This window comes from Heptranchias perlo, chromosome 12, assembly GCF_035084215.1.
Source record: "Heptranchias perlo isolate sHepPer1 chromosome 12, sHepPer1.hap1, whole genome shotgun sequence".
Taxonomy (NCBI): Eukaryota; Metazoa; Chordata; class Chondrichthyes; order Hexanchiformes; family Hexanchidae; genus Heptranchias; species Heptranchias perlo.
In genome coordinates this window covers 47732763-48309478 of record NC_090336.1, presented here as the reverse complement: position 1 = coordinate 48309478, position 576716 = coordinate 47732763, and the positions used below count along the sequence as shown (strand labels likewise).

The 576716-nt window shown below is 43.4% G+C and overlaps 3 protein-coding genes across 4 annotated transcripts; 2 read left to right on the top strand and 1 right to left on the bottom strand.

The window, feature by feature from the left end:
- Positions 1-93814: 93814 nt before the first annotated feature.
- On the bottom strand, positions 93815-223825 carry mettl15 (methyltransferase 15, mitochondrial 12S rRNA N4-cytidine). Its single transcript, XM_067994088.1, has 7 exons — positions 223228-223825; positions 148729-148865; positions 119313-119504; positions 113242-113420; positions 97776-99212; positions 96607-96654; positions 93815-93952 (listed from the first exon to the last, which is right to left on the bottom strand). Exons 1-5 carry the CDS (start codon positions 223546-223548, stop codon positions 98773-98775), a joined length of 1269 nt encoding a protein of 422 aa, XP_067850189.1. The 5' UTR covers positions 223549-223825; the 3' UTR covers positions 93815-93952; positions 96607-96654; positions 97776-98772.
- Positions 223826-224323: 498 nt separating this feature from the next.
- On the top strand, positions 224324-360264 carry kif18a (kinesin family member 18A). 2 transcript variants are annotated; one of them, XM_067994087.1, is made up of 18 exons: positions 224324-224386; positions 228247-228631; positions 232714-232871; positions 234907-235011; positions 242163-242273; positions 243895-244092; positions 274950-275126; positions 276122-276196; positions 276820-276935; positions 287621-287783; positions 290627-290791; positions 294696-294817; positions 297114-297289; positions 304288-304377; positions 345704-346199; positions 348149-348247; positions 358262-358368; positions 359907-360264. In XM_067994087.1, the coding sequence occupies exons 2-18, from the start codon at positions 228310-228312 to the stop codon at positions 359930-359932; spliced, it is 2706 nt and encodes a 901-aa protein (XP_067850188.1). In that variant the 5' UTR covers positions 224324-224386; positions 228247-228309; the 3' UTR covers positions 359933-360264. The 2 variants fall into 2 exon arrangements, with proteins under 2 accessions (XP_067850188.1, XP_067850187.1); XM_067994086.1 differs by having other exon boundaries at positions 297114-297355.
- A 171427-nt stretch (positions 360265-531691) lies between these two features.
- On the top strand, positions 531692-539163 carry bdnf (brain-derived neurotrophic factor). Its single transcript, XM_067993529.1, has 2 exons — positions 531692-531964; positions 538287-539163. The coding sequence occupies exon 2, from the start codon at positions 538308-538310 to the stop codon at positions 539064-539066; it is 759 nt and encodes a 252-aa protein (XP_067849630.1). The 5' UTR covers positions 531692-531964; positions 538287-538307; the 3' UTR covers positions 539067-539163.
- Positions 539164-576716: the final 37553 nt, after the last annotated feature.

The following is a 576716-nucleotide window of genomic DNA, read 5'->3' as shown; positions in this document are numbered from 1 at the left end:
CGGTATAAAGAAGCACGAGAGCGGAGACCCGGCCCTGGGGCTGAGAGCGAGAGGGGAGTCCGAGAGCGGGAGGAGAGTCCGAGAGGTGAGCGCAGTGTAAAAGGAGAGTCCGAGAGCGGGAGGAGAGTCCGAGAGGTGAGCGCAGCGTAAAAGGAGAGTCCGAGAGCGGGAGGAGAGTCCGAGAGGTGAGCGCAGTGCAAAAGGAGAGTCCGAGAGCGGGAGGAGAGTCCGAGAGGTGAGCGCAGCGTAAAAGGAGAGTCCGAGAGCGGGAGGAGAGTCCGAGAGGTGAGCGCAGTGTAAAAGGAGAGTCCGAGAGCGGGAGGAGAGTCCGAGAGGTGAGCGCAGCGTAAGAGGAGAGTCCGAGAGGTGAGCGCAGCGTAAAAGGAGAGTCCGAGAGGTGAGCGCGGTGTAAAAGGAGAGTCCGAGAGGTGAGCACGGTGTAAAAGGAGAGTCCGAGAGCGGGAGGAGAGTCCGAGAGGTGAGCGCAGTGTAAAAGGAGAGTCCGAGAGGTGAGCGCGGTGTAAAAGGAGAGTCCGAGAGCGGGAGGAGAGTCCGAGAGCGGGAGGAGAGTCCGAGAGCGGGAGGAGAGTCCGAGAGCGGGAGGAGAGTCCGAGAGGTGAGCGCGGTGTAAAAGGAGAGTCCGAGAGCGGGAGGAGAGTCCAAGAGGTGAGCGCAGTGTAAAAGGAGAGTCCGAGAGGTGAGCGCGGTGTAAAAGGAGAGTCCGAGAGCGGGAGGAGAGTCCAAGAGGTGAGCGCAGTGTAAAAGGAGCGTCCGAGAGCGGGAGGAGAGTCCGAGAGGTAAGCACGGTGTAAAAGGAGAGTCCGAGAGCGGGAGGAGAGTCCGAGAGGTGAGCGCAGTGTAAAAGGAGCGTCCGAGAGCGGGAGGAGAGTCCGAGAGGTAAGCGCAGTGTAAAAGGAGCGTCCGAGAGCGGGAGGAGAGTCCGAGAGCGGGAGGAGAGTCCGAGAGGTGAGCGCAGTGCAAAAGGGGTGAGCGCAGTGCAAAAGGGGTGAGCGCAGTGCAAAAGGGGTGAGCGCAGTGCAAAAGGAGAGTACCGAGAGCGGGAAGAGAGTCTGAGAAGTGAACGCAGTGTAAATCTAAGGCATGTCATGGCAGCAGTGCTCGCACCCGTGATATGCTCCTCCTGCACTATGTGGGAAGTCATGGACACTACCAGTGTCCCTGGCGACCATGTGTGCAGGAAGTGTGTCCAGCTGCAGCTACTGGCTAACCGCATTTCGGAGCTGGAGCTGCAGGTGGATTCACTGTGGAGTATCCGCGATGCTGAGATTATCGTGGATATCATGTTCAGTGAGGTGGTCACACCGCGGGTAAAGATTATGCAGGCAGAAAGGAAATGGGTGACCGCCATGCAGAGTAGAAGGACGAGGCAGGTAGAGCAGGAGTCCCCAGGGGCCATCTCCCTCTCAAACAGATATACCGCTTTGGATACTGTTGGGGGAGATGGCTTATCAGGGGAAAGCAGCAAGAGCCAAGTTTGTGGCACCACGGGTGGCTCTGCTGCACAGGAAGAGAGGAATAAGAGTGGCAGGGCTATATTGATAGGGGATTCAGTTGTAAGGGGAACAGATAGGCATTTCTGCAGCCGTGAACGTGACTCCAGGATGGTATGTTGCCTCCCTGGTGCTAGGGTCAAGGATGTCACGGAGTGGCTGCAGGGCATTCTGGAGCGGGAGGGTGAACAGCCAGTAGTCGTGGTCCATATCGGTACCAACGACATAGGTAAAAAAAAAAAAGGGATGAGGTCCTGCAAGGTGAATTTAAGGAGTTAGGAGATAAATTAAAAAAGCAGGACCTCAAAGGTAGTGATCTCAGGATTACTACCAGTACCACATGCTAGTGAGTATAGGAACAGGAGAATTGACCAGATGAATGCGTGACTGCAGGGATGGTGTAGGAGGGAGGAATTTGGATTCCTGGGACATTGGGACCGGTTCTGGGGAAGGTGGGACCTGTACAAGCGTGACGGGTTACATCCGAGCAGGACCGGGACCGATGTCCTTGTGGGGGTGTTTGCTAGTGCTGTTGGGGAAGGTTCAAACAGGAATGGCAGGGGGATGGGAACCTGAGCAGGGGGACAGAGGAGGGGGAAACAAGGATGGAAACAAAAGACAGAAAGGGAAGAAGCAATAGTGGAAGGCAGAGAAAACAAGGGCGATAAACAAATAGGGCCACGGTGCAAAATAGAACTAAGATGACCAGCAATCTTAAAAAGACAAGTCTAAAGGCATTGTGTCTTAATGCGCGGAGCATTCGCAATAAGCTAGATGAATTAACAGCACAGATAGATATTAACGGCTATGATATAGTTGTGATTACGGAGACATGGCTGCAGGGTGACCAAGGATGGGAACTGAACATCTGGGGTATTCAGTATTTAGGAAGGACAGGCAAAAAGGGAAAGGAGGCGGGGTAGCGTTGTTAGCAAAGGAGGAAATCAATGCAATAATGAGGAAGGATATTGGCTCGGAAAATCACCAATGCGGAATCTGTATGGGTGGAGCTAAGAAACACCAAGGGGCAGAAAACGTTGGTGGGGGTTGTCTATAGGCCCCCAAACAGTAGTGGAGATGTAGGGGAGGGCATTAAACAGGAAATTAGAGACACATGCAAGAAGAGTACAACTATAATCATGGGTGACTTTAATCTACATATAGATTGGTCAAACCAAATGAGCAATAATACTGTGGGGGAGGAATTCCTGGAGTGTGTATGTGATGGTTTTCTAGACCAATACGTTGAGGAACCAACTAGACAACAGGCGATCCCAGACTGGGCATTGTGCAATGAGAAAAGATTAATTAACAATCTTGTTGTGTGGGGTCCCTTAGAGAAGAGCGACCATAACATGATAGAATTCCTCATTAAGATGGAGAGTGAAGTAGTTGAATCCAAAACTAGAGTCCTGAATCTAAATAAAGGAAATTACGAAAGTATGAGGTGCGAGTTGGCTCTGATAGATTGGGGAACTTTACTAAAAGGGATGACGGTGGATAGGCAATGGCTAATATTTAAAGAACATGTGCAGGAATTACAACAATTATTCATTCCTGTCTGGCGCAAAAATAAAACAGGAAAGGTGGCTCAACCGTGGTTTACAAAAGAAATTAGGGATAGTATTAGATCCAAAGAGGAGATATATAAAATTGCCAGAAAAAGCAGCAAGCCTCAATCTCAGAAGAGATTGATTAAGAGGGGAAAAATAGAATATGAGCGTAAACTAGCAGGGAACATAAAAACTGACTGTAAAAGCTTCTATAAATATGTCAAGAGAAAAAGATTAGTAAAGACAAATGTAGGTCGCTTACAGTCAGAAAGGGGGAAATTATAATGGGGAACAAAGAAATGGCAGAACAATTGGTTCTGTCTTCACAAAGGAGGACACAAATAACCTCCTGGAAATGTTAGGGAACCAAGGGTCTAGTGAGAGGGAGGAACTGAAGGAAACCAGTATTAGTAAAAAAAAAGTGCTAGAGAAATTAACGGGGCTAAAGGCTGACAAATCTCCAGGGCCTGATAATCTACATCCCGGAGCCCGAAAGGAAGTGGCCCTGGAAATACTGGATGCATTGGTGATCATCTTCCAAAATTCCATAGAATCTGGAACAGTTCCGACAGATTGGAGGGTGGCAAATGTAACCCCACTATTTAAAAAAGGAGGGAGAGAAAAAACAGGGAATTCCAGACCAGTTAGCCTAACATCAGTAGTGGGGAAAATGCAAGAGTCTATCATAAAAGATGTGATAACAGAACACTTGGAGGGCATTAACGGGATTGGACAAAGTCAGCATGGGTTTATGAAAGGGAAATCATGCTTAACAAATCTAATGGAGTTTTTTGAGGAGGTAACTAGTAGAATAGATAGGGGAGAACCAGTGGATGTGGTGTATTTTGATAAGGTCCCACATAAGAGGTTACTGTGCAAAATTAAAGCACATGGGATTGGGGGGGAATATACTGGCATGGATTGAGAATTGGTTGACAGATAGGAAACAGAGAGTAGGAATAAACGGGTCTTTTTCCAGATGGCAGGCAGTGACCAGTGGGGTACCGCAGGGATCAGTGCTTGGGCTATTCACAATATATATCAATGATTTGGATGAGGGAACTAAATGTAACATTTCCAAATTTGCAGACGACACAAAGCTGGGGTGGAATGTGAGCTGTGAGGAGGATGCAAAGAGGCTCAATGTGATTTAGACAAGTTGGGTGAGTGGGCAAGAACATGGCAGATGCAGTATAACCTGGATAAATGTGAGGTTATCCACTTTGGTTGTAAAAACAGAAAGGCAGATTATCTGAAAGGTGATAGATTGGGAAAAGGGGAGGTGCAATGAGACCTGGGTGTCCTTGTACACCAGTCGCTGAAAGCGAGCATTCAGGTACAGCAAGCAGTTAGGAAGGCGAATGGTAGGTTGGCCTTTATTGCAAGAGGATTTGAGTACAGGAGCAGGGATGTCTTACTGCAGTTATACAGGGCCTTGGTGAGACCACATCTGGAGTATCTTGTGCAGTTTTGGTCTCCTTATCTGAGGAAGGATGTTCTTGCCATGGAGGGAGTGCAACGAAGGTTTACCAGACTGATTCCTGGGATGGCAGGACTGACGTATGAGGAGAGATTGGGTCGACTAGGCCTGTATTCGCGAGAAGAATGAGAGGTGATCTCATCGAAACATATAAAATTCGAACAGGACTAGACAGACTAGATGCAGGGAGGATGTTCCCAATTGCTGGGGAGTCCAGAATCGGATCACAGTCTCAGGATACGGGGTATGCCATTTAGAACCAAGATGAGGAGAAATTTCTTCACTCAGAGGGTGGTGAACCTGTGGAATTCTCTACCACAGAAGGCAGTGGAGGCCAAGTCATTAGATGTATTTAAGAAGGAGATAGATATATTTCTTAATGCTAAAGGGATCAAGGGATATGGGGAAAAAGTGGGTACAGGGTACTGAGTTAGATGATCAACCATGATCATTTTGAATGGCGGAGCAGGCCCGAAGGACTGAATGGCCTATTCTTGCTCCTATTTTCTACGTTTCTATGACCCGGCACAGTATAAAGAAACAGGAGACCAGAGACCCAGCCCAGTATAAAGAGGCACAATTCCGGAGACCCGGCGCAGTATAAAGAAGCAGGAGAGCGAAGACCAGGCCCAATATAAAGAGGCACGAGAGCGGAGACCCGGCCCGGTATAAAGTGCGAGAGGGGAGACCCGGCCCGGTATAAAGTGCGAGAGGGGAGACCCGGCCCGGTATAAAGTGCGAGAGGGGAGACCCGGCCCGGTATAAAGTGCGAGAGGGGAGACCCGGCCCGGTATAAAGTGCGAGAGGGGAGACCCGGCCCGGTATAAAGTGCGAGAGGGGAGACCCGGCCCGGTATAAAGTGCGAGAGGGGAGACCCGGCCCGGTATAAAGTGCGAGAGGGGAGACCCGGCCCGGTATAAAGTGCGAGAGCAGAGACCCAGCCCGGTATAAAGTGCGAAAGCGGAGACCCGGCCCGGTAAAAAGTGCGAGAACGGGGACCCGGCCCAGTATCAAGAGGCACGAGAGCGGAGACCCGGCCCGGTATAAAGTGCGAAAACGGAGACCCGGCCCGGTACAAAGTGCGAGAACGGAGACCCGGCCCGGTATAAAGTGCGAGAACGGAGACCCGGCCCGGTATAAAGTGCGAGAACAGGGACCCGGCCCGGTATAAAGTGTGAGAACGGGGTCCCGGCCCGGTATAAAGTGCGAGAGGGGAGACCCGGCCCGGTATAAAGTGCGAGAACGGAGACCCGGCCCGGTATAAAGTGCGAGAACGGAGACCCGGCCCGGTATAAAGTGCGAGAACGGGGACCCGGCCCGGTATAAAGTGTGAGAATGGAGACCCGGCCCGGTATAAAGTGCGAGAACGGAGACCCGGCCCGGTATAAAGTGTGAGAACGGAGACCCGGCCTGGTATAAAGTGTGAGAGGGGAGACCCGGCCCGGTATAAAGTGCGAGAACGGAGACCCGGCCCGGTATAAAGTGTGAGAACGGGGACCCGGCCCGGTATAAAGTGCGAGAGGGGAGACCCGGTCCGGTATAAAGTGTGAGAGGGGAGACCCGGCCCGGTATAAAGTGCGAGAACGGGGAGACCCGGCCCGGTATAAAGTGTGAGAACGGGGACCCGGCCCGGTATAAAGTGCGAGAACGGAGACCCGGCCTGGTATAAAGTGCGAGAACGGGGACCCGGCCCGGTATAAAGTGTGAGAGGGGAGACCCGGCCCGGTATAAAGTGTGAGAACGGAGACCCGGCCCGGTATAAAGTGCGAGAGGGGAGACCCGGCCCGGTATAAAGTGCGAGAGGGGAGACCCTGCCCGGTATAAAGTGTGAGAACGGAGACCCGGCCCGGTATAAAGTGTGAGAGGGGAGACCCGGCCCGGTATAAAGTGCGAGAGGGGAGACCCGGCCCGGTATAAAGTGCGAGAGGGGAGACCCGGCCCGGTATAAAGTGCGAGAGGGGAGACCCGGCCCGGTATAAAGTGTGAGAACGGAGACCCGGCCCGGTATAAAGTGTGAGAGGGGAGACCCGGCCCGGTATAAAGTGTGAGAACGGAGACCCGGCCCGGTATAAAGTGTGAGAGGGGAGACCCGGCCCGGTATAAAGTGTGAGAACGGAGACCCGGCCCGGTATAAAGTGCGAGAGGGGAGACCCGGCCCGGTATAAAGTGTGAGAACGGAGACCCGGCCCGGTATAAAGTGTGAGAGGAGAGACCCGGCCCGGTATAAAGTGTGAGAACGGAGACCCGGCCCGGTATAAAGTGCGAGAGGGGAGACCCGGCCCGGTATAAAGTGTGAGAACGGAGACCCGGCCCGGTATAAAGTGTGAGAGGGGAGACCCGGCCCGGTATAAAGTGTGAGAACGGAGACCCGGCCCGGTATAAAGTGTGAGAGGGGAGACCCGGCCCGGTATAAAGTGTGAGAACGGAGACCCGGCCCGGTATAAAGTGTGAGAACGGAGACCCGGCCCGGTATAAAGTGCGAGAGGGGAGACCCGGTCCGGTATAAAGTGTGAGAACGGAGACCCGGCCCGGTATAAAGTGTGAGAACGGAGACCCGGCCCGGTATAAAGTGTGAGAGGGGAGACCCGGCCCGGTATAAAGTGTGAGAACGGAGACCCGGCCCGGTATAAAGTGTGAGAACGGAGACCCGGCCCGGTATAAAGTGCGAGAGGGGAGACCCGGCCCGGTATAAAGTGTGAGAGGGGAGACCCGGCCCGGTATAAAGTGTGAGAACGGAGACCCGGCCCGGTATAAAGTGTGAGAACGGAGACCCGGTCCGGTATAAAGTGCGAGAGGGGAGACCCGGCCCGGTATAAAGTGCGAGAGGAGAGACCCGGCCCGGTAAAAAGTGCGAGAGGGGAGACCCGGCCCGGTATAAAGTGTGAGAGGGGAGACCCGGCCCGGTATAAAGTGTGAGAGGGGAGACCCGGCCCGGTATAAAGTGCGAGAGGGGAGACCCGGCCCGGTATAAAGTGTGAGAGGAGAGACCCGGCCCGGTATAAAGTGCGAGAGGGGAGACCCGGCCCGGTATAAAGTGCGAGAGGGGAGACCCGGCCCGGTATAAAGTGCGAGAGGGGAGACCCGGCCCGGTATAAAGTGTGAGAACGGAGACCCGGCCCGGTATAAAGTGTGAGAACGGAGACCCGGTCCGGTATAAAGTGCGAGAGGGGAGACCCGGCCCGGTATAAAGTGTGAGAACGGGGACCCGGCCCGGTATAAAGTGCGAGAGGGGAGACCCGGCCCGGTATAAAGTGCGAGAGGAGAGACCCGGCCCGGTATAAAGTGCGAGAGGGGGACCCGGCCCGGTATAAAGTGCGAGAGGGGAGACCCGGCCCGGTATAAAGTGCGAGAGGAGAGACCCGGCCCGGTAAAAAGTGCGAGAGGGGAGACCCGGCCCGGTATAAAGTGTGAGAGGGGAGACCCGGCCCGGTATAAAGTGTGAGAGGGGAGACCCGGCCCGGTATAAAGTGCGAGAGGGGAGACCCGGCCCGGTATAAAGTGTGAGAGGAGAGACCCGGCCCGGTATAAAGTGCGAGAGGGGAGACCCGGCCCGGTATAAAGTGCGAGAGGGGAGACCCGGCCCGGTATAAAGTGCGAGAGGGGAGACCCGGCCCGGTATAAAGTGTGAGAACGGAGACCCGGCCCGGTATAAAGTGTGAGAACGGAGACCCGGTCCGGTATAAAGTGCGAGAGGGGAGACCCGGCCCGGTATAAAGTGCGAGAGGAGAGACCCGGCCCGGTAAAAAGTGCGAGAGGGGAGACCCGGCCCGGTATAAAGTGTGAGAGGGGAGACCCGGCCCGGTATAAAGTGCGAGAGGGGAGACCCGGCCCGGTATAAAGTGCGAGAGGGGAGACCCGGCCCGGTATAAAGTGCGAGAGGAGAGACCCGGCCCGGTATAAAGTGCGAGAGGGGAGACCCGGCCCGGTATAAAGTGCGAGAGGGGAGACCCGGCCCGGTATAAAGTGCGAGAGGGGAGACCCGGCCCGGTATAAAGTGCGAGAGGGGAGACCCGGCCCGGTATAAAGTGCGAGAACGGGGACCCGGCCCGGTATAAAGTGCGAGAGGGGAGACCCGGCCCGGTATAAAGTGCGAGAGGGGAGACCCGGCCCGGTATAAAGTGTGAGAGGGGAGACCCGGCCCGGTATAAAGTGCGAGAACGGAGACCCGGCCCGGTATAAAGTGCGAGAACGGGGACCCGGCCCAGTATAAAGTGCGAGAGGGGAGACCCGGCCCGGTATAAAGTGTGAGAACAGGGACCCGGCCCAGTATAAAGTGTGAGAGGGGAGACCCGGCCCGGTATAAAGTGCGAGAGGGGAGACCCGGCCCGGTATAAAGTGCGAGAGGGGAGACCCGGCCCGGTATAAAGTGCGAGAGGGGAGACCCGGCCCGGTATAAAGTGCGAGAGGGGAGACCCGGCCCGGTATAAAGTGCGAGAGGGGAGACCCGGCCCGGTATAAAGTGCGAGAAGGGAGACCCGGCCCGGTATAAAGTGCGAGAAGGGAGACCCGGCCCGGTATAAAGTGCGAGAGGGGAGACCCGGCCCGGTATAAAGTGCGAGAGGGGAGACCCGGCCCGGTATAAAGTGCGAGAGGGGAGACCCGGTCCGGTATAAAGTGTGAGAGGGGAGACCCGGCCCGGTATAAAGTGTGAGAGGGGAGACCCGGCCCGGTATAAAGTGCGAGAGGAGAGACCCGGCCCGGTATAAAGTGCGAGAGGGGAGACCCGGCCCGGTATAAAGTGTGAGAACGGAGACCCGGCCCGGTATAAAGTGTGAGAGCGGAGACCCGGCCCGGTATAAAGTGCGAGAAGGGAGACCCGGCCCGGTATAAAGTGCGAGAACGGAGACCCGGCCCGGTATAAAGTGTGAGAGGGGAGACCCGGCCCGGTATAAAGTGCGAGAGGGGAGACCCGGCCCGGTATAAAGTGCGAGAGGGGAGACCCGGCCCGGTATAAAGTGTGAGAGGGCAGACCCGGCCCGGTATAAAGTGTGAGAACGGAGACCCGGCCCGGTATAAAGTGCGAGAGGGGAGACCCGGCCCGGTATAAAGTGCGAGAAGGGAGACCCGGCCCTGTATAAAGTGCGAGAAGGGAGACCCGGCCCGGTATAAAGTGCGAGAGGGGAGACCCGGCCCGGTATAAAGTGCGAGAGGGGAGACCCGGCCCGGTATAAAGTGTGAGAGAGGAGACCCGGCCCGGTATAAAGTGCGAGAGGGGAGACCCGGCCCGGTATAAAGTGCGAGAAGGGAGACCCGGCCCGGTATAAAGTGCGAGAAGGGAGACCCGGCCCTGTATAAAGTGCGAGAAGGGAGACCCGGCCCGGTATAAAGTGTGAGAGGGGAGACCCGGCCCGGTATAAAGTGTGAGAGGGGAGACCCGGCCCGGTATAAAGTGCGAGAGGGGAGACCCGGCCCGGTATAAAGTGCGAGAGGGGAGACCCGGCCCGGTATAAAGTGCGAGAGGGGAGACCCGGCCCGGTATAAAGTGCGAGAAGGGGGACCCGGCCCGGTATAAAGTGCGAGAAGGGGAGACCCGGCCCGGTATAAAGTGCGAGAGGGGAGACCCGGCCCGGTATAAAGTGCGAGAAGGGGAGACCCGGCCCGGTATAAAGTGTGAGAACGGGGACACGGCCCGGTATAAAGTGCGAGAGGGGAGACCCGGCCCGGTATAAAGTGTGAGAGGGGGGACCCGGCCCGGTATAAAGTGTGAGAACGGAGACCCGGCCCGGTATAAAGTGTGAGAACGGGGACACGGCCCGGTATAAAGTGTGAGAACGGAGACCCGGCCCGGTATAAAGTGCGAGAGGGGAGACCCGGCCCGGTATAAAGTGTGAGAGGGGGGACCCGGCCCGGTATAAAGTGCGAGAGGGGAGACCCGGCCCGGTATAAAGTGCGAGAGGGGAGACCCGGCCCGGTATAAAGTGCGAGAGGGGAGACCCGGCCCGGTATAAAGTGCGAGAAGGGAGACCCGGCCCGGTATAAAGTGCGAGAGGGGAGACCCGGCCCGGGATAAAGTGCGAGAGGGGAGACCCGGCCCGGTATAAAGTGTGAGAACGGAGACCCGGCCCGGTATAAAGTGCGAGAGGGGAGACCCGGCCCGGTATAAAGTGTGAGAACGGGGACCCGGCCCGGTATAAAGTGTGAGAACGGAGACCCGGCCCGGTATAAAGTGCGAGAGGGGAGACCCGGCCCGGTATAAAGTGTGAGAGGGGAGACCCGGCCCGGTATAAAGTGCGAGAGGGGAGACCCGGCCCGGTATAAAGTGCGAGAGGGGAGACCCGGCCCGGTATAAAGTGCGAGAACGGGGACCCGGCCCGGTATAAAGTGTGAGAACGGAGACCCGGCCCGGTATAAAGTGCGAGAAGGGGGACCCGGCCCGGTATAAAGTGCGAGAAGGGAGACCCGGCCCGGTATAAAGTGCGAGAAGGGAGACCCGGCCCGGTATAAAGTGCGAGAGGGGAGACCCGGCCCGGTATAAAGTGCGAGTGGGGAGACCCGGCCCGGTATAAAGTGCGAGAAGGGAGACCCGGCCCGGTATAAAGTGCGAGAGGGGAGACCCGGCCCGGTATAAAGTGCGAGAGGGGGACCCGGCCCAGTATAAAGTGCGAGAGGGGAGACCCGGCCCGGTATAAAGTGTGAGAACGGAGACCCGGCCCGGTATAAAGTGCGAGAGGGGAGACCCGGCCCGGTATAAAGTGCGAGAGGGGAGACCCGGCCCGGTATAAAGTGTGAGAACGGAGACCCGGCCCGGTATAAAGTGTGAGAGGGGAGACCCGGCCCGGTATAAAGTGCGAGAGGGGAGACCCGGCCCGGTATAAAGTGCGAGAGGGGAGACCCGGCCCGGTATAAAGTGCGAGAGGGGAGACCCGGCCCGGTATAAAGTGTGAGAACGGAGACCCGGCCCGGTATAAAGTGTGAGAGGGGAGACCCGGCCCGGTATAAAGTGTGAGAACGGAGACCCGGCCCGGTATAAAGTGTGAGAGGGGAGACCCGGCCCGGTATAAAGTGTGAGAACGGAGACCCGGCCCGGTATAAAGTGCGAGAGGGGAGACCCGGCCCGGTATAAAGTGTGAGAACGGAGACCCGGCCCGGTATAAAGTGTGAGAGGAGAGACCCGGCCCGGTATAAAGTGTGAGAACGGAGACCCGGCCCGGTATAAAGTGCGAGAGGGGAGACCCGGCCCGGTATAAAGTGTGAGAACGGAGACCCGGCCCGGTATAAAGTGTGAGAGGGGAGACCCGGCCCGGTATAAAGTGTGAGAACGGAGACCCGGCCCGGTATAAAGTGTGAGAGGGGAGACCCGGCCCGGTATAAAGTGTGAGAACGGAGACCCGGCCCGGTATAAAGTGCGAGAACGGAGACCCGGCCCGGTATAAAGTGCGAGAGGGGAGACCCGGTCCGGAAGAAAGTGTGAGAACGGAGACCCGGCCCGGTATAAAGTGTGAGAACGGAGACCCGGCCCGGTATAAAGTGTGAGAGGGGAGACCCGGCCCGGTATAAAGTGTGAGAACGGAGACCCGGCCCGGTATAAAGTGTGAGAACGGAGACCCGGCCCGGTATAAAGTGCGAGAGGGGAGACCCGGCCCGGTATAAAGTGTGAGAGGGGAGACCCGGCCCGGTATAAAGTGTGAGAACGGAGACCCGGCCCGGTATAAAGTGTGAGAACGGAGACCCGGTCCGGTATAAAGTGCGAGAGGGGAGACCCGGCCCGGTATAAAGTGCGAGAGGAGAGACCCGGCCCGGTAAAAAGTGCGAGAGGGGAGACCCGGCCCGGTATAAAGTGTGAGAGGGGAGACCCGGCCCGGTATAAAGTGTGAGAGGGGAGACCCGGCCCGGTATAAAGTGCGAGAGGGGAGACCCGGCCCGGTATAAAGTGTGAGAGGAGAGACCCGGCCCGGTATAAAGTGCGAGAGGGGAGACCCGGCCCGGTATAAAGTGCGAGAGGGGAGACCCGGCCCGGTATAAAGTGCGAGAGGGGAGACCCGGCCCGGTATAAAGTGTGAGAACGGAGACCCGGCCCGGTATAAAGTGTGAGAACGGAGACCCGGTCCGGTATAAAGTGCGAGAGGGGAGACCCGGCCCGGTATAAAGTGTGAGAACGGGGACCCGGCCCGGTATAAAGTGCGAGAGGGGAGACCCGGCCCGGTATAAAGTGCGAGAGGAGAGACCCGGCCCGGTATAAAGTGCGAGAGGGGGACCCGGCCCGGTATAAAGTGCGAGAGGGGAGACCCGGCCCGGTATAAAGTGCGAGAGGAGAGACCCGGCCCGGTAAAAAGTGCGAGAGGGGAGACCCGGCCCGGTATAAAGTGCGAGAGGGGAGACCCGGCCCGGTATAAAGTGTGAGAGGGGAGACCCGGCCCGGTATAAAGTGCGAGAGGGGAGACCCGGCCCGGTATAAAGTGTGAGAGGAGAGACCCGGCCCGGTATAAAGTGCGAGAGGGGAGACCCGGCCCGGTATAAAGTGCGAGAGGGGAGACCCGGCCCGGTATAAAGTGCGAGAGGGGAGACCCGGCCCGGTATAAAGTGCGAGAGGGGAGACCCGGCCCGGTATAAAGTGTGAGAACGGAGACCCGGCCCGGTATAAAGTGTGAGAACGGAGACCCGGTCCGGTATAAAGTGCGAGAGGGGAGACCCGGCCCGGTATAAAGTGCGAGAGGAGAGACCCGGCCCGGTAAAAAGTGCGAGAGGGGAGACCCGGCCCGGTATAAAGTGTGAGAGGGGAGACCCGGCCCGGTATAAAGTGTGAGAGGGGAGACCCGGCCCGGTATAAAGTGCGAGAGGGGAGACCCGGCCCGGTATAAAGTGTGAGAGGAGAGACCCGGCCCGGTATAAAGTGCGAGAGGGGAGACCCGGCCCGGTATAAAGTGCGAGAGGGGAGACCCGGCCCGGTATAAAGTGCGAGAGGGGAGACCCGGCCCGGTATAAAGTGCGAGAGGGGAGACCCGGCCCGGTATAAAGTGCGAGAACGGGGACCCGGCCCGGTATAAAGTGCGAGAGGGGAGACCCGGCCCGGTATAAAGTGCGAGAGGGGAGACCCGGCCCGGTATAAAGTGCGAGAAGGGAGACCCGGCCCGGTATAAAGTGCGAGAACGGAGACCCGGCCCGGTATAAAGTGTGAGAGGGGAGACCCGGCCCGGTATAAAGTGCGAGAGGGGAGACCCGGCCCGGTATAAAGTGCGAGAGGGGAGACCCGGCCCGGTATAAAGTGTGAGAGGGCAGACCCGGCCCGGTATAAAGTGTGAGAACGGAGACCCGGCCCGGTATAAAGTGCGAGAGGGGAGACCCGGCCCGGTATAAAGTGCGAGAAGGGAGACCCGGCCCTGTATAAAGTGCGAGAAGGGAGACCCGGCCCGGTATAAAGTGCGAGAGGGGAGACCCGGCCCGGTATAAAGTGCGAGAGGGGAGACCCGGCCCGGTATGAAGTGTGAGAGGGGAGACCCGGCCCGGTATAAAGTGCGAGAGGGGAGACCCGGCCCGGTATAAAGTGCGAGAAGGGAGACCCGGCCCGGTATAAAGTGCGAGAAGGGAGACCCGGCCCTGTATAAAGTGCGAGAAGGGAGACCCGGCCCGGTATAAAGTGTGAGAGGGGAGACCCGGCCCGGTATAAAGTGTGAGAGGGGAGACCCGGCCCGGTATAAAGTGCGAGAGGGGAGACCCGGCCCGGTATAAAGTGCGAGAGGGGAGACCCGGCCCGGTATAAAGTGCGAGAGGGGAGACCCGGCCCGGTATAAAGTGCGAGAAGGGGGACCCGGCCCGGTATAAAGTGCGAGAAGGGGAGACCCGGCCCGGTATAAAGTGCGAGAGGGGAGACCCGGCCCGGTATAAAGTGCGAGAAGGGGAGACCCGGCCCGGTATAAAGTGTGAGAACGGGGACACGGCCCGGTATAAAGTGCGAGAGGGGAGACCCGGCCCGGTATAAAGTGTGAGAGGGGGGACCCGGCCCGGTATAAAGTGTGAGAACGGAGACCCGGCCCGGTATAAAGTGTGAGAACGGGGACACGGCCCGGTATAAAGTGTGAGAACGGAGACCCGGCCCGGTATAAAGTGCGAGAGGGGAGACCCGGCCCGGTATAAAGTGTGAGAGGGGGGACCCGGCCCGGTATAAAGTGCGAGAGGGGAGACCCGGCCCGGTATAAAGTGCGAGAGGGGAGACCCGGCCCGGTATAAAGTGCGAGAGGGGAGACCCGGCCCGGTATAAAGTGCGAGAAGGGAGACCCGGCCCGGTATAAAGTGCGAGAGGGGAGACCCGGCCCGGTATAAAGTGCGAGAGGGGAGACCCGGCCCGGTATAAAGTGTGAGAACGGAGACCCGGCCCGGTATAAAGTGCGAGAGGGGAGACCCGGCCCGGTATAAAGTGTGAGAACGGGGACCCGGCCCGGTATAAAGTGTGAGAACGGAGACCCGGCCCGGTATAAAGTGCGAGAGGGGAGACCCGGCCCGGTATAAAGTGTGAGAGGGGAGACCCGGCCCGGTATAAAGTGCGAGAGGGGAGACCCGGCCCGGTATAAAGTGCGAGAGGGGAGACCCGGCCCGGTATAAAGTGCGAGAACGGGGACCCGGCCCGGTATAAAGTGTGAGAACGGAGACCCGGCCCGGTATAAAGTGCGAGAAGGGGGACCCGGCCCGGTATAAAGTGCGAGAAGGGAGACCCGGCCCGGTATAAAGTGCGAGAAGGGGGACCCGGCCCGGTATAAAGTGCGAGAAGGGAGACCCGGCCCGGTATAAAGTGCGAGAGGGGAGACCCGGCCCGGTATAAAGTGCGAGAGGGGGACCCGGCCCGGTATAAAGTGCGAGAGGGGAGACCCGGCCCGGTATAAAGTGTGAGAACGGAGACCCGGCCCGGTATAAAGTGCGAGAGGGGAGACCCGGCCCGGTATAAAGTGCGAGAGGGGAGACCCGGCCCGGTATAAAGTGTGAGAACGGAGACCCGGCCCGGTATAAAGTGTGAGAGGGGAGACCCGGCCCGGTATAAAGTGCGAGAGGGGAGACCCGGCCCGGTATAAAGTGCGAGAGGGGAGACCCGGCCCGGTATAAAGTGCGAGAGGGGAGACCCGGCCCGGTATAAAGTGTGAGAACGGAGACCCGGCCCGGTATAAAGTGTGAGAGGGGAGACCCGGCCCGGTATAAAGTGTGAGAACGGAGACCCGGCCCGGTATAAAGTGTGAGAGGGGAGACCCGGCCCGGTATAAAGTGTGAGAACGGAGACCCGGCCCGGTATAAAGTGCGAGAGGGGAGACCCGGCCCGGTATAAAGTGTGAGAACGGAGACCCGGCCCGGTATAAAGTGTGAGAGGAGAGACCCGGCCCGGTATAAAGTGTGAGAACGGAGACCCGGCCCAGTATAAAGTGCGAGAGGGGAGACCCGGCCCGGTATAAAGTGTGAGAACGGAGACCCGGCCCGGTATAAAGTGTGAGAGGGGAGACCCGGCCCGGTATAAAGTGTGAGAACGGAGACCCGGCCCGGTATAAAGTGTGAGAGGGGAGACCCGGCCCGGTATAAAGTGTGAGAACGGAGACCCGGCCCGGTATAAAGTGTGAGAACGGAGACCCGGCCCGGTATAAAGTGCGAGAGGGGAGACCCGGTCCGGTATAAAGTGTGAGAACGGAGACCCGGCCCGGTATAAAGTGTGAGAACGGAGACCCGGCCCGGTATAAAGTGTGAGAGGGGAGACCCGGCCCGGTATAAAGTGTGAGAACGGAGACCCGGCCCGGTATAAAGTGTGAGAACGGAGACCCGGCCCGGTATAAAGTGCGAGAGGGGAGACCCGGCCCGGTATAAAGTGTGAGAGGGGAGACCCGGCCCGGTATAAAGTGTGAGAACGGAGACCCGGCCCGGTATAAAGTGTGAGAACGGAGACCCGGTCCGGTATAAAGTGCGAGAGGGGAGACCCGGCCCGGTATAAAGTGCGAGAGGAGAGACCCGGCCCGGTAAAAAGTGCGAGAGGGGAGACCCGGCCGGGTATAAAGTGTGAGAGGGGAGACCCGGCCCGGTATAAAGTGTGAGAGGGGAGACCCGGCCCGGTATAAAGTGCGAGAGGGGAGACCCGGCCCGGTATAAAGTGTGAGAGGAGAGACCCGGCCCGGTATAAAGTGCGAGAGGGGAGACCCGGCCCGGTATAAAGTGCGAGAGGGGAGACCCGGCCCGGTATAAAGTGCGAGAGGGGAGACCCGGCGCGGTATAAAGTGTGAGAACGGAGACCCGGCCCGGTATAAAGTGTGAGAACGGAGACCCGGTCCGGTATAAAGTGCGAGAGGGGAGACCCGGCCCGGTATAAAGTGTGAGAACGGGGACCCGGCCCGGTATAAAGTGCGAGAGGGGAGACCCGGCCCGGTATAAAGTGCGAGAGGAGAGACCCGGCCCGGTATAAAGTGCGAGAGGGGGACCCGGCCCGGTATAAAGTGCGAGAGGGGAGACCCGGCCCGGTATAAAGTGCGAGAGGGGAGACCCGGCCCGGTAAAAAGTGCGAGAGGGGAGACCCGGCCCGGTATAAAGTGCGAGAGGGGAGACCCGGCCCGGTATAAAGTGTGAGAGGGGAGACCCGGCCCGGTATAAAGTGCGAGAGGGGAGACCCGGCCCGGTATAAAGTGTGAGAGGAGAGACCCGGCCCGGTATAAAGTGCGAGAGGGGAGACCCGGCCCGGTATAAAGTGCGAGAGGGGAGACCCGGCCCGGTATAAAGTGCGAGAGGGGAGACCCGGCCCGGTATAAAGTGTGAGAACGGAGACCCGGCCCGGTATAAAGTGTGAGAACGGAGACCCGGTCCGGTATAAAGTGCGAGAGGGGAGACCCGGCCCGGTATAAAGTGCGAGAGGAGAGACCCGGCCCGGTAAAAAGTGCGAGAGGGGAGACCCGGCCCGGTATAAAGTGTGAGAGGGGAGACCCGGCCCGGTATAAAGTGCGAGAGGGGAGACCCGGCCCGGTATAAAGTGCGAGAGGGGAGACCCGGCCCGGTATAAAGTGTGAGAGGAGAGACCCGGCCCGGTATAAAGTGCGAGAGGGGAGACCCGGCCCGGTATAAAGTGCGAGAGGGGAGACCCGGCCCGGTATAAAGTGCGAGAGGGGAGACCCGGCCCGGTATAAAGTGCGAGAGGGGAGACCCGGCCCGGTATAAAGTGCGAGAACGGGGACCCGGCCCGGTATAAAGTGCGAGAGGGGAGACCCGGCCCGGTATAAAGTGCAAGAGGGGAGACCCGGCCCGGTATAAAGTGTGAGAGGGGAGACCCGGCCCGGTATAAAGTGCGAGAACGGAGACCCGGCCCGGTATAAAGTGCGAGAACGGGGACCCGGCCCAGTATAAAGTGCGAGAGGGGAGACCCGGCCCGGTATAAAGTGTGAGAACAGGGACCCGGCCCAGTATAAAGTGTGAGAGGGGAGAACCGGCCCGGTATAAAGTGCGAGAGGGGAGACCCGGCCCGGTATAAAGTGCGAGAGGGGAGACCCGGCCCGGTATAAAGTGTGAGAACGGGGAGACCCGGTCCGGTATAAAGTGCGAGAGGGGAGACCCGGCCCGGTATAAAGTGCGAGAGGGGAGACCCGGCCCGGTATAAAGTGTGAGAGGGGAGACCCGGCCCGGTATAAAGTGTGAGAACGGGGAGACCCGGCCCGGTATAAAGTGCGAGAGGGGAGACCCGGCCCGGTATAAAGTGCGAGAGGGGAGACCCGGCCCGGTATAAAGTGCGAGAGGGGAGACCCGGCCCGGTATAAAGTGCGAGAGGGGAGACCCGGCCCGGTATAAAGTGCGAGAAGGGAGACCCGGCCCGGTATAAAGTGCGAGAAGGGAGACCCGGCCCGGTATAAAGTGCGAGAGGGGAGACCCGGCCCGGTATAAAGTGCGAGAGGGGAGACCCGGCCCGGTATAAAGTGCGAGAGGGGAGACCCGGTCCGGTATAAAGTGTGAGAGGGGAGACCCGGCCCGGTATAAAGTGTGAGAGGGGAGACCCGGCCCGGTATAAAGTGCGAGAGGAGAGACCCGGCCCGGTATAAAGTGCGAGAGGGGAGACCCGGCCCGGTATAAAGTGTGAGAACGGAGACCCGGCCCGGTATAAAGTGTGAGAGCGGAGACCCGGCCCGGTATAAAGTGCGAGAAGGGAGACCCGGCCCGGTATAAAGTTCGAGAACGGAGACCCGGCCCGGTATAAAGTGTGAGAGGGGAGACCCGGCCCGGTATAAAGTGCGAGAGGGGAGACCCGGCCCGGTATAAAGTGCGAGAGGGGAGACCCGGCCCGGTATAAAGTGTGAGAGGGCAGACCCGGCCCGGTATAAAGTGTGAGAACGGAGACCCGGCCCGGTATAAAGTGCGAGAGGGGAGAACCGGCCCGGTATAAAGTGCGAGAAGGGAGACCCGGCCCTGTATAAAGTGCGAGAAGGGAGACCCGGCCCGGTATAAAGTGCGAGAGGGGAGACCCGGCCCGGTATAAAGTGCGAGAGGGGAGACCCGGCCCGGTATAAAGTGCGAGAGGGGAGACCCGGCCCGGTATAAAGTGCGAGAGGGGAGACCCGGCCCGGTATAAAGTGCGAGAGGGGAGACCCGGCCCGGTATAAAGTGCGAGAAGGGAGACCCGGCCCGGTATAAAGTGCGAGAAGGGAGACCCGGCCCTGTATAAAGTGCGAGAAGGGAGACCCGGCCCGGTATAAAGTGTGAGAGGGGAGACCCGGCCCGGTATAAAGTTGGAGAGGGGAGACCCGGCCCGGTATAAAGTGCGAGAGGGGAGACCCGGCCCGGTATAAAGTGCGAGAGGGGAGACCCGGCCCGGTATAAAGTGCGAGAGGGGAGACCCGGCCCGGTATAAAGTGCGAGAAGGGGGACCCGGCCCGGTATAAAGTGCGAGAAGGGGAGACCCGGCCCGGTATAAAGTGCGAGAGGGGAGACCCGGCCCGGTATAAAGTGCGAGAAGGGGAGACCCGGCCCGGTATAAAGTGTGAGAACGGGGACACGGCCCGGTATAAAGTGCGAGAGGGGAGACCCGGCCCGGTATAAAGTGTGAGAGGGGGGACCCGGCCCGGTATAAAGTGTGAGAACGGAGACCCGGCCCGGTATAAAGTGTGAGAACGGGGACACGGCCCGGTATAAAGTGTGAGAACAGAGACCCGGCCCGGTATAAAGTGCGAGAGGGGAGACCCGGCCCGGTATAAAGTGTGAGAGGGGGGACCCGGCCCGGTATAAAGTGCGAGAGGGGAGACCCGGCCCGGTATAAAGTGCGAGAGGGGAGACCCGGCCCGGTATAAAGTGCGAGAGGGGAGACCCGGCCCGGTATAAAGTGCGAGAAGGGAGACCCGGCCCGGTATAAAGTGCGAGAGGGGAGACCCGGCCCGGTATAAAGTGCGAGAGGGGAGACCCGGCCCGGTATAAAGTGTGAGAACGGAGACCCGGCCCGGTATAAAGTGCGAGAGGGGAGACCCGGCCCGGTATAAAGTGTGAGAACGGGGACCCGGCCCGGTATAAAGTGTGAGAACGGAGACCCGGCCCGGTATAAAGTGCGAGAGGGGAGACCCGGCCCGGTATAAAGTGTGAGAGGGGAGACCCGGCCCGGTATAAAGTGCGAGAGGGGAGACCCGGCCCGGTATAAAGTGCGAGAGGGGAGACCCGGCCCGGTATAAAGTGCGAGAACGGGGACCCGGCCCGGTATAAAGTGTGAGAACCGAGACCCGGCCCGGTATAAAGTGCGAGAAGGGGGACCCGGCCCGGTATAAAGTGCGAGAAGGGAGACCCGGCCCGGTATAAAGTGCGAGAAGGGGGACCCGGCCCGGTATAAAGTGCGAGAAGGGAGACCCGGCCCGGTATAAAGTGCGAGAGGGGAGACCCGGCCCGGTATAAAGTGCGAGAGGGGGACCCGGCCCGGTATAAAGTGCGAGAGGGGGACCCGGCCCGGTATAAAGTGCGAGAGGGGAGACCCGGCCCGGTATAAAGTGCGAGAACGGAGACCCGGCCCGGTATAAAGTGCGAGAGGGGAGACCCGGCCCGGTATAAAGTGCGAGAGGGGAGACCCGGCCCGGTATAAAGTGCGAGAAGGGAGACCCGGCCCGGTATAAAGAGCGAGAGGGGAGACCCGGCCCGGTATAAAGTGCGAGAACGGAGACCCGGCCCGGTATAAAGTGCGAGAGGGGAGACCCGGCCCGGTATAAAGTGCGAGAGGGGAGACCCGGCCCGGTATAAAGTGCGAGAGGGGAGACCCGGCCCGGTATAAAGTGTGAGAAGGGGGACCCGGCCCGGTATAAAGTGTGAGAACGGAGACCCGGCCCGGTATAAAGTGTGAGAGGGGAGACCCGGCCCGGTATAAAGTGCGAGAAGGGAGACCCGGCCCGGTATAAAGTGCGAGAAGGGAGACCCGGCCCGGTATAAAGTGCGAGAAGGGGGACCCGGCCCGGTATAAAGTGTGAGAACGGTGACCCGGCCCGGTATAAAGTGCGAGAGGAGAGACCCGGCCCGGTATAAAGTGCGAGAGGGGAGACCCGGCCCGGTATAAAGTGCGAGAGGAGAGACCCGGCCCGGTATAAAGTGCGAGAACGGGGAGACCCGGCCCGGTATAAAGTGCGAGAGGAGAGACCCGGCCCGGTATAAAGTGCGAGAGGGGAGACCCGGCCCGGTATAAAGTGTGAGAGCGGAGAACCGGCCCGGTATAAAGTGTGAGAGGGGAGACCCGGCCCGGTATAAAGTGCGAGAGCGGAGACCCGGCCCGGTATAAAGTGTGAGAGGGGAGACCCGGCCCGGTATAAAGTGTGAGAACGGGGACCCGGCCCGGTATAAAGTGTGAGAACGGAGACCCGGCCCGGTATAAAGTGTGAGAACGGAGACCCGGCCCGGTATAAAGTGCGAGAAGGGGGACCCGGCCCGGTATAAAGTGTGAGAGGGGAGACCCGGCCCGGTATAAAGTGCGAGAACGGAGACCCGGCCCGGTATAAAGTGTGAGAACGGAGACCCGGCCCGGTATAAAGTGCGAGAGGGGAGACCCGGCCCGGTATAAAGTGTGAGAACGGGGACCCGGCCCGGTATAAAGTGCGAGAGGGGAGACCCGGCCCGGTATAAAGTGCGAGAAGGGGGACCCGGCCCGGTATAAAGTGCGAGAGGGGAGACCCGGCCCGGTATAAAGTGTGAGAACGGGGAGACCCGGCCCGGTATAAAGTGCGAGAAGGGGGACCCGGCCCGGTATAAAGTGCGAGAAGGGGGACCCGGCCCGGTATAAAGTGTGAGAGGGGAGACCCGGCCCGGTATAAAGTGCGAGAGGAGAGACCCGGCCCTGTATAAAGTGCGAGAGGGGAGACCCGGCCCGGTATAAAGTGTGAGAAGGGGGACCCGGCCCGGTATAAAGTGCGAGAAGGGGGACCCGGCCCGGTATAAAGTGCGAGAAGGGGGACCCGGCCCGGTATAAAGTGCGAGAGGGGAGACCCGGTCCGGTATAAAGTGCGAGAGGGGAGACCCGGCCCGGTATAAAGTGTGAGAGGGGAGACCCGGCCCGGTATAAAGTGTGAGAACGGAGACCCGGCCCGGTATAAAGTGTGAGAACGGAGACCCGGCCCGGTATAAAGTGTGAGAACGGAGACCCGGCCCGGTATAAAGTGCGAGAGGGGAGACCCGGCCCGGTATAAAGTGCGAGAGGGGAGACCCGGCCCGGTGTAAAGTGCGAGAAGGGGGACCCGGCCCGGTATAAAGTGTGAGAGGGGAGACCCGGCCCGGTATAAAGTGTGAGAGGGGGGACCCGGCCCGGTATAAAGTGTGAGAGGGGGGACCCGGCCCGGTATAAAGTGCGAGAGGGGAGACCCGGCCCGGTATAAAGTGCGAGAGGGGAGACCCGGCCCGGTATAAAGTGCGAGAGGGGAGACCCGGCCCGGTATAAAGTGTGAGAACGGGGACCTGGCCCGGTATAAAGTGCGAGAGGGGAGACCCGGCCCGGTATAAAGTGTGAGAGGGGAGACCCGGTCCGGTATAAAGTGTGAGAACGGGGACCCGGCCCGGTATAAAGTGTGAGAGGGGAGACCCGGTCCGGTATAAAGTGTGAGAACGGGGACCCGGCCCGGTATAAAGTGCGAGAGGGGAGACCCGGCCCAGTATAAAGTGCGAGAGGGGAGACCCGGTCCGGTATAAAGTGTGAGAACGGGGACCCGGCCCGGTATAAAGTGTGAGAGGGGAGACCCGGCCCGGTATAAAGTGCGAGAGGGGAGACCCGGCCCGGTATAAAGTGCGAGAACGGAGACCCGGCCCGGTATAAAGTGCGAGAGGGGAGACCCGGCCCGGTATAAAGTGCGAGAGGGGAGACCCGGCCCGGTATAAAGTGCGAGAACGGAGACCCGGCCCGGTATAAAGTGCGAGAGGGGAGACCCGGCCCGGTATAAAGTGCGAGAGGGGAGACCCGGCCCGGTATAAAGTGCGAGAGGGGAGACCCGGCCCGGTATAAAGTGCGAGAACGGAGACCCGGCCCGGTATAAAGTGCGAGAACGGAGACCCGGCCCGGTATAAAGTGCGAGAGGGGAGACCCGGCCCGGTATAAAGTGCGAGAGGGGAGACCCGGCCCGGTATAAAGTGTGAGAGGGGAGAGACCCGGCCCGGTATAAAGTGTGAGAGGGGAGACCCGGCCCGGTATAAAGTGCGAGAGGGGAGACCCGGCCCGGTATAAAGTGCGAGAACGGAGACCCGGCCCGGTATAAAGTGCGAGAGGGGAGACCCGGCCCGGTATAAAGTGCGAGAGGGGAGACCCGGCCCGGTATAAAGTGCGAGAGGGGAGACCCGGCCCGGTATAAAGTGTGAGAGGGGAGACCCGGCCCGGTATAAAGTGTGAGAACGGAGACCCGGCCCGGTATAAAGTGTGAGAGGGGAGACCCGGCCCGGTATAAAGTGCGAGAGGGGAGACCCGGCCCGGTATAAAGTGCGAGAGGGGAGACCCGGCCCGGTATAAAGTGTGAGAGGGGAGACCCGGCCCGGTATAAAGTGTGAGAACGGAGACCCGGCCCGGTATAAAGTGTGAGAGGGGAGACCCGGCCCGGTATAAAGTGCGAGAGGGGAGACCCGGCCCGGTATAAAGTGCGAGAGGGGAGACCCGGCCCGGTATAAAGTGCGAGAGGGGAGACCCGGCCCGGTATAAAGTGCGAGAGGGGAGACCCGGCCCGGTATAAAGTGCGAGAACGGGGACCCGGCCCGGTATAAAGTGCGAGAGGGGAGACCCGGCCCGGTATAAAGTGTGAGAGGGGAGACCCGGCCCGGTATAAAGTGCGAGAGGGGAGACCCGGCCCAGTATAAAGTGCGAGAGGGGAGACCCGGCCCGGTATAAAGTGCGAGAGGGGAGACCCGGCCCGGTATAAAGTGTGAGAGGGGAGACCCGGCCCGGTATAAAGTGTGAGAAGGGGGACCCGGCCCGGTATAAAGTGTGAGAAGGGGGACCCGGCCCGGTATAAAGTGCGAGAAGGGGGACCCGGCCCGGTATAAAGTGCGAGAAGGGAGACCCGGCCCTGTATAAAGTGCGAGAGGGGAGACCCGGCCCGGTATAAAGTGTGAGAGGAGAGACCCGGCCCGGTATAAAGTGCGAGAAGGGGGACCCGGCCCGGTATAAAGTGTGAGAAGGGGGACCCGGCCCGGTATAAAGTGTGAGAAGGGGGACCCGGCCCGGTATAAAGTGTGAGAAGGGGGACCCGGCCCGGTATAAAGTGTGAGAAGGGGGACCCGGCCCTGTATAAAGTGCGAGAGGGGAGACCCGGCCCGGTATAAAGTGCGAGAGGGGAGACCCGGCCCAGTATAAAGTGCGAGAAGGGGGACCCGGCCCGGTATAAAGTGTGAGAAGGGGGACCCGGCCCGGTATAAAGTGTGAGAAGGGGGACCCGGCCCGGTATAAAGTGTGAGAACGGAGACCCGGCCCGGTATAAAGTGTGAGAGGGGAGACCCGGCCCGGTATAAAGTGTGAGAGGGGAGACCCGGCCCGGTATAAAGTGCGAGAACGGGGACCCGGCCCGGTATAAAGTGCGAGAACGGGGACCCGGCCCGGTATAAAGTGCGAGAACGGGGACCCGGCCCGGTATAAAGTGTGAGAACGGAGACCCGGCCCGGTATAAAGTGCGAGAAGGGGGACCCGGCCCGGTATAAAGTGCGAGAAGGGAGACCCGGCCCGGTATAAAGTGCGAGAAGGGGGACCCGGCCCGGTATAAAGTGCGAGAAGGGAGACCCGGCCCGGTATAAAGTGCGAGAGGGGAGACCCGGCCCGGTATAAAGTGCGAGAGGGGGACCCGGCCCGGTATAAAGTGCGAGAGGGGAGAACCGGCCCGGTATAAAGTGCGAGAACGGAGACCCGGCCCGGTATAAAGTGCGAGAGGGGAGACCCGGCCCGGTATAAAGTGCGAGAGGGGAGACCCGGCCCGGTATAAAGTGCGAGAAGGGAGACCCGGCCCGGTATAAAGTGCGAGAGGGGAGACCCGGCCCGGTATAAAGTGCGAGAGGGGAGACCCGGCCCGGTATAAAGTGCGAGAGGGGAGACCCGGCCCGGTATAAAGTGTGAGAAGGGGGACCCGGCCCGGTATAAAGTGTGAGAACGGAGACCCGGCCCGGTATAAAGTGTGAGAGGGGAGACCCGGCCCGGTATAAAGTGCGAGAAGGGAGACCCGGCCCGGTATAAAGTGCGAGAAGGGAGACCCGGCCCGGTATAAAGTGCGAGAAGGGGGACCCGGCCCGGTATAAAGTGTGAGAACGGTGACCCGGCCCGGTATAAAGTGCGAGAGGAGAGACCCGGCCCGGTATAAAGTGCGAGAGGGGAGACCCGGCCCGGTATAAAGTGCGAGAGGAGAGACCCGGCCCGGTATAAAGTGCGAGAACGGGGAGACCCGGCCCGGTATAAAGTGCGAGAGGAGAGACCCGGCCCGGTATAAAGTGCGAGAGGGGAGACCCGGCCCGGTATAAAGTGTGAGAGCGGAGAACCGGCCCGGTATAAAGTGTGAGAGGGGAGACCCGGCCCGGTATAAAGTGCGAGAGCGGAGACCCGGCCCGGTATAAAGTGTGAGAGGGGAGACCCGGCCCGGTATAAAGTGTGAGAACGGGGACCCGGCCCGGTATAAAGTGTGAGAACGGAGACCCGGCCCGGTATAAAGTGTGAGAACGGAGACCCGGCCCGGTATAAAGTGCGAGAAGGGGGACCCGGCCCGGTATAAAGTGTGAGAGGGGAGACCCGGCCCGGTATAAAGTGCGAGAACGGAGACCCGGCCCGGTATAAAGTGTGAGAACGGAGACCCGGCCCGGTATAAAGTGCGAGAGGGGAGACCCGGCCCGGTATAAAGTGTGAGAACGGGGACCCGGCCCGGTATAAAGTGCGAGAGGGGAGACCCGGCCCGGTATAAAGTGCGAGAAGGGGGACCCGGCCCGGTATAAAGTGCGAGAGGGGAGACCCGGCCCGGTATAAAGTGTGAGAACGGGGAGACCCGGCCCGGTATAAAGTGCGAGAAGGGGGACCCGGCCCGGTATAAAGTGCGAGAAGGGGGACCCGGCCCGGTATAAAGTGTGAGAGGGGAGACCCGGCCCGGTATAAAGTGCGAGAGGAGAGACCCGGCCCTGTATAAAGTGCGAGAGGGGAGACCCGGCCCGGTATAAAGTGTGAGAAGGGGGACCCGGCCCGGTATAAAGTGCGAGAAGGGGGACCCGGCCCGGTATAAAGTGCGAGAAGGGGGACCCGGCCCGGTATAAAGTGCGAGAGGGGAGACCCGGTCCGGTATAAAGTGCGAGAGGGGAGACCCGGCCCGGTATAAAGTGTGAGAGGGGAGACCCGGCCCGGTATAAAGTGTGAGAACGGAGACCCGGCCCGGTATAAAGTGTGAGAACGGAGACCCGGCCCGGTATAAAGTGTGAGAACGGAGACCCGGCCCGGTATAAAGTGCGAGAGGGGAGACCCGGCCCGGTATAAAGTGCGAGAGGGGAGACCCGGCCCGGTGTAAAGTGCGAGAAGGGGGACCCGGCCCGGTATAAAGTGTGAGAGGGGAGACCCGGCCCGGTATAAAGTGTGAGAGGGGGGACCCGGCCCGGTATAAAGTGTGAGAGGGGGGACCCGGCCCGGTATAAAGTGCGAGAGGGGAGACCCGGCCCGGTATAAAGTGCGAGAGGGGAGACCCGGCCCGGTATAAAGTGCGAGAGGGGAGACCCGGCCCGGTATAAAGTGTGAGAACGGGGACCTGGCCCGGTATAAAGTGCGAGAGGGGAGACCCGGCCCGGTATAAAGTGTGAGAGGGGAGACCCGGTCCGGTATAAAGTGTGAGAACGGGGACCCGGCCCGGTATAAAGTGTGAGAGGGGAGACCCGGTCCGGTATAAAGTGTGAGAACGGGGACCCGGCCCGGTATAAAGTGCGAGAGGGGAGACCCGGCCCAGTATAAAGTGCGAGAGGGGAGACCCGGTCCGGTATAAAGTGTGAGAACGGGGACCCGGCCCGGTATAAAGTGTGAGAGGGGAGACCCGGCCCGGTATAAAGTGCGAGAGGGGAGACCCGGCCCGGTATAAAGTGCGAGAACGGAGACCCGGCCCGGTATAAAGTGCGAGAGGGGAGACCCGGCCCGGTATAAAGTGCGAGAGGGGAGACCCGGCCCGGTATAAAGTGCGAGAACGGAGACCCGGCCCGGTATAAAGTGCGAGAGGGGAGACCCGGCCCGGTATAAAGTGCGAGAGGGGAGACCCGGCCCGGTATAAAGTGCGAGAGGGGAGACCCGGCCCGGTATAAAGTGCGAGAACGGAGACCCGGCCCGGTATAAAGTGCGAGAACGGAGACCCGGCCCGGTATAAAGTGCGAGAGGGGAGACCCGGCCCGGTATAAAGTGCGAGAGGGGAGACCCGGCCCGGTATAAAGTGCGAGAGGGGAGACCCGGCCCGGTATAAAGTGCGAGAACGGAGACCCGGCCCGGTATAAAGTGCGAGAGGGGAGACCCGGCCCGGTATAAAGTGCGAGAGGGGAGACCCGGCCCGGTATAAAGTGCGAGAGGGGAGACCCGGCCCGGTATAAAGTGCGAGAGGGGAGACCCGGCCCGGTATAAAGTGTGAGAGGGGAGACCCGGCCCGGTATAAAGTGTGAGAGGGGAGACCCGGCCCGGTATAAAGTGCGAGAGGGGAGACCCGGCCCGGTATAAAGTGTGAGAACGGAGACCCGGCCCGGTATAAAGTGTGAGAGGGGAGACCCGGCCCGGTATAAAGTGCGAGAGGGGAGACCCGGCCCGGTATAAAGTGCGAGAGGGGAGACCCGGCCCGGTATAAAGTGCGAGAGGGGAGACCCGGCCCGGTATAAAGTGCGAGAGGGGAGACCCGGCCCGGTATAAAGTGCGAGAACGGGGACCCGGCCCGGTATAAAGTGCGAGAGGGGAGACCCGGCCCGGTATAAAGTGTGAGAGGGGAGACCCGGCCCGGTATAAAGTGCGAGAGGGGAGACCCGGCCCAGTATAAAGTGCGAGAGGGGAGACCCGGCCCGGTATAAAGTGCGAGAGGGGAGACCCGGCCCGGTATAAAGTGTGAGAGGGGAGACCCGGCCCGGTATAAAGTGTGAGAAGGGGGACCCGGCCCGGTATAAAGTGTGAGAAGGGGGACCCGGCCCGGTATAAAGTGCGAGAAGGGGGACCCGGCCCGGTATAAAGTGCGAGAAGGGAGACCCGGCCCTGTATAAAGTGCGAGAGGGGAGACCCGGCCCAGTATAAAGTGCGAGAGGGGAGACCCGGCCCGGTATAAAGTGCGAGAGGGGAGACCCGGCCCGGTATAAAGTGCGAGAAGGGGGACCCGGCCCGGTATAAAGTGTGAGAAGGGGGACCCGGCCCGGTATAAAGTGTGAGAAGGGGGACCCGGCCCGGTATAAAGTGTGAGAAGGGGGACCCGGCCCTGTATAAAGTGCGAGAGGGGAGACCCGGCCCGGTATAAAGTGCGAGAGGGGAGACCCGGCCCAGTATAAAGTGCGAGAAGGGGGACCCGGCCCGGTATAAAGTGTGAGAAGGGGGACCCGGCCCGGTATAAAGTGTGAGAAGGGGGACCCGGCCCGGTATAAAGTGTGAGAACGGAGACCCGGCCCGGTATAAAGTGTGAGAGGGGAGACCCGGCCCGGTATAAAGTGTGAGAGGGGAGACCCGGCCCGGTATAAAGTGCGAGAACGGGGACCCGGCCCGGTATAAAGTGCGAGAACGGGGACCCGGCCCGGTATAAAGTGCGAGAGGGGAGACCCGGCCCGGTATAAAGTGCGAGAGGGGAGACCCGGCCCGGTATAAAGTGCGAGAGGGGAGACCCGGCCCAGTATAAAGTGCGAGAGGGGAGACCCGGCCCGGTATAAAGTGTGAGAGGGGAGACCCGGCCCGGTATAAAGTGTGAGAGGGGAGACCCGGCCCGGTATAAAGTGTGAGAACGGAGACCCGGCCCGGTATAAAGTGCGAGAGGGGAGACCCGGCCCGGTATAAAGTGCGAGAGGGGAGACCCGGCCCGGTATAAAGTGCGAGAGGGGAGACCCGGCCCGGTATAAAGTGTGAGAAGGGAGACCCGGCCCGGTATAAAGTGTGAGAGGGGAGACCCGGCCCGGTATAAAGTGCGAGAGGGGAGACCCGGCCCGGTATAAAGTGTGAGAGGGGGACCCGGCCCGGTATAAAGTGTGAGAACGGGGACCCGGCCCGGTATAAAGTGTGAGAAGGGAGACCCGGCCCGGTATAAAGTGCGAGAAGGGAGACCCGGCCCGGTATAAAGTGCGAGAAGGGAGACCCGGCCCGGTATAAAGTGCGAGAAGGGGGACCCGGCCCGGTATAAAGTGTGAGAACGGAGACCGGGCCCGGTATAAAGTGCGAGAGGGGAGACCGGGCCCGGTATAAATTGTGAGAACGGAGACCCGGCCCGGTATAAAGTGCGAGAGGAGAGACCCGGCCCGGTATAAAGTGCGAGAACGGGGAGACCCGGCCCGGTATAAAGTGCGAGAGGGGAGACCCGGCCCGGTATAAAGTGTGAGAACAGGGACCCGGTCCGGTATAAAGTGCGAGAACGGGGACCCGGTCCGGTATAAAGTGCGAGAGGAGAGACCCGGCCCGGTATAAAGTGCGAGAGGAGAGACCCGGTCCGGTATAAAGTGCGAGAGGAGAGACCCGGCCCGGTATAAAGTGTGAGAACGGAGACCCGGCCCGGTATAAAGTGTGAGAACGGAGACCCGGCCCGGTATAAAGTGCGAGAACGGGGAGACCCGGCCCGGTATAAAGTGCGAGAGGGGAGACCCGGCCCGGTATAAAGTGTGAGAACGGGGACCCGGCCCAGTATAAAGTGTGAGAGGGGAGACCCGGCCCGGTATAAAGTGCGAGAACGGGGACCCGGCCCGGTATAAAGTGCGAGAAGGGAGACCCGGCCCGGTATAAAGTGCGAGAGGGGAGACCCGGCCCGGTATAAAGTGCGAGAGGGGAGACCCGGCCCGGTATAAAGTGCGAGAGGGGAGACCCGGCCCGGTATAAAGTGCGAGAGGGGAGACCCGGCCCGGTATAAAGTGCGAGAACGGAGACCCGGCCCGGTATAAAGTGCGAGAACGGGGACCCGGCCCGGTATAAAGTGCGAGAACGGGGACCCGGCCCGGTATAAAGTGTGAGAGGGGAGACCCGGCCCGGTATAAAGTGTGAGAACGGGGAGACCCGGCCCGGTATAAAGTGTGAGAACGGGGACCCGGCCCGGTATAAAGTGCGAGAGGGGAGACCCGGCCTGGTATAAAGTGGGAGAACGGGGACCCGGCCCAGTATAAAGTGCGAGAGGGGAGACCCGGCCCGGTATAAAGTGCGAGAACGGGGACCCGGCCCGGTATAAAGTGTGAGAACGGAGACCCGGCCCGGTATAAAGTGCGAGAGGGGAGACCCGGCCCGGTATAAAGTGCGAGAACGGAGACCCGGCCCGGTATAAAGTGCGAGAGGGGAGACCCGGCCCGGTATAAAGTGTGAGAGGGGAGACCCGGCCCGGTATAAAGTGTGAGAACGGAGACCCGGCCCGGTATAAAGTGCGAGAGGGGAGACCCGGCCCGGTATAAAGTGTGAGAACGGAGACCCGGCCCGGTATAAAGTGTGAGAGGGGAGACCCGGCCCGGTATAAAGTGCGAGAACGGAGACCCGGCCCGGTATAAAGTGCGAGAGGGGAGACCCGGCCCGGTATAAAGTGCGAGAGGGGAGACCCGGCCCGGTATAAAGTGTGAGAACGGAGACCCGGCCCGGTATAAAGTGTGAGAACGGAGACCCGGCCCAGTATAAAGTGTGAGAACGGAGACCCGGCCCGGTATAAAGTGCGAGAGGGGAGACCCGGCCCGGTATAAAGTGCGAGAGGGGAGACCCGGCCCGGTATAAAGTGTGAGAACGGGGACCCGGCCCGGTATAAAGTGTGAGAACGGAGACCCGGCCCGGTATAAAGTGCGAGAGGGGAGACCCGGCCCGGTATAAAGTGTGAGAAGGGAGACCCGGCCCGGTATAAAGTGCGAGAGGGGAGACCCGGCCCGGTATAAAGTGTGAGAACGGGGACCCGGCCCGGTATAAAGTGTGAGAACGGGGACCCGGTCCGGTATAAAGTGTGAGAACGGAGACCCGGCCCGGTATAAATTGCAAGAGGGGAGACCCGGCCCGGTATAAAGTGTGAGAGGGGAGACCCGGCCCGGTATAAAGTGCAAGAGGGGAGACCCGGCCCGGTATAAAGTGCGAGAGGGGAGACCCGGCCCGGTATAAAGTGTGAGAGGGGAGACCCGGCCCGGTATAAAGTGCGAGAGGGGAGACCCGGCCCGGTATAAAGTGCGAGTGGGGAGACCCGGCCCGGTATAAAGTGCGAGAGGGGAGACCCGGTCCGGTATTAAGTTGGAGAGGGGAGACCCGGCCCGGTATAAAGTGCGAGAGGGGAGACCCGGCCCGGTATAAAGTGTGAGAACGTGGAGACCCGGCCCGGTATAAAGTGCGAGAGGGGAGACCCGGCCCGGTATAAAGTGTGAGAACGGGGAGACCCGGCCCGGTATAAAGTGCGAGAGGGGAGACCCGGCCCGGTATAAAGTGTGAGAACGGAGACCCGGCCCGGTATAAAGTGTGAGAACGGAGACCCGGCCCGGTATAAAGTGTGAGAACGGAGACCCGGCCCGGTATAAAGTGCGAGAGGGGAGACCCGGCCCGGTATAAAGTGTGAGAACGGAGACCCGGCCCGGTATAAAGTGTGAGAACGGGGAGACCCGGCCCGGTATAAAGTGCGAGAGGGGAGACCCGGCCCGGTATAAAGTGTGAGAACGGAGACCCGGCCCGGTATAAAGTGTGAGAACGGGGAGACCCGGCCCGGTATAAAGTGCGAGAGGGGAGACCCGGCCCGGTATAAAGTGCGAGAGGGGAGACCCGGCCCGGTATAAAGTGCGAGAGGGGAGACCCGGCCCGGTATAAAGTGCGAGAGGGGAGACCCGGCCCGGTATAAAGTGCGAGAGGGGAGACCCGGCCCGGTATAAAGTGCGAGAGGGGAGACCCGGCCCGGTATAAAGTGCGAGAGGGGAGACCCGGCCCGGTATAAAGTGTGAGAACGGGGACCCGGCCCGGTATAAAGTGTGAGAGGGGAGACCCGGCCCGGTATAAAGTGTGAGAGGGGAGACCCGGCCCGGTATAAAGTGTGAGAGGGGAGACCCGGCCCGGTATAAAGTGTGAGAGGGGAGACCCGGCCCGGTATAAAGTGTGAGAGGGGAGACCCGGCCCGGTATAAAGTGTGAGAGGGGAGACCCGGTCCGGTATAAAGTGCGAGAGGGGAGACCCGGCCCGGTATAAAGTGCGAGAGGGGAGACCCGGCCCGGTATAAAGTGCGAGAGGGGAGACCCGGCCCGGTATAAAGTGCGAGAAGGGGGACCCGGCCCGGTATAAAGAGCGAGAGGGGAGACCCGGCCCGGTATAAAGTGTGAGAAGGGGGACCCGGCCCGGTATAAAGAGCGAGAGGGGAGACCCGGCCCGGTATAAAGTGTGAGAGGGGAGACCCGGCCCGGTATAAAGTGCGAGAAGGGAGACCCGGCCCAGTATAAGGTGCGAGAGGGGAGACCCGGCCCGGTATAAAGTGCGAGAAGGGAGACCCGGCCCGGTATAAAGTGCGAGAAGGGGGACCCGGCCCGGTATAAAGAGCGAGAGGGGAGACCCGGCCCGGTATAAAGTGCGAGAAGGGGGACCCGGCCCGGTATAAAGTGTGAGAGGGGAGACCCGGCCCGGTATAAAGTGCGAGAGGGGAGACCCGGCCCGGTATAAAGTGCGAGAGGGGAGACCCGGTCCGGTATAAAGTGCGAGAGGGGAGACCCGGCCCGGTATAAAGTGCGAGAGGGGAGACCCGGCCCGGTATAAAGTGCGAGAGGGGAGACCCGGCCCGGTATAAAGTGCGAGAGGGGAGACCCGGCCCGGTATAAAGTGTGAGAGGGGAGACCCGGCCCGGTATAAAGTGCGAGAAGGGGGACCCGGCCCGGTATAAAGAGCGAGAGGGGAGAACCGGCCCGGTATAAAGTGTGAGAGGGGAGACCCGGCCCGGTATAAAGTGCGAGAAGGGGGACCCGGCCCGGTATAAAGTGCGAGAGGAGAGACCCGGCCCGGTATAAAGTGCGAGAACGGGGACCCGGCCCGGTATAAAGTGTGAGAGCGGAGACCCGGCCCGGTATAAAGTGCGAGAAGGGAGACCCGGCCCGGTATAAAGTGCGAGAGGGGAGACCCGGCCCGGTATAAAGTGCGAGAAGGGAGACCCGGCCCGGTATAAAGTGTGAGAGGGGAGACCCGGCCCGGTATAAAGTGCGAGAGGGGAGACCCGGCCCGGTATAAAGTGCGAGAGGGGAGACCCGGTCCGGTATAAAGTGCGAGAGGGGAGACCCGGCCCGGTATAAAGTGCGAGAGGGGAGACCCGGCCCGGTATAAAGTGCGAGAGGGGAGACCCGGCCCGGTATAAAGTGCGAGAGGGGAGACCCGGCCCGGTATAAAGTGCGAGAGGGGAGACCCGGCCCGGTATAAAGTGTGAGAACGGAGACCCGGCCCGGTATAAAGTGTGAGAGGGGAGACCCGGCCCGGTATAAAGTGCGAGAGGGGAGACCCGGCCCGGTATAAAGTGTGAGAACGGAGACCCGGCCCGGTATAAAGTGTGAGAACGGAGACCCGGCCCGGTATAAAGTGCGAGAAGGGAGACCCGGCCCGGTATAAAGTGAGAGAACGGAGACCCGGCCCGGTATAAAGTGCGAGAGGGGAGACCCGGCCCGGTATAAAGTGCGAGAGGGGAGACCCGGCCCGGTATAAAGTGCGAGAGGGGAGACCCGGCCTGGTATAAAGTGCGAGAACGGGGACCCGGCCCGGTATAAAGTGTGAGAGGGGAGACCCGGCCCAGTATAAAGTGTGAGAGGGGGACCCGGCCCGGTATAAAGTGTGAGAGGGGAGACCCGGCCCGGTATAAAGTGTGAGAACGGAGACCCGGCCCGGTATAAAGTGCGAGAGGGGAGACCCGGCCCGGTATAAAGTGCGAGAGGGGAGACCCGGCCCGGTATAAAGTGCGAGAGGAGAGACCCGGCCCGGTATAAAGTGCGAGAGGGGAGACCCGGCCCGGTATAAAGTGTGAGAGGGGAGACCCGGCCCGGTATAAAGTGCGAGAGGGGAGACCCGGCCCGGTATAAAGTGCGAGAGGGGAGACCCGGCCCGGTATAAAGTGTGAGAGGGGAGACCCGGCCCAGTATAAAGTGTGAGAACGGGGACCCGGCCCGGTATAAAGTGCGAGAAGGGAGACCCGGCCCGGTATAAAGTGCGAGAGGGGAGACCCGGCCCGGTATAAAGTGCGAGAGGGGAGACCCGGCCCGGTATAAAGTGTGAGAACGGGGAGACCCGGCCCGGTATAAAGTGCGAGAGGGGAGACCCGGCCCGGTATAAAGTGTGAGAACGGGGAGACCCGGCCCGGTATAAAGTGTGAGAGGGGAGACCCGGCCCGGTATAAAGTGTGAGAGGGGAGACCCGGCCCGGTATAAAGTGCGAGAGGGGAGACCCGGCCCAGTATAAAGTGCGAGAGGGGAGACCCGGCCCGGTATAAAGTGCGAGAAGGGGGACCCGGCCCGGTATAAAGTGTGAGAGGGGAGACCCGGCCCGGTATAAAGTGCGAGAAGGGGGACCCGGCCCGGTATAAAGTGTGAGAGGGGAGACCCGGCCCTGTATAAAGTGTGAGAACGGGGACCCGGCCCGGTATAAAGTGTGAGAACGGAGACCCGGCCCGGTATAAAGTGTGAGAGGGGAGACCCGGTCCGGTATAAAGTGTGAGAGGGGAGACCCGGTCCGGTATAAAGTGCGAGAACGGGGACCCGGCCCGGTATAAAGTGCGAGAGGGGAGACCCGGCCCGGTATAAAGTGCGAGAGGGGAGACCCGGCCCGGTATAAAGTGCGAGAACGGGGACCCGGCCCGGTATAAAGTGCGAGAGGGGAGACCCGGCCTGGTATAAAGTGTGAGAGGGGAGACCCGGCCCGGTATAAAGTGCGAGAGGGGAGACCCGGCCCGGTATAAAGTGCGAGAGGGGAGACCCGGCCCGGTATAAAGTGCGAGAGGGGAGACCCGGCCCGGTATAAAGTTCGAGAGGGGAGACCCGGCCCTGTATAAAGTGTGAGAACGGGGAGACCCGGCCCGGTATAAAGTGCGAGAGGGGAGACACGGCCCGGTATAAAGTGTGAGAACGGGGACCCGGCCCGGTATAAAGTGTGAGAACGGGGACCCGGCCCGGTATAAAGTGTGAGAGGGGAGACCCGGCCCGGTATAAAGTGCGAGAGGGGAGACCCGGCCCGGTATAAAGTGTGAGAGGGGAGACCCGGCCCGGTATAAAGTGTGAGAACGGGGACCCGGCCCGGTATAAAGTGTGAGAGGGGAGACCCGGCCCGGTATAAAGTGTGAGAGGGGAGACCCGGCCCGGTATAAAGTGCGAGAGGGGAGACCCGGCCCGGTATAAAGTGCGAGAACGGGGACCCGGCCCGGTATAAAGTGCGAGAGGGGAGACCCGGCCCGGTATAAAGTGTGAGAACGGGGACCCGGCCCGGTATAAAGTGCGAGAGGGGAGACCCGGCCCGGTATAAAGTGTGAGAGGGGAGACCCGGCCCGGTATAAAGTGCGAGAGGGGAGACCCGGCCCGGTATAAAGTGCGAGAGGGGAGACCCGGCCCGGTATAAAGTGTGAGAGGGGAGACCCGGCCCGGTATAAAGTGCGAGAGGGGAGACCCGGCCCGGTATAAAGTGTGAGAACGGAGACCCGGCCCGGTATAAAGTGCGAGAACGGGGACCCGGCCCGGTATAAAGTGCGAGAGGGGAGACCCGGCCCGGTATAAAGTGCGAGAGGGGAGACCCGGCCCGGTATAAAGTGCGAGAACGGGGACCCGGCCCGGTATAAAGTGCGAGAGGGGAGACCCGGCCTGGTATAAAGTGTGAGAGGGGAGACCCGGCCCGGTATAAAGTGCGAGAGGGGAGACCCGGCCCGGTATAAAGTGTGAGAACGGGGACCCGGCCCGGTATAAAGTGTGAGAGGGGAGACCCGGCCCGGTATAAAGTGCGAGAGGGGAGACCCGGCCCGGTATAAAGTGCGAGAGGGGAGACCCGGCCCGGTATAAAGTGTGAGAGGGGAGACCCGGCCCGGTATAAAGTGCGAGATGGGAGACCCGGCCCGGTATAAAGTGCGAGAACGGGGACCCGGCCCGGTATAAAGTGTGAGAACGGGGACCCGGCCCGGTATAAAGTGCGAGAGGGGAGACCCGGCCCGGTATAAAGTGCGAGAGGAGAGACCCGGCCCGGTATAAAGTGCGAGAGGGGAGACCCGGCCCGGTATAAAGTGCGAGAGGGGAGACCCGGCCCGGTATAAAGTGCGAGAGGGGAGACCCGGCCCGGTATAAAGTGCGAGAACGGGGACCCGGCCCGGTATAAAGTGTGAGAACGGGGACCCGGCCCGGTATAAAGTGTGAGAAGGGGAGACCCGGCCCGGTATAAAGTGCGAGAGGGGAGACCCGGCCCGGTATAAAGTGCGAGAGGGGAGACCCGGCCCGGTATAAAGTGCGAGAGGGGAGACCCGGCCCGGTATAAAGTGTGAGAGGGGAGACCCGGCCCGGTATAAAGTGCGAGAGGGGAGACCCGGCCCGGTATAAAGTGTGAGAACGGGGACCCGGCCCGGTATAAAGTGTGAGAACGGGGACCCGGCCCGGTATAAAGTGCGAGAGGGGAGACCCGGCCCGGTATAAAGTGCGAGAGGGGAGACCCGGCCCGGTATAAAGTGTGAGAGGGGAGACCCGGCCCGGTATAAAGTGTGAGAACGGAGACCCGGCCCGGTATAAAGTGCGAGAACGGAGACCCGGCCCGGTATAAAGTGCGAGAACGGAGACCCGGCCCGGTATAAAGTGCGAGAACGGAGACCCGGCCCGGTATAAAGTGCGAGAGGGGAGACCCGGCCTGGTATAAAGTGCGAGAACGGGGACCCGGCCCGGTATAAAGTGCGAGAGGGGAGACCCGGCCCGGTATAAAGTGCGAGAGGGGAGACCCGGCCCGGTATAAAGTGTGAGAGGAGAGACCCGGCCCGGTATAAAGTGCGAGAGGGGAGACCCGGCCCGGTATAAAGTGCGAGAGGGGAGACCCGGCCCGGTATAAAGTGCGAGAGGGGAGACCCGGCCCGGTATAAAGTGTGAGAGGGGAGACCCGGCCCGGTATAAAGTGCGAGAAGGGGGACCCGGCCCGGTATAAAGAGCGAGAGGGGAGAACCGGCCCGGTATAAAGTGTGAGAGGGGAGACCCGGCCCGGTATAAAGTGCGAGAAGGGGGACCCGGCCCGGTATAAAGTGCGAGAGGAGAGACCCGGCCCGGTATAAAGTGCGAGAACGGGGACCCGGCCCGGTATAAAGTGTGAGAGCGGAGACCCGGCCCGGTATAAAGTGCGAGAAGGGAGACCCGGCCCGGTATAAAGTGCGAGAGGGGAGACCCGGCCCGGTATAAAGTGCGAGAAGGGAGACCCGGCCCGGTATAAAGTGTGAGAGGGGAGACCCGGCCCGGTATAAAGTGCGAGAGGGGAGACCCGGCCCGGTATAAAGTGCGAGAGGGGAGACCCGGTCCGGTACAAAGTGCGAGAGGGGAGACCCGGCCCGGTATAAAGTGCGAGAGGGGAGACCCGGCCCGGTATAAAGTGCGAGAGGGGAGACCCGGCCCGGTATAAAGTGCGAGAGGGGAGACCCGGCCCGGTATAAAGTGCGAGAGGGGAGACCCGGCCCGGTATAAAGTGTGAGAACGGAGACCCGGCCCGGTATAAAGTGTGAGAGGGGAGACCCGGCCCGGTATAAAGTGCGAGAGGGGAGACCCGGCCCGGTATAAAGTGCGAGAACGGGGACCCGGCCCGGTATAAAGTGTGAGAACGGGGACCCGGCCCGGTATAAAGTGCGAGAGGGGAGACCCGGCCCGGTATAAAGTGCGAGAGGAGAGACCCGGCCCGGTATAAAGTGCGAGAGGGGAGACCCGGCCCGGTATAAAGTGCGAGAGGGGAGACCCGGCCCGGTATAAAGTGCGAGAGGGGAGACCCGGCCCGGTATAAAGTGCGAGAACGGGGACCCGGCCCGGTATAAAGTGTGAGAACGGGGACCCGGCCCGGTATAAAGTGTGAGAAGGGGAGACCCGGCCCGGTATAAAGTGCGAGAGGGGAGACCCGGCCCGGTATAAAGTGCGAGAGGGGAGACCCGGCCCGGTATAAAGTGCGAGAGGGGAGACCCGGCCCGGTATAAAGTGTGAGAGGGGAGACCCGGCCCGGTATAAAGTGCGAGAGGGGAGACCCGGCCCGGTATAAAGTGTGAGAACGGGGACCCGGCCCGGTATAAAGTGTGAGAACGGGGACCCGGCCCGGTATAAAGTGCGAGAGGGGAGACCCGGCCCGGTATAAAGTGCGAGAGGGGAGACCCGGCCCGGTATAAAGTGTGAGAGGGGAGACCCGGCCCGGTATAAAGTGTGAGAACGGAGACCCGGCCCGGTATAAAGTGCGAGAACGGAGACCCGGCCCGGTATAAAGTGCGAGAACGGAGACCCGGCCCGGTATAAAGTGCGAGAACGGAGACCCGGCCCGGTATAAAGTGCGAGAGGGGAGACCCGGCCTGGTATAAAGTGCGAGAACGGGGACCCGGCCCGGTATAAAGTGCGAGAGGGGAGACCCGGCCCGGTATAAAGTGCGAGAGGGGAGACCCGGCCCGGTATAAAGTGTGAGAGGAGAGACCCGGCCCGGTATAAAGTGCGAGAGGGGAGACCCGGCCCGGTATAAAGTGCGAGAGGGGAGACCCGGCCCGGTATAAAGTGCGAGAGGGGAGACCCGGCCCGGTATAAAGTGTGAGAGGGGAGACCCGGCCCGGTATAAAGTGCGAGAAGGGGGACCCGGCCCGGTATAAAGAGCGAGAGGGGAGAACCGGCCCGGTATAAAGTGTGAGAGGGGAGACCCGGCCCGGTATAAAGTGCGAGAAGGGGGACCCGGCCCGGTATAAAGTGCGAGAGGAGAGACCCGGCCCGGTATAAAGTGCGAGAACGGGGACCCGGCCCGGTATAAAGTGTGAGAGCGGAGACCCGGCCCGGTATAAAGTGCGAGAAGGGAGACCCGGCCCGGTATAAAGTGCGAGAGGGGAGACCCGGCCCGGTATAAAGTGCGAGAAGGGAGACCCGGCCCGGTATAAAGTGTGAGAGGGGAGACCCGGCCCGGTATAAAGTGCGAGAGGGGAGACCCGGCCCGGTATAAAGTGCGAGAGGGGAGACCCGGTCCGGTACAAAGTGCGAGAGGGGAGACCCGGCCCGGTATAAAGTGCGAGAGGGGAGACCCGGCCCGGTATAAAGTGCGAGAGGGGAGACCCGGCCCGGTATAAAGTGCGAGAGGGGAGACCCGGCCCGGTATAAAGTGCGAGAGGGGAGACCCGGCCCGGTATAAAGTGTGAGAACGGAGACCCGGCCCGGTATAAAGTGTGAGAGGGGAGACCCGGCCCGGTATAAAGTGCGAGAGGGGAGACCCGGCCCGGTATAAAGTGTGAGAACGGAGACCCGGCCCGGTATAAAGTGTGAGAACGGAGACCCGGCCCGGTATAAAGTGCGAGAAGGGAGACCCGGCCCGGTATAAAGTGAGAGAACGGAGACCCGGCCCGGTATAAAGTGCGAGAGGGGAGACCCGGCCCGGTATAAAGTGCGAGAGGGGAGACCCGGCCCGGTATAAAGTGCGAGAGGGGAGACCCGGCCTGGTATAAAGTGCGAGAACGGGGACCCGGCCCGGTATAAAGTGTGAGAGGGGAGACCCGGCCCAGTATAAAGTGTGAGAGGGGGACCCGGCCCGGTATAAAGTGTGAGAGGGGAGACCCGGCCCGGTATAAAGTGTGAGAACGGAGACCCGGCCCGGTATAAAGTGCGAGAGGGGAGACCCGGCCCGGTATAAAGTGCGAGAGGGGAGACCCGGCCCGGTATAAAGTGCGAGAGGAGAGACCCGGCCCGGTATAAAGTGCGAGAGGGGAGACCCGGCCCGGTATAAAGTGTGAGAGGGGAGACCCGGCCCGGTATAAAGTGCGAGAGGGGAGACCCGGCCCGGTATAAAGTGCGAGAGGGGAGACCCGGCCCGGTATAAAGTGTGAGAGGGGAGACCCGGCCCAGTATAAAGTGTGAGAACGGGGACCCGGCCCGGTATAAAGTGCGAGAAGGGAGACCCGGCCCGGTATAAAGTGCGAGAGGGGAGACCCGGCCCGGTATAAAGTGCGAGAGGGGAGACCCGGCCCGGTATAAAGTGTGAGAACGGGGAGACCCGGCCCGGTATAAAGTGCGAGAGGGGAGACCCGGCCCGGTATAAAGTGTGAGAACGGGGAGACCCGGCCCGGTATAAAGTGTGAGAGGGGAGACCCGGCCCGGTATAAAGTGTGAGAGGGGAGACCCGGCCCGGTATAAAGTGCGAGAGGGGAGACCCGGCCCAGTATAAAGTGCGAGAGGGGAGACCCGGCCCGGTATAAAGTGCGAGAAGGGGGACCCGGCCCGGTATAAAGTGTGAGAGGGGAGACCCGGCCCGGTATAAAGTGCGAGAAGGGGGACCCGGCCCGGTATAAAGTGTGAGAGGGGAGACCCGGCCCTGTATAAAGTGTGAGAACGGGGACCCGGCCCGGTATAAAGTGTGAGAACGGAGACCCGGCCCGGTATAAAGTGTGAGAGGGGAGACCCGGTCCGGTATAAAGTGTGAGAGGGGAGACCCGGTCCGGTATAAAGTGCGAGAACGGGGACCCGGCCCGGTATAAAGTGCGAGAGGGGAGACCCGGCCCGGTATAAAGTGCGAGAGGGGAGACCCGGCCCGGTATAAAGTGCGAGAACGGGGACCCGGCCCGGTATAAAGTGCGAGAGGGGAGACCCGGCCTGGTATAAAGTGTGAGAGGGGAGACCCGGCCCGGTATAAAGTGCGAGAGGGGAGACCCGGCCCGGTATAAAGTGCGAGAGGGGAGACCCGGCCCGGTATAAAGTGCGAGAGGGGAGACCCGGCCCGGTATAAAGTGCGAGAGGGGAGACCCGGCCCTGTATAAAGTGTGAGAACGGGGAGACCCGGCCCGGTATAAAGTGCGAGAGGGGAGACACGGCCCGGTATAAAGTGTGAGAACGGGGACCCGGCCCGGTATAAAGTGTGAGAACGGGGACCCGGCCCGGTATAAAGTGTGAGAGGGGAGACCCGGCCCGGTATAAAGTGTGAGAGGGGAGACCCGGCCCGGTATAAAGTGTGAGAACGGGGACCCGGCCCGGTATAAAGTGTGAGAGGGGAGACCCGGCCCGGTATAAAGTGTGAGAGGGGAGACCCGGCCCGGTATAAAGTGCGAGAGGGGAGACCCGGCCCGGTATAAAGTGCGAGAACGGGGACCCGGCCCGGTATAAAGTGCGAGAGGGGAGACCCGGCCCGGTATAAAGTGTGAGAACGGGGACCCGGCCCGGTATAAAGTGCGAGAGGGGAGACCCGGCCCGGTATAAAGTGTGAGAGGGGAGACCCGGCCCGGTATAAAGTGCGAGAGGGGAGACCCGGCCCGGTATAAAGTGCGAGAGGGGAGACCCGGCCCGGTATAAAGTGTGAGAGGGGAGACCCGGCCCGATATAAAGTGCGAGAGGGGAGACCCGGCCCGGTATAAAGTGTGAGAACGGAGACCCGGCCCGGTATAAAGTGCGAGAGGGGAGACCCGGCCCGGTATAAAGTGTGAGAAGGGAGAGACCCGGCCCGGTATAAAGTGTGAGAACGGAGACCGGGCCCGGTATAAAGTGCGAGAACGGAGACCCGGCCCGGTATAAAGTGCGAGAGGGGAGACCCGGCCCGGTATAAAGTGCGAGAACGGAGACCCGGCCCGGTATAAAGTGCGAGAACGGAGACCCGGCCCGGTATAAAGTGTGAGAACGGGGACCCGGCCCGGTATAAAGTGTGAGAGGGGAGACCCGGCCCGGTATAAAGTGCGAGAGGGGAGACCCGGCCCGGTATAAAGTGCGAGAGGGGAGACCCGGCCCGGTATAAAGTGTGAGAGGGGAGACCCGGCCCGGTATAAAGTGCGAGAGGGGAGACCCGGCCCGGTATAAAGTGTGAGAACGGAGACCCGGCCCGGTATAAAGTGCGAGAACGGGGACCCGGCCCGGTATAAAGTGTGAGAACGGGGACCCGGCCCGGTATAAAGTGCGAGAGGGGAGACCCGGCCCGGTATAAAGTGCGAGAGGAGAGACCCGGCCCGGTATAAAGTGCGAGAGGGGAGACCCGGCCCGGTATAAAGTGCGAGAGGGGAGACCCGGCCCGGTATAAAGTGCGAGAGGGGAGACCCGGCCCGGTATAAAGTGCGAGAACGGGGACCCGGCCCGGTATAAAGTGTGAGAACGGGGACCCGGCCCGGTATAAAGTGTGAGAAGGGGAGACCCGGCCCGGTATAAAGTGCGAGAGGGGAGACCCGGCCCGGTATAAAGTGCGAGAGGGGAGACCCGGCCCGGTATAAAGTGCGAGAGGGGAGACCCGGCCCGGTATAAAGTGTGAGAGGGGAGACCCGGCCCGGTATAAAGTGCGAGAGGGGAGACCCGGCCCGGTATAAAGTGTGAGAACGGGGACCCGGCCCGGTATAAAGTGTGAGAACGGGGACCCGGCCCGGTATAAAGTGCGAGAGGGGAGACCCGGCCCGGTATAAAGTGCGAGAGGGGAGACCCGGCCCGGTATAAAGTGTGAGAGGGGAGACCCGGCCCGGTATAAAGTGTGAGAACGGAGACCCGGCCCGGTATAAAGTGCGAGAACGGAGACCCGGCCCGGTATAAAGTGCGAGAACGGAGACCCGGCCCGGTATAAAGTGCGAGAACGGAGACCCGGCCCGGTATAAAGTGCGAGAGGGGAGACCCGGCCTGGTATAAAGTGCGAGAACGGGGACCCGGCCCGGTATAAAGTGCGAGAGGGGAGACCCGGCCCGGTATAAAGTGTGAGAACGGGGACCCGGCCCGGTATAAAGTGCGAGAGGGGAGACCCGGCCTGGTATAAAGTGCGAGAACGGGGACCCGGCCCGGTATAAAGTGCGAGAGGGGAGACCCGGCCCGGTATAAAGTGCGAGAAGGGGAGACCCGGCCCGGTATAAAGTGTGAGAACGGGGACCCGGCCCGGTATAAAGTGCGAGAGGGGAGACCCGGCCCGGTATAAAGTGTGAGAACGGGGACCCGGCCCGGTATAAAGTGTGAGAACGGGGACCCGTCCCGGTATAAAGTGCGAGAACGGGGACCCGGCCCGGTATAAAGTGTGAGAACGGGGACCCGGCCCGGTATAAAGTGCGAGAACGGAGACCCGGCCCGGTATAAAGTGCGAGAAGGGAGACCCGGCCCGGTATAAAGTGCGAGAGGGGAGACCCGGCCCGGTATAAAGTGCGAGAACGGAGACCCGGCCCGGTATAAAGTGCGAGAACGGGGACCCGGCCCGGTATAAAGTGCGAGAACGGGGACCCGGCCCGGTATAAAGTGCGAGAGGGGAGACCCGGCCCGGTATAAAGTGTGAGAGGGGAGACCCGGCCCGGTATAAAGTGTGAGAACGGGGACCCGGCCCGGTATAAAGTGCGAGAGGGGAGACCCGGCCCGGTATAAAGTGCGAGAAGGGGGACCCGGCCCGGTATAAAGTGTGAGAACGGAGACCCGGCCCGGTATAAAGTGCGAGAGGGGAGACCCGGCCCGGTATAAAGTGTGAGAGGGGAGACCCGGCCCGGTATAAAGTGTGAGAACGGGGACCCGGCCCGGTATAAAGTGCGAGAGCGGAGACCCGGCCCGGTATAAAGTGTGAGAGGGGAGACCCGGCCCGGTATAAAGTGTGAGAGGGGAGACCCGGCCCGGTATAAAGTGTGAGAGGGGAGACCCGGCCCGGTATAAAGTGCGAGAGGGGAGACCCGGCCCGGTATAAAGTGCGAGAGGGGAGACCCGGCCCGGTATAAAGTGTGAGAGGAGAGACCCGGCCCGGTATAAAGTGTGAGAGCGGAGACCCGGCCCGGTATAAAGTGTGAGAGGGGAGACCCGGCCCGGTATAAAGTGTGAGAGGGGAGACCCGGCCCGGTATAAAGTGTGAGAGGGGAGACCCGGCCCGGTATAAAGTGTGAGAACGGAGACCCGGCCCGGTATAAAGTGCGAGAGGGGAGACCCGGCCCGGTATAAAGTGCGAGAACGGGGACCCGGCCCGGTATAAAGAGCGAGAGGGGAGACCCGGCCCGGTATAAAGTGCGAGAGGGGAGACCCGGCCCGGTATAAAGTGCGAGAGGGGAGACCCGGCCCGGTATAAAGTGCGAGACGGGAGACCCGGCCCGGTATAAAGTGTGAGAACGGGGACCCGGCCCGGTATAAAGTGTGAGAACGGGGACCCGGCCCGGTATAAAGTGTGAGAACGGAGACCCGGCCCGGTATAAAGTGTGAGAGGGGAGACCCGGCCCGGTATAAAGTGCGAGAGGGGAGACCCGGCCCGGTATAAAGTGCGAGAGGGGAGACCCGGCCCGGTATAAAGTGCGAGAACGGAGACCCGGCCCGGTATAAAGTGTGAGAACGGAGACCCGGCCCGGTATAAAGTGTGAGAATGGGGACCCGGCCCGGTATAAAGTGCGAGAGGGGAGACCCGGCCCGGTATAAAGTGCGAGACGGGAGACCCGGCCCGGTATAAAGTGCGAGAGGGGAGACCCGGTCCGGTATAAAGTGTGAGAACGGAGACCCGGCCCGGTATAAAGTGTGAGAACGGAGACCCTGCCCGGTATAAAGTGTGAGAGGGGAGACCCGGCCCGGTATAAAGTGTGAGAACGGAGACCCGGCCCGGTATAAAGTGTGAGAATGGGGAGACCCGGCCCGGTATGAAGTGTGAGAACGGAGACCCGGCCCGGTATAAAGTGCGAGAGGGGGACCCGGCCCAGTATAAAGTGCGAGAGGGGAGACCCGGCCCGGTATAAAGTGTGAGAACGGGGACCCGGCCCGGTATAAAGTGCGAGAGGGGAGACCCGGCCCGGTATAAAGTGTGAGAGGGGAGACCCGGCCCGGTATAAAGTGCGAGAGGGGAGACCCGGCCCCGTATAAAGTGTGAGAACGGGGACCCGGCCCGGTATAAAGTGTGAGAACGGGGACCCGGCCCGGTATAAAGTGCGAGAGGGGAGACCCGGCCCGGTATAAAGTGTGAGAAGGGGAGACCCGGCCCGGTATAAAGTGCGAGAGGGGAGACCCGGCCCAGTATAAAGTGCGAGAGGGGAGACCCGGCCCGGTATAAAGTGCGAGAAGGGAGACCCGGCCCGGTATAAAGTGCGAGAGGGGAGACCCGGCCCAGTATAAAGTGCGAGAAGGGGAGACCCGGCCCGGTATAAAGTGCGAGAGGGGAGACCCGGCCCGGTATAAAGTGCGAGAAGGGAGACCCGGCCCAGTATAAAGTGCGAGAGGGGAGACCCGGCCCGGTATAAAGTGCGAGAGGGGAGACCCGGCCCGGTATAAAGTGTGAGAACGGGGACCCGGCCCGGTATAAAGTGTGAGAACGGGGACCCGGCCCGGTATAAAGTGCGAGAGGGGAGACCCGGCCCGGTATAAAGTGCGAGAAGGGGAGACCCGGCCCGGTATAAAGTGCGAGAGGGGAGACCCGGCCCGGTATAAAGTGTGAGAGGGGAGACCCGGCCCGGTATAAAGTGCGAGAGGGGAGACCCGGCCCAGTATAAAGTGCGAGAGGGGAGACCCGGCCCAGTATAAAGTGCGAGAGGGGAGACCCGGCCCAGTATAAAGTGCGAGTACAGGGACCCGGCCCAGTATAAAGTGCGAGAGGGGAGACCCGGCCCAGTATAAAGTGCGAGAGGGGAGACCCGGCCCAGTATAAAGTGCGAGTACAGGGACCCGGCCCAGTATAAAGTGCGAGAGGGGAGACCCGGCCCGGTATAAAGTGTGAGAACGGAGCAGTGAGTCTGAAACAGACAATGAAAAATAAGAAGTGACAGCAAAACATAAGAAGGAGCAGCCGGGGTAATTTACAGATAAGTATTTAGTTTATTGGTTAGTAATTTTAATGGTTGGTCTTTTTTTAAAAAGTGGTTAGAGTTTTGGTGTTTTAGTGTTAGCTGAACAGTTAAATAGCCTTAAAGCTAAACAAATGGTTTTATATAATTGTTAACAAATATGGCAGGACAGCTGGGGCCCCTCGCATGCACATCCTGTGCCAGGTGGGAACTCCAGAACACTTTGTGTGTCCTAAAAACCACATGTGCAGGAAGTGCCGCAAACTGCTCGAGCTCAGAGTTTCAAGGCCTGAGGGGCAATTGGCGTCACTACAGAGCATACGGGGAGCTGAGAGTTTTGCGGAAAGCACGTTTTAGGAGGTGGTCACCCCGTAGCTACAAAGAGTTCAGGAGGAAAGGGAGTGAGCGACCACCAGGCAGACTGGGAAGAACAGGCAGGCATTGCAGGAATCCCCTGGGAGTGTGGCACTCAGAAACCAGTATTCACTGTTCAACACGAGTGAAGCTAATGAGCTGCAGGCACAAGTTGCCAGTTGCCATATGGGATTATGATATAGTGGCTATAACTGACAACTGGCTTAAACATGGGCGGGAATGGGCAGCAATGGGAACTAAACATTGCTGGCTACAATGTGTTCAGGAGGGATAGGGAAGGAAAAACGAAAAGAGGGAGGTGGCTGTATTGATCAAGGATAATATCTCAGTTCTGCAGAGGGATGATGTACGAGACGGTTCAAAGACTGAATCTATTTGGTTAAATTAAGGAACAGACAGGGAACTGCTACATTGCTGGTTGTTCATATAGACCCTCAAATCTGTTGGCAAATTTCAGAGAAATGTAAAAATAATAGAGCAGTAATAACAGGAGACTTCAATTACCCTAATATAGGGTTACGGTAGCATAGTGGTTATGTTACTGGACTAGTAATCCAGAGGCCTGGACTAATAATCCTGAGTAGTCCCGCCACGACAGCTGGTGAATTTAAATTCAATTAATTAAATTAAAATTCTGGAATAAAAAAAACTAGTATCAGTAATAGTGGCCATGAAATTACCAGATTGTCGTAAAAACCCATCTGGTTCACTAATGTTCTTTAGGGAAGGAAACCTGTCGTCCTTACCCGGTCTGGCCTACATGTGACTCCAGACACACAGCAATGTAGTTGATTCTGAAATGGCCTAGCAAGCCATTGTTGTAAAATCTCACTACGAAACGTCATAATAAGAATAAAAGCGGACAGACCACCCGGCATCGGAGCACAAGGCACCGGACACGACAAAAGCAAACCAAGCCCAGTCGACCCTGCAAAGTCCTCCTCACTAACATCTGGGGATTTGTGCCAACATGTTGTGTGGCACTACCACCGTACCAAATGGGATAGATTCAGAACAGATCTAGCAGCTCAAAACTGGGCATCCATGAGGCGCTGTGGGCCAGCAGCAGCAGAATTGTATTCCAGCACAATCTGAAACCTCATGGCCCGGCATATTCCTCACTCTGGTTCAATGAGGAGTGTAGAAGATCATGCCAGGAGCAGCACCAGGCATACCTAAAAATGAGGTGCCAACCTGGTGAAGCTACAACACAGGAATACATGCACGCTAAACAGCGGAAGCAACGTGCTATAGACAGAGCTAAGCGATTCCACAACCAACGGATCAGATCAAAGCTCTGCAGTCCTGCCACATCCAGTCGTGAATGGTGGTGGACAGTTAATAAACTAACGGGAGGAGGCTCTGTAAACATCCCCATCCTCAATGATGGCAGAGTTCAGCACGTGAGTGCAAAAGACAAGGCTGAAGCGTTTGCAATCATCTTCAGCCAGAAGTGCAGAGTAGATGATCCATCTCGGCCTCCTCCCGATATCCCCACCATCACAGAAGCCAGCCTTCAGCCAATTCGATTCACTCCACGTGATATCAAGAAACGGCTGAGTGCACTGGATACAACAAAGGCTATGGGCCCCGACAACATCCCGGCTGTAGTGCTGAAGACTTGTGCTCCAGAACTAGCCGTGCCTCTAGCCAAATTGTTCCAGTACAGCTACAACACTGGCATCTACCCGACAATGTGGAAAATTGCCCAGGTATGTCCTGTCCACAAAAAGCAGGACAAATCCAATCCAGCCAATTACCACCCCATCAGTCTACTCTCAATCATCAGCAAAGTGATGGAAGGTATTTTCGACAGTGCTATCAGGCGGCACTTACTTACCAATAACCTGCTCACCGATGCTCAGTTTTGGTTCCACCAGGACCACTCAGCTCCAGGCCTCATTACAGCCTTGATCCAAACATGGACAAAAGAGCAGAATTCCAGAGGTGAGGTGAGAGTAACTGCCCTTTACATCAAGACAGCATTTGACTGAGTGTGGCACCAAGGAGCCCTAGTAAAATTAAAGTCAATGGGAATTGGGGGAAATTTCTCCAGTGGCTGGAGTCATATCTAGCACAAAGGAAGATGGTACTGGTTGTTGGAGGCCAATCATCTCAGCCTCAGGGCAGTATCCAATGCCAAACCATCTTCAGCTGCTTCATCAATGACCTTCCCTCCATCATAAAGTCAGAAATGGGGATGTTCGCTGATGACTGCACAGTGTTCAGTTCCATTCGCAACCCCTCAAATAATGATGCAGTCCAAGCCCGCATGCAGCAAGACCTGGACAACATCCAAGTTTGAGCTGATAAGTGGCAAATAACATTCGTGCCAGGCAATGACCATCTCCAACAAGAGAGAACCTAACCACCTCCCCTTGACATTCAACGGCATTACCATCGCCAAATCCCCCACCATCAACATCCTGGGGGTCACCATTGACCAGAAACTTAACTGGACCAACCACATACAGTGGCTACAAGAGCAGGTCAGAGGCTGGGTATTCTGCGGCAGGTGACTCATCTCCTGACTCCCCAAAGCCTTTCCGCCATCTACAAGGCACAAGTCAGGAGTGTTATGGAATACTCTCCACTTGCCTTGATGAGTGCAGCTCCAACAACACTCAAGAAACTCGACACCATCCAGGACAAAGCAGCCCACTTGATTGGCACCCCATCCACTGCCTTAAACATTCACTCCCTTCACCACCGGCGCACAGTGGCTGCAGTGTGTACCATCCACAGGGTGCACTGCAGCGTCAAAGCTTCTTCGACAGCACCTCCACCACCTGGAAGGACAAGGGCAGTAGGCACATGGGAACAACACGACCTACACGTTCGCCTCCAAGTCACACACCATCCCGACTTGGAAATATATCGCTGTTCCTTCATCGTCGCTGGGTCAAAATCCTGGAACTCCCTACCTAACAGCACTGTGGGAGAACCTTCACCACACGGACTGCAGCAGTTCAAGAAGGGTGGCTCACCACCACCTTCTCAAGGGCAATTAGGGATGGGCAATAAAAATGCTGGCCTTGCCAGTGTCACCCACATCCCATGAACGAATAAAAAAAAATAGACTGGGGAAAAAGCAGTGTGAAGGGCAAGGAGGATGAAGAATTCCTAAAATGTGTACAGGAGAACTTTCTTAATCAGTATGTTTCTAGCCCAAAGAGGAAGGAAGCAGTGCTGGATGTAGTTCTGGGGAAGTAGGGCAAGTGGAGTGTGTTTCAGTGGGAGAACCTCTGGGTAATAATGATAATAATATAATTAGGTTTTAAGTAGTTATGAAAAGGAACAGAAAATAAAGTTAGTGTTAGTGGCGAAATCGCTGAGCAATTTCCGGCACATTTCCAGTGAGAAGCTTAAGTCCGGAACTTGCTCCTACTGGTTCGTCGGCAATATGACAGTTTCGAATTAAACAGATATTGCCTGCTGGAATCAGTGAAATCATTGAACCAGCACCAACTTGCTCATCTGCCCAGCTGTTAAGTAACTAATATTGGCACAAAATGGGCGCGCTTAAAAATACAGGTCTGAACTAAGTTTTAACAGCACAGTAAGTCTTAATGACTGCCAAACAACTTAATATTAACTTTTTAAAATGTGGAGTCTCATTACTCCTTTTTACTTTTGGTGATTACATTTTTTTTTACTTTTCTCTTCTGTCTCTTTTATTTAATTTGAATTATTTCTTACCCTATTCTTTTTCGTTGTCTATAACTGTTTTGACGATTTTAGTGTTGTACGTTTCACTTCCTGGTTTCGAAGTTCCAAGCTGGCAGGGTGTTACACAGGATGTCAAAAATGCTGTATTCTGATTGGCCGAGGGGAGAGAGTGGTCCCCTAACTTCTCCCATGGGTTGTAGCTTTGCTTGAACTAACGCTGGGCTCTTCTCCGCACCCAGTAATGACAGTAAGTTAGTGGGTTAGTATAAATCTATGGAGCGGCAAGCACTGTTGGTTCACCATTCCGAGCAATTTCTGCCCCATTATTATTTTGCCCCCTTCAGATTACACTATTGTATGTCTAGATATCAGATTGTGAAAGAAAACCCCAGATCATGAGGGATGCAGGTCACTTATAGGTGAGACCAGTGGCGTTAACCCAAAAGAATATCTAAGGCAGACCCAAAATTTCTAACATGAACCATTCCATTTGTTTTAATCTGTTATATTTCTTACATTGTACAAAAGTTGTGTTATGTTGGCTCCTCTTTTACCAATGTATTTACAATTTCTATTTTATGTTTTACAAATGGGTGAATTAGTAGGAGTTCAGTTTTCTAATAAGTATGAGACATTATTTTTTGCTCTATGTTTCACTACAACCACATGTTGCTATTGCAGTCACTAAGCCCCTCAAGAGCATCTAATATACCAGATGTTGCCCACTGTTGAGTTGGAAGCAGATGTGCTCTGTTCAGAAAAATGCTACATCTGTCTAGGTCTTTTTTGTTGCAGAGTTTCATGGTGATAGATGGGCCATGTTTGGGTGAAATTTCCAGTGAGCTTTTTGGGTGAAAGCATGCCTGAAGCCTCATTGACTGGGGATATGGAAATGACAGCATCAGAAGTTGTTTCACCTCAGTTAGGGGAGGAAAGCAAATCACATTTTAGGAGGGTAGATATTAGTATGTGTTTCACCCATTCCACGGGTCTGAAACGGACACCACAAATTTGCATTTTTGCAGCGCGACGTTCCACGTTGGAAATATATGAGACACCATATTGTTTGGGGCATTCATTCGGGCTGCCCAGCAAATCATCGTGGGAAGAGTTGGGAAGCAGGCTTCACAAGTGCTATTTAAAGAGATCCTCACCTCCATTAAGGTAAGTCTCTGGTTAGTCGTTTTAGGTTTTTCTATGCTTTTGGGCTGTAATAGCTAGTGTTAAGCTGTGAAAAACTTTTGGAGAGTGAGCTTTTGGAGGTCCTGAACTCTTTCCTAATTGGTGAACATGGGGATGCTGCTGAGCATACCTTTGAGGTTGCCAAATCATGAGGAAGAGCAGCAGCAAGGAAGGCAGTAAACACCTGCAGAGGCTGCAAGAAGAGGGCGAAGGAGGGAATGGTGCAGGAGACTTTACTGCAGCGGATCTTTAGAAACAGAACTTCATACCTGAACCTCACATTGGAGCAAGGTATAAAGTGGCTGCGCTTCAGCAGGGAGGAATCGGAGTAAGAGCAGGGTCCAGTATTTCCCAATGCTTAGGAACATTTGTATAAATACAATACAGTATGCAAAATTGTTGGATCATCATGCTAAATCCACTCATCAAAGAACTTATGAATGAAAATTGTGGGATAAACATGGTGTTCAACAATTTCAAATGGATTATTTTCAATTTCTCTCGATCGTAGACTAAGAAAATAAACGGAGGCATTCCTCCACTTTGTGTAAGAAATATGAGGCTAGGTCTGAACAATGGGCGTTCAAATTTTTAATAGGACTACAGAGAATCATTTTTGCAGATGAAAATAGAAAATGTGTACAATTTTACCAATCTATTGGATATTCAGCATTCAAAGAGTTAATGCAGAAAAGACAGAGCTGTTATCTTTAGAAACACATTACAAGCATGCTGAAGCATTTACAGTAAATTTTAAAAATGTTCCATGGATCTTATTTCCTGTAACCTGGTATAGATTAAAGATGTTTAGATGTACATTTGGTTTGTCATAGTTCACGAATAAATTCAAAGCCATTCAAATAAAAAGAATACTATATGCTACATACAATATTTGCGCTTTGAACTTTCCTTGTTTCTCTATTGCAAAGTGCATATTGAAATCTATATTTCAAACCAATTTTTCCCGTGATGGATGTTGTTTGCTTGTGTATAGGAACATTGAGCCTGCTCCACCTGCTCATTGTATATGCCCTGAAGATTTATTACAGAAACAAAATACTCGACTGTCAATTTACACCACAGTTGAAACATATTTTAACACTGATGAATACTGCAAGTGTGCAATTGAATCTCCATCTGGTTAGATTGTCTTTTACATACACTAAATGTTCCAATATTTTTTTTAAAAAATTTTGTTAGAAGTTTCCCCTAAAAGAGCTTCTGTTATCACCACTTAAATTGGCATTTTTCTTTAAACAGACACCAGCATGGGATTTATTAATTTCATATTAAAGACATTCCACATGGTTTTGTAGGATCTATGCACCAAGACTTTCTACATGGTTGGTACATGGATCAAACAAAATGACATGAAGTTGTAGGACACTAATTCACATCCATTAGTCTCAAATAGGTTTCACCAAAAGAGGGCAAAAATATTAATAATAATGCTGACAGTTAAGTAAACAAATAAACAAAATAAGTATTTATTATTTGAAAATATGAACTACAGCCCTGTACAACTTTAAGGGTCTTCAGAGAGGGCAGACTGACCCTATTGTGCTTGGTCCTAATTCTCTCGGTTCCAAAATATTTTGTATAATTTACCAAAGTAGAAATGAAAAACACTGAACAAATGTTTAAAATAGTTGGCATGAAAGATCATATGTCAAAAGAGCTACAGATGCAAAACATTTGCAAATGATTACAGTTTAAAAATGGTCAAGAACAATAAACAAAGGAACAGACAGAACACTATTTGAAACTTGTTGAAATGGACAGATGTTTACAGAACACATTTCCTCTTCAATTATTGTTGTGACAGATAAATCAGACTGGAAACCATCAATGTTTGTTTTAACTTTCATTGTTGGGATGCATGGTAAAGATTGCAATAGCCCAACACTCCCACATACTTTAGTTTCATAAAAAGACTGTACAGCTTGCTAGGTTTCAAAGGCCCCCTCTAGGAAATATACTAAATCAAAGGTAAAATTACCAAACAATAAAGAATGCTATTTTTTGCTGATAACCAAATCCACTTTAATAGGAGTGCTTATGACAAATATGTTTCCAACAGCAATACAATTCAAACCTTTAAAGAATAATGATTTTAGAAAAAGATTAAAACAGATCCCAACAGCTTTTCTGAGCACGACCCTCCTCAACCACTCTGCAGCCTATGATATGGTCGACTGCATCATCCTCCTCCAATGCCTCTCCCCCATTTTCCAGCTCAGTGGAACTGCCCTCGCTTGGTTCCGCTCTTACCTATCCAATTATAGTTAGTGTATCCCAAGCAATGGCTTCACTTCCTGCGCACCACTATTAGCTCTGGAACCCCCCATGGATCTATCCTTGGCCCCCCTGCTTCGTCAGCTACATGCTGCCCCTTACCGACATCATCCAAAGACCTGGGGTCAGCTTCTATATCTATGCTGATGACACCCAGCTCTACCCCTCCAACACCTCTCTTGACCCCTCCACTGCCATGTATTTTCAGACTGCTTGTTCAATATCTAGTTCTGGATCAGCCACAATTTCCTCCAATTAAACATTGGAAAGACCAAAGCTGTCTGTCTTCAGCTCCGGCCACGAACATCATACTCCTACCACCAATTTCGATCCCCTCCATGTCCACTGTCTCAAGTTCAACTAAACTAGGGGGTGGTGGTGATGAAAACAAGTCTGTTTAAGTAAAGACCTATTGGTCTTCCATCAATAACTGGCAAAACAATGGATTTGATCATTTGCAACTAATTTGAGGACTGCCAAATGAAAACAACCTAGTGAATGGCAGCCAATATGGCTTCGAAAAGGGAAGATCCTGCCCGACTGACCATAAGCTTTTTGAGAAAGTGCTATGTTAGAAAGCCCTATGATGCACAATACCTAGACTCTCAGAAAGCTTTGGATAAAGTCCAGCAAGAAAGGCTGCTGCACAAACTTAAGGCAGTTGGTGAACTTGGAGGTGGACAAGGAATTGGCTGGAAGAGAAAAAGCAGCAGGTACCAATTCGGGGAGCGATGTCACTCTAAGTGGAGTGCCACAGGGATCAATATTGGAGCAACCGCTGTTTCTAATCTACATCAGGGAACTAGATTTTAGAAACACAAATCAGGTTGATCAAATTAACAGAGGATTGGTGATGGGAGGGGTGTGTTGCAGTTCAGTATGGTGAAGCAGTCAAAGAATCATACAGAAGGACCTAGACAAAACTTGCAAGTGTGTAAAATTATGACATCAGAAATTCAATGAAGTGCACTGGAAGAAAAGGTGTGGGTTATAACTTAGTCAGTGAATGGTGTTCCAATGGCTGATCTGGGAGCCATTGTAGGTTCGTCATTAGGGAGCAGCATTCAGTTCTGCAGTTGTACAATGCTCTGCTCAGATCACACCCTGTGTACTGCATTCAGTTTGGTCACTGAAGCATAAAGGAAATATCCAAGCTCTGGGAGCCATGCTGAGATGAGCTACAAGGCTGATCCCTATTATCAGAGGACCTTTTCTGGTCTGGCCTAAATGTGACTCCAGTCTCACACCAACATGGTTCAGTCTTAACTTCCCTCTGCAGTGATTTAGCAAGCCACTCAGTTGCAGCAAACCGCTTTATGTCTTTTAATGCCTTCTTTTAAGGTTTTTACATCAAGGCCTCAGCCTACCTTAAAAACATGGGCTTCAACTGTATTTTTTTTTACCTCAGAACATTTGAACAGAGTTTCTGACCACATCTGAGAATTCTGAGCATTTTTTTTATATAATAATCTGACAGGATGGTCACTTTTGCCGATAGCAGCTTTTTATTTCCAGAGATATTTTTAAACTGAATTCAAATTCAAGGGATGGATAATAATGCCAGCCTTGCCAGTGACATCCACATCTCAGAAATGAATAAATAAAAGAAAATCACAAAAGACAATTTAGTGGATAAATTTAATCATATTGTGAAATATGTCATTTAAAAAAAAATTCACTTTATTTAAAACCTTGGAGGTGCTATCAACAAAATATGAAAGGAAAAGTGTGACAGGAAAGTGTTATAGAAAGTGCGTGTGACTTTACAGGAAGTGTACTCTATATGCAAGACTTCTAATATATTACAAGTGGGTATCCCATGGCATTGCTCACACTAGGTTACAGCAGATTCTATGGGGCCAGTTTTCATATTAAAATTTAATTTTCTGCTCATGTGATGAGGCAAATGTGACTTTTAGGCCTCAGTTACTCCTTTCCCATCTCCATGGTGTCTTACACCATTTCTTTTGTTCCCCCAATGTGTTGCTCCCATCACATCCCCTAACCTTTTCCCTTCCTAATAATTCATGCCCTTCTCACAAGCCTGTTGCTCCCATTGCCTCCCTTATATCGTCGTCTTTGCACTAACATCTCAACCTCTGTATCCTCTACTCCCTTTCACTGCTCATTTTCTCTCTGCGAATCCACCATTCATTCACCACCCCAGAGCTGCATACTATTCCTATCTCAGCCTTGTAAAGTGTCCATTAACCCCTATTCCATCCCCTGCATCAACCTATCCTTTCCCCTTGCTCTCCCCCTTCTAGTGCTCCTGCTGCACCCCCGTCAAGTCTCTTCATCCTACCAACCCCCAAAATTAAACTTGCCTATTCATTTTACTTACTTTTGATTGAATCTTCCAGTGATCCTGGGGTTTACACTCCCCAGTGCTCCCACATCCCAGGATTCTCTCCATCCCTCCCTCTCTCCAGCTGTACAATAATACCCCTTCCCATTCCTACCAGACTCTCATAGCTCTTTCCCAGTGCTCCCAAACACCACAATCACTCCCCCCCAATACTCGTATAGCCCTCACTTCCAGTTCTCTCAGGCTTTTGTGCACCCCCCTCACCGCTGTCCTGCTAGAACTGCTATACCCATGACCACCCCTTCCAAACCCCCAGGACTACCTTACCAATACTACAAACCCACATAGCCACCCAAACCCACTACTGTTACATGCAGTTCCTACGGTTAACATTGAACATTTTCCTTTTGTATCCTGAGCTTAAAAAAAGGCAAAATAGAAACTTAAATATTTAGTTAAACTAATTTTTAATAGTAGTAAAGGCCACTGATTTACAGGCTCTACTATTTTGCACATTATCTTCGAACTTAAGCCCAAGAATATCTCCACAACACTCCAATGAAAACTTGATTTGATTTTGCCATCATAAATCAGTAACTCTGATAATAGAACGTACGCTACACACCATAAAACAACATCAGTCTGAACTGTAAACATCGTGAGAGATCTACTGATAACAAAAATACATTGTGCAATACATGGTATGATGCTCCTTGTTATTGGCATTTTATGTATTCACCCCTCCTATTAATCCCCTTCCCTCCGTCATTGGTAGCTCTGTCTTCAGACACCTCTAGCATGCTCTGTAGAATTCCCTCCCTAAACCTTTTTGTTTCTGCACTTCCCTCTCCTCCTTTAAAAACCTTCCCAAAGCCCATCTCTTCGACCAAGTCTTCGGTCACTTCTCCTAACCTCTATTTTCTTGGCTCACATTCCATTCTCCTTACTCCTCTCTGAGAGTTTTGGTACGTTCTTTACATTAAAGCTGCTTTGTAAATGCAAGTTGTTGTTATAAAACAGCATGTCCTCCAATTCACCATGAACATCAACATAATTGATCCAGCCACTTTAATTCTCCATCCCATTCCCACTCTGACCAAGGCCTCCTACACAGTTCCAATGAAGCTCACTACGAGCTCGAGGATCAGTACCTCATCTTTCGATAAGGCACTTTACAACCTTCCGGCCTCCGGATAACCTGCCATATATGGAGAGCATAAAGGAAGATGTTAATGGTTGTTGCAGGCCAATCATCTCAGCCCCAGGACATCGCTGCAGGAGTTCCTCAGGGCAGTGTCCTAGGCCCAACCATCTTCAGCTGCTTCATCAATGACCTTCCCTCCATCATAAGGTCAGAAATGGGAATGTTCGCTGATGATTGCACAGTGTTCAGTTCTATTCGCAAATCCTCAGATAATTAAGCAGTCCATGCCTGCATGCAGCAAGACCTGGACGACATCCAGGCTTGGGCTGATAAGTGGCAAGTAACATTCACGCCAGACAAGTGCCAGGCAATGACCATCTTCAACAAGAGAGAGTCTAACCACCTCCCCTTGACATTCAACAGCATTATCATCGCCGAATCCACCACCATCAACATCCTGGGGATCACCATTGACCAGAAACTTAACTGGACCAGCCATATAAATACTGTGGCTACAAGAGCAGGTCAGAGGCTGGGTATTCTGTGGCGAATGACTCACCTCCTGACTCCCCAAAGCCTTTCCACCATCTACAAGTCACAAGTCAGGAGTGTGATGGAATACTGTCCACTTGCCTGGATGAGTGCAGCTCCAACAACACTCAAGAAGCTCAACACCATCCAGGACAAAGCAGCCCGCTTGATTGGCACCCCATCCACCATCCTAAACATTCACTCCCTTCACCACCGGCGCACTGTGGCTGCAGTGTGTACCATCTACAGGATGCAATGCAGGAACTCGCCAAGGCTTCTGCGACAGCACCTCCCAAACCTCTATCACCTAGAAGGACAAGAGCAGCAGACACATGGGAACGACACCACCTGCATGTTCCCCTCCAAGTCACACACCATCCCGACTTGGAAATAAGAACATAAGAACATAAGAAATAGGAGCAGGAGTAGGCCAATCGGCCCCTCGAGCCTGCTCCGCCATTCAATATGATCATGGCTGATCTGATCCTAACCTCAAATCTAAATTCATGTCCAATTTCCTGCCCGCTTCCCGTAACCCCTAATTCCCTTTACTTCTAGGAAACTGTCTATTTCTGTTTTAAATTTATTTAATGATGTAGCTTCCACAGCTTCCTGGGGCAGCAAATTCCACAGACCTACTACCCTCTGAGTGAAGAAGTTTCTCCTCATCTCAGTTTTGAAAGAGCAGCCCCTTATTCTAAGATTATGCCCCCTAGTTCTAGTTTCACCCATCCTTGGGAACATCCTTACCGCATCCACCCGATCAAGCCCCTTAACAATCCTATATGTTTCAATAAGATCGCCTTTCATTCTTCTGAACTCCAATGAGTAGAGTCCCAATCTACTCAACCTCTCCTCATATATCCACCCCCTCATCCCCGGGATTAACCGAGTGAACCTTCTTTGTACTGCCTCGAGAGCAAGTATGTCTTTTCTTAAGTATGGAGACCAAAACTGTATGCAGTATTCCAGGTGCGGTCTCACCAATACCTTATATAACTGCAGCAATACCTCCGTTTTTATATTCCACCCCCCTAGCAATAAAAGCCAACATTCCGTTGGCCTTCTTGATCACCTGCTGCACTAGGTCCCCCAGATCCCTTTGTACTGCAGTACTTTCAAAGTTTCTCGCCATTAAGATAACTTGCTCTCTGATTTTTCCTGCCAAAGTGCATAACCTTACATTTTCCAATATTGTATTGCATCTGCCAAATCTCCGCCCACTCACCCAGCCTGTCGATATCCCCTTGTAGGTTTTTTATGTCCTCCTCACTCTCTACTTTCCCTCCCATCTTTGTATCATCTGCAAACTTTGATATGTTACACTCGGTCCCCTCCTCCAAATCGTTAATACAGATTGTAAAGAGTTGGGGACCCAGCACCGACCCCTGCGGAACACAACTGGCTACTGGTTGCCAGTCCAAGAATGAACCATTTATCCCAACTCTCTGCTTCCTGTTAGATAACCAATCCTCCACCCATGCCAGAATATTACCCCCAATCCAGTGATTCTTTATCTTGAGCAATAATCTTTTATGTGGCACCTTGTCGAATGCCTTCTGGAAGTCTAAATACACTACGTCCACTGGTTCCCCTTTATCCACTCTGTACGTTATGTCCTCAAAGAACTCCAGCAAATTTGTCAGACATGACTTCCCCTTCGTAAAGCCATGCTGACTTTGTCCTATTAAATTATGTTTATCCAAATGTTCCGCTACTGTCTCCTTAATAATAGACTCCAAAATTTTACCCACCACAGATGTTAGGCTAACTGGTCTATAATTTCCAGCCTTCTGCCGACTACCCTTTTTAAATAAGGGTGTTACATTAGCAGTTTTCCAATCTGCAGGGACCTTTGCCGAGTCCAGAGAATTTTGGAAAATTATTACCAAAGCATCCACAATCCCTACTGCCACTTCCCTCAAGACCCTAGGATGTAAGCCATCAGGTCCAGGGGATTTATCCGCCTTGAGTCCCATTAATTTACTGAGTACCAATTCCTTAGTGATTTTAATCGTATTTAGCTCCTCCCCCCCTAGAGCCCCCTGTTTGTCCAGTGTTGGGATATTCTTAGTGTCCTCTACCGTAAAGACTGAAACAAAATATTTGTTCAGCATTTTTGCCATCTCCATGTTTCCCACCATTAATTTCCCGGTCTCATCCTCTAAGGGACCTACGTTTGCCTTAGCCACCCTTTTTCTTTTTGTATAACTGTAGAAACTCTTGCTATCTGTTTTTATATTTTTTGCTAATTTATTTTCATAATCTATCTTCCCTTTCTTAATCAATCCTTTAGTTACTTTTTGCTGTCTTTTGAAGACTTCCCAATCTTCTATCCTCCCACTAAGTTTGGCTACCTTATATGTCCTTGTTTTTAGTCGGATACTATCCTTAATTTCTTTACTTAGCCACGGATGGCTGTCATTTCTTTTACACCCTTTTTTCCTCAGTGGAATATATTTTTGTTGAAAGTTGTAAAATAACTCCTTAAATGAACACCACTGCTCATGTACCGTCTTACCCTTTAATCTATTTTCCCAGTCCACTTTAATCAGTTCCGCTCTCATACCATCATAGTCTCCTTTATTCAAGCTCAGTACGCTTATTTGCGAACCAACCTTCTTACCCTCTAATTGGATATGGAATCTAACCATGTTATGGTCACTCATTCCAAGGGGGTCCTTAACTAGGACATTAATTAATTAATCCTGGCTCATTACGCAGGACCAGGTCCAAGGTTGCTTGCCTCCTTGTAGGATCAGTTACATACTGCTCAAGAAATCCATCCCTAATACACTCAATAAACTCTTCCTCAAGGCTGCCCTGCCCAATTTGATTTGTCCAGTTAATATGATAGTTAAAATCCCCCATAATTATAGCTGTTCCCTTATTACATGCCCCGACTATTTCCTGATTAATACTTCTTCCAGCAGAGTTGCAACTAATAGGAGGCCTATATATTACGCCCACTAATGTTTTTTTCCCCTTATTATTCCTTATCTCTACCCAAACTGTTTCATTATCCTGATCCTTTGTCCCAATATAATTTCTCTGTATTACAGTGATTCCTTCCTTTATTAACATAGCCACCCAACCTCCCCTTCCTTCCTGCCTGTCCTTCCTGATTGTTAAATACTCTGGCATATTTAATTCCCAGTTGTTGTCACCCTGCAGCCATGTTTCTGTAATGGCCACGAGATCATACCCATACGTAGTTATTTGTGCCATTAACTCGTCCATTTTGTTACGAATGCTACGTGCATTCAGATAAAGAACTTTCAAATATGTTTTGTGACACTTAGTTCCTGCTTTTTCCTTTTTTAACACTTTACCTTTTACTCTATACCTTCTGTCCCTTCCTGACTCGCTTTCCTCTGTCTCCCTGCTCAGGTTCCCAACCCCCTGCCACAGCTTTGATGCTGGGTTAATCGCCTTACGCCTTCTAGTTTTTATTTTATCTGTCGTGCCTAAAGTACACTTTCTTTCCGCTGCTCTACGCTTTTCCCTTTCACTTGTTCTTGAACAACTGTTTGTACTATTTGTATTGGAGATTTCCCCTGGGTCTTCCCCTCTCTTGCTGCTCTCAACTTTATTCCCTTCTGACTCCCCGCTCAGGTTCCCATCCCCCTGCCACTCTAGTTTAAACCTTCCCCAACAGCACTAGCAAACACCCCCGCGAGGACACCATTCGCTGGGTCAAAATCCTGGAACTCCCTACCCAACAGCACTGTGGGAGAATCTTCACCACACGGATTGCAGCGGTTCAAGAAGGCGGGTCACCACCACCTTCTCAAGGGCAATTAGGGATGGACAATAATTGCTGGCCTTGCCAGCGACGCCCACATCCCATGAATGAATTTTTAAAAATACATTTTGGTTTGTAAGTGATTCATCATGTTGATCCACCGATGAACGTAGAGCACTGAGAATGTTCCATATATCACTGGGTTTATCTGTTTGATTTTGGCAGGCCTTGTAATATAAATAGGAATAACGCCAACTATTCCAACCCCCCCATCTAATGGTGACCTAAAGTCAGAAAATGGCATTTATATCAGGTGAGTCCAACTAGGTTTAATGAACAAGCATTGAGCCTGAGAGGTTACATAAGAGATTGGAGCAGGAGTAGGCCATTTGGCCCTTCGAGACTGTTCCGCCATTTAACGAGACCATGGCTGATCTGATTCAGGTCTCAACTCCACTTTCCCGCCTGTTCCCCATATCCTTTGACTCCCTTACTGATCAAAAATTTGTCTAACTCAGCCTTGAATATATTCATTGACTCAGCCTCCATCGCTCTTTGAGGCAAGGAATTCCAAAGGTTCACAACCCTCTGAGAGAAGAAATTTCTCCTCATGTCCGTCTTAAATGGGCAACCGCTTATTCTGAGACTATGCCCCCTAGTTCTAGATTTCCCTATGAGGGGAAGCATCCTCTCAGCATTTACCCTGTCAAGCCCCCTCAGAATCTTATATGTTTCAATAAGATCTCCTCTCATTCTTCTAAACTCCAGTGAGTACAGGCCAAACCTGCTCAATCTTTCCTCATAAGAAAACCCTTCCATACCTGGAATCAACCTAGTGAACCTTCTCTGAACCGCCTCCAATGCAAGTACATCTGTCCGTAAATAAGGGGACCAAAACTGTATGTAGTACTCTTGGTGTGGTCTCACCAACACCCTGTACAGTTGTAGCAAGACTTCCCTGCTTTTATACTCCATCCCCCTTGAAATAAAGGCCAATATTCTATTTGCCTTCCCAATTACCTGCTGCACCTGTATGCTAACTTTTTGCGTTTCATGTACAAGGACACCCACACCCTCTGTACCGCAGCATCTGTAGTCTTTCTCCATTTATATAATGTTTTGCTTTTTTGTTCTTCCTACAGAAGATGATGTCTTCACATTTTCCCACATTATACTCCATCTGCCAAGTTTTTGCCCACTCGCTTAACCTGTCACTATCCCTTTGCAGACACTGTGTCCTCCTCACAACTTACTTTTCCACCTACGTTTGTATCATCAGCAAATTTGGCCACAGTACACTTGCTTCCTTCATCCAAGTCATTGATACAGATTGTGAATAGTTGAGACCCCAGCACTGATCCCTGCAGCATCCCACTGGTTACAGATTGCTGTCGTGAAAATGACCCCTTTATCCTGACTCTGTTTTCTGTTAGTTAGCCAATCCTCTATCCATGCTAATATATTACCCCAACACCATAAGCTCTTACCTCGTGCAGCAACTTTTTATGTGACACCTTATAGAATTCCTTTTGGGAATCCAAATACACTACATCTACTGGTTCCCCTTTATTCACCCTGCTCGTTACTTCCCCAAACAACTCTAATAAATTTGTCAAACACAATTTCCCTTTCGTAAAATCATGTTGACTCGCCCTGATTTTATTTTGAGTCTTTAAATGTCCTGCTATTACTTCCTTAATAATCGATTCTAGCAATTTCCCAATGACAGATGTTAAGCTAATTGGCCTATAGTTACCTGCTTTCTGTCTCCCTCCTTTCTTGAATAGGGGCGTTACATTTGCGGTTTTCCTATCCACTGGGACCTTTCCAGAATCTAGTGAATTTTGGAAGATTACAACAAACGCATCCACTATCTCTGTAGCCACTTCTTTTAAGACCCTCGGATGCAAGACATCAGGTCCAGGGGACTTGTCAGCCTGCAGACCCATTAGTTTGCCTAGTACGTTTTCTCTAGTGATAGCGATTGTTTTTAGATTCCCCTCCCCCTTGCCCATTGATTATCTATTATTGGTATGCTTTTAGTGTCTTCTACTGTGAAGACAGATACAAAATATCTGTTCAATGCCTCTGCCATTTCCTTGTTTTCCATTATTATTTCCCCAGTCTCATCCTCTAAGGGACCTATACCTACTTTAGCTACCCTCTTCCTTTTTAAATACTTGTAAAAGCTCTTACTGTCGGTTTTTATATTTCTTGCTGGTTTACTCTCATAATCTATTTTCCCCCTCTATTTTTTTTTAGTCCTTCTTTGCTGGTTTCTAAAGTTTTCCCAATCTTCGGGCTTACCACTAATCTTTGCCACGGTGTATGCCTTTTCTTTTAACTTGACACCATCCTTAACTTCCTTAGTTAGCCATGATTTGGTATACCCTTCTCATGGGGTCTTTCCTCCTTACTGGGATATATTTTTGTTGAGAGAGTCATAAAATATCTTTTTAAATGCCTGCCACTGCTTATCCACCGTCATACCTTCTAATCTGTTTTCCCAGTCCACTTTAGCCAACTCTGTCCACATGCCATTGTAATCGCCCTTATTTAGGTTTAATACAGTAGTTTCAGATCTAAGATCCTCAAACTGGATGTGAAATTCTATCACATTATGATCACCATTTCCTAAGGGATCCTTTACTTTGAGGTCATTAATTAATCCTGTCTTATTACCCATTACCAGGTCTAAAATGGCCTGTTCCCTGGTTGGTTCCACAACGTATTGTTGTAAGAAACGGTCCCGAATACAGTCTATGAACTCATCCTCAGGGCTAGTTTTGCCAATTTGATTTGTCTAATCTATATGAAAGTTAAAATCACCCATGATTATTGCATTACCTTTTTTTTACAAGCCCCCATTATTTCTTAATTTATATTTTGCCCTACTGTGTAGCTACTGTTAGGGTGCCTAAAGACTACTCCCACCAGTGATTTCTTACCCTTGCTATTTCTTACCTACACCCAAATTGATTCTGCATCTTGATCTTCTGAGCCAAGATCATTTCTCACTATTATACCAATTTCATCCTTTATTAACAGAGCTACCCCACCACCTTTTCCTTTCTTCCTATCCTTCCAAAATGCCAGATACCCCTGAATAGTCAGTTCCCAAAGTTGGTCATTTTGCAACCACGTCTCTGTAATGGCAACAAGATCATACCCATTTGTTTCTAATTGTGCCGTCAATTCATCTATCTTATTACGAATGCTGCGCACAGATAAAGAACTTTTAATTTTGTCCTTTTACCATATTTTCCTACTTTGACCCCATTTGCTGGTGCACTCCTATGTTTGTTCACTCTGTCCCTTCCTGTCACACTCTGATTATCATTACCCCATCTCTTCCCTGAACTACTTCCTTGTCCTTTCTCTTCAACATTCCAAATTTCCCCCCCACCTGAACCCAACTAGGTTGGAGACTAGCTACAGAGAAAACAGTGAGAGGGTGTGCTGGGGAGTTCCAGTCTGTGAGACTATTAGCTTGCATAAAACAAGGCTTCAATACTGGGCTCACCCGATAGGGTTTTCAGGGCTGGCTTCACTCAACAGACCAGATCATAGAATGGCATGGCTGCGGGATTCATTTTATCAATAATATGGATTTCTAGAGAATAACGCAATTAAAAGGTTACAGTGAATAGTGTAAGTGTTATTCCTATCCTATTAATAGTCATTAGGAAATCAAATTTATAGTTTGATCTTCAGTATCATATTTGTATTCATAGAATGGTTACAGCACAGAAGGAGGCCATTTGGCCCATCGAGCCCATGACGACACTTTGTAAGAGCAATCCAGTTAGTCCCATTCCCCTGCTCTTTCCCCTTAGCCCTGCAATATTTTTCCCTTCAAGTATTTATCCAATTCCTTTTTGAAAGCCATGATTGAATCTGCTACCACCACCCTTTCAGGCAGCGCATTCCAGATCATAACTGCTCACTGCGAAAAAAGGTTTTTCCTCGTGTCGCCTTTGGTTCTTTTGCCAATCACATTAAATCTGTGTCCTCTCGTTCTTGACCCTTCTGCCAATGGGAACAGTTTCTCTTTATTTACATTATCTGAACCCTTCATGATTTTGAACATTTCTATCAAATCTCCTCTTAACCTTCTCTGTTCTAAGGAGAACAACCTCAACTGAAATCAAACCATTCTAGTAAATCTTTTCTGCACCCTCTCTAAGGCCTTCACATCCTTCCTAAACTGCGGTTCCCAGAATTGGACACAATATTCCAGTTTGCGGAGTAGGCTCGAGGGGCTGTATGGCCTACCCCTGCTCCTATTTCTTATGTTCTTAGTTGTGGCCGAACCAGTGTTTTATAAAGGTTCAACATAACTTCCTTACTTTTGTACTATATGCCTCGATTTATAAAGCCCAGGATCCAATATGTTCATTTAACCACTTTTTCAACCTGTCCTGCCACCTTCAAAGATATTGTAGTGAAAACTTTTATTACATTATTCATTTTTCAATCATTTTATTACTGTGTTCACATTCTGCATCAGTCTGCCTTCTGAATTGGAAGCATGCTCAAAGAAATGCATATTAAGAGGATATGGAATTAGTTCAACTAAAGGGAGGCCCCTGAGGCAAAATGAAAAATTGGCACGTACGCCACACTAACTGTGCACTGAAGCAAATCCTGAGACCAAGCAGAACTAAAATGAACAAACAAATTAGCAGGATTACAAGCTATTCCTGACACAGAAATGATTACTACAATCGCAGAGCCATAAGCTTCTCCTACTTATTGATTGTTGCAGTGTTTATGTATCTTAAATATTAAAATTTACCTGCATTACTAACACACTTACATGAGCTACAAGTTGTTCAAGTTTGTGAGTGTGCCATTTTAACTGATTTTAACTGTGTTTGGTGAGAATAACATGCCTCAATTTGTTTAATTTTTTTTATAATGTAAATCAAAATTCATGGGTGCAGGTTCCCAGATGGCTCAGCAGCTTAGTTGCTGAGCTGATACAAACCAGGAAGAAAACAGGTTTGATCCTTAGTCCAATACTGACTTAGTTGATTGCAGCCAAGGTGGGTTTTTTTGTAAGGACAGAGAGTGAACTTCTAATGGAATGAATTGCTGACAGAGTGAGGACTTTCAACTGGTAATTTGGTGAGTGTTGGAATTAGGTGCAGAGGGGAAAGAAGGTGCTAAGTGATTTAAACCAAAAGACTATAAACTAATCTATCAACTTTTAAAACTTAAATTTAAAAAATACATCAAATAAAAAAGACTAACTAATTACTAATTGTTTTGAAATCAAGCTAAATCCATTTACTAACTATAATCCAGATCTCAAGTAATTCTATTAGTCCTAGAAATAAACTACTGATTAATAAATAAATAAAAACTAGAAATGGCAGTGCAGGCTGTGTGTCAGGACTGTAATATGTGGGAGTTTGTGGACAATGAGACGGCCCTGGATTGCTACATCTACAGTCAATGTCTTTGGTCTGAGACATTACGACTCAGAATCTTTGAGCTGAAGTGCGAGTTAGAGACACTCCGACACATATGGGAGGGGGAGGAATGACTAGATAGTTTTCACCAGAGTACAGTCACACCTCAGAGGAAAGCACAGGTGCAGAAAGGGGAGAATGTGGCTGTTAGTCAGCAGGGTAGTGGGAACCTAGGAGAGGTAGAAAAGGAGGTCCTATCCAACAGATACGAGATCTGTGAGGATAAGGATGAAGGCTGCAGAGAGGATACCCAGAATGCTAACCATGGAGCATGAGGCAGTCCAAGGGGAGGGGGGAAGATCAGAATAGAAAGGTTGTAGTCATTAGGGGATTCTATAATCACAGGGATAGATAGCGTCCTCTGCAGTCACGACTGAGAGTCCAGGAGGATGTGTTAATCACCTGGTGTAAGGGTAGAGGACATTTTGGAGCATCTGGAAAGGGAGGGTGAGGATTAAGTTGTCGAGGTCCATGTCGGCACCAATGACATAAGAAAGAAGGAGGTGGTCCTGCTAAGGGAATATCAGAAGCTAGGAACTAAATTTAAAAGCAGAACCTCAGGTGTGGTAATCTCAGGATTACTACCCGACCCATGTGTTAATTGGCATAGAGATAGGCAGATCAGAACGGTGAATGTGTGGCTGAAAGAGTGGTGTTGGAAGTAGGGGTTCCGTTTCGTGGGACATTGGTACCAGTACTGGGACAGGAAGGAGCTGTACCACTGGGACGGCTCCACCTGAACCAGAATGGGACCAAAATTCTAGCGGAAAGGAAAACTAGGGTGGTGGCTTAGGCTTTAAACTAGCAAGATGGAGGGAGGGATTTGGTAGCAATAACCAAGGCCTAAAGATAAAAGAAACAAGAGATGAGTATAAAGGTCAGACCAGGGTAAGGAATAAAGATATCATAAACAGTCAAGGAACAAATACAGTTATAAAGTAGAAGTATAAAAGGACTGTTAAAAATGAAGTAAAAGGAACAACTATTAAAGACAAATTAAACTGCCTCTACAGCAATATACACAGCGCCCAAAATAAAACAGGGGAACTGGACGCAATAATCTGTAGCGAGGAGCCAGATGTAGAAGGAATAACTGAAACATGGCTACATAAAGAATCAGAAAGGATAGGGAAGAAAGAAAGGGGGGGGGGTCGCAGTGGAGTAGCTGTACTAATTAGAGATAACATAATGACATAACTAACAGAAGCATAGAAACAGAATCCATATGGATTGAAATAAAAGATAAAAGAAGGGATCAATCATGCTACTAGGGGTATACAAGAGACCACCTAATAGTGGAAAGGAGGTGGAGGAAGAAATATGAAAGCAAATTTGTGAAATGAGTAAAGGACATAGAATAATGATCATGAGAGATTTTAACTACCCCCAAATAAACTGGCAAGACAAGGTAGGTAAGGGGGTACAGGGAATGGAGTTTTTACAATGTTTGCAGGACTCCTTTCTTACCCAGTATGTAAAAAGCCCAAGAGAGGAAGCACCGCTGGATCTAGTAATGGGAAATGAACCAGAACAGATAAGAGAAGTAAGCGTAAGGCAATATCTAGATAATAGCGATCACAACATAAGGTTTAAGATAAAGATTAAGAACATAAGTAAGACAAAGACCAAAGTAATAAATTGGGGGGGAAAAAGTTGATTTTAAGGGGATGAGAATGGAATAGGGAAAATAAACTGTAAAAAGTTATTGACAATCAATCAAAGAAATAGAACAGCAGTGGGAAACATTTAAAACAGTGATCAAGAGAGTCCAGGAGAAATATATCCCACTAAAAAGCAAGAACAAACTAGCCAGTAATGACACACCATAGATGAATACAAAAATAAGGGCAAAACTGAAACTAAAGAAAAAGGCATTCACTAAGCATATAGACAATAAAGCAGGATGACAAAAGAAATATGAAAAGGTTAGAAATAAGTCAAAAAAACAATTAGGAAGGCAAAGAGAAACTACGAAATTAAATCAAGGAATATAAAAAGAAATAGTAAAATATTCTATGGACACATAAACAACAAAAGAAAAATCAGGATAGGGATAGGGCCACTAAGGAATACACACAATAATCTCACATGTAAGGACAGCGAAACGGCAGAAATAGTAAATAATTACTCTGTCTCAGTATTTACCAGGGAGACTAACATGGTGGGCATGACATTAGAAGAAAAGGTCAAAAAAGATATTAAGACATTTAAGAAAGGAAGGGGGGAAGATAATTGATTAACTAATCAAACTTACAGAGGATAAAACCCCTGGTCTGGATGCACTGCATCGATGCATATTAAAAGAAGTTAGGGACGAGATAGTAGAGGCACTATTACATATATATAAAAATGCATTTGAAAAGGGAATAGTGCCAGAGGACTGGCGGACAACTAATGTGATTCCTATATTTAAAAAAGGAGATAGAACTAGTCCAGGGAACTATACACCAATTAGCTTAACGTCAGTGATAGGAAAGATAATGGAATCCTTACTCAAAGATGTAACAGAAAAACATCTAGAGGCTGGGGCTCTTTTCTTTAGAAAAGAGGAGACTGAGGGGTGATCTGATAGAGGTCTTTAAGATTATAAAAGGGTTTGATAGGATAGACGTAGAGAAGATGTTTCCACTTGCGGGGGAGTCCAAAACTAGGGACCATAATCATAAGATAGTTACTAATAAATCCAATAGGGAATTCAGGAGAAATTTCTTTACTAGGAGTGGTTAGAATGTGAAACCTGCTACCACAAGGAGTAGTTGAGACGACTAGCATTGATGCATTTAAGGGGAAGCTGGATAAACACATGAGGGAGAAAGGAATAGAAGGATATGTTGATGGAATTAGATGAAGAAGGGTGGGAGGCGGCTCGTGTGGAGCATAAACACCTGGACCTGTTGAGCTGAATGGCCTGTTTTGTGCTGTAATTCTATGTAATTCTAAGTAATATGTGAAAAAAACTTAAAATATCAGCCCAGTATATGAAAAGGTCCAGCATTTTAATACTCAGAACTTTAGTAGGTTTTTTGTAGCCAATGGATAAGTCAGTTCCCAATTTTAAAAACAGATGTTAATTACTTAATTCTGGAATAGCGGCCAACTGAATTTATTGGTTTAAGAGAGTGATTGTATTATTGTTTGTTTTGTCGCAAAGCTAAGAGCAGTGTAAAATCTAAGCAATAAACACTATAGCTCCTTAATATATTTAATAATTCTTCAAATCCTATAAAATTTGCTTCCTTATGTTAAAATCCAAAACTATTAATCACAAAAATATGTCTTGTGATTTCTTGAGAAGTCATTCTACTTAGTACAGTCTAAGAAAGGCAATCTGAAAAAATGCAGCAAATTACTTTTTTAAAAAAACTTTGAGGGGATAGCTGAGCTTTTATAAGAAATGTGAAGAATTCAGAAGAACTTCAATTTTGTTTTAGAATACTCTTCACATCCAGTGTTGGAATCAAGTATTCCCAGGCCAAGCATAACATAAATTATTTGCATGAAAGAGGTTCCTTTAATCTACCCAATGATATGCCTTAACCACAACTCAAATAAGCTGTTCTTGTTTCACTATTATATTTCAATTTTCCATCCCTGCCATCCTTGTAGCCGCTCAGAATGGGAATGCTAACTTGTACTGTGTTCCCCTGCCTACAAAGTACAGTGCTGAAGTTCTCTAAACTAGTTTCATTTAGGGTACTTGCAGTTGGGGTTAATAGATAAGAATTTTGTCCCATTAGACGGGGCCAAATTTGACTTCACCTTCTTGAACTGAAGCAACCTGGCAGGGGTGTTTTCTGCTGTTAGAAATCAGGGTGTTAACCTCACCATGAAGAGAAATACTAATCATTTCAGTTTTCCTCTGGATGAGTTCATTCTTTAAGGTTGTTAATAAAATTGACCAATCTGGCCTCCCTGCAATAATACTCATTTTGTGCCTCCCAAGTAGTTTAACAGGCACTTAACTGACAGGAAACTTTGGGAAGTTAAACGTAGCTGCTAGTTTATACAGCCCAATTCATTGACACCGCCATTTCCAGATCACACATTGAAAGACTTGTTTATAGCATTTGCAAATGTAACCCCGCTAGTCAAGAAAGGAGGGAGAGAAAACAGGGAACTACAGGCTAGTTAGCCTGACATCAGTTGTCTGGAAAATGCTGTAATCTATTATTAAGGAATTGGTAACAGGGCACTTAGAACATCATAATATGATTAGGCAGAGTCAAAATGGTTTTATGAAAGGGAAATAGTGTTTGACAAATTTATTAGAGTTTATTGAGGATGTAACTGGCAAGGTAGATAAAGGGGAACCAGTGGATGTAGTATATTTGGATTTTCAAAAGGCATTCGTTAAGGTGCCACATAAAAGGTTGTTACGCAAGATAAGGTTTCATGGGGTAGGGGATAATCTATTAGCATGGATAGAGGATTGATTAACGGACAGAAAACAGAGAGTAGGAATAAATGGGTCATTTTCAGGTTGGCAGGCTGTAACTAGTGGATTGGTGCTTGGGCCTCAGCTATTTACAATCTATATTAATGACTTGGATGAAGGAACCAAATGTAATCTATCCAAGTTTGCTGACGATACAAAGCTAGGTGAGAAAGTAAGCTGTGAGGAGGACACAAAGAGTCTGTAAAGGGATATAGACAGATCAAGTGAGTGGGCAAGAAGGTGACAGATGGAGTATTATGTGGGGAAATGTGAGGTTATTCACTTTGGTAGGAAGAATAGAAAGAGAGTATTTTTTAAATGGTGAGGAACTATTAAATTTTGGCGTCCAGAGACACTTGGGTGTCCTCATACAAGAAACACAAAAAGTTAGCATGCAGGTACAGCAGGCAATTAGGAAAGCAAATGGCATATTGGCCTTTATTGCAAGGGGGTTGGAGTACAAGAGGAAGGAAGTCTTACTACAGTTGTACAGGGCTTTGGTGAGACCTCACCTGGAGTACTGCGTACAGTTTTGGTCTCCTTATCTAAGGAAGGATATACTTGCCTTAGAGGTGGTGCAACAAAGGTTGACTAGATTAATTCCTGAAATGAGAGGGTTGTCCTACGAGGAGAGGTCGAGTAGAATGGGCCTATACTCTCTGGAATTTAGAAGAATGAGAGGTGATCTCATTGAAACATATAAGATTCTGAGGGGGCTTGACAGGGCGATGCTGAGAGTCTAGAAATAGGGGGCATAGTCGCAGGATAAGGGGTTGGCCATTTAAAACTGAGATGAGGAGGAATTTCTTCACTCAGAGGGTTGTGAATCTTTGGAATTCTCTACCCCAGAGGGCTGTGGATGCTAAGTCATTGAGTATATTTAAGGCTGAAGATAGATAGATTTTTGGACTCTAAGGGAATCAATGGATGTGGGGATCGGGCGGGAAAGTAGAGTTGAGGTTGAAGATCAGCCATGGTCTTTCTGAATGGCGGAGCAGGCTCAAGGGGCCGCATAACCTACTCCTGCTCCTATTTCTTATGTTCTTATATGAACCAAGGTATTTGCTTTTATGTGCTTAACCAACTTGAGTTTTGAAATCAGAAACAAAAAGAAAATAATTCAAGTTTTAAAAATTGTTTGCATATGATTATATTGAAAATGATATTTAAAACCTTAGTTATTTCTGGCCACCTTTATACTTGTAATGATTTACATAAATATTCAAACTTGAGAAAATCGCTTTCTTATGAAAATGAAATATGCAGCTGAGCAGTTACATGTTTAGGGCTTGCTAGTCACTTCCATAAGCGGTCTGAATGTCTTATGTTTAGGGGTGTGCCCATACTGCCGGATATCTAACAATACCATAGCATAACCAAGGGGTGTAGCAATAGGACCCCTTGTGGTCTTAACTGGACAATGAGGCTTTCGCACCTGGCCTCTTGTGCACCTCTCCAATCTTTTTGAAGGCGGACTGAGAAATATTTGAAATGAGAGCAGATGTAATTTGTTAAGCTATTTTATTTCACAGAGTTACAGTCGAAGCAAATGCCACTTATTTAACACAATCTCATTAGTGTTAGATGAAGAAGGGTGAGAGGAGGCTCGTGTGGAGCATAAACATCGGCATGGACCAGTTGGATTGAATGGCCTATTTCTGTGCATGTACATTCTATGCAATTCTCTCATCAAAAAGTAAGAAAAAATAATAAACTAGGCACCCTGTCCCTTTCGTGAGCTAACTTACTAGTTTTCGGCATACTGTTCTCTCTAAACAACTTCAAACTTCAAGACCTGACCTTCTGTATTTTTAACTTTTAGCTCTGGGTGAAGAGCTGTGTCTCACAGTCCTTTATTCAAAACCTGATTGTCTCTTGAACATGGATTTTCCCTTCTTTTCTGATCCCAGGAAGCAGCGGCCTGTCAAGCAAACTGAGTTCTCCATTTCCCAGAACTATATTCTCTGCAGACACCTCATGCCTTGCCGCTCTGTGATGAGATGATAAATTGCTTAACGTAACCTGGTCATCCTGGCTAATGGGCCAGAGATGAGACAATAGATTCTTGTTGTAACTGTTTGAAATAGAATGTGAGTTCTGACATCCCCAAGACGGCTTGTCTGGCTTTCATGCACATTCTTCAGTGCTTGCAGCCTATGGACTTTCTGAATTCACTGTTATAAAACACAACCTTTAAATGTATAACTTTATAATTTGGGTCTTATCAACAGTTTATTGTTCATTTGTGGAAAGTGACCCTGATCAGAGCACTGCTCAACTGGTTAACTCAGCAGTGGATTGTTTAAAAGTTCAGTCACACTTCATGGGATGGGTATATAGTGTCCTGTGGAACCTGAGCTCCTGGACAATCCACCCCAACAAAGCCAACACTGAGCCAGTTAATGTAACATTTGCAGCAAAATCTATGTTGAAGAGATACTCTACCAAACAATTTAATTGCTTCATCATTGAATTAACTCCAACTCAGTGAGTAAGCCAGATTTTACCTGGTTATTTTACTATCTCCTGGAGAAGATTGCCACATTTTTCTCTGAAAGCTCATTACTATTTATTTAACAAATATTATCAACTTTTTTTTTTTACTGTGTGAAGAAGTTCTTTCTGACAATGGTTCTAAGTCCTCAAATACAAAAGAACCATTATATTTAATAGGTAACATTATTCTTTCTAAAAACCTCGACAGTAACCATTGTCAATGTATTGTTTCTAAACACCAAACTCCACAAATAAGGAAACATTACATTTTATTTGATTCTGTTCTGTTAGAACCTGTGGCCCAGAAATTGTTCAGAGCAGCGAACCAACAGTGCTCACCACTCCATAGATTTATACTAACCTATTAACTTACCGCGGTCTTTACTGGGTGCACTTCCTCCAATTGGAAGTGGAGAAGAGCCCAGCAGTAGCTCCAGTGAAGCTAGGACCCATGGGAGAAGCAAGAGGATCACTCTCTCCCCTCGACCAATCAGATTACAGCATTTTTGACAAGCTGCGACGAGTTTCTGCAAGCTGGAATGTTAAATCCAGGAAGTGAAAGGTACAACACTAAAATCATTTGTAAAAAGTTATAGATAGTGAAAAAAAGAGGGTAAGAAATAATCAAATAAAATAAAAGGGACAGAAGGGGAAAGAAAAAAAAAATTTAATTTTAATTTTGTAAAAATTTTAATAACCAAAAACGATTGAAATAAGGAGTAATGAGACTCCACATTTTTAAACGGTAATGGCTGCCAAACAACTAAAAATTAAGACTTAGTTTAGACCTGGTATTTGTACCTGTTTTGTGGCGATATTAGCTACTTTCCAGTTGGCCAGATGAGCAATTTGGCACAGATCCTTTGTTTCCACTGTTCCAGTCGGCGATATCCTTTTAATTCAAAAGGATATCGCCGGTGAACCAGGAGGAGCAAGTTCCGGATTTCCGCGTTTCACTGCGCATGTGCGAACGCCGGAACTTGCTCCTCGATTTGGCACTAACAACGATGAGCACACCGTTTTTTTCTAAGCAAATTCTGGGCCATGATGAATTTCACAATTCTACTCAATGCAAGTACTAAACCTACATTTTGTTTGTGAATCATGAATGCAGAAATGTTTTTGTTGAAGTGGATGCATAATGAAGATTTTTTAGCCATTTGCCGCATTACATGAGAACAATCATAATTACCAAGTATTAGTGGCATCTCCTGCAGGCTTGCTTGTATAGCAAAGCAACATATTATAGTCTATTGAAATAGTGTATGTCAAGTAGTATGAAGAAAGCAAGCAACATTATTGGTGCAGCAAAGCAAGATAACTAGATTAATTTGGCAATAAAATAGAAGTCTTTTAAATCTTTCAACCACCATTTCAAAATAAGAGCCGAATTACTTTGTTGAATTCAAATATAATTAATACATTTAGTTATATTAACATTCAACCCATTTCCTTTTATGAGGATCTCATCTATATTGGAAATACGGAATAATTTCCTATTTTCAGCTGAGGGGCTGTTCCCCTTGGCTGGAGAGTCTAGAACCAGGGGTCATTCATTTAGGACCGAGATGTGGAAAAATTTCTTCTCTCAGGGAGTTGTGAATCTTTGGAATTCTCTATCCTAGAGGACTGTGGATGCTCAGTTCTTGAGTGTATTCAAGACTGAGATTGATAGATTTTTGGACACGAAGGGAATCAAGGGATGTGGGGATAGGGAGGGAAAGATCAGCCATGTTCTTATTGAATGGCAGAGCAGTCTCGAGGGGCCGTTTGGCCAACTCCTGTTCCTATTTCTTATATACTTATGTTCTTTTGTACGGAATAATTCCCTATTTTCAAAATAGTACAGATCTTGAGAAGTAGATCACGATTATTCAAACTAGTCATTTTCTCACACCTCCAAGCAGATAGTCATACTAGCATATGCAGAGACCTGGGAGCAGAATACCTGCCTAGGATGACACAGAGTCTAAATAACATGATCTGCACAATATTTGAAGAAAATACCTCAAAAGCATGGACACTCCATAAAACATCCAATGTTCATGGCATTGATGATTAATGATGATAAATAAAGATGAAGCCACTAACACAGCTTTTACATATGGTGCTGCCTTTTGCTCTGAATGAGCATATAATATGCATTTACCTGGTACTATTGCATCTCATTGCTTCATTTAAGAGTCTCAGCTGTAACACGCATTCTGTTATAACATTCTGGATCTTTGCTCCTGACTTCTCTACATACATTTTATATTCTGTGCTGACCAGATGAAACAAAATGTGGTTCTACACATTCTGATGTTCTGTTATGGAGTATTCACCACATTATATACATTGTGAAAACCAACAAAATGATGGGTTCTTGTGAATAATGTTCTAACAGTTGACAGTAAAAATATACATATATGCACAATGTATCAGTACTATTTAGCTGTCTTGTGATATTGTCATTAATTGAAATTGAATCTTTAAATTTTGCAGCTATGTATTGTATCCTTTACCACCCAACTGACTTAGTATTCGTTTCCAATAAAGCAATATGACAATTAATCTGAAACAGAAATTATGGTAAAAAACTAGGAGTTTTTCAATTACTGTAAATGGAATAATTAAGCCGGTTGAATTCAATTAATGCTATTACTGGCCATTATGTTTTTAATTCAGATTGATAAGGTATTACTTCTTAGTTCTGCCAATCAATTCTAATTTTTATACAACCATATGATAATGTATCTAAAGATAAATGTTTACATATCTTTCCAATGGAGATGTTGCAAGTCAAATGAATAATAAAAACGTTACAGAATACGCTGGTATTCAACCCAATGATAACAGAAACCATTAGATTGAATTCAGTGTATTTACAATATGGCCTATGGTAGAAGTATAGATTTGCTAAAATACAAATAGCTAATTTAATTCAAACAAGGCCACCCAGAATGCACAGCTAAGTTTTTATTCTAATGTTTACAATGCTGTCTTGTATAAGGTACGGTAGCATAGTGGTTATGTTACTGGACTAGTAATCCAGAGGCCTGGACTAAAATCCAGAATCATGAGTTCAAATCCTGCCACGGCAGCTGGCGAATTTAAATTAAATTCAATTAATTAAATAAAAATCTGGAATTAAAATACTAGTATCAGTAATGATGGCCATGAAACTACCGGATTGTCGTAAAAACCCATCTGGTTCACTAATGTCCTTTAGGGAAGGAAACCTGCCGTCCTTACCCGGTCTGGCCGATATGTGACTCCAGACCCACAGCAATGTGGTTGATTCTTAATTGCCCTCTGAAATGGCCTAGCAAGCCACTCAGTTGTAAAATCTCGCTACAAAAAGTCATAAGAAGAATAAAACCACGGACCACCCGGCATCGGACTACTAGGCACCGGACACGACAACGGCAAAACACCAAGCCCAGTCGATCCTGCAAGGTCCTCCTTACTAACATCTGGGGACTTGTGCCAAAATTGGGAGAGCTGTCCCACAGACTAGTCAAGCAACAGCCTGACATAGCCATACTTACAGAATCATATCTTTCAGCCAATGTCCAAGACTCTTCCATCACAATCCCTGGGTATGTCCTGTCCCACTGGCAGGACAGACCCACCAGAGGTGATGGTACAGTGATATACAGTCAGGAGGGAGTGGCACTGGGAGTCCTCAACATTGACTCTGGACCCCATGAAATCTCATGGCATCAGGTCAAACATGGGCAAGGAAACCTCCTGCTGATTACCACCTACCGTCCTCCCTCAGCTGATGAATCAGTCCTCCTCCATGTTGAGCACCACTTGGAGGAAGCACTGAGGGTAGCAAGGGCACAAAATGTACTCTGGGTGGGGGACTTCAATGTCCATCACCAAGAGTGGCTTGGTAGCACCACTACTGACCGAACTGGCCGAGTCCTGAAGGACACAGCTGCTAGACTGGGCCTGCGGCAGGTGGTGAGCGAACCAACACAAGGGAAAAACTTACTTGACCTCGTCCTCACCAATCTACCTGTCGCAAATGCATCTGTCCATGACAGTATTCGTAGGAGTGACCACCGCACAGTCCTTGTGGAGATGAAGTCCCGTCTTCGCACTGAGGACACCATCCAACGTGTTGTGTGGCATTACCACCGTGCTAAATGGGATAGATTCAGAACAGATCTAGCAGCTCAAAACTGGGCATCCATGAGGCGCTGTGGGCCATCAGCAGCAGCAGAATTGTATTCCAGCACAATCTGTAACCTCATGGCCCGGCATATTCCTCACTCTACCATTACCAACAAGCCAGGGGATCAACCCTGGTTCAATGAGGAGTGTAGAAGAGCATGCCAGGAGCAGCACCAGGCGTACCTAAAAATGAGGTGCCAACCTGGTGAAGCTACAACTCAGGACTACATGCATGCTAAACAGCGGAAGCAACATGCTATAGACAGAGCTAAGCGATTCCACAACCAACGGATCAGATCAAAGCTCTGCAGTCCTGCCACATCCAGTCGTGAATGGTGGTGGACAATTAAACAACTAACGGGAGGAGGAGGCTCTGTAAACATCCCCATCCCGGAGTCCAGCACGTGAGTGCAAAAGACAAGGCTGAAGCGTTTGCAACCATCTTCAGCCAGAAGTGCCGAGTGGATGATCCATCTCAGCCTCCTCCCGATATCCCCACCATCACGGAAGCCAGTCTTCAGCCAATTCGATTCACTCCACATGATATCAAGAAACGGCTGAGTGCACCGGAAACAGCAAAGGCTATGGGCCCCGACAACATCCCAGCTGTAGTGCTGAAGACTTGTGCTCCAGAACTAGCTGCGCCTCCAGCCAAGCTGTTCCAGTACAGCTACAACACTGGCATCTACCCGACAATGTGGAAAATTGCCCAGGTATGTCCTGTCCACAAAAAGCAGGACAAATCCAATCCGGCCAATTACCGCCCCATCAGTCTACTCTCAATCATCAGCAAAGTGATGGAAGGTGTCGTCGACAGTGCTATCAAGCGGCACTTACTCACCAATAACCTGCTCACCGATGCTCAGTTTGGGTTCCGCCAGGACCACTCGGCTCCAGACCTCATTACAGCCTTGGTCCAAACATGGACAAAAGAGCTGAATTCCAGAGGTGAGGTGAGAGTGGCTGCCCTTGACATCAAGGCAGCATTTGACCGAGTGTGGCACCAAGGAGCCCTAGTAAAATTGAAGTCAATGGGAATCAGGGGGAAAACTCTCCAGTGGCTGGAGTCATACCTAGCACAAAGGAAGATGGTAGTGGTTGTTGGAGGCCAATCATCTCAGCCCCAGGACATTGCTGCAGGAGTTCCTCAGGGCAGTGTCCTAGGCCCAACCATCTTCAGCTGCTTCATCAATGACCTTCCCTCCATCATAAGGTCAGAAATGGGGACGTTCACTGATGACTGCACAGTGTTCAGTTCCATTCGCAACCCCTCAAATAATGAAGCAGTCCGAGCCCGCATGCAGCAAGACCTAGACAACATCCAGGCTTGGGCTGATAAGTGGCAAGTAACATTCGCGCCAGACAAGTGCCAGGCAATGACCATCTCCAACAAGAGAGAGTCTAACCACCTCCCCTTGACATTCAACGGCATTACCATCGCCGAATCCCCCACCATCAACATCCTGGGGGTCACCATTGACCAGAAACTGAACTGGACCAGCCATATAAATACTGTGGCTACGAGAGCAGGTCAGAGGCTGGGTATTCTGTGGCGAGTGACTCACCTCCTGACTCCCCAAAGCCTTTCCACCATCTTCAAGGCACAAGTCAGGAGTGTGATGGAATACTCTCCACTTGCCTGGATGAGTGCAGCTCCAACAACACTCAAGAAGCTCGACACCATCCAAGATAAAGCAGCCCGCTTGATTGGCACCCCATCCACCACCCTAAACATTCACTCCCTTCACCACCGGCGCACTGTGGCTGCAGTGTGCACCATCCACAGGATGCACTGCAGCAACTCGCCAAGGCTTCTTCGACAGCACCTCCCAAACCCGCGACCTCTACCACCTAGAAGGACAAGAGCAGCAGGCACATGGGAACAACACCACCTGCACGCTCCCCTCCAAGTCACACACCATCCCGACTTGGAAATATATCGTCGTTCCTTCATCGTCGCTGGGTCAAAATCCTGGAACTCCCTTCCTAACAGCACTGTGGGAGAACCGTCACCACACGGTCTGCAGCGGTTCAAGAAGGCGGCTCACCACCACCTTCTCGAGGGCAATTAGGGATGGGCAATAAATGCTGGCCTCGCCAGCAACGCCCACATCCCGTGAACGAATAAAAAAATAAATAAATAAATAAATTTAAAAATATTTGCTGAAGAAATCTACAAATGCTGATTATTTTAAGGCTTAAAAAGGCTATAGAAATGGTGAAAGTGCTAGCAATCTATCAATCCTTTCCATTTCTCCCCTAGATCATTTAGCATAAGTAGTGCTTAACTCACCTACACAGTTGTAAACAATTTTACAACACCAAGTTATAGTCCAGCAATTTTATTTTAAATTCACAAGCTTTCGGAGGCTTCCCCCTTCGTCAGGTGAACGATGTGAAAATGTTTCACATCGTTCACCTGACGAAGGGGGAAGCCTCCGAAAGCTTGTGAATTTAAAATAAAATTGCTGGACTATAACTTGGTGTTGTAAAATTGTTTACAATTGTCAACCCCAGTCCATCACCGGCATCTCCACATCATCACCTACACAGAACAGAAAATTCCAAATTTGATTCCCAACCTGTACTGAGTTAGCTGATCACAGTGAAGGTGGGCATTAGAGGTGCTATGATTGTCTTCAGCACTCTTGGACTAGAGAGGGGAAAATAGCCCAAAGTTCCTGCTTCTGATCATAATCTAGTGACTTATGTTGGAGAGTGTTGATTGAAGGCATGATCAAGCTCAGTTATAATGTTCCCCAAGGTACAGGAGCCTGTCAACACTTACTGTCTAGATACACACATTAAGATTACGTTACTGCTAGAAGTACTAGAAATACCTGAATTACAGACATATGTATACATAGAGATTTTAGCTATAATTGGTATTTCTGGAACCTTAGGAGCAATATACTGTTGAAAGGTTTTACGAGATTTTGTAAACACAGATTGGCTCACAAAGGGGTGTAGCTTTATTTGCAAAAGAAAATATAACTGTGATTAAGAGGGAGGATATTGGTCAGTAGGAGGACCTGAAAGGGTGTGGGGTAGCTACAGCATGAGTTTGGTCCAACATTGATCTCTTCAAGGTCAAATTGGACAAGTATCTCAAACAAAAATATATAATCAGTTACAGCTGGTAGTACAGCAGGAGGGTTTTGTAGCCATGAGATTTTCTATGCACTACTCTTATATGAGAGCTTGAAAAATGGCACTCACAGTTGGCCTTGGGTTCTGTTATGAGCCTTCTTCATACTTTCTCCTGTTCGACCTCTTGTTGTGCTGGGGGCACTCCCCCGTCATTCCATGATTATGCCTTTGTAGGGTACAGTTGTGCAGCATACAACAACAATCCTTGGAACACTTGCTGAGCTGTTTTGCAGAATTGCCCCACTTCCATCCAGAGAACTGAAGCACTGCTTTAACATGCCAGTGATGCGCTTCACGAGGATGGTCTTGATTGTCCAACAACTGCCCTGAACTTTGCCTTTGTGCGTCAAATAATAGTGGAATAGTGTACTGACAAAAGAACAGCATCACCACAGATGCTTTGGCAGTGACAATTTGCATAATCTGATGCTGATGGTCACAAATGAGCTGCATACAGAAAGAGTAGAATCTTTTCCAATTCAGATAGGTAATGCCTTTTGTGCAATGGAACATGGTACTAGTCACTTACTTGACATATCTGTGGATGGTTTATTGGCTGATGTCACTGATGTCCCCAGCAGAAATCTAAAATAATCCCAAAGCATAAAAATTCAGAGGGGCCTGTGATCTCAACAGCTACTGGCTTGCCGTGCCTGGGGAGGTCTGGTTGGCACATACAGGATAACTCAGTCAGGGCATCACTTGTAATCACAGTTTTTCCAGGAATTGCTACTCTGAAAAATGCAGTTGTGTGCACCTCTGCTTGTATATTCTGGTATAGGATACAGACAGGAAGACACAAATTGCCTCCGGTGCTACCTGGCCTGCATTGGATCAACCCATTGGCCTTCCTCTTCTTCCTCCAAATAGCAAATATAAACGTGGATTCCCATGGGAGACATATTGTGACACTCTTGGAGCTGTTGGGGTAAAAAAATCAGCAGCACAATTGTCACTCCTGAAAGGTGACAACAGGAAAAAGAAACAATCAAATTAATTGAGAAATGCCCTCACAATTTGGCAATCTTCCTGCTTGGCTCTTTCCACCTACTTCTGTATACAGCTCAGTGACCAGCAACCTGGATGCCCAGGGAGTACTGGAAACAGCATGATCAGGAAGAAATGACAGAAAATTGTATGCAAATCATCATTTTGGCCTCATTTATGTGCATCTTCCCACAAACTAGCAAGGGATATCCTGGATCCAATAAAATCACAAATACATACTTGAATAGTACACAAAAACATACAGAGATCAGGTACAATAGATCTCCAACTAATTTCCTGATCAGTAAGGACTACTTAACATCCAAGAAGTTCGGCATTACTGATAGGAAAATCTACCGTTGTATATGTGAGAGAGGGGGAAAGACACAGAACTTGAGTAATCCTAGACTGTTCTGGCACACTTCTTTGAGACTAATTAAGGGCAGCGTTGGCAGAGACTGGAAAACATGCTGTGTGTCCATTGTTTCAGCTGGGTAATCGAGTGGAGGGCGGTACAAATAACTTGAAACAAAACACAACTCATCAAGAGCCAGCCACAATTGGCTATAATAGAAGATTGAGTTATTTTTATGATGGAGTAAGAGATCGCGGGATAATAAAGTCTTTCAGAACTGCAATAGCATTTCTTTATCCGAACCAAGATACTAGCAGTTTTTGTTTATTCAGAGTGCATGCAAATTAGGGAAGATTTCTGGGATTTATTTATTTTTCTAATTCTAATTTATAACATTCATCTTTAAAAAGATTGCTGCAAAATAAAAATGTGTAGATTTTATACGAAAAGAGAATGGTAACCAACTCTCTATCCCCTAAACAAGCGCAGAAGCTACTGAAACAATTACTTTTGTCACATTATTGCTTAAATTTTAAAAAATATATTTTCAGATGAAAATTGGTCTTCAGGCTTATATCTAGGTACCCAGATCAACCTCAGTGTACTAATGCAACATTTTTGAAATGCAAGTTTTACTTTTAACATTCTGAGGCAACAGCCATAACAGTCACCACTTGATCAGTTATCATTTCCTGTACTCATTTCATGTGACGTTAGTACCACAGGATACAATACGTTATCCACTTTATTGAATTTACTTACTCTTTTAGGGAACATGTGTTTTGAATACTTACAGCAATAAATCTTCTGCTAATTTGTTATGCTGAATATTGAAAAAGGTCATTAGAACGAGAATGTTTGAAATCACATAATTATGGATGGTTGGGTCTGAGTAATAAGAATGTTTTTCATATACATATATAATACACTGTGGTCTCAATAAAATAAAAACAGTGCCAGTAACAGCTAAACATCGTGTTGAAATTGAATTGATAGTCAGATTTAGAGTAATTCATGATTCACAGGAAGCAGTTATATGTGGAGTTATGGGTGGTTGCAAGTTAGCAATAAAGTTGTGTTTTACTCTAGTGGGGATTCAAATGACATCATAATCTACAAAAACAAAGCTTCTAACCTTTATAGATGTCATCTGAACTTTAAGATTAAATTACTATGTTCACCCTCTGTCAAGCAATATTTTACATAATATTCCAATTTCAATAAAACGAGAACAGTGGCAATGGCAGTGAAAGTAGTTTTGAAGTGATGTTGACTGAAGACTAGGAGAACTGCTGTGGCGTCATAAAGAATCAGGTCACATGATTCACAAAATCATTTCACAAATGAAAAACAGAACAAAAATATTTATCTAAAATAAGTGGAACAAAAAATGGCTCATTGAGGAGGCACAAGAGTTTATTGTTCCAACAGATGCATCATGGAATGGGACGATATGGATTTGTGCCTGAGGTTTCCCCCAGAGCAAGAAATTTCAGCAGATATAATGAAGAATTATTTGAAATTCTAAGGCCAAATTACAAGTGAATTAACAAGTTGGGAAGCACAATTATTTAGCACTCAAGACAAAAATCTAGCCTGGGAATTACTATTGGTATTACAATGGACTGCTGCACTACTGATGGGTTAAGCATCTGGAATTTTGTGACTGCAGAGCAATGCGCATTTAACCTTTTATTATCAGATGTTACCAGTGGAAGGAAGTCGCTTGTTCTTTACAGGGCTGAAGCCATGCGTTAAGCCTTGTTCATCTCATTAATAATGTCAAAACTGGCATTTAAGTGGAACTTGCACTCATTGACAGACTCTGATATTTCCTCCCATGCCTGCTGCATCAGGGCTTCTGCAGGGGAAGGGATATCATATATTCCTCCTTTCTCAGACTCCTTGATGTGGTCATCAAAAAAGCACTTTCTTTGCCACTTATGCTACATGATATGCAAAATTGCTGAGCTAGTGGCTGGACTGGACACTCACGTATTACTCTATTTAAATGTCTGCTTAGTGGTGTTAATAGGTGCTGGCCATGATTATTGACCCTCGTGCTCAGTTGGCTGCCCTGTTATAGCATACACTATATCACAGATTAAGTAAACAATAAAACTGCAGGTTCATGAGTTTGTTTAATTAGGCAGAAACAACGTAAGCAACCCTTGAGTTGACTCTTCAATATTGCACAAACAGTAATTTCAAGCCTTCCACATTTCACACGTGTAGTTAATTCTTCAGCAGAAATAGTAATGTATGAAACAGGCAGCTGATTAAAGCATTTGGCTACAGATGACATGTTCCTTATAACCACAGACAGAACTTAAGAACAAGCAGAGCAAGGAAAAGCAAGAAATTTTCCTCACAAGGAGCAATCGAAAGTAGAAAATGAATGATAATAAGATCCCACAAAGGTATCAAGGTTCAGACGAAAGCATAAGGGGTGATTTTAACCCAACCGGCCTGGTGGGAACATGATGGGTGGTTAAAATTACTGTAGAGGAATATTGCTCCATTCCCAGTGGCCACCATTTTAACTGCAGTTTTTTTTTAAGTCAGCCGTGGTGGAGTCCTCATGAATACATGCGAATCGGGGTATGATGCAATTAGGACCCCGACACTGTTTTAACTCAAAATCACAAAAGTCCCACCCAGCATCCAACCCGCCAGTAAAAACTAGCGGGATTGGTCTCTCAGAGCCACTGAAGCAGCATTTAAAGGGGCACTCACCTTCAGGAGCTGTGTACTATTGTGCTGTTTGGATTTACAGGAGAGTTTTCAGCTTTCAGACTGCTACTTTCTGATGAGTTTTTGCTTGATTATCCTCAATAAGCTCTATTTGCCAGTTTTATTTGGCTGCAAGAACAGCAGCAGCCTCAACAACCAGCATGAGCAGCAGCTGGACTTTTTAGAAGACAGGTGAGGGACAGCTGCTTGTAGGAGGCCATGCCTACATCAGAAAATTTGGGGGGCCTTTCCAGCTGTTGAAACACCGGAGCCTGCTGATCCTTCTGCCATCCTGCTGAGTGATTCTACTCTTTAACTGGCTGCAGCCTTATAAAGGCAGCACCAGGACAGTATTCTCCTTCCTTCCGGTGGTACTATTCCAATGAAGGGATGTTTCTGGCCTCTAAGCTGCCCTGCATGGCTAATGAGGATTCTGGGAGGAAATTGCAGTGAGTTAGTGGTGGCTTTACATTGGTAGGTGTTTGGACTGCCCTGCCGCAAATCCGCCAAAGGGAGGAGAATTCTGACTGTAACCTTGGCTCCAAACTGTCTGCATCCATTCTTGAAGCACGTTCCAGCCAGGAAGAATGCACCTTTTAAGCTGGAGTTCAAGGCATCTTTAGCAGTAGTGTGAACATTCAGGATAGATGTTCTACTGCAACCAGCTCTGGAGTTGCCACTTGCTCCATGGCAGACTACAGTACATGATCTTTCCTCCATGATCCTTCCTATCACAGAAAACTTCATGTGCATGGGGACAAGGTACATTAATACCGGGAATATCCTTGGGGGTTTCTCCCCCTCCACTGACGTAACTTTGGTGGAAAGTTTCCGCAAAGTTAAGGCAGCAGAGCAGGAGAAGTCACAAGGAAGTTTTTGGTGTAATAGTAGCTAATATAAACCAACTTCTCTGTGCAACACAGACAACTCAATAAGTTACCTTCATGTACAAGTTGCTTCCTTCCACTTAAGACAGCTATGATTTATAAACTGGAATTTTACAGTGCTCAAATCATACATAAATGTTTTTAATAATTACGGGATGATATCAAAAGAATTAAAAACAAAAGCAAAATACTGCGGAAAGTTGGAAATCTGAAATAAAAACAGAAATGCAAGTCAGGCAGCATCCGTGGAGAGAGTTTCAGGTCGATGGCCTTTCATCAGATCAAAAAAATTAACTCATGGTTCTTTATCTCTTAAATATTAAAGCTTTACTGAATTTTAAGCATTAAAAATGTTGGTTTCCTAATTTTATAAATAAATTCTCTTCGGAATAAAAAAACTACAGAATAAAACCTGTATATTTAGTGGAAAAAATAAAATTTATGTAAAACGCAAGTGATTATTAGAAACGAATGGTGCAAACAGTATACAGTCATAATTTACAAAGAGGTATATTTGATGCAATATCCACAATATTGTAGAAGCAGTGCACTTGGGCAGTGACATTTACAAAGGTGCAAAAATAAGACTGGATTCACCACTTCGAAAATAAATACTGACATTTTATTAGCTTTTTACCGAACCACCATTTATTATACTTGCTTCAATAACCCACTGATGCCTGTATGGAACCAAAGTGATATTTCCCTTTTCCTGTTTATGTTAGATGTTGAGTCATAAAAGTTGACCTGTTACTGCAAGCACCAAAATTAACACGCAGTAGATGTTGTAAACTTTAATTGTTTCAGGAATGAGGCATCAATTCTCCCTTGAGAGCTGCTTTACATTCAAATCAATGGAAATACAAGTGGTCTATTTCTTATTTCTATTTGATACCATGGATTATCAAATTACTTTCCCTGTCAGAAAGTAATATCTTAATTAAAAATAATAGGTTATTTTAATTTTCTTTACTTAGTGAGGGATACAAATTTTATTGATCATGAGTTTAGTTTGCAGACACTGAGCGAAGAATGATGACTCATAGATTAACATACTGGCTCCTGCTCTGCTTCTTCCACATTACAAATGTCAACTCCATCTTACAAAGAACAAAAAAAACATTTTAACAAGTTTATTGCAAAAACTTTTGTAGGGAGTCGTGATGGGAGAAAATATTTTTCTACCCTCACTAACTCTGATTCCCAGATTTAACATGCCATAACTCAGTTCAAGTGTGGATCTGTTCCTTGCTGATCCAATCCCTAACTTGAGAACAACACATTTAACTGCATCAGAGCAATATTCCACTCTTTCTGCTTTTTATAAATATGGGGCTCAGTTCTGTGTCTTAGACTCTTAGCCACTAGAAACTGGTTTCTAATTGCTTGATCATGCTGCATTTGGCTTAACAGATAGATGAGAAATAGAGTAGGCCCACAATGTCATTTAAATCCTGGTCCAAAGAGGAATAGAATATTGTTTAGTCACAACCTTTGTAACTTTATCACGCAATTTAGCACAAATTTAAATGTTTATTTCCTTGTTTGAGTTTTATTTATTCCTGATACCATTTCACATCGGGTTATCTCTATCCCATCATCTACAACCAAGTAATATCTTGTCTTCTAATAAAGCTAGCTAAAATCATACATCTAAGAATTGGGAGCATTAGATTTTCCTTGTGATAGGGAATTATCTGGATAATGATTCACTTGAGAGCCACTAAAAATCTATGGCCTAGAAATTGAATCGCGGTGTGATAAGGGTCCATAAGACCATAAGAGATAGGAGCAGGAGTAGGTCATTCGGCCCCTCGAGCCTGCTCCGTCATTTATTGAGATCATGGTTGATCTTATTTTTACCTCAATTCCACTTTTCCGCCCTTTCCCCATATCCTTTGACTCCCTCGCTGATCAAAAATTTGACGAATTCAGCCTTGAATGTATTCAATGACTCAGCCTCCACAGCTTTTTGGGGTAAAGAATTCCAAAGATTCACGACCCTCTGGGAGAAGAAATTCCTCCTCATTTCCATCTTAAACAGGCGACCCCTTATTCTGAGACTATGCCCCCAGTTTTAGATTCCCCCATGAGGGGTAACATCCCCTCAGCATCTACCCTATCGAGTCCCCTCAGAGTCTTGTATGTTTCAATAAGATCTCCTCTCATTCTTCTAAACTCCAATGAGTATAGACCCAACCTGTTCTATCTTTCCTCATTACACAACCCTTCCATATCCGGGCTCCAATATGATGGGCGGCGTGCGAGCACTTATTCCGTGCTGGAAGTACGTCACCCCTAATAAACTAAGGAGGTAGTTCTATTGCTGCAATTACTTTTTTTGTGAACACGACTGGATTTTTCATGGTGTTGATCAGTGAGCCACATCACGTCATATACAATGGGGTTAATTTTGGTCTTCCAGCAGGAAATCAGCAGGAGGTGGACAGGCAAGAGCAACACCCATCCTGAGGAGCTGGCGTGGCACCTATCCCAATATTTGGATCGTCCCTAATTTGCATGAGTGAGCCAAACAACCAATGTGAAACGCACTCCCCGGAGCCAGCTTGTTGATTAGGATGTGGGAAATTTGGTGCTGCTGCTACAGGTTCTTAAGGGGCAGCAGCAAGTTAAAGGTGAGTTGTACTTGTTGTGGCCAAAGCACAGAAGCCACACTGTGGAGCTGCAGGAAGATGTCTGGGGCAAGATGAGTTGCAGCAGGGCCCCGTGATTTTCAGATACAGCCGTGAAGCAGCTGTTGGAGTAAGTTCAGAATAGAAAACAGGTCCTCTTCCCGTTGGATGGTCGACAGGTGCCCAGGCAAATTGGTGAATGGATATGGTGACAGTTGGCATAACATGTCAATGTGCTGAGCATTATTTCCAGGACCTGGCTGCAGTACAGAAAGAAAATGTTACGCTCTCACCAGGAGGACCAAGGTAAGACTCTCCTTCACATCTCTCATACTTTGTGTACAGATATTCAGGAATGTACCTTTGCATCAGCACCATTAATCCTTTCCTTCCCTGCTTACCATGACTGTCCATAAATCAAAAAGAAAGACTTGCATTTATATAGCGCCTTCCATGACTGAGACATTAAACTGACGCCCCGTCTGCCCTATCGGGTGGACGTAAAAGATCCCATGGCACTATTCGAAGAGCCAGGGGAGTTTTCCCAGGTGTCCTGGACAATATCTATCCCTCAAATAACATCACTAAAACAGATTATTTGGTCACTATCTTATTGCTGTTTATGGACAAATTGGCTGCCATGTTTCCCTACATTCAACAGTGACTACATTTCAAAAGAACTTAATTGGCTGTAAAGCACTTTCAGATATCCTGAGGTCGTGAAAGGCACTATATAAATGTAGGCTCTTTCTTTTCTTTCGTTAAAAGAATCATGGCATCTGCCAAGAAAGCAGGCACAGACCTGCTGTTGGTCATCAAACACCAGTTTCACATTAATCGAGTGGAACCCATTGCGATTCATGAAGGTAGTTATGTTGCGTGAAGGAGCCCACAGGGTGACACGAGTGCAATCAATAACACCTTGAACTTGGGGGAATCCTACAATCTGTGAAAACCCCAACGTCCTCTCCTGCTGCTTCCAGATGTTCATGAAGAAAGTGAGGAATGTGTTAGAGCTAGCAAACAAGGTATCAGGCACTTGTTTAATACAGGCATGGACACAAGACTGATTGATGTTGCTAATATTCCCTATGGAAGATTGGGAGGAGCTAGAGGCAAACAAGTTTAGGGCTGCAGTGACCTTGACTGCAATAGGCAATGCAGTTGGCTGCAAGTCTTCTTGCAGGATGTGACAACTCAGTCAATGACTCTCTGAAGAATCAAAGTCTTATTAAGCAATGTTCCTCTGAGAGTGGCAGAAGGGTCGAGAATCAGAGAACACAGATTTAAAGTGATTGGTTCTTTTGCCAAAGGTGAAATGAGGAAAGACTTTTTTACGCAGTGAGTAGTTATGATCTGGAATACGTTGCCTGAAAAGGTGGTGGAAGCAGATTCAATTGGATAAATACTCGAAGGGAAAAAATTTACAGGGCTACGGGGAAAGAGCAGGGGAATAGGACTAACTGGATTGCTCTTACAAAGAACTAGCACGGGCTCGATGGACCGAATGGCCGCCTTCTGTGCTGTTACCATTCAATGATTCTATGTTGTTCTGGGCTTATAAACTCTTTTGGGAGGGGAAACATTTCTCCAAGCACTCCCCCTTCTATTTGCTCTTCCAGCAGCTGCAGCTCTGTTTGCTCCTTTCTCCTCCCACAGTGGGATTCCTAGAAATACTCTCATCAAGAAACAACTGAAATAATTGAAGCCCTTTTAATGATTCAGAACCTACAATAGTGCCTACAAGGACTTTCAAATCCTTTAAGGTCAAAAAATCCACAAGTTGCAAGGAAAACATATCCAAAGTTCTCCACAGCTTTACCTGTGCAGTTTTCAGGTACACTGAGATTGACAGCACTTTGGTTAAATATAGTGCAAGTCTCTGAGAAAAATTAAAAAATAACAGTGATAAAGAATATCACTATCGAACTCCAGAAATAAAGCGAGGAAGTTTGGGGACTCTTTCAAGGCTGAAACTCCTATCACGCCAATATCAGGTAACTTTGGACCATGTTGCTCCTAAATATATTGGCGTAAATCAATGCCAGCATATTACAGTGTAAATGCAGGAAACCCTTTTGTATGGGGCAGAGCTATGTTAATGAGCAGCAGAGGGTTTCGACAGACGTACTGGCGAAAAGAGCGAGGAAACTCAGGCAGGGATGTTTCATTGTAAAATTGGCATTAATCAGTTACGTGCAAGTTTCCTCATGAGGCAAGTCTGAGCCATAGATTTCTTTTCCGGTAACGCTACCTCCACTTCTTTTGCATTCTCCAGTTATTTTCTTAGGTCCGTCCTACACTTTTTGATTTCTCTCTGCAACATGGGTAGTTCAAAGAAAAGGTGGGACTGATGGTAAGGCCAGAAGGGACTGGGGGAGATGGGCCAGCTGTGGCCGGAGGAAGCAATGGGTTTAGATTAAAGTGTGGGTGGGACTAGACAGAGCTGGCTATAGTATGGGAGAGAATGGGTGGAGGGCTGGACCTGGAAGTAATTATGGGGAGGTTGGGGTGTGGAAGCACTCGGTCTGGGAACACTTAGAAGAATTTCAGCCTGGATAAATCTTGGGGATGGCATGTAAGATGGGGTAGGATTACTTGTGGGATGAGACATCTGGGAGCAATGGGGGAAGGGTTGGTGCCTGGGAATAGTTGACGGTGAGGGGAAACACAAAGGATCTTTTGGAACTGAGGAGTCAGGAGGTTCAGAGTCTGAGAGAACTGAAATTGGGCTCTGTGGGAAATCAGTGACATTCTGAGGACACTGGAGATGCTGAAAGCACTGGGCGTGCTGAAGTGTAGGTCAGGCTTTTAAAGAAGATCGGCTTGTCAGATGTTCAGCAGAGACAGTGGAACCAAAATGAAGTGGTGGGGGGTTGTTATGATTAACAAGGGCTACAGCTGTAGGAACCAAGTCATCAAAAGAAAAAATATATACAACAAAGCTCAACTCAGTATTTCAAGCTCCAGACAAGTATTCCAAATTAACTGAGGATTGGAGGACTGCTAATGTTGTACCGTTCTTTAAAAAGGGAGAGAGATAGACCGAGTAATTACAGGCCAGTCAGTCTAACCTCGGTGGTGGGCAAATTATAGGAATCAATTCTGAGGGACAGGATAAACTGTCACTTAGAAAGGCACGGAGTAATCAAGGACAGTCAGCACGGATTTGTTAAGGGAAGGTCGTGTCTGACTAACACGATTGAATTTTTTGAGGCGGTAACAAGGAGGGTCAATGAGGGTAGTGCATTTGATGTAGTCCACATGGATTTTAGAAAGACTTTTGACAAGGTCCCACATGGCAGACTAGTCAAAAAAGTACAAGCACATGGGATCCAAGGGAAAGTGGCAAGTTGGATCCAAAATTGGCTCAGTGGCAGGAAGCAAAGGGTGATGGTCGACGGTTGTTTTTGTGACTGGAAGGCTGTTTCCAGTGGGGTTCCGCAGGGCTCAGTACTAGGTCCCTTGCTTTTTGTGGTATAAATTAAAGATTTGGCTTAAATGTAGGGGGCATGATTAATGAGTTTACAGATGATACTAAAATTGGCTGTGCGGTTGATAGTGAGGAGGAAAGCTGTAGACTGCAGGAAGATGTTAATGGACTGGACAGGTGGGCAGAAATGTGGCAAATGGAATTCAATCCTGAGAAGTGTAAGGTGATGCATTTGGAGAGGGCAAACAAGGCAAGGGAGTACACAATAAATGGGAGGATACTGAAAGGTATAGATGAAATGAGGGACCTTGGAGTGCATGTCCACAGATCCCTGAAGGTAGCAGGACAGGTAGATAAGGTGGTTAAGAAGACATATGGAATATTTTCCTTTATTAGCCAAGGTATAAAATATAAGAGCAGGGAGGTTATGCTAGAACTGTATAAAACACTAGTTAGGCCACAGCTAGAGTACTGCATACAGTTCTGGTCACCACATTACAGGAAGGATGTAATTACACTAGAGAGGGTACAGAGGAGATTAACAAGGATGTTGCCAGGGTTGGAGAATTTTAGCTATGAGGAAAGATTAGACAGGCTGGGCTTGTTTTCTTTGGAACAGAGGAGGCTGAGGGGTGAATTAATTGAGGTGTACAAAATTATGAGGGTCCTAGACAGGGTGGATAGGAAGGACCTATTTCCCTTAGCAGAGAAGTCAATAACCAGGGGACACAGATTTAAAGTGATTGGTAGAAGGATTAGAGAGGAGCAGAGGAAAAATGTTTTCACCCAGAGGGTGGTGGGGGTCTGAAACTCGCTGCCTGAATGGTGGTAGATGCAGAAACTCTCATCACATTTAAAAAGTACCTGGATATGCATCTGAAGTGCCATAACCTAAAAGGCTACAGACCAAGTGCTGGAAAGCGGGTTTAGGCTGGGTGGCTTATTTTCGGCTGGCGCGGATACGATGGGTCTAATGGCCTCCTCTGTGCTGTAAATTTTCTATGATTCTATGACTCCTGGACTCCTAACCCAGTAGTAGGCCTCTGTGAGAAAGCATTTTACAGGGATATATAAACCTGTACAGACAACTTTGTGGGTAAAAATAAGTATTATTTTATTCTGAATTGTTTCATTTTTTAATCAATTTAAGTTATAAGCGTTTCTCAAAAGGGTATTTTTTCAGCCAGCTGAAAAATCAGGATGGCAGCTCAAGCCAAGTTTACAAATTTATTTAAACAATTTGATCAGTTGGTTTCAGTGGTGCATCCTCGCCTCTGAGACATTCCAGAACCTGAGCTCACAATCTTGCTTGATACTTCAGTGCAGTACTCTCAAACACTGATCCCTCCACAAAATATTGCTGGACCCAGAGCACCCATCCCAGTATTGCCAGACCCTAGGCCTTCTTCACAGTGCTCCAATGGCCACCCCCAATGTGGATTAAGTCAGTATCCCAGTTATACCACTTGGCATAACATCACTGCTCTTATAAAACTTCCAATTCACAATGAGCAATACCACTGCAGATCTGATAGTTTCATAAAACTTTCCATTAAAATTAAAAGTATGCAAACTATCAAGGAACAGAAAGTTCTTCCAGTGTTGAAAGTTTTGGATCTGAATCCAATTTTATGGTAAACAATTTATTTATCAACCAGAAATTTACATTTGTCAAAAAAAATTCTTACCGTTATTCACAATGCAAGGATGAAGTACTGGGTTGTAGAGAAAAGATACAAGTGATATTTCACCTGAAGGATTACAGCATCAGAAACCTATAGTATTTTTTTAAAAATCAGTTTGACTGTTCCTAGTGATATGTGGGCCAACGTGCTAACAATTACCAGAATTCAAACTCAAACAAAGATGTGAAGTCACTTGATCACCAGACTAGGATATTTAAAAATAGGTCATTTTATTTCCACCCGGTATGGTATATACCAACTTATTGATCAGAATTCAGTATGCAGACACTGAGTGCAGATGACTCACGAATCAATATCCAGTACTATGCTCTTTCCTGTTCAGCTCCATCTACATCAAACAGAATGTACACAAATTTAATGACAAACTTGCCACACGTACATTTTGTGCATTCTTAACAATTTTTGGCAGCAAAAAAGCACTTTGTTTGTGATTCAACTAACATGGATTCCATTATGTATAGGGACTAGCATTTGCACTATTTTTCTTGGCAAAGGAAAGTTAAACATCCTTTGAATTTTTCTTCGGGGGTTTGTGGGGGGGGGGGGAAAGAGAAGAAAACCATTTGGCTAGCACAAACCATATTGCAAAACAAACAGCAAAGAATACACTATTGTCAGGCATAAAATAGCTTCTCCACCTCTGGTTAAAGGTTTGCTCCCTTTACACTTTAGATCACACCTTATATTTCAATAGTTCTGTGACTTTATAAACAGGGGTTAATATTCCAAAAACTGAAAAATCTAGCTCTCAGCATGTGCAAACCTTTTCATACAATACATCTGCAATGCTGATTTTTTTGCAATTTCTAATCATTATAAAGTAGAATTCTAGAAATATACAGATATTCAATTCATAGCATATTCAAATAACATTTAACAGAATCATGTAACCGTGTTTATTTTGGTGCAGAAATGTCAAGGAAATTCTTGGGATTTAAAAAAAAGATAGAAACTTGACAAAGTAAAATGTGAAGATAACGGTGAATAGAGAATGTAACCATAATTTGTGAAGGGTTTCACATTTTCAGGGGAGCACAAGAACACTAGAAGACCATTCAGCTCCTGGAGCCTGTTCCTCCATTCAATTAGACCATGGCTGATCTATATCCCAAGTCCATATCCTCACACTTCCCCACATTGAACTCTATTTGCCCCAATTTTGCCCACTCACTTAATCTATGTCCCTTTATTACATTTTGCTCCCATTTGCACAACTTACTGTGCCTCCTAACTTAGTATAGTGAAAAGCTGAGGCTCCAGTACTGATCCTTGGGGAACACCACTTGACACATCCTGCCAATCAGAGTACGTTCCCCTTATCCCTACTTTCTGCCTCCTACCTCTCAACCAATTACCAACCCACGTCACAAGGTTACCTCCAATTCCGTGTGCTTTCATTTTTGCTAATAATCTCTTGTGCAGAACCTTATCAAATGCCTTCTGGAAGTCCATATAGACAACACAACATACATAGACATTCCCTTATCCACCATGTTAGTGACTTCCTCAAAAAATTCAACTAAATTAGCCAGGAACAACCTACCCTTCACAAATCCATGCTGACTCTCTTTGATCAGCTCACACTTACCCAAGTGCTCAGTCACTCTGTCCTTCATGACAGATTTCAGTAACTTCCCCACAACTGATGTTAAACTAATGGGTCTGTCCTGTCCTGATTTCTCCCTCCCTTCCTTCTTAAATAATGGAGTGATATTTGCAGTTTTCAAAACCAAAGACACAACTTCCTAATCTAAAGACCTTTGGAAAATTATAACTAACACATCAGCAATTTCCTCACCTATTTCTTTTAATACCCTGGGATGGAACCCATTGGGTGCTGGAGATTTGTCTTTCTTAAGTCCCATTTTTTTTCTCCATTACCTTTTTTTTGGCTTTGTATTAAATTCAATAAGTTTCTCCAATTATTTTTGGGTTCCCTTGTACCACTTGTATTTTGTCTAATACTTTTAAGATGGATACAAAGTATTAATTTAACAAGTCTACAATTTCTTTATTGTCCATTATAGTCTCACCTGTATCTGTCTTTAATGGGCCCACATTCCCTTTTACTATTCTTTCTCAATATATTTATAAAGACTTTTGGTGATGGCGTTAATATCCCTTGCAAGCTTTTTCTCATACTCACTTTTTGTACTTCTTATTACTTTCTTTGTATCCCTTAGTTGCTTTTTATAGCTCTCCCAGTCTGCTGGATTTCCATTTCCTTGCAATTGTATAAACCTTTTCTTTTAGCCTGATGCTGTCTCTTACCTCATTTGTTGACCACAGCTGCTTAGCAACACAAATGGAGCTTTTGCCATTTAAGTGTATGTACTGGTTTTGTATTGTGCCAAACATTTCTTTGAACACTTCCCACTGTTTGTCTGTAGGTTTACCCATTAACAGCTCAGCCCGTTTCCTGTGGTCAATTTATTTCTCATCTCTTTGAAGTATGCCTTACTTAAATTTAAAACCTTAGTTTGTGACTCTTCCTTTTCCCACTCAATCATATAGTCACTAGTTGCAAGATGTTCCCTTACCATCAGATTCTGGTTCGTTACTCATCACTAAATCCAGTTTGGCCGGTTCCCTTATTGGTTCTGAAACATATTGTTCTAGAAAACTGTTCCGAATACATTCTGGAAATTTGTTGCCTTTACTACTTATGCTATTCTGCTTCTCCCTGTCTATGTGAAAATTAAAATCTCCCATTACAACTGCATTGTTTTTGCTTCATGGTTCCTTGATCTCCGTATTTATACAGGGAGTTTGCTGTAAGTAAAATATAGGATAAGCCACAAGCTTCTAAAACTGTTTTTTTTTTAAAAGGGAGCAATATGGTGGTATAATGCATTTCAGCACAGAAATGTGCCACGGAATAATAGTATGTGGCACTACCTTGGGAAGGTGCCGAGCACAAGCCAGGAACTTCCCACAGAGTATAAAAACAGAGAAAGAATCATCTATATTACTCATGTGCACCTTCTAGCAACTGGTCCAGAGCAGTATTGACATAGGTCTTCTGCTGTCCTGTTGGGAAGAGAGACCCAGAGTTGGAAAAAGGAGAAATTAATATCACTATCACAATAAACAGAATTAATGGTGAGTTACTGCTGTCATCATTTCATATGTCTTGTGCCAAAAGTGTTCACAGCTAACAGTTCTTGTAGTTTTAAAAAAGTTCCTGCAGCACATTCATACTGTCTTACATGTACAAATCTACAGCTAAAACGAATGCAGTTTTTTTTGGGGGGGGGGGGGTGCAAAACAGCGATCACTGACTTAAAGGTAGTGGAATGTATTAAGATGCCGTTTATATTCTAAAATATTCCAAACCTATGAAACTCCCTGAATTCCGTGGCATTTTCTCTAAAGGAGACTGTTTATATTTAGTAATTTACGCTTGCTGCTACAGAGCTCAGTAATGATAGTTAGAAGTAATCAAAAGCAAAATACTGCGGATGCTGGAAATCTTAAATAAAAACAGAAAAAGCAGGAGAAACTCAGCAAGTCAGGCAACATCTATGGAGAAAGAAACAGAGAAAACGTTTCAGGTCGAAGAACTTTTGTCAGAACTGGAAGATGTTAAAGAGTTAAAGTTTTTAAGCAAATACAGAGCCAGGGAAAGGTTGGGGGGGGCGGGAAGAAGGAAAGAATAAAAGGGAAGCTCTGTGATAGGGTAGAGGGCAAGCTTGATTAAATGACAAAAGGGATAATGGTGCAAGGCAAGGAAGGTGGCAATGGGACAGGTTAAGAAACAAAAGATTGATCAGGAGTAGCAGCAGAACCATTACCAGCACTAGCTGTCCAAAAAAATGGGAGCAGTGGTTATGATCTGAAGTTATTGAAATCAATGTTGAGTTGGGAAGGTTTTAAAGTGCCTAAACAATAGGTGAGATGCTGTTCCTCGAGCTTCTGTTGAGCTTCATTGGAACAGTGTAGGAGGCCGAGGACAGAGAGGTCAGAGTGTGAGCAGGACAGGAAATTAAAGTGGCAAGCAGGTCAGGGTCACGTTTGCAGACTGAGCAGAGGTGTTCAGCAAAGCGATCACTCAATCTGCATTTGGTCTTCCTAATGTAGAGGAGACCGCATTATGAGCAGCAAATACAGTATACTAAATTGAAAGTAGTACAAGTAAACCACTGTTTCACCTGGAAGGGGTGTTTGGTTCCCTGGATGGTGGAGAGGTGGTTATGGGGAGATTGTTGCATCTCCTTTCTCTGGTTCTGTACGTGGTTAAAGACTTTAACTCTTTAACATCTTCCAGTTCTGATGAAAGGTCTTCGACCTGAAACGTTAACTGTTTCTTTCTCCACAGATGCTGCCTGGTTTGCTAAGCTTCTCCAGCATTTTCTGTTTTTATTATAGTTAGAAGTAATGCTTTGCTTCTCTCCCATGCCCACCGAATTTACTGACCAATATCACTTGCATGAATATAAAGGTTTTTCACATTTTTAGAGCTATTTGCTTTTTGAATGCTCCCCGTTCTACTGACTTTCTTGGCAATTTTTGTACTCATCAAGGTTAGGGATGTTAATGCTGAGAAATGGAACATGTTTATTTTGGACTTCAGTGTCAGCATCCTTTGCTCCCAGGCCAGGTGTAGTAAAGTCCTTCTGCTCTATCCCAACAATGTGTCTCAACCCAAATCTTAAGAGCATCCCTCTCCCTCAGTGCACCATAATGACATTTTCCCATTTCCCTCCACAGCCATCCCATTGGCTCTCAAGGGAGATTACCAAATGAGTATCAAATTGAAGGATGTTTTATGCTGTGAGCTTCTGTCCCCTAGGAACTGGAGCTTGAACTCAAGAGACTCATCCAATCAGTTCGGGCCAGATTTAGATTCATGTCCCAGAGGTGAAAGCCTAATGTCTAACCCACTGCTTTGCCAGGTCACCCTTCTTCCATTGACTTTTAAATACTGGCTATAAAATTTCAAATACCACATCTAAATCTCTAACCTCCAATTTTTAATATTTTCATATCAGCGACAGTGGGGCAATATTTTTGTTCACCAGCATTTTCATTGAAGTTTACAAAAACACCTGCATATCAAATTCTGGCATTTGACCAATAAGCAACTTTTGGATTGCAAAGACATGGGGTATTAAGAAAATCCTGATAAGCTTGATTTTCACATTTTTTTCACAATTTTATGGCAGCTCTGAGTTTTGCAGAACGTCCTCGTGGATTTTCCTGAATTTCCTGGAGGTCAGGAGTCAGCACTTTCTTCTGAATGTTTGACCAATTCAAGTTCCTCTGTTCAGTGCAACATGTTTCTTCCTCCTCCTGCTGTCTTCTAAGTCCTTGTCTAATTTTTTGCCTTGCACTTAGGTTGGGCTTCTCAGACAGGTCAATACCCTGCAGAAACCGTTTTACAATGCGGTCTTCAAGTGAATGAAATGTTAATGCAACCAAGCAGCCTTGAGGTTTCAAGAACTTGTGAGCTGCTTGAAGTCCTTTATACAATTCATTCAATTCGTCATTCACAAAGATTCGCAAGGCCTGGAATGTTTTAGTTGCAACATGTGCAGGTCTCTGAAGCAGGTCTTTACGTGCATACATTGCTGCTGCGGGAAATGCTCCTGTGACATCCATAAACAAAAAAAAACAGTTTACGATTCATAAGCCTATAGTGAAAATAGTCCTTTCTAATAAAAACAGTCCTTTCTAATAAAAACATAAAGGATATATCTTAGGAAACAAAATATGTAACATGAAGAAATTTGACTTTTATTACACAGGTCTGACTTACTATGAGTTGGATATATTGCACGTCTAATTGTATTGGTAGGTGTCATTTTTTAATCTACTTTTTATATAGTTTCTATGGTTTTCTGAGCAGTGTAAAGATGATAATGAGATACACCATGTTATGAGTTCCAAATGCTAATTGAATTTAAAAACAGGCTGCATAACACATTCCTACTGCACCTGTCCTTAGTCCAGTCATATAGTGCCATAATGCCCAGGTCCATTACTGGTGTCTCTATGGTACCCAACCTATTGCATTCTGATTGTTGTAGAGATCTCATTGAAATCGAAATTGGAACATTTAGTCAGCTGTTCGTCGTATGCCATTCCCTTCTATTTCTTGAGATGGACAACAAAGTTATCTTGCGCAATGTAAAAAGTGTGATCATGGAAGGTGATTGTATCATCTGCCAATGAAAAGTATATAGTGCTTTAAATTAATTTCACAACTGCCCTGCTGATATTTACATATCAGCAGACTAAGCAGAACATAAACTGTGGATTCTAACATACAGGAAACCTTACCTTATTTTATAGGCAGTTCACAACACTAGTGACACATGCAACAGGCTCACTATCATGACGGTCATGAACTGATCTGAAGATAGGTAAGACCAGCTGGGATAAGAGACTCACCAGAAAACTATTTTTCATTTTGCTTCGGTAGAACAATGGGGTGCAATACACCCTCACTGAATTGAATAAAATGAAACATCAGTTCTTCACTGAAGTTACCTTTTTTGCAGTTAACAAAATGCAATTCTCACGAACGTAAGATATCCAATATAAGTTTGTTAAATATTGCACCTCAAAAATAGCAAAATACATCTAACTGCATGCCTAGAATCAAATAATTAATAAAACTACTATTTATGGTGTAATTGCTATCACTTTGCTTAATTTGAAATGCACCTGTGTGAAAACAATCCTCTCCACATAACACCAAGAACAGTATTAATAATCCTATTAAATTGTATCTAATTCATTCACACTTATAGAACTTTTGCAAAGCATTACATTTCTGACACTGAAGAAGCTTTTAGTACCAACAGCTTTTTTATTTGCTCATTTAGGTTGAGATAATGGTGCTGCAGAGTAAAACAACCTTCCATTTTATACTTCTCTACACCTTAAGAACAAAACAAAATTGGATAAACAACATTGTAATCACCAGTTTTGAAGCTAACTAAACAAATTAGCAGTTATTCCATGATTCAGCACACAAGCCCAATTTCTCTAATTGGATAAGTGCTTCTTTACTGAACTTACCATTACACAAAATTTAAGCACACTCAAAATTCTTGAATATCTAGATGATATATAACTTTTATATAGGTCACATTTGTATGATGATATAATGAGGGTTATTAGCAAGTACTTTTGAGTTCTGAGTGCAGGAACTCATTTTTTAATCTATCTAATGTATGGGACAATTTAATGGTGGTGCACTTGGGGAGCAGCCCCTTGCCAACACTGAATTGGACAGGTCGGCCTCAGTGTACTTGTCATTGAACTCACGAATCCAGGGTAGCAAAAGTTTTTTTTTAAAGATTTTGATATAGCGCTTTGTATTTCTTCTGGCCTTGTTGGCTCCTTAAAATTGTTATTTGAAGCAAAGTGGTCCCACCAAGGATTCCCCATGCTGTTTGACAGCACACCACTTTATTTGTTGAGCATATAAAATAAGCACTCAGAAATCTGCAAACTGTTAGTGAAGAATTCCACTATTTAAAGCCAGGCTTTAAATGAGACCCTCATTTTGATGGCTGTGTCTAACTTGATTAACTGTACTTTGATCATTGTATTGTATTTCTTTTTTGTCTGTTGCTTGCTGTTGTATCCATTTAATTCTACACTCCTTTGGTGCACACATCAAATAGCAGCATTCCTGCTATCACCAGTTCATCCTTGCCGTTGCTGACCATGAGCATTCTTTTTTTTAAATTCATTCATGGGATGTGGGCATCGCTGGCGAGGCCGGCATTTATTGCCCATCCCTAATTGCCCTTGAGAAGGTGGTGGTGAGCCGCCTTCTTGAACTGCTGCAGTCCATGTGGTGAAGGTTCTCCCACAGTGCTGTTGGGAAGGGAGTTCCAGGATTTTGACCCAGCGACGATGAAGGAATGGCGATATATTTCTAAGTCGGGATGGTGTGAGACTTGGAGGGGAACGTGCAGGTGTTGTTGTTCCCATGTGCCTGCTGCACATGGGAAGTCGTGGGTTTGGGAGGTGCTGTCGAAGAAGCCTTGGCGAGTTGCTGCAGTGCATCCTGTGGTTGGTACACACTGCAGCCACTGTGCGCCGGTCGTGAAGGGAGTGAATGTTTAGGGTGGTGGATGGGGTGCCAATCAAGCGGGCTGCTTTGTCCTGGATGGTGTCGAGTTTCTTGAGTGTTGTTGGAGCTGCACTCATCCAGGCAAGTGGAGAGTATTCCATCACACTCCTGACTTGTGCCTTGTGGATGGTGGAAAGGCTTTGGGGAGTCAGGAGGTGAGTCACTCGCCGCAGAATACCCAGCCTCTGACCTGCTCTTGTAGCCACAGTATTTATATGGTTGGTCCAGTTAAGTTTCTGGTCAATGGTGACCCCCAGGATGTTGATGGTGGGGGATTCGGCGATGGTAATGCCGTTGAATGTCAAGGGGAGGTGGTTAGACTCTCTCTTGTTGGAGATGGTCATTGCTTGGCACTTGTCTGGCGCGAATGTTATTTGCCACTTATCAGCCCAAGCCTGGATGTTGTCCAGGTCTTGCTGCACGCGGGCTCGGACTGCTTCATTATCTGAGGGGTTGCAAATGGAACTGAACACTGTGCAATCATCAACGAACATCCCCATTTCTGACATTATGATGGAGGGAAGGTCATTGATGAAGCAGCTGAAGATGGTTGGGCCTAGGACACTGCCTTGAGGCGCTCCTGCAGCAATGTCCTGGGGCTGAGGTGATTGGCCTCCAACAACCACTACCATCTTCCTTTGTGCTAGGTATGACTCCAGCCACTGGAGAGTTTTCCCCCTGATTCCCATGGACTTCAATTTTACTAGGGCTCCTTGATGCCACATTCGGTCAAATGCTGCCTTGATGTGAAGGGCAGTCACTCTCACCTCACCTCTGGAATTCAGCTCTTTTGTCCACGTTTGGACCAAGGCTGTAATGAGGTCTGGAGCCGAGTGGTCCTGGCGGAACCCAAACTGAGCATCAGTGAGCAGGTTATTGGTGAGTAAGTGCCGCTTGATAGCACTGTCGACGACACCTTCCATCACTTTGCTGATGATTGAGTGTAGACTGATGGGGCGGTAATTAGCCGGATTAGATTTGTCCTGCTTTTTGTGGACAGGACATACCTGGGCAATTTTCCACGAGCATTCCATTCGGCCTGCTAATCAACAGCAGCATTGGATTAGGTGGAGGAAAAAGAATTCCTGCATAGAGAGGAGAGGCACGTGCTCTGGTATGGCGGGCACCTGGCATATGACCCAAGCACAACTACTTGGGTATGTTGGAACACACTTATCATTTGCCCTCCAGGATCTAGCAGGGAGGCAGTCCCTAAGTTGAGCCATATACGAGAGCGTAACCCTCAGATGACATCCAGCATAGCGACATCACCCCCACATTGAATTTTTATGCTACGGGTTCATTTGAAGCTACTACTAGTGACATTTGCCAGATAAGTCGGTCATTCGTTCACTGATGCATCAAACAGTTAACCGCAGCTTTGTCAGTTTTCCAATGGAAAGGTGAGACAACTACAGAATGCTCCCAATAGCAATAGTCATATATTCCTTCTGGCCAATAATGCATCACCAAACAGTCCAAAGAAGATGCAATCAGTTTATTTCTCTACTTTTAATGTGTATCCTTGCATCAATGTTTGCTTCCCCAGTGCTTGTCCTTGGGGAAAATGTAGAGTATGTGTTGCATGCTCCTAATCTTCTGCTCTTTCTAAATGCCACCTCAGTTGGAGGAGCAAATAAGGCATCACACTGCTGCTCCTCAGTAAGGATCTTAAGACTCGCCTGTAGTGAATGCCCTCTTTCTGATGGGTCGTTAGATGTCCCTACCACTGCTCTCAGCAGCTTGGCATCTGTGCTGTTTGGCTGCTGCTGTTCCTACATGCTTCTTCTGCTGTCTTCTGAAGGGGCAGATAGGTCCTCACCTAAGGTACAATGTCCTCAATGGTCTTCCCTCCTGTCGTATCAGAGTTCTGGCTACCCTTGCAGATAACTAGGGTAACTTAATGGAGAAAGCTCCTTGTCCGGACTGAATTGCATGATGCCTGCCATCAAGATGCTGTCAAGCCAATCCCCTAACCTTTGTAGACCAGAAGAGAAAACACTCCTGTAAATTGGAGCCCAAGTTCTCAACAGTGGCAGACAGTGTTGACAGCAAAACTGCATCAACACCTATGTCCACCATCATTGGGGGCTCCCATGCAGGATGCTCTGGAGTTGCCATTCACTCCATGGCACTGAACAAGTTCACATAACGCTCTTGAATACCTAGACAGATATTAGAAGAGCAACTTCTGTATATTAACATTTCATGGATGAAGTTCTGAAAATTCTTAAAGGTTCTGAATGAAGAGCTTCACCTGATTATGAAGTGCAACTCGATAAGCAGCCCTTGTAAGGTACAACTTTGTGGATCCTGCAGCTTCTGCCCAACTGACCCGAAACCTCCCTTCCCCCCCTCCCCTTGCTTTTGGTCTGCTGCCACCACGTCCTCCTCCTCATTGGTACTCAGTGCTTCAACCGGGTACTTTCTCCACACTCTCCTAATTCCCCAAAGTGGAAGTGTTTGGGATGGTGCTTGCCAGATTTGTAGTGCTGATGGGTGCTTATGAAATGGAGCTGTTTTCTGCTCCTGCCTTGTGTCATCTGCATCATCTTGAAGACTCTTGATACAAAGATAAAGGGAACGTGTATTAGCATAGGATATGCAGCCAATAACTGTACATTAAAGCCACTCTGGTGCCTTGCAGCAGAGAAACAGATGTGGCTGCCTATTAATCATTGATTTGAGTGTTATGTGGTAGCAAGATGAAGTTGAAGCAAACACTTACCATGTTGGGGCAGGCACAAATCCACCAAACTCTCCCTATTCTGCTCCCTCAATGACCAACATTTCTTAATACTGTAGGGCTCATGAAAATCTTATTTGTGAGCAATGTTCTTAAACCTGGCTATTCTCAAGCTTATTACCTGAAATTAAACTTCTCTCCATGTTTTTTTTTTTAAAAACACTCCAATAGTAACTCCGCATTTTTCGATAATTGCAGCCATCAGATGGCCCTGCTCTCATTTTAGTTACCTGAAAATAATGTGAGGGCACTTGGGGAAGCTGGACTGAGTGAAAAATGAAGTGAAAAGTACTACTTGCTAGGACGGTAGGATATTGTTTCAAAATAATTTTATTTGCAGTCAGTACTTAGATCCCTGTTGAAATCAGGTAAGTATTGGTCTGTGTCATCAACCAGCATCATTTAAAGATGCTGTAGAACTTTGAAAATGAGAACTGATGACCACGATCGCCTTGATGCATGGGATGGTAGTTCAATGCAGTTAAGAGTTGAAGTACAAAATACAATTTTTTGATCCTTCCCTGAAGTATTTTTTTCCATTCATAGTTTAGAACTACAAAAAAGCTAATTGTTTTTGTGGTTCAAAATTCTACAAGTCTTGAAGTTGAATGTTCACCTTTCCTAGGTTCCAAATTCAGAAATCTAATTCCTGTGGAAATGGTAGGAGAATGTACAACATTGATTATAAAAAAAATCAGTTACATGCTAAAACAATAATTTAAACATGAAGAAGGACTTTCAATGTTTCATCGTATAAAAGTGCACCTGACTTCATGAATTGTCCCAAATCTGTCGAAAATAAAAGGAAGCACTTTGGCTTTCCTTAATGCTTAGTCTGGGGCTACTGAAATGGTTAAGTTACAAAATAAAATCTGTAATGTGCTGCACTCTTAAATCTGAAGCATTTAAGTCTCCTGAGTACCTAAAAACAGTACCTTCTAAAACATTAATTCAGTCCAGGCAGCAGTGTGTAGGCATTCTTGCATAGAATTTGCGTAACACCTTGCGTTAAACTTCAAGAATAATCATCGTCACTACTGCAGCTCACGGAGGCATTTTGGTGCATTGAAAGCAGCAGAGAAATTAATTTGGAAATTTATGTTTTAAGTTTCCTTTAGAATCTATGAAGCATTCCAAAGATCATCTCTATCTTTTGAACACGAGATAAAGTTTGAAGTAAATACATTCAATATTCCATGGGTTAGCTCTATCCTGTTGGTTGATTCCACACCCCCCCCACCCCCTTTGGATGATTAGTATTCATCGATGCCATTAGCCATAGGTTGCTTTTGAAGTTAACTGAATTGAAATTCAGTGAAACCTAGGAAGCCTGAAGGAGATTTTTAATTATCGTTAAAAGAGTGAAAAAAATTAAATGGTAGATTTGTTATTAATATTTGCTAACCCTTTCTACAATATAAACCTATGCTAAAACATAAATGAAATAATTTGGGGAAAGGATAAACCTATTGTGGCTTGCACGTCCATCCTGTAATGTTTGATCTGCTATGAGGTATTCTGCAAATTATGGATACATGATATTTTTTGACATTCTATTTATCCACTTTATCTGTTTTCAATCTATCCTCCTTCAGTTGTGGGGGTGCAAGGTTTTGGGCTGTGAATTTTTCCACAGCTGCTACCAAGCTGCTCCACATTAGCCAACAGGAGAACTGCCTATTAGAATGGTCGAGGTCTCCCTGATGATTTTTTTCCCTCTGTTACCACAATCCAAAAATAGAGAGCTTAGCTAAGACTGCGAACACAAAGCACTCAGCCTGACCAGCAACCATCAGATCTTGCCTATTGAGGGCAGCTGAATTAAAATAAGTGCTGGCTGGTATTTGAACCTCTGAATGGGAATCCAACATTCTGCTACTAGTACTGAGAAGAGTTACTGAGCCTGACAGTGTGCAGGAACTACGCATCAATAGAGAGATAGTCATAAACACAGCATGCTTCAGCTTCAACTGTGCATATTGATTCAACTTCCTCCCACTTATGTGGCTCAGTAACTCCCCAGAGCCAGTGATGACGCCATTGGCAGCTACTGTTTAAGAACAAATAGTAAAGAACAGAAATAAAAAGAATATTAATGTTAATCACACCTTTTTGCAATAGTTGGGGTTTTTGAAAAAGTAGACTCCTGACAGTGACACATACTTTATAAAGTGGCATATTCATCATTCACACGATAGCAAAAACACTAAAATGTCTTCAAGGCTATATCAAAGAGCTAAATAACGGAAGATATGGTTCTTCAGTTAAAATCTGTGTTAACACTAACTTTTTAAATCACTAACTTTGAACACATGCCATCTTTCTCCCCTCAACACCTGTAAAATGATTTTTACTGATGAGTTCTCCCAATAACTCAGCAAGTTTAATCAGTGAGTAGCTCAGTCATACAGACAAGGAAGGCCCCAGGTTCAAGCCCTGATGCATGCTGAGTTGGTTGATCTCAACTGGGGATGCATAGGACTCCTACATTTGGCGTCAGCACTCCAGACTCAAGAACTGCATATGAATAATCGTTAACTGGAAAACTGGCAACCATGGAACCATATCCCAGCAAGTAGTCAGTGCCTTCAGAAAACACAAAAGAAAAAAAAATGTATAGCAAAAAGTCAAAATGATTTAGAGAAATGTACAGAACTACACAAACTTCATTCTAAACATTTATTCTTGATTTTTAATTTTTTTTTAGGAATCAATTATCTGGAAGGCAGTTTAAAATTTCTGTTAGGTGAATGAAAGAAAAGGGTTCAAGGGATAGGAGAACAGGGTGGGTAGATGTGATTGGAACTATTTGCTTGTGTGGAGGATCAATACCAACATGGGCTGGTTAGCTGAATGGCCTATTTCCATGTTATAATGTCTATGCATTTCTATTTAGAGTAGTGAATTATCTGTAAAACTCACAGATGTGCTTGCTTTTCTGACACAGATGAGTCTACCATCTCAAAATAAAAATTAGCCAAATGATCAGTAGGATATATTCTGCAATAGTAACTACCTAGCATTCCATCAAATTTATATCCATGTCATTTGGGGTTGGGTCTGTGGGTTCAGGCTGCCACTTAGATCGTTCCTCAAATGTTACAGCTTGAAATGATCACTTAAGGATGGCCTAGAACTTGGTATATCCATTTTAACCACAATCGGTAAGTCTGGCTTGAGGGCAACTTTCCCCTTTCACATTAGGTATGATACGGCTAGGAAGTCCTTTAGACACACGCATGGCCAAAATGGTATTACCTCCATTTACTGATGGTGCTTTCCCTGAACATTATAAAACAGAAAGCTTAACTTAGAGCCATCCCAGATATATATTGAGGTTTTGCTTTGTGGCACGTGTTGTCTTCAACATAATCTTAATACGATCATTTTCGCAGCCTTACAATCAAAGATATTGCTGACATCTGAGTACAGGTCTATTAGAAGATATGAAAGCCAAAGCTAAACACAGCAAAGAATCAAGGTAGCCTTAACAGAACTCCATAGACCTACAGCTGAGGCATCCCACTGCAGGCTGAAAACAGGTCTTTAGCCAAACACAGGAAAGAACCCCTGAAAAGAACTTTGGCTTCCCCGGCCACTGACAGGATCTGGAATACCCATTGATAATACCACCATGTATCTGTTGAAGATAAAGTCTATCCTCATTTAGAGATGTCCAGTGTTGTCATCCTTACAGACCTAGTCATTTACACTCCTCATTTTGGAAGAGTCAGTGTCAGATTTCTGGGAAATCTTTAACTTTACTTGAATTGAGTAAGATATTTAAAGAGTAACTCAGATCAATGATGTTGTTCAAAGGTGTATTGCTCATTAATCTATATTTTACATCACTCAAAAGTTCTCAACAACATTTGGAAATGTGTTAATTTTTATTTAAAATCAGTGTACCGTACTTGAGCATTTCTAAATTCACCCTACTAAGATCTTTAAGTGGCCTTCATCAAACCTTTAGCTGAATTGTACTTGTTTTTTAAAAAAATGAATTGAATTAAAAACATGTAGAAATTGCCAGTTAATGCCCTTTCCAAATTTTGGTTAAATCTGTAGCTTCTTTTCTTGCATGTTAGTTTTTTGACAAAACTATTTGTAGGTCTACAACAAGTTAAATTTCTATAACACTCAATACGTACAAAGACACTTCAGAGTGCTTTACAAAGCAGTCAATGGCGAGTGGATATTGGGGTGGAGGAAATTAAAGGAAGAGGAGTCAGACAGGCTCAGCCGGGGTACAACTGGAAATGCACAATTACTCTCAACACCCTGGACTATGATGAAAAAGGAATCATTTGTGCTTCCTGTTCGATCATTATCCAGTCACCTCAGATGAAAGTGCATTGTTTAGACGTTAGGTAAGGCCAGGATTCTGTTTGGCTATGCTGCCTGATCCACTATTGAACAGTGCACTGTCATTCACTTGGTTCACACATTAAGAATGGCTACTTGACAAACTGCCACCCATGGAACTGTGTCCTAATCCCGATCTGGAAAAGCCTCGATTATAAAATTCTCAGCCTTGTTTTCAAATCCCTTCATGGCGTCGCCCCTCCCTATCTCTGTAACCACCGCCAGCCCTACAACCCTCCGAGATCTCTGCGTTCCTCCAATTTTGGCATCTTGCGCACCCCCGATTTTAATCACTCCACCTTTGCAGGTCATGCCTTCAGCTGCCTAGGCTCTAAGCTCTGGAATTCCCTCCCTAAACCTCTCCGCCTCTCTACCTCCCTCTGTTCCTTTAAGACACTCGTTAAAACCTAGCTCTTTGACCACCTGTCCTAATATCTCCTTATGTGGCTCGGTGTCAAATTTTGTTTGATAGCACTCCTGTGAAGTGCCTTGGGACGTTTTATTGCATTAAAGATGCTATATCAATGCAAGTTATTGTTGTAATAATACTCACTGCTTCAATGAGAAGAGGAGTAAGGAGGGAAAATGAAAGGGAAGACTGGAGGAGCAAAGAAAAGTTTCAGCAAAAAGACAACATTGAGTTACTGTGGTTATAAATAGCAATTTATTGTGCTGTAACTAAGTGACTTTGGTTGCTGACTCACAGAAGCTACCTAGAGGTTTCACCGAACTGTTTTAATAATTTCTTGTGCTAGAATTTGTAAATAAAATGTTTGGACATATGGAATACGCACGAATGTTTACTGAAACACATGGTATCTGATGTGCTTTTCTATTATTTAAATATTATTTGAATATCTAAATCTCATTCTAAGATAAAGTGTCAGTTCTGATTTACAATGTGTATGTGTTTCGATTGCAGACAGGAGATGGATGGCTAATTACCTGAGGGAAATCTTAGTCTCTTGTTGCAACACTTCATAACAAAATTAAAATCTGTTACTTTGTTTACATATAACAGTATATCTATTAGTGACGGCACGTAATTTATCTCATCAAACTGTTTGTTGTGGCATGAGTCTCAGCCAACCAGTAATAATAGGGTACCCAATGTGGTGTGACATTCAGATGGCACTGTGTCAACACTGGCCTAAACCATAACCACACATTAAAAATGAAACATACAGACTGCTGTCTCTGACGTAGAAGGAGTTCTTACATGGAGTCATATTCTACTATTGACTCATACCAACCTCAACTTTGGGGGGTGGGGGGGGGGGAAAAGAGGAGGAGAGTGTGCTATAAAGGGGAAGTGGCCTCTTTATAATGGATCTCATGTGTGGCCAGCCCTCTTCACACCAGAACATGAATTCATTTGCCATGTATTTGAAATCACTGTGCTTAAGGTCACTGAGTAAAATACATTTTTGTATTATAACGGTATGAGCCACAATCCTTCACCATAATAGATACTCATAAGAATCTAATATTGTTCCCATGTTCCTTTTCATATAACTCTATAAAGTCACACAGAGCTACTTACCTCTAATTTGAGACCACCTTCTCTAGAATTCTTTGATGTATTTATGACATAGCTTCAAAACAGAACAGATTCAACAACAAAAGATCCAAAACAAAGACAAGCATCTCCAATAAATTACTTTCTGAATGTTATAGAAAATAAAAAAATATGAAGTGAACACATTGCATAGCACAATAGGGAACCAATCACAAAGACTGATAACATTACTTTCTAAAATGAAAGCCTGATTTGAGACAAATGAATGTAATTTTCTTTGAGTTTATAGAATTTGAGTACTGACATGAAGTTTACTATGGAAATAGGACATATTCTGCCTGAAAGGATAAGTTCCAACTAAACCTATATGCATTGAGAATATTCTTACACACTGCTAAATGTTGTCTTGGAAGAAAATATGCACTTTTAAAAACTTTAGCTTCATTGTTTATAGATCTTCAATAAATTCAAATTAGACTCTTTCAGGGAGAAAATGGTCCTCACAGTGCCTGTTTTCCAGGTGGAAATCAGGGACAAAAAGGACGAATTTCGGGGCATAACGTCCCACGCCTAATCTGCGCCTGCATTAAGGGCTCCACCATATTGGTAAAAGCGGCATCCCTGGTGGCTGCCTGAAACAGGCATTAACGCCCCTTGCATATGTTAATGCGGGTTCTAGAGTCTATTTAAGGACCCCTCAGGTTTTCTATCATTTGCTGCAGTCTAACCAGCAGCCATTAACAAACAGGTAAGTCTTAAAAACAATTTTTACTGGGAATATAGTGGATCTGCAGCAAAAAGGTTCTACATCACTTACTTAATGCGACAAGACCTGAACCAGAAGTATGACTGTCATGAGAATGCCAAACCTAAGATCACATAATGACATGGGGCCAATAGGATCATACATACACGTACGACTATCACAATTAAAATCTCCAATGTTGGTACTGAGGAGTGAACAAATAGTATAACCTTCCAAGTATCCTCCACAGGATTGACACCAAAAACACTATCCTTTAGGTTTACTACCAGACAGGGCTGGTGGGCCAAATAGCTACTGCACAAATTCTAATAACGCGCAGGGCAAACAAAAACATACTTATATGGATATTATAGTTTAGAACATCAAATTTATTTTCCTGGAACCATAGAGCAAACCTTTTATTTTACTTTGCATTGTATGTCTTTGAGTGGAACATTTTCTAAGCACCATGAGGGTATTCACCTAGAAGGCAACAGGGTTCTGACAGACAGTATGACAAACCAGTCCATTCATCTAAGAAAGCAGATGTGACCTCTCATAAATAGCTAAAGGTTGACAGATGGTCAGTTCCAAGAACCATGCTTTCTTTGGCCATAAGGAGTAAAAGAATGAACACAGGTGTTTCTATCAATGAATTGGGGTTTGCTTTTTAAATTAAATATATAATTTATGTAATTAAGCATAAATCTTCACTCATGGTTCTTCATCAAAACTGTTAGATAGTTTTGAGCAGCATGTATTTAGTTTTGAGGATCTTTAACAGATCCAGGGTTGAAATAAAATAATTGTAAAGGATTTAACAGTGACCAAACCAATTGGGAAATAGTAGAAAGACTACAATAGGAGATTCTCTTAGCTGACAAAATAGTATTAAGCAGACAAAAAGAGATTGATAAATTTGTATATCAGTTGTACTGTTCCTTGACTAACACCTTCAACCTTATGCAAAAAAACAAAAGATTACACAGTCTATGGAGAACTGAACTCAAGGGGTTTGAAATGGCAGGAAAAGGAAGCAAGCTGTCAGATGCTGTGGCAATTAAGGCTATGACTCATACTTGGTCCCCCAGCACAAGTTTAATCCTCATATTTTTTTTAAAAACTAGTGATTTACTGACGTGACATAATTATTCACTCGGTGATAACTGCATCATGATTTTTCTCATCCAGACCCAGAACTCATTAAAATTTAAACATATGATTAGTTTAGTTAGTGGCAATGTGTAAGCAAAAACAATTAAATTAAATTTGTAAGTATGAATATTTTCCATTCAGAAACAATGAATTTGAGACGATTTTGAATATCAGTAGCATCTGATTTTGTTGCAGTTACTTAACCCTTCACCAACAAAAGAATTTCTACCTAGTACTGGAATATAATTCTCTACAGAGCTGACATAGATTGCATTCTGAAGCAATCGATGAAAATGTTCATATATAGAGCAATGAACTTGCAATATAAAACTCAACAAATCTTATAGAACTAAGCAAACATAATCAAAGTAGTAAAATCAACTTTCAAACACATCTTTATAGAAAGAAGATCTTAATAGAAAGAAGATCTTAATATTACACTGCACTGGACTTCCAATTACTTGAACCACCTGGTAGATGCCGAATGTGTAGACAATCAAGAGGATCAACCACAGTAAATGCAACACACACACACACACACACACACACAGACAAATTGGATTTTGGGCTTATTAGAGTTTGCAGGAGATTTTTAGTTACAAACACAATGCATCTATAAATATTAAGCCTTAATTTCAATAGGTAAATTCTGTTGGTTTCTACTTCTACAAAAAGATTACTAATGAATCTGTGTTTATTTAAAAGCATTCAGTCTATTTCTATTTTACAATATACAGCCAATTTACATTGCAAGAAATCATCATCCCTGATTAAGAAGAACATATTACATACTAATCTGGTAGCAACTGCATGTTAACTTCAGAATGTCAATCTAATTTGTTGATTTCTGTTCCCATTTCCAAAATAAAACTGTGACATCAGAGGCATAATGCAGAGGATTAGTACCTGCATGGTGTACAGTACAAATAGATCCCACTGGGACTTTTAAGATTAGTATTTTTCTTCCAGACACTGGCTGGAATTAATGAGGATACCTGCAACTATACTGGCGAGCTGCTGAGTGCGAGTGATGGGATAGATGCTGCGTGCCTGTGCGATTGTTGCAGCTATTTTCTTTGCATGCCTTTCCTCTCCGTAGATCCTTAAGATGGACGCAAGTGACTGTTGATCTAAGGCATTCACCACGTCAGCTGCGGTGGGCATGTCGGGGTACCTACGCACAAGAGGAGCCAATTAATTTCTTTGACGTCATTTTCATTGACAGAGGTGAAGCTTCACAGCATAGAGACACAGAGCTGAAATGCACACAGCATACAAGTATGTTTGAGGTTCTTTTTGGTAACAGATGTTTAAAAAAAATCATGAAACATGAAGATATTTCACAGTTCATTCTTTCATTCTTCTGATGTGAACCTAATTAAACCAATTTTTGTTGAAGTCACTAAACATTAATTGGAATTCTAATTTGGACCCATTACCAAATAGTAATAAAATCCAGCAAATGGTAGAAAGCTTAGTCCATTATTCTTTGACAAAAATATATGCTGTACTTTGTAAAGACTCACCAAACTCCAGTTGAAAAGTCTCAAATGGCTACCAGTATTGTTTGTTAACATATTTAGATGACAGCTAAGCAAAATATATGTATTAGATTGTAATAGAAATTTAACTACTCCTACATGGAATAATTCATATATACAAGTGATGTTCATTTTGTATTCACAAACAGATTTCTCTACCATACATGAAATTTATTTGAGGTGGGTATATGGTTGAGCCTTATGATATTTAAAATAAGCAACATCCATTCTACCTAATTTAGGAAACTAATCTGATTAACAGCTACTGTATTATCTTAAGAAACAAAGGCTGAAATTCTTTAGCTGTTGATAAATTCAAGTTGAGTTTCTGGCAGAAATGTGGGCTCAGTTCAATTTCCATCAGTTTTTATCATCCAACTCATGTTAACCCAGCAAAAAATTTCCAAATATGCCCAATTATTGAAGAGCACATCCAGCCTACTTTAGATACAACCCATATTGTCCTTTAGTATCTTCAATAGCTCTCTATTTGCTGACTTTAAATCAAATGCAGCGTGGTTTAAAACTCCCCAAAAAAGGAGAAAGTACTTTCCTCTCCATGTAACATTAAAAACACATTGCATTGTATGATTTTTGTTTACCCTACCGCGAATCAATTTAGAAGCAAACCAGTAACTCTGGCGCATATTGCCGGCTGCCCTAAATTTAAAATGGAAACTACCCTAGTGCGTGTCGATTGTACTGCATTACACGGAGAGCACAATTTTATATAATATGCTTGTCAAAATGTATGTTCATGATAAACATAAGCATTTGTGAAAAGCTACAGTCTATCTCGCAGGTTACCTAAGGTTGCACTGAGAAGTTAGGGGTCCTGGAAATTTGAAGAGACACAAGACAAAGAATTTTGGGTAATAACTTCCTCCCAAATCCTTCCACATAATAATGTGCAAAATCTGTAAATCTTGGTGAAAATTTCCCTGAATTATATCCTAATATAGGTTATTCTGCTTTTATTGCCAGAAAACAAAAAAAAGTACGCAAAACAAATAAATTTGATCTGACGCATTAAAAATTGAATGAGATTCTATTCACTACACCAGTTTTAACAAAATCTGTATCAGTGGAAACAATAATCCTGTTACACTAAAATATTTAAAGTACTAAAGTAATTTATTCTGCAATAGTGCAGAATTTTAAAATAGGAACTGTAAGTATAGTAATTTTTGAGATAAATAACCTATAAGGGATATAACTCTTTTCATCAAACTTTCATACATATTTACAGATCATACACATCATTTTGTGAAGGGCTCCGGGAGAAAATTTCAGTTTTTTTTAAAAAACAGCAAACATAGTCTACTCTGTTCAAGAATATTCTAGCCATTGTTTAGTGATGGGGAGGTTGGTGTTTTTCAATGACGTCTCATGGTGTTTCAAAGCGCCCATTATAAGTATTTACTACAGCAACTTGAATTTGTTGACATTGTATTTTCTATAGTTGTTTTTTTCCCCCAAGAACAAATAAATAAACTTGCATTTATATAGCACATGATCACTTCCTCGGGATCTCCCAAAATGTTGTACAAATTATTTTTTTGATGTGTAGTTACTTTTGTTATCTATGCAAATATGGATGCCAATTTGCACACAACAATAACCCAGAACAGCAAGTGAATAAATGATTGGATAATCCATTTTTGGTGGTGTTGGTTGACAGAGTAGGTACACGGGGAAAACTCGTTGGTCGTCTTCAAGTATTGAAACCTTGGGACCTTTTACATGCAACTGAGCAGGTAGGCAGCGCCTATGTTTAATATCTCATCTGAAAGATGGTACCTCCAACCATGCAGCACTGCTCAGTATTGCCCACAGTGTCAGCCTAAATTATGTGCTCAAGTCCATCGACAATCTTCTGACTCAGAGATAAGAGTTCTACCAACTGAGCCAAGCTGACATTTCTATCATCCAGGAGAAAGCTATGCACCATAGGATTTTTTTGGAAGTGTATCGGTACTTTTTGATTAAAAGTCCATACAGCATTTTTGTGTTTTCTTCGCACGATCTTACTCTTTTGATACGCCATATTCAGCTATGGATTTAACCATCACAGTGATTTTCAGTAAAATTCATACTCTTTACATTGTAATTTCACTTAAATCTCATATTAACACTTCCAGCTTCTTTTAGATAGATGTATGCTTGTGCCTTGATCACTAAAACCCAGGGACAACAGTGTAAACTTCGTGAATGCGTCTCCCAACTTGGATAGCCAATCCAAAAGTGGCATTCTCTGCAAGCAGCAGGACTTCAAAACTGTATGATTCAGTCTAAATATTCTTGTTACATTGTATCCCAAACCTTTATACTATGTCTTCACCTATGATATGAAGGATTTTAGTCTGCTCTCTATACTCCTCTCCCCACACAGGCAACTTGTGTCACTTTATGCATTGCAATAATTGTTATATAGATAAACAAGGCAGCCAAACTACATATTGCAAAATCCCACAAGTAGTAATGAAATGAGTGATCAATTAATTATTTTTTGGTGGTGTTGGTTGAGAAAAGGACACTGGGAGAATATCCTGCTGTGCTTCAAAAAGTAACATGAGATCTTTAACATTCACCTGAACAGGCAGATAGGGCTTTGGTTTAACATCTCATTTGAATAATATCACTTCTAACAATCCAGCACTGCCTCAGTATGGGACTGGTGTATCAACCTATGTGCTCAAATCCTGGAGTTAGTTGAGGGTTTAATGTTGGCCAACACACCGTGAGAGCTCCCCAGCTCCTTTTCGAAATGCCATTGGATCTTTTACATCCACCTGAGAGAGCAGGCAGGATCTCACTTTAATGACTCCACAATCCACAAACTTCTGAATTAGAGGTGAGAGTATTGCCAACTGAGCCAATTTGATACCCAAGGTAGCAATCTTGCCTCATTGGCAGCATTCTCACCCGTGTCAAAAGTTCTTGGGTTCAAGCTTCACTTCACTATGACTTGACACATAATATAGGCTGAAACTTCAGTGCAGAAAGGAGGGGGAGCTGCACTGTTGAAAGTGTTTTGGATGAGACATTAAACTGAGATTCTGCCTGCTCTCTCAGGTGGACATAAAAGATCCAATGGCATTTCGACGAGGAGCAGGGGAGCTCTCACGGTGTGTTGGCCAACATTAAACCCTCAACTAACATCACAAAAAAAAAGATTTTCTGGTCATTTATCTCATTGCTGTCTATGGGACCTTGCACAAATTGGCTGCCGCATCTTCCTTTATTACAACAGTCACTATATTAAAAAGTACTTCATTAGCTGTGAAGTGCTTTGGGATGTTTGAGGTTGTGAAAGGCACTATATACATTTCTTTCTTTCAAGCTGGCACAGCACCTTTTACAGCCAGCAGTATGAACATTCACCTCATCTGTTGACCCAGATCTGCAATGCCAGGAGACTTTCTGCAAGCAACAGTAATGTGGAAAACAAACTCTTGCATTGATGTTAACATCTTCAAATTTTCTTGTCTCAAAATCTTAGCTGAGAGCTGTATTCTTATACAGAACCCCAAATCCCAACTGAACAGCTATGCTGGGAACTGCTACATATTATGGTTGTAATCAATTTCACTTACAATGTCACCAGCCAAACATTTATTCTGCAGTGAAGTAGAAACCACCCACCAGTGCCAGCTTTGCTTGGTTGAGCACATTTTGAGGAAAGCAGAGGAAGAGTCACTACATGTCTATATACTCTACAAGTTCACTCATGGACAACACCACCAAGCTCCTCTATTCCAATATAACATCGGGCTGAGTAATGATGACAATAACAACAAACTTCTAACCCAAATAGAGAGTTCAAAATCTGACACTCTGGCCAAGAATGAGTCAAAAGACATAATTTATCATCACCTGCTGTTGTGTCTGGGTAGTCTTATGCTATGAAATGTTCCAACATAAAAAAAGTGAATGCACCTCCCCTGCAGGAGTATGTACTTGTTCACTTCTGAACAGTCATGTTGGAAAAAACATTTTATGAAGTTGTCGTTTATTATGCCAAAGTCCTCCTTCTAACAAAGAATAATTGTGAAAGATCTCATTTCAATTAGATTGGTATTTTGTCTTTAATTGTGGAGAACTGGATGTGCTTTCATGACATTTTTAGCAAGAAACATGGGTCTTTCATCTTGAAACAGTACTGTCAAATACCGACACATGACAGTCCAAAACATAAATGATCTGGCCGCTGTAATACTGATGGCAGTGATTTCTGTAGTCTTAAAATCTGCCATTTCATGAATTACTTCCTGTTCTAACCCACAAAACGTGTAGAGCCAATTCAGTGCATCAATATGCTTATGTTGTGATGCAAAATAGCATAACGATGCATGGAGCAGACTCAAGAGTGCCCAAGACCAATTCAATGTTCTTAGGAACAGCAACTCCATTTTAAAAAAATTTGCGGGGACAATGGAAAGAACAATCATTTATATTGTTAACTGCTTTTGTTCTAATATGGGCCCCTCTGGAGGACAGTTCCCAAAACAGAGACCTAGACTTCTGTACATGACAAGGACCTTCGATTTACCTTTAGTACTAGAAGCTTAAAGGTAAAGGATAGAAGATTTTATTTCATGAAAAAAGCTTCTCAAGTGTGGAATATATTACCACAAAAGAGTATTCAAGCCGATTCAATTGCATTTTAAAGGGAGTTGATAAATACAAAGAAAAATATTGAAGGATATGGGGAAGAGCAGGAAAATGGGACTTCACCAATTCAGTTCCAATGTGGAGCTTTCATTGGCACAGGCGTGATGAGCTGAAGGGGCCTCCTTTTGTGCTTAAATTTCCATGATGGTATGAAAATCCAATTTCTTTATTGATAATCAACAAATCAAAATTACATTTCCTCTACACATTACCCCTGCTAGCTCCAACTGTACAGAAACCCTGAACTTTACAAAACAGTTCCATGGAAATAATATCAGGGTTCAGCTCCATAACTAATGTAGATGTTTCAAAATTTTGCTTAGGAAAGTCAATTCTGATAAACTTAAGTTAATCCAAATTCAATTACAATTATTACACAATAGGAAATACTGGTTTGTTTATTAACAAAACAGAATGCTCTGAGGTTAAAATGTGTTAGGTTCAAATTTTGCAAACAAATTTCAAAACTGGTAATATGATAACAATCCTTAACATTTTTAAAAATTGTATTTGACAATGACAAGCATAAGTAAGGTATTGTGATGTTACAACTTGTAGCCAAGATTCCTTTCCTGGAAACACATATTCAACATTTTTCTTACTGCTAAGAAATTGAATTAGGAAAATAGCATTACTTTCCATTTGCACTAGACCAGAAAATAGCTAGTTTTAAGCTCTTAATACTGACACTCCTGTTTGCTTTCAAGTCTGGCAGGTTTTGAAAGAATAAAGCCATGTTTCCTATAATCACTATCTACAGAAGTGAGATTAACTGGATTATTCCTTGTCAGTTCCGATGATATGAAAGAAGACATTTTTGTCATAAGCATAATTGTAGTTTCTGTACCAACCTGTCCCCGTCCATTCTCATGTCCAGAGGGCCATCTTTGCTTAATGCAAAACCTCGCCATGGCACGTCTAACTGCATAGAAGAGCAGCCTGCATCTATGACAACTCCATCAAAAGTATCTGTCCCTACTCCAGATGCCAGTAATATGTCCTCCAGTTCGCTGAATCTTCCAAGGAGAGGTTGAAAGTGACCACTGATAGGAAAAAAAGTCACAAGGAGAGATTATTCTTTGCACAAATTATTTTTTAAAAATTATGCTGATAAGCCCTATAATTTTTTTTGGTCTGACACACACAAAAACTCAACACCATATTTGAGAGCCTCCAAACCAAGCTACTGAGAAATATACACAGGTATAATTTCTGTATGGCTGATATGGAATGTATACTTTCTCCCAGTAGGGTCATACCTCACTTACCTAACTCTGAGGTCTTAGAAACAGGGTGGTCTAAGAGGTTAAAATGTTCTACGTTCAGGTTTTCCCAGGCTTCCCAATTCATGGGTGCAATTGGATATTGTTGGAGCTTAATCAGCTATGAATGGGCAGTTTACCAAGGTACTGGTCAGCTTTACATTGTTTGTCTAGCTAGAACTACCCTATCCGTTATGCCATTGGCTTGCAGGGTTATCTGGAAGAATCTTGACCCCCAGTGACAGGTCTACCTCTCCAGCTGCAAACATTAACATTGCCTTGGGGCACTACAGACCTGCCTTCAAGTATCAGATTAGCGAGTCCACCACAGAGGATTGACTTGGTTCTATTGCCAGGCACATCATCTTGGAGCCTTCCAACTCTAGAAACCCCACTTAGCTCCCCCAAAGAAGACAGCCACTAGTTGACCATTAGGAAAATGACGAGCACAGGTTTGAGCCCTCATTAGGTGAACAACGGGTAGCATTAACATTTTTAACAAATCACTACATATTTATTTATAATTAAAAATGTTTTAACTATGTGAATGTGTCACAGTGCTGCAGTATCCTTTTAACCAATCACATCGTAGAACAGTGAACAGAATCAGAGATCATTCACAAAGAATTTTGTCCAATCAGACCCAAGCATGCTATTATTCCTTCAACCAATCAGATCCCACAACCAGCTCCACAGTATCATTTCTGATTGGTTGGTTTAGTCACAAAAACAGACAATCTACCAAAAAACATCTGTCACCATGAGTTCTTTACCCTTTCTTCCATGAACCCCTAAAACAAAAATTACAAAACAGAATAAATAAATCCAATTCATTACAAAAATCACAAACTTACCAAGAAACCTCCTCATCCCAGCTTCAAACTAATCGGTGGTTTCTCCACACCCTCTCCCCCCGGACTATTAGATAACACCAGAGGCGTACACATGTCTGTACTCCTGTGCTCAGCCAAAGGCCTGATGCTTGTTGCAGTCCAAACGCTTGTGCAAGCTTTAAATTTAGTCTGTCCTCAACTCTGGTATTGGCTCTAGCTGCTCTGTGCTCTCCTACACTATTCGTACTAATCCATGATTCTCTGCTTGGCACATTCTCCACCTAGTGGGTCCCGAGTCCTACCTTAATTTCAGCTTGACAGACATAATGCGTTACTCAAGTCGGGACGTAAACCCACTCAATCCCACAATATGCTATATTCCGTAATTCTAAAGGTTATCAGTAAGTAATGCTGTGACTCTCAGAAGGCTAACGTTAAACATTTTAATTTAACTGTAAAATATTAAGATTGTCTGATTAGCATAACAATTACAGATTCAATTGGCCACAGAGTACTTAAAAAATTGAACAGTCTTCAATACAGGCCAAGTAATTGGGCTACTAAAAAGATACTAATAGGTGTCAGCCTTGGCTCAGTGGTAGCATTCTCACCTCAGAGTCAGAAGATTGTGGGTTCAAGTCCCACTCCAGGCACTTGACCACATAATCTAGTCTTACACCTCAGTGTAATACTGAGGGAGTGCTGCACTGTCAGGGGTGCCATCTTTCGGATGACAAGTTAAACCGAGGCCTCTCAGGTGGATGTAAAAGACCCTATGAAACTATTCGAAGAGAAGCAGGGAAGTTCTCCCCAGTGTTCTGGCCAACATTTAGCCCTCAACCAACGTCACTAAAACAGATTATTTGGTCATTATTGTGGGACCTTGCTGTGCACAAATTGGCTGCTGCATTTCCCAACATTACAACAGTGACTACACTTCAATAGTACTTAATTAGCTGTGAAGCGATTTGGGATGTCCTGAGGTCGTGAAAGGCGCTGTATAAATGCAAGCTGTTTCGTTCTTTAATTTTAGGGTGTCATAGTTATTCCAAGGGAAATTTATTCCAATCCATGTATTAGGATTCTGTAACATTAACCAAAATAGGAAAGAAACACCTAAGTGACAGAGATACCCTAAAATTCAAAATGCATATCTCTGCAGACATGACTCTCAAAGTGCCCAGTATTACAAACTGAACTGGAGAGAAAGAAAAAAAAGAAACAGGAAGAATTAGAGCGCAAAACAAGCAGAAAGACAGTTACAAGAAAACAGAGACAATTTTTATTTTTGCTCATCATGGGACAGTGATAATTAAATGTCTAGATGTCTTGATAAAGCTTTATATTTTAGAGCTTAAAAACTTTTTCAGGCAAAATAAGGCTTATTGGTGAATGTGAAAGAGCAGTCTGTTTTAGTAAGACCTCCTTCTGCCTTTGACCACAATTTTCAAACTGTACCAATTTGTAGATGCCATATACTTTAACATAAATCAAAAGCACACTTACAAAAATATCAGTTAAACCCTGCTCTCAGAGGTAGACATTTTTTAAAAAAGCTCTGACGATGATTTATTGATGCATCTTGGTGACTGTAAATTAAATCAGTTCTTGTGATGTCAATTAAGTCCCGTTCTACAGCTTCAGAGGAACATTTTAAATCTACTACAATAAAAGCCAGGGAAAAAGATGGAGGTATGCAAAAGGATTGTTTTGCAGATTACTGAAAGATATATTCTACATAGATTTACATAGAATGTACAGTAAAAATTCGGCCCAACTGGTCTATGCTGATGTTTATGCTCCACACGAGCTTCCTCCCACCCCACTTTATCTCACCCTATCAACGTAACCTTCTATTCCTTTCTCCCTCATGTGTTTATCTAGCTTCCCTCTTAAACGCATCTATGCTGCTCCTTGTGGTAGTGAGTTTCCCATTCTAACCACTAACAGAGGAGGTGCCTTAGCTCAGCATGTGGAGATGGGGCAGGGCGAGGGGGGGGGTCTCACTGTACTATATCTTTTAACCTTTAATGATTTCACAAAGTAATTTCTTGCTATCTTTCATAACTGTTTATGTGACACATCAATTATTGTTATTTATTATTTGCTGAGTTAGTTTGCAATTTTCTTCAAAGTTAAACACAAAATACATAATGCCATTGTTAGTTAAAACAGAGAAATAGGTCTTCCTCAGTATACTGAAAATATCACACTGTTTCCTTGCTCTAATTAATTCTTTCCCAATCAAAACTGAAATTCCTAATTTCCCTGTCTTTCCTTCCTCCTACAATCTTCAAGCATTTAGTCTACAAGTTTGTTGTTATCTAATCAGAACTTCCCAATTTATCTAGTTTCTTTTACTCCGATCATCCTAGGTGGAGCCTTGAACCTTCAACTTGATTCCTCAACTATTCTCTCCAAAAACAAACTTTTCTTATGCAGCTATTAACAATATAAAACAGAAGATGCTGGAAACACTTTCCAACATCTTCTGTTTTTTATTATAACAACAGTTTGCATTTATAAAGTGCCTTTAACATAGGAAAACACCCCAAAGTGCTTTATGGGAGAGTAATCAGATAAAAATTGACACTGAGCAGAAGGAGCAGATATTAGGATGGGTGTCTAAAAGCTTGGTTAAAGAGGTAGGCTTTAAGGAGGGTCTTGAGGTAGGCTTTAAGGAGGGTCTTGTTCGAGCAGAGGAATGCTGAACTCAAAGACATATTGGCTACACCTTTCAAAATACGTGGGGAGAAAAGATTTTTGGAAGGGCAGTCACCCCACAACAACTTGTAGCACCTTTAACATAGCAAAACGTAGTAATCAGACAAAAATTGACAACGAGCTGGAAACACTTAGCAGGAGGAGAAAGGAAGGTAAGGTTAACGTTTCAGGTTTATAACCCCTTGTCAGAACCAGAAGTTATTGCAAATGTATGTCATTGTTTGTCATATATAGAGGCTATTTTTAACAGCTGCATAAGAAAAGTTTGTTTTTGGAGAGAATAGTTGAGGTATCAAGTTGAAGGTTCAAGGCCCATAATGTGGGACTCCACCTAGCCTGATTGGAGTAAAAAAAAGATAAATCAGGAAGTTCTGATTATATAACAACAAGCTTGTATACTAAAAGCTTGAAGAATGTAGGAGGAAGGAAAGGCAGGGAAGTAAGCATTTTCAGTTTTGACTGGGAAAGAATTAATTAGAGTAAGGAAACAGTGTGATGTTTTCAGTATATTGATTAAGACCTAGTTCTCTGTTTTAACTAACAATGGTATTATGTATTTTGTGTTTAACTTTGAAGAAAATTGCAAACTCAAGCAGGAAGGATGTAAAGAATCTTACAACACCAGGTTATGGTCCAACAATTTTATTTGAAAATCACAAGCTTTCGGAGGCTTTCTCCTTCGTCAGGTGAAGCAGGAAGGAGACATTAGGACAGGAGACCAAAAGCTTGATCAAAAAGGTAGGTTTTAACAAGCGTCTTAAAGGAAGAGAGGTGGAGAGGTTAGGGTAGGGAATTTCAGAGCTTAGGGCCTAGACGGTTGAAGGCACAGCCACCAGTTGCGGAGTGAAGGGAGTGGGGGATGCACAAGAAGAACGCAGAGTTCTTGGAGGGTTGCAAGGCTGGAGGTGGTTACACAGATAGGGAGGGGCAAGGCCCTGGGGATGAGAATTTTAAAATCAAGGCAATGGTCGACTGGGAGCCAATGTAGGTCAGCGAGCACAGGGTGATGGGTACGGGTTAGGATACGGACAGCAGAGTTTTGGATGAGCTCAAGCTTATGGAGGGTGGAAGATAGAAGGCCGGCCAGGAGAACATTGGAATAGTCGAGTCTGGAGGTAAAAAAGCATCGACAAGGATTTCAACAACAGATAAGCTGAGGCAGTGATGGCAACGGGTGATGTTACGAAGGTGGTAGTAGGCCATCTTTGTGATGGAGAGGATATGAGGTCGGAAACTCAGCTCTGAGTCAAATGGGACACCAAGGTTACAAACAGTCTGGTTCAGCCCGAGACAGTGATCAGGGAGGGAGATGGAATCGGTGGCAACGGAACAGAGTTTGTGGCAGGAACCGGAGACAATGGCTTTGGTCTTCCCAATGTTTAATTGGAGGGAATTGTGGCTCATCGAGGACTGGATGTCAGACAAGCAACACAGAGGCATTGGAGAGGTCAAGAGAGGTGGTGGTGAGGTAGAGCTGGGCTTTGTCAGCATACATGTGGAACATGACATCATGTCTTCAGATGATGCCACTGAGGGGCCGCATGTAGATGAGATACAGGAGGGGGCCCAAGGATAGATCCTCAGGGGACTCCAGAGGTGACTGTGCTGAGATCGACTGCAATGGGTTGAGAAGTCATTGCAGTAGATTCTCTGGTTATGACTGGATAGGTAGGAGTTGAACCAGGCAAGGGCTGGCCCACTCAGCTGCACAATAAAAGGAGGCACTGGAGGAGGATGATGTGGTCAACTATGCCAAAAGCTGCAAAGAGGGCAAGACGGATGAGGATGATTACACACAAAGACAAACAACCATATCTCAGTGATGAACATATTAATAATCCTTGCATGCAACAGTAACCAATCAATCACTTTAGGACTCAATATACTAACTGGGAGCAGTGCTTTCACACTGTGTCAATGATGCTCTATCAATTCTCGCGATCTTCACATAACCTATTGGTAATTTTTTTTAAAAATCAAAAAACGAATACAATTTAATGCCAAAACTCAACACTTACACCAAAAACTCAACAGCAAGATTCTGAATATGACATTTATAGTACTCCGGTTTTTCTTCTGAAACATGTCTATCTTTCTAATGAAACATGCATTATCTGCATCTCTCCAGGATAGGATCCAAAGATAAATATGTATAGTTTTACTGTCATTTAAAACTTTTTTTCCTATGCAAGTTTAAGAGTTAAATGGAACACGTACAACGTTAAGCAAATGAATTACAAAGTTTACTTGGAATAGTCAACCCACGAATAGAGCTAAACAGAAATCATTTTGTGCTGGGTAGCTCAATTGCACACCGTTACATTATTGTTTAACAACAGATTTTCCTGATTTGATGTCAAGAAGAAAGTTTGCAAAGCAATTCCACAGTAATACTTGCTCTACATTCAACTTATCAATAAGTCACAAAGTTTATTTGCATCTAAACTATATACGCATGGAAAGAAATTAAATACGCATGGAAAGAAACTAAATTAGACCCATTTTCTCCAGTCAAGTGCAATACATACTTTGTTCTATGATGCTTAGATAGAAACATCTTTAATTAGCAATGCAGGCGGATCTGGCCAAAGTAATTGATGAAGAGAAGTACAAGTTAATGAACACAAACATTCAATGCGTCATCAACAGAAAGAAGCAGTTTAAAATTTCACAAGTATTTAGCTCTTAGCAGTTCTTAACTGAATATCTTTCACAATGTCACCCCTTTCTCGGAGAGGCCCCAGGGAGTTAGGAACACAGTTTATTCTTGCAGAGCTTCACGGTCATTAACCTTTATATGGATATAACATGAAATGATGCAATGATTTATGGGCATATGTATAACTAGCAACCTCCAAAGAATGGCTGTTGGGTTTAGGATACAATATATTCATCATAGCTCAGATTAATCCAACATATATGGTTTGAAGACATATACTAATTAAATGAAAGCTTTTACTCCACCAGAATAACCAGATAACCAAATAACCAGCTCTATTGGGAAACATTCCACATTCCATTCAGTCAAAGCAAACTTATTTTCAATATCTAGGATTCTTTTTGTTCTCTTTAATTTTTAAACTTAGGCAACATTGGTAGATCTGACAGGCATTTTATGGCTAAATGATCTTTTCCTGAAACCGTTGAAGACTCAATTAGAACCATGTGAGATGGGGAAAGAGAAGGATGTGATTGGGAAGGAAAAGCAAGCTTAATTATAATACTGCAAGTAGAGATCCAGAAACAAAAACTGGTATAAATTCCAATTCAACATGTCTCATTGTGTATGTAGATTGGTAATTGGAACCAGAAGAGAGGAAGTGATCCTTTGGACTTTTTTTTCTGTTTCTGAATAACATAATGCTAGGATTTTATACTTTTGTAAGTATCTGTATATTTGAATGCTCACTTTTATAAAACACTGTAAAATATCAATGAAAAGTTTTTTTGAAGTTTTAAAAAAAATACAGAAGTTCTGGTTGCTATCAGTAATATTTTTCAAACTGCAAAAGGAACCAGTAATTACTAAGAAAACAAGTCATGACGGGACATGCACAAGGTTGCAGATTGTATTTACAAAGGAGGTTCAGATTGTATTTACAAAAGAAAACCTTGAGCAGTTTCTAAACTGATTCCAGCCTCATTCAATACTCCTAGCTTTAAAAATATTTGATATTTATACAAGTAACATTTAACTATATGTATTAGCTCTTAGTGCAAATTTGTTCGAAGTAATACATCGTGATTTTTAAAAATCTTTAAACTAAGAGGTTAGACACCTGGTTTTTAAATTGAGCCTAAAGGAAGCATACAAGACGCTGCTTGATATGCTGATTACATTTTGCCAGAAAAGCATCAGTTTCTTTTATCGTAATTTAAATGTAGAAATTTCACTCTATGTTCCAATTTTAATTGGAAAATATTCACTTTCACCTTACTAACGATATTATTTTCACTAGAAGTAATTCCTATAAATGTGAGATATTACTTTGGGTCCATACTTAGTTCTAAAACAATAAACTAACAGGAAATCTGCCAACCAAGAAATACAAATCAGTTCAAGCAAACTTCAGAAATCTAGTGACAAATTTAATTTGGATGCCCATACATTTCCAGCCTTGAATTTTTTAAGCCACAACTGAGTAATTTACAACCAGATAACCTACTCCTTTCTCTCACAAAACTTAGAACATGCATTTCATTTAAAGACTGCCATTTAAAGTGGCAAGCTTTAGTGGCTTTTGATGAAGTGCAGTAACATTTAAACTTTCTCGCCACAATATTTAGAACTTGTCTCTTTTATATATTACAGAAGCTACTTGAAGGCACTTAAAATGACAGGACTAGAGACAAATATCTCAAAACAGGAGGAATGTGTTACAAGTGAAAACAAATCAAGTAAAACCATTTCAAACCTCAATCCTAAATTGTAGTAGCATTTGTAAAACTAAAAATCATTTTTTTTTGTGGCTTGACATGGTATTTTTTTTAAAGTATAACTCAGCCTTACCGAGCCAATGAATCATAAGAAGCGTAACTAAACTTGGATGTGATTGTTTAGCTCTGTAAAACTAGCTACGAGTTCAATTTTTACAATAGTAAGAAATGCAAAAAATTGCTAAACAATCACTATTTATCCAGTACTGATTTTAACATTAGTTGCAATGCATAAAAAATGTCTAAACTTTATAAGAAAGAAAATCAGCAAATCAGTTTTCACAACTGGTATGTTTATTTTTGCTTTTTAATATGTACACTATTTCTTACTTTTTATAATTTTGTAGATTTTCCCTCTGCTGACCAGCACAGTCTCTACCTTGGTCAGGAGGCTGGAATAGTTTCGTCCATTGAAATCTTCATAAACACAAGCAGTGTTGCTCCGTCATCATCCCAATATACAACAGGATCAGGTCCAGTGATGACTCATGAAGACCAGCAAACTTGCACTACTCGGGAAGTTGAAGGTTTCTGAAGAATGGGTTTCAAACTCTGGTCTCGTACTTAACTGCCCAACACTTGCAATGCAACTAGAAGGGGGTGGGGCCAGGGCCTTCCATCAGCAATGAATTGTAATATACCCAGTCTTTTACTTAGAGGTGTCAAATTTTTATTGTGTAAAAATTTAAGATCTGAGACAGCCTTTTATCCCCTCACACATTTTCTATTTAATGATTTCTGAATTATTCACTGAAAAAGCAAAATTAAATATTGAAACACCAAAAAAGTAGCATTTTTCATAACTGCTCCATTCAACTGGACAGAATTACTGATATCTTAACTATAAGACAAATATACACTTGCATATTTTTTCAATACTGATATTTGTTTATATTTAAATGGGTGTCATGGAGTCATATGGTTGACATTTGTAAAGCACTCGTGATTTCAGAATATTTTGAGATTTACTGAAAAACTGAATCCTGGTTCTATTAAGTAGTTATAGTGAAAAGTAAAGCCACAGCCCCAAGGTAAACCTTACTTCATTACATTTCACAACTAGGATAAGTACAGAGATACAATTTTAAAATAACCATATGTAACCAGTAAAATGACAAGTAAATTAGCAAACTTTTGAAGAACAAACCGAGTTTGTCATATGTGTTTAAGTTGCAGTGTAGATTACTTTCTTGTAAAGTATCTCTTGATATTCATCTTGCTGTGGACAACAACCACACTATATTGCCTAGGTTACATCATTGCTAAATATTTTCCATACCACTACAATTAAGTTTGTACTTTAAACAATACAGACTGTTCAACTCTTCTTGCATGTCTGTCCATCTCTTTATATAAAAATTGCTTGCTGGAAACAATTCCTCCCACCCCAATATCTGTAACTGTAAGTTTTACAACTTTTCCTCCAGAATGACGTATTGATATTGCATGATAGCTTTTGTGCTGTAAAATTAAATGTCCCTTATATTCACGTGACATAAGGACATAATGCATAACTCATAACTCATGTATTAAAAGCCCAGAATCTTCTACCTCATTGAACTGTATAAAAAATCTGCAGCTATTTTTACATAACAATGTAACCCAATGGGTCACATCAATCATAAATTTTTTAACAGTGCTTCAGAAAATAAATTGCCGACAGAAACACGCTGCTAATGGTTCCTGATGGAATGACAAAGGTGCTGACGTAAATACTTAGTTACACTTCAAGAAGTATTCAGTTTTGTTTAGTGATGTCTTATGCTATAAAATAGTTTATGAAACAGGACTAGTCACTTGAGAGTTTGCATAAAATACTAAAACACCTCCTAGTGGTCACATCAGTGTAGCATTGGCCGAGGCCTCAGAGTGGGTCATGCTCCTGACTACATGGGGAAAAAAATGGAGAGAATAATAGGATCCTGAATATTTTATTTTTTACATATAATTTGAAATATCAAAAACAAGTATAATTTATTTTGCCATTAAATTATACTACGGTGTATCTTAAGAAAAAATTGTAAATGACCTAATAAAGCCAAAGCAAAAAATAAAGGGTTTCCTGCTCAGTCAGTGAATGTTTGGTGTGGCCACATGCATGCACATTTTTAAAAAAAACATGGATAAACTGTTAAAGGGAATGTTTATTCATCAAGTTAGCAATGCCCCTTCTATAGAGAACTATTCCTCGCCGGATGCTTATTTAATTGGGAGCAACTGTATCCTCAACACTGTGTTACTGAAAATATTAATTTAATGGCTTTGGTACCAAAAGTCCATGTTAAAACAAAACAAAAATTAGAAAATACAGCTGCATCACAATTGATAGTAACTGAACCTGAAGCTTTTTTGAACTGCTATTTATAAAATAACAGTAAACTTTGTAATAAATATAAATACAAACCAAAATATTTTTAACAGGCACAGCTTCATAATGACAGTCACATCGCAAAGAAGTTATAATTAATTTTCTTGAGCTACAATACATTAGTAGAAATTAGTTATAAATAGAATACATTCATAAATTATCATAAGCTCAACTTGTTAAGATATTTATCATACATCTCAGTTGACTCTTGACATCCTCATTTTTTTAACCCACTGCATTTGATGCCCAAAGCCTACGTAGGTCTTGTAATTCCTCAGCATTCGTCTGAGGGCAACAGTTTTCACATACGCACAGGTCTCAAAATCTTTTATATATAAAAACTTGTGCAAAAAATTGTTCCCACAAGCTTTTCTAAATTGTAGTAAAACTCAACTAGATTTTGGGCTTGTTCAAACTTGACATGGTTGCTAGCAGTTATTAACTGGCTGCTTTTCTTTCACATCTTCAATGACTCGATCTCTAATCCTTTCATTCAACACTTCCACTACTGTATGGGCAGCTTGTCCCCATTTTCTGCCATATATGTAGTCACTTGGTGGGAGTGGGGAGGGGTTTAGCAGCAAGTTCCAGCTATGCTGAAATTCTGATGGATAGCTCCATAATCTGCACCCATTCCAATCATCAACCATGTTGCTGAGTCTGAGCAGCCAAGTGGAGCAGTCTACAAGCTGCATGTCCACTGTCTTGCATTTTCTCAACAATTTTGCAACACCTCAATCCATAGCGGAACATGTGACAACCTCAGCGGAGCCTTTCGCAACAGAGGTTCAAAGAGCGGTTAGGTGCTTCGACTGGATGCTCACCGTGGTCAATGGTGGTGAGATGTAGCTTTTGTTTTATGATCTATGCATTTCAGAAAATGCATTAAGCTGTCATTGATTGAGATAGATACTGACTTTCTTGATGCTTCAATTTTTAAAAAATGTTAAATTTTGAAGCCAACTAATTATCTCACCTGTGTTTTGTTGACAGAAAAGGTAAATGCTAACTATTTAGAGCTGTGAGGTAGCCATTCTAATTGCTATCATCTATGTGATTGAGGGACAGACAATATCTTTTCTCATAATTGTATTTTGTTTTTTAAGTTAAATTTTGAAAGCCACCAGAGCTGCTGAGAGAAACCAATTGGCAAGGAGGGAAGAAAAAAAAACAAGTTGAAGGTGAAGGGACCTCTGACATTTAACCACCTGCCCTTCAGTTTCTCCTGCTTTCTGTGCATGTAAAAGATTTCTAACTTTCATGGATCGCACATCATTAAGGATTGCAGTCATTCACATTCACTGCCGGCAAGCACACATGCGCAGTTAAACGCGAAAATCGGGAAGTTGCTGTCCGAGATGCGCTGCCCCTCCGTAAGCTGCAAAAAACGACATCTCGCCATCTGGCTCCCCATTCAAATGTATTGAAAAGCGTGAAGTTCCTGAACTGACATCGTAGATACAGACTAAACTCGCCACAAAAAGTTAGGGTTTGTCCATTCCAGTCTAAGTACTCTTTTGACAGTGTGATAAGTCTTAATTACTGCCAAACGACCTCTATAGCATTGAAAATTAACATTTCCAAGTGTGGAATCTCATTCTTTCAGCTTTTAATTATTGCTGGAGATTTAAAAAAAAGTAAATAATTTTTTTTTTGTTGTTCACTTTGTCTCTTATCTCTCTCTTAATCCAATCTTTCTTTCCCTCTCTTTATTTTGCTTTCTGTACCTGATTTGACATTGAATTCACTATTCTAACTTACACTTCCTGGTTCAGACTCTGCGCTGCTCATTAACAGTTCTTCAATCTGATTGGTTAAGGAGTTACACACATGCTTACCCTGCTCGCATAGGTCCGAGATACGCTGTTTGGATATTTAACTGTTAGCAACTTGCTGAGCAAAACCGCAATTGATGCTAAATGCACTTCCAACCACATTTTCTGAAAAGTTGAGTTACTTGAAGGCTAGTTGGAGATTGCATTTTAACATCTGACACTTTATTAAACATGGCTGTGTTTTTGTTATTCACTTTCTTTTCTCATTCAGCACTTCTTATACCATATGTTGTTCTGGTGTTGCAGTTTTTAGGTTCCTAGTAATCTAGCTTCAAATGATAAAAGAACAGACCAGGCTTATTACAGTTGAAACAACTTTACATTCTGTAGCTTACTGGAAACCTAAAACTCAATCTTGTACATTGAACTAGCTGTCCAGCATGGATTAAACCATTTGATGCTTAATTGGTACTTTGTGTTATCATTGCCAACATTAACTCTTTTGTAAATTTCCTTGCATCATCTTACCCTCTTGAAACAGGGCCACAAGGACAAAACGCTACCCTCAACTCAGACTAGCAGAATTCATGTTGCTGATAACATGAATGTGCATCTTCTGTAAGTGGTAAAGCCCACTGTCACCCTCCCTCACACACGTGCACTCGAAACATGTGAGCAAAGTGCCCGTGGGACATTTAGTAATTTAAACAGGTTGTGCTGATACGGAGAAAACATTAAGCCACATTGTCCAACATCTGACCCTCTTGTAGATGGCAAACCAGACCACCTAAAGAAGGGGTGGCATAACAATCATTCCAAACCCTAACCCCACCCTCTCAAACCCTCGGCCAACACAGCACTCACGTCACGAGGTCCACTCTCCCCAACACTATAACCTCACAAGCACAATGCCTTTTTTAGTGGGTAATCTACCTCGACTGATACAGAATAATGTAATGCCATTTGTATACACTCAGCAGTCTCATATTACTCAACTCAAAATGTAATTGTATGAGCAGAATACATTGTGATCAAGGCCAGTGTTTTAAGGTGACTAATTAAATCAAATTCCATTTTGCAACTGCATTTATTTATAATTAAGCTCCTTAACTTATGAAGATCATTGTTGAATTGCATTTTTATCACATGGAGTTTGCAGGAATTTTACTGGTATCTTGGGGATCTTAATCAGTGATTCCACCCATTTTCCACGTGAAAAATCCAAATCAGTGCCTTGATCTTGATTGAATCAATGTGTACCAGGTTTTGTTTGTTCCTTTAAAAATCTAAATGGTTAAGCAAAATGTCAACACTTAAGATGCTTTGAATTGTTAACAGATTTTGGCACCAGAGGGCTACCTGCTGTTGACTGAAATGCGTGGGAAACTAGACAGTCACTATAGGAGGGCTATTTTACAGGTTAAGTTATGTTGAATTCTATTTGTTGTTTGGATTCTTAATAGTATCCTGCCACAATTTCCTTAGTGAATAAATCCACCACATGGTGTGGTACTTAATCTATACAAACCTCGAAGACCCTGCATTTGATCTTAAGTCTATGACAAGTTAATTTCAGTCAGGGTTGTAGTGGGGGCATTGTAATTGGCTCCAGCATTCCCAGGCCAGAGAGGAGGAAAAGAGAAATAGTCTTCAGCATTCTCGTTTTACCTGGACCCCTGCCTCTGGCCTCTTATCCTCTCGATCTTTTCATTGCGAACTGCCGGCGTGACATTAGCTGTCTGACTTTCTCTACTCCCTTCACTCACTCTAACCTACCTCCCTCTGAACTTGCAGAACTCAGTTCTCTCAGGTCCAACCCTAACATTGTCATTAAACCTGCTGACAAGGGCGGCACTGTTGTTCAGTGGCGAACAGACCTCTAACTTGCAGAGGCTGAACGCCAACTCTCTGACACCTCCTTCCGCCTTCCCCTGGACCATGACCCCACCGCCGAACATCAAGCCATAGTTTCCCAGACCGTCACTGACCTCATCTCCTTTGGAGCTCTCCCCCCCACCCCCCCCACTGCCTCCAACCTCGTAGTCCCCCAACCCCGCAAAGCCCCCTTCTACCTCCTTCCCAAGATCCACAAACAGGACTGCCCTGGGAGACCCATCGTTTCAGCCCATTCTTGCCACAAGGAACTTATTTCCTCCTATCTCAACTCTATTTTTTCTCCCCTTGTCCAGCCTCTTCCGAACTACATCTGCGACTCTTCCGATGCCCTCCGCCACTTTAACAGTTTCCAGTTCCCCGGCCCTAACCATCTCCTTTTCACCGTGAACGTCCAGTCCCTCTACACCTCCATCCCCCACCAGCACAGCCTGCGGGCCCTCCACTTCTTCCTTGAACGGAGGCCCAACCAGTCTCCATCCACCACCACCCTCTTCCGCCTGGCTGAACTTGACTCCACTCACTTCATCCAAATAAAAGGTGTCACTATGGGAACCCGTATAGGTCCCAGCTTTGCCTGCCTTTTTGTGGGATTCGTGGTACATTCCTTGTTCGAGTCCTACTCAGGACTCCCCCTCACCTCTTTTTACAGTACATTGATGATTGTATTGGTGCCGTTTCCTGGTCTCACCCCGAACTGGAAAATTTAATCAACTTTGCTTCCAGTTTCCACCCTGCCCTCGCCCTCACATGGTCCATCTCCGACTCTTCTCTTCCATCCCTCGACTTCTCTATCTCCATTTCTGGGGATAAGCTGTCAACCAATACCTATTGCAAGCCCACCAACTCCCACAGCTACCTTGATTACACTGCCTCCCACCCCGTTTCCTATTCTCTTCTCCCAGTTTCTCCTTCTCACCTGTTCTGATGATGCCACCTTCCACACCAGTGCTTCCGATATGCGTTCCTTTTTCCTCAACCGAGGATTCTCCTCCACTGTAGTTGACAGGGCCCTTGACAGTGTCCGCCATATTTCCCGCACTTCTGCCCTCAACCCTTCCCTTCCCTCCCAGAACCATCATAGGGTCCCCCTTGTCCTCACCAGCCTCCACATTCAACGTATCATCCTTCGTCATTTTCGCCACCTCAAGCGTAATCCCACCACCAAACACATCTTCCTCTCCCCTCCCCTTTCAGCATTCTGAAAAGACCGCTTCCTCTGCGACACCCTGGCCCACTCTTCCACAAGATCGTAAGAATTAGCAGGAGTAAGCCATATGGTCCCTCGCGCCTGCTCCATCATTCAATCAGATCATGGCTGATCTTCGACCTCAACTCCATTTTCCCACCCAATTCCCATATCCCTTGATTCCTCTAGAGTCCAAAAATCTATCCATCCCAGCCTTCAATATATATTCAATGACTCAGCATACACAGCCCTCTGGGGTAGAGAAGTCCAAAAATTCACAACCCACTGCGTGAAAAAATTCCTCCTCATCTCAGTCTTGAATGGCCGACCCCTTATCCTGCGACTATGCCCCCTAGTTATAGACTCTCCAGCCAGGGGAAACAATCTCTCAGCATCTACCCTGTCAAGGCCCCTAGTAATCTGACATGTTTCAATGAGATCACCTCTCATACTTCTAAATTCCAGAGAGAATAGGCCCATTCTACTCAACCTCTTCTCATCGGGCAACCCTCTCATCTCAGGAATTAATCTAGTGAACCTTCGTTGTACCGCCTCCAAGGCAAGCGTATCCTTCCTTAGATAAGGAGACCAAAACTGTATGCAGTACTCCAGGTGAGGCCTCACTAAAGCCCTTTACAACTGTAGTATAACTTCCTTACTCTTGTACTTCAACCCTCTTGCAATAAAGGCAAACGTGTCATTTGCCTTCCTAATTGCTTGCTGTACCTACATGTTAACTTTTTGTGTTTCTTGTACCAGGTCACTCAAGTCTCTCTGAACACCAACATTTAATAGTTTCTCACCATTTAAAAAATATTGTGTTTTTCTATTCTTCCTACACGAGTGAATAACCTCACATTTTCCCACATTATACTCCATCTGCCACCTTCTTGCCCACTCACTTAACCTGTCCATATCCCTTTGCAGACTCTTTGTGTCCTCCTCACAGCTTACTTTCCCACCTAGCTTGATATCATCAGCAAACTTGGATACATTACACTCGGTCCCTTCATCTAAGTCATTAATATAGATTGTAAATAACTGAGGCCGAAGCACCGATCCTTGCGGCACCCCACTAGTTACAGCCTGCTGACCCGAGAATGATCCATTTTATCTCTACTCTCTGTTTTCTGTCTGTTAACCAATCCTCTATCCATGCTAATATATTACTCCCAACCCCATGAGCCCTTACCTTGTGTAACAACCTTTTATGTGGCACCTTATCGAATGCCTTTTGAAAATCCAAATATACTACATTCACTAGTTCCCCTTTATCGACCCTGCTGGTTACCTTCTCAAAAAACTCGAATAGATTTGTCAAACATGGTTTCCCTTTCATAAAACCATGTTGGCTCTACCTAATCATACTATAATTTTCTAAGTGCCCTGTTACCACTTCCTTAATAATGGATTCCATCACCCCCAACACCCGATCTCCTCCCCAACACTTGCTCTTTCACCTCCTCCCTTCCCATCGTCCAGGGCCCCAAATGCTCCTTCCAGAGCCCCAAATGCTCCTTCCAGATTAAGCAGTGGTTTACTTGTACTTCTTTCAATTTAATATACTGTATTCGCTGCTCACAATGTGATCTCCTCTACACTGGGGAGACCAAACACAGATTGGGTGATCACTTTGCTGAACACCTCTTCTCTGTCCGCAAGTGTGTCCCTGTTCTGCCGGTCACTTGCCATTTTAATTCCCCATCCCACTCCCACTCTGACCTCTGTGTCTTCGGTCTCTTATACTGTTCCAATGAAGCTCAAAATAAGCTTGAGGAATAGCACCTCATCTTTTGTTTAGGAATTTTACAACCTTCCGGACTCAACATTGGTTGCAATGACTTCAGACCATAACCACTGCTCCCATTTTGTTTTTGTAATTTTTTTAATATATTATTGGACTGCAGCTGCTGGTTATGTTTCTGCTGTTGCCATTTACAGCTACTCCAGACTGATCTTTTGTTTCTTTACTTGTCCCATAACCACCCTCCTTGCCTTGCACCAGCATCCCTTTTGTCATTTAATCCTGCCCTCTGCCCTATCACAGATCTTCCCTTTTGTTCTTTTCTCCTTTCCCCTCCCACCATCCCCCCCCCTTTTCCCTGGTTCTGTACTTGTTTAAAAACTTTAACATCTTCCAGTTCTGATGAAAGCGCTTAGACCTGAAATGTTAACTCTGATTCTTTCTCCACAGATGCTGTCTGACTTGCTGAGCTTTTCCAGCATTTTCTGTTTTTATTTCAGATTTCTAACATCTGCAGTATTTTACTTTTGAAAGAGTCAGGGGTCAAACTTTTGATCGCTATCCAGTAACCTTTAATGACAGCCATCCGTGGCTAAGTAAAGAAATTAAGGATAGTATCCGACTAAAAACAAGGACATATAAAGGTAGCCAAACTTAGTGGGAGGATAGAAGATTGGGAAGTCTTCAAAAGACAGCAAAATGTAACTAAAGGATTGATTAAGAAAGGGAAGATAGATTATGAAAATAAATTAGCAAAAAATATAAAAACAGATAGCAAGAGTTTCTACAGTTATATAAAAAGAAAAAGGGTGGCTAAGGCAAACGTAGGTCCCTTAGAGGATGAGACCGGGAAATTAATGGTGGGAAACACGGAGATGGCAAAAATGCTGAACAAATATTTTGTTTCAGTCTTTACGGTAGAGGACACTAAGAATATCCCAACACTGGACAAACAGGGGGCTCTGGGGGGGAGGAGCTAAATACGATTAAAATCACTAAGGAATTGGTACTCAGTAAATTAATGGGACTCAAGGCGGATAAATCCCCTGGACCTGATGGCTTCCATCCTAGGGTCTTGAGGGAAGTGGCAGTAGGGATTGTGGATGCTTCGGTAATAATTTTCCAAAATTCTCTGGACTCGGCAACGGTCCCGGCAGATTGGAAAACTGCTAATGTAACACCCTTATTTAAAAAGGGTAGTAGGCAGAAGGCTGGAAATTATAGACCAGTTAGCCTAACATCTATGGTGGGTAAAATTTTGGAGTCTATTATTAAGGAGACAGTAGCAGAACATTTGGATAAACATAATTTAATAGGATAAAGTCAGCATGGCTTTATGAAGGGGAAGTCATGTCTGACAAATTTGCTTGAGTTCTTTGAGGACATAACGTACAGGGTGGATAAAGGGGAACCAGTGGACGTAGTGTATTTAGACTTCCAGAAGACATTCGACAAGGTGCCACATAAAAGATTATTGCTCAAGATAAAGAATCACTGGATTGGGGGTAATATTCTGACATGGGTGGAGGATTGGTTATCTAACAGGAAGCAGAGAGTTGGGATAAATGGTTTATTCTCGGACTGGCAACCATAGCCAGTGGTGTTCCGCAGAGGTCGGTGCTGGGTCCCCAACTCTTTACAATCTATATTAACGATTTGGAGGAGGGGACCGAGTGTAACATATCAAAGTATGCAGATGATACAAAAATGGGAGGGAAAGTAGAGAGTGAGGAGGACATAAAAAACCTACAAGGGGATATAGACAGGCTGGGTGAGTGGGCGGAGATTTGGCAGATGCAATACAATATTGGAAAATGTGAGGTTATGCACTTTGGCAGGAAAAATCAGGGAGCAAGTTATTATCTTAATGGCGAGAAACTGGAAAGTACTGCAGTACAAAGGGATCTGGGGGTCCTAGTGCAAGAAAATCAAAAAGTTAGTATGCAGATGATCAAGAAGGCCAACGGAATGTTGGCTTTTATTGCTAGGGGGATAGAATATAAAAACAGGGAGGTATTGCTGCAGTTATATAAGGTATTGGTGAGACCGCACCTGGAATACTGCATACAGTTTTGGTCTCCATACTTAAGAAAAGACATACTTGCTCTCGAGGCAGTACAAAGAAGGTTCACTCGGTTAATCCCGGGGATGAGGGGGTGGACATATGAGGAGAGGTTGAGTAGATTGGGACTCTACTCATTGGAGTTCAGAAGAATGAGAGGCGATCTTATTGAAACATATAAGATTGTGAAGGGGCTTGATCGGGTGGATGCGGTAAGGATGTTCCCAAGGATGGGTGAAACTAGAACTAGGGGGCATAATCTTAGAATAAGGGGCTGCTCTTTCAAAACTGAGATGAGGAGAAACTTCTTCACTCAGAGGGTGGTAGGTCTGTGGAATTTGCTGCCCCAGGAAGCTGTGGAAGCTACATCATTAAATAAATTTAAAACAGAAATAGACAGTTTCCTAGAAGTAAAGGGAATTAGGGGTTACGGGGAGCGGGCAGGAAATTGGACATGAATTTAGATTTGAGGTTAGGATCAGATCAGCCATGATCTTATTGAATGGCGAAGCAGGCTCGAGGGGCCGATTGGCCTACTCCTGCTCCTATTTCTTATGTTCTTATGTAACTTCTATTGGAAATTGCATTTGTGGATGCAGATTATGTTGACTTGCAACATTCACTGTCGGAGATTAAACTTGAAGGACACTCCCTCATGCCAGGTTGCTGACAGCTTTCACAACCTCCGAAACCATAACCTAGCGTGAGGTTTCACCATCAGAAGAGTAGGTAAATTGGGGGGTGGGGAGGCAGGAACTAAAGGAGTGTGAAGTTAGATTATCCATCTTTGGTATAGTCCTGCTCTCTTTTTGAAATTCAGCCTCCGCAGATAAGAAGTAGGTTGTCATCTAGAGCCTTGGTGCTTTAAGAAATGACACAGCTTGAGCAGTCATATTCTACCTCACCGTAACAGAGGCCCCAATCTGCTTTGTAGCAGATCTCTCAATTGTCTCCCACACCAGATAAAGCTGGATTTACCAGTTATCCTTATTAATGCCATAATGAAAACAATTCAAATCTTCACCTGTAGTCCCTAGATTGAGAGAGGAAGTTAGAGGTCTGAGTTATGGGGAAAGGCTGGAGAAATTTGGGCTTTTCCTCCAGCAAATTTAGGACTGATATCAGAAAATTGTTCTTCAACACACGGAATGAACTCCCAGATAAAGTAGTGGAGATGCAAACTGTGGAATCATTGAAGAAACAATTGTATGCTGCAATTGAGGCACTATATAGCCATTCTGGATGGATGGACTAAGATGGGCCAAAAGGCCTTCCGCATCTATAATTGTTTTGCGATCTTACGAGTTCTAGTTATTTCTATATACACTGTACTAGAATATTACTATTCTGATACCCTAGCTATCTGTAACTAAGTAAACCAGACCAAATTCTCAGTTACACACACCTTCTGGAGAAATAATGTTTAAAGTGATTGAAAATGTTACCAGATATTTTCGTTGCTGAACAACATTACAATGTGGACAGGAGTTGCTTGGTTAAAAATTAAAATAAGAATACACATTGCATAATCGTAGGGAAAAAAGATTAATCCATGAAGAAGGAAGCAAGTGAGAGGTTCTCCATTACAATTCCAATCTTCACATTTCATTGTTATTTATAATGTTGTTTTTAAATTAATGAAATAAAAGTGTGTTGAAACTTATTTTTTTTTAAACTGGAGAGCATTATAAGCCTGGAAGTTGCTTTACTGTTGCGTGTAGCCATGTGAAGCAGTGTTCAACTCTCGTTGGAAACATTTGTCTGCAGAATTAAAATATTCTAAACAACATATTGAGACAAGTTGCTTCAGATATAAATAATTTTTGCAGTGTATCATAAAGCTAAACATTCACTCAGTAACTGTATAGGAGGCCCATTATTAAAAAAATATCATTTAGAAATAAGATTCATATTTTGCTCCAAAATATAGAAGTTGCAAATGCTGGTACTCAATAGTTTCATTCAGCAAACAATTCAATTAAAAAAAAGATGACACTAGAATGTGAAGTATACCATGTTTTTTGACTAGATGCAACTATAAAAGTAACTGTGAAGTTGAATAGTTATATTGCTGTTAATAATTTTTTTTTTGTTAAATAATCATATTTTAACTGCAATTTTTCATCAATAGAGAAACTTCATTCCTTCACTCTCTGAATCTTATTTCCCATTTCCAAGATATTCTTCAGTTAACATTTTAAACATATGTTTCAAACATTTTTCTCTAGCCATCATCCCCAAAAAAGACACTTAAAAGGCTTCCACCTTCCTAATCCCAAAAAGTAGCATAACTTTTTCTAGCCCTTCCTTCAAAAAGATTTGGCCAGTTCCGAAACTGAAAGTCAGATTACTGAATTTCTGATCTCTGATTATCAGTGTCACTTGCACTGCATGAGCATTAGAGCTAATGCAATAATCAATTTCAAGCCCCACCAGTGACCTGTTGGAAATTATTTAGAAATAAAAAGCTGACGCAAGAACTGATATGGAACACTGTAAATCATTGGCTCAATGCACAAATAAGTAGCTTGTTGTACTTCTGGAAGTTTATCATGGGAGATAAGTACGTCAAAAAATCCAATAACATGAGTGCATCTATTCAAGTTTGGAGATGTAGTAGGAAATGGTTAGTTTTAATGAAGTCAGTCAATTAAGTTGATCAAGTATAAAAACTTAATAAATAAGAAAAATTTATATCAAGCCAACATTCAAGCAAATAAATTGATTTTTTTAACCTTTCATTGGATGCAGATTTTCTTTGGTTAAAGCAATAATATATGGCAACTTCTGAAAGATATATACTACCCAGATTCTGTAACCCTTTAAAGATTTATTGTAGTTTACATAATCTGGATTCACAATTTCAATGCAGCACTGAGTGTTGCAACGTTGGAGGTGCTGTGCGGAAATATGACTTTGGTGACAGTGACCATAATTCGGTGAGATTTAAGGTGGTCATGGAAAAGGATAGGGAGGGGCCGGAAATAAAGGTTCTAAATTGGGGGAAGGCCGATTTTAATAGGATAAGGCAGGATCTGGCCAAAATGGACTGGGATCAGCTGCTTGTAGGAAAATCCGCATCGGAGCAATGGGAGTCTTTCAGAAGGGAGATTGAGACCATACAATGGCAACATGTTCCCGTAAAGGTCAAGGGTGGTTCCAAGAACTCGAGGGAACCTTGGATGTCAGGGGATATACGAGAATGGATTAGGAAAAAAAGGAGGGCTTTTGGCAGATACAAAAGGCTAAAGACGGAGGAAGCCCTAGAGGAGTACAAAAAGTGCAGGGGGATACTTAAAAAAGAAATTAGGAGATCAAGGAGGGGCCATGAAATAACACTGGCGAGCAAAATAAAGGAAAATCCTAAGATGTTTTATAAGTATATTAAGGGTAAGAGGATGACTAGGGAAAAAATAGGGCCCATTAGGGACAAAAATGGCAATCTGTGTGTGGAGCCGGCAGATGTAGGAGGGGTTCTAAATTAATTTTTTGCATCTGTTTTCACTATGGAGAAGGACGATGTAGACATAGAAATACGGCAGGGGGACTGTGATATACTCGAATATATTAACATCGAGCGGGAGGAGGTATTGGCGGTTTTAGCAGGCCTAAAAATGGATAAATCCCCAGGCCCGGACGAAATGTATCCCAGGCTACTGTGTGAGGCAAAGGAGGAGATTGCGGGGGCTCTAACAAATATATTCAGAACCTCTCTGGCCACAGGGGATGTGCCAGAGGACTGGAGAACCGCTAATGTAGTACCATTATTCAAGAAGGGGAGTAGGGAAAAACCGGGGAACTACAGGCCAGTGAGCCTAGCATCAGTGGTAGGAAAATTATTGGAAAAAATTCTGAAGGACAAAATTAGTCTCCACTTGGAGAAGCAAGGATTAATCAGGGATAGTCAACATGGCTTTGTCAAGGGAAGATCATGTCTGACTAATTTGATTGAATTTTTTGAGGGAGTGACTAGGCGTGTGGATGAGGGTAACGCAGTGGATGTGGTATACATGGATTTCAGTAAGGCCTTCGATAAAGTCCCCCACAGGAGACTGGTCAAGAAGGTACGAGCCCATGGAATCCAGGGTGCCTTGGCACTTTGGATACAAAACTGGCTTAGTGGCAGAAGGCAGAGGGTGATGGTCGAAGGTTGTTTTTGTGACTGGAAGCCTGTGGCCAGTGGGGTACCACAGGGATCGGTGCTGGGTCCCTTGCTGTTTGTGGTCTACATTAATGACTTGGATATGAATGTAAAAGGTATGATCAGTAAGTTCGCTGATGATACAAAAATTGGTAGGGTGGTAAATAGCGAGGAGGATAGCCTCAGTCTGCAGGACGATATAGATGGGTTGGTCAGATGGGCGGAACAGTGGCAAATGGAATTTAACCCGGAAAAGTGCGAGGTGATGCACTTTGGAGGGACTAACAAGGCAAGGGAATACACAATGAATGGGAGGACCCTAGGCAAGACAGAGGGTCAGAGGGATCTTGGTGTGCAAGTTCACAGATCCCTGAAGGCGGCGGAACAGGTAGATAAGGTGGTAAAGAAGGCATATGGGATACTTGCCTTTATTAGCCGAGGCATAGAATATAAGAGCAAGGAGGTTATGATGGAGCTGTATAAAACACTGGTTAGGCCACAGCTGGAGTACTGTGTGCAGTTCTGGTCGCCACACTACAGGAAGGATGTGATCGCTTTGGAGAGGGTGCAGAGGAGATTCACCAGGATGTTACCAGGGCTGGAGCGCTTCAGCTATGAAGAGAGACTGGGAAGATTGGGTTTGTTTTCCTTGGAGCAGAGGAGGCTGAGGGGGGACATGATTGAGGTGTACAAAATTATGAGGGGCACAGATAGGATGGATACTAAGGAGCTTTTTCCCTTCATTGAGGGTTCTATAACAAGGGGACATAGATTCAAGGTAAAAGGCGGGAGGTTTAGAGGGGATTTGAGAAAGAACTTTTTCACCCAGAGGGTGGTTGGAGTCTGGAACTCACTGCCTGAAAGGGTTGTGGAGGCAGGAACACTCACAACATTCAAGAAGCATTTGGATGAGCACTTGAAATGCCATAGCACACAAGGCTACGGACCAAATGCTGGAATATGGGATTAGAGTAGACAGGGCTTGATGGCCGGCGCGGACACGATGGGCCGAAGGGCCTCTATCCGTGCTGTATAACTCTATGACTCTATGACTTGGGCGTATCTGCCCATTTCATTGGTTCAGGTGTACATTAAATATCCCAAACCACCATTTAAAGAAGAGCATGGAGTTCTCATGATGTCCTGACCAACCTTCCTTCCTCAACCACCACTGTTGGAAACAAACTAATGTTCATTCATTCCATTGCTGTTTATAGGACCTTTCATTTGCACAAAATGACTGCCATATTTGTCGACATAAGTGAAGCATTACATGTGAAATACTTTTGTATATTAGACAGACATGATAGGTGTTTATATTCTTTCATCTTAGTTAACATAAAATTATCCAAACTGCATTCTTTTATTACTATGTCCCTGACAAGAGTTCCTTCAAATTACTTGAAAGTTTGTTAGTTAAATACATTCCTGTAGTTTTCATACAAAACTTCTAAGTACTTCAGTAGATCCTGGTTATTCTTGTGTGTGAGGATATGACTTTTTTTTAATATAATACACCAGCTGATCTTGTAGCATTGGTCAGTGCCATTTTATAACTGGAACATTATACCTTGTAATATGCAACATATATTATAGCTGTGGCATTACTCATAGACAAGAAAAATTATATACGTTCACAAACTAGCTCTCTTTGTCTTTCCTCTTAAATGTCTGTCACTCCAGTTTTTGTTTTGCAATCTCCCTCTTTATAGTTATGACACACTTTTCTCTTTGAAGCATCTGCCTCACTCACTCAGATTTTGTCTTTCACATTATCTGCAAGTTTCTTCCTCCCCCGTCTCCTCTCTTTTATATTCTCCAATGTCTCTGTGCAGCTGTCGCATGGTCCTTTACTGATGTACTCAGCATCTGTATCTTACTTTTTATTTAAGATCTAAGGTACACAGGAAGATTGGAGGCACCGTATCATGGTTGGAGATCGGAGCAAGGAAGGGCTCGTGCAGAGGAACTGTAACATGGGCAGTTAAGGGAGATGGTAGAACAGAGGGTTAGATCGGAAGGAACTTAGTAGGAGGGGGGCATCAGTCAGAGTTTGTGCAGCCTGGGAGTGAGTAAAGAAGGCTAGGATTTGAGCACGTATGACAGGTTGACACTTCAGTGCATTGTTGAGGGAGAACTGCGTTGCTGGAAGTGCTGGATGAATAGTTATTTTAGATGAAATGTTAAACATGCAGTTATTGGGAACAATTTGCGTTATTTTCAGGAGAAAAATTATTACAGCAAATTATTAATGTTCAAGCAGAAGCAGTTCTGTAGGAGTCTTGGTTACTGGTACAGTGGAACCTCCTTTTTTAAAAAAACATAGCATGTGTGTCATAAACTACACAAGTTGAAAACTGTAATCTGTCCACAGCCAGTAAAAATGGCAGCCAGCAGCAGCATTTTACATTGTCACTTCAATGTTACTGCATCAGTTGGGTCTCTGACTTCAAAGGCAGCAGCGTCACTTCATTAACCTTACAGTATTGTTGCAGAAGGCAAGGCTGTAATGAAAATGCATTATGAGAATATGCTCAGCAGCAGCAATAAGGATATCATGATATTTATTTTCCACTGTGGTCTAGAAGTGCTATAGAAATGAATTGTAGACTCTATAGTTTTGACAAAACTGATTATGAAAGTCGTACAGTACATTCAGAGGTATTTTTCATTACTTCTCAGTATTTCAGTAAGGATGTTCCCAAAGATGGGTGAAACTAGAACTAGGGGGCATAATCTTAGAATAAGGGGCTGCTCTTTCAAAACTGAGATGAGGAGAAACTTCTTCACTCAGAGGGTGGTAGGTCTGTGGAATTTGCTGCCCCAGGAAGCTGTGGAAGCTACATCACTAGATAAATTTAAAACAGAAATAGACAGTTTTCTAGAAGTAAAGGGAATTAGGGGTTATGGGGAGCGGGCAGGAAATTGGACATGAAGCTGAGTTCGGATCGGTCAATGCCCTGTGGGTGGCGGAGAGGGCCCAGGGGCTGAGTGGCCGGGTCCTGCTCCTACTTCGTGTGTTCTTTAGTTTTGTGGTTGGGATCAGATCAGCCATGATCTTATTGAATGGCGAAGCAGGCTCGAGGGGCCGATTGGCCTACTCCTGCTCCTATTTCTTATGTTCTTATGTTCATGCAAATGTTCCTGATATCCTTATGTCTTATGCATTTATTGTGATAGATAAGATAAAATAAAATGACTAGGAATCTCACAACGGGCATGACATCACTTTTCTAAAATATGTCTGACAGACATGGAAATGTCTGTATTAGACCTAACCTAAAGCAGAATGAATCTTACAGCCTCCTTGTACAGAATGAGTGACCCTGTGCTGACTGCTGCTTAGAATAGCTTGCATGCATACTTCAGTAATGCTCCCTGTGGACCAAAAAGTGCATGTATTATAGGTTGACACTTCAATGCATTGTTGAGGGAGTACTGCATTGCTGGAAGTGCTGGATGAATAGTTATTTTAGATGAAATGTTAAACAGATGCAATTATTGGAAGACAACAGCAGGAGAAGCATGAAGATGCTTTACTCAGAAAATTTTTCAGCAACTGAAACAAAAATAACGTAGTGTGACATCAGCATTGTAACAAATCTTAAGGTCTTTTGACTAGACAATACTAACGGACTTTGAGGCTATTTTTTTTTTAAATTATAAGGATATACGTGACCTCTAGTTTTTCTGCAACCTTCTCTTGTGGCACCTTGATCATAAGTTATTTCAGCCGTTGGAGTTGCACAACAGAGTGTTTAATATTTTTAAGTCAAAGGAGGAGTAATGAAAAAAGGCATCATTCTTCAAACATTTGCGACGCCACAGCCTGTAGATCTATGATATTTACCATAGCAGTTAATAGGGTACAATGCTTACATTTGAATGCAGCGGCGATTCGTCAAATCAACATACTACCACCACATGGAAGAACGGACTCTTTTAATGTGAACAGCAAATAATTGCTCCTTAAATGTCCTTTCTTTTCTTGGATGCAGTCTCTGCCCTTTAACAACAGCATAAGTTACATTGTATACGAGAATGTTTAATATTTAAAGGAACTATAAACACTTTCAGCTTTGTCAAAGTTAATTTTAAAACATAAACTTTTGATTCCGTGGTAAAATTGTAAGTGTTAAAGTTTCACTGCAATACAGAAAAAAAAGCGTTTCAATCATAGGGATTTTCAAAGTTCACTTGGGATGCTACTTCATTATTCAGCATTTCAAAAAAAAGTTCTTTTCCTAATTTTCTCCCTTCCCTTAACTTCTTGTTGCAGTAAAGTTTCATGGTATCCAGCTGCCCAAAAATACATTTTTCACAGACTATGCTTTATAAACGTCAAGCCCAATCCTGTCCTCTTCGGACTTCCACACTTGAATGGTTAGAAGCTGGTTTTGCACTGGCATGAATGAAAGTGAAATTTGCACTCAATTTCCTGAAGTCATAATTATCCTGATCATAGTAGTTCCTGGTACTGATTTGGCTGTGTGAAGGAAACACCCTCATGGGAGTGGAAATGGCATCAAAGTAAAATTAGACGAAAGAGGAGCATTACAAGGCTGAAAGGAGACAACAACAGAGGTGACAGGCAAAAATAAAGTGAAAGAAAACCAAATGTACAGGCAATGTTCTTCACGCAAGTGATGAAGCAGCACAGCACAACACAACATATGCTCTCCTGTTTGATGGCTGAAGTGGAGGTGACACCCCAGTCCTGTTAACCCTGGTTCAGACCACTAATTCAACACGGACCAAGGATCAAACCAGGAACCTTCGTCGTGACTGTAGCAATCACATCAAAGTGAGAAATTAGGCAGGTTAAAAATAATATCTGTACGGGATACTTAACTCCTGTAATATATCCAGCAATATGTCAGATTCAAGTAGAAGGATGCAAGTTGAACAGCAAATCAAGTGTGTTGATAAAGGTTCATATCCTGCACAAGTGAAAAACTGCAACAACTATTGGGTAGAGGAACCAGGGTTAAATGAAACTGCAAATATTTCAAATAATGCTTTATTTCTGGTAACAGAAATTTTGGATAATGTTATCACATGCTGCCATCTACGTACCTGCCCTTTTGAGCAGAAAATATTAGTGCAGGATGGTCGAAACCTACACCACCACAGTCTAGTACTCTTAACTAGTCCTGGCACCTTGACATTTGCACTTACGCTGCCCCAAGGCTCAGAAGGGTTATCTGAAGAGGAGATTATCTGGTGTGCATATCTCTTCCTTCAAACAAAGTTTCTTAATGTTGGCTATAGGCATTAAATTATTAAGGCCTCTTCATCAAAAAGGTTACTTTGTAGGTAACCGAAGGAGGAAAACAAGTTACAGCAGACTAGAACAACATTATTGTAGTCCCCAACACAACATTTAATATCAGCCTATCTTTACTACAAATAACAAAATTACAGTTCATTCTTGTAACATTCAGTAAAAGACCAAAAGACAATTAGTCTGCAAAGTACTACAGTAATTCAGCACTCAAAACACACCATCACAACCTAAACTAGGTCCTAAAACTAGTACAATAGGTCATGTTTTTGTAAGATTCAAAATCACTGTACTTGCAAGATTGACTAGTATTTCAAATTATCACAATTCTCCTCATTTCCATTTTCTCCGTCAACACTTTATACTTAGAAGCACTTTACAAAGTTTCGTTATTGCTCAGCAGCAAGCAATTCATTAGAAGACCATTTCATTCTTGCATTTTTTAAAATCCTAGTAAATTTACCAACAGTTAGTATCACTGTTAGAAAATATGGTCCACAATTCACACGTCTTGAAATTTTAATCGAAAAAAAAATCCATCTGTATGTTACTTACTGATATGCCTGGGAAATCTGTTTAGCAATTCCATATGCAATTGGATCTCTGTCTAAAGCAAACACTGAGATGTCAGAGGCTTGGGAAAGGATCATTTTTGTATGGCCTCCAGCTCCAAATGTCATATCTAAAAATATCTGAAAAAAATGGTGAAAACATGTCAAATAAATTAAAACAAGAAAACATTTTCAAAGAAACAATGTCCCATTGTACTATGTGCCCCACACGCAGGAAATCAAAATCAAATCCAGCTGAAAATTAATTTGTATTTAATTGTACGTTATACTCCCCAGAAATCAGTTTACAGAGTTATACTGTGGTATCTCAACAGTATTACAGGATTGATGCAAGACTAATGAGTTTGATGTTGCCAAGGTCGATTTTATCGCCTTTCTAAAAACAGACATCTGTGTCCAATCCACCAGGACCTCCCTCATAATGCCAATTAACACCTTTCGGTTTTGGCATTATGGCATAAATGCTACTATCTCTGGGAATTTGTTTTGAGCTCTTTTAACCCAAGACTTCTGTCTCAAATTAGGTTAAAAGTCATGAATTTCACTTCACACTAGGTTCATCCAAATTACCAGAAAAATTGAATTATCAAGGAAAAGCAAAATACTAAAAATATCAACAGCTATTCTCTAAGTTTTTTTTATTCCAGTTCTGTGCTCCAACAAAACATTCATCTGTTGAAAATATCAATTTGCCTCATTTGGTAGCACTGTTGCCTCTCAATCAAAAGATTGTGTGTTCAAGACCACTCCAACACTTGAGCACATAATCTAGGCTGGCACTTCAGTGCACTAATGAGGGAACATTACATTGTATTGGATGAGATATTAAAGAAAGACCCTATATCTGCTGTCTGTCCTACTGCTATTTGTGAGACCTTACTGTGTGCAACTTTGTTGCCACATTTGCCTACATAATGGTGACTACACTTCAAAAGTAATGGTCTGTGAAGTACTTTGAGATGTTGTGATGATATGAACAGTGCTATATAGGTGCAAGTTCTTACAAATTAATTTCCATTTCTAACTGCAAAAAGCACATTTGACGGATTTCCCTGAGAGGGCTAGCCTGAGCAGCACCTCTTTTGATGATGGCTATACTATGGAAAATAAAATATAATAGGGCAGTACGTCAGTTTTGAAGTTCACATGGCACTTGTAAACCAGGAAAGTGAAACCCCAATGGTTTACAATTGTCTGGTCCTTTCTCTAGCTTTATAACTTAGTGCCTAATACTTAATATGTAATATTTGGATAATTTGATTATTGTAAATCAATACTTCATTCGGGAAATGTTTGATTGGCTGCAATTTCTCATTCATTTTAGATATTAACTGACCTCCGAATTTATATTGATAACTCTGACCCAGAAGTTCAGGTGAATAAATGCATTAATTTTTAATCATAAGGTGAAGTATTTGAACTTCAGAACTTGCTGCCACTCAAACTTGCTTGTGTCAGCTAGCTAGGTTGGATTAGATTAGCTATTAAATGGGTTGCCAGGTGGAACCTAACTCAGTAACATACTGTGTTGAGTGTAAGAAAAATTGATATCCAATTTGCTGCTAAAATGACATCTATTGTTGGCCAAAACATAAAACAGTATTGTGATGAAAGCAGGTTCCATCATGTTCCAAAATATTTCTATATTATATTGTTTCATATGAATTTTAGCTCAGCCAACACACTGGACTTTTAAAATTGTACTGTGGCTGCTAGAATGTCCTTTGTCTTTGCTTTAAGGACAGTGTGTAGAATGAATTTGCCATCCTGGCAAAGAGTAGATGGGAGCTAACTGTCAAAGAGGGCACCACGCCAGACCAATATTCCAAAAGGCTTTATTTCTGCTTTAAACTAGTAAATAGATCCTTCAGATAGCGAGGCATATGTTTTCCACTGCCTATCCACCTAGATGATAAAAATATTAATTAACATCCTGTTGAGGAAGAATTTTGGATTTTCTGCAAGACATCCTGAAACATCTGCTTTTAACCAGAGGTGCAAGAAGCTACCTCCACTGGGTATAATGATTGCTAGTTTTCCCTATTTTGTCAGTTCACTTGTCTCCACTGTTTAATTCCACGCCATATTACATTCATCCAAGATTCAGTTACAGGAATTTGAATAAGGACTAAGAATTTTGAAACAAGGACTAAGAATTTTGAAACAGTGTTATTTTAGTTTCAGAAATTGTTTCAAATACCAGTTCCAGTGGACTGTCATTATCGTGCTTCCATACAAATTTATGTTTTTAAATAAATATAATTTGATGTTTAGCCTGAAATAAAGGCTTTATATCAGAGGTCAGCAATACATGCTGGGCCTCATATCCTATTTCTGCTGTATGTCCTAGTGGTACAAGAGAAGATTATTAATCCTGAGGCAAGCTATCTCAGTCAATTCATGCAAAAGCTTAAGTTTCAGTTCAACTACAACTCATACAATGTGGCCTTGTCATTCCCCTCCCACTACAAAAAAAAGGTGGAGCAAAATGTGTAGTGAGAGCATTCTGGCCTACAAGGGGAGGAATCAGTGAATGGACTGGAGCACTGAACATTCAATCCTTGTGATAATAAATAAAACTATGCAGCTGTCAGTGCCAATTCTACAAGAATTACATTGCATTTTAAAGCAATCACCATAAACTAAAAATATAGTTTTGTGAATAATGTGCAATAATTTGTATTCACAGGGACTGATGCAGTTTGATATTTTCCAGGCCAACACTTATGGACTTTTGTAAGTAAAGGGACTTTGAAAATCTTTACTAATTTGCAGTGTTACATGAACGAACAAGATCAGTGAACTCTTAGCCCATTTACTATACCTTATAGAATAGGTTAATGGTCATTTCATATCTTAAAATTGCAAAAATAGTTTTTTGCAAAATAAAAACGTGGGCAGTGGCAGAATGGATACGAAATTGGCTAAGTGACAGGAAACAGAGAGTAGTGGTAAACGGATGTTTTTCAGTCTGGAGGAAGGTATACTGCGGTGTTCCCCAGGGGTCGGTGCTAGGGCCACTGCTTTTTTGTGATTAATGACTTGGATGTAAAGGGCACAATTTCAAAATTTGCAGATGACACAAAACTTGGAAGTGTAGTAAACAGTGAGGAAGATAGTAACAGACTTCAAGAGGGCATAGACAGGCTGTTGGAATGGGCGGACAGATGGCAGATGAAATTTAATGCAAAGAAGTGTGAAGTGATACATTTTGGCAGGAAGAATAAGGAGAGGCAATATAAACTAAATGATACAATTCTAAAAGGGGTGTGGCAAGAGAGACCTGGGGATATATGTGCATAAATTTTTTTGAAGGTGACAGGACAGGTTGAGAAAGTGGTTAAAAAAGCATATGGGCTCCTGGGCTTTATAAATAGAGGCATAGAGTACAAAAGCAAGGAAGTTACATTGAACCTTTTATAAAATAGCTGTTCAGCTGGAGTATTGTGTCCAATTTTGGGAACCGCACTTTTAAGGATGTGAAGGCCGCAGAGACGGTGCAGAAAAGATTTACTAGAATGGTTTCAGGTATGAGGGACTTCAGTTACGTGGATATACTGGAGAAGCTAGGATTGTTCTCCTAAGAACAGAGAGGTTAAAAGGAGATTTGACAGAAGTGTTCAAAATCATGAAGGGTTTCGATAAAGTAAATAAAGAGAAACTGTTCCCAGTGGCGGAAGGGTCGAGAACACAGATTTAAGGTGATTGGCAAGAGAACCAAAGGCAACATGAGGAAGAACTTTTTTTACGCAGCAAGTAGTTAGTCTTAAACTTAAATAAAGCCAATTACATAGGTATGAGGGACGAGTTGCCCGAGGAAGATTGGAAAATTAGATTATAAGGTATGACGGTAGATAAGCAGTGGCAGGCATTTAAAGAAATATTTCAGAATTCTCAACGAATATACACTCCATTTAGAAATAAAAACACCACGGGAAAAGCGATCCATCTGTAGCTAACTAAGGAAGATAAGGACGGTATTAGATTAAAAGAGGCTTATAATGTTGCGAAGAATAGCAATAAGCCTGAGGATTGGGAGAGATTTAGGATGACCAAAAAATTGATAAAATGGGAGGAAATAGAATATGAGAGTAAACTCGCAAGAAATATAAAAACAGATTATAAGAGCTTCTACAAGTATGTAAAAAGGAAGAGAGTAGCAAAAGTAAATTTGGTCCCTTAGAGGCTAAGACAGGAGAAATTATAATGGGGAATAAGAAAATGGCAGAGACTTTAAACAAACATTTTGTATCTGTCTTCACAGTAGAAGACACAAAAAACATACCAGAAATAGTGGGGAACCAAGGGGCTAATGAGAGTGAGGAAAATAAAACAATTAATATTAGTAGAGAAGAAGTACTAGACAAACTAATGGGATAAAAAGCCAACAAATCCCCTGGGCCTGATGGCCTACATTCAAGGGTTCTAAAAGAGGTGGCTACACAGATAGTGGATGCATTAGTTGTGATCTTCCAAAATTCCCTAGATTCTAGAATGGTCCCAAGTCCATTGGAAGGTACCAATTGTAACCCCGCTATTCAAGAAAGGAGGGAGAGAGGAAAACAGGAAACTACATGCCATTTAGCCTAACATCAGTCTCAGGAAAATGCTGGAATCCATTATTAAGGAAGTGGTAACAGGGTACTTGGAACATCATATGAATAGGCAGAGTCAACACACTTTTATGAAAGGGAAATCGTGTTTAACAAATTTATTAGAGTTCTTTGAGGATGTAACTAGCAGGGTGGAAAGAGGGGAACCAGTGGATGTAGTATGCTTGGATTTCCAAAAGGCATTCGATAAGGTGCCACATAAAAGGTTGTTACGCAAGATAAGGGCTCATGGAATTGGGGGTAATATATTAGCATGGACAGGGGATTGGTTAACGGACAGAAAACAGAGCGTAGGGATAAACAGGTCATTTTCAGGTTGGCAGGCTGTAACTAGTAGGGTGCTGCAAGGATCAGTGCTTGGGCCTCAGCTATTTACAATCTATACTAATGACTTAGATGAAGGCACCGAGTGTAATGTATCCAAGTTTGCTGACGATACAAAGGTAGGTGGAAACGTAAGCTGTGAGGAGGACACAAAGTGTCTGCAAAGAGATATAGAGAGGTTAAGTGAGTGAGCAAGAAAGTGGCAGATGGAGTATAATGTGGGGAAATGTGAGGTTATTCACTTGGGTAGGAAGAATAGAAAAACAGAATATTTTTTAAATGGTGAGAAACTATTAAATGTTGGTGTTCAGAGTGATTTAGGTGTCCTCGTACAAGAAACACAGAAAGTTAGCATGCAGGTACAGCAAGCAATTTGGAAGGCAAATGGCATGTTGGCCTTTATTGCAAGGGGGTTGGAGTACAACAGTAAGGGAGTCTTGCTACAATTGTACACGGCTTTGGTGAGACCTCACCTGGAGTATTGTGCACAGTTTTGGTCTCCTTATCTAAGGAAGGATATACTTGCCTTAGAAGCAGTCCAGCAAAAGTTCACTAGATTAATTCCTGGATGAGAGGGTTGTCCTATGAGGAGAGATTAGGTAAAATGGGCCTATACTCTCTGGAGTTGAGAAGAATGAAAGGTGATCTCATTGAAACATAGGTTTGACAGGGTTAACGCTGAGAGATTGTTTCCCTGGCTGGAGAGTCTAGAACCAGGGGCATAGTCATTAGGATAAGGGGTCAGCCATTTAAGACTGAGATGAGGAGGAATTTCTTCACTCAGAGGGTTGTGAATCTTTGGAATTCCCTACCTCAAAGGGCTCTGGATGCTGGGTCATTGAGTATATTCAAGGCTGAGATAGATAGGTTTTTGGACTCTAGGGGAATCAAGGGATATGGGGATCAGGCAGGAAAGTGGAGTTGATCTTATTGAATGGTGGAGCAAGTGCAAGAGGGTGTATGGCCTACTCCTAATTCCTGTGTTCTTATGATCTGGAATGCACTGCCTGAAAGCGTGGTAGAAGCAGATTGAATTGTGACTTTCAAAAAGGAATTGGATAAATACTTGAAGGGAAAAAACTTGCAGGGCTACAGGGAAAGAGCAGAGGAATGGGACTAACTGGATTGCTCTTACAAAGAGCCAGCACAGGCTCAATGTGCCAAATGGCCTCCTTCTGTGCTATAACCAGTCCATGATTCTATCTGCATATTTAACATCCCCACCGGTTTGCGGCGGACGTTCTTACCACCTGCTCAGAAAAGCAAGTTAAAATAGAAGATAGCGAGAACGGAACAGGACGTCGGTGGGTAAGTCTCCGGCCAAATTTAACTGCCTGCCCTCCTGTGGGTAGGGTTAAAATCGGCCCTTATGAATCACCACTTTCAGTGAAGGGGGGTGTTGTGAAAATTGGATAAAGGAGTAAAACTTGCAAAATATTATATAAAACTGGACTTAAAAAGTGCTTTTTAGCTGCACTGCCAACCGAGTTAACTAATATAAAATATGGTAGCAAAAAGTTGCAGATTGCTCCATCATAAAAATCAACCACAAAAGATTCAATTGAAAAAGAGAGTTTTAGCATAAGCAAGTCAGCTCACCCACTGTTGCTTATTTTATCTAATGAAGTAAGAGAGCCATCCAAGAGAACACAGAAGAAAAAGCCATTAAAAGATGACAGCAAGTGCTGAATGAGACTGTTGTAACACTTTAGAAAATAAGCACTGCCTTTAAAAACATGGTATCCAGGGCATCTTCTGCCCTTTAAAAATGAATAAGAATCTAACAAAATAAACGTCATACTGTGCAGTTTGTTTCTCCCATTCAGAAGATCAACCTACAAATCCAGACTATAGATGAAAGAATACCACTGGTGATATTAGTAGGCAAATACTTAGCCTATTCATTTATTTCTTTATCTACTATTTTAGTGGAGGCATTAACCCATTTAAAATAAACAGGTTTATACCTTTGTTAGAATAACTAACAGAGGAATGTAATTAGCGATCATTCACCAGTATCACTAGCAATCATTTCGAGCTTTGTACTATTCTATAGCTACCTTCCTCACAAAATAAATTTAGACTGTCATTTACATGAAAACTATCCAGATTGATCAGTATTTATCTTAACAAAAAGTTACATTTATATAGCACCTTTAACATAATAAAAGCACTCCAAAACGCTTCATAGAGGCGTAAGAAAAAATCAGAAATTTCTACACGTATTTCATTCAATGAAACACAGTTCAACTTGTTTCCTATCAAGGTAATTCAACTTAAATTTGCTATCTACATACACTTGGAAGCACAAAGCATCTTTAATACAAATAACTGCAAGTAATATTTTAGAATTGTTCAGACAATAGTTAGGAAGGCAATTTCTCCACCTACACAATTCCAATCAAGCAGCTTCTTTTTTAACAGCTTTACACGTCACAGGGGAATTCTATTAAATATACCTCCTACTTTCTTTCAAAAGTAAGGTACTTATTTTTTATGAAAACCCTTACACATTATTTATTCATCACAACCACACAAAGAAATTTATTGCTTAAGAGTGATGAATTTCAGGAATCCAATATTGTTGAAAAATCCTTTGAATTATTTTTTGATAAATACAAGTCCTCCCTTCTTTCCACCCACAACCTCTGCACTGATCGACTCCTCATCCTCAGGTGATTTCAATCTGCATCTCAGCTCCCTTTGCCTTCTCCCCCTTGAATTCATTGACCTCCTGTGCTCCCTTAAACCTCTTCCTCCATACAAACTTTCTTACCCATGTTCACGGTCATCACCTCAACCATGACATCTCTCATGGTCTCTCTACTCCTAAGGAGTAGAGACACCATGACAGACAAGGCCATCTCTGACCACTTCCTCATAACCCTTACCACTCACATCCCCCTCCCTCCTTCCAACCCCACTTCCTTCTGTGTCCATCCCTGCAAAAAACTCTTGCCACGTCACATACAAGTGCACTTTCTAAATCCTATTTGCCTAGCATTTGGCCCTCCATTTATCACAATACTTCTGCAGCTCAACCACTCCATCCCATCCACTTGTCCCCAGCAAGTCCTTCACTTTCTCCGAGTTAATCCTTCTGATATGGGCCCCACCTTCATTCCTTCAAATTCAAGGGGTGCATATGGCACACACTGGTTTAGCCATCCATTACCAGATCTGGTTGGACCACATCAAGTGCTATTGGTTCTCGCTCTACTCTGCCAAAACCACCCACTATTCCAGGATCATCCTGAAGAGTAAAGATAACCTGGCTTCTTTTCACTACTATCAATCATCTCCGTAAACCCCACTCCGCTCTCACCTCTAATAGATGGACTTCTTTGTCACGAAGATTAAAACCATTGTTCAGATGTCTCTTCGCTTCTCCCTCTTGCCCATTAAGCCAAATTCTTCCCCGCCATCCCACCCCCAGGTATCCCCTGCCTTAGCCCTGAACCCGCGTTTTCCTCTAATTTCTCATTTTCCCTCATGACCTCTCCAAGACCTATCTCCTTCTCTCTTGCCCCAATTCCCACTAAACTGCTGGCCACCCAATTTCGCTTCCCCACCCCATGTTAGCTGACGATGTAAATAGTTTCCTCTCCTCGGGTATTATCCCTCTTGTTTTCAAAACCACAGTCATCACCCCCATCTCAAAAAACACTCCTTGCAAACTACCACCCCATTACCCAACCTCCTTTTCCTCTCTAAATTCCTTGATCATGCTGTTGCCTCCCAAACCTGTGCCCATCTTTCCTGCAATTCCATGTTTGAATCTCTCCAATCCAATTTTCACCCCTGCCACAGCACTAATCAAGGTCACAAATAATACCCTTTGTGAACGCAACTGTGGTGCTTTATCCCTCCTAGTGCTCTCCATAGCCTTTCACATGGTCGACCGCTACATCCTCCTCCAACACCTTTCCTCAGCTCAGTGGGATTGCTCTTACCTATCCTGTCATAGCCAAAGCATCTCCAACAATGGTTTCTCTTCCCACTCTGCACCATTACCTCTGGAGGCCCCAGTGACCTGTCCATGGCCCTCACAATCACCAGGGAAAAGGTTCTGAAAAAAATTAGAACTAAAAACTGACAAGTCCCCAGGTCCTGACAGACTTCATCCTAGGGTCTTAAAAGAAGTGACTGCAGAGATAGTAGATGTATTGGTATTAATTTTTCAAAATTCCCTAGATTCTGGAAGGGTCCCATCAGATTGGAAAATAGCAAATGTAACTCCTCTATTCAAGAAAGGAGGGAGACAAAAAGCAGGAAACTACTGGCCAGTTAGCTTAACCTCTGTCACAGGAAAAATGCCAGAATCTATTATTAAGGAAGTTATAGCAGGGCACTTAGAAAATCTCAATGCAATCAGGCAGAGTCAACACGGCTTTGTGAAAGGGAAATCGTGTCTGACTAATTTATTAGAGTTCTTTGAGGAAGTAACAAGCAACATGGATAAAGGGGATCCTGTGGATGTGGTGTACTTGGATTTCCAGAAGGCTTTTGATGAGGTGCCACATCAAAGGCTATTACACAAAATAACAGCTCACGGTGTAGAGGGTAACATATTAGCATGGATAAAGGATTGGTTAGCTAACAGGAAACAGACAGTAGGCATAAATGGGTCATTTTCAGGTTGGCAAGATGTAACGAATGGAGTGCCACAGGGATCAGTGCTGGGGCCTCAACTATTTACAATCTATATCAATGACTTAGATGAAGGGATCAAATGTATGGTTGCTAAATTTGCTGATGACACAAAGGTAGGTAGGACATAAGAAGTCTGCAAAGGGATAGAGATAGGTTAAGTGAGTGGGCAAAAAATTGGCAGATGGAGTATAATGTGGGAAAATGTGAACTTGTCCACTTTGGCAGGAGGAAGAGAGAAGCAGTATATTATTTAAATGGAGAGAGATTGCAGAACTCTGAGGTACAGAGGAATCTGGGTGTCCTCGTACATGAATCACAAAAAGTTAGTATGCAGGTACAGCAAGTGATTAGGAAGGCAAATGGAATGTTGTCATTTATTGCAAGGGGAATGGAATATAAAAGTAGAGATGTTTTGCTACAGTTGTACAGGGCATTGGTGAGACCACATCTAGAATACTGTGTGCAGTTTTGGTCTCCTTATTTAAGAAAGGACATAATTGCTTTGGAGGCGGTTCAGAGAAGGTTCACTCGACTGATTCCTGGGATAAGGAGGTTATCTTATGAGGAAAGGTTGGACAAGTTGGGCCTGTATACATTGGAGTTTAGAAGAATAAGAGATGATCTTATTGAAACATATAAGATTCTGAAGGGACTAGAAGGGGTAGATGCTGAAAGGATGTTTCCCCTTGTGAGAGAGACTAGAACTAGGGGCCACAGTTTAAAAATAATGGTTCTTCCATTTAAGACGGAGATGAGGAGAAATTTTTTCTCAGAGGGTCGTGAATCTGTGGAACTCCCTTCCCCAGAGAGCAGTGGAGGTAGGGTCATTGAATATTTTTAAGGCTGAGTTAGATAGATTCATGATTAACAAGGGAATCAAAAGTTATAGTAGGTAGACGGGAAAGTAGGGTTGAGGTCGCAATCAGATCAGCCATGATCTTATCAAATGGCAGAGCAGGCTCGAGGGGCCAAATGGCCAACTCCTGTTCTTAATTCGTATGCTCTCCTATTGCTCATCTACATGCTGTCCCTTGGCGACATAATTCGCAGACATCGGGTCAGCTTCCACATGTAGGCTGACAATACACAGCTCCTCCACTCCAATCACTTGTCTCGACCCCTCCACTGCCTCTGTGTTGTCAGTGGGCATGTCCAATATCAAGTTCTGAATGAGCAGCAATTTCCACCAGTTAAACATTGGGAAGACTGAAGCCATCGTCTTTGGTGTCCACCACAAACTTTGTACCCTTGCCACCAATTCCATTCTCCTCCCTGGCCTTTGTCTCAAGCTGAATTAGACTGTTAGCAATCACTGTGTCTTAGTCGGCCTACAGCTGAAATTTTGACCACAAATCCTCTCCATCACAAAGACTGCCTACTTCCATCTCCACAACATTGCTTGCTTCCGCCCCGCCTTAGCCCATTTGGCGCTGAAACCCTCATCCATGCCTTTATCACCTCCTGACTCAACTATTCCAATGCTCTCCTGGCCAGCTTCCCATCTTCCACCCTTCTGAAACTTCAGCTCATTCAAAACTCTGTTGCCTATATCCTATCCTACACTAGGCCCCGCTCACATCACTCCTGCCCTTGCTGATCTACATTGGTTCCCAATCTCCCAATTCCTTTAATTTTAAATTACTCATCTTCATGCTTAAATACCTTCATAGCCTCACCCCTCCCTATTTCTGAAACTTTCTCCAGCCCTACAACATCCCTGCTCCGGCCAAACTATCCATTCCTTTGACTCTGGCCCCTTTGCCCCACCACTGGCAATTGTGCCATCAGCCATCTAAGCCCCACACTCTGGAATGCCCTCCCTAAACCCCTGTGCCTCTCCATCTCCCTCTCCTCCTTTAAGATGTTATTTAAAACCCACCTCGAAGAAAGATTTTTGGTCACCCCCTCGTAATAACTCCTTCTTGGCCTGGTGTCCATTTTTATCTGACAACGCCTCTGTGAAGCACCTTGGGATGTTTTTCTATATTAAAGGCACTAGATAAATGCAAATTGGTGTTGATGTTGTTGTCGTCAGTCTTCCCGGTGTTGCATGCGGGGAGTCAAAACCAAATGTAGTCCTTAGGTGAAACAGGGTTACATAGTTGGGGGAAATTGCAACAGGGCACGCAGATGTAATTCAGTTCCATTTTAGAGTCATGTATTGTGTCCTTATTTTTATATAGTACTTTGAATTTAGATTATTTGTTAAAATGCAAAACGTATTGCAATTTGGAAATCAGAGAAGTAGAGTGGATTGGAGCAAAGGAGTTTCCGGCTGAGGATCTGGGAGGTAGAAAACTGAGCTGCAACAGAGACTCCATTGCCAGGAAGGTGTAATTACAAAGTGACAGGTTTACACAGACAGTTTCCATTGTAAATGTGGACACATTTATGCAAGTCACTTGCTAAATAAGGTTTCTTACAGCATTATTAAAAGCAGTCATTGTTCATTTCCACCATTTGTAATTTCTGAATAGCCAAACATCATGACAAATCTGGATTTCAGAAACATCTGAAAGCACATGTTTCATGGAATATGTCAAGAACGGGGGCCCGGTTTTACTTAAACAACTGAAGCATGAAGATATTCAATGCAACACTGATGAATGAGAGTAGTGGCACAAAGAACAAATTAATAATCATGGTCAGGTTTAGAAAAGATAATTTGAAGTCACAAAATGTTCAAACTATGGCTAAATAATTATTTCCTCAAACCAACAAAAACTATATTTTCTATTTAATTTGTTCACAAATACATCAAAACTAAAGTAAAACACAATACATTCTTGGCTATTTGAAGAGTGGATGAATGGATGATATTGTATTGCAGATTTCTACTGGTACACACACCATTCATAATTAATTTGTGTTCATAGTTACTCACAATTGTTTTTAAATGTGTCTCTTCTTTCAAGTGAAATTATAACTAAACCTAATTTTGTTAAAATATAATCTGTCTTAATATATAAAAAGCAGTCATACATACTTAATCGCTCTGCAGCATCTACACATCAGCATTTTCTTTGTAGCCACCAACGTGGAAAAATAACACCCTGCAGTAGACTTTCAAGATTTTATAATGAAAAGGTATTACATTACACAGATTCTCTTCCCCTCCCGAACTTATAATAATATCTGGGAGAAGGGATTTCTTCACTCAATGGTCTGTAAATTTGACACGTGCTTTATTTCAAAAACACATTACTTACCTTTTCATTTTCCTTAAAGGAAACCACCTACAAAATATATTGTAGGGAAGGTCAGCAATTTTGTGAGGATAAAACTATTTTTAAAACAAACGATGCTTGCCCCTTTAAACTTTTTGGCTGGATATATATAATTAACCAGATTTATTGGGCCAAAACAAATAGATTATTTTTATTATTTTTTCTTTCACTATTCTTGTAGGGGAAGAATACATGAGATGAATGACAATTTACAAGAATTAAAATATTGCTAGGTGGGGAGCTCAGGTGGGGATTCCAGCTGAAAGGGAATGTAACGTGGTAAGTTAATGATATTGAACCTATGGCATCTGGAAGGAAAGAAGTGGGCAAAAAAGACAAACGAGAAACTTAAATGATACATTGGTTACAGTACGTTGCCTTACCGTATAAATCTTTCACATTCATCTACTAGCTGTTTGTGCTTTAATATATGGTAACCAGGATATTAAAATGAATAAAAAGTCTCTGAGTATTCCAGTCCTTTTGTAGTGGTATTTAATCCTGATCATTTGATTACAACATCTTGAGCTTATTCTAAGAGACTACTCATTAGAAAGACTAATGAGAATGTGATCACTTTTCTTCTGGAAGACTAACAGGGTCCTTTTTCTGTCAACAAAAGTTCATTGTCAGACTCACATCTACATCATTATAATTCACGTAATTCCGCAATGAAGTGGCAATAACTATAAATCTTGCTGCTTATCTATTTAGTGGGATGAATTTGCATCCTGATAACACAAAAATAGTAATCCATAGTGAGTATTTTTCACCAGCTGTGGAACATTAATTTAATAAATTAACTCTACACTCATTTGGATGAAGGAAGTAAATAAGTGAGTGAGTGAGTGAATTGCATTGATAACATACATTTTCCTATCCCTTAGAAAAGTCTCAAATGTTTGCCATAAAATGAATTACCTTCAAATGACTATTATGTAGGCAAGCACAGCCACCAACTTGCGCTCAGGTAGATCACACAAATCAAAATAAGATGAATGACCAGTTAATCTTTTTTTGGTGTTATCAATTGAGGGAAGAATGAAGGCCAGGACATTGGCAGAACTCCATGCCCTTCTTCAAAAAGTGCCAGGGGATCTATATTCAATGCTCAACTGAAACACAGGAACAGATAGATGGAGCCTCAGTATAATGCTTTATCTGAAGGTTGTCCTGGAATAGGACTTGAACCTACAACCTTCAAGCAAGAGTGTTATCAACTGAGGCAAGGTGACACACATAAAACAACTGCATAAACTGCTGGCTTTAATTAAAGAGAATAACAGCCCTTGTGCATATTACAGCATACTCACTAGTTTTTTTGATTTCATGGAAAAATGAACTGAATTTCAGAGTTCCCCAAATTTCCATCAAAATCCAAGAATGCTTTGTAATAAAAACATGATCTGATCATGAACAAGTGGCCATAATAATTAGTAGGTATTGTAAGAAAAGGCGAATCGGCTAAAAAACGATGAAATATGAAATTAACTGTAGACGGGTTAAAGGAACTAAGATTAAGCAGCCAAACCAGGAGTGTGCAAAACCATGAATCAGCAGCCTCATTAACCCTGCTGAAAAGAAGGGGTGTGAAGGCACCAGAAATTAACAGGCCATCAACTCACTGGAAGAAAGGAATGCAGGCACACAATGGGTCAGCCACCTGGGGAAACATTAAAACATTAAGAGAGGAATATGATTGTGTATCAAAAACCTACAATGGAGACAGCCAAGATCAGCTTATCGCAGGTCAAAGGAAACACCCCCATACCTGACCAAATCATGTGCAGGATTGGGCATGCCCCAGGCAGAAAAAGAATGTATAAAGACTGGCCCAAAGCTACCAGAAGCACAGTTGGAATATCAAAAGGATCAGATACTTCCAGGGGACATGAATGCTGGCAAAACAGCCTAACCCTGTGTGGTCCTAAAAGGGGAGATGTAACAGAAGCAGATATAGCGAGGAATAAAGAAGTGCCACCCGCGCCGGCTGTCCAGTCCTGGACGGGTAATATATTTCCAGTCTGGGGTTGTTAGTTATCGCTCGATGATGTGTGTTTCATTTGCTGTTTGTGAACAATAAAGCCTCAATTCTTTACCAATGCGGTGTCGGGTCAAATTGATTAAAAGGAACTACCGTACCTCATTACGGGATTCCAACAAATTAGGACCGGTGGCAGAACCTGACAAAAGAAATTTAGTGCTTTGTCCTTCACTGATAAACTCAAACCAACCTAACTGATCCTTACTTTGATTGAGTAGGAAACCCTACTCTGGCTTATATACCTACCGATAACAAAGACTGGTAGTATGGCAGGGCATGGCAGTGTGTGAGCTGGATATGGCAAAGGATTTAAGTCCAAAAGAGGTGACATGGCTCATAACCTGTATGACACAGGGTGACTGCTTGATGTACAGTGGTATAAGGGAATGTATTTAAAAGGAAATAGATGATAAAAAAGTAAAAGCGAAAAAGGGAAAACGGATGCTAGTATATGTGATGCATTTTTGTGCAGGGAGAAGTGGAGAAAAAGAGAAAAACTGGGAGGACGAGGTAGAGAAACTCAAAAAGGAGTTAGGATGAACAAGGGAGGAGAAAAGAGTAGAAGATTGAAATAAGGATCACACCGTTACACTCCAACAACAGCATAACAGTAGTTGTACCGCGACCGCTCTAGCCATTGGCGCACAACAAACAAAAATAGAACTAGTAAATCTGCAGGAAGGAAATAAGAAGTTGAAACTGCAGTTAGAGGATGCCCGAGGTGCCCTGATGGAAATGGCCAGCCAGAGGGATAAGGAGGAGGCTCAGTGTGAAATTGAGAAAATAGAACAGGAGGAAGCCAGGGATAAGGAGGCTCAACGCCTGTCCTGTTTAGTCACCCAGTTACAGGACAAGTTTAAGAAAGGGTCTTTCCTACATGAGAGTTCAAATTGGGACAAATTTGGCTCGAGTAGCAAACTTCGGAAATGTAAAATTGGCTTGAGGGAAAAGGGATAAGTTAGTTTTGAAGGAATACAGGAGGGAGAAATGCTGTTCCTTTTCTACTGCTAAATGTGTCTCTGTTGCTTAAGTTCCGCCCTGATAGAGCTAAGGCAGTTTAACTCTCTGTATGTCTTTGATACTAAATGTAAAAGAAACATGTGTTGTCTTACATTTGTTTTCTCTGTGCGTGGCGTGTGTGTAAGCATGTTATTTTTGAGATACTGAGTGTTCGTGTTTTTGGTTTTGAACTGATTTAAAATAATTTATTGATTGAGTGTTTGATTAAATTATCAAATAATGAAACTGGCTTTCTGTGGCTGGTCACCACAGACAGTTAGTTGTTTAAACTGTGTGAATATTCCTTGAGCTCGAGACCTGGGATTATCACATAAAATTTGGAACTCTCGAGTTCATAACCCATTACAGGAGTCAATAATCTAAGGTGCATGAGTGTGTGATATAGGTGTATGAGTGTGTTCCAATTGTGAAAATCTTTTAAGTGATTCTGTCTGTTTAAGTTTAGTAAATGCAGTAGAGGAAGGACTGTCCATACTCTTGGATTTTGAGATTGACTCTGGTAGGGGACAAGGGCGATCAGGGTCCAAAAATAAAAATGATTTAATGAAATTTGTTTTTTTTAAATCTAAATTATAAAGTCCAGGAAAGAAAAACACCTTTTTAAATTCTGCCTTTCCAAAGCTTGTGTTTAAAGTTAATCACTCCCTTATCTCCCTCATGATCTTTCAGAGTTTGAGAAGCCAAGAGGTAATTAGCATTTCAATGCTGCACCATTGATGCGTTGTCTTTTTAAGCGTCAGGTTTGATTTGAGTGGCTATCTACAATTGCATCTCTTTAACCCATCGAGGCTGCATAAAAACATGCATCTTGGACCGCGACCTGCTGTTCTTACAGGAGTGCGGCCTGCCGCATCTCAGCAATTACAGGCAATGGTCGCAGCGCTGGGCCCACGGGCCGTCTATCTGGTCGGGAGGCAACGATAATCGTGCCTCCGGCCTGGGGATTCTGCTGCGGGGGGGCAACTTCACCATCACTGAAGTAAAGGAGGTGGTGGGGGGCTGTCTCCTCGTAGCAGATGTAATGTACAAAAACGCTCCGCTCCGGCTGATCAACGTGTACGCCCCGGCTCTGAAGGGCGAGCGGCTGGCCGTCTTCCAGCAGCTCCCACTGCTGCTGGCGACGTCCAAGCCGGTCATTCTCGGCGGTGACTTCAACTGCATCATCAATGCGGCTGGACGATCCGGCAGAGCCGACAGCAAACTGGACGCCACGTCCAAACTCCTGATGGAGGCGGTGAAAGACGCCAAGCTGTGCGACGTCTTCAGCAACCCTGCAGACGGAGCGGCGCGTCAACACACCTGGTCCAGATCAGACGGGTCCGTCCGTTCCAGGATAGACTTCCTGTTTGTGTCCCCGAAGCTCAAGGTCAGATCCACCAAGGTCACACCGGTATTCTTCTCTGACCACTGCCTCCTCCTGGCCGACTGTCACCTACAGGACGATCAGAGAGTGGGCAGGGGGACATGGAAGCTGAACGTGAAACTGTTGACCCCGGGAAACATTGAGGAACTGACGAGGGATTACAAAGGTTGGAGAACCGTAAAGCCCCTCTGATTCCCCAGTGCACTGGTGGGAAGCCATCAAGGCGAACATCAACAGGTTCTTCATCCTCAAAGGTGTTCAGAAGGCGAGAGAGAGGCAGAGGGAAACGTCCCGACTCCAGAAAAGAATGCAGAATCTTCTCCTGCTGCAGTCGATGGGGTTCGATGTCGGGGAGGAACTCAGAGAGGTGAAGGACCAGCAATCCTCGGTCTTTGCCTCCGAGGCCTCCAAGATCATCTTCCGGTCCAGAGTCCGCTCCGTGGAGCAGGACGAGACTTGCTCGCGCTTCTTCTTCCAAAAGGTGCACAGAGAGAGCTCTGTGATCAGCAGCCTGAAGGAAGAGGATGGCTCGGTCACGTCCTCGCAGCCCGACATACTGAGGATCTGCAAATCCTTTTATGCCGGACTGTACGACGCAAAGCCCACAGACAGCGCGGCCTCCCACTCCTTCTTGTCGTCTATCACGGAGGTTCTAGACGACAGCAAGCGGGAGAGTCTGGATGACCCGCTAACTCTGGACGAACTGACAAAGGCCGTCCGATCCTTCGAGAAGAGTAAGACTCCCGGAAGCGACGGCTTACCGATGGAGTTGTACTCGGCTCTGTGGGACTGGATAGGCCCAGACCTGCTGGAAGTGTACGGGGGTATGCTCCTGGCAGGCAGCATGTCAGACTCCATGAGGAAAGGCATCATCACCCTCATCTACAAGCAGAAGGGGGAGAGGGAAGAAATCAAAAATTGGCGACCCATCTCACTACTTAACGTGGACTACAAAATTCTGTCCAAGGTCATCGCCAATCGGGTCAAGTCAGCCCTGGAGGTGGTGATCCACCCCGATCAGACCTGCGCCGTACCCGGCAGGAAGATCTCTGATAGCCTGGCGCTACTCAGGGATACGATTGCCTACGTACAGGACAGGGGGGTGAACACCTGCCTGATCAGCCTGGACCAGGAGAAGGCCTTTGACAGAATATCCCACACGTACATGATGGACGTGCTCTCCAAAATGGGGTTTGGGGAGGGAATCCGCAATTGGATCCAACTGCTCTACACAAACATCAGTAGCGCAGTTTCAATCAACGGGTGGGAATCAGAAAGCTTTCCGATCAAATCTGGAGTCAGGCAGGGCTGTCCTCTCTCCTCCGTCTTGTTCGTGTGTTGCATCGAACCCTTTGCCGAGTCCATCAGGAGGGATGCGGGCATAAGAGGGGTGACGATCCCAGGCAGCGGAGGCACTCAGGTCAAGGCCTCCCTGTACATGGATGACGTCGCCGTCTTTTGCTCGGATCAGCTCTCGGTCCGCAGATTGATGAGCATCTGCGACCAGTTCGAACTGGCCTCGGGGGCCAGGGTAAATCGTAGCAAGAGTGAGGCCATGTTCTTTGGGAACTGGACCGACCGATCCTTTGTCCCCTTCACCGTCAGGTCGGATTACCTGAAGGTGCTGGGGATCTGGTTCGGGGGGGCTGGGGCGTGCACCAAAAACTGGGAGGAGCGTATCTCCAAGGTTAAGCAGAAACTGGGACTGTGGGATCAACGATCCCTCTCGATCGTGGGCAAGAACCTGGTCATCAGGTGCGAGGTGCTCTCGGTGTTGCTGTACGTGGCGCAGGTCTGGCCCATACCTCGCTCCTGCGCCGCAACAGTCACCCGAGCCATCTTCCACTTTGTATGGAGATCAAAAATGGACCGTGTCCGCAGGGTCACGATGTACAAATCTCCAGAGAAAGGGGGGAAAGGCGTGCCCAACGTGGCCCTCATCCTGATGGCCACCTTTGTGTGCGGCTGCATCAAGCTGTGCATAGACCCTCAGTACGCAAACACAAAGTGTCACTACGTGCTGAGGTTCTACCTGTCCCCGGTGTTGAGAAGGATGGGCCTGGCCACGCTGCCACGGAACGCTCCGTCCAGTTGGACCGTTCCGCCCCACCTGTCCTTCGTGGAAAGGTTTGTGCAGGAAAACACCTTTGACCACAAGGCGATCAGTAAGTGGTCCGCACGTAACGTCCTCGAGACCCTGCGAGAAAAGGAGATGGTGGATCCTGTCGGTTGGTTCCCCGAGCAGACTGTCAATGTCATTTGGCAGAACGCCTCATCGCCAGAGCTTTCAAACAAGCACCAAGACCTAGCTTGGCTGGTGGTGAGAAGGGCCCTTCCAGTCAGGTCCTTCATGCACTCCCGGGCTCTCAGCGCCACCGCGCGCTGCCCCAGAGGAGGCTGCGGTGGAGACGAGACCGTCACCCATCTCCTTCTGGAATGTGCCTTTGCAAAGAAGGTCTGGAGAGAGATGCAGTGGTGTCTGTCCAGGTTTGTCCCGAGCAGTTCCGTAACACAGGATTCTGTGCTCTACGGGCTGTTCCCGGGGACGCACACTGAGACGGACATCAGCTGCTGCTGGAAGACCATCAACTCGGTGAAAGACGCCCTTTGGTCTGCCCGAAACTTGCTGGTCTTCCAGCACAAGGAGCTGTCCTCGACCGAGTGTTGCAGACTGGCACATTCCAAGGTCCAGGACTACGTGCTGAGGGACGCACTGAGGATGGGTGCGGCCGCCACAAAGGCTCTGTGGGGAAAGGCAACCGTTTAGAGCATTCCCGCCATTGTAAACCGAGGGGCTGCAATCAGGGAAAAACCCCCTCGGGCAGAATGTAAAATTCAAATTGCTGTAATGTACCTGTAATAAATCTGAAATGAATCTGTAAGCAATAATCTGTGTTGAGTATGATGCAATGAGACACCCTAGAGTGTCATGAACTGTAATTATGTCCAATGTGTTCATTGAACTGTACTTGACGTAACCTGCAAATTGTATAATCTGTATTGTGTACGTTTGGAAAGTGATATGACAACTGTATTGTATGTATTGCTGCAAATTTTATGAATAAAGTATATTTTTTGAAAAAAAAAACATGCATCTTGGCAGTAGCCTTCCAACCCGGAACAACTGCCGATGCCGTATTGGGGGAAGTCAAGGAGTTATTGGGAATTAACAGCCTAAACTTAATGTAGTTATACATGGAAACTATCCAAACAGCCACTGAACACCCGATAGCATTTAGCAATCGGTTGTATGATCTTTACCACCGTGCCAGGAGAACAGGGGGCCCGCAACAGATTTTCTTAATAGACACAGGTTCCTCGGTGACCATTATTCATACCCCACACCCTGCTGGAGCCCTCATGAGCCTGACTGGGTTTGATGGTCTGGACAAGTAGCAAGACAAGGCTGGAGCCCGTTAGCTCCGTGCTGCCCGGAATTCAAGTGTGTGATACACCAACCTGTATATACGTGTATGTCCGACCGACACGGTATTTTGGGTTCGGACGCGTTAAATTGTTACAGCGTTATTTTAGATTACGTTAATCAATGTATGTGGTGGGAGCGGAATAGTGACAAGCGAGGAAACACGGTAATACACTGTGTCTCAGACGCCTGCTCAGTGTTCACGATTAAAAATTGTAAACAATTTTACAACACCAAGTTATAGTCCAGCAATTTTATTTTAAATTCACAAGCTTTCGGAGGAAGGAGGAAGCCTCCGAAAGCTTGTGAATTTAAAATAAAATTGCTGGACTATAACTTGGTGTTGTAAAATTGTTTACAATTGTCAACCCCAGTCCATCACCGGCATCTCCACATCACGATTAAAAAGGCTGAGGTACTGCAGCCTCCTCAAAGTGACAACCTGGCAGTACAGCGGCTAATTGAGCAGTTTAAGGCAATGTTTGCCAATCACAAGCACGACTGCGGGCGCATGGAGGGGGAAGAATCCATTTATGGACCTCCCCATCCATTCGCCAAACGGTATCCATTCCAGCAGCGAGTCACCCCTATGTAAAAGCTATGCTCGCATCCTTGTTACAGCAGGGAGTTTAAGCGAAGGCACATTTACTACAAACTCACCAATTTAGCCTGTAAAAACAGCTGGCGCCTCACCATATATTATAGGAAGTTAAATTCTGTCACCCCCGCCTGCACGACCGTGGATCAAGAGGCGCCCATGTTGTTGTCTCAGGTACCCTCAGGGAGAAAGTATTTTTCGACCTTAGATATAGCCAACAGTTTTTGGAGCATACCTGTTCAGATTGTGGATCAACATAAATTTGCTTTTACTTTTGAGGGCCAAAGCTACACTTGGACGTGTCTGCCACAGGGTTTTCACAATGCCCCAAACATTTTCCATAAGCGGATAACGAAGGCCATCAAGGATTTTTCCTTCTCCAGTACGTGGACAATTTGTTACTCGCCACTGCGAGCCCGCAAGACCATGAGCGGCTGCTCAGCGAGCTGCTGTGCCTCCTCCAGAAAGCGGGACTAAAACTAAACCCCAGGAAAGCACAGCTCCTACAAGAACGGGTGACCTTTCTGGGAGTTTTCATTTCTGGCAGCGGCCTCATGCCTGACCAGCATGAGGTGAACATTATTCAAAGGTTGCCGTTGCTGACTACCAAGACAGCCCTCAGGTCTTTCTTAGGACTGGTAGGCTACCAGCGTTCCTTTATTCCCCAATTTGCTGACATGGCCAAGCCTCTGTATGAACTCCTGAAAGGAGACTGGTATCAGCACGATGGACCCCTGCCCACACAGAAGCAATGACACAACTTAAGGAAGCGGTGATGCAGGCAACCTACCTCATCTCCCCGATCCCAAAAGAAGCCTTTCCACCTGGAGGTGGGGGCGACAGACCAAAGTTTGGCCGCAGTCCTATGCCAGGACGTTCAAAGCAAATTATTGCCCATTGCCTATGCATCCCGAATTTTGACAGGGGTGGAAGTGAAATACACCTCCTGTGAACGACACCTCTTAAGCCTCCTTCTGGGCAGTAAAACACTTTACGTACATCGTGGGGCTCAACAGAACAGTATTATACAGCCCGCACACACCCCTGAACCTGCTAATGAAGCCAGGGGACATGTTGGTCTCCTTGGCCCGAATGAGTCATTGGATGCTGTTACTATCTCAACGGCAGTTCGACAGAAAACCCTGCTACCACAGCTACTACTATATCAGGGAGACCAGCGTGAGTGTCCGCTCCCTCTGTTGGACTTTCCTACCCATTCGGTATCTCAGACGGTCCTCCCAGGGGCGAGTGATGTTTACATCGATGGATCATCGTTCCATGAACACGGCAAGCTGTTGACAGGTTTCTCTGTTTTGCTCCCCCTAAAAACCATTCAGCACAAGTGTGTGCCCCACTCTACCCAGTATGCAGAAGTAGCAGCCCTCTTGACTGCTGTCATTGAAACCTCTGACCAACTTGTTAACATTTGGTCTGGCGTGATAAACACGATGTTGTCTCTGCCTCTGTATGCTAAGAATAATTACTGTACCGCTGATGGTAAGCCATTAATACATGAGAATGTGTTTAGGTTGTTATGGAATGCACTGAGAGATAGGACAGCCCCTGTCCACATTGGTATGGTCAAAGCCCAAACTAAAGGAACTGACCCTCACTCCCATGGTAATTCTAAGGTGGATAAAGCTGCTAAAGAAGCAGGCCACACAGGGACACCTTGGACGGTGCCCCTTTCCCAACAGAGGGTGACTTGCTGTAACAAAAGACAGCATAGACCTCCGGCAACTCCAGAGCTCGTGGTCACCCTCTCAGCAGACAATTGCCTGGCAAGCCCCTGCCCCAACCCAGCGCATGGGCCAATTAGACCACCCTCACAAACGGGCCAAGCGATACTCAATTGCTACTCTATAAACCCAATGGTCACACTCTCTCCGTGGTATCCAACCCCCTGCAATGTGAGAGGAATTCTTTGATTTGTACCATATTCATCCCACCGGTGGTCATTACTCAGCCAACATCACTATCAGTAAAATTGTTACGGTAGTGTAGTGGCCAAACATGTGTGACGACGTGACCCTTCGAACACAACGCTGCCTTGTGTGCCTCTAGCACAACCCAGGCCTCCACATCAATTGAGCATTCCTACAGAGTGCCCCACCGCCCGACAGGCCATGGACACATCTCCAAATTGACTTTATTGGTCCTCTGCCCAAGGCCCCAGCAGGCCACCAACACTGCCTGGTAATAGTAGACAAGTTCATAAATGGATGGAGGCCTTCCTCTGCAGAGCTAACACCACTCTGACAGCAGCCCGACTATTATTGAGCGAGGTGATCTGCAGGTGGGGAGTGTCCATACAGGTTGATAGCGATCAGGGCTCCCACTTCACAGGGAAAATTTTCAGTGAGCTGCAAAAGCTTATGAAAATAGGATATAAACTGCATATCTCCCATCACCCTCAATCGTCTGGGGCAGTGGAGAGGGGGAAATCGGACCCTGGAAACTATGCTGAAAAAGTTTTGTGCAGAACACCCCCCCTCAATGGGCTGATATGTTGTCCACGTGTCTCGTGGCCATCCGTTCCAACCCCACAGCACAACCGGCATCTCGCCATATCAAGCAATGACAGGCCACCTGATGTCAATTCCCGCACATTTATTAGTACCAACAGCAACCCCGCTCTTGATGGGCACTGCCAACCAGACCTGGCTAGCACAAATGGTGGACAGGATAAATCAGACCAATCAGTTTGTTGCCAAACAAAAAGGGAAATCAAAGCAATAGGTTAAGAAGTACTTTGACAAAAAGGTACAATCCTTCGACTACCAGATAGGGGATGTGGTGATGGTGCTTAACTATGGCAAAAAGCACCATGTATTCGAAACAAAATGGAAAGGTCCGTTACCCATTATGGACAGAGCCAGCCTGTGATATATCTGATCCAGTACCGGGAAAAAGAAATAAAAAGGAGGCCAAATGGTATCACAATAACCAGCTAAAACCCACTTAACAAAACTGGTAACTGACTGATATTATGCTTGATCAACAGATATGGGGAGGCTCTGATTGCGAGCCAGAAGTGGTGCTTCCTGGTCGGAGTACTGGGAATCGCCCTGGGATACACCAAAGAGTAGACTCAAAAGGACTGTAACCCAGCTGTGTCTGGAAAAGGGGTGGAACGTGTGGACTAAACATGCGAAGAATACTTGAGATCACCAGCTTGAACAATGGAATGGGACACATCGTTTAGGTTACGGGTATCTGTGTATGAGGTCAACGAAGGTTCGAGGGTGTGCATATCATGTGACTGAGCAACGGGAAATACATGCAGTGTTGCCCCAAGTCCCAGATAAATATGATCAACGATACCCTTAAGGTGGCCTTGCACCAGTACGTAGCCCAATTCAGTTATGACATTCCCCTACTCTCAGAGGAGTTTGTCCAAATAATCTGAACACGTCCCTTAAACACTTATACCAGCCCCAGCAGGACAATGCAGCATTGTACAAAGACACTGACGAATTAAATGTTGAAGCAAAATAGTGGGAGATAGCAACCAGCATATCGACACACCTGTGGGCCCGTATTGCCTCACATGTTCTAGTGGTGGTACAGGTTTTATTGTGATAATTTTAGCATGTATGTTTTGCGTGCTTAAGGAAATGTTAGGTAAAATTAGGCACTGCACAGACTGCTTAGAAATGGCAAAACTTATTAATGATCAAATAATTAATGTATGAGGACTCGAGACTATCGTCCCTATGGCCTCAAGGTGGGGAGCTGTAAGAAAAGGCAAAAAGGCTAAAAAATGAAATATGAAATTAACTGTAGACGAGTTAAAGGAACTAAGATTAAGCAGCCAAACCAGGAGTGCGCAAAAAAAACATGAACCAGCAGCCTCATTAACTCTGCGAAAAGAAGGGAGTGTGTAAAGCGCTATGAATCAGCAGCCATTAACCCTGCTGAAAAGAAGGCACCAGAAATTAGCAGGCCATCAACTCACTGGAAGAAAGGAATGCAGGCACACAATGGGTCAGCCACCTGGGGAAACATTAAAACATTAAGAGAGGAATGTGATTGTGTATCAAAAACCTACAATGGAGACAGCCAAGATCAGCTTATCACAGGTCAAAGGAAACACCTGAACAAATCACGTGCAGGACTTGGCATGCCCCAGGCAGAAAAGAGTGTATAAAGATTGACCCATAGCTACCAGAAGCACAGTTGGAATGTCGAAAGGATCAGATACTTCCGGGGGACAAGAATGCTGGCAAAACGGCTAACCCTGTGTGGTCCTAAAAGGGGAGATGTAACAGAAGCAGACGTAACGAGTAGTATAGAAGTGCCACCCGCGCCAGCTGTCCAGTCCTGGATGGGTAATATATTTCCAGTCTGGGGTTGTTAGTTATTGCTCGATGATGTGTGTTTCATTTGCTGTTTGTGAAGAATAAAGCCTCAATTCTTTATTAACACGGTGTCGGGTCGAATTGATTAAAAGGAACTACCTACCTCATTACGGGATTCCAACAGTATGAACCAAATAATCACAATACAGCAGTCTCTCTATGTCAATCTTTGGGAGTCCTTTAGACTATACAAGAAATATGGAACGACAGATCTTTGGGGTTGAGGAGTCAGGGTAAATGAGATAGAAAATCAGCAAAGCTATTTTATAACACTTAGTTGCACTATGTACACTCTAATCTTGTTAATTTAGTTTGAATTATTGAATGATTCAAATTTGAATTGTGCTAAAAGATCATTTAATGCAATTGCTAACTTTGAATTACTGGATAATACAATTTTTTGAACAAAAAACTGAAACAATTTCAAATTATCCGTACTTGCTCAATTTACACCTGGAATCAAGCCGTACGGTACTAAAAATTCACAGAAAGTATTCCCATTGAATTTTAATCAAGTTAGCCTCAGTTGTGCACCATTCATAATACTGTAGCAAATTGTACAGTTAATATATCCGATGGAAAACCCCTATCATCAGAAATTACAATGAGTGGATTGAAGTATGCCATTTTTAGTTCAGTACGAGTTCCACTGGACAAAGCAGACATCTTTCCTTACCTATTGCAGTCCAGCTCATTTTTCATCAGATCTGAATGCAATAGAATTAACACAAATAGCTTGTTTTTATAATGAATACATGATTTGAGTAGTTGGTCTTTGAAGTTGAGCATATGTTGGATTCCACAAGTACATTTTAAAATTTTCCAGTAGCATTCCATCCTTAAAATAATAATTTACATATTATTTTGCAAAGCTCAGAATTGATAAGTATCAATAAGCTTATCCCAAGCGGCTAAATTCATAATTTTAAGCGCCAACTTGTAACTTCAGGCTAATTAATAAAAAATGACAGCAAAGTTAATGCTTGAACAAAATATGTTAATTGGGTCTACCAATTGTTAGCTGGCTATTACAGATGCTTTCCAACATGGAATCAGATTGTCAACACAGAATTACTAAATTACTGTATATTGTCTAGTGTAACAAAGATCAAATTCACTTAAGCTATTACTCAGTCATCGACATTTCTGTATTTTTAAAAAAGTCATAAAAAGTATGCTATGGTACTGAATTGTTTTGTACTAGGTTGCAAGGATTATCTCTGAAGAAATCTGTGCATCTTTATAAACTGAGTGCATGAAGTCCATTTTCACATTTGGAATTAGCCAAGTGCCTATCATTCTTCCATTCTCAGTTTTATATGCAGTTCCATAATCTCAGCTTTGGCCTTCCAAATATTCTTTTCATATCTTGAGAATATCAATCTTCTGCCATATATCACCTTCAGCAAATCCTGCTCATCATAACATGCTCTTTTATTGCATGCAAGGCACTCCTTCCATTTATTCCAATAGACGCTCAATGTCCTCCTTACATACTACATTTCAAAAACATCTAGTTTCCGTTTGTGTGCCTTCAACAAGGTTCACTTCAACAACAACTTGCATTTAAATAGTCAAAGGTCCCAAGGAACTTTACAGGAGTGGTATCAAAGAAAATTTGACACTGAGCAAAAAAAGGAGATATTATGACATGACCATAAGGTTGGTCAAAAAGGTAGGTTTTAAGGAGTGTCTTAAAGGAAAAGAGATAGATGGATAGGTTTAGGGAGGGAATTCGAGAGCTTAGGTGCTAGGCAGCTGAAGGCAATGGCCACCAATGGCGGAGAGCTGAAAATCGGAGATGCGCAAGACGCCAGAATTGGAGGAGTGCAAAGATCTCAGACGGTTGAAGGGCTGGAGAAGGTTACAGAGATAGGGAGGAGTGAGGCCTTTGAAAACAAAGATGAGAATTTTATAAATCGAGGTTTTGCCAGACTGGGAGCCAGTGTAGGTTCAGCAAGCACTGGGGTGATGGGTGAACGGGACTTGCTGAGAGTTAGGATACGGGCAAACCAGAGTACATCCTCCAAGTATTCACACAACCCATGACCACATTCCTAATACCAAACCCCACGCAGCATCTCTTTGCACCAACCCTCACACCCCACCCTTAATACTGCATTAATTACCTACATTCAACCCAGGACACTTTCATAAGAAAATAAGGAGCAGAAGTAGGCCATACGGCCCCTCGAGCTTGCTTCGCCATTCAATCAGATCATGGCTGATCTTCAGCCTCAACCCCACTTTCCTGCCCGATCCCCATATTCCTTGATTCCACTAGAGTCCAAAAATCTTATCTATCTCAGCCTTGAATATACTCAATGACTCAGCATCCACAGCCCTCTGGGGTACAGAATTCCAAAGATTCACAACCTTCCGAGTGAAGAAATTCCTACTCATCTCAGTCTTAAATGGCCGACCCCTTATCCTGTGACTATGCCCCCTAGTTCTAGACTCTCCAGCCAGGGGAAACAACCTCTCAGCATCTACTCTGTCAAGTCCCCTCAGAATCGTATATGTTTCAATGAGATCACCTCTCATTCTTCTAAACTCCAGATAGTATGGGCCCATTCTATTCAACCTCTCTTCAAAGGACAACCCTTTCATCCCAGGAATTAATCTAGTGAACCTTCATTGCACCGCCTCCAAGGCAAGTATATCCTTCCTTAGATAAGGAGACCAAAACTGTACGCAGTACTCCAGGTGAGGTCTCACCAAAGCCCTGTACAATTGTAGTAAGACTTCCTTACTGTTGTACTCCAACCACCTTGCAATAAAGGCCAACATGCCATTTACTTTCCTAATTTCCTGCTGTACCTGCATGCTAACTTTTTGTGTTTCTTGTAAGAGGACAACCAAGTCTCTCTGAACACCAACATTTAATGGTTTCTTACCATTTAAAAAGTATTCTGTTTTTCTATTCTTCATAACAAAGTGAATAACCTTACATTTCCCCACATTATACTCCATCTGCCACCTACTTGCCCACTTGCTTAACCTGTCTATATCCCTTTGCAGACTCTTTGCGTCCTCCTCACAGCTTACTTTCCCACCTAGCTTTGTATTGTCAGCAAAATTGGATACATTACACTCAGTCCCTTCGTCCAAGTCATTAATGTAGACTGTAAATAGCTGAGGCCCAAGCACCAATCCTTGCGGTCACTCACTAGTTACAGCCTGCCAACCTGAAAATGATCCGTATATCCCTACTCTCTGTTTTCTGTCCATTGACCAATCCTCTATCCATGTTAATATGTTACCCCCAACCATCTTCCTTCCTCTGTATGCTGTATTTAACAAATAAAATCATCATGAAGGCCACAGATTTTATTCCCATAAAATCGACAATAATGGAATTCAAATCTGACAATACCACTAACAGTCACAGTACTCCATAATAAAAATGCAATTTAATTTATCCAATCACTTCAGATCAGTGGCCCTAATATATTGTACATTACAAGGAATAAAAAGCCTATTCTCCAACTCACTATGACTACCATAAGAGATCAAGTAGTATTGATAAAATATAAAAAATGTTTCCACACATTTCCTGTCAACCTTGGCATGCAAACTTGGCATGTTATATGCATACCCTCCCCCTAGTGAAGGCACTAGATATAGGAACTTATAATGAAAATATAAAAATAATGCCAGAATGTATTACTTTCAAATGGGGTCTGAATTACTTCTGCCTGTCCCGCTCCAATTATTTCCTGGCCTCTAACTCCTCTTCACCTGAAGACGACATTTCACCTTGACTCCCCATGTGCAAGAACACAGGAGATTGACAAGTAATATTATAAAATGATACATTTCTTGTCCATCACACTTCTAACATTTGTGGGGTAGTCCAAAACTAGACATCATAAACATAAAATAGTCACTAATAAATCCAAAAGGGAATTCAGGAGAAACTTCTTTACCCAAAGAGTGGTAAGAATGTGGAACATGCTACCACAAGGAGTAGTTGAAGCAAATCGCATAGATGCATTTAAGAGGAAGCTAAATGAGCACGAGGGAGAAAGGAATAAAAGGGTATGCTGATAGGATTAGATGAAGTAGGGAGGGAGGAGGTCCATGTTGAGCATAAACGCCGGCATAGACAAGTTGGGCCAAATGGCCTATTTCTGAGCTGTAGTTTCGATGTTATTCGATGGCAACGTAACTCGATACAAGAAAGATATAAAGAAACAAAGGAACTCTTCAGTAAAACTAAATACCCAAGCCAGGATGTTTGCACCATCTTAAATGACATCTCTAAGAATAAAAACACCAGCAATCTCTTACCTAAACTCTGTATGACGCCAGCAGCAGTAACAGCAATTAGATTTTATAGACTTAAAACAAACACATACCTACATTTTATAAAACAGTGCATTCTCAGACTTACCTGAATAAAGCTACACGAGATCTGCAACTGACTTTTATTATATTAAAATCAGTTTAAGTTCTTCTATTTCCAACAATCTAATTGGTCAATAGGAACAACATGGCTACCAAATCTCCCTGTCTCTGGTACTGGTAATCTATTTTAATTGGTCACTACTTCACAGTATTCTCTCACAAGCCACTACTAATATTTCCATCATCTTGCAGTCATGTTTGATCCCCCATTTAAGGCAAGCTACTCTGGATCAACTATATGTCTACTAAGTTTGCCAGTTCCAGGCTAGTCATTGACTCCACAACCAGTCTCACCAGACCTCAACCTCACCCTCAGCACAAGCTGCATGCTCCTGCTCTGAAGGCCTGCCATGCCGACAACCAACATGGAACTCACCTTCAGCCTTTGTACCAGCTTGTGCCATCTCCTGACCTACTGCACCCGCATGTGACCCAATCCTAATCACTCCCAACCCAGTTCTGACCTCTGACAAGGGCACGCACGCTTACGCACATACATCCCATGAGTCATATTTGCAAATAGCCTTTTGTGCGGAATACAAACCAGTAAGTTTACCATACCATGTGTTACAGCATAATGTGGATTAGCAGAAAGAGCAGCTTACTTATTATGTGAACCTTAAGAATAACATATTAATTGAAGCAGGAAACACAGTGGAAAGGACAGCTAATAAAAGATCAATAAATGGCAGTGAAATATAAGACCAGTTAATCTGTTTTTGATGGTGTTGGTTGAGGGTTGGGGGGGATGTTGGCCATGACAAGGAGAATTCAGCAGTGGGTCTGTTTCTGGTGCTTCACGGCCTTATATCCTCGCTGTAGAAGAATCTTTTTATTTAAAACTAAATGCTCCTGGAATAAAGGGAAATGCCAGTTAATGTACAAAAAGCTCCTCAGCTACAAAGAGGTGCATTAGACAGTTTTATTGATTTAAGACACATTCCAATTTCAATGTAATAACATGATGTGGAGATGCCGGTGATATACTGGGGTGGACAAATGTAAGGAATCTTACAACACCAGGTTATAGTCCAACAGTTTTATTTGAAAATCACAAGCTTTCGGAGGCTTTCTCCTTCGTCAGGTGAGTGTGACACTCACCTGACGAAGGAGAAAGCCGCCAAAAGTTTGTGATTTTCAAATAAAACTGTTGGACTATAACCTGGTGTTGTAAGGTTCCTTACAAATGTAATAACAAACAGACTAGCATGGGTCTATTCTATCTCAATCTTCTTTGAATAACTAACAATCCAAGGTGCAGCCAGGCATCTCCTAGTTCTCTGTAGATTTAAGTGCACTATGTCCATGCAAAGGAAATAGAAAACAGGATTTTAAAAAATGAGTTACAAAAAGACAATGGTGAACATAAGTTTTTAATGAACGTGAGGCATGATGTTGCTTCCTTCAACGTCATGCTAAAGGAGCCTTCAGTCAAAATCCTTGACTATTATGAGTCATCTGCAGGGTCAAAAGGATAGGTATAGCAAATTCTCAGTAAATTTCCTATATTTCTATCAACTGCTCAATCCCAAACAAATGGAGGTGAGGTACTAGGCTGCTCTGTATCATATAAAGCCCGAGAACCAGTTTATGCTGACTTGAACCTACACTAAAATTGACTCAAGTACCAAATTCTTAACCCAAATCCTTCCTTTCCTGCAGAGACAAAGAGGATACTTGGGTGGCATCACAATTGGTGGAGGAATGACGACCCAAGTAGAAAAAGAATCTGCATTTATATTGCTTTTTTGTATCCTCAGCATCTTTCAATCCTCCATAGTCAATGATTTATTTTTGAAATATAGTCACTGTGTTTATATAGGCAAACACAGCAGCCAATTTGTCCGCAGCAAGTTCCCACAAATGGCAGTGAGATATAACACCAGTTAATCTGTTTTTGATGGCGTTGGTTGAGGGGTGGGGGGGATGTTGGCCATGACACGGAGAATTCAGCAGTAGATCTGTTTCTGGTGCTTCAAGGCCTTATATCCTCGCTGCAGAAGAATCTTGGATCCCAGCAAAAAATAATGCATGGATGCTTGGCCAGCTGGCAGTGGTTCCTGGCTCCAGAGTGATTCTGCCTTTTCCTATGAGGAATACTCTGAGGTCAAATACAGGATAAAGTCCACTTTTCTTTGTGGGGGGGGGGAAAGAGATGAGAACTACAAAATACCTGGAATAGAACTTTGTTCTTTCCTGCTCAAGATGAACCCTTCTATTTGCTCCTAATTTGTCAAACTCAGAGGACAATGCAACCCACCATGAGAGAATCCCGTAAAGACAGCATTTCAAGGAGAGAAAAACAGATGACCTTTCATCGGAACTCTAACTAAGATGTCTTCGATATCTGTGTATCTGTAGTGATGCTCCTCCATTCTGCCTCAAATTTCTGCAGCCCACCACCCCCCTCAAGCCCTGAGAGACCAGTGGAGGCCTGGAGCCAAAGCAAATGCCTCTCAATGTGTTTCTGCGCTTGAACGGTGGTGACCAAAGCACTGTTGTTGCAACAGCTCATCTGGCTTGTAGACTGGGCAAGGAGTACTTGTAGAAGGGGTGTTTTCTTAGCACCATTCTTGAAACTGCACACCAGTTCTGGTGCTTAAAAACTTTCAGCAACTCCTGTAACTACCTGCCAGAAATACCTTTCAAAGGATATTTTTTCAAAGCAATAGATTTTGCTGCAACTCCCATGGCAATGTACTGGATATAACCAAACCATTTTGCTCCAGAATCCAAGGAGTAAACTGCTGCTTGCTCTTAGTAGATTTTTCCAATGGAGCAGTATTTTTTTCAATGGAGCAGTGATTGACTGTGAAATTTGATTTAGTAACTTCCTGTAACTGTGCAGCCCTCTGGTGGGTTTGGTGTCATGCCAAGCACACCTGTTTGGACCCTTGCAGGTAAATTCATTGACTGAGTGCATCAATACATTTAGAACCATGTTGGATAGCGGTTGGGATAATGTCTTATGTGGTACATAGGAACATAGGAACAGGAGTAGGCCATTCAGCCCCTCGAGCCCGCTCCACCATTTGATAAGATCATGGCTGATCTGTGATCTAACTCCATATACCTGCCTTTGGTAGATTTCTAGCATCATGAAGAACTTGAAGAACTGCCAAATCAATGAATGGGATACTGTATAAGGATTCTGTCGATCCCTGGTGGACCTTATGCACCATTTTGGGAACAGATCTCAATACTTTTTGTACATCAGCCCAGACCAATGCCTAGTCCATAGGGAAATGAGCACAAAAAACTCAATAAAGCCACCACTTGAATCTGTATGAGATGTGGAGATATAGTTCAATTCCAGGTTCTGGGACCTCTTGTGCGAATATGCTGAGTGAACTCACCACACGGTGAACGCCTCATTCATTTGTAATTTTAATCTAGCAAACCATCTTCAAGAAGTTAATCCCTCTCTTGTTCCTCCCTAACCAGAGGAAGCTTGTTGAGAAACACCCATAAACTGCTGGAAAACTTCTTCAATGGACTCCTATCAATCTGATGGAAATGTTTATGCAAAAAAAACACTTTCGACCACAAGGCGATCAGTAAGTGGTCCGCACGTAACGACCTGGAGACCCTGCGGGAAAAGGAGATGATGGATCCTGTCAGTTGGTTCCCCGAGCAGACTGTCAATGTCATTTGGCAGAACGCCTCATCGCCAGAACTTTCAAACAAGCACCAAGACATAGCTTGGCTGGTGGTGAGAAGGGCCCTTCCTGTCAGATCCTTCATGCACTCCCGGACTCTCAGCGCCACTGCACATTGTCCCCGAGGAGGCTGCGGTGCAGACGAAACAGTCACCCATCTCCTTCTGGAATGCGCCTTTGCAAAGAAGGTCTGGAGAGAGATGCAGTGGTATCTGTCCAGGTTCGTCCCAAGCAGTTCCGTGGACTCTGTGCTATACGGGCTGTTCCCGGGGACGTACACCGAGGCAGACATCAACTGCTGCTGGAAGACCATTAACTCGGTGAAAGATGCCCTTTGGTCTGCCCAAAACCTGCTGGTCTTCCAGTGCACGGAGCTGTCCTCGACCGAGTGTTGCAGACTGGCACATTCCAAGGTCCAGGACTACGTGCTCAGGGACGCACTGAAGCTAGGTGCAGCCGCCACAAAGGCTCTGTGGGGAAAGGCAACCGTTTAGAGCCTTCCCGCCATTGTATACCGAGGGGCTGCAATTAGGGAAAAAAAAACCCCGGGCAGAATGTAAAATTCAAATTGCTGTAATGTACCTGTAATGAATCTGTAATCAATAATCTGTATTGAGTATAATGCAATGAGACACCCCATAAACTGTAATTATGTACAATGTGTTCATTGAGCTGTACTTGATTTAACCTGCAAATTGTATAATCTGTATTGTGTACATCTGGAATGTGATATGACAACTGTGTTGTATGTTTTGCTACAAATTTTATGAATAAAGTATATTTTTTGAAAAAAAAAATCAATCTGATGGCTTAGGAGCTCTAATCTGTCCCTCCACAGGAAGGATCATGATTTTTTGAGTATAAATAAAAATGTATTTAAGGGAGTTGAACCGTTCACACAAACACTCTGCCATTCTTCTGCAGAGTCTGCACAAGAAGTCTGCTTATGCCTCATCAAGGAAGCCATCTATGCCCAGATTCCACTGAGAAATTATAAGAGGTGGCATAGTGAGGTGAGTTGCAACCCCAATGCGTATAATGGTAGAAAACATTCGAGGTTAGCACCCTCTTTCCCAGATTCCTCTTATAAAAATATATCTTCTTAAGAGACAGACATTGTTAAATAAGGGGCCATTCCCATGTAATTTATCTTAGGTGACCCACTCAAGGTAGGATAATGAGTGTTGCACCAAAGCCATTTAAAATGTTTTTTCTAGTAGCACTGGTTTTAGTTGCCTTCTTACGCCCTTTCCACAAGGCAGAGGAATATTTTATATTATGATTTTCTGTTGTTTTGGACTACCACTATAAGTGTATGATTCAAAATAATGAAGAGCAAGAAAATCTGAGTGCTGCTAATCCTGTGGCTCCAGCCTTGAAAAGAAAATCAAATATGTCCTGCATTTGACTTGTATGAAGCTGGTAGGTCATCGACCAGACATAAGTGGCTAGATTCAGTTAGATTACAACCTTTTCTTCTGTTTTATCAGTTTCACCATTTTCCCCCCAAAATAACAATTAAGACACTCTCCAGAGGTGCAGATTGAGAACCTAAGCCAAATGGGACAGCTTACGGCACAAAAAGTTTTATGCATTGATCGTGCCCAAATGACTGTAAATGGCTCTTTCATCTTTTATAACTTTAGCAGAAGTTGGTGTTGACATGTCCAACCGTGTTTTGATACAGGCAGTATATTTAATGGGTCAGTACTAAAGGACCTACTGTGTGACCAACAGATCTGCCAGATAGGGTGGAAGGGGATAATGCTCTCGCTGAGTGCAAAAATTTGAATTTCGTATTGGTGCTTCTATGGCTCTCGTATGGCAGCCTTGAGAGTAAGTGATTGGTTGCCACATGATCTGAAAAGAGCACTGCTTATAGCTTATAGCTGTTATTTTTCCTGCTGTTTTAGTCATATGCATGTCCTAATAAAGACAGCATTATTTTGTTATTAATGATCCATGTATTGCTGGTACTGATCAGTGCCAACACCTCAATCTCTAGGATGCAAACCCCAAGAAACAAAAAAAATGTGGAATAAAAATAGAAATTGTTAGAAATACTCAGCAAGTGAGACAGCATCTGTGGAGAAAGAAACGGAATTAACATTGCAGGTCGATGACCTTTCATCAGAACTGGAAAAAGTTAAAGACATGGTAAAAAGTTAAAAACTGTGGATGTCCAAAGGGACTTAGGGGTTCAGGTACATAGATCATTGAAGTGTCATGAACAGGTGCAGAAATTAATCAAGAAGGCTAATGGAATGCTGGCCTTTATATCTAGAGGACTAGAGTACAAGGGGGCAGAAGTTATGCTGCAGCTATACAAAACCCTGGTTAGACCACACCTGGAGTACTGTGAGCAGTTCTGGGCACCGCACCTTCGGAAGGACATACTGGCCTTGGAGGGAGTGCAGCGTAGGTTTACTAGAATGATACCCGGACTTCAAGGGTTAAGTTACGAGGCGAGATTACACAAATTGGGGTTGTTAAGGTTAAGGGGTGATCCGATCGAAGTTCATAAGATATTAAGGGGAACGGATAGGGTGGATAGAGAGAAACTATTTCCGCTGGTTGGGGATTCTAGGAGTAGGGGGCACAGTCTAAAAATTAGAGCCAGACCTTTCAGGAGTGAGATTAGAAAACATTTCTACACACAAAGGGTGGTAGAAGTTTGGCACTCTCTTCCGCAAACGGCAATTGATACTAGCTCAATTGCTAAATTTAAATGTGAGATAGATAGCTTTTTGGCAACTAAAGGTATTAAGGGATATGGGCCAAAGGCAGGTATATGGAGCTAGATCACAGATCAGCCATGATCTTATCAAATGGCAGAGCAGGCACGAGGGGCTGAATGGCCTACTCCTGTTCCGATGTTCCTATTTAACAGTTTTTAAGCAAGTACAGAGCCAGGCAAAGTGGGGAGGAAAGGAAGGTCTGTGATAGGGTGGAGGGCAGGAGTGATTAACTGACTAAAGGAATAAGGATGCAAGGCAAGGAGAGTGGTAATGGGACAAGTAAGAAAACAAAAGATGGCTCCAGAGGAGCTGTAAATGGCAACAGCAGAACCATTACCAGCACCTGCTGTCCGAAAAACGTAGACTGGCTAGTTAGCAAGTGTGAAGTCAAAGTAGCACGAGACTACTTCCTTGAAGTTTTCTTGCACTGATGGCTATGATTTGATTTGGTTGACTTTGTTTCAGTGTTATACTGCTCATTTTGCATTTTGGGAAGTAAATCTACTTCACATCAATGCAAATATATATTTTGTGACTGGCGTGCAATTTGAAAACAGTTCTTTTCAAACTAGTTTATGCTGTGTTATTGAAACAGAAGTAAATTAGAATTAAGCACTAGGTACTGCATACTTGCTCTGCGTATTATACACAATTTGTAACTTCGATTTGCTTTCTATTTTTAAAAAAATCACCATCAATTGAGTTCTGTATCCAAATAAAGAATATATTGCAAAATAACCGCCACGCTGAAAATGGCCAACCAGTCACCCTTCCACCAATAATTGCAATTAAATGGCTACAACTTCCTCAAAATCACTGTCAGACCTTGCTACACATAAAAGTGAAAATAAAATTTAATTACATATGTATAAATCCCCCCTGCTGCTCTAATTATTGTTGTAAACAATTTTACAACACCAAGTTATAGTCCAGCAATTTTATTTTAAATTCACAAGCTTTCGGAGACTTCCTCCTTCCTCAGGTAAATGTTCAGGATCTCCTTGAAGCCTACGCATTTATACATATAGAACAATACATGGTGTTTACAGACTGCCCCTGCAACACCATGTATTGTTCTATATGTATAAATGCGTAGGCTTCAAGGAGATCCTGAACATTTACCTGAGGAAGGAGGAAGTCTCCGAAAGCTTGTGAATTTAAAATAAAATTGCTGGACTATAACTTGGTGTTGTAAAATTGTTTACAATTGTCAACCCCAGTCCATCACCGGCATCTCCACATCCTAATTATTGTTGATGCTGGTCCACCATTTGAGCCAATCTGTCATTTAGACAGGTGTCTAGTAGTGAAAATCAAGAGTTAGGTCACTAGGTCAAGAGTGAGCCAAAAGAAAGTGAGTTAATTTGACATCTCCCAAAATGGTGTAAAAGCATTCACTGGTAATCCCCAAACGCCTGTGTTGTTGTCTTCATGCATTTTTCTATTTATATAAAATGTATTTTTGAGAGGTTTTTGTTGAGCACCATGACCTACAAAATTCCATGCAGTTTTTCCAAAAATGTTATAAACACTGTTGATTTTGCCAGTTCTCTTTCAATTTCTATTGTACAAATAGCATGACACAAAATAAAAATTGTCAGATTTGCTTCAGCATTTCTTTTGCGTATTACGTCTATTCCCTGTGTGTTTGCACTTTAACTTGCATTTGTTCATTTAAAATATTTATTTCCACTACAAGAGATTTTACGTATGCACATAAGAAATAAATGTCTTATTCAATGGCCGGTAATTTGCATAATTTATTCAGCTGCAGAAACTGGGGCTGCTTTCTTACTCAATTTGGTCATCATCATCTCAAATCTCCTAAAACAGTACCATTTAATAATTGATCATACTGCTGATATAAAATTCTAACTTCAGATGAACTTGTATTGTAAATATTGCAATAATATAAATAATTAAAAATTATCATATTCTGTCAGACAAACAATTCAAGTAAGGCATATCCCTGCTACCAGCACTTGGCAGTCAAGCTGCATACCAGCGTTATAAAATGTTACCAGTCACAGGGTTAGAAATTTAAAATAATCTCGATCACAAGTCTTTAAGTTATACAACAGGACGGGGGCTGTAACTGGTGATAATTTTTAACTTTAGTCTCTTAGAATGAGTGAAGATGGCAAACAAAATCCTGAGAATAAATTGTGAAAGTTCCTCACATTAAGATATTAGACACATTAAATTGTCGCAGCGTGTAACCCCTCAACTAAAATAATGAGAATTTAATTCTATGATATCACATTCAGAAATAGAAGACTCAATGGCAAGCTAGAGAATCTATTCTATTTATGAATGAGACCTACACAACTCACATGACCCCACAGTGCGGGGAGTTTTTCAGCTTCACAAGCCTCTGGGATCAATCCATATTCAGTGGCTGTCTTTAAATATCCTCTCTAACTCCTGTGCTGCCAGTGCTACACTAACCATTCCAAGGACAGATATGTGAAATTCAAGCAGCGGTTTTCAAAGTATCCTGCATTGCCATGGCAATGTACCTGAATGCAAAGCTCGAAGGAACATCCCCTGGGTTAAGAGAGACTTCTATTTTCACCATACTTAATGCGAGCTTCCTGGGGCTGCTTTTACTCAACTTGTACTAAAATGGGCATTTTCTGTCTAAAATGGGTCATCATGTCTGAAGTCAATTGAATCCCTGTTAACTCTGAATACCGAATGTTCTTTTTAGGTTTTACAATACATGATTTGACCACATACTGCAACATCTGCAGAAAATGTATTTCTGTGCTATAATGCAGTTAGAAAAGTATTCGGGAACATGGAAAAGTTCTTAATTCAAAATTGTTTTCAGTTAACTCTATTGCAGAGATTGCACTGGGATACTGAAAAGAACAATTACTGAAAGAAGCACTTCTGCTTTACAAATAGGGTGTTCGCAGATTAAAAGATTTGAACCATCTCTTTCCTTCTGAGTTTATCCTCCCTACTTCCATTTCATGTGAAAAGGATGAAATAGCTTAGCACATAGGCACAAAGAAGTGGTCAATAACATTCTTCAACTGACCTGTCAGGAGGTGTGGATTAATTGTGCAAAGGTAGTTCACCCTCTCCTTTACCGTGCCCTGAGACCTGGTCAACAAGTGTTACCCTAATTTGAAGGGCATGCCAAACTGAGTGTTGTTTCATCTGCTGTACCATACAACAATCTGATCCAAATTGTAAAAAAAAAACTTTTCCCATTTACTTTTTTTTTTACAGCTTTACAGCTTGCACTTTTGAACATACCGTATCTGAACCCCCAAGTCTCCTTGCTCTTTTACTCCTTTTACAGTTTTACTGTTTCCTTAATCTGAAGCAATTCTTATTGAAAGTGGAATTCAGCTGGAAAGCTCTTTTTCGGCCAGCATGGACACGATGGGCCAAATGGCCTCCTTCTGCGCTTTCTATGATTCTTCCTCCCAAAATGTATCAATTCACATTTTTTCCACATTAAATTTCATCCAACATCTATCTATCCAATCTAACCTATGTCTTCCTACAGTAGATTACAAATCCTCTACATAGCTAACACACTCCCTATTTTTGGGTTACACAGAATTACATACAATATTACAGCATAGAAACAGGCCATTCGGCCCAACAGGTCTGTGCCAGTGTTTATGCTCCACAAAAGCCTCCTCCCACCTTACCTCATCTCACCCTATCAACATATCCTTCTTTCATTTCTCCCTCATCTACTTATCTAGCATTCCTTGAATGCATCTTTGTCTACAAATGTTGATATTATGATCCTATACCAGAAGCCAAATCATTTATATACATTGAGAAGAGCAATTATCCTAACATTGATCACTGGGAAATATGACTTATCATCTCCCCAGTCCAAAAAACATTAATTACTATTCTCTATTTTCAGTTTTTTTAGCCAATTTCCCATCTATGCCATCACATCCCCTTTAATATTGCACACATTAATGTTATCAACAAGCCTTCAATGTGGCACCTTATCAAACACAACATCCAGTGCATTCCCTTTATCAATACAGTCTGTTATTTCCTCGAAGAGCTCTAGTAAATTTTAGACATAGCTTGCTTTTTACAATGCCATTCTGGCTGTCCTTTATTAACTTGTGTCTTTGAGTGAGTATTTAATTTATCCCACATTATGGCCTCCAAAAGTTTACCTCCTACTGATGTTAGGCTAAGTGGTCTGTAATTACTTGGTTTATCCCTTTCTCCTTTCTTGAACAATGATGCTAAATTGGCAACCCTCCAGTCCTCCAACAGCCTCAATATCCAAGGATGTTTGAAGTATATGGTCAGAACCATTGCTATTTCTACTCTGACTTCCCTCAGCATTTTAGGATGCTTGCCATTAGGGCCCAATGCCTTTTCAACTTTTAGTTCCACTAATTTTTTTATTATCTATAGTTGCTCTATCTAATTGTATTATTTCATTCCCACTGTCTCATTCTTTTGAGACTAATCATTTACTACCTCTGCCATCACTTCATTCTCCATGAGATTTTCGTTCTTAGCTTTAATCCATCCAATCCTTTAACTTTTCTTAACTTTCAAAGTGCCTAAGCAACCCTTTTGTCCCATTTACTTTTGTTGCCTGACTGTCTTTCTTTGTAACACCTCTTTGCCTTTCTAATTATATTTTGCTTCTCCTCTATATTTTTATATTCTGCTTGATTTTCTGTTGTATTATCAGCTCTGGATGTCAAATGCCTCTTTTTTAAGTCTCATTTTAAATTTCTCTATTCATCCAAGGAACTCCTGCCTTTTCTGCACCCTTTTAAATCTTGTGGGAATATGCTTGGTCTTACCCGAATCATCACCTGTTTGAAAAATTCCCATTGTTTGTACACTGTCTTACATGCTATTTTTCTTTCCAATTTCTCTGAGCTAGCTTCCTTTTTATCACATTGAAATTTGCATTTTTCAGTCTAATACCTTTTGCTCACAGAAAAGCAGATACTGTTTTTTTAAAGCACACTATAATTACTAGGGAATGAAATGAAGTTCAACTCCTCTTTTGTATTTCATGGTAGCTACTTTTAATATGCTCAGAAATGAAAGTAGCAGGATCTGAATTACCTATTAAACTTATAATGTTGCAGTAATTTGAGGTGAACTTCTACAAAGCCAAAGCAAAAACATAATTCAGGAGTTCTGCCACTACATGAAATTCATCAATTCACCCCACCAAGATAAAAGTAGCTACAAACTTTATTCTCTCCAGGCAGTTTCTTCAGTAAATCCACAATGCAAAACCAAAAAATTGCAAAATTTGAACATGACAAAAAAGGTCATTGCTATTCAAAAAAATTATGCCTCAGGATTTAAAGGGGTGAAAATATTTCTTCTATAACAATACACGTGAAAAAAGGATGAAGTAATGTTTATTAAATTAAACATTTCCCACCCACCCTCCTGCCCACCGCCATCAGATTTCCTTCCTTCCTTTCTTGATGCCAGCTAAGTTCCATAAAGAGTGGCAGTCTTCCAATTGCCCAAGTAGCCGTCAATCAGGTGTATGGGATGGACAATGAGCATCAGCAGGTCATTCAGCTACTGGGATCACAATAAGCAATTTAATCCTATTCTCGCCCAATGGCTGATGCTAAAAAAAAAGAAAACAAAGCACACTAACCATGAATGTAAATTCAGGGGGCCACAATTTGCAGTAGCAAGGCATCCAACGGAGTCTGCCGTTAGTTAGGAATGCCTCTGCACTCTTCAGCGCAAAAGATTTTTGCCCACAAAGTTACTCAAAGTGCGAGCTGATAACAGCGCAATGAGGGAAACAGGGCATCTGGGTCTCAAGTGAGCAGCGCAACCAACAAGAATCATAGAATGATTCAGCATAGGAGGCAGCCATTCGGCCCATCGGGCCTGGTCCAGCTTTTTAACAGAGCTATCCAATTAGTCCCACTCCCTTGCTCTTTCCCCATAGCCCTGCAAATTTTTCCACTTCAAGTATTTACCCAATTCCCTTTTGAAAGTTATTATATTTGCTTCCGCCACCCTTCCAGGCAGTGCATTCCAGATGATAACAACTCGCTGCGACATGAGGGGGAAAAAAATTACACCTCTGGTTCTTTTGCCAATTATCTTAAATTTGTGCCCTCAGGTTACCGACCCTTCTGCCACTGGAAACAGTTTCTCCTTATTTTCTCTACCAACACACTTCATGATTTTGAACACCTCTATCAAATCTCCCTTAACCTTCTCTGCTCTAAGGAGAACAACCCTAGAATCTCCAGTCTCTCCATGTAACTGAAGTCTTTCATCCCTGGTACCATTCTAGTAAATCTCCTCTGTTTCCTCCTTGGAAAGCCAAGGATCGTATGCCTTTTAAAAGCCTTCTCGACTTTCCTGCCACCTTCAAAGTCTTGTGCACATTCACCCCCAGGTCTCTCTGTTCCTACACCCCCTTTAAATTGTATAATTTAGTTTACGCTGCCTCTCCTCATTCGTCCGACCAAAATGTATCACTTCACACTTCTCTGCGTTAAATTTGATGCGTCATTTGTCTGTCCATTTCACCAATCTGCTACTATACTTCTCACTGTTTACTACAGTTCCGAGTTTCATTTCATCTGCAAACTTGGAAATTATGCCCTGTATACCCAAATCCAAGTCATTAATACATATCAAAAAGAGCAGTGGTCCCAACACCAGCCTCACTTCCCTCCAGTCTGAAAAACAACTGATCACCACTACTCTCTGCTTTCTGTCCCTTAGCCAATTTCGTATCCATGCAGCAACTGCCCTTTTAATCCCATGGGCTTCAATTTGCTAATAATTCTATTATGTGGTACTTTATCAAATGCCTTCTGAAAGTCCATACACACATCAACCTCATTATCCTCATCAATCCTCTCTGTTAATTCATCAAAGAACACAATCAAGCCAGTCAAACACAATTTGCCTTTATCAAATCCGTGCTGGCTTACATTTATAAACCTATATTTTTCCCAAGTGCCAATTAATTTTGTCCCGGATTAATGTCTCAAAGTTTCCCCACAACTGACATTAGGCTGACTGGCCTGTGGTTGTAGGGTTTATCACTCTCCCCTTTTTTGAAAAGGGGGGTAAAATTTGCAATCTTCCAGTCCTCTGCCACGACCCCCACATCTAAGGCAGATTGGAAGTTTTTTTTATTTATTCATTCAGGGGACATGGGTTTAACTGGCAAGACCAGCATTTATTGCGAATCCCTAATTTTTTTTCGTTCATGGGATGTGGGCGTCGCTGGCAATCCCTAATTGCCCTTGAGAAGGTGGTGGTGAACAGCTGCAGTCTGTGTGGTGAAGGTTCTCCCACAGTGCTGTTAGGTAGGGAGTTCCAGGATTTTGACCCAGTGACGATGAAGGAACGGCGATATATTTCCAACTCGGGATGGCGTGTGACTTGGAGGGGAACGTGCAGGCGGTGTTGTTCCCATGTGCCTGCTGCTCTTGTCCTTCTAGGTGGTAGAGGTCGTGGGTTTGGGAGGTGCTGTCGAAGAAGCCTTGGCGAGTTGCTGCAGTTCATCATCCGGATGGTACACACTGCAGCCACTGTGCGCCGGTGGAGAAGGGAGTGAATGTTTAGGGTGCTGGATGGGATGCCAATCAAGCAGGCTGCTTTGTCCTGAATGGTGTCGAACTTCTTGAGTGTTGTTGGAGCGGCACTCATCCAGGCAAGTGGAGTATTCCATCACACTCCTGATTTGTGCCTTGTAGATGGTGGAAAGGCTTTGGGGAGTCAGGAAATGAGACACTCGCCGCAGAATCCCCAGCCTCTGACCTGCTCTTGTAGCCACAGTATTTACGTGACTGGTCCAGTTAAGTTTCTGGTCAATGGTGACTCTTGGGATGTTGATGGTGGGTGATTCGGCAATGGTAATGCCGTTGAATGTCAAGGGGAGGTGGTTAGACTCTCTCTTGTTGGAGATTGTCATTGCCTGGCACTTGTCTATCGCAAATGTTTCTTGCCACTTATCAGTCCAAGCCTGGATGTTGTCCAGGTCTTGCTGCATGCGAGCATGGACTGCTTCATTATCTGAGGGGTTGCGAATGGAACTGAACACTGTGCAATCATCAGCGAACATCCCCATTTCTCACCTTATGATGGAGGAAGGTCATTGATGAAGCAGCTGGAGAAGATTGGGCTTAGAACACTGCCCTGAGGAACTCTAGCAGCAATGACCTGGGGCTGAGATGATTGGCCTCCAACATCCACTACCATCTTCCTTTGTGCTAGGTATGACTCCAGCCACTGGAGAGTTTTCCCCGATTCCCATTGACTTCAATTTTACTAGGGCTCCTTGGTGCCACACTCGGTCAAATGCTGCCTTGATGTCAAGGGCAGTTACTCTCACCTCTCCTCTGGAATTCAGCTCTTTTGACCATGTTTGGACCAAGGCTGTAATGAGGTCTGGAACCGAGTGGTCTTGGCAGAACCCAAACTGAGCATCGGTGAGCAGGTTATTGGTAAGTGCCGCTTGATAGCACTGTCGACGACACCTTCCATCACTTTGCTGATGATTGTGAGTAGACTGATGGGGCGGTAATTGGCTGCATTGGATTTGTCCTGCTTTTTGTGGACAGGACATTCCTGGGCAATTTTCCACATTGTCGGGTAGATGCCAGTGTTGTAGCCATATTGGAACAGTTTGGCTAGAGGTGCAGCTAGTTCTGGAGCACAAGTCTTCAGCACTACAGCTGGGATGTTGTCAGGGCCCATAGCCTTTGTTGTATCCAGTGCACTCACCTTTTTCTTGATATCACATGGAGTGAATCGAATTGGCTGAAGACTGGCTTCTGTGATGGTGGGGATATCGGGAGGTGGCCAAAATGGATCATCTACTCGGCATTTCTGGCTGAAGATGGTTGCAAACGCTTCAGCCTTGTCTTTTCCACTCACATGCTGGACTCTGCCTTCATTGAGGATGGGGATGTTTACAGAGCCTCCTTCTCTCGTTAGTTGTTTAATTGTCCACCACTATTCACGACTGGATGTGGCAGGACTGCAGAGCTTTGATCTGATCCGTTGGTTGTGGAATCACTTAGCTCTGTCTATAGCATGTTGCTTCCGCTGTTTAGCATGCATGTAGTCCTGTGTTGTAGCTTCACCAGGTTGGCAACTCATTTTTAGGTACACCTGGCATGCTCTTCTACACTCCTCATTGAACCAGGGTTGATCCCCTGGCTTGTTGGTAATGGTAGAGTGAGGAATATGCCGGGCCATGAGGCTACAGATTGTGCTGGAATACAAATCTGCTGCTGCTGATGGCCCATAGCGCCTCATGGATGCCCAGTTTTGAGCTGCGAGATCTGTTCTGAATCTATCCCATTTAGCACGGTGGTAGTGCCACACAACACGTTGCATGGTGTCCTCAGTACGAAGGCGGGACTCCATCTCCACAAAGTGGTCACTCCTACCAATACTGTCATGGACAGATGCAACTGCGACAGGTCGAATGGTGAGGACGAGGTCAAATTGTTTTTTCCCTCATGTTGGTTCGCTCGCCACCTGCCGCATGCCCAGTCTGGCAGCTATGTCCTTCAGGACCCGGCCAGCTCAGTCAGTCGTGGTGCTACCGAGCCACTCTTGGTGATGGACACTGAAATCCCCAACCCAGAGTACATTCTGTGCCCTTGGAACCCTCAGCGCTTTCTCCAAGTAGTACTCAACATGGAGGAGGACTGATTCATCAGCTGAGGGAGGGTGGTAGGTGTTAATCAGCAGGAGGTTTCCTTGCCTATGTTTGACCTGATGCCATGAGATTTCATGGGATCCAGAGTCAATGTTGAGGACTCCCAGGGCCACTCCCTCCTGACTGTAAATTGGACATGATTTTAGATTTGAGGTTAGGACCAGATCAGCCATGATCTTATTGAATGGCGGAGCAGGCTCGAGGGGCCGATTGGCCTACTCCTGCTCCTATTTCTTATGTTCTTATGTTCTTACTATACTGCCACCTCTGGTGGGTCTGTCCTGCCGGTGGGACAGGACATACCCAGGGATGGTGATGGAGGAGTCTGGGATGTTGACTGAAAGATATGATTTTGTGAGTATGGCTATAATGACCTTGAGAGGGTGATGGTAAGCCGCCTTGTTGAACCGCTACAGTCCGTGTGGTGAAGGTACTCCCACAGTGCTATTAGGTAGGGAATTCCAGGATTTTTACCCAGCCACGATGAAGGAACGGCGATATATGGATGGTGTGTGACTTGGAAGGGAAGGTGCGGGTGGTGGTGTTCCCATGCGCCTGCTGCCCTTGTCCTTCTTGGTGATACAGGTCGTGGGTTTGGGAGGTGCTGTCAAAGAAGCCTTGGTGAGTTGCTGCAGTGCACCTTGTAGATGGTACACACTACAGCTACTGTGCACTGGTGGTGGAGGGAGTGAATGTTTAAGGCAGTGGATGGGGTGCCAATCAAGTGGGCTGCTTTGTCCTGGATGGTGTCGAGCTTCTTGAGTGTTGTTGGAGCTGCATCCATCCAGGCAAGTGGAAAGTTTTCCTTCACACTCCTGACTTGTGCCTTGTAGATGGTGGAAAGGCTGTGGGGAGTCAGGAGGTGAGTCACTCGCCACTGAATACCCAACCTCTGACCTGCTCTTGTGGCCACAGTATTTATGTGGCTGGTCCAGTTAAGTTTCTGCTCAATAGTGACCTCCAGGTTGTTGATCGTGGGGGATTCGGCGATGGTAATGCTGTTGAATGTCATGGGGAGGTGGTTAGACTCTCTCTTGTTGGAGATGGTCATTGCCTGGCACTTATCAGCCCAAGCTTGGATGTTGTCCAGGTCTTGCTGCATGCTGGCTCGGACTGCTTCATTATCTGAGGAGTTGTGAATAGAACTGAACACTGTGCAATCATCAGCGAACATCCCCACTTCTGACTTTTTGATGGAGGGAAGGTCATTGATAAAACAGCTGAAGATGGTTGGGCCTTGGGCATTGCCCTGAGGAACTCCTGCAGCAATGTCCTGGGGCTGAGATGATTGGCCTCCAACAACCTCTACCATCTTCCTTTGTGCTAGATATGACTCCAGCCACTGGAGAGTTTTCCCCGATTCCCACTGACTTCAATTTTACTCGGACTCCTTGATGTCAAGGGCAGTCACTCTCACCTCACCTCTGGAATTCAGCTCTTTTGTCCATGTTTGGACCAAGACTGTAATGAGGTCTGGAGCTGAGTGGTCCTGGCGGAATCCAAACTGAGCATCGTTGAGCAGGTTATTGGTGACTAAGTGCCGCTTGATAGCACTGTCGACGACACTTTCCATCACTTTGCCGATGATTGAGAGCAGACTCATGGGGTGGTAATTGGCCGGATTGGATTTGTCCTGCTTTTTATGGACAGAAGATACCTGGGCAATTTTCCACATTGTCGGGTAGATGCCAGTGTTGTTGCTGTACTGGAACAGCTTGGCTGGAGGCGCGGCTAGTTCTGGAGCACAAGTCTTCAGCATTACAGTCGGGATGTTGTCGGGGCTCATAGTCTTTGCTGCATTCAGTGCACTCAGCCGTTTCTTAATATCACGTGGAGTGAATCGAATTGGCTTCTGTGATGGTGGGGATCCGCAATTTCCATCCTTACTTCCCTCAGGAAGCTACGATGCATCCCATCCGGACCGGGTGGCTTTTGTGCTTTGAGCGTTGCCAACCTTTTTAGTACCTCCTCTTCATCTATTTTCATCCTATCCAATTTCTCTACTACCTCCTCCTTTACTGACATTGGCAGCATCCTCTTCTTTCGTGAAGACAGATGCAAAGAACTCATTTAGTACTTCAGCTATGCCCTCTGCCTCCACAAGATCTCCTTTTTGGTCCCTAATTGGCCACACCCTTCCTTTGGCTATTTATATGTTTATAAAAACCTTTTGGTATGTCTTGTATGTTACCCGCTAATCTATTCTCATACATTCTTTTTGCTCCTCTTATTTCCTTTTTCAGTTCTCCCCTGTACTTTTTGTATTCAGCTTGGTTCTCTATTGAATTATTAACCTGATGTTAATCATAAGCCTCCTTTTTCTGTTTCATTTTAATCTCTATATTTGTAGTCATCCAGGGGGCTGGCTTTGGATGCCCTTCCTTTCCCCCCTCATGAGGATGTGTCTAGCCTGTACCCAAACTATCTCTGCTCATTTACTGATTTACCTGACAATCTTTGATTCCAATCTACCTGGGCCAGGTCCCTTTTCAACTCACTAAAATTAGCCCTCCTCCAGTTGAGTATTTTCACATTTGATTTTCCTTGTCCTTTTCCATAACAACTCTAAACATAATGATATTGTGATCACTGTTTCCCAAATTCTCTCCCACTGAAACATGCTCCACTTGTCCCACAACTAGATCCAGCACAGCTTCCTTCCTCGTTGGGCTAGAAACACAATGATCAAATTCTCTTCTACACATTTCAGGAATTCCTTCCCTTCTTTGTCCTTTATACTGTTACTTTCCCAGTCTATATTATGATAATTTATGTCCCTTGTTATCAACACTCCATAGACCTTGCACCTTTCTGCAATTTGCCTGCAAATTTGCTCCTCTATCTCCTTCCCATTATTTTGGTGGTCTATTGCAGTGTCGACGCACAGCAGTGTAATAGCTCCTCTATTGTTCCTTAATTCTAACCAAATAGATTCTGTGTTTGAGGACATCATCCTTTTCTAGTGCTGTAACTATCTTTGATCAATATTGCCACTGCCCCTCCTCTTTTTTTCTTCCTTACATTTCCTGAATACATTGTAGTCAGGAATATTAAGTGCCTATTCCTCCCTTGGTTTGAGCCAGGCCTCCGTTATTCCCACAATATCATACTCCCATGGGCCTACAGCTCACCAACCTTATTTACCATGCTTCGTGCACTTACGCACATGCACTCTAAACCCATCTTACTCTGCCTCGCATTTCCCCCGTCTGATCCCTTCTATTTCTGAACTACTCTTTATTATAATGCTGTTTGTCTCTCTCAGTCCTTTGAGCACCTTGTATCTCCTCTTGAATGCTTCATCCTGCAAAATTAGTTTAAACCCTCCCCCATAGCACTAGTTAACCTCCCTGCGAGGTTATTCGTCCCAGCCCTGTTGAAGTGCAACCTGTCCATCTTGTACAGGTGTCTCCTGCCCCAGAACTGGGCCCAATGCCCCAGGAATCTGAAGCCCTCCCTCCTGCACCATTTCTCCAGTCACACATTAGCCTGTCTTATTTTACTGCTCCTATACTCATTAGCACGTGGCACTGGGAGTAATCCAGAGATTACTATCTTTCAGGTGCTGTTCCTTAATGTCCACCCTCACACCTGGAACTCTGTCTCTGGGCCCTCTTTAACCAATGCCATTTAAGGAGACTATGCTCCCTAGTTCTGGACTCATTAGCCAGGGGAAACAATCTCTCAACATCTACCCTGTCAAGCCCCCTCAGAATCTTATATGTTTCAAATGAGATCATTTCTCATTCTTCTAAACTCCAGAAAGTATAGGACCTCTCCTCATAGGATAACCCTCTCATCCCAGGAATTAATCTAGTGAAGCTGTGTTGCACCACCTCGAAGGCAAGTATATCTTTTTTTAGATAAGGAGACTGTACGTGGTACTCCAGATGAGGTCTCACCAAAGCCCTGTACAATTGTAGTCAGACTGCCTTACTCTTGTACTCTAACCCCCTTGCAATAAAGGCCATCATGCCATTTGCCTTCCTAATAACCTGCTGTACCTGCATGCTAACTTCTTGTGTTTCTTGTACCAGGTCACCCAAGTCTCTCTGGACACCAACATTTAATAGTTTCTCACAATTTAAAAAATACTCTGTTTTTCTATTCTTCCTACCAAAGTGAATAACGTCACATTTTCCCACATTATACTCCATCTTGCACCTTCTTGCCCACTCACTTAACCTGTCTCTAACCCTTTGCAGACTCTTTGTGTCCTCCTCACAGCTTGCTTTGCCACCTAGCTTTGTATTGTCAGCAAACTTGGATACATTACACTTGGTCCCTTCGTCCAAGTCATTAATATAGATTATAAATAGCTAAGGCCCAAGCACCGATCTTTGCCGTGCCCCACTTGTTACAGCCTGCCAACCTGAGAATGACCTGTTTATTCCTACTCTCTGTTTTTTGTCCATTAGCCAATCCTTTATCCATGCTCATGTTACCCCCAATTCCATGAGCCCTTATCATACGTAACAACCTTTTATGTGGCACCTTATCGAATGCCTTTTGAAAATCCAAATATACTACATCCATTGGTTCCCCTTTATTTACCCTGCTAGTTACATCCTCATAAAACTCCAATAGATTTGTCAAATACGATTTCCCTTTTATAAAACCATGTTAACTCTGCCGTATCATATTATGATGTTCTAAGTGCCTTGTTCCCACTTCCTTAATAATGGATTCCAGCACTTTCCCGACAACTGATGTCAGGCTAACTGGCTGTTGTTCCCCGTTTTCTCTCTCCCTCCTTTCTTGAATAGTTGGGTTACATTTGCTACCTTCCAATCCATTGGGACCATTCTAGAATCTAGGGAATTTTGAAAGATCATAACCAATGCAGCCACTATCTCTGCAGCCACCTCTTTTAGAACCCTTGGACGTAGGCTATCAGGTCCAGGGGATTTATCGGCATTTAGTCCTATTAGTTTCTCAAGTACTTTTTCTCTACTGATAATTACTTTAAATTCCTCACTCTCATTAGCCCCTTGGTTCCCCACTGTTTCTGGTATGCTTTTTGTGTCTTCTACTGCGAAGACAGATACAAAATATTTGTTTAACGCAGCTGCCATTTCCTGATTCCCCATTATAATTTCTCTTGGCTCAACCTCTAGGGGACCAATGTTTACTTTTGCTACTCTCTTCCTTTTTACATACTTGTAGAAGCTCTTACATTCTGTATTTATATTTCTTGCTAGTTTATTTTCATATTCTATTTTCTCCCTTTTCATCATTTTTTTGGCCGTCCTTTGCTGGTTTCTAAAACTCTCCCAATCCTCAGGTTTACCACTCTCCTTGGCAATATTATAGGACTCTTCTTTTAATCTAAAAGATCTACTATCCTTAACTTCTTTAGTTAGCCACGGGTGGATCACTTTTCCCGTGGAATTTTTATTTCTCAATGGAAATGTATATTTGTTGAGAAGATTGAAATATTTCTTAAAGTGGTTGTCATTGCTTTTCAACTGTCATACCCTTTAATTTAATTTCCCAATCTACCTTAGCCATCTCGCCCCTCATACCTATGTAATTGGCTTTATTTAAGTTTAAAACTCTAGTTTCTGACTTAAGTATGTCACTCTCAAACTCAATATGAAATTCTATCATATTATGATCACTCTTCCCCTGAGGATCCTTTACTGTGAGATTACTAATTAACCCTGCCTCATTACACAGTACAAGATCTAAAATAGCCTGTTCCCTGGTTGGTTCCATGACATAGTGCTCTAGGAAACCGTCTCGAATACAATCCCTGAACTCATCTTCCAAACTACCTTTGCCAATTTAATTTGCCCAGTCTATATGAAGATTGAAGTCCCCCTTGATTACGGCTTTACTTTGTTACAAGCTCCGATTATTTCATGATTAATACACTGTCTAACTAAATAGCTACTATTAGGGGGCCTATAAACTACTCCCACCAGTGTTTTCTGCCCCTTGTTATTTCTTATTTCCATTAATACTGATTCTACATCCTGATCTTCCGAGCCAAGATCCTTTCTCACCACTGTCCTTATGTCATCCTTTATTATTAGGGCTACAACCTCTCCTTTTCCATTCTGCCCGTCTCTTCTAAACGTCATGTACCCTGGAATATTTAATTCCCAATCTTGGTCACTTTGCAACCATGTCTCAGTAATGGCTGTTAGATCAAACCTATTCATCTCTATTTGTGCAACTAATTCATCTATCTTGTTATGAATGCTCTGTGCATCCAGATAAAGAGCCTTTAATTTGGACTTTTTACCATTTTTTCGAATGGCAGAGCGGCGCAACTCGGGCAGCAACTTTTGGATATCTGCTGGTCGCCTGAAGTTGCTGTACCATTTACCCATAAATAACGGCAAGCGCCATTAGCCTTGCCATTATTTTGACAGCAAATTCTGACGCAGTATCTTCACTGGCCCAACCAAAATCACCTGCATACACTAGACAACAAAACACTTGAGGTTACAAGCTCTTGCAACTAGATCAAATGGATAAGTTACATATAGCTACAAGAATCCAGAGCAGTGTAACAATTCTCAAAGCTATAGGATAATTTATTGTCTATTTTTTGTTACTAGATCCAGCTGTTATTTTTGATGAGTCACAATGCAAATAGTTCAAAACCAGCCTGGATACACTTCGGTGTGCCAACTCAGCATTCACAGAAGTAAATGGTTCAAGACATCGACTAAGCTGATTAGACCAACCCTAGAACGTGCAATGTATTTAGCCAACATTCACCAAAGATCTAAACTTAGGAAATGCAGGACTGTTCCATGGGAATTTAGAGATATTAGTTCAATAAGTCAAAACAGCTTTTGGGTGAGGATTACATGGCTACTACTGCAAAACTAGCTAACACAGAGCCCTCTATGTATTTAATAGCAATCGAAACCATATGTGCAAATTTCAATACAAACCTGCACATATGTCTGTTCTTATGGCTCATTAAAAATACCATAAATTAGAACTGTTCATATACTATAAAATCATGATGCGAAGGCTTTGCTATTCTTAGAGAATCTGAAATGTTTGTGAAAAAAGACAAATTTCCCCCAAAAAATCATTATTTCCTTCTATTAAAATGTTATAAATCAAGTTTTAGTAATGTCACACAGCAAAGCTGTTGCTTTATAAAAGATAGTTCTGCAGATGTAATATGACAAAAGTTATGCAACTGTTTAAAATGTACTGTAATTACCATAATTGGATACATACAAAATTAACATTTGACAAGTATTTTTCAAAACTATTTAATGTAGTACATCACAAATAATTATTTTTCAATTTGCAAAAATCTGAATCTACTTAATTCAAAGAAAAAAAACATGAAAACTTCTATAGTGCCTTATTACATCTCAGAAGCATCTTAAAGCACTTTGAACAATTAGCTTTTCAAGCACAGCCACTGTTGTGTACAACAAAGGCGGCAGCCATCCTGCACTTACAAGCAGCCATGAGATGAATGACGAGTCAATCTGTTTTTGGTGCTATTGGTTGAGGGATGAATGTTGACTATGACACCAGAAAAACTCCCTGTTCTTCTTCAAATAGTGCCATGGAACCAATGTGCACCTGAACATTTAACCTTTGTCTAACATCACACCTAAAAGATGGTATTTCTGACAATTAAGATGCCTCAACACTGCAGTGGACTGTTGGCCTGGATCATGAGCTCAAGTCCTGATGTGGGGTTCAAACCTACAACTTACTGACCAACACGCAACCTTACAGATAACAATGTTACTTAGTTAAACCGAACACAGTTGCACAACAAGAAAAGTCAAATGTTATGACGAAAATGTAGGTTATTTAAAAAGCAATGACGTCACAGTTTTACATTTAGTTCTGTGTTACAATAAGTTGGATTCTAATTACACCAGATTGATTCACATTCCAACCGCCATTAAAATATGTGACTTTAACACTAGAATGGCAGATAGAAGAAACATGCAGAAATTAGTCACAGGACAATAAAGCAACAAATTATACTCGACGAACAGGTCAATATATTTCCGTTTAGGGAATTTCAATATCCGAGGGGTAAATGAACAGATCAGTAATAACCAAATGAGGAATGAAAGTACTGACAATTTCAGCAAGATGATCAGGAACTGCATCATAACAACAAGCAAAGCAAAGTAGCAGAGTGCCACGATACCAGATCACCAGAATTGATCAGGAACCTGGAAGATACTGGTGTTCTAGTGCATAATTAGATTTGATGATGCAATTAAGGCTAAGTCCCAAAATAACAGTACAGACGTACAAGACTGTTACTGGGCCGATGAGACGTGCTTCCGGGGTGATTAAGTGGGAAGCATAACTACTATATATATATTTATCAAGGAAAGCAAAAACCTAGCAAGACCTAGACTAGAATCATAGAATGATTACAGCATAGAAGGAGGCCATTTGGCCCTTCGAGCCCGTGCCGGTTCTCTGCACGAGCAATCCAGCTAGTCCCACTCCCCCGCCCTTTCCCCGTAGCCCTGCAAATTTTTTCCCTTCAAGTACTTATCCAATTCCCTTTTGAAAGCCACGATTGAATCTACCTCCACTACCTCCTCAGGAAGTGCATTCCAGATCATAACCACTCGCTGTGTAAAAAAGTTTTTCCTCGCCTTTGGTTCTTTTGCCAATCACCTTATATAGTGACTGAACAAGATCAAAAGTCAAACAAAAAAGACTGTCCATATGCGCAATCAATACTTTTGTCTGCCTCACCATAAATCACAGAAATAATGGATTGATTCTATCATAGGACCAGCATACCGTATATAAGAAAGATGAGCAGTGCAAGGCTATAACGAGGCTTCAACTGCAAAGGTCTTAGATCAAAGCTAGACAATAAATTATGAAAATGTAGTAGGACTAGGAATAACAATTGAAGATAATTAAAAGTGGAACATAAAAAAGACAGGTAAGGAGATATTGGAAAAGGAGATATTGGAAAAGGAGATATTAGCCAGCAAAAAGAGGGACCCAAAGAAGCATTCCAGCTATCTATGTAATACAGCTGAAGATCAAATATCTCCTTTAAAGGATAAATTTGATACAATTGTAGAAAATCAGGAAATATATTAAATGAATTAACAGACAGGACAAAATTCTAGATCCAGTACTTCTGGCTGAGGAATCTATGCACAAGGTACAGATCAGTACAGCATATGCTATGAAGAAACCCAAAGATTTAAGAGCCCGATGTTGAATGTAGAGGTATTCTGAAAATCTCACCAAGTGCACACAGTTACTGTCCAACTGTTAAACACAATGGGCCAGAATTTGCTGCCAAAATAAGTGAGTTTTATGTGCATGCCGTTATTATAGTGTAAATCGTCCAGCAACTTGTTGCGAGGAAGAGATACCCTGTGAATTGCAAATCTGCACAAGCTACTGGACGAAAACAGCAACTCACCGTGAGTTTCATGAAATTGATACATTTGTACATTAATTGGCAATTAAACTTGCCGCAGACAGTTAGTGCTGGTACGTAACAGCGTTAAGTATCTTTTTAATGATGAGATTTATGTCCCTGCAATGCCACTGAACCTCTCTGGCCCAGAAAGGGAACAATTGAATTGTGAAGTCTCATTCCTACAAGATCAGTAAATTGTTGTTCGAGATTTCTAAAATTTAAAATGTTTTAATTCTTTTTCTTATTTTTAATCGAATCTTTCGTTCCCTCTCTTTATTTCTTTTTGTACCTGATTTGACTCTAATTCACCCTATTTCCTCTCTATTGTTCATCTATTGCTTTCTCAATCCATGAATCTCATTGGTCAAGGAGATGGACTGTTGGTCCCATCGTTCACCAAGGTCCCCGATGCCCCAATGCCCTCGCTGTGCTGTTATCAGCTTACTTCCAGCAACTTGCAGGGAAAATTTTTTGGAGCTGAAGGGTGAGGGAAAAAGTCTAACTAACAGGGTACACCGTGAGATGTCCCACTTCAGCAAAATCTGGGCCATTCTCCAATTTATATTGGAAGTAAGTTTAGATATTCAATCAATCATCATGCAGCTGCAATAATCATAGCTGAAGGCCTAGACAAACAGGAATTAAAGCACTTGACCTTGTAAATAACTGTATCATAACAACCCTGCTGCTTTGGCCAACAATATACTTTAAAGGAAGTGCAAAATACTTTCAGCGTGAAGAACTCTCTCCCACTCCATCCAGTTTTGGCTAAAACCTATTACAAATCTACCACATTAATAAAGGCTAAACCTAAAAATAACAACTTCTCTATTTATTGATCACTGCATATAATGTAGAATTTGTTGGTTTTATCCTGTTTTGGGTCTCTTTTGCGGTAGGTGTCTTATCCACAGCCAGTGCACCATATGTAGTTGATGTGCTAGCACAGTAAATCTCCTACACTACAGTTACAATGCCGCCACTATGATAGCCAAATTGGTAATTAACTGAACAGTCCTTAATCAAACATTATTTCAGCATTCTTAAATGTCATAAATTCAAAGCAGACATTAATAGTACAATGTTTTAATAATTATCACTACTTAAATGTTGTTTGTAACCATATTCATAATGAGCTGCACTGCCCTGGATGACATCCTTGCTATTATGCATTGGCTGTTAAAACACTCATAAAAAATTGTCTATCAAATTACAAACTTTAATCTTTAGGTAAACTGTACCTTTGGTGAGGACATTTCCAATTTTAAAGGTCATTAAAAATAATGAAATGCACGCTCATATTTTATCCCATTCAAATTCGCTTTCAACTCATGTCCCCAACTCGTTAATTTTAGCAGTAGCATAGCCTGCACATTTATTACATGCTTTCTGTCCTTTTCCGTCCCTGTGACATCTCACCAAGTACCAAGAAATATTACACCAGCAAATTAATCTTTGCAATCAGAATTTCCTAAGTATATTTCTGTACTAATACATTGGGTAAACTTTGAATTCAATCATCTTCTGCAAATTCATTCACCACAGCCACCAGCCACCCACCACCCCCCACCACCACCACGAATGGGGTCTCTGCCAAATTTCTCCAATATCCTATAACCTCTCAGTGAAACTGTCAATTTAGTTTTAAATTGTATTGTGAATAGAACTCAACTGCAAACTTAAGGCTGCTCAAACACAAGACCCTTGCAGTCTTCAGGGCTGTCACTCTATTTGGAGGTAAGTTACAATGGTGAAAATACAATTTTATAACTGTGCCACTCAGTCCACAGAATTTCTACATCATCACATTTATAAGATAAACAAATTTGTGTAACAATTTTAGAAGTAAGATATACTCCAAAAAGAGGTATAATCAAACCTTTATGACACTTGTTATGGTAAAGCAGGAATGTGGACTCTCTACTGAACAGTCATACTAGAATTATTCCTAAAACAAATCAAAATTTTCTGTAACATAAGTGGATCTTCTGGGAAGTTGCACCTGGCAAATTGGACAATATGATGTTTCCCTTATTTCATGCTCGTGGTGTTCTTTTTGTTTCTTGTATCCCCGTTTGTCTCATAATCTGTGACTCTTTCTCTTTTCTTATCTGTGTTTCTCTGTTTTTTTTATTTTATCTGTGGTCTTCTGATTGTTTCTCTTTTTATTCTTTTGGTTAAGAGGTAGTGGGTGGGAGGAAGAGAAATGGAAGTTTGAGGGTTCCAGTTCGCATTTTTTGCTGACACGTTCAGGGTAAAGGTTAGGCTTGTGACTTTATTGTTTCACTGCACCACCTTGTTTGGACAAACTGAATCCAAGTAAGTTTTTCTGCCGTGTACAGAATTTTAGCACACATTTACAAATTAAGGACAACAAAAGAAAATAGGAAATGCAGCGGGAACTTTATTTTACTAAAAGGGCAGCAAGTATGTGGAAAAGATTACCGACACAGGAGGTGGAACAAAAAACTTTAAATGGATTTCAAGAAGGAACTAAACAGGTTATTGTTAACAAATGGGATTCAGGGTTATTAGAAATGCACCAAAGGAACTGTGAATAAGTGGGCTAGATGGACCTAAAGTCTTCTGGCTGAAACTGTTACAATGCCCTTTTCTCAACTTCACCCCAAATCGTTTCATCATCTCTGCATCCTCAACCCATTCCACATCACCTGACCATTTAGCCCCAATAACTTACCCAATATGGCATCTTCACATCCTCAGCCCGAGCTCACAATCCCTTCTTCTTAACCACATATGTCCTGACCATCTCGCCCTCTATTGTCTCCCTGCCACAAATCTGATCTCAAAACCCTGAGTGCAAATCCACACTGCTAATCTTACTATCACGAGTAGTGTGATGCCAACAGCCCCTTCCCTTGCAGCATATGAAAGCCCTTCTGACCTGTCCCCCATGAAGCCTGATGCCACACCCCTATCCAAACTCCCTATCCCCATCCTCCCAACAGCGTGCTAAACCGGCATTTTCGTAACCCAGTGCCCCCAGCAACCTGATAGCAAATGAGACTTCGCTACCCCCTGCCTCACATAACCTGATTGCAACTATAGTTTTCTTTAAGTAATTTAGCCCAAAGGGCAGAGCATGCTAAAGTTTTCGAGGCAGTGGGAATCATTGAATGGTTACAGCACAGAAGGAAGTCATACGGTCCATCAAGCCCATGCCGGCTTTTTGTAAGAACAATCCATTTAGTCCCATTCCCCTGCAAATTTTTTCCCTTCAAGAATTTATCCAATTCCTATTTGAAAGCCACGATTGAATCTGCTTCCAATACCCTTTCAGGCAGCGCATTCCAGATCATAACTACTCGCTGCGTAAAAAAGCTTTTCCTCATGTCGCCTTTGGTTCTTTTACCAATCACCTTAAATCTATGCCCTCTGGTTCTCGAGCCTTCTGCCAATGGGAACAGTTTCTCTTTATTTACTTTATCTAAACCCTTCATGATTTTGAACACTTCTATCAAATCTCCTCTTAACCTTCTCTGCTCTAAGAAGAACAACCCCAGCTCTCCAGTCTATCTACGTAACAGAAGTCCCTCATCCCTGGAACCGTTCTAGTAAATCTTTTCTGCACCCTCTCTACGGCCTTCACATCTTTCCGAAAGTGCAGTGGCCAGAATTGGGCACAATACTCCAGCTGTGGCCAAACCAGTGTTTTATAAAGGTTCAACATAACGTCCTTGCTTTTGTACTCTATGCCTCTATTTATAAAGCCCAGGATCCCGTATGCTGGCCAATGCAGCACAGGGAGAGTCAAGGCTAGGGTGGCACTGCAAAAACTTTTGAATGTGGTAGGATGCAGCAGTTGCACAGGGTTGAAAAAAGCAAGAATCAGAGCAGACTGTAAAAAAAATCAAAGCCAGAGCTAAGTTCAGTGAGGCAGAGCCAATAAACTGGTTGAGAGGGGGATGAGTGGCAGCAGGGGGACAGTAAGAAGCAAGCCTGAAATTTTTTCTTTCTTTAAAACCAGCAGGGAGCAGCAGCATGTGGCTTTTAAAAAAATCATTCATGAGATGTGGGCATCGCTGGCAAGGCCAGCATTTATTGCCCATCCCTAATTGCCCATGAGAAGGTGGTGGTGAACCACCTTGTTGAACTGCTGCAGTCTGTGTGGTGAAGGTTCTCCCACAGTGTTGTTAGATAGGGAGTTCCAGGATTTTGACCCAGCGACGATGAAGGAACGGCGATATATTTCCAAGTCGGCATGGTGTGTGACTTGGAGGGGAACGTGCAGGTGCTGGTGTTCACATGCACCTGCTGCCCTTGTCCTTTTAGGTGGTAGAGGTTGCGGGTTTGGGAGGTGCTGTCGAAGAAGCCTTTGCGAGTTGCTGCAGTACATCTTTTAGATGGTACACTGCAGCCATGGTGCGCCAGTGGGGGACGGAGTGAATGTTTAAGGTGATCGATGGGATGCCAATCAAGCGGGCTGCTTTGTCCTGGATGGTGTCAAGCTTCTTGAGTGTTGTTGGAGTTGCACTCATCCAGGCAAGTGGAAAGTTTTCTATCACACTCCTGATTTGTACCTTGTAGATGGTGGAAAGGCTTTGGGGAGTAAGGAGGTGAGTCACTCACAGCAGGATACCCAGCCTCTGACCTGCTGTTGTAGCCACAGTGGGTGGTCCAGTTTAGTTTCTGGTCAATGGTGACCCCCAGGATGTTGATAGTGGGGGATTCAGCGATGGTAATACCGTTGAATGTCAAGGGGAGGTGGTTAGACTCTCTCTTGTTGGAGATGGTCATTGCCTGGCACTTGTCTAGCTTGAATGAATCTGGCTGGAAGGCAGTAGGGCAGACGATTTTTTTAACAAAAAAGGCTGGCTGGTATGAAAGCAACTAGCAGCCCAGGGCTGAAATAAGCCTGGAAAAGTCGATAGGCTAACCGAGATGGGAAGAAATGGAGTATGGATAGAAGAAATTATCTGAAATTAAAAATGCTAATTGTAATAAAATATAAATTGAATTTACCTCATTGGAAAAATTGGTTGAGAAAAACATAGTGGCATCCAAAATATCACCAGTGGTGGAAGGGCTGAATAGCAAGCATTGCAGTTGCCTATTGAATTAGTAGAAACACATGAATAATGCGCACGAGTGAGATGCCAGAAAATAATCAGGACCTCCGGAACCAAACCACAGCGAGGAATCAACACCTTTGACGGGGGGGGGGGGGGTTTGGGGAGAAAAAGTGGCAAAAGAGAAAAGGAAAATGAAGAATCATGTATTGAAGGCAACATTCAAACTCCAAGTATCAGCTTCCTCCCCTTGCAACGACAGGCAAACACCAAGGGCCAAATGTGGTAAATTATCATTTTACATCAGGCTTATGGGCTGAAATGTTTTTGGAAGATTTCTTCACCAGTTCAAATCTTCCCCATTTCCACTTTGTTTAAAAAGGTGCACCTGTCAAATCCTGCCAATTTAGCCAATTAGCAACAGTAACTCCATTCAACTTTCACGTCAAAATATTCTGCCCGAAATACAGACTTTCACTGCAGCCAGAATTTAGACATTAGACCAGTTTTAAAAATTATAAAAAGGGAATAATTCTCCCATGCCAAGCTCTCAGCATGGAGACTCATTAGTGACAAGCATGGCAGTAATGGAACTACAACACTGTAGCCCCAATTTTGCGATGTGCTCTTGCCACCAATGTGGCTCCCCATCGTTACCCCCATAATCTGCAGAGAAGAACAAGGACTTTTTTAATTTGAATCTGAACATAATTTATAATATAATGTATTTTTTCTCCTTACCAAATTACAAATACTCAGTGGTAAACCAAAGTATAACCCTTGAGAAAATAGTTCATATTAATTTTAGCACTCAATGGTATTAATCCATTACAGAGCATTTTTGCCATACATGATTGTGAAAGCGTATGTTGCAAATAATTGACATCAAGTTGTGAGATGGTATAATCTAAATAACATGCCCATGATGATATGTAAATGAAGTAAAGTGGGGGAAGGAGGTGCTGCTTTGCCGAGCTTTTCCTAACTTTTTCCCCAGAGCGGCAGTGGACCTGAGCGTAGAAGACTAAGATTGGGGAATAAAAGCAGCAGCAGACCTGCAACAAGAGAAAACTACTGTGCGACGTCACAGGTGAGGCAGGAGAGTCCGAGAGCTGAGCACAGTATAAAAGGAGAGACCAAGAGCGGGAGGAGAGTCTGAGAGTCTAAGGCAAGTCACGGCAGCACAGCTCACACCCGTGATATGCTCCTCCTGTACTATGTGGGAAGTCATGGACACCACCAGTGTCCCTGGCGACCATATGTGCAGGAAGTGTGTCCAGCTGCAGCTACTGGCTAACCGTATTTCGGAGCTGGAGCTGCAGGTGGATTCACTGTGGAACATCCGCGATGCTGAGACTATCGTGGATAGCACGTTCAGTGAGGTGGTCACACCGCAGGTAAAGATTATGCAGGCAGAAAGGAAATGGGTGACCGCCAGAGAGAGTAAAAGGACTAGGCAGGTAGAGCAGGAGTCCCCTGGGGCCATCTCCCTCTCAAACAGATATACTGCTTTGGATGCTGTTGGGGGAGATGGCTTATCAGGGGAAAGCAGCAAGAGCCAAGTTCGGGGCACCACGGGTGGCTCTGCTGCACAGGAGGGGAGGAATAAGAGTAGCAGGGCTATAGTGATAGGGGATTCAATTGTAAAGGGAACAGATAGGCGTTTCTGCGGCCGCAAACGTGACCCCAGGATGGTATGTTGCCTCCCTGGTGCTAGGGTCAAGGATGTCACGGAGCGGCTGCAGGGCATTCTGGAGGGGGAGGGTGAACAGCCAGTAGTCGTGGTCCATATTGGTACCAACGACATATGTAAAAAAAGGGATGAGGTCCTGCAAGGTGAATTTAAGGAGTTAGGAGATAAATTAAAAAGCAGGACTTCAAAGGTAGTGATCTCAGGATTACTACCAGTGCGACGTGCTAGTGAGTATAGGAACAGGAGAATAGACAGGATGAATGACTGGCTGCAGGGATGATGTAGGAGGGAGGGATTTAGATTCCTGGGACATTGGGACTGGTTCTGGGGAAGGTGGGACCTGTACAAGCGGGACGGGTTACACCTGAGCAGGACCGCACCAATGTCCTCGCGGGGGTGTTTGCTAGTGCTGTTGGGAAAGGTTTAAACTAGAGTGGCAGGGGGATGGGAACCTGAGCGGGGAGTCAGAAGGGAATAAACTTGAGAGCAGCAAGAGAGGGGAAGACCCAGGGGAAATTTACAATACAAATAGTACAAACAGTTGTTCAAGAACAAGTGAAAGGGAAAAGCGTAGAGCAGCAGAAAGTGTACTTTAGGCATGACAGATAAAATAAAAACTAGAAGGCGTAAGGCGATTAACCCAGCATCAAAGCTGAAGGTCAGGCTAGGGTGTGTGGCCCAACTCAGAGTTCTATATACAAATGCACGGAGTATAAGGAATAAATTAAATGAACTACAGGTTCAAATTCAAATTGGAGGGTATGACAGGATAGCTATCACTGAGACTTGGCTGCAGGATGGTCAGGATCGGGAACTAATTATACCAGGTTATAAGGTCTACAGGAGAGATAGGGAAAATGGAAGAGGGGGAGGAGTAGCCTTAATGATTAGAGATGAAATCACTTCAATGATAAAGGGGGATATAACAAGAGGTAAGCAGCCAACAGAGACCTTATGGGTTGAATTGAGAAATAGGAAAGGATCTAAGACTATAGTGGGAGTTGTATATAGGAGCCCTGGCAGCAGCTCTGAAGTGCTAGATTGTATAAATGCAGAGATTAGACAAGCGTGTATGAAAGGCATAGTGGTCTTAATGGGGGACTTTAACCTTCACATAGATTGGGAAAAGCAGACTAGCAACTGTCAGAAAGGTACCGAATTTCTTCTACAACAGTATGTCCTAGAGGCAACAAGGGGGCAAGCCATACTAGATTTAGTAATGAGTAATGAACCAGATTTAGTTAACGGCTTAACTGTGCGTGAACATCTATCCAATAGTGATCATAACATGATCGAGTTCAATGTAGTGTTTGAAAGGGAAAAAAGTGAATCAGCTGCTAAGATTCTAGACTTGGGCAAGGCCGACTTCAATGGGATGAGACAGAGACTGTCCACAGTAAACTGGGCAAATCTGTTAATGGGTAAAACGGCTGATGATCAGTGGGAAATGTTTAAAGAAACATTTAACGTGATACAGAATCGGTTTATACCCCTGAGGGGCAAGAACTCGACTTGCCAAAAAAAACAGCCATGGACAACTAAAGAGGTAAGGGACAGTGTAAGACATAAGGAAAGGGCATACAAAAAAGGCAAAAAATGGCACAGATCCTGGCGGATGGGGAAGATACAAAGATCAACAAAGGGTCACAAAACAGATAGTAAGGGCTACAAAAAGAGAGTATGAAAAGAAACTCGCAAGGGATATCAAAAACAATACGAAGAACTTTTATAGTTATATTAGGAAAAAGAGGGTGGTCAGGAGCAGTGTTGGCCCCTTAAAAACTGAAAGTGGGGATATTGTCATTGACAATGGGGAAATGGCAGACATGTTGAACAATTACTTTGCGTCAGTATTTACAGTCGAAAAAGAGGATAGCATGCCGGAAATCCCAAGAAAACTTATATTGAATCAGGGACAGGGACGCGATAAAATTAACATAAGTAAAGCAACAGTACTGAAGAAAATAATAGCAATAGTGACAAATCCCCAGGACCAGATGGTTTCCATCCCAGGGTTTTAAAGGAAGTAGGTGAGCACATTGCGGATGCCCTAACTATAATCTTTCAAAGTTCGCTAGATTGGAAAATTGCACATATCACTCCGCTTTTTAAGAAAGGAGAGAGAGGGAAACCGGGGAATTATAGACCAGTTAGCCTAACATCTGTTGTGGGGAAAAAGCTGGAGTCTATAATTAAGGATAGGGTGACTGAACACCTTGAGAATTTTCAGTTAATCAGAGAGAGCCAGCATGGATTTGTGAAAGGTAGGTCGTGCCTGACAAACCTGATTGAATTTTTTGAAGAGGTGACTAAAGTAGTGGACAGGGGAATGTCAATGGATGTTATTTATATGGACTTCCAGAAGGCATTTGATAAGGTCCCACATAAAAGACTGTTAGCTAAGATAGAAGCCCATGGAATCGAGGGAAAAGTACGGACTTGGTTAGGAAGTTGGCTGAGCGAAAGGCGACAGAGAGTAGGGATAATGGGAAGGTACTCACATTGGCAGGATGTGACTAGTGGAGTCCCGCAGGGATCTGTCTTGGGGCCTCAATTATTCACAATATTTATTAATGACTTGGATGAAGGCATAGAAAGTCTCGTATCTAAGTTTGCTGATGACACAAAGATTGGTGGCATTGTAAGCAGTGTAGATGAAAACATAAAATTACAAAGCGATATTGATAGATTAGGTGAATGGGCAAAATTGTGGCAAATGGAATTCAATGTAGGCAAATGTGAGGTCATCCACTTTGGATCAAAAAAGGATAGAACAGGGTACTTTCTAAATGGTAAAAAGTTAAAAACAGTGGATGTCCAAAGGGACTTAGGGGTTCAGGTACATAGATCATTGAAGTGTCATGAACAGGTGCAGAAAATAATCAAGGTGGCAAATGGAATGTTGGCCTTTATATCTAGAGGACTAGAGTACAAGGGGGCAGAAGTTATGCTGCAGCTATACAAAACCCTGGTTAGACCGCACCTGGAGTACTGTGAGCAGTTCTGGGCACCGCACCTTCGGAAGGACATATTGGCTTTGGAGGGAGTGCAGCGTAGGTTTACTAGAATGATACCCGGACTTCAAGGGTTAAGTTACGAGGAGAGATTACACAAATTGGGGTTGTATTCTCTAGAGTTTCGAAGGTTAAGGGGTTATCTGATCGAAGATTATAAGATATTAAGGGGAACAGATAGGGTGGATAGAGAGAAACTATTTCCGCTGGTTGGGGATTCTAGTAGGGGGCACAGTCTAAAAATTAGAGCCAGACCTTTCAGGAGTGAGATTAGAAAACATTTCTACACACAAAGGGTTGTAGAAGTTTGGAACTCTCTTCCGCAAACGGCAATTGATACTCGCTCAATTGCTAAATTTAAATCTGAGATAGATAGCTTTTTGGCAACCAAAGGCCAAAGGCAGGTATATGGAGTTAGATCACAGATCAGCCATGATCTTATCAAATGGCGGAGCAGGCACGAGGGGCTGAATGGCCTACTCCTGTTCCTATGTTCCTAAGTTCCTAAGTATGATTCAAAGTATAAAAACTTCATCCCAGAAATTCAAACAACCAGCATCTCGCTGCAACATCCAATATTATTTTGTCCTTGGCTTTTCAGAAATGTTGCTGCCATCCTATCATTGCTGGATGCCTGGATTAAAGCAGAGAAGTTAGTAACCTGGCACCACTATTCAGGCACTCCAATAGAGGAATGAGGTTCCGTACTGCTTCCTTGCCTGAGCTCCAACAACAATAACAAATAACATCAAATTAATAAAAACTTTGGTTTAAAAAAAACATTATATTAAAGACAATAAGGGTAAGAATCAATCAATAAAGTTACACTACAATAGACGGTGATAGCTGGAACAGGTACAGTAGCCTAGTGATTACAGTCCTGGACCAGCAATCTAAAGGTCGCATGTTCAAGTTGGGAAATTGGAGACTTGCTCGTGACAAGCACCTCAGTAATAGAGCTACAACACTGCAGGCCAATTTTCTGCACATTCACACCAGATAAATAACCATGAAAGCTTCCAGTCATAAAAACCTGGTTTACTAATGCCCTTCAGTGAAGGGAGCTTAACACCCCGGTCTAGCCTACGTGAGACTCCAGTTCCACACTATGTAGTTAAATCTAAAGCCCTCTGAAATAATAAGAAAATTGTATGAACCCAGCAGCAAAAACCCAGGCATCGCATCATGATAAGAACAAGGCAAGGTCCTGCTCAATTAAGGAACCTGAGCAAAACTAAAGTCAATGTAGGTCAAGGGCAAAACTGTACATTGACTGGGGCCACAGATGGCACAAAGAAATATTGTTGCGGTTGTCAGAGATCAGTCATCACGGCCACAGGACATCATTGCAGGACTTTCTCAGGGAAGTGTCCTCAGGCCAACCATCTTCAACTGCTTTATCAATTACCTTTCCTCAGTCATAATGTCAGCAGTGGGACTGTTCACTAAAGATTCCACAGTATTCAGTTCCATTCACAATTTCTCTGATAATGAAGCAACCTGTTCCAGCCTACAACAGGACTTACATAACATGTAGGCTTAGTGGCACATAATGTCCATCTTAAAACAAGAGAAAACCCAGCCATCTTCCCTTGATCTTCAATGGCAGCACCATCACCGAGTCCCACACCAATAACATCTTGGAGGTCACCAATGACCAGAAACTTAACTGGACTAGCCACATCAACATAATAGCTACAAAAGCAGGGCCAAGGCTAGCTTCTCTGTGAGGTAGCTCACCTAGTGACCCCGAAAGCCTCTCGACATTTACAAGGCTCAAGTCAGGGGTGTGAAGGAATCTTCACCACTTGCCTAGATGGGTGCAGCAGCAACGGTCAAGAAGCTCAAACCATCCAGACAGAGCAATTTGCTTGATTGGTGCCCTAGCCACTGGACTAAATATCCTGCCCCTTCACGACTGTGGCTGCAGTGCATATGATCTATAACTTGCACTGCAGCAACTAACCAAGATTACTTTGACAGCACTTCCCTCACCTGAAAGCTTTACTACCAAGGTCAAGAGCAGCAATGTTGTGGAAACAACATCATCTCCAAGTTCCCCTCCAAGTCACACATCATAATGACTTGGATATAAAAATCACCATTCCTTCATTGTTGCTGGGTCAATATCCTGGAATTCCCTCCCTAAAGCTATTGTGAGAGCGCCATCACAAGGACTGCAGCTGTTCAAGAAGAAGGTCTACCACCACCTTCTCAAGGCAACTAGGGATGAGCAATAAATACAGGCTTGCTTGTGTTGCCCACTTTCCAAGAACAAATGAAAGAGGAGACAAATTAACAATCAAGGTAACTAACACTGTGACCATTACCACTGACAACAGTAGAAAATAATTTGCACACTATCTGGGGACAGATTTAATGAGTGTAAAGCAGCCAGTTTGAGGGGGAAGGTTGGGAGAAAAAGAATCATATAATACTCAGAGGGTTATCACATTCCAAAATAATTAAAAAGGACCATGTTATTCTTGAGTCTCCCATTGGATGACTAAGCTATGGTACATGGAGAAACTCTTCTGTTCAATTGAATTTTTTTTTAAATCATGCTATTATAGCAATTTTGCAATTGAAAATTTCTTATAAAATTGTTATTGAAAATACTTTTATTGCTGATGATTGCCACCATATTTGAGAAATATGAAACATTGATTTTTTAGTCCAATGTTTTTATCCGTTTTGCATTAAACCACATTAGAAAACATGGATACATTTAATGTTTTAAAGTAACAGCCGGTACTTAAAAACATGTTTTGCAATCTTTAAGTGTCAATCCCTTTCAAGTCTGTAAATTTGTAGGTAACAAAATGTATGAATAAATGTTGAGGTATAGAACACATATGTGCAATAACTATGGTAGTTGTTAAAAAATACATCCACAGCATGTCAATCAGACTAACTAAACTGAGAGCTCTGCTTTAATTAAGTGGTTTCCAATTAACTAGTCTAGCGCTTCTCCAGCCTGTGTTGGTTATGACTCATTGCACTGACTCATCCAGCCAAACTTTCTACCAGAAGAAAAAATATCAAGTCTGCTGCAAGTTTGTTATAAAAAGTGACCCTGAACACAGTGAAGTATAATGGCTCATCAAGAGGATCTGGGAGTATTACATTAAAGTCATAGTTGGCAACCTGTTTTTTCTTCTTCAAACTTTATAAAACTGTAACATTAAATACCACTTTATTAAGTGGCTGTTAAAACTAATGATTCACAAAATCAGTTTATGGGGTTTTAATGAGTGGAATATCTACTTCCAATTTTGAAAAAAAATTACCAATAGAAAATACTATCACCCACTTCTGGCATTTTAAACTATCGGTGTATGGCTCAGATACATTTAGTAAATGAATCCCTATGAACCTGTTAAAATAGTCAAAACCAGAAATCTACTAAGGAGATAAAAAAGCCTAAAAGGGAAATGCATTCTAAAGCATAAATGCTTAATTATCAACAAAATTATATAAATTGCTCTTAGAATCATATCTAGTGACTTCTTTCACAGACAAACTGTACATATTGTACATTGCAAAAACACTTACATTTGCAATGCAGAACAATTCCATGGGAACCAGGATTTTTTTTTGTTATTGATAGATGCAAACAGCAGAACCAATATTACCTGCTGCAGTACTTGAATCAATCACTATTATTTTTTTTTAAAAGTGCCTTCATGTGTGCTCAATCTAAATTTACATTATGATTTTCCCTAATTAAAAAAACAAAATACTGATCTAAGGGAACATTAACTGCAAAAAAGTTAACCAAAGTCTCAATAAATAAATCTAGAAATCTTCAAAATTGCAAAGATGAGGAAACACACAACTTTATGAAAGACCTACACATGGTACATTAAAAAAAAACTTCAATACTTCCAATCTATTTGAACACCTTACTTGCATCAATCGCTACTCCTGCAAATTCCAATTTCATTTATTTGATCCAGAGACTATTTTCTAATAATTACAATGCATGTGTCTAAATTAGGTCAAATTAGTACAGTACATTATTCCTAAATGCAATCATTATTGACATGTTCAAACATAGTGCATGTAATATTTGAACCAAATGGAAAAATTAAGCAATCAGATAAAAGTTTTTATAAATAACCAATCCAACTGGCAAATTGCAATTTTGCTGCTGAATCTATATTAAAGACTTCAGCAAAATGATACTTCCATTTCTAAATCAAAAGCAAAATACTGCAGATGCTGGAAGTCTGAAATAAAAACAGAAAATGCTGGAAATATCAGTAAGTCAGGCAACATCTGTGGAGAAAGAAACGGAGTTAATGTTTCAGTCAATGACCCTTCATCAGAACTTCGTCAAAAGCCAGTTCTGATGAAGGGCCTTTGACATGAAATGTTAACTCTGTTTCTTTCTCCACAGATGCTGCCTCTCTTGCTGAGCTTCTCCAGCATTTTCTGTTTTTACTTCAGATTTCCAGCATCCGCAGTATTTTGCTCCTGATCAACCTGTGCTGGCCCCTTGATTAACTTTGTTCCTGCACTGGGCAAGCTGCACTCGTGTCTCAGCTGATATTCTGCTCCTCCAATGACTATTGGATCCAACCACATCCACTACTGACTCTGAACCTGGTTGGTGGCTGCTCCTTGCTGACTCTATACTGTCAATGAGTTGGATGTATTGCACCACAGTCTTTTGGCCCTCAGATATCAATTTTGAAATGTTTCTATTGTCTCCTCCCTGTCCTGTTTATGAAGGTAATGTCTTGCCTAATTTCTGCCATGCCTATGCAACCCAGAATTCTATGTGTCCGTTCATTTGCGCATTTTAGCTGCCGCTCTGGACCCAGACTCATTACTTCTACCTCTCCTTTTAGCCCCTCTCAGGCCTTTTTCTCCTCTCACCTATTCCTCTCAACTGTTTTGATACTCTCTGAATAACTTAACTAATTCATCAAATTAATGAAATGTAATTATGATGAGGTCTGTCCTCTGTGCTTATATTAGACATGTCAGTTGAAATACAATATTACAGTGAACGGGGGAGGGAAGAAGAGGATGCAGGTGTCTGTGAATATTTGGTGTTGGTAAATGAACACTATTGAAAAGTTTATAAAACACTAATATTTTGAACATCAGTAGAAACTGTTTCTCTGCAATATAATAATTTTTAAATGGTAGTCATAGTTTTGAAATTCTATTCAGTTATGATTTACAACAAGAGTACTTCCCTCCCAATCAACTCCCCACCTCCAAAAAAAAATCTATCGAAACTGCAACAATCCTCTCCTAAATTTAAGAATACTACAAGTTTTTGCATTAGTCTTCAATTTTTTTTTTCCAAAAAATGATCCAATCTCACTGAACAACCATTCTGCTTTGCAAACCAGTATGTATGGAACCTTCTGTTCATCCCACCTGATGTTCAAGACATCCTACCTCAAACTCATATTTTCATCCTCAGCAACAGTAAGAACAGTATACAAGAAATAAACAATTGGAATAAGGACTAGGGATAAAATAGGAGCATACTTACAAAATAATTAAAAATTGTTTTCTTGTATACTTACAAGAGGGTGGGGGGGATAATTTGACGAGGGTGTGCAGATGTAATTCAGTCCCTATTTTAAAATCATACATTCTATCCTTGTATATGGAATTATAAATTACTATAACCACATTTATAATAAAGACTGCCTATGTAAACTTGTCACACTATAATTATACCGATAATTAAACCATCCCACCCAGTAGTAACATTATAGCACCTCCACTGGCAGGAGTGTGCCATTAGTGTGACAAGTTTACATTTCCAGTTTTCATTATAAATATGGACATAGGCATTGATGATGGAAAAAGATTACGACAAAGATGCACACAGATACACAATTTTAATATGTAATAGATATATTTCAAGTAATACTTGCGTTTATATAAAATTTAAGTATTCAAGTAGTGCAATGCTTTTCATGTTTAATTATTGAAGAACAATGGGGCAGCCATTTTGATCACATAATCTTCCAGAAAATAACAGGTAGCCAGTTACCTCTATTTGACGATTTTGATCAAGGAAGGAGCCCACAATTCCAGGAAACCAGAAACACTTTAAATATACATTTATTTATGCAAACCAAACACAGACAGCTAATACTCTTTAAATCAAAAGCTGCTGCATGTTTGTACTGGCACTGCAAGACTCTCATGTTTAACATTGAAAAAAATATATAAAATAAAATACACTGAATACTTATTCCTAAAGGACCGTTCTTCTGCGACACCCTGGTCCAGTCTTCCATCACCCCAACAACTGCTCCCCTTACCCTAACACCTTCCCATGCAAGCGCAGGAGAGCAACACCTGTTCTTTCACCTCCTCCTTTTCCAAAACCATCTAGGGCCACAAACACTCCTTTCAGATGAAACATGTATTTACTTGTACTTCTTCCAACTTGGTATATTGTATTCGCTGCTCACTATGTGGCCTCCTCTACACTTTGAACATCTCTGTTCACTTCGCAGGCATGACCCTGAGCTTCCGGTCGCTTGCCACTTTAATTCTCCATCCCACTCTGTCCTTGGCCTCCTACGTTGTTCCATTGATGCTCATCGCAAGCTCAAGGAACCGTACCTCATCTTTCTACTAGGCACTTTACAGTCTTCCAGCCTGAACATCGAGTTTAACAACTTTAGATCTTAACCATCATTCACATTTTCTCAGACAGCATGTGCTGGTAATGGGGGATGGCTGCATCAGAGCCACTGGGAGAACAGGAGGTGTGGCCTGGTGCTTGGAGCCGGGATCCCCTATCGGTACACGGCCAGCGAGGTGGTCACACCTTTCTTCGCCACGTTCCCAGGCAGACCGAATGTGGCACCAAGGAGCCCTAGTAAAATTGAAGTCAATGGGAATCAGGGGGAAAATTCTCCAGTGGCTGGAGTCATACCTAGCACAAAGGAAGATGGTAGTGGTTGTTGGTGGCCAATCATCTCAGCCCCAGGACATTGCTGCAGGAGTTCCTCAAGGTAGTGTCCTAGGCCCAACCATCTTCAGCTACTTCATCAATGACCTTCCCTCCATCATAAGGTCAGAAATGGGGATGTTCGCTGATGATTGCGCAGTGTTCAGTTCCATTCGCAACCCCTCAGATAACGAAGCAGTCCGAGCCCGCATGCAGCAAGACCTGGACAACATCCAGGCTTGGGCTGATAAGTGGCAAGTAACATTCACGCCGGAAAAGTGCCAGGCAATGACCATCTCCAACAAGAAAGAGTCTAACCACCTCCCCATGACATTCAATTGTAAACAATTTTACAACACCAAGTTATAGTCCAACAATTTTTATTTTCACTATTTGGACTATAACTTGGTGTTGTAAAATTGTTTACAATTGTCAACCCCAGTCCATCACCGGCATCTCCACATCATGACATTCAATGGCATTACCATCGCCAAATCCCCCACCATCAACATCCTGGGGGTCACCATTGACCAGAAACTTAACTGGACCAGCCATATAAATACTGTGGCTACAAGAGCAGGCCAGAGGCTGGGTACTCTGCGGCGAGTGACTCACCTCCTGACTCCCCAAAGCCTTTCCACCATCTACAAGGCACAAGTCAGGAGTGTGATGGAATACTCTCCACTTGCCTGGACAAGCGAAGCTCCAACAACACTCGAAAGCTCGACACCATCCAGGACAAAGCAGCCCGCTTGATTGGCACCCAATCCACCACCCTAAACATTCACTCCCTTCACCACCGGCGCACAGTGGCTGCAGTGTGTACCATCCACAGGATGCACTGCAGCAACTCGCCAAGGCTTCTTCGACAGCACCTCTACCACCTCGAAGGACAAGAGCAGCAGGCACATGGGAACAACACCACCTGCACGTTCCCTCCAAGTCACGCATCATCCCGACTTGGAAATATATCACCATTCCTTCATCGTGGCTGGGTCAAAATCCTGGAACTCCCTTCCTAGCAGCACTGTGGGAGAACCTTCACCACACAGACTGCAGCGGTTCAAGAAGGTGGCTCACCACCACCTTCTCAAGGGCAATTGGGTATGGGCAATAAATGCCGGCCTCGCCAGCGACGCCCACATCCCATGAACGAATAAAAAAAACCTCCTCTGGACCCATCTTATGTTTCTTTAGTTGTCCCATTACCATCCCCTTTTGCCTTGAACCATCATCCCTTTTGTAATTTAATCCTGCCCTCCACCCTATTGCAGACCTTCCCCTTTGTTCTGTTCTGCCGTCCTCCCTCACCTCTCCACCCCGCCTTGCTTTTCCCTGGCTGTACTTGCTTATAAACTGTTAAATCTCTCACATCTGCCAGTTCTGATGAAAGGTCATTGACCTGAAAAACATTAACTCTGTTTCTTACTCCACAGATGCTGCATGACCTGCTGAGTATTTTCCAGCATTATGTTTTTATTTAATATTCTTTAAATTTTTTGAGTTTGCCTCCAACAAGGGCAGATTTTAATAAGGATCCTTAGCATTCATATCTAATACATATTGCTTTTATAAACACCTGTGTGGAGAGATATTGCACTGGAAAAACATACTTCTACTGATTACAAAGATATTCCATATTAATATTTGGGGCTTAAAGGCATAATTTGATTTCAAACCACTTATCAATACTCCCAAAACTGATCGCAAGTTGTTGAAAATATTTGTCCTGCAATAACTGTGCCGACAAAATAGTAAACGGATTCACTATTCGGAGTTCAGACTCTACTCATTGGAGTTCAGAAGAATGAGAGGCGATCTTATTGAAACATATAAGATTGTGAAGGGGCTTGATCGGGTGGATGCGGTAAGGATGTTCCCAAGGATGGGTGAAACTAGAACTAGGGGGCATAATCTTAGAATAAGGGGCTGCTCTTTCAAAACTGAGATGAGGAGAAACTTCTTCACTCAGAGGGTGGTAGGTCTGTGGAATTTGCTGCCCCAGGAAGCTACATCATTAAATAAATTTAAAACAGAAATAGACAGTTTCCTAGAAGTAAAGGGAATTAGGGGTTACGGGGAGCGGGCAGGAAATTGGACATGAATTTAGATTTGAGGTTAGGACCAGATCAGCCATGATCTTATTGAATGGCGGAGCAGGCTCGAGGGGCCGATTGGCCTACTCCTGCTCCTATTTCTTATGTTCTTATTCGGGAGCCATCGTGATTAATGACAAACTTTACGATAACTTGACACAAAATGTAGACTCACCTGCCCCGGTTTTGGTGACAAATAATGAATAAGCTCTTTAACCATCACGGGTTTGTGCAAACACAGAGTATGTTCTAAACTTTTTCTACGAGAGTTTTCTTCCGAGTCGGTTGCCAATTCAAGAGTCCCTGGAACCTCTGCATCGTCAACTTTTTGAAGTACCGAGAGGGAAATTTTTCTGACGGGTGGCTGCTGATTCCAGCAACCGAGGCCGATTTTAAAGGAGATGATGAGAGAAAGTTGATCCGGTTTAATACGAAGTAGTGAATTTCTGACTAACGAATGGGTTTTAATGCAATGGTTTATCAAACCCCAAGTCATGTTTTTTTTTATTGTTTGTATTCAGGGGGGGGGGGGAAACCCGTCTTGAGGGGTATGTGAATCCAGCGTGTTTTAACCGAACAGGAAGAGGAACAGCTCACTCTCGACTGCACGGTAAACACAAATCCGTTAACCGGGTTAACAGCCCGACTCTGAACAAACTTTCCGTGTAACTCGGGGATTCCGCTCACTTCCCAACTTCTCTGGAATATTCTGATTCTCGGTAACTAAGGGGATCCGCCACTGAAAGGCCGCGTACCGGACAACAAGGATTTACTTCCCAACGTTCCCCAAATTACATCTCAAAAAGCTTTCTTAAAATTGTACAATTTCAAAAATCTTAATATGTTCACTGCGATTATTATAACGAAACGCCGCACAGGCGCTTTAATATTTTTAAAAAGTGGACTTCAAGTACCCGCTTGTTGAATAAAATGTTTAATTATGCGACCCGACCCGATTTTACATGTATTTAATTTGTTTTAAACTCTTGGGGGTTTCCCATCGATCGAAATTTAAAATACAAAATCCGCTGTGATGTGCGAACACCTGGTGAACCTGTCTTTCAGCGATTAATTTAAGTTTAAAGAGGAGATTTGCCGGTTATTACCCGGACGGTAAAGTAACGAACACCCGTTTGGTCGCCGGCCGGCCGGCCGGTCGGTAAGGTGGCGCGATGACGTCACGCCCCGCCGCCCACCAATGGGATTGAAGCGTGTGTGCGCGTGGCTGGCCAATGGCAAGACGGTCCTCGGAACGGTTGGTTTTAAATTTTGTTCAAAGGGAGAGTCCGGGTGATGGGCGGCGAGACTGGGCAGCATTAACCGCTGGGTAATCGGTGAGTGTATAGTTGTCGCCGTGTTTTAAAAATATTAATTTTCTTCCCCAAAGAAGTTAAGCGTGAGGTGGTGATGGCGATGAGCCTCCGGAGGAGGAGGAAGAGGAAGAGGACCACAACCACAACCACCAGATGCCCAATGGCGACTTATTGTTCAATGAGAATGATCTAGAATCCGATCATCACACGTTTAAAAAATAAATTCTTCTGAACTGGCAGGAGGTGCAACTTCCACTTCTCGGGTGTCCGCCGCTCCTGTTGTTTGCGGGTGATGATACCTGTGGGCCTGGCGTCCACGTTCGATCCACACCATGTGGAAACGTTACAAGTGGCATTTATGATGGACGAGCAGTGCTGATTGTAACCCGATAAAACCGTGCACGTTGCCACACAGAAACAGTCCTTTTTTAGACCGTTAAGTCCCCATTGATGTCTTCCTTTTTACGGGCTAGCTAGTCTAGTCCCACTCTCCTGCTTGCTCCTTGCCTCCTTTAATATTCCTCTATCTCAAGCAGCTATCTAATTCCCTTTAAAAGAATTTTATAGATTGTGCTTCAACAATGGTCCACCCTTTATGTAAAGAAATACTTTTCTAAACTTCCATTAGCATCTTGTGGACTAGTGGAGACTATATCTATCACTTGTTTGTCAGTTGTGGCTCAGTTGGTAGCACTCTTGCCTGAGTCAGAAGGTTGTGGGTTCAAGTCTCACTCCAGAGCCTTGAGCACAAAATCCAGGCTGACACTCCCAGTACTGAGTGAGTGCTGCACTGTCAGAGATGTTAACATTTTGGATGAGATGTTAAACTAAGGCCCCATCTGCCCTCTTTGGTAGATATAAAAGATCCCATTTCACTGTTTGGCACTATCCCTGGTGTCCTGCCCCTCAACATCACTAAAAACAGATTATCTGGTCATTACCTCGTTGCTGTTTGTGGGACCTTGCTGTATGCAAATTAGCTGCCACATTTCCTACATTATAACAGTGAACTTCACTTCATAAGTTCTTCATTGGCTGTAAAGTGCTTTGGGATGCCCTGGGGTCATGAAAGGTGCTACATAAATGCAAGTCTTTCTTTACCTTATCCTAACCTTTTGTAATCTTCAGCATTTCTATTCGGTGATAAGAACATAAGAAATTGGAGCAGGAGTAGGCCATACGGCCCCTCGAGCCTGCTCCGCCATTCAGTCAGATCATGGCTGATTTTCGACCTCAACTCCACTTTCCCGCCCGATCCCCATATCCCTTGATTCCCCTTAAGGTCATCCCTTAATTTTCTCAGGTTTAGTGGGGGGAAAAACTAACTTCTGAAATCTCTTCATAACTGTAACCCCTCAACCTGATAACATCCTCATGAATTTACACTACACCTTTACCCATGTTTTTATATTATTTCTACATTGGGCTGTCCAAAATTGTACACAATACTTGTGCCTGATTACGGTCTTGCACCATATTTGAATATTTTATCCCTCGATACAGATCTAAGGATCCCATTTACCTTTCTTATGGACATTTGCACTACCAGCTTTAGTGACCTGTGTATTGGCACACCAAGGTCCCTCTGCTTCATTTTCAATCTTATCTTATCCTATTGTTACTTCCAGAATGTATTGCTTCACGTTTTTCTACTTTGAACTGCATCTGCCACCTATCTGTTCATCCTGCTAGCCCAATTATCTTCCTCTGCAATTTTTATACAATTTACATCACATACTCCCATACCTTCCAATTTGGTGTCATTAGCAAATTTTTATACTGCTCCCTCAATTCTTAAGTCCAGAACATTCACAAGTGTTCCCCGCACAGCTCCCATGGAACACCCCACCACTTCCTTCCGGTCTGAGAAAATTCCTTTTACCCTTTCTGTGTGCTCTCTGCCCTCTAACTATCTCAATACATGTGGCCTCATTCCCATAATTCCATGTGCCATTACCTGTGCTGTAAGTGTCATATGTGGTAACATCAAATGTGTTTTGGAAATCTATATAAACCACATCTGGTGCATTTTCTTTATCCCCTCTGCTAGTTCTTGACTAATTGGCCTACAATTTCCCTGGCTTATACCTGTCTCCTTTTTTGAAGAGGGATGTCACATTTGCCACCTTTCAGTCCACTGCTTTTTTCCCTTCTGCAGAATTTTTGATATCATGGAGCAATGCTTTTTTTTTAAGTGTGTCATACATTAGAATAGACTTCATTTTTAAAACTAAATGGTGCAATCCTAATGAGTGACAGTTGCTTTTTGGCTTTATTGCCTTTCAAAAGTATTTGCATTTTAAGAATTGTAAGGAGTGGTTGAAAATGGTTTGTGTAGATCTTCAAGGACAAGAAGTATTGACAGATTTGTTTAGATCTGCTTAAATAACTGTAGCAATACTGTTGTCACTAATTTAAATTGATGATGCTTATCCTACATCACTCAGTTTTTTTTCCCACTCCTCTCCAACTGAGGCTTTGAGTAAATTTTAATGTAGAAGTAATGCTTTTATTAACATTGTTGATACTGCACTTCATTGGAAAACTTGTGAATCCATAAACTTATTCCATTGTCAATGCAGCCGACTGCAGTGTTTTTCCACACAGAAGCATTTTGTGCATGCCTTTTACAAACTGCCTTCAAACATGTATACTTTATAAAAAATGACATTTATTTATATAGTTTCTATTTACGTTGACTTTTGTTTGATAGTAACCTTTTGTCTGCTTGTTCTGCAATTGAAGCATTGCTTTAGGTAAGGACAGAAAGCAGAGAGTAGAGCTAAACGGGTCATTCTCAGGTTGGCAGTCTGACCTGTGGGGTGCCGCAAGGATCGGTGCTTGGGCCTCAGCTCTTTACAATCTATATTAATGACTTAGAAGGGACCGAGTGTAATGTATCCAAGCTTGCTGACAATACAAAGCTCGGTGAGAAAGCAAGCTGTGAGGAGGACACTAAGAGTCTACAAAGGGATATAGACAGGTTAAGTGAATGGGCAAGAAGGTGACAGATGGAGTAATAATGTGGGGAATGGTGAGGTTATTCACTTTGGTAGGAAGAATAGAAAAACAGAATATTGTTTAAATGGTGAGAAACTATTAAATGTTGGTGTTCAGAGAGATTTGGGTGTCCTCATACAAGAAACACAAGTTAGTATGCAGGTACAGCAGGCAATTAGGAAAGCAGATGACATGTTGGCCTTTATTGCAAGGGGGTTGGAGTACAAGAAGAGTAAGGAAGTCTTACAACAGTTGTACAGGGCTTTCGTGAGACCTCACCTGGAGTACTGTGTACAGTTTTGGCCTCCTTATCTAAGGAAGGATATACTTGCCTTGGAGGCGGTGCTACGAAGGTTCACTAGATTAATTCCTGGGTTGAGAGGGTTGAGTAGAATGGCCCTATACACTCTGGAGTTTAGAAGAACGTGAGGTGATCTCATTGAAACAAATAAGATTCTGAGGGGGCTTGACAGGGTAGATGCTGAGAGATTGTTTCCCTTGGCAAGAGAGTCAAGAACTAGGGGGCATAGTCGCAGGATAGGGGGCAGCCATTCAAAACTGAGATGAGGAGGAATTTCTTCACTCACAGGGTTGTGAATCTCTGGAATTCTCTACCCCAGAGGGATGTGAATGCTGAGTCATTGAATATATTTAAGGCTGAGATAGATGGATTTTTGGACTTTATGGGAATCAAGGGATATGGAGATCGGACGGGAAAGTGGAGTTGAGATTGAAGATCAGCCATGATCTGATTGAATGGCAGAGCAGGCTTGAGGGGCCATATGGCCCACTCCTGCTTCTATTTCTTATGTTCTAATTCTTGCTGTGTGCACTGCAAAAATTAAACTTCACAAATTTACTTTTGTTTCTAATTCTTGCAGGAAAGAGGCGAATGTGCTGTTTGAAACAGATGCATTTAAACAGGAACATTTGAGCGTACCATCATGTCTTCCACTGAAAATGATGTATGTAATCATGTAAAGGTTTTTATCCGTGTCCGCCCAGAGAATTCAAGAGAGCAGAATGGAAGGCATCGCAAAGTTGTACATGTAGTCGATGAGCACATGTTGGTTTTTGATCCCAAAGTGGAGGAAATTAACTTTTTTTATGGCCATAAAGTTCAGCGCCATGCCTTAAACAAAAGAGAGAACAAGGATCTCAAATTTGTCTTTGACCGAGTTTTTGATGATGATTCCTCACAGTCGGATATATTTGTAGAGACAAAATCAATACTGGAGAGTGTTTTTAATGGATATAACTGTACAGGTGAAGTATAAGCAATTTCTATTTGTTATGATTTATTTTCATAAGAGTAGCCCAACTAAATTGAAAGTCAAAATCAAGCTTTAGGATGAAATGTGGCAAATGACAATATTCTTCTGGAGAAATAAATGCGATCTACTCATGGAGGCAGGGGGATGGCCAAGGTACTAATTGAGTACTTTCCATCTGTCTTTACCAAGGAAGAAGATGCTGCCAGAGTTTCAGTAATGGAAGATATAGTCGAGATGCAGGTTGGGCCAAAAATTGATTAAGAAGAGGTACTTGAAAGGCTAGCTGTACTTAAAGTAGATAAGTCACCTGGTCCAGATGGGATGCATCCTAGGTTGCTGAGGGAAGTAAGGGTAGAAATTGCGGAGATACTGGCCATAATCTTCCAAACATCCGTAGATACGGGGGTGGTGCCAGAGGACTGGAGAATTGCAAATGTTACACCCTTGTTTAAAAAAGGGTGTAATGATAAACCTAGCAACTATAGGCCAGTCAGTTTAACCTCATTGGTGGAGGAACTTCGATAATTTGGGACAGAATTAACAGTCACTTGGACGAGTGTGAATTGATTAGGGAAAGCCAGCACAGATTTGTTAAAGGCAAATCGTGTTTAACTAACCTGATAGAGTTTCTTGATGAGGTAGCAGAGAGGGGTGATAAGGGCAATGCAGTTGACGTGGTGTATATGGACTTTCAAAAGGCGTTTCATAAAGTGCCGCATGGTAGACTTATCATCAAGATTGCGGCCCATGGAATAAAGGGGGCAGTAGCAACATGGATACGGAATTGGCTAAGGGACAGAAAACACAAGTGGTGAACGGCTGTTTTTCAGACTGGAGGGAGGTATACAGTGGTGTTCTCCAGGGATCGGTGCAGGGACCACTGCTTTTGTTGATATATATTAATGACTTGGGTGCACAGGGCACAATTCCAAAATTTGCAGATGACACAAAACTTGGAAGGGTAGTAAACAGTGAGGAGGATAGTGATAGATTTCAAGAGGATATAGACAGGCTGGTGGAATGGGCGGATAAGTGGCAGATGAAATTTAACGCAGAAAAATGCGAAGTGATACATTTTAGTAGGAAGAACGAGGAGAGCCAGTATAAACTAGAGGGCACAATTCTAAAAGGGGTACAGGAACTGAGAGATCTGGGGGTATATGTACACAAATCGTTGAAGGTGGCAGGGCAGTTTGAGAAAGCGATTAAAAAAGCATATGGGATCCTGGGCTTTATAAATAGAGGCATAGAGTACAAAAGTATGGAAGTCATGATGAACCTTTATAAAACACTGGTTCGGCCACAACTGGAGTATTGTGTCCAGTTCTGCGCACTGCACATTAGAAAGATGTGAAGGCCTTAGAGAGGATGCAGAAGAGATTTACTAGAACGATTCCAGGGTTGAGGGACTTTAGTTTCGTGGATAGACTGGAGAAGCTGGGATTGTTCTCCTTGGAACAGAGACGGTTGCGAGGAGATTTGATAGAGGTATTCAAAATCATGAAGGGTCTAGACAGAGTAGATGGAGAGAAACTGTTCCCATTAGCAGAAGGGTCAAGAACCAGAGGACGTAGATTCGGGGTGATTGGCAAAAGAACCAATGGTGACATGAGGAAAAACATCTTTACACAGCAAGTGGTTAGGATCTGCAATGTACTGCCCGATGGGGTGGTGAGGGCAGATTCAATCGTGGCCTTCAAAAGGAAACTGGATAAGTACTTGAAAGGAAAAAATTTGCAGGGGTACGTGGATAGGCGGGGGAGGGGGACCAGCTGGATTGCTCTTGCATAGAGCCGGCGTGGACTCGATGGGCCGAATGGCCTCCTTCCATGCTACAGCCTTTCTATGATTCTATGAAATGTTAGTGGGTTTTTTTAGACAGACCTATCCAGCAGCAGTGTTTGGTGAAAGTGTCTAAGATATCTAACTAGATATGATGTAGTAAAAACTTTATATATGTGCACCCTTCCTGTCTGTCACACATTGCCTATACTATTTTTCCCCAGTGTAATGAGAAGTTTATTTTTTTAAAAGGCAATAGCAGTCATTGGGAAATGCAGATAAACTCTGAAGTCATGTGAAAAATATCTGAGCCACAATGTCTGCACCCTCTTAAATCATCCAGTTAGACTTTGTAGCCTTAATGATAAACCTTTTATTACCAGAATAATACATTGTGTTTTACATGGTATAATGTTTCTATCCTTCTAAAGTTGTACATTCTCTGACTTGGCATCAGCTGTATCGTGGGAGATTCACGCAGTGTATACCATATTGCATAGTTCCAATTCCTTCTCAAGTACAGACATTTTTTTTGCAGCTGATTTGCTAATGTGCAATTTTTTTTCCAAAAGGGGTTTTAAAAGAAGGCCTTGAATGGAGTTGAGGCTTGAGTTACAGTTGGTTTAAAATTATACTTGGGTTAAATTATTTAAGTTTTTATGTTTTTTTAGTAAACATCTTGGAGATGACAGTTTAGTATGGGAAGGGACAGCTGAAGCCCATGATGTACAGTATGTGCACAATTTGGGAAGTCCTGGATGTTCTTTGTGTCCAGGATGACCATGTATGCAGGAAGTGTCTCCGACTGCTGGATCAACCTCAAAGGTTGAGGGGTGATCTAATTGAGGTATTTAAAATTATTAAGCGATTTGATAGGGTAGATACAGAGAAGCTATTTCCTCTGGTGGGGGATTCTAGAACAGGGGACACAATGTTAAAATTAGCTAGGCCATTTAGGAGTAAAATCAGTTAACACTTTTTCACCCAAAGGTTAGTGGAAACGTGGCACTCTGTTCCCTCCAAAATGGCAATGGATGCTGGGTCAATTGAAATTTTCAAGATTGAGATCGGCAGATTTTTATTAGGTAAGGAATATGGATCAACGGTGGGTAAATGGAATTGATATATAGATCAGCCATAATCTAATTAATTAGTGGGGCAGGCTTGAGAGGCTGAATGGCCTACTCCTTATCCTGTATCTGCATTTAAGGAACAGCTAGTGACACATTTGGGAGGCTGAAGGATTTTTGGAATACAATTCCAGGAGGTGGTCACCCTGTAGGCAAAATGGATTAGTAAGGAAGAGAAATAACTGACCATCCATCGTCATAGAAAGTGGAGATTGGAGGCAGAGCAGGGATGTCCAAAAGTATTGAATTGCAAGCAGGTATTAAGTACTGATAACCTGTGACAATGACAGCAACTTGGAGGAGGGCAACCACTGACTAAAGTGCAGCACCCTGGAGTAAATGGTTCCCAAGACAATGGGCGGGGGGAAACTGGCAGACATGACCATGCACAAACAATGTAAAATTATACTACAGCATAGGCATATTCCCACAAGAAATAAAGGTGGTGCAACAAAAGCTAATGTTTGATGTATTTGTAGGTTGAACAGGAAAACTTACAGCAATTTGGAAAACTGAGAAATAGAGTTGGCTGGAGCATAGGAGTTTCTCTAGAGGAGCTAGGTGATGTAAAATTGAGATTCTACCATGTCACCACTGACAGAAGGTACAAGTACTGTGTGACAAGCTTACATTATAAATAGCAGAAAGGAATTTATAATGGGGAAACATTGATACAAAAAGTGTGATGAAAATGTTACAATAGGAAGTAAGACTTTGTAGAGAGGAAATGAGGCCATGCATAATATTTTTATTATATAGATATCTGTTGTGTGTGTTTCGTGTCCAGCCACAGGAAATCCATCAGTAATACTTAAAAAGTACACACAAGCTATTTGCCTTCTTGCCGCAACCCTCAATCCCTTCTCTTTGAAATGCATCCATTGTCTTTTGCACTACCTTGTTCAATGCCACACCGTGGTAATTTCCTTTCATCCTCCTAACTTTTCACTTTTCAAATTATTCCTTTGACTGTTATATTATGAGAAATGTTATGAATCAAAATAAATAGTGATAACCATTGAGGCATGGAGAAGTCTTCATAATTGGACTCCACAAAATTGATTACTAAATTTTAATTCAATCATTGAAAACTAATCAGTTATGATGAGAACCCATGTCACCTGAGGAAGGTATAGTAACTATGGTGTCTTTTTTTACATAGTCTTTGCATATGGTGCAACAGGATCTGGAAAAACGCACACCATGCTAGGATCATCTGGACAACCTGGGGTGATGTATCTAACCATGAAAGAATTATACAATCGAATAGAACAGGTGAAAGATGAGAAATGCTGTGACATTGCAGTTTCATATTTGGAGGTGCGATTTAATATTGTTTGAAGATTTTATCATCCAATAATATGGGTGTCATAAAGACACGATATTGATTTGTGCTTATACTTACAACCTGTGTAGATTTTTCAGTAAACTTTTCATGTCTGATTATCTGGCTTTATTATAACTGCAGCAGGATCATTATTATTGTAACATTCACCATTTCCTGTCATGTTATGTACAGCTATGTAACAAAAAAATCTGCTGTCAAAATTGAAATTAATGGGTTTTGCAAGCATGAAATTGAATTACTAGGAAAGGTGACTCTTGTGGTTGCTAGTGCTAAGTATGGGATATGTGCTGTGAGGAGATTCTCTTTGACTGACTTCACTGGAGCATGCCCACTTTTCTATTTAATAGATAACAGTATGTGTGTGATACTTTTCTTAAAGATTAAAAAAAAAGGCAGAAATAAGCATCTATAATTCAGAAAACTCATTCTCGGATTGATTTTTTTAATATATAATTAGCATTACATCGCATTGTTCGTGGTAACCAGAGTACATCGTACAACACTGCTGTACTTAGAAAACAATGTAATGTGCAATATATCATTTCATTGTTAATGTGGAGCTGTGTGCTTTGAAAGCCATAAAGTTTGATTGTTAAGTAAACAGATCAGAGTTTAATTGCTTGGGGAGGGAACTGTGCAGGGTTGGGTCAATTGGAGTTTAGTTGCTCTTCAGAGTGTAATTCAGGACAGATGATGAATTGTCTGGCTTTATTTTTTTAAGTGTGATTGCCAAATCTTATTTTCACATCATAAGCTGAAACTACTACATAAGAACATAAGAAATAGGAGCAGGAGTAGGCCATTCGGCCTCTTGAGCCCGCTCTGCCATTCAATAAGATCATGACTGATCTTCTACTCCAACTCCACTTTCCCGCTCTAGCCCCATATCCCTTGATACCCTTAGAGTCCAAAAAACTAAGGGAATTAAAATTTCTGTTGGAGGGGGAAGTTTCTTTGTACATTTCAAAAGATTTGGCATACTTTTTTGTTAGAAGAAATTTGCATATGTGCCAATAAGCTGCAAGAAATTTGCCCATAATAAATTTCTCTGAACTAAATGTGACATAAAAAGTGTGATGCAATGTGATGGTTAATTTGTAGAAAATTCATATACAACAGGTACAATTCTTCAAAGTTTTTTTTTCTGGGCTTTTATTTTCAGCTCTAAGAAACACATGGTCTCACAAGCCTGTTAAGTTCAAGCCCCTCTGGGTCAAGTATAGAGATAGATTCTGTCTGTGTGCATATGTTGAAGTGTTGGTGAGGCTTCTTCAATGGCTGAACAAATATACTCAGCGAGCAGCTGATCTATACAGCCGACGAAGATAGTGGTAGATTCGATCCTTGGTCTGTGCTTAGTTAGCTGGTACCAACTAGGGTGGTGATATGGGCATTACAGTTTGCCTTACTGACTATTGGCTAGCAAGGCAGAAATCAGCAGGAGTCCCATTTCTGACCATTCCCACCCCTGATCAACGTACAATAATTTCTGCATAGCCACGCATATGAATGTTGAATGAAGACAGGGTTGAACTTGCCATAGTGCCCCCCACCCCACCTTCTGATTGATTAGCCTCCTGATACCCACTGTTGAGGTTCACACTTGAATGTAGTCTATTCCTGATTATTGGAAGATGTTTTTCTGCACTAAAAAGAATCAAATTAAGTTGCGTAAATAACACAGCAACATGGGACTTTAGCACTGAAAATATTAGAATTATCACATCATTTGAATTAAGGGACTTCAAATTAAGAGGCCAATAGATTCATGGCCACTTCAGCATGGTAGGGGAGAGCATCCAGCACCTGTGGAATCGTACCCACTTCGTAATTGATGCCTTCAGTGGGGGAAGATGGAAATTAGCCCAGGGTGGGGGGGAGGTGGTGGGGTGGAGGAAAGATTAGTGCTGACAATACATCAGCTGGACAAATCCTCTTTACATAGACAATTATGAAACGTGAGATGGAGCTTGCATCATGTAAATTCTAATAAATTTGATTTTTAAGGTGTACAATGAGGAAGTCCGAGACCTATTGACCAACTCCAGATCTTTGGCAGTGCGAGAGGATGCTCAAAGGGGAGTCATTGTCCAGGGGTTAACACTGCACAAGGTACAACTTTAAAAAATAATTACCATTCAATTAAGACTCCTGCATATTGATAGTTCCTTTTCCCCTGACCCAGTTTTTTTCCCCTGACTCAGTTTTGTGAGGATGAAAGTACAAAACTAGTCGGGCTCTAGTAGACCTACTTGTCAAGAGTAGCATTGAGTGTGGTACAGTAATCTACATTACAAGTTTTTTTTGTCTGTCAGAAAGTATGGTTATAGAAATGTAGGATTATACGATTATAATGATTCTCCAACCGACCAGATCCCAGAATCATGCCTATAATGGTTTGTTTTTGTGCCGAAGAAGAAGACCTCAAGAGGGAGAGAACATAAGTACCAAAGGCGAACAGGAACGTTAATAATTTGAAAATATGAATGGTAATCGGAGAGGGGGGTAGATTTTAACCTTAAATACCGGGCGATAATTATGGTGTTGCAGATCGGCCACCCATTATATACCCTTTCCACTTTTCCTTTCCATTGAAGTCAATGTGGTGAAAGTTAAGATCTACCCTGGGGAGACAGAAATAGATGGAGAATGTAAAACAATCAAAAAGAGAGACACTTTTTTTCATTTTTGTTTTGAGTAGCAGCATGTGGGAGAATGTGATCTTCAAAGTGTAAGAACAAACAATAATTCTGCATGACTCGTCAACCCTTTTTCCTAATTTGCCTTATTTCCTAATCTTCTTCTTCTGTCCGACATTAATGTCTAACTTAATTCATTCCAGCTCTATCAATTACTTTGAGCAATAGTGAGTGTTAACCTCTAAATCTCTTAAATAGTAAGATGACATTGGTGGTTATTTATACGCATGGTGGACTTATTGCCTTCATTGTATGCAGCAACCGATGTTCAGAGTTCCAAGATAGGACAAAGCAATGGAAATTGCATTTTGCCCCTTTCACAAGAGAACAAAGTTGAAAGAATTTAGTAAAAAGAAAAATGCTGCAGATGCTGTAAATCTGTAATAAAAACAGAAAATGCTAGAAGCACTCAGCAGACCAGGCAACATCTGTGGAGAGCGGAAATGGGTTAACTTTTCAAGTTGATGACCTGATGGTTCTGATGAAAGGTCATCGACCTGAAGCGTTCACCCTACCTTCCTCTTTCCACAGATGCCGCATGACCTGTTGAGTGTTTCCAGCATTTTCTGTTTTTATTTTATGAAAGAATCTAGTGAACCCTGTTTTAAAGGAGGAGGAGGCTCCATGAACATCCAACAAAACTAACAGCATTTATTTAGGAAAAGAACACATGAATTGCAGAGTTCTACTTTTATGCAGTTGTATGTCAGCACACAGAAATGTGTGTTATAACCTTTGACAACACACAGTAAAAAAAACATTTTAAAGCTACATAAGAAGATTTTGGTGCAAGGCTCATTAGGACCAGGTAATTTTAGGATCAGTGTTACTTGTTGGGTTCTCTTTGCCACCCCCCTCCCCACAACCAGTGGCTCAACTTATAAAGTCTAAAACACCATTGTGTGTGCTACGACAGTCATGCAGGGAGCGGTGGAAATCTGAGCTACCATTGTGTCACGTCAGAATGGGCACGGTGACAGAATAAAAACTAAACTATTTTTCTGATGGGGAAATCAAATGGAGCGACTATCATTTGTAGTCATTTCTAATAGCCAACTCAGGCCTTGCAACACTAAGGTAATGTTCAGAATATGAATAAATTTACCAAGTCAAAGACCTTTTTAGGCATCCAGTGAGACAACACTTGGGTTCTCTACTTCCCTTGATGTCATAATAGTACCAACGTAACTGTTTATTGACACTGTATTGCCTATTAACGTACATAATTGTGCCATCGATAGGTTGAGCACTCCAATTCGTTTACTAATGTTTTTACATACTACTAACCATTTGTAATAATTTGGTCTTTGAGTCTTTCAGTACTACATAGTTGCGTTTCTTTTACCTACTTTGCGAATAATGGGAAGAAATTGTTATCGCTAGCTTTGCAATCGCTGTTCCAGAGCGAAGATCATTTTTAGAGTCATTTTGTCTTGGGCCGAATGATGTGCTCTGAAGATTTTATCCCTGCAGAGTTCCTCGTTGATATTCCTTTTATGTTGAGATAAACATTCCATTCCAATTGGTTAGCAGAAATAACGCCCCCTATTGCCCTGTTTGAACAAAAGATATTTAAACTTAGAGTGTGCATGCAATTCTGCACAGTTGGCATGTACATCTAAGAGCAAGACCATTCCCTGTATCTGTATGTTTTGGTAACCATCTGCCTTCCTACTGCATCCTTTCACTGATCCATCAACATTGGAGATTTGTTAGGTGTGAAATTTGATGACCAAAATTGAAGCAGACTGAAAATTCTTTTTAAAACAGTTAGAGATCTGTTATTGTTCAGAGTGGCATCTCAACATAGTCATTTAAAAAGTTATTTGAAAACGTAACCTGTTATTCTTATTGAGGCAGGTTTGTTTTTGTAATCTTCAGTGCAGTCGCTTCAACATTTTTTCACGTATTAAAAATAAATAACATTTGCTATGTGCTTTGCAGGAAGAGACCAGCAACCACCTATCCTTTTGAGGCTTCTGGGTGTGTCACTTGAGTAATTCAAGTCATATTTCAGTATGCTTAGATTTGCTAGAACATGAGTAGTTTTAACAAAGCAGTTATTCCATATACACTCTACAATGTTCCATGTATAAGATAAGTTAACCAACCACAATTGCTAAAAACTAGTCCTCTGTAATCAACTTAAAAGTTCCAGACTTTAACTAAAGAAGTTAGATTAAAAGAAGAGGCTTATAATGTTGCCCAGATATGTAGTAATCTTGAGTATTGGGATAGTTTTAGAAACCAACAAAGGATGACCAAAAAATTGATAGAGGAATAAAATAGAATATGAGAGTAAACTAGCAAGAAATATAAAAATGGATTGTAAGAGCTTCTACAAGTATGCAAGAAGGAAGAGAGTAGCGAAAGTAAACATGGTCCCTTAGAGGCTGAGGCAGGAAATTATAATGGGGAATAAGGATATGGCAGAGACGTTAAACCAATATTTTGTATCTGTCTTCAAAGTAAAAGACACAAAAAAAATACCAGAAATAGTGTGGAACCAAGAGTCTAATAAGAGTGAGGAACTTAAAGTAATTAATATTAGTAAAGAAAAAGTACTGGAGAAATTAATGGGACTAAAACCCAACAAATCCACTGGACCTGATGGGATTACATCCTACGGTTCTAAAAGAGGTGACTGCAGAGATAGTGGATGCATTGATTTTGATCTTTCAAGATTCCCTAGATTCTAGAGCACTGCCAGTCGATTGGAAGGTACCAAATGTATACCTGCTATTCAAGAAAGGAGGGAGAGAGAAAACAGGGAACTACAGGCCAGTTAGCCTGACATCAGTAGTTGGGAAAATGCTGGAATCTATTATTAAAGATGTGGTAACAGGGCACTTAGAAAATCATAATATGATTAGGCAGAGTCGACATGGTTTTATGAAAGGGGTATCGTGTTTGACAAATTTATTAGTTTTTTTGAGGATGTAACTAGCAGGGTAGATAAAGGAGAACCAGTGGATGTAGTATATTTGGATTTTCAAAAGGCATTTGACAAGGTGCCGCATAAAAGGTTGTTACACAAGGTAAGGGCTTATAGGGTTGGGGGTAATATATCACCATGGATAGAGGATTGGTTAACGGATGGAAAACAGAGAGTAGGAATAAACGGGTCATTTTTGGGATGGCATGCTGTAACTCGTGGGGTGCCTCAAGGATCAGTGCTTGGACCTCAGCTATTTACAATCTATATTAATGAATTAGATGAAGAGATCGAGTGTAATATATCCAAGTTTGCTGACTATACAAAGCTAGGTGGGAAAGTAAGCTGTTAGGAGGATGCAGAGGGGCTGCAAAGTGATATAGACAGGTTAAGTGAGTGGGCAAGAAGGTGGCAGATGGAGTATAATTTGGCGAAATGTGAGGTTATTCACTTTGGTAGGAAGAATAGAAAAACAGAATATTTTTTAAATGATGAGAAACTATTAAATGTTGGTGTTCAGAGGGATTTGGATGTCCTTGTACACGAATCACAAAGTCAACATGCAGGTACAGCAAGCTATTAGGAAGGCAAATGGTATGTTGACCTTTATTGAAAGGGATTAGAGTACAAGAGTAAGGAAGTCTTGCTGCAGTTGTACAGGGCTTTGGTGAAATCACACCTGGAGTACTGTATACAGCTTTGGTCTCCTTACCTAAGGAAGGATATACTTGCCTTCGAGGCAGTGCAACAAAGGTTCGCTAGATTAATTCCTGGGATGAGAGGGTTGTCTTATGAGGAAAGGTTGAGTAGAATGGACCTATACTCTCTGGAGTTTAGAAGAATGAGAGGTGATCTCATTGAAACAAGTAAGATTCTAAGGGGGCTTGTCGGGGTAGATGCTGTGTGGCTGTTTCCCCTGGCTGGAGAGTCTAGAACTAGGGTCATAGTCTCAGGATAAGGGGTCGGCCATTTAGGACTGAGATGAGGAGAAATTTCTTCACTCAGAGGGTTGTGAATCTTTGGAATTCTTTACCCCAGAGGGCTGTGGCTGCTCAGTCGTTGAGTATATTCAAGGCTGAGATCGATAGATTTTTGGACTCTATGGGTATAGGGCGGGAAAGTGGAGTTGAGGTGGAAGATCAACCATGATCTCATTTAATGGTGGAGCAGGCTCGAGGGGCCTTATGGTCTACTCGTGCTCCTATTTCTTATCTTACGTACAATGCTAAATTCTATCCCACCAATAACATAATGAACAATTTAAAAACCAAAATTATACACTAACTTCTATAGTGGCTTTAACGCCATGAAACTACCAAGCACCAAGCTGTGGAAAGAAAAATGTTTGTACTGGTGAGTGAAAACAAGTCCAAAGATGTAAGTTTTAAAGGGGCTTTTGAAGGAATGGAGAGGGGAGACAAAAAGGGTTTATGGAGAGTGTTCCAGAGTGGAACTGAGACAACTCCAGGCTCTGCTCCAAGTGTGGAGGGATCAGGGATGCAAAGGAAGCCAGAGTTGTAATAGTGGAGGGTCTGTGTTGAAATATACTGCAGAACAGGTAGGATAGCGTGTGACTGAGAGGGATTTTTGAAATTCATTTTTGGAGAATGGGAGCCAACAAAGATTGGCCAAGTCAGGGGTGGTAAGAGTGGGTTTTAAATGCGGTGTAGGATTTTAGAAGAATGCATACTTAACCTAATGGTGTCAAATTCAATGGATCTGTTCAATATTGTGCTGTTGCAATATGAGTTTCCATGTTCATATGAATAAAGTTTGTGGAGAGCAGTCTCTTTCACTTAAGACTTATTAGAATGCCATAAAACACAATTATTATCATCTCTAGTATATGTTACGCCTTTAGTTACTTTTTGATTTAAAAAAATCTTAGCCGCCTTGACCCACGTTGCTCCCAGTGCAAGTATGTTTAAGGGCAAGGAACCTGAATGTATTCATGTACACCTCCCACAAGCACCATGCAATCATAATGTACAATATAAACATGAGTGAGCACTTTTCAGAATTCAATAAAAGCAAATTTGAAAAAGGCTTAAGTCTTTATAGATCTTCATGACTAAGAATCAGGAGGATATAAAACCATTCATGAAGCTGCAAATTGTGTACTAGATTTTACAGTAGCTATTTGCAGAAGGAATATTGAAGTTTACTGTTGGCTTAAACTATCCCCAAAGCAGTAGAAATGAAGTCCTACTTAAATCTTGTGGTTTGCAGTTGAATTTGCCTCAAAATTAATGCACCAAAAGAAGTTTATGTTGAAAAAATGCACTTTTCATGTAATATATATGCATGAATAAGCAGAAAAAGAATGGTGTCAAAACAATATTTATATCTCAAAGTTTGCAACTAATTCTCCTGATGACTTAATGAGTGTAACCATTGAGTAGCTGAAGCATCTAACCAGGAAGCTCCCAAGTCTAATCGCAGGTAGAGTTAGCTGGCTGGAGTAGTGGTGGGGGCATTGCAATTGTCCTTCATGTCCTGGCCTAGTGAGGGTAAAATCAACCAGGCTTTCACTCCTGTTCAGAGCTCCCTGTTGGAAGCGTACACATGTGGACATTAGGTGAGAACAGGATCTGCCTTATCAAATTGTCTTCTGTCAATTATGGGGCACTCGGGCAAGGTAACAGAGGACTGTGGAACCATACTTGAGCAAGGAATTGACACTTTTTTTATTCATTCATGGGATGTGGGCGTCGCTGGCGAGACCAGAATATATTGCCCATCCCTAATTGCCCTTGAGAAGGTGGTGGTGAGCCCCCTTCTTGAACCACTGCAGTCCGTGTGGTGAGTGGAATTGTACAACTGAGTGGCTTGCTCGGCCTTTTCAGAGGGCAGTTAAGAATCAACCATGTTGCTGTGGGTCTGCAATCATGTGGGCCAGACCAGATAAGGATGACAGGTTTTCTTCCCTAAAGGACATTAGTGAAACCAGATGGGTTTTTAAGACAATCTGGTAGTTCATGGTCACCGTTACTGATACTAGCTTTTTATTCCAGAGGGGAGAGAACAAAATTGGTGAGGAGGGGTAAACAATTGTTTTCATTGCAATGTTCAGCTGGCATATGAGTATATGTTGCTTTATTTGTATTGAAAATAGAACCAATTGGTGTGCTTTTTTTTCAATTGGCACTTAGATGCCGAAACTACTTCATCAAAAAACAGCCCAATGGTCATGATATTCTTTTATTAATGTCTCAGACTCAAAATTCATTTATGACTGAAACACTCATTAGTTAAGTTACAAATGAGTGCTGCATTCAGAACATAACAGCAAAGCATATAGTAAATATAACAGACCCACTTTGGTGATGCCTGAAACAGAAGTCTGTTTCCCAAATTCAAACTCCACTAAATTTCCACATTTTCAATTTTAACTTTGGAATTTTGAAACTTTAGATTTTTCATGCTAATGGGGGGGGGGGGGAGGAGAAACACTATTGGGACTGAAATATTAACAATGTCCGTAGAGTGATATTTATTAAATAATGCAAGAAAAGAAGTTGTAGAAATGTGCTTGGGGAGGATTCTGTTAAAGATTTGACTAACTTAAGTGTAAAACTATTGACTGAAGTTGAAAGCCTCTCTTTGTTTGTTGTAACAATCCTTTGTAGCCTACATCTTCAAAACAGCTCCTTGAGATGTTGGATTATGGAAATAAAAATAGAACACAACATCCGACTGATGCCAACTCCAATTCTTCACGTTCTCATGCTGTCTTTCAGGTAATTCTATGAATAGAAACTCAATTCAATATTGCTTGTTTGTAATATGTTTTTTTTTGAAGTGTAAAGTTGGCAAAGACTCTTCACCCTAATACGGGTGTCTTTGACACTAATTTGACTTTTCAAACTTGTCAGCATAGATGAAACTTGGTATTCATTAATACAAATGAAGCATAAACTTTGTATTTCAGACAACTGAAAAATTGTTTTATATAACATGGTACCATATGTTATCCAAGCCATTATGACATTGGATGCAAATGCCAAACTATATTTTTGAGTAAAGGATGGTAGCTTATTTTTTTTTTAAAAACACACAATGCAGAAATTATTAGTAATAACTTTTGGATCTGGACTTGACGCTTGTTGATTTATCCTCCTTTGGAGAGTTCGGACTTGTTTGTAATACTAATGGTGCAGTATTTGGGGCTATGTACTGTTAGAAATATCATTGTTGAGATAAAGCATTAAACTAAGGTCCTAAATGCCTTTGTTGTATGATAAATTCAAAAATTAACCTGGAACTTTGAGCAGTATTCACTCAAGGAACTTTCATCAGAACCTTAACATAATGAAACCTTGTATCTTTTAGGCTACCTTGTGGTAAAGTGCTAATGAACACCAAATCTCTTGCTTATCTCTGTATTAAACTGACTGTGTTCCAGATAGCCTAGCCATAGAGGATGTCTCTCCGATTTCCTTTGTGATAATGCCAGAAGCCATGTGATCCCTACCCAGTTCCATTTATTAACTCTCCCTTGTCTTGGTGATCTGTTCATTTTACTACTACTCTGTAAAGTACCTCAAACGTTTTGTACAGTAAAGGTGCTGTATAAATGGTCATAGTAGAAGTAAGAAATCTTGTTCTTAATATCATTAGTTCTTCTTATGGAGACTGAGGGAAATTGCCCACTGGTTTTTCGTGGACTTTTGTCTTAGGCCCTAGAGAATGTTTAAATTAGAAAATCACTAATTGCTTTGCATACAGTGAATTACTTTGAAATGAAGTGACTGTTGGCAAATTTGGAGCTAGTACTTGAATTCTTGCATAAAAACATCTCCGCACTTTGGAGAGTATGTAAATTAGGAAAAATATTCTATCGCTGTAATTCTTATATGATATGCTCATGTGCACCTATTTTTCCACGTATTTACTATTCTAGAATAGTATATGTTGTAATCCAGAATAGCTTTGAATCTGTTTTCATTTTTTAAAAACCATAAATAACATCCATTAGCAAGAACGCAAAAAGAAATTGTATATATCACTGGTGTGTAGATCATTCTTCATGTTTACTTCAGGGATTTGATAGTCTTATCGTAAGTTTCAAATGTCCAGTTGTATTTGAACTGCAGAGAACAGACCTGGGGTCAGATGGAATGAAGTCTGAGCTGGAGACAGCTTATTTGTGCTTGTACTGGGTATTTCAAAGCATTTTTGGTAATGAATATAATTTTTTTTTCACCATAAATTCCATCATGGGTATATAGTCTGCAGCACATTTGCTAAGAATTTGTGTACATTGGATGTGTATATTAAATTTTCAGTTTTTAGTGTAGTTCTCATAGCCTCTGGTTTTGCACAACAGACATCTTACATTCATTTTCATTCATTTTACAGATTTATTTAAGACAGCAAGATAGAACTGCAAACATCAATCAAAATATTAAAATTGCAAAAATGTGCCTCGTTGATTTAGCTGGATCTGAACGTATAAGTGCTATGAACATGAAAGTAGCTCGCTTCAGGGAGGGGGCAAATATTAACCGATCCCTTTTGGCTCTAGGAAATGTCATCAATGCCTTAACAGATCCCAAGGTAAGAACTAATAGCTTTTGTAGAATACTTTTCTCCCTCTTTGCAGCCTAGCTAGGGTGAACCTCAAATTGCTGTTGCTGAGGTGCTGTTTTACCGGCTTGCTTTAACGACTCTGGTTAGTTCCTGAAACTTGCATCAACAATGATTTTCTTTGAAACTGCTTTATGGTGTTTATTGGACTACTCGCACAAGAATTGATTTAAAATGTAAAAATTAGGTTTCCAATACCATTTCACTTGGTATGCAAAATATACCCGAGATCTTTGACACGTATCATGGGCAGGAGTTAAGAATTTGCTGTGTCTAAGTCTGCTTGGCGAACAGAGAATGAGCAATTTGTCATATTCCTCAAAGAACTTGTTGGTGTAATTTTACTGTATTGGTTAGGAATAATGCTCAAGAAGACATGTTGGAATGGGGAAATCAAAGTGATAACAAACTGGCAATTTTTACATCTGAATTGCATTGTTTCCGATATTGGTTTTGTTTATAAGTAGAATCCAGGTAGAATTTAATCAGATACTTAACAACAATAATAAATTTTCTTCTTGCAGCTGTCTCTCTGGTCTCACTCTACCGCATACCTTAAAGTAAGTTTATACCACTGTTTGGGTATCAAAGTAGAGACATGTTATCTTATCTTCTACATAAGTAGAAAAGTGTTGGCTTGGCCCACTAATGCCTCTCTCACTTTTTGAATTAAAAGGTTGCAGTTTCAGCCCCCACTCTAGGATTTAAGCACACAAGCTAGGCTGGCACTGAGGGAGTGCTGGATTGGCTGGCATGTTGTCTTTCAGTTGAGACGATTAACTAAGAGCCCATCTGTCTGTTGAGGGGGACATAGAAGATACTGTGGCACTTTTCAAAGAAGAGCAGGGAGTTCTACCGTGTCCTGGCCAACATTGCTCCCTCAATCAAAACAGATAAACTAGTCATTCATCTCATTGCTGTTTGTGGGATCTTGCTGTGTGCAAATTGGCTGCCACGTTTGTCTACAAAACAATAATGACTACAGTTCCAAAGTAATTCATTGGCTGTGAGGCGCTTTGAGATATTATGAAAGGTGCTATATAAATGTAATTTCATTCTTTGTTTTTTTTTCTTTACAAAACATAGCAATTACTGCAGGTCTCCGGCACTCAGGTAAGTTGCCTGGAGTGGGCTCAGGAGGGCCTTGTGATTCGGAGGGAATCCAGGGCAGCGGAGGCCTAAACTTTCCATGTGGGGCCCGGTGGAGCACTGCTTCTCCTCCTGGCTCCACAAGGAATTCAAAAAAAGCTTTTAAAAACGTACCTTTTTGGGCCACTTCTTCTGACCCCAGCTCTTCTTCCCAATAGGATGGTTTGGCGGGAAATCCACAACGGATTCCCCGCACAGGAACATGATTAAAATAGTAGTTGAGCCCCGATGACATCATTGGAGCCCTATCTGCATATTTAATGAAGCATCCGGTTTACAGTGAGTGTCCTTCTCGTTGGCTCAGAAGAGCAGGTTAAAATCAGAAACAGCGGGACCTTGGTAAGTAAGTCCTGCGGGCAGTTTTCAGTACAATCATCCCTACTGTTTCTGTATGTTCTAGAATGGAAAATGTGGACTTGTCAATCGTTTTGATTAGAATTTGCTGAATCTGTATGATGCCTGTTAAATCTAAAATCAAGCTATGTCATAAGAACATAAGAAAGGTGTAGGCCACATAGGCCCTCGAGTCAGCTCCGCCATTCAATTAGATCATGGCTGATCTTCCACCTCGACTCCACGTTCCTGCCTGATCCCCATATCCCTTAATTCCCCTGGAGTCCAGAAATCTGTTTATCTCAGCCTTGAATATATTCAATGACTTAGCATCCACAGCCCCCTGGGGTAGAGAATTCCAAAGATTCACAATCCTCCTGAGTGAAGAAATTCCTCCTCACCTCAGTCTTAAATGGCCGACCCCTTATCCTGCGACTATGACCCCTAATTCTAGACTCTCCAGCCATGGGAAATAACCTCTCAGCATCTACACTGTCAGGCCCCCTCATAATCTTATATGTTTCAATTAGATCACCTCTCATTCTTCTAAACTCCAGAGAGAATAGGCCCGTTCTACTCAACCTCTTCTCATAGGACAACCCACTCATCCCAGGAATTAATCTAGTGAACCTTCATTGCACCGCCTCTGAGGCAAGTATATCCTTCCTTAGATAAGGAGACCAAAACTGTCCACAGTAACCCAGGTGAGGTCTCACCAAAGCCCTGTACAATTGCAGTACGACTTCCTTACTTTTGTACTCCAACCCCCTTGCAATAAAGGCCAACATTCTATTTTCTTTCCTAATTGCTTGCTGTACCTGCATGCTAACTTTTTGTGTTTCTTGTACGAGGTCACCCAAGTCTCTGGACACCAACATTTAATAGTTTCTCACCACTTAAAAAAAAAAATATTCTGTTTTCCTATTCTTCCTACCAAAGTGAATAACCTCACATTTCCCCACATTATATTCCAGCTGCCACATTCCTGCCCGCTCATTTAAACTGTCCGTATCCCTTTGCAGACTCTTTGTGTCCTCACAGCTTACTTTGCCACCTAGCTTTGTATCGTCAGCAAACTTAGATACATTACACTCTGTCCCTTCATCTAAGTCATTAATGTAGATTGTAAATAGCTGAGTCCCAAGCACCAATCCTTGCGGCACCCCACTAGTTACAGCCTGCCAGCCTGAAAATGACCCGTTTATCCCTACTCTCTGTTTTCTGTCCATTAACAAATCCTCTATCCATGCTAATATGTTACCCCCAACTCCATGAGCCCTTATCTTGTGCTGCATAAAAGGTTGTTACACCTTATCGAATACCTTTTAAAAATCCAAATATACTACATCCACTGGTTCCCCTTTATCTACCCTGCTAGTTACATCCTCAAAAAACTCTAATAAATTTGTCAAACACGATTTCCCTTTCATAAAACCATGTTGACTCTGCCCTAATCATATTATGATGTTCTAAGTGTCCTGTTACCACTTCCTTAATAATGGATTCCAGCATTTTCCCAACCACTGATGTCAGGCTAACTAGCCTGTCGTTCTCTGTTTTCTCTCTCCCTCCTTTCTTGAACAGCGGTGTTACAGTTGCTACCTTCCAATCTGCTGGGACCATTCTAGAATCTAGGGAATTTTGGAAGATCATAACCAATGCATCCACTATCTCTGCAGAAATAGTGTTGAGCTGACCAGGGAGGAATCATGGTGGTACTTTTATATTTTTGGTAAAAGAACATAGTATTATGTATTGAATATGAACATCATTATTTTGATCCTTCTTCAGCATGTCTAGTGTGTCCCTCTTTTCCCCTCAAGTTTTCGATGGTCTCAGGCACAGTTCCATAGCCATTGATGGTAAATAGCAATTTTGATGCAAACCTCTCCCACAATACACAAAGTAGAATCCCAAAATTAGAGGTCACATTAGGTATCTGGCATTGCACGCCATACTATTTGATGCATTTCTCCCTTCCACATATTCACAATTGTTGTTTAGTGGTTATGGTACTGGACTAGCAACTCCCACCATTGCAAATTGTGAAATTACATTCAATGAATCTGGTAATTTGGCGGCTGGCACCAGAGAAAGACCATGAAAGTTGCCGTATTGTTTTAAAGACCCAGCTGGGGCAGTAAACCTGCCATCTCTACTCAGTCCAGCCTACAGGTAACTCCAGTACCACACAATGTAGCTGATTCTTAATGCCCTTGGGACAACTGAGAATGGGCAATAAATACTGCTTTGCTAGTGTCACCACAACCCAAGAACAAATGTAATTTTAAAAACAAATGCAATTAAAAGTTCTTTTTATTTTGTGCCAGTAGCTTCTGATATCTGAACTAGTTTCCAATAAGGCCATACATAGCTATATCTTTGATGCTCCAAACCTCTATGTACTTACTTTTGCTAACCTTCATGTAGTCCACACTGATGAATCTAGTGATTTTGTAACAATACATTACATTCTAGATGTGTTTTGCTGTGTGTATCACAATGTATGCTGAACTATCATTCCCTCAGTGGGTCTCACCATTGTGTATTAATGTTGTTTGAGACTTTGTGAGCAAGCCTGTCTGTATTTTGATGTCCTAGCAGCAGGAGGCATTTCTATTCTCCATTAGCCCTACATCTCCATTTAGCCTTGCCGCTGTGAAACTACAGATGAAAGACCTACTCCTTCTGCAAGGCAAAGGCAGCTGGTAAGGAGTTGGAATCTGGATTCCTGGCCATTCTAATGTTGTGGTTTTTATTTGGGCCATTTTGTCATTCTGTGCATGCACGTCACCATTTTCATATATGTGCCAAGCATCCACAGAGAGACAAAATCTGGCCATTAGTAAGAAACTGTGGAAAGTCAAACTTGCCATGAAAGGTGTTTTTTTTCAGCAATTTAGAACATAATTTTTGTCACAATGTAACTATTCCCAGGATGCAGTCACATTCCACTAGATGTAACTAGTATCATCAATTTCATTTCTGAATAATATCTGGTGGGGGTCAGAATTTAATATTAAAGTAAATTTATTATAACTTTCCATTTTTAGCTGCTGACGTGAAAACCTGAACATTCAAAATTTAAGGGCAAGTAGCAAGAAGTGTTGTAGTACATTAGAAACAAACTAGGACAGTTTGTGTTAGTCTTTTTTTTGTGAAAATAAAAAAACTGGACAAAGTGCTGGATCTAGTTTTGGGGAATGAAGTGCGGCTGGTAGAGCATGTTTGTGAGGGAGCATTTGAGGATCAGTGATCATAATATCATTAGGTTTAGAATAGTTATGGAAAAGGACAAGGAACAATCAAATGTGAAAATACTTAACTGGAGGAGGGCTAATTTCAGTGAGTTAAAATGGGATCATGTCCAGGTGGATTGGACTCAAAAATTGGCAGGCAAAACAGTAATTGAACAGTGGGAGGCCTTCAAAGAGCAGTTGTTTTGGGCACGGAGTAGACCCTTTCCTACAAGGGGGAAAAGAAGGACATCTAAAGCTAGAGTTTCCTGGATGACTAAAGATACAGAGATTAAAATGAAACAGAAATGGGAGGCTTATGACTAATATAAGGGTCATAATACAGTAGAGAACCAGGCTGAATACAGAAAGTACAGAGGAGATCTAAAAAAAAGGGGCAAAGAGAGAGAATGAGAATAGATTAGCGGCTAACATAAAAGGGAACCCAAAAGTCTTTTTATAAACATATGGGTAGTCAAAGGAAAGGTCGGACTGATTAGGGACAAAAAAGGAGAACTTCTTGTGGAGGCAGAGGACATGGCTGAGGCACTAAATGAATACTTTGCATCAGTTTTCACTAGAGAAGATGCTGCCATTGTAGCAGTGAAGGAGGAGGTAGTAGCGACACTGGATACGATAAAAATAGATAAATAGGAGGTACTTAAAAGATTGTCAGTACTCAAAGTAGCAAAGTCACCCAGTCCAATGGGATCCAGCCTATGTTACTGAGGGAAGTAAGGGTGGAAATTGTGGAGGCTCTGGCCACAATCCTCCTTGGATATGTGGACGGTGCCGGAGAACTGGAGGATTGCAAATGTACACCCCTTTTCAGAAAAGGGGAGAGGGATAAACCTGGCAATTACAGGCCAGTCAGCCTAACGTCAGTGGTGGGGAAACTTTATGGGACAAAATTAATTGGCACTTGGAAAAGTATGGGCTAATAAATGAAAGTCAACATGGATTTGTTAAAGGAAAATCGTGTTTGACTAACTTATTTGAGTTCTTTGATGAAGCAATGGAGAGGGTTGATGAGGGTATTGCCGTTGATGTGTTTATGGACTTTCAAAAGGCATTTGATAAAGTACTACATAATAGCATTGCTAGCAAAATTAAAACCCATGAGATTAAAGGGACAGTGGCAACGTGGATACAAATTAACTAAAGGACAGAAAGCAGAGAGTAGTGATGAACGTTTGTTTTTCAGACTGGCGAGAAGGATACAGTGGTGCTCCCCAGGGGTCGGTATTAGGACCACTGCCCTCTTTGATATATTAATGACCTGGACTTGAGCATAAAGGGTATAATTTCAAAGTTTGCAGATGACACAACACTCAGAAATGTAGTAAACAATGTGGAAGATAGTAACAGACTTCAGGAGGACATCGACGGACTGGTGAAATGGACAGACACATGGCAGATGAAATTTAATGCAGAGAAGTGTGAAGTAATACATTTTGGTAGGAAGAATGAGGAGAGGCAATATAAACTAAATGGTGCAATTTTAAAGAGGGTGCAGGAACAGAGACCTGGAGGTGCACATACACAAATCTTTGAAGGTGGTAGGACAAGTTGAGAAGGCTGTTCTTTTATATATTAAAAAGCATATGGGATCCTGGGCTTTATTAATAGAGGCATGGAGTACAAAAGCAAGGAAGTTATGCTAAATCTTTATAAAATACTGGTTAGGCCTCAGCTGGAGTGTTGTGTTCAATTCTGGGCACCGCACTGTAGGAAGCATGTCAAGGCCTTAAAGAGGGTATAGAAGAGATGTACTAGAATGTTACCAGGGATGAGGGATTTCAATTATGTGGAGAGACTGGAGAAGCTGTGGTTGTTCCCATTAGAACAGAGAAGGTTAAGGGGAGATTCATCAACTAATAGTTTCCCTGTGGAGTTTACTATAGACACATAACAAGAGTAATGTCAATGTAAAGTATGTTGTGTCAATGTGAAACTGTGTTTAGCCTCTTGAAGAAATAACTTAAAAACCCAATAGAATTTTATTTTCAGTGATACTTTCAGGCATTGCACATGATTTATTGTACCAAAAGCTGAAAGAAGGTTGTCTTAACTAAGTTAGCAGTTGAAATGAATTTGTATTCTAGCAGGGGTTATGAAAAAATTCAATTTTAGCATAAGTTTATTTGTCGAACTTTTATTAAATAATTGCTTACAGATCAGTTGAAATGACTAGCTTGTAGTTGTAGTAAATCTGGGGCAACACTTAATTCACACCTAATTTATTCATCTTCATCACCACCATTCATCGATTCTAAATCTGGAAATAGCCTGCAATGCAATGACTAGTGGGAGGGAAGGAGAGGAGGTTTAGAGGCCAAGTTGATTCAATTATCTTTTTCCCACTTGCTTGGAGGGTAAGCACTGTAGCTTCCAAATTTTCCTTCCCTAAATCCAACTCTTTTTGGCTTAAACACAACCTAAGTGCTTAAATCTCTATACATTATGCATTAACAAACTTTAATGAGATGTAAAATCCATGATGCTTCATTGCTGAAAAAGTTTACTGTATAATATTTCAATATCCTGTTGCAGCTGAAAAACTTTCATTTTCCACTAATGCTTCATTCAAATTTTTAAAAAATCAATTTTCAGATAAATTAGGTAGCTGAAAGCAAGAAGTCCCAGTACTGCAAGTATATTTTGAAACAGTTATCCCACCCAAGATCAAACTACTCCTCCAGTGGCTCAACTATTTAAGCCAGTGACAGCCATACAGATCAGGAAGGACCACAGTTTGACCTCTGGTCTAAAAGAACTGATCCCAACCAGTATAGTGATAGGGTGCTACAGTTGACTTCAGTGATGAGTCAGGAAAATCATCCAAGGTTCCTGTTCCAAATTGTTATCAAGAGACCACTGCTAGAAGTTCAGATGCAGACGTCAAGTGCAAACAGACTCTGAAGAGGGTGTGATGCCACCTGCGATTAAGCATCCTGTTAATGTTCACTGTCTAAGATCACATATGAAGAATGGCCACTTTGGGAAGGTATGTGACAAAGACCATCCTGTTAAGCCAGATGTAAAAGATTCTGTAATACTATTCAGGAAGAACAGGGTATTCTCCTGGTGCCCTGGTTAACATGCCTCTCAACCAACATAACCAAAAACAGATGAATTGGTTATTTACCTCATTTATTGGGACGTTGCTGTGTACAAATTGGCTGCAGCATTTGTCCATGTGACCGTGAGGACGCTTCAAAAAAATAATTCATGGGATTGAAACAGTGGAGTAGATTTTGACTTTATGCGATAGTGTAGAACAGGTGATAGGGAATAGGCAGCCTGTTTTGCCTCTCTCCTGATATTTATTTCCATTGATAAGAAATTCTAGGAAAAGAAACACTATTAATTACAAATGTTGTAAAAACTTGTTCTCAGTCAATCATCTGAAATTAGAATGCATTAAGTGAATGCTGATACTGTCTATCAAGAGTCTTCCTTGCTGTTGTGTGTGATGCTCTGCTGGAGTATACATTTTCAGTCTCTAAAGGGAGCTTGTTGTTCAAAGTAGTTACTGATGTGTTTCAATCCAATAGAGTTAGCTGCTTCCCATGAGATAGAGAATTGGGTCTCTTTCCCTTTCTCTTGTGAATTCCAGAAAATTGGGTGGGAGGAGAAAAAAATTTCTAAAGCGTGTTCGCCTAAACTCTTTTAAGATGGTGTACTATGGATTCATGATCAAGTTTACCTATTCACTTTTCCATCTAATTCAATGGAAAGAAAATCGGACAGAGTGTAAAACGGGCTGCTGATTCTCTATCAGCCGTTCTGCACTACCAGCCAAGACCAATTGAAACCCCAATGTTTCAATGTAGTCATATAAGGAAGATAAAGAAATGTATGATGCAGGAATGAAGAATGCCATGTGCTGGTAAATGGGACAGGCTTCTGAAGTTATTCTCCTCTCCCTCCCACCTGATATGGACAATCCTGACTTTGGATCATTAACTAAGGTATCATAACTTCTTTCCAAGCAAGAGGGCTTCTGCTGTACAACTTCAGTATGCATTTACTTTACATTTTCAATATGCAATCTATCTATCTACTAAGGATCTGCCTAACATCAATATAACTAACTTTTAATTACATGAGACATTTTGATAACTAATTGTAAAAGAAAAATAAGTTTGATTATAATTATATAATTTTAAGTTGACATCAAAACTAAATTGTTTCTTTTAATTGCACCTGTTCCAATTGTTTAAAATAAAATGGTCAAAATTTACCTTGGCTCCCCTATGTTTAGCTGTAAATAAATGACTAAACTGTCATTCCTACACAATAATATATGAACAGATGTATTTTTAAAAATTATTTCACGTGGAGTAAATTGACGTAATGGTTGTTATTATGCCTTCAGTTCCCTTTGGATGAAAGGAGCTAAATCTATTTTCACCAAAGTAGATTATTAATGAAATGGGCAATTTTGTTAAGTGGAAAAGGGAACTTGTGTCATGCAGCATGCTGCTTGACCTTGTGTAATCATGAGTCTCTTGAGATCATTGATTTTGCCTCCCTTACAGTGCAAGCATTATAATTCCCACAGATGGTAACCTAAAATTATTTCAATGAATGCTTGCAATCCAGAATGCATTTTTTAAATTGAAATTTCAAAAATTTATTGGCAGGTTTGTTTTATATACACCGTATATTCCAAGTCAAGCAGTAAATATCATTTGTACCACCCCTCAAAGTTCATAAGCTGAAAATCTGTGTAAAGGTTCAATTTGCAAACTAGATTGTACAATATATTAAGTTACATGGTAACACCAGGCAGGTGCAATGTTAACCTACAGAAAGATTTTTTTTCTTCAATTGCTTAACAGCATCATTTTGAGGAATCCAGCACTCAATTACAATTTCACGGTCAAACATTTATTACTAAATATATGAACTCAGTGACCGGCTCATATTTTGGGTATCTGATGCACTTTCCAAGTGGTATATCTCCACATTTTCCACTGCTTGAAAACTACCAATTACTGATGGAGGGGCTTTTGTAGTTTCTTTGTTCTAAATGGAGGTGACAGAGTTGCCCTTTGCTCTCCTCCCTAGCCCCGAGATGCCATCAGCCATGGTTCTTATTTTCCACATTGTTCGCTAACCAGTGACCCTTACTGGAAGTATACGTGTATGAACATTGTGCAAGGACAGGATCAGGCTAGATTTTGATGGGGTGCTTGGTCATATCATCCATTGGCATTCCTTGTCAGGTTTGCACTTAAAAAAATGTCCACTTGGGCTAGATACTGGAGCGCTTCCTCCACCTATGGAATTGTGCTGCCTTCAGGGGAGGTGAAGGACAAAAAATGGGGAAAGTATTTTCTAAATGATCTTAATTGGAAAAGCAAAATGTAAGTATCACAATGTTGTGCTTAGGCAAGTGCAAATTCCTATTTTAAGGTGTCACACCCAAAATCAAGTCTCATATTTGAGTTTCAAAGAGGAGTCATACGCTGGTAGAAGGGGGTTTGGAGAACCAGAAGGGTCGGTGATGACAACAAATGAATATTGAATTTATGTTAATTAACATTCAACTTTAATATTGTCTAAATACAAAATGAGGTATGATGATCAACCAATTAAAATTATATTGCAAATTTTCACCATAAATAAGCTTTCAGACTAGAGACTTGATGCCTTCACCTCGTGCACTAAATGCCTTGAGTTATTGTTTTGGAGCATTGCTATGTTGCTGTGTTCGGTTTTTGTCCCTTTAAAAAAAATCGTTTTGCATAATTCCATTTTAAAAAGTATCACTGGTGTTTTTAATGATGAAAATAATAGTGAATCATGTGAATTTCAATTTTTCTTTTTTTTTTGTTTCCTCTGCACTTTGGATCAGAGGGAAGTTTTCCTTTTATACCTGAGAAATTATGCATTGCAAAAGTCGCTAAATCTTGTCACTCTGATAAATGTCCACACTGTAAGGCATATTTTTGTAGTACCTGATCTTAGACACTGGATGATGCTGTATAGTCTGCTTGGTTTATGGTACCACCAATGATTTGGATTCTGTAATATTCTAAATATGATTAAATGCACTGCTACTTTTATATTTAATGAAACTGAACATTTTGCTTCATCCTCCAGATATAGCTGAAGTGAGCTTACCTGCCAGATTACTTTTTTTTTGGGAGGGGGTGTTGAATAGACATATACCTTTTAAGATTTTTTGATGAGTAAAATTTGAACTGTAAGAAGAAATATTTGAGTACTTGCATAAGCTGACATCCAGTATAATATCCATGTCACAAAACTTGGCGCACATATCCCAACAATATCTCCTGCACTTTCCCTTACCATCTCTCTTCCAAACAGCCCACCAAGTAGAAACAAAAAAGAAAACCAACAAATACAAGTGTTCTGCACCCTTTACAAACTTCAGTTGGACAACAATTTGGTCAAATGGATTCTTGACCTCATCTGTACGTCTCTAGATGTAATTCAAATGAAGATTCTCCACAGATTCTGTTACGTTTCATATATAATTGTTAAATTGAACTACTACCTGGAGGGTAGCTGTTGGTGTAATGACTCAGAAAAGGGAATCTCCTTTATATATTGTAGTTCTGCTTGGAAATCTCTCCCTTCTATGGAGCAGTGGTGAATAATATGACAAAAGTGATGCATTGTTGCCTAGTTGTAGCTTGGTAGTAGTTCCTTTTTAATTGAGTCACAATGCATAAGGAGTTTAAAATAAGCTTCATTCAGAATCACCTCTCAGCCTAAATTGATTAAAATGTTGCAATAACAATTCAGTTTGGTCTCTGAGCTGTTGGCTTGAGGGAGGAGCCAAGCCATGCAACTCAAGCAAAGTGTACTGGGTGATTTGTTCAGCTAGATGTATGACTGGCAGCTCCTTTTCAGTTTAGCTGGCAATTATTCAAATCCGCGAACCCTCAGCAACTGTGTTCTGGAGACTTAATTAGTCAATTTTTTAAAATAAATATATTGTGAATCATTTATTATTTTTCCTTTTTATAGGCCTTGTATTGTCCAACATCAACTGTAAATATGTATAGTAGTGTTACTCCATGTATTGTGCAATCAGTCTGTTTGCCAATTAAAGCCTGCAACAAGGTCCTTTGTTAGTGTTACTCTGCCAATTTTAAAGACTGGAAGGATCTTGTGGAGACACAGAATAGACCTAGTGCTAAAGAAATCCAAAAGATTTTCTGATTGTTGTCCTGGTTATGCTTTCAAAAACTTACTTGGATATCTGAGCCAGGGAAAATACTCGCGAGGTCGTGAAGAGCTAAGGCTCCCCTAAAATACCAAAGCCAAACTATCTAAATTAAGAGCAGGAAAGATCCATAAATGTCACCAATATCTTGGGTATAGCAGATGAATTAGTCGTTATTATTAATAATAATAATCCTAAAACTTGTTTGTTAGGATTACTGTCTAAGGTTTAACCTCAACTGTGCTCATGCAGAAAGATTCTGTTGGCATTTTTTGATGACTAAGAGGTTTATTGTCCTGACACAAAAATCAAGGGAGTCACCAAAGGATATAAATCATATTTCTTTATATCTAAAAGTATGGAGTGTGAGAATTAATCGTGTAACTTAACACTGGGCAATTTTTAATGTTTGTAATGCCATCCCAAAAACAAAGTGTATTATTGCATGTCATATGTTAAATGTCATATAAAGAATATGTTCACGGACTTAATCAAATATGTAAATGAGCCTAAACTTGGGAAATTCATTTTTTTTAAAAAAATGCTTGTTCTTTAAAATAAATCTGCTGTTCTTGTGTTTAAAAAGTTAACATCTATCCTTAAGAGTAAATATTCACACAGTAGCACGTTTATTTGAGTGGGATTAAACCTTATCTTAAGAATATGCACATCTGTGTTTACAATAAATTCTAGAACAATCTTTAAAACTTTATAGTGATGGGGAAGAACTTTACACAGGACATTTATAGATTTAAACTCATAGTAATGAAGCCAAGCCACAGTGTTTACTGACTTTATAGTTGTGTTATAATCAGTGTAAGATCAGAATTTGTTCAGTGAAAAATGTTGGTAAATGCATTTTGTAAAACAATGAACATGTTCTTTTATCCCTGTTCAAAAGAGAAAATGTTGCTGCAAGAATAATATGAGGCTTATTGTGTAGTGAAAATGGACCTCTAAATAAACATTCTTTTTCTTCACTTAATATTGAATACTATTTTGTACTATTAACTAAACAAAATATACTGAAGCTTCAAAGGCCACCAGTCAACTGCCTTTTGTTTTTCAGAAAGTACCTACTGTTGCGTGTTTGAGCTTTTGATGTTCTTGATACTGATTTGTAGCGTGTATTCTAAAAAGTTAGATATTTGATCCTGTTCAATGTTTTTAACGGGCATAGGGAAGAGGGGCAAAAATACAAAAAGCTTAATATACTATTAGAATCCATAATTGTTAATTTTGAGTGCATAGATTAGGTGGAATGGAGAGAGTGCTGCATGCACTGCATAGATATTCCATATTAATCACCTTTCATCTGCTTTTAGAATTTTTTTTGAGGAATTCATTTGAACACTATGTTGTAAGTTTTTTTTTATTCGTTCATGGGATGTGGGCATCGCTGGCGAGGCTGGCATTTATTGCCCATCCCTAATTGCCCGTGAGAAGATGGCGGTGAGCCGCCTTCTTGAACCGCTGCAGTCTGTGTGGTGACGGTTCTCCCACGGTGCTGTTAGGAAGGGAGTTCCAGGATTTTGACACAGCGACGATGAAGGAACGGCGATATATTTCCAAGTCGGGATGGTGTGTGACTTGGAGGGCAACGTGGAGGTGGTGTTCCGATGTGCCTGCTGCTCTTGTCCTTCTAGGTGGTAGAGGCCGCGGGTTTGGGAGGTGCTGTTGGAGAAGCCTTGGCGAGTTGCTGCAGTGCATCCTGTGGATGGTACACACTGCAGCCACTGTGCGCCGGTGGTGAAGGGAGTGAATGTTTAGGGTGGTGGATGGGGTGCCAATCAAGCGGGCTGCTTTATCTTGGATGGTGTCGAGCTTCTTGAGTGTTGTTGGAGCTGCACTCATCTAAGCAAGCGGACAGTATTCCATCACACTCCTGACTTGTGCCTTGTAGATGGTGGAAAGGCTTTGGGGAGTCAGGAGGTGAGTCACTCGCTGCAGAATACCCAGCCTCTGACCTACTCTCGTAGCCACAGTATTTATATGGCTGGTCCAGTTAAGTTTCTGGTCAATGGTGACTCCCAGGATGTTGATGGTGGGGGATTCGGCAATGGTAATGCCATTGAATGTCAAGGGGAGGTGGTTCGACTCTCTTGTTGGAGATGGTCATTGCCTGGCACTTGTCTGGCGCGAATGTTATTTGCCACTTATGAGCCCAGCCTGGATGTTGTCCAGGTCTTGCTGCATGCGGGCTCGGACTGCTTCGTTATTTGAGGGGTTGCGACTGGAATTGAACACTGCAATCATCAGCGAACATCACCACTTCTGACCTTATGATGGAGGGAAGGTCATTGATGAAGCAGCTGAAGATGGTTGGGCCTAGGACACTGCCCTGAGGAACTCCTGCAGCAATGTCCTGGGGCTGAGATGATTGGCCTCCATCTTCCTTTGTGCTAGGTATGACTCCAGCCACTGGAGAGTTTTCCCCCTGATTCCCATTGACTTCAATTTTACTAGGGCTCCTTGGTGCCACACTCGGTCAAATGCTGCCTTGATGTCAAGGGCAGTCACTCTCACCTCACCTCTGGAATTCAGCTCTTTTTGTCCATGTTTGGACCAAGGCTGTAATGAGGTCTGGAGCAGAGTGGTCCTGGCGGAACCCAAACTGAGCATCGGTGAGCAGGTTATATTGGTGAGTAAGTGCCGCTTGATAGCACTGTTAACGACACCTTCCATCACTTTGCTGATGATTGAGAGTGGACTGATGGGGCGGTAATTGGCCAGATTGGATTTGTCCTGCTTTTTGTGGACAGGACATACCTGGGCAATTTTCCACATTGTCTGGTAGATGCCAGTGTTGTAGCTGTACTGGAAGAGCTTGGCTAGAGGCGCAGCTAGTTCTGGAGCACAAGTCTTCAGCACTACAGCTGGGATGTTGTCGGGGCCCATAGCCTTTGCTGTATCCAGTGCACTCAGCCATTTCTTGATATCATGTGGAGTGAATCGAATTGGCTGAAGACTGGCTTCTGTGATGGTGGGGATATCGGGAGGAGGCCGAGATGGATTATCCACTCTGCACTTCTGGCTGAAGATGGTTGCAAACGCTTCAGCCTTGTCTTTTCCACTCACGTGCTGGACTCTGCCATCATTGAGGATGGGGATGTTTGCAGAGCCTCCTCCTCCCATTAGTTGTTTAATTGTCCACCACCATTCACGACTGGATGTGGCAGGACTGCAGAGCTTTGATCTGATCTGTTGGTTGTGGAATCGCTTAGCTCTGTCTATAGCATGTTGCTTCCGCTGTTTAGCATGCACGTAGTCCTGAGTTGTAGCTTCACCAGGTTGGCAGCTCATTTTTAGGTAAGCCTGGTGCTGCTCCTGGCATGCTCTTCTACACTCCTCATTGAACCAGGGTTGATCCCCTGGCTTGTTGGTAATGGTAGAGTGAGGAATATGCTGGGCCATGAGTTTACAGATTGTGCTGGAATACAGTTCTGCTGCTGCTGATGGCACACAGTGCCTCATGGATGCCCAGTTTTGAGCTGCTAGATCGGCTCTGAATCTATCCCATTTAGCACGGTGGTAGTGCCACACAACACGTTGCATGGTGTCCTCAGAGCGAAGACGGGACTTCGTCTCCACGAGGACTGTGCGGTGATCACTCCTACCAATACTGTCATGGACAGCTGTATTTGCGACAGGGAGATTGGTGAGGACGAGGTCAAGTAAGTTTTTCCCTCGTGTTGGTTCGCTCACCACCTGCCGCAGGCCCAGTCTGGCAGCTATGTCCTTCAGGACTCGGCCAGCTCGGTCAATAGTAGTGCTACCGAGCCACTCTTGGTGATGGACATTGAAGTCCCCCACCCAGAGTACATTTTGTGCCCTTGCTACCCTCAGTGCTTCCTCCAAGTGGTGCTCAACATGGAGGAGGACTGATTCATCAGCTGAGGGAGGTTGTAGGTGGTAATCAGCAGGAGGTTTCCTTGCCCATGTTTGACCTGATGCCATGAGATTTCATGGGGTCCAGAGTCAATGTTGAGGACTCCCAGAGCCACTCCCTCCTGACTGTATATGACTGTACCGCCACCTCTGGTGGGTCTGTCCTGCCGGTGGGACAGGACATAGCCAGGGATGGTGATTGAAGAGTCTGCCTTTTGTGTCAGTCAGTCTTTTTGTGATATATCTAGCAACACCATGAGTGGATATATCTGCTGCATGCGTGCATGACTTCCCTGGACAATATCCAAGGACTTTTTGCCCCTTAGCTTCATCAACACTCATGATGTGCTGAAAAGTGAGAGGCTAGAAGTCAATTAGGCTCCAGAGCAAAAATGAAAGAATCAACAGGACCAAAGAGAAAGAAGAGCAAAGCGATTTTGGGTTTATAGCAACATAAATGTGCCAGTATAACTCTAATTAGATTCTGATGCAACTCAAGTACACTAAAACCAAATGGTGGTGTAAGCCCCCCTTCAATACCATCTAAACACTGTTGGGCTTGCATTGGGTGGAGTATAACTCCAGTCTATGACTGCAGTGTCTGATGTCAATGCCTATTATTTTTTTTTTCTTTGGTTCAGGCTCATGAAAACATCTGATGAACTGCAATGGAAGTGCTGCTTAGTAGTCCTTGGACCTCAGAGTGGGGCTGTAGTAAAAATCAAATTTCATGATCTAGGCCCAGATTACCCTCAGGCCATGCTGTGGAATGTCTACAAGTATCTATCTACTTAATTAAAATTCTTACAGCTGGCACATATTTGTGGCATCACACCTTCAAAGGTGTCACACCCAAATACATGGCTTTGCAGGTATCACATCTTAAAGTGTCAACTGTCTCCATCATTTAAAGATCTGCTAAGTTATCAAACAGATATCTGATTGACTAAACATGCACTAATTCCATTTTGAAATGGATCACTGCTGAGGACCCAAAGAAAAGAAAAATAGTTGATTCCCTAGTTCCAAAGTGTCCACTTCTGCCCATACTAGTTATGGATGTAGGTCCCTGAAGCACCTCAGCCCTCACAGATCCCCATTATATGCTTCTGCTTCATTTTCATCATCTTTTCCCACCTCTGGTGAGCAGCACCTATGCAGTGTACTCCAGGAGGTGTTTGCAGGATACCTTCCGTTTGAAAAATGATTACAGGTATTTAAATTAGGTAATCTTTTGTTATTCACATTTTATCCTAAAAATGTATACATTATATGCAGAATCCATTTTAGTACCAAACACATTCTGATATTGCAAAATAGAGGTTAATTGTAGGGATGTGGTAGTTTACACAAAATCAACCGAATGGTACAGACTGCAAACCACGCAAGTGTCACTAGCACAGATAGTGAAAGGTATAACGTGAATTCACCTTACAGTGAAGGAGAATGTTTTTTGTAAACCACTGGTTATGCATGAGCTGACTAAAAACTTTTTTTTTCTAAATATTTTTTGCTTAGATTTCACCATTTCAGCTGAAATTAGCAGTGTGGGTATCATGCAAGATTGCACTGTATGATGTATAACTATGTGAAATTGTTAGAAATTACCATAGAGCAGTAGTTTAAAATGAATTAAACTCTGAAAGTTCATATATAACCAACATATTTTCGTAGGACACATGTTAAGTAGCAGTTTCCACAAAAAAAGAACTTGTCCTTTTAGGTTGGCCTGGAGGATTTGTCTCTTTGTTAAAGTTGATGCTTTTTTTGAATTTTGATGGTATTTGCATAATGATTACTATAGAGTACTATCTCTGTAATTTATTATGAAATTTTGTGAATACTATGATTTAGTGAAATGAAGTGGAGGTAATGTTGCAAGGAATGGGAAATGGTTTCTCAATAAATTGTTTGACGCGATGAATAGAGCAACAGGGGAAGCTCGAACAGTTTTGATGCTGAAACTTCAATAAATGTTTTTTTTAGTTGCCTGTTGTTATTATATTAGTGCAAACACTTTGTTCAATCTTATTTTATGTAAAATACTCATTACCATTCTTTCTGCAGCAGAAGTACTCTGAAAATGTGTCATCGTTCTGTGAGATCTCATTGTCTCCATATTTTACGTCTGACTTTTTTTTAAAAAGACTTGATTCATAAGACTAGATAATATTTAATGTATGGTAGAATTAAGTAACGTTTCAACAACTTAATCTGGGGGCAATTGGATCTATTCATAGGTGTCACATGAACACTGAAGTAAAATATAACTGAAAGGAAGTACTATGCTGAATAACTTTTTTAATGATTTATGGGCAGTTAATTAAAAAAATCATAAATTAATTTAAATTCAGTGGGAATCTGGTGTTTGCACTGTTTAAAATTAGAAAGTCAAATGAAGATGTTGGAGACATTCCATTGATTTAAATATTCTGACGTACTAACTAGAATATCTCATGATTCACAAGATTATTTTAATAAAGACATTATTTTGCACTTCTAAAGTAGGATTGCAAGAGAACTATTTTAAAAGAACATGAGAGATTGTACTATTAATTAACCAAAGTCATCGAATGAAATTGTCAACAAGAAGCTTCAGACTTAGTTGAACCAGTAAAATTAGAGTATGGGCAGTTATAACAAAGGTCAGAAATTGAGCTACAATATTCCACTCTACTGGGGATAACAGATTATCAACAGTGACCAGAAAGCCTGAGCTTTCTTCAGCACTCCATTCTTTTGCAACCATCCTTGCTACTTGTTAGAGTAGATTAGATGTGTTTACCAAGCCCAAGCACTGAGCATTTGTAGCTAAAGAGAGCTTACTATCCCTGCAGTAAGAAGCAAGAGGGCAATATTGTGGGTATTTCTCATAGTTATTGATGTTGCAGTCTCAGCAATAAAGAAAACAGAATATTTTTCTGCACACTGTCCAATACAGTGTACACCCGTCTCTAGTGTTTCAGTTGCTGCTTGTCTTTTACAATTTTAATATTCTATCACTTTTGGTAAAGCAACCTCTGATCTTCTCATCCATAAGAAATAGGAGCAGGAGCAGGAGTCGGCCATACGGCCCCTCGAGCCTGCTCTTCCATTCAATAAGATCATGGCTGATCTTCGACCTCAACTCCACTTCTAGCCAGATTACAGATCTATATAACAACTTGCATTTATATAGTACCTTTTTGATGTAGAAAAATATCCCAAGTTACTTCAGAAGTGTGAGGGAAACTGATACTTAGAGTTGGATATTAAGTGGGTTTCATAGGAGAACAAGGAGGTGAAGGGGTTTAGGGAGGCAATTGCAGAGAATCTGATCTAGACAGATGAAGGTCAGCCACCAATGGTGAGGCAAAGAGAGGGGAATGCACAAGGGGCTACACCTTGTGTCTGCACCCATCCAGACGAGGGTGAGTATTGCATCACACTCCTAACTTGTCATTTAAAGAATGGTGGAGAGGCTTTGAGAGGTCAGGAAGTGAGCCACCCATTGTAGAGTACCCAGCCTCTGCCCTATTTTTGAAGATACATAGTTAATACGTATCAGGCCCACTTTAAGCTTTTCGATGGTGGTGACTCCCAAGATGTTGCTGTACTTTCTTCTGTTGGAGATGATCATTGCCCAACATTTGTGTGATGCAAATTTTACCTGCCAATTGTCAGCCCATCCTGGATGTTGTCCAAGGCTGGCATGAAGTGTTTCATTATCTGAGGAGTTGTGAATGGAGCTAAATTCTGGAATCATCGAATAGCCTTCCTCCTGACTTTATGATTGAGGGAAGGTCATTGATGAAGTAGCTCAAGATGGTTGGGTCAAGCATGCCCCTCTGAGTAATTTCTGCAGCGATATTTTGTGGCTGTAATGATTAGATCCAACAACCACAACCATCTTTCTGTCAGGTATACCTCCAGCCACTGGAGGATTTTCCCTCCCCCCCCCCCCCCCACGCCCCCGCCATTATTCGCACTTTTCCCGGGGTTCTTTGGTGCCATACTGTGTGAAATGCTGCATTGATGTCAAGGCAAGCTACACTTGCCGCTTGTCATCACAGCCTTGATCCAGACATGGATGCAAGAGCTGAATTCCAGAGGTCTGGAGCCGCATGCTTCTGGCAGAACCTGAACTGAGCATCAGTAAGCAGGTTTTTGGTGAGTAGCTGTTGCTTTGTGGCAGTTTTGATGACTCCTTTCACCACTTTACTGATTGGGAAGAAGCTTTTTGGGCAGCAATGAGCCAGATTGTTCCTTTTTTTTTGTGGATAGGATATATCTGGGCAATCTTCCATGTTTTCGAGTGGGTACTAAGGCCATAGTTGCACTCGAATAGTTTAGGTAGAGAAGTAGCTAGCTTTTGGCGCAGGTCCTCAGTACAGCTGGGATGTTGTGAGCGCCCACAGCCATTGCTCTGTCCAGTGCGCTCAGCCGCTCTTAAGCCATGTGGAGTGAACCAAATTGGCCGGGGGATGCCATGTAGAACTGTATATTCAGCATTTATGGCTGAAGACACACTCAAATATTTCACCCTCGTCTGTTGCATTGACATGCTGGGTTGTACCATGGTTAAGGATAGGGATGTTCATGGAGCCTCCTCCTCCTATTAGTTGCCTGGCTGCCCAGCACCATTCTAGACTGAATATGGTAGGGCTAGAGAGCTTTGCTGTGATTGGTTAGGCGACCACATAGCTCTGTCTTTTGCCTGCAGCTTCCAATGATGATTGCACAGTGTTCGGTTCTATTCGCAACCCCTCAGATAATGAAGCAGTCCGTGCCCGCATGCAGCAAGACCTGGGCAACATCCAGGCTTGGGCTCATAAGTGACCAGTAACATTCATGCCAGACAAGTGCCAGGCAATGACCATCTCCAACAAGAGAGAGTCTAACCACCTCCCCTTGACATTCAACGGCATTACCATCGCCGAATCCCCCACCATCGACATCCTGGGGGTCACCATTGACCAGAAACTTAACTGGACCAGCCATATAAATACTGTGGCTACAAGAGCAGGTCAGAGGCTGGGTATTCTGCAGCAAGTAACTCACCTCCTGACTCCCCAAAGCCTTTCCAACATCAACAAGGCACAAGTCAGGAGTGTGATGGAATACGCTCCACTTGCCTGCATGAGTGCAACTCCAACAACATTCAAGAAGCTTGACAACATCCAGGACAAAGCAGCCAGCTTGATTGGCACCCCATCCACCACTCTAAACATTCACTCCCTTCACCACCAGCGCACAGTGGCTGCAGTGTGTACCATCCACACTATGCACTGCAGCAACTCGCCAAGGCTTCTTCAACAGCACCTCCCAAACCCGCGACCTCTACCACCTAGAAGGACAAGGGCAGCAGGCACATGGGAACAACACCACCTGCATGTTCCCCTTCAAGTCATACACCATCCCGACTTGGAAATATATCGCCATTCCTTCATCGTGGCTGGGTCAAAATCCTGGAACTCCCTTCCTAACGGCACTGTGGTGGAACCTTTACCACACACACTGCAGCGGTTCAAGAAGGCAGCGCAACACCACCTTCTCAAGGGCAATTAGGGATGGGCAATAAATGCTGACCTTGCCAGCGACGCCCACATCCCATGAACGAATAAGAAAAAAGCATGCAGGTAGCCTTGTGTAGCAGCTTCACTAGGCTGGTACCTCATTGTAAGGTGTGCCTGGTGCTGCTCTGGGCACACCCTTCCACACTCATCATTGATCTAGGGTTGATCTCCCTGCTTAATGGCGATCGAGGAGTGAGGGATGTGCCGGGCCATGTGTTTACAGATTGTGGTGGCATATAATACTGCTGATGGCCACAATGCCTCATAGATGCCCAGTTTTGGGCTGCTAGATTTATTCTCTGTCTGTTCCACTTAGCAGGATGGTAGTGCTACATGATGGAGGATGTCCTCATTGTAAATATGAGACTTTATCTTAGCAAGGACTGTGGGGACTTAACTCCTACCGGAGCTATCTTGGATAGGTGTGTCTGTGATTGGTAAGTTGGTGATTACGAAATCGAGCAAGTTACTTCCTCGTGTGGGATTCCTTACCACCTGGCGTAGACCTAGTCTGGCGATTGTCCTTCAGGATTCGGCCAGCTCGATCAGCAGTGGTACTGCCAAGCCAGTCTTAGTGGTGGACATTGAAGTCCCTCAGCCAAACTAGATTCTGTGCCGTTGCTTCTTTCTGTGTTTCCCCCAAGTAATGTTCAACATGGAGTATCAAGCGGTTGAGGTGATCAACAGATTTTCTTGACCTTATTTGACGGTCTGAAGCCGTGAGATTTCATGGGGTCCACAATTAATGCTGAGGATTCCCAGGTCCACTACCATACCTCTGGTGGATCTGTCCTGCCGGTGGGATTGGACAGACCCAAGAATGATGATAGTAGAGTCTGGAATGTTGGCTGATGGATATGATTCTATGAGTATACCTGTGTCAGGCTGTGGCCTGACTAGTCTGTGGGACAGTTTTCCTAACTTGAGCACCAGTCCCAAGATGTTAAGTGAGAAAGACTTTGCAGACTCGACTGGGCTGAGATTTTCCAAGTCTTACCTGATATAATGCCTGAATTGTAGCTGATGGGTCCGTCTGATGTTGTTTTCCTTTTACTTTTGAACTTTAAAGCAGTTTGTTTACAACTGAGCAGCTTGCTAGGCCAGTTATGTGGGCATTAAGCATCAACCACATGGTATGGTACAGGAGTCGCGTGTAGGCTGGATATATATGTATGTGTGTGTGTGTATATATATAATCGAAACTACAACACAGAAACAGGCTCTTCGGTCCAACTGGTCTACGCCGGCGTTTATGCTCCTCACGAGCCTCCTCCATCTAACCTTATCAGCATATCCTTCTCTTCCTTTCTCCTTCCTGTGCTTATCTAGCTTCTCCTTAAATGCATCTATGCTATTTGCCTCAACTACTCCTTGTGGTAGCGCATTCCGCATTCTTTGATTAAAGAAGTTTCTCCTGAACCCCCTATTCTATTTATTATTATTTTATATTTATGACTTCTAGTTTTGGACTCCCCCACAAGTGGAAACATTTTCTCTGTCTATCCTATCAAACCCTATCATTATCTTAAAGACTGCTATTGGGTCACCCATCAGCCTTCCTCTTTTCTAGAGAAAAGAGCCCCAGCCTGTTCAGCCTTTCCAGATAAGCATATCCACTCAGTTCTGGTATCATCCTTGTGAATCTTTTTTGCACCCTCTCCAATGCCTTATATATGCTCTTGCAGAGAGCTAGCGCAGGCTTTTTTAAAAAATTTGTTCATGGGATGTGGGTGTCACTGGCAAGGCCAGCATTTATTGCCCATCCTTAATTGCCCTTGAGAAGGTGGTGGTGAGCTGCCTTCTTGAACCGCTGCAGTCCGTGTGGTGAAGGTTCTCCCACAGTGCCGTTAGGTAGGGCGTTCCAGGATTTTGACCCAGCCACGATGAAGGAACGGCGATATATTTCCAAGTCAGATGGTGTATGACTTGGAGGGGAACATGCAGGTGGTGTTGTTCCCATGTGCCTGCTGCCCTTGTCCTTCTAGGTGGTAGAGGTTGTGGGTTTGGGAGGTGCTGTTGAAGCCTTGGCGAGTTGCTGCAGTGCATCCTGTGGATGGTACACACTGCAGCCACTGTGCGCCGGTGGTGAAGGGAGTGAATGTTTAGGGTAATAGATGGGGTGCCAATCAAGTGGCTGCTTTGTCCTGGATGGTTTTGAGCTGCTAGAGTGTTGGAGCTGCACTCATCCAGGCAAGTGGAGAGTATTCCATCACACTCCTGACTTGGGCCTTGTGGATGGTGGAAAGACTTTGGTGAGTCACTTGCCGCAGAATACCCACCCTCTGACCTGCTCTTGTAGCCACAGTATTATGTGGCTGATCCAGTTAAGTTTCTGTTCAATGGTGACCCCCAGGATGTTGGTGGGGGATTCGGCGATGGTAATGCTGTTGAATGTCAAGGAGGGGTGGTTAGATTCTCTCTTGTTGGAGATGGTCATTGCCTGGCACTTGTCTGGCGTGAATGTTACTGGTCACTTATGAGCCCACGCCTGGATGTTGTCCAGGTCTTGCTGCATGCGGGCACGGACTGCTTCATTATCTGAGCGGTTGCGAATGGAACTGAACACTGTGAAATCATCAGCCAACATCCTCATTTCTGACCTTATGATGGAGGGAAGGTCATTGATGAAGCAGCTGAAGATGATTGGGCCTAGGACACTGCCCTGAGGGGAACGCCTGCAGCAATGTCCTGGGGCTGAGATGATTGGCCTCCAACAACCACTACCATCTTCCTTTGTGCTAGGAATGACTCCAGCCACTGGAGAGTTTTCCCCCTGATTCCTATTGACTTCAATTTTACTAGGGTTCCTTGGTGTCACACTCGGTCAAATGCTGCCTGGATGTCAAGGGCAGTCACCCTCACCTCACCTCTGATATTCAGCTCTTTTGTCCATGTTTGGACCAAGGCTATAATGAGGTCTAGAGCCAAGTGGTCCTGGCGGAACCCAAACTGAGCATCGGTGAGCAGGCCATTGGTGAGTAAGTGCCGCTTGATAGCACTGTCGACGACACTTTCCATCACTTTGCTGATGATTGAGAGTAGACTGATGGGGCGGTAATTGGCCGGATTGGATTTGTCCTGCTTTTTGTGGACAGGACATACCTGGGCAATTTTCCACATTGTCGGGTAGATGCCAGTGTTGTAGCTGTACTGGAACACAAGTCTTCAGCACTACAGCTGGGATGTTGCCGGGGCCCATAGCCTTTGTTGTATCCAGTGCACTCAGCCGTTTCTTGATATCACGTGGCTCGATGAGCCAAATGGCCTCCTGTGCCGTAACCATTCTATGATTCTATATCATTTTTTATAATATGGAGACCAGAACTGTGCGCAGTACTCCCAAGTGTAGTCTAACCAAGGTTCCACACAAGTTTAACATGACTTCTTTGCTTTTCAATTCTATTTCTCTAGAAATGAATCCCATTGCTTGATTTGCCTTTTTTGTGGCCTTATTATCCCGCGTCACTACTTTTAGTGATTTGTGTATCTATTCCTAGATCCCTTTGCTCCTCTATCTCGTTTGGACTCTTATTATCCAAACAGTATGTGGCCTCCTTATTCGTCCTCCCAAAATGCACCACCTCACACTTGTCCATATTGAAATTCATTTGCCAATTACACGCCCATTCTGCAAGTTTATTAATGTCCTCTTGCATTTTGACACATTCTTCCTTTGTGTTAACTATACCCCTCAATTTTGGTGTCGTCTACTTCCAATTCCCGAATCCAAATTGTTAATGTAAATTGTGAAGAACAGTGGTCCCAGCACCGATCTCTGTGGAACATCACATCCCACCTTTTGCCAGTCCGAATAGCAACCCTTAACCCCTACTGTCTGTTTTCTGTTTTGTAGCCAACTTGCTATCCATTCTACTACCTGTCCCCTGACTGCACATGCGCTGACCTTCGACGTAAGTCTACAATTCACCACCTTATTGAAGGCCTTTTGAAAATCCAAATATATTACATCTACTGCATTACCCTTATCTACTCTGTGTTACTTCTTCAAAGAATTCATTAAGGTTGGTCAAGCATGACTTTCCCTTCTCAAATCTGTGCTGACTATTCTTTATTATATTTTCATTCTCTAGATGTCTTTCTGTTACACTTTTGAGTGAAGATTCCATTATCTTTCCTACCACTGACATTAAGCTAATCGGTCGATAGTTCCCTGGACTAGTTCTATCTCCCTTTTATTAAGTATAGGAATCACATTAGCTGTCAGTAAGTCCTCTGGCACTATTCCCTTTTCTAGTGAATTTTTATATATATGTAATCGTGCCTCAGCTGTCTCCTCCCTAACTTCTTTTAATATTCTTGGGTGCTATCCATCTGGATCGGGGTCTTATCCTCCCTAAGTTTGATTAGTTTATGAATTATCTCCCCCTTTATCTTAAATGTTTTAGTATCTCTTTCGATCTCTTCTAATGTCCTCCCCACCTTATTAGTCTCCCTGGTAAATACTGAGGCAAAGGGCTCGATTTTCCGATGTCCTGGCGGGTGCGTTCATGGAGGGGGGGGTGCTCTGAAAATTGGGAATTCCCGGGGCGGGTGTGGAGCCTGGCTCCAACCCGCCCACTTCCGGGTTCCCCATGACGCGCTTCGTTACGCGCGCAGCCCCTGCATGCGAGACTCCCGCCGGCAATTAAAGCTGGCGGGATCCCACTTAAATCAACTAATTGGATACTTCAGGTGGTTAGGAGACCTGATTTGTAGGATATTTTAGGAGGAGTGGGATTTTCATCTGAACTGAGGGAAACACTCCCAGTTGAAATGGACGTGTTGCAGCCACTAGCCTGTGGCAGCTGCAAAGGTCCGTTTGACAGGTGGTGGGGGGGACAGACCCTAACTCATTGCAGGAGGCCACTCTGTCACTTTGGACAAAGTTTGGCCTGCACCACCCTCCTCCTAACACTAAAATTCTGCAACTTGCAACCTCAACTCCAGTGTGCAGACACATTTACCTACCTTGCGGACCCCCTCAAACGTGCATCTTCCGGATGGGGGCCGCTGTAGCTGCAGTCATGACCTCTTCGGAGGACGACCAGCCTCGCCGTTCACCTCTGACACGTGGAGCTCCACAACACAGTGCTATGACACATCCACCTGCACAGCAGGAGGGAGGGCAACCGCAGAGAGAGATGCGTGCAGAAGGCATTACCCTCGCCACAGGGTCTACAGACCGAGGCTCAGCTTCCTGGACCTCTCTGAGCAGCAGTGCACACAGAGGCTTAGAGTCCCTCGACATGTAGTCATGGACATCTGCAGCTTCCTTCATGCCGAGCTGCTCCTGGCTGGCCCGGGTTTCGGTGCCCATAGGACCCCTTCAAAGACTGCTGCACCTGTGCAGAGGCAGACTCGGCCACCTGGAGAGGGGGCAGCATTGCCGGTACTGGTTGAGAGGGGGACAACGGGTGAGACGTGGGAGCGCTTTGAGTGGCGTCCCCACTTCCATGTCCACTTTCACCATCATCCCTCTCCTGGCCCAGGCTCACATCACTCCTTCCACCCTGCTGGACAACAGTTTGGAGGACTTGTGTGAACCCTTGGAAAGCCAGTTGTAAGGTATCTGTCAGCTTGTTTAAGGCGGCAGAATGTTGCTCACCCTGAATCCGAACGGCCGTTGTCGGGGCCTGAATGGATTCATTGTTGAACCGTGCTTGAAGCTCTATGGAAGCTAGCCTTTCCTCCGTCGCAGACGTTCCCGCACCTACCTGCGACACTATCTCAGAGATGCCTTTACGTCCCTGTGACAGTATTCCACTCATGCAGGAGTTGGACTCTTCCATCCTCTGCGCGATTGTGGAGAGTGTGTGTGGCAACTGTTCCAGTACCTCGGCAATGTGCTGCTGGCCCTCGATGACTCCTTTTCACAGCTGGCCCCCAGGGTTCAGCATCTGGGTCCAGCTTAGCAGAGCCTGGAGAAGAGTGCTCCCACCGACGCGGACTCTCCACGGCTGCCCCTGCCACCAGGGTCTGCTCGTGCTCATGTGCGTGGTGACTCACCATGTGCAAGCCCAACTAAGTGAGGACGGGGACCTACCGAGGTGTATGTATCTGCGCTGGTGGATGGCTGGCTCTGATGTGACGATGCCCCCTCAGAGGCCGGCAGGTCCTCTGAGGAATTGCCCTCTGCCGTCATGGCTCGCAGATGGCCCTGCAAGAGAACAGAAAGCAGATTTGGGGTGCTGCAGATGCCAAGTGATGCTAAGATCATTCGCTATCATGAGTGCTGAGTGTTAGATTTCTGTCACCAGCTGCTTGTGCACTCCCATTCTCAGCGTTCGTCACGGACAGGCACTCCAGCGTCCGGCTTATTTCGAGTACCTGCTGCTCCACATCTGTTAAGACCACCTGGTGTGGCGGCCCCCTCCGGTCCTTGCCCTCTCCCGGGCATTCTGGCATCTCTTCTCCTATCAAGGCAAAACACAGAGGCATGATTGAGTGGTTGCATGGTGACCCGCTGCATGCATTGGTGTGGGTGGGGGTGACCGTGAGGGAGATGCATGGGAGGGTGCCTGTGAGACATAGCCTTGAGAGTGTATGAGGATTGGGTTGCGTGGTAGTGTTCGAATGGGAACTGGGGCGGTGAGTAACTGCAGGCAAGGTGAGGCTGATGGTTGAGTGGATGTGAGGGGTGATGCAAGAGCGTTGTGGTGGCAGTGCAGAAGGAATTGTGTGGTGGTGGAGGTGATGTGGAAGACTGAGTGTGGGAGAATGCGTAAGTATGCTCCCTTTGGCTGACTTGGTTAGGTCATTAAATCGCTTCCTGCACTGGACCCATGTTCTGGACATGTTGCCGCTGCTGCTTACCTCTTCGGCCGCCTCCAGCCAGGCCTTCTTGGTCTCGGAGGGAGGACACCTCCTCCCATCCGATGGAAAAAAAATTTCCCTCCTCCTCCTTAACCCATCAAGCAGCACCTGGAGTGAGGAGTCAGAGAACCTTGGAGCAGCCTTGCCTCTGGCCTGCTCCATGATCCAAAATTGGTTCTTTGCTGCAGGAGGAGCATTGGAGGACTGCCCCTTTAAATAGGGCTCCTCCTGCTGACAGCCTGTGGTGCGCAGTGCGCCCTCTACGCAGGTCTGGAACGGGAAACCCGGAAGCCATAGTAAGTGCCTTCAATTAGGCTGCGATCGCGTGTGGAGCACCCCGATTTCACTGGGCGCGTTACCCACGCGACCCCCCGCTGCCTCCCTCCTAATATCGGACCCAAAGTAACTGTTCAATATTTCTGCCATTTCGCTGTCATGACCTGTGAGTTTATTGTGTGCATCCCTTAGTGGCCCTATCCCTATTCTGATTCTTTTTGTGTGTGCGTGCGCGCGTACGTGAGGTGTCAGCTGTGGCTCAGTGGTAGCAATCTTGCCTCTGAGTCAGAATGTTGTGGGTTCAAGTCCCACTCCAGAGACTTGAGCACAAAATCCAGGCTGACACTCCAGTGTGGTACGGAGATGCCGTCTTTCGGATGAGACTTTAAACCAAAGCCCCGCCTGCCCTCTCGGGTGGATGTAAAAGATCCCATGATACTATTCAAAGAAGAGCAGGTGAGTTCTCCCCGGTGTCCTGGCTGATATTTATCTCTCAACATATCACTAAAACAGATTATCTGGCCATTATCACAGTGCTGTTTGTGGGATCTTGCTGTGCATTAATTGGCCGAACCGTTTCCTATATTACAACAGTGATTACGCTTCAAAAGTACTTCATTGGCTGTAAAGTGCTTTGGGATACCCTGAGGTTGTGAAAGGCGCTATAGAAATGCACGTCTTTTTTCTTTATCCCTAAGCAACTCACATTTAATTAATTACTTTTGCATTGTATTCACTGTTATGTAGCCAAACAAGGCATCAACTTGCATGCAGCAAGATCCCGCAAGCAGCATTGAGATGAATGACCAGTTATTTTGTATTTGATGGCGTTGGTTGAGAGTCGAATGTTAACCAGGGCACTGGGAGAACTACCCGCTCCTCTTCAAATAATGCTTTGGGATCTTTTACATCCATCCTTTTTTTTATTCGTTCATGGGATGTGGGCGTCACTGGTGAGGCCAGCATTTATTGCCCATCCCTAATTGCCCTTGAGAAGGTGGTGGTGAGCCGCCGCCTTGAACCGCTGCAGTCCGTATGGTGAAGGTTCTCCCACAGTGCTGTTAGGAAGGGAGTTCCAGGATTTTGACCCAGTGACGATGAAGGAACGGTGATATATTTCCAAGTCGGGATGGTGTGTGACTTGGAGGGGAACGTGCAGGTGATGTTGTTCCCATGTACCTGCTGCTCTTGTCCTTCTAGGTGGTAAAGGTCGTGGGTTTGGGAGGTGCTGTCGAAGAAGCCTTGGTGAGTTGCTGCAGTGCATCCTGTGGATGGTACACACTGCAGCCACAGTGCGCCGGTGGTGAAGGGAGTGAATGTTTAGGGCGGTGGATGGGGTGCCAATCAAGTGGGTTGCTTTGTCCTGGATGGTGTCAAGCTTCTTGAGTGTTGTTGGAGCTGCACTCATCCAGTCAAGTGGAGAGTATTCCATCACACTCCTGACTTGTGCCTTGTTGATGGTGGAAAGGCTTTGGGGAGTCAGGAGGTGAGTCGCTCGCCGCAGAATACCCAGCCTCTGGCCTGCTCTTGTAGCCACAGTATTTATATGGCTGGTCCAGTTAAGTTTCTGGTCAATGGTGACCCCCAGGATGTTGATGGTGGGGGATTCGGTGATGGTAATGCTGTTGAATGTCAAGGGGAGGTGGTTAGACTCTCTTGTTGGAGATGGTCATTGCCTGGTACTTGTCTGGCGCGAAAGTTACTTGCCACTTATGAGCCCAAGCCTGGATGTTGTCCAGGTCTTGCTGCATGCAGGCTCGGACTATTTCATTATCTGAGGGGTTGCAGAGCCTCCATGTAACACCTCATCCAAAAGACTGCACTTTCTCAGTAGTACACTAAAAGTGTCAGCCCACATTACATACTCAAGTCCTGGAGTGGACTTGAACCCACAACCTTATGATTCAGAGGCAAGAGTGCTATCAACTACCCTGCTTTACTCTGTCTTGGCCATTCCCTCTAAAATGTAACCTGTGTAAACTTGCCAAGTTAAAATTCCAGCACATCAAATTAGTAACAATTATTACTACTTGTTGAACATTGATTCCGTTCTAATCAAATTACAAATATCTGTGTCAGAGGCAAAATAAATTCTACTTTTTTTAACTCGGTACTTAGAATTGAAACATGTTTTTAAGCCTCTGAGGATGGGTGCCGACACTTCAAAGTGGTGCTTATTGGTCTTTTGCTTCAAAGAAATGTAAAAGTTTTATTTCACTAGGCACTGCAGAGTTCAAGAAACTTCAAATGACTATTGACAGATTTAACATACCAATATTTTCATGTTGATTGAGATATCTGTCTTTTCAGCAAAGGTTGTGCTTAGTGTTACTTTGGATATTTGCTAAATAACTTTACTGTTTTTTGCAGAGAAAGACTCAGCATATTCCCTACAGGAACAGTAAACTAACTCGGCTATTGAAGGACTCTCTGGGAGGAAACTGCCAGACAATAATGATAGCTGCTATTAGCCCATCTTCTTTGTCTTATGATGACACACATAATACACTAAAGTATGCCAATCGAGCAAAAGACATCAAATCTTCAGTAAGTTTTGTGTGTGTGTGTATGTATTTACTAGTTGATCTCCCTTGGCATTGCACATGGAAAGTCAAGGCCAAGTGTAGTCTGCATGTGAAGCAGGGTTGGAGGGTAGGGGATAGCTAAGTCAAGTCACATATGTCATTCAGTCCTGTTTTTGTTTTATAGTTGGGCATTCTGACCTTATTTTTATTTAATACTTTTGATTTTTTTTGTTACAATAAAACTTAGAACAATTTGAAATAGCAGAGATGTAGAATGAGTTGGGGCATGGGACTTTCACTGCAGTACTGGCTGAGGAGAGCGGAAATACAAAACTGAGGCACCACAGTGCCACCACTGGCAGAAGAGTTTAATTATAGCATGAAAAGTTTACAATGGCAGTTTCCATTATGAATGTGGGCCATGAATTTATTATGGGGGGGGAAAGTTGACACAGAAGTGTGACCAAACCGTGACAACACGAAATAAGGTTTTGTAGTAAGTGTGTGCAACGATAAGATTTTTAATATATGATAGGTTCACACATAATATCTATCTATCAGCTATTTTGAATTGCATTTTATTGCTGCCACTCTGATCTTTGAGTGTTAGTTTTTAAATCAGATGTGTGTGCACTATGCTGTTTTTTTTACCATTTTTAGATACAAATAATCCTTAATTACATGTAAACTCATTAAATTTAATAAATCAACATAGACTTTAATGTCATTTAGATGAAGCATGCCCCATGTATGAAATACAGTGCTTTGCTGTGCACAATGCTGTAAATGTATTGCAATCTACTCAGTGAAAGTTATGACCCACTGTACCAGTAAGCAGAATGTTGTCCGACTCCAGGATTATTCTCTCACCTCGCCTCTGTAGATCTCACCACCAGCAATCGTGATTAATAAAATATTAAATGATTCTTGATACGAGTGTTTTATGTTTGATATTTTTCTAGTCATAACTTTGATCTAATTTGTTATAATTATCTAATTTTCTTTTCATTTCTGCAGATAAAAAGCAATGTTTTGAATCTGAATTACCATGTGGGTAAATATGCAAAGATTTGTGAAGAGCAAAGGAAAGAGGTAAATAGTCACTGTATAAAAGCAGCCATTTTGAAAGACAAAACAGGTGGTCACAAAAAAAATATACATTATATTTTTATTATACATACATCCTCAAAACCTACCTTTTTGACCATGCTTTCAGGCATCTGTTAACTCTTCTGCTCAGTGTCGGTTCTCTCTTATATGAAGTCCCTTGAGATGTTTATTACATTAAGAGTGCTATGTAGAAGAGTTAAGAAAGTTGATCAAAGGCACTTTCAGAAAGATAGGTTTTGGGAAGGTTTCTAAAGGCAGGGAGAGAAGTAACAAGACAAAGAGATTTTGGGAGGGTAGGGCTGAGATGGTTGAAAGCTATACTACATATGGGTAAGAAACAAGGTAAAAATTTTAATTTCAGTGCTTTGAAGGAAAGGGAGCCGGTAGGTGGTTAGCAATGATTGGATAACAAGCAAACAGAACTTAATGTAGAACAAGATGTGGACAGTGGAGTTTGTGTAGGTAGGAGGCCTTTGGAGAAGTCACGTCCTACGGTAACAAAAGTGTGGATAGCACATTTTTAAAATTTTGACCCACTTTGAATGATAGATTAACTCGAGTGCTGGTTCAGACCTTGTATTTTCTATATCTTATCTGTTTCACAGATTATGGAGCTCAAAGAAAAATTGAAGACTTATGAGAGTGAAAAATTGGTGATTCACAATAACCATGGACTAAATGTTATGGTTGGTTCAAATCCAAAGGAAAGTGAAAATAAAAGGTAAACCTACAAACTAATACTTTTGTTTCAAAAACAAAGGCACTAAATTTTTTGAGAAGGTGCTTTACATGGAAACATAGAAAATAGGAGCAGGAGTAGGCCATTTGGCCCTTTGAGCCTGCTCCGCCATTCAGTATGATCATGGCTGATCCTCTATCTCAATACCATATTCCCGCTCTCTCCTCATTCCCCTTGATGCCTTTTGTATCTAGAAATCTATCGATCTCCTTCTTAAATATATTCAGTGACTTGGCCTCCACTGCCTTCTGTGGTAGAGAATTCCACAGGTTCACCACCCTCTGAGTGAAGAAATTTCTCCTCATCTCAGTCCAAAATGTCCTACCCCGTATCCTGAGACTGTGACCCCTCGCTCTGGACCCCCCAGCCAGGGGAAACATCCTCCCTGCATCCAATCTGTCTAGCCCTATCAGAATTTTATATATTTCAATGAGATCCCCTCTTATTCTTCTAAACTCAAGTGAATACAGGCCGAGTCGACTCAATCACTCCTCATACGTCAGTCCTGCCATCCCAGGAATCAGTTTGGTGAACCTTCGCTGCACTCCCTCTATGGCAAGTATATCCTTTCTTGGGTAAGGAGACCAAAACTGCACACAATACTCTGGGTGTGGTCTCACCAAGGCCCTCTATAACTGTAGTGAGACATCCTTGCTCCTGTACTCAAATCCTCTTGCAATGAAGGCCAACATACCATTTACCCTCCTAACTGCTTGCTGCACCTGCATGTTTGCTTTCAGTGACTGGTGTACAAGGACACCCAGGTTACTTTGTACATCAACATTTCCCAATCTATCACCATTTAAATAGTACTCTTCCTTTCTGTGTTTCCTTCCGAAGTGGATAACTTCACATTTATCCACATTACACTGCATCTGCCCACTCACTCAACTTGTCTAAATCGCCTTGAAGCCTCTTTGCATCCTCCTCACAACTCACGATCCCATCTAGTTTTGTGTCGTCAGCAAACTTGGAAATATCACATTTGGTTCCCTCGTCCAAATCATTGATCTATATTGTGAATAGCTGGGGCCCAAGCACTGATCCCTACGGTACCCCACTAGTCACTGCCTGCCACCCCGAAAAAGATCCATTTATTCCCACTCTCTGTTTCCTGTCTGTTAATCAATTTTCAAACCATGCCAGCATATTACCCCCAATCCCATGTGCTTTAATTTTGCACACTAATCTCTTATGTGGGACCTAATCAAAGGCCTTCTGAAAATCCACATTAACCACATCCACTGGTTCTCCCTTATCTATTCTACCAGTTACATCCTCAAAAGACTTCAGTAGGTTTGTCAAACATGATTTCCCTTTCATAAATCCATGTTGATTTTGTCGAATCCCATTGACATTTTCTAAGTGTCCTGTTATCACATCCTTTGTAATAGACTGCAGCATTTTCCATACTACTGATGTTAGGCTAACCGGTCTGTCATTCCCTGGTTTCTCTCTCTCTCCTTTTTTAAATAGTGGGGTTACATTTGCCACCCTCCATTCTGCAGGAACTGTTCCATAATCTATAGATTTTTGGAAGATGTCAACTAATGCACCCACTATTTCCATGGCTACCTCTTTTAGTACTCTGGGATGCAGATTATCAGGCCCTGGGGATTTATCGGCTTTCAGTCCCATTAATTTCCCCAGCACTTTTTTTACTAATACTAATTTCCTTTAATTCCTCCTTCTCACTAGTCCCTTGGCTCCCTAGCATTTCTGGGAATTTATTTGTGTCCTCTTCTGTGAAGACAGAACCAAAGTATTTGTTTAATTGCTGTTCCCCAATATAAATTCTCCTGTTTCTCACTGTAAGGGGCCTACATTTGTGTTCACTAATCTTTTTCTTTTTACATGCTTGTAGAAGCTTTTACAGTCCACTTTTATGTTCCATGCAAGTTTATTCTCATACTCTATTTTCCCCCTCTTAATCAATCTCTTGGTCCTTTTTTGCTCAATTCTAAACTGCTCCCAATCCTCAGGCTTGCTACTTTTTCTGGCAACTTTGTATGACTCCTCTTTGGATCTAATACTCCTTAATTTCTATTGTTAGCCATGGCTGGGCCGCTTTTCCTTTTGTGTTCTTGCGCCAGAAAGGAATGTATAATTGTTGCAATTCATGCATTCGTTCCTTAAATGTTAGCCATTGCCTATCCACCATCATGCCTTTTAATGAAGCTTCCCAATCTATTATAGCCAACTCACTCCTCATACCTTCGTAGTTTCCTTTGTTTAGATTTAGGACCCTAGTTTCAGATTGGACTACTTCACTTTCCATCTTAATGAAGAATTCTATCATGTTATGGTCACTCTTCCCTAAAGGACCCCGCACAACAAGATTATTAATTAACCCCTTCTCATTGCACAATACCCAATCTAGGATAGCCTGTTCCCTGTTTGGCTCCTCAACATACTGGTCTAAAAAAACATCTCGTACACACTCCAGGAATTCATCCTCCACATTATTATTGCTAATTTGGTTTAGCCAGTCTACATGTAGCTTAAAGTCACCCATGATTACTGTAGTACCCTTGTTACATGCATTTCTAATTTCCTGTTTGATGCCGTCCCCTACATTACCACTACTGTTTGGAGGCCTAGCGACAACTCCCACCAGTGTTTTCTGCCCCTTGGTGCTTCTTAACTCCACCCAGACTGATTCTACATCTTGATTTTCTGAGCCTATATCCTTTCTCACTATTGCTCTGATTTCATCCCCACCTCCTTTTCCTTTTTGCCTGTCCTTCCTAAATATACAAGGATTTTCAGCTCCCAGCCCTGGTCACTTTTTCACTCGTCTTCAGGCAGAAGTAATTTTGAAGCGCCATTTTCTTTGCTGATGTAGTACATAGTTTATGTTGTTTCATGTGTTTAATTATTGATTGGTAGGCTTCTTCTCCATGCCCTTTCCGTCTTTAGTACGTATGTTCTTATCCAGCTGTAGCAATTAAACTCTGTGGCTTAAGAGTTTGTTTGGACATTGACTACAATGTTAAAATAATAATGAACATGTCTCTTTCTACTTTGCAAATTTTTGATCTTGCTATTATGTTAATACTTTAATGTGTTTTCCAAATTAGCTTAGATATATTTAATTGAAAATTTAGCAAATATCTGTTCAATTAGATGTCATCTATGTTAAGGATGGGTGATGAAACACAGCATGACAGCTGAGGATAAATGCACCGCAGGTTGCTGCGCCTGCCATCAGAGAGTAACGTGCATTTGACCTCTCCCAGGCCATTAATAAATTATAGTCATTCATTAATTAGAAATTAATTGTAGGGACGATTACCCCTGGGGAATACCTATTTCCTAGGCACAAAGGCCAAGCCAGGGCTCCACCCATTTACTGTGTCCTGAGATTTCCAGGGCTTCCTCCAGGGGACAATGAAAGGCCTGCACCTGATGTGTTTTTGGATGATGTTGCCAAGGGGTAGCATGTAGATGAGAAATGCCGGGGTGGGGGGAAGGGGGGCAAGGATAGATCCTCGGGGGACTCCAGGGGTAACGGTGCGGGAGCAGGAGGAGAAGCCATTGCAGGTGATTCCCTGATTGCGATTGAATAGGTAAGAATGGAACCAGGCAAGCGCAATCCCACCCAGCTGGATGAGGGAGGAGAGGCGTTGGAGTATGATGGTATGGTCAATCATGACAAAGGCTGCAGACAGGTAGAGAAGAATGAGGAGGGATAGTTTACCATGGTCACAGTCACATAGGATGTAATTTGTGACTTTGTTATGGGCCGTTTCAGTACTGTGGCAGAGGTGGAAACCTGATTGGAGGGATTCAAGCATGGAGTTGTGGGAAGGATGGGCACGGATTTGAGAGGCGACAACAGATTCAGGGAGGTTGGAGATGGGGCGGTAGTTTGCAAGGACAGGGGGGGGTCAAGGGTGGATTTTTGAGGAGGGGGATGATGGCAGATTTGAAAGGAGGACAGTAGCTGAGGAGAGGGAACTATTAACAATATTAGCTAACATGGGGGCCAGGAAGAGAAGTTGGGTGGTCAGCAGTTTGGTGGTAATAGGAGGGAGCAGGAGGTTGGTCTCATGGTCAAGGGGAGATAGGAGGGCAGGAGAGGAGATAGAAGAGAAACTAGAGAAAGATGCGAGTTCAGGGGGAACCTTGGAAGTTTGGCTTGGTGGACCAGGGGAAGGGAGGGTAGTGGCAGAGGCAGCTGAACGGATGATCTCAACCTTAGTGACAAAGAAGTTCATGAGCTCCTTGCACTTTTCACTGGAGGGGGCAGAAGAGAGGGATTTAAGAAGACTGTTTGTAGTGTAGAAGAGAAGCCAGGGGTTATCTTTGCGTTCCAGAATAATCCTGCTGTAGTGAGCAGTTTTGGCAGATGCACCCAGTTAGGCAAGTGGAGAGTACTCCATCACAATCCTGACTTGTGCCTTGTAGATGATGGAAAGACTTTGGGAAGTTAGGTAGTGAACCATGCCACAAAATATCCAGCCTTTGACCTGCTCTAGTTGCTATGGCATTTATGTGGCTGGTCCAGTTGAGTTTCTAGTTAATGATGACCCCAGGATGTTGACAGTGGGAGATCCGGTGATGGGAATGCCATTGAATGTCATGTGGAGGTGGTTAGACTCTTTCTTGTTGGAGATGGACGTTGCCTGGTGCTCGTGTGGCGCTAATGTTACTTGCTATTTATCAACCCAAGCCTGGATGTTGTCCAAGTCTTGCTGCACACGGGCATGGACTGCCTCATTATCTGAGGAATTGTGAATGGCGCTGAACACACTGCAATCATCAGCGAACAACCCCACTTCTGACCTTGTGATTAGATTTTAACACCGGAGATCAATCAATCAATAATAGATACAACACTACATTACATTACACGTAAACAATTTTACAACACCAAGTTATAGTCCAGCAATTTTATTTTAAATTCACAAGCTTTCGGAGGCTTCCTCCTTCCTCAGGTGAACGTTGTTGGAAATGAAATCCTCGAAATGAAATCGCATTTATAAATCACAGAACAATGCTTGGTGATTACAGACAGTTTTTTCAACTGCCCGTTGCCAAGGCAATCAGTGTGCTGACAGACAGGTGTTACCTGCAAGGTCTCCGAATATACAAATCACCAAATAAAAAACAAAAAAAAAGAGATAGAGAGGTAGAAACATAGAAAAGACAGCAACTGACCCGTTATATTAAAAACAGATAACATTTGTTCGCTGGTGGGGTAACGTGTAGCGTGACATGAACCCAAGATCCCGGTTGAGGCCGTCCTCATGGGTGCGGAACTTGGCTATCAATTTCTGCTCGACGATTTTGCGTTGTCGTGTGTCTCGAAGGCCGCCTTGGAGTACACTTACCCGAGGGTCGGTGTCTGAATGTCCTTGACTGCTGAAGTGTTCCCCGACTGGGAGGGAACCCTCCTGTTTGGTGATTGTTGCGCGGTGTCCGTTCATCCGTTGTCGCAGTGTCTGCATGGTCTCGCCAATGTACCATGCTCTGAGGCATCCTTTCCTGCAACGTATGAGGCAGACAACGTTGGCCGAGTCACAGGAGTATGAACCATGCACCTGGTGGGTGGTGTCCTCTCGTGTGATGGTGGTATCTGTGTCTGATCTGGCATGTCTTGCAGAGGTTACCGTGGCAGGGTTGTGTGGTGTCGTGGACGCTGTTCTCTTGAAAGCTAGGTAATTTGCTGCGAACGATGGTCTGTTTGAGGTTGGGTGGTTGTGTAAAGGCGAGTAGTGGAGGTGTGGGGATGGCCATAGCCGTACCTCTCGCACACTCCACAACCATCTCATACACCAACTCTACAGCAGACGCCGCAACCTCGAAACCAAGATAGAGTCCATACTCTCAACCTGTACTCAGGACACAGCAGACCAGCTACGAGATACCGCCAGACAGACGAGGCAACGGAACTACGCTGCCTACATGAAAACCAAGAGCAGGAAGCTTGAGAAACTCGGCATCACCACCAGCATCGACCAAGCTTCCCCCGGTACCACGGTTGCAACCACAGGGAAGTCTATCGTCAATTTGTCCGACCACACCCTTCAACCAGACGAAATCGAAGTTCTCAGCCGAGGGCTCAATTTCTGCCCCACTACCAAAATGGATCCCACTAGTCTCGCGGCGGACACAGAGGAATTCATCAGGAGAATGAGGCTCCGGGAATACTTCCACAAACCCCAAGATTTCAGCAGCGAACCCAATGAGACAGTCAACGATCTGGAACAGCAGACAGAGGGATCCGCGGTACAGCAACCGAAGAGGAAAGAGTCACACTGGACTCCTCCGGAGGGTCGCTGCCCTCAGCTGGACATGTATGCTCAAGCTGTCAGGAAATGCGTCAATGCCAGATTCATCAGCCGCACTCAGAAGACAGTCCAGAATGTCACCCGAGCTCAACGCAACGCCATCGACGCTCTCAAGACCAACCGCAACATCGTCATCAAACCAGCGGACAAAGGAGGAGCCATAGTCATACAGAACAGAACGGACTATTGCAAAGAAGCATACCGACAACTGGACAACCAGGAACACTACAGACGGTTACCCGCAGATCCGACCAAAGAACACATCCACCAGCTCAATAAACTGATCAAGACCTTCGATCCAGACCTTCAAAGCATCCTACGTGCTCTCATCCCACGTGGGAGACTTCTACTGCCTCCCAAAGATACACAAAGCCAACACACCCGGACGTCCCATCGTATCAGGCAACGGAACCCTGTGTGAGAACCTCTCTGGATACATCGAGGGCGTCCTGAAACCCATCGTACAGGGAACCCCCAGCTTCTGTCGCGACAGTACAGACTTCCTACAAAAACTCAGTACCCACGGACCAGTTGAACCAGGAACACTTCTCACCACGATGGACGTCTCGGCACTCTACACCAGTATCCCCCACGATGACGGCATCGCTGCGACAGCATCAATACTCAACACCAACAACAGCCAATCTCCAGACGCCATCCTACAACTCATCCGCTTCATCCTGGATCACAATGTCTTCACCTTCGATAACCAGTTCTTTACCCAAACACACGGAACAGCCATGGGGACCAAATTCGCACCCCAATACGCCAACATTTTCATGCACAAGTTCGAGCAGGACTTCTTCACTGCACAGGACCTCCAACCAACACTATACACCAGATACATCGATGACATTTTCTTTCTATGGACCCACGGCAAGGAATCACAAAAGAGACTACACGATAACATCAACAAGTTCCATCCCACCATCAAGCTCACCATGGACTACTCCTCAGAATCAGTTTCTTTCTTGGACACACGAATCTCCATCAAAGACGGGCACCTCAGCACCTCACTCTACCGCAAGCCCACGGACAACCTCACGATGCTCCACTTTTCCAGCTTCCACCCTAACCACGTCAAAGAGGCCATCCCCTATGGACAGGCCCTGCAAATACACAGGGTCTGCTCAGACGAGGAGGAACGCGATGGACACCTACAGACGCTGAAAGACGCCCTAGTAAGAACGGGATATGACGCTCGACTCATCGATCGACAGTTCCGACGGGCCACAGCGAAAAATCGCATAGACCTCCTCAGGAGACTAACACTGGACGCAACCAACAAAGTACCCTTTGTCGTCAAGTACTTCCCCGGAGCGGAGAAACTACGCCATGTTCTCCGCAGCCTTCAACATGTCATCAATGACGACGAACACCTCGCTATGGCCATCCCCACACCTCCACTACTCGCCTTTAAACAGCCACCCAACCTCAAACAGACCATCGTTCGCAGCAAATTACCTAGCTTTCAAGAGAACAGCGTCCACGACACCACACAACCCTGCCACGGTAACCTCTGCAAGACATGCCAGATCATCGACACAGATACCACCATCACACGAGAGGACACCACCCACCAGGTGCATGGTTCATACTCCTGTGACTCGGCCAACGTTGTCTACCTCATACGTTGCAGGAAAGGATGCCCCAGAGCATGGTACATTGGCGAGACCATGCAGACACTGCGACAACGGATGAACGGACACCGCGCAACAATCACCAAACAGGAGGGTTCCCTCCCAGTCGGGGAACACTTCAGCAGTCATGGACATTCATCCACCGACCTTCGGGTAAGCGTACTCCAAGGCGGCCTTCGAGACACACGACAACGCAAAATCGTCGAGCAGAAATTGATAGCCAAGTTCCGCACCCATGAGGACGGCCTCAACCGGGATCTTGGGTTCATGTCACGCTACACGTTACCCCACCAGCGAACAAATGTTATCTGTTTTTAATATAACGGGTCAGTTGCTGTCTTTTCTATGTTTCTACCTCTCTATCTCTGTTTTTTTTTGGTGATTTGTATATTCGGAGACCTTGCAGGTAACACCTGTCTGTCTGCACACTGATTGCCTTGGCAACGGGCAGTTGAAAAAACTGTCTGTAATCACCAAGCATTGTTCTGTGATTTATAAATGCGATTTCATTTCGAGGATTTCATTTCCAACAACGTTCACCTGAGGAAGGAGGAAGCCTCCGAAAGCTTGTGAATTTAAAATAAAATTGCTGGATTATAACTTGGTGTTGTAAAATTGTTTACAATTGTCAACCCCAGTCCATCACCGGCATCTCCACATCATTACATTACATGGACATACATTCACACGGAGAAAAGATTTCTCAATAACGATTTATGATGATAAGCAACAAACAATAGATAATAGGTTGAGTGGATAAACACTGCAACTACATAACTTATCATATGATCAGTTTGGTTCAGAAGACTTTCATTGTAACTTTGATAGGCATGCAATGTCTAGCAGATATTTTTAGAACTCCTGCTTCACTGTGTGTGTATACAAATCATCTTATTTAAAACTGCCCTATACTGCATGTCAAAATAGGAATTGCAAGAATTCTGACATCATCTACAGATCTCATTGAATGGCAGAGCAGGCTCGAAGGGCCAAATGGCCTACTCCTGCTCCTACCTCTTTTGTTCTTGTGGCTTTGCTGTCACAATGTCATAATTTTATAATTTATTGCTAAAATGGTCTCACTAAAATTGTACAATAGAATTAGCTGTGTAAATTTAAATCAACTGGTTTTTAATGGCAAAATGTAACAGGGGAAAAGAAAACCCCTTTTTGTTTGTAAGAAACAACTAGATTGATATGGAATTGTTCAAAACATCATAAATTATTTACTTGTTTGTATACAAAAATTATGGTAATTTGCTGCTAGTAAACAAAGCCCCTGAACTGAAAAAAAAACACCACAGCTTTGGCAGCAGCAGTAGAAAATCTGAAGTATTAATAGGGCTTCTCAGCAGTCTCTTGCATCAGTGGTTGGAACATACAGTAGTTCTGAGAGATGTAAATGTCCCTGTGTATCAATATTTTAAGAGTCTGACAACAACAACAAACCATGTACGTCAGAGTGAGATTAAGGAGTATTGTCACGTCCCCAACTTTTTTTTAAAAAGCTGTTGACTCAGTGCTATTTCCTGTGTCTAGCATCAGAATAAGTTAAAGTAAAATGTGTTCACATTTTGATGGTCTGCCTGGTTAAAATTAACAAGAAGTTGGTGTTCACTGTATTTTAGTTAGATTAAATACAAACCGATTGATGGATAACCCTTATTCTTTAGGTTATAAAGAAACTGGAACAAAAATTCTACTGAATAACAGAGTTATTCAATATATGTAGATCACTAGGATTTTTCCCTGCCCCACACTGCAACAAAGGTGTTAGCTAGCTTTGTGAAAAAGTGAGTGCCTGAATTTAATATATTAATGCAGTAAATCTCTTATGAACCATAAATATTTGGGCTTTCATGTCATGCAGTTTCTCCAACGAATTAATTATTTCAAGCATTGTAGCATGAAAAATTTGAGTTTGATCACCCAGGTGATCCAAATTTAAAGGTTCAAAATATTCAGTCTTTGTGGGTGGAAATCACTCGCAAAAAGCAGATAACTTTTTGACGAGTGTAATCATTCTTTGTTTTTAAAAGAAAGCTGATCATATACTCTTATTCCTGAAAGTGTATTTATCTGTATAATAAAAATCTTGCATCTGTACAAACTTCCTGTCAACATTTTCCATTACAATTCCCTGTGTCTACATTTATAATGGAAACTACCTATGTAAACTTGTCACGCTGTAATTACACTGTCCCCCAGTGGAGGCGGAGCAGCACCACCAGTAGCAGATGGTTGTAACCATAGCATGACAAGTTTACACAGGCAGTTTCCATTACAAATGTGGACATTGGAATTTATATAATAGACATTTAAAAAGGATAGAATGTATGACTTTAAAATTGACCTCTATGTGCCCTGGTCTAATTATCCCCCAGCATCTACCTCTGATTCACCTGAAAACTACAATTGATCTTGACTCCCCTTGTGTATTGTTGTTACGGCCTATTTTGGTGTGGAGTATTAAGATAAAACTGAAATAAAATTGATTTTTGTAGATTAGGTGACTTATAAGGGACTTGGAGCATTTCAGACAAATTCTGAAAGTGGGAATCATTGGACATAACATGTGAAATTTGCTCTTTCTGAAGCACTTGCAATACTTGAGAATAAATTACTTGCAGAATTCAACAAAGTTTTTACGTCAAGTCCTAAGTAAAGCAATAAGAAACAAATAGCAGGATGGTAGTGTTGTACTTTGTACTATTTTTGTTCTTTTTTCAAGATTTGAACAAGTCCTTGAAAATATCTTCAGCGATCGACAGAAAATCAGGATTAACTGCTCAGATTTGGAACTGAAACTGAAAGAGATGGAGCTAAAAACATATTATTATAAACAGTACCAGCAACAGGCCAAACTGTTTTCCTGTGAGCGGATAGCAGAAAAGGTAAGACAGTTTCGTAATGAACGTTTCACGGGTGGGAAAATTGATATACAAGGTAAGCTAGCCCCAACTTATTGGCCTGGTTCCAAAAGGTTACATTTCCACTTTAGCTCTTTGACTATACTTACTCACCAATTGTACGCAGGTAACTGAGAGCTGGTGTGAATTTATTTTTCTTTTCCTCAATACAATGGAAAATCATTATATAAATAGTTACTCAGCAATTTTGTGTTTAAAAGTTGGTGATATTATATATTGTAAACAATTTTACAACACCAAGTTATAGTCCAACAATTTTTATTTGAAATCTACAAGCTTTCGGAGGCTTCCTCCTTCCTCAGGTAAATGTCAAGAGCTCCTTGAAGCCTACGCATTTATACATATAGAACAATACATGGTGTTTTTGTTCTATATGAATAAATGCGTAGGCTTCAAGGAGCTCTTGACATTTACCTGAGGAAGGAGGAAGCCTCCGAAAGCTTGTAGATTTCAAATAAAAATTGTTGGACTCTAACTTGGTGTTGTAAAATTGTTTACAATTGTCAACCCCAGTCCATCACTGGCATCTCCACATCATGATATTATATAAAGTACATCCTTTTTTTTAAATATTAAAATTGAATCAAAGCATGATAACAGATCTTGTGTTCCATGCAATCAAGAAAGGGACAAAAAGGAATTTTGAAACCAAAATGTTTTACCAGCATAAAAGTTAGGCCACATTTACCTTATGATTAAAGCACAGCACAAATGGGTTACAACTTAATTTGTGAAACAGTGCAAATTAGTTGGGGAAAAAAGCAAACTTCAATTTTGATGTGGTTAAATGCACAGTATCATTGCCTATATAAATCCTGCAGTATACAGCTATAATGAGATAGAAAAGTTTAAAATAGATACTATCAAGTCAAGGACATTGAAGGTGAAGCTGCTTTGCAAAATGGGTAAAAGCTGCTTTGTTTTGTCATGCGCCCCTGTTTATTTTCATACACACGATGCATGCAGTGGAAAGTAATATGTAAATCTTTTTTTGATTTTCATATGTTCTTGTTTGGAGTTGAGGATATTTAAATCTTTTTAATCTCATACCCAAATCATTGCACAATGAATGGTTACGGTAGGCGAGTGGTTAAGTCACAAGATTGCTCAAATTAAACCTCCCTCTGGCAGTGATACTCTGTCACATCTAATGCAGATTAACCAGGATCTTTAAAACACTAGAGCACAGCATGTGTTTGGGGGTCCAAGCTCCTTCTCCCTTCCTCTGTGTCCCCAGTGGAAGATCTTTGTGTGGATGAGGAGACCATTTAACAAACAGATGGGCGAAATGCTAGTAGATTCTGGAGGAAGTTTTTACTCCAATAAAACCTATCTACTGACTAGAATTGGGCGTGGTATTTTTCACTCTTCAGTGGTGCCACAGTCATATCGTCAGCCAGTTGGTATGGACACCGAGTGTGACGCCAAGGAGCCCTAGTAAAATTGAAGTCAATGGGAATCAGGAGGAAAACTCTCCATTGGCTGGAGTCATGCAGCACAAAGGAAGATGGTAGTGGTTGTTGGAGGCCAATCATCATAGCCCCAGGGCATTGCTGCATGAGTTCCTCAGGGCAGTGTCCTGGGCCCAACCATCTTCAGCTGCTTCATCAATAACCTTCCCTCCACCATAAGGTCAGAAGTGGGGATGTTCGCTGATGATTGCACAGTGTTCAGTTCCATTTGCAACCCCTCAAATAATGAAGCAGTCCGAGCCCGCATGCAGCAAGACCTGGACAACATCCAGGCTTGGGCTCATAAGTGACCAGTAACATTCACGCCAGACAAGTGCCAGGCAATGACCATCTGCAACAAGAGAGTGTCTAAACACCTCCCCTTGACACTCAATGGCATTACTATCCCCGAATCCCCCACCATCAACGTCCTGGGGGTCACCATTGACCAGAAACTTAACTGGACCAGCCACATAAATACTGTGGCTACAAAAGCAGGTCAGAGACTTGGTATTCTGCAGCGAGTGACTCACCTCCTGACTCCCCAAAGCCTTTCCACCATCTACAAGGCACAAGTCAGGAGTGTGATGGAATACTCTCCACTTGCCAGGATGAGTGCAGCTCCAACAACACAAGAAGCTCGACACCATCCAGGACAAAGCAGCCAGCTTGATTGGCACCCCATCCTGCACCTTAAACATTCACTCCCTCACCACCGGCGCATTGTGGCTGCAGTGTGTACCATCCACAGGATGCACTGCAGCAACTCGCCAAGGCTGCTTCGACAGCATCTCCCAAACCCGCGACCTCTACCACCTAGAAGGACAAGAGCAGCAGGCACACGGGAACAACACCACCTGCACGTTCCCCTCCAAGTCACACACCATCCCGACTTGGAAATATATCGCCGTTCCTTCATCGTCGCTGGGTCAAAATCCTGGAACTCCCTTCCTAACAGCACTGTGGGAGAACCTTCACCACACGGACTGCAGCGGTTTAAGAAGGCAGCTCACCACCACCTTCTCAAGGGCAATTAGGGATGGGCAATAAATGCCAGCGACGCCCACATCCCATGAACGAATAAAAAAACATCACAACTATTGTCATTTTAATGTAAAAAGGTGGGATGGAACTTCAGACCTATTTTTTTTTCTAGTGATTGTGGAACATGACCTATACTGAGAAATGAAAACGCCTTACATGGTATTTGTGTTGTTTTAAAGTCTTACGTTTTCTTTGTCCATTGCCATTTAAAGTAAAGTTGCTAAATTGCTACAGTACTGGTGATTGCCTTGACAAAGCAATCTTTTGTAATGGAATTTGATTAACTTACGGCTTTATTTGTCTGAAATTTAGGCATCTTGCAAGCATGAACGTAGGCTCACTGCATTAAATACGCATTACAAGCATATTCAACAAAAGAAGGAAACTGTGGAGAAAATGCTTGAAGAAAACAGTAACTGGTTGCGCCGTGTGGAGAATGAAATTTGTTTATTGGGCCAGGATGGAAAGATGCCTCAGGTAGAACAGATAACTAATAATCCTTATATGGGGTTCTTTTTATACTTTAAGGTTTCAAAATTTGAGTAGCTATTTTCAGTCAGCAGTGATGAAGACTAATTCACATATCATATGAAGCCTGGTTAGAACCTATTGCCACTGAGCCAAGTTGACATGTTAGTTTGATGATGACTTGGAAGGGTATAATCACAACGTACTTTGTGTTTACTAGTGGCAGTCCTATGGCGCTGCTTACTAAGTCAGAGATTGTGCTGTTCTATAAGAACATGAACATTATAGTATATAACATGCAATGTATTATTCTGTTGCTACTATGTTACTTGTGTGTCCCTTTAAGGCCAGAAGATGTAGTTCTTCATGCTTGAAACAAATCACATGCCAAATTCTATTAGCAGTTGCTGAAGTCAGTTAAAGTTCAGACTGATTTTCCCCTTCACTAAAATCTAACTCCTATGGTCAATTAGAGCTGAAGGGACTCCTGGTCCATTAAGGTATTTTCTGAGGAAGTTTCTCTGTTGATTGCAAAGGATTGACCGTCCTTTTTCTTTTTTAATCTTGTTTGGTAACTAAGCGCCTGACAAAATCCACGTCAACACAAGTTTTATAGTATATTAGCCGATTTTCCGTGGTGTTACTCAAGGTGAATTGGAGGATGTGAACTCCTGCTTCTCTGCCACTGCCTTGCTCTTTTTACCACCATCCACTCCACTTCCTAGCATGACCTCACTACCGTTACATCCCCATAGCCGTACTCCCTCATCTCATATATGTTGATCTGCATCTCATCGCCTCCCACTCGCGCTCTTGTCCTGCCTTATCACCTCTGCTTCACTCCCTATCCTTACTGTCTGTATGGTGCCCCATATCAGCCTCTCTGACTGACCCCGCCCCCACCTTCCTGACTTTGACTGACTACCCCTTCCCCCTCTCTCTACTTCACATCCGCTGTCTACCCATCCCCTCAGGCTGCCGCTGAAGCTATTAACTTGTTCTTTAAAGCACATCTATATAAGCACTATAATTACAACATAGTACTATAAGTGCCCTAAAGAACAAATTGCTGGTTTCACCAGTGAAGAAACTGGAAGGAGGATAGCAATGGCAAGACCATGATTACCAATTCCACCAATGAAGAAATGGGGACTGGCACAATATCAGTGGGGAGAGTCCTGCGAGCAAAGAAAGAAGTGGGACATGGAGCCATGATGCCCCGAAGCCCGCTGAAACCAGAGACATTCCAAGACTGGAACAGGAACCAACAAATATTGGGATGACAATAGCAGGGTGAGGCATCTTGGCAAAGCTCATTGCAGAACATAATGAGAAAGAACAGAATGATCTCAGGCCCGCCAAATCAGAAGTAGCGTCCACAGGCAGGTGAAGAAGGCAAATAGTGGATGATGCCCAAGGACTGCCAAAACCAGAATTTAAAAAAAAAATTAAATTAAAACTGGTCTAAAAAGGCCAAGACATTTTATTTTAAATTAAAGTACTTGCCTGCCGTTCCACCAAGAGAAACACACCAGGGTGACAGTTTGGGGGTGCAGCAACACCATCTAGCACTAGGAAGACTAGTGAATTACACATGGTGTCACGCACAGTAAGTCATAAAGGACAGGAGTTTTATACCATGTAATAATACACAATGCATTATTCTTCTGAGGTAGAGCTGCATCTATAAGGCAGAGGTTCTCAAACTGGGGGACGCAAGGAGGTTATCGGGGGCACAAGGAGGACGGGCTGGCCTAAACTAACTAGCACGAAAACCACCGATGCAGACTCACGTAGCCAGAGGAGATGCAGTATGGGGCGCTTTTTCATTTCTCTCCTCTCCCCATGCTTGGGGTCTCCCATACCCTTTTTATTCCTTATTGTAAAGCGTGGTTTGGGAACTGAAGGCATGGTCAAGGAGGAGGGCTTTGGGGAGTTCTTTGAAAGTTCGGAGGGAGGTGGTATAAAGTAGAGGGAACGGGTTAGAAATTCCCGGAAAGCAGAGGCACAGTGGCTGAATGAGTAACCGGTGATGATGGAGGAAAGGAAATGAGTGAGTAAGAAGAAAAAGTCTGATGTTGGGAAGAGCAGAAAGTGAGTGCAAGGTCGTACAGCAGGAGAAGATTATAAGAGTAGTAAATAAATAAGATATGCAACTGTAAAATTTGATGTAACACTTGTCCATTTAGGAGACTTTTTGGTCACAACCCATTTAATTGTGGCAATATTGCCTTTACCTATCTACTTGAGCATCTTTCTTCAACTGTGTACCAACAAAAGCACATCATGCTCCATTTGTGAGAAAAAAAACTGCAACAACACAATTCTTTGATTATGTAAAAACTTCAGTTTAGTTTGAATTGTAAAGTTTATAAACAAATTGCCAAGCTTTTAAGTTCTACATTAACTACAGGCACGGTATATGCCTCTTTCTCTTGTGAAACCACAATTTTTAAGTCTGCAAGTTCTGCCAACAATTTCAAGAAAAGCTATAGGCAGGGCAAATATTGGAAGCATTTCAAATAAAACCAACAAAAAGATACATAATAACCAGTATTTTTCTTCTCTGCCTTTCTAGTGCAGTATTTATTTTCTCCCATCCACCCCCTGATGTCAGATTTTCTCCGCTCCTCTCCCTGATGGCAGTGACTCATGGTTAGGATATAGTTCCATGGACACTAGCTAACCAAATGATCATTCAAAATAGGCAAACCTCGATAGTAAGTGTTGGTAGGCTGCACACGGTGGGGGCATCACCAATAAGCATGATTATGTCCTCAGTTAACATACAGGCACAAGTATTTTCCAAAGGGGTTCATTGGACAGCAGTCAGGTGCAGAAACCCTGACTTCATTTTCTCTTCCCTGGCCTGTAAGATCCCACTGTTGCACCACCTGAGATCATCTAGCTCAGCATAGACCACAAATCAAACTTTCTGATCTGTGTGGTTCAGTACTACATTACAAAGTGCATTTATCTACTGAGCCTCCAGAAAGCTTGAGCTGTAGCTACATTTTAAAAATTAATAATGACACTGGTCAGTGTTAAATTGTGTAAGGAGCAATGGATTCTTATAGAAACCCATAATTCCAAAATTTTAGCCCTGCAAGAATTATTAATGGCTGAATGGACTGGTTCTAGGAGCCAGGCCAACACTACCATTTGGTGTTCACTGTAGTAATGACCCAGGAGTGCTACCCAGAATCCCAGAAATGTCACTAAATTAGTAGCAGAGCAGAAACTCTAAGAATACTCCCAAGTCTTACCTTGGGCCTTGCAACATAGGAAAATTGGGACAGGAATCAGAGTGCCAATCTGTGCTTGAGAAAAGCCATTTCAAGGGGAGTGAGCGATGCCTTAAGCGTTATCTGGGAAAATTCCTAGTTGAAAGATTTATTGAGCTATCAAGTGGTTGAACATGGTCTAAAAAAGCAGTACCTTTCCTAGCTTTAGGTACTAAAGGACTGTGAGGTCAAGATGCAAACGAGCAGAAATAATAAATAAACAAACATACATTGTGTCAAAGGACAGCATGTATGAGAGGGATAGCACCTGAGTCACCACAGCTGTGCTCAACAAAAGGCAGAACATTAGGGATATCATTACAAGTTATTAGCATTGTAACTTGTGCCTTTTACCCTATATCCATGTTAACAATAAGCTCTGGATCCGCTTGCTTTCATGGACAGTAGCTACCAACATTAGTTTTGGATTATATTTCTTAATTGTGTGTGGCTATTTAGTCCTTTTACTTTTGTATATGCACAACCAGGGATTCTCAAAGTCCTGTTGAAGTGTTTTATAGTCAACCATAAACTGTAGTTCTACTTCTTTCACATTTTGAATGATGTGGAGGTGTACTATACTATTGCGGACAGCAAATTTGCCCTTACAAATATATTTTTGTTAACAGGTCCTTCATCAAGATGTACAGTGCAGTCATTTAAAGGTGGAAGTAATGGACTTAAAACGACAAATTCAGCATATGACTCGATTGCTCTCTCTCCAAAAGCCAGAGAACAGAAGAACTGAAAAGTAAAGCAGTTTATAAACTCATGCCAACATCTTGATCACGAAGACATTATTCACCATTAAATTTACAATTTAGTATTAAATTGTAATTAAAATGCAAACATACTGAAGAGCTTACTTAACTGCATAATGAAAGGAATTATAGGGAAGACGTTTTACTTTGGGAAGTTGCACACCCCCAGCCCATAATTTTCCAACCATTAAAATCAATGGACAGAAAAGCACAGGCATGCACCAGGAGCACTAAAGCAGAAAATCCTCCTTTTATAGCCATGAATACCCTCAAGATTGGGCCATATTAACTAAATGAATTGCTAGAACGTACTCCTCCACATTTTTCAGCAGCTTTATAACAGATGATTTTTTTTTTTTAAATTACTGTATTTTTTTAAAGGGATTCTTTTTTGTTGGTACTTATAATGAAGGGCACACTCTCAGTTTTAGTCCTGTTATTGATCGATCCTAAACTTTTGCTGTTAAAGGATAAAGGAGAGGAAACTTGTTTCCAGACATTTGTCAGCATTTTCTCAAGCCAGCAGGAAATGCATCATTACAACTGGTGGACTCCTAATCTGATATTTCCCTCCACCTTGCAAGGAAATGTCGTGGGCCTTTAAGAACATAAGAACTAGGAGCAGGAGTAAGCCATACAGCCCCTCGAGCCTGCTCTGCCATTCAATAAGATCATAGCTGATCTTCTACCTCAACTCCACTTTCCTGCCCTATCCCCATCTCCCTTGACTCAGTCCATCCTGACCCAGCTCAGTTCAGATCAGGTACTAAATATAGTTTCTGTTATGGACAACATATATCTTCCCCTGTGTGTTCTACTCCAACTTGCAGCACTTAACTTTGATGAGATGGGGAAAAAAATAACATGTTCAGGCAAGAACTCAGCATCAAATCATTAAACATTTAGTGATGTTGGATGGTAACCCTACTCGACTACTGCCAAATGGAGAGAAAAATTACAGTTTTCCAGTCTACTTCGTGCTAACTTACTGCTCGTGGTAACTTAAACCACCTAGTCATAGTATATTAGCAGTAAGGTTAAGTACTATAACCAGCTAAAAAGAAAGGTGTCTTGACCCTTATAACTTACTGTTATGTCAAATTCCATCAGTTTTTATAAGAAATAGGAGCAGAAGTAGGCCATACAGCCCTATCCTCATATCCCGTGATTCCCTTAGTGTCCAAGAATCTACCAATCTCAGTCTTGAATATACTCAACGTCTGAGCATCCACAGTCCTCTGAGTGAAGAAATGTTTCCTCGTCTCGGTCCTAAATGGCCGACCCCTTACCTTGAGACTATGACCCCTAGTTCTAGTGTCTCCAGCCAGGGGAAACAACCTCTCAGCCTCTACCCTGTCAAACCCTCTAAGAATCTTATCCATTTCAATGAGATCACCTCTCATTCTTTTAAACTCCAGAGAATATAGGCCCATTCTACTCAATCTCTCCTCATAGGACAACCCTCTTAGCCCAGGAATCAATCTAGTGGACCTTCGTTGCAGCCCCTTTAAGGCAAGTATATCCTTCCTTAGGTAAGGAGACCAAAACTGTACAGAGTACTTCAAGTGTGGTCTCACCAGAGCTCTATATAATTGCAGCAAGACCTCCTTGCTCCTATACGCCAATCCCCTTGCAGTAGAGGCTAACATACCATTTGCCTTCATAATTGCTTGCTATACCTGCATGTTAACTTTCTGTGATTCATATACAAGGACACTCAAATCCCTCTGAATACCAATCTTTCTTAGTCTCTCACCTTTTTAAAAAATATTCTGCTTTTCCATTCTTCCTACCAAAGTGGATAATTTCACATTTCCCTGTATTATACTCCATCTGCCACCTTCTTGACCACTCATTTAACCTGGTCTATATCCCTTTGCAGCCTCTTTGGATCCTTCTCACAGCTTACTTTCCCACCTAGCTTTGTATTGTCAGCCAACTTGGAAACATTACACTCGGTCCCCTTATCTAAGTCATTGATATATTGTAAACAGCTAAGGCCCAAGCACTTATCCTTGCGGCACCCCACTAGTTACAACCTGCCAACCCAAAAATAAATCTTTCATGTTTAAATGAGGAGTACCGTATTTATTCGATGCGCGCATATGACCCAGTTGAGCAATTATAAGCTCAGTTTACTGCATTAAGGAAGAAAAAATCCACTCTGTTTTTGCAACATAGGGAAAAAATGAAATGTGCAACAATGTGTGAAACCTTACATTATGTTACATATATGATGCAGTTGGACCTGCACAATAATTGTTTGTTTTGCTTTCACCTTTACAGGCTTATAAACACTTTGCTTCCCGCATTCCACCAACAGTATCGAAGATTGAAAGAAGCTGGACTTGCTTCGGCAGTTGCTGAGGATACGTTTATGGAAGTGGAGCAGTTAGTACTACATGAGAAAGGGATTGTATGGGAAGATCAGATTATGGAATTACCAGAACAGATATCTGATGGTCAGCAAAATGTTTCCTCCATCATGAATTACTCACAGCTCTCCTATTGCGAGGCTACACTATGCAGTATGTAAACGGTTAACTATTCTTGACCTATAATTAAGTAGCATAATTTAATTAACTGGAAGAATGAATCATTGTAGGAATGTAGATCATAAAACAAAGCGGATACATTTCAAACCATACTTTTGTGAATTACTGTAGCTTTTTGGACTTTATTTAAATGTTGTGTTGATATTTAATTGATACATAAGCAGAAAACTGCTTTACAATGTGTCAACATATGTATCTTTTTTTCCCCAGTCTGGTCCTAAACCTCCTTGCACAAAACCCCAGTTAATCCTAGATTATATTAAATTGTTGCCAAGGAAATTCTAGAGGTTTATATTTTTCTCCATTAGTTAATTTTGGTAAGCATGAATGTAAAGTCGGGTTCTCCATTTTATATTCACACTGCCTTTATCATTAAAATTAGCAAATGAAGGAAAATGAACTCCTTTGCTACAATATGCCTGGTTCTCCTGTCCTGTTAGGTTGCTGTGAAGTGAAAATGGTTCAGTAGTTAAAACAATAAAGGGTTCACAATCCCTGTACTAATTTTTATTCTAAGGAATCTTACAACACCAGGTTGTAGTCCAACAATTTTATTTTAAAATCACAAGCTTTCGGAGATTATCCCCTTCGTCAGGTGAATGAGTGAAAGGTTCTCAAATCGCATATCTTATATTAGGCTGGGACACCATCACACCAATCAAAAGGTGTCGTTGGTGTTCAAACAGGCCAGTCACGGAGAACAGTACGTCCCAGTACACTGAATATATATTGTCTCAATTACACAGACAGAGAGAAAGAGACCCAAATGGCAGAGAGAGAGAGAGTATTAAAAACAGATAACTTTTTTTTCCCTTTTGCTGGTGGGGTTACGTGTAGCGTGACATGAACCCAAGATCCCGGTTGAGGCCGTCCTCATGGGTGCGGAACTTGGCTATCAACTTCTGCTCGACGATTTTGCGTTGTCGTGTGTCTCAAAGGCCGCCTTGGAGAACGCTTACCCGAAGATCGGTGGCTGAATGTCCTTGACTGCTAAAGTGTTCCCCGACTGGGAGGGAACCCTCCTGTCTGGCGACTGTTGCGCGGTGTCCGTTCATCCGTTGTCGCAGTATCTGCATGAACTCGCCAATGTACCATGCTCCGGGGCATCCTTTCCTGCAACGTATGAGGTAGACAACGTTGGCCGAGTCACAGGAGTATGAACCATGTACCTGGTGGGTGGTGTCCTCTCGTGTGATGGTGGTATCCATGTCGATGATCTGGCATGTCTTGCAGAGGTTGCCATGGCAGGGTTGTGTGGTGTTGTGGACGCTGTTCTCCTGAAAGCTGGGTAATTTGCTGCGAACGATGGTCTGTTTGAGGTTGGGTGGCTGTTTGAAGGCGAATAGGCCATTCGGCCCTTCAAGCCTGCTCTGCCATTCAATAAGATCATGGCTGATCCTCTACCTCAATACCATATTCCCGCTCTCTCCCCATACCCCTTGATGCTTTTTGTGTCTAGAAATCTATCGATCTCCTCCTTAAATGTATTCAGTGACTTAGCCTCCACAGCCTTCTGTGGCAGAGAATTCCACAGGTTCACCACCCTCTGAGTGAAGAAATTTCTCCTCATCTCAGTCCTAAATGTCCTATCCCGTATCCTGAGACTGTGACCCCTCGTTCTAGACTCCCCAGCCAGGGGAAACACCCTCCCTGCGTCCAGTCTGTCTTGCCCTATCAGAATTTTATACATTTCAATGAGATCCCCTCTCATTCTTCTAAACTTTAGTGAATACAGGCCGAGTCGACCCAATCTCTCCTCATATGACAGTCCTGCCACCCCAGGAATCAGTCTGGTGAAGCTTCGCTGCACTCCCTCCATGGTAAGGAGACCAAAGCTGCACAACAATACTCTGGTGTGGTCTCACCAAAGCCCTGTATATCTGTAATAAGACATCCTTGCTCCTGTACTCTAATCCTCTTGCAATGAAGGCCAACATATCATTTGCCTTCCTAACTGCTTGCTGCACCTGCATGTTTGCTTTCAGTGACTGGTGTACAAGGACACCCAGGTCCCTTTGTACATCAACATTCCCCAATATATCACCATTTAAATAATACTCTGCCTTTCTATTTTTCCTTCCGAAGTGGATAACTTCACGTTTATCACATTATACTGCATCTGCCATGTATTTGCCCACATACTCAACTTGTCTAAATCGCCTTGAAGCCTCTTTGCATCTTCCTCACAACTCACATTCCCACCTGGTTTTGTGTCATCAGCAAACTTGGAAATATTACATTTGGTTCCCTCATCCAAATCATTTATTTATATATATATATATATGTAAATAAATAAATGGGGTACTGGTGGGGTACCGCAGAGATTATATATATATAATCTCTGCGGTACCCCACTAGTCACTGCCTGCCTCCCTGAAAAAGACCCATTTATTTCTACTCTCTGTTTCCTGTCTGTTAATCAGTTTTCAAACCATGCCAGTATATTACCCCCAATCCCATGTGCTTTAATTTTGCACTCTAATCTCTTTTATGTGGGACTTTATCAAAGGCCTTCTGAAAATCCAAATACACCAAATCCACTGGTTCTCTCTCATCTATTCTACCAGTTGCATCCTCTTTAAAAACTCCAGTAGGTTTGTCAAACACTATTTCCCTTTCATAAATCCATGTTGACTTTGTCTAATCCCGTTGATATTTTCTAAGTGTCCTGTTATCACATACTTTATAACAGACTCTAGAATTTTCTCTACTACTGATGTTGGGATAACCGGTCTGTAGTTCCCTATTTTCTCTCCCTTTTTTTAAATAGTGGGGTTACATTTGCCACCCTCCAATCTGCAGGAACTGTTCCATAATCCATAGAATTTTGAAAGATGACAACCAATGCATCCACTATTTCCATGGCTACCTCTTTTAGTACTCTGGGATGCAGATTATCAGGCCCTGGAGATTTATTGGCTTTCAGTCCCATTAATTTCTCCAGCACTTTTTTTTAAACCAATACTAATTTCCTTTAGTTCCTCCTTCTCACGAGACCCTTGGTTCCCTAGCATTTCTGGGAATTTATTTGTGTCCTCTTTTGTGAAGACCGAACCAAAGTATTTGTTTAATTGCTCTGCCATTTCCTTGTTCCCCATTATAAATTCTCCAGTTTCGGATTGTAAGGGACCTACATTTGTCTTCACTAATCTTTTTCTTTTTATGTACTTGTAGAAGCTTTTACAGTCCACATTTATGTTCCTTGCAAGTTTACTCTCATACTTTATTTTTCTTCTCTTAATCAATCTCTTGGTCCTTTTTTGCTGAATTCTAAACTGCTCCCAATCCTCAGGCTTGCTATTTTTTCTGGCAGTTTATATGACTCCTCTTTGGATCTAATACTATCCTTAATTTCTTTTATTAGCCAGAGTTGGGCTGCTTTTCCTATTGCGTTTTTGTGAAAGAAAGGAATGTATAACTGTTGCAATTCATGCATTCGTTCCTTAAATGTTAGCCATTGCCTATCCACTGTCATGCCTTTTAAGAAGCTCCCCAATCTATCTTAGCCAACTCACTCCTCATACCGTAGTAGTTTCCTTTGTTTAGATTTAGGACCCTAGTTTCGGATTGGACTACTTCACTTTCCATCTTAATGAAGACTTCTATCATGTTATGGTCACTCTTCCCTAAAGGACCCTGCACAACAAGATTATTAATTAACCCCTTCTCATTGAACAATACCCAATCTAGGATAGCCTGTTCCCTGTTTGGCTCCTCAACGTACTGGTCTAAAAAACCATCTCGTACACTCTCCAGGAATTCATCCTCCACATTATTATTGCTAATTTGGTTTGGCTAGTCTATATGTAGCTTAAAGTCACCCATGATTACCAGAGGGCCCTAGTTACATGCATCTCTAATTTCCTGTTTGATGCCGTCCCCTACATTACCAATACTGTTTGGTGGGAGTTGTCTATAGGCCTCCAGTGTTTTCTGCCCCTTGGTGCTTCTTAACTCCATCCAGACTGTTTCTACATCTTAATTTTCTGTGCCAATATCCTTTTACATTATTGCTCTGATTTCATCCTTTGCAGACAACGCCACCCCACCTCCTTTTCCTTTTTTCCTTTCCTTCCTAAATATGAAATACCCTTGGATATTCAGCTCCCAGCCTTGGTCACCCTGCAACCATGTCTCTGTAATTGCAATTATATCGTATCCGTTTACATCTCTTTGCACTGTTAATTCGTCTACCTTATTACGAATGCTTTGTGCATTCAGATACAGTGCCTTTAGATTTGTCTTTTTAACATTTTTAGACATCTTAGCATTTTTTTGCACTATGGCCTTATTTGTCTTATTTCCATTATTTTCTTACCCGGACCCTATTTGTTAGTGCACTCTTTTGTTTGTACGCTCTGTCCCTTCCTGACACAATCTGGTGACCCTTACCCCAATCACTTTCCTGCACCGCTTCCTTGTCTCTTCTCTTTAGCATTCTAGATTTCTCTCCACCGGGACCCCCCCCCCCCCCCCCACCTTATTTAGTTTAAAGCTCTATCTACCTCCCTAGTTATTCGACTTGCTAGAACTCTGGTCCCAACATGGTTCATGTATTGTCCATCCGAACAGAACAGCTCTCTCTTTCCCCAGTACTGGGGCCAGTGCCCCACGAATCAAAACTCACTTCTCCCACACCAATCTTTGAGCCACGCACTCATCACCCTGATCTTATTGACCCGATGCCAATTTGCTCATGGCTCAGTTAATAATCCAGAGATTATTACCTTTGTGGTTCTGCTTTTTAATTTAGTCCCTAGCTGCTCAAACTCTCTCTCAGCAGAACCTTTTTCTTAGTCCTACCTATGTCGTTGGTAGCTACTTGGACCATGACAACTGGATCTTCCCCCTCCCACTCCAAGTTCTTCTCCAGCCCGGAAGCGATGTCCTTAACCCTGGCACTGGGTAGGCAACATCGCCTTCGGGACTCATGCTCCTGGCTGCAGAGAACAGTGTCTATCCCCCTAACTATACTATCGCCTACTACAACCGCCTTCCTTTTTACTCCCCCCACTTGAACGGCTTCCTGTACCATGGTGCCATGGTCAGTTTGCTCATCCTCCCCGCAGTCCCCGCACTTGTCCACGAGGGTTGCAAGAACCTCGAATCTATTGGCAAGTGCAGGGACTGAGGCTGCTGCAATATTACCTCCTGGATCCTCGTACCTGTCTCACTCACAGTCACATCCTTCTGCTCCTGACCATATGTCAATTCTAAAGTATCTAATCTAAGGGATGTGGCTGCCTCCTGGAGCAAAAGGTCCAGGTAGCTTTCTCCCTCCCTGATGTCTCGCAATGTCCGCAGCTCGAAGTCCAGCTCCTCGACTCGGAGCTGACACTTAACGCAGATGTAGTCGCCCTGGACAGAAATGTGCACAAGCTCCCACATGTTGCAGCAGCAACACATCTCCTGTTCTCCCATTATTTTATTTAATTAATTAGTTTAGTGTTAATCAAATTATTTACCTCGTTTACTTTATTAAATTAATTAAATTAAGATTAGTTTTTAAAATTGAGTTATATGCTATATGTTAACTTAAAACTTAGCTCACAGTCACTACTAATCACTTACCTGCCTCACCTGTGACATCACCCTGCAGTTTTCTGTTGTTGCAGGTCTGCTGCTGCTTTTATCCCTGCTCTCGGGCCTCGGTCTGCTGCTGCTCAGGTCCGCCGCCGCTCTGCGGAAAAAGTTAAGAAACACAAGGCAAAGCAAAGGAACACCTCCTTCCCCCAAACTCCCACACTTACCAAACTCTCAAGTTTCTCACTCTGTGCCTGCTGCACTCCGTGCCGGTTGCACTCACAGGCCCCTGTATTTATACCATTTGTAACTCAGATGAGTCAGCCCTGCTCTGCTACTGTTTCAGGAACCAATTTAATCTCGCTAACTAATTAACTAACTACAGAAGCTCTCCAGTAGGACAAAAAGTGCCTCATTTTTGGCACAATTGCTTTATTCTTTCTTATAGATGTGTAAATATAATTTAAAGAATACCCCACTGGCCATACCACATTGTATACGTCATCCTTTTGACCATTTTCTTTATTTGCGAATTGCAGTGTTCCATAATTACCCAATCAGCACATTTTTTGGATCTGCCAGTAGAAGTAAAAAGCTGTGCTTGACGAAACATTTTTTTCTTGGCATCCGTTCTGTTGAAATCTTCACAGCTGAGATGAATTTCAGAAATTGTGATGCCATTTTTATCTGCACAGTTTGGTTTTCCAGTTTATCCTGTCTCCGACTATTATGTTGAAAACAATGTCCAAGAAAATGGTGATGATTGAACTTCTGGATGTGATCAACATGATTATTTGTGTTTTCCAATGAGTGATGATAATCCAAAGAACCATTGCCCATGTTTGAGTTAATTTGTATTGTTGTCATAATTTGGCCATTTTAGTGCACTAAGGTTGCTGTTGCCCCAGAACCAAAAATTAAAATATAATTTTTTTAATGAATGGAGAAAGGAGGACATACATATGTGTATATTCAGGAGTAAAATGAGTATGCACTTTTTACCCCTCAACATACTTTTACTCAATCTGTGTGCAAATTTCACCTGCACAACAGCACCTTAAATAAGATTAATCTTTTGTGTAACAAATTCTTTTTAGATAGAATGAATGAATAAATAGACTGTGCAAACATTGGCAACTTTTATCTGCAATTTATAAAAATCTTGATCCAAAAGAACCTTCTTTGGTAAAGCCAAACAATCAACAGCATTCCATTGTACCAGACAAATATACAAAAGGTCTTAAAAGTGTACTTGGTAGCTTCAGCATGACTTCCCATCAATTTAAACAAGATTTTAACTGTGTTCTAGTTCCAAGTACATTACTTATACCAGGAGAAAATATATTGCCTCAACCTTATTTTGTTTTTGCACATATGTCAAGGTACGAAAAGAACTCCTACAGCTTTCGCTGGTACACTTCTGGAAGAAGTCAAAAAGGATAGATCCCCTGATCAATTAAAATCATCAATAGGTAGGTGGAATATTGTGTTTTACTTATTTATTAAGATATTCAATGGTGCACATTGTTAAAAGCAAAATACTGTGGATGCTGGAATCAGAAATAAAAACAGGAAATGCTGGAAAAGCTCAGCAAGTCGAGCAGCGTCTACAAAGGAAGAAACAGAGTTAACGTGCTTCGACCTAAAATATTAACTTTTTTTTCTCCACAGATGCTGTCTGACTTGCTGAGCTTTTCCAACATTTTCTGTTTTTATGTGCACGTTTTTAATGTGTCCATACATATCAGTGTAATTCAAAGGGCTTTTGTTAGATTTACATTATTCTAACTATCCAGTCTGCTTGTAGGTTGATAATTTAATGATGGATCTCTGCTTATAGCTTCAAAAAAGTACAACACAATTGTATTTGAGACTGATAGAATAAAGATTATTGAAATAAGAATCTGAGGGAAAGATTTCTTACTGTGTTTGACGAGGAATTAGAGTCCACAGAGCAATTTTTGTTCGATGTACTCCATTCTCCAATTCTAAAAATGTGCAGTGTATTTTTTTTGAACCTCCTGTCAGCCTTCCTGGCATTGCTGAAGAAGCCCTGTTTCCTGAAGCAGTTCCAGTGATGCACTGCAGGTGCTATTTGGAGTAGCCCATGAGGCAATCTGGAGTTGTCCGACCCTAAGAAAACTATCTGCTGGGTTTCCAGCATTATTCTACAATAAATTCGGCTGGTAATAGTTTTCTTCGGAACAGGCAGCTCTGGATCAAATTTAAAGCTGGTCCAAAGTAGCATCCCCATGCAGTAAATGGAGCCACTCCAGTGCACACAATTTTCTTTCTACTAGTACAAAAGCAAAATACTGCAGATGCTGGCAATCTTAAATAAAAATAGAAAATGCTGGAAACGCTCAGCAGGTCAGGCAGCATCCATGAAGAGATAAACCCAGTTAATGTTTCGTCAATGACTTTTCATAAGAACTGCTGAAGACAGGAGAATGGGTAAGCCTACTGGCCAGAGAAATGGGCGCACTGGCGATTACGGTGGAAAAAGAGCTTGGTATCGTCTCTCAAGATGATATGAACTCTTCCGCCTCCGTGCCCACTTCTTTAGCCAGGGGGCTTCCCCTTGCACAGTGAACCCTTTCTCCTGTCTTTACTCGACATGATGCTGAGCTCTGCTTCCACTGAGCCAACGAACACCACAAGACTACGTTCAAGTCGCCAGCGTACGAACTAGAGTTGGAATATAGTGAATGGGTCTTCCCTGGGTGAATTTGAACTGAACCTTTCAGTTAACAGCCAAGCATGCTGGCCCGTTGCACCATAGAGATATCTCTCTATGTAGGAAAAGGTCCGATTTTAACTTGGGCTAATAGGATTGGTCACTGCCCAACTCTACTGGGAGTGTAATGACTTGGTCTTAATTTATGAAGTGAAGCTCACAGAATTAAATTTATTTTGTTAGACAAAAGAATATTGGGATAGGAGAAAATCAAAGTCTTTAAATGACAAAAGGCACAGACAATGCAGATATAAGCAGACTGTCATTTGCACTTTTAGTGCTGAACTAGACAACACATTTACAAACGGAGACTGCAGTTTGGAAGAAAATGTTTTTCTTTTACTTTACTCCATTTCTAATATTGGTCAACTGCACCTCAGCCAAGGTCAGATTACAGGGTTTTTTTCGTGAACTTTGGACTCGTCAAGGTGTTTGTGTTGGAGAATGCCTCACTTTCCCTTTTAGGCATCCAATGAGAACATAAGAAATAGGAGCAGGAGTAGGCCACATGGCCCCTCGAGCCTGCTCCACCATTCAATCAGATCATGGCTGATCTTCGACCTCAACGCCACTTACCTGCCCGATCACCATATCCCTTGATTCCCCTAGAGTCCAAAATTCTATCTATCTCAGCCTTGAATATACTCAACAACTCATAGAAACATAGAAAATAGGAGCAAGAGTAGGCCATTCGGCCCTTCGGGCCTGCTCCGCCATTCAAAATTATCATGGCTGATCGTCCAACTCAGTACCCTGTTCCTGCTTTTTCCCCATATCTCTTGATCCCAAAAGCATGAAGAAATATATCTATCTCCTTCTTAAATACATCTAATGACTTGCCCTCCATTGCCTTCTGTGGTAGAGAATTCTACAGGTTCACCACCCTCTGAGTGAAGAAATTTCTCCTCATCTCGGTTCTAAATGGCATACCCCGTATCCTGAGACTGTGACCTCTGGTTCTGGACTCCCCAGCCATCGGGAACATCTTCCCTGCATCTAGTCTGTCTAGTCCTGTTAGAATTTTATATGTTTCGATGAGATCACCTCTCATTCTTCTAAACTCTAGTGAATATAGGCCTAGTCGACCCAATCTCCCCTCATACGTCAGTCCTGCCATCCCAGGAATCAGTCTGGTAAACCTTCGTTGCACTCCCTCCATGGCAAGGACATCCTTCCTCAGATAAGGAGACCAAAACTGCACACAATACTCCAGATGTGGTCTCACCAAGGCCCTGTATAACTGCAGTAAGACATCCCTGCTCCTGTACTCAAATCCTCTTGCAATGAAGGCCAACATACCATTCGCCTTCCTAACTGCTTGCTGCAGCTGAATGCTCGCTTTCAGCGACTGGTGTACAAGGACACCCAGGTCTCGTTGCACCTCCCCTTTTCCCAATCTATCACCATTCAGATATTAATCTGCCTTTCTGTTTTTACAACCAAAGTGGATAACCTCACATTTATCCATGTTATACTGCATCTGCCATGTTCTTGCCCACTCACCCAACTTGTCTAAATCACACTGGAGCCTCTTCGCATCCTCCTCACAGCTCACATTCCACCCCAGCTTTGTGTCGTCTGCAAACTTGGAAATGTTACATTTAGTTTCCTCATCCAAATCATTGATATATATTGTGAATAGCTGGGGCCCAAGCACTGATCCCTGCAGCACCCCACTATTCACTGCCTGTCACCCTGTTTCCTGTCTGTCAACCAATTCTCAATCCATGCCAGTATATTCCCCCCAATCCCATGTGCGTTAATTTTGCACACTAACCTCTTGTGTGGGATCTTATCAAAAGCCTTCTGAAAATCCAAGTACACCACATCCACTGGTTCTCAACCTATCTATTCTACTAGTTACATCCTCAAAAAACTCCAGTAGATTTGTTAAGCATGACTTCCCTTTCATAAACCCATGCTGACTTTGTCCAATCCTGTTAATGCCCTCCAAGTGTTCTATTATCACATCTTTTATAATAGACTCTAGCATTTTCCCCACTACTTATGTTAGGCTAACTGGTCTATAATTTCCTCCTTTTTTAAATAGTGGGGTTACATTTGCCACCCTCCAATCTGTAGGAACTGTTCCAGAGTCTATAGAATTTTGGAAGATGACCACCAATGCATCCACTATTTCCAGGGCCACTTCCTTTACTACTCTGGGATTTAGATTATCAGGCCCTGGGGATTTGTCAGCCTTTAGCCCCATTAATTTCCCTAGCACTTTTTTTTTACTAATACTGGTTGCCTTCAGTTCCTCCCTCTCACTAGACCCTTGGTTCCCTAACATTTCTGGGAGGTTATTTGTGTCCTCCTTTGTGAAGATTGAACCAAAATATGTGTTTAATTGTTCTGCCATTTCTTTGCTCCCCATTATAATTTCCCCCATTTCTGACTCAGCATCCACAGCCCTCTGGGGTAGAGAATTTCAAAGATTCACAACCCTCTGAGTGAAGAAATTCCTCCTCATCTCAGTCATGAATGGCTAAACCCTTATCCTGCGACTATGCCCCCTAGTTCTAGACTCTCCAGCCATGGGAAATAACTTCTCAGCATCTACGCTGCCAAACCCCCTCATAATCTTATATGTTTCAATGAGATCACCTCTCATTCTTCCAAACTCCAGAGAGTATAGGCCCATTCTACTCAACCTCACCTCTTAGGACAACCCTCTCATCCTAGGAATTAATCTAGTGAACCTTCGCTGCACCGCCTCGAAGGCAAATATATGTCTTTCAATGTCAGCACCAAGCACTCCTAGGTTAAGGGAGTGTGGTTACATTCAGAATAAAGTCCCCTCTACCCCAGTGTGCTTCAATCTCAACCTCCAAAATGTATCCTGTATTGCACCCTTGTCCTATTCCCACACCCACCATCTTGTGGCTTCGCTGAGTGAAATTAACAAATCGGAGCAGAATTAGACTGCCCAAATTAATTTTGCATAGAACTTTTTGGTCATAAAACAGAAGGGACTTTACCCCATAAGTGTGGATTGCTTTTGTACCAAGGTCATAGGATACAATGATACAACTAGTCCCTCTTTATAGTATTCAAATTTAAATTGATTGCGATCGATCTTTCCCAGTTTAAAAAAAAAGTGTCATGGCAAGAGTTGATGCCATCTTCCATCATCATACTGACTAAACTGACTCATTCACTGGAAGGGGATCCTGGCTTTCGAAGCATCAGGCCTCTTAATTAGAGATCTTTGGATCCATTTCAGAACTGTAGAACTCCTGCACTTCCATATCAGGTGGAAAATCAAATGCAGGTGATACTTTTCCATCCGGATTCCGTTGATAAACCATATTCTACATCAGCTTAAGCAGCTGAGGAGAAAACTTCAGGATCCTCTGATTCTCCACAATGTTATTCAGTATTGGATATGAACAGGCTAACTTGGGTTTAGTTATCAGACCTGCACTGTACAAAACTGTCCAGTCATGTGGCCACAATATTCAAGTCACCTACCAGCACTTGGAAGTGACTTAATTGTCTTGACTGCCTTCCCTAAATCTAACCCAGTGCCAATTCTCCTCCTGAGGCCATCTGCAATGCAGAAACCTGGACTGATCTGCATGCCTGTATATAAATGTGTACATGAGGGAGGGGGTTAACACCCAACTGGTCATGGTAGGAATTCTTTAAAGGTGCTTTCCCCCATGGCATGCAGGTGATATTTTATTTGTTGGTGTTTAGATTTATTTAAAGAATGAGAAATACTGTACCTCAGTAACAGAAGTCTACATTTCTGCGTAGTGCAAGGGTGCCTATCTATGAATGCATATTCTGGGCACTCTTAGGGGCCAAAGAATGCAATACATTTTGATTATGATTCAGGGAAGGAAACCCTCAAAAGAATAGTTGGCACATTTACCTGAACACCTGATGTATCAGTCGTTTAAAAAAAAAAATCATGAAGATTTGCTCATTTTCAAACATTTTGAAAAGTCAGTTTGTTTTTTTTTCAAGTTTTTTTTATTAATTCAAAATGCTTGCTGAGAACCAGTGTTACATTTGCTGAAATGTCACACAGTTAAACTTTCTACCATCTCCTTCTATTAAGGCCATTTAAATGGAATTGTTAATGTTGACTGGATTGAACAATGGATGAACATATCTATTGTTCAATCTGACCTTACCTTAGAGCCCAAGCCATACTCATGGGTTGAAAGTCTCCCATCTCTGCTGGGGTGCAGGATTTTAATGTAAAACTAAAACATCATCAGGACCCACCATGCGCATTTAAAGAAGATCTCGCCGACTTTGGGCAGGTATCCTTGCCACCTGATCAGAGATGCAGGTTGAAATTGTGAACGGTGAGATCCTGCTGGCTTTCCGGCAGTTAAATAACCTGGGTGATTTTAACTGGCCACTCGCCTGGTTTCTGCTAAGCCGGTGGGATTAAAATTGCTCCCTTCATTCTTATAGATACAGTTAAACTTCATAGAATAAAAATAGTTCCAGTTCAGTGGATTTTTTTACATTTTTTTTCCCCACACATTTGGAATTTTATTTGTGGAAGCTGTATAATTAAAGGTACACAAAGAGAAATTTGTTTCCTAAGTGCTTTTGATAAATCAAACAGAACCTATAAATAGCAACAGTAAATCTTTTCTGGTGTGGGAGCAACAGAGAAATCTATTTCTGATAACATGATAAGATTTCCCTTTGTTGTTTATAGACTCTTTGTTTAATTTGATTTATTAAAAGAAATACTTAGGAAACACATTTCAGTTTATGTACCTTTTCCGTGTCCATTTCCCATTGCTGTTGTCTTTTCCTTGCTGTTTACTGAATGCAAAAAAGTAGACAATTTGGTATAAGTGGACAAATTCATAATGTGTTCTACTTTTGAAATAAAAATACTCCAGTTTTGCTCATTTTCAAACATTTTGAAAAGTCAGTGTGACAAGAAGAAGGTAAAATTCATTGGTAAGAAAAAGATGTCTGAAACTAGTTAAGTGAGGTGCTGCTTATTTTCTCATTGTGTAATTCTTTAAGTCTGATCATTGCACATTATAAAGCACTAGGCACTAATCGTTGAAAGGGCCTGGCATATTTTAGATTTTCTAACCTGTAAACCATGTAGAAGTGCAACTGAAAATCTATTAAAAGTGCAAAATTCTGTTAAGTACATTTTGTTTGAGAGAAAGTGTTATGGAAATGATAAAAAAGAACTTTCAAGTAGAATTGTTCCATCATCCACTGGACAAATAATGGTGGGGGGGGGCGCTGTCCCTTTAAGATGATAGAGCCCTCTTATTACTGTCTCACTAACCAGTGAATCATAGAATGGTAACAGCACAGAAGGAGGCCATTTTCCCATCAAGCCCATGCCAGCTCTCTAAGAGCAATCCAGCTAGTCCCACTTCCCTGCCTTTTCCCCATAGCCCTGCATATTTTTTCCCTTCAAGTACTAATCCAATTCCTTTTTGAAAGCCACAATTGAATCTGCCTCCACCACCCCCTCAGGCACTGCATTCCAGATCATAACCACTCGCTGCGTAAAAAAAGTTTTTCCTCATGTCGCCTTTGGTTCTTTTGCCAATCACCTTAAATCTGTGTCCTCTAGTTCTTGACCCTTCTGCCAATGGGAACAGTTTCTCTCTATTTACTCTGTCTCGACCCCTCATGATTTTGAATACCTCTATCAAATCTCCTCTCAATCTTCTCTGCTCTAAGGAAAACAACCCCAGCTTCTCCAGTCTATCCACATAACTGAAGTCCTTCATCTCTGGAACCATTCTAGTAAATCTTTTCTGCACACTCTCTGGGCCTTCACATCCTTCCTAAAGTGCGGTGCCCAGAAATGAACAGAATACTCCAGTTGTGACCGAACCAGTGTTTTATAAAAGGTTCAAAATAATTTCCTTGCTTTTGTACTCGATGCCTCTATTTATAAAGCCCAGGATCCCGTATGAAAGGTTCAAAATAATTTCCATTCTGTAAAACTTCCTTTTACTCCTAACCTTTGCTTTCTACCCTCATCCATCTCTATCCTTTGCTGACATTTTCCTTCATTTCATGTGCCATAACGCTGTCTTATGTGGTACCCTTTCAAATGCTTTTAGAAAATCCATGTGAACTACATCCACTGCATTTCCTTTATCTATCCTGAGTTATCTTTTCAAAGAATTCTTTAAAATTGGTCAAGCGCCACTTGCCTTTTAGAAATCCTGCTTAGTGGTTTCACCCCATATTATATACCAGTGCTGTCCAATACATTAGTCACTAGCCACATGTGGCTAATTGTATTTTTGATTATTAAATAAAAGATGAGTAATAGACACCGTCGTTGAGTATATGATCTCATTACTCACTCGCACGGCATATGCATGTGTACTTTAACCTTTTTGTGCATTTGTTGCTAAAATGGTAGACAAAAAGCAGAGTGTACAAGTTTTTTTGATCATTGTGTATGCTTTACTTCATTGGCTATCTGTTAAAATGGTGTGTAACACGGGTGAAAACTCCGGACGTCAGCACCTTGGAAACACCAGCAACATTGTATGGAGAAGGCAGCTGTCATTGTGGTCAGCTCGCCCAATCAGAATAACCGCTCCAGGCCAGCAGAAGAAAGCAAGCCGAACCTATAACGAGCTGCTACATTAGGGCATGTCATGGCAAAGGGCTAGCAGCATCCAGCTGTGTTCTGGATGGAGAGCATGGGCGAGTCTGCCATGTCTTGTTATGTGAGTCAATATTCTCCGCAATCACTGAAGTTAAAGTACTGCTCGCAGCTGCTGGACAAAAACTTAAAAGCTGCTCTAAGGTGTACTGTGCCTGATAAATTCAGACCAGAATTTCAAACTTTGGTGAAAGGGAAAGACTACAAAGTTTTGCACTGAATGGTAGTAGATGTTTATTAAGTAAATACACCATGAAATATATTTGTATTGTGTGTAAGGTGTATTGTACTAAAATTAGTGCATGTGGCTAAAATGGTGTCTCCTTAGCCACACGTGTGGCTAGTCAACGATTTCTATTGGACAACATTGTTGCATATTATCTAATAGTTCACTAATGACTGAAGTAAGACTAACTGATCTATAATTCCTTGAGTTATCCCATTTTGAAAAAGGGTCTCACATTTGCCACCTTCCAGTCTTTCTTTTTATTCATTCATGGGATGTGGACGTCACTGGCAAGGCCAGCATTTATTGCCCACCCCTAATTGCCCTTGAGAAGGTGGTGGTGAGCCGCCTTCTTGAACCGCTGCAGTCCGTGTGGTGAAAGTTCTCCCACAGTGGTGTTAGGTAGGGAGTTCCAGGATTTTGACCCTGCGACGATGAAGGAACGGCGATATATCTCCAAGTCGGGATGGTGTGTGACTTGGAGGCGAATGTGCAGGTGGTGGTGTTTCCATGTGCCTGCTGCCCTTGTCCTTCTAGGTGGTAAAGATCGCGGGTTTGGGAGGTGCTGTCGAAGAAGCCTTGGGCAGTGCATCCTGTGGATGGTACACGCTGCAGCCATAGTGCGCCGGTGGTGAAGGGAGTGAATGTTTAGGGTGGTGGATGGGGTGCCAATCAAGCGGGCTGCTTTGTTCTGGATGGTGTCGAGCTTCTTGAGTGTTGTTGGAGCTGCACTCATCCTGGCAAGTGGAGAGTATTCCATCACACTCCTGACTTGTTCCTTGTAGATGGTGGAAAGGCTTTGGGGAGTCAGGAGGTGAGTCACGCGCCGCAGAATACCCAGCCTCTGATCTGCTCTTGTAGCCATAGTATTTATATGGCTGGTCCAGTTAAGTTTCTGGTCAATGGTGACCCTAGGATTTGATGGTGGGGGATTCGGTGATGGTAATGCCATTGATTGTCATAGGGAGGTGGTTAGACTCTTGTTGGAGATGGTCATTGCCAGGCACTTGTCTGGTGCGAATGTTACTTGCCACTTATCAGCCCAAGCCTGGATGTTGTCCAGGTCTTGCTGCATGCAGGCACGGACTGCTTCATTATCTGAGGTGTTACGAATGGAACTGAACACTGCAATCATCAGCAAACATCCCCATTTCTGACCTTATGATGGAGGGAAGGTCATTGATGAAGCAGCTGAAGATGGTTGGGCCTAGGACACTGCCCTGAGAAACTCCTGCAGCAATGTCCTGGGGCTGAGATGATTGGCCTCCAACAACCACTACCATCTTCTGTCACAATTTTCCTTTGCAAAGACTTTTGAAAAATTCTAGTCGGAGGCCCTGCTATTTCTTCCGTAGTTTCCCTCCAGATCCTTAGGCGTAAACCATCAGGTCCCAGTGATTTGTTTACTTTTAATTTTACTGAATAACTTATTTTGTACTATTTCTCCGAGTATCAACCACCACTAACTGTTCTACACAGAATTCTAATGCTTTCACAATTGTAATATACACCTCCTCAGTGACAACATGCAAAGTGCTTGTTTAGTATCTCGCCCATTCCCTTATTCTCCAGTACATCTTAGTACTAGTGTGCCTCTAGAAATTATTGTATTGCCCTTTGTGTTTTTTGCTTGTTTGCTCTGATAAATATCTTAGTCTTTTTAATCTCCCCTTTTGCAGCTTTCTTGTATACTTCTACTAGTGGATCTCATGCCAATTCCCAAAGAAAGTCAGAACAAATTGAATTTCCCTCAGAGTACATTACTTATGCTTTTGGTATGGGGTTTATGACGTTCCATCTAGTGGTAGAAGTGCGCAGCTGCAGGCGTGATTGTTGGGGAATGGTGATGCCCAAATTAACACAGTTAATATCTTATAGATTTGTCCTGGCTTTGTTTTTTGTTACCTCCCTGTAAGTGCTAAATGCTTTTTTTTCAGTTTCAAATTTGATCTAATCTCCGTATTTATCCGTGGAATCCAGCCTTTGATACATTCTCTTTTTTCCTTATTGGAACGTGCTTGGTGTGTACCCTTTTCCAAATCCTGTTTAAATATTTCCCAATGCTGATCTACGGTGCTGTTTGCCAATTTTACAACAACAACTTGCATTTATATATATACCGCCTTTAACATAGAAGAATGTCCCTAGGCACTTCAAATGAGCAAAATCAGACAAAAATTGACACCGAGCCAAAAGAGATATTCGATGGGGTGATTAAAAGCATGGTCAAAGAGACGGGTTTTAAGGAGTGTCTTAAAGGAGGAATGGGAAGTGGAGAGGTTTCAAACAGTCTGGTTCAAGCCAGGGAGACGGTGGAATCAGTGGCAAGAGTACAATCTGGGCACGGTTCCCTTTTTATCTTTGAAATAATTTGCTTTTTCATAATAAAATATTTTGTCTGCTCTTTTTCTTTACTGCCCTACTTTTAGATCAACCACTTATTCTGCATCATTACTCAGAACCAAGTCAAAAAGTATTTCCTTCCTTGTTGGAGTAACAACATATTAATTGACAAACCAATTCCGAACAGACCTCAAAAAAAAAACCTTCTTTCCCACCACAACCACTTTTCCTATTCCAGTCTACTTTTGGATAATCAAAATCTCCTGAAATGATAACTTCTTGTTCATAGATTGCTCTCTAGTTTGTCTGCATAATTCAGCCTCAATTTCCTTTCCATTGTTCAGAATATAATATATTCCTACTAATGTGGTTGATCCTTTGGTGTTTCTCAGCTTCATCCGACAAGAGTCTGTTTGGATGACTTTTTTAAAAATATTATGCTCTAGTACTGTGATATTGTCTCTCATTGATATTATTATCCCTTTTCCCTTTCTTCCATCCCTGGCTTTTAAAAACGATAATCCGGGACAAAATGAATAAGTGGACAAGTGTGGATTAATACAGGATAACCAACACTGATTTGTTAAAGGCAAATCATGTTTAACTAACTTGATTGAGTTTTGTGATGAGGTAACAGAGAGGGTTGATGAGGGCAATGCGGTTGGTGTATATGGACTTCCAAAAGGTGCTTGATAAAGTGCCACGTAATAGACTTGTAAGCAAAATTGAAGCCCATGGAATAAAAGGGGCAGTGGCAGCATGGATATGAAATTGGCTCAGTGACAGGAAATAGAGAGTAGTGGTGAACGGTTGTTTTTCGGACTGGAGGAAAGTATACAATGGTGTTCCCATCGCATACCTTGTACGCTAGAGGTTGGTACTAGGACCACTGCTTTTTTTGATGTATATCGATAAATCCCCTGGACCTAATGGCCTACATCCGAGGATTCGAAAAGAGATGGCTGCAGAGATAGTGGATGCATTGGTTATGATCTTCCAAAATTCCCTAGATTCTACAACGGCCCTAGCGGATTGGAAGGTAGCAAATGTAACCCCGCTATTCAAGAAAGGAGGGAGAAAGAAAATGGGGAACTACAGGCCAGTTAGCCTGACATCAGTCGTCGGGAAAATGTTGGAAGCCATTATTAAGGAAGTGGTAACAGGGCACTTAGAATATCATAATATGATTAGGCAGAGTCAACATGGCTTTATGAAAGCGAAATCTTATTTGACAAATTTATTAGAATTTTTTGAGGATGTAACTGGCAGGGTAGATAAAGGGGAACCAGTGGATGTTGGATATTTGGATTTTCAAAGGGCATTTGAAACGGTGCCTCATAAGGTTGTTAAACAAGGTAAGGGCTCATGGGATTGGGGGTAACATTAGCATAGATAGAGGATTGGTTAACGGACAGAAAACAGAGTGGGGGTAAACAGGTCATTTTCAGGTTGGCAGGCTGTAACTAGTGGAGTGCCGCAAGGATCAGTGCTTGGGCCTCAGCTATTTACAATCTATATTAATGACTTGGGTGAAGGGACCAAGTGTAGTGTATCTAAGTTTGCTGAAGATACAAAGCTAGGTGAGAAAGTAAGCTGTGAGGAGGACACAGAGTCTGCAAAGGGATATAGACTGGTTAAGTGAGTGGGCAAGAAGGTGGTCGATGGAGTATAATGTGGGGAAATGTGAGGTTATTCACTTTGGTAGGAAGATTAGAAAAACAGAATTTTTTTAAGTGATGAGAAACTATTAAATGTTGGTGTCCAGAGAGACTTGGGTGTCCTGGTACAAGAAACACAAAAAGATAGCATGCAGGTATAGCAAGGAATTAGGAAGGCAAATGGCCTGTTGGCATTTATTGCAAGGGGGTTGGATTACAAGAGTAAGGAAGTCTAACTACAGTTGTACAGGGCTTTGGTGAGACCTCAACTGGAGTATTACATACAGTTTTGGTCGTCTTATCTAAGGAAGGATATACTTGCCTTAAAGGCCGTGTAACAAAGGTTCACGAGATTAATTCCTGGGATGAAAGGGTTGTCCTATGAGGAGAGGTTGAGTAGAATGGACCTATAGGGCTCTATATTTTAGCACCCGCAATCGGGTGCGTTCCTGGCGGGGGGGGGGGGGGGCTATGAAAATCGGGGATTCCCGGGGCGGGGCGGGAGCCCGGCTCCAACCCGCCCCATTTCTGGGTTCCCCACTGACGCGCTGACATGCGCGCGCATGTGGGACTCCCGCCGGCAATTAAAGCCGGCGGGGTGCCATTTAAGGTATTTATTTTGGTATTTCAGGTCGTTTACAGACCTGATTAACGTGATATTTTGGGAGCGTTGGGATTTTGCAAACAACTGGGACTGCTTCCCGTACTGGGGGAAACACTTCCAGTTCAAATGGACGTGTTGCAGCCATCAGCCTGTGGCAGCTGCAAAGGTCCATTTGACAGGTGAGGGGGCGGGGGGAGACCCTCACTCATTGCAGGAGGCCACTCTGTCACTTTGGACAAAGTTTGGCCTCCACCACCCTCCTCCTAACAACAAAATGCACCAACTTGTGCACTTACCCCGGTGTCCAGACATATGTACCTACCTTGCGGACCCCCTCAGATGTACATCTTCCGGATGGGGGCCGCCGTAGCTGCAGTCATGACCCCCTCTGAGGGCAAACAGCATCGCCGGCCACGCCGTCTACCTCTGACACGTGGAGCTCCACAACACAGTGCTGTGACACATCCACCTGCACAGCAGGAGGGAGGCGTCGCAGAGGGCACTACCCTCGCCACAGGGTCCACAGACCGAGGCTCAGCTTCCTGGACCTCTCTGAGCAGCAGTGCACATGGAGGCTCAGAGTCACTCGACATGTAGTCGTGGACATCTGCAGCCTCCTTCATGCCCAGCTGCTCCCGAGCACCATCTTCTTACCTGTCGCTGTCAAAGTCACCACTGCCCTCAACAACTTCTCCTCCGCATCCTTCCAGGGTGCCACCGGGGACATCGCCTACGTCTCTCAGTCGTCTGCACAAAAGAGCCCTGCAAATACACCTACACCCACTCTGCAGTGACACAATGGGTGGCATCAGGTGTGGTTCTTCATTGTGATCCTCAGGAAAGGGCATTATTGCACAAACCAGACATGATTCGCAAAGACGTGGCAGTAGTGGTGCCAATATAATATGTGATGTGAGTTGGTCAGAAATTAAATATAAGTAAAAACCATGACAAACCCTCAAACACCTTTGTGCATCCCCTTCATGCTCACAACATGTTTGCCTTACGCTGCCTACTGCACATATGTGATGCATGCCCTGTGGTTGCAGCACAGGTAGTGGCAGGTTGAGTGAGGCTGACTGTGAAAGAGATGCACGAGAGGGTGAGTATGAGATAGAGCCATGAGATTGTATGAGGATTGGGTTGAGTGGTAGTGGCAGGATGAGTACTGGCGAGGTGAGTAAGTGCGGGTAAGATGAGGATGAGGTTTGAGTGGGTGTGAGAAGTGATGTGACAGTGTAGTGTTGGCTGTGCAGAAGGAGATGTGGGGTGGGGGCGGTGATGTGGCAGACTGAGTGTAGGGGGAATGAGTAAGTGTACTCACTTTGGCTGACCTACTGAGGTCATTGCAGCAAATGCAGGTGCACGATATGTTGGTGGTGCAGGTGACCTCCTCTGCCACCTCGAGCCAGGGCTTCTTGGTGGCAGAGGCAGGCCGCTTCCTCCCGCCCGCCGGAGGGGATGATCTCTGTCCTCCCCCTCCACCTCACCCCATCCAATAAGAGCTGGAGTGAGGCATCATTAAACCTGGGAGCAGCCTTCCCCCTGGGCTGCTCCATGCTGTAATTTCTCCTATTTCTTGCAGCATCAGTCAGTGGAGGACTGCCCCTTTAAATAGAGCTCCTCCAGCTGACAGACCTTACTGCACATGCGCAGTCCGCCCGCCGCGCAGCTCAGCAGCGGGGAACCCGGAACAAGAGGTAAGTGGATCCAATCAGCCTGCGATTGCGCGCGGGGCAGACTGATTTCACCTGGCGCCTTAACCACGCGCTCAATCGCCATCGCCCCCCCACCGCAAACCCGCCGCCATGGTAATATCGGGCCCATACTGTCTGGAGTTTAGATGAACGAGAGGTGATCTCATTGAAACATACAAGATTCTGAGGGGGCTTGTCAGGGTAGAGGCTGAGAGGTTGTTTCCCCTGGCTGGAAACTCTAGAACTAGAGGGCATAGTTGCAGGATATGGGGCTGGCCATTTAATTTCTTCACACAGAGGGTTATGAATCTTTGGAATTCTCTACCCCAGAGGGCTGTGGATGCTGAGTCATTGAGTATATTCAAGATGTGGAGATGCCGGTGATGGACTGGGGTTGACAATTGTAAACAATTTTACAACACCAAGTTATAGTCCAGCAATTTTATTTTAAATTCACAAGCTTTCGGAGACTTCCTCCTTCCTCAAGGCTGAGATAGATAAATATTTCGACTCTAAGGGAATCGAGGGATATGGGGATCCAGCAGGAAAGTGGAGTTGAGGCTGAAGATCAGCCATGATCTGATTGAATGATGGAGCAGGCTCGAGGAGCCATATGGACTACCCCTGCTCCTATTTCTTATGTTCTTATTAAAGACTTAGACTTAGACTTGGACTTGGGTGTACAGGGCACAAATTCAAAACTTGCAGATGACACAAGGTGAGGTGTAGTAAACAGTGAGAAGGATAGTAATAGACTTCATGAGGACATAGACAAGCTGGTGAAATGGGCAGACATGTGGCATATGAAATTTATTGCCGAGAAATGTGAAGTGATACATTTTCGTAGGAAGAACGAGGAGAGGCAATATAAACTAAAGGGTACAATTCTAAAAGGAGTGCAGGAACAGAGAGATCTGGGGGTATATGTGCAGAAATCTTTGAAGGTGGCAGGACAGGTTGAGAAAGCATATGGGTTATTGGGCTTTATAAATAGAGGCATGGAGTACAAAAGCAAGGAAGTTATGCTGAACCTTTTATAAAACACTGGTTCGGCCACAACTAGAGTATTGTGTCCAATTCTGGGCACTTTAGGAAGGATGTCAAGGCCTTCGAGAGGGTGCAGAAAAAAAATTCTAGATGGTTCCAGGGATGAGGGACTTCAGTTACATAGATAGACTGGAGAAGCTAGGATTGTTCTTCTTAGAGCAGAGAAAGTTAAGAGATTTGATAGAAGTGTTCAAAATCATGAAGGGTTTAGATAAAGCAAATAAAGAGAAACTATTCCCATTGACAGAAGGGTCGAGAACCAGAAGACACAGAATTAAGATGATTGACAAAAGAATCAAAGGCGACATGAGGAAAAACTTTTTTTACGCAGCGAGTAGTTATGATCTAGAATGCACTGCCTGAAAGGGTGGTGGAAGCAGATTCAATTGTGGCTTTCAAAAAGGAATTGGATAAACACTTGAAGGGAAAAAATTTGCAGGGCTACAGGGAAAGAGTGGGGGAATGGGACTAACTAGATTGCTCTTACAAAAAACTGGCAGAGGTTCAGTGGGTTGAATGGCCTCCTTCTGTGCTGTAACCATTCTATGATTCTATTCCTCTTGAAAGATAACAATTGCTACTCCTGATCCGGCAATGTTTCAGTTACTCTATTATGTTGTGTCAGGGTTTTCTTTTTTTAATCAGTGACTCTTGTTTTCCAATTTTGATTCCCTAATTTTCTTCCAATTCTATTTGTACTTTAAGCCTACAAATTTCTGACAGCACCATTTCCCACCAATATTATCTTGAGCAGTAGCTACCGCAACATACCCTTGTCAGATTGACCCTGCCTCAGCCACTGGCAATTGCAACTCCTTGTATTAAAATGTTGTGTCATTTGCCACGGATCCTGTTTGTTGCTGTTTCCCAGAATTGCTCATCATTTTGAAGTATGAAGCTTATTCTAACCACAACAAAGAAGCTGAGCGTGTCCAACCTATTCTTTGGAAGATGGTTTCCTACCTACAATAATGTCAAAGCTGAATTCTGCTTCAAGCAGAGAGACTTTAGGGTTTAGCTTGACACACCAAGCTATCGTCTACTTGCCATTCAGACAGAATCCAGCATCGTCAGGCAGGTGCTGACTTGACGTATATTGCATTTATTGAGTTTAATGACAGACTTGCTTCCCACTTGGGGTTCTAATTCTGAGCATATCCTCAGGTGAGCAAGGTCCCTACATTATAACAGTACTTAATTGTAAGGTGCTTCGGGGCACTATAGGCGCCATATAAATGCAGCCCTGTGGCCTCTACCAACAAGAGGGACAAGAGCAGCAACAACATGGGAACACCATCATCTCCCAAGTTTCCCCTCCAAGTCACACTCCAGCTTGACCACGCATCATTGTTCCTTCATTGTTACTGGGTCAAAATCCTGGCATTCCCTACCTAACTCCATTGATGGAGCACCATGACCACAAGGAATGTAGAAGTTCAAAAGGGCAACTTGCCATCACCATCTTCAGGTTAAGTAGCTCCAGATCAACTCTAAGGCCACTCCAATGTAGCACCCCCATGTAATAAATGAGCCACTCCTGTACACACAAGTTTCTTTCTATTAGTACAAAAGCAAAATATGGTGGATGCTGGAAATCTGAAATAAAAACAAAAAGTGCTGGTCAGGCAGCATCTGTAAAGAGAGAAACCAAGTTAATGTTTCGTCGATGACCTTTCATCAGAACTGTTGAAGACAGGAGGAGGGGGTAAGCCTCCAGGCCAGAGAAATGGACACGATTGTAACAGCAGTGGAAAAAGAGCTCAGTATCATCTCGCATCCACAAGACTATGTTCAAGTCACTCAAGTATGAACTAGAGTTTGAACACAGTGAACGGGTCTTCTCTGGATGAATTTGAACTGAACCTTTCAGTTATCAGCCAAGCACACTGGCCCGATGCACCGTAGAGATAATCCATTATGTAGGAAAAGGTCCGATTTTAATTTAGGCTAGTCGGATTGGTCACAGCCGAACTCTACTTGTAGTGTAATGAATGGCTCCTATTTTAAGTTTGGCCAATGATATTCTGCAAAGTCCAACCCTTCAACAAGTGCTTCCCCTTCAAAGGGCAACACTATCGAGCACAAGGAGTGCAACAAAACAAACTAACGAAAATCGCAAAATAAAATCAATGTATATCAATCAAAATATAAAATAATAAATATAGGAACAGCTAACAGTAAAGCTGAGTACAGCATGAAAAGGTTGTGTTTTGAAACGGGCTAATTTAGATGCAGCGTCAGGCCCCACAAGGTCATAATTAAGTGGCTTCATTAAGAGGGGTGATATAACTAGAATCTATAGGAGGGGCTGGCCCATCTAAACTGATTTTCAATTGAAAATAACGAATTAACTCAAAATGGTATGGTCAGGAAAAATAAAAATTCCATGTGGTGCTTAGCAGTCACAAGGGTGTTTCATTTATATTTGCAATCGTAAGTCATTGGACCCTATTTGGAATAGTATGAGTTTGGCCACTCTCTCTTTAAAAGGACCATAAATGTATTGGACAGGATTCAGAGAAGAATCATAATCTGGGACTTGGTCTTAAGTTATGAAGAGAGAATTAAATTCATTTTGTTAGACAAAAGAATATTGGAGAAAATCAAAGTCTTTAAATGACAAAAGGCACAGACAATGCAGATAAAAGCAGACTGTCATTTGCACTTTTAGTGCAGAACTAGCCAACATATTTACAAACGGAGTCTTTTACTGACTCCATTTCTAATATTGGTCAACTGCACCTCAGCCGAGGTCAGATTACAGGTTGTTTTGTTTTGTGAACTTTAGACTTGTCAAGGTATTTGCATTGGAGAATGGAGCACTTTCTCTTTTAGTCAGCACCAAGCACTCCGAGGTCAAGAGAGTGTGGTTAGATTTGGAATAAAGTCCCCATTATCCAAGTGGCTTCATTCTCAGCCTCCAAGATGTATCCTGTACTGCACCCGTGTCCTATTTCCATACACTACATCTTGTGGCTTTTCTTAATGAGATTACCAATTAGGAGCAGTTTTGTGTTGTGGCCCATTGCCAACTAGGAACAGGAATTAATTTTGCTTAGAAGTCTTTGGTCATAAAACAGAGGGGACTTTACCCCATAAGTCTGGATTGCTTTTGTACCAAGGTCACAGGATATAATAATGCAACTAGTCCTTTTTTATAGTTTTCAAATTTAAATTGATTGCCATCGATCTTTCCCAGTTTAAAAAAAAGTGTCATGGCACGAGTTGATGCCATCTTCCAACATCATACTGACTAAACTGACTCATTCACTGGAAGGCGATCCTGGCTTTCGAAGCATCGGGCCTCTTAATCATAGAATCATAGAAGTTACAACATGGAAACAGGCCCTTCGGCCCAACATGTCCATGTCGCCCAGTTTATACCACTAAGCTAGTCCCAATTGCCTGCACTTGGCCCATATCCCTCGATACCCATCTTACCCATGTAACTGTCCAAATGCTTTTTAAAAGACAAAATTGTACCCGCCTCTATTACTGCCTCTGGCAGCTCGTTCCAGACACTCACCACCCTTTGAGTGAAAAAATTGCCCCTCTGGACCCTTTTGTATCTCTCCCCTCTCACCTTAAATCTATGCCCCCTCGTTATAGACTCCCCTACCTTTGGGAAAAGATTTTGACTATCTACCTTATCTATGCCCCTCATTATTTTATAGACTTCTATAAGATCACCCCTTAACCTCCTACTCTCCAGGGAAAAAAGTCCCAGTCTATCTAACCTCTCCCTGCAAGTCAAACCATCAAGTCCCAGTAGCATCCTAGTAAATCTTTTCTGCACTCTTTCTAGTTTAATAATATCCTTTCTATAATAGGCTGACCAGAACTATACACAGTATTCCAAGTGTGGCCTTACTAATGTCTTGTACAACTTCAACAAGACATCCCAACTCCTGTATTCAATGTTCTGACCAATGAAACCAAGCATGCCGAATACCTTCTTCACCACCCTATCCACCTGTGACTCCACTTTCAAGGAGCTATGAACCTGTACTCCTAGATCTCTTTGTTCTATAACTCTCCCCAACGCCCTACCATTAACGGAGTAGGTCCTGGCCCGATTTGATCTCCCAAAATGCATCACCTCACATTTATCTAAATTAAACTCCATCTGCCATTCATCGGCCCACTGGCCCAATTTATCAAGATCCCGTTGCAATCCTAGATAACCTTCTTCACTGTCTACAATGCCACCAATCTTGGTGTCATCTGCAAACTTACTAACCATGCCTCCTAAATTCTCATCCAAATCATTAATATAAATAACAAATAACAGCGGACCCAGCACCGATCCCTGAGGCACACCGCTGGTCACAGGCCTCCAGTTTGAAAAACAACCCTCTACAACCACCTTCTGTCTTCTGTCGTCATGCCAATTTTGTATCCAATTGGATACCTCACCTTGGATCCCGTGAGATTTAACCTTATGTAACAACCTACCATGCGGTACCTTGTCAAAGGCTTTGCTGAAGTCCATGTAGACCACGTCTACTGCACAGCCCTCATCTATCTTCTTGGTTACCCCTTCAAAAAACTCAATCAAATTCGTGAGACATGATTTTCCTCTCACAAAACCATGCTGACTGTTCCTAATCAGTCCCTGCCTCTCCAAATGCCTGTAGATCCTGTCCCTCAGAATACCCTCTAACAACTTACCCACTACAGATGTCAGGCTCACCGGTCTGTAGTTCCCAGGCTTTTCCCTGCCGCCCTTCTTAAACAAAGGCACAACATTTGCTACCCTCCAATCTTCAGGCACCTCACCTGTAGCTGTCAATGATTCAAATATCTCTGCTAGGGGACCTGCAATTTCCTCCCTAACCTCCCATAACGTCCTGGGATACATTTCATCAGGTCCCGGAGATTTATCTACCTTGATGCGCGTTAAGACTTCCAGCACCTCCCTCTCTGTAATATGTACACTCCTCAAGACATCACTGTTTATTTCCCCAAGTTCCCTAACATCCATGCCTTTCTCAACCGTAAATACCGATGTGAAATATTCATTCAGGATCTCACCCATCTCTTGTGGTTCCTCACATAGATGACCTTGTTGATCCTTAAGAAGCCCTACTCTCTCCCTAGTTACTCTTTTGCCCTTTATGTATTTGTAGAAGCTCTTTGAATTCTCCTTTGCCTTATCTGCCAAATCAATCTCATGTCCCCTTTTTGCCCTCCTGATTTCTCTCTTAACTCTACTCCGGCAATCACTATACTCTTCAAGGGATCCACTTGATCCCAGCTGCCTATGCATGTCATATGCCTCCTTCTTCTTTTTGACTAGGGCCTCAATCTCCCGAGTCATCCAAGGTTCCCTACTTCTACCAGCCTTGCCCTTCACTTTATAAGGAATGTGCTTACCCTGAACCCTGGTTAACACACTTTTGAAAGCCTCCCACTTACCAGACGTCCCTTTGCCTGCCAACAGACTCTCCCAATCAACTTCTGAAAGTTCCTGTCTAATACCATCAAAATTGGCCTTTCCCCAATTTAGAATTTTAACTTTTGGGCCAGACCTATCATTCTCCATAGCTATCCTAAAACTAATGGAATTATGATCACTGGTCCCAAAGTGATCCCTCACCAACACTTCTGTCACCTGCCCTTCCTTATTTCCCAAGAGGAGGTCAAGTTTTGCCCCCTCTCTAGTCGGGCCATCCACATACTGAATGAGAAATTCCTCCTGAATACACTCAACAAATTTCTCTCCATCCAAGCCCCTAATGCTATGGCTGTCCCAGTCAATGTTGGGAAAGTTAAAGTCCCCTACTATTACCACCCTATTTTTCTTGCAGCTGTCTGTAATCTCCTTACATATTTGCTCCTCAATTTCCCGTTGACTATTTGGGGGTCTGTAGTACAATCCTATCAAAGTGATCTCTCCCTTCTTATTTTTCAGTTCTACCCATATAGACTCAGTGGGCGAACCCTCGGATATATCCCCTCTCACTTCTGCCGTGATGTTCTCCCTAATCAAGAACCCAACTCCTCCTCCTCTCTTACCTCCTGCTCTATCTTTCCTATAGCATCTGTACCCTGGAACATTGAGCTGCCAGTCCTGCCCCTCCATTAGCCATGTTTCAGTAATAGCTATAACATCCCAGTCCCATGTACCCATCCATGGCCTGAGTTCATCTGCCTTGCCCATCAGACTTCTTGCATTGAAATAAATGCAGTTTAATCTAGACTTCCCTTGGTCTTTGCCCTGTTTTCTCAGACCATCTGTCCGGTCATGTTCTGTACACTCTCCCTTACTGCCTTTTGTTTCTGTCACCACATTACTTCCCACTGACTTCCTGCATCGGTTCCCATCCCCCTGCCACATTAGTTTAAACCCTCCCCAACAGCACTAGCAAACACTCCCCCAGGACATTGGTTCCAGTCCTGCCCAGATGCAGACCGTCCAATTTGTACTGGTCCCACCTCCCCCAGAACCGGTTCCAATGGCCCAGGAATTTGAATCTCTCCCTCTTGCACCATCTCTCAAGCCACGTATTCATCCTAGCTATCCTGTCATTCCTACTCTGACTAGCCCGTGGCACTAGTAGCAATCCTGAGATTACTACCTTTGAGGTCCTACTCTTTAGTTTAACTCCTAACTCCCTAAATTCAGCTTGCAGGACCTCATCCCGTTTTTTACCTATATCGTTGGTGCCTATATGCACCACGACAACTGGCTGTTCACCCTCCCCCTCCAGAATGTCCTGCAGCCGCTCCGAGACATCCCTGACCCTTGCACCAGGGAGGCAACATACCATCCTGGAGTCTCGGTTGCGTCCGCAGAAACGCCTGTCTATTCCCCTTACAATCGAGTCCCCTATCACTATAGCTCTGCCACTCTTTTTCCTGCCCTCCTGTGCAGCAGTGCCAGCCACGGTGCTATGAACCTGGCCGCTGCCACCTTCCCCTGGTGAGCCATCTCCCCCAACAGTATCCAATTGTAAACAATTTTACAACACCAAGTTATAGTCCAGCAATTTTATTTTAAATTCACAAGCTTTCGGAGGCTACCTCCTTCGTCAGGTGAACGATGTGAAAATGAAATCCTCGAGATGAAATCGCATTTATAATTCACAGAACAATGCTTGGTGAGTACAGACAGTTTTTTCAACTGCCCGTTGCCAAGGCAATCAGTGTGCAGACAGACAGGTGTTACCTGCCAGGTCTCACAGAATATACAAATCACCAAAAAAAAAACAACAAACAAAAAAAACAGAGATAGAGAGGTAGAAACATAGAAAAGACAGCAACTGACCCGTTATATTAAAAACAGATAACATTTGTTCGCTGGTGGAGTATCCAAAACGGTATACCTGTTTTGGAGGGAGATGACCGCAGGGGACCCCTGCACTGCCTTCCTACTCTTCCTCTCTGTTGGTCACCCATTCACTATCTCCCTCAGTAATTTTTATCTGTGGTGTGACCAACTCACTGAACTTGCTATCCACGACTTTCTCAGCATCACGGATGCTCCAAAGTGAGTCCATCCGCAGCTCCAGAGCCGTCAAGCGGTCAAACAGTAGCTGCAGCTGGACACACTTCCCGCAGGTGAAGGAATCAGGGACACAGGAAGGATCCCTGAATTCCCACATCCCACAAGAGGAACATGACACGGCTCTGGGATCTCCTGCCATGACTTAACCCTTAATGTAGAGATCTTTGGATCCATTTCAGAACTGTAGAACTCCTGCACTCCCATAGCAGGTGGAAAATCAAATGTAAGCGATAGTTTTCCATCCGGATTCCCTGGATAAACCACATTCTACATAGGCTTGAGCAGCTGGGGAGAAAACCTCAGGATCCTCTGATTCTCCACAATGTTATTCAGTATTGGACATGAACAGGCTAACTTGGGTTTAGTTATCAGACCTGCACTGTACAAAACTGTCCAATTAAGTGGCCAGAATAGTCAAGTCACTTACCAGCACTTGGAGGCAATTTCATTGTCTTGACCACTTTCCCTAAAGCTGACCCAGTGCCAGTTCTCTTCCTGACGCCATCTGCAATGCAGAAATTTAGTCTGATGTGCATGCTTGTATATAAATGTTTACATGAGGGAGGGGGTTAACACCCGACTGGTCATGGTAGGTACTCTTTAAAGGTGCTTTCCCCCATGGCATGTGGGTGATATTTTATTTGTTGGTGTTTAGATTTACTTAAAGAATGAGAAAGCGTGTACCTCAGTAACAGAAGTCTGCATTTCTGAGCAGTGCAAGGGTGCCTATCTATGAATGCATATTCCGGGCATTCTTAATCAAAATGAATTGCATTCATTGGCCATTATGATACAGGGAAGGAAAACTTCAGAAGAATAGTTGGCACATTTATCTGAACACCTGATGTACCAATCGTAAAAAAAAACCATAAAGTTTTCTGTATGACATCACACCTTAAGTTTGTTTTTTTTTCACTTCTTTGTTATTAATTCAAAATGCTTGCTAAGAACCAGTGTTACATTTGCTGAAATGCCGCACAGTTAAAACTTTCTACCATCTCCTTCTATTAAGGCCATTTAAATGGAATTGTTAATGTTGACTGGATTGAACAATGGATGGATGAAAACATTGTCCTCTGACCATTGGCACCTGCCTTAGTGCCCAAGCCGTACTCATGGGTTGAAAGTCTCCCATCTCTGCTGGGGTGCAGGATTTTAATATAAAACTGAAACATCATCGGGACCCAACTTGCGCGTTTAAAGAAGATCTCGCCGGCTTTGGGCAGGTATCCTTGCCACCTGCTCAGGGATGCAGGTTGAAATTGTGAACGGTGAGATCCTGCTGGCTTTCCGGCAGTTAAATAACCTGGGTGATTTTAACTGGCCACTCACCTGGTTTCTGCTAAGCCGGTGGGATTAAAATTGCTCCCTTCATTCTTATAGATACAGTTAAACTTCATAGAATAAAAGTAGTTCCAGTTCAGTGGATTTTTTTGTATTTTTTTCCCCACACATTTGGAATTTTATTTGTGGAAGCTGTATAATTAAAGGTACACAAAGAGAAATTTGTTTCCTAAGTGCATTTGATAAATCAAACCAAACCTATAAACAGCAACAGTAAATCTTTTCTGGTGTGGGAGCAACAGAGAAATCTATTTCTGATAACGTAAAATTTCCCTTTGTTTATAGACTCTCTGTTTACTTTAATTTATTAAAAGAAGTACTTAGGAAACACATTTCAATTTATGTACCTTTTCCGTGTCTATTTCCCATTACTGTTGTCTTTTCCCACCTGTTCATTGAAAGCAAAAATATGACTATTTGGTATAATTGGACAAATTCACAATATGTTCTACTTTTGAAATAAAAATACTCAATTTTGCTAATTTTCAAACATTTTCAAAAGACAGTGTGACAAGAAAAAGGTAAAATTCATTGGTAAGAAAAAGATGTCTGAAACTTGTCAAGTGAGATGCTGCTTATTTTCTCATTGTGTACTTCTTTAAGTCTGATCATTGCACATTATAAAACACTAGGCACTAATCGTTGAAAGGGCCTGGCATATTTTAGATTTTCTAACCTATAAACCATGTAGAAGTGCAACTGAAAACCTGTCGAAAGTGCAAAATTCTATTAAGTACATTTTGTTTGAGAGGAAGTGTTATGGAAATGATAAAAAAGAACTTTCAAGTAGAATTGTTCCATCATCCACTGGACAAATATCGTGGGGATGGGCACTGTCCTTTTAAGATGATAGAGCCCTCTTATCACTGTCTCACTAACCAGTGAATCATAGAATGGTTACAGCACAGAAGCAGGCCACCAACCTGTCGAGCTCGTGCCGGCTCTCTGCAAGAGCGATCCAGCTAGTCCCACTCCCCTGCCCTTTCGCTGTAGCCCTTCACATTTTTTCCCTTCAAGTACTTATCCAATTTCCTTTTCAATGCCATTGTCGAATCTGCCTCCACCACCTCCTCAGGCAGTGCATTCCAGATCATAACCACTCACTGCATAAAAAAGTTTTTCCTCATGTCGCCGTTGGTTCTTTTGCCAATCGCATTAAATCTGTGTCCTCTAGTTCTTGACCCTTCTGCCAATGGGAACAGCTTCTCTCTATTTACTCTGTCTCGACCCCTCATGATTTTGAATACCTCTGTCAAATCTCCTCTCGTGATGTGGAGATGCCGGTGATGGACTGGGGTTGACAATTGTAAACAATTTTACAACACCAAGTTATAGTCCAGCAATTTTATTTTAAATTCACAAGCTTTCGGAGGCTTCCCCCTTCGTCATTCCCCTTCGTCACTTCCCCCTTTTTTTCATTTCACATCGTTCACCTGACGAAGGGGGAAGCCTCCGAAAGCTTGTGAATTTAAAATAAAATTGCTGGACTATAACTTGGTGTTGTAAAATTGTTTACAAATCTCCTCTCAACCTTCTTTGCGCTAAGGAGAACAACCCCAGCTTCTCCTGTTTATCCACATAACTGAAATCCTTCATTTTTTTTATTAGTTCATGGGATGTGGGCGTTGCTGGCGAGGCCAGCTTTTATTGCCTATCCCTATTTGCCCTTGAAAAGGTGGTGGAGAGCCGCCTTCTTGAACCGCTGCAGTCCGTTTGGTGAAGGTTCTCCCACAGTCCTGTTAGGTAGGGAGTTCCAGGATTTTGACCCAGCAACGATGAAGGAACGGCGATATATTTCCAAGTCGGGATGGTGTGTGACTTGGAGGGGAATGTGCAGGTGTGTTGTTCCCATGTGCCTGCTGCCCTTGTCCTTCTAGATGGTAGAGGTTGCGGGTTTGGGAGGTGCTGTCAAAGAAGCCTCGGCGAGTTGCTGCAGTGCATCCTGTGGATGGTACACACTGCAGCCACCATGTGCCGGTGGTGAAGGGAGTGAATGTTTAGGGTGGTGGATGGGGTGCCAATCAAACGGGCTGCTTTGCCTGGATGGTGTCAAGCTTCTTGAGTGTTGTTGGAGCTGCATTCATCCAGGCAAGTGGAGAGTATTCCATCACACTCCTGACTTGTGCCTTGTAAATGGCGGAAAGGATTTGGGGAGTCAGGAGGTGAGTCACTCGCCACAGAATACCCAGCCTCTGACCTGCTTTTGTAGCCACAGTATTTATGTGGCTGGTCCAGTTAAGTTCCTGGTCAATGGTAACCCCCCCCGGATGTTGATGGTAGGGGATTTGGCGATGATAAAGCAGTTGAATGTCAAGGGAAGGTGGTTAGACTCTCTCTTGTTGGAGATGGTCATTGCCTGGCACTTGTCATCCCTGGAACCATTCTAGTAAATCTTTTCTGCACTCTCTGTAAGGCCTTTAGATCCTTCCTAAAGTGCGGTGCCCAGAATTGGACAGAATACTCCAGTTGTGACCGAACCTGTGTTTTATAAAGGTTCAGCATAACTTCCTTGCTTTTGTACTCTACGCCTCTATTTATAAAGTACAGAATCTCGTATGCTTTGTTAACCGCTTTCTCAACCTGCCCTGCCACCTTCAACAATTTATGCACATATAACCCCAGGTCTCTCTGTTCCCGCATCCCCTTTAGAATTGTACCCTTTAGTTTACGTTGCCTCTCCTTGTTCTTCCTACCAAAAGGTATCACTTCACACTTCTCTGCGTTAAATTTCATCTAATTCATGTAATTTCGTTCAATTCTGGAACGGGACTAACTGGATTGCTCTTACAAAGAACCCGCACAGGCTCAATGGCAGTTCTGTGGCCTGAAGTGGCCACCTGATGGCAGGTATCTTGCTAGTGCTGGCAGTGACGACCACTTGGCCTCCTTCTGTGCTGTAACCATTCTATGATTCTGTTCCTCTTGAAAGGTATACTTAATTGCTACTCCTGATCCGGCAATGTTTCAGTTACTCTATTATGTTGTGTCAGGGTTTTCTTTTTTTAATCAGTGACTCTTGTTATCCAGTTTTGTTTCCCTAATTTTCTTCCAATTCTATTTGTACTTGAAGCCTACAAATTTCTGACAGCACCATTTCCCACCAATATTATCTTGAGCAGTAGCCACCGCAACATACCCTTGTCAGATTGACCCTGCCTCAGCCACTGGCAAATGCAACTCCTTGTTTTAAAATGTTGTGTCATTTGCCATGGATCCTGTTTGTTGCTGTTTCCTAGAATTGCTCATTATTTTGAAGTCTGAAGCTTGTTCTAATCACAACAAAGAAGCTGACTGTGTCCAACATATTCTTTGGAAGATGGTTTTCTACCTACAATAATGTCAAAGCTGAATTCTGCTTCGAGCAGAGAAACTTTAGGGATTAGCTTGACACACCAAGCTATCGTCTACTTGCCATTCAGACAGAGAATCAAGCATGGTCAGCCAGGTGCTCACTCGACGTATATCTCATTTATTGAGTAATAACAGAATTGCTTCCCCCTTGGGGGTCTAATTTTGAGCATGTCCTCAGGTGAGAAAAGTCTCTACATTACAACAGTACTTAATTGGCTGTAAGGTGCTTTGGGGCATCCTGATGTTGTGAAAGGCACTATATAAATGCAGCCCTGTGACCTCTACCACCAAGAGGGCGAGAGCAGCAACAACATGGGAACACGATCATCTCCCAAGTTTCCCCTCCAAGTCACGCTCCACCCTCACGAGAACATACGTCACTGTTCCTTCATTGTTACTGGGTCAAAATCCTGGCATTCCCTACCTAACTCCATTGGGGGAGCACCTTGACCACAAGGAGTGCAGACGTTCAAGAGGACAACCTGCCATCACTATCTTGGGGCAACTAAGGATGGGCAATGAATGAGGCCTTGCCATTGTCACCCACATCCTGTGAACAAATAAAGAAACTAAATTATTTGCAAAAATACGTTCCAGTCTCTAGCATCCAGGCCTGATGGAATTTTTTTTAATAAATTCTCAGGATGTGGGTCTCATTGGCAAGGCTGGTGTCTATTGCCAATCCCTGGTTACCCTGACAAGATGGTGATATAACTGAGTGGCTTGCTAATCCACTTCAGAGGGCAGTTAGGAGTCAACCACATTAGTGTGAGACTGAAATTACATATAGGCCAGACCGGGTAAGAATGGCATGTTTCATTCCCTAAAAGACATTCATGTGCCCTTTTTGTTTTTATGACAATCCGACAGCTTCATGGTCACTTTTTACTGATACCAGCTTTTTTATTTCCAGATGATTTCTAAACTGAATTAAATTCTAAAACTGCTGTGATGGGATTTGTACTTGCCTTGTCTGGATTACTAGTCCAGTAACATAACCACTATATAAGGTTACAGTAGCATAATGGTTATGTTACTGGACTAGTAATCCAAAGACCTGGACTAATAATCCGGAGTCATGAGTTCACAATCCCACCATGGCAGCTGGGGAATTTAAATTCAATTAATTAAATTTAAAAAAAATCTGGAATAAAAAAACTATTAGTAATGGTGGCCATGAAACTACTGGATTGTTGTAAAAACCCATCTGGTTCACTAATGCCCTTTAGGGATGAAAACCTGCTGACCTTACCAGGTCTGGCCTTTATGTGACTCCAGACCCACAGCAATGTGGTTGATTCTTAATCGCCCTCTGAAATGGCCTAGCAAGCCACTGAAGAAGGAGGCTCACCACCACCTTGTCAAGGGCAATTCGGGATGGGCAACAAATGCTGGCCTTGCCAGCGATGCTCACATCCCATGAACAAATAAAAAAAAATGTTACCATACCCCTGTTATATCCCTTGGACCCCTGAAGCCTTTCTGTTAATGCAGCTATTTAAGCTAGAGATCGCCTTGGTGATTATTCAGTTTCCTACACTAGGCATCGATGGCATGCTCATCAGGCTAATGTGGATAAAATTGGTTCACACAGCTACAGTGTTAGGAGAGAAAGTTCTACAGAGCTCAAAACAATGTTATTCTGCCCTGATTTACATAAATCTGTGGTTTCATGTTGAATTTGCAGAAAAAGCTGCTGCATTTGCCTTGCATGTTATTTTAGGAAACAGATGGTAGCAACTACTTAGAATTTTAGACAGTAGCAGGAAAGCTTATGAGCCATTCTAGTTATGCCCTTAAAGAGCAAGGTGGTCATCTTAAAAGACACATAAGACTAGATCCTGTTGGACCATTTTTCTCCATTATCCGTGCAATATAAGTGCAAGTTGTTGTCGTTCCATAAAGAAGCAATTGCCTTTTCAGACCAAAGGAGGATTAAACATCTCCAGGATTCCAGAAAGAAAAGCAAATACATCATCAGGAACAGATGTTTTTTAATCCAAGTACAAAGAGAAACAAAGTATGTGACATTGAAGATCATTATGAGAGCAGCAATATACACTAGTGCAAGCTAATGTGATGCCCATTTTCATAAAGGGTGACAAAACAGGCCCATTAGTTTTGCATCAATAATGGTTAAAATAATGGAATAAATTATCAGAAGTAAACTTGACCATTAGCTGTATGATGATAACTTGATAAATAGCAGCCAACATGGATCCAGAAAAAGAAAAAAAATTAAGTGGCTTAAGTACTCCCAAGAATGGGATCAAATTAACTAAGAATGTAGTTGAAACAGTTGGCAGAAGTTCAGAGGAGAGCCAAGAGGATGATCCCTAGTGTCAGATAACTGAGGTATAAGGGAAGACTGGAGAACCAAGGCTTTTGGGCATTGAAGGAGATGACTGAAAGATTATAGACATATAAGATAGTAGATGATATGGAAAAGATAGATACAGAAAATTACCTGAAACTAAACTGTGAGAGTAGGACAAGGGGACTTCGGTCAAACTAATCAAAGGCAAATGTAAGGAGTCTTACAACACCAGGTTATAGTCCAACAGCTTTATTTGAAATCACAAGCTTTCGGAGCTTTCCTCCTTCGTCAGATTTGGGACTGATGTCATGAAGTTCTTCACGCAATAGAGTGGTCAGCTCACAATAGACTTCCTGCTAGATTAGTGGAGGTAAAATCCTTGAAATAATTTAAGAAGTAATTGGAGGGCCTTTCTGACTGATGAACTAAGATGGGTCAAATGGGCTTCATTCGTGTGTATTTTGTGAATACTCTGCAGCGAGTCCTTTTTCTAGGCATTTGTTGCTTGATTTCACAGTTCAAGGCAAGAAGTTTAGCCCAAGCTGGCTTCAAATTTAAATGAGAGTTGCATAGAAATTACAACACGGAAACAGGCCATTTAGACCAATCCATGCTGGTGTTTACCCTTCACATTAGCAGAAGTCTCAATCCTATGTGCCCACTCTGTTTTCATATCCCTTTATCCCCTTCAACTACCTATCTAACTCATTCTTAAACATTGACATGATCTTTGCTTCAATCACTAACTTTAGTAGTGCATCCCACAGCCTTGCAACCCTCAGTTTTAAAAAAAAACATTTCTTCTGCTGCGTGTTTTAAATCTCTTACAATTAATCTTATATCTATGTCCTGTTGTAATAGACCCCTCAAACACTGGAAATAGTCTATTTCTATCCATTCTATCCCATCCCTTCATAATTCCCACATCTGTTTTTTTGTACTACTTCGACATAATTCCTTTGGGTATGAAGGTTGAGTGAATGTGAAACCTCAGCACCAAGTCAGCTTTCCGCAGCCGATGGTGAACCAAAACCCTTAAGGCAAAATGGAAGACATAATTATGACCTTCAATGACTATCTGGAACTTAGTAATTTATACTGCCCACTGTTGCAAGTTTTGAGTCTGCCTTAGATATTGTCTCTGGAAAGGCTGTGCCCACATAGATAAACTATCCTCACCACAACGGGTGTGAATGTTTGTTAGCCATCTGAGAGATGATAAATTGGGTTGAGACAATAGATCCCCAATGAATCAGTTTGAAATAGACTTGAGAGTTGTGACATTCCCCACACTTGACTCATCTGGCTTTAATACAATTCTTTATTATCTGCAGTCTGTAGCTGTTTTTCTCGAGCATGTGTGAATTCACTTTGTTCTAAAAGAATCCTTAAATATAACTCAATCCCAAAATCCTCTATGTGGAAAAAAACCCAAAAATTCCAAATGTGACACCCATATACCTAATACTTTCAAATATCTTGGCTCCTGGTTCATAATCTCCATTGTCTAAGCCTATGAGAAGGTGGTCCTGAGTCTAAATTTTCAACTTTAGATTTTGCCTCCTTGTGTCACCACTTTGGAAAGTTTGGAGGAGAAAGTCAGTGTCTCAAAGGCTACTCAGTGTCTGAGCCTGATTTTTTTTTATTCGTTCACGGGATGTGGGCGTCGCTGGCAAGGCCGGCATTTATTGCCCATCCCTAATTGTCCTTGAGAAGGTGGTGGTGAGCCGCCTTTTTGAACCGCTGCAGTCCGTGTGGTGACGGTTCTCCCACAGTGCTGTTAGGAAGGGAGTTCCAGGATTTTGATCCAGCGACAATGAAGGAACGGCGATATATTTCCAAGTCGGGATGGTGTGTGACTTGGAGGGGAACGTGCAGGTGGTGTTGTTCCCATGCGCCTGCTGCCCTTGTCCTTCTAGGTGGTAGAGCTCGCGGGTTTGGGAGGTGCTGTCGAAGAAGCCTTGGCGAGTTGCTGCAGTGCATCCTGTGGATGGTGCACACTGCAGCCATAGTGCGCCAGTGGTGAAGGGAGTGAATGTTTAGGGTGGTGGATGGGGTGCCAATCAAGCGGGCTGCTTTATCTTGGATGGTGTCGAGCTTCTTGAGTGTTGTTGGAGCTGCACTCATCCAGGCAAGTGGAGAGTATTCCATCACACTCCTGACTTGTGCCTTGTAGATGGTGGAAAGGCTTTGGGGAGTCAGGAGGTGAGTCACTCGCCGCAGAATACCCAGCCTCTGACCTGCTCTCGTAGCCACAGTATTTATATGGCTGGTCCAGTTAAGTTTCTGGTCAATGGTGACCCCCAGGATGTTGATGGTGGGGGATTCAGCGATGGTAATGCCATTGAATGTCAAGGGGAGGTGGTTAGACTCTCTCTTGTTGGAGATGGTCATTGTCTGGCACTTATCTGGCGCGAATGTTACTTGCCACTTATCAGCCCAAGCCTGGATGTTGTCCAGGTCTTGCTGCATGCGGGCTCAGACTGCTTCATTATCTGAGGGGTTGCGAATGGAACTGAACACTGTGCAGTCGTCAGCGAACATCCCCATTTCTGACCTTATGATGGAGGGAAGGTCATTGATGAAGCAGCTGAAGATGGTTGGGCCTAGGACACTGCCCTGAGGAACTCCTGCAGCAATGCCCTGGGGCTGAGATGCTTGGCCTCCAACAACCACTACCATCTTCCTTTGTGCTAGGTATGACTCCAGCCACTGGAGAGTTTTCCGCCTGATTCCCATTGACTTCAATTTTACTAGGGCTCCTTGGTGCCACACTCGGTCAAATGCTGCCTTGATGTCAAGGGCAGTCACTCTCACCTCACCTCTGGAATTCAGCTCTTTTGTCCATGTTTAGACCAAGGCTGTAATGAGGTCTGGAGCCGAGTGGTCCTGGCGGAACCCAAACTGAGCATCGGTGAGCAGGTTATTGGTGAGTAAGTGCCGCTTGATAGCACTGTCGACGACACCTTCCATCACTTTGCTGATGATTGAGAGTAGACTGATGGGGCGGTAATTGGCCGGATTGGATTTGTCCTGCTTTTTGTGGACAGGACATACCTGGGCAATTTTCCACATTGTCGGGTGGATGCCAGTGTTGTAGCTGTACTGGAACAGCTTGGCTAGAGGCGCAGCTAGTTCTGGAGCACAAGTCTTCAGCACTACAGCTGGGATGTTGTCGGGGCCCATAGCCTTTGCTGTATCCAGTGCACTCAGCCGTTTCTTGATATCACGTGGAGTGAATCGAATTGGCCGAAGACTGGCTTCCGTGATGGTGGGGATATCGGGAGGAGGCTGAGATGGATTATCCACTCGGCACTTCTGGCTGAAGATGGTTGCAAACGCTTCAGCCTTGTCTTTTGCACTCACGTGCTGGACTCCGCCATCATTGAGAATGGGGATGTTTACAGAGCCTCCTCCTCCCGTTAGTTGTTTAATTGTCCACCACCATTCACGACTGGATGTGGCAGGACTGCAGAGCTTTGATCTGATCCGTTGGTTGTGGAATCGCTTAGCTCTGTCTATAGCATGTTGCTTCCGCTGTTTAGCATGCATGTAGTCCTGAGTTGTAGCTTCACCAGGTTGGCACCTCATTTTTAGGTACGCCTGGTGCTGCTCCTGGCATGCTCTTCTACACTCCTCATTGAACCAGGGTTGATCCCCTGGCTTGTTGGTAATGGTAGAGTGAGGAATATGCCGGGCCATGAGGTTACAGATTGTGCTGGAATACAATTCTGCTGCTGCTGATGGCCCACAGCGCCTCATGGATGCCCAGTTTTGAGCTGCTAGATCTGTTCTGAATCTATCCCATTTAGCACGGTGGTAGTGCCACACAACACGTTGGATGGTGTCCTCAGTGCGAAGACGGGATTTCATCTCCACGAGGACTGTGCGGTGGTCACTCCTACCAATACTGTCATGGACAGATGCATTTGCGACAGGTAGATTGGTGAGGACGAGGTCAAGTAAGTTTTTCCCTCGTGTTGGTTCGCTCACCACCTGCCGCAGGCCCAGTCTAGCAGCTATGTCCTCTCAATCATATATTCCTAACTTTAATTAAATGTCAGAGACAGAAAAGTTTCAGATGTTCTGGTTCTACCAGTTCCAACTTCTTTAAGGGACTGCATTTTCTGCAATAAAAACAGAAAATGCTGAAAATACTCAGCAGGTCAGGCAGCATCTGTGGAGAGAGAAACAGTTAACATTTCAGGTCGATGACATTCTCTGCTATTGATTCCCATTCTTAGGTCCCTATGTTCATTGGTACAGGAATTGTGGCAGAACATGAGCCATCTCTATAATTTTGTTCCAGGTTTGAACTTTATATTAATTTAAACACTCCATGACACGTCCCTGGCAGACTTATCTTTAGGTTCTTGTGTAAAGGGGGAGAAGATTATCCAAATTTACATTCTGACCACTTAGTTAACCAATATTTGAATATTTTTCTCAACCCTACTTGCAAGGAACCTATTTAAAATAACCTGCATCGTTCAATTAAGTGTCTTGATTTCACATTAAAAATAAGAGGTTTAACTGATGCCATGCTCCAAGCTGCCTTCAAATATTTAGAATACAGAGTTTATTGAAAAAACTGGAAAATCTTTTCGTATTTTACCGAAGAATTCAATTTCTCCAGACAAAGAATTAGAATGTCTAGATTCCTTGGAAAAATGCATGACAGCTGATTACTCCTACAAATCAGAATCTTATGTAACGAGCTTTGCTAGACTTGGTTTTCCCACACCAAGTTGAGCTCATGTTTTTTTTTGTACTAAGGAGGACTATTTCTAATTTTTAAATGACCATAATTGTATAACCTCCAAAGCGAGCTTTGGATGCATTTGGTGCTGGCATTGGTGCAAGTGCCAAAATCATCAATTCTTCTTAATTGTCATTAACAGCCTATTTCTGTGCTGTAGACTCATTGTAACTCAACTGCTGATAGGGGTAGATGAAGTAGAGAGGAAGGAGACTCGTGTGGAACAAGAAAGGCTGGCATAGACCAGTTGGGCCAAATGGCCTGTTTCTGTGCTGTTGACTCAATACAACTCAATATTTCAGACTTGTCTCTGGATCTTCAATGTGAACTTTTGAAAATGCCATTTAGCATTTGGGATCGTGCTGGAATTACTATGGGATCGTGCTGAAATTTTGGAAGGCTTTAAAAGGCACCAAAAAAACATGAATGTAATTGTTAAAATTGACTACCAAAATAGAGTAAATCTCCAAGCTTTTATGGACAATGTCCTACTTAGCAGGATTTCAAGTCGTAAAGAATTGCTAAATAGGAGTACTTTCTACACCTGTTTTCCAACAGTGATGCCACTCTACTTTCAACCTCACCCTCATTGGCCAGCATCCGTGTGGCAAGTGTTTAGCGGCTCTTAGACCATTGGAAGGCAATAATCTCTAATGCCTGGGTCATCAATATGATGAATCTGAATAGTAAACCTCACTAAATTCTTTTGGATTGTCTGTCTCAATCATTAGCATGACCCAGGCTGAGCATCATGTTTTGAAACAAAGTAATGCTTTCAAATTTCTTCATCCATTTGCAATTAAAAGAGTTCTGTCCAGACAGATCTTCCTCGTGTGGTCCATTATTGCACCTGGAAAGTCACAAGGTTCCCACCAAATTATTTGACAGCACCATCTCAGTAAATTAAAGAAATGGTCCAAAATATGAACCTCACTGCTTTTCACATGTGGTGTGGTACAATGTAATTAGTTTGTGACGGGAATGTTGCTTGGTAACATCCATATGTGATGAGTGTTGATAATGGGGATCTTCTGGTCCTGTTTACCAAATGTGGTTATAACATCTTGTGCAGATTAACAAAACCATGTGCTCGACTCTGTTTCCCAGCACTTGTAGGACAAAATGGAAATAACTTTGTCTCCTACAGAGTGATCACACATTAATGTAAAAATATCCAGAAAATTTCTAGATTCTCTTCAAATATTCTTTTGAGATTTAAAACTAGATTTTAATTTATCCGTTTGGTCGGACAAATGTTAAGTAATTTGATTTTTTTTAAATCACCGTATATGATTAATGAGTGGGAAATCCATGAATTATATTATCTTTCAGATTGTTTTGCTTAGTATTATAATCAATCATCTGTACATAACAAATAGGAGCAGGAGAAGGCCATACAGCCCCTTGAGCCTGCTCTGCCATTTAATCTGATCGTGGCTGATCTTTGATCTCAATTCCACTTTCCCGCCCGATCCCTATATCCCTTGATTCCCTTAGAGTCCAATTCGATCTAAGTCTTGTATATACTCAAAAACTGAGCATCCACAGCCCTCTGGGAAAGAGAACTCCAAAGATTCACTACCCTTTGAGTGAAGAAATTCTTCCTCATCTCAATTCTAAATCACCCACCCCTTATCCTGAGACTATGCCCCCCATTTATAGACTCTCCAGCCAGGGTAAACAGCCTCTCCACATCTACCCTATCGAGTCCTCTTAAGAATTTTATACATTTCAATGAGATCATCTCTCATTCTTGTAAACTCCAGAGAATATAGGCCCATTCTTCTCAATTGCTCCTCGTAGGACAACCCTTTCATCCCAGGAATCAAACTAGCGAATCGCCTCTAAGGCAAGTATATTCTTCCTTAGGTAAGGAAACCAAAACTATACGCAGTACTCCAGGTGTGGTCTCACCAAAACCCTGTACAGTTGTAGCAAGACCTCATTACTCTTGTACTCCAACCCCCTTGCAATAAAGGCCAACATAAATTTGCCTTCCTAATTGCTTGCTGTACCTGCATGTTAGCTTTCTGTGTTTCGTGGAAATATTTAATAGTTTCTCATTATTTAAAAAATATTCTGTTTTTCTATTCTTCTTACCAAAGTAAATAACCTCACATTTCCCCACATTATACTCCACCTGCCAACTTCTTGCCCACTCACTTAACCTGTCTATATCCCTTTGCAGGCTCTTTATGTCCTCCTCACAGCATACTTTCCCACGTAGCTTTGTATCATCAGCAAACTTGGGTACATTACACTCGGTCCCTTCATCTAAATCATTAAATAGCTGAGGCCCAAGCACTGATCTTTGCGGCACCCCACTAGTTACAGCCTGCCAACCTGAAAATGACCCGTTTATTCCTACTCTCTGTGTTCTGTGTGGCACCTTATCAAATGCCTTTTGAAAATCCAAATAGAGGTTCCCCTTTATCTACCCTGTTTGTTGCATCCTCAAAAAACTCTAATAGATTTGTCAAACACGATTTCCCTTTTATAAAACCATGTTGACTCTGCCTAATCATATTATGATTTTCTAAGTACCCTGTTACCACTTCCTTAACAATGGATTCCAGCATTTTCCCAAGGACTGGTGTCAGGCTAACTGGCCCATAATTCCCTGTTTTCTCTCTCCCTCCTTTCTTAAATAGCGGTGTTAGATTTGCTACCTTCCAATCCGCTGGAACCGCTCTAGAATCTAGGGAATTTTGGAAGATCACAACCAATGCATCCACTATCTCTGTAGCCGCCTCTTTTAGAACCCTAGGATGTAGTCCAGGGGATAATCTATTTTTCTATTTCATGCTAGTTTACTCTCATACTCTATTTTCTCCCTCTCAATTTTTTGGTCATCCTTTGCTGGTTTCTAGAACTCTCCCAATCCTCAGACTTACTACTCTTCTTGGCATCATTATAAGCCTCTTCTTTTAATCTAATATTATCCTTAACAATTTTAATTAGCCACGGATGGATCACTTTTCCCTGGAGTTTTTATCTCTCAATGGAATGTATGTTCATTGAGAATTATGAAATATTTCTTTAAATGTTTGCCATTGCATATCTACTGTCATACCTTTTAATCTAATTTCCCAATCTATCTTAGTCAACTCGCCCCCTCATACCTATGTAATTGGCTTTGTTTAAGTTTAAGACTCCAGTTTCTGACTTAAGTATGTCACTCTCGAACTCAATATGAAATTCTATCATATTATGATCACTCTTCCCCAGAGGATCCCTTACTATGAGATTACTAATTAACCCTGTCTCATTACACAACACACAATCTAAAATAGCCAGTTCCCTGGTTGGTTTCACAATGTATTATTCTAAGAAACTGTCCCAAATGCATTCTATGAACTCATCTTCCAAACTACCTTTGCCAATTTGATTTGTCCAGTCTATATGAAGATTAAAGTCCCCCACGATTATTACATTACCTTTGTTACATGCTATTATTCCTTGATTAATACTCTGTCCAACAGAATAGCTATTGTTAGGGGCCCTATAGACCACTCCCACCAATGTTTTCTGCCCCTTGTCATTTCTTATCTCCACCCATACTGATTCTACTTCCTGAGCTTCCAAGCCAAGATCCTTCCTCACTACTATCCTTATGTCATCCTTTATTATCAGGGCTACACCTCCTCTTTTTTCATTTTGTCTGTACCCAGAAAGATTATTGAAATGCTTTACTTTCGCCATGTAGTATAACCCAGCAAATTTATTATAATTGAACATTATTTCCAAATATATTCATTCAGACATATGGTGGCAATATGTTGAAAGAAGAAAAAACCCTGCCATTATTCTATCCCAAATTCTCAAATATTTCTAATTCCATTCATCAATGTCTCTTTTTCATAAACCCTGTTGTGACCTGTGACACGTGCATGCTAAATATTGCTTTCTTACATTTCACATTAAGTTATGACTCCATAAATCTCTCGGTTGTCTGTGATAAATTAAAGAATGACTCAAGTGAAATCACTTAGAAAGGCTGTTAAACTAAATGCAGAGTACTCAATTCTGTGAAAGCAAATCCAAAAAGAGTATTGTAAACTGTAATTTTTATAGCTTAACTACCAGTTCTCCCCTGACATTGCTTGTGGTGAATCAATGGACATGCTAAAAGTGGCAGAAGGATGAGTGACATTAGCAAGACTTTTACTATGTTATAGATGATGCATAGATTAGCTGCTGATTTTTTTTAACAAGCAACTTTTGATAGGATGTTTTGCATAATTTTCAAGTAAAAAGGTCTCCAAAGTTTTATGTTTAATCAAAGTATCTCCCCATGGCATCCACTTCCCACCCTTAAAATAGCAATCCTCTTCATTTGTTTATTCTCCACCTAACCAAGTTGATATGGCTGGTCCAGTTCAATTTCTGATCAGTGGTGACCCCAAGAATGTTGATTGTGGAGGCTGAATGATGAGGGTGCCATTGAAGGTCATGGAGAGGTTGCTGGACTTTCTCTTGTTTGAGCTAGTCATTGCCTGTCACTTTTGGTGGGTGAATGTTCCCTGCCACTTGTCAGCCCAAGTCTGGATATTATCCAGATCCTGTTGCAGGTTGACTTAACGGATTTTTAGATAGCAATCATAACTGGGAGGCCAGGCAGGATTTCTCCTCTTGTCCCCTCCTTAGCTCAGTGTCCTAAAACCAATAGCAGTACTCTAACTGTGACTGTGCTGACATCAGCTGGGGATAACACCTGGAGCATTCTGGTTTGTATGACATAGTACTACACCAAGCGGTACTTCACCCATTATATCATCAGGGGACCTAACTTCGTAATTACAATTTTCATCCAGTGAGTCAGGAACAGAAATATTGTTCTTGGATTGAAATACTTTTTAGCAATATTGCAGGAATACTAACACAATTTAGACTGAAGTTCACATCTATGATAGTGATGCCTTCTTCTTATAAACTCCATTTTGCAATAGCATGTATTTTTATATCTACATCAGTGTGTCCACTGTGAAATCTATATCCAGACTGAACCAAAAAATTGGATCATTTTTCTGCGAATATAATTTTTTGTATACTTACAAATTGCTGTTTATACATGAACATCTAGAAAAACTATGTCCTATTATTTCTTTGCATTGAATCTTTATGATACGTAACTTTTTGTTTTGGCATTCTGAGTTTTTGGTACCCATATTCTAACCCTTAACCAATGAAGTACTCTTGAAGAGTAGTCACTGTTATAATGTAGTTAACGCAGCAGCCATTTTGCACACAGTAAGGTCCTACAAACAGCAATATGATAATGACACGATAATCTGTTTTACTGATATTGGTTGAAGGATAAATGTTGCCAGAACACCAGGGAGAATTTCCCTGCTCTTCTTCGAATAGTGCCATGGGATCGTTTACATCCCCTGAGAGGGCAGACTGTTTTAATGTCGCATCTGAAAGACAGCACCTCTGACAGTGCAGCATTCCCTCAGTACTGCCTAGATTTTGTGCTCAAGTCTCTGGAGTGGGACTTGAAACCATAACCTTCTGACTCGGAGGTGAGAGTGTTACCACTGAGCCACACCTGCCCACTTTGTAGAAATTCACGCTCTACTTAAGACAGAGAAAACTACAGAGTAATTTTCTCTGTTGTCGGGCACATGGCTGTCAATTTTTCTAACAGGAGTGAACTGCAAACGTTTTTTCTGCCTAAGGCTGAAAACAGGGGGAAAAAAGCACTAAATTGGTATTTATTGTAGATTTCGGCAAGTTAAAATCGACCCCTAAGTCAGCAGTTCCCACTCCTCAGGCTCATGCGGCCAGTATACCGCCATTCATTCAGCATACCGGCTTCCACAAGGGTATATGTGAGCCACTCCAAGGGGTCCAGGCCTGGCAAGTGGCCTAGATCCCTGAATATTTCTGAATTTTTAAAAAAAACAATGCAGAGCAGGGTAGTTTGACTCTTCTGAGATGTGACACTTTTGAGAAATGTGATGCAACAATGCATGCTGAACCCAAGACTTTTATTTATATAGATATAGTGAAGACAATGACTATGGTAGAAGGGCCAGAAACTAAACCGGGACTTTTCCATCCCACTGGTTTCCATGGGGCCTTGTTTGAGATGGAAAGTCCAGCCACCCCACTCGGAGCTGGTGTCCTCGAACAAGATGCCTCCTAGTGACAGGGGTGTCCACCATTGATATTTTAATGATGGAACCTCCCACTGACCCCGTACACTTCGGTGAGGTCGGTGCTGGAGATCCCAGCGGGCACATCCTAGCAGTTTCACCAGGATAACACCACTGCAGATTTTCAGGGCTATTATGTTTGACACTTACATTATATCTATGATGCTGAGAGAGCATTTATAAAGATACAGGTAAGTATAGACTGAATTATTTCCTGAAGTCTTTTAATTGATGTTTTCTAATATACTGAAAGTTAACTCTGTATTCAACAAAACATTGCATTTAAAGTTCTTTTATCATGGAAAATTTGTGCTGCTACTTGTGGAATTTATTATAGTATGGTCTAAGATTTCAATAGTATTTGCTTTAACTGTGGCTAATGCATTTTTTGACATTTCCCCTTGCCTTAGAATCAAAGAAAAATCTACTATCAACGGAAAAAGAAGGCAGAGTATCTACTTACAAATCCTCCAGACAAAGGCTGGAGCAATCACTGTTAACTTGCAGCGATCCAGATAATCATGCTGCACAAAACTCCAGCCTTGCTCAGCTGAATGATAGCCTCTCCAAAGAAGGGTTAGCTCTTATACACTACACACCAGAGAGCTGCAAGAAGCAGATTGTGCAAGTTCCCTGTCAGCTGCCTATCTCAAAGCTACAATCCCAAAAGGCAAATTGTCACAGAGAACAGGAGCGGAGCAATTTGAGTGACACAGAGGACGCTGCCTCTGGAATGAGTGAGAATCTAATAAATGTCACATATAACTTAGCAGAATGCAGCCAATCTGCCATGGTCACAACAAGAACTCTACACCCATTTGTGAATAAAACCAATTGTAACGAGACTGTCACTAGTTACAATCTATCATACAAGAATTCCAAGCATCACAGAAGCTTTCTGCAAAGGTTTGTTTTACAGCCTCTCAACATTTTGTTTCAAATTTGTTAAAATGATTGCCTTGCATCATATATTCCCAGAGTTCTAGTGTTAATTGAGTTAAGGATGGAAGATGTTAACTGTGGCATTTTATTCATAACTTTTTAAGTTAATTTTTTTTAAAAGATGCTTGTAATAATATTTCTATTAGATCAGTTGCATGTAATAATAATATTTCCATTAGATCAGTTGCATGTAATAATAATATTTCCAGTAGATCAGTTTGTACATTTAAAATGCAATAAACTCAGTATAGGTTACCATTTTTAATACTGTTGTTCAGCAACATGAAGTAAGTATTAAATTCTCAGAATAAGTTTACTCATCCTGAAATCCTTATAATTATAGTATGGCATTTTGATCTAATCAATACATTTTGTAAGCTAAGTATTGTACGAAAATACCAACAGCAGGAATGCTTGCCTTTCTACGAAAATACCGGTCCTGATTTAATTTAAGGTTTTAAGGCCTACACATGGTAGTAAAAAAACTAGCAGCAATCCAAACAAACAAGTAAGAGGTACCTAAATTCACCAGTACATTAAAGGAATATTCTAGAACAAAGTATCTTTTTCTAATTAAGAAATAAAGACAAGACAGCGGCTGGCTATTTCTGAGGCTAATGTGTTGAAAATGATGTTTCACCACTTGGCCTTGTTTGACTTTAATCTGGGATATTCCTTCAAGTGGTTTCACAAACTGTATCATTTAATTTTACAAGAGTAACTAAGCAAATGATTAGCTGTTACTAGAATATCAAAGGATTCAAAGTTGAGGAATGGTGACCAAACATGCAGATTTTACAACCCCGACATATTTTGTTCAGGACTTTCAAGATTAACAGAATTTTCTAACTAACTATTTTAATTGTAACTAAAATACTGGTTGCCTGCATTGAAACAATTTGTTAATGTTTGTCAACTTTTATGTCAAATACTGTACTAAAATCAATGTGAAAACTTACTGGAGGACAATGTGAAAAACAAGACACATTATTTCTGAAGAAGGTGAAAGAAAGCATATTTGTGGCTTCACGTCACCAATCCCATGCAAATCTAAAGAACGTTCAAGGAATTGGTTCAAATTTTAGTTGCTTTTTAGAGTAAACCTTTGAAAATACCCCTTTATTCACAGTGCCATAAAAAAGTGGACCAATATTATTTTATGTGAATTGATATTTTAAAACAAATTCTGCATTATAAGATCCTGCAAGATGCCTTTATTGGCTACAATATAAAATTACATTAGGAATTAAAACTGAGCAATGATAGAAGACCTTAAATTTACCAGGTAAGTTTTACATCTCTTCATTTGAGTTTAAATTTTCATAACAGTCCCTGCTACTGCTGCTGTTTCAATTTTTTGTTTTCACTGAAAGTCCAAGCTGTAGGTGTTTGTTTTGTAAAGGCATGATTCTTTAAAAATATTATAATGCAGCGCAGATGAAAGCCTTTTTATTTTGACGCTTGTGCTGATAGCTGCAGATGAACATGTGTAGCAGTATTGTCCAAACTTAATCTGCGGTCAGCATTAGATGCTGGAAGCACAAACTGATTTTGACCTCTTAGAGTAACCTTTTCATGGAAACAAAATGGTTTTTCAACATTGAAGTATGACTGTGCCTACACAGTGGAAAAAGCTTTATTTTAATTGTTTAAAACAAAAGCATTTTAAGAATAAAAAGATTGTTTCTTGGCTTAAATTATTTCCTATTAACATCAGTTTGTGAATTTGGTTACTATTATATTTGTAACCTGAATTGCTTAGGAGTATTCAACATAAAAACTTTTTTATATATAAAAAAATGCCTTGAAATTGATTGCTTGAAAGTAAGTTTGTCTTTGTTTCTGTTTGCTATATAAAAACCTGTTATTGGTTTCTCAATAAGTAATTATTTTATGTGTAATTATTGCTACAGGTTGGGTCTGCCATCATTGCTATCTTCAAATGGGACAATCAGCAAGCCTTCTTATATGGCCTTAACGTCTGCTGCCAGGAAAAAAAGGAAATCTGGAAGGTGAGTCAGGAACTTCAGGCTGAGATTTCAGTTTTCAAGATAGCTTGGAAATGCACTTGACTATTTTTGAGGTTGAGAAAACCTTTTCAAACTGTAGTCAATTATTGGCATAAGCAAGTTACTGTGAGATAATGTGAATGTCTTGGCAGTGTGTAGAGAATGAACCTCTTTCAAAGGATTTAAGCGCCCATACTTAAGGTAGATAATCTAATATTTCCTAGAGTTTAATTTGAGAGGTTTGTTTTAAATGTTCCATACATTCCACGATGTTAAAGTATTATAGTGATTTTATATATATATGTATGTACAATATATATATATATAGATAGATAGATAGATAGATAGATAGATGTATATACAGATAGAGATATATATATATATATATATATATATACACACACGTCATATATGTACAGCATAAACTGTGATCATTGCTGTTAATTGAACCTGATCGTGGGAGAGAAAAAGAATATTTTAGTTATGGGGCCCAGAAATACAGTATTTGCTACTAAGGAGGGGAATGTACAAAATTAGATTGTATTTTTGCCAACTTGCTTCATGCAGTACCTAGAAAGAAAAATTGCCACAGTAACCCAGTTGTGAAGATGGGAAACCCCAATTTTTTTCAGCTATAGAACAGAATAATATCTTACAAAACAAAGGCATTAACTAAGTTGCCACTGAAGGAACAAATTAAAGATTTGTTCCACTGGGTTTTCTTGGCCATTGTGATTTTATCAAAGTGTTTGTCCAAATAGTGACCACCACAGTTATGGCGCACAAAGAGCCCAGCCTGTAGTGCTTCAACTCCACTATGAGTACTGATATCAATCAGTGAAGAATTAACTCTGATGTTACCTGATGTAGACGTATGGAGATATCACATTGTTCACCAAGGCTCCAACCAATTTCCCTTCCCTTTCTTTAACACTCAGGAAGGAGAAACTGGAGGATATCTCTCTTCTCATTAGGATCCTCAGGACACATCTTGATGAGTGCAATGTCTATCTCAAAGGCACAAGTCCAGCTTCTGGGTGTGGTTGGGACAAGTAAATGTGCCATCTTAATTTGAATGGATACATCAAAGTTTTGCATTGTTTTCACCACCACAGCAGCTAGCAGCAAAAATTGTATGGAAAAAAATCTACTTCAGACTCAAGCAATGGCTCCCCTTGAGGCCATCTGCAAAGCAGCTTTCATGCTTTCATCAAGCATCTTGGTTGACTCAGCTTAGGTTCATCAATGCTTCATCACAGCTTTGATATGCTCCAAGCTGGCCTGCAAAGACAACTCCTCAGAGATCCAGCCTTAGTTATTGTACTCCCTTGTTGTGGAAGTTGAATGAATGAATGATGAAGAATAGTAGATTACTTGCTATAGGTGGACTCTTCCTTGTTCTTTGATAGAGTTCAACTTCCACATACAAAAGGTCTCCCCAGCCTACCCCACATTCTTTTTCAGCTGACATAACTTGGAATTACTTCACTTTTTATACTTTAATATTTTACTCTTTTTGACCATTTTATTATGAATAGATTTATACCTGCCACTCTTTTATTATTCTTACTGCCATTTCCGGTGCTCTTGATGGCCTAAAGATCTCACTGATACCTTTCTAGAGCAAAATAACCAGAGGCATTGACAGTGGTGGACTTCCTCTAAATGCTAAGATCTCATTAGAAATTTAGTTATGTAAAGTAATTATTATTTCACACCTTGTAATCAACCTATATGCAGCAACTTATGAAATTGATTGTCAGCTTGTGCTGACTCTATTGAAGCTCTGAGAAGTCAACTAGATTGCATATTGATTCAGCAAAGAGTAATGGATTTGGGATAGGAACACCTGAAATATGGCCAGATTTGGACTTGACTCATGAGACAAGTAGCATGTGCCATATGGCCCTTTTCTGATCCTACATTCTTATGTTCTTACAAACCACATATTGACTAATTCTCAGAATATGCCATTTAAACCAAGTGGAACACAACTTTGTTCTGTTGTGACTTAACATTGTGAAAGCAAGTAGTAGTACTGTGGAAGACTGCTCACAGAATGTAACACAGTTGCATGTATTGTCATGTGGTCATGTTCAAGTTGGTGAGTTCTGTATGGAGGTGGGCCGATATCTACATGCCATGGAACACTAGAAAAATGTTACCCTTAATTTCTAAATTTCATGAAATGGTCTTCGATGCAAGGTTCAAATAATTGTAAGCATGAGGAAGAACAGTTAAAAAGGCTGTTCTCATTATTTGTGTGCATCGTGATATGTAGCATAATTTTGAGTGGGGAGTTGATACCATTTCAAAAGTAATACACCTAAATCATCAGTATTCATTATGCACATATGGTATAAATAGAAAAGAAAGAATGACAGAAGAGAGGTATTTGAAAAAAATAAACTGAAGAAGAATCATAAGAGAAAGAAAACTGAACATTTCCATCAGGGGATTGCAAAATGAGCAACAAGAGCATTGAAGAGTTCCAACAGTTACTTACACGATACAAGCTGATTATTGGTTTTGCTTTGAAGTTTTCAGAAAAATGCTGAGATTGAAAAAGAATCAGAAGTTTAAGAAAATGAAAGCAGTGTAGAAAAAGCAGCCTAAGAGGCTCTTTAGAAAAGCTGAAACAGGAAGCCAATATGATATAAAGATAGCATCTGCAGAAATAAGAAGTTGAAAATCCTGAGAGAAAAGTTGAGATTGATGTTTAAACAATAGAAATTACAAGCAGAACAAAAAGAATTTTAAAAGTAAAAGCTCAGTTCTTGCTCCAGTCCAATGTGCTATTTGGCTGGTTCCCAATAGCATAATGAAAGCTCATGGTACAGTATTTCAGATTTGACCATTATTTGCCAAACTGCAATTCAGCAAAGTGAAATAATGTGAAAAAATGTGAAGTAACACATTTTGGAAGTGAGGGATGAAATACACAGAGGAGATGAGTAGAGGGACTTTGGTGTGCAGTTACACAAGTCATTAAAGGTGGCAGCCCGGGTAATTTAGGCCATTAAAAAGGAAAATTGAAGCTTTAGTTTTGTATCTAGAGGCATAAAGATAGATTTTTCAAGTCCACTCATGTGGCAAGTTTTTCAATGTGCGATTGCAATATGCGAGGACTTGGAAAATCTACCCCGTAGATTGCAAAAGTAAAGAGAATTCCGCACCCCATTAAAAGGATTTTTTTAAAAAAGATCTTGCATTTATGTAGTTCCTTTTGCGTCTTCAGGACTCCCAAAGGGCTTTACAGTCAATTTATGGATATCAGGAAATGGCAAACTTAATACTACAGCTACTTTGTATTGATCTTTACAGTAGAGGATGAGAATAAAATACCAGAGATACATGGAAAAATAAAAATAAATCAAGGAGAGGAACTAACTAGATTCAATATAAGTTTTTTAAAAATGGTGATGGAGAATCTAATGTTATTAAAGATAGACAAATCTCTAGGACCCAATAGTTTCCACCCTAGGGTATTAAAAGAAGTAGGTGAGGAAATTGATGATGCGTTAGTCGTGATCTTCCAAAGTTTTCTCGAGTCAGGAATTGTCCCCTTGCATTGGAAAATCCCAATGTCACTCCACTATTTAAGAAGGGTAAGAGAGATAAACTAGGAAATTATAGGCCTAATAGTCTAATGTCAGTTGTGGGGAAGTTACTAGAATCTGTTATTAGGGACAGAGTGATTGAATATTTGGATAAATATGATCTGATGGATTTGTAACGGGTAAGTCATGTCTAATGAACCTAGTTAAATTTTTTGAGGAGATAACTAATGTGGTAGATAAGAGAGTGTCTATAGATGTTATTTATATGGACTTCCAGAAGGCATTCGACAAGGTTCCACATAAGAGACTTAACAAAAATGAGAGCACATGGAATTGGAGGCATCCTATTGGCTTGGATAGGGAATTGGTTAGGGGATAGGAGACAGAGAGTATGGATAATGGGTATGTACTCAAATTGACAGGATGTAACTAGTGGTGTCCCCCAGGGATCTGGACTGGGGCCGCAACTTTTCGCTATATTTATAAATGACTCGGATGAAGGAATAGAGAGCCGTATATCTAAGTTTGCTGATGACACTAAGTTAGGTGGCACAGTAAATAGTGTAGATGGGAGTAGAAAGTTGCAAGGGTCATTGATAGATTAGGTGTGTGGGCAAAACAGTGGCAGATGGAATTGAATGTGTGAAAATGTGAGGTCACCCACTTTGCACCTAAGAAAGATAGATTGGAATATTTTCTAAGTGGCAATAAGCTAGGAATTGTGGATGAGCAAAGAGATTTAGGGGTCCAAGTACAGAAATCACCAAAAGCTAGTGGACAGGTACAAAAAATAATTTAAAAGGCTAATGGAATGTTGGTCTTTATCTCAAGAGGGCTGAAATACAAAGGGGTGGAAGTTATGTTACAGCAGTATAGACCTCTGGTTAGACCCCATCTAGAGTACTGCATTTAGTTCTTGATACTGCACCTCGAAGGATATATTGGCCTTAGAGGGCATGCAGCGCAGATTCACCAGAATGATGCTGGGGCTAAAAGGGTTAAATTATGAGGACAGGTTGCATAGACTAGGCTTGTATTCCCTTGAATATAGAAGATTAAGGGGTAATCTAATTGAAGTGTTTAAGATGATTAAAGGATACGGTAGAGTAGATAGAGAGAAACTATTTCCTCTGGTGGGAGAGTCCAGAACAAAGGGTTATAAGCTTGAAATTAGAGCTAGGCCATTCAAGGGTGATAACAGAGCACACTTCTTCACTCAAAGGGTAGTGGGAATCTGGAACTCTCTCCCCCAGAAAGCTGTTGAGGTTAGGTCAATTGAAAATTTCAAAACTGCGATTGATAGATTTTTGTTAGGCAAGGGTATTAAGGATTACGGAACCAAGGCAGCTAGATGGAGTTAAGATACAGATCAGCCATGATATAATTAAATGGCGGAACAGGCTCGAGTGGCTGAATGGCCTACTCCTGGTCCTATGATCTTATGTGTTTTGTTGTTTTGTAGGTAAACACACTAGCCAATTTACACACAGCAAGGTCCCACAAACAGCAATGAGATAATTGACCAAGTAATCTGTTTTTGGTGTTGCTGGTTGAGGGATGAATGTTGGCTAGGATATTCCCCTGCTCTTTTTTGAATAGCGCCATGGGATCTTTAACTTTCAACTGAGAGGCCAGACGGGGCCTCGGTTTAATGACTCATCCGAAAGACAGTACCTCCCAACAATGCAGTACTCCCTCAGTGAAGTGTCAGTTTAGATTACGTGCTCAAGTCCTGAAGTGAGGCTTGAACCCTTCTGACTCAGAGGTAAGAGTGCTACCAACAAGCCAAGACTGACATTTTTAAAAGCAATGGAAAAGGTGCAGCATTGATTTAGCAGAATATTACTTGGTATTCAATGGCCGATAGTAGTGAGGGCAGAACAGTAGAAAGATTTATAGGTATTATAAAAGATTGTTTCCTTCCACAACATGCTCGGTTTGAAACTAGGGGAAATCAGGTACTGGGCCTAGTCTTTCGTAGTGACCCCACCGCAGTATCGGACCTCCATGTGGGGAACACCTGAGCAACAGTGGCCATAATATTATTAGATTTAACTTGATCAACCAAACAAACGCTGCTGAAAATGTAATGCTAATATTAGATTATAAGAGTACTAAATTTGCAAAGATGGCAGATTACTTGAATAAGATTGATCAGGTAGTCCTTACTAGGTAGGAATAAAGTAACACTAAAGAAATATGGAATGCTTTTAAAACCATCTTTAGGCAGAAGGAAGTCATGTATGTCAGGGCAAGTTGATAAGGCAGTTAAGAAAGTGTATGGCATACTTGGCTTTGTAAATAGGGGCATTGAATACAAACAAGGAAGTCATATGGGACGTTATGGGAGGTTAGGGAGGAAATTGCGGGTCCCCTAGCAGAGATATTTGAATCATCCACCGCTACAGGTGAGGTGCCTGAAGATTGGAGGGTAGCAAATGTTGTGCCTTTGTTTAAGAAGGGCGGCAGGGAAAAGCCTGGGAACTACAGACCAGTGAGCCTGACATCTGTAGTGGGTAAGTTGTTAGAGGGTATTCTGAGGGACAGGATCTACAGGCATTTGGAGAGGCAGGGACTAATTAGGAACAGTCAGCATGGTTTTGTGAGAGGAAAATCATGTCTCACGAATTTGATTGAGTTTTTTGAAGGGGTAACCAAGAAGATAGATGAGGGCTGTGCAGTAGACGTGGTCTACATGGACTTCAGCAAAGCATTTGACAAGGTACCGCATGGTAGGTTGTTACATAAGGTTAAATCTCATGGGATCCAAGGTGAGGTAGCCAATTGGATACAAAATTGGCTTGACGACAGAAGACAGAGGGTGGTTGTCGAGGGTTGTTTTTCAAACTGGATGCCTGTGTCCAGCGGTGTGCCTCAGGGATCGGTGCTGGGTCCGCTGTTATTTGTTATTTATATTAATGATTTGGATGAGAATTTAGGAGGCATGGTTAGTAAGTTTGCAGATGACACCAAGATTGGTGGCATTGTGGACAGTGAAGAAGGTTATCTAGGATTGCAACGGGATCTTGATAAATTGGGCCAGTGGGCCGATGAATGGCAGATGGAGTTCAATTTAGATAAATGTGAGGTGATGCATTTTGGTAGATCGAATCGGGCCAGGACCTACTCCGTTAATGGTAGGGCGTTGGGGAGAGTTATAGAACAAAGAGATCTAGGAGTACAGATTCATAGCTCCTTGAAAGTGGAGTCACAGGTGGATAGGGTGGTGAAGAAGGCATTCAGCATGCTTGGTTTCATTGGTCAGAACATTGAATGCAGGAGTTGGGATGTCTTGTTGAAGTTGTACAGGGCATTGGTGAGGCCACACTTGGAGTACTGTGTACAGTTCTGGTCACCCTATTATAGAAAGGATATTATTAAACTAGAAAGAGTGCAGAAAAGATTTACTAGGATGCTACCGGGACTTGATGGTTTGACTTACAGGGAGAGGTTAGACAGACTGGGACTTTATTCCCTGGAGAGTAGGAGGTTAAGGGGTGATCTTATAGAAGTCTATAAAATAATGAGGGGCATAGATAAGGTCGATAGTCAAAATCTTTTCCCAAAGGTAGGGGAGTCTATAACGAGGGGGCACAGATTTAAGGTGAGAGGGGAGAGATACAAAAGGATCCAGAGGGGCAATTTTTTCACTCAAAGGGTGGTGAGTGTCTGGAACGAGCTGCCAGAGGCAGTAGTAGAGGCGGGTACAATTTTGTCTTTTAAAAAGCATTTGGACAGTTACATGGGGAAGATGGGTATCGAGGGATATGGGCCAAGTGCAGGCAATTGGGACTAGCTTAGTGGTATAAACTGGGCGACATGGACATGTTGGGCCGAAGGGCCTGTTTCCATGTTGTAACTTCTATGATATGATTCTTTACGAATCACTGGTTAGGCCTCAGCTGGAGTACTGGGCACCACATTTTAGGAAGGATGTCAAGGCCTTGGAAAGGGTACAGAGGAGGTTTACCAGGATGATACTAGGGATGAGGAACTTCAATTATATGGAGAGATTGAAGAAGCTGGGATTGTTCTCCTTAGAGCAGAGAAGGTTAAGGGGAGACCTAAAAGAAGTATTCAAAATAATGAGGGGTTTTGATAGAGCAAATAGGGAGCAGCTGTTTCTGCTGGCAAGTGGGTCAGTAACCAGAGGTCATAGATTTAAAATAATTGGGAAAAAAGCTAGAGGGGAAATGAGGAGAAATTTTTTCACACAGAGGGTTAAGATCTGGAACACACAACTTGAAAGAGCGGTGGAAGCAGATTCCATTGGAACTTTCAAAAGGCAATTGGACATGTACTTGAAGAGGACTAATTTGCAGAGTTATGGGGAAAAAGCTGGGATGTGGAACGAAATGGGACAGCTCTTTCAAAGAGAAAGCACAGGCAAGATGGGCTGAATGGCCTCCTGTGCTGTAAGAGTCAATGATTCTATGTCCCTAGGGTTAAAAGAAGGGCATGTAGTAAAATAAAATCAAATTGGCTAACAGGTCATGTCAAAAGACAAAATTAGATTAAAGCAGAAATATGTTTCTAGGTTTTAAAGTAAGTAACTCTCAGGAGAACAGGGATAGGTATCACACTTAACTGAGGGCAACAAAAGCAGTTATCAGAGCAATCAAAAGCACACTGGAGAAAAGGATAGTATATAGATGTGGTAATGATGGCAAGATCTTTCTCAGCTATATTAACAGTTAGAGGGCTATTAAGGATTGTACAGGGCCATTAAAGGGTTCCACAGAACAGATCTGGATATTGCAGAGGTTTTAAATATCTACTTGGCATCAGTCTTCACTACTGAAGATCATGCTGGGTTGCTAATAATACAACATTGGGTTGATGCTATAATTGAACGTGTTAAACTAGTTGCGGACATAGTCCCCGCTAGAATTAATTACCTTAAAATGGTTCGGGCTGCTGGCCTTGATGGCACATATTAGGGTGCTCAAAGAAATCAGGGCTGTGTTCTCTGAGCCACTATATTTTGGGTCTGGATTATTCCCACGTACTGGAGAGAGCGTCATGTAGTACCAATATATGAAAATGGCGATGTCAGAACCAGGGAACTATAGGCCCATTAGTTTGAATTCAGTTATAGGCAAGTTCCTAGAAGGAATCATTAGAGATGCACTGTACGACCAGCTAGAAAGAGAAGAAGTTGTTCAGGAATCTCAGCAAGCCCGGTCAGTAATGTTGATCTTGGCTTTCAAAAAATCTTTGACAAAGTACTACAAAAAGGCTACTAAACCAAATAGTCTGGTGGGAATGACAGGCAGATTTTGGGTCAGATAAGGAACTGGTTGCATTTACATAGACAGAAGGTAGTTAGCAATGGTAGAGGATCTGCATGGCAGCCCCTCACTAGTGGAGTTTCTCAGGAATCGATGTTGAAAAATTTGTGATCGTACAGGCTTTGAATTAGATCTATATCTTGGAGTTAAATAAACGTGTTATGAAATCAGCAGTGGTTCGTATCATTCAAGAGTGAGCTTTGCTCTATCAGTTTAAATTTTTTGAGTGGCTTAGTAGGTGCATCAGATTAAAAAGTGATAGACCACTGACTTTCACCACAAGCCTGCAATACTTTTATAAGAAGTTACCATTTTATTTTGGAGGATTTGTCTTCTACAGGAAGCATATGTTTGCAATAGTTTTTTTTTTAAAACCTGTCCTTTCACTCTCGGTTTCTCTCATCATATCTTAGATGCCCTTGCTTACCCGACTTGTTTTTTGTCTCCATGATTGAATAGTTTCCATAGCAATAAGGTGGGTGGGAGATGTAAGCAAGCAACCCCAATATGGAGCTGAGCTTTTGAATACAGGTTTGAAAACCAGGAAGGGAGAGTCAGAGACTTGCTGTTTGAATCAAATTTGGATGAATGGCAATCCCAATTGTATCCAATTTTGATCAAGAATTTATTTTACATACAGCAGGGAAGTGTGTAAAAACAAGCTTTATTTTACTACAATTGTCACTGATAGGGAACAGTAAACATTGGGATATGGCTGTGTGGATTATTGGAAGTTGACTGTTAGTTATTTTTAGTTTGTTGTTTCTTCACTGAGCACTCTGAACATATGTATAATTTGTGTGACTTTTGGTATTAAATGGCTAAATGACATAATGAGAAAGCTTATGAGGCTTGTATTCAGTGCCATCTCTAATTTGCAGTTTATTAAGAAAGCACAAGTTTTAAACTAAGTGTTTTAATTCTATAGAATGTGTTTCAACTACAGCAATGTAATTCCATGTGCCCCATCATAATGCCATAGAAAAGCAAAAGCAATATAACTGTACTCTGATCTCATTTCAGTAGCATCACTTATAATTAATATACATCTCATGTTGCAAACTATGCCAGTCGCAGCCTAAATTTTCATTCTCCGTAGGTTTCTTTAGTTATAAGTGCACTTGGTATGTTGAAATATTACTAATCTTTATTCTCTTCTGATATAGTATCATGGGTCAGAGAGATGGCAATGTAGGACTTCTTGCAGCAAAACGTGTGCGTCAAGATATGCCACCTGTTGTGGTAAAAAAACCTACACGAGTACTCCTGCCAGGTAACTAGTAATGCAAATCAAGAACTTTTTTTAATGTATGAAAAAGCAAACTCGTGGCTCTTTTTCAGATTCTTCTCTCTTCATTTCTTCCTCTACTAGACAATAACCTAGGGAGCTCCAAGAATACTGTCCCTTCAAAGGCATTTTATGATAAATTATATTTACAAGAGTGGTACTTGAAGTATTATCACTGCATGGGGGTGATTTCTGTATTCAAGTGTAAAAGAGTTCTAAATTGGTTTGCACTGCTTTAAGACTTCTCAAGGGCAATTAGGGATGGGCAATAAATGCCGGCCTCGCCAGCGACGCCCACATCCCATGAACGAATTTTTAAAAAGACCTGTCTGAATCTCCATTGCTAATAGCACTCAATTTTCCAGTCTAACCTCATTTGTATAATTATTCACATCTCCATGTACAAACTCAGTTGGGTCATGGGGTGACACCAGTTGTAAGAGAGCAAAATGGTGTGCAAATCAAGTTTGTGGGAATGGGGACAATTAAAGATGAGTGTCACAAGAGGAGGAACAAAAATTTAGAAAGCTTCTGGAGAGCAATAAAAGGCAAATCAACCCATCAGCAGCCCTTGCCAAGGCTGAAGGGGCAGGGGATCAACAAGTGGCAAACCAGGATGAAGTGAAATGGACCCGACCCGTAGATACAGACATGAGCCTGCAGCATGCCTATGGGCAATTTTCAGGCCACAGTTGACCATTACAGTCTCTGCACATGTACTAGCTGTATGCTGCATCGTAACTGCTGGTTTCCTTGCAGCACATGGCAGAGCTTGGCATCTTCCCCTGTGCTGATCCAGACCCTGAGAAAGCAGATTACCAGTGATTCCTCAGGTGGGTTTGCCAGGGCCTACAGAAATGGTTGGTGACATCATGGCAGGTACAGCCAAACAGGTAGTTCTTCGGGCGGGAGTATCAGAAGCCCGCCCCAGCCCCAACTCCAACCGAAGATAGAGCAGGGCCTGAAACCAGCGAGAATCTGGCCAACTGACTTCCTGACATGTACTGTCCTGCTAGCACCCCAAATCAGGGCGCCAGGAGGATGACAATCGACTCCCATCTGTTTATACGGTATTATTTAGATCTATTCTGTTCTCAACATGAGCATAGGAACATAAATGTTTCGCTCAAATCATTTTTGCTTCAGAAAATTCTTGTATGATGTAGGATCAGCCTTGTGACTTAAGTAGAGCTTTGAATTAGTGGCCGATACGGATTGAAAGGAAAGAAAAGGGTAATTTACTCGCTAAAGATGCACAGGTCTTTGTTATCCAATTGATGCCTATGACACCTTCATGATCAGGTGCATAATCTACCTTTCAGACAGACGGAAAAGCTTGCTATGCCCATACAAATTCCTTTTTCCATTTACTTCCTTGCTATGTTTCTATGGCTATATCAAAAGCAGTCTCAATTATGATGTCTGTTTTAAATTTAGGGAATATATCCTTCCAGTTTTTAAACAGAAAAAGGTGTGTGGAATCTATTTTGCGTAATACTGATTTAACAATCTTATGTTTACAGGAAGATCACAAAGCCACAGAGAGTAATACTTGGCTAGAAGGAAACGTGTGTTAAAAGACGACCTCATTTACAATGGTCTATCATGAAATATAGACAAAGGAAGACGTATGAAATCTACGCAGCATATCTAAGTAACGGCAGGTTACAAACATAGTATTGTCTCCCTTAACTGTCCTTTGAGACCATCCATAGTTATTATCTTATCAGATAAAATGATCTAGACTGAATTGTGTTCTTGTCCTGTGGAAAATGTAGTATTGGAATTTATTTCCTTTAAAAGCTATTTTGATTTTCTTCAATCTTATGATCACCCAAACAACCATCATTGAAGTAATTCTACTTCAGTTATTTGTGTACATAGAGAAAATTACTTTTGTTTTATGTAAAATAGTGATATATTTCTAACCAATAAACAAACTTTTAATATGGCTTTGAAATGGATTCTTTCTCAAATAATCTAGATTTAGATTTATCTGTCCATAATATATTAAAAGTGTTGCACCTAGTATGCACTTCCTGTTTGTAGGCCTTACGTTCTGTGTGACAATTTTGTCATGTCTCTGTCATGATTTTACCATGGATAAAATCTAGAAGTAGTTTGTGGTCTTTCCTGGATATTACACGTAGAACTGCTGTTAAACTGAGAATATACTTGTATTATTACGTAGCAAGGCCTCCAACGTTGGGTGGCATTACTATGCCTCTAAACTTGGTGTCCTCGTTCCATCCACAGTCAGCTCTAAGGTATCATTTGCTCTATTCAATTAAACATTTTATCTCATTTTATTTTCATTGTATTTATATTATTCAACAGATGCCTGCCAGCAGTTACATCTTGTCTCCCATCTTCTCTCTTCACCAGAAAGGAGGATTGGTCAACGGACAGAAAACAGAGAGTAGGGATAAACGGGACATTTTCAGGTTGACGGGCTGTAACTGGTGGGGTGCCGCAAGGATCAGTGCTTGGGCCTCAGCTATTTACAATCTATTTAATGACTTAGACGAAGGGACAGAGTGTAAGGTATCCAAGTTTGCCGACAATAGAAAGCTAGGTGGGAAAGTAAGCCGTGAGGAGGACGCAAAGAGATATAGACAGGTTAAGTGAGTGGGCAAGAAGGTGGCAGATGGAGTATAATATGGAGAAATGTGAGGTTATTCACCTTGGTAGGAAGAATAGAAAAACAGAATATTTTTTAAATGGTGAGCAACTATTAAATGTTGGTGTTTAGAGACATTTGGGTATCCTTGTACAAGAAACACAAAAAGTTAGCATGCGGGTGCAGCAAACAATTAGGGAGGCAAATGGCATGTAGGCCTTTATTGCAAGGGGGTTGGAGTACACCAGTAAGAGTCTTCTTACAATTGTACACAGCTTTGGTAAGACCACACCTGGAGTGCTGTTCACAATTTTGGTCTCCTTATCTAAGGAAGGGTATACTTGCCTTGGAGGCGGTGCAACGACAGTTCACTAGATTGATTCCTGGGATGAGAGGATTGAAATATAGAAAATCGGAGCAAGAGTAGGCCATTCGGACCCGCTACGCAATTCAAAATTATCATTGCTGATAGTCTAACTCAGTACCCTGTTCCCGCTTTTTCCCCATATCCTAAGGTTTGACCTATGAGGAGAGATTGAGTAGAATGGGCCTATACTCTCTGGAGTTTAGAAGAATGAGCGGTGATCTCATTGAAACATAAGATTCTGAGGTAGCTTGACAGGGTAAATGCTGAGAGGTTGTTTCCTCTGGCTGGAGAGTTTAGAACTAGAAGGCATATTCTCAGGATAAGGGGTCGGCCATTTAAGACTGAGATGAGGAGGAATTTCATCACTCACAGGGTTGTAAATCTTTGGAATTCTCTACCCCACAGGGCTGTGGCTGCTAAGTCGTTGAGTATATTCAAGGCTGAGATAGATAGATCTTTGGACCCTAGAGGTATCAAGGGATATGGGTATCGGGCGGGAAAGTGAAGTTGAGGTCGAAGATCAGCCATGATCTTATCAAATGACAGAGCAGGCTGGAGGGGCCGTAAGGCCTATTCCTGCTCCTATTTCTTATGTTCTTATGTTTCTCAGCACTAAGCAAAATAGCATTTTGTTTTTAGAGCACAGCTTTAAAGGCAAGTTACTGGTTTCTCAGCTTCGTATTTTGTTAAGCTAATGGGGGGGGGGGTGGTGGGATTGGATGATGGGTTGAAAAGTATAATGAGGGTAAGGATAACCAAGGTTAGCACACTGTGGGAGATCGGGAATTGGAATGGTGGCAGAAGAAATACTCCAGTGGGATGAGATTGAGGGGCAGCAGAGCAGAAAGGGAAGAGCAAAGGATGATGGAGAGTGGGATAGATTGGTAGGGAGGGAGCAGTGGTGCAGATAGAAAATGAGGGAAGTGGGGGAAGAGGGCAATGGATGGAAAGATCCCTGCACCCGAAGAGGTTGGCCCGAAGCCTGATCAAAATTGGACCTCGGGCCTCATCTGAATAATTGGGGTGAGCTGCCGGCACCTGTCACGCCTCCAAAGGCAACTCTCCCCTTTCAATCTATCCAATTTAGGCCGTCTGCCTCATCAACAACAGTCCTCAGGTAAATCCTGGGAGGGGTGAAAGGAGAATGGTGATAGTGACCTGGTCTAGAATTGGGTAACTCACTTTTTTCAAGCCCAGAGCTAGTCAGAATCAGAAGGCTGACCAAGAAAGTTAAGTGTCCCACTTATAGGAATAGTGTGGCCTTTTTGTTCTCAAGGAGGGTTCCTCTAGTTAGTTGAATAAATGTGAGATTCTAAAAAAGCATGCACTAGGCCTGAGGCATAAAACACTGTGTTCTTCAATGAGGAGATAATAGTCTATGCTAGAATGCAGAAAACTGAATATTGGGAAAGGTGATGTCTTTTCCCTCTACCGCACCCCCCCACCCCACCCCCACCAAGTCCTCTGGTGAAATGGTTTGCTGACAACAACTCAGCAGAATCTGTGAAACTAAAGCCTGACATAAATTATCACCTTCTGGAAGGGGAGAGAGAAAAGGTACAAAACTGAAAAAAAATGAAACCAAAGGCAAGCGATTATGACTGTTACTCTACGTTCATTTGCTATCTGTAAAATAAACCAGTTTAACGATTCCTATCTGGCCTCAGCTCACTATGGTGTTTCAGACTGCTATTGGAAAGCTAAGAGAAGTGCATGTGATGCATGTGCAAAAGACGCAACATCCATTTCAGATCACAGGTTGGGGCCTATTGTTACACTTCTCCGTTACACTTTTCATATAATTAGATATTGGACAGTACAGACACACTGCTGAACGTATGACCAGCACTACTGTACCAGAGAAAAGATCCAAAATTTGGTTTATGCGATGCAGCTACTATGTTAATGATCCAATTGTAAATAACATGTAAATATTTTCACTTGCCTTTGGTTTCATTATTTCAGTTTTGTACCTTTTCTCTCTCCCCTTCCAGAAAGTGATAATTTATGTCAGGCTTTAGTTCCACAAGCTCTGCTGAGTTGTTGTCAGCAAACCATTTTACCAGAGGACTTGCGGAGGGCGGTAGAGGGAAGAGACATCACCTTTCCCAATATTCAGTTTTCTGCATTCTAGCATAACCTATTACCTCCTCATTGAACAACACAATGTTTTATGCCTCAGGCCTAGTGCATGCTTTTTTTAGAATCTTTGTATGTACACTTTCTTTTAATGAACGAGGGGGCAATGACTCAGGATAATCACTTAAAGAACAAAGGGGAAATTCTAAGGTTTTTTTTAAGCAGAGGGTTATTAGAACACGGAATGCTATTGAAGCAGAGACTATAACGCAACAAAAAATAAGTTATGTAAGTATTCAATAGGAGCAATATAAAAAGGAAAGCACAGGGAAATCAGATTAAAGTAGACAATTCCAGCTAAACTGCACCAGCACAGGCAGAATTAATGGAATGGTCGCCAATAATATAAATGATGTTAAGCTGCTATTGCACATTGATACAGCAACTTGATTTCCTTGCCAGTCAAGTGGTTGAACTTGATTAAGGTATTTTCTGTGTTTTTGCTAACCATTCTTAATACCACAAAGTGTATTGTTCAACCAGAGAGAACATGCATTGAAAAGGAATTTTACTATTTCTTCTTCAGGCATAACAGAACATGTTAAATGTTGAAGGGAAAACAGCTGTTTTCCCTTCAATTGCTTGATACAACTACACACTGATAAACATCAAAGTTTCCTTTAGTATTCCCCTAGCGACCACATTATAGCCAATGAACAGAAGGAGCCTTGAACAAATTAAATATTTTTCGTAGTTACTGTCTTAATTGCAGAACAATTTTTTGCTGCTTTAAGATGACGTTATGTCTTGAACTGTCCAATATTCTGCATCACCATGTAAATATGCTAACATTTTATTCCTATTTTTTGATTTCGATTGAGCTACAAAATGTGTGTATTTCTGTTCGTAAATATTACATAAACTGACGGTAAAATGCTTCTGATGGGCAGAGCTGAAGATCTAACATACTAATACCTTTTCTCTTGATTTCTCCAGGTTCCTAATACATAAGCCTGGATTTTTCTCATACCACCCAATTTCTGGGCCTATGGGATGGGGCAGGAAAGTGGGTGGGGATATTTAAATGAGGTAGTGTTGTCATCATACATCCTGTTTTCCATAATTACCACCACATTAGCATTGGAAGTAGATCATACCCCATATTAACAATAACTTGCATTTATATAGTGCCTTTAACATAGTAAAATGTCCAAAGGTGTTTCACAGAAGCGATATCATACAAAAGTTGACACCAAGCCATAGCTTGGTTAAAGAGGTAGGTTTTAAGGAGCATCTTAAAAGGTGGAGAGGTTTTGGGAAGGAATTCCAGAGCTTGGGGCCTAGACAGCTGAAGACGTGGCTACCAGTGGAGGGGTGAAGGAACTTGGGTATGCACAGGAAGCCAAATTTGTAGGAACTCTTGGACAGTTGTGGACTGGAGGAGGTTAGAGATAGTGACGGGCAAGGCCATGGAGGAATTTGAACAGAAGGATGAGAATTTTAAAATTAAGGCAATGCTGGACCTGGAACCGATGTAGATCAGCGAGCACAGGGTTGAACGGGACTTTGTGTGAGTTAGGATGAACAAGCATCTAGTGTTGGTAGGTGTAAATAGAAAGTGGACGTCCCTTTCAAGGACCTGGCTGCTGTTATAATAGGATTTTCATAGCTGATTTTGATTAATTGCTTCAACATCAGCAGTGGCTGTGATTCACAAGAAAAGTCGTCAATGAGTTATGCCATATGCTGCAACCTGACCTGCAGCCCTCCACCACTGTAGGCATCATGTTGCCAGTGGCTGTGAAGGCCATAATTGTCCTAATTTTTTTATGCTACGGGGTCATTTTAGCTGTCTTGGAGCACACCAGTAATATTAATCAATTAGCTGTACGCAGATGCATTTTACTTCCCTGTGACCAATTGGTGGCAGTATCACAGGACACTTCAATTTTACCAAGTGGCGAGATTTCCAAAGTATACGGAGTCATAGATTGTTCCTACATGGCCATACATATTCCTTTGATCAATTCCCTCACCAACAGGAATGGAATTCATGCTCTCAATGTCTAGCTCATTTGCAACCTGCGGTATTGCATCATGCAAGTGAATGCCTGTGTTCCTGCCACAATGCTATCATATGGAGTGCAGTCCACTGACTCCTCAACCAAGTAAGACAAGTCTCTGGGTGGCTCCTAATCAAACCTACCCTCTGCAGCCATGGCTAGTGAATATCTGTGCATTTTCCTAGGACACCAGCTGACCGCCACTATAACAAGCTCATTCTGCAACCAGAGCCATCATAGAGCGCACAATTAGGATTTTGAAGATGTAATTCAGATCGATCTGGGGGTGCTCTGCAATATAGCCTAGCTAGGATCTCAAGCATGGCAGTGTGCTACATGCTGCACAATTTTGCCTTACAGAGACCAACCTATGGAGGCTCCAGAGGAGGAAGGGGTACAAAAGCAGTAAGGGAATCAAGCAGACAAGCAGCAGCCTGAAGAGGACAGTGGGATAATCTGTTGCTGGCTGCAAGAGACATTTCTGCCAATATACTATATGGGCGGCTGTTTTTGACTACCACAGCTGGCCACTGCATGAATGGTCCTGTATACATCCTCCCCCTTCCCACCACAAAAATGCTTTCATCTACATCCATTTTTACGCATGCATGAACTCATATGGCTCCCATTGATGCTACCTCATCAAAGCAACTTACCAAATCTTGTCAAAAACAATGTATGCACATCAACTTTAGTGTAACCACAATTTTAATGTAAACCTATACTGTGTCTGTGTCTCATGACTCCTCTTTGCTTCCCCTAGGTGCAAGTGTGTGATATGTGACCTCTTAAATTTAGCCTCGAGCTTGTCCTAGATGCTACCTAAGTGGCAGGAATGCATGAGGTGCCTGACTGCTGCCTACCTATAGGAGCGTCTTGGGACTGAGGAATCCCTTGTCTCATGGCAGATCAGTCGTGAGATGGACCTGTTCCAGTGCTGTTGCAAGGACATGCTGACCCTGTCTCCTTTCTGCCATATCTGCAGACATTCGAGGGGTATTGTTAGAGACAGCAGTATCACGAGCACGTTCCTACCACTGGGACTAAGTACTGCATAGGCACGGATTCTCAGGAAAGAAGACCTAATGGTACCAATCAGATCAGTGAAAGATTGAGAGATAGTTGTCTAACTGGCCACCAAGCAGCCCTCTCCACTTTGGTGTCCAAGGCCTTCATGGCAGCAGTCTGAGCATTCCATCACAGAAGCTTCCCCTGCAGATCAGCCTGGAGCTGCCACGTGCTCTAAGGTGGACTGCAGTGCTGCACAGCCATCCATTAAGGTGCTGCAAATGCATATAGTGTAGTCCTCTAATGACCTGCCATCTGGAGACCATCCCCAGTTCCTGCACATGTGTGATGCTCTGCAAATATTTAAAACCTTTTAGAGCAGGATGTGCAAGATCTGGATCACGAGGGTCTTCATCCAAGGGGTGATATCACTTGACCCTCTGCTTAGTAACGTCTTCCGCTTTATCTTCCACCACAGCTCCTCCTTTCTACTCATGCTTTGTGTGTTACCCTGTGATCCCTCTGGATCACTGTCTAATATACCTCAGGTGGGCAACTCTGGGCTGGCCACCTGCACTCTAACCTCCCCAGGTCTGATTTCCTTGCAGTCTTCCTCTCCAAGAGCTTCAGAACTTTCTCCTCCTGCGTGTGAAAGGTTAGGGATCAAACATTTGTGGTCAGTCTCTCTCACATTATCGGCTGCCTTCTCCTTTAAAAAATGAGAATGCCCCCTGGTTGCCATGAGATGCAGTCAATCCCAGATATCAGCAACTAAACCATAATGGGGTTGATGACAGGTCCATAAAAAAAGCAATATGCAACAAGCAATCAGCAAAATAAGCAATTCCATATGAGGCTTGTAGTGGAGACCATGCAAATAAGACTATGAGTGGAGGAACACTTGCAAGTGAAGGCTTGGAATATGAAGGGCCCCGTGGATATTAATGGTGAGCTGTTGAAGCATTTCAATGCAGTGATGGAAAGACTGTAAGTGGCAAATATGTTTTGTACCATGCATTCTTGAAAGTTCTGGCTTCCTCCCTTATCTTGCCCGACTGGTAAGATCACTAAACGTGTTTGCAATACTGAGCTGCCATGTGTGGGGTAATGGAATTGGTACTGATTGCTTTGGCCTGGGTACAACCCTTTGATGACCTTCTCTCCATCCCAAATAGGGCTGGCAGCACTTTCATTGAAGCCACAAAAAGAATTGGGGCTCTGTGCCCTGTGGCAGACCTTCAAACATTGTGCAATAATTTTCAATTCTGGTTTTCAAAAAAAAAAGGGCTCTTGATGCCCTATTCGCTGCTGCAGGTGTTTAAATCTTGCAGCAACGTGCCCTTTCCCACTGCCAAACAGGAAAATTCCCAATCAGAGGCATTGACAACATTGGGCCAAGTGCAGGCAATTGGGACTAGCTTAGTGGTATAAACTGGGCGACATGGACATGTTGGGCCGAAGGGCCTGTTTCCATGTTGTAACTTCTATGATTCTATGATTCTATAACACTGGTATCCCACCCAGGATATTCAAAGTAGACCGACCCTGGGAATTGTGAGCCAGTCGAGCAGAGAGAGAGGTTGGGAGCTAAATATTCAGGGTTATTTAACATTTCGAAAGGATAGGAAAAAAGGTAAAGGTGGTGGGTAGTTCCGTTAATAAAGGATGAAATTGGTATAATAGTGAGAAATGATCTTGGCTCAGAAGATTAAGATGTCAAATCAATTTGGGTGGAGGTAAGAAATAGCAAGGGAAAGAAATCACTGGTGGGAGTAGTATAAGGCCCCCTAACAGTAGCTACACTGTAGGGCAAAATATAAAGCAGGAAATAAGGGGGACTTGTAAAAAAGGTAATGCAATAATCATGGACGATTTTAACTTTCACATAGATTGGACAAATCAAATGGGCAAAAATAGTCCTGAGGAAGAGTTCATAGAGTGTATTAGGGACTGTTTCTTAGACCAATACGTCGGGGAACCAACCAGGGAACAGGCCACTTTGGATCTGGTAATGGGTAATGAAACAGGATTAATTAATGATCTCAATGTAAAGGATCCCTTGGGAAGCAGTGATCATAACATGATGACTTTCACATCCAGTTTGAGAGTGAGGATCTTGGGTCTGAAACTACTGTACTAAACTTAAATAAGGGCAATTATAAAGGAATGAGGGCGGAATTGGCCAAAGTGGACTGGGTAAACAGATTAGAGGTACAATGGTGGATAAGCAGTGGCAAACATTTAAAAAGATATTTTATGACTCGCAACAAAAAATATATCCCTGTGAGGAGGAAAGACTCCACAAAAAGGGTGAACCAACCATGGCTAACTAAGGAAGTAAAGGATGGTATCGGTTAAAAGAATATGGCAAAGATTACTGGTGAGCCCGGAGATTGGGAAAACTTTAAAAACCAGCAAAGGATATCTAAAAGAATAATAAAGAGGGAAAAAATAAATTATGAGAGTAAACCAGCAAGAAATATAAAAACTGACAGTAAAAGCTTCTACAAGTATATAAAAAGGAAGAGGGTAGCTAAAGTAAACATAGGTCCCTTAAAGGATGAGACTGGAGAAATAATAATGGAAAACAAAGAAATGGCAGAGGAATTGAACAGATATTTTGTATCTGTCTTCACAGTAGAAGACACTAATAACATACCAATAATAGAAAATCAAGGGGCAAAGGGGAGGGAGGAACTAAGAACAACCACTATCACTAGAGAAAAAGTACTAGGTAAACTAATGGGTCTAAAGGCTGACAAATCCCCTGGACCAGATGGCTTGCATCCGAGGGTCTTAAAGGAAGTGGCTACAGAGATAGTGGATGCATTGGTTGTAATCTTCCAGAATTCAGTAGATTCTTGAAAGGTCCCAGTGGATTGGAAAACCGTGAACGTAACACCCATATTCAAGAAGGGAGTGAGTCAGAAAGCAGGTAACTATAGACCAGTTAGCCTAACATCTGTCATTGGGAAAATGCTGGAATCCATTATTAAGGAGGTAGTAGCAGCACATTTAGAGACTCATAATAAAACCACGTTGACTCTCCTTGATTGTATGAAGGGGAAATCGTGTCTGACAAATTTATTAGAATTCTTTGAGGAAGTAACAGGCAGGGTGGATAAAGGGGAACCAATGGATGCAGTATATTTGGATTTCCAAAAGGCATTCGATAAGGTGCCACATAAAAGATTGCTGCACAAGATAAGAGCTCATGGTGTTGGGTGTAATATACTGGCCTGGATAGAGGATTGGCTAACTAACAGAAAACAAAGTCGGGATAAAAGAGTCATTTTCAAAATGGCAATCTGTAACTAGTGGGGTGCCGCAGGGATCAGTGCTGGGGCCTCAACTATTTACAATATATATCAATGACTTGGATGAAGGAACAGAGTGTGTTGTGGCCAAATTTGCTGATGATACAAAGATAGGTGGAAAAGCAAGTTGCGATGAGGACACAAAGGGCTCGATTTTCGGACGTCCGAGACGGCGGGGGGGCTCCGTAAATCGGGGATTCCCGGGACGGGTCCGGAGCCCGGCTCCAACCCGCCCACCTCCGGGTTCCCCAGTGACACGCTTAGATGCGCGCGCAGCCCCCGCATGCGGGACTCCCACCGGCAATTAAAGCCGGCGGGATCCCACTTAAACCAATTATTTACATAGTTCAGGTCATTTGCAGACCTGATTGACATGATATTTTAGGAGGGGTGGGATTTTCAACTCAACTGAGTGTGTTTCCTGTACTGGGGGAAACACTCCCAGTTGAAATGGATGTGTTGCAACCACCAGCCTGTGGCAGTTGCAAAGATCCATTTGATGGGGGTGGGGGGGGAAGACCCTCACTCATTGCAGGAGGCCACTCTGTCACTTTGGACAAAGTTTGGCCTCCACCACCCTCCTCCTAACAATAAAATTCACCAACTTGGAACCTCAACCCCAGTGTGCGGACACATGTACCTACCTTGTGGACCCCCTCAGATGTACATCTTCTGGATGGGGGTCGCCATAGCTGCAGTCATGACCTCCTTGGAGGGCAAATAGCAGGAGGGAGGGCACAGCAGGAGGGAGGGCAACCGCAGAGAGAGATGCGTGCCAGAAGGCACTACCCTCGCCACAGGGTCTATAGACCGAGGCTCAGCTTCCTGGACCTCTCTGAGGAGCAGTGCACACGGAGGCTCAGTCACTCGACATGTAGTCATGGACATCTGCAGCCTTCTTCATGCCAACTGCTCCCGGCTGGCCCAAGCACCATCTTCTTACCTGTCGCTGTCAAAGTCACCACTGCCCTCAACAACTTCTCCGCATCCTTCCAGGGTGCCACCGGGGACATCGCCGACATCTCTCAGTCGTCTGCACAAAAGAGCCCTTTAAATGCACCTACACCCACTCTGCAATGACACAATGGGTGGCATCAGTTGTGGGTCTTCATTGTGATCCTCAGGAAAGGACATTATTGCACAAACCAGACAAGATTTGCAAAGATGCGGCAGTAGTGGTGACAATATAATATGTAATATATTTGATTTCTGATCAACTCAGAAGTAAAAACCATGACAAACCTTCAAACACCCTTGTGCATCCACTTCATGCTCACGACACGTTTGCCTTACGCTTCCTACTGCACATATGTGATGCATGCCCTGTCGCTGCAGCACAGGTAGTGGCAGGTTGAGTGAGGCTGACCGTGAAAGAGATGCACGAGAGGGTGAGTATGAGATAGAGCCATGAGATTGTATGAGGATTGTGTTGAGTGGTAGTGGTGGGATGAGTACTGGCGAGGTGAGTAAGTGCAGGTAAGATGAGGATGAGCTTTGAGTGGGTGTGAGGAGTGATGTAATAGAGTAGTGTTGGCAGTGCAGAAGGAGATGTGTGGTGGGGGCGGTGATGTGGCAGACGGAATGTAGGGGAATGAGTAAGTGTACTCACTTCGGCTGACCTACTTAGGGCATTGAAGCGCCTCCTGCACTGTATGCAGGTGCGCGATATGTTGGTGGTGCTGGTGACCTCCTCTGCCACCTCGAGCCAGGCCTCCGTGGTGGCAGAGGCAGGCCACTTCCTCCCGTCCGCCGGGGAGAAGATCTCTGTCATCCCCCTCCTCCTCACCCCATCTAGTAAGGCATCATTAAGCCTGGGAGCAGCATTTCCCCCAGGCTGCTCCATGCTGTAATTTTGCCTATTTTCTGCAGCATCAGTCAGTGGAGGACTGCCCCTTTAAATAGGGCTCCTCCAGCTGACAGCCTATGATGCGGCTGCGCAGTCCACCCGCTGCTCAGCTTTCCAGCGCAAAACCCGGAAGCCAAGGTAAGTGCCTTCAATTAGGCTGCGATCGCGTGGGGAACCAACCGATTTTACTGGGTGGGTTACCCACGCGCCCAGTCGACCCCCCGTTGCCAACCCGCCTCCCTCCTAATATCGGGCCCAAAGGGATATTGACAGGTTAAGCAAATGGGCAAAAATTTGGCAGATGGAATATAATGTGGGAAAATGTGAAGTCATCCACTTTAGGAGGAAAAATAAAACAAAATATTATTTGGATGGAGAAATACTACAAAATGCTGCAGTGCAGAGGGATCTGGGTGTCCTCATACATGAAACACAAAAAGTCAACATATAGGTGCAGCAGGTAATCCAGAAGACAAACTGAATATTGGCCTTTATTTCTAGTGGGATGGAGTATAAAAGCAGGGAAGTCATGCTACAACTGTACAGGGTGCTGGTGAGACCACACCTGGAGTTCTGCGTACAGTTCTGGTGCCCTTATTTAAAGAAGGACATACTTGCATTGGAGGCAGTTCAGAGAAGGTTCACTAGATTGATTCCGGGTATGGAAGGGTTGTCTTATGAGGAAAGATTGAACAGGTTGGGTCTATACTCATTGGAGTTTAGAAGAATGAGAAGAGATCTTATTGAAACATACAAGATTCTGAGGGGACTCGATAGGCTAGATGCTGAGAGGATGTTACCCCTCATGGGGGAATCTAAAACTGGGGGGGGGATAGTCTCAGAATAAGGGGTTGCCCGTTTAAGACGGAAATAAGGAGGAATTTCTTCTCCCAGAGGGTAATGAATCTTTGGAATTCTTTACCCCAAAAACCTGTGGAGGCTGAGTCATTGAATACATTCAAGGCTGAGTTAGACAAATTTTTGATCAGCAAGGGAATCAAAGGATATGGGGAAAGGGCGGGAAAGTGGAGTTGAGGTAAAAATCAGATCAGCCATGATCTCATTAAATGGCGGAGCAGGATCAAGGGGCCGAATGGCCTACTCCTAACTCTTATGGTTTTATGGTCCCACACTCCATACTTTCACCAGCAATTACACCAAAGAGAAACATTCTATATTGAAAATTTTTGAAAAATCTATGACAGGATTTGAAAAATACTTTGTAATGGTTGATAGTACCAATTATATCCTCAGTGTACATGGCTCAAATTCTGTACAGTTAAGGATTTTGACAGGTGTATTGGGCAATTCCCTATTTTACCATTAAAATTAAAGAACTGGTTAAGCAATTTCATATTGGCTAGTAGATTTTTTAATGTGTTTTGTGTCTTTCCCACCAACAAATTTCTGTTGATCCCTTCAATAATTCATTATTGTGCATAGTGAGAATAGTGCATGCTTTACATGAGGGTCTGAGAAGGGAATTGATTAGCAATTCTGCATCAAAATTAAAGGAATCCTGTTCTCTTAAATGGAGGAATTACAAAGATAAAGCAACATCACCAAATATTCAAAATTTAAGTTTTTTGTGCTTTACTAAATACAAAAGATTTGAAATATTTTTAAATTAAAATTTAGAAGTCATAAATATGTTACGGCCGACATAAGAGTTTTATGAGTATGTGAAGTTATCTTCACGCTGCTGATCATAACATATCCTCTACACATCTTAAAATGTAGGCCATCAACGCAATATTTTACAATGCAGGTGCCACATATTCTGAATCTTTGTTCATTGTTTAGTCTGGTATGTGGAATAGATTTTTGTTGGAGAAGGAGGATCATTGAACTTTTAAAAGCGTCATTTTTAAAAAATAAGTAAATGTAAAATATATTTTCTTTAATTGTAACAATCTATCAATTTTACAAAAAACTCTACAAAGTTCACTAAGTCTCATCTTCCATTTCTAGATGCAATTATATCTTTTTTAAAGGGGCATTGTTGCTGGAATTTCTCGAAAGCCAGAAATTCCAAATGACAATGCACCTTTAAGCAGGGAGAGCCCTTTTTCTTTTACTCTTGAGAAATTTGTAGTTAGTTCATGTTTACTTTAAATCCTTCTCTATTAGAAAACGTGCTTGAAGTTTTTGGAAGCTTTGTTGTATATTCTTTTGATTGCTTTGTTTGTTGTTGTACCATCTTTATAACTAGTCAATTTGGGCTATATCCAAAGTACACAAGTCTCGCAGATGGTCCCTGGAGCATGATCTTAAGTTTTACTTTTGGGAACTATAAAAAAATTGTTTTAACTACTTGTTCCACCTCTACAAACACATATTATGACACACGTCATAATGCTATTTCTGGGTCAAGAACTAGATTTAAAACTTAATCTTTTCATTGAAAAATATGGTATACAAATATATGTCACCAACTGCTGGTTGGAAATAAATGGTGTGTTCCTTTTCTACCTCCATGGAATCTAATCTACGTATTGCATTTTCTCGAGTCTAGTATTTGCATTACATAAAGACACAGTTATACCTTTCTTTCTGGCTTACCTCGGCTTGACTTCAAAAATGTAGCTTTGTTCAACCTGCCTAATCAGCACTTTGTTTTGTGAGTTTCCTCTGCACTTTTCAAAATATGCATCTGTTATTATCATATAGCATCTGCAAAAAAATATTTCCTGTGAATCTGTAACTGAATATAAAATAGAATTAAAAGAAACATTAAGTTACAGACCATTTTTTTTAAACAGTACTTCAAAACTTACGGTTGTTACTTAGCTGTTTTACTTCTAGAAAATTGTTCTTATACGGTCAAACTGTACCTTTCAGCTCAGTAAATCATCACGCGAGGGATGATTTTCCCAATCAGGTGCCCCGGCACTGAGCGGGGGTTGGCGAATTGGACAAGCTGGCTTTAGACCTGCTTCTTGCCCGTTTCCTGAGTGCACAATTTTGTATCCAGGTGCCAATTTCAAAGCACAGCTATCACACACATTCATGCAATGCCCTCATCAAGACCCCGAGAATAATTCCAAATCATTTAGGAACATAGGAAACATTGGCCCACTCACGTTCCTATGTTCCATTCAGCCCCTCGTGCCTGCTCCGCCATTTGTTAAGATCATGGCTGATCTGTGATCGAACTCCATGGGCTCGATTTTCGAGTCGTGTTTCCGGCGGGTTCCCAGCGGGGTGGCCCCGAAAATCCCGATATCCGGTCACGTGACCGGATCGCGACGAAATCCCGGCCACTTCCAGGTACCGCGCTGACGTGCGGGGCTGCGCGCGCAAGCCCCGCTGGTGGGAATCCCGCAGGCAATTAAAGCCAGCGGGGTTCCACTTGAGTGTACTTACCTTGCTTGTTGAGGTCATTTAATGAGCTGAAGCAGCTGTCAAAAGAGGCAGTGTGGGATTTTAGGTTCAAGGCAGTGAGTTTCACACACTGGGGGAAACAGTCCCTCTCCAACCAGGCGTGTTGCAGCCAGCAGCCTGTGGCAGGTGCCAAGGTGCACTCCACAGGGGAGAGCCCTCACCCACGCAGGAGGCCACCGCGTCACATAGGGCAACCCCTGCCCTCCACCACCCCCCGCCAAGCCAGAGGACAGACCAACACGAAACCGCAGCCCCAGTCCGAGGAACCACCCACCTACCCTGCATAACCCCTCAGACCAACACCTGCCAGATGGGTGGTGCGTTGACATCGTCGGAGGACGAACAGCATGACCAGCCCCAGCAGCCTCGCAGTCCACGCCGTCCGCCTCGGAGACGTGGAGCCCCCCAACACGGTGCGGTGGCACACCCACCTGCACAGCAGGAGGGAGGGCAACCGCAGAGAGAGATGCGTCGCAGGAGGCACTACCCTCCGCACAGGGTGTACAGAGCGAGGCTCAGCTTCATGGACCTCTCCGAGGAGCAGTGCATACGTCGGCTCAGAGTCAATCGCCAGGTAGTCGCCGACATCTGCAGCCTCCTTAACGACGAGCTGCTCCCTGATGGACCAAGCAGCATCTTCTTACCTGTCGCCGTCAAAGTCACCACTGCCCTCAACTTCTTCGCATCCGGTTCCTTCCAGGGTGCCACCGGGGACATCACCGGGGTCTGTCAGTCCTCTGCACACAAGTGCATAAGGCAGGTCACCGATGGGTTGTTCCGCAGGGCCTCGCACGACATCAACTTCGCCATGGACGAGCGCAGCCAGATGGAGAGGGCGGTTGGATTCCATGCCATGGCCGGCTTCCCACGGGTACAGGGTGTAATCGACTGCACCCACATCGCAATACGGGCACCTCCGCATGAGCCAGGGCTGTTCATCAACAGGAAGGGGCTCAGTTTGGGTTCCGCCAGGACCACTCAGCTCCAGACCTCATTACAGCCTTGGTCCAAACATGGACAAAAGAGCTGAATTCCAGAGGTGAGGTGAGAGTGACTGCCCTTGACATCAAGGCAGCATTTGACCGAGTGTGGCACCAAGGAGCCCGAGTAAAATTGAAGTCAATGGGAATCAGGGGGAAAACTCTCCAGTGGCTGGAGTCATACCTAGCACAAAGGAAGATGGTAGTGGTTGTTGGAGGCCAATCATCTCAGCCCCAGGGCATTGCTGCAGGAGTTCCTCAGGGCAGTGTCCTAGGCCCAACCATCTTCAGCTGCTTCATCAATGACCTTCCCTCCATCATAAGGTCAGAAATGGGGATGTTCGCTGATGACTGCACAGTGTTCAGTTCCATTCGCAACCCCTCAGATAATGAAGCAGTCCGAGCCCGCATGCAGCAAGACCTGGACAACATCCAGGCTTGGGCTGATAAGTGGCAAGTAACATTCGCGCCAGATAAGTGCCAGGCAATGACCATCTCCAACAAGAGAGAGTCTAACCACCTCCCCTTGACATTCAATGGCATTACCATCACCGAATCCCCCACCATCAACATCCTGGGGGTCACCATTGACCAGAAACTTAACTGGACCAGCCATATAAATACTGTGGCTACGAGAGCAGGTCAGAGGCTGGGTATTCTGCGGCGAGTGACTCACCTCCTGACTCCCCAAAGCCTTTCCACCATCTACAAGGCACAAGTCAGGAGTGTGATGGAATACTCTCCACTTGCCTGGATGAGTGCAGCTCCAACAACACTCAAGAAGCTCGACACCATCCAAGATAAAGCAGCCCGCTTGATTGGCACCCCATCCACCACCCGAAACATTCACTCCCTTCACCACCGGCGCACTGTGGCTGCAGTGTGCACCATCCACAGGATGCACTGCAGCAACTCGCCAAGGCTTCTTCGACAGCACCTCCCAAACCCGCGACCTCTACCACCTAGAAGGACAAGGGCAGCAGGCGCATGGGAACAACACCACCTGCACGTTCCCCTCCAAGTCACACACCATCCCGACTTGGAAATATATCGCCGTTCCTTCATTGTCGCTGGGTCAAAATCCTGGAACTCCCTTCCTAACAGCAATGTGGGAGAACCGTCACCACACGGACTGCAGCGGTTCAAGAAGGCGGCTCACCACCACCTTCTCGAGGGCAATTAGGGATAGGCAATAAATGCCGGCCTCGCCAGCGATGCCCACATCCCGTGAACGAATTTAAAAAAAATAAACTCCATCAACGCCCAGCTCATCTGTGACAACCGCCAGAGATTCCTACATGTGTGCGCCAGATACCCCGGCAGCTGCCACGATGCCTTCGTCCTCAGGGAGTCCGCCGTCCCGCCCATCCTGCAGGCACCCAACGCCGGCAACGGCTGGCTCCTCGGCGACAAGGGGTATCCCCTCCACACGTGGCTCATGACACCTCTGAGGAACCCCATCACCGAGCCGGAGCGTCGGTACAATGACAGCCACACTGCTACCAGGTCTACAATTGAGCAGACCATAGGGCTTCTCAAGATGCGCTTCAGGTGCCTTGATCGTTCTGGAGGAGCGCTGCAATACACACCATTCAGAGTGGGACGAATCATAGTTGTCTGCTGTGCCCTGCACAACATGGCCCAACAGAGAGGGGTGCCGCTGGAGGAGGTCCCATCCACACCCGCCACCCACATTGAGGAAGGCGAGGGCGAGGAGGAGGAGGAGGAGGAGGGGGAGGAGGAGGAGGACGCGCCAGAGGATAGTGGACGACCCATGCGCCGAACCACGACTCACCGGGATGGTCGCCGGGCCAGGGACGCACTCATACGTCAACGGTTCTCCTAGAGTCAGACAATGCGAGGCGCTCGCATCTCCTCACCTGCACATGCGAGCGGCCATGCCAGCCCCCTCCACTGAAGACTGTTGCCAGTACTCCTGCACCCACAGCAGTGTGCCCAATGGGCGGCAGCAGGTGTTCGCCGTCATGATGGCCTCCACGGAACGCACCTATTGCACAGGCCGCGGAAGAATGGACGAGAGGTGGCAGGAGTGGTGAGAATAGAGTATTTAATATGTCCAATGTGACATGATATAAAACAAAATGTACAAATTAATAGACACCCTGGTGTATTCCCTTTGTGATTATAAGGCCTTTGGATTTCTTTTCCGGGAACCCCTACGTGGTGCTACCCCTGTGGCTCCAGCAGAGGTAGTGGCAGGTTGCTCGTGTTCTCGCCTTGACCGGGTAGATGCTTTTGGCGGACGGGCCCTGGGTTTCGGTGCCCGTGAGGGCACCTCCACAGACTGCTCCTCCTGCACCGGGGCAGGGGCAGACTCGGCCACCTGGAGAGGAGGCACCATTGCGGGTACTGGTTGAGAGGTGGGCAACGGGTGGGACGTGGGGGCGCCTTGAGAAGCGTCCCCGCTTCCATGTCCCCGGTCACCATCATCCCTCTCGTGGCCTCGGCCCACATCACCCCTTCCACCCTGCTGGACGGCAGTTTGGATGGCATGTGTGAGGCCTTGCAAGGCCACCCCTAGTGTATCCGTCAGCCTGTTGATGGCGGCGGAATGTTGCTCACCCTGAATCCGTACAGACGTTGTCAGGGCCTGCAAGGACTCGATCTGGAGCTGTGCGTGACGCTCGAGGGAGGCCAGCCTGTCCTCCACCGCAGACAGTCCCGCACCTACCCGCGACACTGTGTCACCGGTACCCTGCTGTGCCTGCGCCACCAATGCCCGCATGCAGGAGTTGGACTCCTCCATCGCCTGCGCTATTGTGGACAATGCGCGCGGCACCTCTCCCAGTACCTCAGCAATTAGCTGGTGCCCCTCGACGACTCTCCTTTTCACTGGTGGCCCCCTGGGTTCAGCATCTGGGTCCGGCTGAGCAGAGCCTGGAGAAGAGTGCTCCCTCCGACGCGGAACCTCCGCGGCTGCCCCTGCCACCAGGGTCTGCTCATGCTCACTCGTGCGCGGTGACTCACCAAGTGCTACCCCAACTAGTTGGCGAGGGGGACCCACCGAGGTGCGTGTCTCTGCGCTGGTGGATGGTTGGCTCTGATGTGACGATGCACCCTCAGAGACCGCCATGTCCTCTGAGGAATCGCCCTCCTCGATCACTTCACACGCAGACGGCCCTGCAAGAGAACAGAGGGCACTATGAGGCATGTGGACCAACTTGACGGTGCGCCTGATGGCAGGTGATGATACAGTCACTCGCGATCATGGGTGTTGAGTGTCAGCTTTCCCTTACCGGCCGTTTCTGCAGCGACACACTCGCCATCAGCCACCGACAGGCAATGTCGCGTGCGGGCGAGGTCGAGCGCCTCCACCTCGGCGTCGGTGAGCTCCACCACTTGCGGCGGGCCACCTCCGGTGCGTGCCCTTTCCCGATTGTTCTTGCTCCTCTTCTCCTGTCAAGGCAAAACACAGATGTGTGAGTGGGTGCGTATTGCATAGTGAGACGCATCGAGCATCGGTGTGGTTGGGTTGAGCGTGGCGCAGATGGATGGGAGGATATGCGTGTGCCACATGCCCATCCCATTGCATGGGGATTGGGGTGTGTGGTAGTGTTCGGGTGGGGTCAGGGACGGTGGGTACTTGTGGGCACGGCGAGGATGGTGAATGAGTGGCTGTGAGGATTGCTGATGGAGCGCAGTGGTGGCTGTGCAGGAGGGGTTGTGATCTGTTTGGCGTGATGGTGGGGACGGGATGTGGGAGGGTGCGTTGGTGTACTCACCTTGCCAGACCTAGTCAGGTCATTGAAGCGCTTGCGGCACTGCACCCAAGTCCTTGGGGTGTTGCCCCTGCTGCTCACCTCCGCCGCCACCTCTGCCCATGCCTTCCTGGTGGCGACGGCAGGGAACTTGCGTCCATCCTCCGGGAAGAGCGTTTCCCTCCTCCTCCTCACGCCCTCCAGCATCAGCTGCAGCGCAAGGTCGGAAAAACAGGGCGCAGCCTTGCCCCTTGGCTGAGCCATCATCAACGACCTAATGATTGCAGCAGGAGGGGCTTTGGGAGACTGCCCCTTTAAGTGGAGCTCCTACATCGCGTCGACGGCACTGCGCATGCGCAGCCGGCCGGCACACAGCTGGGGAGCGGAGAACCCGGAAGCAGGGCTTAATCAGTTCAATTATCCTGCGATCGCGTGGGGGACGCACACAATTACCCGTCCGCGTTTTCCACGCTCCCGGAGGACCACCCGCTGGGAACCCGCAGGCCTGCTAAATTCGAGCCCCATATACCTGCCTTTGGCCCATATCCCTTAATACCTTTGGTTGCCAAAGTTATCTATCTCAGATTTAAATTTAGCAATTGAGCTCGTATCAATTGCCGTTTGCGGAAGAGAGTTCCAAATTTCTACCACCCTTTGTGTGTAGAAATGTTTTCTAATCTCGCTCCTGAAAGGTCTGGCTCTAATTTTTAGACTGTGCCCCCACTCCTAGAATCCCCAACCAGCAGAAATAGTTTCTTTCTATCCACCCTATCCGTTCCCCTTAATATCTTATAAACTTCGATCGGATCACCCCTTAACCTTCGAAACTCCAGAGAATACAACCCCAATTTGTGCAATCTCTCCTCGTAACTTAATCCTTGAAGTCCAGGTATCATTCTAGTAAACCTACGCTGCACTCCCTCCAAGGCCAATATGTTTATCTTTGTATTTATCTTTGAGTATGATAGGGTGAATGTTCCTGCAGAGTAGGGCAAAACAGTTGAAGTGCACTTCACAATCTAATAGCGGCCAAATTTCCTGCTCCCTCATCTGCTTGGAAAGAGTGCTGTAATGGTACAAACTGGGCTTACTGATTGGGGTCTGATTCTGTCCAATAATTTACTGCATTTCTGCAGGCAGCACCAAATACATTGTTGGAGCTTTGGAAGAGCTTAAGGTTTTGTATGTTCGTGGTAAGTTTTTTGTGTCAGCTAAAGTATTTTCAACTGCTGCCCACCCCCTTCAACAACAACGGAAAGAAAATTCGGGCAGGGTGTATAACGGGTGGCCGATCCACTGTCGCCTGTTCTATGCCCCTGCAAAAGTTGAATTTTACCCTATGTATGTCTGTGAAAGGTCAATATATTGGAACGCATTTGGCTAGTTTACACTTTAAATCAATATTCTTTCATTCAAAACTAAAATGCAGGAAAAAACAGGAATTTTTAAATTATGAAAATGCAAGGAATCCTAGCTAATTTTGGACTTCATGAGCTTTCAGGAATAGTGATTCTGAAGAATTTGCAAAGACAGGTCTTTGTGAAATTTATATGCTAGTGGTCAACAGTATTGTTTCTTAGTTTCTGAAATAAATCTGGATTTTGGAACATAAAATGTTACATAGGTATACAAATGGGTATGAGCTCTAGGAAACAGTCTGTTCCTTTTAAAATGTGCCTAACAGACACTATCTATTTGTTGGCTTGCGCATGCAACATTTAAATATTTTGAAACCCTATTCAGATATCTGCCCTGGTCACTTTTGCATAATAATATTACATCTAATTGTTAGTATAAGAATATAGATATTTACTTCCCACCTCAACAGGTCTTCCTTTTTAAGAATATTGTACTTTTTTCTTTTTTAAAAAAAAGTGCGTGCGTGAGTCTGTAATGTGCTGAATGCTGAAACAACTATTTCATAAAGTCAAATTGCTGCAATTCTGAGCCTTCCAGCAGAGGAAAATAAAATGAGTAAATGGATTGCTTCAGATGACCAGGAAGTGTATTGCCCTCCACTGGATTCAGATTGAGCCAACAGCTTAAATTGTTTACTTAAGATTGCTCTTGGAGACCATCAGCTCTATTTTCAGACTGATGGGCACTTTAAACATGTTTGCACCTACATTTAATGCCCAAGCATTATCACTGCATATTCCAATACACAGGTACTTGAGTTGCCAAGAACAACTAGTTATGGCATCAATTATCTCGCAGCAGCAAAAATCCACTTAAGCTCATAAAGTGAGGCACCAGATCCCTGTTAGTAAATAACATCATCAGAACTGATCAGAATATAACAACTGTATCTCAAATGAGCAGGAAGGCCAACCCAAAAGTATGAGACAGACATGATTTTGGACAAAACCATGTTAAGGACACCCATAATACTTGGAATTGGCATCAATATACCAGATTCATGTATTAAGATGGAGACCTGGGATAGATTGTTCAGCATTTGAACACGATCTCCACAAATAAGAAGCTGGCAAGATGTGAGGAAACAATTCAATGATGCAAAGAAAACCACAAAATAGAAGATTATATTTAACCAGCAAGCCTGCAGAACAACTAAAGCTGCAACAACTGAAAGAACACTTAAGTTCAGAAGAGTTCAGCACAATACCTTGGAATATTTGGTTGCATCTATAAAGCCCCTTATCAAATTCAAACATCTCAAAAATACTTCACATTATGAATTACTTTTTGGAATGTGGTGACATCAGAGCCTTCCTTCCTGGTAAGGATCTTCCCCCTTGTGTATTTTGCCTCAAAAATATATTGCACAATAAAAATGTTGGAGAGCCTATTAATAGAAAACTGTACCAAGTTTGATGTGCAACATAATGCACAGTAACTGTCAAATATATTTGCGACCAATGTCAAGAAAGTGACACAATACAATTGATGGAGAGAAGAGACGAGTCTATCAATGACCCTGGCCTGCCTGGAATGCGAGAATACAGTATAGCAAATGACACAAACCACAAGCATTACTATAGCAAACACCAGTGTATCAATTGGAAGCCACTGTCCTTACCTGTGGTACTAGATCACCACCATGTGCACACTTACCTTGTGCGGAGAGTGTCGAGCTTTCAATGCCTGAAGGTGAATTAAAGAGACTTATTGCAGCTTCCAGGCGTTGCAGAACTTAGGCTGTATTTACAGTACAAGTTTAGCACTGGTGCAAAGTGCTTTAAGCTTAGCACGTACTCTAAACTTTTGTGGTATAAATTGGATGCTAAGGCCAAAACTGACTCTGAAACCAAGCAGAGCGAGACTCCCTCCTTGAGGGAGTCTCTTTCCATTTTGCTCTATTGTCAAATCAGGTCGTGACTATAGATTCAGGCTGCATTTAGACTATAAATGCAGTGCCAGTATGAAGAAAAACTGCACAAACAAAATTATCTATGTACTTGATGAGAAGTATACAAGCCTTGAAGGCAAAAAAAACTGAATACTCATGGTATACATACCATTTTTCAAACAAAAATCAATAATTTTTTATACATAATTTACAGTGTACCATTTATCAAATATAAATCAATCTTTTTTATACATAATTTAGCTGTATCACATTAAATGATGCATCTAATTATTTGGGCATGGGATTAGTTGGGATGTTGGTAGAGTCTAATAAAAAGGTGGCATTTACAGATGGACACATTTTTAAAATATTTCTAAATATATATGTTAGAGTGATTGAACAATTTTTGGTGATATAAAAAGGTGAAAGACGTGTGAATAACTGTAATCACATAGAAATTGCGAGATGAAAAAAGACCATTTCCATGTAGTTCACCTTCTACCATCCTCGTAGTTGCATGATGCAACGATAATGGAGTTGTTGACAATTCATAGCAATCAATCTCTATCAATTAGTCCACATCAGACCCAGCCGTGATGAGAGAAAAATCCCAGTGGTTGAGAGCTTTGGGAACCATAGGTCGAAAGTCACCTATTTCCACTCAATCATGCTACAATTACCACATCATGTCTCAAATTATTTATATACTGTATGTCAAAGTATTAGATTTCTTTCAGGAATCTGTCTAATTTGCATTTGAATAAATCTATACTAACTGCTTCCATTGTCTCCCTGGGGAGCTTGTTCCATAGATTGACCACTTGCTCACCGAAATAATGTTTCCGCAGATTCGTTTTGAATTTACCCCCCTTCAATCGCAGGTCATGACCTCTGGTTCCACTGTTCTGAAATGTTCGACGTTATTTATTCCCTTTAGAATCCTAACAGCAGCGACCGTATCAGCTCTCAACCTTCTCTTTTCCAGTGAGAACAAGCCTAATTTGCATAAATTCCACTTCCAATTAGGAAAAGCCAAGCCAGCATCTTCGAGAGGAGAGATGTAAAGGCAAAAAAAGAAATTGGATGGAGGAACACACTGGTCCCAATCTGTGTTTTGCAATAATCAATATCCTGCTAAAATATAGTATTTCAGTAGAACTATCCCAAACTATTGTTTGGCAGCATTATACATTTTATTTGTTGTAAAACTTCCTCTTCCAACCGTTTGTTGAGGAACTGTACAACAAACCTTAATGGCCATGTTGGCAGTATTAATAGAAGATGCAAATGGCTTACCAATGAAAAAAAATGAAAGTTACCATGGGAGAATTGAGGTGAGGTATTGGTGTCTTTTAGCACAAGTGGCAGACAGTCCCAGGGTATGGCAGCACTGTGGAGGTTATCAACATCTGAAAATGACAATGCCACAAGCAAGGACAAAGTCAGCCCTTGTGGACAATGGTTCCAAAATTCTGACGTAGGTTTTAAAAATGGTGGCAGTGGTTTCCTGAAGGTGTTGCAAAAACAGAGAAGAAGAATATTGGGAATAAGACCATTATTGGGTTGGCAGATCCAATTTATTGAATTCAACTGGAGTTCCTGAGTACTGAATTGGGTTTTACACATAAGTCAAGCTGAGAGCTGAAGTAAAGTGGCTGCATCATTTGGAAAAGCCAGCAAGGGAAGCAGAACAAGCTAAAGGTTACAAAAATCTAATTCCTCTTTGCAGGTAAGGGGATTGTTCGTGCTAAGTGAGAAACATAAATCATAAGTCTAAGATACAAGGTGACACATTTGATTAATCTCATCAATCTTACAACTACATGAAAGACTACACTTGCATATGTGTAAGGCTGCAAGGAAAAATAATCGATGTACCATAGGACCGCTTGTCTTTTTTCTATTGTTACTGTAGGCATAGTCAACATCAATAATCCACACTTGTATAGCACCTTTAATGGCACAAATTAGATACCAAACAGCAGCACATATGATTAGGGGAAGTGGCGAAAGGTATAATTGAAGAGTTGGTTTTGAGGAGGTCTTTGAAGTTGTAGCGAGATGGAGCAAGACACATGGGTTTGGGAAGAGATGTCCAGAGTGCAGGGCTGTGTTGACTGAAGGCTCTGCCAGTGGTGGTGGCTGCTGAATCAGACAGTATTGGTAACATTGAGGAGGAGAGATGCATACAGTCTGTGTGAGGGAAGTAGAGGTCCATCTCACTTCAGATTATACTATTGTATTTCATATGATGTTTTTAACTAGATCATGCAAGTGCAGCGCACATTCCATGCACTACTGTCCTAAAGTGCGCAAAAGATCCTACGTACATCATAGGACCCCAATTTGCATTTTAAATGAGCCTACAGCCTGACCCAGGTAGGCACTCCGACCGCCCAGCAGTACGTCTGGCAGAAGATTGTGGAATTCACAGTGACAAAGGAAATGGGGTGGTAAGTCATTCCCCACCAGCTTCCGTGAGCTGCCCACCCCATCTCCGCTGAGCGGGAAGCCTCAAAATCTATCCCTATCTAAATCACAGCATTTTGGAGTATACCTCTATTCTTGCTCAAGCCTCCAAATCACAACGGTTTTCATTCTAGGATGTCACTGGTGTTTATGGCCTGCTGCTTACAGGCAAGATTTCATTTGGTGGTGGCCTTAATTCATGTAACTGTTTCTTCACTTTCTGCCAGATTTTTCAGTTGGCAGAAATGGCATTCAACATGTTCAGTTACCTCTCCCAAGCAGCAATGGATGTCAATTTCATGCCCAATAAACTGTGTGTGTGTGTTTTGCAGCCAAAGGTGACAAGATTCCGATCAGCACAATTAGATTACCAGATGAATTGTGTTATAGGGCCGAGGGGTTCATTTCCTGCTTAAGGTGCTATGTTCTGGTTATTACAGCTGAACTCAAGGCACCTTAAAATCCCACCAGGCAGATAGCTGTTGCTGATCAAAAACTGTTATGTTTCCACATGTTTGGAACCTGCACACAAAAAAATCACTAAAAGTCCAACAACAACTGGCAACTCAATACTCATACTTCTGTTTTTATAAATACTTTTAGTGTCTATGTAATTCTTCTAATGATGAAAGTAATTCTTGACATGTTAGTATTTGCAATGAACTATCCCTGAATAGCATTATCATTTTTATTGAAAATTCACTTTTTTTTGCTGCAACATAAAGTTTTGTGTAATTTAAAATTGTTTTGGAATAATTTAAGAAAAACTCCTACTGCATTTGTTTGAAAATGTTAATTTTCAAATGAGCTCTAGTCTTCAATCCATGTTGCAGATTAGAATAGCTCTGACAAAAAAAAATGCATGATAAACACAAAATGACAAAAGATAGTCATTTTCTCATTTGGTTCAGGTTTAGTAAATTGAAAATTAAAACATTTACACTTGCTTTGGAACAAAGAACTGGAGTACATGCTAGAAGTGATCAATAGGACAAAGGGGTCCAGTTAGTTGGCTGCATCATTTCACCATAGTAGAGATTTTTTAAGATAATTCTCTTCAGGCCACAGTGTAAAGTTGTTCCTCGCAAGAACCAGCATTCAGCAGATGGTTGTCATTTTCCATGTCATAAACTTGACTAGCGTCATAAGCTAGTGAGGTGAACCTCATGTTGTCATGTTGTGACTGAATAACTTCAGTGATAAACTGTTACCACTGAGGAGTCATGAAGTAATACTTACACGCAGGATCATTGGTGTTGTGGCATTTTGGTTTGTGAGGGACGAGGTTATCACCAGTGATACTACATTTCTTTCCAATGTTTCCCATTTGTAGTTAGCACTTGAATTTACTTACCAACCAAAGGTTATTTTCCACAGTGAAAACCAGGCAGTAGAGAAAATCTTAAGCAAGCAGTACAGCAAGTCAGATCCAAACAGAAGTTGTATTTACAAGGCTGTGGTTGCCTGCCTTGGCAATAGCCTCTTACTTAAGGCCAAGCATATCCCCAGAGTTAGGGATGGCACAGCTGATGCAATCTCTTGTTTTCGATAAGATTACTTCAGAACACTGCGCCAGTGCCAGGTTTGCAATGCAATGATTCCATAAAACCTATGGAATATTGGAGAAAAACAGCCTCACTTTTGGTAGATTGGTTCCCAAGATTCTACCACCCTGTCTCCCAGTCTACACATTTATAGAATTTAAAGATATTACAGATGCAGTGAGTAGCTTTCATAAAAATATGCTTATTCATTACTGCTTAGAAATACTATTTCATCTATTACCACACAAATAATGATATTCAAACTCCACTGTTTGTTGAAATACCAGCTGCTTGTCCCATGGGTATACTTTGGAGTTTAAATGATAACAATCAATGTCCACATTACTAAAGAAAAAATCCCTGAAGAGTCAACTGGTTGAAGGGTACAAAAAAATACATTAGCTAGCCCATTGTGTCACACCTCCACAATTCTCTGTAACCTCCTCCAGCCCTACAACCCTCTGAGATCTCTGTGCTCCTCCAATGCTGGCCTCATGCATATCCCTGATTTCTTTCGTTTCACCATTGGTGGCTGTACCTTACGCCGTCCAGGCCCTAAGCTCTAGAATTCCCTCCCTAAATATCTCCACCTCTTTACTTCTCCCTCCACCCCTTCAAGTCACTCCTTAAAACCTACCTCTTTGACTAAGATTTTGGTCACCTGCCCTATTATTTCTTTATGTGGCTCGGTGTCAAACTTTGTCTGATAATCGCTCCTGTGAAGCTCCTTGGGACACTTTACTACAATAAAGGCGCTATATAAATGCAAGTTATTGTAGTTCTGTTTTTTGTTACCCCATTCAAAAATTAATTCAGCAACTTTTAGAACTGATAGTTCAAATATTCAGCCTCTCTCTCGGCCCTATCGCTAGATTTGCCCACCAGGTCTTTGTATTTCATCTTTTTCATCATCTGGATGATTCACCAGAAACTAAGTTCCAGAAATCTGGAAGGGAGGGCTTTTTATATTTGTTTGGTGTATCGACAGTTGCTACAACATACACGTGGGTGGGTAACATACATGCGTGTGGGTAACCCACCCAGTAAAACCCGTCCGTTCCCCATGTGATCGCGGGTAAATTGAAGCCACTTAACGTGGGTTTCCCATCGAAAACCTGCGCAGCAGGCGGACTGCGCACCCGCATCACAGGCTGTCAACTGGAGGAGCCCTATTTAAAAGGGGCAGTCCTCCAATGACTGATCCTGCAGCAAACAATGACACAGGACCATGGAGCAGCCCAAGGGAAAGGCTGCCCCCAGGTTTAATGATCCCTCACTCCAGGTCTTCCTGGATGGGGTGAGGAGGAGGAGGGCGATCTTCCACCCGGTGGATGGGAGGAAGTGGTCCACCTCTGCCACCAAGGAGACCTGGCTTGAGGTGGCAGAGGAGGTCACCAGCAGCAGCAACGTATCCCGCAGCTGGATACAGTGCAGGAGGTGCTTCAATGGCCTAACCAGGTCAGCCAAAGTGAGCACACTTACTCGTTCTCCTACATTCCGTCTTCCACATCACCGCCCCCACCCCACATCTCCTTCTGTACTGCCAACACTACTCTATCACATCACTCCTCACACCCACTCAAACCTCATCCTCAACTCACCTCCCCAGTACTCACCCCACCACTACCACTCAACCCAGTCCTCATACAATGTCATGGCTCTGTCTCATACGCACCCTCTCATGCATTTCTTTCACGGTCAGCCTCACCCAAATCAATGCATTCAGCGGTTGGCCATGTCACCATCCCTCACTCACGCCTCTCTACTTTCTCCCCTTATAGGAGAAGAGAGCCCAGAATGCACGGGAGAGGGCGAAGTCTGGAGGGGGACCGCAACATCAGGTCGTCCTCACGGACGCAGAGACGGCAGAAAGTTGCTCACCTTGAGTCCGAAGGGCCGTTGTCTGGGCCTCAATGGACTCATTGGTGAGCCATGCTTGAAGCTCGATGGAGGCTAGCCTTCCCTCCATCGCAGACATTCCCGCACTTACTCGCAACTATCTCAGAGATGCTCTCACGTCCCTGTGACAGTATCTCGGAGATTCCCTCCTGTACCTGTGCCACCATTCCACTCATGCAGGAGTTGGACTCCTCCATCCTCTGCGCGATTGTGGAGAGTGCGCGTGGCACCTGTTCCAGCACCTTGCAAAATGTGCTGCTGCCCCTCGTTCATTCTCCTTTTAATTGAATTGAGCCGCACCTTCGAGTGCCTGTCCGTCGGTAGTAAAGTGTCCCGAGGAACTCGGCGAGGCTGGTGATGTTGCTTGTCCTCGGATAAAGTGATGAATGCAGTTATGGTGCCAACCCCCCCAATCTGACAGTGTGAGTTTGGTAAATGTATTTGCACAGCAGAGTTTAGGGTATAAATTATTAATTTTGAGTGGAAAGACAAAGGTCTTGCAGCCAAAATTTTGTCTGAAGTGACAGAGTGCTCTGCTGCAATAAATGAGGTTTTCCCCCCACCTGTCAAATAATCCTTTGCATCTCCCATTGGCTGCTGGCTGAAATTGTCTGCTCCAACAGGGAGTGTTTCCCACAGCACGGGAAACACACTGAGGATCCTTCAAAATTACACCCCTGCGAAAATCTCCAGTCAATGAGGTCTGTCAAGTACCTCAACTATCTAAATTATCATCCTGTCAGCTTTAATTGCCGGTGCGAGTCCCGCATGCGGGAGCTGCGCGCGCACCTGAACGCGTCATTGGGGAACCCGGAAGTGAGCAGGTTGGAGCCGGGCTCCGAACCCGCTCCGGGATTCCGCCATTTTCGGAGCCCCCCCACCCCCAACGCACCTGCTCAGCCATCCGAAATAACAAGAAACCATAAAGAGACATAAATTCTGCATCATTTGGTTGTCTAATGGTGGTAGGCCACTCTCCTGCTATTGCTTGGGTTGGCTTTTTTTTTTGTTTCTGCTCCAAACTCACCAACTTTAGGATCTCACGGGTAATAAGCCTATCAGTTTAAAAAATAAATTGGTCCATACTAGAAAAGAATACTCAGGGTAATTTGGAATTCGGACATTTATCGCCTAAATTCCTAAAAAAATGAAACTTGGCAGCATTTGTGTGAAAATTGAGTTATCAGATTGGAAATCTAAACTATTCATTGAAATAATCAAAACCAAAAATGTAACTGTCTGAATATTTTGAACCTAGAAGGGAGATATTGCCTGATAAAATTGTTAAAGGGATAGGCATTACCACCTTGAGGGTTCCTTATAATATCTGCAAGCACTTTCGAGAAATTAAGATTTACCTTCTTGCTCACACCATATTAAAGACCTCTATACCATTGTGCTGACACTGGTAATGCCAGCATTTACTTTCTGTTACTGTCTCCCTTCCAAACCAGCCTGGCCCAGTGGTCTACTCTGGGCTGCCAAACACAGAAATATGACGAACAAAATAATACTACGTAGGCACAGAAAGGACACAAATGGGAAAAATGGTCCTTTTGCCTATTTGTGCTCCCAATTTTTTTTTAAAAAGACATCGGTGTATTTGAATCCAAATTATCCAATTTTGGCAAGAATTCAGATATATATTTTACAAATATTTAATTTTTGGCCAAAATCAAATCACTTTTAATTTGCCAGTTAGCTTAACATTAAGGAATTAACAATCATGATCATTCTGACCCCATTATAAGAGAGCTAATTTTAGTCAAATTGAGCTAACAGCAATTCACAGTCCTTGTACCTATAACTGTAGCATCACTGCAATTAATGTTTCTGCTATAAATTATTTAATGTTGAACAAAGCTAAAAAAAAAACCTCAAGTATTAAAAACAAATTATACAATGAAATGTTAAAATTGCTGTTAACATAGATGGGTTCAAGAGATTGCAGTAATAATGTTCTAATAATTGACATTTTAATAAAGCTGCAAATACAGGACTACAACCAGTTCACAAATGTTTGACAATGTTGTATCATATGATATAAATTACCAGTACAAACATGTTGTGAAACAACTTAATATCTGCTATTGTTGCATTTGGGATCACTGCCTCACGCTAATCCCTTGATCCAGTATTTTAAGTAATTGTCAAAATTTTACTGAATTGCAAAAAACTTGGCATTAAATCACTAGTCGCTCTCTCATGACATAGCACACGGGGAGTCAAGACCAAGTGTCATCTTCAGATGAGGTGGGGTTACAAGGCATGCTCTAATTGGACCGGGTTGCACAGACGTACTTCAGTTCCCATTTTAAAGTTATTCATTCTGTCCTTATTTTGATATTGCCATTAAAATTTCCTGTGTGCACATTTATAATGGTCATTGCTTACACTGCCACAATTACACCCTTCTGCCAATGCTGGTGTGGCATTGGTGGGAGGGTATAATTATAGTGTGATAAGTTTACATAAGCAGTTTCAATTATAAATGTGGACATAGCAATTTATAATGGAAGAGGTTGACAGAAAGTGCATACATGATTTTTAAAGTATAGATTTTATTCAGAGTAAATAAATGAGGGGGGGGAAATGGGTTGGAGACAGGCAGGCCAAGAGCTGTAACCACCCAGAGGAGTTGGCACGGACCCGTCCCAGTTTGAATCGTCCCTCATTAACATGGTGGAGGCGCACCACCAACAAGAAACTTACATTCCTGTGGGCAGCTCATCGATTAGCAAGTAGGAAATAGGGCGTTGCTGCAGGTTCTTAATGTTCTGCAGCAGCGTAAAGGGGAGGTGCTTTTTTTGTTGACAAAAAGAGAGAAGCAACACTGTGGTGCTACAGGAAGATGTCTGTGGACAACATGAGTTCCAGCAGAGCCCAGAGACATTCGGATGCAGCCATGGAGATGCTAGAGGTGCATTTAAACAACATAAAGGTAGGATAGATGGGTACTTCATGGAGATTAGATGGGTACCCAGGCAAATTAGTGAATGAGCATGGCGAGGGGTGACACAACATGTTAACGTCATCAATATTTTTACCAGGACCTGGCTGCAGTGCTGTGAGAAACTTAATGATCTCTAAGATAAGACTCTCCTTCACATCTCATACTTTTGCACAGCTCATCAAGGATCCTACTTTTGCCTCAGCACTATCAATCCTTCCTTTCCCCACTTACTTGGTTACAAGGCATGCTCTAATTGGACCGGGTTGCACAGACGTACTTCAGTTCCCATTTTAAAGTTATTCATTCTGTCCTTATTTTGATATTGCCATTAAAATTTCCTGTGTGCACATTTATAATGGTCATTGCTTACACTGCCACAATTACACCCTTCTGCCAATGCTGGTGTGGCATTGGTGGGAGGGTATAATTATAGTGTGATAAGTTTACATAAGCAGTTTCAATTATAAATGTGGACATAGCAATTTATAATGGAAGCTGAAAGGAAGTGCAGTGAAATCATCCCTATTGACTTATGGTTGTCCATAAGTCAGAAGGGATGATTTCACTGCACTTCCTTTCAGCTTGATCTCACACTTCAAAAGCTGCTACTGCCCTCACAAATACTTCTCACTACTGCACAATATGGTAAACTTTCTTATATGTTGAAAACCCTTGTCCAAGGTACATATTAACCCACTTCCATTCTTCTTGCAGGAGAAGCTGGCACACAACAGGAGAAAGACTAACAGCACAGAAAGAGGTCCTGACACTGACACCTATGGAAGAGGCGGCTATCAACATCATTGGAAAACATAGAGCAGTTACCATTGAAGATGGTGAGGCTGGAGGCCTGGTACAGCTGAGTGTGTTGGCATCTTCTCTTCCTTTCTCCTTAACTCTTTCAGTCAGACAGTCACACACTGAGCAAGATACCTTCTGGTACATTGCACAACTACTGGTCTGCTAATGCTTACCCTCACAACTACACCCTAATCTAGGCCACTCTCCCCTTTTATAGATCAATCAGAAGACTCAGTTGCTCCAATCAGCTGGACTGATGAGGATAACTCTGAAGACAATACACTGTCACTTTAAGTATTTTGTGTTAATTGTATTCAAGTGGTGCATATCAATTGGGAATGCTCTAGTATCCATTTATAAGCGAGTTAATCTAGGATATGGTGCGGGTGTAATGTGGATCTCTGTGAATAAAGGTTTGGAAACAACTGAAGACCAGGCTCTAGTGTTCTATCCGTCACCACCTGGCTATCCAATTTATAACATGGTAGCAGAGAATGGTTGCCTAAAGGTGGAGGTTGGAAACTATGGGCGCTAAATTGGACCATGTGTGCGCCCGTTGTTTCGGCGCTACACGGCCTCTGCGACATCCTGAACGCCGGAAGCATGTAAAGTAGGGAGAAAATGGCTGCAATCAGTGTGCAACACTGATTTAAAGTGATACACACAATTTTGGACCTTAACACTCAACTCAACGCACAGTCTTATCATAGGAACATAGGAACAGGAGTAGGCCATTCAGCCCCTCGTGCCTGCTCCGCCATTTGATAAGATCATGGCTGATCTGTGACCTAACTCCATATACCTGCCTTTGGCCCATATCCCTTAATACCTTTGGTTGCCAAAAAGCTATCTATCTCAGATTTAAATTTAGCATTTGAGCTAGTATCAATTGCCGTTTGCGGAAGAGAGTTCCAAACTTCTACCACCCTTTGTGTGGAGAAATGTTTTCTAATCTCACTCCTGAAAGGTCTGGCTCTAATTTTTAGACTGTGCCCCCTACTCCTAGAATCCCCAACCAGCGGAAATAGTTTCTCTCCATCCACCCTATCTGTTCCCCTTAATATCTTATAAGCTTCGATCAGATCACCCCTTAACCTTCGAAACTCGAGAGAATACAACCCCAATTTGTGCAATCTCTCCTCGTAACTTAACCCTTGAAGTCCGGGTATCATTCTAGTAAACCTACAATGCACTCCCTCCAAGGCCAATATGTCCTTCTGAAGGTGCGGTGCCCAGAACTGCTCACAGTACTCCAGGTGCGGCCTAACCAGGGTTTTGTATAGCTGCAGCATAACTTCTGCCCCCTTGTACTCTAGTCCTCTAGATATAAAGGCCAGCATTCCATTAGCCTTATTGATTATTTTCTGCACCTGTTCATGACACTTCAATGATCTATGTACCTGAACCCCAAAGTCCCTTTGGACATCCACTGTTTTTAACTTTTTACCATTTAGAAAGTACCCTGTTCTATCCTTTTTTGATCTAAAGTGGATGACCTCACATTTGCCTACATTGACTTCCATTTACCACAGTTTTGCCCATTCATCTAATCTATCAATATCCCTTTGTAATTTTATGTTTTCATCTACACTGCTTACAATGCCACCAATCTTTGTGTCATCGGCAAACTTAGATATGAGACTTTCTATGCCTTCATCTAAGTTGTTAATAAATATTGTGAATAATTGAGGCCCCAAGACAGATCTCTGCGGGACTCCACTAGTCACATCCTGCCAATGTGAGTACCTACCCATTATCCCTACTCTCTGTCGCCTTTCGCTCAGCCAACTTCCTAACCAAGTCCATACTTTTCCCTCAATTCCATGGCTTCTATCTTAGCTAACAGTCTCTTATGTGGGACCTTATCAAATGCCTTCTGGAAGTCCACATAAATAACATCCATTGACATTCCCCTGTCCACTACTTCAGTCACCTCTTCAAAAAATTCAATCAGGTTTGTCAGGCACGACCTGCCTTTCTTAAATCCATGCTGGCTCTCTCTGATTAACTGAAAATTCTCGAGGTGTTCAGTCACCCTATCCTTAATTATAGACCTCAGCATTTTCCCCACAACAGATGTTAGGCTAACTGGGCTATAATTCCCTGGTTACCCTTTCCTTTCTTAAAAAGCAGAGTGATATGTGCAATTTTCCAATCTAGAGGGACAGTTCCTGAATCTAGAGAACTTTGAAAGTTAAGGCATCCGCAATGTGCTCACCTACTTCCTTTAATACCATGGGATGGAAACCATCTGGTCCTGGGGATTTGTCACTCTTTAGTGCTATTATTTTCTTCATTACTGTTGTTTTACTTATGTTAATTTTATTGAGTCCCTGGCCCCCATTCAATATTAGTTTTCTGGGGATTTCCGGCATGCTATCCTCTTTTTCTACTGTAAATACTGACGCAAAGTAATTGTTCATCATGTCCGCCATTTCCCCATTGTCAATGACAATATCCCCACTTTCAGCTTTTAACGGGCCAACACTGCTCCTGACCACCCTCTTTTTCCTAATATAACTATAAAAGTTATCCCCGACTATCTAAACGTTTCTTACAGTGCCTGAAGGACCCCCCCCCCCACCACCCACCAGCGCTATTTAAAGGGCCATGCAGGTATTGCAGGTTAGTTGCTGGATTATTGCTTCTGGCTGCTGGAGGAGTAGGAAGTGTTTTTTGAAGCTCCCTATGCTTATTGAGAGTTCCTACACTGCTTTTGAGAGTGCTTTGGCATGTATTGCCTTATGGGTCGCAAAGTTACAACCCTGGTGGAACAACGTTCCTGCCAACCATGGGCGCTCTGCTAGGGCTCCCGTTGGGCATTGAGCATGACTTGGGCATTGAGCAGAGAGGCCATACCCAGCAGATCAAGCTGCGAGGAGACAGAGGATGAGGAGGCGCAGGACACTGAGCAGGAGGCCCGACCCAATGAGGGCCTTCAGGGATCAATTCTCTTACCTTAACATGACTAAGGAGGATTGCATCTGACAGCTGAGATTCACCAAGGAAGCCATCACCAAGATCTGTCAACTGGCACGGCCACAACTGCAGCCTCAGAGCAGGGCGAGGACAACATTGCCTGTGGCTGTGAAGGTCGCTGTGGTGCTAAATTTCTACGGCTCAGGAGCATTTCAGGCCTCTGCTGGCGACATGTGCAACATCTCGCAGTTGGCAGTGCACTGCTGCATAAGGGAGGTCACAGACGCACTGTAGCACATGAGGAACAGGTTGATCACCTTCCCTCTTGACAGAGACAATCAGAACGAGCGAGCACGGGGGTTCACTTGCATTGCTGGCTTCCCCATGGTGCAGGATGCCGTGGACTGTACACATATTGCCCTGCTTGCCCCGCACATCAACTCGGCCGTCTTCATCAACCGAAAGGGCTTCCACTCCCTCAACGTGCAGCTGGTGTGCGACCACACGCATCGCATCTTGGAGGTCGATGCCTGCTACCCTGGGAGCAGTCACGATGCCTTCGTCATGCGGCAGTCCAACGTGCCAGCTATCTCTCATCCGACTCAGCAAGTCAAAGGCTGGCTACTGGGCGACAAGGGCTATCCCCTCACGACGTGGCTCATGACCCCAGTCATGAACCCACGCACACGTGCACAGCCCCAGCCTATAATGAGAGCCATGCTGCCACACGCAACATCGTGGAGCACACCTCAAACAACGCTTCTGCTGCCTAGACCAGTCTGGAGGAGCCCTGCAGTACTCCCCTGAGCGGGTGGGCAGATTCGTGGTGGTCTGCTGCATGCTGCACAACCTCGCCATCATGAGGGACCAGCCTTTGCCACCAATGACTGAAGACGATCCTGAGCCAGAGGTGGAGGAGGAGGAGGCTGAGGAGGAAAAGGGGGAGGAGCAGGAGGAGGAAGAAGCTGAGGAGGAGCAGGAGGAGGGGGTGGAGCCGGAAGAGGAGGTGGAGGAAGACGCAAGGTCGCAACAGGTACCACACGCCTTGTCTGCAAGGGCTGTACGTGCTCACCTGATCCATGCCCGCTATCAATAATTGGAACGACAACCCCCAACTCACCAACAGACCTACATTCCCCACCTTCCCCTCCCACAAGACAATCAAATCGCCCTCCATCAGATTACACATTGGTGTCCCTCTCAGCTCATTGCATAAATAAAAACCACCACCAAATGCAAAAATCAAACTCTCATTTATGGATTAATGAATGAAAATATGCAAACATAACAGAACTATTCATCCTTGTGCATTTCCTTAGTGCCTGTTGTCCATGTGCCTTTACCTATCCTAGTGCTCATACGAGGTGCTTCCCCGGTGGCTGGAGCATGGGTGGTGGGAGGCTGCTGGCTTTCAGTGGAGGAACGTCCAGATGGCCTTGCAGGACGACCTCGAGCAGCTTTGGGCCTGGAGAGCCCAGCTTCAGTTTGCACCATCTCAGCATGGGCTGCAGCAGTCTGGCTTGGCTGGCCGACAGGCAACAACAGGGACACCGGCGGAGTGGCAGGGGTGGGAGTAGGAATGCTGTCGTCCTGAGAGAGGACAGCAGGTCCGACTGCCATGGCGCCACTGCCACTCTCCCAGGGCAGCGCCTCAGCACTCCTGGTGATCGGCTGGAGAACGGATTGCTGGACTGCTGTGATGCCCTGGAAGCCCTGTTCCACAGTGGTCCCCAGAGCCACGATAGCAGCAGTCTGAGTTTCCATTGCAGCAGTCAGACCTTGGATGGCAGATGTTTGTGCTGCAATGGATGCTGTGACATCAGTCATCAGCTACTACATCATGGGGCTTCCACAGGTGCGCTGATGGAGGTGACCACCCATTCCATGTTGGAAAGGATGGGCTCCAAGCTCTGTGCAAAGCCCCATCAGCCGTCTTCTGTAGCCTGGCCCATTGAAGTCCTCATCTGACTCCTCTGCAGCAGAACTAGTGAGCGACCTCGCCGTCCAGCAAGTTGGCTCCTGTGGTATCCGTTCCCCCCGCTGCAGCTCCTGCGCACTTGTGCCCGGTGTCTCACCACATGCAGATCCCTCCTCTAACCTAGCCTCTAAAGGACGCGCAATGTCAGTCTCTGAGCTGGTGGAAGCGAGTGTCAGATCGAGTGACGGTGTGGCTTCAGTGTCCTCCTCCTCCTTCTTGGGTGCCACCACCTGTTCTTGGGTATCTGCAATGACAAACGGAAACAGGTTGAGTTGTGGAGTGGGGAGACAAGCAAGTAAGAGGTGCATGTTGGCAGCATGTGCAGCACGTGAGTCAGAAAAGATTATGGGAGGAGGGAGATGTGGAAAAGGAGAAGGAGCATTAGATATACAGAGACCCCCTTGAGCGAGACCTCCAGCGCGGCACGATGTAACGGCTGCAGCAACGGCCCGCCCAATGATCCGCAGAACCGTCTCCTCTAGGGGGGTGAGGACGTGTAGACGTGCCCGTCCTGCCTCAGGTCACTCCTGCTGGCAGGTGTTATATGCCACCTTCTCCTGCAAGGTAGAGGGCAGTGTGTCAGTGAGTGTCCTGCAAGGAGTGTGGATGATGTGCCTGTCATGGTTGAATAGCTGCCAGTTTGTGTGACTTGAGTGGTGGTCGTGTGGCCTGCAAGTGTGTGCAATGTGTGGGTGAGATGCAGCATTGCGTATGGATGGGCAGTGTTTATTGGTGGGTGGGTGGGTGGGTGACGGGAGGTGTCGTGCGTGGAGTATTGGTGCACTTGGTAGGATGTGCCACTTGACACTTGCATTCACTCATTTTGACCACTCATGTCAAGTCATTAAATTTCTTGTGGCACTGCACCCATGTGTGTGGTGCAATGCTCCTCGCATTCACCTCCTGCGCCATAGCCTGCCAATGCCTACGCAGCTGTAATCTAGACGGTCTCCGGTCATCCTGCGGGTATATGCGTGCCCTCCTTTGGTCCACACCTTCCACCAGGGCCTCCAAAGCATCGTCCGAGAATCTTGGTGCCCGCTCTCTTGCTGGTGCAGCTACTCGCGATGCCATTCTCCCTTCTCCTCCTTGGCTGTGTATCTGCCATTGGAAATATGCCTGCACCTTTAAATAGTGCAGGCTGCTGATGACTTGCGCTGTCCACGCCCCATTTCCAACTGCGCTTGCTGCATGGAGATTTCATGGTAAGTGTCAGGCAGCACGAAGTTCACGTGCTGCCTGCGTAGGGTCCGTTGGGCGTGGGTGGTAGCGCGCCCAGAACGGACTCTTATCCAATTTTTCCCCCTATTTTTTTTTGAACTTATAACAAAACTTGAAAGCCCTAGTGGCCATTGTGGAAATTGGCAGAAAGCGAGATTAAATCATCGAGGTACGATTTCCCTCCAATGTTCTCGGAGTTTGAACCGTATGACTAGTGGAAGAATGAGGTTGATATGTGGACACGGGATACTACTCTGCCAAAGAGAAAACAGGGCATGGCCTTGGCGTTGCCGGTTCCTGAACGAAGTAAAATCAGAAGGTATTTTCTGAGATGGATGCAAATCTTTTGGATAATGATGAAGGTTTTACCTTTCTCATAGAATTTCTGGATCAAACCTACAAGAAAGGTGACCTGTTAAGTCCAATGAGTCTGGTCAGCATTTGATAGATTTCAGAAAACGGACGGTCATTCAATCGAAGAGTATATCATGGACTTTAACAAATTGTACAAAAGGTTGACAAAGTTCCAATTGGGAATCCCCGGATCAGTACTAGCGTTTAAATTACTAGATTGTGCTAAGGTGTTTCAGATGGACAGGCAACTGGTCCTAACTGGCGCCCAGTCCTCGGAAAAGGAGACTCTGTTGGATCAAATGTCTGCTGCCTTAAAAACAGTTCCTGGGGAAGCAACTATTCCCTTCAGCCATCATGGGACAAATCGGGCCTTCTGCTGTGACACAAAGAATAGAAGATTCGATGGTTACCAGGTTTTGAAATGTTCCAGATACTAAATGCAGGCGCCAGACCAGGTTTCAAAATTTTAAAAAGACCAGACGCAGACGTTGATATGACGAAGGATTAAAGACAGCCAGATTGGTGATGAAAACAGGTACAGCAAATCCAGTTATATCAACAGAGGACAAAATTGGGACAGTAATAACGGGTGAATGAATTCCAGGAATGTCCAAGGAAAAATCAGTAGATGCTTTAGATGTGAATCTAAGTATCATTATGTGGTGAATTGTCCAGAGCGAAGTCGCAGGGCCTTTGAAATGGCGCATGAAGAAAATAGTTCTGAGAAAGAGGATGAAGATAATGATGAATCTGAACAGATTATACTGGTCACAAGGAGTTTTAATCCTGTGATGAATGTATTAGTCGTGGATTCCTTTAATTGTGTGGTGTTAGATACATGTACTTCAACTGTATACAGGGTAGATTGGTTAAAATATTATCTTGATTCACTAAATAGTGAGGATTGACGCAAGGTTAAGGAATATAAAAATTCTACATGTTTTAGGTTTGAAGATGACAACACCTTGAGATCACTGAAGAGTGTGGTAATTCCATGTAAGATAGCTGGAGTAAGGCATTTTATAAGTACGGATGTAATCTCTAGTGAGATACCTATGCTTTTGGGTAAACTTTCCATGAAAAAGGCAAATATGAAACTTGACATGGAACACGATGAGGCAATCATTTTTGGGAAATTGGTTGATCTGCAGTTTACCCAGTCAGGGCATTATTGTATCCCCTTTATAAAACCTGATATTTCTCATCAGCGTGTTAAACAAGTATTAATGGCATCAGGCATAAGGATAAAAGATTAATGGCATTAGGCGATAAGCAAAAGAGAGAAAAAAAACAAACTGTCTTAAAGTTACATAGACAATTTGCCCAACCTACTTGTCAACATTTAAAAATCCTGCTAAAAGATGCAGGTGTAGCTGATGAGGAGTATACGAGGCTAATAGAAGAGATTAGTGAGAACACTGAAATCTGTAAGAAGGATAGATGGATGCCCCCACGTCCTATTGTAAATGTTCCTTTAGCGTGTGACTTTAACGAGGTAGTTGCCATGGATCTAACGGTATGGGACAAAGACAGAAATGTTTTCATCTTACATTTTATTGACCTGACTATGAGATTTAGCATTTCTACACTAATATATAGTAAGGAGAAGAGGGTTATTCTAGATAAAATTACGGAAAAATGGATAGGGACTGGACTCGGGACACTAGCAAAGTTTTTGACCAATAATGGAGGTGAATTCACTGACGCAGAGTTCAGAGATATGTGTGAGAATATGAATATAATTGTCATGAATACAGCAGCTGAGAGCCCTTTTAGCAATGGTCTTTGTGAAAGGAATCATGCTGTGATTAATAGCATGGTGCATAAAAATTTTGGCTGATCGAACACTGTAAATTGTCAACTGCCCTAGCATGGGCAGTTCATGCAAAATAATTCTCTTCAGATGGCTGGAGGATATAATCCTTACCAACTAGTCTTTGGGTGCAATCCCAAATTACCTTCTGTACTTTGTGATAATCCTCCTGCTCTAGAAGGTACTACAATTAGTGCCATTTTTTCTGAGCATTTAAATACTACACATGCATGGGAGACAGGCTTTTATCAAGGCTGAGGTATCAGAGAAAATTCGTAGACCACTGAGGCATCGTATTAGACCATCTGAAACAGAGTTCAATTCAGGAGAATTGGTATACCATAGGAGAGGGTCATAGGGAATGGAAAGGCCCTGGTAAGATAATAGGTTGTGATGGTAAGACAGTACTTGTCCAACATGGCAATCAAACTGTTAAGGTTCATTCCTCATGATTAATTGGAATTAATTATAAAATCTCAGACTCTGAGCAGTTGATAGAAGTAAACGAGGTACCTTGTGCCTCAGATGTTCATGATTTTTTTTTGATGAGGTTCCTAAGGTACAGACTGAGGTAGATCATGGGCTGGACAGTGATAATGTCAGTGATCAAGAAACACATGACAGAGCTATCACATCCACAGAACAATTACCTAAAGTGGGTACACGGGTGACATATATTCCAGAAGGGACTAATGAATGGAGGGATGCAACAATTTTGGGACGTGCAGGCAAAGCTACTGGTAGGTTTAAATTTTGGTTGAATGTTCAGGATGATGGCCATGAAGTGAAGTCCATTGGCTGGTGGGGGAGAAGAGAGAGATCTCGGAGTAATAGTCCCAATAGACATAGAAGTGGAAGTAGAAGACATTGCTTGACTACGTCAGACAATGAAACAAAGACTACAGAACAGTCATGTAATAGAACTAGGAGCAGAAATCCTCATGATCGTGAAGTTTTGGTGGCTGCCAATAAACTTGAGGATAAACGAGTAAGAAGCAAAACAAAGGGAGTTAGATAGTTGGAAAAAATTTGGAGTTTATTCTGAGTTAACAGATAAGGGTCAGTTTTGTTGCATAGATGAGCTTGTACTGAAAAAGTCCTTGCAGATGGGACTTATAAGGCTAAAGCAACATTGGTAGCTAGGGGTTTTGATGAGAAACTGGGTAATACAGATGTTCAAGTGGATTCTCCCAGTGCTGGAAAGGTAATCTTAAAAATCTTTTTAGTTCTTTTGGCAACATATTCACGAGAGTGTTACTTCCATCCCGGTGAATCGTACTCGGTCATCACAGAAAGGTGATAGAGCAATTACGAAGCTTGATTGTCAGTTGAATGGTTGTGCACTCAGACTAGACCAGATGCTAGTTTTGATACGTTGGAGTTAAGTACTTCAACAAAAAACCCCATAGTAGAGACTGTTTTAAGGACAAATAAAACATTTTTTAAAAATTAAATATAGATAAATGCGTACTTAAGTTCCCATTCTTAGGTGACCCAAAGAAAATGAAGCTAGTTATCTTTAGCAATGCTTCACATGCTAATCTTCCTGATGGGTATTCTAGTGCAGCTGGTTTCATAGTGTTTCTTATGGGTGAGAATGGGAAATGTTGTCCTTTAGCTTGGGAAGTTAAGGAAAAAAAAGGGTTGTTAGTAGTACTCTGGCTGCTGAAATACTGGCTCTTGTCGACACAGTGGATATGGAATTCTATTTGGCAAATATTTTGAGTGACATCCTGAACAGTGGGAGTACTGAAGATAGTATACCCATTGAATGTTATGTAGAAAATTGTTCACTGTGGGATAATGTACACCCTACGAAAAATGTGAGAGAGAAAAGATTACAGATTGACCTCGCTGGCTTGAAACAAATGCTGGAGAGAAAGGAAATCTCTAAAATTAAATGGGTGAATTCGAGCCATCAACTATCGGATTGTTTTACTAAAAAAGGTACATGTAAGAAGAAATTATTAGGGGTCCTGGAGAAGGGTCACCTCACAATGTAATGCTTTGAATAGTACAAGTTGTACAGAGTATGGAAGTATTTGATTTTTGAAATTTTTGTTTGTATTGTATATATCATGTTTAATTTTTTTAATTAAAAGATTGAGAAGGGAATCTGTTAATTGTATCCATGTGATTTATATCAATTAGTGTTAATTGTACTCAGGTGGTGCGTGTCAATCGGGAACTCTCTTGTATCCATTTATAAGAGAGCTGATCTAGGATATGGTGCGGGTGTAATGTGGAGCTCTGTGAATAAAGGTTTGGAAGCAACTGAAGACTGGGCTCTAGTATTCTATCTGTCACCACCTGGTCAGCCAATTTATAACATGTTGCTCCTGCCCAGTGCCAGGGCGGGAAGGAGGTCAGGAAAATCTGTCCTTGAAGCTTTTGCCTAGGTAACTGCAATTACAGGCTGTTAGATGTCACTTGTGATAAGTCCATACTTGGAAGTAAAAACTAAATTGTCTCTTTTGTATTTCCCTGGCTTTTCTGCTGCGATTCATTAGAAGTGGAACAGACAATTTGGCTGCGATTAAGTTTGGCATATGTCTGTTCACAACATCATCAACTGTGAGAATGACCAGATGACAGCCTTATTTTTTGAATCATGCATATTGTGTGAACAAACTAAACCTAAAATAGACACAATGGGCCCGATTTTAGCACTGGGTTCCGGGTGCGTTCTCCGCGGGGGGCCTCAAAAGTCCCGAAATCCAGGTGCGCGACCGGATCGCGCCTCGATCCCGCCCACTTCCGGGTTCCGCGCTGACGTGCGGGGGTGCGTGCGCAGCCCCCGCTGGTGGGAATCCCGCAGGCAATTAAAGCCAGCGGGATGCCACTTGAGTGTATTTACTTTGCTTGTTCAGGTCATTAAATGACCTGATTCAGCTGTCTTATTAGGAAGTGTGGGATTTTACCTTCAACTCAGACTGTTTCACATACTGGGGGAAACAGTCTCACTCCAAACAGACGTGTTGCAGCCAGCAGCCTGTGGCAGCTGCCAAGGTGCACTCCACGGGGGGGGGGGGGGGGGGGAAAGAGAGACCCTTCATCGACGCAGGAGGCCACTCCATCACATAGGGCAACGCCTGCCCTCCACAACCCCCCTCCAAGCCAGAAGATTCACCGACGTGGAACCACAGCCCTAGTGCGAGGAACCACCTACCTACCGTGCACAACCCCTCAGACCTACACCTGCCAGATGGGGGCCGCTTCGACATCCTCGGAGGACGAACAACATCACCAGCCCCAGCAGCCTCGCAGTCCACGCCGTCCGCCTCAGCGACGTGGAGCCCCCCAACACGGTGCTGTGGCACACCCACCTGCACAGCAGGAGGGAGGGCAACCGCAGAGAGAGATGCATCGCAGGAGGCACTACCCTCCGCACAGGGTCTACAGACCGAGGCTCAGCTTCACGGATCTCTCCGAGGAGCAGTGCATACGGAGGCTCAGAGTCACTCGCCAGGTAGTCGCCGACATTTGCAGCCTCCTTAACGACGAGCTGCTCCCGGATGGACCAAGCAGCATCTTCCTACCCGTCGCCGTCAAAGTCACCACTGCCCTCAACTTCTTCGCCTCCGGATCCTTCCAGGGTGCCACCGGGGACATCACCGGGGTCTGTCAGTCCTCTGCACACAAGTGCATAAGGCAGGACACCGATGGGTTGTTCCGCAGGGCCTCGCACTACATCAACTTCGCCATGGACGAGCGCAGCCAAATGGAGAGGGCGGTTGGATTCCATGCCATGGCTGGCTTCCCACGGGTGCAGGGTGTAATCGACTGCACCCACATCGCCATATGGGCACCTCCGCATGAGCCAGGGCTGTTCATCAACAGGAAGGGGTATCACTCCATGAACGCCCAGCTCATCTGTGACCACCGCCAGAGATTCCTACACGTGTGCGCCAGATACCCCGGCAGCTGCCACGATGCCTTCGTCCTCAGGGAGTCCACCGTCCCGCCCCTCTTCCACGCACCCAACACCGGCAACGGCTGGCTCCTCGGCGACAAGGGGTATCCCCTGCACACATGGCTCATGACACCTCTGAGGAACCCCATCACCGAGCCGCAGCATCGATTCAATGACAGCCACATTGCTACCAGGTCTACAATTGAGCAGGCCATAGGGCTGTTCAAGATGCGCTTCAGGTGCCTTGATCGTTCTGGGGGAGCGCTCCAATACACGCCATTCAGAGTGGGATGAATTATAGTTGTCTGCTGTGCCCTGCACAACATGGCCCAACAGAGAGGGGTGCCGCTGGAGGAGGCCCCATCCACACCCACCACCCACATTGAGGACGACGATGAGGAGGAGGAGGTGGAGGAGGAGGGGGAGGAGGAGGACGCACGAGATGATGATGAACGACCCATGGGCCGAACACCGGCTCACCGGGATGCTCGCCAGGCCAGAGAGGCACTCATATGTCAACGGTTCTCCTAGAGTCAGACAGTCTGAGGCGTTCACATCTCATCACGTGCACATACAAGGGGCCATACCATCCCCCTCCGCAGAAGAGTGGTGCCAGTACTCCTGCACCCACAGTAGTGTGCCCAATGGGTGGCAGCAGGTGTTCGTCGTCATGATGGACCTCACGGAAGGGACCTATTGCACAAGCCGCAGAAGAATGGACGAGAGGCGGCAGGAGTGGTGAGAACGATTGCGTTTAATATGTACTTAGTGAACGACTATAAACAAAAAGATTACAAATTAACAGACACCCTGGTGCATTCCCTTTGTGCTTATAACGCCCTTGGGTTACGTTTACGGGAACCCCTACGTGGTGCTACCCCTGTGGCTCCAGCAGAGGTGGTGGCAGGTTGCTCGTCTTGGTGCCCTGACCGGGTAGATGCTTTCGGCCGACGCCCCCTGGGTTTCGGTGCCCGTGAGGGCACCTCCACAGACTGCTCCTCCTGCACCTGTGCAGGGGCAGACTCGGCCACCTGGAGAGGAGGCACCATTGCGGGTACTGGTTGAGAGGGGGGCAACGGGTGGGACGTGGGGGTACCTTGAGTAGCGTCCCCGCTTCCATGTCCCCGTTCACCATCATCCCTCTCGTGGCCTCGGCCCACATCACCCCTTCCACCCTGCTGGACGACAGTTTGGATGGCATGTGTGAGGCCTTGCAGGGCCACCTGTAGTGTATCTGTCAGCCTGTTTATGGCGGCGGAATGTTGCTCACCCTGAATCCGTACAGCCGTTGTCAGGGCCTGCATAGACTCGATGTGGAGCTGTGCGTGACGCTCGAGGGAGGCCAGCCTGTCCTCCACCGCAGACGTTCCCGCACCTACCCTCGACACTATGTCGCCGATACCCTCCTGTACCTGTGCCACCAATGCCCGCATGCAGGAGTTGGACTCCTCCATCACCTGTGTGATTGTGGACAGTGCGCGTGGCACCTCTGCCAGTACCTCGGCAATGTGCTGGTGCCCCTCGACGACGCTCCTTTTGACTGGTGGCCCCCTGGGTTCAGCATCTGGGTCCGGCTGAGCAGAGCCTGGAGATGAGTGCTCCCACCGACGCGGACCCTCCGCGGCTGCCCCTGCCACCAGGGTCTGCTCATGCTCACACGTGCGCGGTGAATCACCATGTGCAACCCCAACTAGTTGGCGAGGGGGACCCACCGAGGTGCGTGTCCCTGCGCTGGTGGATGGTTGGCTCATATGTGACGATGCACCCTCAGAGACCGCCATGTCCTCTGAGGAATTGCCCCCCCTCACACACAGCGCTCGCAGACGGCCCTGCAAGAGAACAGAGGGCAATATCAGGCATGTGCACAAACGTTGCGGTGCGGCAGATGCCAGGTGATGCTAAGGTCATTCGCGATCATGAGTGGTGAGTGTCAGCTTTCCCTTACCAGCCGTTTCTGCAGCGCCAGACTCGCCATCCGCCACGGAGAGGCAATGTTGCGTTCCGCTGATGTCGAGCGCCTCCACCTCTGCATCCGTAAGTACCAGCACGTGCGGCGGGCCCCCTCTGGTGCGGGCCCTTTCTCGCGCGTTCTTGCATCTCTTCTCCTGTCAAGGCAAAACACAGATGCGTGAGTGAGTGCAGATTGCATTGTGAGACGCCTCAAGCATTGGTGTGGGTGGGTTGAGCGTGGGGCAGATGGATGGGAGGATGCGTGTGCCACATGCCCATTCCATTGCATGGGGATTGGGGTGTGTGGTAGTGTTCGAGTGGGGACAGGGACGGTGGGTACTTGCGGGCACGGCGAGGATGGTGAGTGAGTGGCTGTGAGGATTGCTGCGGGAGCGCTGTGGTGGCTCTGCAGGAGGGGTTGTGATCTGTTTGGCGTGATGTTGGAGACGGGTTGTGGGAGGGTGCGTTGGTGTACTCAATTTGCCAGACCTAGTGAGGTCATTGAACCGCTTGCGGCACTGCTCCCATGTCCTGGTGGTGTTGGCCCTGCTGCTGACCTCTGCCGCCACCTCTGCCCATGCCTTCCTGGTGACGGAGCCAGGGCACTTGCGTCCGTCCGTCGGGAACAGCGTGTCCCTCCTCCTCCTCACGCCCTCCAGAAGCAGCTGGAGCGCGAAGTCAGAGAACCGTGGCACAGCCTTGCCCCTGGGGTGCGCCATGCTCTGATGCCTCTTGCTTGCAGCAGGAGGGGCTTTGGGGGACTGCCCCTTTAAATTGAGCTCTACCATCGCGATAACATTAATGCGCATGCGCAGCCCGCCGGCGCACAACTGGGGAGCGGAGAACCCGTAACCACGGCTTAATGGAATCAATTATCCCGCGTTCGCGGGGCGGGGGGGCACACTCATTTAGCCGTCCGCGTTTTCCACGCTCCCGAAGGACCACCCGCAGGCCTGCTAAAATCGGGCCCAATGTAGCAAAACTTAACCAAAAAAGGATCATTTTTACATCTACCAACCTAACTTGAAATTTTAAGATCAAATATACTACTATAATTCCATATTTCACATTGCAAGTATTGTTGATTCATTAAAATAAAACAAGTTGTGATGAAGTTGTTTTATTTTTATGAAACAAGAATACTTTTGAATTATGATGGACTTGTTAGCAAGTCTCCTGTGGCATTTGCTCACAGTGAGTTAGAAGTTGTGCTGCTACAAGGATGGGGGATTTTAAACACTCTATCATGTCTGCCCATAAGCTGCAGTGTTCTAATGAAAAAACACACAATTCTTGATGTCTTTCTTCATATTTGTATTTCCTCATACCAGGCAGCATCCTAGTGAATCTGTGTCGTACCTTCTCTAAAGCTTCAATATTCTTGCTATAGTGTGGCACTCAATATTGCACACAGTGCTCTAACTAAGATCTTATTAAGGTCTTGTATATGTTCATCATTACCTCTTGTGATAAAACCTAGAAATCCTTTTGCTTTTTTTTAATGGCCTTAGTAACCTGAGGTGCTGCCTATAATATCCAGTGAACCTGTACCCCAAATCCCTCTGCTCTTCTACAACCCTAAGCCTACTTCCATTCAGAGTATAATTACTGTTTTTTTACCAAAATGTATCACCTCGCACTTACTTACATTTAATTCTATCTGTCATTTTTTAGCCTGTTCCCTCGTCTGAACAATATTCCTTTGCTGTTTCCTTTGATCTTCTTCTAAAGTATTAACTATATCTCTTATTTTGGTACCATATGCAAATTTCAACACCACTCCCTCTACTCCTAAATGAAAATCATTGCTATACATAGTGAACAGAAGTCGTCCCAAACCTGAACCCTATGGGACACCACTGCCCACTTCAAACCACTTAGTCCCATTCCCCTGCCTGTACCAAATATCCTTTAAAAAATTTCTGTTTCAAATATTTATCCGCTTTCGTTTTAAAAGCTATTATGGATTCTGCTTCCACCATGGTTTCTGGTAGGACATTCCAAGCCCTAACAACCCTCACACAAAAAAAAATTCTCCGAACCTGTGCCTTTATTCTTTTGGCAATGGCTCAGCAGACGTTGGAAATAGTTTTCCCTGATTTATTTTGTGAAAACCTCTCCTAATTTTGAACACCTCCTGTTAGCTCCCTTAACCTTCTTTATTCTTATGAAAAGAGTTCCCGTTTCTCCAGTCTCCACTCATAACTAAAGCCTTGCATTCCTATTGAATCTCTTCTGCACCATCTAATGACCTTGATATCCTTCCTAAATTAAAGCAGCTAAAACTGAACACAATATTTCAGCAGTGGCCTAACCAATAAATTTTATAAGTTAAGCATTACCTCTTTGCTTTTGTACTCTACACCCCTATTTATAAAACCTAGGTTCCCATATGCTTTTTTTATACAGTTCCATCACCTTATCCTGCCACTTTTAAAGATTTATGTATTTGAATCCCTAATTCTCTCTGCTCCTCTACCCTTTTAGAATTTTACCATTAGTGTATTTGGACTCTCGTTATAAACTCGGACCTTTTCTCCAGATAATTACCATAATAACAGGGTGCAAGCAGAGATAACTGTACAAAAGAATAGCTGAATGTAATTCACGCTGTGAGCACAAAACAACTTGGAGCAATTGCATTGGAATGTCAACAGATAGGTACTGTAATAGATTTCCCAAAGCCTAATACATACACTTAGGATTTAAACTTTGGTATGCAATGTATAGAGTCCCAGGTAATGTTGCTGTTCAGGAGTGTTTTCCACAGGTGAGAGAAGTGGGATATGAAAATTTGCTACCATTTTACATTGGAGAATTATTGAATTCATACAGAATGTTAAGATGAATTTCCAGCAAATCTTGTGTTCCTAATAGAGATCTGGCTTAAGCACTAGCAACATTTTGTAAGGCTCAAGCCATAATCTTGAGAAGAACTAACAGTCTGGTTTAATATTGTACAAGAAAGATACTGGCATGGAGTAGGTCATCCTCATTAAAGCAAATGGTCTGCATGGCTTTGGACTGCACTGAATAGTGGAGCAACCTGCCAAACATGGTTACATTATGCCTTTACTTGGCACTGAAGCTGAATAGAAGCCCTGAAGCTAACTGCACATAGGAATGAGCTTTTTTTTGAGGATTCCTAGCCTTTCCACCAGTCTCCAACACTTGTTCATCCCAGTGAAGGTTAATCCTTTGGCTTTATGCTGCCGGCAGGGAGCCTGATTGGCTGGAAACGCATATCAGAAATTTGGTGCATGCTGCACATGATTTTCCAACCATTTTAATGAATGGTCCAAAAAAAAAATCATTCTCGGTCTGCATCCAAGTGCCTGATATGTGCTCCCGATGGGCAAGGCTCCCAGTGGGTGAGCACAATGTTAGAAAATTACCTGTTTTGTGCGTTTGCCAAGCCAAGGAGTAGAATCTTTGTAACCATTTATTAAAAACACACCATGTAAATATTAATCATAAAATACTACTTAATTGATATTAAAACTGAGTGAAAATATGATTTTAGAATGTAACAAAACATTGTAAAAACAATTACTGGCTGCACTAAAGGCGATCCTCTTATTCAAAACCGATGTAGTCTACCTGCCCTTTACCTGAAGAAGTATAATCCAGTTCTTTCCATCCACAGTAAATCTAATAGAATTACAAAATTGTACTCTTAATCAATCTTTATTTTGCAAATAAATTTGGAACTTTTGCTTATTGGTTAAACCTTACAATTTCTAAATAGAGATTGATTTATTTTGGCATGTTGATCAATGTAAGTTTTTCCATTGAAAATATCTACCTTGGCTCCCAGGTGGTTTAGTGTGTTTTCCAGTGAGTAGCTGAGTTCTACAAACCAGAAAGGACCTAAGTTCAAACCCTAGTCTGGGATGAGTTAACTGATCTCAGCTGAGCTGGAGTAGGGACGTTCCAATTAACATCAGCATCTCTGGCTCAGGGAGGGGACAGTAGGGGAAATCAGCAAGGGTTGCTGCTCCTGATTACTACCCTGGCATGGAGATAGGGTGAGGACTGCATCAGGCTTGGCTGCGATTCCACCCCTCATATCACCACACCTGGATCAAATAGCCTGATAATATTCATTTGAATAATGGCTAGTTGGGAAAGGTACTAGCGGGTGAATAACCCATGTAAACATACTCCATCTACAGGAGAGGAAAGAAAATTTGATAAAGAAAAGTTGGCATGATACTGTACTGATTGTTTTAAGGGAGGAATTTTATGAGACCACATTGCTGCCAGGGATTCGTAAATAATTTCTTAAATGTACATTTTGTGAAAAGAAAGCCCTAAAACAACCATAAATGAACATTATCCAAATAAATTACAACCAAACCTTCCCACTAATATCTAACCTAGAAGCTAACACACAAACAAACTCATCCCTAAAGTGGCCTACAAGCCACTGAGTTATTAAACAACTGCAACAAAACAACAATAAGAGAAACATCAGATAGGCCTACCTATAACAACCCAGATATCGAATCAGGTCAAGACTCAAGCATTCCCACTTCAGTTAACTCTGCAATGTCCTCCTCACCAGCATCTGGGAACTGCTGCCCCCAAGTAGGGAGAGCTGTCTTATAGGCTTGTCATACAACAACAACTTGCATTTATATAGCGCCTTTAATATAGTAAAACGTCCCAAGGCACTTCACAGGAGCGATTATCAAACAAAATTTGACACCAAGCCACATGAGATATTAGAACAGGTACCCAAAAGCTTGGCCAAAAAGGTAGGGTTTAAGGAGTGTCTTAAAGGAGGAGAGAGAGAGGTTTAGGGAGGCAATTCCAGAGCTTAGTGCCTAGGCAGCTCAAGGCATGGCCGCCAATGGTGGAGCGATTAAAATTGGGGATGCAAAAGAGGCAAGAATTGGAGGAGCGCAGAGAACTCGAAGGGTTGTTGGACTGGAGGAGGTTACAGAGATAGGGAGGGATGAGGCTATGGAGGGATTTGAAAACAAGGATGAGAATTTTAAAATCGAAGTATCCAGGACCGGGAGTCAATGTAGGTCAGCAAGCACAGGGGTGATGGGTGAACGGGACTTAGTGTGAGTTAGGGTACAGGCAGCAGAGTTTTGGATGAGCTCGAGTTTATGGAGGGTGGAAGCTGGAAGGCCGGCCAGGAGAGCATTGGAATAGTCAAGGGTAGAGGTAACAAAGGCACGGATGAGAGTTTCAACAGCAGATGAGAGATGGGCGATGTTATGGAGGTGGAAGTAGGTGGACTTGGTGATGGAGCAGATATGCGGTCGGAAGCTCATCTCAGGGTCAAATAGTTGGAGGAAACTTTTGCTCATCCGGTACTGGGTGTTGGACAAGCAGTGTGATAAATCAGAGATAGTGGAGGGGTCGAGGGAGGTGGTGGTGAGGTAGAGCTGGGTGTCCTCAGCATACATGTGGAACCAGTCATTCTCATAGATACATATCCTCAAGCCAACATCCCAGACTCCATCATCCTGGGTATGTCCTCTCCTACCAGCAGGATAGACGCAGCAGAGGGCAGGGGGTGGGGGGGGGGATTGGGGGGAGGTGGGCAAAGTGGTGTACAGTCAGGTGGGCATACCCCTGTCAGTCATAAACATTCACTCCAGACCTCATGAGATCTCAGGTTAAACAAGGCCATAGAAATCTGCTGATTACCTCCTACCATCACCCCCACAACTGACTAATCAGTATTCCTCTATATTGTTGAACGTCACTTGGCGGAAGCACTGAAAGAAGCATGGCACAAAATGTACTGAATGGGAGACTTCAGTGTCCATCATCAAGAGGCAGCAGCTTGCATCAGTGACCAGAGTTCTCCCTATTCTCTCCCCGCTGCCACCAGAGTTGCAGTCTATGCTTCTGTGGAGATAGAGGTACCGACTAGTCATTGGTCACTTCTCAGGTGGGGATCTGGTGCAGGTTTCGGTGAAGCTGCCAGATGCTCTATTGACACTTGCAACAAAAAGCAGCTCCCCTGATGCTGTCACAAATGTGAGCTGTAGACCCCAGAGTCACACCTGTCATCTGGCTGCTACACATTGTCAGAGACTGACCTCAGAGCCTGCATGTAGGCACAGGGCTCGATTTTACAATGGTGGCGGGTTGGCAGTGGGGGGTGAAGATGCGTGTGGCAAACCCGCATGAACAAAACTTACCGTTTCCGACGCGATCGCATGTTAATTGATGGTGATTAACGTCCTCTCTGGGTTGCACGGCCGGCAGCTAGCCTGATTGACAGGCTGGCTGCCATCAGGAGCTGCAACGCGATGGTGGTGGGGGGGGCGAGAAAGAGAGAGAGCGAGACGTCATCCAGCGCTGGAACGGAAGACTGGGGTGGGGGGGGGGGGGGGTGGAGAATGGAAGATCCGGCACTGGACTCAAAGACTGAAGTGGGGAGAGGGGAAGATCGGGGGGGGGGGTGAAGAGGGGGACATCGGGGGAAGATCGCGGGGGGTGAAAAGGGGGACCTCGGAGCAGGAGACATCGGACATCGGAGCAGGTTGCAAAGGTAGGTTCATTTTGTGTTTTCACTTCCTTCCATGGTTTTTTATTTAATTTATTTAGTTTCTTGTTCCCTGATCCGGCCCTTCATGCCTGGTTTCACCAGGCGTGAATCAGAAGCGGTGGACAAGCCACCCAGGCATGTTAAAAATCTTTCTAAGTACTTAATCTGTCACAGGTAAAGTGCCTTAAGTACCTCAATGAGGTACATTTGGCTCTTTAACTGTCATCCCGCCGGCTTTCATTGCCAGCGGGACTTCCGTTTTCAGATCGCCCGCGCGCACACAGGTGGGTCCCTGGGAAACTCGGAAGTCGGCGGGTTGGAGCCGGCTTCCAAACCCGAATGGGATTTCCGCGATTTCCGGAGCCCTGCCGCCCCCAAAGCACCCGCAATTGCCTCCTAAAATCACCCCCATAATGTTCCTCAAACACCCTTCCTTTCAGGTGCATAGCCATGAATTCTGGTCCCATAGCTTAAAGTCTTCTCCTCATCCTCCACTGGGAAGGTGGCACATCCTCACCCATTCCCCACTCCTCCAACTTCCTCGTGCTCTGTGAATCGGCCACTGCCATATCCTCACTAACGCTATCTAATTCCACCTCAGTAAAAGTATCTGAGCTGGTGTGTAGGAATGAAGAAGCAAGTGATGCAGGGGGTGAGTTAGAGAGAGCTGGGACAGAGGAACAGAGGCAAGAAGTCTCTTTAGGAACTCATGGGTGTGCTTGAGCCCAAATTCATCTTCTTTATCTCCCTCTTTGTCATCTTCCTCAGCATAGGCCCCCAAACCAACAAAATGATGGTAAGGGAGGGAGACAGAATTGAGGAAGGAGAAGAAAACAGTGAAGGAGGAGAGCGAAAGAGAGAGAAATAGAAATGATGAAGGAGGCATATCACAAGCACATACCTATGCCTTCGCTCAAGGCTTACTGAAGCCAACTCTCATTCTTGTCAATAAATTTGAACAAAACTATCTGATTCAGTGGTTCTGAAACTTTTTTGGACTGGGCCCCACCAAAAAACTCTCAACCTCTGAAGCCCCTTTAGATAAAGATACTGGTTGTGGTAAATCTGAAAAAAAAACTTTTTCTCTTCTATCACTCTGCTCCTTCACTTCTGTTTTTCACTCTGTATACATCCCCTCTTCATTGTTTTTCTCTCTCCTCCATCCCTGTCTTCATCTTCTTTGTCATTTCTGTTTCTCTCTCATTATCCTCCTTCCTGCTCGTTTGTCTCTCCTTTCTCTGTGCTTTTCTCCCCTCTCCTCCACTTCTACTTTTCATTATCTCCTCTTGCACTTCTGTTTTGCTCTCTCTCTCTCTTACTATCATCTCTCTCCTCCGCTTTTGTTTCTTATTTCCCTCACTTTCATCTCTCCCCTCCTTCAATTTGGTTCTTTCTCCTCTTTTCACTTTCCCTTTTTCTTACCCTTCTTATCTCTTCCTCCTTTTTTGTCCCTGCAACAATTTTGTTCTCCCTCCACTCTATAAAGCACTGGAGCGGCCACATGAGCAGACTGTGGAGAACAACATGGTGAAGGCGAGGCAGCCAGAGCATGGGACTTTAAACAGAACTGGGACCTTAAACAAAACTGGTGAGTGGGATTTTAAACAGAACTGGGGAGCAGGGATGCCAAAATAAAAATTGACAAGCCAGCTAAATGTTGGTCAGGACTTTCCCAATCTTATTGGACGGTGGTTGTGCCAGTGCGCATAGGTTTGTACCACTAGGCCTTGAAGGCCACATATAATGTTTAAATTGATGTTCTCAATAATTTCCATATATCTCATGCTGGTGAAACTAACAAATCTTGGAGTTCTGATCTAGGTTCACCATTGAAGTAACAGTGCTTAGAACAGAACACTTTGGAACAGTGCTCCAAACCTCCAGACCTACAAAATTGAAACAGGTTAAACAACTAAATAGGACATTTAAGCAGAAATGGGACTAAGTTGCCTGGACTTTGAGGACGGGATAGTCAAGGCCCGGGGGTCATATGTAAGCCTCATTTAGGATAGTTATGTTATAGAATCCCTTTGATTAATCAGATCATAGATTAGCAACCACAGTCTACCTATCCCCTCATGATACAATAAACAATACCCACCAGCCAATCGGTTGTTTCTGCAGGTGAATTCTTCCAAAATGAGCGCTGAGTGTTGCTGAGACTTTCTGTTCATACTATGTACAGCTCCATTTCAAACTATTGTACTCACTGTACTCCAAGAAAACACCAATGAGTCACAAATATGAGCCATTTTCATCTCTTGACACCAGTGAAATTTACTCTGGTAAAGAAATTTGCAAGAGAGGCCAAAGGGTAATTCCATGTATCTGTGGAATCTATTTGGTTGCTGAAAAGACACATAGCACTCCCAACACCCAAATCAAAAATATTTATTCAGGAACAGTGCTGCAAAACTTTTAGAACAACAGTACTTTAGAGATGCACAACATTAAAAAAGGCAAAAGATTTAGCATCCAAATCAAACTGGGCCTTGTACATCCCATAGCCAAAAATAAGTAAGACCTCTTCTGGAGTGACGTACATTATTCTTTTCCTTAAGTTGACCAATTTAGAAAAGCTATTTGTCCTTTTCAAGCTGTTTTCTATGAAGGGTAATGAGTTAAGTTAAGAAAATCTATTTTATTACACCTATTATCTCAGCAAATCTTATATAATTTTGTGGCGTTATATCATTTCGATCACTTACTGGATTCATGAGGAACAAGAAAGGTTTGAATATTCAAACATGGTTGATGAAAGGTGTAGTCAAATTAGTTTATTTTCATATTCTCAGAAATAGTATAGGCTTCTGAAGGAAAATCACGTGATCATATTGTAGTAATTTGTCCATTGTTTTTGTGAATGACGGAAGAATATGTGCAAATCAGCTTTAATAGCCAGCAGACTTCATTCCTTATGTTAGCAGGATGCAGCCAGCAGTTTTTTTTACATGATTAACAGCTGTTTAGTTGAGGACATGGTGCCATTTGATTACCCTTGTTAATATGTGCTTCCAGTCAGAATAAGTGCAAATACAAATCTATGTATTAAAATGTGAACTTATTTGTGAAATTGGAATTGGAATAGATTTCAAAATTGACAGTATTTGCTAAATAAACAAAATAATTATAATCTGGTTGTATGTTTGCAGTTTGGTGTAGAAATATTACTGCAGTCATAAAAGTGTTGTCCCATAAGAATGCAGATCAAACCAGAAAAAAGTTGAATGAATATTTTATAGTATTTTTAGCCTAAGAAAATCTGTTGAAATTATTTTGTAATGCCATATATCATAGCAATGGAATGTGTTTATATTTTTATTATATGCTTTAAATCACCATGTTTCAGAAATCATGTGTCTTTTAAAACATTATAACCTTCATTTGTCTAAGTCAGAACAGTTTCTATCACTGCACTGGACTAAACTTTCATTCTTCAGAATTACGGTTGCAAAGTGATTTTTATGGTTTGACGTTCTGTATGTTTTTAGAAAAAGCAAGCTGAAATAATTTAACAGACCTAATTCTACCTAACAGTTTTTAACATCCAGAAGATGTAAGAGGAAGTGAGAAGGTCACTTAGATGACATTTTGGGTCACAGTTATTCAGTTTTATGGGTGTGTGTTTTTTTCACACATTAAATCCTAATGTTTGGTTAAAGACCTGTGCAATGAACCACAAATGTCACCTGCCAGTGGGAACTGTTCGCTATTATACAGAATGAAATGAAATGTATGTGCTCAACTATGTAGTCACCTTAGGAAACATTATGCCAATTTGCTCACTTGTTGCAAATAGAGATTTCTGCTTGTAACATAATTCAGCATTCAATTCCATCAACCTTTCATTCAAGCTGACAGTAAGCCCTTTTCGGAACTGAAGATAAAGATAGCAAATATAGTTACAAAAACAACTGATACAAAATAAGGTTTTTGATGTAATCCATCAAACTAAGCTGAAGTAAATAGGTGAGGTTTTCCACCCCCTTGAACCGGTGATGCCAACACATGCCAGACAGGGAGAGATGGAAAATCAGAAGCAGACCTATAGTGCCGGAAAAGTACCAGGAGCACTACATTACAACAGTGACTACACTTCAAAAGTACTTAATTGGCTGTAAGGCACTTTGGAACGTCCTGAAAAGCGTTATGTAAATCCAAGCCTCTTTTTTTCTTTTCTTCTCACAAATCTTTTGTCGGGGCAGCTGGAGGCTCACATTGTTGGAGTGCGTGAGCTTCATTAGACCTTCAGGAGGCATGTTAATGAGGACAGAGTTTCCCCTATCCCACATTTTCTGATGGTTTGCTCCACTTGCACAATGTCATCGCAGTGTGCGCTTGGAACCCGACTTCCTGGCCTGCAGCACCAAAGTTCTTAAAGGTGTATTGTAGGCAATAGGGGAATAGCGATTTCAGCCATTAAAGGTTATTTCTTGCTGCCTTTCTCTGGTTCTCAATGCTTTTTTTTAGGTCACCTCTCAGTTTATGGCTTATTTTTCTGCGTCTGCACTTACCATTCTGGGCAGTTTTGCAATTGGACATGTAAATACTTCTTGCCAAAATAATGCCTCCTTATTCACTTGCAGAGTCTCCTGCTTTTTCTTTGGACAGGGTTTTGATTTCATTTCAAATGTGAACGTACAATAGCAGCCAGGTTGTATTTTACGAATCTGTGGAAATCGGCACAATTTGTAGCCCAATTGCACAATGATGGTAATAGGACACTTACTCTATAAGCAGCTTTCCATATAGAGTCTCACAATCCACATCTGTCCTTTGATCCTTTGTTTACCTATTAGTGTTTGCTAAGCACGCAGGTGGACACAGGTCATTCTATTTCTTCTCTAGTGTGTGCGTCTTTCCCTACCCTTCCCCTTTGTTCTGTTCAGTTTTCAATGCTATTCACCTGTAATATTCTCCAGTTCTGATGTGGGTCCACACCTGAAACATGAACTCATCTGCTCTCGCCACAGATGCTGCCTGACCTGTTGAGTGTTTCCAGCATTCTCTGTTTCTATTTCAGATACAGATAAACTATTTCCTCTGGTGGGGGAATCAAGAACGAGGGGACCTAATCTTAAAATTAGAGCTAGGGCATTTAGGAGGGAAGTCGGGAAATACTTTCTCGTACAAATGTTAATAGTAACCTAGAATTCTCTTCCCCAAAAGGGCGCGGATGCTAGGACGATTGAAGCTTTCAAGACTGAGATCGATAGATTTTTGTTGGGTAAGGGTATCAAGGGAGATTACGCATAGTGGTAAAAGGATATTTGCTAGTCCTGGTCCACACTATCCCATTCACAATATGCCACGCTGTGAACATTAGTTAAAAGTGTTGAGAGAGCGCAAATTGTAACACCAGCTAAGTGATTGTTAAACTATTTCAGAAGTGTGAAGCTGGCATTGTCAGAAGTGAATCAGCATTGGTCAGATGTCCAGAATTAACAGTAATGTCAAAGGATACTATCAGCTGAAATCATTGTAAACAATTTTACAACACCAAGTTATAGTCCAGCAATTTTATTTTAAATTCACAAGCTTTCGGAGGCTTCCTCCTTCCTCAGGTGAACGTTCCAACAACGTTCACCTGAGGAAGGAGGAAGCCTCCGAAAGCTTGTGAATTTAAAATAAAATTGCTGGACTATAACTTGGTGTTGTAAAATTGTTTACAATTGTCAACCCCAGTCCATCACCGGCATCTCCACATCACAGCTGAAATCATGTGGAATCTCACATGGAAGAATATAAATTCAAGGAACGTTGATATTACTGCTCTGAAAATCAAAGGCAGAAAACACAACTGCTTATCTTTTTTCTAAATTCTTCAATGTTATTTAACTTATATTGCTTTTATTTATTTTTAAATGTAAACAATAAAATAGCTTATTGATTCTAACCCAAGTTGACGGTTATGGCTTCTGTGCAAATACTAATTTATTTTTTTCAATAGTTAGCTTCCCTTAAATGTTCAATTTATGTTTCATTCTGTAAGCCAAATTCTTGTTTTGAATCTTTAACAATAAAGAGGAACTTAAGTAGTCTAAAATTGTAAAGGCTACTTTAAATGTCAAAGTCTTTTTTGTTTGCAATCTGCTTTTCTAGAACTAACCTTCTCTAAGAATTTACTAATTAATTTTTTAAAAAGCAAAAGGTTCCTTATTAAACTGTCTAAAATGGTCCTTAATGCATGTGGTAGCTTTACTTTCACACTTTCATTGACCTCCTTTTCATCCAATTAAAAATATATTAATTTTAATCTCTTTATGATTCAACACTGAGATTATACATGTGCTAATTGGAAATCATTACCATGCATGAGGCAAGTTTTCTAATGAGAAGTTGCTGATAGGACAGGAGTGCTAAATAAATACCTCTAGGGCTGGTGAACAGCCAGATCAATGTCCTTATATCAAGAAAGAAATTAAAATTGTTACAATACCCAATAGGGTAGATTAAAACACCAGTCAGAAATTTCCTCCAAGTAATTTTAGATTAATGTTCGACAATAATATGGTACCATGGGGTAATTGATTAACTTTGAATAAATGCAAACCACATTATATATATTATACAATAAATCAGGCTGTGGTACTAAATTCATATGAACTTGATCAGAATTATTATATTCACAAACAGAATAGGAACACAGTGAGTAAAATGCTCTTCTAAGCCAAAATATTTGATGTATTTACCCAGGTCTTACGTGAAAATTCTCAACTGAAGGAGAGCTAATTTCTGCGAGTTGAAAGGGGACCTCGACCAGGTGGATTGGAATCAAAGATTTGCAGGTAAAACAGTAAATAAGTAATGGGAGGCCTTCAGAGAGGAGATAGTTTGGGTGCAGACAATACACATTCCCATGATGGGGAAAGGAAGGGTATCAAAGCTTACGCTCACTGGATGACTAAAGATATAGCAATTAAAATGAAACAGAAAAAGGAGGCTTATGATAGATGTAAGGTTCATAATACAGTAGAGAAGCAAGCTGAATACAGAAAGTACATAGGAGAACTGAAAAAGGGAATAATAGGGGCAAAGAGAGAGCATGAGACTAGATTAGCGGGTAACATAAAAGGGAACCCAAGAGTCTTTTATAAACATATAAATAGTAAAAGGGTAGTCAAAGGAAGGGTTGGGCCGATTAGGGACCAAAAAAGGAAATCTTCTTGTGGAGGCAGAGGGCATCACTGAGGTACTAAATTAATACTTCACATCTGTCTTCACTAAAGAAGAGGATGCTGCCAATGTCACGTAAAGGAGGAGGTAGCACAGAAATTGGATAGGATAAAAATAGATAATGAGGAGGTACTTAAAAGGTTGGCAACGCTCTAAGTACAAAAGTCACCTGCTCCGGATGGGATGCATCCTAGGTTGCTGAGGGAAGTAAGGGTGGAAATAGTAGAGGCTCCGACCAATATCTTCCAATCCTCCTTAGATATGGGAACAGTACCAGAGGACTGGAGGATTGCAAATATGATACCCCTGTTCAAAAAAGGGGAGAGGGATAAACTTGGCAATTACAGGCCAGTCAGCCTAATGTCAGTTGTGGGAAACTTTTAGAGACAATGATCTGAGACAAAATTAAGTGTCACTTGTAAAAATATGAGTTAATAAATGACAGCCAGCACGGAATTGTTAAAGGCAAATCATGTTTGAGTAACCTGATTGAGTTCTTTGATGAAGTAACGGAGAGGGTTGATGAAGGTTATGCTGTTGATGTTGTGTATATGGACTTTCAAAAGGCATTTGATAAAGTACCACATAATAGACTTGTTAGCAAAATTAAAGCCCATGGGATTAAAGGGGCAGTGCCAGCGTAGATATGAAATTGGCTAGGGGACAGAAAGCAGAGAGTAGTGGTGAACGAGGGAAGTAAACAGTGATGTTCCCCAGGAGTCATTATTAGGACCTTTTTGATATATATTAATGATCTGGACTTGGGTATACAGAGTATAATTTCAAAATTTGCGGGGGAAACTGTTTCTTCTGCTGCCTGGTGATCAAGTGATATTAGTGCCAATGTAATGGGGTTCTGCATGGTTCGCTCGAACAACCTTTCAACAACAACTTGCATTTATATAATCCCTTTAACATGGTAAAATGTCCCAAAGGGCTTCACAGGAGCATAATCAAACAAAAATTGACACTGAGCCAAAGAAGGACATAGTAGGACCAGTGACTAAAAACTTGGTCAAACAGAAAAAAGAAGCTTGAAGGGACACAAATGGGGAAAAGGTAAAGCAAAAAGGTAAGTTTATATATTTCCTCTCCCCTGTCCCGATTAATGTGCAACTAATTAGATGTAATAGACTTCCTGTAAAAAGAATTGGTTTAAAATTGCATATACTATCTAGCCAGAGAAGATTAGACTCGTCTATTTTATATAATGCAGTGTTACTGTCACGAACTTATTGTATTTAATACTATTTACCTTTCCTTATCTGAATGTAATCAAACCGATTAGATCCTTTAAAACAATCTCGCAATCTAAAAGAAGAAGGATTTCTCTGAAACTAGTTATAATTGCATTTCTTAAGGCTGTCATCTCTTAGCAACAAGTTATACTGTGTCAAAATACATTAAACATTCTTGGTTGCTATACTTCTGTCATAATGGGGGATGATTTCCTCTAGTTGTTCTGCATTAGCGTATCGTAAACATAAGGGAAAGATGCTGCTAGTTATATCTAGCAAAATCGTAAAAGCATTCTAAAAGGACACTAGAAATAGCAATCAGAGGAAATCTTCTTGCTACATTAACAATGTTTCCAGCACATACTGGCCAGAGGAAATCTCCTCCCAGTGTATCAGTTTTTGAATAGGTATTAACCCTAGCAGTTCGAAACCAGCATCGGAGCTGTTTCAGATAACGATAAAAGTTTTAATTTTAAAAATTGGAAAATGTTATTTGTTTCTATGAGGAATTGACTATGTTATTTAATATGGTTATTATCTTATTAAAAGCAGCTTCAACTATTAAATAGGTTTGAACAAAATCTCTGAAGTTGGATCCTCTTGTGAGTAAGCTGGATTTTTCAACAACAAAAAAAAACTTCTGTTAAGAGAACATTATCTTTCCACCATTAATAATTGATTCACAAGTTGATATATAGGGATAGATTAGCAACTTGCCTTATAAATTGAGTAATTTGTGAAATACAGTCGTCAAATTGTTCCTTTGGCATCAATTTTAGAGACTACTCCACAGGCTTAGTTTTGTCATACCAGCAGCCTATTAATTGACTGGCACAAATAGAACGGCATTGGGAAGCTGCTGGGGTACTGACTCAATCACCAGACAATCTCCTATCAGTAGCTGCATTAAACAGACACTACATCTGTTTCTCTGAAACCCAAAACAAGGACATATAATACAAGAGTTTTATAACGTTGCTGGTATTGCCACCATTCTGGGTTTAATAGATGGCACTCATGTTGAATTCAAGCCACCCTCACAAAATGGCATTTTTTCCCTCACAATAGCAAAATGTTTCATTCTACGAAGATGTAAATGATTTGTGATGCTTGAAAGATCATGTCGGTGTTACCTAATTTTCCTGGATTCTGCTGTGGTTCATTCAATAGCTCGGGAGATTGTTGAGTGTGTGATCTTTTCCCCTTATTACACTGTTTTTCTTAATACAATTTTTGATATAATTTGCTTACATTTTCCAGGTGATAGTCTAAAGCGATGATCAATAACAATTCCAATTCTGAGTCGACAGAATCTTGCCCAACAGAATTATAATTGTTGACTGAATGTACAATAGACATGACCTTTGGCTTGCTATAAAAGCACTTTGGATGCCTTGAGTGATCACACAGTATGGAAGATTTGCTAGATATTTATGGCACCCTATGTTATACTCAACAATTCCACACAGTGTGGGATCGGAGAATAGCTAGATCCTTTATTAATAGATTGCAGAACTTACATGCAGTTCAAAAAAGAGCCAGGGCTGCAAAGCCAATTTAATCCCAGTAATAATAGACAGACATGGACACATAAATATCATATAGCAATTCTGTTTTTATTATTCTATTTCTCTCCCACCCAGCCACCCCCGTTACTGATAACTCTGTTAAGAGTCCCACTCTCACTGATGTTATTGCTGTCCACTCTTTAAAGGACATGTGTTCAGTAGCATTTTATCGAGTCAAGGTACAATCAGAAGCACTGAAAAGGGTATGGTACAAACTTTTTGTTCTCATAGTTAATTTTTCAGCCTTTGTAAACAGGTTCCCATTCTGACTATTTTTATATGATAATGTTCACTCTTCATTCTTTTTCACCTCAAGTTGAGCAAGGATTGCCTGTTCACATATGTTTGGCATGTAGTACAACACTATAAAGTTGTTTTGTAAAGAGAACCCCTGTTTTGCTTTAGGCTGAAAGAAGGGAAAATAAAGACTGCTTGACACTATATTGTAATAATGTATTCAAAATAATTAATGTTTTTAATGCCATTTAAACACATCTATAAACCAACTCATTCTTATAAAACAAATTAAAACAACTTTAGAAAAGTAATTGTAAAGTAACAAAATTGGTTTGCATTACACCCATTTTTGAGCGTAAAAAGGGGGTAAAGTGTACCGTTTTAGCAGTAGGAACATAGGAACAGGAATAGGCCGTTCAGCCCCTTCAACTGTTCCGCCATTCAATGAGATCATGACTGTTATGTATTCTAACTCCATTTACCCGACTTGGCTCCATATTGCTCAATACCCTTGGCTAGCAAAAATCTATCGATCTCAGATTTTAAATTATTAATTGAGGGAGCATCTACTGCTTTTTATGGGAGAGAATTTCCACACTTCTACCATCCTTTGCGTGAAGAAGTGTTTCCTAACTTCTCTCCTGAATGGCCTGGCTCTGATTTTAAGGTTATGTTCCCTTGTCCTAGACTCCCCCACCAGCGGAAAAAAATTCTCTCTATCTACTGTATCAATTCCTTTCAAAATCCTAAAAACCTCAATCAATTCACCCCTTAACCTCTTATATTCCAGGGAATACAGGCATTGGGCCTGCCCCACTCAGGATTCTTCAGCAGCCCCTGTGGTTGCCAACACAAGGTGAATTAAATGAATTTTTGTTTTAAAAAAATGTTCTTGTGTAACCAGGAGGAGCAGGAGTGCTCCTTCAATTCCACTGGAGGTGCGAATACCCCCTCCCCCAGTCCTCTCTGCTTCAATCCTCCCTCCCAGGACTTACAGGAGGGCCGCTACTGACGAGGCAGACGGCCCAACATTGATCTCTTCACTTGATCGAGCTGCCTGTGGAGGCACAACCAGCGAGTATGTTGATGAGGCCAGAGGACCAATCCTTGGACCTCTTGCTTTAGACGAGTGCTGGTTGCATAGTGCCGAGTCTGGGCCTGAAAGCAGGCCGAGGCCAAAATCTACCCCATTTTCTCCATAAAACTTACACAAAACCTAAGTAACTTTAAACATATTATGTATAGGAAATTTGTAATAAGAACAAGCTAGAAACGTGTGAAAAGACTTTCTGTCAACGTGACACTTGAGAATTATTAAATGCAGAGTGTGTCAGATTGTCAAAGGGTTGCTGTCTTTTTGAAATACTCCAGAGAGGCAAACACACAATAGTGAATTTATTTTTCATCTCTTTTGTTGTGCCCATACTCATAATGCTGTTTCGTGCTGGAGAAAGTTAACACATCGTCCATTATAATTCTTACATCATTCCCTCCTTTCTTCAGGCCAAGCCAGCTTATAACACTCCAAGTGTTACCATGGAGACCATCCTGCCAGGAGTTCATACTCCCATCCTTTCCATTCCCTCCTCACAACAATATTATTGTACTGCCGACAGGTTATTTAGCATCAAAACGCTACCTTATGCAATCAGCTTGATGTTGGGGTGTTAGGGCATGAGTGACAGCTCAGAACTATTTAAATATCTGTGGCCTGAGGTAGTAAGATCCGATTTGAACCTGTTTATTTTAATATTTATATCATTTGAAGAAGCTCTCACCCATATGGTGCAATGCAGTGTTGATCTCAAGCCTTCTGCCTCCAAGTTCATTAATTTTTAAAGAAACCTTTATTGTCCCGTTTTCTCCCTTTCCTCCTACTATAGTCTTGGATTTTTAGCTGGTTGGATTTACACTATCATTCCTATTGAATTCATCCTGTGCGTTGACCAACTATCCAATCTAGTGGAATTTCATTATTTGCGCACTTGTTTATTTTGGTTTGCTCATTTCTAATTGTGAATTGTTGGTGAATAAACTCATTCCAGACTGTTTGAAAGGGAAGTTAGAAGGCTACCTGTTCACTTAAGAAATTTCTAACCAACATTGTTATCTGAAGCCTACTTTGGCAGAACACTTGCAATGTTTGATCCTGTTACAGAAAATTTGAGACCTGGTGATACATTGAAGAGATCTGGAATGGTACAAAATGGATAGGGGTGGGCATTGAGACAGACCAGAATGGAAAAAGAAAGAGAGAAAGAGAAACAGGAGTGCAAAACAAGAGGATGCAGCCATACCAAGGCCTGTAGCTGCACTTCATTTTCCTGCCCCTTCTGCTAATGCTAGAACTTGCCAGAGGCAGGCCTGTGCTGGAGATGCCCCCAAGCAGAGTAAATGGCCTGGGACAGGAAATCCTGGTGCTCCTGAACCTAGACAGGAACAGCACACTTCAGGTGTGCTTCGCCTCTCTAGTGTCTGGGCATGGGTGGGGCGGGAAAATCTGTAGTTTATTGCCTCTACGTGAAGGAATTTTTTGATATACCTACAGCTGGAACTCGTTACCACAAGGAGAAGTTGAGGCAAATAGCATAGATGCATTTAAGGGGAAGCTAGATAAACACATAAGGGAGAAAGGAATAGAAGGGTATGCTGATAGGGTTAGATAAAGAGGGGTGGGAGGAGGCGCTAAAGCACTTTTTGAATTGTCAACTTTTCTGGGATGTTTCAGCTTTATTGAAGCTGTTGGTCTGCTTTTGCTAGTATTTTAGGTTAGCATCTATGGGTATGTGCAGGGGTCAGTGAAAGAAATCCACAATGATAGTATGACATACCTCTCTCCCTACATTGGCTGCTCTGTTGCTAGTGGCTCTTGGGCAGCATTGTCCTTCTGCTTTTACATGGCTTGTTTCAATTCCTCAGCAAATTCCATAGTGACATCTCTGCCAATATTGATATTATATAATATGCAGCACACTACTATAATTCTGGTCACCCTTCTCTCGACCATATTGTAAATGCCCTCTTCTTCCCAACTCGATGCAGTCCAAAAATCTGAAGCAATGCTTGAGCAACCCAAAGGTCTGCTCTGTGAGTCTCCTGGTTTGCCCATCTGCCTCAGTGTAGATGACTCATACTTTGAGGCTTATTGTAAAGGTATCATTGACCATGGCTGCAATGGGTAACTAAGGTCCCTCAGGGGCCATACTTTCTTTTTCGAAGAATTAGGGCACACATGATTATCAGGAGTTGGGACTTGCAAATGACAGTGAAGAGAGAAGAACTGAAATAATCTAGCGTAAGAAGGGTAGAAAAGACCCACAAATGCAACACTTACCAAACCTTCTTCACTAATGCATCCTAAAATCTAGACTGAAGACTGGGATTTATTTTCAAAATCCTGCAAAAAAAAAAGCACACAATGAAACAAAGAAAGGATAGGTTTTTTTTAGATATCTCTGAGTGTAATGTACAATGGAAAAATATTTTTCCAAACAGTTCTCTGGAATACAAATTATATACATATAAGAATCCTTGCTTTAAGGAATTTGTTTTATACAACCTCAAATGGTGGAGCTTGCCATAGATGTTTTCTAATGATGTGAATGTTTGATATGATTACGGTGGGTGATAGATTCTCCGATTTTCCCAATCCAATTTAGGCCCCTAGCCTTGCCAGCAGCAGCCCTAAGATAAGTCCTCGAAAAGTGGTGGGGGTGTGGGGAGAAGACAAATACTGAGGTTCGATCCCAGGTTGACAGTGAGCCTCAGGACTGCTGTAGAGCTGGGAAGTGCAATCCTGTACTTCCCGGCTCCACAGGAAGCTAAGTTTAAAAAAAAAAGAACTTACCTCTTGGTGATGGCCATTTGTTAGGCTGCAGCAATTCCACCAAAACCTGAGCAGAGCAGGCTTGCCATATGCTCCACTCAGCACTGCTGAATTTTGCTGAGAGGTCCTGAAGCAGGCATTAGGCCCCTCATTAACCTAAGCATGTGGCCTAACATCTGTTTAAGGTGACCACCTGGTATGCCTAAAAATCATCCAAGACCAATACAGCGTCCGTATTTCAAGCATTCTTGTGGGGCAGGGCATAGCCCTGCGAAATTGGTAACTTTTGTCCATATTTTCCAAACAGGTGCAACAAGGACCAATTTCTACCACAATTGCAGGTGTGAACTTGTTTGTTCTGCTCCACAGAATAATATATTGAAGCTCCAATGTGTTATATCACCATGCTTCCCCAAACCATTGTCATTAAGTTTAGTAACCCTGTGCGGATTTCTTTTGTGTTGGGAAATTTTGCCATTTTTTCTTCAATGAAGATAGCTTGGCTCATTTTTATTACATCATAAGTTTCAATTACATGTTTTTGATGATTTGCTCAATAAATTGCTGCCAGTGCAATGTATGCTAAATTGGAAGATAAATTAACAAATTTGGACCATGATGGGAATACTATTGTTTGCATCAAGGTTAGCGCTAATGCCAAAAATCAAAAAAACATCAAGCCCTACATACTTGATAGAAAATTCAGTACAGGCTTACTAAAAGTTCATGTAAAGGAACCTGGTAACTTTAAATGTGTCTTTAATTTAGAAATAGATTACTGTACTGTGCAGTGTTTTGGGACTGAGGACAGGTCATAGGTTAGGATGGAATAGACTGCACCCTTTTACAATATGGCTCAGCTCCCAAAGCACTGTAGAATACAATAATATTTTAACAACACATCCTGTTACATGTAATATAATACTTTTCAGGATGAAATTAATGTTCTCTGTGAGGTGAAGCAGAGTATAGAGACCAATATCACCTGAATTTTCACAACTAAAAACAATGAATGAACCTGCAAAAAGCACCCTGCTTGATACATAAATACAGCTTTTATATTTTTTGACAACATTTCCTTTCTTTATATTTCAAGAGTGCTCTGCCTTTGGCATGAGTCTTCTGTTATTGCCTCAATCAGGGATTTACAAATAGACTCAGTTCCTGAAAGTCTGCTTGAAACGCTTTGCTGCCGAGCTGCTGTGTTAAAGCCTTTGTGATACCTTTGAACTGCAACAGGTGTTGAAGCAGCTTTGTGTGAACTTTTATAAGTGCAAGATGCAATTTTTTAAAAAAAAATCATTTAAAAACAATTAAAACGGACAAATCTGTAGCACCAGAAATGATTAAATTGTTTCCTCACTAACCATCTCCTCACTCCTTTCTTCCTTTCACTAATCTAATAAATCATCCTGCAAGCCAATATACTAGATGATAAAGTCCCACCAATCTGATTTGAACCCAGATCTTTGAAATTATCACAGTGTGAAAACTTGGTTGCAATCTAAAAGTAGAGGAATCCAGATTCCATAAGCTGCATTTTCTGACAATACTTTGGTCGCTCAAGTTTTCTTTTATTTGCCTGCTGGACTCACAGAGCTTTCTGAGACAAAAAGTGCTGGAGCTGCTTAAAATAGAGCCTTTTGAAATCATCCTGATAAGTTGTTCTTGTATGAAAGGACCTTTGTTTGTATAAGATGTTTTCCTGGAACTCCCTTCCTAACAGCACAGTGGGAGAACCGTCACCACACGGACTGCAGCGGTTCAAGAAGACGGCTCACCACCACCTTCTCAAGGGCAATTAGGGATGGGCAATAAATGCCGGCCTCGCCAGTGACGCCCACATCCCATGAACGAATAAAAAAAAATTGACTGTAGCTATTACAGTATAATTTTTCTTTTGCATATGAAAACATATGTTTCATATATGGAATATTTTCACTGACTGAAACTGATATTTAGTCAAAGATGTTGAATTGCCATTTTTAAAGTATTTGTACAAATCACGTATGTTTGAAATGAAAGGTATTTCAATTTATCATGCATGATGATAAATTTGGGAGAGAAAATTTTATTGCAGGCAGCTTCACGTCAGAACAATAAAGTACAGAAGGTCTTTGTTTATTTGGCAATGTAGAATTTCCAATGGTTCACGTTTTCTTCAGGCAGAAATCTACACATTCTGTTTCTTATAAGCATTGTGTAATCAGGGCGAGGTTTCGACTGTGCAACCTGTGTAATTGGAGCCAGTCAGGGGCCACGAGCTATCCAATTAGTCCCACTCCCCAGCCCTTTCCCCATAGCCCTGCAAATTTTTCTACTTCAAGTATTCATTGACACCCAGAGTGGCATAAGCACCATATTTAAATAAGGGGCAAATATATCTTTCGACATTAATTGTGAATGTCAGCCTTGACTCAGTGATAACACTCACCTCTGAGTCAGAAGGTTGTGGGTTCACGTCCCACTCCAAAGAGCACATAATCTGAGAGTGAGCTGAGGGAGTGCTGCACTGTTGGAGGTTCCATCTTTTGGATGAGATATTAAACTGAGGCCCAGTCTGCCCTCTCTGGTGGATGTAAAAGATCCCTTGGCATTATTTGAAGAAGAGCAGGGGAGTTCTCCCAGTGTCCTGGCCAACAATTAACCCTCAACCTAAAAAGAGATGATCTAGTCATTTATTTTATTACTGTTTGTGGCTCCTTGCTGTGCACAAATTGGATGCTGCATTTCCTACATTACAACAGTGATTACACTTCAAAAGTACTTCATTGGCTGTAAAGCACTTTGGGACATCCTGAGGTCGTGAAATGAGCTATAGAAATGCAAGTTCTTTCTTCTTTCTAATTGAATGCTGGGAGGAATGGCTATGATTTACTGGTTGAGATTCTCCTGGTTTGATATTATTTATTAATTTTAAATTTATGGAGGATGGTGCATTAGAACAGTATACTTTCACCTCTGGGACTTGGATGTGAATCCAAATTGGACTTCAGGGTGAAAGATTCTTTCTAATGGCTGCACCGAAATTCAAAAATAGCTAGATCGATAGCTAAATATAAACAAATGCTTTCAGTATATTGTAGCCTGCGTAATTGGAGCTATTTATAATTTTTTTTTAAGAAGAGAAAGAAATAGTGGCATAATGTGAGGTCTATGTCACCAAAAACATGGTCTAAATTTAGCTGTTACAAAATTAGTGTTGTGTTGATTCTCAAAAACTAAGTAACAGTTGTAGTGCTAAAAACGCCAACACTCCGATGTGCCTCTATCCAAGTTTATCACATCAGTACTTTCATGCCAGCAACAAAGTAGAAAATCAAGCCCATATGTCATCTTCCCGTGGGAGATGGGGCTGACACCAAATGGTGTCTTTAGTACTGAATGAGTTAAAGGAGTACATTTGATAGCAATGAATACTTTTGGCTTTGACAATTTACTATTATTTTGGTGAACAAAATTAAACAGCTGTGGGTCTAAATTAAACTGTACTAATGTTTATTTACTAGAGTTATGCAGATCTCCCTCTCGATAATACAAGTTTCCTAGTTGAGGAAACTCTTGGCTGCTTTCCCAGTCACAGCTAACAACCCTCTCAACTCATTTGCTTCTCAACCCGGTCAAACATAATTCTTTTCACAGCTCATTCACAACAATCCATCATTAAAAGTACCCATCCCCACTGATGTGCCATTAGTAAATGGATAAGAAAAATCCACAGATATGATTGGCTGAACAGCATTCCTTTCTTCATAGCAAAGGCATTTAGACTAAAAAGCTACTTGTGAATTCTTAACATTTAACATGAAGGGACACAACAAGATATGAACACTCTTAAGGAAAAAGTTCACATTCCACTGTCAACTGCCAGAAGTAAAATAAAAATGTTTACCTAAAATAAATGTAAAAATGTCTCATTCTGAATGCAGTATTACTGGTTGTAGTGAATAATACATTAAGTTCTATGGCAGCACTTACCATATGCCTAAGATAGCTCAATACCTTTGTTTTAGCATAAAGCTTGGTGGATCGTCATATATCTACTGAATATCTATAGATAGTATGTTTCTTTGAAGGAATGTAAAATATCAACCGTACGGAATTAGATTCCTGAGGAAAAATTCGATTACATTTGCATTGCAGTAAATAAAATAAAGTGAAGCACATTTTGAGATGTTTTTGTACAAAGAGTTTCAGTAATACTGAATTTGGACCACTACTTATCAGTAGCACCTTTAATAACTCAAACATTTGTTGGGTAATGCGATCAAGTGACCTGGTTGGTAAAGAGAGCAGTTATTAATGTCTGACAAAAGATGGTATTCTTGGAATACAATTAGCAGATCGAGCACGGAAGTCTAAAACTGACACTCCGGAGGCACACTTGCTTTTTGTTAGCTACTTATGCTAATTATTTCAGTTTGTTTTATGGTAAAATAGAAGACCTTGAACTAATTATAGTATTTAGATGTTGTGCTTTAATTAACCCTCCATCCCTTGTCCGAGCATTAAGTGCATCAGAACAATCATTAAAATCACAATATATGGTAACATTACAAAGCCACTAAATGCATCTAGTGGCAGAAAACCAGTACTGCACCATCTTTTTTTCAATTGTAAACAATTTTACAACACCAAGTTATAGTCCAGCAATTTTATTTTAAATTCACAAGCTTTCGGAGATTTTCTCCTTCCTCAGGCAAATGTTTCAAGATCTCCTTTCTGAGATCTTGAAACATTTGCCTGAGGAAGGAGAAAATCTCCGAAAGCTTGTGAATTTAAAATAAAATTGCTGGACTATAACTTGGTGTTGTAAAATTGTTTACAATTGTCAACCCCAGTCCATCACCGGCATCTCCACATCTTTTTTTCAGCAATTCCTCTAAATGCTAATTTTCTACCATCCACTCTGAAGTGTGTTGGTTCTTTGCAAAGGAAATTCTCACTTCAATCAACAGGCCTTTATTCATACAAAAGGATAACTAAGGAAAGAGTAGGGCCTATTAGAGACCAAAAAGGTAACCTATGTGTGGAGGTGGAAGATGTAAGTATGGTTCTTAATGAATACTTCGCATCTGTCTTCACAAAGAAGGGGGACGATGCAGACGTTGTAGTTAAGGAGGAGGAGTGTGAAATATTGGATGGGGTAAATATACTGAGAGGGGAAGTATTAAGGGGATTAGTATCTTTGAAAGTAGATAAATCGCCAGGCCCGGATGAAATGTATTCCAGGCTGTTAAAAGAAGCAAGGGGAGAAATAGTGGAGGCTCTGACCATCATTTTCCAATTCTCCCTGGCTACAGGCGTGGTGCCGGAGGATTGGAAGACTGCTAACGTTGTACCGTTCTTTAAAAAGGGAGAGGGATAGACCAAGTAATTACAGGCCAGTCAGTCTAACCTCGATGGTGGGCAAATTATTGGAATCAATTCTGAGGGACAGTATTAATTGTCATTTAGAAAGGCACAGATTAATCAAGGACATGGATTTGTTAAGGGAAGGTCGTGTCTGACTAACTTGATTGAATTTTTTGAGGCGGTAACAAGGGGGGTCGATGAGGGTGGTGCATTTGATGCAGTCTACATGGATTTTAGCAAGGCTTTTGACTAGGTCCCACATGGCAGACTGGTCAAAAAAGTAAAAGCCCATGGGATCCAGGGAAAGTGGCAAATTGGATCCAAAATTGGCTCAGTGGCAGGAAGCAAAGGGTAATGGTCGACGGGTATTTTTGTGACTGAAAGGCTGTTTCCAGTGGGGTTCTGCAGGGCTCAATACTAGGTCCCTTGCTTTTCGTGGTATATTTTAATGATTTGGACTTAAATGTAGGGGCATGATTAAGAAGTTTGTGCATGTTACAAAAAGTGGCCGTGTGGTTGATAGTGAGGAGGAAAGCTGTCGACTGCAGGAAGATATCAATGGACTGGTCAGGTGGGCAGAAAAGTGGCAAATGGAATTCAATCTGGAGAAGTGTGAGGTAATGCATTTGGGGAGGTCAAACAAGGCAAGGGAATACACAATAAATGGGAGGATACTGAGAGGTGTAGAGGAAGAGAGGGACCTTGGAGTGCATGTCCACAGATCCCTGAAGGTAGCAGGACAGGTAGATAAGGTGGTTAAGAAGGCATATGGAATACTTTCCTTTATTAGCTGAAGCATAGAATATAAGAGCAGGGAGGTTATGCTAAAACAGTATAAAACACTAGTTAGGCCATAGCTTGAGGACTGCGTACAGTTCTGGTCACCAGGAAAGATGTGATTGCACTAGAGAGGGTACAGAGGAGATTTACAAGGATATTATCAGGACTGGAGAATTTTAGCTATGAGGAAAGATTAAATAGGCTGGGGTTGTTTTCTTTGGAACAAAGGAGTCTGAGGCGTGATTTAATTGAGGTGTACAAAATTATGAAGGGCCTAGATAGAGTGGACAGGAAGGACCTATTTCCCTTAGCAGAGAGGTCAATAACCAGGCAGCATAGACTTAAAGTAATTAGTAGAAGGATTAGAGGGGAGCTGAGGAAAATTTTTCACCTAGAGGATGGTGGGGGTCTGGAGCTCACTGCCTGAAAGGGTGGTAGAGGCAAAAACCCTCAACTCATTTAAAAAGTACTTGGATATGCACTTGAAGTGCCGTAACCTACAAGGCTATGGACCAAGTGATGGAATGTGGGATTAGGGTGGGTAGCTCTTTTTTGACCGGCACGGACAGGATGGGCCTAATGGCCTCCTTCTATGCCGTAAATTTTTCTATGTTTTCTATGTTTCATTTGTGAACCTAGACACTGAGGCCTCAAAATTCCAGCCCGCATCAAGGTCGAAGAGTGTGTGGATCGAGTGCCAGAATTTGGGACGGAACCCAGTTCTGTCTGGATTCCGCCCCCTTTTTCATTTGTAGCCATTTTCCAGTGGGGAGGTCATGGACAGATCTTCTAGCTACCACTCCACTAGATCAAGGGGCATGTCTGGAGGAGTTCCCAGGCTTCCTTCATGCCCTCCTTCGAGCCTTAGTGAAACTCACACTCAGCACTGGTGTGTGTCCTGATGAGGCCTGTTAAAAGGCATCAAACCTTTACTTGGGAAAGGTAGTTGACCTTTCCCCAAGATGCCCGCTTGCTCCATTGGGAGCAGAAGTCTAGCAGAGCATACTTCTCTTCAGGGCTTCGTCAGCCTCCACTCCGCCGCAGGTGCAGCATGACACCACTCTGACCTTCCACCTGCGGTTTGGGGCCATTCCACTGATTTGCCCTTGCAGGTACAGGTGGCCCACCTCAGCCATACTGATCACCCAATCCCCAAGACTTGGGATGAGTTCTCCAGCCTGGGGCTTTAGCGGGCAGGGGTTCTGTTCCATCGCACTAGTATCAGTAAAGTGGACCCCAAGAATTTCGAGCCCTGAGTGTCAGCAGGATGTTTTCCAATTGAAAAACCTCAACCAAGCCTAATTCTACCCTCACGCGATGGCCATAACTGCATACCATGGCTATTCATTTCCCTTCCGTAGCCCAAAAGTGCTGAGGTCAATTGTAGAACCTCTGCTGCTTTCCTGGCTAATTCGGCACAGGTCAAAATTTGAACCTAGGATCTTCCTGATCTATATAACTCTTCCAATCACTAAGTAAACCCACTGACGCATCAGACAAGCTCAAAGTGCATTTTCTGTATCTCTACTCATCTAAACAGCAATACCATGTGCTGGTTCTGCTTGTGCTAATGATTAGAAAAATGAATATGTTGAAAATTACAGATTGACATGCTCCATAATACATGGAATGACATTAGCCCTCAAGTGTTTCGGGGGCCAAAACTCGGTGACCTTTTTATTACTTCCTAAGTAAAATAAGAAAATCATAAGGCTCCACCTGAACTGCATGTATTCTTTTTCTAAGAAATGGAAAAGAACAGTTGTAAATCTGACAAACTCTACCTTTTAAAAACAATTGTTGGGCAATTAAAATGCTAGAAAACTACATGAGTTGAAATCCCAGTCTCCCATGACTTGCACATTCTGGCTTCTTCCACAGGATGAAGTAAGCCAGTCTCTTGGCCTCTGTGTCTGTGGAAGGAAAGCAAACTAGCTGGGGGGTTCCTGAGGTGTGATTGTTTGCAGCTCTTGTTCCTCTTTCAGGAGAGCTGGACAGCATCAATGTTAATAAACCTGTCATCGATACTTTGGTAGCCAGGAGATCTAAGATTTCCATTCTTATGTTTACGATGGCTGAACTGCCAGGTCTTTTTCCAATGCAAACAATTATACATTCATATGGAGTCATTAACCATCACTGTGTGAAGGAGCTGGATCCTCACACAGGTGGCAGATGAAATTCAATGTCGAGAAATGCAAAGTGTTTCACACAGGGACAAAAAAATCCAGGAAGGGACTATTACTTAAATGGAAAGAAAATGATATACATGGAAAATGAAAGAAATCTAGGGATCATAGAATCATACAGCGCAGAAGGGGCCATTCAGTCCATCGAGCCTGTGCCAGCTTTTTGAAAGAAGTATCCAATTAGTCCCACTCCCCTGCAAATTTTTCCTTCTCAAGTATTTATCCAATTCCCTTTTGAAAGTTACTATTGAAACTGCTTCCACCACCCTTTCAGGCGTGCTTTCCAGATCATAACAACTCACTGCGTAAAAAAAATTCTCCTCATCTTCCCTTTGGTTCTTTTGTCAATTATCTTAAATCTGTGTCCTCTGGTTACTGACCCTCCTACCAGTGGAAACAGTTTCTCCTTATTTACTCTATCAAAACCCATCATAATTTTGAACACCTCGATCAAATCTCCTCTTAACCTTCTCTGCTTTAAGGAGAACAACCCCAGCTTCTCCAGTCTATCCACATAACTGAAGTCCCTCATCCCTCATGGTGATTGACAATAAATTGAAGCTATCACAACAATGCTCAGTGTCAGTGAGTAAAACAAATCAGATGTTGGGATGTATTAGAAGGTCAATATTGAGCTGAAATACTGAGGTATAATCATTGGTGCAACTGCATTTAGAATAATGTATACAGTTCTGGTTGCCACAGTGCAAGAAATATATTGCAACTACTGATAGGATACAAAAGAGGAGAACCAGAATGATTGAGGGGATGTTAGGATTAGATTACGAGCAGCAACTACATAAATTGGGCATGTTCTCACTGGAAAAGAGAAGGTTGAGCGGTGATATGATTGCTGTTTATAGGATACTAAAGGGATTAGATAGTGTAGACCCTGACAAGATATTGATGGCCTATGCTTGAAGTGGAGTAGATTCAAAACAAATCTGCGGAAACATTGGGCACGGTTTCAGCTCGGAGCCAGGGACTCAGCCCGTGGGTGGATGTTCGTGTGCGGAACCCGGAAGTCAAGTGAATGCATTACAGTCTACGGTCATAACTCAATTAAAGGTAAGTATTGGTGCTTCTGGGTTTCCCACATGACAGCCAGCCAGATATTGGGGGCATCGGTGGGGGTGGGGGTCGGACATCAGGGGGGTCCACCATCCTGGAGGTGGTCGGATATTGGGGGTGGGTTCACCATCGGGGAGGGGGGAGTCGGCTGCTCAGCGGGGTCCAATCGTGCCAGGTGAGCTTGTTGGGCTTGGATGAAGTACTCCTGCTCCTCCTGGCCCACAAGCAGTACAATAAAAGCACTCACCTCATGGATCCGACCCTTCTCGCCTGCTTTCACCTGACAAGAATTAAAAGCCATGAGAAGCCCTTACAAGTAAGGTTAAATTCGTTTTATCTTTTTAATACACAAAAAATTAATTGCCTCAATTATTGCAATGAGGTACATTGCCCCTTTAACAATCGGCCCGCCGGCATTAAGGGGGGATGGGACTTCCGGGTTTCGGATGCATTGCGCATCCAAACGAGCCTGGGTTAAACCTGGAAATGGGTGGATTGGAGCCAGGTTGCAGTCCCAGTTCAAAAAAAAATAATTTTTACCTCCCACCTCCCCCCAACCCACCCATTCTTTGGCGTTAAAATTACCCCCATCAGAGTGCAACGGAGCACAGAGTGATCAGCTGAGAGTTTGGTGAGTGTGGGAGTTTGGTGAAGTGGGGGAAGGAGGTGCTGCTTTGCCTTGCTTTTCCGAACTTTTTCCGCAGAGCAGCGGCGGACCTGAGCAGCAGAAGACTGAGAGTGGGGGGAAAAAACCAGCAACAGATCACCAACAAGAGAAAACTACTGTGTGACGTCACAGGTGAGGGAGGAGAGTCCGAGAGGTGAGCACAATATAAAAGGAGAGACCGAGAGCGGGAGGAGAGTCTGAGAGGTGAACGCAGGGAGAATCTAAGGCAAGTCATGGCAGCGCAGCTCGCACCCGTGAAATGCTCCTCCTGCACTATGTGGGAAGTCATGGACACTACCGGTGTCCCTGGCGACCATGTGTGTAGGAAGTGTGTCCAGCTGCAACTACTGGCGAACCGCATTTCGGAGCTGGAGCTGCAGGTGGATTCACTGTGAAGCATCCACGATGCTGAGACTATCGTGGATAGCACGTTCAGTGAGGTGGTCACACCGTAGGTAAAGATTATGCAGACAGAAAGGAAATGGGTGATCGCCAGGCAGAGTAGAAGGACTAGGCAGGTAGAGCAGGAGTCCCCTGGGGCCATCTCCCTCTCAGACAGATATTCTGCTTTGGATACTGTTGGGGGAGATGGCTTATCAGGGGAAAGCAGCAAGAGACAAGTTCGGGGCATCACGGGTGGCTCTGCTGCACAGGAGGGGAGGAATAAGAGTAGCAGGGCTATAGTGATAGGGGATTCAATTGTAAGGGGAACAGATAGGCGTTTCTGCGGCCGCAAACGTGACTCCAGGATGGACATTGCCTCCCTGGTGCTAGGGTCAAGGATGTCACGGAGCGGCTGCAGGGCATTCTGGAGGGGGAGGGTGAACAGCCAGTCGTTGTGGTCCATATCGGTACCAACGACATAGGTTAAAAAAAAAGGATGAGGTCCTGCAAGGTTAATTTAAGGAGTTAGCAGATAAATTAAAAAGTAGGACCTCAGGATTACTACCAGTGCCACGTGCTAGTGAGTATAGGAACAGGAGAATAGACCAGATGAATGCATGGCTGCAGGGATGGTGTAGGAGGGAGCGATTTGGATTCTTGGGACATTGGGGGCCGGTTCTGGGGAAGGTGGGACCTGTACAAGCGGGATGGGTTACACCCAAGCAGGACCGGGACCGATGTCCTCGTGGGGGTGTTTGCTCGTGCTGCTGGGGAAGGTTCAAACTAGAATGACAGGGGGATGGGAACCTGAGCAGGGAGACAGAGGAGGGGGAAACAAGGATAGAAACAAAAGACAGAAAGGGAAGAAGCAATAGTGGAAGGCAGAGAAAACAAGGGCGAAAAACCAATAGGGCCATAGTGCAAAATAATACTAAGATGACTAGCAATCTTAAAAAGACAAGTCTAAAGGCATTGTGTCTTAATGCATGGAGCATTCGCAATAAGTTAGATGAATTAACAGCGCAAATAGATATTAATGGGTATGATATAGTTGCGACTACGGAGACATGGCTGCAGGGTGACCAAGGATGGGAACTGAACATCCAGGGGTATTCAATATTTAGGAAGGACAGGCAAAAAGGGAAAGGAGGTGGGGTCGTGTTGCTAGTAAAGGAGGAAATCAATGCAATAGTGAGGAAGGATATTGGCTCGGAAAATCACAATGTGGAATCTGTATGGGTGGAGCTAAGAAACACCAAGGGGCAGAAAACATTGGTGGGGGTTGTCGATAGGCCCCCAAATGGTAGTGGAGATGTAGGGGAGGGCATTAAACAGGAAATTAGAGACACATGCAAGAAGGGTACAACTATAATCATGGGAGACTTTAATTTACTGTGGGGGAGGAATTCCTGGAGTGTGTACGCAATGGTTTTCTGGACCAATATGTTGAGGAACCAACCAGAGAACAGGCGATCCTAAACTGGGTATTGTGCAATGAGAAAGGATTAATTAACAATCTTGTTTTGCGGGGTCCCTTAGGGAAGAATGACCATAACATGGTAGAATTCCTCATTAAGATGGAGAGTGAAGTCGTTGAATCCGAAACTAGGGTCCTGAATCTAAATAAAGGAAATTACGAAAGTATGAGGTGCGAGTTGGCTATGATAGATTGGGGAACTTTACTAAAAGGGATGACAGTGGATAGGCAATGGCTAATATTTAAAGAACATGTGCAGGAATTACAACAATTATTCAATCCTGTCTGGCACAAAATTAAAACAGGAAAGGTGGCTCAACCGTGGCTTACAAAAGAAATCAGGGATAGTATTAGATCCAAAGAGGAGACATATAAAATTGCCAGAAAAAGCGGCAAGCCTGAGGATTGGGAGCAGTTTAGAATTCAGCAAAGTAGAAAAAAGAGATTGATTAAAAAGGGAAAAATAGAGTATGAGAGTAAACTAGCAGGGAACATAAAAACTGACTGTAAAAGCTTTTATAAATATGTCAAGAGAAAAAGATTAGTGAAGACAAATGTAGGTCCCTTACAGTCAGAAATGGGGGAAATTATAATGGGGAACAAAGAAATGGCAGAACAATTAAACACATACTTTGGTTCTGTCTTCACAAAGGAGGACACAAATAACCTCCTGGAAATGTTAGGGAACCAAGGGTCCAGTGAGAGGGAGGAACTGAAGGAACTCAGTATTCGTAAAAAAAAAGTGCTAGGGAAATTAATGGGGCTAAAGGCTGATAAATTCCCAGGGCCTGATAATCTACATCCCAGAGTACTAAAGGAAGTGGCCCTGGAAATATTGGATGCATTGGTGACCATCTTCCAAAATTCTATAGACTCTGGAACATTTCCTACAGATTGGAGGGTGGCAAATGTAACCCCACTATTTAAAAAAGGAGGGAGAGAAAAAACAGGGAATTACAGACCAGTTAGCCTAACATCAGTAGTGGGGAAAATGCTAGTCTATTATAAAAGATGTGATAACAGAACACTTGGAGGGCATTAATGGGATTGGACAAAGTCAGCATGGGTTTATGAAAGGGAAATCATGCTTAACAAATCTACTGGAGTTTTTTGAGGAGGTAACTAGTAGAATAGATAGGGGAGAACCAGTGGATGTGGTGTACTTGAATTTTCAGAAGGCTTTTGATAAGGTCCCACACAAGAGGTTAGTGTGCAAAATTAAAGCACATGGGATTGGCATGGATTGAGAATTGATTGACAGACAGGAAACAGAGAGTAGGAATAAACGGGTCTTTTTCTGGATGGCAGGCAGTGACTAGTGGGGTACCGCAGGGATCAGTGCTTGGGCCCCAGCTATTCACAATATATATCAATGATTTGGATGAGGAAACTAAATGTAACATTTCCAAGTTTGCAGACGACACAAAGCTAGGGTGGAATGTGAGCTGTGAGGAGGATGCAAAGAGGCTCCAATGTGATTTAGACAAGTTGGGTGAGTGGGCAAGAACATGGCAGATGCAGTATAACATGGATAAATGTGAGGTTATCCACTTTGGTTGTAAAAACAGAAAGGCAGATTAATATCTGAATGGTGATAGATTGGGAAAAGGGGAGGTGCAACGAGACCTGGGTGTCCTTGTACACCAGTCGCTGAAAGCGAGCATTCAGCTGCAGCAAGCAGTTAGGAAGGCGAATGGTATGTTGGCCTTCATTGCAAGAGGATTTGAGTACAGGAGCAGGGATGTCTTACTGCAGTTGTACAGGGCCTTGGTGAGACCACATCTGGAGTATTGTGTGCAGTTTTGGTCTCCTTATCTGAGGAAGGATGTCCTTGCCATGGAGGGAGTGCAACGAAGGTTTACCAGACTGATTCCTGGGATGGCAGGACTGACGTATGAGGAGAGATTGGGTCAACTCGGCCTGTATTCACTGGAGTTTAGAAGAATGAGAGGTGATCTCATCGAAACATATAAAATTCTAACAGGACTAGACAGACTAGATGCAGGGAGGATGTTCCCGATGGCTGGGGAGTCCAGAACCAGAGGTCGCAGTCTCAGGATACGGGGTATGCCATTTAGAACCGAGATGAGGAGAAATTTCTTCACTCAGAGGGTGGTGAACCTCTGGAATTCTCTACCACAGAAGGCAGTGGAGGCCAAGTCATTGGATGCATTCAAGAAGGAGATAGATATATTTCTTAATGCTAAAGGGATCAAGGGATATGGGGAAAAAGTGGGAACAGGGTACTGAGTTAGACGATCAGCCATGATCATTTTGAATGGCGGAGGGCCGAAGGGCCGAATGGCCTACTCTTGCTCCTATTTTCTATGTTTCTATATTTCTATTTTAGTGAGCGACTGGTAAATCTATTGAACAGGCTCCCTTGGGAGATGGTGGAAGCAGAAAATGTTGACTAACTCAAATACAAATTAGATATATTACTTTCAGAAAATAATATTTTGGGATACAATATATGAGTAATTTGAGACATGACATATGGGAGGAACATGTGACTTTGGACCTATGTTCCCAAAGCTTTCCAAAACTAGGAGTTTTCCTCACCTCATGTCTGGATCTATTGTAGACTAATTGGAAGAGATTAATTGCCATGATTAGTCAGCAATTCCATTATTGTTATTTCATGCAACTACCAGGATGGTAGAAGGTGAACTCGATGAACCTTGTTCTTTTTTCACTGAGCATTTGCTATGCGCCATTGCAATAATTTTTGATTGGATATCAGAGTGAAAACTGACACCCCCAATCTTTTCATTAATAGCTATTCACTTGGCTGGTGATTCTCCATGTGGATTAAGACAAGGATTCCTCTTCAGGAGGATCCATTTTCTGCTTCCGTTTACCTGTTGAGAATATCACAGCAAATCCTGAAGAGAAGTTAAGTTGATAAAAATATATTTTTGGAAATGTTAGCAAATATGTTCAATGCTAAATTACAATTGAATTGGAAACACCAGACACATTGCTTACCAATGTGGTAGCAACAAACATCCTCCTGCAATTGATATAAGTTTAAAGAGAGCTCTTGAAATAAATTTGACACATTTTGAAAGTTTTAAAACATTTTGAACTTACTGAAACTCCTATCCATAAAAATGGATGTGATGCTCTTCAAATAATTTTCTCTCCTACTCACAAGAGCAGCAGAAATGTGGCTGATGCCAAAGATGAACAAAAAAAAATTAACAGATGGCATGGGGGCGAGATATAGGGCACAGAAAAGGAAAATCATGATACTGAATGTCTTAATGTGCTTTTAAAGGAACAGGCATCCTACATATCTTACCTAATAGGATTTCCTGACTTTGGGTCATTTGTCATGATATTGTGTTTGGAAAAGAACTAGTGAAGAAAAAGGAGTTTACAAATCATCTAAAGGTGAAGAGATACTTTAACAAACTGACTGATATATTCAATTTCTGTACTGTATAGCTGACATAGAGTGGTGGTAAGTAAAAGTGTCAATACAAACTGCACAATTTGGTCTGTATAATAAAGATTGGTTTGAAAGAAAGGACTTGCAATTATAAAGTGTCTTTCATTAACTCAGGATGTCCCAAAGTGCTTCACAGCCAATGAAGTACTTTTGAAGTGTAGTCACTGTTAGAATGTTTTCATATTCCCTGTCCCAATAGACCCAGGCCAGGAATCTGGGCCTCCTGCGTTCCTCTTAACCTCATGCTACGTGTAAAATTTTCACCTACGATATCAACTCCAGTCCGTATGCTTCATGTCTATTAGCATAGCTATATAACAACTCTGAAGCCCTCAGAGTGGGATTGATTTTATACAACTTGCTGATGTATATAATAGTAAAAGCATGTATACCCACTGAATAAAAGCTTTAAAATGATTTCACCTTCTGCTTGGATAAGTAACAAAATCCAAAAATGTTAAGCAATAATTTGAGAAGTTTATTACAGTGACAGAGCACAATGTTTATTACAGTGGTTATTATATTTAAAATCCGATTTCTCAGGTAACCTGGTGATGTATTATATTCGTAATGAAGGCTGATAGGCTTAGGTTGTATGTTTACTTACCCTTAACTATTTTCACAGGTTCAAATGGAATTCAGGACAAAATTTATTTAAAGCTTAAGCACATGACCCAGTAAGATATTTTACATTTTTCAAAATACCACACATTGCCTGATATTTTGCATATTCCCTGTAGGCCAAGAATCTGGGCCTCCTAGATTCCTCTTAACTTGCTACATGTGAAATTTTCACCTTCGATATCACCTCCAGTCTGTTTGCTACATGTACATTAGCATAGCCATATGACAACAGCTCTGAACCATCCTGAAGTAACCAGCATAGGATTGATTTTATACAACCTGCTGATGCATATAATAGTGAGCAAACATTCATCTATTGGAAATAGACAGAAACAACTGAACTGAAGACAAACAATAATAATGCAGATACAACTTGCATTTAGACAGAGTGTTGCAGGTTAAAGGTGAACTTTAGAGTACATTTTCATACCAGTGTTGTAGTGAAGCGATTTCTGCTGCACTGAAGTTGGTGTGTAAACAGAGATTGAGACCAGCAATCTCAGTGTGGCTCGTATTGCTGCTGTTGAAGTAAAACCTCCAGAGGTGGATGATTTTTCACCCAAACTGTGGGACCCAGACCACAGTGTAAATGCTGCGTTCTGCAGTTTGGGTTTACAAGTGCAGAGTGGAATGATGGTATAGCTGGCACTTTGCCAGCAACGCAGGTTTAATTGGAAATTTAAGGAAAAATCTTTACACAACTGGCTGTCCCTCCCAGGAATCATTTAGAAAATGTTTATAGTTGCTTGTAAGATTAGGTAACTGTCATGTATCAGTGCACTATGGCATCGTCGCACACACCTCAAAACAGAAGAATGTCAACAGCCTTTACAGCAACTTAGAGCTAGGAAGTAAGATTGGGTTTTGGAAGAGGCAGTTTACGCTGGCTCTCCAAACCTGAAGTGAACTCATTGGTAATTCTCTGTCGGTTCAGTTATTTGTAAACAATTTTACAACACCAAGTTATAGTCCAGCAATTTTATTTGAAATTCACAAGCTTTTGGAGGCTTCCTCCTTCCTCAGGTGAATGCTGTGTTAGTTATTGCAGTTCAGTTATTGCTGGTTCAGTTATTGCAGTTTATATAAATACATCCAACAACAAACAACAACAACTTGCATTTATATAGCACTTTTAACGTAGTAAAACGTCCCAAGGTGCTTCACAGGAGCGATTATCAAACAAAATTTGGTACCCAAGCCACATAAGGAAATTAGGACAGGTGACCAGAAGCTTGGTCAAAGAGGTAGGTTTTAAGGAGTGTGTTAAAGGAGGTGAGAGAAGTAGAGAGGTGGAGAGGTTTAGGGATGGAATTCCAGAGCTTAGGGCCTAGGCAGCTGAAGGCTCGGCCGCCAATGGTGAAGCGATTAAAATCGGGGATGCGCAAGAGACCAGAATTGGAGGAGCACAGAGATCTCGGAGGGCTGTAGGCCTGGTGGAGGTGACAGAGATAGAGAGCGGGAAGGCCATGGAGGGATTTGAAAACAAGGATGAGAATTTTAAAATCGAGGCATTGCCGGACCGGGAGCCAATGTAGGTCAGCGAGCACAGGGATGATGAGCGAACAGAACTTGGTGTGAGTTAGGATACGGGCAACAGAGCTCAAGTTTATGGAGAGTGGAAGATGGGAGGCTGGCTAGGATCCCACCCCCTAGTGTGAGGTGCATTTAGTACAATGCTGATGTGGTTTGAGAGTTCTGAGCCATTTCTTCCTTTTGCTGAATATTTGTTATATTTTAACTGGGACAGGGGGAACAAAATCAAAAATAGATCATCGAAGAAACATGCTCTGCATTTTCATTACTGTACAGTGGATGGAATTCAAGGGGATCCCTTGCTGCATGTCATCTAGTTTATCCAACCCATTAATGGTGATACTAATAAACAGACAGCTGCATTGAATTGAAGTAGGAGTAGATACTTACTATACTTACCCTCTACACTATCATTCCTATTTCAAATCCTTTTTTGGGGAAAGCTTTAGGATAGAAATGGTTGTTGTTGATAATACTAAACAAGACATTTATTTGCCAGCTGCACTGGAACAGCACTGCAAAGGGCAAATCTAACAATTAGTGAGTATTCTTTTAAAAACTTGTGTATTATAAGCCCTCCTACTTCCTGTTCCCAATGGACTCTTTCTACATCCCCACATTATATCAAGACCCAATACTATACGTTTGCCATCATGCACGCACATCATTTCACATCTTGAAGAAGAAATGTGTATCCAAAACTCTGCTGCCCATATCCTAACTCGCACCAAGTCCCGTTCACCCATCACTGCTGTAGCTCGTTGACCTACATTGCCTGCCATCTGGCAATGCCTCAATTTTAAAATTATCATCCTTGTTTTCAAATCCCTCCATGGCCTCGCCCCTCCCTATCTCTGTTACATCCTCCAGCCCTACAACCCTCTGAGATCTCTGTGTTCCTCCAATTCTGGCCTCTTGCACATCCCCGATTTTCATTACTCCACCATTGGTGATCGTGCCTTCAGCTGCCCTAGGCCCTTAGCTCTGGAATTCCCTCCCTAAACCTCTCTGCATCTCCAACTTTCTCTCCTCCTTTCAGATGCTCCTTAAAACCTACCTCTTTGACCAAGCTTCTGGTCACCTGACCTAATATTTCCTTATGTGACTCGGTGTCAAATTTTGTTTGATAATCACTCCTGTGATGGGATGTTTTACTACGTTAAAGGTGCTATATAAATGCAAGTTGTTATTATGAGACAAAAGAACACTCAGCACAAAGTTCAAGGTTAAGTTCCAAAATATATTTGGCCAACAGTGGAGTATTTGGTACAGTGTCAGTGTTTCTTTTCCCAATGCTTCCTCTTCCTGACATGTTGGGTGAGCTTTCTTTACTAATTATTCTAGTGCGGCACCTGGGTGCTACCCTAGTGGGAAAAGGAAGTGAGGTGGGTGGTCTGAGGGCTTCCTTGGATGGGGGCGGTTCATCACATTCAGCACATTTCAGTTCCAACGCATGCCATGATATGATGCAGTGGTGCCAGGTAAGTTACTTGAGTAAATGACAATCTTCTTTAGGGAAGAATAAGATGCAAGAATGGGTACTAGCCTTTTCAAGGAGTTGCACCTGCATGTTTAAACTAGATATCCAGGTCCCTCCCATCTTCTATACTTTTAGCACCTGGCTCAATCATTTACGTGGATGAAGGACCCTTAGAAAACCCAGGCAGGTCCTCTTTGTGACGATGTAACACAGAATGTGCCAGCTCACTACAGGCAGACAAATCTTTGTCCTTAACTGCTGTTCTCTTATTCATCTCCTAGGGGTAGTTAGAGACGTACACTAGGGGTAAGGTCGACTGTCTGTCCTCTTTATCAGGGAATGATTTGTGAGGCATGTTGAATTAAACAGCAGTGCTATGGTAACTTTAAAATTTTGAGGGCAATATACATCTGGTTTCCATAACACATATCGTCAATTATTTGCCTCAAGTAACTTCATAAATATTTCCATGAGCCCTACGTAAACTGACTCTACTTCTTACGTAGTTTTGCAAAAAAGACATTTTTTTAGAAAAGCAAAATACATGACTTTTATACTAATTGATGCTAAATTAGGCTTCTGGTTAGATTTTGTTCTCAAGTCTGTCCAAGGTCCATGGTTTGTTTAAATATAATTATATTATATTTAATATAGAGCATTGGGGGGCATTCGAGGGGTAGATTCAAAGGGTTCAGAGTAAACATGTTCCCACAAAGAAAAAGGGTGGGACTGCTAAATCTAGAGCCCTCTGGATGACAAGGAGCATACAGGGTAAGATAGGCAAAAAGGGAAGCTTATGTCAGACACCAAGAGCTCAATACTACAGAAAGCCTAGAGGAGTATAAAAAGTGTCGGGGTGAAATTAAAAAGGAAATTAGGAAAGCAAAGAGAGGGCATGGAAAAATACTGGCAAGTAAAATTAAGGAAAACCCAAAAATGTTTTATAAATACCTTAAGAGCAAGAGGATAATTAAGGAAAGAGTAGGGCCTATTAGAGACCAAAAATGCAACCTATGTGTGGAGGTGGAAGATGTGGGTATGGTTCTTAATGAATACTGTATGTCTGTCTTCGCAAAAGAGGGGGACGATGCAGAGATTGTAGTTAAGGAGGAGGAGTGTGAAATATTGAATGAGATAAACATAGTAAGAGAGGAAGTATTAAGGGGTTTAGCATCTTTGAAAGTAGAGAAATCGCCAGGCCTGGATGAAATGTATCCCAGGTTGCTAAGAGAAGTAACGGAGGAAATAGTGGAGGCTCTGACCATCATTTTCCAATCCTCCCTGGCTACAGGCATGGTGCCGAAGGATTGGACCACTGCCAACACTGTACCATTGTTTAAAAAAGGGAGAAAGAGATAGATCGAGTAATTATAGGCCAGTCAGTCTAACCTCGGTGGTAGGCAAATTATTGGAATCGATTCCGAGGGACAGCATAAATCGGCATTTAGAAAGGCACGGGTTAATCAAGGATAGTCAACATGGATTTGTTAAGGGAAGGTCGTGTCTGACTAACTTGATTGAATGTTTTGAGCAGATAACAAGGAAGATCGATGAGGGTAACGCATTTGTTATAGTGTACATGGATTTTAGCAAGGCTTTTGACAAGGTCCCACATGGCAGACTGGACAAAAAAGTAAAAGCCCATGGGATTCAAGGGAAAGTGGCTAGTTGGATCCAAAATTGGCTTAGTGGCAGGAAGCAAAGCGTAATGGTTGACGGGTGTTTTTGCGACTGGAAGGTTGTTTCCAGTGGGGTCCCGTAAGGCTCAATACTAGGTCCTTTGTTTTTTGTGGCATATATTAATGATTTGGACTTGAATGAGGGAGGCTTGATCAAAAAGTTTGCAGATGATACAAAAATTGGCCGGGTGGTTGATAGTGAGGAGGAAAGCTGTAGACTGCAGGAAGATATCAATGGACAGGTCAGGTGGGCAGAAAAGTGGCAAATGGAATTCAATCCAGAGAAGTGTGAGGTAATGCAATTGGGGAGGGCAAAAAAGGCAAGGGAGTACACAATAAATGGAAGGATACTGAGCGGTGTAGAGGAACAAAGGGACCTTGGAGTGCAAGTCCACAGATCCCTGTAGGTAGCAGGACAGGTAGATAAGGTGGTTAAAAAGGCATACAGGATGCTTTCCTTTATTAGCCGAGGCATAGAATATAAGAGCGGAGAGGTTGTGCTAGAACTGTATCATTGGTCAGAACATTGAATGCAGGAGTTGGGATGTCTTGTTGAAGTTGTACAGGGCATTGGTGAGGCCACACTTGGAGTACTGTGTACAGTTCTGGTCACCCTATTATAGAAAGGATATTATTAAACTAGAAAGAGTGCAGAAAAGATTTACTAGGATGCTACCGGGACTTGATGGTTTGACTTACAGGGAGAGGTTAGACAGACTGGGACTTTTTTCCCTGGAGAGTAGGAGGTTAAGGGGTGATCTTATAGAAGTCTATAAAATAATGAGGGGCATAGATAAGGTCGATAGTCAAAATCTTTTCCCAAAGGTAGGGGAGTCTATAACGAGGGGGCATAGATTTAAGGTGAGAGGGGAGAGATACAAAAGGGTCCAGAGAGGCAATTTTTTCACTCAAAGGGTGGTGAGTGTCTGGAACGAGCTGCCAGAGGCAGTAGTAGAGGCGGGTACAATTTTGTCTTTTAAAAAGCATTTGGACAGTTACATGGGTAAGATGGGTATAGAGGGATATGGGCCAAGTGCAGGCAATTGGGACTAGCTTAGTGGTATAAACTGGGCGACATGGACATGTTGGGCCGAAGGGCCTGTTTCCATGTTGTAACTTCTATGATTCTATGATTCTATGTATAAAACATTGGTTAGGCCACAGCTTGAGTACTGTGTACAGTTCTGGTCACCACATTACAGGAAAGATGTGATTGCACTAAAGAGGGTACAGAGGAGATATGGGGGATGTTGCCAGGGCTGAAGAATTTTAGCTATGAGCAAAGATTGGATAGGTTGGGGTTGTTTTCTTTGGAACAAAGGAGGTTGAGGGGAGATTTAATTGAGGTATATAAAATTATGATGGGACTAGAAAGAGTGGATGGGGAGGACCTAATTCCCCTTAACAGAGAGGTCAGTGACCAGGGGGGCATAGACTTAAAGTAGTTGGTAGAAGGATTAGAGCAGAGGCAAAATTTTTTCACCTAGATGGTGATGCGGGTCTGGAACTCATTGCCTGATAGGATGGTAGAGGCAGTGCCCCTCAACTCATTTTAAAAAGTACTTGGATGTGCACTTGAAGTGCCGTAACCTACAGGGCTACAGACTAAGTGCTGGAAAGTGAAATTAAGCTGGATAGCTCTTTTTCGGCTGGCACGGACACGATGGGCCGAATGGCCTCCTTTTGTGCCGCAACTTTCTATGATTCTATGATTCTATATGTCTTTATCCCTTACAGGACACGGAGTCTAAATTCCACGTACCATATAAAGTTCAGATATTGTTGCCCAAGTTACCATGTGATACAATGAAACAACAGCTCCCACCCAGTACTTCAAAGTGACACACATATGCAGATATTGTATTAGTACAAATCTTTGTTTCTTTTGCAGAAATTCAGATCCACAATCATGGTACACCTGTTTTTGTCAGGTTTCATACTGAGTTACAGCATTTTTAAAATTCATTCTCTGGATATGGACGTCGTTAGCTATGCCTGCATTTATTGGCCAGCCCTAGTTGCTGGTGCTGGTGGGCCTTCTTCTTGAACCGTTGCAGTCCATGTGGTGAAGGTTCTCCTACAGTGCGGTGAGGTAGGGAATTCCAGGATTTTGACCCAGCGACAATGAAGGAATGGCGATATATGTCCAAGTGAGGATGGTGTGTGACCTGGAGGGGATGGTGTTCCCATGCACCTGCGACTGAAATTAAGAATTAAACAGACTCTGTAGAATCAGTCTGGGTGGAGTTAAGAAGCACCAAGGAGCAGAAAACACTGGTGGGAGTTGTCTAGAGGCCTCCAAACAGTAGTGGTAATGTAGGGGATGGGATCAAACTGGAAATTAGAGATGCATGTAACAAGGGTACTACTGTAATAATGGGTGACTTTAATTTGCACATAGACTGGCCAAACCAAATTAGCAATAATAATGTGGAGGATGAATTCCTGGAGTGTGTACGAGATGGTTTTTTAGACCAGTACGTTGAGGAGCCAACCATGGAACAGGCTATCCTAGATTGGGTATTGTGCAATGAGAAGGGGTTAATTAATAATCTTGTTGTGCGGGGTCCTTTAGGGAAGAGTGACCATAACATGATAGAATTCTTCATTAATATGGAAAATGAAGCAGTCCAATCCGAAACTAGGGTCCTAAATCTAAACAAAGCAAACTACGAAGGTATGAGGAATGAGTTGGGTATGATAGATTGGGAAGCTTCATTAAAAGGCATGACGGTGGACAGGCAAATGCTAACATTTAAGGAACGAATGCATGAATTGCAACAATTATACATTCCTTTCTGGCGCAAAAACACAAAAGGAAATGCAGCCCAACCACGGCTAACAAAAGAAATTAAGGATAGTATTAGATCCAAAGAGGAGTCATACAAAGTTGCCAGAAAAAGTAGCAAGCCTGAGGATTGGGAGCAGTTTAGAAATCAACAAAAAAGGACCAAGAGATTGATTAAGAGGGGAAAAATAGAATATGAGAGTAAACTTGCAAGGAACATAAAAGTGGACTGTAAAGGTTTCTACAAGTATGTAAAAAGAAAAAGATCCGTGCAGACAAATGTAGGTCCCTTACAGTCAGAAATGGGAGAATTTATAATGGGGAACAGGGAAATGGCAGAGCAATTAAACAAATACTTTGGTTCTGTCTTCACGGAAGAGGACACAAGTAACATCCCAGAAATGCTGGGGAACCAAGGGACTAGTGATGAGGAGGAATTAAAGGAAATTAGTATTAGTAAAAAAAATCATGCTGGAGAAATTAATGGGACTGAAAGCCAATAAATCCCCAGGATTGATAATCTGCATCCCAGAGTACTAAAAGAGGTAGCCATGGAAATAGTGGATGCATTGGTTGTCATCTTCCAAAATTCTATAGATTATGGAACAGTTCCTGCAGATTGGAGGGTGGCAAATGTAACCCCACTATTTAAAAAAGGAGGGAGAGAGAAAACAGGGAACTACAGACCGGTTAGCCGGGGAAACAGGGAAATACAGAGACCAGGGTGGCAGGCAGTGACTAGTGGGGTACCGCAGGGATCAGTGCTTGGGCCTCAGCTATTCACAATATATATCAATGATTTGGATGAGGGAACCAAATGTAATATTTCCAAGTTTGCTGATGACACAAAACTAGGTGGGATCGTAAGTTGTAAGGAGGATGCAAAGAGGCTTCAAGGCGATTTAGACAAGTTGAGTGAGTGGGCAAATACATGACAGATTCAGTACAATGTGGATAAATGTGAACTTATCCACTTCGGAAGGAAAAACAGAAAGGCAGAGTATTATTTAAATGGTGATAGATTGGGGAATGTTGATGTACAAAGGGACCTGGGCGTCCTGTACACCAGTCACTGAAAGCAAACATGCAGGTGCAGCAAGCAGTTAGGAAGGTAAATGGTATGTTGGCCTTCATTGCAAGAGGATTTGAGTATAGGAGAGATTGGGTCGAGTCAGCCTATATTCACTCGATTTTAGAAGAACAAGAGGGGATCTCATTGAAACATATAAAATTCTGGCTGGGCTAGACAGACTGGGTGCAGGGAGGATGTTTCCCCTGGCTGGAGGGTCCAGAACGAGGGGTCACAGTCTCAGGATACGGGGTAGGACATTTAGGATTGAGATGAGGAGACATTTCTTCACTCAGAGGGTGGTGAACCTGTGGAATTCTCTACCACAGAAGGCTGTGGAGGCCAAGTCACTGAATATATTTAAAAAGGAGATTGATAGATTTCTAGACACAAAAGGCATCAAGGGGAATGGGGAGAGAGCAGGATCAGCCATGATCATATTGAATGGCAGAGCAGGCTCGAAGGGCCGAATGGCCTACTCCTGCTCCTATTTTCTATGTTTCTATGTTGTATCCAATCCTATAAATGAGAAGCAGAAGGATCATAGGTCTCAATGAAATCTGTCCACTAAAAATACCGCTGTGGCCTGTACATTCTATAATACATTATTAGATGGGAAACTTAGCTAAGAGGTTCACAGTTCTTGCTAATGATTTTTCAGATCAACTGATAAAATACAACATTTAGTTCAGAATCCAATGTAAGCTTTGTAAAAGGGCAGGTACAATCCTACCTCTTCCTTTTAAACCTGATCGAAAATTATTTTGTTTTTTGTGTAACGAGTGAATAAATTATAGAAGTCCAATTTGTTAGCTTTGTACATTGATCTTTATTTTCAATGAAAGAATTACTTTTATTACCATTAAACTATTATGTAACAATTGTGACAAGCCATGCTATGCCTCTACAGAAAATGCTTGCTTTCATTTTTAAATCGGCTTGCAAAAAGCCACTTTCACTGGTGCAAAGGTCACACCTTCAGGCTGATGACTGTAATGATCTGTGTGAAGTTGCACTTATACTGGGTTTTATGCTATGGGCCAATGAAAGTTTTATAGTACATCCAACTGGATGTTCTGTAAGTCCTTTACATTTTTATATGGTTTAAATTTGAATTTTGAGGCTGGGAATGCTTATTTGTTAAGCGATTTGGTTGTGGCGGTGATTCATACTGGCATTTTCTTCATCCACTAAAATAATGGGAGTGTGAGTGCACATGCAATTATTACCATGCCAGAACTAAGGTGCATTTTCCAACTGTCTTGCACTCCAATTGCTTGTATGATATTAAAAGAAGTGTTTTAAAAAAGTGATGCAACATCGTGCTGTTGATAGCAAATGATGAATGCACCAGCTACCATTTTAACAAACCAGCAAACAAGATGGCACAGAAACAAAAGATTGCAGTATTGAGACATGTTTTGGAGGATGTTAAAGGAAGTTGTTTGAGTTGTTACATTAATGTAATGTCTAATGTCCGCACAGAATAGCCAGCATTTTCCAAGACAAAGAGGAATTGTCCACAAACAGGGCTCAAGGTTCCAAAACTTTTATTAATTCTTAGGCATGATAAGGAAAGATTTCCTCTGCTTTCTATTCGTAGCTAACTCATAAACACAAATATAAAGAATACATTTACAATGTCACTATAAATTGCAAATAGAGGAAATCCTCCCCAGTGTGTATTTTTGTAGCATATTTGCATATACCGTGCATACACATGTACTGAGAATCTACGTACTATAGAAAATCATTGAAAGGGATTTTAAGCCCACAACTGGATCAATGTCCTGCAACTTTAGGGACACTGACAGGCCTAAAATTTAAGATAATGAGCTTAGATAAATCACTCACTTAGTGAGCTGCATGTGCAAGAGAAATATGTCTCTCCCTCTGTGTATTTTCCTATCTGTCAGTCTTTGCAGCCACAACTGGTCAGTGTATATGCAAAACTGAATCTGTCAATTCAGCAGTCAGTCTGAAAAATCAAACCTTCAAAAGAAAAAGTGTCAACCAGTCTAACACTAAAAATTGGTACAACACAGCTTCCCTCTGAGTGCTCAACATAAAGTGGCAGCTAATAAACAAAGGCACATGGCCTGCCTAACTCAACTCCACAACCCCATCTTTCAAACAAAAAACAACTCACATTCAAAATCCTTATCCAAACCAAACTAAATGCTAAGCTGTTCATTGTATTCCAATACCTAACTTCCTGTGAAATTTTAAATTTACCAACCGTCAAAGTATGCACAAGTAAACATCACTGCTTAGCATGTAATTAAACCAGAAAATGCTGGAAATATACAGCAGGTCTATCAGCATCTGAAAAGAGAAACGATAGGCTAGCATTTTGGATGGTCACCCTTCAATTGTCATGTAAATGACCTTCCTTTATTAACTAGAAAATAATTATAACATAACTGTAAACCTTAAAGTAAAGATGTCAGCTTCAAAATGCTACAACTTTAATTTATATAGTGCCTTTAATGTAGTAAAACATCCCATGGTGCTTCACAGGAGCGTTATCAAACAAAATTTGACACCAAGCCACATAAGGAAATACTGGGACAGGGGACCAAAAGCTTGGTCAAGGAGGTAGGTTTTAAGGAGTGTCTTAAAGGAGGAGAGAGAGGTAGAGAGGGAGAGAGGTTTAAGGAGAGAATTCCAGAGCTTAAGGCCTAGGCAGCTGAAGGCACGGCCGCCAATGATGGAGCGATTAAAATTGAGGATGTGCAAGAGGCCAGAATTGGAAATTTTTCTATGTATACATAAACTTTGGAAGGGTGCCCATATATGATTCCTTGCCAGGAACCTTAGTAATCCTAACATTAGACCTTCTGTGAGGAACATTTTTGCAATCTGTAGAGTGTTGTTATAGATGTTTCTGAATTCTCTGCAGTGAAAGAACAAATGTCTGGTCAAAAATTGTTATGAAATTGTGCTACACTTTAATATTTATATAGCTGGGTCTGATAAAATTATATCAGATTAAAATGCATGACCATAAATGGATTAATAAAAGGATCAATAGTGAAATAAAAAGGAAAAATGATATCTACAAATCCTGCAGGCAAAAAGGGGATGGGATTCATTGGGTTGAGGATAGGAACATGCAGAAACATGTTAAAAGATTTATCAGATGCTTAAAGAGGAACTAGGAATAAATATATCTGCAGGCACAAAACATAACAGTAGGAAATTCTTTCAGTACTTCAATAGAATGAAGGCAGTCAGAAAATAGATAAGAGACATAAAAGATGCAAATGTGCCCAAAACAGAGGATGGGCACAGGGTAGTAACCATTCTGAATGACTGCATCCTCCAAGTGTTCACAACAGAAGACATAAGCAACATGTCTGTTCCTCAGCTGAGGCGGCGAAACAGAGGAGCGGCCTATAAAAAGGCGGGAGTCAGGAGCGCAGGATCAGCTGATGCGGCGAAGCAGAGGAGCGGCCGAGCGCGAGCGTCAGGGAGAGAGAGAAAAAAAACCCAAAGTGACGGCAACACAAGGGAAGGAGCTGATTGGAGAGTAGCTGATTGATTGGTGAGTGTTTCTTTATCTGGTGAGGTTTTTTTAAGTCTTTAGTTTATTTTTGTTAATTTTAGTTCATAATCTAATAAACCGAGACAAGGCAGGGCAGCTGAGACCCGTCGAATGCGCATCTTGTGCCATGTGGGAACTCCAGGACGCTTCCCGTGTCCTGGACAACCACAGGTGCAGGAAGTGTCGTCAGCTGGAGGAGCTCAAGCTCAGGATTTCGGAGCCTGAGCGGCAGCTGGTGTTACTGCAGTGCATCCATGAGGTTGAGAGCTATGTGGATAGCACGTTTCAGGAGGTGGTCACCACACAGTTTAAGAGAGTGCTGGCAGAGAGGGACTGGGTGACCGCCAGACAGACAAGGAGGACCAGGCAGGTAGTGCAGGAGTCTCCTGAGTGCATCTAACTCTCTTACCAGTATTATTCTGCGGAGTGCAGCCAGATCCAAGACCATAGCATCAAGGGTGGCTCAGCTGTACATGGGGGGAGGAGAAAGGTCAACAGAGCAATAGTGATAGGGAATTCTATCGTTGGGGAGCAGACAGGCGTTTCTGCGGCTGCAGACATGAGTCCAGGATGGTATGCTGCCTCCCTGGTGCCAGGGTCAAGGATGTCACGGAGCGGCTGCAGAACATTCTGGAGGGGGAGGGTGAACAGCCAGAGGTTGTGGTCCATATCGGTACCAACGACATAGGTAGAAAAAGGGATGAGGTCCTTCAGGAAGATTTTAAGTAGTTAGGGAAGAGAATAAGAAGCAGGACCTCAATGGTCTATGGATTACTGCCGGTGCCATGCGCCAGTGAGTATAGAAATAGGAGGATAGAGCAGATGAATGCATGGCTGGAGAGATGGTGCAGGAGGGAGGGCTTTAGATTCCTGGGGCATTGGGACCGGCTCAGGGGGAGGTTGGACCTGTTCAAGCCAGATGAGTTGCACCTCAACAGGGCCGGGACCAACATCCTTACGGGGAGGTTTGATAGTGCTGTTGAGGAGGGTTTAAACTATCTTGGCAGGGGGATGGGAATCTGAGTGTAGAATCAGATGGGATCGAATCAGAACTGGAGATAGAAGGCAGAAAATTAGTAAGTGACTTAGGAAGGTGGAGAAAACAGAGGTTGGAAAATAAACAGCAAGGGAGTTTGGCAGTGCTTAAAGGTATATACCTCAATACAAGGAGTATAGTAAATAAGGCAGATGAGGGCACAGATAGACATTGGCAGTATGATATCATAGCTATTACAGAAACATGGCTTAAACAGAGGCAAGAATGGCAGCTCAACGTTCCTGGTTACAGGGTTTTCAGATGAGATAGAGAAGGGGATAAAAAAGGAGGGGGGTGGTAATTTTGGTTAAAGGAACAATTACAGCTGTGAGGAGGGATGTTAGAAGGATCATCAAATTAGGCCATATGGTTGAGCTAAGGAACAAAAAAGGGGCAGTCACACTACTGGGAGTGTACTATAGACCCCCAAACAGTCAGAGATAGATAGAAGAGCAAATATGTCGGCAAATTTCTGAGAAGTGCAAAAACAGTGGGGCAGTAATAGTAGGGGATTTCAACTACCTTAATATTAACTGGGACACAAACAGTGTGAAGTGTATAGAGGGCGCAAAATTCTTAAATTGCATTCAGGGGAACTTTTTTAGTCAATACATAGCAAGATGGGGGGCAGTTCTGGATTCGGTTTTAGGAAATGAGGCTAGGATGAGCATCAGTGGAAGAGCATTTTGGTGGTAGTGATCATAACTCAGTTAGTTTTAGCTTAGTTATGGAAAAGGACAAAGATAGAACAGGAGTTAAAGTTCTCAACTGGGGAAAGGCCAATTTTACTAAGCTAAGAAGTGATCTAGCAAAAGTGGATTGGAAACAGCTACTTGTAGGTAAATCAATGTCAGAGCAGTGGGAGGCATTCAAGGGAAAGATTCAAGGGGTGCAGAGCAAACACGTTCCCACAAAGAAAAAGTGGTGGGGCTGCCAAATCTAGAGCCCCCTGGATGTCAAGGATCATACAGGGTAAGGTAAGGCAGAAAAGGAAAGCTTATGTCAAACACCAAGAACTCAATACTACAGAAAGCCTAGAGGAGTATAAAAAGTGCAGAGGTGAAATTAAAAAGGAAATTAGGAAAGCAAAGAGAGGGCATGAAAAATAGTGACAAATACAATCAAGGAAAACCCAAAGATGTTTTATAAATACATTAAGAGCAAGAGGATAATTAAGGAAAGAGTAGGGCCTATTAGAGACCAAAAAGGTAACCTATGTGTGGAGGCAGAAGATGTGGGTATGGTTCTTAATGAATACTATACGTCTGTCTTCACTAAAGAGAGGGATGATGTGGACATTGTAGTTAAGGAGGAGGAGTGTGAAATATTGGATGGAATAAACTTAGTGAGAGAGGAAGTATTAAGGGGAGTAACATCTTTGAAAGTAGATAAATCACGAGGGCCAGATGAAATGTATCCCAGGCTGTTAAAAGAAGCAAGGGAGGAATTAACGGAGGCTCTGACCATCAATTTCCAATCCTCACTGGATACAGGCATGGTGCCGAAGGATTGGAGAACTGCTAATGTTGTACCATTGTTGAAAAAAGGAGTGAGGGATAGACCGAGTAATTACAGGCCAGTCAGTCCAACCTCGTTGGTGGGCAAATTATAGGAAGCAATTCTGAGGGAAAAGATAAGCCATCACTTAGAAAGGCACTGAGTAATCAAGAACAGTCTGCATGGATTTGTTAAGGGAAGGTCGTGTCTGACTAACTTGATTGAATTTTTGAAGAGGTAACAAGGAGGGTCGATGAGGGTAGTGCGTTTGATGTAGTCTACATGGGTTTTAGCAAGACTTTTGACAAGGTCCCATATGGCAGACTGGCCAAAAAAGTAAAAGCCCATAGCATCCAAGGGAGACTGGCAATTTGGATCCAAAATTGGTTCAGTGGCAGGAATCAAAGGGTAATGGTTGACGGTCTTTTTGTGACTGGAAGGCTGTTTCCAGTGGGGTTCTGCAGGGCTCAGTACTCGGTCCCTTGCTTTTTATGATATATATGAATGATTTGGACTTAAACGTAGGGGGCATGATTAAGAGGTTTGCAGATGAAACAAAAATTGGCCGTGTGGTTGATAGTGAGGAGGAAAGCTGTAGACTGCAGGAAGATAACAGTGGACTGGTCAGGTGGGCAGAAAAGTGTCAAATGGAATTCAATCCAGAGAAGTGTGAGGTAATGCATTTGGGGAGGGCAAACAAGGCAAGGGAGTACACAATAAATGGGAGGATATTGAATGGTGTAGAGGAGATGAAGGACCTTGGAGTGCAAGTCCATAGATCTCTGAAGGTAGCAGGACAGGTAGATAAGATGGTTAAGAAGGCATATGGATTATTTTCCTTTATTAGCCGAGGCATAGACTATAAGAACAGAAAAGTTATGCTGGAAATGTATAAAACATTGGTTAGGGCACAGCTTGAATGCTGTGTACAGTTCTGGTCACCACAGGAGGGATGTAATTGCACTAGAGAGGGTACAGAAGAGATTTATGAGGATGTTGCCAGGACTGGAGAATTTTAGCTATGAGGAAAGATTGGATAGGCTGGGGCTGTTCTCTTTGGAACAAATGAGGCTGAGGGGAGATTTAATTGAGGTGTATAAAATTATGAGGGGCCTAGATAGAGTGGATAGTAAGGACCTATTTCCGTTAGCAGTGAGGTCAATAACCAGGGGCGTTGATTTAAAGTGATTGGTGGAAGGATTAGACGGGAGCTGACGAAAAATCTTTTTACCCAGAGGGTGGTGGGGGTCTGGAACTCACTGCCTGGAAGGGTAGTAGAGGCAGAAACTCTCAACTTATTTAAATAGTACCGGGATGTGCACCTGAAATGCCGTGACCTACAAGGCTACGGGCCAAGTGCTGGAAAGTGGGATTAGGCTGGGTGGCTCATTTTTGGCCGGCGCGGACACGATGTGCTGAATGGCCTCCTTCTGTGCCTTAAATTTTTTCTATGCCTTCTCCAAACAGAGTTAATCCTGGCAAAATTGACTTCAATATAAATGAGATGGAAGTCCTGGCTAGGCTAAAAGGGATCCAGGAATAGCTGGTATTGCTAAAGCAGACTAGGGAGCAGATTTGTCAGGCATGATGAGAGAGTCACTGGACACTGGGGAGGTACCCAGAGATTAGGAACAGGCTAACAAGGTGTTTATATTCAAAAAAGGGCAACAAATGAGTTACAGGTAACTACAGACTCATTATTCTTACTTCAATCCTATCCAAAATAAAGGAATTGATTATCAGGGATGAACTTGAAGATTATCTGCACAATAGTGACTAAGTAAACAGCAATCAACATTAATTCAGAAGGGGAAGATACGGTGGAGATTGGTGATGTTACAGAATTGAGAGTAGGTGGTCCTTGTGATGTAGAGGATATAGAGTTAGAAACTCAGCTCAGGATTGAATAGGACACCAAGTTTGTGAATTGGTCTGGTTCAGCCTGAGACAGTGGCCGGGAAGGGATTGGTATTGGTGGTGAGGGTACAGCGTTTGAGGTAGCGGTTTAAGACATAAGCTTTGTTCTTCCTGGTAATTAGCCAGAGAGCCAAGAATTCAACCCAAATACAATGGCGTTTTCGGGCCAAGACTTGGCGCTGTGTGACAAGTGAAGGCCGAACCGAGAGGCCCGAGGATCGATGGAAATTGGCCCATGGGTCTCATCAGCAAACTCGGCCCGAGCTATCAGCGCTGGTCATACCTTCACAGGCAGCTCACCTGACTGAAGAGATCAATGTCGGGCCGCCTGCCTCGCCAGCAACAGCCCTCTGGTAAGTTTTTTTTATTCGTTCACGGGATGTGGGCATCGCTGGCGAGGCCAGCATTTATTGCCCACCTCTAATTATCCCGGAGAAGGTGGTGGTGAGCTGCCATCTTGAACCGCTGCAGTCCGTGTGGTGAAGGTTCTCCCACAGTGCTGTTAGGAAGGGAGTTCCAGGATTTTGACCCAGCGACGATGAAGGAACGGCGATATATTTCCAAGTCAGGATTGTGCGTGACTTGGAGGGGAACGTGCAGGTGGTGTTGTTCCCAGTGCCCGCTGCCCTTGTCCTTCTAGGTGGTCGAGGTCGCGGGTTTGGGAGGTGCTGTCGAAGAAGCCTTTGCGAGTTGCTGCAGTGCATCCTGTGGATGGTACACACTGCAGCCACAGTGCGCCGGTGGTGAAGGGAGTGAATGTTTAGGGTGGTGGATGGGGTGCCAATCGAGCGGGCTGCTTTGCCCTTGATGGAGTCGTGCTTCTTGAGTGTTGTTGGAGCTGCACTCATGCAGGCAAGTGGAGAGTATTCCATCACACTCCTGACTTGGGAGGGGGGATTGGAGCAGGCTATGGGGGTGGGGGAGCGATCACAACACCTATGGAGCTGGAGGAGCACACATTCCCCTTCTGGCTCCACAGGAACGGTTTTAAAAAGAACGTTTTAACCTACCTTAATTTCAGCAAGAAGCCCTTCGACAGGCATTAGGCCCCTAAATTGCATATTTAAGGAGCCTAACGCCTGTTTTTGGCATCTGTCTGGGGGGCCTAAAAAAATGGCTCCACTAATATAACAGTGGGACCAATGCTTGTGCAGACTGGGTGCAGGCAGTCCCACTGCTAAATTGGTATGCTTTGCACCCGTTTTATGCCCGAAAAACAGATGCAATGTATACCAATTTCTACCCAAATGATCTTGGGGATAAATTCACCAATCACGCACTCCAAACATGGAGTCACACTCAAAGTGCCAATCCTCCGACCCACAATGACATCGAGCACGACTCCTTGCTGGGAATGCAGGACCAGTGAATTTACCCTTTGGTCTTTTCTCACTGGTTGACTTAATGGCCGTACTCGTGAACTTTTGTGTGTCTTAAATGTTAATTTAATTTTGAGGCACATAATACTTAAGAACATATGAAATAGGAGTAAGCCATAAGGCCTCTCAAGCCTGCTCCACCATTCAATAAGATCATGGCTGATCTTCGACCTCAACTCCACTTTCCTGCCCTATCCCCATATCCCTTGATTCCCCTAGTGTCCAAAAATCTATCAATCTCAGTCTTGAATATACTCAATGACTGAGCATCCACAGCCCTCTGGGGTACAGAATTCCAAAGAGTCACAACTCTCTGAGTGAAGAAGTTTTTCTTCATCTCGGTCCTAAATGGCCAACCACCTATCTTGAAACTATGACCCCTAGTTCTAGACTCTCCAGCCGGGGAAACAGTCTCTCAGCATTTACCCTATCAAGCCCTCTAAGAATTTTGTATGTTTCAATGAGATCACCTCTCATTCTTCTAAACTCCAGAGAGTATAGGCCCATTCTACTCAATCTCTCCTCATAGGACAACCCACTCATCCCAGTAATCAATCTAGTGAACCTTTGTTGCACCCCCTCTAAGGCAAGTACATCCTTCCTTAGGTAAGGAGACCAAAACAGTACACAGTAGTCCAGGTGCAGTCTCACCAGCGTCCTATATAATTGCACCGTTACTTCCTTACTCTTGTACTCTAACCCCTTGCAATAAAGGCTAACATACCATTTGCCTTCCTAATTGCTTGCTGTAGCTGCATGTTAACTTTGTGATTCATGTACAAGGACACCCAAATCCCTTTGAATACCAAAATTTCTTACTCTCTCACCTTTTAAAAAAATATTCTCCTTTTCTATTCTTCCTGCCAAAGTGAATAACCACATCATACTCCATTTGCCACCTTTACGCCCATTTACCTAACCTGTCTATATCACGTTGCAGCCCCTTTGCATCCTCCTCACAGCTTACTTTCCCACCTAGCTTTGTATCATCAGCAAACCTGGATACATTGAACTCAGTCCCCTCATCTGAGTCATTGATATATATTGTAAACATCTGAAGCCCAAGCACCGATCCCTGTAGCACCCCACTAGTTAAAACCTGGTAACCCGAAAATGACCCGTTTATTCCTACTCTCTGTTTTCTGTCCATTAATCAATCTTCAATCCACGCTAATATATTACCCCCAATCCCATGAGCCCTAATCTTGTGTAACAACTTCTTGTGTGGCACCTTATCGAATGCCTTTTGAAAATCCAAATTCACTACCTACACTGGTCCCCCCTTACCTATCTTGCTAGTTACACCCTCAACAAACTCTAATAGATTTTTCAAACACGATTTCTCTTTCATAAAACCGTGTTGACTCTGCCTAATAATATTATGACTTTCTAAGTGCCCTTTTACTCCGTCCTCAAGAATAGATTCCAGCATTTTCCCTACCACTGATGTCAGCCTAACTGGCCTATAGTTTCCTGTTTTCTCTCTCCCTCCTTTCTTGAACAGCGGGGTTACATTTGCCACCTTCCAATCCAGGGGGACCATTCTAGAATCTAAGGAATTCCGGAAGATCAAAACCATTGCATCCACTATCTCTGCAACCACCTCTTTTAAACCCCTAGGATGTAGGCCATCAGGTCCAGGGGATTTGTCGGCTTATGTGTTAAGTGATTAGTCTGTGGCAGTGGCTCATATTGGTATTTTCTTCTATTACTGAAAATAAGTGCAAGTAGAAGCGTGCTGAGACCTGCTGAAATAGAATACTAAAGGTTAAGTGCAATAGCCCCAGGGCCACCCTAAATGCCTTTATTATGAACTAAAAGAGAGCATTTTGATCTCAACTGAAGCAGTCAGAATGCTACAATTACTCTCAGTTGCAGCATCCCTGCAGTTGTGCTTCCCTTAGTGTTCCCAGGCTTGGAAAGAGAGGTGGTGAAGGGGAGGTGTGCAGAGAAATCAGTCAAGGTTCATACTGTTAATTACTATCCAATCATCCCTGATGACAGAACGGAGCTCAGCTGTCGTGGTTGAATAGCTTATTGCCAGCATGTATGGAACCATACTTCAATGTAGTCACCACCATCTGGAGAGGAGAGGAAAACAGTGGGGAAAAGAATAGATCATATGCTTTTGTGTCAGAATGACAGCTCACCAACATTTCTAAAAACAATGACACTATTATTTTAGTGAGAGAGGAGGAAGGGAATGCTTCATATCACTGAATAAAAACAATGATTTGGCTTTGATGTATTTGTTGCACTTGGCTATCTACTTTAAGACTTGTAAAGACAAAATAGCCTTGAAATCCCAGTCACTCACCTCCGTCGCCAGGGACCAGGTCATTTGCGTAATAGAGGTGTTTAAGGCGCTACTGTTCCGACAGTTTAAGGGGACACTGGGATCTTGCTGCTCCATTGAAGGGCCATGGGCCAGCCTAGCATAAGTGCGCAACGTGACCAATTTCAGCTGCTGTCTGCTCCCATGCCGTGTTACCGCTTCCCTAACAGCTAAGATTGATTGCTGTTGCTGTACGACATTGTGAGTATTGCTTATGACTGTTGGACAGCAAGTACACCTGCTTCATGCAGACATTCTTACCATTGGCCAGATGCTGGGTGGAACTGCTGAGATCTCCGGGGTGTCTGCCACCTCACCAATTTCACTTCCAAATGCGGCAGAAGAAGCACCTACGCCTCTCTATCGGAGTTTAGCAGATTGGATAGGAGGGGTGAAAACCCAGTGGAAATGGATTCTGCCCCATTCCTCCCTCCCTGTCTGGACTACAAGAATTCCATACCCAAAATGGGCTTGAATTTCTTGGCCATTATACTTTGGGCTCTAATAGCTGAAATATTATCTCCTCACTTCTTAGTTGGGGAACGATTTCTACCAGACAGTAGGGAGGGTGAAATGAAAGCAGTCACAGATATATTATTTCATATCTGTACACCGTTGTTTTTATTGAATAGTTTGTATTACGTAAAATAGGAGGCATACAGAGGCATCTGTCTGTCTGTAGCAGCATTGAAGCTGCATGCATGTAGGAAGCATGTACTTCAAAATCTGTAGGTGCCAGTGCATGCAGCCTGGTAATAACTTGGTTCTTCTTTGATAAATTTGGTCTGCACCATATTCATGATTATGACAAATTAGATAATCCTGCTTACAAAGACCACAAGGGAATAGAAATGCCACTGGTCTCATAGAGATGATCTTCTGAAATCAGATTTAGGCACATCGTCAAGGAAATGAACGTAGTGCTCTTCATTGCATCTGACATAACCTAGGCATACAACCAATGAGGAAAATAATCCATTTGTTTTCATTGTTCATCCTTCATTTAAGACCTCTTAAAGCATGGACTCATGCATTGTGCTACCAAGCTGGATGATGGACAACCTTTATGTATAGCAGCTGTACTAGCACTTTGAACAGATGTGTGTGGTTAAGTAACACTTGTGCTCCATAAAGATGTCACTCCGAGATTAGAAAGACATAACATGTAGTTCTGTAATAAGTACAGTCCTGCTTAACAAGTTTATTTATTGCTTGATAAATGTTAGCAGTTTGAAATAATTTGCTGTTTCCATTCCATAGATGCACATATACAGTTCTTTATTATCATGTTGTTTAGTATTGCTCAAGGACATGTTCACTTGGGCAATGACTTGAAAAGTTTTCTGCCAACACAGCGCAATTGACTATAAGTGTACAATTTCCCTGAAAGCCTGGGCCAATTATTATCGGTTGCATGAGAAACATTTGCACAAACTTTCTTGGGCTCATGCAGAGTGTTGATAGCACAAAAATGTCAAATACAATCCAAACTCAAACATACCATCATGGTGGATGGTGTAAAATATACAATGTACTCAATTTTTCAACCAGCAGACTCCAACCAAATGTGTTTTGGATTTTTGTGTCTGAAATGCTCCTGGTAATGGCCTAGGGTAAAATAGTTACCTTGGATCCCCATTGTTATTTTGATATTTATGTTTTAATTGAGAAACCCAGGTGAACAGCCTAGGCCTATTTTCCAGGGCACCACCAATTTTGAAAAGAGTAAGTTAAACAAGAGATAATGGTTATATCACACTAAGTTTAAATTTTAAAAATCTGTAGATTTTAAGAGGAAAAAAAAACTGTGGGAGGCAAGGAATTCCATAATTTTAAGGTCCAGGGAAGAGATGAGATAAAAAAGATGAATGATTAAAACAACATATCGAATGTTAAAATCTAGAATTATTTACCTGGAACTATTTAATTGTGGTGAGTATAGAGACATGGGGGTCGATATTAGGAGGGAGGCGGATTGGCAGCGGGGGGTCGACTGGGCGCGTGGGTAATGCACCCAGTTAATTCAGGATGCTCCGCACGCGATCGCAGCCTAATTGAAGCCACTTACCTTGGCTTCCGGGTTTCGCGCTGGAAAGCTGCGCAGTGGGCGGACTGCGCACCCGCATCATAGTCTGTCAGCTGGAGGAGCCCTATTTAAAGGGGCAGTCCTCCTCTGACTGATGCTGCAGAAAGGAGCCAAAATTACAGCATGGAGCAGCCCAGAGGGAAGGCTGCTCACAGGTTTAATGATGCCTCACTCCAGGTCCTACTGGAGGGGGTGAGGAGGAGGAGGACAGAGATCTTCTCCCCGGCGGACAGGAGGAAGTGGCCTGCCTCTGCCACCACGAAGGCCTGGCTCGAGGTGGCAGAGGAGGTCACCTGCACCACCAACATATCACGCATCTGCATACAGTGCAGGAGGCGCTTCAATGACCTAAGTAGGTCAGCCGAAGTGAGTACACTTACTCATTCCCCTACACTCCGTCTGGCACATCACTGCCCCCACCCCACATCTCCTTCTGCACTGCCAACACTACTCTATCACACTGCTCCTCACACCCACTCAAAGCTCATCCTCATCTTACCTGCATTTATTCACCTCGTCAGTACTCATCCCATCACTACCACTCAACCCAATCCTCATACAATCTCATGGCTCCGTCTCATACTAACCCTCTCATGCATCTCTTTCACGGTCAGCCTCACTCAACCTGCCACTACCTGTGCTGCAGCCATAGGGCATGCATCACATATATGCAGTAGGAAGCGTAAGGCAAACGTGTCGTGAGCATGAAGGGGATGCACAAGGGTGTTTGGGGGTGTGTCATGGTTTTTACTTATATTGAATTTCTGATCAACTCACATTACATATTATATTGTCACCACTACTGCCACGTCTTTGCGAATCTTGTCTGGTTTGTGCAATAATGCCCTTTCCCGAGGATCACCATGAAGACCCACACCTGATGCCACACATTGTGTCACTGCAGAGTGGGTATAGGTGTATTTGCAGGACTCTTTTGTGCAGACGACTGAGAGACGTCGGCGATGTCCCCGGTGGCACCCTGGAAGGATGCAGAGGAGAAGTTGTTGAGGGCAGTGGTGACTTTGACAGCGGCAGGTAAGAAGATGGTGCTTGGGCCAACCAGGAGCAGCTGGGCATGAAGGAGGCTGCAGATGTCCACGACTACATGTCGAGTGACTCTGAACCTCCGTGTGCACTGCTGCTCAGAGAGGTCCAGGAAGCTGAGCCTCGGTCTGTAGACCCTGTGGTGAGGGTAGTGCCTTCTGTGACGCATTTCTCTGCGGTTGCCCTCCCTCCTGCTGTGCAGGTGGATGTGTCACAGCACTGTGTTGTGGAGCTCCATGTGTCAGAGGTGGAAGGCTGGTGATGCTGTTCGTCCTCCGAGAAGGTCATGACTGCAGCTATGGCGGCCCACATCCGGAAGATATACGTTTGAGGGGGTCCGCAAGGTAGGTAAATGTGTCTGCACATCGGGGTTGAGGTTCCAAATTGGTGAATTTTGTTGTTAGGAGGAGGGTGGTGGAGGCCAAACTTTGTCCAAAGTGACAGAGTGGCCTCCTGCAATGAGCGAGGGTCTCCCCACCCCCCACACCTGTCAAATAGACCTTTGCAGCTCCCACAGGCTGGTGGCTGCAACACGTTCATTTCAACTAAGAATGTTTCCCCCAGTAGGGGAAACATGCTCAGTTGAGATGAAAATCCCACCCCTCCTAAAATATCCTACAAATCAGGTCTGCTAACGAACTGAACTATGTAATTAATTGCCTTAAGTAGGATCCCGTCGGCGTTAATTGCGCGCATCTAAGCGCATCACTGGGGAACCCGGAAGTGGGCGGGTTGGAGCCGGGCCCGACCTGCCCCGGGAATCCCCGATTTTGGGAGCCCCCCCGCCATGAACCCGTCGGCTCGGACGTCCAAAAATCGAGCCCATGGAGTCTAGTGTTCAGCTTTGAGGAGAAGGCCCTTCAGAACGTTAACCTGGTTTAGTTATGTTGCTGACACATTGGTTATGTGGCTCCGAAAGCACTGTAGAGAATTTCCTAAACAGCATTTATCTATTCAGGAAACTAACCACAAACCTGGAGGATAATCGAAATGGTTAACTCCCCATTTTGGGGGCCGCAGTCACTGGAAAAGAAAATAGTTTCCTAGAATTAGAGGTCAATAGCAAGTCCAAAAATAATGACTGCTATTTGCATTTGCAGTGAAATCAAGGATAATCAGGTCATTAGAATACTGAGCCTCCTAATTGACTGATAGAAACCTTCAGTAACACATGAAGGTACATGACATAACATACGGTTGTAACTGCTTTCATCTCCTCCATCCCTGACTTTCCCAACTGTCGAGTGAAAAATGTTCTCAATGTGAGGATCAAGAGAAAAATATTCCTACTGTAATAGTCTAAATTATAATTAGTTTTTAGAACAAGTCTTTATGTTTGTTAAAACTTTAGCTCTGGGATTTGGTAGGAAATAGTCTGTTAAATTACTTGTTATAAATGAATTCTGCATTTCACTGTGCAATACAGCTAAGTGTTGGTGCTGCAATCGTTAATAGCTTCTTCAGTTCAAAATAAAAGGTAGAACTCGACGATGAGTAATTGTTTATAAATTTAAGTTATTTTCACATCTCTCTTATGTTTTTTTTTTATTCGTTCACGGGATGTGGGCGTCGCTGGCGAGGCCAGTATTTATTGCCCATCCCTAATTGCCCTCGAGAAGGTGGTGGTGAGCCGCCTTCTTGAACCGCTGCAGTCCGTGTGGTGACGGTTCTCCCACAGTGCTGTTAGGAAGGGAGTTCCAGGATTTTGACCCAGCGACAATGAAGGAACGGCGATATATTTCCAAGTCGGGATGGTGTGTGACTTGGAGGGGAACGTGGAGGTGGTGTTGTTCCCATGTGCCTGCTGCTCTTGTCCTTCTAGGTGGTAGAGGTCGCGGGTTTGGGAGGTGCTGTCGAAGAAGCCTTGGCGAGTTGCTGCAGTGCATCCTGTGGATGGTACACACTGCAGCCACAGTGCGCCAGTGGTGAAGGGAGTGAATGTTTAGGGTGGTGGATGGGGTGCCAATCAAGCTGGCTGCTTTATCTTGGATGGTGTCGAGCTTCTTGAGTGTTGTTGGAGTTGCACTCATCCAGGCAAGTGGAGAGTATTCCATCACACTCCTGACTTATGCCTTGTAGATGGTGGAAAGGCTTTGGGGAGTCAGGAGGTGAGTCACTCGCCGCAGAATACCCAGCCTCTGACCTGCTCTCGTAGCCACAGTATTTATATGGCTGGTCCAGTTAAGTTTCTGGTCAATGGTGACCCCCAGGGTGTTGATGGTGGGGGATTCGGCGATGGTAATGCCGTTGAATGTCAAGGGGAGGTGGTTAGACTCTCTCTTGTTGGAGATGGTCATTGCCTGGCACTTGTCTGGCGCGAATGTTACTTGCCACTTATGAGCCCAAGCCTGGATGTTGTCCAGGTCTTGCTGCATGCGGGCTCGGACTGCTTCATTATTTGAGGGGTTGCGAATGGAACTGAACACTGTGCAGTCATCAGCGAACATCCCCATTTCTGACCTTATGATGGAGGGAAGGTCATTGATGAAGCAGCTGAAGATGGTTGGGCCTAGGACACTGCCCTGAGGAACTCCTGCAGCAATGTCCTGGGGCTGAGATGATTGGCCTCCAACAACCTCTACCATCTTCCTTTGTGCTAGGTATGACTCCAGCCACTGGAGAGTTTTCCCCCTGATTCCCATTGACTTCAATTTTACTAGGGCTCCTTGGTGTCACACTCGGTTTCCCTGAGTAATGTGCTATTCTCCAGTTTAGCTGATAGGCAGGTGACCTGCCAATTCCAGTTTTGAGATGGACAACAAGAGATGTTCAAATGACAGACTGGGGCAACTTACCTTCCAATTTTTCTTTAGAAAAAGATTTGGTATGAGCTTTGTTCTCCTGATCCCAACACAAGACCAAGAATTTACAAGTTGGAAAATCATGGGTGTGAATTAGTGCACTGTGTCACCAAAGTTTTAATGAGAATTTGGAGGAGACATTAAACCGAGGCCCTGTCTGCCCTCTTGGGTGGACGTAAAAAATCCCATGACACTATTTCGAAGAAGAGCAGGGGAGTTCTTCCTGGTGTCCCGGCCAATATTTATCCCTCAACCAACATCACTAAAACAGATTACCTGGTCATTATCACTTTGCTTTGCGGGACCTTGCTGTGCTCAAATTGGCAGCCACGTTTCCTACGTTAAAACAGTGACAACCCTTCAAAAGTACTTTATTGGCTGTAGGGCGCTTTGGGACATCCTGAGGTCATGAAAGGCACTATATAAATCCAAATCTTTCTTTCTTGTACAGAGGGATACTCTTGATGACTTGAGATGGTGCAGAGAAAAGCTACAAGACTGATCTCTCATATCAGGAGATTGAGTTATGAGAAAAACTGGAGAAACTTGGGCTTGTCAGCTTTAAATGATGACTCCAAGGGGGCCTCATCAACCTCAAGAAAAGTTAAATTTAGAGCACTATCTCAAGGTAACCATAACACGAGGGCAAGGGATTACAGGTTCAAACTGGTGAAAGGTAAATTTAGGATTGCTGTCAAGATGGTTCTTTGTGAAAAGAGTGCTAAACATTTGCGAGCATGGCAGTGAACGAATCTTTTAAGAGATAGTTGGATGCTGTAATCGAATGATTGTAGATTTTTCTAAATGAATGAACTAAGATAGGGGTTAAAGGTAGTTTCTCAGACTGGTAAAAGGTGGGACGTGGTGTTCCACAAGTATCGGTGCTGGGACCACTGTTGTTCACCATTTACATGGACGATTTGGACTCGGGAATTTCAAAATTTGCGGATGTCACCAAATTGGGGGATATAACCCAATATGACCACACTTAGAGTACTGTGAACATTTCTGGTCTCCATATTATAATAAGGATATAGAGGCACTGGAGAAGGTGCAAAAAAGAATTACTAGGATGATACCAGAACTGAGAGGTTATACCTATCAAGAAAAATTGAGCAGGCTGGGGCTCTTTTCTCCAGAAAGGAGAAGACTAAGAGGTGACCTGATAGAGGTCCTTAAGATAATGATAGGGTTTGATACGATAGACGTGGAGAAGATGTTTCCACTTGCAAGGGACTAGAGGTCATAAATATAAGATAACCACTAATAAATCCAATAGGGAATTCAGGAGAAACTTCTTTACCTAGAGAGTGGTTAGAATGTGGAACTCGCTACCACAAGGAGTAGTTGAGGCGACTAGGATAGATGCATTCTTAAGGGGAAGCTAGACAAACACATGAGGGACAAAGGAATAGAAGGATATGCTGATAGGGTTAGATGAAGTAGGGAGGGAGGAGGCTCTTGTGGAGCATAAACACTGGCATGGACCTGTTGGGCTGAATGGCCTGTTAATGCATTGTACATTCTATGTAATTCTGTGTAAGATAGGTTAAATGGCTGTGCTTTTCTGTATTAATTTTGTGTTTCATTAGCGACCAACTTAGCTTTGTGATCAACCTTAAAAAGCAATCAATATATAATAGGGCCCATTTTTATGAAAGTTATACATCTTTTACAACTTTCTCATGATATTGTCCCCCATTTTATATAGTCCTCTTCATTTATGAGATAAAATTGCTCTTCTTTAATTACTTCTTGAATCTCCTCAATATAGTGAAGAAGAAGCTTTATATATACTCTACAGAGGAAATGAATATACCAACTTATTTTAATTCCACAGTTATTTACATTTGCCTAACAATACTAACTCAACCCAAACAAAACCTAAATCTCATTTATGACATTGTCCTTCTATTTGGACAAAACATTTAGAATAAAACAGCTGGATGCCTGAAACAGCACAGATTAAGTATTCTTGTTACATAAGAACATAAGAAATAGGAGCAGGAGTAGGCTATACGGCCCCTCCAGCCTGCTCCGCCATTCAATCAGATCATGGTTGATCTTCAACCTCAACTCTACTTTCCTGCCCGATCCCCATATCCCTTGATTCTCCTAGAGTCCAAAAATCTATCTATCTCAGCCTTAAATATACTCAATGCCTCAGCATCCACAGCCCTTTGGGGTAGAGAATTCCAAAGATTCACAACCCTCTGAGTGAAGAAATGCCTCCTCATCTCAGTCTTAAATGGCCGACCCCATATCCTGTGACTATGCTCCCTAGTTCTAGACTCTCTAGCCAGGGGCAACAACCTCTCAGCATCTACCCTGTCAAGCCCCCTCAGAATCTTACATGTTTCAATGAGATCACCTCTCATTCTTCTAAACTCCAGAGGGTATTGGCCCATTCTACTCAACCTCGCCTCATAAGACAACCCTCTTATCCCAGGAATTAATTTAGTGAACCTTCGTTGCACCGCCTCTAAGGCAAGTATATCCTTCCTTAGATAAGGAGACCAAAACTGTACACAGTACTCCAGATGCGGTCTCACTAAAGCCCTGTATAATTGTAATAAGACTTCCTTACTCTTATACTCCAACCCCCTTGCAATAAAGGCTAACATGCCATTTGCGTTCCTAATTGCCTACTGTACCTGCATGCTAACTTTTTTTGTTTCTTGTACCAGTACACACAAGTCTCTCTGAACATCAACATTTAATAGTTTCTCACCATCTAAAAAATATTCTGTTTTTCTATTCTTCCTACCAAAATGAATAACCTCACATTTCCCCACATTATACTCCATCTGCCGCCTTCTTGCCTACTCACTTAACCTGTCTATATCCCTTTACAGACTCTGTATCCTCCTCATAGCTAACTTTCCCACCTAGCTTTGTATCATCAGCAAACTTGGATACATTACACTGGGTCCCTTCATCCAAGTCATTAATATAGATTGTAAATAGCTGAGGCCCAAGCACCGATCCTTGTAGTACCCCACTAGTTATAGCCTGCCAACCTGAGAATGACCTGTTTACCCCTACTCTCTGTTTTCTGTCCGTTAACCAATCCTCCATCCATGCTAATATATTACCCCCAGCCCCATGAGCCGTTATCTTGCGTAACAACCTTTTATGTGGCACCTTATTGAATGCCTTTTGAAAATCTAAATATACTACATCCACTGGTTCCCCTTTATCTACACTGCTAGTTACATCCTCAAAAAACTCTAATAAATTTGTCAAACAGGATTTCCCTTTCATAAAACCATGTTGACTCTGCCTAATCATATTATAACATTCTAAGTGCCCTGTTACCACTTCCTTAATAATGGATTCCAGCATTTTCCTGATGACTGATGTCTGGCTAACTGGCCTGTAGTTCCCTGTTTTTTCTCTCCCTGCTTTCTTGAATAGCGGTGTAACATTTGCTACCTTTCAATTTGCTGGGACCGTTCTAGAATCTAGGGAATTTTGAAAGATCATAACCAATGCATCCACTATCTCTGCAGCCACCTCTTTTAGAACCCTAGGATGTAGGCTATCAGGTCCAGGAGATTTATCAGCTTTTAGTCCCATTTGTTTCTCCAGTACTTTTTCTCTACTGATAATAATTACTTTAAGTTCCTCATTCTCATTAGCCCCTTGGTTCCCCACTATTTCTGGTATGCTTTTTTATCTTCTACCGTGAAGACAGATAAAAAAAATTTTGTTTAACCCATCTGCCATTACCTGATTCCACATTATAATTTCTCTTGTCTCAGCTTCTAGGGAACCAACATTTACTTTTGCTAATCTCTTCCTTTTTATATACTTGTAGAAGCTCTTACAATCTGTTTTAATATTTCTGGCTAGTTTACTTTCATATTCTATTTTCTCCCTTTTTATCAATTTTTTGGTCGTCCTTTGCTGGTTTCTAAAACTCTCCCAATCCTCAGGCTTACTACTCTTCTTGGCAACATTATAGGCCTCTTCTTTTAACCTAATACTATTCTTAACTACTTTAGTTAGCCACGGATGGATCATTTTTCCCATGGAGTTTTTATTTCTCAATGGAATGTATATTTGGTGAGAATATTGTAATATTTCTTTAAATGTTTGCCATTGCTTTTCAACCATCATACCCTTTAATTTAATTTTCCAACCTACCTTAGCCATCTCACCCCTCATACCTATATAATTGGCTTTATTTAAGTTTAAGACTCTTGTTTCGGACTTAAGTATGTCACTCTCAAACTCAATGTGAAATTCTATCATATTATGATCGCTCTTCCCCAGAGGATCCTTTACTGTGAGATTACCAATTAACCCTGTCTCATTACACAATACAAGATCTAAAATAGCCGGTTCCCTGGTTGGTTCCACGACATATTGCTTTAGGAAACTGTCTCAAATGCATTCCATGAACTTGTCCTCCAAACTACCTTTGCCAATTTGATTTGCCCAATCTATATGAAGGTTAAATCCCCCATGATTACTGCATTACCTTTGCTACCAGCTCCTATTATTTCATGATTAATACTCTGTCCAATGGTATAGCTGCTTTTAGGGGGCCTATAAACTACTCCCACCAGTGTTTTCTGCCCCGTTATTTCTTATTTCCACCCATACTGATACTACTAGTAGTGGGGAAAATACCAGAGTCTATTATAAAAGATGTGATAACAGAACACTTGGAGGGCATTAACGGGATCGGACAAAGTCAGCATGGGTTTATGCAAGGGAAATCATGCTTAATAAATCTACTGGAGATTTTTGAGGATGTAACTAGTCGAATACATAGGGGAGAGCCAGTGGATGTGGTGTATTTGAATTTTCAGAAGGCTTTTGATAAGGTCCCACACAAGAGGTTAGTGTGCAAAATTAAAGCACATGGGATTGGGGGGAATATACTGGCATGGATTGAGAATTGGTTGACAGTCAGGAAACAGAGAGTAGGAATAAACGGGTCTTACAGATATATTTCTTAATGCTAAAGGGATTAAGGGATATGGGGAAAAAGCGGGAACAGGGTACTGAGTTAAACGATCAGCCATGATCATTTTGAATGGCGGAGCAGGCCCAAAGGGCCGAATGGCCTCCTCTTGCTCCTATTTTCTATGTTGCTATGTTTCTATGTTACTTCCTGATCTTCTGAGCCAAGACCCTTTCTCACCGCTGTCCTTATGTCATCCTTTATTATTAGGGCTACACCCCCTCCTTTTCCATTCTGTCTGTCTTTTCTAAACGTCATGAACCTTGGAGTATTTAGTTCCCATTCTTGGTCACTTTGCAACCATGTCTCAGTAATGGCTATTAGATCAAACCCATTTATCTCTATTTGTGCAACTAATTCATCTATCTTGTTACGAATACTCTGTGCATACAGATAAAGAGCCTTTAATTTTGACTTTTTACCATTTTTTCCTGCTTTGACCCTACTTGTTGATGCTCTGTTATTGGTAAACTCTCTGTCCCTTCCTGCCTCACTCTGCTTATCTTTACCCAAATCACTACACTGCTCTGTTGCCTTGACTTTTCTCATTAGATTTCTAAATTCTCCCTCACCTGACTCCCCCACCCCCCCACTTTTGGTTTAAGCCCCTATCTACAGCCCTAGTCATTCGATTTGCCTGGACCCTGGTCCCAGCCCGGTTTAAGTGGAGCCCATCCCAATGGAACAGCTCCCTCTTTCCCCAGTACTGGTGCCAGTACTGAATCGAAACCCCTGTCTCCCACACCACTCTTTGAGCCACGCATTTAACTCCCTGATCTTTTTATCCCTATGCCAATTTGCACGTGGCTCAGGTAGTAATCCAGAGATTATTATCTTTGAGGTTCTGCTTATTAATTTAGACCCTAGCTCCTCAAACTGTCTCAGCAGAGCCCCATTCTTAGTTCTGTCTACGTCGTTGGTTCCTACATGGACCATGACAATTGGATCCTCCCCCTCATGCTCCAAGTTCTTTTCGAACCTCGAGGAGATGTCCTTAACCCTGCCACTGGACAGGTAACACAGCCTTCGGGACTCTCGGTCGTGGCTGCAGAGAACAGTATCTATCCCCCTGACTATACTATTCCCTACTACTACCACATTCCTTTTTACTCCCCCCACTTGAATGGCCCCCTGAACCACAGTGCCGAGGTCAGTTTTCCCATCCTCCTTGCAGTCTTTGCTCTCATTCATACAGGTAGCAAGTATCTCATGCCTGTTGGACAAGATCAAGATCAAGAGGCTCCTCCATCACTAGATCCTGGGTCCCCATACCTGCCTGGCTCGCAGTCACACCCTTCTGTCCCTGACCACTGAACAAACCTAAACTACTGCCTTCTCTAAGGGGTGTGACTGCCTCCTGGATCAAAGTGTCCAAGTAACTCTTTTCCTCCCGGATGCATTGTAATGTCTGCAGCTCGGACTCCAGCGCAACAACTCTGAGGTGAAGTTCCTCGAACTGCAGACACTTACTACACACTGATTTTCTCATTGGTCCATGAGATCCAGTCCCACAGGACAGTACACCCAAAGGTTGCACCCTTCGCTGATAGTGTGTTGTTAAATTAGATTTTTTTTTATTCGTTCACGGGATGTGGGCGTCGCTGGCGAGGCCTGCATTTATTGCCCATCCCTAATTGCCCTCGAGAAGGTGGTGGTGAGCTGCCTTCTTGAACCGCTGCAGTCCGTGTGGTGACGGTTCTCCCACAGTGCTGTTAGGAAGGGAGTTCCAGGATTTTGACCCATGTAGAAATGTATGATACTAACAGGGTATGTAATTCAAAAATAATCCCTGACCAGAGATAGTAATAAATAGTTGCTCAATGTGATCTAATGTTAACTACACATAAAAAAGAATAAACTTATTTGTCTATTTTGTGCCTTATCACAACTCATAGTTGGCTGCTAAGTGGATTGTAAGGATGGAATCAACAAAAAATGCTAAAATTGCAGTAAGATATATCACCAAGGATACTTCTCAAGCTATATGCTTTAATATTTCCCTATGTTTGGATTCACAACAGACCTATTAGTAAGCATATATAGCATAAATTGGATGAAGAAAAAGCAAAGTCCAATGTATACTTTAGATGAAAAAAAATTAAATGGAGTATGACAGTTCCTTCATCTGTCCTAAGCTGATTCAAATTGCTGGGTCTCAAAGTTTCACTGTGTTTCAGAAGTGCTGAGGTGGTACAGTACACCCAACTAAAAAAAGCTTGTGATGTGGTGCAGCTGACGGACTTATTGCTGTGTTGAATGAATAGAGAAGGGATTCCATGGTAGAGATACTGACAGTTTTGCATCGCAAAAACAAAATATATCAAGGGAGCGATTAAAGAGCAGAGGTCAAGAAGGGTGAAAGAACTCTATCCTGACAGAACTGGACAAGAGAGAGATGGAAGTAATTGGAAAAATAAATAGAAAAATGTATTTAATTTTCCAGTACTTGAAATACATCTGGGAAAAATATGCTTTTCAGAATACAATTTGGGAGTGGAGGGGTAAGAAAAAAAGAAGTAATCTTTTAAAAATGTTGAACATTTGAATGTACTCTGTAGCTATATTTTCCTCTTTTTCCTAATTTTAGCTTTGAGGTGGACAGGAGAATAAATCATGGATGTCTCTTTATACTCATGTCAACTTTTACACCACAATTAGCAAATAGAAAAAAAATACACCCCAAAGAAACGTTAAATTCCCTCGTCACTATCAATGCATTTCTGCAAAAATACCTGTAGATTTTGCTTTGAAGCATGTCATAAAAAGTCAAGTTATTTTTTGAAGAAAATTGTCTAGTTAATGCATGTTTTGAGGAATTAAATCATTCCTCTGGTAATTGTTCAGTCTGCCATAATTTCTCTTAGAGGGGTAAATATTTATGCTGATCAAGGTGAGGGAGGTCAGCTCTAGGGAAATGGAAGAACTTTCTGCATTTGCTGTCATTGTCAGCAGCAAGCGCTCCCACAAGCCAACCCAATCCAAGGCTGATCTCAGAAGAACACCCTCTATTCCACTGCCATTTTAGTGACCTCTCTGAGTGAAATTCATTATTCAGTGTCAATGGCCAGGGTTTTCTGCTTCTGTTCTCACCAGCCCACGATATGCCCTCCATTAAAGTGAAAAGATGGAAAAAGGTGGGCAAGCAAATTCAAAGCTGGAAAACCTCAGTCAGTTAGTGCTAAGTTCTAGAATGAAAGGTCTCGCATTTATATAGTGCCTTTCACAGCCTAAGGACATCACAAAGCACTTCATGGCCAATTAATTACTTTGAAGTGGAGTTACGCTTGTAATGTAGGCAAACGTGGCAGCCAATTTAGACGCAGCAGGGATCCAAAAACAGCAGTGAGATAAATGACAAAATAATCTGATTTTGCTGCTGTTGGCTGAAGTGATGAATGTTAGCCAAGAGCTCCAAACACGTCTTTGAATAGTGCCATGGAATCTTTGGCATCCACCTAAACAGGTAGATGGGGCCTCAGTTTAATGTGTCATCTGAAAAAAGACAGCATCGCCAACAGTGTAGGGCTGAACCCACAGCCTTTCAACTCAGTGGCAAGAATGCTTCACCGAACGGGGGTTTCAATAGTCGATGCAATACCCAGTCCCGTCATAGTGAAATTAATGCCCTTTAGTATAGTGGAAAGCTGAGGACTAATCTTTTACTGTGTAGCCCATAAGGAACAGTGGAATGTACGACTCAGATTAAGGGAAACCAGTGCCTACAGATATAAAACACTCAGTCTCTGTCTTTATTCGGATCATTGTTCTTAATTACATTTTTACAAAAATTCAGGTTCAGCTGCAGGAAACAGTCAAACTGAAAAATTTAATCCTTTTGGTAAAGTATGCGGTCAGTTTCAGGTGATGGATGAAACATGAATAAGCAGAGAATGCATTAGATTAGAGTCATTGGATCATTGCTGAGGAAATGTTAAAATCCCCGAGATCACAAGATTGCAAGACACCTACGGATGAGGAAAGCCATTCGGCCCATCTTAATTCATCCATCCAGAACTGGCCTATGTATCTCCCATTACTGCATCTGGTTGTTTCTTAAATGATTCCCGGGTTTTCACCTCTACCACTCCACCCAGAAGTCTATTCCAAGTGTCAGTCACTCTCTGTGTGAAGAAGAACTTCCTAATATCAGACACCTTTTAGTAGTTTGAACCTTTGTCCTCTTGTCCTACTCCCACTGTTTAATTTAAAGTATTATTCTGGATTAATCTTTCCCAGACCAATTACTATCTTATATACCTCTATAAGATCTCAGTCACCTCACTTCCAGGCTGAAGAGCCAAATTCTCTTTCCTTATAACTCAAGCCCCTGACACAAGGGATCAGCTTCGTGGCTCGTCTCTGCACTGTTTCCAGTCTCCCTTCTTTTTTGGTGACTAGAACTGGACACAGTACTCAAAGTACGATCTGACAAGAGTATTGTACAGTTTGATCATGACTTCCTCTAACTTGTATTTTGCTGTTTAGTCTATGCAGTTCAACATTCTGTAGACTTTGCTGCTCTGTATTTGTTGGACATGTTGATGGAGAAATTCATTTCAGGGCCATAAGTCTTGCGCCTGAAAAACAGGCAGCTCGAAGTTGAATATCAGGTAGGTGGTGGGGGGAGGGCACCATGGCCGGCCCATTAACAGCCTGATGCTATATTCAGGCAGGCCTGCAAATGGGCGAGCAGCCCACTCGACTGAAACAGTCGTAAGTCCGCTTTACCAGGCAAAGCGGGGCCCCGCACTGGTTGTCGGACCCTGATGCAAAATTCAGTTACAAATGGGCTGAGCTTCTGTGGCGCAAGCTCCGCCTAGTTGTAACAAGCCTTGGGCGGGCCACAAAACCTTTTCAGAGTTATAATTTTGTGGAGGTGAAGGAGCAGGAGTGCCCCTCCTCACTCTACAAAAATACTGCAGATGGCTGGCAGCTCAGGCTTCACCTCCACCCCCCCCCCCCCCCTCCCAGGACCTACCTGTGGGCTCGGCATCGGAGACATCTGGAATTCTTCAAGCCCCAACTGGCAAGCTGCAACAGAACACCTGTTTAGCGCCCGCAGCCTCGCCACTTCCATTCAAATGAGGCTTGATGCCCAAATTTAGCTCAAGGCCTCAGGCTGGCATGAGTAATTGCTCCGCTAACTCGCCACATTCTGGGTACAAGTGAAATTTCTCCCCCAAAGAGTGTTGAGTCTACTGAAACTCCTAGACGTCTTTCAAATCATCCTTGGATATTTCAAACTGTTCACAGAGTAGGTACATCAACCATTTTCCTTCCTTTGTGCAATACAATAACAACAACTTGCATTTATACTCTACACTTGTCTACTTTAAATTTCATCCGCCACTGTTCAGTCCACTCGCATATTTTGTTTAGCTCATTCTATTCTTTCCGTAATAATTATGTCATTACTGTACAATACTCTTGTCAGACCATACTTTAAGTCCTGTGTCCCGTTCTAGTCACCAAAAAAGAAGGGAGATTTCAAGCGGCTCGCTCTGCAATATTTAAAGAGGACTCCCCCCCCCCACCCCCCCCCCCCTCCACCACAGCTTGAGGGCGGGTGTCCTAACCGCCTGCAATTTAAAGAGAATGGTGAGCTCACCAGCGCTCACCGTTGTTAGTGGCCAAATGAAAGAGCGAGTTCAACGTGGATATCCGAAACTTGCTCCTCCTGGTTCGCCGGCGATCTGACAGGTTCGCCTTAAAGGGATATCACTGGCTGCAATCAACAGAATCAAAGGACCGGCGCCAACTTGCTTTTCTGCCCAGCTGGAAAGTAACTAATATCACTACAAAACAGGTACGTTTAAATATACCAAGTCTGAACTAAGTTTTAACAGCACGGTAAGTCTTAATGACTACCAAACAACTGATAATTAACTTTCAAAAATGTGGAGTCTCATTACTCCCTGTTTTAATAGTTTTTGGTCATAAAACAAATGTTTTTAAAAATGAAAACATTTTTTGAAATTTTTTTTACTTTTTCCTTCTGTCTCTTTTATTTAATTCGGTTATTTCTTATCCTCTTTTTATTTCACTATCTATACTTACAGATGGTGAAAAAAAGTAGTTTTTACAAATGATTTTATTGTTGTAGTTTTCACTTCCTGGGTTTTACATGGCAGCTTGTTCTTCAAGGTTTTTGACTCTTCCCGGCTTTTCAAGGATGCTGCAATCTGATTGGTCGAGGGGAGAGATTGATCCTCTCGCTTCTCTTAGCTTCGCTGGAGTTAACGCTAGTCTCTGCTTGGCTTCCTATAAGAGGAAGTGCCTGCAGTAAGTTAGCGGGTGAGTATAAATCTATGGCGTGACAAGCCGCTGTTTGTTTGCCACTCGGAGCAATTTACGGGCCATCATCTTTCATGGCTATATTTTTTCTGCCCAACAAATTAACACATTTATTGAATTCGACTCACAGCATGTCATGGTGAGATTGTGGACTGACAATCTGGCAGCTTCAATAACAGATCTCCCCCAGTTTACTGCCCCGGTGATGGTCTCCTGCCACCTGACATTCTGCTGCTGCCCACCGACCAGTTGACTCTTCCCGTCGGTTTCATGCAGGAGATTGACGGAGGGGCCTATGCAAATAGACCCAGGAGTTAAAACCTCCCGGGTCTCTCACCGCTGAAGTTGGCCGCCCGCCCGATTCCCGCCTCAAGTTAAAATCAGGGCTTTTATGTCTAGCAACTTCTCTTTTCTAAGACCCTCAATAGTTATGGTGCCTGTTACTGGCTGTTTGCTTTAGTTTTAAAGTGTGCTTCTGTGATGCTTATATCCTGCTCTGCTTGACTTTAATGGATTCTGCCTTCAATTTCTGTTAGTGCTTAACTCCCACCATGTCTGGAATGAAACACAGTGCTGTAATCTGACTCAAGGTACCACGCATCTATGAGAGCAGATTGAGTAGAACTACCCTATTAATGCTCCTGGCTCTCAATGGGTCAGCTCTGTGGCTGCAATATGTTTGCTTATTTTTGCTCAAGAACATACACACTGTGTGTGTGGGCACATTTCAGACATTGTGTATCTGACTTCCCTGACTTCATTTTGAAATAAACATTGCTAGGAAATAAAACTAACTCCCTGCTGAACCTGGTCTCTCTCAGCAGGGCTCTGTACATTTAGTACCAATCACTGAAACAATAGAAGGACCTCTGTAGAGAAGTAACTGCAGTTTCTTCCCTGGATCCATAGGAAGTAGGTGAGAAATGCTGGGAGAGATTGCAAAGAAATCAAAACTAAATTATTCCATCATATTTGGTCAGTTGGTTCCCAAGAAAGAATGGGAATCTCCCATATTCCATAATTGACTCTGGAAGCAGTAAGTTTTGGTACCTTCCGACCCCACAAAGATCAATATTCCAATAGAGTCCATTAGTCTGAAACACAACTTTGAGGGGAGATGGGAGAGAAACTGGAGGTACAAGGCAAGGTCCTGCCCTTTCTGGCTTGTCTCTTCTTGAGCAGCCACAGTAGCAAGACTTATAGGTAATATGGACAAAAGGATTGAGCAAGAAGCTAAGCCAAGCCATTAGCCACAGCAAATTCCAGAAAGGGAGAAATAGAAAAGCACGCATCTCACAAAATGAATGAAATAGTCATGTGGAACTGCTTATTCCAAAATACAACTCCTATTAAGCACTACATGTAAATCAGGGTTTGGGCCCATCTGGTGTTGTGTTTTGATAGTAACCACTGCTCTTTCACATTCAGGATCTGGGTTTCATTCCAGCCCAACTGTTGGGATGAACGTGTCTACTCTCCTCCAGCTGCAATGTCCAATGGGGATTTGGGCAATGTTAACTCCGTTTTAGTGAGTGCACATCCATAGCATAAAACTATTCACAGATTGGCACTAAATTGGATATCGCACTCAGAGGTCACATGATGACTGCCATAGGAAATGAAAACATATCGGTTGGTGCATTCGGTTTTGCAGTGCAGTAGTTGGGATTAAGGCACACTACTGGAGCAGAGAAAGCTTTGCTCCGCAATAAAAACAGGAAGTGCTGGAAGCACTCAGCAGGTCTGACAGCATCTATGGAGAGAGGGAGGCAGATTTAATGCCCTGAGACCCTACCTTCTTCTCTCCATGGATGCCGCCTGGCTTGCTGAGTGTTTCCAGCATTTTCTGTTTTATTTCAGATTTCCAGCATCTGCAGTATTTGGCCTTTTTTTTTAGCTTTGCTCTGCATCTGGCTGTGCTGTACCTGATCTGAGTGAGCTTGATGCTGGTATTGAATGCCTGATTACTGATATACTTTTTAAAATCCATTCGTGGGATGGGGGCGTTGCTGGCAAGGTTGGAATTTATTTCCCATCCCCAGTTGCTTTTAGAAAGTTGTAGTGGGCCTTCTTCTTAAACCACTGCAGTCCAATCAAACCTGAGGAAGGAGGAAGCCTCCGAAAGCTTGTGGAATTTAAAATAAATTTGTTGGACTATAACTTGGTGTTGTAAAATTGTTTACAATGATATTCAATGCAGAATATCTAGCCTCTGACCTGCTAGCCATGGCTATTTTGTGGCTGGTCCAGTTGTGTTTTTGGTGACCCCCATGATGTTGATGGTGGGGGATTCAGTGATGGTAATGCCATTGAATGTCAAGAGGAGGTAGTTAGGCTGTTTTTTTGTTGCAGATGATCATTGCCTTGCATTTGCATGGTGCAAATGTTACTTGCCAATTATCAGCCCAAGCCTGGGATGATGTCCTGGTCTTGTTTTATGTTACAATCTATCTAGCTTCACTATCTGAGGAATTGCAAATGGAGCTGAACATTGTGCAATCATCAGCAAACAGCCCAACATCTGACCTTAGTTATGCCTAGTGCTTCTCACGGCATGTACGTACTCTCTTCAGTGAACCAGGGTTCGTCATCTGGATTGATGTTGACCGAAGAGTGAGGGATATGCTGGGCCATGAGGTTACACTTTGTGGTGGTACACAATTCTGCTACTGCTGATGTCCCACAGCACCTCATGGATGCTCAGTTTTGAGCTACTAGACCTGTTCTTAATCTATTCCACTTAGCACAGTGGTAGTGCCACAAACATGATGGAGGCTATCCTCGGTGTGAAGACTGTGCGGTGGTTACTCCTATGAATGCTGTCATGGATAGATACATCTGCCACAGGTAGATTGGTGTGCTGTACTTTGATGAAATCAAAATGCTAACAAAAAATACAAATTCTGGTCTCAAAGTTAGTTTTTATGTCTTTCCTCATTTTAGTACATTCTTTGTGAATTTGTTTTGTGTCTGATCAGTATAGCTGGTTCTTCTAATTGGCTGCCACGATTTCGACATTGCAACAGTGACTACACTTCAAAAGTATTTAATAGGCTGTAAAGCACTTTGGGACGTCCTGTGGTCATGAAGAGTGCTTTATAAATGCAAGTTCTTTCTTTCTTTTTCTCATACTTATTTACTTCTTTTTCTGCTCTCGTGTTCTTTATTTGTTTCCAGTTAGTGCGTGATTAGTGTGTGCTGGGTATTAGGTAATTGTTTATTCCCTCTGGCTCATTCACTTCAATCAGTGGTCTGGTTCACTTCATTCAGGAAATATGTAATTCATTGGATTAGCTAATGTCACTTTATATCCCATGCGCTCATTTGATTTTCTACAGTGTAGACCAACAACTAGGACTGTGGATAAGCACCAGCACTTTTTTTATTCTACACTTATAATGACAAACATAAGTCAAATACTTCCTGAAAGCCAACCTATGTTTGTCATTGTAAATTGCCTGAATGATGAATTTTAACTTGGCACCAGGGTAAATCTGATCTTCCTGAGGGGTAGGTCTCATCCCAATGCTAACTTAACTGAAAATTGACTGAAGACTGGACTTGGATTCTGAGGCAAGCCCAACCAAATTTTGCGCATGAGGAAATGGATGTCCAGGGACATTTCAAGCTCAATACAGTTATTATTAAAATGCTATACAGAAATAGTGCTAAACTGGTGGCTTTTCTTTAGAGACATTGGGCATTTGAAACCGTTTAGAAGCAGCCTATTGGGCTTTACTTTTTGAGTCTAAGTGTGATGTTTAGCTGTTTACAATAATAGCCAAGTGAGACAGAAAAGTGTGTTTTTTTTCAAATGATACTGGCATGATTCACATTTAATGTCCACACCGAACTATTTGGTAGGCTACTTCAGAGGGCATTAAGATTCATCTATATGATGTGATTCCTTTCCTTGAAAGACATTAGCATTTCAGCAAATTTCATGGTCATTTTTTCCCTGGTGATGTTGAATTCAATTTCTCTGGTACATAAGAACAGAAGAAATAGGAGCAGAAGTTGGCTAAAGGACCACTTGAGCCTGCTCTGTCATTCAATAAGATCATGACTGATCTTCAACCTCAGCTCCACTTTCCTGCCTGATCCCCATATCCCTTGATTCCCCAAGAATCCAAAAATCTATCGATCTCAGCCTTGAACATATTCAATGACTCAGCATCCACAGCCCTCTAGGGCAGAGAATTCCAAAGATTCACAACTCTCTGTGTGAAGAAATTCCTCCTCATCTCAGTCTTAAATGGCCGACCCTTTATCCTGAGACTATGCCCCCTAGTTCTAGACTTCCCAGCCAGGGGAAACAACCTCTCAGCATTTACCCTGTCAAGCCCCTAGAATCTTGTACATTTCAATGAGATCCCCTCTCATTCTTCTATACTCCAGAGAATAAAGGTACATTCGACTCAATCTCTCCGCATAGGACAACCCTCTCATCCCAGGAATCAATCTAGTGAACCTTCGTTGCACTGCCTCTAAGGCACGTATATCCTTCCTTAGGTAAGGAAACCAAAACTGTACACAATACTCCAGGTGTGATCTCAGCAAAGCCTGTACAATTGCTGCAAGACTTCCTTATTCTTGTACTCCAACCCCATTGCAATAAAGGCCAACATACCATTTGCCTTCCTAATTGTTTGCTGTGCCTGTATGTTAACTTTCTGTCTTTTGTGTACAAGGACACCCAAATCCTTCTGAACACCAACATTTAATAGTTTCTCACCATTTAAAAAATAATCTGTTTTTCTATTCTTCCTCCCAAAGTGAATAACCTCACACACACATTATACTCCATCTGCCACCCTCTTGCCCATTCACTTAATCTGTCTATATCCCTTTGCAGACTCTTTGTGTCCTCCTCACAGCTTACTTTCCCAAGTACCTTTGAATCGTCGGCAAACTTGGATACATTACACTTGGTCCCTTCATCTAAGTCATTAATGTAGATTATAAATAGCTGAGGCCCAAGCACTGATCTTTGCGGCACCCCACTAGTTACAGCCTGCCAACCTGAAAATGATCCTACTCTCTGCTTTCTGTCCGTTAACCAATCCTTTTTTTTTATTCGTCCATGGAGTCTGGCACCAAAGAGCCCTAGTAAAATTGAAGTCAATGGGAATCAGGGGAAAACTCTCCTGTGGCTGGAATCATACCTAGCACAAAGGAAGATGGTAGTGGTTGTTGGAGGCCAATCATCTCAGATCCAGGACATTGCTGCAGGAGTTCCTCAGGGCAGTGTCCAAGGCCCAACTATCTTCAGCTGCTTCATCAATGACCTTCCCTCCATCACAAGGTCAGAAATGGGGATGTTTCCTGATGATTGCATAATGTTCAGTTCCATTTGCAACACCTCAGATAATGAAGGAGTCCGTGCCCGCATGCAACAAGACCTGGACAACATCCAGGCTTGGGCTGATAAGTGGCAAGTAATATTCACGCCAGACAAGTGCCAGGCAATGACCAACAAGAGAGAATCCAACCACCCCCCCTTGACATTCAACAGCATTACCATTGCTGAATCCCTCATCATCAAAATCCTGGGGGGTCACCATTGACCAGAAACTTAACTGGACCAGCCGCATAAATACTGTGGGTACAAGAGCAGGTCAGAGGCTGGGTATTCTGCGGCGAGTGACTCATTTCCTGACTCCTCAAAGCCTTTCCACCATCTACAAGGCACAAGTCAGGAATGTGATGGAATACTCTCCACTTGCCTAGATGAGTGCAACTCCAACAACACTCAAGAAGCTCGACACCATCCAGGATAAAGCAGCCCGCTTGATTGGCACCCCATCCACCACCCTAAACATTCACTCCATTCACCATCGGTGCACTGTGGCTGCAGTTTGTACCATCTACAGGATTCACTGCAACAACTCACCAAGGCTTCTTTGACAGCACCTCCCAATCCCGTGTCCTCTACCACCTTGAAGGATAAGGGTAACAGGCACATAGGAACAACATCACCTGCATGTTCCCCTCCCAGTCACACATCATCCCAACTTGGAAATATATCGCCGTTCCTTCAAAATCCTGGAACTCCCTTCCTAACAGCACTGTAGGAGAACCTTCACCACATGGACTGCAGCGGTTCAAGAAGGCATCTCATCACCACCTTCTCGAGGGTAATTAGGGATGGGCAATAAATGCTGGCCTTGCCAGCGATGCCCACATTCCATGAACGAATATTTTTAAAAATTCTCCTTGCCCCTCTTATTCCCTTTTTTAGAATGCCTCTGTACTTTCTGTATTTAGCTTGGTTCTCTACTGTATTATGAACCTTACATTTGTTACAAGCCTCCTTTTTCTGTTTCATTTTAATCTCTAAATCTTTGGTCATCCAGAGAGCTCTGGCTTTGGATGCCCTTCTTTTCCTCCTCATGGTAATGTGTCTACTCTGTACCCGAACCATCTCCTCCTTAAACCCATTGTTCAATTACTGTTTTACCTACTAATTTTTGATTACAATCAACCAGGGCAAGATCCCTTTTTAACACACTGAAATTAGCCCTCCTCCAGTTAAGTATTTTTACGCTTGATTGTTCCTTGTCCTTTTCCATAACTTTTCTAAAACTAATGATATTATGATCACTGTTCCCCAAATGCTCCCCCATAAACATGCTCCATTTGCCCCACTTCATTCCCCAGATCTAGATCCAGCACTGCTTCCTTCCTTCTGCGGCTGGAAACACAATGATCAAGAAAGTTCTCTTGTTTCCATTTCAGGAATTCCTCCCCCTCTTTGCCCTTTACATTATTACTTTACCAGTCTATATTGAGATAATTGAAGTCCCCCATTTTAATCTGAACTGTATAGTTCTTGCATCTTTCTGTAATTTGCCAACAAATTTACTCCTCTATCTCCGTCCCACCATTTGGTGGCTTATAGTATACACCTGGTAGCATAATAGCTCCTCTATTGTTCCTTAAATCTAACCAAATAGATTCTGTCTTTGACCCCTCAACTACATCATCCTTTTCCAGTGCTATAATAGTTTCTTTGATCAATACTGCCACCTCCCCCCCCCCACCACCGCCCCCCACCCCGACTTTCTTTCCTTCCCTATCTTTCTTGAATGCCTTGAAGCCAGGAATATTAAGTATCCAATCCTACCCTTCTTTGAGCCAGGTCTCTGTTATTGCCACTATATCATAGTCCCATGTGGCGACTTGTGCCTGCAGTTCACCAACCTTATTTACCAAACTATGTGCATTCACGCACATGCACTCCAAACTCATGGACTGCCTCGCTTTTCCCCTCTGTCTGATCCCTCCTATTTCTGAAATATTCTTTATTCTAATGCTATTTGTCTCTTCCAGTCCTCTGTGCACCTTGTTTCTCCTCTCAAATGTTTCATCCCAGTGCCCATCCCGCTGCCAAATTGATTTAAACCCTCCCCCACAGGACCAGTTAACCTCCCCGCAATGACATTTGTCCCAGCTCTGTTGAGGTGCAACCCATCCATCTTGAACAGATCCCTCCTGCCCCAGAACTGGTCCCAATGCCCCAGGAATCTGAAGCCCTCCCTCCTGCACCATTTCTCCAGCCACACATTAACCTGTCTTATCCTACTATTCCTGTACTCTTTAGCGCATCGCACTGAGGGTAATCCAGAGACCTTTGAGGTCCTGCTTTTTAACTTCCTCCCTAGCTCCTGAAACTCTGACTGCAGGACCTCAACCCTTTTCCTTCCTATGTCATTGGTTCCCACATGGACCTCGACTTCTGGCTGTTCCCTTTCCCTCCTCAAAATGTTCTGCACCTCTCAGTGATGTCCTTTACCCTGGCACCAGGGAGGCAACACACCATGCGGGACTCACGTCAACGGTTGCAGAAATGCCTGTCTGTCCCCAGACTATTGAATCCCCTATAACCACTGCATTCCAGCACTTTGCTGTGGCTCCCTGTGCGGTCCTTTGCCCCGTGGACCCATGCTCCATACATCACTCCTTTGAGATGTCATCAACCTAACCAATATTCAATACTGAAAAACGGTTAGTGAGCAACACACTCCTGGAGGATTCTTGCACTGCCTGCCTCTTCCTTCCCTGCCGGATGACCACTCACTGTCCTGACCTCTCTGTGGCTGTGGGATGACCACCTCCTGGAACATATGATCCTGGAAATTCTCAGCCTTCCGTATGTCCTGCAATGATTCCAGCTGCTCCTCAAACTCAGAAACTCGGAGCTCAAGATCAAGCAACTGGAGGCACTTCCTACACACATGGTCACCTAAGAGACCTGAAGTGTCCTGCAGTTCCCACATGGCACAGGAATTGCAGGCAACGTATTTCAGCTGCCCCTCCATTCTATTTAGAGTCTGCTTATATTATATATAAGAACATAACAAATAGGGGCAGGACAAGGCCATACAGCCTCTCGAACCTGCTGCGCCATTCGATAAGGTCATGGCTGATCTTCGACCTCAACTCCATTTTCCCGCCCGATCCCCATATCCCTTGATTCCTCCAGAGTCCAAAAATCTATCTATCTCAGCCTTGAATATACTCAATGACTCAGCATTCAGTCCTCTGGGGTAGAGAATTCCAAAGATTCACAATCCTCCGAGTGAAGAAATTCCTCCTCATCTCAGTCTTAAATGGCCAATCTCTAATTCTGAGATTTTGCCCCCTATTCTAGACTCTCCAGCCAGGGGAAACAGCCTTTCAGCATCTACCGTATCAAGCCTCCTCAGAATCTTATCTGCTTCAATGAGATCACCTCTCATTCTTCTAAACTCCAGAGAGTGCGAGCCCATTCTACCCAATCTCTCCTCATGGGACAGCCCTCTCATTCCAGGAATCAATCTTGTGAATCTCCTCATCAATATCCTCATAGCACCGCCTCGAAGGCAAATATATCCTTCCTTAGGTATGGAGACCGAAACTGTGCACAATACTCCAGGTGAGGTCTCACTGAAGCCCTGTACAATTGCAGCAAGATTTCCTTACTCTTCTACTCCAATCCCCTTGCAATAAAGGCCAACATTTGCCTTCCTAATTGCTTGCTGTGCCTATATGTTAACTTTCTGTGTTTCCTGTACAAGGATACCCAAATCGCTATGAACACCAACATTTAATAGTTTTTCACTATTTAAAAAATATTCTGCTTTTATATTCTTCCTACCAAAGTGAATAACATCACATTTCCCCTCATTTTACTCCATCTGCCAGATTCTTATCCCTCACTTCACCTGTCTATATCATTATGCAGACTCTGGCCCCGATATTAGCGGGGAGGCGGGATGGCAGTGAGGTGGGGGGGGGGGGGGGGGTGATCGGGCGCCTGTGTAACCCACCCAACAAAAAATGTCTGTTTCGCATGCGATCGCATGTCAATTGGTGCCACTTAACGTGGCTTCCAGGTTTGCCATCCGAAAGCTGCCCAGAAGGCGGACTGCGCACCCCCATCACAGGCTTTCAGCTGGAGGAACTCTATTTAAAGGGGCAGTCCTCCAATGGCTTTTCCTGGAGCAAACACCCACACACCACATTGGAGCAGCCCAGGGGAAAGGTTGCTCCAAGATTCAACGATGCCTCACTCCAAGTGCTACTGGATGGGGTGAGGAGGAGGAGGGATGTGTTTTACCCAGCGAACGGAAGAAGTTGGCCTGCCTCTGCCACCAAGAAGGCCTGGCTCGACGTGGCAGAGGAGGTCACCAGCAGCAGCAACATCTCCTGCATCTGGATCCAGTGCAGGAAGCGTTTCAATGACCTAACTAGGTCAGCCAAAGTGAGTACACTTACTGATTTTCCTACATTCCATCTTCCACATCACTGCCCCCACCCTCCAACTCATTTTGCCCTGCCAACACTACTCTATCACATCACTCCTCACACCCACTTAAGGATCATCCTCAACTTACCTGCACTTCCTCAGCACTTCCTCACCTCCCCATTAGTCACCCTACCACTATCACTCAACCCAATCCACATACAATGTCATGGCTGTGCCTCATACTCACCCTCTGATGCATCTCTTTCATGGTCAGCCTCACCCAAAGCAATGCATTCATCAGCTGGCTACGTCACCATCCCTCACTCACACGTCTGTACTTTCTCCCCTTATAGGAGAAGAGAGCCCAGAATGCACGAAGAGAGCGAGGACTGCAGGGGGGCCGCAACAAACTGCCGTCCATACAGACATGGAGCAGGAGGTGCTGGAGCTGAGCTGCACCCTCGAGTGCCTGTCCGTCGGGGACGCTGAGACTGACACCCGACAAATGTCCGGTGACAGAACTTTAACATTCAGCACACACAATATGAATTGATGTTAACATGCCTTGCAATCTTCAGCACCTCAGTATGCTCATCGCAACATGATACAACTGTGATCATGCTTAATATTGCCTTCTGTTCTTTTACAGGGCCTTCAGCAACCGCTGTGACGGCAGAAGGCGATTCCGCAGAGGATCTGCCGGCCTCTGAGGGTGCACCGTCACATCTGAGCAAGCCATCCACCAGCATAGTTACTCACACCTCGGTGAGTCCTACTCCTCAATTAGCTGGGTTGGCACCTGGTGAGTTACCACACACGTGAGCACAAGCAGACATTGATGGCAGGGGCAACTGCGGAGAGTCCGCGTCGGTGTGAGCACTCCTCTCCAGGCTCTGCTCAGCTGGACACAGATGCTGAACCCCGGGGGCCATCCTTTAAAAGGAGAATGATCGAGGGACAGCAGCACATTTGCGAGATGCTACGTGCACTCTCCACAATAGCATGGAGGATGGAGGAGTCCAACTCCTGCATGAGCGGAATCGTGGCACAGGTACAGGAGGGAATCTCTGAGATAGTATCACAGGGACATGAGCAACTCTCTAAGATAGTGTCACAGGGACGTGAGGGAACCTCTGAGATACTATCACGGATAAGTGCGGGAATGTCTGCGATGGAGAGAAGGCTAGCCTCCATTGAGCTTCAAGCACGGCTCACAGGCTCTGACAACGGCTGTTCGGACTCACAGTGAACAACATTCTGCCGCCTTAAACAGCTGTTGGAGAGGGCCTCATGGGCTCCAAAACCCAGAGGGCGTGGGCCCAAAGCATCTAGCCGTCAGGGAATGAACATGAGCAACCTGCCTCTACCTCTGCTGCAGCCACAGAGGATGCACCACGTAAAAGTAGTAGGAAGAGAAAGGCGAAGGTTTTGTAAGCACGAAGGGGATGCACAAGGGTGTTTGACGGTTGGTCATGGTTTTCATTTATATCAGCTTTTAGTCCAAGTCACATAAAATATTATGATTATCACCACTACTGCCACGTCATGGCCATTCTTTGACTGGCTTTTGTGATAGGGCCTTTTCATGAGGTTCACCATGAATGGTGACATTTGATGCCACCCACTGGGTCCCTTTACAGTGGGTGTTTGTGTAGTTGCAGGACTGTTTTGTGTAGGGAGGAGTGAGGGGGGGGACTGGTGTAGGTGGTGCTCTTCCCAGGTGGTCTGAGGACTGGACTCTTCACACATTCCGATGTTAGGAGAACCGTTCACATATCAGTGACTCCCTGGCCTCACGAGCAGCCAGGTCAGCCACTACTCTGCCCATGGGTTCCTCCTCCTCCTCCTTCTCATCAATGTGGATGGCAGATGTGGATGGGGCCTCCTCAAGCGGTGCCCCTCTCTGTTGTTGCCCTCTGAGCTCTTGTGCAGGTGCCTGTGGCGCAGCACTGTGTTGTGGAGCTCCAAGTGGCAGAGATGGATGCCGTGCCTGGTGAGGCTGGTGATGTTGCTCGTCCTCGGATGTAGTGGTGAATGCAGCCATGTCGCAACCCCCCCATCCTGACGGTGTGAGTTTGAGGGGGTCTGCAAAGTAGTTAAATATGTTTGAACAGAAGAATTTGGAGGGGACGGTAAGAATTTTCAGTGAAAACACAAAGATCTTGCAGGCAAAACTTTGTCTGAAGGAACTGAGTGCCCTGCTGCAATAAGTGACCTTTTCTCCCCATCTGTCAAAGAAGCATTTGAATGTCACACTGGCTGCTGGCTGAAACACGTCTGTTGCAACATGGAGTGTTTGCCACAGCACGAGAAACAGGCTGAGGATGCTTCAAAATTGCACCCCTGCCTCAAAGTGGAGAAAATTAAGTAGTTCAACTACTTAAACTATCTCAACAACTGTCTTAACTGTCATCCCGCTGGCTTTAATTGCCGGTGGGACATTTACATTCGGGAGGCACATGCGCACCCAGACGCATCAGTGGGGAACCCGGAAGTCTGCGGGTTGGAACCAGGAACCCGAACAGGATTTCCCTGATTTTTGGAGCCCCAATGCACCCACAATTTCCTGGGAAAAGTGAGCCCTCTGTGTCCTCCTCACTGCTTACTTTCCCACCTAGCTTTGTATCGTCAGCAAACTTGGATACATCACACTCGGTCCCTTCATCTAAGTCATTAATATAGATTATAAATAGCTGAGGCCCAAGCACCAATCCTTGGGGTATTCCACTAGTTACCGCCTGCCAACCTGAAAATGATCCGTTTATCCCTACTCTCTGTTTTCTGTCCGTTAACCAATCCTCTATCCATGCTAATGTATTACCCACTATCCCAGGAGTCCTTTTCTTGCATAGCAACCTTTTATGTGGGACTTTATCGAATACCTTTTGGAAATCCAAATATATTACATCCACTGGTTCCCCTTTATCTACCCTGCTAGTTACATACTCAAAGAACTCTGATAAATTTGTTAAACACGATTTCCCTTTCATAAAATCATGTTGACTCTGCCTAATCATATTATGATTTTCTAAGTGCCCTGATTCCTTAATAATGGATTCCAGCATTTTCCCGATGACTGATGTCAGGCTAACTGGCCTGTATTCTCTCTCCCTCCTTTCTTGAATAGCGGGGTTACATTTTCTACCTTCCATTCCGCTGGGACCATTCTAGAATCTGCATCCACTATCTCTGCAGCCACCTCTTTTAGAACCCTAGGATGTAGGCAATCAGGTCCAACGGATTTGTTGGCTTTTAGTCCCATTAGTTTGTCTAGTACTTTTTCTCTACTGATAATAATTGTTTTAAGTTCCTCACTCTCATTAGCCCCTTGTTTCCCCACTGTTTCTGGTATGCTTTTTGTGTCTTCTACTGTGAAGACAGATGCAAAATATTTGTTTTCTCGTGGTGCTCCGTGCTCTCCCGACGCACTTGTATTTCACATCTTGCACGCATGACCTGCTAAACTGGACTCAGAAGCCTAGATTTTATGGTATGAACGCAAGTAAGACATGGATGGTTAGAAGCAGGATTTAGGCCGACTCAAAGGGAACTGTACTGTTTGCACCCAATTTTCTGAGGTTGGCTCATAATTATTGGTGCAGACTTGGAGAGGTGCAGGGAACACACTAGTGGTGGGAGCAGAAAACAACTATGTGTAAGTGAAATATAAAAGCTTGGACACGAAACATCAGGAAATGCTTGGAGGAACATTCCCACTCTCAGATTAATATTGAAATGAAGCTACCGCCTGTTTTGAGCACCTGCTTCTTGCACACATTTTCCCCCCTCCTCAAGCAATGCACAAAGTGGTGGTGATCTAGAGTAACAGATGGGTGTAATTCAGGTAGATCCAATTGGAAAATCCAGTGTAGTGTTTCTGCAAGAACAGTTGTTTAAGGAGCTGAGATCAATGGGATTACATAATCCCCATCCTGTCACCTGCTGGCAAAGTGTGCAAGGTGTGAAATTCATGGAGTTTACTGATCTGTCAATCATTGGGTCTTAAAAGATTGGTGTCAATTGACGCTATATGGACCCAGAACGATTGGTTTTGGTACACCATGCATAGATTCCATCAGAGTTACAATGGGGATAAATGTATGGGGAAATAAAACTAGGGAAAAATATGAAAGGCTAAACTGCTCATTGCTTTCCAATGCCATGGAATCACAGAGCACGAGGAGCCCTGCTCATGACTCATGCTACCCATCCCTCCACCTGATTGTTGCTTTTAACCACAACCCCTCCCCTATCTTTGTGTTTTTCCAGCATTAAAAATATATTTAAGAAAACAAATTTGTCAAATTACACAGATAACATCTGATAGACACAAATGTAGCTATGAATCAAGTTTATTTAGGAGAAACTAAACAAGTATAACAGTGCAATGATATAAAATGACAGCTCCAACAACTTGTCCAAATGTGTTTGATTAATGAGCCCACATTGTGGCACCAGTTCACTGAATAAAGAAAGAATAAGATAATAGGTTTCTAGATTTTTCCTGCAAGAATCTTTGTGACCCTCAGTTCTTCTGGGTGAACCATTTATTTAGCAAAATACTTTTTTGTTGTGTGGGATCCTTTTTGGTCCTAGCATTGGGGGTTTTCACCTGTATTTGAATCTTTCATTTGTCATCTTTTATATATGAAATTGGGATTATTGCTTTCATCTAAATATGTTTGCAGCACTGCATTTGTTTACTTTCAACACTGTGTGGTGCATTAGCTTAACATCAGTCTACTTTCTGTCTTTCTTCAACCTTATTGTTCTAAAACTCTCAGCCCTGTTTCTCTCAGGCCTTGTAGTTCTAGTTTCCAGCACTCAAGGCTCTGTTATTCATGGTTTTCACGCTTATGTCAATGTCTTCTCTTTTTACCGTACTCTTTGTATCAGTCAAGCAAATTTATATTGTTAGAGTGATTTGCAAATTGGTTTGGTCTTCTGCCCCTCTCAATAATATTAAATATGTGACTTTCTAAAGGGAAGGGTGTGTCAAACAATGAAATGATGCTCCTGGACTGAGAGCGGATTGTCTCCTCAGTGATGTGATCTGAAATGTCACATGCCATTGCCTCTTATGCTTGGGGCCCTCATTATGATGATGATTATTATTAGATTTTACCATTTTTTGGCTGCAAATTGGAGGTGACAGTAAAGTGTTAATGTAACTATTGAAAAGCATATTTGTTGATATACATTGAAATGTTACAAACTTTCCCTCTAAGCTATTAAAAGTTAAAATCAACTTAAGTAGTCGTATGTTTGATGGTGTACTTTTGGTGGATATATGAGAAAAAGACATCATCTAGGAAATTGACTTTACAGAAGGTAAAAGCTAACAGATCAACATGAAGCAAATCGCTGTTAGCTCTAATTTCCTTCCATCTATGACATTTAGAATAGATTTGACATTTCAGATCATATAATTGTAAGGGGAGTCCACCCTCAGCACAGCAGCATTATTTCATTAATTGGCACATCGTATCTGTTAAAAAGTCATCTTTTTAACACTTATTCATACAAGCATAGAATTTACAGCCCAGAAAAACACCATTTAGCTCATCGAGCTGGTACTGGTGCTAGCTCTTCAACCAGAGCAATCTATTCCATTTTAATGTTCTCCTCCCATTTCCTTTAAAATTCTCCCACTGCTCTGCGTGACAACAGAGTGCAGGAGTGATGTGATGCTTTCCTTCATTTCTTGCAAGCTGGAGAAGATGTTGGAACTCAGAGTCTCAATGACATCAGTGTGAGCTCCCATTAAAACTGCCAGAGTTGTCACCAAAGGCTCCATAACTGAGGGCCCTGCTGCAGTGTGAATTGAGGTGAATACACGCTCCACAGTTGATTCCATGCCCTGTGCAATGAGCCCACACAAGTTGTTGGTGGACTCTGCCATACTCTCCAACATTGTGTCAGCCATTGCTCAGTGGTAGCACTGTTACCTCTGAGTCAGAAGATTGTGGGTTCAAATCCCACTCCAGAGACTTGAGCACAAAATCTAGGCTGACATTCCAGTGCAGTACTGAGGGAGTGCTGTACTGTCAGAGCGTGCCGTCTTTCTGATGAGACGTTACCTGCCCTCTCAGGTGGACGTAAAAGATCTCACTATTTCAAAATGGTCATTATCACATTGCTGTTTGTGGGTCCCTGCTGGGCGCAAATTGGCTGCCACGTTTCCTACGTTACAACAGGGACTACACTTCAAAAGTAAAATTGGCTGTAAAGCACTTTGGGATGTCTCGAGGTCGTGAAAGGCGCTATATAAATGCAAGCCCTTTCTTTATTGTGCATAGGCTCCCTGACAGGCAGTACAATGCACTGAGAAGTTGGTGGTGCATAGCCATCAATCTTTTTCTATAAGCCGGGCCCTTGAATTCAACACCTGTGCCCTCTGCAGCATAGCTGGGATGTGGGCTCGTCCTGCGGTGAGCTGGCTCCTGAGCCATCCTATCCCCCGCCCTTCCTTCCCAGCACTTGTGCTTGGTGAACCTCCTAGCGCAAACCCCTCTAACTGACATTCTTAACTATACGGGACGCCACTTCCTAACTGGTGCCTACAAGGGCACGGTCAAGTGACGGTATGTCTTCATGAGGGCTGTCCTCCTCTTCCTCTGCTGCATCTGGGCCTGTTACTTCTGAAGGACCTGGAAGGGGAAGAGGAGCACAAGGATTAGCAGTTAGTGGCAAGGGTTGTAAAGTTGTAAATTTAATTACTAAAAGATATAAGGTAATTAAATTAGGAGAGAGAAATAAGAAATGTGTGAGAAAAGCAACATTAGAGCAAAAGGCCAGGTTAGAGTGTGTGGCCCAAATAAGCGTTCTTTATACAAACACATGGAGCATAAGGGACAAATTGAATGAATTACATGTGCAAATTCAACTTAGAGGGTATGACATGCTAGCTACCGTTGAGGCATGGCTGCAAGACAGTCAGGACTGGGAACTGAATATACCAGGTTATAAGGTCTTCAGGAAGGATAGGGAAACTGGTAGAGGGGGAGGAGTAACCTTGGTGATTAAGGATGAAATTACTTCAATGATAAGAAGGGATATAACAAGAGGTAGGCAGGCAGTGGAGACTTTATGGGTAGAATTAAGAAACAGAAAAGGAATTAAGACTGTAGATGGAGTTGTGTATCGGTCCCTTGGTAGCAACTGTGAAGTGGCAGAATGTATAAATGCAGAGATTAGGCAAGCATTTAGCAAAGGCAGAGTGATTTTAAAGGGGGATTTTAACTTTCATATTGATTGGGATAAGCAGACGAGCTCATGTCAGAAAGGTAGTGAATTTCTTGAGTGTGTTCAGGACAGCTTTTTGCAACAATATGTCCTAGAACCAACAGGAAAGCAGGCCATATTAGATATAATAATGAGTAATGAGCCAGATTTAGTTAACAGCCTAACGGTGCGTGAACATTTATCTAATAGCGATCATAATATGATTGAGTTCAGCGTTGTGTTTGAAAGGGAGAAACTCGTATCAGCTACTAAGATTCTAAATTTAGGTAAGGCCGACTTCAACAGGATGAGACAGAGACTGACCAAAGTAAACTGAGCAAATCTGTTAATGGGTAAAATAACAGAAGATCAGTGAGAGGTATTCAAAAAAATAATTTAACGTGACACAGAACCAGTTTATTCCCCTATGGGGCAAGAGTTCCACTTGCCAAAAAAAACAGCCATGATTGACAAAAGAGGTAAGGGACAACATAAAACTAAAAGAAAAAGCATACAAAAATGCAAAAAATAGTACAGATCCTGGCGGCTGGGAGAGATACAAAGAACAGCAACGGGTGACAAAACAGACAGTAAGAGCTACAAAAAGGGAGTATGAAAAGAATCTTGCAAGGGATATCAAAATCAACACAAAAAAAATTTACAATTGTATTAGGAAAAAGAGACTGGTCAAAAGCAATGTGGGCCCCTTAAAAACTGATAATGGTGATATTGTAAATGAAAATAAGGAAATGACAGACATGTTAAATAATTACTTTGCATCAGTATTTACAATAAAGGGAGAAGATAACATGCCAGACACCTCAAGGAAACTAATTTTGAATGAGGGACGGGAACTCACCATAATTAAGGTAAACAAATTAACAATAATGAAGAAAATAATGGCACTAAAGAGTGACAAATCCCCAGGACCAGATGGTTTCCATCCCAGGGTTTTAAAGGAAGTAGGTGAGAACATTGCAGATGCCCTAACTATAATCTTCCAAAGTTCTCTCGATTCAGGAACTGTTCCTTTAGATTGGAAAATTGCACGTCACTCCGCTATTTAAGAAGGGTGAGAGAGGGAAACCGGGGAATTATAGACCAGTTAGCCTAATATCTGTAGTCGGGAAATTACTAGAGTCTATAATTAAGGATAGAGTGACTGAACACCTTAAAAATTTTCAGCTGATCAGAGAGAGCCAGCGTGGATTTGTCATGCCTGACGAACCTAATTGAATTTTTTTGAAGAGGTGACTAAAGTAGTGGACAGGGGAATGTCTATGAATGTTATTTATATGGACTTCCAGAAGGCATTTGATAAAGTCCCTCATAAAAGACTGTTAACCAAAGTTGAAGCTCATGGAATTGAGGACAAATTATTGATCTGGTTAGGAAATTGGCTGAGTGGCAGGAGACAGAGAGTAGGGATAATGGGCAGGTGTTCAAATTGACAGGATGTGACTAGTGGTGTCCCACAAGGATCTGTGTTGGGGCCTCACCTACTCACTGTGTTTATTAACTACCTAGATGATGGGATAGAGAGCCACATATCCAAGTTTGCCAATGACAGAAAGATAGGCAGCATTGTAAGCAGTGTAGATGGAAGCATAAAATTACAGTGAGATATTAATAGATGAAGTGAATGGGCAAAACTGTGGCAAATGGATTTCAGTGTAGGCAAGTGTGAGATCATCCACTTTGGACCTAAAAAGGGTAGATCAGAGTACTTTCTAAATGGTGAAAAGCTCAAAACAGTGGAGGTCCAAAGAGACTTAGGGATCCATGTACTTTGATCATTAAAATGTCATGGGCAGGTACAGAAATTAATCAAAAAGGCTAATGGAATGTTGGCCTTTATATCTAGAGGACTAGAATACAGGGGGGAGAAGTTATGCTACAGCTATACAAAGTCCTGGTTAGACCACACCTGGAGTACTGTGTTCAGTTCTGTGGACCACACCTTAGGAAGGATATATTGGCCTTGGAGGGAATGCGAGCCTGTTCCGCCACTCAATAAGGCCAAGGCTGATCTGTGATCTAGAATGATACCTGGACTCGAAGGGTTAAATTATGAGGAGAGATTACACAAACTAGGGTTGCATTCCCTGGAATTTAGAAGATTAAGGGGTGATTTGATCGAAGTTTCCAAGGTATTAAGGGGAACTGATAGGGTAGACAGAGAGAAACTATTTCCACTGGTTGGGGAGTCTAGGACTAGGGGACATAGCTTAAAAATTAGATCCAGGACTTTCAGGAGTGAAGTTAGGAAACACTTCTACACGCAAAGGGTGGAAGAAGTTTGGAACTCTCTTTCGCAAATGGCAGTTGATGCTAGCTCAATTGTTAATTTTAAATCGGAGATTAATAGATTTTTGTTAATGAAAGGCATTAGGGGATATGGGGCTAAGATGGAGTTAAGATGAATGGCGGAACAGGCTCGAGGGGTTAATGGCCTACTCCTGTTCCTATGTTAGCAGAGACAGATGAGTCAAAGTTCAAAGCAGCATTATTTTGTCATGCAGAGTATGTGAGGGAGAGAGTTCAGTGAGAAGAGAAAAAGAGGATAAGATGGCCAACCAACCTGTGGAGTATATCCTCCAGCCTTGTCAGTTGTGACACTCCTGACATGCCCTCTGCCCATGAATTCCAGTGTAGCCTCTTCCGATGGGCACAGTACTTGTAGGGATGGTGGCCCTCCTCCTGTCCTCGTCTGCTCTCTTGCATTGTGTGCTGTCAAGTCCTGCCAGAAGAAAGGGAATGTGAAGATGTGTGTGTCAGGGTAGAAAGATGCCACTGGTGTAGGGAAGTGAGGGATGTAATTGTGAGGACAATATTAGGTGTAGATTGTGCAAGTAGCAGCAGAAGAAGGTTCAGTGAACTGTTCTGTTGTGATTGCAGGAGAGTGGTAAGAAGCAGGGCAGGAAAAGCATGAGAGTGCTGGGCTACAGGTGGTGCAGGGCTAAGGAGAGAGTAAGAGATGTTGTAGGAGTCTTACCTTTGCAGCTTGGGTCAGAACATTGAATTTCATGCTGCATTGCAGCTAGGTCCTGGGCACCATGCTGCTTGCATTAACCTGCTCTGCTACCTCTGACCATTGCTGCTGGGCTATTTGCCTTCTGCTGTCAACGGGTAACCTCCTCCACAAGGACCTCCAGAGTAGTGTCTAAAAATCGGGGATCCTTGTAGAACTTCTCCTAGCTGCCATCTTCACTTTACAGCAATGACAGAGTTATGATTCAAAACAGCCAACCCCTTTAAGAAGTATAGGTTGTCACAGTTCTCAATGGGCTAATCAATCATGTACAAATGTTCCAAAGCACACACAATTATTCCATAGCACACTAACTGCTCTCAACTTTGGCATAAATTAGTGACAGTTTTATTTTCATCGAAATTTGCAAGTCCAAACTTCAGATATTCACAAAGCCAAATCTAAAATCCAATCTCAGTGATCAGTATGTGCGAGTCTCACTAGGTTGCCAAAAAATATGGATACACATGGATTCCAAGGAAAATGGACACATTCAATTCTACACCACCAGAGACTCAATACAGACTCTGCACTCCCATTCCATGAATGGATTGATTAGACGGTCACACTGCCAATGACAACAGACATGTACTCCACTACTAGACTACTTGTCAGGGATTGCCATGTCCAGCAAAGGAAAGTAGATAAACACTAGGCCACCATGTATCTTCTGCTCTCTCAGTACACTGCTGGCAATCTGAATATCTCCTGCACCCATCTGAGTAAGTAACATAAATGCAAAAATAAAAACAGGTCCTTTGTTGCTCTAGCTTCATGCATGGTCAGCAGCTGCATACCTGCTCCTACCATGAAGGCAAGAAAATATACAAAGAAATATTTTTTCTCCTTTAATAAAAAAGAACAGTCAATCCCAAACTCCAAATTACATAAGAAAAGAAAATGTAAACTCTAGAAACGCTAAACAAAAACAGAAAATGCCAAAATACATAGTTCTGACAAAAGGTTATACCTGAAATGCTAACCTATCTTTTCTCTTTACAGACACTCAAGGACTTGTTGTGTATTTCCTTTTTTTTACATGAATTGGACAACATTCAGATTCTCATGAATTAACCTAAAATAATTCAGTTCAAAAACAAAATTCCATGTTTTCGTATTTTGAAGGTGGTGGCCATTAACTGAGCTAAAAGGTTTTTGTGAGTCAAAATTCACCATTTGCAATTCATAGAAAATATTATGTAAGGGATAACATATATGTACGTGAAAGAAATGAAAGACGCTCAGTACCCCAGGGATTATACAAGCTGCCATTTACATTAATAAACCAGTTGCTACAGCTTCAGTGTCTGTGAACTATGAGGGAAATCCTCATAACCATCAGCAGGCTGTCCAAGTGAAACATTGTTCAGCTACACCAGTAAAATAAGCCATGAATTACTTCAATCAAATAATATACAATAAATCTGTATATTAAATATTAACACTGAGGAACAAAGAAAATTGCTGAGAGCTTTTTTTATTGATGAACATTCAACTTGTTCAGTGTTTAATTCATTTTCTATTTACTGTTCTGAAATACCAAAGAAATTCTGTACTGAAGAGTTGCACTATCAAACATGGTGAGGAATTTTTCCTTCCTTGTTTTTTCTCCATCATTTACCTTCATTTTTATTATGCAGCAAATAATTAGTAATTTGTTCTAATGCAAAAACAGGAAAGCTTATGATACAGTTGATAAAATGTATGCATGCTATTTATAAATGTAGCAAACCAGTTACTGAATTGTGCGGAACTGCGTGTTGACTGGCCAACAGCATTTTATTGATTTGGGAATCTATGTGACGCACTAAATTTTTTTTTATAGTGCTGACACAGGAACAAAACTTAGACACTGGTCTCCTGAGATGATCTCTAGAAACTCATGAATAAAGCAGCACTGAAACAGAAAACTGATTAACAGAATCTGACTGAGCAATGATTTATTTGATAAAATTCAAATTACAGATTTTATTTTGCAGTTTAGGTAGACTTTACTTATTGTGTCATGTGTTAGATTACAGTATTTTGGACATGGAGCAACAGACCCATAGATAAAATTCCCATTGTGAAATATTTATTGTTTAATGTACCTGTAGAATAATGAACTGACAAACATATTTCTACAAGTAGATATGGCTTTCCATTAAAAGAATAATGATTATTATTTAGTGCATTTTATAAAAGTTCTCATATTAAAGACTGCCATGTAAATAAGCAGATATCTTAGCCCCAAGCATTTCATTGTTTGATGGTTTTGTTTAAAAAATATATTTACTCTGCAGGAAAGGTGAAATAAAATCTGTGCATTCAATTTGATCTTCCCGTTAACCATTGCTATCTGTAGTTCAAACACCGCCAATTCTGGCATAGCTGTAGGAATAGTAATTTAGTAAGAACAAGTACAGACATAGCAAGGTTAGGGATGGTGGAGTATCACGTAAACTCTTAAAGATGATCTAATTCAGGAACAAACCACAGAGCTGATTCAAATAATTTATTTTGTTAAGATATTATACCAGGGTCAGTAGATACAATGTTATTTATCATTTGCCTGGAGATGGATAAAATATAATGGTATATTATTCAAAGTACCAATGACTACTTCCAAGTCCATGTGATATTTATCATCTACTAGAATAGGTAGAAAAGACCAGGTTAATGTCTCACCTAAAACAGTATAGAATTGTACATTCCTCGCCAACATTGCTCTGCCATATCAATCTCAGAGATAAGCCCAAGACGCTTGGAAGTACTCAAGGCCACATCTTTCTTGTCCACCTGGAAGAGCACTGACAGCTGAGGCAACTGCTGTCAAAGACATTTTAAATGGGAAATTGCAACCTGTTTTCCAACATATCAGCGGTCAGTTTAACATTGCATCTTTTTTAAATATATGGCCCCAATTTTAAGTCTGTGTGGGTTTTGGCCAGCTGAACAGCGAGGTGAGTCAGAAACTCAGTTGGTGCACTAGAAAACAGGCCCCATGCCTCATTATAATCTCACCAGCTGGTCTCCCACCTGAATCGCTGACCCACCGGGAAACCTGCTGCTTTGGCAGCGCAATATCTAACTGGGCAACCAGACGCTTATTTAAAGCAGGAATGCATCTATTAAAGTGAGCTTGCATTCCTCTCTGGAAGATTTTGCTTTGGAGTGGTGCAGCAAGAAACTGAGGCAGCATGACTCGCAGATAAACCCCCAGGTTCTCCAAAACCTCCGTGGAGATCCTGTTGGAAGAGGTCAAGGCGAGGAAGGAAGTTCTCTTGCCAGCCACTGCCAGGAGGATCCCAAAACATCAAGTGCACCAGGCATGGAGAGGGATTGTGGAGATTGTCTGCTCCAGGAGCTGGATGCAGTGCAGGAAGTGTATCAATGACCTCTCAAGCACATCAAGAGTGAGTACAGTTCTTCATTTCTCCATCTCTCTCAAGAACACACGACAACAGTCATTTCCTTCCCCCGCCCAACCTCCAGCACTTTTGAACAATTCATTCCCCTCCATCACATTCTTCACCACCCAGCACAAGGACATCCACATCTCATTCTCATTCCAAACACATACACACCTCAGTGGGCACAGACCAGCAGAATTCAATGCCTATGGTTGCAGACAAGTTGCACATTTAAGGAATGGAATCCCTGCCTGTTGTAGTAGAGGGCTTGGTCTTGTACAGGAGCACACAGGACCACGTGGGTGAAATTGATAACCCCCTTGAATTTGAAGTGACATTACTTCATAACTATAAAAATACAAAAAATGATAATAGTTTGCTCTTACTATCCATGTAGAAATGGCAGTACTGCTACCACCTGTTTTGTATACATTTAGATTCTACACCTTTAAATGCGTGCTCAAAAACTCATCTAAACATACACTGTTAATAAACAAGCTTTTGTTTACTTACGATTTTTGCTGTCTATCAAAGAACTACGGCCATTTTGTTTCAGATAGATACAAAATGCATAGTTAAGGGTTTTTTTATTTGATTCTCACTCAGTGTGATAAAAGTATGATTATGAAGCAGTGCAGCTTTAAATAAGCTTTAGTGTGAATTCTGTCTGTGCCACAACCCTAAGCATTTGCATCCACTGTAAGCCACTCAGAATAAATAAACCAAACCTGACTCACTCTAAATCTCTCATCAATATTTTATATCTCAGACACTAAGGGCCCGATAATAACATAGAGGCAGATTCTGAGCGGGGGTGGGGCAGGGGGGAGGATAGCAAGCGCCAAACCCGGAAGACGTTTTGCCATGTTGAAATGTCCGAACTCAACTATTTAAAGGGCCAATCCGAAGATGGAATTTGGAGGAGCCAGGAGTTTGCCAATACTAATTGATAGCTGCATCTTCTCTCCTCCAGAGCCTTCACGCCTAGAGCAGCAGTTGCAGCAGTCTGTTTACTTTCCTGAGGATGATTCCTCAGAGGACCTGATTCCTCCTGAGGGTGTACCGTCACAGGACGTACTACCAGGCACCAGCGCAGATACTTGCACTTCAGTGGGTCCTGTTAGACAGCTAGTTGGTTTTTCACCTGGTGATTCACAGTTCACAGGTGACCATGAGCAGACACTGGTGGCAGGGACAGCAGTGGACAGTCCACGTCAGGGGAGGCTGCGCTCTTCTCCAAGTTCTGCTCATCTGGACACACCGTGGGCCATCGATGAAAAGGAGAATCATAGAGGGCCAGCAGCAAATGTGCAAGGTACAGGCAAACGTGGCACGCACACTCTCCACAATAGCAGAGAGGGTGGAGAAGTCCGGCTCGAACATTTGTGGATTGATGTCGCAGGCCACTGCGAGAATGTCTGCCATGGAGAGAGTGGCCACCTCCATAGAACTTCAAGCGCAGCTATCAAATCAGTCTATGCAGGCCACAACCATGGTCACGCAAACTTTGGATGCCCGCATGTCTGCCGCCTTAAACAGGATGACAGATATCCAGTCTTACAAGGCGTCCCTGGTCTGCACCAAGCTGCTCCCCAGCAGAGTGGTAGGAGTGATGTGCCACTGGTCTAGGAGAGGGATGATGGCAAAAGAGGACATGCAAGTGGGAACTCCACTCAAAGTGCTCCCAAGTCTCACCCGTTGCCTCTCCCCCCTCAGCCAGTACCCGACATGCTGCCTCCTCTCCGGATGGCCGAGACTGCCCCTACACAGGTGCAGACAGGGCAGTCTTTGGCGGGGCCCTCACGGGCTCCAACACCCAGAGGTTATCAGCCAAGAGCACCTCAGCAGTCAGAGCAGGGATCTGAGCAGCCTGCCTCTTCCTCTGCTGAAGCCATAGGGGTTGCACCACGTAGGAGCAGTAGGCAAAGTAAAAAAAAATTAATTTTAATTCACCAACGATATGCACAGGGGTGTTTGTGAAAATGCTATGTTATTTAGTTTCCTTTTGTTATTACCTCACATAAAATGTATTAATTTGCATCACTTCCCCGTGTTGCCCATTGGCTGGGAGATGTGATAGTTACTTTGGTCCAGTGTGAGTGACTAACTGAACCTTCAAGCCATTAGGGTATCCCTGGCACCCCGAGCAGCATTGTGAGCGGCTGGTCTGGCATTGGGTACCCCATCTTCATCTTCCTTCTCCTCCTACTCCTCCTCCTCTTCATTGGATTCGTCATCAGGTGATGAGTGATGAGCGTCTTCTTCCTCCTCCACCTCTAATCCTCGCTGCTGCGCAATGTTGTGCAGAACACAGTACACTACAATGATTCTAGAGACCCTCGCTGGTGTGTACTGAAGGGCATCTTCAGATCTATCCAGGCACATGAAGCGTAGCGTGAGCATGCCGAGGGCTTGCTCATTGACACATCTGGTTGTCATATGGTTCGCGTTGTAGCGCTCTTGGGCTTCGTTGGTGGGGTTCCTCACAGGTGTCATCAGCCGGGTTTTAAGGGGGTATCCATTGTCACCTAGCAGCCACCCCTTAAGTCTGCTTCCAGGTACGAAGAGATCAGGAATGTTGGACTGCCGCAGGATGAAAGCATCATTGCAGCTCCCAGGGAATCTGACACACATCCGCATGAACCTTTTCTTGTAGTTGAACACCAGCTAGACATTGAGGGAATGAAATCCCTTGTGTTGATAAATACTCCTGGTTGTTCTGGTGGTCCTCGGATTGCAACATGTGTGCAATCGATGGCACCCTGCACCTCTGGGAAGCCAGCCAGAGAATCTGAGTGCCCGCTAATTCTGGCTCGTCATCACGGCAGAAGTTGACAAGTTGACGTAAGTGGATGCCCTGAAATAAAACCCATCCGTCACCTGCCTCATGCATTTATGTGCAGCCGACTGGGAGACCCTCGATATGCCTCCAGTGGCACCCTGGAAGGAGCCAGATGCAAAGAAATTGACGGTGGTGGTGATTTCCATAGCGACTGGAAATGAGTGGTCACCAGGTCCAGCAGGGAGCAGCTCTTCTACCAGGAGGCTGCAGATGTCTGCGACCACCTGACATGACAATCTGAGCCTGCGATACCACTGATCTTCAGAGAGGTCGAGGAAGCTGTGCCTCTGTTTTTACACCCTGTTAGTTGGGTAGTGCCTCCTGCGAACTTGGCCCCTCTGTTGCTTCTCCTCCCTGTTGCTCTCCTCTATGTTGTCCACCTACAGCTCCCACCACAGCACGACGTTGCTGCCGTGGATGGTGACTGTCTTCCTCATCTGATGTCCAATCTAAAGCAGCCATTGGCACCGCCCATCCTGATGTTCTCTGTTTGAAAACCTCCAAAGTTCTCCAATACGTCTGTCAACACAAGAACTCTCAGCAAACTATCTACCAGGGGGTTCTGAGAAAGCAGCTGTGAACAACGAGCCTTTATTCATATTGGGATACTTGACTTTTAACCATCCCCATGAAGTGCCACTCAATCTCACCTCCCTTTTACTGGCAAGTTTCCTGAGTCCCGGGAGACCCATGCTGCAGGTGTTAATTTCAAATTGTTGCTAAAATTTCATTAAAGTACCCTCATTAACATATTATAATGGGGGGCCCGCCTCTGAGAGCGGGTTACTCCACCACACCCAAACCCACTCCGTTAAAACCGGAAGTGAGCGCGTTGGAGGCAGGTTGGGGTCAGGTTTGCCATTTTCAAAATTTTAACCCCCCCCCCCTTCCCCCACCCGTCCTGGGGGTTAAAATAACCCCCTAAATGTCAAATTATCATGAATTATCATAATTGATTAATGCCTGTTGGGTGACAACATTATATTTATGTATCGTACAAAAAAAAAACGTAAGTAAGCTAGGAATGGATAGCTGAATAAGATATGAGCCAGTGGAGAGCTAAGATTAAACTGGATTTAATCAAGACAACAGTGAATAAACATTCTGTCACTCAGAATAATTTAGTATGAGGTGTCCCATTGGTTATTGATGACTTTGCGCAGTGTCAGTCGCAACCCCATAAGGAGAGTAGGCGGACTATTTCTCTGCATTCTTATTGGAATTTTATTTTTATACCCTACATTTCTTTAGAGTTAAAGTTGGTCACTTCTGCACATGTATTAAGTATCAACTTGCCTCTAAGAAAGAAGGTTGTGGGTGAAGCCCCACTTCAGAACTTGAGCACATAATCTAGGCTCACAAACCAATGCAATACTAACAAAGTGCTGTGTTGTTGGAGGTGCTGCCTTTTGGCTGAGACATTGAAACCAAAGGTCCTGCTGCATGTTCAGGTGGACATTAAAGGTCCTATAGCAGGAGGGGGTCCTGATGAGCAGAGAGCTGTGCTGGTATTCAGGCTAACTTTCCTCTCTCAATCAACGCCACTAAAATAGATTGATTGCTCATTTATCTTGCTGTTGTGTGCAAAATGAATACAGCACTTGTCCATATAACAGGCGCTGAGGTAGCACTTAGTCTGGGCCGGATTTCAGGCCCAGACTCAGCGCTGCGGGAGCAGTGCCCGCCCAGGCAGAGAGGCCCGAGGCCGGCCTCGTCTACATGTTTGGAGACGAACTGCTGGCACCTGTCATGCCTCCATGGGCAGCTCGGCCCACGAGAAAAATGAACTTGGGGCCGCCTGCCTCTGCTGCCTGGCCACACGCCATTGCTATCATACTACCATTTTGAATAAGAATGTAAGTTCACAGTGTCCTTTCTGGGATGGCTGTTAATGTTATGGAATGAAAGGAGTTTAGTCAATCTCAAATAAGTTTGTGAAAATCTAACTGAGCAATACCATGGATTAAAACAGTTTCCTTTCACCTCCACACCTGAGTTTGAATCTATCGAACTAAGGGAATAAAAGTCACCTCTCTCACTGCTGTCTGTGGTTTTTAAGTGAAATGTGTTTGGGCAATTCCAACCCAGTTTCCAATCCACAAGACTGCCCATGATTATACACCATTTTCTACTAATTAGGCAAGTTCACTCAGCAAAGCTATCTTTGTAGTGAATGCGGGAAATGGAAATGTCATGCCAGTGCAGTAGGAGGTGTTCTTGTGAGCTTGGTGTATAATTGGCAATTGCATGCCTTGCATCTGGAGAGGTCCATTATTTTCTACAGTGAGTCATCACGAAAACCTGTTTGCTTGGTGGGGGTGGAGCAGCAAACGAGAACACTAGGGGCCCAATTTTAGGCGGGTGAGCGGTTAAAATCGGGAAAATCGCCATTTTTACTCTGCAGCTTACTGAGGTCAGAAACGCACCCTCCAGAAAGAGGCAGTTGTCACATGAATAAATTTAAAATAGAGGTCCAATGATGTTATTAGGACCCCGACATGATTTTAACCGGCCGTGTCAGAAGTCCTGACCATTGACTAAACTGCTGAGTAAAACTTGGCATTGGCTACACAAACTGACTGATGTGACTGGAAGTTGCATTTAAAGGGGCGCTCACCTCCAGGCACTCAGGTCATTAGGATCCATGTGCCGTTGTGAGTAATGCATTTCCAAGCCATTTCTGAGCTTCCAGATTGCTTCTTTGTGATATTTTCCTCCTCATTTGACCTCATTAAGCACTCACTGCTTAGCATTGGTGTTAATTTTGATTCATTTCTTTGGATAGATGAACAGTTGGAGGAAGAGGAGTAGCAGCAGCCTGACGAGCCAAGATATGCAGCAATTGGGCCTGTTAGAAGACAGCAGGTGAGAGAGGTTGATCATAGAGGGCCCTACCCAGCTCACAGGGTCCATAGGCCAAGACTTGCTTTCATTGATATCTCTGAGGAGCAGTGCAGGAAGAGACTTCGCATCTCCAGGCAGGCTGTTGCTGACCTATGCAACCTGTGGCAGCAGGAGCTGCTGCCTGCTGGACCGAAGGCCGTGCTTTGCCAGTAGCTCTCAAAGGTACCACCACCCTTAACATTTTTGCCACAGGCTCCTTACTGGATGCTACAGGGGACATCGCCCACACCTCCCAGTCTGTAGTGCACACAGCTGCATCAAAGAGGTCACCACTACCCTCCTTGTCAGAGCAAACCATTACATTACCATTGGTGACGGATGCCAGCAGCCAGAATGAGAGAGCTCTGGGATTTGCTGCAGTGGCTAGCTTCCTTCATGTCCAGGGCACAATAGACTGCACTCATGTTGCTATCAGTTCACCAGAAGATGAGCCAGCAACTTATGTGAACAGGAAGGGCTTCCACTCCATTAATGTTCGACTGTTGTGGAATCACTGGCGAAGGATAATGCAGATCTACACCAGTTTCAGTGGCTTGGTTTTTGGGAATCCTCCTGGCACTGGCTGGGAAGAGAACTTTCCTCCATACCTTGACCTCTTCCAGCAGGACCTCCGGGGAGGCCTCAGAGAACATGGAGGCTTGTCTGCAATTTGTGTTGCCTTGATTTTTTGCTGCACCACTACAACAACAAAATCTTGCTGAAGGAACTGCAACCTCACTTTAAGAGGTGCATTCCTGCTTTAAACAGACCTCTGGCTGACCCGTCGGAAATTGCGCTCTGGACGTGGGCGGGTTCCCGGTGGATCAGCCAATCGGGTGGGAAACCTGCCAGTGAGATCATAATGAGGCCTGGAAGTTAAAATACCCCAGGCCTGTTTTTGGCAGCAGCAGGTGTTTTGAACTGACACCAAAACTCACACACCAAAAACCCGTCCAGAGTCAAAATCAGGGGCTAGGCGTCAGGTTTGCGATCGGACCGATGGAATGTATAACCTGCATGAACCTCATTAAGTAATTTACCAAAGAAAAAGAACCAAGCAGCCTTTGGTATTAGTAAGCATGGAGAGTGAGCCAGGAACGTGGTGTCCAGTTTCAGAATCAAGCTTCACTATTTGTAGTTAAGTAAACAAATGGCCCCCTAAACTCCTTGTGCTTCCAATATGAGATCTGGCTTCAGGTGTGGGTAGCAGTGTTGAAAAACTGGAAGCTGTTTATGCACATGGATTATATATTTATCTTACATTTCATAAACTTTTGAGGCTTTCAGCCAACCTGTCATCTATCCCTAGTTTTGCAGCTTCTGAAAATCCTGACATCCTTGCCTGTGAATCATTCTTAATGGAGGAGGTAGTAAATAAAGCTGTTTCCCTCTCTGGCTAGGATCAATTTAAGCTGTGTAATGGCACAGATGGTGGAAGAGTTACTATGTTTAAATTATGGATGGTAGCTCCCACAAGCAAAACTTGAAAACAAGTGCCTTTAAAGGTTCTGGAACAAAAACACTCTTCAAAAAGAAGAGCTGTTTACAGTCCAAAATTTGCCAATGTTTCATTTTTATCCATTTATAAAATACCATCAACATAGTTCAATCTTCTACCGTTAAGTATGCCATTCTCCCAATCAACAACTTCAATTGCCATGAGAGGATTGGATAGAAAGAAAAAGAAACAGACCACCAGCTGCAATGGAGCCAACCCAATTCATCTACTCTCCAGCTAGAGGGAATATCTACTTAGACCTAATAATGAATAATTCCCCTAATTACCTGAAACCTCAACAAAGTATAACATGGAGCATCTTGATCTATATCTAATTGGTCCCCCAAACCCATGACTTCCACCCCTCCAAGTCACACACTATCCTGACTTGAACGTTCCTTCATCGTTGCTGGGTCAAATTCCTGCAACTCCCTACCTAACAGCATTGTGCTAATACCTTCACCACATGGACTGCAGGTGTTCAAGAAGAAGGCCCACCACCATCTTCTCAAGAGTGACTAGGGCTGTGCAATGAATGCCAGACATGCCAGCGACGCCCACATCTCAAGAATGAATTAAAAAAGGATCTTAAAATTCAAGGTTTGGCTACATCACTGGGCTAATTAGAATAGACTGACTATATCAATGAAGGCATATGCAGAGTTGGATAGTGGGAGGACAAATGTTATGTTATCTTCAGTGCTGAGAAGACTGAGTAATTAATTAATTCTGGTAAGAAAGATTTGCAATGGTGTTTCAAAGACGGCACTGTCTCTCAGCTTGGTATTCACGTCCAAACTATCTGAGCAGAGTCAAATAGTGAATATGCCATCATAAATGTTCAAAAAATATTGGCCATACATTCCACCATTAGCAACTTCAGAGTTTTATACAAAGCATACATTTACCCAATTATGGGATATTGCACACTACTTGCAATACTGGAACATCTCTTGCTTCTGTATTCGCTACATTTCAAAATCATGAGTGTCAGTATGGCAACTCCTCCTGAGGTTCCCATTGTCACAGATGCCAGTCTTCAGCCAATTTGATTCACTCCACATGACATCAAGAAATGGCTATGTGCATTGGACACAGTAATGACATCAGGTCCCAACTACATCCTGGTAGTGCTGAAGATCAGTGCTCCAGTACTAGCCGCACCCCTAGCTAAGCTGTCCCAGTACAGCGACAACACTGGCATCTACCCAATGATGTGGAAAATTGCCCAGGTATGTCCTGTCCACAAAAAGCAGGACAAATCCAGCCTGTTACTGCCCAATCAGCCTACTCCCAATCATCAGTAAAGTGATGGATAGAGTCACCGACAATGCTATCAAACTGCACTTCCCCACCAATAACCTGCTCACCGATGTTCAGTTTGGGTTCTGCCAGGACCACCCAGCTCCAGATCTCATTACAGCCATGGTCCAAACATGGACAAAAGAGCTGAATTCCAGCGGTGGTTTAAGTACAACACCGAGGAGTCCTATTAAAACTGAAGTCAATGGGTATCAGGGGGATAACTCTCCAGTGGCTGGAGTCATAGCTGGAACAAAGGAAGATGGTTGTGGTTCTTGGAGGCCAATCATCTCAGCCCCAGGTCATCACCGCAGGAGTTCCTCAAGGCAGCCTAGGCCCAGCTATCTTCAGCTGATTCATCAGATGTGGGGTTGTTTGCTGGTGATTGCACAGTGTTCAGCTCCATTTGCAATTCCTCAGAGAATGAAGCAGTCCATGCCCCCAGGCTGCAAGGCCTGGACAACATCCAGGTTTGGGCTAAGTGGCAAGTAACATTTGCGCCATCTAAGCGCTAGGCAATGACCATCTCCAAAAAGGGAGAGTCTAACCATCTCGTCTTGACATTCAATGGCATTACCATCACCGAGTCCCCCACCATCAACCTGATGGAGGTCACCATTGATCAGAAACTTAACTGGACCAGCCACATAAATGCCATGGATACTAGACCAGGTCAGAGGCTGGGTATTCTGCGGCGAGTGGCTCACCTCCTGACTCCCCAAAGCCTCTCCACAACCTACAAGGCACAAGTCGAGACTGTGATGGAGTACTCTCCACTTGCCTGGATGGTGCAGCGTCAACAACACTCAAGAAGCTCGACACCATCCAGGACAAAGCAATTGGCTTAATCAGTACTTCATCCACTAGTTTAAACATCCACCACCAGTGTAATATGGCTGCAGTGTGTACTATCTATAAGATGCACTGCAGCAACTCACCAAGGCTTCTTCTACAGCACCTCCCAAGCCTGCGACCTCCACTATCTAGAGAAACAAGAGCAGCAGGTGCACAGGAATACCATCACCTCCAAGTTCTATTTGAAGTCACATACCATCCTTACTTGGACATATATCACTGTTCCTTCATCATCCTTATCCTGGAAGCACCTACGTAGTAGTATTGCTGGAGCACCTTCACCACATGGACTGCAGCGGTTTAAGAAGAGGGCCCACCAGCATCTTCTCAAGGGAAGCTATGGATAGGCAATAAATACTGGTCTTGCTAGTGACACCAACATCCCAAGAATGAATTTTAAAAATGCCAGAGTACCAGCCCTCCCTCAGTAACATAACAGAGATGAAGGTAGTGCATCAGTCCTTTACAAGACTATGAACAGAGAAGCATCACAAGAGTTGCTGATGTTAATCCAAGAACACAATAAGTGTTGCAGCTGTGCCTTAACATTCTCTATGAATTAAAATCCCTGCATGGCATACCAGCAGCAAAGCTTCACACACCCATGCCCATGGAACTCTTCTTTGTAAGTAAATATTTAAATGGGAACTTAATAATGACAGCACTTGTTGAACTAGAGGCCAGGGTTATTGCAACATGCACTATACTAGGGTAAACTTGAGACTTGCCCATTGCTTCACTAATTGTAGTTCTGCAAGTCTTTCTGTGATGCCAACAACAACTGGGTAAAACCTATTTGACAGCTGTCCTTGGCGCAGTTGCCCCCAACCGCATACTGCTTGTCATTTGATATGCAAACGAAACAAGGACGTTTGCATTTTTGATATACAAGTGGAAAGCTCTCCCATTAAGCCTTAGAACTGGCTCTATTGCATGACATTAGCAGGAGTTGTTGGTAAATCTATTCAAATAATTTTGTTAGTTTTATACAGTATGTGTGTTTATCTGTCAACACTATTTTCAATGCCCAAGAAGCCTTCGATTGCTATGGAGCTTGTAAGCTTTCTTCACTTCCCAAACCCACAAATTGCATGTAAGCATTCGTCCATATATCTTTCTTTTTCTCTTTTAACCCAAACTTCCAACTTATTGCTCTTCTCTCTCTCTATCTATCTATCTATCTTGATACACTTGTTACTCAAGTGCAAGCTGGAATCAGTGGTAGCACTCTCACTTCTGAGTCATATGGTTGTGGTTTCCAGCTCAATTCCAGGACTTGAGCACATAATCTAGGCTAACACTTCAGTGTTGTACTGAAGGAGTAGTGTATTATCAAGGTTGTAGTCATTCAGATGTGGCATTAAACCAAGGTCATATCTCTCTGTTCAGCTAGATGTAAATTATCCCACGGTGCCATTTGAAGAAGAGCAAGGTGGGTGTCCTGGCCAATATTTATCCCTCAATCAACACCACCAAAACCAATTACTGGTCACATTTGCCTACATAATCAATAGTAACTACACTTCAAAAGTAATAAATTAGCTATGCAGCACTTTGGGACATCATGAAAGATATTAAATAAATGCAAGCTTTTTCTTTTGCATTTGGTTTGTGCTTCTATGTTTCTCTTTGCTCGGGCCCTCTATACTCCATTACTGTCACTTTTTTCCCCTATTTTCTCCATAGTTGCACTCTCTATCAGATTCACAATACCAGTCTCAATGGGTCTTCACCTCCAAAGCTAGTTCCTTCCATTGCTCAGTCTTAATAGAAAAAAATAGACTATATATTGTGCACAGTATTACAGAGTTACTTTGCCTGATGCAAATTCATATCTCTACTTGTCTCCTTGTCATCAAACTCTTGGTTACTACTAGGACCAAATATATGGGACATCTCTTCTCCTTATAGTTGCCTCTGCTTGCAATCTTGTCATGCCACCCTAATATAAAGACCAAATATTCAACATAGATATGTTCAACACATAAAATGTTAACCATAGACTAAACAATTCTTATATTGGTATGTTATGAGGACTCAATTTGTAGAACAAATGTTTCTTAATAAAAAAATGTCTATTAACTGAGGTGAGCTGAGTTGTCCTACAAATCCCAATTACAGACATTGACTGATTCTAAGTTTTCTAATATTAGTCTGCAGCTTCCAATTTTCAGTTCATTTTATTTATCATGATCAGGCATCAACTTTTGCTAAAATACTTAGAGACATTAGTCATATTAGATGTGGAAATTACCGCTTCAAAAACTTTAGTTCAGACAAGAACATATTTTTGGAGCCACTTATTTTCACATATTAAATTTCTGCAAATTTAGAGAAAGTTAATGCACCCTGCTGAGTAGCTACAGTGGTGGAGGTTTTACAAAATATTGTTCTTTGATTACACTTGTAAAAATAATATGACTTGCTTTGGATGAACTTTTCTGAGTACCAATTGAAGGCTGTTGAAAGAATTACGCATTGTCTTTTGTAGGATTAAAGCGGTAATACTGATGCCATTGAAAAATATTAACCAAATATTAAGAAAAGTAATGCATTTGAAATATCCATTTAGTCTTCAGTAAATGTAATGGTGATAACAAAATTGTATATAAACTGATTTTCAATTGGGTGTTTTCTGGTTTGCCAAACTTTAACTTCGGGAACATTAAGTGTGACACCAAAGCATCAACCTAAATGATGATGCGATTTATGATCACTGGAGCTTTGCGAAGAAGTATTCAATTTTCCAAATTGAAATAACAAGAATATCATCTTATTGAGGAACAAACTTCACTTAAAAGTTATAAATTAGATTTTGAGTCGACGTAGACTTAAATTTCATTTTGTCAAGAGATTTGTTTTATATGAGTTTATCAGCATGTGTTCATATTCTGCGCGATTCATAAAATCTTAAATACTTTTATTGTTAAGGAACATTCTCAGGTCCCAAGTGCAAGTTAGCATCAAATAAGCTAGTGGGGAACAACAAACTTTTTTTTTTAAGTTATTCAACTGATATTCCAAACATAAGCATCTGAATGTTCATTGACCCATTTTTCTAGGGGTAGGTACACCCAGATATGTCTGTTGAGGAATAAGGCCTAAACACATTTGGATTATCTTAAGTTCAATATAACCTTACTTAAAGGGAATACTTATTTACTATAAAGAAAAGCTAAAAGAAAGCTATTTAATCAGGGTGGTGAGGGGAGAGGGTGATAGTGATATTTAAAGTAGGTTAAGCCACATATCATGATTATGCAAAAGACCTTCAGAAAATGATATTTCAGGTAACAGAAATGTATACCCAGTTTACTTCAGCTTTCCAGGTTGAGGAGTGTATTTGGGAAGGGAAGATCTTACTGTCCAACCTTTTAACATTACTTTTCCACCTTTGTATGTTGTGTATGAAGTTAAATTTGCGATGATTCAGGGTGAGGATGGTGACAGCACTGGGCAAATGACCCCTAACCAAGACATGAACATTTCACTGGGACCATCACTTATAGTTGGTAGCATTTTCATTCATCTTCAACACCCTTGACAAATACCTAATGGTCACTTTTAGAAGGTTGGGGTTGAAAAGACTTCAATAGTTTGAGACAATCGTCTATCTGATACTGAATCAACAGTACTATAGACAACAAGGCACTGTCACAATATAATAAGTAGGTTTCCTAAACATGATGAGCCTTGCTGTTGAACATTTCTGCATAAACATTCATGGAGGCCTAGATTCCTGACATCACCAATTCAAATGAAAAAGTAGACAATTAAATAGTGGGATATATGTAGAAAGTATGAATTAACGATTTATCCAAATTTAACAGTGCGCTGGGTGTACCTACCCCTAGAAAAATGGGTCAATGAACATTAGTTTTAAAAAAAAGGTTTTTGCTTCTTATTGTCATTAATGAAGACCCTCAGTTGCTGTTAAAAAGGCATACAGGATCATTGGCTTTATAAATAGAGGCATAGAGTACAAAAGCAAAAAAGTTATGCTAAACCTTTATAAAACAGAGGACACAGATTTAAGGTAAAAGAACCAGAGGCAACATAAGGAAAAAATAATTTACACAGCGAGTTGTTATGATCTGGAATGCACTGCCTGAAAGGGTGGTGTAAGCAAATTCAATTATAACTTTCAAAATGGAATTGGATAAATACTTCAAGGGGAAAAATTTGCTGAGCTATGGGGAAAGAGTAGGGGACTAATTGGATAGCTCTTTCAAAGAGCCGGCACAGGCACGACGGGCCGAATGGCTTCATTCTGTGCTGCATCATTCTATGATTCAATGATTCTATGACCCGGTGCGGCATTTTACAGCTGCACCTTCAAGTCAAAATGTAAGCATTTAACTGCAGGTCAGACTTCTTGTTAGCAAGCTACACTAAGGGAAAATTTGGAAGTATTGGCATAGGAAAAGACAGTGGCCTAGGAGTAACTGATTGCTAAAGACAGAGGCCTAGGAGTAACTGAAGATGGTAGTGGTTTATGGAGGTCAATCATCTTAGCCGCAGGACATTGCTGCAGGAGTTCCTCAGGGCAGTGTCCTCGGCCCAACCATCTTCAGCTGCTTCATCAATGACCTTCCCTCCATCATAAGGTCATAAATGGGGATGTTCACTGATGACAGCGTTCAGTTCCATTCGCAACCCCTCAGATAATGAAGTAGTCCATGCCCACATGCAGCAAGACTTGGACAACATCCAGGCTTGGGCTGATAAGTGGCAAGTAACATTCGTGCCCAACAAGTGCCAGGCAATGACCATCTCCAACAAGAGAGAGTCTAACCACCTCCCCTTGACATTCAACAGCATTACCTTTGCCAAATCCCCCACCATCAACATCCTGGGTCACCACTGACCAGAAACTTAACCGGGCCAGCCACATAAATACTGTGGCTACAAGAACAGGTCAGAGGCTGTGTATTGTATTCTGTGGCGAGTGACTCACCTCCTGACTCCCCAAAGCCTTTCCACCATCTACAAGGCACAAGTCAGGAGTGTGATGGAATACTCTCCACTTGCCTGGATGAGTGCAGCTCCAACAACACTCAAGAAGCTCGACACCATCCAGGACAAAGCAGCCCGCTTGATTGGCACCCCATCCACCAACCTAAACATTCACTCCCTTCACCACTGGCGCACCATGGCTGCAGTGTGTACCTTCCACAGGATGCACTGCAGCAACTCACCAAGGCTTCTTTGACAGCCCCTCCCAAACCCGTGACCTCTACCACCTAGAAGGACAAGGGCAGCAGGTACATAGGAACAACACTACCTGCACGTTCCCCTCCAAGTCACACACCATCTCAACTTGGAAATATATCGCCGTTCCTTCATCATCACTGGGTCAATATCCTGGAACCCCCTACCTAACAGCACTGTGGGAGAACCTTCACCACATGGACTGCAGCAGTTCAAGAAGGTGGCTCACCACCACCTTCTCAAGGGCAATTAGGGATGGGCAATAAATGTTGGCCTTGCTAGCGACGCCCACATCTCATGAACCAATAAAAAAGGAAAAATCCTTTTTAGGAAACCTGCTTATTATTCGGTGGCAGTGCCTTGTTGCTTATAGTACTGTTGGCCAGAAATGGGCTAATTAAGTTCATTAGAAAATTGGTGTTTTTTCTATTCTTTGAAAGCAACAACAACAACTTGTATTTATATAGCGCCTTTAACGTTGTTACACATCCCAAGGGGCTTCACAGGAGTGATTATCAAATAAAATTTGACACCAAGCCACATAAGGAGATATTAGGACAGGTGACCAAAAGCTTGGTCAAAGAGGTAGGTTTTAAGGACTGTCTTAAAGGAGGAGAGAGAGGAGGAGGCAGAAAGGTTTAGGGAGGGAATTCCAGAGCTTAGAGCCTAGGCAGCTGAAGGCATGGCCGCCAATGGTGGAGCGAAGAAAATCGGGGACGCCCAAGAGGCCAGAATTGGCCAACAAGCAGTGTTGGTTTTAAACATTTAGGATGGAGAATGCAAGTACTAAAGGTGAGACATTTATTTTTTGGGGACTGTTTGGAGCCTTGCTCCCCAGAAAATGCTGTTTTTTGACACTTTATTTGATGCATATTCCAACATTTTGGAGCAGCACTTGGGAGAGAGAAGAAATTATATTTTCTCACTAGTCATTTAGAGTATTGCCTTCCAACTCCAGAAAACTCTAATGTTACATAAAAATGACAAATCTTGTACTGTTTATATTAAGTTTTAAAATCTTTTTGGGCAAGCTTTAACAACACACTGTAATTGTCCAGGAATATATTAATTCAGTGAATCATCTTTTTGAATTATTTCTTACACATTTCTCACTCTGTTCATTACATTTGCTTTGATGAGGCCCTGGTATAGTTAAGTTTTAAACTCATAGCTTCAAGCTTCAAACTATAACACCAAAAAATAATGTGCCTTGTTCAATGTGCCTTATTACATCTCAGATTTTATTAGATTTAAGTTCAGATATTGGCTTGAATTTATATGCTGAATATATACAGAAGCAAGTTTTATTTGTACCAGTTACAGGTACAAATGCATTTTCATTTAACACACAAAAACTACAGATCTGTGCTTGAATTGTTTAAGTACTCTTGGTCATACTTTTGATGATGACTTATTTTTTGATGACAATATTATTGAAATATGTATGCTATCATGTCATACGCCTATATAAATGTTGTATTTTACAAGAAAGTGCCAGATTCAGCACCCATATGTCCTGTGGTTGTCATCTTTTCTATCATGCTTTCAAAAGAGAATTTCATTACATTCATGTCACCATTTTCATAAAAGGGTTAAAATTGTCCCAGAACTTTCACCCATTGGAACATCTACCCTAATAAATTAAACATTTTATTTATATTTTATTAACAGTATATCAAGACAAAGGCAAGTGGTTCCAGCTGCAGTGCAGTATAAAGATGACCATATTTTAATAGTAAATTTTCTGATTTGATATAGGATGTCAATTATAGACAGTAAATTCTGATGAGAACTTAAAGATGAAAGAAATTAGTACAACTTATGAAGTAAGATTCAATTCTTCTGAATTTCTAATCGGTTGTAAACTGTACCTGCTTTTAAAAAATACATTGAAATCCATCTGCCATATTTTTGCTCACTCACTTAATCTGACTATGTCCCTTTATAATTTCCTGCTCCCATCTACACAAATTTTTGTGCCTCCTAACTTAGTGTCATCTGCAAACTTGGATATGCCTTCATCCAAATCATTGATATTTATGATGAAAAGCTAAAACCCCAGTACAAATCCCTAGGGAACATTACTTGCCACATCCCGCCAATCCGAGAACGTTCCCTTTATCTCTACTCTATGTCTCCTACCACCCAACTAATTACCAACCCATGTCACATAGTTGTCTCCAATTCCATGTGCTCTCATTTTTGCTCATAATATATTGTGCAGAACCTTAATAAATGCCTTCTGGAAGTCTTTGTTGATAATATCCATAGACGCTCCACTATTCACCATGCTAGTGACCTCCTCGAAAAATTCAACTCGATTAGTCAGACATGATCTACCCTTCACAAATCCATGTTGATTCTTTTTGATCAGCTGATACTTGTCCAAGTGCTCAGTCACCCTGTCCCTGATAATAAATTCCAATAACTTCCCCACAATTGATGTTAAACTGACAGACCTGTAGTTATTTGGTTTCTCCCTCTCTCTCACTTCTTAAACAATGGAGTAACATTTGCAAATTTCCAATCCAAGGGTGCAATTCCTGAATCTAGAGAGCTTTGGAAAACTATAACTAATGCATTTACAATTTCCTGGTTATGAAAGGGTTTGTTCAATTTTAGATCGGGTGGGTGTGTAAGACATAGGGGTAACCCCTCACCATGCTTAGGAGTCTCCAATCGAAGCTGTTTAGTAATCCACACAGCTAGAGTTTCTGTCTACTTGATAAGGAATACACATATACCATTTGCCTAACTTCAGAGACATTAGGTGAAGTTTAGTAGCAGTCATTGGTTATGGACCATTATTGCGCAAATAAATACTGTTAGAGTTAAACCAGATAAAACTGTGCAGCTTACTAGCATACAGCACTGACAAGGTTCCTATTTCTTGTCCTGTTAGAACCACCCAAGGGCATTGGTTTGCAAGATTCTCTGAAATTGATTTAGAAGAATCTCAGGTGCAGGTTCATATCCATCCTTACAGGTCCCACTAATGAATTAAGTTGGCTGGTCAATCATCAGTGGTGCTCTGGAGTACTGGGGACCTATCTGGATCAGTTGTTGGATACTAAGTCTGCTACAGTCTTGATTCAATCTTCCACCACTAGGCGTGTATTCTTGGCACCAACCAGACTCCAAAAAAGTCCCAGTTACCTTTATCCAAAGAAGGATTGTCACTAGTTAGTCAGTGCACTCCCTTGATGGCTTTGCCAGTGAGTAGCTGAGCCATACAGACCAGGAAGAGCCCAGGTTTGATCCATGCTCTGTGCTCATTCAGTTGATCGCAGCCAGAATTATGGTAGGTGTGCTACATTGGTCTCAGTGCTGTGTTAAGGAAGGGAAAGTCTCCCAGATTTGCCACTCCTGATTGCTATCAAGTGACTACTGCTGGAAACAGCATGGGTGGACATCAGGCAACAGAATTGGGCTCAATTTTGATACCAGCAATGATCAAATAGGCTGCTGATATCCACGGTCAAGATTCATCGATGAGTAATGGCTGCTTGGACAAGGCATAGGATGATGCCCAGAATCTGTGGAACTGTATCCCAGCTGCATTGTCAGAGATGCTATGATTCAGATGAGATGATGAACCGTGCCTCTATCTGCCTGTTCAGTTGGATGTAAATGATCCTGTAGCATTAATTGAAGAGGAAAAGGGAAGGCATTTAACCTCAGCCTAGACCACCAAACAAAAAAGATTATCTGGGCATTTATCTCATTTGCTGTTTGAGGCAACTTGCTATACAGAAATAGGCTGCCACCTTTATCTACATAAGAACAGTAACTATATTTCAAAAATAATTCATTGACTGTAAAATGATATTGGACGCCCTGAGGATCTGAAAGGGGCTATATAAATACAAGTTTCTTCTTACTGAAGCTTGAGGTTCCCTTCCACAGGGCATGATGAGCAGCATCACGGGAGAAGGGGATGTTGTTGTTTGTGTGATATAATAGTTGCAGATCACAGGCAATATTCAAAGGCAGAAACCGGACCTTCATCTCATTTTAGAGTTAAAGTTTTCTTGTACAGTGCCGAAGAGCAGTCACCGGATGTCCACCAATAGTCAAAGGCTAATTGGGGAGAGGTGGCTGTATCTCTGCCACTGGTTAACATGCAAACACAAATTATAGGTGCAATTTTGGGAGGCTTTAGGTCGTGTTGTAACGCAGAACTTCACCAGACGTAAAGTGTTATAGTCCCATCTCCGACCCAACTTCGTGCTAGTTAGCCTCTGCATCAGCAGAGGAGCCTCGCTAAATTGCCCTTTATAACTACATAAGATGCAAGCCTTGTATTCTACCCAAGCGACATTCCTTTCACCTTATTTTTACTATCTAAAAAAAACCTTTATAGTTTCAAGATAGGCAATACTTTGGAGTTTTTGTGTGTCAATGTCGGGCGTGCGAGAACTATATCTGCATTACTAAGAAATAAAGAACTTGCTTTTATGTTGCACAATGACGTCCCGGGCACATCCTAACTGGAGGAGACTTGGCTGCGGTCTTCTCAATGTCAACAGAAAAGTAAGAGAAGCGCATTATGAATACGCAATCTGAGCAAATACTTCTGGAAAGCTATTGCGAACCTGATTAGGCTCACACGGGGTCTCTTGAATTAAACTAGGACCACTGTGTTAGTTGTGTGACCACTTTATTACTTCGTAAACTCCAGAAAGATCAACTTATTTTGCCCAGAAAGTTGGAAGTGGGAAAAGGGCGTAAGGGATCCTCTCAAGTCAGAATTCCTGACAGAGATGTCTAAAGAAACGTTGGCTGTACGTGCGGCTAAAATATCATTTCAGGATGCAATGACGATGTTACAGAGTTCCAATGCAACTTTGAATTCATTGTATTTCACCAAAGATTGTAAAAACGTGGATGTGACAGTTACCTGTTGATTCTTAATATTTGCGAAACTTTTCCACTAATCTGGTGCCAAGCAAAATAATACATATGTGATCCAACTGCAACAGCTTCGCATTTCATTTCATCTCACTTCAGCCCATGATCTCCGTTTTGGCTCTTCAGGGTACGGCTCTCAGACCAACTTTTTGCATACATCCACGTAGGGTATTTAAAAGAATTCCCATAATAGGACACTGCTGCTCGGAAACTGAAAATAATGCTGTATGGGTATGAGTGCGTGTGAGCAGGTTGTTTATCTCAGCGTCAAATATGTTTGCATGTAAGAAAATTCATCCTCCGTCAATTTACAATTCATCTATACAAGATAAACAGAACTACGTCTCCTGACTCTGCTCCTTTCCAAAAATGGTCCATACCAGCACTTCTTCCACAACCAACCTGCCTCAAGAGAAAAGCTCTTTATTTGGTCTTACGATTTCTTACGACTCAGTTGCATTTGGTGTTAGAATTATCTTACACGCTATGGTGACCCTAAGAGTAATTATATTTACTGCACTTGAGTTGGAAGTGCGGTGCAGAAAAGAAAATACAGATTTAACGCAAATGTAGTCATTGTGTCTAACAGTTCGACATTTCATTGAGTGAATGGGAAAATGATCCAATACGTTTGCTTGTACCTATCTATCTATCCATCCATCCATTTATCCTTCTATTTGGTCTGTCTGGCCACCTATCTGTAATGATGTATATCTTGTATGTTATCTATAAATGTGCGCATTTGAATTCCTATCCGATGTTCCGTTTATAAAATCTACACTTGTACCTTCGTAGCTACATAAATATCTGTATGTATCTGCATACATGTTTGTATGCATCATATAGCCGTACCACAGTCGTCTGCCCTTTGAGAGTGCAGTCAGTACAACCAGTTGCATTAGCATGCTGTTAAAATATATTTAAAAGTGCAAAGTAATGCAAGTAAAGCAAATCACTTGTCTGATACAAAGTATGATCTCAACTATGTGATAATTGCAGTACCAAATGTAACTAAAACACGCAGAGAGTTTTTTTTTCTTTTGAGCCAAGTTGGTTGTCGAATAAGTGTTGGTATGGACCATTTTGTAAAGCATCCAAGCCATCCACAGACCAATACGTCTATATGGCTTATTACTCATATTTAAATGCACGTCATCCTGTATGTAGGGAATTTGTCACTTTGGGTTATTAAATGGTACTTGGGCTTGATTCTTCCAGCAAACATCGAACGCTACGTGTACAGCTGAGACGCCACAGGTTTTGATAGCCTGCAATAAACCTGCTTCTTTCACGCGGTAAGTTAGAACGATGTCTACTTTTTGAAGTATCTCGGTGAATGAAGAGCATTGCGGCTGAAGGAAATCGTAAGACCAAATAAAAAATAGCAGATTTATCTTTTAATTTTGTACGTTCGTGCACCATAACGCTACTCGGGTTAGGCAAGTTTGAACAGGTTTTGGTCACTAATGGTATTACCGATGATGAAAGTTTTCTTGGAAAGAAAAGGTAAGAAAGTGTTTTCGCTTTGCAACTAGCATAGGAGCGAGTCGCGTTATGACACGTCTGGAAGGGGGTGACGTCTTATTGCTTGTTGCAGCAAGCGCTGCTAAATCCAGGTCTCTGATAACCAAATCCAAACCTGTGCTAGCGAAACCTACGAGATATGCAATAATTTAGCAGAATTATGAGAGAGACATTGAAACAGTAAAGTGCCAACTTACCTGTTCTATGCAAATCCCTTTGATGCTGAGCTGAGACCTAGGCTTCTCAATAGTTAAGGTAATCACGTGTCAGGAAGTTAAGTTATGCTGTACTTTCAAGACAGGACAAAAAAAAGTTTTTTTTAAAATAGGATGCGCAATTTAACCCATGCTACGATCCTCACTGAGTCTGTACTGAGCGTGCTAAACAACCCAGCCATATAGTATTTGATAGCTCGCTATCTCCAAGAGCAATTATTTCATTAGAATCACGTAAGTTCTGAAACGTCTCTCTGAGCGAATGTGTTGCGTAAATGTGGAAGTTTAAATCACCTCTGTGTGCGTCTGTCTTCTAGTCACTAAGGTGTTGGGAGTTTAAGCTGCGGATATTGCAAAGGGTTATTACATTCATAAGTCACACAAGTGGTGGGCGATTCACTGAGCAAGCAGAAGTTCACATGATGACTTCAAACAAGACACATTACCTTCCAGCATCTGTTGGAGAGACTGGATTTTAAGACACCGCTTTCCTGGGCAGTAAGATACAATGGTAAGTAAATTATCGGGGGGAGGGGTGGGGGGGCAATTGCGGCTGCTGTCATCTTTAATAATGTGATATATCTACAGAGGGAAAACGATGTGCGTGGAGAATTCTGGCACCATTGGGCAAGTAGGGGAATTGAACCCTCCAAGTTGAATGAAAATATATTTTTTGAATTTGCACCAGCCAAATTCAATTGATGAGATTTGTTTGTAACCAAAGACAATTATAATTGAGTTGAATTGATTCGTGCATGGTCTAGGTTTGTATGACGGGAATGTGCACTTCCCCACAAAGAGGGGCGACATGTGATCAAATATTATTTGGACAGCTTTTGCCAATGCAATATTCACGTGACAGCGGGTGGGTAAGTAATATACTAAAGCAATATCAACCGGCAGGTAATCAAAATATAGATTTTACTGGAGGGGGGAGGGAGGAGGAGAGCAATTAGCTTCTCAACGATTCGGGACGCGATACTGAAAGGTATATATCAGCACCGAGGACAGCGTGTTGGTGCCTCAGACTATGAGAACAACTGTAACCAAAGATACCGCGTCATCAAATGGTAATTGCCAAAAAAAAGAGGTTTAGATCCAAAATCTTTAAAAGCTGATACCGTTACTACGAGACAGCGTACAGCTCAATCACAGATCTGATCGCTGCCAGTTGGAGTTTTGTCGCCACTTAGAGCTTGGTGAAGTTCATTCCGGTGCATGGAAGTCTTCAGCGTAGTAAAAAGAAAAACATTATTATCTTAAAGGCACGATCGTTATATTGTAACTTTCTGAAATGGAAGGGTTGCTAAGGATGACTTAAATTTATGTCGTTTGCTCATAGAAGGGTAAGTAAACCGCAAGTGTCATGCTGGGTTGTCTTCCATCTTGGGTTGTATGTATATTCTATACTACCAGATGTCCGCATAAACCAGCAATTGTTTTCTATGATCCGCAAAAATGAGCCATAGTCTTATTTCAGACCCTGCGGTGGTTTTGTGGGAATCGTTTCTTCCTGGTCAGAATTCCTACAAATATTTGAGCCTCTTGATTGCCCAAAATAACCCTGCTTCGTTGTGAGCTTTATTATAATACTCTCCATTCCATCCCGTCCTTGTGTGTGCGTGTGTATATTAGATGTATATACATCTTAAATGTAGACAATTGTATGCTCATGTGTCTGTGGTGAACAGTAACTGTAGGATCTTAGCAGTCAGCCCAGCAGAGTTGGGTATTGTACCTCAAGTCGAAGCTGCTGCTGTGCTGAGTATGTTGGGGTTGGGAGGGGGCGCGGTGGGTTGGTGGGTTGGGGGGTTGTGTGTGGGGGTGGGTGGAGATCAATCTGGAGAAGCTGGAGCTTAAATCGCAGACCGACGTCACTATCCAGAAACTCACATCGACAGACGGCGCTGTTTTAAGCAGAAAGCTACAAAGCCAAAACCCTGCAGTTTCCTGAGAGCAATAAATACAAGCAGAATCTAATCCAACACAGGATTCCCGCCTGGAGAAAGCCCCGGCAGTTGCTACGCATAACTATCTTTCAGTCGTGTAGTGTTGTCGTTTTTGCAGTCCAAGGTAACTTCAGCTGCAGAACATTAGGGGCTGCTCTAAACGATGTAAATCATTGTAGACCAGTACAGTTGAATGCAAATAATAATAATAATTTTATCCCAAAAAAAACGTAATGTTTAGAATGATTCAGTTTGGAGGTCCATTTGTGTGTGAATGTGAATTACAGAACTGTGCTCGGGGTTCCAATAATGTTGATCTGGAGTTAACTGTAACCGGCTAACACGTTGCGCAGAGGAATGTTTTAATTGGCTTGCTAGTGGTCCTAACTCCCCACTGAGAAATTCTTTTAGAAACTGACCTCTTCCCCCTTCCCAATGAATTCCGTTCCAATCTGTCGAGGGATGTGTCCCCGACGGTAATAATGGTCTCGAATAGATACTTTGGGCAAAGACGTGTCTGTAATGCAAGTGCGCCGTTGCCCCGCTTAAGTTGCAAGCAGCCTCCCCTTGTTATTTTTTTTTTGAACGCTCGGCAGTCTGTATTCCTGAATGCAGCGTGCGGTGTTTGTCGGAGGAACTAACCATAGTTACAAATGATGTGAGCCTCGGCAATACACATGGGACTGACTGTGAGGAGAATCGGGCTTCCTTCAGCGTGATCCCTTCAATGGATCCTTATTATTTCCCACAAACACTGAAACTGCTGTCGGGGGAGGGGGATCCCTCCGGCTAGTGTGCGTGATCTTTATCCAGCAGGTTCCACCCCGCCGTCTACATCTAACGAAAGTACTAAAACACAAGGAAAAAAATAGCTTATTTAGGCAGGAATATTTTCAAACCCCTTCCCGACCCCCCCAGATAGAAAAGAAAATGTGATTTACATCTTGTGCATTGACGTTTCCATAACGCCAGGCGTGGATTTGCCAATTCATTCAATGTAGTTCATAGTATTTCCCCTCTGCCAGTTGTCATATTTTCAGTGATATGCTGAGAGGATATTTCATTGGGTGGAAGTTGCTATGGCAACTTGACGTGCACTCTCGTAACAAGCTAACTTGGTGGCTGTGATATTCTTATAGTTTGATTTGCTCGGAACACATGTTCCCAGCGGTTCCCACCTAAACGTGTTGCTGCCATCATCACGCCATTCAGATTTTTTTTTAATTTAAGATCCCTTTGGCACAGCGCGGAAAGCAAAAAATAGCTCCCAGTCTAAACAGTGTTTCTTCGAGCTCCGGAGACTTGCTGGGCAAAAAAAAAACTTTGTCACGTGGCCTTTAAAGCGGAACGTGCCCCAAGTCATGAAAAGTACAGTCAGATGCGAAGGTAATGTGCAATTGAACGGCACTTTGCTCTTTCTCTTGGGGGCCAGATACATATGTTGAGAGGAGGTCTGTTCAATCCAGTGGCAGGGTAAATCATTCAGGTCACTGTTCAGGACTAATGATGGCAGTGAGGCAAGTACAAGAAGAAACGGCTAAAGTATAAATAGGAAAAAAAACCTGGCAACATTATTTATTAATCAGTTATCTGTCTTTACTGACAGAATGGATCCTGTAATTTCACAGAAAGTGCACAATGTGACTGATGATCAATGACGGGGAGTATGTAATTAAAAGCGGACAGTAGGTTTTAAGCGATGGACCTTGGCAACTGTATAAAAGTTTTGCTTCCATTGTGGCTGTAACCACCTCCTCTTTCCTTCCCCTCTCAAAGAAAAAAATCTTGCGAGTCAGAAAGAAAGACGCAGGTAGCTGTTGAGTTCATGCAAGGGAGCGCACGTAGGCGTGAGCCCTGATCTAATGATTTGCGGATTCCACTGAGAATTCTCTCTGATCCAAGTAATTATTATTTGTCTAGAATTCCAATTACTATATTTTAATAAGATCTTGATTTAAATTACCCTCTTAGCATTTTATTTTGGAGTTCGAATGATGCTAATACATTGGTCATATTTCAGAGTAAAGTGTGATATCATTGAAACAAATATACGGAGTGCAATTAACCGCATGTAAAGACTGAACAAATGCAGTTGAAAAAGTCATTACATCTGGGAATCATAGAAAAGCGTGTGGGCCTTAAGGCGCCAACAAATGTTCGTAGAAATGTTACTAAGGTGGAACTGGGGTTAATACATAAGCATTCTGGGCAATAATTAGGCAGAAGTGTGGGTGTGTACCTCTCTGAGAACCAGTCACAGAAGCGGTTAGGTCAGAGCACAGTTTAAAAACAATTGGCCCCGGACTTGCATAACATTCACCCACTCACACATGAGCTCCATTTTATGTCTTGTATTGACTTTTTATTGAATGTTTGCTGTCCAAATGGAATTACCGCTGGCTTTATAATGAATGTAGTTATTATAATCAGCGCCTCGCGTGACATTCTGGTCTGTTTGAAGTATGTCGATGGCCTACTCGGCATTAGTCTGCCCAACCACAAATCCTCAACAACGTCTCTACACCTTGGTTGAAAAAAACCCACAATTCCTCAATGAGGTAGAGTGAATACAATTTCAGCCAACACAAGGGACGATATCTGTTATTTACTTGGGATCATTTGAATTCTAGTATGAAGAATTTTTTCCCACTTACTTGAATAATAAGACAAATTAATTTTAAGTGCAATATCCTACATATCAGCCAACCACACAATTGCCAACCTGGTTTGGTGTCATTCTTATGAACCGCCTTTGTGGAAAGTACCTAGACACAAATAGTAATTATTTCTCTATAACTTTCGAGGATTTGTATGATGTCAGCAACTTCCCATTATTGTTTTAAGAGAGTAATACCATCCCACTTGAGTACAAAATCTAGGCTGACACTCCAGCACAGTGCTGAGAGTGCTGCACACTCTAACCGAGGCCCTGTCTGCCCTCTCAGGTGGACATGAAAGATCCCAAAGCGCTATTTTGAGGAAGAGCAGCGAGTTCTCCCTGTGTCCTGGCTAATATTTATCCGTCAACCAATATCACTAAAACAGATTATGTGGCCATTATTGTGATGCTGTTTGTGGGATCTTGCTGTGTTCAAATTTGCTTCTGAGTTTCCTACATTACAACAGTGACTACACTTCAAAAGTCCTTCATTGGCTGTAAAGCGCTTTGGGATGGCCTGAGCTTGTGAAAGGCTCTATATAAATAAATGCAAGTCTTTCTTTCAAGTCTTTATGTGATGTTTATTTCATGTTTTTTTAATCAACCATTCACACATTACATGCATAGTGCAGCAACGTGTCGCCAAGTATTTGTAATATTTATTAGAGCGTCACAGCAGAAAGGTTATGCTGAAAGGTTTGCCTTGTGGCTCCTGAAGTACTGGGGTGGGGGCAGGGTCGCAACGTCCTTCTGAGCATCACCAAACCCTTGAGTGAAAATGTATGAAATTTGACATTTTGAAGTGCACTTTCTACGCAGCTGCTCATTAATTAATATATCATAGTAATTATAGCATACTGGTGGGAAAATGTAAGCTGTCATTGCAAATAGTTATTGTAAAGTCGCGATCACGTGAATGGCACCACCTGGCTGAAGTGAGCGGGTGCTAAGGCAAAGGATAGGACTGCAACTTCTACACTGGATAAATCCGGTGTGTGGCTGCATTTATGTAGCTGGCTCCATATCGACTTAAAATTCTATCTAAGTTTGTTGATTCAAAATGAATCAATCGACCTTTATGCTATTCTGTAAAGTGCACTTGTCCACAAACATTCTAACCAAATTAAGGAGAAAGAGAGAAAGGGGGCGGGGGGACTGGCCGGAGAAGAAGAGTTTATTAATTCCGGGAAAAAAATGTTCAGCCAGTTATTTAATTTTACATTGCTTCGTTAGAAAACGATCGCTTTTAACTGGTGCAAAAATATGCCCAGATATCACTTGTGATCTAACGTGGGAGTGCATTTATTACTTTGCAAAGTGATATTAATTAGAAATGAAGTATTTACGTCAGATTGTGTGCAGCTTTCGAGCTGTTTAAATCATTAATTAACTTTGAAACCGCAGATTAATAATGGGCGCTGTATATTTAAAAATCCGGGAGCAAATACGAGTTATACGGTTTTTACAAGAATCACGTGAACGGAGATGAGCACGTCACCAGCTCTATTTAGCATATAGAGGGATTCCCACCCCCGTTTGAAGATCGAGCCTACAAGTCGGCGGGTCTCAGACTGCTCCAGTCGATTAGAATGTATATTCAGTGCACAAACGGCGCGATCTCACGATCGGAATATCAAATGGAGCTGGTGTATGAGTATGGTATTACTACACGTCCATCCACCATGTAGTTTCCGCCATCAATAATTTACCATTTGCAGAAGAGAGAAGTCGTTTCAGTTGGGGGAACCGGAGGGGGCAGGAGGAGAGTGCAAGCAAGTTCCAAATGAAAGTCTGTTGATGCTTTTTCGTACCCTGGCACAAAACGGTGGGTTTTTAAAAACGTTTCTATACATATTTTATTATTTGAACGAAGATCGCAAGTACTGCTTCAGCAAATATAGTTCGCGGGACTTTGTAAAAGGGCGACTGTAAATCTATCATCGGCCTTCATTAATAAGAAATGCTGTTATTAACTTGATTGAATTCTAAATACGACAACTACCAGGGGTCATTGTACCCGATGTAGTTCAAGTGCATTTAACCAAAATCCAATTCTGGAGACAAGGAAACATTTAAATGTTGTTGAACGTAAGCACCTCTCGCAATTAACTAAATCGAACTAGGCGGAGGAACTATTAAACACAAGGTTCAGGCGACATTCGAGAATAATTCGCACACGCCGAGCCAGTTCTAATAAGCAGTGTCGGGTTTAAATAAATTTAATTCAAAAATTGGAGATGGGTGTGAAATCAACCACTCCTTCCAGAATCGTTCCTTTTGCTTACGTAGTGTGTGTGCATATCTAAACTTTATGATAAAGTATTATAATATTTTCTATAGCACTGTCGTTCCATATGTCAAAAGTCACGGCTTTTTAATCATGCTGGTGCGGTCATTGACAGGACATATCGCGATCTAAATAATTCCTTGTTGTCAAGTAGCCAAAAAAATATTGTCTGCAGGAACACGCTCTTGTGGTGGGTTGTAAAAAAAATACACACACACACACACACACACGCTAAGCCTTGCAGCAAATAACTTGGAGATCTCATAAAGATTTTATAGGAAACCCGAGCCGTGGCCGCGCTAGCGATCAGTCAGAGCGCCGGGAAACAGACTGAGAACCCCACAAGGCTCCCTCTCCCTGAGCAGACGTGTTACTGCCCTTTTCAGCAAGATGTGAACTAAAGCTTCTCGGCTTGAACTGGGAGCTCCATCGATTGCCGCTTAGCGATTCCACACAGAAAAAAAAACCCCGCTTTGAGATGATCTAAAAAGGTATCTTCGAGGTGACGCGAAGGGAAAATAGATTATAGTGCGAGAATTTTCTACCTCAGGCTCTTGTAATTTAAGGTCAGTACTAATTATTGATTATTTACTTACCTTGGGAGGGATCCAGCGTTATGTAGTGGGAGGGTGGTTAAAAAGTCGTCCTTGGATCGAAGTTAATGTTTAAAGTGACTGTACAGAAAGTGCAATGTGCAGAGTGTAACCTATGCTGAAACTTTCACAGCGTTTTTCCCCCGAAATTTTTCCGTGTTTATTAATTGAGTTCCGCTAATATTGAGACAAGTGCCAATTAGTTTGTGGCGTAAGGTCAAGTGGTAACAGGGTCTGTAAAGTTTACAGAGTTTACTGTGGAGCTTGATCAGACTTGTTGCTGTTTCAAAGAGTTTACACAAAACCCGAGTTTATTTTTGCAACCAAGAATGCAGCAGAGTCCGCTCCGAGAGTTGTAGCGATGTGCTCTGAACTATTACACGTTAGAACCCGCATTCTCCTGCTCAAGTTGTGCCTGTAAATAAGTACTTTGACACAATCAGTCACATTTAGTTACCTGATAATCAAAAGAATGTGAAATTCATATGCCATCTACAGCAGCAATCTCATGCTTAGAAGCATCTGGGCAAAATGCCCTCAACTGCGTGCAACGGTGGCACCAAGTGGCGAATGAGAGAATTACAATGTGATGGGGTTTGAGTTTTTGCACATCTTATTAACAATAGTTACATGTAACAAAAATGTCATAAATTTGAAGGATTTTGAAAATACAGATCGCGAAAACCAAAAGCCTTAAAATGGATTTTTTAAAGAAAGCTTTATCGCATTCAATCTTTAAAGGCCATCACTTGACTGTACGACAACGTTGGCAGTAATACTGAACATGGGTTTTGATTTTGTAAATTACTTTGGCCTTGTTGAAATGGACCAGGCTTTAAGACAATTGTAGCACGGAACCTTTCGACCACAAAAGTTACTATTCACCTGCTATTAAGAAAGCCGGAAACAAAAGCAAAAATAAACACGCAGGAGAGGCGCTGGTGTCAGGTTGACTGTGTGGACAAACTCTTTAGTCGCCTTTGTTTGCTGGACCAAAACAAATAAAGGATGCATGTACTGGGGTTTCCAACAGCTAAAGGGAGAAAAGAACAAATCAACATTCTCAGCAATGGGCCCCGGGATTCAGGTGCAAAACCCATCTTTTGGGTTTTAAACACCATGTTCAGTTTTCCTCCGTCACATGTCACGATCAAGACGCAGTAATACAGACTTCTTAGGAAAGGAGATGAATGTCACTGACCAGTTTTAAATTTAGAAAGGTGGCGACAGTGACGCAATTCCAACTCAAGTGTGTATGAATAAACAGCATCCATCGTCTGAAATGTAAATCATGCCTTCTGAAATGTAAATACACCTGCAATGCCCTCTTTGTTCATTCTCCATACATATAATGTGCCATCCATAAATTGATGCACGAGAAAAACTACAATGTGAAGAGTTACACTTTTTTTTAACCTCGGTACCAGCTGGTCGTGTTGTATTCTATAATGACTGGTCCATGACCTGGTCAGGACGATGGCAGGCAATGCACTTACATGTCTTATGGTAGGTTCTGCTGCTAACGGTGTTGCTCAGAAGGATATCCTGGTGGCTGTTGTCTACCTAGGGCGAGCTCAAGGCAGATCTTGTCGATGTTCTAATGATAATCTAGTGACTATCCACGGGGGAAGAGATGGAGGGGAAATGGTGAGTGGGGGTGTATTTGGGTCAAGTTGACTCTAAAATGCTATTCCTGATAAGATATCAACTTGCTTCTCTGTGGCAGACTTGGTAATCGTTACCGGAGCCAAGCAGGTCCACAGTACTCCAAGGCACTGTTGATGACTGACCAGCTACCTTGGCTCATTCATGGAATCTGAAAGGGTAGACCTGACACTAACGGCTGGGATTTTTCCCACTCAGATCTAGGTATTCCTGCAAGCCAATGTCCTAGCAGTTAGGGTCTTCCTAGATGTGACAAGCAACCAGTTAAACTATAGCAATATACCTACCCTCACCTGATCACAACTACAATTTGCATTTCTATAGCGCCTTTAGCATAGAAAAAGGTCCCAAAGCGCTTCACATAAGCTAATCAGAGAAAATTGACACCAAGCTGAGAATGAGATATTAAGAGGGGTGACTAAAAGTTTGGAGAAAGATGAAGGTATTAAGAAGGATCTTAAAGGTGGAAAGAAAGATGGCGAGTTGGAGGGGTTTAGGAAGATAATTCCAAAGCTCAGAATCTAGACTGTCACCAATGGTGGGCTGAAGAGAATGGGGGAAGCACAAGAGTCCAGATTTGGAGGGATACAGAGTTCTTGGAGGGTTGTGGGGCTGGAGGAGGTTACAGAGATAGGGAGGAGACCATGGAGGGGTTTGAACACAAGGATGAGAATTTTAAATTGGTGGTGTTGGTTGGCTAGGAGCCAGTGTAGGTCAATGAGTACGTGGGGTGATGGTGAGCAGAACAGTGTGGGCTAGGATAAATGCAGCAGAATTTTGGATCAGCTGAAATTTATGGAGTGTGGAGGATGAGAGGCAGGCTAAGAAAACATTGGAATAGTCAAGTCTGGAGGCAACAAAGGCATGGATGAGGTTTTCAGTGGAAGATGGGCTGAGGAAGGGACAGAGACAGGTTATATTTGGGGGGGGGGCAGTGGAAGTAGACAGTCTTTGAGATGGAGAGAATATGGGGCTGGAAGCCCAACCTGGGGTCAAATAGGACGCCGAAGTTACAAACACTCAACTTTAATCTGAGACAGTGGCCCGGGAGAGGGGTGGAGGGTATAGGAGTTTCTGAAGGGGGCCAAGGACGATGACTTCTGTCTTCTCAATGTTTAACTACAGGAAATTGCAGCTCATCCAATGATGGTCCCTAAACTATTGCCAACATGTGCCTAAGTCCTCTGAGCTTAAGTAAGTGGAGGGTGTCCCCACGGAGAGTGTCTGCATTGTAAATCACCCCAAGAGAAACTCTGCTGATCCGGAATTCTCAGTAGTTTGTCTTAAGGGACTCACGCACCGTCATAGGTTTCCATGCTGTCAAACAGCCGGCTGATTTTTAAAAAATGACTTGTTTGGAAGCAGGGGAGAAAACTCATTGGAAGCAGTCGCTCTGCTACAATTAGAAAACTGTTCTTTCATTGCCAGACTTTTTCTGCTGTAACACGTCACGTTTGGGTGTCAGCATTCTGTTAAATACATTTTAATGAAGAGTATTCTGGTCGCATTTTTCATGTATTAATTATCACGATGTAATTAATCGCAATTGCCATACAGCTGTGCGTAGAGCTTATCAATTTTTAAAAATGCTTGGAATTAGTGAAATTATGTTTATTGCATTAATTTGCTCTGGCATTTTTATTGGCTGGCTATAATTCAGTAACAGATGTTTTTAATGTAAAGAAACACCCTACAGTAAAGAGAAGTGTAGTTTCTTTTCATTTATAGGACCAGGTATTTTCCACTTGGAATATTTATTTTGTTATCTTGATGGATTTTATTAATTGCAATAGTGCTGGCTGCAGTATTTTTAAAGTCCTTTAACTGTTGCACCGATATTATAGCATTCCCCTTAGCAGTCTGCGGAGGAGCAGTATCAGACCTGTTAATGATTAATGGTGCCAATAACTGCCTAACTTTTCCAACCTGTCAAACCTTACAGTATTTAGCCAGTAAGATACGGGAAGAGATAAATAAGAACTAAAAGCGACTTCCATTACTAGGCCTTCGGTTAACGTGCCCTGTACATAACCTGTACTCTTGCACTAGTCGTACTAACAAGAATACATGTGTACCCTGTGTAGTTGACTCCTGCACACGGCCTATCTCATCTCTCTCCCCTCTCCCTTTCCCGTCATCAGATCCCTCCAGATAGAAACTCGCTAGAAACACAATGCCTATAGAAGTCTATTAAATTTACAACAATAGGTCAGGGCATGGCCTATCAAGGTTTCAGCATCATTTCCTTGTTACTCGTTAAGTGTTTCATCCTCTGAATATATGAAGATCCCAGAACGCTTTATATTTTCAATGCTGTGTTCAAATATGACAAATCTCGAGGACATATAAGAATGCAAACCGTAAACTGAGTGATCAGTGGTTTAAATGAATGTTTGTAACCAGTCGTTGCCTGTGAGATATGGGAACATGGTCAATAACGCTTATCTTGCGAGTCTTCAATAGACCACGAGTCGCTTTTCAACCTCTTAAAGAATTAATGTCCTTTTTAGTATTTTCCATGTGAACTTCATATAGGCCATCCTTGTTCAATTCTGTTTTTGACCTATCCTTCTCAAAAAGTTCAATTCATTCTAAAGTCACCTTTAATATAGACAAGTTAGAAATACAGCTAATATGTTGCACTAGATTGGTGTAGGAAGCATTGACATTTTTGCAAAAGTTTAGGATGTAAAAAGGGGTTGTTCAAATATTTTATTCAGCCTTGAAATGGGGTTCAGCCTCTTTAAAGATGACATTGCTTGTAAATCCAGTAACTTTTAACAGATGTAATTTCAATCTAATCAAAATGGTCTGCATTTTCACAGCTGTATATTTGATATCACTTTTTTCATTTTAATTGCTATGTGTATAAAAGTTTCAACACTATTCCTCCCTGGTGTTCTATGTTCTATGCAGTGTTGTGGAAATATTGAGAGCGACGAATGACTCAGTCGGAGTAAACGATCGACTCAGCGTTGCTCAAAATGAAATAGATAACATCCTAAGAGCTGTGACGTTACCGAACATATTGGCGTGACCTCAGAAAAATGCCTCACTTGTTGACAAAAAAGCAAGTGAACATTACTATTTTAAGTTCGGTGACTCACAGATGCGGTTATTAAATAGACACTGGCATTGAATAGCTCACTCTTCCCCTGGTATCCAAAACCTAGTTTGATTTGTAAAAATCGACAAATTAGCAAATCAGTTTGGTAATCGTAACTATATCTGGGAGAAATACCCTTTCCTAAAGGTATCCCCTGGAACTGATAACATTCATTTGAGGTTTGTGCTTATTTTATAATTTTTTTAAAAAATGAGGTAGAATTATGTGTCTTGGTCACAGCAATATGTTGGTATTATGTATGAGGGACAGGATAAGTCATTATACCCGCAGCCAGGGATCGAATTACTCTTTAAGTAACGATTTCGTTGTGTGACAATGGGGCTGAATCCTCGTTACTTGACACACCTACTAGGACAGTAGGATGCTAATCAATAGTTTGCAACTTGTGTGAAAGTCTGAACAGTGTCCTAACTTTTTGAATAACAATGTTTTTCGTGCTTTTTCTCCCTTTTTTCTTTTGTCTTCCCACACACAGTCCCACCAGGTGAGGAGAGTAATGACCATCCTGTTCATTGCTATGGTTATCTCATACTTCGGTTGCCTGAAAGCTGCCCCAATGAAAGAAGCTGGAGGCCGAGGTCACGGCGCCTCGCCCTACCCCGGACTCCGCCCCCACGGGACACTGGACGGTCTGGCCGGAGGAGGAGGAAGGGGAGAGGACGTCTCTTCCCGAGGATTCGGGGCTTTGGCCAACACGGTCGAACATGTACTGGAAGAACTCCTGGAGGTGGAGCCGGAGGCTCGGCCGAGCGACGGGGGAGGCAAGGACGTGGATTTGTATTCGTCCAGGGTGATGCTGAGCGGCCAAGTGCCTTTGGAGCCCCCTTTGCTCTTTCTCATGGAGGAGTACAGGAACTACTTGGAGGCGGCCAACATGTCAGCGAGGGTCAGGCGCCACTCGGACCCGACGAGACGGGGCGAGCTCAGCGTCTGTGACAGTATTAGCCAGTGGGTGACGGCCGACAAGAAAAAGACAGCCGTGGACATGTCGGGCCAGACGGTCAGCGTCCTGGAGAAGATCCTCGTCCAGAACGGCCAACTCAAGCAGTACTTTTACGAGACCAAATGCAACCCTAAGGGTTTCACCAACGAAGGCTGCAGAGGGATAGACAAGAAGCACTGGAACTCCCAATGCAAAACCAGCCAATCTTACGTGCGAGCCCTCACCATGGATAGTAGGAAGAAAATTGGGTGGAGATTTATAAGGATAGACACTTCGTGTGTATGTACATTGACCTTTAAGAGGGGAAGATAGTGAATTCGTGTATATAGATTTTATTGAGAAGTTATCTATTTGTATATATTACATACAGGGTAAATTATTCCGTCGAAACGATACAGAAAATTTTATGGACTGCATGTATAAATGAAGTTTATACAGTAAAAAAAAAGTGGTTTTACGATCTATTTATTGAACATATCCATGACCCGAGAAAAAAAAACAATCATTTTGCGCACAACTTAAAAAAAACAATAAGCCTGTATTACATTCCTCAGAATATCGTGGTTTGTTGAATGACGTTGCCAAGAAATGAAACGAAAGTTTAAAAAAATGCATGCTGCTTCAGTTGTTCAATAAGAATCTGTCCATTGGAAACTCCAACCAAACATTCCGTTTACATTAGACAGTAAGTGGTTATATTCCTGATTAGTATTATATTTGTTGACTGCTTTACCTTCCACAGATAGCGTTGGAATTAAAAAGTCACGGTGCTGTCGTCAATCTTTACTAGTTTTTTTTATTCCCTTGGGGATAAAATGATCAAGGTCAGCTCTTTTTGTACAGTACATTTACGCCAGTGTGAAACCAGATTGTTGCCCAGTTAATTTTTAAATTTATTTTCAAAAAATCAGACATGGACAGTATTGAAACAAATAGAACTGGACCCCTGGATGGAGCTGAGTGTCCATTCATAAGCCATCCACACAAGTAAACCTAGGAGACCATAAAGACTGGGGGGGGGAAATCAGCACCTGAACGTCACTGGGAGGGCACAGTATGTATATTGCCTTGATGTGGAATGCGTTTTAGGAATACAACGTGTGGAGGTCTTTCAAAACATGAACTAACGCTAAGGTTTTAGAATACAAAGGCTATCATCATTTGCGTGGGCCAATCAGAACAACCACATATAGAGTTGGGGGAAGGATAACAGGGGTAATTCTGGGATTTGGAGTGGAGACCGAACGATGTAACCTATGAGAAAAAGTTTGGGGGGCGGGGGGAGTCTGAAAGACTGAGGCCTGAATTCAATTGTTTTTCAGTTAATCAGTGGATTCCCTAGCAGTTATCTGATAGGCAGAGTCCAAAGAACATTTAATGCACACCTTCCGGTACACCTTCCAACACACTCTCATTTCTGAGGTCTTTTGTCTTTGACTTTTGGTCTTTGACCACCAATACCATTTTTTATGGTCCTAAATCTTTTGAATTCTAAACTCCAAAAATGGTCAATGATTATTGGGTACAGATTACATGCACAAAAAAATCCTCAGTGCTTTTAGTGCAAACATTAGTCTTAATGTCATAGATGGTGTAAAAAGCAAGTCAATACACTTTCTGTAAATCTTTTTAAAAAGGTGTTTGTTTTATTGGGTGGTTAGAGAATTTATACACTTTCATATTTTTGAAGTTATAACACAACTTTGTGTTCTGCAGTGGCAACAACAAACATATCCAATGATTGTCAACATCATAACTGGAACTACACTTCTCTCCTCTGGCATTGCAGTACAGCTATATTTGGACACTTTGTGACAGTAAAGTTGCTGTAGAAATTTAAATAGGACAAGCAAAATTTCCAACAGCATATTTGAAAAGAGTTAAATATAATAAAATTCAGTTTCAAGCATCTTTTGCACTTGTAATAATCTGTTTTAATCCTTTACATGTGTAGAATATGATGATGACATACTAAGTTGGTGCACCAACATGCTTTGCCACAACAGTGGTAGGATAGGAGTTTCTGGCATTCTCAGTTTCTGTTCTCAGCCATCTGGGGAAAGGGTTGAGCAGAGGGGATGCACCAAGTGGAGGATGAGTACAATAATTTATAGGGAGGGTGGAAAAACTGATTTGAGGCACCGCAGATAACTCTCAAACGCTGCCAAATGGCCAGTTAAAAAATCATCAAATCACAAGTAAATACTTTTACACTCATAAGGAAAATGTAACTCATAAGTGGAATACATTGGGCCATTCACTCTTCCTCATTGAATACCTTGATAACTGCCACATAAAAAAACTTAATTGGCAATACCCTCTTCACTGAAAGGTTGCTTCTGTTTTTCAAAAATATACTGTAAGCTCTTTGTTTAACTAAACAATGTCAGATCAAAACTGTATCCATTTAAACAGCCATTGGCAATACAATATGATAGCCATGAATATGGGCCTTATGTATCCAAGTACTTCTGACTGACAACAGTTGTCAAAATAATATAACACTTAATACTTTTCAAATTAACTGTTCAAAGTTAATCTCTTTAATACTCAGTGAGCATCTTATTCTAACCCAATGATTTTATCTTTACTGCGATTACATAGAATGTACAGCATAGAAACAGGCCATTTGGCTCAACAGGTCCCTGCTGGTGTTTATGCTCCACACGAGCCTCCTCCCACCCTTCTTCATCTAACCCCGTCAACATATCTTTCTATTCCGTTCTCCCTCATGTATTTATCTAGCTTCCCTTCAAAGCTAGTTGCTTCAACTACTTCTTTGTGGTGGCGAGTTCCACATTCCAACCACTCTGTGTGTGTGTGTGTATATATATATATATATATATATATAATATATAGCAATAGAAATGTAAAGGAGATAAGCTAAATGTTAAAGTGAACATATTTCAAACTAACTATTGTGAAGATATTTGGATAAAAAGCTTGTAAAAATATTGAAGAACTTTTGCTTAAATGATTCTGATATGAAAATAACTTGGAAATTAACTATAGAATGGAGCCCCAGAACTTACTTTGTTTCCACTTAAAGGTTAATCGTCACCTTAGAATGAAATTGTTCCATTGGTGACTATTGTAAACACATCTACATTCAAATAAATTACAATTGACCTACTAAGAATAACTCACAAATGTAATGCTAAACTTTTAAAATTTGCCTGTAATCAAGGAAAGCTTCAATGTATAATAGTGGTAATATTTCATATAACTTACTGCTCACTGATAGTAAATTTGTATTTAACCATTGAACTATGTTGAGGTTTGACTGACTTTATAGATGACATACTTTTCTACATATCTACCAAGTTTAAAGTTTTACATGTTAGTCCTTAGCCCTACAACAGTTCTGTGGAAATCCAATCTCCCTTGGGCAGTCACACAATGATACTAAAATAAAACCTAATATTACAATAGTAAATCTACTCAGATGCCAAGATTGGCTTTGTTACTTTAATAATCATAGACAAATAAAACACTAATAAAACAAATTTGAATTTTGAAAAAACTATATTCTTCTGGTTCACTCTCTGCCCATTCTCCTTTCCCATTGTTCATATGTTTTTATTATTTTAACTTTGCTTTTACTTTATTTTCATTTAATTTCTTGGCCATCTAATTGTTCTCCAATGTACTCCAAGGGTTAATTAAGTGTTTCTTTCAGAAGTATTATCTATATTAATTATCTATCCAGCAAGCAAGGTGAGTTATTTCCCAATAAAATTCATGGACTCAAAGCCAATATCATTGCAGTATAACTCACATTGCAGAATATCATTTCAATTTGAATCATGGTATACAGCCACAAATGCCTGCCATTGGAGAAATTACTGCTCAAAACAGCTATTGCTTTTACACATTGGTAAGTACTTCTGTATATTTTATATAGAAAAATACATGCAGCAAGGTGCTTTCAAGCAATAACATAGCTCAGGGTTCAGATGACATTGATTAGTTATGAGAGACACCTATAGTTTATGATACTACCCAAAATCTGAAATTGTGTATTGTTGCCTTGCAACATGTTCAAATCTATGTAACAGCAATACTGAATAGTATGTTTTGCACCAAAAGCTGCACATTATTTAGTAAAAGTACACAATTATGTAATTGGAGCTATCAATATGATTTTACAATATTGATTATAAATGTAAATTATGGGTACATGGACCAACTACTGTGGTATTGAGCCAGGTTTGATCATTGGTCTGTGCTGAGTTGGGATTGCAATGAGGCCACTACACTCAGGACCTCTGGTTTGGAAAGTGGAAAGATCAGTGAGGGCTTGCATTCCTGATTGCTATCCAGTAATTCCCATTGGAAAGTGCATATTGGGGTGAGAACGGAATCAGGTTCATCTGTGACGCCCCCCACCAGTCACCCCCGCTTGAATAGCCTGCTGACATTCTATTCCTCAGTTCACACATGAAGAAAGACCACTTGGGCAATATACCAGATGACTACCTGCACACATGGAACTACACCCTAGCTTGATTTAATGCTTTCATGAAAGGAAGGGACAAAGTTGGAACAAATTTGAATCATCTTATCAAGGCAATTGATTTGAGAATGTTACAGTTAACAAGCTTTGATCTAGTGATTAAATTCACCTCTGCACATGAATCCTGATACCAAACAAATACTGAAATTTATCTTTGAGAGTTAGGTTCTGAGCACAATACTGTGGCACACCTCAACAATCTTTTCCACAGAGTCCAAAAGTTACTTCCTTGAAGTTCAAATCTTAGTGAGATGAATCCCTGATGAAAACTATTACTTTACTGGTCCTTCTGAGTTTGTAATACTGCAGAATGCAGGTCAACTGCAAAAGATATTTTTTAATTGAATAACTTTAGTACAAGTAACACCGTATATTAAAAGAAATGTACTGCAATTGGAGTTTTTATCTGGTGGTCTATTATGGCAGACTAGCTTTTACAGTTATTGTGAAGTTCATTTAGTACAACATCAGCATCATATTGTGCAAGAATAAATGTATATTTTACCACTAATTGATAGAGTTTATACTTGATACCTTAGGATATTTAAATAACAGTTTCAATAATTAATAGAATACTTCACAAATGTTTAATCTAGATTAAACTTTTGAAGCATCAAAAATATTGTCACTATCACTTTGTGCTCTCTGCCCAGTAACTGTAGTATATTGTGAATTAAAATAATTTAAAATACCAGGGGATTGGCTCATTGTTTTTACAGAAGGAACTGGAGTACTTATAAAAAATGTGAAACATACAAATTCAAAAATTCTGTTCAACACATGTGCCTGTATAGCAATGATATATTTTTCACATACTCACTTATATAATAGTAAGCAGCACAGAAATTCCCTGTGATGAATGTTAACTATAAGCATCCCTTATAATGTTCAACATTTACACAATAGTTAACACCATTTGACATGAGATGAAATAATTTTTTTGCCAATTTTCTAATCTTCACTAAAGGCATTGATTTCTGCTGAGGAACTATTCCATAAGCACTGATCACTCCTAAGTACCTCAACCAGTGACTTTTCTTCACGTGTGAGTCTAGACAGGCTATTCAACCACACAAGGCATTACAGCAGAGCCCAATCCTGCCCTAGCCCACCTGGCTGATTTCTCTCTCCAGAACCATGGTCACTAAAGACCCCTAACTGCCATCCCTACTGAGATCAGGGAATGCAACACAATCAAAAATTGAACTTTGGAGCTTCCACTGTATATCTCAGGTACACGCTACCTCCACTGGGGCACTTGGAGCCCTATGAATTTTCAATAATCACAAGAAACATAAGTACATCACAAAGGTCAAGAATGGGAAAAGACAATTCAGTCCATAGAAGCTCACCCTGCTATCACCTTAACACTTAATCAGAGGAGACATGCAAACATCAGAAAATACAAGAACGCTGTGTGTTAACTTGTGCATTCCAGATCTCAATCGAGTGGGATGCCTAACCATTATATTTGTTACTTTGGAAGGAAACCAATCCAGCAATTTTAAATTCCATTTTGATCCATTGTTGCTTTTCTAAAACTTCACCAGGTATGTTTGGAAATGTCTGTATTGGAGTGAAGCAAAACTGGTAATGTTCAGTTTTTTGACGAAATACGTATTAGTATTAAGAAGTTACACACTGATTGTTCAATCATGATACAGTCTGTTCAATTTTCAAACTTTAGGTGCCATTGTACAGCACCCTCAATAATGCAAAGATATTAACATTAGTATTCAGAAAAATAAAACACCAAGGCTGTACAGGATTAAAATAAAAGTCAACTAAAAGGCAAACATACTGAAATGGATGCACTAATACAAAACTACTTTTTAATGACACAAATGTTTCCAGTACTAAATGGCAATGATACTTCGGATTTCCAATATCATCGAGGAATTAATATTCAGCACCCATATGTCTCCTTTACTCATATTAATTCCTTTTTCTGCGGATCAAGCCAAAATGTTATGTCCATTTTCTATCATAGAGAAACTTCTATCCAATTGAACAAAACAAATTATACATTTTAACTATTTACTCCCAAGCATGACCCTATGCCAAGTGTTTTGAGTAATGTGCCTGTATGTTATGGTGAAATATAAGTTGTAACTTGGCAATTTTCTCACGACCAGTGGAATACAATTGCATTTTCTTTATGCACTATGTTCTAGAAAGAGTGACATACTGTAGCCAGTTTGTACTCTGTAGTTATTTATTAAGACATTCCAGAGAATTTGGCTCATAAACAAAACAGATATTTGTTAGATTCATGAATCAAAATTCTCTGGAAAGTTTTATAGTACAGCTACAAAGGAAATTGTGGCTATAATTAAGTCATCTTTCGAAGAATGCATTGCATAGAGAATAAGCAATTGTGTGCCACCTGGTGGAGAACAGTGCAGTTACACTCTGTATCTCTACAACCCAGACCGCATGGCTTTGGGCACCAGCGAGGTTGATAGTTATGGACCTACAGTGCACAATGTAAACAAAACAAAACCCTTCCCAAAATAATATGGCAACTTGATGCAGTTCTCCCTACTGTAAAAGTTCATTGCTGTTTCTTTACGTAAATGTTATTCAAATAGTCCAAAGAATGAAGAGACTGCTTTGCCATTTTTGCTACGCTGGAGGTATTTAAATTAGAATGTGGGTTCAGCCGAATTCAAATGAACCGGCGCGGTTCATCATGAGCTTCATAAATCGCAGTGACCCAGAGCGCATTAGGAGTGTAAAACCAAGAAACTCAGAGCTGCTGCAGCACTGGCCCTCATTTTGACATATGCAACTGAGGTCAGTCAGGATTCAGTGGGCGTATTGCAAGATGGTTCAAAAAGTGTGAGGGAACTTGACGGAAGCATTTTAATGGTGGAAATCGGGCTGAAATGGCTATCACACAATTTTCATGCCTGAAAAAATTCCTGCACCATTTATGCATCGCTGATGTGCTGAAAATGGCAAAGAAGTTCACTCCCAAGCATATGGAAAGTGACATACTTCAGAACAAGCTAATTAAACTTACTCATATGGTTACTTTTTTCTGTAATTGAAATCTCTCCAGTAACATTTCCCTGGAGGCCTTCTTTTTCAGAGACTAGGGACTTGAGTTCAGAACTTGCCAGACACTAAACTCCAGATATTACCCTCCAGATATCACACTTGATTATAGATGAAAAGTAGTCTTACAAACAGAGAAAAAGGACAGTTACTTAATGTTGTATGCTTCTGATCTCGAGCCTAAACTCACAAGCACTTTACAATTTGCAAAATTCTCTGACCAAATGACAATTAAACTCTAAGTTACCTCAGATGTAAAGCAATTAGGCTTTCTGGCCTTAAGCAGACAGGTCAGCATAAATATAGCTCCCCCTCTGCAGCAGAGTAATAGGTTGCACATTACATGATAGAATACCCATGTCATTATAAAACAATGTATATCATTCAGTTTACCAAGAGTAACACCATGGTAGACCTGTTAATACATATTAGGGCCAATCTTCTTCCTTCCACATAGATGAAAGTCAAGATTAGCGCATCTGAAGTGTGCTCCACCTGACTTGACCTGATCGGAACCTGCATGTATTCCCAGGCTCTGGTCATTACTAAATGTCCAAGACACCTTGCCCAGGTGTAGGAACATCCTTTGGCAGGGGCTTGTGCCCAAAAACGGGAGAGGAAAGCCAATCTGCTGCTGACCTCCATCTCCTATGTTCATTGTGTGGAAGGAAAAAGATTTTTTTAGCTGGCTTCAAAAATTTGCACTGAGGCAGAAGGAGTAAACCAACTACCGGTGGGTGCCCTATTTTTGGCCTCCACCAAGTGGAGAAAATGAAGCCCAAGATGCAAGCATTCCACACCGCCCAGGGAAATCCTGGAGTTAGCAGTGTGACATAAAGGGGATGGAGACATAGTACCACAGGGTCCCCCCGCACAAAACTGCAGTAGATTCACCTAGCAGATTTGTAGACAAAAACTGCAATGACTACATTACTGCCCAGGATGTGTCTTTCCTTGTAGTCAGCTGCTTCCTTTTTCAGTATTGTACTGAATGGTGGAATAGCCAGTGAAATATTTTTTACACAACAAATGTTCTTTCTGATCCATTGATTGAGCTTTTTTATTAGTGTGAGGGACCAGACTCTGCAAGATTCAATGCCAGTTACGTAGATGTATAATGCATAGACACGAATCACGTGCCAAAATAATTTTTTATATGCTATATATAAGTAGATTGTGTGCCTAAAAATTGCTGCAGAATTTTAGAGAACCCAGATGAAAAGTGTATATAGTTATATTCAATATTTTAAGTTATTTGCATCAAAATAAATAGCTAAAAATTGTTAAAACAAACTTTCTTTGGAGGTTACAGAACGTAGAAAATATTTGGTTGAGACAATGTATAAAAATAGTAGAGAAACCGGCCTGGAAAGCTTTAGGTAAGCTAAAAATAGCATGAAACCTTGTAGTTCAGAGTTCCTTTAGCCACATCTAACATTATGTGTTATTAAAAACAAATTGCATACTACACTTCAATTCTAAGTGAGAAAATGCATTTTTTTAAATGCAGACTGCCATGCACGCCAGTGATCTATTACTCTTGTTATCCTGGAACTTGCATGCTGCATCTAAACTTGCAACAGCAAAAATGTGATAAAGTTCATTATAGTGCTTCTGGTTTGATAGAGACCTTGATTTTAACTCAGAGAGGGTTTCCAGTCGGCAGAGGTAGCAGGAGGCCATGGCCATTTTAACCGCCAGGCCTATTTAAGTATTATTTATAGTTAAATAGCAAAATGTACAGTAATTTGGGAAGCAAAGGAGTGAGTTGTTTGGAGCACAGGCGTCCACTACTCTATCTGGAATCCATTCTAAGTGTTGATCATTCTTTCTGTGAAGAAGTAATTCCTGAAATCAGTCCTAAATTTGCCCTTCATTAGCTGGAACCTGTGTTTCCTTGTCTTATTCATGCAATTTACTTTGAAGTAATTTTCCACAATCCTTTTTTCCAGACTGTTAATTATTTTATATACTTCTCGGAAGTTTCCTTTCAAGGCTGAAAAGTCCAAGTTTCTTCAATCTTTTCTCATAACTCAGATCTCTGACACTAGGGATCTGTCTTTTGGTTCTTCTTTGCATTGTCTCCAACACTTGAATGTCTACCTTATGATTAAGTGACCAGAACTGGACACAATACTCAAGGTGCAGTCTGACCAGAGCTTTATACAGTTTGATCATGACTTCCTCCAACTTGTGCTCTACTGGTCTGGCTCTGTTTTAATATTCTATTGGCTTTGTTGATTGCTGCCCTGCATTGGTTGGGCATATTGAATATTAAGTTTACTATAACTCCAAGATATCTTTCATATTCAGCCTTAGCTATTTCAACACCACTCATGGAGTACATGTGTTGCCCACTTTCCCTTCCTTATGGTACCTTACACTTGTTTGTCATTTTTCTGCTCACTCACGTATTTTGTCCAACTCTTTTTGTGGTGTTTGTGCTGCCTCCTGCAATTCCACTGCTCCCCTAGATTGGCATCATCTACAAATTTGATTAATTTGCTATGAGTTTGCTATGAGTTTCTGAATCCAAGTCATTGATGCAAATTAGAACTGGTAGTCATCCCAAAACTGATCTATAGAGCACCCCACTAGTACCTCCCGCCACTTCAACATAGCCCCTCTGAAAGGTACCTGATGTTTTCTTCCCTTCAGCCAATTTCTTATTCCCAAAATTTTCTCTGAATCTCCACAGCTTTGAGCCTGACTCATGCCGAACTTTATCAAATGCCTTTTGAAAATCTAGATACAAATTGTTGTGGGGTTTTTTGGAGTCCATTTGGAATGCAACTTCCCCAAAGAAGTTAAGGAGATTAACCAGGCAGGACTTTTCCCTTCTGAACTCATGTTGACAGCCAGTTACCAGGTTATGAGGAGTAGAGCTGAGGATAATCTTCAAATCTACTCCTGATAATTAATTCCATTATTTTACATGGAATTGAAGTCGGACTAATGGGTCTGTTTTGTCAGCCTTTTTGAATATTGGCACCTGATTGGTCTGTTCCAAATCTACTGGCACCTCCCCAGCGTCCAGTGAATCTTTCCTAATGATTGTCAATACCTTACAAATCTTCTCCATAGTTTCTCTTAGCACTCTGGGGTAAATATCATCTCTGCTGGGGGATTTATTGGTTTTGATGTCTTTCAGCCTGCCTCATTTATATATGGTGTTAAAATAGCTAAGGAGCAAATGGAAAGAGAACTGGGAGACTTAATAGACTTGATGCTCAACATGTTCAACCAATGCAAAGGAGCAATGAACAAAGCCAATATTGAATATTGAACTCCATCACTAAAACAGTAGAATATAAGTCAAGGAAGTTACGATCACACTGCACAGCGTTCTGGTTCAGATCGCATCCTGAGTACTGCGGACATTTCTGGGCACTGAGACACAAGAGAGACATTCAAGCGCCGGAGGCGGTGCAGAGAAGAGCCAAGAAGCTGATCCGTGGTATCTAGGGTCTGCATTGTGTGGAAAGACCAGAGAGACTCGGGCGAGAGCTGATCATATAGAGCTATATAAGATAGTAAATGGTATGGAAAAGGTAAATCTGGAATATTACTTTAAATTAAATTATGAACATAGGACAAGGGGGCACAGGTCCAAACTAACAAAAAGTAGATTTGGAAGTGATATCAGGGAAGTCTTCCTGCAGAGAATGATCAACACTTGGAATGGACTTCCTGGTAAAGTAGTAAAACCCTGGCTGCATTTAAGAAACATGCAGTATGGAGACCGTAGGACACTTCTGGATGGATGAATTAAAATGGGCCAAATGCTCTTCCTCATTGCAATTATCTCCTGATCTTGTGAAAGTCAATGATTTTGTCTAGCTTATCTCTGTATGGAGACAGCATGTTGCTCAATTCTTCCCTTGTGACTACTTAGAGGAAGTGACCATTCAGAATGTTTCCAGCCTGTTAGCATCTTTTATGGATCCCACCTCTTCCCTGCCTTACCGTTTACTGTTAAAAGTACTGAAAGAATTTCTTACCCATATGTTTTCCCTCTATGATTTATATTCCACAGGTAGATTGACTTCATAACATACAAGTTGTGAGTTGGTTATGGTCCAGCAGCGTCAAACTTTCTTTTTCAGTGTTATCTGATTTAATTTGTGACTTCCTGTTTGTGAAATACAAAAATATTTAGTGGAGATGACACAATCAGGTGTGGTATAAAATTCATCTCCTTCATGCTTCTGGATTTCTCATAGCCAATGCCCTAATGATTTCATCATCGCTCTTTGTTTCAAAATAGAACATTTTAAAAATCAACAAAATTAGATGAAAAATGTTAATTGTGTTCTTTTGAATTGTAATAGTCAATTACAATTGCACGATTCCACGGTTGAAAATTTGCCAAAAAATGTCTCAGTTGCTGCAAAAAAATTACAAATATTGCAAATTAGTCAGAATATTCCATAAGATCAAAACTTCTTTACCTCGTACATTCTTAACTTCTGTGACAGTCAGTAAACAGAAAAGTCCTGGGCTTCAGTAACAATCAGCGCCGCTGCTGATTCACACTTTATCTTCACAAGATAAATATAGATCAGGTCATTTGGCCCATCCTAATCCTAGTTCATCCATCCAATAATATCCTGCAATTCCACCATCATAGCACTCAACTGTTTCTTAAATTGATGTGCAGAAATACGTGCAGTATTGCTATTTGTTTTAATATTTTGTGCTGACGTCAGAAACCAAGGAGAGTGTCGTACAGCCACTCTGTCAATATCTAGAGGATGGAAAAATATATCTGGAAAAAAAAATCAAATCACAATCACTCAAAGTTAATATTGGTTGTATCAGCCAGTGTTCTTGCCAAATATGGTGCATTCATTCTAAAACTGTGTCAAATAACTGACTTTTTATCAAAAACTTTTTTAATCAAGTATTTAAAACTGCCACAGAATTATGATTTTCTGCTGTTGAATTAGAAACTTCTTGGCACAAAATTTCTTTTGCTGCAGAGTTCCAGGGGCCTGCTCGTAGTCTGCAGTATTTTATATTGTGATTGAATACTGATTATCCTTTTATATATGCTTTAAATATTAACAGCTGCATTATATGGAACAATGATGCCAAAAATGTAATTGATACAATACTGCCTCAACATATGAATCCTGGGGATTGGGTGATGCAGTGTGTTAGACAATGGGCTTTTACCCATGGAGCCTGTAATAACACTGGGATTGATACCCTGACAAGAATATTCATCAAGGACACCAGACAAATCCTCAATCCCTTCGTGGAACCCTTTGGGGTTTGCCACCCAGTCTATGCCTAGGAATTAATGACTCTCTGAACTATTTTACATCAACCAATCTGGATTAAATTAGCATTTATACCACCATCAGGATCTGCATAAACTGTTCAGTGAATGAATTAATCCTTTCTTGCCAATTATCAAAGAAGACAAAAGATGACAAAGCTATGAACTACTATTTCTTCATTAACCTTTGAATCCATAGTTAACAGCACTTAAACATTGAGATACAAATAATTAGTAGTTAAGATTAATCAAGAAAACAGGAAAATGAGGACAAAAAGAAGAAATGCAGAAACTGATCCTGTCCAAGAGGCATGATGTACTCACTACCTGTGGGGATAAGGAAGAAGGGTGCGGGGACGATGATCAGAATGCTAACCAATGCTAAACTTGGAGCATGTATCAATTCAAGGGGATAGAAAGATTGTAGTCTTAGGGGTTTCGAGGGGATGGAGGGTATTTTCTGCAGTCGTAATTGAGTGTCCAGGAGGGTGTGTTGCCAGGGTAAGAGAGATTTCAAAGCGGCCATAAAAGAACTTGGAAGACTAGGGGGGTGAACCAGTTGTCGTGGTCCATGTCGGAACCAATGACACAGTAATAACAAGGAGGAGGTCGCGCTAAGGGAGTATCAGGAGCTAGGAGCTAAATTAAAAGGTAGAACCTCAAGGGTGGTAATCCCTGGGTCACTACCTGAGCCACGTGCTAATTGGCATAGGAATAAACAGATTAGGAAAGTGAATATACGGCTGAAAGAGTGGTGTGGGAAAGAGGGGTTCCAATTCATGGGACATTGGCACCAGAGCTGGGGCAGGAAGGAGCTGTATTGCTGTGACGGGCTGCATCTGAACCGGGCTGGGACCAAGGTCCTAGCGGAAAGGATAAATAAGACTGTAGAAAGAACTTTAAAGTAGTAAAGGTGGGGGAGGATCTGGGTGGAAATAATGGTAACCTAAAAATAAGAAAAAGGGATGAGAGCAAAGGTCAGAGTACAAAAAGAGACAAAGACTTAGGGAACAAAAATGGTTATAGGAAGTAATAATAAAAAAACTTATTAAAAATAAAGCAGAAGTAATAAAAATAAAAGCATATTAAATTGCCTTTATAGCAATGTCCAGAATATCTGCAACTAAACAGAGGAATTGGAGTTAGGTTAAATATTTCAAGGCAGTAATGTATTTCGAAAGGATAGGGTAGGAAGAAGGGGTGGTGGGGGTATCTGTGTTAATCAAAAATAACATAATGGCAGTAGCAAGAATGACATAACTAACAAAGAGATAAAGACAGAATCCATATGGACTGAGATAAAGGATAAGAAGGGATCGGTCAAACTATTAGGGGTACACAGCTGGCCACCAAATAGTGGAAAGGAACTGGAGGGGAAATATGTAGGCAAATCTATGAAATGAGTAAAAAACACAAAATCATAATCATGGGGGATTTCAATGGAAAGGGAGTGAAAGGGGAGAGGAGGTTGGAGTTTTTACAGTGTGTACAAAAGACTCCTTTCTGGCCCAATATATAAGAAGCCCAAAAATGGAGGAAGCACTACTAGACCTAGGAATGGGAAATGAGCTGTAGCATATAAGAGAAATAAGTGTAGGAAAACATCTGGGGAGCAGTGATCTCAATATAAGATAACAACTGGGAGAGATATAGATAGTACAAAGACCAAAGTAAAAAATTGGGGAGAAAAGCATTATTAGGGAATGAGGATGAAGGTGGAACAACAGTGGATAATATTTAAAAGAGAGATCAATATAGTTCAGGAGAAATATATTCCACTGCATTGCCCTTGTCTACTCTTTCTGTTACTTCTTCAAAGAATTCAGTAAGGTTGACGTAACGTGGCTTTCCTTTGGGAAACCCATGCAGACTATTTTTAATTACATTCCCTGTCTGTAGATGTTTTGTTACCTCATCTTTTCGCAAAGATTCTAGTATCTTTCCTACCACTGATATTAAGCTAACTAGACTATAGTTCCATGGATTAGTTCGTCCTCCCTTTTTGAAGATAGGAATTACATTTGCTGTCTGCCAGTCCTCTGGCACTATTCCGTTTTCTATTGAATTTTAGAACACTGTAGGCACAGTGAGAATTTCTCTCAGAAATGCTCACAATGCTACTATATCGGCTTTGAGCTCAAATCTTAAAGAGTATATGTTGGCAGATCACATAGCGACCACTTTGAGACAGCGATTAAAGAGAATCTACAGCCAATAGGCCCAACTGGTCTCTGCCGGAGTTCATGCTACATGAGCTTCCCCTCACCCTAAATACCCTTCTCACCCTGCCCAAATATCCCTCTATTCCCTGCTCCCTCATATATGCATCAAGCCTCTTCTTAAAGCGGCTCAAAGTTGTGCTGTCACAAGGATCAGGTTGCATGTTGAGAGACTGCACAACAGCAGTGGAATAGATCAGGCTGCTGACTCTAAGGCTGACTCCACATCAACACCATTGAACATCCCTGCACAAACAACAGTGGAAGTGCCAGAAAGTTGGCAGGACCAGGCAGCCACCATAGTACCAGATGTAGCTGACTCAGATGCAGGGCCCTTGCGATGAGCATCACAGGGAGATCCCCTACCATCAGAATGCCAGCTGGCTTTCATGGAAACCATGCCAGCCAGGGACCTCAAGGGGATTACACAGAAGAAGTAGTAGGGTTAGCTGTGACAAACCACAAGCACAAATGGGAAGCTATGTGGTAAATCGCACGAGCAACAGTTACACACCACAATACGGATGAAGTAAATGCATTACATTCATTTGAATATTGTGCTGAACACTTAATTGTCAGAACTACACATCAGTCAATTTTTCTTTCTGGATCCTTGCTGGACGTCCTACAGGCTTAGCATACTGGAGGTGCACTGCGCCTGCCTGGAGATAAGTGCCCACAAATTTCTTGGTCTCACTCCCAGTGCAGGCCTGCTCCCAGTAGCAGCTAGAAGGTCCCGAAGCCTGAAGATCATCAGGGTGGGGTGGAATATTCTAAAAAATGTGCACTACCATTTTGTCTTCTTTCGTCTTGGGGCTTCTTCCAGAACCACTGCAGACCCTCCTATCTGCAGAGTATCCTGGCGCAAGCCCCACTAGTAGGTTTCTTTGGGTGCCACTTCGCCTGGGTGTCCAAAGGGCAAAATCACAGGAATGTAAGACAGAAGGGCAGGAACACCCCCTCCCACCTTTTTTGCATCGTCACACTGGGCCTGCAACTTCTCAGGCGCAGGCCCAATGCCATTGAATTAGGAAAACCCCATAAATCTAGGGTCAATGAAGTAGGGGCAGACATCTGACACCATGGGTCTCCATTCCTATTTCCTCTTCACTGCGCTTGGGTGCAACAAAAGAATCTGCCATTTCTTAAAGCTTCCTTTGACATCTACGAAGTAACTTTTTTTTATTCGTTCATGGGATGTGGGCGTCGCTGGCAAGGCCAGCATTTATTGTCCATCCCTAATTGCCCTTGAGAAGGTGGTGGTGAGCCGCCTTCTTGAACTGCTGTAGTCCGTGTGGTGAAGGTTCTCCCACAGTGCTGTTAGATAGGGAGTTCCAGGATTTTGACCCAGTGACAATGAAGGAACGGACATATATTTCCAAGTCGGGATGGTGTGAGACTTGGAGGAGAACGTGCAGGTGGTTTGTTCCCATGTGCCTGCTGCCCTTGTCCTTCTAGATGGTCGAGGTCGCGGGTTTAGGAGGTGCTGTCGAAGAAGCCTTGGTGAGTTGCTGCAGTGCATCCTGTCGATGGTACACACTGCAGCCATGGTGAAGGGAGTGAATGTTTAGGGTGGTGGATGCAGTTCCAATCAAGCGAGCTGCTTCGTCCTGTATGGTGTCAAGCTTCTTGAGTGTTGTTGGAGCTGCACTCATCCAGGCAAATGGAGAGTATTCCATCACACTCCTGACTTGTGCCTTGTAGATGGTGGAAAGGCTTTGGGGAGTCAGGAGGTAAATCACTCGCCGCAGAATACACAGCCTCTGACCCCCAACTGTCCCCAAACCTCCTTTTTCTTCACCTTCCTGTGCAATTTCTCAAATACCATCAATTCCCATCTCTTGCTGGGCTCCTGCTTTATTCTATCCAATGACACATCGATAACACAATGTTCAAATCATGCCTCACCATCTCGACTCTCTCGATGATCTCACAGCCAATCATTTCAGGGTGACCTCCTTGAAAGGAATCAATGGCTTAAATTGCTCTGGGCCACGTACTGTAAGGATCTGTTCACAGAGGTTAAAGACCGTCTTGTCTTGCAAGCAGAAGAATGATACACAGTTATTGAAAATACACAGAGCAGTGACAATGTCAAACAGCTGCACAACTTCAGGGGTGTACTGCACTTACATAGAATTACATAGAGTTACATAGAATGTACAGCATAGAAACAGGCCATTCGGCCCAACAGGTCCATGCTGGTGTTTATGCTCCACATGAGCCTCCTCCCACACTTCTTCATCCAATCCCATCAACATATCCTTCTATTCCTTTCTCCCTCATGTGATTATCTAGCTTCTCCTTAAATGTATCCATGCTAGTCACCTCAACTATTTCTTGTGGTAACGAGTTCCACAGTCTAACCACTCTATGGGTAACAAAGTTTCTTCTGAATTCCCTATTGGATTTAATAGTGACTATCTTATATTTATGGCCCGTAGTTCTGGTCTCCCCCGCAAGTGGAAACATCTTCTCTACGTCTACCCTATCAAACCTTTTCATAATCTTAAAGACCTCTATCAGGACACCCCTCAGTCTTCTCTTTTCTAAATAAATGAGCCCCAGCCTGTTCAATCTTTCCTGATAGATATAACCTCTCCGTTCTGGTATCATCCTAGTAAATCTTTTTTGCACCTTCTCCAGTGCCTGGATATCCTTCTTATAATATGGAGACCAGAACTGTTCACAGTACTCCTGGTGTGAACAAACCAAAGTCCTACACAAGTTTAACATAACTTCCCTACTTTTCAATTCTATCCTTCTAGAAATGAACCCCACTGCTTTGTTTGCTTTTTTTGCTTTTTTTATGGCCTTATTAACCTGCATCGCTACTTTTAGTGATTTGTGTATCTGTACCCCCAGATTCCTCTGCTCCTCCACCCCATTTAGACTCTTATTTTCCAAGGATTATGTGGCCTCCTTATTCTTCCTACCAAAATGTACCACCTCACACTTAACTATATTGAAATTCATTTGCGAAATACACAACCATTCTGCAAGTTTATTAATGTCTTCCTGTATTTTGTCACAGTCCTCCTCAGTATTAACTATACCCTCTAATTCTATTATCTTCCTCAACTTTTGAAAGTGTACTTCTGATTCTCGAGTCCAAATCATTTCTGTATATGGTGAACAACAGTGGTCCCAGCACCAATCCGTGTGGAACACCACTTCCCACCTTTTGCTAATCTGAGTGACTACCCTTAACCCCTACTGTCTGTTTTCTGTTTTGTAGCCAGCTTGCTATCCACTCTGCTACTTGTCCCCTGACTCCACATGCTCTGACCTTAGTCATGAGTCTACTATGTCGTACCTTATCGAAGGTTTTTGAAAATCCAAATATATTACATCTACTACATTACCCTTGTCTACCATTTCTGTTACTTCTTCAAAGAATTCAATAAAGTTGGTCAAGCAAATCCTTCCCTTTTGAAATCCGTGCTGACTATTCTTCATTATATTTTCGGTTTCTAGATGTTTTTCTTTTTACATCTTTGAGTAAGGATCACATTATCTTTCCTATCACCTATGTTAAGCTAATTGGTCTATAGTTCTACCTCCCTTTTTAAATGTAGGAATAACATTAGCTGTCTGCCAATCCTCTGACATTTCTAATAAATTTTTACATATATGTAATAGTGCCTCTGCTATCTCTTCTCTAACTTCTTTTAATATGTGCGGATGCAATCCAGGGGTTTTATCCTCTCTATGTTTGATTAGTTTATCAATTATCTCCCCCCTTTATATCTTAAATGTCTTTGTACCTCTTTTGATCTCATCTTCTAATCTCATGCCCACCATGTTAGTCTTCTTCGTAAATACTGAGGTAAAGTGATTTTTTAATATTTCTGCCATTTTGCTGTCATTACCTGTGAGTTTATCATGTGCATCCTTTAATGGCCCTATCCTTATCCTGATTTTTCTTTTGTTATTTATGTGTTTGTAGAATACTTCACTACTTTTTTTATATTCCTTGATAATGTAATTTTGTGGTTTCTCTTTGCCTTCCTGATTGCTTTTTAACTTCTTTTCTAACCTTTTCATATTTATTTTGTCATCCTCCTTTGTTGTCTAAATGCTTAGTGAATGCCTTTTTCTTTAGTTTCAATTTTGCCCTTATTTCATTATTCATCCATGGTGTGTCATTACTGGTTAGTTTGTTCTTGCTTTTTAGTGGAATATATTTCTCTTGGACCCTATTGATCACCGTTTTAAATGTTTCCCACTGCTGTTCTATTTCTTTGTTTGTCAGTAAAGTTTTACAGTTAATTTTCCCTAGTTCTATCCTCATCCCCTTAAAATCAACTTTTTTCCAATTTATTACTTTGGCCTTTGTCTTACTTATGTCCTTCTCAATCTTTTATCTTAAATCTTATTATGTTGTGATCACTTTTGCCAGATGTTCCCCTATGCTTACTTCTCTTATCTGTTCTGGTTCATTTCCATTACTAGATCCAGCAGTGCTTCCTCTCTTGTTGGGCTTTTTGCATAGGAGACCTGCACACATTATAAAAAACTCCATTCCCTGTACCCCTTTACCACCTCTTCTTGCCAGTTTATTTAGGGGTGGTTAAAATCTCCTATGATTATTATTCTATGTCCTTTATTCATTTCACATATTTCCTTATATATTTCTTCCTCCACCTCCTTTCCTGGTTTGTAATATACCCCTATTATCATTGATCCATTCATATCTTTTATTTCAATCCATATGGATTCCGTTTCTATTGTTCTATTAGTTATATTCCTATTTTCTACTGCCATTATGTTATCTCTAATTAGTACATCTACTCCACCGCGCCCCCCACCCCATCCCTTCTTTCTTCTCAATCCTTTCTGATTATGTTATAACCTGAAATAATTAGTTGCCAGTCCTGTTCTTTATGTAGCCATGTTTCAGTTATTCCTACTACATCTGATTCCTCATTATGGATTACTGCCTTCAGTTCCCCATCTCATTTTGGGCGCTGTGTACATTGCTGTACATTGTTTAATTTGTCTTTAACAGTTGTTCCTTTTACTTTATTTTTAACAGTCCTTTTGTACTTCTGTTTTATAACTGTATTTGTTCCTTGACTGTTTATGATATCTTTATTCCTTACCCTGGTCTGACCTTTATACTCATCATCTGTTTCTTTTACCTTTAGGCCTTGGTTATTGCTACCAGATCCTTCCCCCGTCCTTGCTAGTTTAAAGCCTTATACACCTCCCTATTTAGCCTTTCCACTAGGACTCTGGTCCCATTCCAGTTCAGATGAGATCGTCCCAGTGGTACAGCTCCTTCCTGTTCCAGTACTGGTGCCAATGTCCCATGAAATGGAACCTCTACTTCCAACACCACTCTTTCAGCCACACATTCACCTTTCTGATCTGCCTATCCCTATGCCAATTAGCAAGTGGTTCAGGTAGTAATCCTGAGGTTACCACCCGTGAGGTCCTGCTTTTCAATTTAGTTCCTAGTTTCTGATATTCCCTTAGCAGGACCGCCTCCTGTTCTTCCTTATGTCATTGGTGCCGACATGGACCACGATAACTTAATCCTTGCCCTCCCTTTCCAAGTTCCTCTTCAGTTACTCCGCGATGTCCTTTACCCTTGCACCAGACAGGTAACACATCCTCCTGGACTCTCAGTCGCGACTGCAGAGGACGCCATCTATCCCTCTGATTATAGAATCCCCTAATGACTACAACCTTTCTATTCTGATCTTCCCCACTTGGACTGCCTAATGCTCCACAGTGCCTCGGTTAGCATTTTGGGCATCCTCCCTGCAGCTTTCATCCTTATCCTCACAGGTATCAAGTACCTCGCACATGTTGGATAGGATCAGTGTCAGCAGGACCTCCTTTTCTACCTCTCCTAGGTTCCCACTACCCTGCTGATTAACAGTCACACTCTCCCCTTCCTGCACCTGTGCTTTCCTCTGAGGTGTGACTGTACTCTGGAGAAAACTATCTAGATATTCCTCCCCCTCCCTTATGTGTCGGAGTGTCTCTAACTTGCGGGTGGTAATCTCAGGATTATTATCTGACCCACGGGTTAATTGGCATAGGATAGTTGGAGTGTCTCAAGCCAGAGACATATACTGCAGATGTGGCAATCCGGGACAGTCTCACTGTCCACAAACACCCACATATTACAGTCCTGACATATGGTTTGTTCTTTCATTTCTAGTTTTCATTTATTTATTATCAGTAGTTTATTTCTAGGAGTAATAGAATCACTGAAGATCTAGATTATATTTAGTAAATGGATTTAGCTTGATTTTGAAATAATTAGTAATTACTTAGTTTTTTAAAAAAATTATGTATTCTTTTTTATTTAAGTTTTAAAAGTTGATAGTTTAGTTTATAGTCACTTGGTTTAAATCACTTAGCACCTCCTTCCCCTTCTGCACTTAATTTCCACACTCATCAAATTCCCTGTTGAAAGTCCTCACTCTGTCAGCAATTCACTCTGTTAGAAATTCAGTCTCTGTCCTTACCAACTTCTGTGCTCAAGCTCTCTTGATGTACAAATTGAGGATACATGTCCCCTGTTTTAATTGCCATTAAGAATTGTTGCTCTGCACACAGGTTGTCAAACTTGCTTCCTAATTGTAACTCTACCATATATGCTCACTGTCCCCATTCAAAGAAAGCATACCCTGCACTGCTATTGTCATAACAGAACAGGATCTAGATAAGCTACTCTTACTGCTTAGGGCTTTCAGTACCTGTTCAGTAAATTTGGCTTTCCTATGTCTCCAGTGATCCATTTTGTTAGCAATATTATTTAGTAAATAACTGCCCTGGACTCTCCAGCACAATTTCAGACATTCAAACGATTCATAATTGCAATTGTTAGTTGATTGGCTGGGTTACTGATTCTGATATTTCATTGGATGGTCCTCTTTGTGGACATTAAAGAAAAAGCAAAAAAGAGAGCGAGACTTGCATTTATATAGCGCCTTTCACACCTTCAGGAAAAATACAACCAATGAAGTACTTTTGAAGTGTGGTCAGTGCTGTAATGTAGGAAAAGCACACATTCTAGCGTGGCTCTAGGAATCAGCAAAATGGGAGGTTAACAAGTCTGCTGAATAACTCTCAAAAACCTTAAGATATACTCAATTAACGCCTCAATAGCATAGAAACAGTCATTCCTTGGTTAATATAATTAACTTTTCTTTTCATCATAAAGTACATTACATCTAAACTACAGCACAGAAACAGGCCATTCGGCCCAGCTGGTGCCAGCGTTTATGCTCCACACGAGCCTCCTCCCTCCCTACTTCATCTAACCCTATCAGCGTACCCTTCTATTCTTTTCTTCCTCACATGCTAATCTAGCTTCCCCTTAAATGTATCTATGCTATTTGCCTCAACTATTCCTCGTGGAAGCACATTCCACATTCTTACCACTCTTTGGGTAAAGAGGTTTCTCCTGAATTTCCTATTGGATTTATTAGCAACTATTTTATATTCATGATGTCTAGTTTTGGACTCCCCCAAAATGTAAACATTTTCTCTACATTTACCCTATCAAACCCTTTCATTATCTTAAAGGCCTCTATTAGGCACCCCTCAGCCTTCTCTTTTCTAGAGAAAAGAGCCCCAGCCAGTTCAGCCTTTCCAGATAAAGTATTAAAGTATTGAAACATTAAAATATCTGGGAAAATAAACACAAGATTCAGCCAAACAGTCACAAATGAAAAATCTCCTTCTGGGAAAGTGACAGGAACATGTGAGCCTTCTTCAGCAATAAATACTTTGTTACAGTAATTTACTGTTACCTATTTCAGTCACTCTTGTTCCTTCTGTAAAATTCCTAAATTGTCTCTTTTCCATAAACATTTAACATGATCAAAGCTCATATCAGATTCAGCTAAAACTTCATAATATTATACGTTTAAACATTAGTTATTTAAATGCTTTGCCATCATCGACTTTTATTTCACTTTTGGAAAAACTTCAAGCACAATAATCACAAGGTTATGATGTATTTTATAAAGGCAGTAAAGCTGTACGTGCAAATTGTGTTGCTACAGCCTTTAAGTTTTGACATCATTCTGTGGGTTGATTATTCTGTGTATGAGTAATGCAGTGGTTTAGGGAATCAGGTGGGAGAGGCTTGTAGCTTTTAGGCACGAAACATAACAGATGTGTAATTTTGCAAAGAAAATACATAAGACAGAGGGCACAGTGCTGCAGCAGAATAGAATTAACAACAAATTTAACACTTTCCCCAGCAGTTTTTAATAAAGGGACAATTTAGTTATGATCCCAAGGACATGATTTAATGAGCATGCATAAAGTCATGAATATTATGATATTAATACAAGGCTCACTAGTTGTTTTTTGAAATCAGATTGTTCCTGACATATACCCCTATGGTCATCTGCCATTTTAGAGTGCTAATTCCCCATCTAATATGATTTACACTGAACTTTTTGAAAGCTGCAGTTACATTTTTATTCTTCATGCAAAAAATAATTTTAAATTACATTTTTCATTCTCAACCTGCAATGTAAAGAAAGTTCTGGTCAACACATCTGATTCTGTGATATTCAGCATCAATGTGTGAGTACATGGTGGGCTTCTTACTCAAAAAGTCAAAGTTCAAGTCCTAAGCTTGACCCACATTTGAACTCACCTACAGGGGAACTGTTTGTTGGTTCTTGACCAGGCTGCACCATGGATGGATCACCTTATGGTAACAGGATCCTGTGACAGGGAAGGGGGGGAGGGGATAAAGAAAATTCCATTTTTGTTTATCTTTTGCAAGAAAATAAGCCACTTACTGGTTTATACAAAGGAACATTGATACTTCCATGGAGAAGTCTGCAATCCAGACAGTAAGGCCTTCTTGGCTGAAGGCTAGCTGCTGCATCTGCTATATAATACTGCACTTGTGTGAGGCACTTTTACACATTTCAACAAATTATGTAGCTGGAAGTATTTCTTTTTAAGAAAAGTGTGGAGGCAGGAGAATATGAATCAGATAAAACTGAGGACAATATTGGGGATTATATTTTGCATAACTTGATTGAGAACATGTGGGCAAAAGGGTCATTAAAACGGTGGATCAAATTCTTAGCTGAATATGTATTGTCTGGGCTTCTGTCACAAAAATCTTCCTGGCTGCAAATGAGCTTCTGTAGCGACATCCTTTGCTTCATTGTCTGTGTCCTACCCTAGACTTGCCTGCCGGTATGTCTCTTCCTTCATCATGGCTAGGCCTCTTTCTATTCCAAAGCTACGCAGCATGTAGCAGGTGATAATTATCTTGTAGACCCTGGTGGGGCTGTACTGTAAGGCACCCCCAATCTGTGCTGATGCTGCTTCAGGTTGCCAGTGGTAACCGCTATTCTGATCCTGATAGCTGCGTGAGCCTTGTTTTATCTGAGCTCAATTTTTACCTATGACATACAGGGTATCATTTACCAAGGTTGAAAAGGATAGCCTTGTTCTCCAAAGAGTCATCCTTGTAGTCTGCCTTTACCATCAAATAAGACTGCCACAGTAGTCTGCCTTAAAGTAAAAGCATCATGAAGGTTGCCTAGGAAACAAGCATTAACCTGCTGATCAATGGGCTTGGTCGCTGACAAGCTGGAATGACAGTTTTTCTGTCCTTGTAGACCATGGCAATATTCTGCTGGCCCCAGAAGGCCTTCTCGGTGCCATCAATGACCCTTTCTATTTTGGGAATCCAGCAATATGATGAAACCACAGTGTCCTGTCATGTTGCTGCTGCTTTTCATTGGGAACAGTGATGATAGTGTATGCCCTGCTGAGCAATGTATCAGTCAGCTGCTGGTTGCATCTGTGTACTCAGATTTACTTACTCTGCAGATGTCCACTGTGGTAACCTGGAAAGTATTATAAGCATAAAAGTTGACGGTGATGGTAAAGGTGGGTTGAAGGTCTCCTTACAGCAGATTGCACAACTGCCTAACTCCCTTTCATGAAGTATGCAAAGGCAGTTCTCTTCTGTCAGTTCCAGGCAGCTATTCTAGGAATTGTAGATACAGTTCCTAGGTTGATGGCAGTTGTGAGCAGCCTGCCTCCCATCTAACCGAATTTCCCCAGCATTCCTTCTTTGGTCTTTGTCATTCACTTCTATCAAATCTAGGAAAAAAACAGCTTCAGTAAATCATTGCTTTCCAGTCCCCACTCACATGATTATGTTAGCAGAAATGTATCTGATTTCTACTGTCAACAATAGTACGAACCATCAGTTCTCAGCTGGGTTTCTAGATAAAGAGCACAGACTCTATTTAGTGCAAAGACAAGCTCTATCATGTACCATCCCGTTTAGCAGTCAGGCATGAAGAAGCACTGATGGTAGCCACTGAGAAACCTGCAGCTCAAGATCATCCTGCTGCCATGCTGGATGATGATGTCTATGCACATGCATTCATAAAATGGTAAATGTGCTAACTAATGAATACAGACTCCCTATGTTTATATCTGTGTTATAGGTGGTTAGAGTGACACAGTATTTTGGAGCAGCTACATGGAGGGGGGGAACATGAGTTTGTGCCCATACTCAAGCTATGTTACTCGTCTCATGCTGGTTGGGAGTTGGATTTGATTTGAGGCCGAGTGCTTCTCCACAGGGCAGAGAAAGGAAAAACAGAAAGGAGAAGTCATCTTTAAGTTGGTTCTGTGCACTTCCTGGCAATTAGTTTCAGAGTTCTATTGGCAGAGGCCAAGGAGCAGACTGCCCACCTGCCCTCTGAACCACAGAGGCTGCGTGGCATGGGGAAGGAAGAAGGGTATGAGAGAAATAAAGAAGGGTATAGGAGAAAGATACCTTACTAAGAGTCATCTTATCAACAACAAAATAAATCCATCTTTGTGCCGCATTGTTCTTGCATTTCCTACTGCATTTTTCACTTTACCTTATTTTGTTGTTTTTTTGGTATCTGATTTGTGTGGAATCACCTAGTTTTAGATACAGCATGTCGACTGCAGGAGTGAAGAGGGTGATACTTATTGAGATGAAATTGCACTTAAGGTCAAGATGTTTGATGGTAAGCTAACTCACGCGGGTTTCTCTGTCTTTAAAAGATGGCAGATGTTTTCGATCACAGAAATCATAAACAAATCCATTCAATTTTAAAGACTGACTTTGAACTTTAATCTAATGGAAATGTATTTATTTATTTTTCACTAGTGTTAGCCTGAAGTGTGAAATACCACACACACCTGCCCTTGCTGCGTACCAACTGAATACTTGATATACCAGCAGACGAAACATCATTAGGACAATAGTTTTAGGAGTGCAATTATTACAAATTAAACTATCCGGCTGGAGAGCTATTTGATGAGTCTGGATGAAAGATGTAGTCAGGAATACTTTACCATAGTTGTTATGTGCACATAAAACAGCTGTTAACCCATTAAAGCACAAAATTACCAATGTTGCATGTTTCTTAAATACTTCCATTAATGAAAAGTTAATAACAGCTGTTTTGAACAAATGAATCAATTAGCAAAAATTAGCTACAACCTGGCTTGAAACTGCTATTAACAAGAGTTGAGGAACAGACATGACAGGAATTGAGGTGCGTGCCCATTTTGTGGACCCACGATTTTTCTAAAGGATGGACAATCATGGGCCCATGAATCAGGCGCACGTCCCTGAATTCCCAGTATACTTTGTTTCTTCTTCTCCATGTAGCTTTGCTCTTGTAAGCTCTCAGATGTGCCATTTCCTTTGATATAACACACATTGCTTATGGGCATCTCATTAATATAAAAGAGCATGATTTTTGTGCTCCCATAGACAGTATATGACTTTGCCCTTCAAAATGTCTTACAAGATAACCGCAGGTGGTGAAATTGCGTCATCACACAGGGAAGAACATCTTTGCATCAGCTCATGTGTGAACTTGCTTGGAAAATTAGACCAAAATCAATTTATCTTTGTGAAAATTAGCACGGAAACATTCACACTGCAACATTTGGAGGATCTGTTACAGAGAAAATTGTTCCCTGGTCACCATCCTGGCAGGGTTTCAGCACAGACTGTTCCCAGAATTTAGCATATCCACAGAGTGCTTTAGGAAGAAGACAATCTCCTTTCGAATTTGAATTCATCGGAATATTTAGCTTTTTTTTTATGTTGCAGGCACAACTTGGTGGCAGAAACATTAGAACACTATCAGAGCTCATCATTGGTGGGTACCAGGCATTCGGATGATATTAGTGGGCAGGTACAATCTTTTAAGCTCTGGCCTAACAAGTGTTATTCACCTTTTTTGCCTTTCCAATTTGCCTCCAAGTTCAATCTTCTTCTGCCCAATGTAGCCTCCTGATTCAGTAATGGTGATGAAGGCAGACTATCTTAGCCTCCCTCATGCTCTAAAACCCAAGCAATACTCAGGATAGGGAGAGCTTGAGGAATTTGATTTGTGGACACAGCATTTTTCCCCAACTTGTCTGTTTGATCTGGCTCTGAGTCCAATATATCTCCGAGATCCCAGTCTTCCTATTGTACTTACCCACTTCCGGGGATAATCAGGCGTGGGAGATCGTGAATTTTGCATCCAAAAAACAGGTGGTACAGGGAACAATTTCCCCCCATTGCTTTTAAAGCCCCCAGTATTAAAAGTAACTCTTTTTCCATATCCTTTCTATGGAAAAATAGTGAAAAAATCCAGAAACATAACAGTAGGCATTGGTTGATTCCAGTAGCTAAAATAATTAGATTGTTCTGCACATTACAGAAAGCTTATATGGATATCAAGGCTAATGAAGATGCTCTCAAGGGCAGAGGGAGTTATGACTCACCTATGAGAATGATTTACACTTTGGGAGCTGAAAAATCCAGAGGAAGAAAGTAACAAATACTCAAAAATATAACAATTTGAGGGCTAATTTTATGAATGTGTGGTACCGGCAGCAAGCCACACATATCAAATAAATATGATGGCTACAAATATAAGTCCATTAAAAATGAATGAACGGATAAAAAATGATGGGTAATGTGCCTGCAATTCTCTGGTATGCGTGGCTAGCTGTTGCAAGCTTCCCTGCCAGTAACAAGCATTCATAAAATCAGCACTACAGTATCTAGGTGAGAATGCAGGGTGGAGTGGAAGGCATTTGGTGAAGAGGGTTGTATTGGAGAAGGCGAAGCTGGAATTATTATAACTGTGGACCTTGAGGTGGTTGAGTCATATCTGGAGATGGATAGCCAGGCCATTCACTCACCAAGTGCGCTCAAGTTTATGGTCAGTGGGTTTGAGGCCATGTAGATGATTGTTTTACCAGGAGGGATATGAGCCTGTCCAAGATCTAATGAGGACGAGGGCTTCGAAGGAGATGAGGGCAGTTGTTGAGAAAATTAATTGTTGATGTCATTCTGGGTGGGGAGCCAAAGTTGGTGAAAGTTAGAGTGAGGGAGCACATGTGTGAGAGAGTGGAGGTAGTTTTTTTTTCAGGAATGGTAGGTAATGAAGTAGTAGGAACAGGCAGGAGGATGCAGAGGAGAAAAGATAAGGAAGTGATCAGAGGTAGAAGTGTCAGTGACGAAGACCTCAAGGACACATGTGAAGCCAAGGTCAAAGGGGTAGCTGTGTGTGTGGAGGGTAGTCAGTGTGGAGGGTGGGGCAAAGGGAGGCAAAACAGAAATGGAAATCAGCAGGGTGCGGGTAGGTGAGTCGAGACGGAGATTTAAATCCTCAAGGATGAGCACAGGGAGATGTGACTCACCAATGAGAATAATCTAAGCTGTTCAGCGCATAGACCTAGGGCAGACAGAAGGGAGGAGAATTTGTTGGGGCAAGGTATGGGGAAGGGCAGTAGACAAGGGTTGGAAGATAATGTTTGAATGTGTAGACGGAACCAGAGGGGAAGAGATTTGGAGATGAGTGCTACACCACTACCATGATAATTAGGGCAGAGAATATAATGGAAACATAAAGCAAGACAGTGCGATATTGGTGAGGGGGGGAAAGGGTTGCTGTCTGAGAGCTAGGTTTCAGTTAGCTTAGGATTTTAAAACAATCCTCTAGGGTGAGATTGTTGATGAGACAATGGACCTTTTATGGAGCAGTGCAAAGGGAGAGAGTGACTGGAGGCTCACTGGTGGGGCTCACGGAGGGAACTAACGGAGACCCACTCATGTAAAGGAGCGGATAGGTGGTGGAAAGGGGAATGAGAAGGAGGTACAAGAGATTAACTCCAGGGGTGTGAGATGGATGGGGAAGACACTGGAAAAAAAAACAGGTTAGTTATGGTGACTGTTGGAGCAAAGCCATCAGTGGCAGCTGCAATGGATACATAAAGGATGTGTAGGTTGAGGCAGAGGGAGGCAGTAAGCCATGCAGGAGGGATACGAGTCTAGGATGGTGAAGGGAAAGGAATTTGTTGAAGGAGTCAGAGCAAGTAGGATCAGAGACCAAGGTCAGCCAGGAGTAGCAGAAGCAAGGACAGAGAGGGAGGAGTGGAGGAAGGTGGGGAGGAGGGGAACAGTAAAGAGAGAAGGAAAAACTTGGGTGTGAGGCAGCAGCAATGATGTATGTGCAGTGGAGACAGAAGTAACAAAGGTTAAGACATTAAACAGAAGTTAGAAACATTAACCTTGAATGGGATTCGCACATCATTAACATTTTGATTTGTGATCCCAGTAATTTAAACTTACTTGTAGCTAGGGATAGATGTCTTGCAATGTAGGAAAGACATACAAGAGAGAAAGGAGGAAGAAAAGAGCGAAAAAATGTTGGATATAATTAGAGATACAGAAATAATGAGAGAAACTGTTTGAGAGTCAAAAGGATTAATTTTAACTCCCAGTGGGAGTCTTGCAGGCAGAGGCCGAGGTGGATGGCAAACTGTCTGGCCACTTGCAGCGTGAGGCCAGGGAAATTTTAATTCCCGGGCTTCATTTACTTAGGCCCCATCAGTCTCCCACAGGCGGGAACGGGAATCAGGAGGCCACTGCCTGGAACCCAAAGGAATGGTCCCCGGCACTCAGTTAGGTGGTGAGGAGGGTCAGGAGAGCATATGGTCTGGGAAGGGGAAGGGGAGACCCAGAGTTTCCTTGTGGGGACCAGAAAGCACTCTTTTATCTCCTGCCTCACAAGGAAACAAAAGAAAAGAAAATTCATTCTCCTCTCTGAACCTCTTCTGGTCATGGCTCCTCTTGCCACCAGGTTGGCCTGGTGGGGATACCACGACGGCTTCCCCGTGCAGGCCTCAGGTTAAAATTGCAGTCGGGCCCCCATGACATCATGGGAGCCTGATCTGCATATCTAAAGAAGGACTCCGCTGCCTACTGGCAGGTGCCCCCATCGCCTGCTCAAAACAGCAGGTTAAAATTGCAATCGGGAAGGCAGCGGGATCGCTGGGGGTAAGTCGTTGCGGCCTTTTTAACTGCCCGCCCGGTTTCCACCAGGCAGGCAGGGTTAAAATCATTTCTATAGACAGAGACTGAGAAAGAGGAAGACAGAAAAAGTGGAAGATAAACAGAAAGAATTAAAGCACACAGAAACAGGAAGAAAGAAACTTTTTATTTTAGTCATAACACTAGAGGGGACAGCTGTCACGTACTTTTGGGGCCAATTAAGGAGATAAAATAATTAAACCTAGTGATATATTTTACCACATAAAAAATCTGTACCATCCTTCACCCACTCAAAACTGAATTGCAATTATCCAAATTCACCTTCATTAAACCTTTACAGCTGATTGAGAGAAAACATTGCATCCCATCAATCTGGTTTGCAGTAAAATCCAGATAGTAGAGGTTAAAGGACAATGTGCTAAGCCACTGTGCATCACCCAGTGTCTCCTCCCACCTCGATTTTAAATGCTGCGCCACTGAATAATATTATATAAAAGAATAGTGTTCATTTAGTAGTGGGAGGTAAATGGATAGTTTTGCTTCATTCATTAATAAATACTAACTGTGGTATTCACCCCCATTTTAAGTAGAATTGGCTTCTAATCATCACCACTTATAGTATTCATGCACATATAAGGCTCAAATTCTGGTTACCAAAAACAGTTTGTACAAAATGGGTGGGTTTTACATAGGTTTTATTGATCAGTACAAATCTGTACTGATCAATTTGTGCTGGACTCCTATAATGATGCTCTGCCGAGTTGCCCAATGCTGATGGACATTTTAGTCAGCTGATTAATCTGCTCCTTACCTTCTCCTCTCAGTCTTTTGTCTTAACATCAACATTTTTATGGGTAAATTCACCAATCCCACACTTGCTGCAGGGAGCCGCTCTCTAGGGGAGCACAGGTTGGAGTATGACTACTACAGTGTTGTAGCCCTACCTCCAATCTGCACTCCTTTCGAGCGCAGCTCCCCTTTTGGGAATGCAGGATGAGTGCATTTACCCTTTAATATCAGCTGTTTTTAACTGCTCTGCTTTTTTCTGAGGCGTTCTTTTAATCCCTCGCCACATTCTGAGCAAAATGCTGCTCTATGCTTTCTGGTCATTTAAATAGCTTAGTAACAGGATGCATGGGGAACAGCTGTAATTATCAGTCGGTTATAGTAATCATTTGGACTGTTGGCCAAATCTATCACGATAACACAATTCTGCTGCAACGTACTGCACGTTTCATGGCGAGGTGTTAACAATGGTGACAACAGTGTTAATATGTTACACCTCCAGCAGCAATTAACAAATAAAAGAGGGTGTAAAATTCTTCCCATCATTTATTTGCTACACTCACAGCAATGCGATTAGCTCTTTTCTTTCTCAGTGCCTCATTCAATGATATTGTCATGCAAGTAATTTTTCAGACTTCTTTTCCTTGTGATGATGAGACTGAAATCTACCAACCAACACAATTCTGCAGCAGATCTAAGCAGCACAGTATTGCACATCTACATCAATGATCATCCAAGTATTTTAAACATTTACCGCAAGAATTAGTAGAAAGTTTGAAAGATTTGGATGCCTTGACACAGAAGGGGCAGAATTGGTCTGGGGCTGTAGTGCAAAGTGGGTAATATCGAATCAGCAGCCCGTTTCACACATCGCCCGATTTTCTTTCCCATTGACTTCAGGCATTTTCACCTTAAATGCTGGTGATATTATTTGGGTAAAGTAAACAGTTAGCCCTTTCTCACGCAGAAATTTCTGCCATTTCCATTATTTTGAATGGGAATATACGTCATGGGCTCGATTTTAAACTTAAATTGCAGGTGCGTTGGAGGCTGCGAAAATTGCAAAAATGCGGAGCACGTTCCGAAGCCGGCTCCAACCCGCCGACTTCCGAGTTCCCCACAGACGCAGCTGTGTCCGTGCGGGCTTCCCAAATCCGGAAGTCCCGCCGGTGGGGTGATAGTTAAAGAACCAAATGCACCTCATTGAGGTACTTAAGGCACTTTACTCGTGACATTTTAGATAGAATGATTTTTATCTTACCTCGGTGCCTTTCCCACAGCTTCCGATTCACGCCTGGTGAAGGCACAATGGGCCGGATCAGGCCAAAAGAAACTAAATAAATTAAATAAAAGCCATTGCACAAAGTTAAAGCACAAAATAAACCTACCTTTCCATCTGCTCCGATGTCCGATGTCTCCCTCTCTGATGTCCCTCTCAGCCCCCGATCTCCCCCTTATCCCCCGATGTCCCTCTCTGATGTCCCTCTCAGCCCTCAATGTCCCTCCCCGATGTCCTCCTCTACTCCCCCCCCCGATGTCTCCCTGATCTTCCCCTCTCCCCCCTGATGTCCCCCTGATCTTCCCCTCTCCCATACTGATGTCCCCCAGATCTTCCCCTCTCTCCCCAATCTTCCCCTCTCCTCCCCCGATCTTCCCCTCTCCCCCCCAATCTTCCCCTCTCCCCCCCAATCTTCCCCTCTCCCCCCCAATCTTCCCCTCTCCCCCCCAAATCTTCCCCTCTTCACCCCCCTCCCAACGATCTTCTGTTCCAGCGCCAGATGATGTCTCGTTCTCTCTCTTTTTCTCCCCCCACCTCAGCGTTGCAGTTCCTGTCGGCAGCCAGCCTGTCAATCAGGCTAGCTGCCAGGCGCGAAACCCGGAAAGAACTTTAATCACCATTAATTACATCATGATCGCATCGGAAAAGGTACGTTTTTTTTATTTGGGTTTACCACGCGCACCTTCACCACCCCCCTGCTGCCAAACCACCACCATTTCAAAATTGAGCCCCATATTTTTGTGGGGGAAGAGAGATAGATGGCTGAATTATAGATTTCCATTCTTACATAACAATAATGTTGGAGGTACCCTATACTCATGGAAACCATACCCCAGCATGAGGCAGAGCCTTCAAAGGGGGCACAGGAGGAAACAGGATGGAGAAAGAAATTGAAATTTCCAAGAGATCAGAATGGTCAGAAATAAAGTGACTTTATTGTCACAAACTTACACATAGGAACAAGAGTAGACCATTCAGCCCCTCGAGCATGTTCTGACATTCAATGAGATCATGGCTGATCTGTACTTCAACTCCATTTACCCGCCTTTAATCCATATCCCTTGATAGCCTTTGTAGGGAATTTAGGGTCTTTCCCAGAGATTCATGGATCTGGATGATAGTTCAGGCAAAGAAAGCGACCTGACACAGTAGTTTTGTATATCAAAGTGATTCTTTATTTAGTAATTTAAAAAGAGCACATAGCAAACATGAAGCAACTCAATTAAAACAAGGATTACTCTACCCAATAGTACAAGTAGGGATTCGCAATGTTCCTTACTTAATGATTGAAAAGAACACATGAGCAGGCACAAAGCAAAGCGAGCAAGTAATGGCTACAACCTTATGCATCAAAGCAGTCGTTTAGGTCAAAGCAGTCGTTTAGGTCCAAAAGTAGGGAGTTGATTACTGTGGTAACAGGTGATGTGTCAAAATTCTTCTCATCAAGGTTTGTCTTTTCATCTAAGTTTAGAGCCAAAGTGGTTTGGTCAAAGCTCAGAATCAAAGTCTTTTTGTGAAAATTCAGAAATAAAGTCTCGTGGGAGGAACTCATGCAACAGTCGTTAACTCTTGAAGCTTCTTCCAGCCTCTCCGATGTTGTCTGTTTTGACGGCTACAGTGTCTTATCTTTATATGCTTCTGAGCAAATAGGTGTCAACCAAGTTACGAGAAGGCCCAATTTGTCCGTAGCATTAAGATGGATGGCTGGTTGGACCACTCATGGACCACATGAACCCCTTATATCCTCTCTATGCAAAGCCAGGTGTCCTTCACAGTTGTTGTTGACACCGAAAACCTTCTGGAAGCTTCTGGAAGCTTCTCCTTATCAGTTGTTATTGAAAGTCGCTGCCTGACTACAATTTCTGTACTGTATTGCTCGTGCAGTGATGTCCAACTGTTCAGTTTAAACAGTCTGCAGTTTGCTGTTTTGCAATTATGCATTTATATTGTAATGTGCAGGGCAAGTTAACCCATGCTTTCAAATGTATTGTAAATGTACAATCCAGAATGTCCAAATCCTTAAAGGGACCTGTTAACCCTTTATGTTGAACTGTCCAGTAGTTCAAAAGAGTAAAACGGGGTTTGACCCAATGTCCAAAATCCTTACACCTTACCTAATAAGAATTTGTCAATCTCAGTCTTGAAATTTTCAATTGACCCAGCATCCACAGCCTTTTGTCGGAGAGAATTCCACATTTCCACTAATCTTTGTGTGAAAAAGTTCTTCCTGATTTCACTCATGAATGGCCTAACTCTAGATTTAACATTGTGCCCCTTTGTTCTGGATTCCCCCACAGAGGAAATAGTTTCTCTGTATCTACCCTCTTGTATCCATTTATCATTTTAAATACCTCAATTAGATCACCCCTCAACCGTACAGACTCAAGGGAATAAAGCCAAGTTTATGCAACCTATCCTATGTTCCTAGCACATGAATTTATCACATCCAAATTATCAAATCATATTTTGCATATAAGGATAGGAAAGTGTAAAGGGCAGATTTTACTCTTCTTGCACCTGAGAAATCAGTGTTCCCAGATGCAGTGAAGATGAAAAAGAGGCAGAAACCTGTTGTGCCAAGTCTCCATCTCTTTTGCATCCCACCACTATTTCCTGGTGCTCTCCCAAGTGATGTTACTGGGCTTGCATGGTTAGTAGGCACAGGCCAAGCATTAGTATTAGGGGGAAGGGTCTCCCACCAGTTTTCACACAGTATGACCTCTCAAAGCAAGCAACCCTCCCGCCCAACCCCTCTCTCCCCCGCCCTCCCCGTCAATCTGAAGCACTCAGGGTCTTCTGGCTGCTGCTGAAGAACAGCAGCCAGAAGGACCCAATATTGGCAGCCAAGAACGCAACAGCAGGCCTGAGAAGCCTACAGCTATGTTCTGATTTCCTGCTTGATTTTCAGGCACAAGGCCCAGCCAGTGGGTGGGCCATACAAATGCTCATGCTTCCTCACAGGCACCCAGCGGGTGCCCATAGAGGAAAATCTACTCATATATGTTTATCCTATCATGTATTCTTAATTCATCATGGTTCACAGTGAGTCGACCCACTGATCACTCATGTGGCAATCTTACCATCGATAATTTGCTAATTAAACGTATGCTATTATACAAAAAATAGTACTCATGCTACCCTATCCAGGCTGCTATATAAAATATAGGCAGAATGAGTAGAGTTCAGTTAACGATTTCAGCCCACATGCAGCCTGACCCCATTTCCCAGGTAATGTCACACAATGGTAGATGTAGTAGGAATGTTGGGGTAGAATGGGACTTCATCAGACTAATTATTATTTTCAAAATGTGGAATAGTTTTTTTTGAATAGTGCTTTCTGGAGGGATGTGAAGATATTTTGCTTTGATCAGAATAAATCATTCAGGAGATTTTTGAGATGACAAGCAATTAGGTCTGAAGAGTGGTGAGAGACAGCCAACATGACATAACGGAGAGATTATGTTACTCTGCACACTTGTGATAGTCCCCATAAGAAATAATTAAGGCAAAATTTTATAAACAAATCGCTATTCCCACCATACTAAATAAATAGAATATACCATGATGTAAGGTATTACAGTAAGATAAAGACTTAAATATCAGTGTCTTCGGTGTTTTTTTCACTGTAGCTAGCAAAAATTTAGATTACAGTTTAAAGAAATAAGTGGAAATTAATATTACTCTAAATTAGTTTTACAATGCAAGTTCCCTTTAAGTGCAATAAACTATACTTTACAGCTGTTTCAGCATTCCATTAATTTTAGACCACGTTTAACAGATGGCATTCAATAAAGAAATTTAACAGAATTATTTTGACTATTCGATCCAACAACAAACAATAACAAATTCACAGGCCGATCCTAGCACTGTAATTTTAATGTGATGCTGAAGAATGTAAAAGGATAAAGGCAAATGAAATATGGAACTCCAACCATATCCAAGCAAGAGTGGGCAATTAAGGAGGGTGAAATGAAATACAAAATGTAAAAGTGAATATTATCTTGCATGGTTTCTGATGTGAATAAAGTGTGAGTTAGACATAAGTCCCAAATTTCCTTGAGTAGATTTTGGGGCAGGACTTTGCCGGGTTTCTGCTCCACTTTGGCTCCAGCAGAATTTCCGGAGGAAGTAGGGTTGGATGCTTCCTATGCCTGCCCCTTTTGCAACATTCTCAGGCAAATGACGGGACAACGTAATCGAACAAAATTTGTGTCATTATCAACACGTCTGTGCCCAGTCTAATTTACGACAGCATAAAAGAGGCATTGTGGCTTGCCAGGATCAGCTGATCCTAGGAACATTCAGCCGCATGAGCCTGTTCACCATTCAATTAGATCATGGCTGAGCTGTACCTCAACTGCATTTACCTGTCTTTGCTCCATATCCCTTAATACCCTGGCCTAACAAAATTCTACCTATCTCAGTTTTGAAATTTTCAATTGACCTACCCTCAACAGATTTTTAAGGGAGAGGATTCCAAATTTCCACTACCTTTTGTGTGAAGAAGTGCTTCCTGATTTCAACCCTGAACGCCATAGCTCTACTTTAAATTTAAACCTCCTTGTTCTGGATTCCCCCACCAGAGGAAATAGTTTCTCTCTATCTACCCAGTCAAATCCTTTAATCATTTTATACACCTCAATTAGATTACCCCTTAATCTTCTACACTTAAGGGATACAAGCCTAGTCTATGCAACCTGTCCTCATAATTTAACCCTTTTAGCCCCGGTATCATTCTGGTGAATCGTGCTGCACCCCCTTCAAGGCTAATATATCCTTCCTGAGGTGTGATGAGCAGAACTGAATGCAGTACTCCAGATCCGGTCTAACCAGAGCTTTATACAACTGTAACATAACTTCCACCCCTTTGTATTCCAGTCCCTTTCAGGTATAGGCCAACATTCCACTAGCCTTTTTAATTATTTTTAATGAAAAGCTAGCAATATTATTTTGGGAACGGTGATTAGTCAACCCTTTCTCAGGCAGAAATTTCTTGCATTCCCATTACTGTGAATGAAAATATACACCATATTTTTGTAGAGGAAGAGAGATGGATGGCTGAATTATAGATTTCCGTCCTGTATATAACAATAATATTGGAGGTACCGGAGGGTACCCAGTACTCATGGAAACATACCCCAACATGAGTCAGAGCCTTCAAAGGGTAGAGGGGCGGGGAAAGAAATTGAAATTTCAGAGAGATCAGAATGGTTAGAAATAAAGTGACTTGATTGTTACAAACTTACAGGAACACAATTTGGAACAGGAGTAGGCCATTCAGCCTATAGTTAATACTGAGGGAGACGGCGGTCTGGCTGAAAAGGATCCTGAAGGTGTGTTCTCCTTTCTTTTGTGAGTCCATGAGGAGCTGAAGTGCTCATCCAGGATCCACAAATCCAGCCTGGGCCGCTGCCGTTCCAGTTCCCCCCACCAAATATGCTTCGGCCTGGAGATCGGCCAAGTTGCCCAATACTGAGGTGG

Excerpts from the sequence above, each read along its gene's own strand:
- mettl15 (XM_067994088.1), bottom strand. The coding sequence starts at position 223,548 with ATGACTTGGGGTTTGATAAACCATTGCATTAAAACCCATTCGTTAGTC. Across the intron at positions 148,866-223,227 it reads TGTCACCAAAACCGGGGCAG|ATATTTTTAGATATGACATT; the intron begins GTGAGTCTACAT and ends CATTTTTTTCAG. Across the intron at positions 99,213-113,241 it reads GCTCGCCAGTATAGTTGCAG|GAGCATTTCCCGCAGCAGCA; the intron begins GTATCCTCATTA and ends TGGATGTCACAG.
- kif18a (XM_067994086.1), top strand. The coding sequence starts at position 228,310 with ATGTCTTCCACTGAAAATGATGTATGTAATCATGTAAAGGTTTTTATC. Across the intron at positions 244,093-274,949 it reads ATGCCTTAACAGATCCCAAG|AGAAAGACTCAGCATATTCC; the intron begins GTAAGAACTAAT and ends TGTTTTTTGCAG. Across the intron at positions 290,792-294,695 it reads AGGATGGAAAGATGCCTCAG|GTCCTTCATCAAGATGTACA; the intron begins GTAGAACAGATA and ends TTTTGTTAACAG.
- bdnf (XM_067993529.1), top strand. The coding sequence starts at position 538,308 with ATGACCATCCTGTTCATTGCTATGGTTATCTCATACTTCGGTTGCCTG.